The 576,716-nt window shown below is 36.3% G+C and overlaps 1 protein-coding gene across 10 annotated transcripts; it reads left to right on the top strand.

Moving 5' to 3' along the window:
* The first annotated feature begins 95,956 nt into the window (after window positions 1-95,956).
* On the top strand, window positions 95,957-553,586 carry MSR1 (macrophage scavenger receptor 1). Of its 10 annotated transcripts, none has more exons than XM_079908915.1 (20): window positions 95,957-96,041; window positions 103,033-103,258; window positions 105,264-105,363; window positions 181,551-181,710; window positions 234,780-234,894; window positions 297,925-298,035; window positions 313,988-314,087; window positions 340,978-341,095; window positions 360,565-360,734; window positions 433,150-433,245; window positions 456,322-456,428; window positions 457,898-458,011; window positions 463,849-464,261; window positions 468,561-468,747; window positions 478,075-478,155; window positions 481,154-481,243; window positions 486,609-486,662; window positions 503,680-503,868; window positions 515,252-515,335; window positions 553,544-553,586. In XM_079908915.1, the coding sequence occupies exons 11-19, from the start codon at window positions 456,326-456,328 to the stop codon at window positions 515,290-515,292; spliced, it is 1,272 nt and encodes a 423-aa protein (XP_079765041.1). In that variant the 5' UTR covers window positions 95,957-96,041; window positions 103,033-103,258; window positions 105,264-105,363; window positions 181,551-181,710; window positions 234,780-234,894; window positions 297,925-298,035; window positions 313,988-314,087; window positions 340,978-341,095; window positions 360,565-360,734; window positions 433,150-433,245; window positions 456,322-456,325; the 3' UTR covers window positions 515,293-515,335; window positions 553,544-553,586. The 10 variants fall into 10 exon arrangements, with proteins under 10 accessions (XP_079765041.1, XP_079765040.1, XP_079765038.1 ...); XM_079908914.1 differs by lacking the exon at window positions 95,957-96,041 and adding an exon at window positions 100,970-101,734; XM_079908912.1 differs by lacking the exons at window positions 95,957-96,041; window positions 103,033-103,258; window positions 105,264-105,363 and adding an exon at window positions 177,196-177,370.
* The last annotated feature ends 23,130 nt before the right edge of the window (window positions 553,587-576,716 follow it).

Raw genomic sequence — 576,716 nt, 5'->3', positions numbered from 1 at the left:
TCATAGCATTTGAAAAATGTAGCAGGATGCTAGCTCACCTTTGGGGGAATGAGTCATTTTCCCTTTTATAGTGAAGAGATAACAGTCTGTCTTCCTACATAAATTTTCATACTCATTTAACTGTTTTCTGATGTGCTTTGGGATCACTTGGATTCAGAGAATAGCATACATGAGTCAGTATTTTGCGATAATATTTTCTAATTTAGAGCTTTTGCTTTTTTGAATGTAGTTTCCAGAATTGCCTAAAAAAGAGTGGCTCAGAACCATGCTCTACAAAACTCATGTATTCAAAACAAATTTCATTCCACGCTCAACTGCATAGTAATTCCTGGAATTTTTAATGGCAGGAGTTTGTGAGCTACCAACTGAAAAATTGATCAAAGTGCTATTAGAAATCACCTTCCTTCTATTAACAGTCATCATAATGGCCCCCAGCCCTGGGTGCTTCTCTTGTTCAACTTCAGTCATCCTGAACCCATCACCAAGCTTTCCATGGATTGGCTTAGTTAAGTTTCACTGATGAATGTTTCCCCTATTTGGTGCCTGCCTTTGGAAAGATAGCTGCAAGCAAGGAATACTCAGTAACTCAGTCATACGTGGGGGAAGCGCTAAAGAAAGGCAAACTTTTCTTACTGATGTGAAGTGACTTTGGGAACTATTAAACCTCTAGAGGAGAAAATGCTTTTTCAGTGCATATTCCTGCCTTGTAAAATCTGTCACAAACACAGCCCCTGACTTTTAAAGATGCTATTTAAAAAAAACTCAGCTGGTGGGCATAATATTTAAATATTGCCCCAGTATGATGCCCAGCAGCTGTTACTGAAAAACAGGTGAAGTGCGTTATAGTCAATGTTCGAGCAGTTTCTGGGGAGGTGTTCAGAGACAGTGAACTGAGCCTTTTCTCCCTGCTGGGAAGCCACGGCAACAGGAGGGAGAGGGCAGGAAGAAATGTGAGCAGGTAGATTCTTCTGTGTAGGTGAGTGGATGAGATAATGAAGTTAGCTAATTTGGGCTCTGCTGACTTATTTATCTGTTCCTGGAACTTTTCTCTGTACAAACACAGGAAGCCACCTCCTTGGTGAGGTTTTTAATGAAACAATTTACTTGAAATAATAATAAAAAAAGAGCTTCCCATGCTGCTTGCGTTTTAGTGAGAGTACTTCCTCTACGGCTAGGTCTGTGTTATTGATTGGAAACCCCGGCATGAAAATATCCCAACTATCTCTGGGAAAGCCGGACTAATTTACGTGTGGTTTACCAAGTGATTTGGATTGTTTTACTCCTTCACTTAAAATGTGACTCTGACAGGCTTTCAGAAGGTTAATGTATGTATTATATTTACAAAAGAAAAAAGGAATTTAAAAAAACAATACAGGGAAAAATATTAGTCTTATAAAGCTGTGACCAATATTCTTCCCCAAAGGTGTTATAATTCCACTTTGAAAGTGATTTATAGGGGCTTCCCTGGTGGCGCAGTGGTTGAGAGTCCGCCTGCCGATGCAAGGGACACGGGTTCGTGACCCGGTGCGGGAAAATCCCACATGCCGCGGAGCGGCTGGGCCCGTGAGCCATGGCCGCTGAGCCTGCGCGTCCGGAGCCTGTGCTCCGCAACGGGTGAGGCCACAACAGTGAGAGGCCCGCGTACCGCAAAAAAAAAAAAAAACGGATTTGTAATTCAAACCTTAAAATGGTTATAGGTTGACTTTTTGTAATATTCAGATTGTACTGTTCTGCATAGAATGTGGACCCAGAAAGGGGAAGCACTTTATTTTGGAAACGTTTGGCTTAGGTAATTTGTGAGTACAAGTGTTAACTAATGTTGACTCCAGAGGGACTTATTTGTAGGGTTGTGTTTTTGAATACTGAGTTTATTTTAAAAACCATTTTGGAATGTTAAAATAAGCTTGATTTTAAAAAAAAAATTTGGATTGAAACATACACCTTTTTGTGTTTAAACCTCCAGAAGTATTCTTCATTTTTCAATAACTTGTACCACCCTCTGAAAATCTCCCGTGTTAGGAAACCCTTTGTTACAGTTAAATAATTATAGAATCACAGGAATCCTCTTTAAGAAGTTATTTCTTTGTGCCCAGGTAGCCCTCTGAGAGACCACTACAACATTTAAAAACCTAAAATTCTTTGGATGCAATTCTTTTGGATCCTTTAGATTACATTCCAGCGTCAAATAACTTTTACAGCTGAGAACTTTTTCCTGCCAAACCTAAACTCCTCCCCTTAAATTTTAAGCCTATATATCAAAATCCAGAAGCAGGCCCTGTCTACCCACCTTGTACAAAGCTATCATTCTCTTTTTCTCCCGGAACGATGGGATTGAAAAAAGCTGTTTGGTTTCACATAAGGGGCCAATTTTTCCCCTTGAAAAACTCATGAGATTATAGCATTTACTGACATAGTTCCATGACCAATCTTTGAGTCATCTGTTTGGAGATTTTACCACTTTTGATGTAAGGGGAAGAGAAAGTCATGTGGAGCTATTGCTCCAAGAGCATCAAATACTTCGAGAACAAAATCTGTGGGAAAATAATTTCACCCAGCAGGCTCTAGGTTACTAACAGATTTCTAGGTGATTAAAATTTGAAAGGACACAGATAGCCATTTAAATGTAATGGGATTGTAGATGAAAGTGCACAGGGTGTTTGGTTAATTCCTTAAGATCTAGTCTATACTTGTTACAGCTAATGTCCAATAATGGGACAATGCCCTTTGTTAGCCTAAAGCTTTTTCTCAGTTTCCATTTTCAATGCAAATCTAATTATCACAAACATATTAAATTATTTGGGAGGAGTAGAGCAAACAGGAGGGCATAATTGTTGCATCTTAACCCTTACTTTTGGTTATATAGACAGTGCCCTGTTGGAGATCAAAAGATATGTAAGAGGGCTTCCCTGGTGGCGCAGTGGTTGAGAGTCCGCCTGCCGATGCAGGGGACATGGGTCCGTGCCCCGGTCCGGGAAGATCGCACATGCCGCAGAGCAGCTGGGCCCGTGAGCCATGGCCGCTGAGCCTGAGCGTCCGGAGCCTGTGATCCGCAATGGGAGAGGCCACAACAGTGAGAGGCCCGTGTACTGCAAAAAAAAAAAAAAAAAAAAAAAAAGATATGTAAGAAAGTGTTCTTACCTTTAAAGAATGAATGCTCTAGAAGGGACAAAAGGAAAGTACAAAAGTATGTTTTGCACAATGTGAGAGAATAAGAAATGCAGAAATAGAAGAAAAACAGCAATTATTGGGGAAAGACTAGTAAATCCAGTCACAAATATTGAACAAAGTGTTGAGCAGTGGGGGTGGGGAGGGAGAATGTGGAATTGAAGAAGAAAAGATACTATTCATATCAGAGATTGAACATTTCACAAAGCAGCAGGAGCTGAGCAGATAACTCTTCAAGTAGTGACATGAATGAGGAGACAGAGCCAGATTTTTATAAAAAAAATATTCCAAGTCTTTCCTTGAATTTATTTGACTAGTTTTATTGCTTCAAGATTTAGGACTACTGCCATATTGAATAAAATGAGAATAAAAACTTCTCAGTATTTCCAGAAAATTGCCTGGAAGGAGAAAAAGAAGTAATAAGTGAAGATGACAAATAAATGGGTCACGGTGGTAATAGGATTTTATCCCATTATTTTAAAGTTAAGGCTGGTTTACCTCTTTTGAATTGCCTGGTTGTCTTAAGAATAAATTATTTAATTTACTCTTCAACTAAAGACGAAATGAAAATCAAAATGTATATTTTCATAGTATGTCTCTTCAAAACTTTTGATTTTCATAATCACAGTGAGATGAAAGGCAGTTAAAGTATGGACATAGGAGGGAAGAGCAGTGCCTTCTTGTTGGGAGACCTGTTTGAAGTCCTGTCTCATTAACACCCTGAGGCTGTTTCCTCATCTATAACATTTATGCTGTTAGTTTCAATAGGGGATTATATAGCACAGGGATCCTGGCTGAGGAGGAATAGGTCTGATACAAAGGACAATCTAGGCACATGTGCCTGTTATTTCTCCCTGGGGACTCTGTCATATCATATTCTGGGGGCCTCTTTAATTTCCTTACTTTCGGCTCCTGCGTTCTTACCTCTCTGATGGCAAGAGAAAAACCATAAAGATGATTGCAAGAGGGACTTCCCTTGTGTTCCAGTGGTTAAGACTCTGTGCTTCCACTGCAGGGGGCACAGGTTCGATCCCTGGTCAGGGAACTAAGATCCCACATGTGGCATTGCGTGGCCAAAATTTTTTTTAAAAAAATTAAAAAAGAATATGAGGTAAAAAGAACATTTCTCTCTTCAGCTATTAGAGAAGAGTTAGCTTAAGCCATCCAAATCACAGTTCTTTTTTTCTTGGACTCTACCATGGTCCTACTAGGTCTCCCGTGGGCTTCTAACCTCTTCAAGAAGGAGGTAGTCCAAGTTACAGGGGAAGAAAGGGAGGGAAAGAAAAGCGGCACACATACATGTACACACAAACTACAACAGATAAACAATTGTGTTGCCCAAGTAATGTGAAGTAAAGAGAGAGAATAATTGAAGAAAGATAATCCAGACAGGTCATTTCAGGTAGACGGTTGGTTGGTTGATTTGGTTGATTGATTCATGTATTCATCCAAATCTTACAGAGGTGTCTTCTGTGATTCAGACACTTCTTAGGGACCAGACAGACGAGGACTCTTCATTCTCTTACATTTTAGGGAGATGAGAGAAACAATAAACAAGTAGAAGCATAGCTGAATAACCTATTTCTCATTATGGTAAGAATTATGGAGAAAATCAAATATGGTGCTGTGATAGTAAATGGAGGGGGGCCGAGTTTAGTCAGACTGAGTCTGCAGGGAAGGCTTTACTATTCAATGAATATTGATTTGGTGTCTGTGGGGTGCTGGACATTGGCACCCATTTATCACTGCCTGTTTCACAAAAAGCCCTTCCCGGCTGACTTCCATTTCTGTGACGCTACCTGAGGGGCTGTCCTTCCTCATCCCCCACCTCCAAGCTAAAGCATGTGACTGCTGGGTCAGGTGAGATCGTACGAGATCATACACAGGAAACTCTTGTATAAACTCTATATAACAAATATTTAATGTGTGCCTTCTATATGTCAGTCATATATCAGTGAATAACACATACACACACATACACACACATGATGCACACACACGTACAGAGCCCTTGTAGAGTTTACAATCTATTTAAATATATATTCTCCTCCTCTTCGTCTTCCTCTTTCTTACCAAAAGGCAAATTTAAGGCCAGAATTATTGTAATGAAACCATTTTCCTTTGCGCTTTATTAGATTGAGATTTCAAATATCTGCAAAGCAAATGGTCATTTATTTAGAGGCATTTTCACCCAACATTCCTGTACCTTTCATATTTGCTTTATTCTTAATCAGGTTTGGTTACTAAGTGAAGTAAGGCCCCTCTTTCAACTTGATCATTCAGTGTGTTATATTTCAAGCCTTTGGGTTTATTTCAAGATTTTATTTACAAAGAATTTGTCTATTTTTGAACTTATTTATTATACTATAAGCGGGCATGAAGTTATCTCTTCCACGATGCCTTATAGTTCAATCCACTACTTCAAAACAGCAAGGTGGGACTATTTATCTTTTAAAGTATTTCAGCAGACTAAGGAATATTGGTTGAAGATGCAGAAACATACACCTTATGAGAAAATGGGTCAGCTTAACATCTTCTACTTTGAGATGGGCATGCTGCCCAAAACATTAACAGCAATAAAATTATTCCGTAACTTACAATGATTAATGAAAAAAAGGTGCCTCTTTACCTCAGCTAAATTCTTCAAATGACAGAACAAATAGAAGAGAAGAAATAAAAGTTGTTCATGTTTTTTTCATGACTCCAGTAGAGGTTAGAGTAACCAGAAACTGATGGGCCATAGAATGTCCACTTTCTATGTGAAGGTGAAAGACCTTCATGCCATTACCAGCCTGGAAACTGCCTCTGGGTATAGGAACAGCACTCAAGCTTGTCCAGGAAAATGATATCCAGGGAGGAAATGTATTCCAGTTTTTAGCATTTACCTCATGATTTTTGCGGTGGAAATGTCTTAAGGGATGTAAAATGAACACTGCACTTTAAGATTACCTTGAAGAGTGTTTTGCTCACTGAAGCATAAGAAAACATAGTGTTTCAAATTAGAAAAAGGAAACAGAATAGGAACTAAAAAATGGATGCAATAGCTAAAACCAAAAAAGAAAAATATTTTAAAAATGAGAAGAAAATCATTTTATCTTGCATTGTTTGAAATCCCCTCTATTTTTTCCAGTTAGAACAAAACTATACAATATTGTGAGTCTCCCTAATGCAATTTTTTTTCTTTTCTTTTTTTAGAATTCTTTTCCATTATAGTTTATTACAGGGTATTGAATATAGATCCCTGTGCTATACAGTAGGACCTTGTTTATTTTGTATACAGTAGCTTGCATCTGCCAATCCCAAACTGCTGATGTATTTCCTCCTCCCCCCAGTTTTCATTTTGGTAATCGTAAGTTTGTTTTCTATGTCTGTGAGTCTGTTTCTGTTTTGTAAATAAGTTCATTTGTATCAAAGTTTAGATTCCAAATATAAGTGATACCATATGGTAGCTGTCTTTCTCTGACTTCAGTTAGTATGATAATCCCTGGGTCCATTCATGTTGCTGCAGATGGCATTATTTCACTATTTTTTATGGCTGAGTTGTATTCCATTGTATATATCAATATATACCACATCTTCTTTGTCCATTCATCTGTTGATGGACATTTAGGTTGCTTCCATATCCTGGCTGTTGTAAATAGAGCTGCAGTGAACATTGTGGCACATGCATCCTTTCGAATTATGGTTTTCTGCAGATACATGCCTGGGAGTGGGATTGCTGGATCATATGGTAACTCTATTTTTAGTTTTTAAAGGACTCTCCATTCTGCTTTCCATAGTGGCTGCACCAGTTTGTATTCCCATCAACAGTATAGAAGGGTTCCCTTTTCTCCACACCCTCTCTAGCATTTATTTCTAGACTTTTTAGTGATGGCCATTCTGACTGGTGTGAGGTGATACCTAATTGTGGTTTTGCTTTGCATTTCTCTAATATTTAGCAAAGTGCAGCATCTTTTCATGTGCTTATTGGCCATCTGTATGTCTTCTTTGGAGAAATGTCTACTTGGATCTTCTGCCCGGTTTTTAATTGGGTTGTTGGGTGGTTGTTGTTGTTATTGAGTTGTATGAGCTATTTGTATCCTAAGCTGTATTTTTAAAATGGGTGACACATTCATGGTAATTTGAGATTGGGAGAGAAGATGCTTTCTGGAGGCCATGGCGATCAGGCACTTTCAGATTCTGGATGTGAAGCAGCATGGCCTATAGATTAGAGCAAATAGCTACCTGATAAAAGAGTATCAGTGGTAAGGATTGGAGTAGTAGTGACATAACATAGGAAACGGATGAACTAAAAATAGCATTCAGACAGGCATCTTTTATTTCAGACAATGGTACCTTTTTTGTAGTGTATCTTTTAGAAATTTCGTTTTCTAATCCTGTGTGTCAAGATAGGCTGCTCTGTGTTGTTTCTGCCTCCTGAGCTTATCTGGAACAATCAGGCAGGTGCATGCAAGAATTTTTTCCCTTTTTTTGCCATCTAATCTATTTTCTATTATCCACAGATTTTTTGACCAGACAATGAACCTCTGATGGGCAGATATATGATTACCAAACATTATGTTGTAGCTCCCATAACATTGGTTTCGTTGATATTTTTCCTGCTGGGATAATCACTGTATTGAAAGGGTACAGATTATGGCCAAGGACAGAGTTGTTGAATGAGTTCGAAATTAGTCAGTCCGAGGTTCTGCAAATTTTAATTCAGAAACTGCTGGCTTTAAGTTTGAATTTTGATTTTTTTTTTTCTTGCAGGGGTATTGAGTGCATTTTTCATACCCAAGGACAATAATTAGTCCTTGCCAGGCAAAGATGGAAAATTCTACTTCATTAGTAAGCCCAAGAGAGGAGGCTCTCTGAACTTACTTTAACATCCCGCTGGAGAGAGTCAGGATTCAGTAGAGAAACATCTGGGCTGCTAAGGGATTGGGGAGTACTAGGCGGGGGTTCCTCCTAAGGACTAAAATACTGCTTTGCTCTAAAGGTATCTGTTCTACCAGGGTCAAGAATAATAGAAAAATAAGGGTAAGGAGTCAATTCTGGGCAGACAGAGTCTTATTTATTCTACTGGCACATGCAGTGCTTGGGAATTACTATGTGAAGCATTACTTAATAAGTGTTTTCTCCATTGCGCCCCATTATAATTATATATGAAAGAAAGAATTGCATATTCCTTCAAGGATATTGGGTTCCAGATTAAGATGTGCCTACCATCCGACTATTCAAAAGATGCTGCTGAGCCCAAATCATTTCCATGAGGAAGTAGTAATGGATTCACACAAAGGGCCGTTTCCATCCTCTTCTCTTCCCTCCATTTTCTGGCTTGCTAGTGTAATGGGGCCAGAGCACTTTAGTCAATGCTGTCTGATAGAACTTTCTCTGATAATGGAAATGTTCCATATCTGCACTGTTCAATATGATAGCCATTCACCATATTCTGGGTGTTAGGAACTTGAAATGTGGCTAATGTTACTGGTAAATGAATTGGAAATTTTATTTAATTTTAGCTAACTTAAATTTAAATAGCTACATGTTGCTAATGGCTACCACGTTGACAGGGTGATCTAAGAAATGGAATAAAACCGTAAGTAATGCATTCATTTATCTTCACTGACCAGAATTCTTAGATGCTACAATTAGAATTATTAAAATGTCACATAGAGTTGTCACTTCACAAAAATGAATTTACTTTGCCTTTTACTTTTTAAACCAAGGGAGGAACATACATTTTTCAGACAGGGTAATCAGTTCAGTGAATATGCTTTCATAAATAATATTGCTTCTTTTATTTTGTGTAAGAAACTGATCTCCGAATCATATAAAGGGAAGTGTCTGTGCCTTGAGAAGACACATCATGACACAGTAGTGTTTGAACATGAATTGTCTGTATGCTGCAATATCTCAGCTTTGTTCAGGATTCATTTTTCTTTCTTTAACAGGCCAGGAGAACTGTCAAGGTGAAGGGTATCTGGTAGTTTCCAGGTGTGGTCAATTTCTTGCATTACAGTTGTATTTGTGTCAGAAGTCAAATAACAGACCTTTAATATTTTTTCACTGATTTTTTATTATTCCAATGGGTTCTGTTACGTGATCTTTTGTGTTCATGTGTTAACTATTGATATATTATGGCAAACCATACTAGAGCCATACAAACTAATCCCTTCAGGAGTTTATGGTGGAATTTGACAACACATAGAAACAAATATGCCACCTTTCCAATATTAAAATTTAGGTGAAGTTCATTATATCATATGTGAGGCTAAGTGCTCCTTTTTGACTATTAGGCATAATTCACTACTGCCTATAATTTTAGTCTCAATTCTGGTTCCATGTTTTTCTACCATTGCACTTTCCCTCATTTCCAGAGACTGCAATGTCTTCTTGACTCAGGAAATGAAGAGAGGGTGAAAGTGGGAAAACTGAGGGAGTCTAGAAAAGTTAATGGATAGATTGTGAATATCTATGAAATTTTCACCCTCTCTGTCCCATTGTCTTCTTGTCAATTTCCTTCTCCAAATGTTTTACTAAGGTATAAAGGCCAGTCAACTTCAATTTACAAAATATGTATGACATTGTCAGCATGAAGAATTGTCCTCTAATAACATGAATTTTAGAGATGTGTTCATAAAAGGGAAATTGTACTCAAGATGTCTAAGAGTGAATTGTTACAGCAACACATTTGACTGAAGTAACTTTTACTCAGTTTTTTCCTTCTCCTTTCCTTATTTTGAACTTTGTACCACAGTTCTCCTTCTCTTAATTAAATAAAAAAAATAAAACATATTTTCCAGGATATTTGGAAAGTATCAGATACTTACCTTACCTGAATTCCTGAATATATTTCAGAGCAATCTTTCTCCCATGCTGATCATGGAGAATCTTCCTAATACACTTCAAGACTTTCCATCATGATTTCTACAGCAGTGGACAATCATCTAGGTCAACAGGTTTTGGGGGTGAGAGTCTTCAGGGAGGTACATTGGTACATTTTGAAAGCTGATTGTTTTATTAGAGAGACTAGGAATGTTGACAGCAGTGAAACAAATTCTTTTTGGAAGCTTATTTATTTTTTGGCAACAAAAATTCTGCTTCAGGTGAAGATCAGCACATGGCAAAATAATAATCCTGTAATTCTGATTCCCTCATGTGGGTAAGCAGGGTTAGAGATAAATAAGAGTTCAACTTCCCCTTCTCAAGTAGACATTCACACATTTCATAAAGCAATCCACCTTTCAGAGAAGACGGACGGCAACAGGCAACAGAAACGAACTGTCTTACCTCAAGTAAAAGCCAAACAGTAACAAGTTACCCTGCAGTGCTGTTTCAGAGCCCGTCTTAAGAGACGAAAGGAAGGGCAGAGAGAGAGAGAGAGAGATGAAAGAAAGAAAGAAAGAAAGGAGAGAAAGAGAAAGAAAGGGAAAAATATTTTAACTCTGACAACTTACAAGATTTAAAACAAAACTGGAGATGCTCCTAGAGGAAAAACCCAACAGATGCATACTTACAGAACACTTTATTGTGTTCAGTTTGATTCTAGACAGGCTGACTTAGGAAGGGTTAAAGTGAATGCTAATTTTTCACACAACCACACTTCTAACCCTAACATCTAAATGGCAGAGTCAAAATTGCTGTGCTTGAAACCTAGCTCCTCTTGGGCTAAGTTTTTAAATTCTATAGGCCTTAGTTTCTTTACCTATGTAATTAGGATAACCATCATACTTATTTTATAGGTTTATTATTATTATTAATAACTTTTGTTTTTATCTCCAAGTCATTCAACTTACTTGTCTCTGTATCTGTTGCCATTATCCTAACCCATCTGCCTGTCATCTCTCGCTTGGAACACTGCCTTAATTGCCTATTGCTCTTCTTTTCCCTTCTTGATTTTTTCCATTTCCTGTCTTATCACATAGAAACCCAAGTGATTAACAACAAAAACAGAACCAAAGAACAACTGGATCAGATTGTGTTACCCTCTCTCAACATCCTTCAACATTTTCCTTTTGCTCTTAGAATAAAATCTCAACTCCTTTCCATGACCAGCAAGGATTTAACAGATCTGGTTCCTCTTCTGCTTCATCTTCTCTGGGCTTTTACACTTACCGTCCCTTCTGCCCGAATCGTTTTGCCCAGTTGATGGTAGAGGTGGCTCATAGTCATTCTTTCGCTCCATCTTAAATGATCCCTCTACTTATAGCCCTTCCTTCCCTCCTTCATCTCAGTTGTCCTTCCCTAGCTATTGTCAATACAATCATCATGTTTATTTTCTTAATCACAATATAAAGGTATCTTGTTCACCATCATATCGCCAGGGCCCAGTGATCATGTGACATATAGTGGTCACGCACAGTAACAGGTACTTATTAAAAAAAAAATTTTATTGAAGTATAGTTGATTTACACTGTTGTGTTAATGTCTGCTGTACAGCAAAGTGACTCAGTTATACATATATATGTTCTTTTTCATATTCTTTTCCATTATGGTTTATTACAGCATATTGAATATAGTTCCCTGTGTTATACAGTAGGACCTTGTTGTTATCCATCCTATATATGAGTTTGCATCTGCTAATCCCAAACTCCCACTCCATCCCTCCCCCACCCCCTCCCCCTCCAGCTACTTTTATTGAGAGCTGTGATAGGCACTCTTTCAAGCGCTTTGCACGCACACACTTATATTCCTCACAACCTGTGAGACAGGTGTTATTTTTATCTCATTTTAGATGAGAATTTAAATATTCTGCCCAAGGTCATTTAGCTAAAAGTGGTCGACTTGAGACCACAACCAAGGAAGACTAGCTGCAGAGTCTAACTCTAATCATTTTTCAAATCCTGATGAATATTTGAATAAATGAATATGCATAGTACATGCCTAGCATCTAGCATGTGTTAAAAATAAAGCTATTAATATTCTTATTATTCACATGGGAACAATTTTATTCTCTTACTGGCTTGTTTCCTCAGAGTCGTAGTGGCCAGAGCATGGGTTAAAGCTGTTAGAAAGTTGAACGGGTAACTGACTGGTCTGTAAAACTTCTACAGAGTTAGCTGTCTGCCTATAATAGTTCCGTGACAGACATGCCTTGAGTCAAATCAGCTGATTGGCTTAAGGCTCTCTCAAACAGCCTCGTGGAATACGAATCTTCATTTTAAATTTGAAGATCTAATGCTACTCGATGTTCCACAAATCTTACTTACAATCAGTGTTACACCTCTATGGAAGCTATAAAATATATTTCAGTGACTGGAAGCCGTTCAAAAGATTACCTAGAGATTTACTACTTTTAAATTGGAAGCAGAATAAGTGCAGCGGCTAAGCAACAGAGGGGAAATCCAGGGCTGAGGCTTCATCTAATCCTCATTACTATCTTCTGTTGGTCTTTCCTCATTTCAATCAAATTTGACCTTTAATAAAAGATTTACAGTAATAAAAGGAGATGAATACTTATTTAAATTTAATGGTTGTACTGATCTGTACTAACAACACATCCCCCCCAAAGCCTAGGTATTACGCTAGGAAAATTGAAGCATATCTGGACAGAATTCTGTTCATGAAGTAGTGGGTTCCACACCTTAACCCTATGGTTAGATGGCGAGTCCCCTTGATCTTAACTCACAGGATTATGGTGAAGATTTGAAAATAATGATGCATGTAAAACACTCGTGCAGTGGCAAACACATTGCAAATACTATTATTTTTCCTAATCTAATTATTAATTTAAAATAATCTTGAGGGCTTTCGTTAATATTTTATTCGAGACTCCTGGAGGCCTGAAGGAATGTGTTAAGAATGACTGAACCTCTTTTTAAAAAGAGAACAGTGACTTCCCTGGAGGTCCAGTGGTTAACAGTCAGAGCTTCCACTTCTGGGAGCATGGGTTTGATCCCTGGTTGGGAACCTAAGATCCCGCATGCCACGTAGTGCTGCCAAATAAACAAACACGAAGAGAACAATGTACAAATTACCATATGATTACGTATATGTAGCAATATGTGAAGGCTATGTGTAGAGAGGAGGCGTTATTTTCTTGTTGCAAATCTGTAAGGAACTGGTAATGCCTTTAACCTCTGTGGACAAGGGAAGAGCCGAAAAAAACAAAACGGAGAGTGGTCTGAATTCTCTCTTTTGTTACTATGTGGTCTGGCCTTGACCAAAAGAACTGTTTATTGCATTAATTCCTTTCTTACTGAACACAGGTTGTTCTGATTCTTACTGTTTAACCTGTCAGTGATGTCTGGCTAACTTGAGTCCTTGCTATCTGCAGGTTTGCCTGATTGTTTTGTTCTGTTTTTCATGTTATGACAGTTACAACTTGGAGGCGGGTATTTTGTTGAGATAAAGCTTTCATCTCTTCTTGGAGTTTATACCCTGCTTTTTTCCGTACTGTGATGCGTCCTTTTTAAAAATATTAAGCATACTACTCATATTAGCAATAAATAGAAGTTCAGAATTCTCGGGAGGAAACATTTCGGAAATAATTACAAAATTTCTTTTTCGTCAGTATTCATTGAGGTAGTTAGTCTACTCAGTATTCAGTGCAGTAGGAAGGAAAGCCACGTAATAAGGAGTCTTTCAGGAATTAGTTTCTGAAAACTAAATCCATTAAGGAATTTAGACTGGGTGGAACTGAGGGAAACATCAAAAGTGAGGATAAATAAATTCTGGAGACCTAATGTACAACATGGTGACTACAGTTAATAATAATGTATTGTAGACTTGAAATTTGCTGAGTGTAGGTCTTAAGTGTTCTCACCACAGGCACCAAAGGATAGCTATGTGAGGTGATTGATGTGTTAATTAGCTTGATTGTGGTAATCATTTCACAATGTAAATGTATATGAAAATGTCCCATTATGTACCTTAAATAAATACAATTTTTATTTGTCAATCATACTTCAATAAAGCTGTTAAAAAATAAAATAAGAAAATACCTCTGAGAGGAAGATCAGGTGTGACAGAGTCCCCTGAGGGATGGTAATCAGGGAAGAGGGAGAGGTAGATATCCAGGGTATAAAACTATTCTCTTGGGTTGTGGGCAGGAGAGACAATAAGAGAAAAAGTTTCAGGTTCTCTAAAGAGAAAGGGACCCTGATTCTACTTTTTGGCCACTTGCTAGGGAGGCAGTGTGACCCAAGGAAAGAGCAAATACTGCTGTGCTAAAGAAATGTAAGAAAATGAGGGAAATTTCAGCCTGAGACTTCATAAGTGATGGAGAAATGGTACAAAGGAGCCCATTGTGAAGCGTCATTTGTGTCGGGGCTGCTGTCAGGCTCGGAGGCCTTCGGCATTCTGTCATACGTCATCTGAGAGGAATCAGTGCAGGGTGGCTCTTTGCTCAGCTTTGCAGTGTATTCCATAAGGATCCCTGGGTGGTCATCCCTCCAGGATCCATCAGTTTGAATTTTCTTACACTTGTACGTGCTACCAAATAAGCTTTGTTACACAACATTATCTCCTGTGCTTTGAATGACTGAATTTGAACTCTCTCAGGTTGAGGGGACTGGGTAAAAAAGTAGCCTAGTGAGAGGTGTTAGGCTCTCCTGTTGCTCTTTACATTAAGCTCTGAAGCAGGACTGGGACTTGTGCTAAGAAGCCTGTTGGAGTCCTATTAAAAGCCTCTGACAGCGGGAATATCTCAAGACTAGAGACAGGGCTCCCCTTCCATAGTGAGCTGAACAACGGACACCCAAATGTATCGTGTCCTAATCCCTGGAGCCTGTGAATAGTACCTTATCTGGACAAAGGGTCTTTGCTGCTGTGATTAAGTTAAGGATTTTTCGATGAGGTTATTCTGGCCTATCCAGGTGGGCCCTAAATGCTGTCCTTATAAGAGATGTAGAGAGAGAGAGATGAGACAAACACACAGAAAAGAAGGCGGTGTTGGGAGGCTTTGTCTTCTGAGGGAAGTCTGTTTTTCTCAAGGTGATAACTGATAATAGGACTTTCTAAACCTGGAAGCTAATGCCATGGCTCTGCTTTTAGCTTTCGGCTGTTCCTCTGGGCTGGAATAACTTCCCAACTGCAGCCAGATCTGGAAAGGTGAAAGGCGAGCTTCCATTAAATACCTCATGTTTCACGCATACACGTTTACATCGACACATATATATTTTACGTTTAGTTCTTTATACATATGTAATTATAGATGCAATTTAAATCATCCTATTTTAACTTATTATATTATCAGTATTGGTCTATTTGAAGCTACTCTTTGAAAACATTTTTTTTAATAATAATATAATAATAGTTTTTCATATAATGGTAAAAATTCAACCTATTATTGTTTGATACCATGTTGTTTCCCAAATATTTAATAATATAACCTATGCTTTGGGGAATATCCCACACACAGTTCTTTGCAAATCTACCTTAATGAATATATTCATAAAAGGGGAATTTCTGAGTAGAATTGTGTTAACTTTGGAAGTCTTTTTATACATATTATCAAAATGTTTTCCAAAAACCTTGCAATCATTTACACTCCTGCCTGCAGTGTTTGAGAGTGGCCACTGCACTGTGTGATGAGTAATCAATCACGTAATGACTACTGCCATTAAACCAACCCATCCACCAACCAACCAACAAACCCTTGCCAGGCCGAGCACTACCACACAGGGCTGATTCGTCCATGCAGATCATGTAGGTCTTACCCAACATTGCCTTAGTAATGACTCAAAGGACACAAGCACAGAGCAGGTGTAAGCTTGTCAGTGCTCTCTGGAGAGGCTCGGATCCAACAGAGGCAGCTTCTTGTCGCCCCTTTTCCCACACTGGGCTGGGTTTTGGTTTTAAAGAAGCACTAACAATGTGTGAAGAATATAATGGTTCAGAGGAAGTCACTTACATTTGGGGCTTGTGTGCGTTTTCTATTGTTGTCATAGCAAATGACCACAAATTTAATAACCTAAAACAACACCGTGTATGCTCTCATAGTTCTGTGGGTCATTAGTCCAGCTCACTCAGCTGATTTCTCTGCTCTGGGGGCCACAAGGAAGGCTCTGGGGTGGGTGGGTGGAATCTGCTTCCAGGGTCATTGAGATCGTTGACAGAACTCAGTTCCATGTGGTTGTAGGACTGAAGTGTATTTCCTTGCTGGCTGTCGGCGAAGGGTCGTTCTCAGCTTCTAAAGATCACCTGCATTCCGTGTCTTCAAAGCCAGCAACAGTGAGTCAAGTCCTTCTCAGGCCTCATTTCTCCTGCCTTCTCTTCTGCTGTCTCACCACTCCCGCCCCCCCCCTCCCCGCCCACAGCTCCCAACTCCTCTCACTCCCTGCAGCTGGCAAAGGTTCTCAGCTTTGAGTCCACGTGATTAGACAGGGTCTGCCTGGATAATCCAGGATAGCCGCCTCATCTCATCTTCAGCACGTCTGCAAAGTCCTTTTTGCCCTGTAAGGAAATATATTTACAGGTTCTAGTGTTCAGGAGGTGAACATCTGTGAGGGAACCATTATTCTGCCTATTGCAGAGCTTCTTCATTTTTGTACGTGGTTAGTTCTGTGGGGATAAAGAGATTATAGGGCTCACTTCCATTCTCCAGCCAACTGCAGTGCACACATTCTTCAGTTAGAGCCTTATCTACAATAAGCTATCTAGACCAAGGTTTCTGAACCTCAGCATTATTGACATTTTGGGCTAGATGGTTCTTTACTGTGTAGCTCTTTCCTGTGCCTTACTGGATGTTGAATAGCTTCCCTGGTCTCCACTACTAGATGCCAGTAGTACCTCTTCCAGTGTGACAACCAAAAATGGCCCCAGACACTATTACATAGCCTTTTTATCTATCTATCTATCTATCTATGTCTATTTATTTATTTATATCTCTCTGTGTTGGGTCTTCATTGCCTCGTGCAGGCTCTCTCTAGCTATGGAGAGCGGGGGCTACTCTTCGTTGTGGTGCGCAGGCTTCTCATTGTGGTGGCGTCTCATGTTGCAGAGCACGGGCTCTAGGTGTGCGGGCTTCAGTAGTGTGGCACACGGGCTCTAGAGCGCAGGCTCAGTAGTTGTGGCACACGGGCTTAGTTGCTCCGCGGCATGTGGGATCTTTCCGGACCAGGGCTTGAACCCATGTCCCCTGCAGTGGCAGGTGGACTCTCAACCACTGCGCCACCAGGGAAGCCCCCTTCCTAGTTTTATAGCCAAGAGCTTTAAGTTGTTTTCTTTGAATTTCTTTATTTGTAAGTTTATTACTGTTTTTATAAGGCAACTGGAATTCTTTCGTGTGTTATCTATTCATATCTTTTGCACATTTTCCTATTCCAATGTCTGTCTTTTGGTTATTAGTTTAATAGTTCTTTATATATTTAATATACTAACTTAGTCTGTAATACATGCTGTGAATATTTTTCCAGATACTTTTGTATTATTGATGTGTTATGATGATGAATCTGTCAGAACAGAAAATGAAGATAGAACCTATAAATTAGAGATATTTGGAATGAAGATACCAAGATAAGAAGAATATAAGCAACAATATAAGATAAAAGGAAAAACAAAAATCTAAATTAAGCAAAACTCCATTATAGTATTAAGAATTTGTTGCTTTAACAGTTACTAACTATAGAGCCTCTCTCTGTCCCAGGCACTGTTCTAGGTGCTTGGAATACAACAGTGAACCTATCAGACAATGCTTTCTGCCTCTGAGGAACTTACATACTAGTGCGTGGGGAGAGTTAATCGAGATAATGTTATGGTGAAAGGTGGAAAATACCATGGAAAAATAACAAGACAAAGTAGAGCAAGATAGGCAATCAGAAATTCTGGAGGTGGAGTGGAGGTTGCACACTGCAGTACCAAATAGCATGGTCAGGTATCATTGTGAAGATGAGATTAGACACAAGATTTGAAGGAGATGAGGGAATTAGCCACGTGGGTATCTTGGGGAAGTACATTCCAGGTAGGAGAAATACCAGTGAAACCCTCTAAGACGGGGGCATGCCTGGTTTAAGGAACAGCAGAGAGGGCAGTGTGGCTGGAGCAGAGAAAATAATGAGTAATGAACTCATCTAGTTATTATGTCTGAGGGAAATGGGAAGCCACTGCAGGGCTTTGGATAAAGGAACAGCATGACGTGATTTATTACATTTTTCTCAAATGTTTTATTTTGAAATAACTTCAGTCTTACAAAAAAGTAGTACAGAGAGTCCCTGTATATCCTTCACCCAGCTTCCCTCAATGTTAACCAATCATATAACCATGGTACAATGATTGAAACCAGGAAATTACTATTTACACAATGCTATAATCTACAGACATTATTAAAAATTTCCCGGTATTCAAACTAATGTCATTTTTCTACGTCTTTTTCTACACTTTCATATTGTACTGGCAAATTATTTTGTAGAATGGCCCTTCATTTTTGTTTCTTTGATATTTCATTAGATTGAGATTGTGCCATTTTTGGCAGGACCACCCAGGAAGCGCTGTGTCCTTTTCAGTGAGCCATGCTAGGGAGCACAGAATGCTGCTGTGTCTCACTACTGGTGATGCTAACTGTGATCACTTGATTAAGGTGGTGTCTGCCACATTTCTGCACTATAAAGTTACAATTGTCCCTTTTATTTATTTATTTTTTTAACATCATTATTGGAGTATAACTGGTTTACAATGGTGTGCTTGTTTCAGCTGTATAACAAAATGAATCAGCTATACGTATACATATATCCCCATATCCCCTCCCTCTTGCATCTCCCTCCCACCCTCCATATCCCACCCCTCTAGGTGGTCACAAAGCACCAAGCTGATCTCCCTGTGCTATGCAGCTGCTTCCCACTAGCTATCTGTTTTACATCTGGGAGTGGATATATTTCCATGCCACTCTCTCACTTTGTCACAGCTTACCCTTCCCCCTCCTCGTGTCCACAAGTCCGTTTTCTATGTCTGTGTCTTTATTCTTGCCCTGCCCCTAGGTTCTTCAGAACCATTTTTTTTTTAGATTTCATATATATGTGTTAGCATAGGGTATTTTTCTCTTTATGACTTACTTCACTCAGTATGACACACTCTAGGTCCATCCACCTCACTACAAATAACTCAATTTCATTTCTTTTTATGGCTGAGTAATATTCCATTGTATATAGGTGCCACATCTTCTTTATCCATTCATCTGTTGATGGACACTTAGGTTGCTTCCATGTCTTGGCTATGGTAAATAGAGCTGAATGAACATTGTGGTACATAACTCTTTTTGAATTACAGTTTTCTCTGGGTATAAGCCCAGTAGTGGGATTGCTGGGTCATATAGTAGTTCTATTTTTAGTTTTTTAAGGAACCTCCATACTGTTCTCCATAGTGGCTGTATCAATTTACATTCCCACTGACAGTGCAAGAGAGTTCGCTTTTCTCCACACCTCTCCAACGTTTATTGTTTGTAGACGTTTTCGTGATGGCCATTCTGACCAGTGTGAGGTGATACTTCATTGTAGGTTTGATTTGCATTTCTCTAATGATCAGTGATGTTGAACATCCTTTCATGTATTCGTTGGCAATCTGTATATCTTCTTTGAAAAAATGTCTACTTAGGTCTTCTGCTCATTTGTTGGGTGGTTTGGTTTTTTCATATTGAGCTGCATAAGCTGCTTGTATATTTTGGAGATTAATCTTTTGTCAGTTGCTTTGTTTGCAAATATTTTCTCCAGTTCTGAGGGTTGTCTTTCCGTCTTGTTTATGGTTTCCTTTGCTGTGCAAAAGCTTTTAAGTTTCATTGGGTCTCATGTGTTTATTTTTGTTTTTATTTCCATTTCTCTAGGAGGTGGGTCAAAAAGGATCTTGCTGTGATTTATGTCATAGAGTGTTCTGCCTACGTTTTCCTCTAAGAGTTTTATAAGAGTCTGGCCTTACATTTAGGTCTTTAATCCATTTTGAGTTTAATTCTGTCTGTGGTGTTAAGGTGTGTTCTAATGTCATTCTTTTACATGTAGCTGTCCAATATTCCCAGCACCACTTCTTGAAGAGGCTGTCTTTTCTCCATTGTATATTCTTGCCTCCTTTATCAAGCATAAGGTGACCATATGTGTGCGGGTTTATCTCTGGGCTTTCTGTCCTGTTCCATTGATCCATATTTCTGTTTTTGTGCCAGTACCACACTGTCTTGATTACTGTACCTTTGTGGTATAGTCTGAAGTCTGGGAGCCTGATTCCTCCAGCTCCATTTTCCTTTCTCAAGATTGCTTGGGCTATTCAGGGTCTTTTGTGTTTCCATACAAATTGTGAAATTTTTTGTTCTAGTTCTGTGAAAAATGCCATTGGTAGTTTGATAGGGATTGCATTGAATCTGTAGATTGCTTTGGACAGTAGAGTCATTTGCACAATATTGATTGTTCTAATCCAAGAACATGGTATATCTCTCCAACTGTATCATCTTTAATTTCTTTCATCAGTGTCTTATAATGTTCTGCATACAGGTCTTTTGTCTCCTTAGGTAGGTTTATTCCTAGGTATATTATTCTTTTAGTTGCAGCGGTAAATGGAAGTGTTTCCTTAATTTCCCTTTCAGATTTTTCATCATTAGTGTTTAGGAATGCAAGAGATTTCTGTGCATTAATGTTGTATCCTGCTACTTTACCAAATTCATTGATTAGCTCTAGTAGTTTTTGGTAGCTTCTTTAGGATTCTCTATGTGTAGTATCATGTCATCTGCAAACAGTGACAGTTTTACTTCTTCTTTTCCAATTTGTATTCCTTTTATTCTTTTTCTTCTCTGATTGCTGTGGCTAAAACTTCCAAAACTATGTTGAATAAGAGTGGTGAGAGTGGGCAACCTTGTCTTGTTCCTGATCTTAGTGGAAATGGTTTCAGTTTTTCACCATTGAGAATGATGTTGGCTGTGGGTTTGTCATATATAACCTTTATTATGTTGAGGTAAGTTCCCTCTATGCCCACTTTCTGGAGGATTTTATCATAAATGTGTGTTGAATTTTGTCAAAAGCTTTTTCTGCATCTATTGAGATGATCATATCGTTTTTATACTTCAGTTTGTTACTATGGTGTATCACATTGATTGATTTGCGTATATTGAAGAATCCTTGCATTCCTGGAATAAACCCCACTTGATCATGGTGTATGATCCTGTTAATGTGCTGTTGGATTCTGTTTGCTAGTATTTTGTTGAGGATTTTTGCATCATGTTCATCAGTGATATTGGCCTGTAGGTTTCTTCCTTTGTGACATCTTTGTCTGGTATTGGTATCAGTGTGATTGTGGCCTTGTAGAATGAGGTTGGGAGTGTTTCTCCCTCTGCTATATTTTGGAAGAGTTTGAGAAGGATAGGTGTTAGTTCTTCTCTAAATGTTTGATAGATTTCACCTGTGAAGCCATCTGGTCCTGGGCTTTTGTTTGTTGGAAGAGTTTTAATCACAGTTTCAATTTCAGTGCTTGTGATTTGTGATTGGTCTGTTTATATTTTCTATTTCATCCTGGTTCATTCTCAGAAGGTTGTGCATTTCTAAGAATTTGTCCATTTCTTCCAGGTTGTCCATTTTATTGGCATAGAGTTGCTTGTAGTAATCTCTCATGATATTTTGTATTTCTGCAGTGTCAGTTGTTACTTCTCCTTTTTTATTTCTAATTCTATTGATTTGCGTCTTCTCCCTTTTTTTCTTGATGAGTCTGGCTAATGGTTTATCAATTTTGTTTATCTTCTCAAAGAACCCACTTTTAGTTTTATTGATCTTTGCTATCGTTTTCTTCATTTCTTTTTCATTTATTTCTGATCTGATCTTTATGATTTCTTTCCTTCTGCTGACCTTGGTTTTTTTTTGTTCTTCTTTCTCTAATTGCTTTAGGTGAAAGGTTAGGTTGTTTATTTGAGGTGTTTCTTGTTTCTTGAGGCAGGATTGTATTGCTATAAACGTCCCTGTTAGAACTGCTTTTGCTGCATCCCATAGGGTTTGGGTCATTGTGTTTTCATTGTCATTTGTTTCTAGGTATTTTTTGATTTCCTCTTTGAATTCTTCAGTTATCTCTTGGTTATTTAGTAGTGTATTGTTTACCCTCCAAATGTTTGTATTTTTTACAGATTTTTTCCTGTAATTGATATCTAGTCTCATAGCATTGTGGTCAGAAAAGATACTTTATATGGTTTCAGTGTTCTTAAATTTACCAAGGCCTGATTTGTGACCCAAGATATGATCTATCCTGGAGAGTGTTCAGTGAGCACTTGAGGAGAAAGTGTAATCTGCTGTTTTGGGATGGAATGTCCTATAAATATCAGTTAAGTCCATTTTGTTTAATGTAACATTTAAAGTTTGTGTTTCCTTATTTGTTTTCGTTTTGTATGATCTGTCCATCGGTGAAAGTGGGGTGTTAAAGTCCCCTACTATGATTGTGTTACTGTCGATTTCCCCTTTTATGGCTGTTAGTATTTGCCTTATGTAGTGAGGTGCTCCTATGTTGGGTGCATAAATATTTACAATTGTTATATCTTCTTCTTGGATCGATTCCTTGATCATTATGTAGTGTCCTTCTTTGTCTCTTGTAATAGTCGTTGTTTTAAAGTCTATTTTGTCTGATATGCGAACTGCTACTCCAGCTTTCTTTTGATTTCCATTTGCATGGAATATGTTTTTCCATCCACTCACTTTCAGTCTGTATGTGTCCCAAGGTCTGAAGTGGGTCTCTTGTAGATAGCATATATACAGGTGTTGTTTTTGTATCCATTCAGCCAGTCTATGTCTTCTAGTTGGAGCATTTAATCCATTTACATTTAAGGTAAGTATAGATATGTATGTTCCTATTACCATTTTCTTAATTGTTTTGGGTTTGGTATTGTGGTCTTTTACTTCTCCTGTGTTCCCTGCCTAGAGTAGATCCTTTAGCGTTTGTTGTAAAGCTGGTTTGGTGATGCTGAATTCTCTTAGCTTTTGCTTGTCTGTAAAGGTTAATTTCTCCACCGATCCTGAATGAGATCCTTGCTCTGTAGAGTACTCTTGGTTGTAGGTTTTTCTGTTTCATCACTTTAAATATGTCCTGCCTGTGCCTTCTGGCTTCCAGAGTTTTGCTGAAAGATCAGCTTTTAACCTTATGGGGATTCCCTTGTATGTTATTTGGGTTTTTTTCCCTTGCTGCTTTTAATATTTTTTTCTTTGTATTTAAATTTTGATAGTTTGATTAATATGTTTCTTGGCATGTTTCTCCTTGGATTTACCCTATATGGGACTCTCTGCACTTCTTGGACTTGATCGACTATTTCCTTTCCCATATTAATGAAGTTTTTATCTATAGTCTCTTCGAATATTTTTTCAGTCCCTTTCTTTTTCTTTTCTTCTTGTTGGACCCCCATAATTCGAATGTTGGTGTGTTTGATGTTGTCCTAGACGTCTCTGAGACGGTCCTCAATTCTTTTCATTCTTTTTTCTTTATTCTGCTCTGTGGTAGTTATTTCCACTATTTTGTCCTCCAGGTCACTTATCCATTCTTCTGCCTCAGTTATTCTGCTATTGATTCCTTCTAGAGAATTTTTAATTTCATTTATGGTGTTGTTCATCATTGTTTGTTTGCTCTTTAGTTCTCCTAGGTCCTTGTTAAACATTTCTTGTATTTTCTCCATTCTATTTCTAAGATTTTGGATCATCTTTACTATCATTACTCTGAAGTCTTTCTCAGGTAGACTGCCTCTTTCCTCTTCATTTGTTTGTTTGGTGGGTGTTTACCTTGCTCCTTCATCTGTTGTGTGTTTCTCTGTCTTCTCATTTTGCTTAACTTACTATGTTTGGGGTCTCCTTTTCACAGGCTGCACGTTCGTAGTTCCCATTATTTTTGGTGTCTGCCCCCAGTGGGTAAGGTTGGTTCAGTGGGTTGTGTAGGCTTCCTGGTGGAGGGGACTGGTGCCTGTGTTCTGGTGGATGAGGCTAGATCTTGTCTTTCTGGTGGGCAGAACCACACCCAGTGTGTGTTTTGGAGTGTCTGTGACCTTATGATTTTAGGAAGCCTCTCTGCTAATGGGTGGGGATATGTTCCTGTCTTGCTAGTTGTTTGGCATAGGATGTCCAGCACTGTAGCTTGCTGGTCGTTGAGTGGAGCTGTGTGTTAAGGTTGAGATGGAAATCTCTGGGAGAGCTTTTGCTGTTTGACATTGCGTGGACCTGGGATGTCTGTGGAGGACCAGTGTCTTGAACTTGCCTGTCCTACCTCAGAGGCACAGGCCTAAAACCCGCCCGTAGCACCAGGACCCTGTCAGCCACACAGCTCAGAAGAAAAGTTAGGGAAAAAAATGAAAGAAAGAAAAGAATATTAAAATAAAATAATTGAAAAATATTATTAAAAATAAAAACATTAAAAAGTCATGAAAAATTAAAGAAAGAAACAAATAAGAGAGCAACCAAACCAATAAACAAATCCACCAATGATAACAAGTGCTAAAAAGTATACTACAAAAAAACCCAAAACACCTGACAGACAGAACCCAGGACAAATTGTAAAAGCAAAGCTATACAGACAAAATTACACAAAGAAACATACACATACACACTCACAAAAAGAGAAAAAGGAAAAATATATATATATATAAACAAAAAGCAAATCAGTAAACAAATCTACCAATGACAATAAACTCTAAATACTAAACTAAGATAAACATAAAACGAGAAACAAATTAGATGCAGAAAGCAAACCCCAAGTGTACAGTTGCTCACCAGTCCACCAACTTAATTTTGGGATGATTCATTGTCTCTTCAGGTATTCCACAGATGCAGGGTACATAAAGTTGATTTTGGGGATTTAATCCTCTGCTCCTGAGGCTGCTGGGCGAGATTTCCCTTTCTCTTCTTTGTTCGCACAGCTCCCGGGGCTCAGCTTTGGATTTGGACCCGCCTCTGCGTGTAGGTCACCTGAGGGCATCTCTTCCCCGCTCAGACAGGACGGGGTTAAAGTAGCAGCTGATTAGGGGGCTCTGGCGCACTCAGGCGGAGGGGAGAGAAGGGAACGGACGCGGGGCGAGCCTGCAGCGGCAGAGGCTGGTGTGACGTTGCACCAGCCTGAGGCGTGCCGTTTGTTCTCCCGGGGAAGTTGTCCCTGGATCACGGGACCCTGGTGGTGGCGGGCTGCACAGGCTCCCGGGAGGGGAGGTGTGGAGAGTGACCTGTGCTCGCACACAGGCTTCTTGGTTGCTGCAACAGCAGCCTTAGCGTCCCATGCCCGTCTCTGGGGTCCGCGCTGATAGCCGCGGCTCGCGCCCGTCTCTGGAGCTCCTTTAAGCAGCGCTCTGAATCCCCTCTCCTCGCACACCCTGAAACAATAGTGTCTTCCCTCTTAGGCAGGTCCAGAGTTTTTCCCGTATCCCTCCCGGCTAGCTGTGGTGCACTAGCCCGTTCAGGCTGTGCTCACGCCGCCAACCCCAGTCCTCTCCCTGGGGTCCGACCTCCGAAGCCCAAGCCTCAGCTCCCAGCCCCGCCCACCCCGGTGGGTAAGCAGACAAGCCTCTTGGGCTGGTGAGTGCCAGTCGGCACCGATCCTCTGTGCGGGAATCTCTCTGCTTTGTCCTCCGCACCCCTGTTGCTGCGCTCTCCTCTGTGGCTCCGAAGCTTCCCTCCACCCCGCCACCCGCAGTCTCCGCCCGCAAAGGGGCTTCCTAGTGTGTGGAAACCTTTCCTCCTTCACAGCTCCCTCCCAGTGTTCCAGGTCCCATCCCTATTCTTCTCTTTTTTTTCTTTTGTCCTTCCCACGTACGTGGAGATTTTCTTGCCTTTTGGGAGGTCTGAGGTCTTCTGCCAGTGTTCAGTAGGTGTTCTGTAGGAATTGTTCCACATGTAGATGTATTTCTCATGTATTTGTGGAGAGGAAGATGATCTCCACGTCTTACTCCTACGCCATCTTGAAGGTCTCTGCAAAGTATCTTAATCTTAACTAACTTTGACGTATATATATATTTTTCCCCCAAAAGTTTTGAAATATGTCATCACTGTGTAGATCCCTGTCCATTGGGAAAGTACTCAATTCACAGACATTTTCCATCTGGTTTCTAGGCGGTTTTCCTAGCAGTAACGCAGTACCTCCTTGAATACAAAATGATTTACAGATAAACTGGAAATGCAGCTCTCCTGTTATTCTACTGACCTTTGAGGGTCAGATGCAAAATCCAATATCACAGATGACAGATTTTTATAGGATCAAGACGTGACCTGGAATTACTTTCAGTGCACTTAAGTAGGTGCACTCTGATCTAGAAAATTAAAGTTTGCTCAGATCAATGGGTTTCCATTATTTCTTGCTTGATATTTCTCTTTAAGTTCTACTTTCAATGCATCTTATTTGTTAGAAAGGTGTTGATTTTCAATGTGTGTGGATGATGTTTAATATCTTTTCATGTCACTGAAATATGTTTAATTATATTATTCAAGCCAGAGAACTGTGTCTAAGATAAAATTGGATTCAGTTGTGCCCAATCTCTTGTTGACAGCATTCCATTAAAAAAATGTATGTATGTATGTGTCTATCTACTTATACTCTTCTGAATCTATAAATCCACAGAAAAACAGATCTATAAATCTATAACAGATCTATAAATCTATAGATCTATAACAGATCTATAAATCTAAAACAGATCTATAAATCTACAGAAAAACAATTGAAACAGCATATGGCAGTATACACTAAACTTGTCATGGAAACTTCTTTGCCTTCTTCTTGCCCTAAGTCCTCTAACAGTGCTTATTTACCACTTAGGTTTAGACAGCCTTCTCCATCACTTAACGGTACTTCCAAATATAATACCTTGCTTCCTGAGGCTTTCAAGAGAAGTTCTGGGCCCATGATTTTAACTCCCTGTTTGGTCCCCAGCTCCAGGGTTAGCCAGGTTAAGCTTGGCAACAGTGCTCCACAGGTATAAGTTGTATAGCATTTATGTTCAATTATGCCATCATTTGATATGTGAGGCTGAATATAAATGAGGAATGAGAAATCCAGGTAAGTCAAGTGATGCAGGAATTCAATAGAGAATTAGGATCTGGCAAGATTGTTTCTTTGCTTTCATTTGTTTTGAGAGGATATTTAATTTTCAGGGTCTTCTCAAATTCTAAGGATCAGAGGATAGAAAGTCTTTATACTTGGAAACTTTTAATGTGCTTCCTTGATCACAGTTGTCATGCCTTTGCAACTTTGGATCAAATTTCTGGTTTTGGTCTCAAAAAGTAGATGGATAGGAAAGCGCAGAATAGGTTAAAGAAAAATTTTAACATTGTTTTTTGAGAAGGATTAGTGTTAGCTGCCTACATGATGTGATTTCAGACTTGTATCTCTGAAATACTTTCTTCACTAACCCCTTGTTATCTGATATTTTCCCATTAAATTTTTTTGAAGCTTTTTAAAAAATTTTTTATTGAAGTATAGTTGACTTACAATTTTTTAATTTAATTTTTTAAATTGTAGTTCATTTACAATACTGTGCCAATCTCTGCTGTGCAGCACAGTGACTCAGTTATACACATAGAGACATTCTTTTTCTTATATTCTTTTCCTTCATTGTTTATCACAGGATATTGAATATAGTTCCCTGTACTATGTAGTAGGACCTTGTTGTTTATCCATCCTATATATAATAGTTTACATCTGCTAATCCCACACTCCCAGTCCTTCCCTACCCACCCCCCCCACAACCCTGGGCAACCACAAGTCTGTTCTCTATGTCCGTGAGTCTATTTTGTAGATGGGTTCATTTTGCCATATTTTAGATTCCACATACAAGTGATATATGGCATTTGTCATTCTCTTTCTTACTTCACTTAGTATGATAGTCTTTAGTTTCATCCATGTTGCTACAACCCATTAACTTTCTTTTTTAATGATTTAAAGCTTTATTCACAGTTAAAATACAGATGCCTATATTTCACCTAACTAAACTTGGGCAAACGTGATAAGCTTTACAACTCCCTGCCCTCAGGCCAGGTTTTGAAAGAGTGGTAGTAGAGAGGGTGACAATAGTGGAAACCACTCACTCTCATGTTCTGACAATCAAACTTTCTCCTTAGCTGCGCTAGCCGTATTCCTGCCTTGTTTACTACTCCTCCACCTCTACACACCCTGCCCCCGCCTCTTTTCATCCCTCCCATCTTCCTCTGTTCCTTTCTTTCCTCTCTCCTTCCTTCCTTTTTCCCTTTTGCTTTTCCAGAAAAATTTTCAGTGTATGTGTCTCAGTTTTGATGCTTCTGTTTAATATTTATTTTTATTTCCCAAATGCTGTAGGCTTCTTTGATCAGCAGATCCATTTTTTTTCCTTGCATCTCATGGACATTTTCTTTAATATATAAATGAACTGTTTTCCCTTCTTCCATTTATAGCATAGAATACAAGATTTCCCTAAAATGAAGAACAATTGATTTTCTTCTGCTGGATCATCATTTTCTGTCTGATATACCTTCTAACTCTCTTCTAAGAGCTTCGTAATCTCTTTGTCTTTGTTCTCTGTGCTCATTTGGCCTCTATTTCCGTATTTGGCCCCATATGTTCTGTTTATGCTGTTTCAAATTTATTTATTATTTTTGTAATAGTAATGTTTTGATCTCCAATTTGTCTTTTTCTCTTTGCAATCTCATTTTTCACTTTATTCTGTTGTCTTATCCTTTCATCTTGGGTGTCTTGTTTCATTGATTTCATGTTGTCCGTGAGTTCTTCTAAAGAACAAACGACTCACGTGGAGATTTTTTCCCCTGTTTTTTGGGTAGTGTTTAAGTCCATAATTGATTCTTCCTTTTTGTCCTTTGTCTCTTTTTTTTGCGGTACGTGGGCCTCTCACTGTTGTGGCCTCTCCCGCTGCGGAGCACAGGCTCCGGACGCGCAGGCTCAGCGGCCATAGCTCACGGGCCCAGCCGCTCCGCGGCATGTGGGATCCTCCCAGACCGGGGCATGAACCCGCGTCTCCTGCATCGGCAGGCGGATGCTCAACCACTGTGCCACCAGGGAAGCCCTTTTTTTTTTTTTTTTTTTAATTTCACTGGACTTTCCCTGATTTTGTTTGGACTTTAAATTAAGAAAAGAATTACATGTTTCTTGTAATTAGTAAACAATATGGAGGTGTATAAAGAAAATTTTTTTCTTTGCTACACTCCTCCCACCTCCCACTCCCCTGAGGCTATTATTGCTAATGGTCTTATGTGTATATGTTCATATTTTTCTTTCTGCTAATAATATTTATTAATACATATATATATGCACACACACATATGCAACATATATGGCCTTCTATTTCTTTCAAAAATAAGATGTAACTTCATATACATTTTGAAATTTGCTTTCTACAAATTTGCTTTTTTAAAATTTAATAATCTACAATAAATCTCCTTCCAAACCACTGATCTAACCATTTTTAAAAGTAGCTGCCTAATACTCTATTTTATGGGTGTGCTAAATTTTATTTAACTATGTCTCTATTCAGAATTTTTTTTGTTACTGTAAACTATACTTCAGTAGATACTAAAGTGCTATATTCTTGTATACTAATGCTTTTATACTGTTGAATTGATTTCAAAAGGGGAATTTTGAGTCAGAGGATATGTGCATTTAATTATTGATAGACACTGTTGGATTACTTTCCCAAATGCTCATAACAGTTCAGACTTGCATCAGTATTGCATGTGAGTGAATATTTACCCATTTGCTGTCCAGTTCTGGATGTAATCGAAATTTTAATTTTTGCTAATATTATGGATGAAAATGATACCTCATAGCTAGTTTGATTTGCATTTCTTGGGCTATAAATGAAAAGGAGCAACTTTTCAAGTGTTTTTTCAAGTGGCATTTGCTCTTCCATGTGTTGCCTCATAGTCTTTGCTCATTTTTTCTATTGAGTTGCTTGCATTTATATATAAAATGATTTTTGTTCTTTGTGTATAAATTCTTTGTCCTACATGTTGCACATATGTTTCTCCCAGTCTCTTGTATGTTTAGACTTTATGTAGTGCTTCACCTTAGTGAAAATTTCAAAAGCATAATAATTAGAAACTCCAGAGAAAAATTAACAAAATAAAAAACTATGTAAGAGACAACATGCATTTAAGGCACAGTATTTCATTCTGCAGAGAATAAGATCCATGAAGTTCTAATAGTGCAAACAAAAATAAAATTAAATGAACCGTTTTCCTTTCTAGAATCTCCTCTTTTTGCATTCCTCTTTGGGCTGATTTATTTCACCCTGGGAAACCTTGTTTATCTTTTTTTTTTTTTTTTTTGCTTCGCTTAGACTTCACTGTTTCTGATCCTACTGTTCCTGATGCTGTTTGCTTTACTCCTCATTTTGCAGGATGGTATCCTCAATTAAGGTGTGTGGAATGTAAAATTTAAGTGTCCTTGTATGCCTGAAAATGAAACTTTATTTTGCCTGCATAGTTAATAATTTAAGCTGGTGAGAGAATTTTAGGTTGAAAATGGTTGTTCATCTCCATTGTCTTATAACACCCAATGATGCTTATTATAAGTTTAATGCAAGTATAATTCTTGTTTCTTTGTAGGCACCTTGTTTTTTCTCTCTGCTTAATGCCTTATGGATGAGCATATTCTCTTTATCCTGTTCTTAAATTTCACTACAAGGTGTGAAACTTAAAATTAACTTCCTAGTATTCACTAAATTCTTTCAATTTTAAGATTTATGTTTTGTTTAGCTTTAGAAAAATTTCTTGTATGGATTAAAAAATTATTTACTTTCTGTTATGGACTGAATTATGTCCCCCACTTTCCCACAAATTTGTGTGTTGAAGCCCTAATCTCCAATGTGAGGATAGGGCCTTTAAAGAGATAATTAAGGTTAACTGAGGTCATGAAGGTGGGATTTTAACCTGATAAGTCTGGTGTTCTTATAAGGAGAGAAAGAGACACCAGAGATCTCTCTATTTGCCCACAGAGGAAGGTCATGTGGGAACACAACAAGAAGGCAGCCGTCTGTAAGCCAGGAAGAGGTGTCTCATGAGAAACCCACACTCCCAGTTCCTTGATCTTGGACTTTGGACCTCCAGAACAGTGAGAAAATACATTTCTGTTGTTTAAGCCACCACCCAGTCTATGATATTCTATTATGCCAGCCTGAGCTGCCTGGTAAGCTTCTCTCCTCTCCATTTTCCCTGCTTCTCTTTTTGGAATTCCCAATGGTTAGATACTATACCACCTGGAGAAATCTTCTGGGTCTTTTATATTTTCCATATCATGTTTTTTTAATACCACATTTGAGAGATTCCTTTATTTTCCAATCCTTCTACTAAACTAATATTTTAGAAATAATCTTTCTCATGTCTACCAACTCTTGTTTTCTAATTGTTCCATATCATTCCCAAATTAATCTGAGTTAATAATTAAAATACTTTATAAGTGTTTTTTTTTCTCTTTTCTGGAGTTGGTATTATTTTGGTTGATATTGGGCTTTTTCTTTCATTTCCAGACAGTTTTGATCAATTATTTAGCAAAGACTTCTGAGCACATATTGTGACTCAGGCACTGTTCTAGGCACTATGGATATGGTAGTAAATAAAACTGACCACTGTGTTCCATGGAGCTTTCATCTTAGAGTGGAAAGGATATGACTAGACAAAAATTAAATATAATAAATTGACATAGCAGTAATATGGAGAAAATTCTAACTGTGGGAACTTATCCACGTGTGAGAGAGTGACTAGGAGGTCAGAGAAGGCCTGTCTAAAGAAGCTGAGATCTGAAAGAAAAAATGCTGGCTCTCTGTGTGAAGATCCAGGGGAAGGTATGTCAGGCAGAGGGAACAGCAATTATAAATGTCCTGAGGTTGGGGCAGTCTTCAGAAATCACTAATGAATTCAAGAAAAGAGTGTTTACAGCAGAATGAGGAAAAGGGAGAGAGTATACATGAGATGAAGTGAGGGACGCTGGCAGGGCCAAGTCACCTGGGGTCCTCCAGCCTTGGTGACGGGGTTTGGATTTTATTCTGAGTGAGAAAGGAGTCCTTTGGGTGGATTCTAGCAGGGACATAACAAGTTGTGATTTACATTTTTAAGAGCTCACTCTGGCTTCTCAATGGAGAATGCATGGCAGGAAATCGGAACAAAAGCCAAGAGTGGAGGTAGGGAGATTAAAAGGCTATTGTGGGAGTATCCGGGTAGAAGATGAGATTGGCTTGGACTTTGGTGGTATCTGTGAAGCAAGTAAAAGGGGACTGACTGGTTTAGGATAACTGCTGGGGTCAAACTCGGCAGAACTTGCTTAGGGACAGAGGAAATGGGAAGTATCAGCAAAGACTCAGCTTCTGGCTTGAGCAACTGAGTGGTTGGGTGATGTTCCATTTACTAAGATGAAATAGAGCAGGAAGGAGGTTTGAGGGATGATGGAGTAAGAGTTGTTTGCTTTTCAGGAATTGAAAATATCATAAAACAGGTATTGCGATATAGATTTGAGAGATACCAGCCTATCAGTGGTACTTGAAACAATGGGATTAATTTTTGTCCTCATCAAAGGATAACTTAATAGAAAGCCTGACAGAGAGTTCTGGGTATATGGGCAGGGCTAGTAGTAGGATGTAAGGCTTTTTTTTAAGGAGGGCAGAAGGGGAGCTGGTCTTAATTCTGGATCCCAAACGCCAGAATGCAGAGGACCTTACTCTGAGCTTAACACTTTTATTAGCTGTGCTAGTTCTCTGGCAGATAACTCATTCTAGTATTATATTATTACTAGCAAAGACCTTTTATTTTGCTCTAGACTGTACATGTTTGGCTGTTGGCAACCTGTGTACAATAGATAGACGCGGGTATGGGTTGAAAATCCCATGTAGAGACCTTTAACCCATCTCCTCATGCTCAGATTCTTACTGCCATGCTCTGTCAGACCATACAGTGTGAAGATGGTTCTGAGACTCCTGATGCGCAGGCAGACACTCATCAGGAATCTCAGGACCCCTTGCTTCCTTCTTCCTCCCACATGGTATGCTTTCATTATTATGGAACGTTTTGGATAGACCCCATTCACTGCTGGTTCCCACCTTTTCTCTTTGTTGTTGATGGATTGTAACTTTGTTATGCTCTTATTGTTATTTTAACAAGTCCTCAAAAGGAAGAGAGAAACATAAATCTGCCATTCTGAAACGGAAAGTTCTAATTTTATGTAGATAAAAATGTTTGTCCTCTACAGAGTTGACCCTTCATCTTTTTTTAAAAAAGCATACTATATTTACCTTTATCTTTTGGGAGTATTTTTGCAGTTAGTTTCCATCTCATTTTATTTCATTGTATTGGCATTTAATGTGCCTGGCACCTTATAGGACTCCTATGTAATATGTTTCAATTCTGTTAGACTCTTTCCCCATCTTACCTGAGACATGTTAGTCTTACTCTCTTGAATGATGTACTTGGTTTTTGTCCCTCTTTTTTCACAAAATAAAAATTTTGTGGCCCTGCAAAGTTTTACTTCATTTAGAGGTTAGGATCACCAGGTATAAAGTTCTGAAGGTAGAGTTCATTTTTTTTTTTTTTAAGGAATCCATCTCTGCATCCCTAAAGGATCTGCCCCTGAGCTTTAAGTGTAGAGATTCAAGAAGCCTTAATGAAATGAATAGCTGAAAGGAAACGTTTCTCTCACTCACTTCTACTGACTTGTTTACTCATTCATTCCGCAAACATTTACTGAAGAACCAATTGAAGAACCATTGCTATACACAGGGGATCCAGAGCCAAACAAGGCTGCCGTGCCTTCTAGAAATTCAGAAGTGTAGCACGCATCATTTGTCTTGTTTTGTGCTCTGTTAAATTTGTGAAAGTATTTTGTCCCTGATAGAAAGGTGGTGGAGGGTGAAAGCTATTTCATATATTTCTTTGGAACTCATTCCCCTCCCACTCCAAAAAAATACCTGGGCGCCGCATTATAGGTCCACAGTCCCCTCTGGTCTGTGTTCTGCTGCCATCGAGGACCTGATGATGCTTCCTCTGAGAGGGCATATTCTTCCCATGGTGCTTTCTTAAAACCACATTATGGCTCTTATTTATATGCTTCTTCAAAGCTTTAAAAGTAGTAAGTATACAAAAATATTAACCGTTTAAATATTATGGTAGGGATGGTACCAACTGTAGTAGGTAGTGTCTGGAACAGGGTTGAAATTTGTTTTCACTTGGGCAGTGTTGAGATGGAATAAGACAAGTTCAGGGTTCAAGAAGATGATATCCAGGGATGGCAGGAATGAAGATTTGGGTTTGGGAGTGACCAGTCAGCATTTCTGAGTAGCTCTTTCCATTTTCTTAAGTCAAAGCGCAGAAGACCAAGACAAGAGAACACAGAGCGGGTGACAGAAAGTACGTAGTTTCTCTTGCCAGTTGAGTTGTCTTCTCTTTGTTGGCATTTGGCTGCATGCTAGATTTTTGTCTTTTTTCTCTAGTAGGACTCACAGAAAATGTATTTATTAGCTTGCTGGTTTTTGGTCTTTTTCTCATTGCTGAGAATTTGAGTATATCATTATGTCTTTAGTTTTTGTTTTTTTTTCAGTAGTTGTGGTTCGCAGGCCCTAGAGCGCAGGCTCAGTAGTTGTGGCGCATGGGCTCAGTAGTTGTGGCTAGCAGGCTTTAGAGCACAGGCTTAGTAGTTGTGGCATATAGGCTTAGTTGCTCCACGGTATGTGGAATCTTCCCAGACCAGGGATTGAACCCGTGTCCCCTGCATTGGCAGGCAGATTCTTAACCACTGCACCACCAGGGAAGTCCCATGTCTTTAGTTTTTATATATTTTTTTCTTAATTTAAAACATATGTAGTAGTAAGTGTGGGAGAAGGACTTGAGATAATTGCTGTATGGATTACTTCACTGTAGTGTGTATGTCAGATGTACACATATAGTATACAGTATAATACAGCATAGTATGGAATAGCACAACAACATGCACAAAATCCTTTCTGCCTAGGTGGAGCTCAGATTTAATTCTGCCACAAAGTCTTCCTTGAACAACTATCTAGAGGTCATCTCACCCACTTATCTAGAATATGTATTTAGCACTTAGCTAATATTACAAGTCAGTTTATGATATCTGTTTAAATATTAGGAGTAATGCAAATAATAAAAGGTAGCACGTATTGAGTGTTCACTATATGCTAGGCCCAGTGGTAGGCAAACTCAGATATAAACTCCCAATAAGCGAGAACAATGTGTTTGAGGTCAGGTCATTATATCTCCATTATATCATGATGTCTGCATAAAAAGAACATTGAAAAAAATAATCAAATTATTCGTTGATTTTGTACATAATTTTAAGTATCCCATCTTTAAAACAAGAATTTTAGAAATATTATTGCATCAGTAGTTCTCTGTAGAATTTGAAAATACCTGTAACATTAGATTTCATTTATTAGATATTCAGAACTTCAGTATGATTAGGATTTGTATATTTTTGTAATAGAATAATAGTAATTGATAATGTTTATTGATGACTTATTATGTGCCAGACCCTGTTGTAATCATTTTAAAGGATTAGATCTTTTAGTCTTTGTAATAACTATCCTTATTATCCCCAATTTCAGAGGAAGAAATTGAGGACCTCCCCCCAATGCTGTGCTGCCTGTCAATAAAAATACAGCATTTGGATTTTGTGTTTATGTAATTTAATTCTTTTTCAGCATACAGTATTTGCTGTCTTATTTCAATCATGTAATTTATGGAAGCCTATACTTTTATAAGAAACTAAAGGAAAAATATGTTGGAGAAGATACATTCTCCATATTATATGGCCTGTTTAAAAGGACAACCATTGATTAAAAACCTGCATCAGTATAACCACTGATGGGGTGGCTACTTCGAAAGACAAGAAGGATGCTGAGAGAAGGTTATAGAGATACATGAAGTTGATTTGCTGCCTCGTTCAAGCTTAAGTGACTACAGCCAAAAAGTTGATACCAGAAAAATCACAAAAAGTTGATACCAGAAAAATCACAAAGCATGGTAAATTTTATAAAAATAAAAGAGTTGTTAAATCTGATAAAAGAATGAAAGAAAGCTTACCCATGGATAAGATAAAATAATCTTTTTTATGTTAAGTTCCAGTAGGGATTTGTTGATCTGAAAATTAACATGTGGTTCTGCTTATTGAAAACCTTCTTCCTCAAATTATTTCCTCCTCTTATTTGCAGGGTAATTGGGCCTGAGGAAGTCATGACAGCTAGGATTTTAAGGAGTTTATTTGAATAAACTGAGAACTCTAAGCATATCTTTGTTTCTTCTTAGCTTCAAAATAATTTATCAGTTAACCATCACAGCATCCTAGAGAGTTGGGATCAAAATATTATTCTCACTTTGCAGGTGGCTTTAGGCAGAGACCAGATAAGTGCCTTATCTGAGATCACTGGTAAGCCAGGGGCAGAGCGGGAATTAGAATGTCACACTCTGGATGCTTCATCTTGGGTTTAGTTGAGAAATTCTCACCAACTTCTGTGCAGACCCCATGGCAAATGGGGAAACAAAGGTGAGGCGGAGAATCAGTGCTACCTGGGTCTGCTTGAGGCTCTCCCTGTGAATTTCTGTGTGTCTGGGGGGAGTTAAGAACCCAGGAGCCCATAAACTAACCTCCAGATAATAACATCAACAATCCGTTTTTTCAAGTTCATGTGTTTCTTTGAACTGACAGCCTCATCTCCCTAGTTTACTGCCAAAGGCTAATACTGTGCTAAGCTTTACCATGAAAATCTTTCTCACTCTAGAAAATAGCTGAAAGAAAATAAAATGACATTTTCCTCTTCAATTAAACCTATAGCTTTGTTTACTATAGAAAAGTGCAATGCTTACTAAAGATCTATGATTCTACTATATGTTCTTTAAATACCAACCTATATTAAGTATGTAAAAGTATCAATCAGCTAAGTGAAATTTAGCAAAAATGGAAAGACAGAGTGATAGGATAAATGGAAAGGCTGGAGGCAAACTTATAGTTCCAAAATATTTATGGCTTCATACTGAAAACAAAAAGTACTGCTGAATAGGTCTGCATATTGAAAACATATGCTCAGATTCTGGAGTTTCACAGTTTTTAAAGAAAGTTATTAGAACATATATTGCCCAGTATTTTCTCATCATAGGCAAAATGACAAATTTGATTTATGAATTGTCAGTTGCAATAAAACAGATCAGAACATAGTCATTTTACCTAATAAGTGATATGATGTTATTAATTCTTATCTCAACTCCAAACATTACTGAAAGTGATGGAAGCTTCCAAAGCCACAAGGAAGACACTAGAACTAAACTGGTATAAATTCACCCAAAAGCAAGAAAGGGATAGGTGATTAAAAATATGATTTGTTTTTCATTTATTAGAGAAAATACACAAAAAATTCAAGAAGAAAAATCTGCATATCTTAAACCAGAGTAAGAATTTTGTTCTACTTTTAATATTTTTCTAACCAGCTGCACATATTATTGAAACAATTATTATCATTCTGCACATACATTTCGTAATTATTGCATTTATCAATATATTGCAATGATTGCTCATATTTTTCACTATTTTTTGAGTATGTTGTTTAAAAAGGCTGCGTCTTAGTCTGTCATTTGTGGTACTATAATCCATTTAACCAATTTTCCATATCTGGTCATGCGGATGTTTCCATTTTTTACCTATTATAAATAATACTGTGATGAGCATGTATATACTGATAATTTTCTGCATATATTTGGTATTTTCTTAGGATAGGTATTTTTAGTGTCTTCATTATGGAGTCCTTCACTTTTGATTAATCCTCTGGGTGGTTAGAATTTAAAATTTAAATATTCAAAAATATAACTGACATACATTTGAATTCTTGCATATTTGATAATATATTTCTTTGATCTTCACATACAAGAAATATTTTATGTAGGGATATATTGGGTTATAATTTTTACCACCTAGAACTCTATAAGTTTTACCACCTAGGGATATATTGGGTTATAATTGTTACCACCTAGTACTCTACAGATGTTGGCTCATTGCTTCCTGCTATTTTTTGATGGGGAAGAGTCTGATTTTTTTTTTCTTCTGTAGACAACTTTTCTGCTAAGTTAAGAAATAATGTATTTTCTTTAGCCTTGAAATCATGAAGTTCAACAGTATCAACTCAGGTTTTCATTTTTATTAATATTTCTTGTTAATCACTGAGACTTTTTCATTTTTAGACTCAAGCCATTCTTTTGTATAGGAATATATTGTACTGTTATATTAAATATGTATAATTATATTATAATAGGTAGTCCTATTATAACTCAGATTTATTAAGTTTTTGTTCAAATGGCTTCTTCTTCAAGAACAAAAGTGTTGTGGCACCTAATTTTCCCATTAACTACATCTACTTTTTCTTCTCTCATGATTTTAATCTGTTAGTTTCTTATATATTGGAGACAGCTGTTCAAATTTGTTCTACACACTATTCAATTTTCACCAGTGTTGGCTTTGTTCTTCAGTGAATCTAATCTTGAGTGATTCTAATCTCATGAAGATATTACTTTTGCCATTTTACTTTTAATTTGTGTCCTTTTCATTTCAACTCATCTCCTAGCCAAATTCCTTTTTCATATCAGTACTTTGTCTTATCCTCTCATCTCTCAGCACTTATTTCAAAGGTCTATACTTTGAATTGTATTGTGAAAAGAGACAGTGTTTCTAAAATCACGTTTCCTGAAGTATCTTTTAAAGGAATCCATTCTTAAAGCTATGTTCTTTTACGTTAAAGAAAAATTTTCTGGTCCTCACACCTTCTTTGCATTTATTATTCATTCTTTAAACAGGAAGTGAATTCAGCCTACTTATTGTTTGTAAGCAGGGATGTTATGTCAGTTAGAACTGCTTTAGGATGAGGTAAGAAAACACCACAATGGCCAAACCAGATAGAGCCTTTCATTCTCATGTGACCAGAAGTCTCGAGCTAAGCAGTCCAGAGCCAACATAGCTGGTCAAGGAAGTGACTGGGGACCAAGGCTGCTTCTAGTTTCTCAACCTCCAACCCTAGGGTGACTTTTATTCTTATGGTCACAGATTGGCTGTACCAACTCTGGGCATCATTTTTCTCTCTCTCTGATGGGTATATAATATATAATGGGTATGTAATGTATATTATGTATGTAATGGGTATGTAACTTAAAGAGGGGAAGTACAAGGAGAAGAAAGTAGGTGTCCACTTTTTTTTTGATTAGAAAAATAGTCTGTTTGTGAAAGCTCCTCTCAGCACATTTCTGTTTCTGTTTCGTTGCTAAGAACTATGTCACATGGTCACCTATAGCTGCAGTGGAGTTAGGACATATGTATTTTTAGCTGGTACAGTCATTTTTTTAAAACTGTGGTTGAAGACAAAAATTACAGGTGCAAAGACCTTTAACATTTTGAATTTCTGGCAATACATGTAAAAAGAGAGCTACAAATGCAGGAATATCTCTGGCCAGCTGGGAAAGCAGCTTTCAGTGAAGAGCAGCAAACTCAGCTCCTCTTTTCTGAAATAGAGGACAAGCATTGCCTAGGACGGTGAGTCTTTCCTAAGTGCTCGGAAACATTCAAAGGTGATATCTATTGATACTGCCTTGTTTATTATCAAGTAAGGCAGGAATATAAATAATTCTAGATTATAAAATCTTTGAGGGTATTGTATATGCTCTGGTTATGTTTTTTCCAAACTTGTATATTGCCTCATTAATAGTGGTAAATAGTCAATAAAATTTTGCTAAATTAGCAATATTAAATTGAATGCTATAGATAAATTCGATTATAAAGATACATATACTGTGCTCTGGGGCACAGAGTGGAGACAGATTTCAGACCAGCCAATTTGTGGATGTGGTGGTCCTTGCGCCAGGCCTTATAAGGGAAGTAGGACTTAGGAAGGAGGAGATGCTGAATGACAGGGAAGCACCCAGGACCAGGGACTAGCATGAACAGCAAGGAGGTAGTCAATGAAGGAAGCAATGAGCGATGGAGGAGGAAGACCCGGTCAGCATTATAGGAGCTCTTGACCTGGTTGTTATTCTGTGGATGATACATGGGAAGCTTTTGAAGTTCTGAGAGAATGTATCAGAGTTATGTAGGTTGAAATGGAGAAGAAAACCCTGGGGATAGGAAGATTACTGTGGATCTTCTACCTGTTCTCCCTGACTCCAATAGTGAGGATTTAAATAGGGTGATAAGCTTACATATTATTTTAAGAAGCTTTAAGTGCTCAGAATTGGGAATATTATAACCCTTATTACATGACACTCTCTCTTCATTTTCTAGGTGTGGCTTGCTTTCACTCATTCATATATTTATTTATTTTTATGTAAAATAATGTAATAAGCACTATGAACACCAAACCCAAACTAAACAAATGGTCCCTACTTCTTTCCCATTTCTTTGGTAACTCTTTCTTTCCTTTTTATATGGTTTCATTGCATTTATATGTATCCCTTCAAAAGCATGGTTTTTTTTTTGTTGTTTCTGTTTTTCGTTTTTGTTTTTAACTTTCTAGAAAGGTATTATGCTGTATGTAATATTTTGGGACAATGTCTCTCCCTTGATATCATTTTCTAAGATATATGCTGTATTTTAAAAATGCAATTTCTTTTTGCACTTTTAATTCTTCTTCTTCTAGTTGTGATGAATTTAATTAAATCAGTTAATTTATTTGCCTAGTTTAATTTGTTGTCACTGGGACAAATTTATGAAGGGACTGGATCTAAACCTAGTTTTATTTGTCATGGCCATGAAATAGTGAAATTCAATCTTAAATTCAATTTTAAGTTAATTGAAATATCTTTGCTACCATCTATTAAATATCAGTAATAAAATATAAACATAGCCTTTTTGGCTACGCACGGTAGGACATTTCCTCAGTTGGACCATCGTGAGACAATTTTAGCCAAACATCATGAATGTCATGAATTTCTGGAACACATCCTCCAATCAGAATGTACATTAAATATGTGTTAAAGTAGTAAATATTGGATATGTCAGTTACAGCTGCATGTAAAGATAATTTTGGATGATGCTTTATCTCTCAGATCTAGCAAAGCTAAGCAGAGGAATTTTGTCATATTTGACCATTCAAACTCTTTTTTGAAGTTATTCTCCAGCTGTAGGGAAAATTTGGGCCTGATGAAGCAGAAGAAATTATAATTGCCCAATTTCACAAGAAAGTATATAATTCCATATACATTTTTCTAGCATTAAATCACATAAGGATCTTTTCTGAGATATTTGTGTCTTTCCTGGACAGTGGCTTTCTTTGGTACGTGATACTCTTTCAGAATTAGGGGGACCAACTTACCTCAGTTTCCCTGTGCCTTCCCCAGTTTTAACACTGAAGTGATGTGTCCCAATTGGGGCCATGCCTATAAATTCTTTCTTAAGCACCTAGAATTGTTTATAGTTAGGTCATGTCAAGTATCAATAATATATGCTCTTCTGGTGATGAGTATCAGATATATTAGATACTCATTTACATTTTAATGTAACATTTGTACTATTTAAAATTCATATTTTATAGTATATATGAAAAATCTAAAGTATGAATATTTAAAATCCATCTTTTTATCTAATCTGAATTATATTTATAAAGTCATTTTATTTCTTTTAAGTATACATAGTAATTTGGAGTAGAAAGACGTTCTCATAATGCTTTAATGAAGAAATAAGAATGATTTATGATGAATATTTCAGTTGTTTGTATGCCATGCATGAAAATAATTTGTTCTAGCAATACTTAGATTTAAAGAGCTTCATCTATTAATTTTAATTCTCTAGAAGGGCTTAGAAAAACTTACTCTCTTAGAGAGGGCATAGAGTTTGAAGCATGTCTTCTGGAATCAAAACTCATGGGTACAAAGCACAGCTCTTTCACATACTAACTGTGATTTTGGGCAAGCTGCTTAATCACACGAAGATACGGTTTCTTAATCTGTCAAATGGTATAATAATTAGCTCCTTCCTCATAGGTTATTATGAAGAGTCAATGAAGTAATGTAAGGTAGTCAATGTGTTATAGAGCCTGATAGTTTTCAGGTGCCTGATAGTGCCTGGAGTTTTCAATATTTGAGCTACAAGTGGCTACAAGAGAAGCCGAACCCAGACTCTTGCTGGAGTAGCATCTGCTTTATTTATTTACTTTCTGTAGTGGGAATCAAGATTTTAAATTAGCCTGTGTGTATGTGTGTGTTGGCGTTATCATTGGGGAATTCCAATGCATATTTGAGAAAGGAATTCTAACATCTCTGGCCAATTTCATTTGAGAGCTCAGGTGGAAACAGATAGCTAAACTGAGATAAATTATTTCTTCTATTAATACATTGCACTATGTCACATTTTTCTCAGGAGATGGGGCAATAAATGGACTGAATTTCCCCATGTTTGCTCTCTTATTGTAGATATGTTTTACTCAGAGTAAATGTTGAGTTTTTAATTGGCTTCAGAATGATTTAATCAGACAGTGTTTATGTTCCGGTCATAAAGAACACACTGATAGCTTGCCATCTGTTCAAGATAGAAATGAAGTCTTGAGGAAGTGGGCAGTTGACGGAAAGATGTTCATGAATGTTTAATGTTTTTCGTATCTATGTGTGGGACTTACCCTGACAGTAACATAAATGGTATACAAGACCTAAGGGCTCAATCTTAGTCTTTCAGTTTTTATTAAGTCTCTGTTGGAGAGTTATATTTTGAGTTTCTGCAGTTGTATACTGACATGACAAAGGGTGGCTTTCGTCCCACCTGGTAATGTTTGCTCCAGTTAAGTTCTGTTTGAGTCTCTGGTCACTGCTGCCTGGTTCCTGCCATCCAGCACAATGCGTCTGTTGGTTGCAAAGTGGTTTTCTCCTTCAGGAACCAATCTTCCTTTCAATATTGTTTTTAAAAATCATGCTTTGTGGATTTTAGGCAACACTTTCATCTATTTGGAATCCAAAGTGTGTTATCCCACGACTTTAATATACAGTAGTTTCCTCACTGAAATACATTCTGACAATATTTATTTCATGTTTGAATAACCTTGCTTCTCCTTCCTGATGTTTGTTTCCAAAACGTGGACCCATTATAGTATCCTGCACGTCTTCTGTGACCATTGTTGTCTCTTCAAATTGAAGTACACAGTCCTAGCAAACTCAAGAAGAGGTCCAGCTAGGGAACAATTTTCTAATTTAAGATTGTCACTGCATATCGTTTAATTTCCCCTTGGATTTCTGATTGAGGTTGTTACAAGGGTATTATAAAAGAAAAAGGAAGAGGGAAGCTTTTCTCTGAATATGATATAAACTTGACCTAATGTGAAAATTTAGTGTATTTTCTTCAATATAAAATGCTATTTGGCGCAGTATATGTTTCCCAGTGTCAAGTTGCTATAGGATAGTTGCCTATTTGTCAGAAGCTATTTGTCAGTTTCCTCAGTATCTGCAGGTGGTAAGCATGCTTCAGAATTCAGAGAAGGAAAATTGTGTGCTCACAGGGATTCATGCAAGTGCTTGACAAAAATACGACCTTTTTTCTGAATATTTGCGCAAACTGAATGTGCGTAATCAGAACATTGGCTAGATTTCTTGCTGTCAGGGACAGTTTAATCCATCTTAATCAGTGATGGCGGTCACCATTGCAATTTAGACATCAAAAATTTTCCAGACATATATTTTATCTTCTAATTATTATATTTTCATTTAAATCAATATAATTTACATATGAAAGAAACCGAAAAGAATCGGGTATCTGTGAGGAGAAATTCTGTTAATGTAAAGGTTAAGGTACAGTAGATGCGCATACTTAGGACAATGGCCTTGCAGGTTGGAAAGCAAATTGAGTAATGTCTGTAAATTAAGGTACTTTGGACTGCAAGTGATAGAAGAACGTATTAAATGCCATTTTGGTAGTAGATCCTTATAATTTCACATAAAAAGAAGTCCGGAGACAGGTACTTCCAGGGCTGATTTAATACTCAGTGGTGTCAGGGCTCTGCATCTTTCTTTTCTCCAGGGGAGACATTTTGTACCAGAAGGTCCCAACAGACTTCATCTCACGGCTCAGAAGTGGATAGCATGCCTGTGTGCAAACCACTCTCTGACAAGCATCCGGGGAGGGGAGGTAGAACCATGCAGGGCTGGGAGCAATCATGATTCATTCCCTGGAGCTGTACCCCTGCCCTGAGAATGTTGCCATCTCAACAAAATTGGAGTTGGGTTAACAAGGAAGAGTGGGATGGGATGGAGATGGTTGCTAGACATAACAGATAGTTTTGCTACATAAGCCAGTCAGGAATGTGGATGGGAACCGCAGGAGTCTCTGACCGTGAACTACATACGCTGGTCACGGAGCATGGACAGAGACAGCAAATGGCCATCTCTGAGTATTGCACATTTTCTGTGCAAATCCAAGGTCACGTTTAATTAACAAACATCATGCTCGTAAATTGGATAGAAGTGGCTTTAAATAATTATTTTTTTCTGTATTTGTCATAAAAGTATGGAACATTTCCTGGTTTGAAGCACTAACTTAAGATATCTCTATTTGGTACCATCAGGTGAAATGTGTCTTCTTGGGTACAATTGTTTTGCAGATGCCCGATATGCACACCGGTTGTGTGATATGAATACAAATAAGGCTCAGAGGACTTTTTGGTAGCACTTGCTTAATCGTGTAAGCTGAAAGTGGTTTCTCTTTGTTGCATTGTCTCATGTTGATGGGAATTAAGAGAATTCTCAAATTCTGTAACAGGGCCAGGCTGCCGAATAAGCTCTCAGAACATTTTCACTTGTAGAACACTCAATAAAATTTTCTATTTGAGTCGTAAGACTTTCGAAAACCCATGGCATGGATGGTCAGAAACATACATTACTTACATTTTGTAAAGAGGGTGTATTAAACCTTGGGTGATATTGCATATTTTATTTTAAAAATAAAATCTCAGAGTGGCAACATTGCATAGTCACTAAGAGCACAGAGTATGGAGCCAGACTGTCTGGGTTTGAATCCTAGCTCAGCCCTTAACCGATTATGAGACTTTGTTGTGCCTCTGCTTTCTCATCCATAAAATGGACATGAGGTTATTATGAGGATTACATTATCATTTTTATGTTCTTCAAATAGCATCGGGTACACAGTACCTAATATTTAAGTGTCAAAAATACAAAATAGACATTGAGTCATGGGTATATGCTTTTCTTAAATTAAATATATTTTAAATTAAATATATAAATTAAAAACATTTTTCAGTAAAAAGTCACTCATTCTCTAAATATATAGCATTCCTGTGACCTGTAACATGTTTTGTAATTTTTTCACTCATGCCTGCATACACGGAAGCAATTATTCAACAAAATTTTAACGAGCATCTATATTGTTGTATTCTTTCTAGAAGTAAGCTTATTGAGAGCAGCAATAATTTAACAGTCTGGCAGCTAATGTACCACTGTGTGATGCTGATGGTATGAAGTCATCACTAATGTTCTATTACCTGCATGGAGGACTCCATATTGGCAAATTTATTGTCAGCATCAACATGTGTAGACAAATGAAAACTGTAGTTGGCAAAATTAGTGACTAAAGGAACAAACTTTAACATGTATACATTTCTATTGGGGTATGATTTACATATGCTGCGTTGTAAGAATTAAAAATGAGGTTCTTGTGATGGTCATTCTGGTATGGACATGAAATAACACCATGGAGAGGTGGAGAGACATAGGAAAGTGAGAGAGATGTATTATACACACAGGTCCTAAATTGGGAGGCAAGACATACCACACAAAAGACCGTATGGGAGAAACTCCAAAGGGTAAACTCAACCAAGGGCAGGTGGGGAGCTGAGGGAGAGGGAGGGCCCGTGGAAGGTGCCTTCATTGGGGGTCAGGGTGCAGTATTATAGGTGCATTTGAATGTCACTAGGTCACAGTGGGGGGATGGGGAGGGAAAGAAGGGGAACTTGCGGCGGGGGGCCACACTCATCATACTGGGACACCTAGTACCCTGAGAGGGGTGCTGCACACAACTTGTCTGTGGGGATGTTGTGCTGCACACAACCTGTGGGGATGTTGAGGCATCAGGAAAAAAAAGTTTTAAGAACTTATAATACATACTCCAATACAGTCACTAACTGTCCCTTATCACTTTACCATAATAGACAAGCTTTTAAAGATTAAAGATGGTAAGCTTTGTCTTATAAGGCCATAGGTCTTCTGGCAAAAGTAAACAACAAAAATGATCATAAACTAAATAAAACTAAAGGAAATAAATTTTCCATGGAGTTGAGTCAGGTCCTGAAGGTCAAATTTGGATGAGTGGGATGCAGTGGGGGCCAGGCAAGGAGGACATTCCCTGGGAGTGAGGGGACGCTAGCCATGGTACTTGGGGGCTTGTCACTGTCCTCATGGTTGCTGACAAGGGCATTGTTACTAAAGGTACAGGACTGATTAAAGTTGGATTTTCCTGTCAATGCTAATGGGCCAGTGGGAAGTAAGTTTGAATATGTTTGTTGGGAGTAAATCCTTGGAGGCTCTGAAAGCCAGGGGGAGTGTTTTAGTAATCATAGGTGTTTCCAGATAAAAATGATGCTTGAGAATGTTGTCTGAAAAGGAATTAAAGAGGAGGAAACCCTGAAGTGTGCAAGGAGAGAGAGGAAGCTTTGTAGCAAGACTGTATGACGTGGTGGGGACTTGAACGGCAGGGAGCAGTGACAGTCAAGCAGAATGGAAAGAATAGGTATGAAACATACTGAAGGATGTGTTACGACTCATCAGTATGTGTCTGAATGGATTTATGTGCGTATATTATTCACTGTGTTCCCCTTCATTAACACAGAAAATGAAAGGCTCTTGATTTGGGTCCACGATTCGTACTTCAATCTTGAGATGTCTGACTACTTTAATCATATTTATTCATGGCTTTAAAACAGATAACTACTCAAAAATAAAACGATGGCTTCTATTTCATGCAGAAAGTGAAGTATCAGTGGATTCGAGTGAGAACATAGGGCCTCTGATTTTAGAGACTGAGCACATAGTTCAGGTTTTAATTTTTTCCCCATTATATATCATTGTACTCTAATGTAAGAGGAGTATTCAGTAAGTCCCATAAACTAACCTGTGTCCTCTTGTTCTTGTTCCTCAGAGTAGTATCCTAAAAAAAAAATACAGTAGAAGGAAATTTGCCCAGGTTGGGGTGGCCATGACGTTCTCCTCAAACTTGTGAATTGCAGTTTGTCCCAGAACATCTAATAAAGTAACAAAAGTCCTCTTGGGTTAGATTCCCCTGTGTCTGCTGCCCTTCAAGGTGAGGAAATGGTGATGGTTAAGTTTACTTACGTTGTATGTTATAATAAGTTATAATGTTAAAAAGTTGTGTATTAAAAATGTATAATAAGAATCATTAGGGAAATGCTTTAGCCTTTTTATTCTTTTATTCTGTAAAGACTCAGAACTCTTATAACTTTGAGAGGAGAGAGGCAAAATACTTTTAATAGTGAGTCATAGATTTATGTTCACAGATAAAGAGAGAGGAGTGTTTAGGTACTGAATTTATCCTGATGTTTTTGCCAGTTTTAAGGGTATTTATCAACAGCAATTAGGTTATTCTGATCAGAACTGAACTGTTAATGACCCTAACAAAGAAGGTATATAGCGAAACATTAGAAGATAATAGAATAGCCTCTCCCATTGCGGAGCACAGGCTCCGGACGCGCAGGCTCAGCGGCCATGGCTCACGGACCCAGCCGCTCCGCGGCATGTGGGATCTTCCCGGACCGGGGCACGAACCCGTGTCCCCTGCATCGGCAGGCGGACTCCCAACCACTGCGCCACCAGGGGAGCCCCCAATAGAATTTCTTGATGCATTAGATGCCAAGTGGGAGAGAAAGAGGGGAGTCAGAGATAATTCCAGGGCTTTGACCTGAACAACTGGACGGATCAAGTTGCCAACAATTGAAGTGAGGAAGGCTACAGGTGGAGCATGTTTAGGGAGGAAAATCCTGAGTTTGGTTTTAGAAATACATTTTGAACTTGATGTCCTATTAGATATCCAAGGGGAGATTTTGAGCAGTCAGTTGGATATATGTCTTGAATTTGGAAGAGTGGTCTAGGCTAGAAACACACATTTGGGACTGCCAACATATTGATGGTACTTAAAGCTATAAGACTGGATGTGAGTCCAAGAAAGGGAGAGTAGACAAAGAAGAGACCAAAGGCTAAGCATTCCAAAATTATGATCTCAGCAACGAGAGGGGAGCCTGGGAATTCACAATTAGTATGGTAGGAAGAAACTTAAGCAAGTGTGGTACTCAGAAGGCAAGGGTATATTCAACTATTGATCAAAGAGTCAAACAAGAAAGAGTTATGTAGAACCAGCCCTCACTGTCTGTGACATTGTCTTGGAAGATATTTTCTTTTCTATTGCTTAATGAACTTTGCGTATAAAACCACAAGGCAGGGCTTCCCTGGTGGTGCAGTGGTTGAGAGTCCGCCTGCCGATGCAAGGGACGCGGGTTCGTGCCCCGGTCCGGGAAGATCCCACATGCCGCGGAGCGGCTAGGCCCGTGAGCCATGGCCGCTGAGTTTGCGCGTCCGGAGCCTGTGCTCCGCAACGGGAGAAGCCACAACAATGAGAGGCCCGCGCACCGCAAAAAAAAACCCCAAAAAAACAAAACCACAAGTCATTCCGTTGAAAGTAGGAACAGGAATCTTTTAAAGAATTATAATGGTTTCCTTTAAAATATAATAAGAATCCCAATGTACTATTTATTTATGTTGCACTTTGTTCCATACAGTTTTTAAAAAGAGAGAATTTGGGTCGACTTTCAGGCAGACATGAGGTATGAGGGAAGAAGTAATAAGATAATAATGTAGAGCTAAATGAAAGATTAGGGGACAAAAGCATGACAGAAAGTCATTTTCACTTGTAAGAGGGGTTTAAAACTTTGGCTTGGACTTTCCAGTAGCTAGAACAAACAGAGAAACATAAGGGCTGAATCATTGTTCCTGTAAGATAAAAATAAGAATTTTCTCTGGTACTAAAATCATAGAGGAATTTTTCTCATGGATACTCTTAAAAGGCCTCTGTATGTTTTAATGGATGGTGTAATCAATAACGTCCTGATGATAGCCACCATATCATATTCTCATATTCATTGCCTCATTTCTCGTTATTCTCCTTTTGAGATCATAATAGCATAGAGAAATTTCTTGAAATCATTCTGCGAGGAAAAAAATCAGTCTGGATTGATCCAAGGATAACATTAAATCGCTGAATTATAGTCTCAATTTTTCCTATTTCTTCCCCTTTGATTCAATTTATATGTGTGTCTAAAACTTGGTTATGTCTAGCTGCATATTTATAGAACTTGGGGATGATGTGAATTTAATGAAGATAGCTCTTTGCAATTTTGTTTATCTTTCCTTTTGGAGGAAAAGAAAAGATGGCAATGTCAAGACAAAACATTTCTAGGAAGGGAGATGGTGGTTTCATGTACATGTAATACATTTACATCACATGCTTCCCTCTAGACTTGACAAACCTGTTATACTCCTCAAGCTAGATTTCCCCCCCAACTGCTGGACCTGATGCTGCTGGGAGTAGCAGCAATTCTTGTGCCATGCGGAAGGAAGGAGATTAAATTCTTTTAGCCACTCAGCCATTAAATTATATTCTAATGTTCAGCGATGCTTTAAAAGTGAGCCTTATTATTGTAGTATTATTGCATTTGAATTTGATATTGTACCTTGTCTCTGAACTAGTCCTACTACTAGAATAAAGTAAGAATCTGAGAAGGATTTTCTATAGCTTGCTTTTTTTTGAGGGAAACAATGTTATTGAGTGTTAAAAATCAACTTGCCAAAATACCTGCTACTTTTTTCATCTCTTCTTAATTAGGGAGTGGCTTGAGCTGAGATGACTTGGAGAATTATCAGGAATATAAGGAAAGGAATTACATTTAATTATTACAACTGTGTGAGGTTCATTGCATTTAGAGAAAACATAAAACACTCATAGGTGATCACAGGAAACTAAGTTGCCAGGTAGATTTTAGTAGAATCATGATATAATTATTGCAAAATACACATTTTAATAATAATAACAGTATTTTAAATCAGTACACAAACAGATAAAATGTAAAAAATAATGCATTTTCTCTCTTACCTCTCAAATACACACCAAACACAGAATATACCTTCAGATGTATTCTTCAGAAGGTTGGAGAATTATTTTTTTGGGAAGTGGCATATGACTCTGGAGATGGAGAAGGAGTTATATGCGATTTAAAAAATGCCATGAATAACACATGTGCTGAAATGCACATTATAGAAGTCAAACTTTCTGAAAAGAAATAAAATACATTTGATACCATTTCACCCACAATCATGATACACTGTTGAAATGTGTCATTAGGACCTACTTGTATGTTAACCACTTGACATTTCATGTTATCCTGGGCAGTTATGCAAACAATAACAATGCATATACTTGCAATGATAAATCTAATCCAGGCAGTGAGAGAGGAGATAAATGTAGATGCCCATTTAGTTATTTGTGACTTATGGATACATGTACTTAGTTCATTGATTTGATATTGGTCTTCAGTTGTAAGCATATGATGTTCCCACAGAAAATGGAGAGCATTTCATCTGTATTTGATTGAAGAGTATTTTATTGCTTTTTGTTCAGGTCTGCCTTGTCACCTCATTGACTCTACATTTTCTACTTGCCCTCTCATTCTCTCTCCTCTTTGGATATCCCTAGTGGAGCACTTTATCTCACTCTTAAGTAGCTCCAATTGTTCCAGCACATACCTCAGTGAGTCAAGTTGATCAAGCATTAACATTGTAAAACATTGCTAGTGATTTAAAAAAAAAAGTAGTATTTAGATGAGAAATATTCCTGAATAGACATTGAGAAGTATGAGATTACAGCAGAACTGTAATTTCATGTGATGTTATCAGCCCAGCTAAAACTGGATTTAATTTTTAAGTTGTCCCATCTCAATATTGATCCCACTGAGTTTGCAGTTAAATCTCCAATTTATTAGTTTTTTTCCAAGTAAATTTTGCCTATGTTTCATATCTTCCCCTTCTGTACTTGTGCAATGAATTTTTTGAATATAAATACAAGGCTTTGAATTCATCTTTCGAGTTTGAGATCCAACCCCTCCTAGCGAATGATATTTAATCTAGCTTTTATTATAGTACTTTGCTTTCCAGCTCTGTGAAATCTGCATATTTGATGAGAATAAATTTTATATTTTAATTATAGCTAAAATAATTATGTTAATTGGATAAGCTTAAGTATACTGAGTATATAAAGTATTGATATATTACTTAATTTTCATAGTACCAGTAATGGGCAAAGTCAAAGCAGCTACTACAGGGAAGAAGATAACTTTGAAACGTAAACATTGGTTTATCTAAAGACAACTAAATATCTACAAAGTATAAAATGGCAGGGCAAAACAAGTTGGACTGAAAAAAAATTTGAGGAATATCTTGCAAAGGGCTCAAAAGCAAACTGTAGGTGATTCTCAAACAGTCAAGAAAGGAAGCTAGCTAGAGAATCAATGGGACTACTTGTTCAGAGTCAATTTGGGGTTCAGCAATGAAAAGGAGTAGATAAATAGATAGATTAACTGATATTTTTTTTTGTTCTATGTCTGTATTGAAAGATGTGAGGAAGGGAATATTACTTCTAAAATGTCCCTGAAATGTTTATATTAGAAACTGTCCATTACGTTTTAGACATTAGCTACTTCACACAATAGTACTTATTTTTACAGCTACGATGAGTATGACCTATTAATCTGAAACATCACCCAATAATCATTAATGTATATAGTAAAGTCACAAAGTGATTTCTGAAATGCCTTCTGGCTTAAAGTCATTTTCTTTATCTCTGAGGAAATTATTGTCTAAGATTACATGACGTATTTCCTCAGAGCCAGTAAGGAGCAAGAAGAAACGTAAAATGCTAATTTTCACTATATGGATCTATGTATTTATTTATTTATTCTTTCATTCCACAAACGTTTACTTAGTATCTTCTCTGTTGGGGACGCATGGTACCATCCTCAAGCATCTCAGCATCTGGTAGCGTTCAAATCTCTTCTGCAGCTAGAGCTGTATGTGATTCCTTGTTTTGACCTGGCCTCATCTCCCCAGTGAATGTGTCTATTACTCCAGTGGTCTAATTGGAAACACAATCTTGATGTATATTGTGAAAAAAGGCTGCACTGGATGCTGTGATATTCCCAAAGCCCCATCAATATGCAAATAATTGGGCAATGAAATTATTGGGTAAACCTAGTATCAACTTTCAAACGATAGTTTCTTCAACTTACCACCACTGAGGAATTACGTCATGGGAATTATACCATTTTGGTCAATCTATATTTCATTAAAACATTTCAATGACTATTAAGCTTCTTGGACTAGAGTGCAATGTATGGAGGGAAAGATTGTTTAAAATTGAGAGACAAAGTTGAATATATTATTTTGGGAAATTGCTTCTTTACTAGAAAGTATGCTTTTTATTTATTTTCTTTTTTTAAGTTTTGGCGTTCCACAATTAGAATTTAAGCATCATAAAAATAAGGATTTTGTTTGCTGTGTTCATTGCTCTATCCCCAGGACCTGCTCAAAAATTTTTTTTCCCAAGTGATTGGAATGTAAATTAAAATTCTCTTTAGCAGGAATTAAAGCAAATCAAAACAACTTCTCACACATATGTAAAATGATTGATTTAGAAGTCACATAAAGATGAGGAAGGGGAAGGTACTGCAGCGAACCCTGGGGCATCAAAAGGCATTCTGTATTTCAATTTTGTGAAGGATAGAGACCTTTGGAGGGCAGACAGGGTATCCTGTCTTCCTCTGCTAATTTCGGAGTTGTTGGATGCAAAAATGAGGTCCAAGTGTAGGAGTCGAATCTTGTTGTCATAACATTATCCCCAAAATTAAGGTCATGCTTTCAAAAAACTTAAGCATTGTCACGTATGCCTGAGAAGCCAACATTTGTTTGTTGAACTTACACTGTCTCTTAAAGGCGAGCCTAAAACAGGAATTTGGATGACTGTAATTTATGGAGGAAATGCATTTTGGGGAGAGCCTTTAAGGAAGGATGTGAAGCAGGAAAAGGGGAAGAGGCAGGAAGGGAGGGAGAAAGAACCCAGTAGCATAAACTCTGGCCTTGGGCTAATATTGGGTTGGCCCAAAAGTTCGTTCGGGTTTTAAGAGCGTCCGGAAAACCCGAACGAACTTTTTGGCCAACCAAGACACGGGGGCAGGGTGTGTGGGTCGGGGCTCGGGGAGTGGGGCTCTGGAGTATCAACTGCGCAAAAGGTGAGGTGCTTGTCCTTCTGAACCCCAGAATCATTCCGTCAGTAACTGGGGGCTGTGGCTGAGGAGAAGGGGGAGGATAAGGCAGTTCCTCCCAGTTGAGGGCAATTTCTGGAAAAGGGGGCGACAGTGAGCTCTTAACACAGTGGGATTCTACCCTCAGGCCCAGGGTAGGGTCAAGACAAGGTACTCTGAATGAGTAACGACGCTCTTTTCAAATCTCAGGACCGAAAGTTTGCTAAAGCACTGTTGAGAAAATAGACATTATAGGAATTCTAGCAGCAGATTCTGACTTCGCCTTTCTTTTGACACAGGCTGTATTTCCTGTAAGACTATAAAGTTATAAGTGATTTAACTGGATAGAGAAGGGATTTCTCTATTGATTTATATCAAAACTCAAGGCACTTCATACTTTATCACCAGTTGCTTTACCTCTGATTATAGCTCCTGTCAGGCCACAGCTCATCATGTGCCTGAGGTTGGAATGCTGGGAAGTGACAGTTCTGTGATAAGAAATTACTCCAAATCAAAAGCAGGGTCAAGTTCAATTTCTCTGACAATGAGCTCTTGAAATACTCTGAAGAATAATAGTTGCAGGAGATAAGGTTCTTTGGCCTTGTGGATTTTCCTCCCGGGAAGGAACACCAAATTTTCATAAAAGTCTCTGTGTGGGTTTTTACCACATCTGAAAGAAATTTTTCCTTGATTGTTTTAGTGGGAATATAACTAGTCTCTGCGTGACTCTGCCATTCTTGATTAGACGTAAAATTTGGTTCAGTTGCATGAATATTTGTCACATGTAAAATGCTGATAATGCCAACGGTCAATCAGTCAATGGTTACTACTCCGCTTTCTTAAACGGTGAGACCAGAAAGAATGTTCACTTGGAAATTACCTCCATTTTAAGTCTCCAGTTTTCAAAATTATTTTTCAATGCACTAAATTTTTAAAAATAATTGTAATATGCATTTAATAAGATTCATTGGTCATCCTATAATCTGTTTAAAGGCTGGAAAGTGTGACGATATTTGACACATAAATCACAAAGGTCATTTGTCTATATTTTTTGCACAATGATTGTTTAAAATACTTTAAAATGATTTTAAAATAGAACTATATTATAGATGGTTTAAACATTAGGAAAAAACCAGTCATTTATAATCTTACTGTCCATATCATTTTGTTGCTTTTTTTCCTTCCAGACTCATTTGTTCCTCATAGTTGTAAGTAGAATTTATACCACTTTATAACCTGCTTCAGCACTTAGATCATGAATGTGGCCCATGTTATATATAATCTACAACAACCGTTTTTGAAAACTATTACTTTTTTTCTGAATAGAAGCGTCACATGTGCTCATTGCTGAAAATGAGACAGAATAAGAAGTTAATTCTAGTCCCATTGGTCATCCGTTCCCCCAGTCTCCCTCCCCTAACCCCCCAGTTCACAGTCTGGCACTTCTCCTTGAGTGGGGCTGGCAAACGTTGTTGTCCTGTTGACGTGTCTTGGGCCCTGGTTAAGCTGGAGTCAAGTCTTAGGTACTTCTTATGGGGAAATCACTGGGTTCACTTTCCTAACAGTGTCTGAAGACATATACCTCCAGCCTCCTTATGTTGGGGACTTTACCTTGGCTCTTGTCAGAGCAGGTTAATTTTTTTTTAACTGGTCTATTTCTACCATGTCTGTGATATCAGACACTGGGTTTTCGGATTATTTCCTTAGAATTACCAGGTGAAGAAGTGGATGGTCTAATTGGCTCAACTGTTTTTACCAAGTGAAATATTCTTCTGTCCCAGTCTTCTTGATAAGTACACGTTCACTAATTCATGATATATTTGAAAATAAGATACCCTCAGTATGTAAACTAAGCATAATCATTTGGACTCTTACCTCTCTTTCTATAAAAGGAGAAAAAAAATTACAAATGTTCTGTTGAAAATTCCCGATATACAGGTGATATTTTGTTCTTTTCTTATACTCCAAGTTGAGATGATAATATCAGAATTTTAGAAATCTCTTAAACAAATGGTCATGTGGCTTTTTTCTTTGGAGATTTGCTTTTTAATGTGGGTTTTTTTTTTCATTTTTAACTGTAGTGTTTATTATTGAGGTACAATTGACATATGACCTTGTGTACATTTATGGTATACAACAGGATATAGCATGATGCTTTGATACATGTACATATCGTGAAATGGTTGCCACATAAGGTTAGTTAATACCTCCATCACCTCACATCATTAGTATCTCTGTGTGTGTGTGTGGTAAGAATATTTAAGATGTACTCTCTTAACAACTTTCAATTATATAGTACAGTGTTGTTAACTCTAGTCACCATTGCATAGATCTGCTGTAATTAGATCCCCAGAACTTACTCATCTTATAAATGGAAGTTTGTGTCCCTTGACCAACCCCATTTCCCTCACCTGCTAGCCCCCTGGCAACCATCATTTTACTCTCTATTTCTATGAGTTTAGCTTTTTTAGTTTCCATATATAAGTGGTATCATAGAGTACTTGTCTTTCTCTGTCTTACTTCACTTAGCGTAATGCCCTCAAAGTTAATCCATGTTGTCACAAATGCCAGGATTGCCTTCTTTCTATGGCTGAATAATATTCCATTGTGTGTGTGTGTGTGTGTATGTGTGTGTGTGTGTGTGTATCTATATATGTATATATATCTCACATTTTAAAAATTCATTAATTCATTGATGGACACTTAGTTTGTTTCCCTGTCTTGCCTATTGTGAACAATGCTGTGATATCTCTTTGACTTCATTTCCTTTGTGTTTTTTAAAACTTTATTTTATTTTATTTATTTATTTTATTTATTTTTTGGCTGCATTGGGTCTTTGTTGCTGTGCGTGGGCTTTTCTCTAGTGGCAGCGAGGGGGTGCTACTCTTTGTTGCAGTGCATGAGCTTCTCATTGCAGTGGATTCTCTTGCTGCAGAGCACGGGCTCTAGGCACGTGGGCTTCAGTAGTTGTGGCACACAGACTCAGTAGTTGTGGCTCACAGGCCGTAGAACACAGGCTCAGTAGTTGTGGTGCATGGACTTAGTTGCTCCGCGGCATCTGGGATCTTCCCAGACCAGGGCTCAAACCCATGTCCCCTACATTAGCAGGTGGAATCTTAACCACTGCACCACCAGGGAAGCCCCTAATTTCCTTTGGATATAGACCCAGAAGTGGGATTGGCAGATCATATGGTCGTTCTATTTTTAATTTTTTTGAAGAACTTCTATACTGTTTTCCATATTGGCTGTACCAATTTACATTCCCACCAAGGGTGCACAAGGGCTCCCTTCTCTCCACATGCTTACCGACTCTTGTTATAATAGCCGTTCTAACAGGTATGAGGTGATAATTCATTGTGGTTTTGATTTGTGTTTACCCAGTGATTGGAGATGTTGGGCATCTTTTCATATACCCGTTGGCCCTAACTGTAAGGTTCACATTTAATTTATAAGAGAAATTTACAAATAAAATATCATCTTCATCATGCACATTGTGAAATAGTCCCAGATTATTAAATAATATTTTTACAGAAGTATTTTACCTTTCCATAACTATTTATAAAACTTGCATTCTTTTCTTTTCCTTTTTTGTAATGACATTTATGACAACAGTCGAGGCTTAGTTGTATATTGAAATGGTTTCACTAGCATGCCACTTTCCTCCACTTCAGTTTCTCTTTCTGAGTTCTTTATTCCAATACCTCTAATGACTACCTAGAATACGTCTCTAAGTACTTTTATTTAAAAATATATGTTTACTTCATGAGAGTGTCTGAGATTGTCCCCTTCCCTTCATATGTGAAACATTCACTTTTGTTGTGTTGTTTAATAGCTAGCTTATAACATTTTCAGTCCTCAATAAGGTATAGACTTCATTCACAGTGTTTTTTTCACATAATAAGGCAGAGCAGTCTGAGGCTGTTTGAATGCATTTTTCTTTTGTTTTTCTACGTGAATGCTTGCATGATTCTTTTTTCAGATTTAATGCTCAATTTTTTATTTTTTCATGAGAGTACATTAGGTTTTTATCTATATTCATTAATTTTGTTTTGTTTGTGGAAAGTTGTAAGTCTGTTTAGATGTGAATATTATAGCCTTCATCTAAGGAATATCTATATATCTATATATAGATATTTAACATCTATTTGTTGCTTCTATTCCATTTGTATGGTCTCTTTTTCAGTGATGTCAAATAACCATTTTTGTCCTCTACACTTTTCATATTTTCTCTTATAGTTTTCATCTTTCTCCTATTTCAGTGCATTCTGATAGTTCTAGTAAATTGATTGATTTCATATTTTAGATTAAATGTTCTGATGTGTTTCTGCTTCTATAATGATGTTCTTGTCTATGGCATTTCAGTTTTTTTACTTTTATTCTTTGCTTTATTCAGCTCCATTTTACTCATCTGTTTTGCAATTTAATCTTTTTGTCTCTTATTTTGGATATTTGTTTCATAAAATTTTATTGAGAAAATAATATCATTTACTTCAATTTTTCTTTTACATCTTTATTGGAGTATAATTGCTTTACAATGGTGTGTTAGTTTTTGCTTTATAACAAAGTGAATCAGCTATACATATACATATCCCCATATCTCCTCCCTCTTGCGTTTCCCTCTGACCCTCCCTTCCCCACCCCTCTAGGTGGACACAAAGCACCAAGCTGATCTCCCTGTGCTATGTGGCTGCTTCCCACTAGCTATCTATTTTACATTTTTTAGGGTATATACGTACATGCCACTCTCTCACTTCATCCCAGCTTACCCTTCCCCCTCCCCATGACCTCAAGTCCATTCTATACATCTGTGTCTTTATTCCTGTCCTGCCCCTAGGTTATTCAGAACTTTTTTTTTTTTTTAGATTCCATATATATGTGTTGGCATACAATATTTGTTTTTCTCTTTCTGACTTACTTCGCTCTCTGTGACAGTCTCTAGGTCCATCCACCTCACTACAAATAAATCAATTTCATTTCTTTTTATGACTAAGTAATAGTCCATTGTGTATATGTGCCACATCTTCTTTATCCAGTCATCTGTTGTTGGACACTTAGGTTGCTTCCATTTGCTGGCTATTGTAAATAGAGCTGCAATGAATATTGTGGTACATGACTCTCACTGAATTATGGTTTCCTCAGGGTATATGCCCAGTAGTGGGATTGCTGGGTTGTATGGTAGTTCTAATTTTAGTTTTTTAAGGAACCTCCGTACTGTTCTCCATAGTGGCTGTACCAATTTACATTCCCACCAGCAGTGCAAGAGGGTTCCCTTTTCTCCACACCCTCTCCAGCATTTATTCTTTGTAGACATTTTGATGATGGCCATTCTGACCAGTGTGAGGTGATACCTCATTGTAGTTTTGATTTGCATTTCTCTAATGATTAGTGATGTTGAGCATCCTTTCATGTGTTTGTTGGCATATCTTCTTTGGAGAAATGTCTGTTTAGGTCTTCTGCCCATTGTTGGATTGGGTGGTTTGTTTTTTTGATATTGATCTGCATGAGCTGCTTGTATATTTTGGAGATTAATCCTTTGTCAGTTGCTTCGTTTGCAAATATTTTCTCCAATTCTGAGGGTTGTCTTTTTGTCTTGTCTATGGTTTCTTCTCCTGTGCAAAAGCTTTTAAGTTTCATTAGGTCCCATTTGTTTATTTTTATTTTCATTTCTCTAGGAGGTGGGTCAAAAGAATCTTGCTGTGATTTCTGTTAGAGAGTGTTCTGCCTACGTTTTCCTCTAAGAGTCTTATAGTGTCTGGCCTTACATTTAGGTCTTTAATCAATTTTGAGTATATTTTTGTGTACGGTGTTAGGGAGTGTTCTAATTTCATTATTTTATATGTAGCTGTCCAGTTTTCCCAGCACCACTTATTGAAGAGGCTGTCTTTTCTCCATTGTATGTTCTTGCCTCCTTTATCAAAGATAAGGTGACCATATATGTGTGGGTTTATCTCTGGGTTTTCTATCCTGTTCCATTGATCTATATTTCTGTTTTTGTGCCAGTACCTTAATGTCTTCATTACTGTAGCTTTGTAGTATAGTCTTAAGTCAGGGAGCCTGAATCCTCCAGCTCCGTTTTTCTTTCTCAAGGTTGTTTTGGCTATTTGGGGTCTTTTGTGTTTCCATACAAATTGAAATTTTTTGTTCTAGTTCTGTGAAAAATGCCATTGGTAGTTTGATAGGGATTGCATTGAATCTGTAGATTGCTTTGGGTGGTATAGTCATTTGTAAAATGTTGATTCTTCCAATCCGAGAACATGGTATATCTCTCCATCTGTTTGTATCATCTTTAATTTCTTTCATCAGAGTCTTATAATTTTGTGCATACAGGTCTTTTGTCTCCTTAGGTAGGTTTATTCCTAGAATATTTTATTCTTTTAGTTGCAATGGTAAATGGGAGTGTTTCCTTAATTTCTCTTTCAGATTTTTCATCATTAGTGTATAGGAATGTAAGAGATTTCTGTGCATTAACTTTGTATCCAGCTACTTTACCAAATTCATTGATTAGCTCTAGTAGTTTTCTGGTAGCATCTTTAGGATTTTCTATGTATAGTATCATGTCATGTACAAACAGTGACAGTTTTATTTCCTCTTTTCTGATTTGGATTCCTTTTATTTCTTTTTCTTCTCTGATTGCTGTGGCTAAAACTTCCAAAACTATGTTGAATAAGAGTGGTGAGAGTGGGCAACCTTGTCGTGTTCCTGATCTTAGAGGAAATGCTTTCAGTTTTTCACCATTGAGGATGATGTTGGCTGTGGGTTTGTCATATATGGCCTTTATTATGTTGAGGAAAGTTCCTTCTGTGCCTACTATCAGCAGGGTTTTAATCATAAATGGGTGTTGAATTTTGTTGAAAGCTTTCTCTGCATCGATTGAGATGATCATATGGTTTTTCTCCTTCAGTTTGTTAATATGGTTTATCACATTGATTGATTTGCATATATTGAAGAATCCTTGCATTCCTGGAATAAACCCCACTTGATCATGGTGTATGATCCTTTTAATGTGCTGTTGGATTCTGTTTGCTAGTATTTTGTTGAGGATTTTTGCATCTATATTCATCAGTGATATTGGCCTTTAGTTTTCTTTCTGTGTGATATCCTTGTCTGGTTTTGGTATCAGGGTGATGGTGGCCTCGTAGAAGGAATTTAGGAGTGTTCCTCCCTCTGCTATATTTTGGAAGAGTTTGAGAAGGATAGGTGTTAGCTCTTCTCTAAATGTTTGATAGAATTCACCTGTGAAGCCATCTGGTCCTGGGCTTTTGTTTGTTGGAAGAGTTTTAATCACAGTTTCAATTTCAGTGCTTGTGATTGGTCTGTTCATATTTTCTGTTTCTTCCTGATTCAGTCTTGGCAGGTTGTAGATTTCTAAGAATGTGTCCATTTCTTCCAGGTTGTCCATTTTATTGGCATAGAGTTGCTTGTAGTAATCTCTCATGATCTATTGTATTTCTGCAGTGTCAGTTGTTACTTCTCCTTTTTCGTTTCTAATTCTATTGATTTGAGTCTTCTTCCTTTTTTTCTTGATGAGTCTGGCTAATGGTTTATCAATTTTGTTTATCTTCTCAAAGAACCAGCTTTTAGTTATATTCGTCTTTGCTGTCGTTTCCTTCATTTCTTTTTCATTTATTTCTGATCTGATTTTTATGATTTCTTTCCTTCTGCTAACTTTGGAGTTTTTTTGTTCTTCTTTCTCTAATTGCTTTAGGTGCAAGGTTAGGTTGTTTATTTGAGATGTTTCCTGTTACTTAAGGTAGGATTGTATTGCTATAAACTTCCCCCTTAGAACTGCTTTTGCTGCATCCCATAGGTTTTGGGTCATCCTGTCTCCATTGTCATTTGTTTCTCGGTATTTTTTGATTTCCTCTTTGATTTCTTCAGTGATTACTTCGTTATTAAGTAGTGTATTGTTTAGCCTCCGTGTGTTTGTATTTTTTACAGATCTTTTCCTATTATTGATATCTAGTCTCGTAGCATTGTGGTCAGAAAAGATACCTGATACAATTTCAGTTTTCTTAAATTTACCAAGGCTTGATTTGTGACCCAAGATATGATCTATCCTGGAGAGTGTTCAGTGAGCACTTGAGAAAAATGTGTATTCTGTTGTTTTTGCATGGAATGTCCTATAAGTATCAATTAAGTCCATCTTGTTTAATGTATCTTTTAAAGCTTGTGTTTCCTTATTTATTTTCATTTTGGATGATCTGTCCATTGGTGAAAGTGGGGTGTTAAAGTCCCCTACTATGAATGTGTTACTTCTGATTTCCCCTTTTATGGCTGTTAGTATTTGCCTTATGTATTGAGGTGCTCTTATGTTGGGTGCATAAATATTTACAATTGTTATATCTTCTTCTTGGATTGATCCCTTGATCATTATGTAGTGTCCTTCTTTGTCTCTTCTAATAGTCTTTATTTTGAAGTCTATTTTGTGTGATATGAGAATTGCTACTCCAGCTTTCTTTTGGTTTCCATTTGCATGGAATATCTTTTTCCATCCCCTTACTTTCAGTCTGTATGTGTCTCTAGGTCTGAAGTGGGTCTCTTGTAGACAGCATATATATGGGTCTTGTTTTTGTATCCATTCAGCCAATCTGTGTCTTTTGGTGGGAACATTTAGTGCATTTATATTTAAGGTAATTATTGATATGTATGTTCCTTTTCCCATTTTCTTAATTGTTTTTGGTTCATTATTGTAGGTCTTTTCCTTCTCTTGTGTTTCTTGTCTAGAGAAGTTCCTTTAGCATTTGTTGTAAAGCTGGTTTGGTGGTGCTGAACTCTCTCAGCTTATGCTTGTCTGTAAAGGTTTTAATTTCTCCATCAAATCTGAATGAGATCTTTGCTGGGTAGAGTAATCTTGGTTGCAGGTTTTTCTCCTCCATCACTTTAAATATGTCCTGGCAGTCCCTTCTGACTTGCAGAGTTTCTGCTGAAAGATCAGCTGTTAACCTTATGGGGATTCCCTTGTGTGTTATTTGTTGTTTTTCCCTTGCTGCTTTTAATATGTTTTCTTTGTATTTAATTTTTGACAGTTTGATTAATATGTGTCTTGGTGTATTTCTCCTTGGATTTATTCTGTATGGGACTCTCTGTGCTTCCTGGACTTGATTAACTATTTCCTTTCCCATATTAGGGAAGTTTTCAACTATAATCTCTTAAAATATTTTCTCAGTCCCTGTCTTATTCTCTTCTTCTTCTGGAACCCCTATAATTTGAATGTTGGTGCGTTTAATGTTGTCCCAGAGGTCTCTGAGACTGTCCTCAGTTCTTTTCATTCTTTTTTCTTTATTCTGCTCTGCAGTAGTTATTTCCACTATTTTATCTTCCAGGTCACTTATCCATTTTTCTGCCTCAGTTATTCTGCTATTGATCCCATCTAGAGTATTTTTAATTTCGTTCATTGTGTTGTTCATTGTTGCTTGTTTCATCTTTAGTTCTTCTAGGTCCTTGTTAAATGTTTCTTGCATTTTCTCTATTCTATTTCCAAGATTTTGGATCATCTTTACTTTCATTATTCTGAATTCTTTTTCAGGTAGAGTGCCTATTTCCTCTTCATTTGTTAGGTCTGGTGGGTTTTTATCTTGCTCCTTCATCTGCTGTGTGTTTTTCTGTCTTCTCATTTTGCTTATCTTGCTGTGTTTGGGCTCTCCTTTTTGCAGGCTGCAGGTTTGTAGTTCCTGTTTTGGTGTCTGTCCCCAGTGGCTAAAGTTGGTTCAGTGGGTTGTGTAGGCTTCCTGGTGGAGCGGACTAGTGCCTGTGTTCTGGTGGATGAGGCTGGATCGTGTCTTTCTGGTGGGAAGGTCCACGTCTGGTGGTGTGTTTTGGGGTATCTGTTGACTTATGATTTTAGGCAGCCTCTCTGCTACTGGGTGAGGTTGTGTTCCTGTCTTGCTAGTTGTTTGGCATAGGGTGTCCAGCACTGTAGCTTGCTGGTCGTTGAGTGAAGCTGGGTGCTGGTGTTGAGGTGGGGATCTTTGGGAGATTTTCCCCATTTGATATTATGTGGAGCTGAGAGGTCTCTTGTGGACCAGTGTCCTGAAGTTGGCTCTCCCACCTCAGAGGCACAGGACTGACTCCTGGCTGCAGCACCAAGAGCCTTTCATCCACATGGCTCAAAATAACAGGGAGAAAAAGTGGAAGGAAAGAAAGATAGAAAGATAGAAAGAAAGAAAGGAAGGAAGGAAGAAAGGAAGGAAGGAAGAAAGGAGGGAGGGAGGAAGGAAGGAAGGAAGGAACGAAGGAAAGACCGAAAGGAAGAAGATAAAATAAAATAAGATAAAATAAAATAGTTATTAAAATAAAAAATAATTATTAAGAAAAAACTTTTTTTAAAAGAAAAAAAACAAAAACAAAACAAAACAAAACAAAAAAACGGGCAGATAGAACCCTAGGACAAATGGTGGAAGCAAAGCTATACAGACAAAATCTCAAACAGAAGCATACACATACACGCTCACAAAAAGAGGAAAAGGGGAAAAAATAATAAATCTTGTTCTCAACGTCCACCTCCTCAATTTGGGGTGATTTGTTGTCTCTTCATGTATTCCACAGATGCAGGGTACATCAAGTTGGTTGTGGAGATTTAATCCGCTGCTCCTAAGGCTTCTGGGAGAGATTTCCCTTTCTCTTCTTTGTTCGCACAGCTCCTGGGGCTCAGCTTTGGATTTGGCCCCGCCTCTGCATGTAGGTTGCCTGAGGGCGACTGTTCTTCACTCAGACAGGACGGGTTAAATGAGCAGCTGATTCGGGGGCTCTCACTCACTCAGGCCGCGGGGACGGAGGTGTGCGGAGTGCGGGGCGAGCCTGCAGCAGCAGAGGCCGGCGTGAGGTTGCACCAGCCTGAGGCGCGCCATGCGTTTTCCCGGGGAAGTTGTCCCTGGATCCCGGGACCCTGGCAGTGGCGGGCTGCACAGGCTCCCCAGAAGGGAGGTGTGGATAGTGACCTGTGCTCGCACACATGCTTCTTAGTGGTGACAGCAGCAGCCTTAGCATCTCATGCCCGTCTCTGGGGTCCGCGCTTTTAGCCGCGGCTCGCGCCCATCTCTGGAGCTCCTTTAAGCAGCGCTCTTAATCCCATCTCCTCGCACACCAGGAAACAAAGAGGGAAGAGAAAGTCTCTTGCCTCTTCGGCATTTCCAGACTTTTCCCCAGACTCCCTCCCCGCTAGACATGGTGCACTAACCGTCTGCAGGCAGTGTTCACGCCGCCAGTCCTCTCCCTGCGCTCCGCTCCGAATGAAGCCGGAGCCTCAGCTCGCAGCCCCGCCCGCCCTGGCGGGTGAGCAGACAAGCCTCTCGGGCTGGTGTGTGCCGGTCGGCCCTGATCCTCTGTGCGGGAATCTCTCCACTTTGCCCCCCGCACCCCTGTTGCTGTGCTCTCCTGTGCGGCTCCAAAGGTTTCCTCCTCCGCCACCCCCGTCTCCGCCTGCGAAGGGGCTCCTAGTGTGTGGAAACCTTTCCTTCTTCACAGCTCCCTCCCACTGGTGCAGGTTCCGTCCCTATTCTTTTGTCTCTGTTTATTCTTTTTTCTTTTACCCTACCCAGGTACGTGGGGAGTTTCTTGCCTTTTGGGAGGTCTGAGGTCTTCTGCCAGCGTTCAGTAGGTGTTCTTTAGGAGTTGTTCCACGTGTAGATGTATTTCTGGTGGGGAGGAAGGTGATCTTTGCATCTGACTCTTCCGCCATCTTCCCCTCTCCTACATTTTTTAATTTATTAATTCATCAAACAAATGTTTTTGAGTATCTATATGTGCTATGTATGTACTGCTAAGTGCTGGCAGTACTTTAATGTGCAAAAGAGATGGAGTTTTTCTGCCATCCTGGAGGTTATATTCTAGTGGGAGAGACAATAACAGATAAACATGCTGGATGTCTATCCTTTAAATTTTAATCTGAGGTTTTCTTTAATCATTGCTACTATAAATCATTTCTCTACATCTGTCTTCTGGTTCATTAAGTTATATGTGATTTATAATTTTTATATTATCTATGTTTTAAATATTAAATTTCAAGTCTTCTTTATAAAAATTCAGTTATTCTTTCCCCAATTTAGTTGTTTTCTATAGGCTCCTGTTCTATTTTCATTCCTTTCCTTATGCATGCAGTATAGTCTGGTAATTATGATATTTACATTTTTTAATATATATTGTGTCATGTATATATTTTTCTCATTCTTACTTTGATGCATCGTTTCTTTTTTGATTTTGACCATAAACTGCTCATTTCCCCTGGAACTTTATATAATAGGAAATTTTTGATTCCTGGGCTGATGTTACACTTCTCTTGATGATTATATTTTCTTCTGTCAGTCCTCAGGGAGCACTACAAACATAAGCATACTTTAAATTAAATTGTCTACTTGATGTTTTACTTGTGAACACACGAGTAGCATAAATTCAAGCAAAAATCCATGTGATATCCAGTTTATGATTAAAAATTCTAATAGAATTCTTTTTCTTTCTAGTTCCAAGTTTAAAATGGATATGTATTTTTACTGTCTCTTCTGCATAAAGGGTTTATCTTTCATTCATGTTTCTAAAACTAAAAGCACAGCCCTTTTCTCCACATCCTCTTCAGCATTTATTATTTGTAGACTTTTTGATGATGGTCATTCTGACTGGTGTGAGGTGATACTTCACTGTAGTTTTGATGTGCATTTCTCTGAATGTCAGCAGTGTTGAGCATCTCTTCATGTGCCTGTTGACCATCTGTATCTCTTCTTTGGAGAAATGTCTATTTAGGTCTTCTGCTCATTTTCTGATTGGGTTGTTTGTTTTTTTATATTGAGCTGTATGTGCTATTTGTATATTTTGGAAATTAATCCCTTGTAGGTTACATCATTTGCAACTATTTTCTCCCAGTCTATAGGTTGTCTGTCATTTTGTTTATGGTTTCCTTTGCTATAAGTTTGGTTAGGTCCCATTTGTTTATTTTTGCTTTTGTTTCTTTTGCCTTGGGAAACTGATCTAAGAAAGAATTGCTATGATTTATGTTAGAATGTTTTGCCTATGTTCTCTTCTAGGAGTTTTATGGTGTCATGTCTTCTGTTTAAGTCTTTAAGCCATTTTGACCTTATTTTTGTGTATGGTGTGAGGGAGTGTTCTAACTTCATTGATTTACATGCAGGTGTCCAACTTTCCCCACACTACTTGCTGAAGAACCCTTCTACACAGTTGGTGGGAATGTAAATTGGTGTAGCCACAATGTAGCCACAACAGTATGAGGTTCCTTAAAAAACTAAAAATAGAGTTATCATAATGATCCAGCAATCCCATTCCTGGGCATATATCCGGAAAAGATGAAAACTCTAATTTGAAAAGATACATGAACCCCAGTGTTCATAGCAGTACTATTTACAATAGCCAAGACATGGAAGCAACCTAAGTATCCATCAACAGATGAATGGATAAAGAAGATGTGAGATACACACACACACACACACACACACACACACACACATACACACATATATACACACACACACACACATATATATATATATAAAATAAAATATTACTCAGCCATAAATAAATGAAATACTGCCATTTGCAGCAACATGCATGGACCTAGAGATTATCCTATTAAGTGAAGTAAGTCAGAAATAGAAAGACAAATACCATATGATGTCACTTACATGGGGAGCCTAAAAAAATGATACAAATAAACCTATTTACAAAATAGAAACAGAATCACAGAGAAACTTATGGTTACCAAACTTATAATTATGAAAGGGAAAAGGGTAGGGGAGGGATAAATTAGGAGTTTGGGATTAACAGATACACACTAATAAATATAAAATAGATAAACAAAAAGGACCTACGGTATAGCACAGGGAGCTATATTCAGAATCTGTAAAAGAATATATATATACATATATGTACATATATATATATATATATAAAATCAGAATCACTTTGCTGTATACCTGAAGCTAACACAACATTGTAAAATAAATTATACTTCAATAAAAAAGAATAAATTTTCTTGAAAGAAAATTTAAAAAGTATATGACTTTGGGGTTCTAAATTCACCAGGCATGTCATATTAGACTCTCATGACACATTAGAATCTTTTGTTTTTTTCTAACCCATGCAGTCCAAAGGGAAGGAGAAACTCCAAAGTCTCTCAAAATTTGGCAGAAGTCTTCAGAATGAAAGCTGGATTTGATACAATCACTTTGCTTCCTAGTTCCTATTTTCATTTTATTTTAGTCCTCTGCAGTTTCCTCACGATCTCTCTAGCTTACAGAGGCATTTAAGTATATTAACTTTTTCCAGCATATATATATATATATATATATATATATATAATATATATATATAAATATATATATATATATTTCTCATCAAGTGGGGTTATTCTACAAGAGTTATTTTGTCCTTTGTTTTCACTGACAAAATTTGTATTAGATATTTATTTTTCCTACTTATCTTTAGTTACCGATGATTAAATTACACTTGAATTTCATTCCGTTAAATCCATGCATTCAATCATGTAAATCAGTATAAGGACTGAATAAAATTGTTCTGCAAGTAAATTTAATTAAGGATTTAATTCATCACCCATTAATCGACTTCATTACATTGATTATGACCTACTTATTCTATAAATGTGTTTTAATCAAAATATTTATATCCATGTTAGAACAGAATTATATTGTTCCTTTAAAAGCATCTTTCCTGAGAACAGCTGTAGATTTTCACGATAGCAAGATGGTTTTATTCTCATAGAAGAAACTTTTGCTGTAAGTGCCTATCAGGATTCTTCAAAGTCATTTTTATACATTGCTATAAAAATGCCATCTAATGTGCTGTGTTGTTATGATGTTTATTTGGTTTGCCCTGTTATTCTCGTCTTTCCCACCACTAAACAGTGTTTATTGCTAGAGTTATTTCTTTATGGTAAATTATGGTGCACTTCACAGTGTTTTGTTCTGTCAGGACACAGGAATGCAATTCAGTAAGTAATATAACTACGAGTACTCTCAAGTCCTCATCAAAGCAATGCTATACCTGAAGGGATCTGATTTATAACCAGAGGCAGCCAGGCAGAATTATGCTGGATGAAAAATTCAAAAGTCTAAATAATATATAAAAAGAAAAATAAAATAGAATATATCTCATTGCATCCAATTATTAGTTGGGAATTTTTTTTTTTTTGAGTTAAATCTGTAAGAGGAAGGATACTTGAATTCTTTAGAGAAAAGGCACTAAATAAATCTAAGTGGTTCTGAAAACATTGAAAGATACAATATTTTCTCAAAAAATGGAATAAATGTACTTAGAAAGATGTATAAAACATAATATTTCATAGGAATTTGAAGTAGGTATTTGGAGAAATATCTTTAAGCTCCCTTATTTTAATAGTGCTTTCCCCCACTAAATACATATTTAAATTGGAAACAATAGTGCAATTAAGGAATGATCTTAAAGAAAATAATCTTTAGGCTTTCTATTGATATGAAAGAAACTTTAAAATGCTCTCATGTCTATGGAAGATGAGTTCCCTGTATCTTTGTTTAGTCTATATTGTAGAAAATTAACTTTCTACTAGCACTTTAAAAGGGCATTTCCTTTTAACATGGCAGCAATAATTCTCAAAAATATCACACCATTCTGGATTATGCTGCATATTTTGTTTAAAAATAAATGTGTCTTTAGTTATCAAACTTCTGTTAAAATTAGAAAAACAAATTAAAAAATTAGAATCAAAGCAATATTTTACATGTGTAGCCTGGGTTGGTTATTGTTCTGTGGACAATAAGAATTTTATACAATGATAATCTTAGCATAGTTGGAATGGATATATTTTTGTCATTAAAATCAGTTTGTCAGATTTTGATTAATGGCATGATGATGGGTTAGTATGTGCTAATATCTCCCCTCCCTGAAGCCAACCTTGTATGTGTCCCAAAGTGAGAGAGTGGAGGGTAACTAGCTTTCTTAAACTAACTTTAAAATAAAATACAACACAACACACACACAAATCTAGATCTAGAAAGAGTATAAGAGTCATTGTTTTGGGGAAGAAATAGCAGTCCAGAGAGGAAGGGTGCTAAGAGGTAGAGTGGAGAGAGTTAAAAAAAAACTCTCATTGCTCATTGCTACTCTGTGGTCACTATAAGGTAGGAGAAAAAAAAACAAAACTGAGGTCCCGAATCCTAGTTAAGGAAGGAGCTGCTCACAGAGAGAGAACCCCAGATCCACTTCAGATATTCACCTGAATAATATCAGTGCCTGCATGAGAGAAAAGATCAAACTGGGCAAAAGAACTATCTGAAATAATTAGAAGGATCTATCCCTATACTCACATAGAGCTGGGAATAGCACTTGTTCATACCAGTTAGACTGGCAAGCTCATCGCGTGGATAGAGTACTCAGGAAGGTCTTGTCTCAGTAGTGAGGAATAAATAACCCTAGACTGAGCACAGTTCCAGACCCACTAATAAATCATAAAAGGAGCACCCAAGAGAATCTCATGGTTCTACACAACATAAGCTGCATTGTATAAACTAGCTTAAGACTATTTATAAGAAAAAAAATATCCAGCAACCAAGATAAATTTCATAATGTCTGGTATCCCTTCAAAGATTGCCTGACATAAAGACAAACAAGCAAACAAGCAAAACAAAACAAAACAGCAGAAAAACAAAACTCATATGAGATGATCATTTAAGTCAGAATTAATAGATTTGCTAGAATTAGTAAACAAATACATGAAACCAGTTATTATAAGGGTAGCTCATAGGTTCTAAAGTTACATTGAAACAATGTGATACTACTTCACACTGTCTAGAATACCTAAAATTAAAAAGACTGATAATGTCAAATGTTGCCAATAATAAAGAGTAAGGGTAATTTTTATATTTTCCTGTTGGGCATGTAAAATATCATAATACCCTAATATTTTGTTGATTTTTTATAACATTAAATATATACCTTCCCTATAACCCAGCAACTCCACTTGTAAATACTTATGCAAAAGATGTGAAATTACATTGTCATAAAAAGATTTATATAAAAATTTTCATAAGAGCTTTACTTATAATATCCAAAACCTGGAAAGAGCCCTGGTATCAGCAAGAAAAGGAATAAACAAATTGGATTGAATGAAAATGGTGATACAGTGAAATGTGATCTTATAGTAGAATATAACTCATAAATAGAAAGGAGGAAGTGCTGCATGTGATGGAGTGACACGAGCAAGAGAGTGGAGTAGGAAGCCCTGGACCTTCCTTCCCCCCACAAACAGTAACTCATGGACAAATTCCTGTGGTGAGAAGTACAGGAAGTAAATGAAAGGCTCTTGCATTCCAGACTAATGCAAAATCAGACTTCCTGAGGCCAGTAGGGAGATTCAGGACAACCTCTTGCTTGAGTCCCTGCCCCTAGAAAAGCACCATAGGATCAGGAAGAGGTCCTTTAGCTCCCAGGTTCTCCCAGGTGAGGGAAGGTGTTTGTTCATGTGTTGAAAACTTCAACTTTTCTCAGGGAGCTTCCCAGAGGACTGGCTTTTGTCTTGCCAGTTTTGACATTTTGATAAATCCAGCATAATCTACCCCCCTAGGGGAGGACAGAGACAGCAGTTTGGACTGTTAGACACCATGGATCCTCTGCCTCTTCTCAGTGTAGAATGAGAGAATAAAAAATTCCAACTCTTGGGCTTCCCTGGTGGCACAGTGGTTGGGAGTCCACCTGGCGATGCAGGGGACACGGGTTCGTGCCCTGGTCTGGGAAGATCCCACATGCCGCGGAGCGGCTGGGCCCATGGGCCATGACCTCTGAGCCTGTGCGTCCGGAGCCTGTGCTCCGCAACGGGAGAGGCCACAGCAGTGAGAGGCCCGCGTACTGCAAAAAAAAAAAAAAAAAAAAAAAAAAATCCCAACTCTTAGCTTCCCCCTGGGGAGGGAAAGAGTTGATCTGTGCATCCAATGCTGCAACTTCTTTGGAGCTGCCCAAAGAAATGGTGTCTGTCTTGTCAGTCTTGTCTTGGAGCTCTGATGGGTCCAGTGTAGTCTAGCTGCCTGTGGGAGAATAGAGATGGTGACTGGGCTGGCTGATGCCAAAGCTCCCTACATGGTTACACACAGAGTCAGCAGACAAAAACCACAGCTTTGTGCTTCTCCCTGGGATGGGAAAGAGTTGATAGAGGTTCCCAGAATCTTTGGGCTGGGCTAATTGGTGGGAGTCATCTCCTGTATGAGACCAGTTTGTGAAGTCTAGGAGAGGTGCCTACTTTGTCTAATGCATAGACACCTACACAGAAATTCAAGCAAAATAAAGAATCAGGCAAAGATGTTCTAAACAAAGGAACAGAATAAATCTCCAGAGACTGACCCTGATGAAATGGAGCTATGTGATTCACTGGCTAGAGAATTCAAGATAGCTGTCGTAAAGGTGCTTACCGAGGCAAGAGAACAATGCATTATCAAAATGAGAATTTCAACAAAGATAAAAAATATAAAAAAGTAACAAAAAAAAGTCACAGAGCTGGAGAGTACAATAAATGAACTGAAAATTTTACTAGAGGAGTTCTACAGTAACTATTTTAAGTAAAAGAAAAATCAGAGTACTTGAAGACAGTTCATTGGAAATTAGTCAGAGGAGCATAAAGAAAAAAGAATGAAAAAGTGAAGAAAGCTTAAGGTGCTATGGAATACTATCAAGTGGACAAATTAATGTTATGAAAATCTAAGGAGGAAAAGAAAGAGAGAAAAGACCTAGAAGCTTATTCAAGGACATAATGGTCAAAAACTCCCCAAATCTGAGGGAAAATGGACATCCAGATTAAAGAAACCCAAAGAACACTAGAGAAGAGGAGCCCAAAGAAATCCACACTGAGACACACTATAATTAAATTGTCAAAAGTCAAAAACTAAGAATTTTGAAAGTAGCAAAAGAAAAGCATCTTACCACATACAAGGGAACTCCCATAAAACTGTGAGTAGACTTTTCAGCAAAACCTTTTAGGCCAAAGGAGAGTGAGTAATATATTCGAAGCGCTGAAGGAAAAAAACCCCTGCCAACCACAAATACTGTATCTGGAACAACTGTCCAATAAAAAGATGAAAAAAACTTTCCCAGATGAACAAAAGCTGAGTGAGTTAGTTACCACTAGATTTGCCTTACAAGAAATGTTCTACAAAATTGTAATTAAAGGACACTAAACAGCAGCACAATAACATAAAAAACATATGAAGCTCATTGCTAAAGCTAAGTATGTAGACAAATACAGAGTACTATATTACTGTACTGGTGATGGATAAATCAATTTTAATTCTAGTATAAAAGTTAAAAGACAAAAGTATTAAAAATAACTATAACCAAAAATTTGTTAAAAATACACAATGTGAATAGATTAAATTGTCATAACAATAACAAAAAGTGTGGCGGGGGAGAGATTAAAGTGTAGAGTTATTGTATGTGATTGAACTTAAGTTGTTATCAGTCTAAAATAGACTGTTATAACTATGTGATATTTTATGTAAGCCCCAAGGTAACCACAAAAATAATACCCAAAGAAGATATACAAAGAAAAATACAAAGGAATCAAAGCATATAAGTACAAAAAATTAAGCAAAACACAAAAGAAGACTGCACAAGAGGAAAACACAGACTAAAGAATGCAAAAGTAACAGAAAATAATTAACAAAATGACAAAAGTAAATATTTTCCTATCAATAATTACTTTAAAGGTAAATGTATTAAACTTGCCATTCGAAAAAGTATAGAGTAATTGAATGGATAATTGTCTCCAAGAAACTCACTTTAGATTTAAGGAAACCCATAGGCTGAAAGTGAAGGAATGGAAAAAGATATTCTATGCAAATGGCAACCAAAAGGGAGGAGGTAGATATACTTATGTTAGACAAAGGAGACTTTAAGTCCAAAGCTGTCACATGAGACAAAGAAGGACATTATATTATGGTAAAAGGGTCAATTCTCCAGAAAGTTTTAAAAATTATAAATATATATGCACCCACCACCAGAGCACCTAAATATATAAAGCAAGCATTGTGACAGAAATGATGGGAAAATAGCAATACAATAATAGTAAGTGACTTCAATTTCTCACTTTCAATAATGGATATAACATCTTAACAGAAGATTAATAAGGAAACAGAACTTGAACAACACTATTGATCAGCTGTTCATTTGATCAAGTCAAATGAACCTAGAAGACATATAGAACACTGTAACCATAGCTGCAGAGTACACATTCTCAAGTGCACACAGACCTTTCTCCAGGGTAGATCACATGTCAGGTCACACAGATTTAAGAAGATAAAATCATACCAAGTATTTTTTATGACCACCTTGGAATGAAGCTAGAAATCAATAACAAAGTAAAACTCAAAAATTCACAGATATTTGGAAATTAAACAACCCACTCTTGAACAACCACTGGGTTAAAGAATTTAAAAAAATGAAACTAGAAGTACATTGAAACAAACAAAAACACAACATACCAAAACTTGTGGGATGCAAAAAAAGCAGTCCTAAGTGGGAAGTTCATACTAACAAATGCCTACTTTATAAAAATAACAAAGATCTCAAATAAACACTCAAACTTTACACTCTAAGGAGCTAGAAAAAGATGAAAAAACTAAGCTTAAAATCAGCAGAAGGGGGCTTCCCTGGTGGCGCAGCGATTGAGAGTCCGCCTGCCGATTCAGGGAACACGGGTTCGTGCCCCGGTCCGGGAGGATACCACATGCCGCGGAGCGGCTGTGCCCGTGAGCCATGGCCGCTGAGCCTGCGCGTCCGGAGCCTGTGCTTCGCAACGGGAGAGGCCACAACAGTGAGAGGCTCGCATATCGAAAAAAAAAAAAATCAGCAGAAGGAAGGATTTAGCAGATTAGAGCAGAAATTAACATAATAGAAAGTAGAAAAATTAGAAAGAAATCAATGAAACTAAGAGCAGCCTTTAAAAAGTGATATTCTGTAATATGTGACAACATGGATGAGCCTGGAGGACATTGTGCTTAGTGAAATAAGCCAGTCACAGAAAGCCAAATACTGCATGATTCCACTTACATGCGGTATCTAAAATTGTTAAATTTATAGAATCGAAGAGTGGAATGGTGGTTGCCACAAGGTGGGGAAAATAGGGGATTACTAATCAACTGGCATAAAGGTTTAGTTAAGAACGATGAATTAGCTCTGGATAGATAGGTACAACACTGTACCTATAGTCAACAATAGTGTATTGGACAGTACGCTTAAAAATTTAAGGTAGATCTCATGGTAAGTGTTTTTACCACAATGGAAATTTAAAAGGAAGAAGTACTGATACACTCACAACACAGATGAATTCCTCAGGGATTATATGGACTGACGGAAACCAGAAGCAAAAAAGTTTATAATGCATGATCCCATTTATACAAAGTTCTAAAACAGGTGAATGATGGAGATAAGAACGGTAGTTGATTTGGGAGTGTGGTGTGGTATTGACTTCAAATGGGCATGATTTAACTTTCTAGCATGATAGAAATGTATCTTGATAGGGGTATGGGTTACACGTTCACAAAACAACCATACATATTTTGGGAGAACATAAATTTAAAAAAAACATTCGTTGAGTACTTTACAATGGATATTATATGAGGATAGGATTGGAGTATGGGAATAAATGGTAATAAATAATTATGTAAAGTAAGATGGTGGCCTTGCTCAGATCAAGGACCATAATGTGACTTGATGACTCTGAGCAATTTAACTCTATGTAAATCAATAAAGAAAAAAAAGTAGTTTGGAGTTAAAAGGCATTATAATTTCTCCAAAGAACTTTGCTTTCATGCTGCATAAATTACCACAAGTTGATTAGATACCTGAATAGGGTGGCATATGAATAATGTCTGCCTTACTTCAGGCAGGCAGGACACTCCCAATTTGTTTATACACACACAAACACAGTTTTTTGGTTCATATTATCACATGATAAATTAATGAATAATGTTTTATTTAATGTAGTGAATTGCTTCGATTTTTTTTAAATGGTGGCAATAATTTTTTTTAAAGACAAGTTTTTAAGGCAGTTTTGGGTTTACAACAAAATTAAGAGGAAAGCACAGAGATTTCCCATCTATTCCCTGCCCCTACATGTGCGTAGCCTCTCCTGTTACCGACATCCCGCACCAGAGTATACATATGTTACAGTTGATGAACTTCCATTGACACGTCGTAATCACCCAGACCCCGCGGTTTACCTTAGGGCTCACTCTTGGTATTGTGCATTCTATGGGTTTGAAAAAAGCATATATATATAATGACATGTATCCATCATAACAGAACAATGCAGAGTGTTTTCACAACTCTACAAATCCTCACTTCTCCACATACTCATTCCTACTCCCTCCCCTAAAGCACTGGCAACAACTGATCTTTTTACTCTATCTGTAGTTTTACCTTTTCTAGAATGTATGTAGTTGGAGTCATACATTATGTAGTCTTTTCAGATTGGTTTCTTTCACTTAACATTTAAGTTTCCTCCATGTCTTTTTATGGCTTGATAGTTTATTTCTTTTTAGTGCTGAATAATATTCCATTCTTTGGATGTAACACCATTTTCCATTCACCTGCTAAAGAACATCTTGGGTGCTTTCACGTTTTGTCAGTTATGCATAAAGCTGCTGTAAACATCTATGTGCATAGATGGACAAAAGTTTTCATGGACAGGAGTTTTCAATTCTTTTTTGGTAAATACCAAGGGGCATAATTGTTGGATTGTATGGTTACCATATGTTTAGTTTTGTAAAATATTCAAACCATCTTTCAAAGTGGCTGTACCATTTTGCACTTCCATCAGCGATGAACGAGATGAACGAGAGTCACTATTGCTCCATATCTTTGCCAGCATTTGCTGTTTTAGTGCTTTAGATTTTGGACACTCTAATAGTTGTATAATGGTATCCCGTCATTTTGCAATACATATAAAATATTTCTTATATAATCTCAATAGTCTGCAGTGTTTTGTAGACCTTTACATTCTGTATTTTATATTTCTAAAATAGTAGTTCAAACTACATTTATAAGGCCCTCATTCCCACCACCTTCTCCAAAGATCCTCTTATCCTTTTCCCAGGTGTATGTCTGCCTTCCCTCTAGCCCACATTAATAGAAACAAGCGTTGAGAAAAACTGTAAAAAGAAATAAGAATTCTATAGTTCAGTTAGATATTCTATCACTAGCATAACTATTCAGATTTTCTCAATACTGGCTTCTTGTCTTTGACAACCTATTGGCTTTTCCCTGGCACTTCTCATAGGGTTTTTTTCTGTCTACTAGCCTATTCTCAGACACTTGCTCTGAGCACTAATTACATAGCTCTTAATTGATCTTTGCTTAAACCATTAATCTTACTGATAGGATTTCTAAGCCTCTACTTACTTTCATTTCTCTCCTAATTGTATCAAGTAGATCTGAATTATCTTTTAAAAGGGATAAATGTAATATCATTGCATTTCCTAATAGTTATTCCTATTGCACTCATTCTGTATCACTGCTTCCGGATGAATGACCTCTATTTTAACACATGAATTTTTAAGGGGCCAATTTCTTTTTCTTTTGCAGGGAACCAAGTAGCAAGATATAGAGCAACAAAGTTAAAGATGTAATAAAATAATGAAGCAATTCTTTATCTTTCTTTTTCAAAGTCCCTGCATTAGGCAACAAATGTATGTTGCAATGTTGAGGACCCAGCTCTTGCTGCTTCAGTTTTTTTCCTGTGATAGTTTCTCTAAGCCAACTTGATAGTGATTGAAAGATTCAAAAGAATCTCCAAACTATTAAAATTATTAAGTGATTTTAGAAAGGTTGCTAAGTACAAGTTCGCTGAAAGAAATATATAATATATTTTATATAATATCAGTAAGCAAATAGAAAATGAATCTCTCAAATACTGTTATTAGAAAATCATCAGAGATATCAAATATCCAGAAGCAGAATAAAAATGTTTGAGAGACCACTACTGAAAACTACAAATCACTGCTGAAGATTGAAGATTAGGTTAAATTAAGCGATATACAATGTTCATGTGGGAAAAGCCTCAGTATTATAAAGTTGTCAGTTCACTCCATAGTGATCTGTACACTCAGAGCAATTGTGGTAAAGACACTATCAGTAATATCATGTGGAAATTGACAAGTAGATTTTTAAACTTGCATTAAAATGCAAAGGGTTAAAAGTATTTGAGGCAGTTTTGAGCTAGAAGACACAATATCAGACATGAAGACCTAGTAAAAGCTATAGTTACTAAGATGCATACTATTGGCAAAAAGATAGAAATAAACAAACAATAAAGAGGCCAGAAGGCAATACAAATACAATCACCTGTTTTATGGCAAAGTGCAATGATAAATGAAGTTGAATCAATTGTATATCTATGGAGGCAAAAAATAAACTTGCCCTGTATTTTTTATAAAAATCAGCTCCAGGGGTATTTCAGATCTAAATGTAAAAGTTTAAACAATAAAACTTTTAAAATTAAACATAAGTAAATACTTCTGACTTTGAATTATGCAACTATTTCTTAAATCGGACACATAATATATTACCCATAAAGAAAAAATGATTTATCATGTTTAAGTTATGTTTATCAAAGATATTATTAGGAAAGGGAAAGATAAACCAAAAGATTGGAGGATGTATATGCAATACATATCTTAGAAAGAACTTACAAACAGTATATAAAAAGAATTTCTACAAATCAGTAAGAAAACTACAGTACACCTAGAAAAGAAAATGGTAACATTTTGAACAGGTATTTTACCAAAATGAGATTCTACTAGGCAATAAATATATGACAAGGCATTTACCATTATTAGTCATCATGGAAATACAAATTAAAATCAATATGAGATACCACTACATAATCACAAGAATGACTAAAATGAAATACACAGGCAAGCCCAAATATTATCAAAATGTAGAGCAGGGCTTCCCTGGTGGCGCAGTGGTTGAGAGTCCACCTGCCGATGCAGGGGACACAGGTTCGGGCCTGGTCCGGGAAGATCCCACATGCTGCAGAGCGGCTGCGCCCCTGAGCCATGGCCGCCGAGCCTGCGCGTCCAGAGCCTGTGCTCTGCAACGGGAGAGGCCACAACAGTGAGTGGCCCGCGTACCGCAAAAAAACCAAATCAAAACAAAACAAAACAAAAAAGAATGTAGAGCAAATGGAACTTTCATACCCTGCTGATGGGACACATAGTCACAGAAGAGAAAAATTGCTGAAATCTCAAGTTAAACTCCTGAAAGGAATGGTTGGGGGGGGGGGAAGGAAATAGTTACAACACAAACAGAGAAACAAAGATTAGAATTACAACAGTCTACTTGTTAGAAGACAATGAAATCATGAAAGAAAGAAAGGAAGGTAAGGAAGGAAGGAAAGAAGGAAAGAAAGAAGGAAGGAAAGAAGGAAGGAACAATCTGTCAACCCAGCATTCTATGTCCAGCAAAAGAATCTTTTAAAAATGAAGGTAAAATAATGACTTTTCCAGGCAAATAAAAAAACTGAGGTAACTTATCAAAAGCTATGTATCATCTCCTAAATTTAGTGAAACGGAAGATTTTTGGTCATCATGATATAATTCAAGCACTGTTATAATTCAAGTGATTTGGGTAATAACATCTCCAAATATATGGAACTGTACAGAGATAAAGAACATGACTAATATTTTGAGCAAATTTGCATTGACACAGCTGGATTTCTGAGTATACTCATCCCCAAAATGGTGGACATTGACTATGCTCTACAAAATATCATGAATCTAGATCCATTGTAGACAATAAAAGAGGAGTATGGTCTAATTGACACAGAATACTGCACACACATGCCTGGTTGTTCAGAAATTCCTCGTGTTTTATCACGTTTCATCTGAGCGGAAGCCAACAAGATACTCCTGCCTAAGACTTGGGATATATTATCATGTTCTGGTAATCTTTGAGGAAATACATATTTTTACAGTAATATTAAAAATAATAGTTTGAATATGCGTTGCAGTAAAGTAAAATATTGCATAAGTAGTGGCTTTAAAATAAAGTATTAAGAAGTATCTCCAAAATGCAATATATTTAAAACATACTATGTATCTAGAAATAGGATAAAAGAAGAAATCTCAGAGACAGGAAAGAGATAATTTGTTGCAGATCTAGTTCAAGGTATGGTGATGCCAAAAAGAGACCAAAGGGAAGATTGTAGAACTGTAGAGGCAAAAATATTATAAAATCGTAAGCCTACATTTTCTTAATGCAGAAAGTGTAATCTTTACACAAACACACACATACACATGCACACTTCTTTTCCAATGATGGTTAATAAAATCTGGCCTAGACCCAGAGTATGTAGGATTTTAATTAGCAGATCTAGCAAGAAAGATTTCCAAGATAATTTGTTAATCAGGTATTGTGAAAAGTAGGATTCTAAGTCATATTGTAATTTGAGAACTTCTATGATATAACTAGAGGCTGCAAATGTTTTTAAAGTCTTTGAATGAAGGAACAAAGAACATAAATCCTGATCCATGTTGAAAATAAAAATTCAGTTGTCAGATTTATATCTGCCATAAGTTTTGAAGGGTTATTTGTAGATAAAAATTACTTGTAGATGTCCAGACTTCGTAAGTTGTATGTTATTGCCTGTGAAATGCAACCATCAATCACCTTACTAATAAATAGTCAGCAAGAAACAGTATCCAGCCTAAGATTTGTAGGTGCCAGCTTGAAACAATTTCAATCTAAAATAGACCCAGAGGATATAAAATGGAGAATCTCACATATGTGCCCTCAGGAAGACAAAACTTAAGGACTATGAGCCTGATTTCTTGTAAAGGCCCAATTTACAGAAAATTGATGGTGTCGCAGTGTTCGCGGATGATGGGAGGTTGATCAGAGGTTTTCTCATATCAACCTTGGGAAGTTTTGCCAGGGGCGTGAACAGAAGATGACCCAGGTCAGGTTGTTTTACAAAGTGGGCTGAATTGAACTTTGTGTGACTGGGCTAATTTTGTCTGCTTGGGAAGTGTTCAAGGCTGTTCTCCTATTGTTTTTGATTTTATTGACTGTAACTGAAACTTCCCCTCTTTACATTCCCTGTGCATAAATACAGCCTGCCCCAAACTCCTAGTGGACTTGCCTGTAGCATACTACTGTTTGCTTGTCCCAAATTGCAATACCTCTGCTATTCCTGAATTAACTCATTTTTTAAAAAACCTTGCCTCAGTTTACCTCTTAATTTCAGTCAACACCAGCTAGATGAGTTTCTGAGTTTTATTGCTTAGGAGGTAGAGTTTCAACTCAATGCCTTTACTTCCTCTCCTTTAGCTTCTGGATAATTAATATACAGATTTAAGCAAATTCTTTGTCTTTTCAAATGCAGAAGAGATGCATTATTTTCCTAATATGCAAAATAAAATCATAAATTTAAAATGGAAATATGAAAATAAAAAGAACACCAAATTAAAAAAAGCAGAATGCCACCCGAATTATAGGCTAAAATTAATAAGCTAGATCAAAAAGAATTATTCATGATAATAAAAAGTGAGGTTTTTAACTAAAATATCAGTCATGAATCTTAGTAAGCAAAGGAAATCAGAATATTGAAGGATAAAATAAGGAGAAAGAAATAAGAATAAAATTAAACTATAATGCAATATTTTTTTATTTTTGTAGGATCAAGGAGAGTAGTAGTTTGAGAAATGTGATATTAAACTATGTATTTGACCTTTTTTTTAAGGTTTTATTTATTTATTTATTTTTGACTCTGTTGGGTCTTTGTTGCTGCATGTGGGCTTTCTCTAGTTGCAGCGAGCAGGGGCTTCTCTTCATTGCGGTGCGCAGGCTTCGTATTGAGGTGGCTTCTCTTGCTGTGGAGCACGGGCTCTAGGTGCATGGGCTTCAGTAGATGCAGCACATGAGCTCAAAATAGTTGTGGCTTGCAAGCTCTAGAGCGCAGGCTCAGTAGTTGTGGCATCCAGGCTTAGTTGCTCTGCAGCATGTGGGATCTTCCCAGACCAGGGATCAAACTTGTGTCCTCTGCATTGGCAGGTAGATTCTTAACCACTGTGCCACCAGGGAATTCCGTGTATTTGACTTTAAAGTATATTCCAAACTCAGTTCTTTGCAAGAATTAGCCTCTTTTAAATTGCCCATAAAATGCTTTTAAAAAGTGATTACATATCATATTCAAAAAGTCAATAAATTTAAAGAGGTAAACTTTTTATATGATAACTATGTGGTATGATCTATCTATCTATCTATCTAGATATATACTCTGATACGATACAATAAAACTAGAAATTAGCAATAGACAAAAAATTACTCCTCGGGCTTCCCCTGGTGGCACAGTGGTTGAGAGTCCGCCTGCCGATGCAGGGGACACGGGTTCGTGCCCCGGTCCGGGAAGATCCTACATGCCATGGAGCAGCTGGGGCCGTGAGCCATGGCCGCTGAGCCTGCGTGTCCGGAACCCGTGCTCCGCAACGGGAGAGGCCACAACAGTGAGAGGCCCACGTACCACAAAAAAAAAAAAAAAAAAAATCCATATAAACTGTAACAAACCAACGACCAGAGGCAAATTTTAGGTCATTGAATGATTTCCATTATTAAACAGAATTAAACAAAAATGAATGAAAATATATGAGCTAATATGTTTCATTCCGGAAATTAGAATAAGAACAGCAAATGCCTTGAAACTTTGAAACAAAAAGTTAATGGGATAAGGAAATAGCCATTTCATAAAGATTCAAGAAGAAATTAAGGCATTATAAAAGGAAGTTAAGGATTAGTAAATGTTATTTTTCTTTCTTTTTCACACACCATTTGCGTTTAAGATTTATCCAATTTGGGGATTTACATTTTACCATTCCGTCTAGCTTTTGTATAGTGCTTCAGACTAAATAACCACCACATCTTCTTAGTAATCCTCTTAGTGATAGACATCTATAAACTGTCTTCTTCACAAACAAGACTTTTATAAACATCTTTGCACATACCTTATTCTGATCCTGTTGAAATTTTCTCTGGCATATATATGGGACCTTGATTTCTACTTTATTCTTTTTTTTTTTTTTTTTTTTGGCGATACGTGGGCCTTGCATTGTTGTGGCCTCTCCCGTTGCGGAGCACAGGCTCCGGACGCGCAGGCTCAGCGGCCATGGCTCACGGGCCCAGCCGCTCCGCGGCATGTGGGATCTTCCTGGACCGGGGCACGAACCCGTGTCCCCTGCATCGGCAGGCAGACTCTCAACCGCTGTGCCACCAGGGAAGCCCTCTACTTTATTTTTTTTTTTTTTTTTTTTTAACATCTTTATTGGGGTATAATTGCTTTACAATGGTGTGTTAGTCTCTGCTTTATAACAAAGTGAATCAGTCATACATAAACATATGTTCCCATATGTCTTCCCTGTTGCGTCTCCCTCCCTCCCACCCTCCCCATCCCACCCCTCCAGGCTGTCACAAAGCGCCGAGCCAATATCCCTGTGCCATGCGGCTGCTTCCCACTAGCTATCTACCTTACTGCGTTTGTTACTGTGTATATGCCCATGACTCTCTCTCGCCCTGTCACAGGTCACCCTTCCCCCTCCCCATAACCTCAAGTCCGTTCTCTAAGAGGTCTGCGTCTTTATTCCTGCTTTACCCCTAGGTTCTTCATGACATTTTTTTCTTAAATTCCATATATATGTGTTAGCATACGGTATTTGTCTTTTTCTTTCTGACTTACTTCACTCTGTATGACAGACTCTAGGTCTATCCACCTCATTACAAATAGCTCAATTTCGTTTCTTTTTATGGCTGAGTAATATTCCATTGTATATATGTGCCACATCTTCTTTATCCATTCATCCGATGACGGGCACTTAGGTTGTTTCCATCTCCGGGCTATTGTAAATAGAGCTGCAATGAACATTTTGGTACATGACTCTTTTTGAATTTTGGTTTTCTCAGGGTATATGCCCAGTAGTGGGATTGCTGGGTCATATGGTAGTTCTATTTGTAGTTTTTTAAGGAACCTCCATACTGTTCTCCATAGTGGCTGAACCAATTCACATTCCCACCAGCAGTGCAAGAGTGTTCCCTTTTCTCCACACCCTCTCCAGCATTTATTGTTTCTAGATTTTTTGATGATGGCCATTCTGACTGGTGTGAGATGATATCTCATTGTAGTTTTGAATTGCATTTCTCTAATGATTAATGATGTTGAGCATTCTTTCATGTGTTTGTTGGCAGTCTGTATATCTTCTTTGGAGAAATGTCTATTTAGGTCTTCTGCCCATTTTTGGATTGGGTTGTTTGTTTTCTTGTTATTGAGCTGCATGAGCTGCTTGTAAATTTTGGAGATTAATCCTTTGTCGGTTGCTTCATTTGCAAATATTTTCTCCCATTCTGAGGGTTGTCTTTTGGTCTTGTTTATGGTTTCCTTTGCTGTGCAAAAGCTTTGAAGTTTCATTAGGTCCCATTTGTTTATTTTTGTTTTTATTTCCATTACTCTAGGAGGTGGGTCAGAAAGGATCTTGCTTTGATTTATGTTATAGAGTGTTCTGCCTATGTTTTCCTCTAAGAGTTTGATAGTTTCTGGCCTTACATTTAGGTCTTTAATCCATTTTGAGCTTATTTTTGTGTATGGTGTTAGGGAGTGATCTAAACTCATACTTTTACATGTACCTGTCCAGTTTTCCCAGCACCACTTATTGAAGAGGCTGTCCTTTCTCCATTGTACATTACTGCCACCTTTATCAAAGATAAGGTGTCCATATGTGCATGGGTTTATCTCTGGGCTTTCTATCCTGTTCCATTGATCTATCTTTCTGTTTTTGTGCCAGTACCATACCGTCTTGATGACTGTAGCTTTGTAGTATAGTCTGAAGTCAGGGAGCCTGATTCCTCCAGTTCCTTCTTTCGTTCTCAAGATTGCTTTGGCTATTCGGGGTCTTTTGTGTTTCCATACAAATTGTGAAATTTTTTGTTCTAGTTCTGTGAAAAATGCCAGTGGTAGTTTGATAGGGATTGCATTGAATCTATAGATTGCTTTGGGTAGTAGAGTCATTTTCACAATGTTGATTCTTCCAATACAAGAACATGGTATATCTCTCCATCTATTTATATCATCTTTAATTTCTTTCATCAGTGTCTTATAATTTTCTGCATACAGGTCTTTTGTCTCCTTAGGTAGGTTTATTCCTAGATATTTTATTCTTTTTGTTGCAATGGTAAATGGGAGTGTTTTCTTGATTTCACTTTCAGATTTTTCATCATTAGTATATAGGAATGCCAGAGATTTCTGTGCATTAATTTTGTATCCTGCCACTTTACCAAATTCATTGATTAGCTCTAGTAGTTTTCTGGTAGCATCTTTAGGGTTCTCTATGTATAGGATCATGTCATCTGCAAACAGTGACAGCTTTACTTCTTCTTTTCCAATTTGGATTCCTTTTATTTCCTTTTCTTCTCTGATTGCTGTGGCTAAAACTTCCAAAACAATGTTGAATAATAGTGGTGAGAGTGGGCAACCTTGTCTTGTTCCTGATCTTAGAGGAAATGCTTTCAGTTTTTCACCATTGAGGATGATGTTTGCTGTGGGCTTGTCATATATGGCCTTTATTATGTTGAGGAAAGTTCCCTCTATGCCTACTTTCTGCAGGGTTTTTATCATAAATGGGTGTTGAATTTTGTCAAAAGCTTTCTCTGCATCTATTGAGATGATCATATGGTTTTTCTCCTTCAATTTGTTAATATGGTTTATCACATTGATAGATTTGCGTATATTGAAGAATCCTTGCATTCCTGGAATAAACCCCACTTGATCATGGTGTATGATCCTTTTAATGTGCTGTTGGATTCTGTTTGCTAGTATTTTGTTGAGGATTTTTGCATCTATGTTCATCAGTGATATTGGCCTGTAGTTTTCTTTCTTTGTGACATCCTTGTCTGGTTTTGGTATCAAGGTGATGGTGGCCTCGTAGAAGGAGTTAGGGAGTGTTTCTCCCTCTGCTATATTTTGGAAGAGTTTGAGAAGGATAGGTGTTAGCTCTTCTCTAAATGTTTGATAGAATTCGCCTGTGAAGCCATCTGGTCCTGGGCTTTTCTTTGTTGGAAGATTTTTAATCACAGTTTCAATTTCAGTGCTTGTGATTGGTCTGTTCATATTTTCTATTTCTTCCTGATTCAGTCTTGGCAGGTTGTGCATTTCTAAGAATTTGTCCATTTCTTCCAGATTGTCCATTTTATTGGCATAGAGTTGCTTGTAGTAATCTCTCATGATCTCTTTTATCTCTGCAGTGTCAGTTGTTACCTCTCCTTTTTCATTTCTAATTCTATTGATTTGAGTCTTCTCCCTTTTTTTCTTGATGAGTCTGGCTAGTGGTTTATCTATTTTGTTTATCTTCTCAAAGAACCAGCTTTTAGTTTTATTGATCTTTGCTATTGTTTCCTTCATTTCTTTTTCATTTATTTCTGATCTGATTTTTATGATTTCTTTCCTTCTGCTAGCTTTGGGGTTTTTTTGTTCTTCTTTCTCTAATTGCTTGAGGTGCAAGGTTAGGTTGTTTATTCGAGATGTTTCCTGCTTCTTAAGGTGGGCTTGTATTGCTATAAACGTCCCCCTTAGAACTGCTTTTGCTGCATCCCACAGGTTTTGGGTCGTTGTGTCTCCATTGTCATTTGTTTCTAGGTATTTTTTGATTTCCTCTTTGATTTCTTCAGTGATCTCTTCATTATTAAGTAGTGTATTGTTTAGCCTCCATGTGTTTGTATTTTTTACAGATCTTTTCCTGTAATTGATATCTAGTCTCATGGCGTTGTGGTCAGAAAAGATACTTGATACAATTTCAATTTTCTTAAATTTACCAAGGCTTGATTTGTGACCTAAGATATGATCTATCCTGGAGAATGTTCCATGAGCACTTGAGAAAAATGTGTATTCTGTTGTTTTTGGATGGAGTGTCCTATAAATATCAATTAAGTCCATCTTGTTTAATGTATCATTTAAAGCTTGTGTTTCCTTATTTATTTTCATTTTGGATGATCTGTCCATGGGTGAAAGTGGGGTGTTTAAGTCCCCTACTATGAATGTGTTACTGTCGATTTCCCCTTTTATGGCTGTTAGTATTTGCCTTATGTATTGAGGTGCTCCTATGTTGGGTGCATAAATATTTACAATTGTTATATCTTCTTCTTGGATCGATCCCTTGATCATTATGTAGTGTCCTTCTTTGTCTCTTTTAATAGTCCTTATTTTAAAGTCTATTTTGTCTGATATGAGAATTGCTACTCCAGCTTTCTTTTGGCTTCCATTTGCATGGAATATCTTTTTCCATCCCCTTACTTTCAGTCTGTATGTGTCTCTAGGTCTGAAGTGGGTCTCTTGTAGACAGCATATATAAGGGTCTTGTTTTTGTATCCATTCAGCTAATCTGTGTCTTTTGGTGGGAGCATTTAGTCCATTTACATTTAAGGTAATTATCGATATGTATGTTCCTATTCCCATTTTCTAAATTGTTTTGGGTTCGTTATTATAGGTCTTTTCCTTCTCTTGTGTTTCTTGCCTAGAGAAGATCCTTTAGCATTTGTTGTAAAGCTGGTTTGGTGGTGCTGAACTCTCTCAGCTTTTGCTTGTCTGTAAAGGTTTTAATTTCTCCATCAAATCTGAATGAGATCCTTGCTGGGTAGAGTAGTCTTGGCTGCATGTTTTTCTCCTTCATCACTTTCAGTATGTCCTGCCACTCCCTTCTGGCTTGTAGGGTTTCTGCTGAGAGATCAGCTGTTAACCTTATGGGGATTCCCTTATGTGTTATTTGTTGTTTTTCCCTTGCTGCTTTTAATATGCTTTCTTTGTATTTAATTTTTGACAGTTTGATTAATATGTGTTTGGCGTATTTCTCCTTGTATTTATCTTGTATGGGACTCTCTGTGCTTCCTGGACTTGATTAACTATTTCCTTTCCCATATTAGGGAAGTTTTCAACTATAATCTCTTCAAATATTTTCTCAGTCCCTTTCTTTTTCTCTTCTTCTTCTGGAACCCCTATAATTCGAATGTTGGTGCATTTAATGTTGTCCCAGAGGTCTCTGAGACTGTCCTCAGTTCTTTTCATTCTTTTTTCTTTATTCTGCTCTGCAGTAGTTATTTCCACTATTTTATCTTCCAGGTCACTTATCCGTTCTTCTACCTCAGTTATTCTGCTATTGATCCCATCTAGAGTACTTTTAATTTCATTTATTGTGTTGTTCATCGTTGCTTGTTTCATCTTTAGTTCTTCTAGGTCCTTGTTAACTGATTCTTGCATTTTGTCCAATCTATTGTCCATTCTATCTCCAAGATTTCGAATCAACCTTACTATCATTATTCTGAATTCTCTTTCAGGTAGACTGCCTATTTCCTCTTCATTTGTTAGGTCTGGTGCATTTTTATCTTGCTCCTTTATCTGCTGTGTGTTTTTCTGTCTTCTCATTTTGCTTATCTTACTGTGTTTGGGGTCTCCTTTTTGCAGGCTGCAGGTTTGTAGTTCCTCCTGTTTTTGATGTCTGTCTCCAGTGGCTACGGTTGGTTCAGTGGGTTGTGTAGGCTTCCTGGTGGAGGGGGCTAGTGCCTGTGTTGTGGTGGATGAGGCTGGATCTTGTCTCTCTAGTGGGCAGGTTCACGTCTGGTGGTGTGTTTGGGGGTGTCTGTGGCCTTATTATGATTTTAGGCAGCCTCTCTGCTAATGGGTGGGGTTGTGTTCCTGTTTTGCTAGTTGTTTGGCATAGGTTTTCCAGCACTGTGGCTTGCTGGTCGTTGAGTGAAGCTGGGTGCTGGTGTTAAGATGGAGGTCTCTAGGAGATTTTCGCCGTTTGATATTATGTGGAGCTGGGAGGTCTCTTGTTGATCAGTGTCCTGAAGTTGGCTGTCCTACCTCAGAGGCAGAGCCCTGCCTCCTGGCTGGAGCACCAAAAGCTTTTCATCCACAGGCTCAGGATAAAAGGGAGAAAAAGTAGAGGGAATTAGTAGAAGTATGAGGAAAGAAAGAAGGAAAGGAGGGTAGGAAGGAAGGAAGAAAGAAAGAAAGAAGCAAAGAAGGAAAGAAGGCAAGAAGGAAAGAAAGGAGGGAGGGAGGGAGGGAGGAAGGAAGGAAGGAGGGAAAGAAGGAAAAAAGAAAGAAAGAAGATACAGTAAAAATAAAATAAAGTATAATAAAGTTATTGAATTAAAAACTTCTTATTTAGAAAAAAAAAAAAAAGGGACGGAAAGAACCTTAGGACAAATGTTGGAAGCAAAGCTATACAGACAAAATCTTACACAGAAGCATACACATACACCCTCACTAAAAGAGGTAAATGGGGAAAAATCCTAAATCTTGCTGTCAGAGACCACCTCCTCAATTTGGGATGATTCGTTGTCTAAAGGAGGGAAGGAAGGACGGAAAGAAAGAAAGAAAGAACGAAGGTAAAGTATAATAAGGTTATTAAAATTAATTATTAAGAAAAAAAATTAAAAAAAAAAACATGGACGGATAGAACCCTAGGACAAATGGTGGAAGCAAGACTATACAGACAAGATCTCACACAGAAGCATACACATACACATTCACAAAAAGAGGAAAGGGGAAAATATCATAGATCTTGCTCCTAAAGTCCACTTCCTTAATTTGGGATGATTGGTTGTCTATTCAGGTATTCCACAGATGCAGCGTACATCAAGTTGATTGTGGAGCTTTAATCCGCTGCTTCTGAGGCTGCTGGGAGAGATTTCCCTTTCTCTTCTTTGTTCTCACAGCTCCCAGGGCTAAGCTTTGGATTTGGCCCTGCCACTGCGTGTAGATCGCTGGAGGGCGTCTGTTTTTTGCTCAGACAGGATGGGGTTAAAAGAGCCGCTGATTGGGGGCTCTGGCGCACTCAGGCCGGCGGGGACGGAGGGGCACAGAGTGCGGGGCGGGCCTGCGGTGGCAAAGGCTGGCGTGACTTTGCACCAGCCTGAGGCGCGCTGTGCGCCCTCCCGGGGAAGTTGTCCCTGGATCCCGGGAACCCGGCAGTGGCGGGCTGCACAGGCTCCGCGGAGGAGGGGTGTGGAGAGTGACCTGTGCTCGCACACAGGCCCCTCGGTGGCGGCAGCAGCAGTCTTAACGTCTCCCGCCCGCCTCTGGGGTCCGCGCTTTTAGCCGCGGCTTGCGCCCGTCTCTGGATTCCGCGCTTTCAGCCGCGGCTCGCGCCCGTCTCTGGGGTTCGCGCTTTTAGCCGCGGCTCGCGCCCGTCTCTGGAGTTCCTTTAAGCAGCGTTCTTAAACCCCTCTCCTCACGCCCCAGGAAACAAAGAGGGAAGGAAAAATCTCCTGCCTCTTCTGCAGGTGCAGGCTTTTCCCCGGACTCCCTCCCGGCTAGCTGTGGTGCACTAACCCCTTCAGGCTATGTTCAAGCCGCCAACCCCAGTCCTCTCCCTGCGCTCCGGCCTCAGCTCGCAGCCCCGCCCGCCCCGGCGGGTGAGCAGACAAGCCTCTCGGGCTGGTGAGTGCCGGTCGGCACCGATCCTCTGTGCGGGAATCTCCCCGCTTTGCCCTCCGCACCCGTTGCTGTGCACTCCTCCGCAGCTTCGAAGCTCCCCCCTCCGCCTCCCGCAGTCTCCGCCCGCGAAGGGGCTTCCTAGAGTGTGGAAACTTTTCCTCCTTCACAGCTCCCTCCCACTGGTGCAGGTGCCGTCCCTATTCTTTTGTCTCTGTTTTTTCTTTTGCCCTACCCAGGTACTGGGGAGTTTCTTGCCTTTTGGGAGGTCTGAGGTCTTCTGCCAGCCTTCAGTAGGTGTTCTGTAGGAGTTGTTCCACGTGTAGATGTATTTCTGGTGTATCTGTGGGGAGGAAGGTGATTTCCGCGTCTTACTCTTCCGCCATCTTCCGCCTTCTCCTACTTTATTCTTTATACAGTTGGGGAAGAAGAAATTTTTTTCTGCACTTCGAGGTTCTCCTCAAAGAGTTAAAATTGGTATAAGAGTTAAAGTTGATATGAGCCAGATTAATAGGAGAAAATCAAACAAAAGTTTAATGACATGTATACATAGTAGGGACCTAGAAAAACTAAGTAACCTGCCAAAATGGCTGAAAACCTCCCTTTAAATACCATCTTGAGCCAAAGACAAAAGACAATGTTGGGAGTAGTAGTTTGGAACTTCTAAAGGGAGGAAGGCAATTCACATGGAGATGGAAAAGCAAATGTTTCGTAAACAAATGTTTGCTGGGCCAGGCAGAGACAGTGGGCCCCAGAGTGGACCGTGATCTCTAGGTCTTTTTAAGGTTCCCTGATCACACCTAGCCCATGTTCTTTGACGATATCTCTGATGATAGTGTAACCACAGAACCAGCCCCCAAACTGGCCCTATACTGTTTCTAACAAGATACTGAGTTGTTTTTCAGAGATAACAGAACAAAACCTCAAGTCATACAGTTGAAGCATGCGCAGAGGAGAAAATTTTGACTTCAAACAACATCTGGAACCAAAGTTTCTCCCCCCACCATAGAACCAAAGGACCAGGACATGAGCAGGAACCTGAATGCTGGAATGCTGAAGAAATGAAGGGTCTAGAGCCCAGGAAGATCCGGTGCTGGAGCCCCTTTACCATGCTTCATCATAAATGGTCAAGCTCCAAAGCCCTCCCGTCGAAACCTGCCCCCGTCCCCCGCCAGCACTTCCGCATACAACCTTCCTCCCCTAACTCATAAAAGTTTGACCAGACTGGGGAGACAGGGTTGAGTTTATCTTCCTGTCTCCTTGTTGACCTCTCAGTAGAGCTTCTTTTCTCTTCTTGAAAGCCAGTTCCATAGGATTGGCTTCTGTGTTTGTCAGGGAGCAAGCCCTTTGCTCAGTAACAATAGCTCTATTCCTGGAACAGACCCTCTATCTAAATTATTTTAGGTAGTTAGGGGGAGGGTCAGAGTTTCTCCCTGAATCTTTTGGACGTTGTTTTCATCTTGAAATAATCTGCATGCCAAAGAGATATTTGGGGATGGCAAGTTTTGCTCCCCTACAATGCTGTCAAATAAAAAATTATTCTGACACTTGTTCAGGACAGCAAGGTAGACTTTATTCAGGGGTCTACTACAATGGGGTTTTGCAGTAGGGGAGGGAGATTCAGCTTGTCAAGCTTAAAAGCAAAAGAGCCAGTTATTTTGTAAGCAAAATGAGTTTATTCGGGTATAGCAGAAAAATTGCAGCTCTGGACATGCACAGTATGGTGAACCGTAGATCAAGACGATAAAGGGAAGGTCAGCTTTCATTAGGGTTTTAGGAGGAAATTGGGGAAGACTCTGGTGGTTCTTCATTGGCTGCAGGAGGTGGGCAGCTTGTTGTTGATGGGTCACAAGGAAATCTTTCTTCCGGATGGAGCCTTGGAATTGCAGTGGGTGATACTGATTCTTATGTGGGAGCAACGTCATTTTCGATGAGGTTTCCTTTATTTTCACAGGCTCAACTCTGAATACAAAGAAAAGTGGGAGTTTATGACAAGAAAAATATTGGGGGTTTGGTGGATGGAAAATTACTTAAAGGGTAGAGTTATTCTTTGTTAAACAGACCTAACAGAATTCTTACTGAAGGCAGTCAGGGGGATGAGATATAACCTGAGGGGCATGATGGAGAATGAGGAATTTGATCAGACATCAAGGGTGGGAGATTCTGCCTAAACTGACTTAACTGGATTCTTGCTAAAACTGGAGTCTATAAGGACAGAGACTGAAGCCCAAGGTTGGAACTTGGGGAGCAGAGGGTCAAAGGAGCCTGAGGAAAGTTTGGTCACGGGGAAAATCTTTGTTAATACTATAAGCACTGCCAGCTGAGCTCCACTCCCAGCAGTAGGGCATGAAGGCTTCTCTCTCACACGTCTCTACCCATATTTGTTATTACTAAATTTTATGATGTTTGCCAATCTTATGGGTATAAGGTGCTATCATTCTTTAGGTGAGGAGAAACTTTTTTCTTTGTCTTCTGAAATTTAGGAGCTGAGGCCTGTGGAGTGAAACTGACAAGACAGATTAACTGAAGAACAAGATTATTCATATGCACAGGGAAGCCAACAGAAGACGTAGCTGGCCCTTTAAGTGGTTAAAGTTAAAGGCTTATAAACCTAATTTAGTGAGGGAGAAATAACTTTTATAGGTTGAACAAATTGCTTTCTTTAGGAAAGACAATGGATTTTTAGGAGAACTAGTGTCAGATAAGAACGTTTGTGATAATGTTTGTCTATACAGGTGTGTATGGTCTTTCCATCTGCTTCAGGGTCGTAAAAACCCTCTGGAGAAGGGATTTATGGTAAGTGTACTCTTGGCCTCTCTCCTGGAGTAGAAGCTGCCCCAAGAGGGAATCTATGGCCGCCCTCATTTCTCAGAAAGTTCTGCTTTTAGTCAGATAAGGGAAGCTCCAAGAACGTTTCTTTTTCCATTTGTTGAATCTCAAACATCTTCATCTTAAAATAATCTTTAGACCAACTCTGGGTCTCTCCGTAGGACCCCACAATATGGTTTATTTCAAGTTGCAGTGTTCCAATTTCCAGTGAGGTTGAGCATGACAGATTTTTGGGTTTCTTAAATGATCTGTTCATACCCCCTTGCAGGGGCTTGCCTGTCTGGAATTCAAGTTACTTGATTACCCTGAGACCTCTGGTCCCTAATGTGTTCAAGAAAACTATGGTTTGTAGTTTGCCCACCAGAAGACAGGTTAGTTTTATAAGGGGGGAGGGTGATATATGAGAGATAAATGTTCGGAAAATGAAATAAATGAAAGCCAGAAGGCAAGGAGACTATTATAATTCTGGAGATGAAATGGCTGTAGTTCAAAGGATAGAACAGAAGCCACAGTTAAAATACATACACCCATTTTTTTGTTCTTTCCCTTAGTAATAGACCTCCCCAATCTGTTCCAAGCTCGCACTGCTGGCTGCATTACAGGCCATCAAATCGAGAGACAAATTGTTGGGGCAAGGATTAGCGACTTTATTGGGAAAGCCAGCAGACTGAGAAGAAAGGTGGACTAGAGTCCCAAAAAACCATCTTGCCCAGGTTTGGATGTTAGTTTCTTTTATAAAGCAAAGAGGGGGAGGTGAGGAGGTAAAGTAAAAAAGGTCATAAGTTGTTGCAAATATTTCCTGGTTCCAGCCAGACTCCAGAGGGAATGTGTTACTTTCTTCTTTCCTGCAGTCGTTCACAGGTGGGTGTGATCAGGATGCTTCCTGTGAGTTTAAACAAAGGTACTTTAGCCTAACACTCAGTCACACGAGGCAGTGTTCCTGGAGATGAGTCATTATGTATACTGTAAGCTATAGGCAGCATCCCTTTAGTGATTAACTTGCAGCAAAAGCAGTAGAATACAAAGGTTAAAGTAAAAGGAACAGATCCAATGTGGAGTTGGATTTGTTCTTCCCTATTACAAATCTATAGGCTGTAGCATCTAAGTGGTTAAGAACCTGGATTTGAAACCTGGCAGACTGGTTTTGAATCATGACTCTCCTTCCTACCAGTTATGGCCTCTTGGGTAGGTTTCTTCTCTATGCACAGTTTCTCATCTTAAAATGGGGAAGTTAATACTACCTACCTCACAAGATTGAAATTAAATGAGTTCACCAATAAGATATGTCACTACGTTTAAAGAATTTAAATAAATTAAAGTTCTCTGCCACTCATTTTATCTTGATAATCACTTAATCATATGTATATTTAAAAAAAAATCTAATGTAGAAACTTAGATAAGTGGGACTTCCCCAGGGTAACCCAACATTAAATGATGGAAACTGGACTGGAAACTCAGTACTCTTAATCTCCAGAAAAGATTCCTGGTTCCTCTCTATGCAATTTTTCTCTGGTCATTTTTTTGGTCCTTTTCCATATCTTTAAGGAATTAGTTAATTACAATCTATAGTCACTTCTAGCGACAAAATTATGTGCTGTAAAAACAACATGAATTTACAAAATGCATAGGCTCATGTTAGATTAAATTTTCTGTCGTAATTCACATTTATATTTCATAGGCCTAACCATATGTTTATATGAAGTAAATACTTTGCTTTGGCTCAAAATCAGAGGAAATATAAGTAGTTTAATGCTCTAATCATGACCCAAAGAGCTCCTATTTGAACCTACAATCATCTTTTTTATACTTTGCTCGAATCCTACCTTCCCTAAGAGAAAATTCAGTTAATGTAACCTGTCACATGAAGAAAATAAACTCTGTGGATCTTCACCAGCATCCAACAGCTAATATCCTAAAAAAAATAAATTAAAAGCATGTAAGCCTTTTCTTCATGTTTATGCTTACGGCAGCTTTATTGGTTGTTTTTCTGTAAGGCAATATTTTCTTTTACTCTATACTGAAAAGTTTTAAAATAATAGCCTACTTGTAAAATTAGCTGTCAATAGACATAGTTTATATTCTTCATCATACAACCATAAAACAGGTATATTTTGATTAAAGAAAAAAGATTAAAACTCAGCATAAAGCTAGGCTAATTACTACCATGGCAGTGAATATACATGATTTATAATAGATATTCAAATGAAGAGTTTTAAAATGGATTGGAATTCGAAGTTTTCATTCCATCTGTATAACATTTAGCTCTAGAACTCTCTATGACAGTACAATAGAGCCTGAGGGAATAAATCTTGAGGTAAGAAGTCAACAGTAGTCATGTAAATACTGTGTCATTAACAATCATTAAATCCCTTCTTGATATAAGGACTTCAATTACTCCTCTCTTTAAGTACAAATTTAGCATTTGACCTTTTACACCTATAGGCTGAAAACCTACAGTTAAATAATTAAATGTAGTAAAATGAGTTCAACACCATTTAATCAATTTGAAAAGAGAAGCAATAAGTGCAAGCCTGATTAGAGCTGTTAGCCCACTTGGGTGCTATTATTTGAATAGTTGTTCACCAAAGAAAGAAAAAGAAATACTAAAAAACATGAATCAAAACACAGAAACAGTTTTCTAGGGTAGTATTTTAAACTTTACCACATAGTTTATACTTTTTTTTTTTTTTTTTTGCAATAAATGTTCAGACGAATTAGTTAAGGTCCAGGCTGATGCTAAGAGCATTTATTATGATGGGTTATTAAGAGATGAAGCTCATCTAGTAAGGGATAGTAGAAAATGCCATCCCAAAATATGCCCCTCTGGCGTACGATTATTTTGAGCTGAAGGCAATTGAGAAGAAGCAAATATAAAAAAAAAAAACCTCTGTCCTCCCCTATTTGCCTAAAAGCAGGATACAAATTTGTAAAGGTATCCCTTTCCCCTTTTTATCAGGTGTCCCGCTCCCTCCCTCTACTGGAGAAAATTCCAAACCATCATTAGCCTTGAGATAGCATCAGAAGACTCTATGTAACAAACCTTGCTAAACTAGCCTGTAACTACCATTACTTTCCACATATATTTTCTTTCCTGCAGTTTGCTTCCCCTAGTAGATCAAAGTCCTTTTCCTTTGTCTTGCTACTTGTCTGAAATTTTATTGTTCTTTTGTTAAGATGCTTAAATAAGCCCAAGTTCTTACCACCTGTTGGAGTTACTCATTATGGAGTGGTCCCATGGGTGTGTGTGCACATGTTAATAAACTTGTTTGTTTTTCTCTTTTTAATCTTTCTCTTGTCAGTCTAACACACAGGACTAAGAAAAGAGAATCTATGATAATAGAAAAAGATATTTTTCCTTCCTCTATAATAGATGGCAATGAAAACAAAAGGCTTGGAATAGTAAGTCATTGTGTTTAACTTAGATTTGTGTGGAAGGAGGGAGAAATAGAACCCTCTCCCTACCAAACAGGCAGAGATGAAAAATCAATCATTAGGGAAGAACAATTTTAAAAAGTGAGTAAAAAATCCTAAATGCTGGTTCCTTGAAAGATGCATAAAATGGACACACTTACCGGTTGACTAGTTAAGGAAAGTAAGAGAAAATATGCAAATAAACAAATTGGAGGATTCACTTTTTCATTTATTTATTCAAACAATTAGTTACCGAGCCTTTACACTGTGCCAGGCACTCTTCTATGTAGTAGGTACGTAGCAGTAGAAAAAAAACAACAGGCCAAACTCCATACCTTTACAGAACTTCAACTAGAGTGGGCAGAAACAAAGTTCAAAGTAAAAAAAACTCTGCAGTATATTAGAGGATGATGAGTGCAGGGAAGGGGAGCGAGTGCCAGCTGACAGTTGCAGTTCTAAATAGATGGTCTAGGAAGGCCACGATGAGGGAGTACATTTGAGTAAACACTTGACTGAAGTGAGGAAGTGAGTCAAGTGGACATCTGAGGGAAGTGTGTTTCAGGAAGAGGACAGAGCAATGCAGAATTAGGGGAAATTACCAGAGATAGAAATAGAGATAAAAGTAGTAAAATTTTGCTATGAACAAATAGATAACCAGTGAAATTCTTGTGTGATAGATGTATTTCTAGAAACTGTTGAAACTCCAGTCGAAATAAGTGGATTTTTAGGCAAATATATAATACCCCCAATTTTCTACCAAATATTTAGGGAATACCTCTATTAGTCTGCTCAGGCTGCCATAAAAAATTTCACAGACTGGGTGGCTTAATCAACCAAAATTTATTTCTCACAATTCTGAAGGCCAGAAGTGCAAGATGGAGGTATTAACAGGTTTGTTTTCCCCCTCAGGCTTCTCTCCTTGGCTTGCAGGTGGACAGTCTTCTCTTTGTGTCCTCCCATGGCCTTTTCTGTGTGCACACACATGCACACACACACACTCACACACGGGGTCTCTCCTATAGGGACACTAGTTCTCTCATGTTAGTGCCTCACTCAATCTTAATTACCTCTTTGAAGATTCCATCTCCAAATAAAGTCATATTAGAGATTAGGGCTTTGCTATATGAATTTTGGGGGAACACAATTAGCTCATAACAATATATATTTTCTATATTTTAAGGGTTATTCCATTAAATTGCAAAAGAGAGAAAACTGCCCAACTCGTTTTATAAATTTACATTGGATTCCAAAACTGGATAATAAAAAGACTATCAAATTATTTGCCTGTGTCACCTACAACAGCCATGAAATAGTCCTAAATAAGATATTTACTACAAATCAGTCTATAAATATCAACATTATTCACTGCAGTAACCAACCACAAAATATATTACATAGTAGGGTGTCATTCACAGTATCAACAAAACCTATATAAGTAGCTAAGAAATAACAAATATTACATATACTTCTATAGAGAAAATTTTGGAGCCCTCTTAATGGATCTATATAGAGAGAATTTTCTCCAAATTAATCTTATCAATTAAAAGCCACTTAATAAAAATCCCAGCTGGATACTTTTTGTGGAAACTATAAACTTCTAAACTTTATCAGGAAGAGTGAAATTCTATGTGTAATTAAGGCAACTATGAAAGAAGTTCAAAAGGAGTAACTTGGCCTAAAGTTGTTAAAATATAAAGTCATACGAATAGGGAGAAAAGTAGAATTTAGTATAAGAACAAGAAAAAATAGATCAATGAAAGGAAGTGGAGAGCTCAGAGGTAGGCCTTTTTATATTGAAACCTTATTCAGTAAAGTTATTATCACAAACATTGTGGAAAGAACAAATTGTTGAGAATATGATGCCCAGAATTAGACTTGAAGAAATAAATGGTGGCGTATGTGATATGGAGTATGTGACAGACAGAATAATGACCCTCAAAGATGTCCACGTCCTAATCCCTGGAATCTGTAAATACAATACCGTGCACAGCAAGAGAGACTTTAACATGTGATTAAGTTAAGGATCTTGAGATGGAGATATCATCCTGGATTACCTAGGTGGCCCTGATGTAATCACAAGGGTCCATAAAAGATGAAAGAGGGTCAGAGTCAGAGATATTTGAAGCTGCCATGATGCTGACTTTGAGTATGGAGGAAAAGGCCAAGAGAAAAGGCATGTAGGAGGCTTCTAGAAGCTGGAAAATGCAAGGGAACAGTTTCACTTTCTTCTAGAAAGGATGTAGCCCTGTTGACACCTTGACTTTAGCCCAGTGAAACCCATTCCAGAACTATAAGAAGCTCGTATTGTTTTAAGCCACTGTTTATGATTATTTTGACACAGCAGCAATAGGAAACTGATACAGACTGCTACCTCTTAAGATGAGGAAAACTGCGTAAGTGAGGAGAATCAAGATTGTTATGTTTACTAAATATTCAAATACAGATATAAAATAGTTTGATATATGTGTCTATGTCTCAAAGGAGAGCCAAGTTTAGAAATACACAAATATAAGTGTCATCATAAATATAAATTGTACTGAAAGCCGTGGAACTGGTGTGATCACTTAGGTGTCAATACAGGTAGTGTAGAGAAGGAAAAACTAGTTTTCCTTTACCCTCCTAAGATCTGCCACTGGGCCTTGGAGACTAAGCTGAAAAAAGATTAATAAGAGAAAAATATGCAAATTTTATATAATTTGCAAATATAATTTTTCGCTTAACATTATTCATGAGCATTATGTTCTTAAAACTACTTTTAAGAACATAATTTTTAATTATTGCAACATTTTTACTTTGGAAATAGCAATTTAGTCTGTTCATCTTACTTTTAATTATTAAAGTTAGCAAATAATGTTTTATAAGCAACCATAATATTAAAATCTTTGCTTAAATCAGTTTTTCTTGGGAAGAATGTCTGGGTATTGATAGGTTTCTTAAAGAATAGTGTTATGATTGATGATCTCACTCCAATAAAGAGAGAAATTAGCAAAATGGAAAAGTGTTAAATATTTAGATATGTATCACTTATTTGAGACATGGTATTCATTAATCCTTATAAAATTCATTAAATGCTTTTTGTCCTTTTGTTTTTGAGTTTCTAACCTTTACTAGTAAAAACAAAGGAATTCAATACCAAAAAAAAAAAAATTGTTAAACTTAGGAGTAAAAGAATCAAAGCCAGTTAGGCTGTTTCTGGTGTGATCTTGAGAGAACTGGACCAGTGAGAAGCAGGCTCCTATTTCTAGGGGCTGAAGAACAAAGCAGTTTTAAGGAATAGAAATGCAGTTGGGGAGATCAGTGGACTGAGCCAGAAACGTGTTTCCTGGCTGCAACTGCTATGGGGCTCGTCTGGTTAGTTCAGATGGTACTCTGGAGTAAGATACCCCCTAAAAATCGGTTGGTAAAGTTTAAGTGCCAGCAAATAACTTACTTTACAGAAGGAATTACTAGCATCATAATACCTGTTACCAGCCACCAACCATCTTGATTCAGACTATGAAATATTTGTGGCACACTGAATTGGAATTAAGGGCTTAGGGTTTGTGGCATTCTTTTTTTTTTTTTTTTTTTTTGGCCACTCTGACACCAATAGTTAGGTCTATACTTCCAGAGTTTTGAGGGTTGAAATTATGTAATTCATTCTGTCTGTATAGGAAGAATAGATGTATTGTTTCTCACAATAGATTTCTAGATGCCCATAATGGGCTGGAATTAGAACATCAAGGTACGAACATATTAAACGTATTTGGCTTCATAGTATTTACAAAGGGCTATTTTGATTCCAATATTTAAATAGATATTGTTGGTTAAATGCAGAAATACAAAAAGTGAAAAGATTCCTGATGATCCTACCTTTTCAAAATATCGGACATAGTTACTGCCAACATTTTGATGTACTTTTTTCTAGTCTTTTAAGTATACATTTGATTATTCATCTAAGGCTTAGTTATGCTGCAGTACCTGCAAACTGGAAATAGGTCAACAGAGTTTTCTGGCTCATAGTAAATGTCTATTAAAGATCTGCCGGCACTGAATATCTTCAATATCTTGAGTCCAGAATCCAGGCTGATGTGCAGCTTCTTATGGGTTGGTGCTGCTCTTATGGCAGAGGGACCAGAGAGGGAGAAAAAACATGAGTAGCCTCTTCCACATTCTGCGTGGAAGTGACTCGTGCCACCTCTACTGTCGTTCATTGGCTAAGTCAAGTCACCTGGTAAAGAGGCAACCTAGAAGGTGGTCAAGCGATAGTATAGACATAATGATTCATAATTAATGGCTATTCAGTGGTTGTGGAGCGGCTCTATTGTGATTGATTGTTCAAGGCCAGTAGCCCCAGAGATGTTCCTGTTTAATAACGGATCACCAAAGCCAGACGGTCCTTTATAGGATTTCTTTATGTTTACATTCACATTGAACCTTTACATTCTCTGCAAGTAGCACAATAATAGAATATTAGGGTCAACTAGAATAAATACAGCCAATTTGAATGTATAATATATTAATTTCTAGAAATAATTTTATCACATAAAGTAATGCCAATTTTAAAAATTTCTTTTCATTACTGCATTTTTAGTCAACACCTAAATTTTACAGGCTAAGCGGTATAGGAAATAGCACATGGCTTGAATTTAGCAAAGAAACTTGTAGCCAATTCAAGAACGTGAACTACTGTAACACAGCAATTTAACCTAATCTATTCCCAGCAGTTCTTCTTGTCAAATGTTATTCCATTCACTTCATGATAAATTACACCTCTCTGAAAAAAGATGTTTAAACAGAAATAATTTCAGCAATTTTCTGATGTAACTCTCTGTTTTTTCTTCTGTAATTTGCATTATTTTATCGTGATGCATACCACTATGGATTCAAGCCCTTTCACCTAATCAGGTCACTAAAGATTTAGAGTTTCATATTATGCTGCCATCGTCATTCCCTTGGATATTATATCTTTAAGACAGTTTCTATTTGGCTAATGGCATTCTTTATCTCTTCCACTTTAGGCTTACTCTGAGTGAACAGATACTGAATGTATTATCCTATTTTCATAATTTCTAATAAACACATACACTCAATCATAAATACATTAGGCTCCTTTACAAGTGCTAATACAAATATAGATGAAGAAATAGAATAGGAAGAGAAAAACTACTTGAAAAACAACTAAGGGATTTTTTGTATTATTTACGAGAGCCAGCAACTGATTCATAATTATTTTGACTCTCATAAAGGAATTTGAATCAAAGGATCCAAAGAAACATTCTAAAAAATAAAAAGAGGAGATGATTGAAACAATGTCTTTATCACTTTTGAAATTTGTAATGTTATTAACATTTCCTGTATAGTTTCATTTCCTGATATTACTGCCATTACTTGTGTTTTACAGAAGAGTCTGTTAAGAATGATCCAGTCTGGGGCTTCCCTGTGGCGCAGTGGTTAAGAATCTGCCTGCCAATGCAGGGGTCACGGGTTCGAGCCCTGGTCCAGGCAGATCCCACATGCCATGGAGCAACGAAGCCCGCACGTCACAACTACTGAGCCTGTGCTCTGAAGCCCGTGCTCTGCAACAAGAGGAGCCACCACAATGAGAAGCCCGCGGGCACCACAATGAAGAGTAGCCCCTGCTTGCCACAACTAGAGAAAGCCTGCGCACAGCAGCGAAGACCCAATGCAGCTAAAAATAAGTAAAGTTTTATATATATATATATATATATATATATATATATATATATATATAAATGACCCAGTCTGGATGTTAAATATGCACAGTTATGCCACTGGCTCTGTGCCTTAAATATTTGGGAATTTAGGGTAGGAGTAAAATGGTTATCATTGGGAATAGAGGGCCTTACTTGGGAATTCCTATGACCTTTCTGACTCAGGCAACTCAATATTGTAAAATTATTAAAATAGGTATAACTTCAAAATCTGCTGTAGGTATAGTATGACTTGAGAGAGGGAAAACTATTTCCCATCTATGAATACATGACAGCATTTCCTCCATCACCTCACTATTAACTTTCTCTTCTGAGAAATTTCCAGGGAGGTATAAGTGACTAGCTGGGAAAGTCAGATATTTTGTTGGCATAGTGGATTCAGGCAACTATAACACAAATTTTCAATATATATGAACCCAGCTCAAAATAGGAATTCAGTTATCTTTCTTAGAACATTGCAGTCTATATCTAGTTTTAAGTTTACTTGTATTTAAATAAAAATTTTTCATTAATTATTAGAATTTATCATTTTAAGTCAAGTATTAAATCAAATTTTAAATTAATTTAAACTACAAAACTTTCAATTTTTTCAACACTTTAAACTAGCTAGACTATTCACTTGAGAGCATATTGTTAAATGAAATAACAGCTTAAATGTATTCCATCAGGGCAGTCAATGTAGAATTAGAAGATGCTTGAGATTCCTTCCAGAATCCTGATCTTATACATCTCAGAAGACTATTCTGTACTCTGCTTTGAATCTGTTACAGTGATGTCTTCTGTTTCCTGTTCATTAACCCGCTTGTAGGAGAAAGTTTCCAATTTATGCCAAGACTGAAAATTAGCACAAATGGCTACCTCTCTCCCGCAGATCAACTCTAGGGAAACTATAGAGGGAAATGCAATATGGATTCATAAAAGTGTGAGAAATACCTAGAAAAAAAAGATGGCTACTTAGAATTGGAGTGTGGCAAGGCAGGTAGATGACTGTAGACTGCAGCAAAGGGCTTTTGGCTTAGCTGCTAAGGCATAAATCAGGAAAGGGCAGTTTAAATAGTGTCCTTGTGGCCCTCCCCACCTTGCCTTCCTTCTTGTTGCAGAATTAGACAATGGTCATCCAAACCTCTGAAAGCCATGACGTCGATCGGCCCACACCCCCCCCCGGAAGTGTTCTCAGGGATAAAATCAAGGCAGAGCAAAACCTGATAGGGTGAAGAGTTGGGAAACCTATGAGAACTGACCAGCTTTGAATTTATCTCTTTCAGCCATTTCTCTCCAAACTTCCAGAGCTGATGAATGACAATCTAGGGAGACTACCTTTTCTTTGGTGTTTGAAAGTAGAGCATGGACCTGAAGAGCTGCTTGGTGTGGTGAAACCAAATGAGAGTGATTAATTCTGGCTTATGGTAATGACTCACCTCTTCATCTACAGTAGACCTCAGAGCACTGATCAAGGCTCTTTCTGCTGCCCTTCCTCAATCATATTAACAGGTAACCTTCAGGGATAAGCCAAATTTAATAATAATAATAATAAAAGCCAGAATAATGATATACTTTCTTTAAAAAAAACTCTAGGAATATAATGTTTTAAAATTAAAAACTATAAATTGGTCAACATATTAGCAAAAGTATTAAAATTAATGAGTCAGAATTTGAAATAAACATAATAAATGTGCAAACAGGAACAGGGGAAGATATTTCAGTATGGAACAAGAACAAGATGTGATGAAAAAATAATCAAGTAGAAATACTAGGTATGAAAAAGTTAATAGTTGAAATAAGAATAATACATGGATTGAATAAGAAATGGATATAGCTGAAGAGTGAATTCAATTGTAAGATAGTATAGAAGTACTTATTTTTCTAGAAAGAAACAAATGTGATAGAACAGCTGAGAAATATGGAAAATAGAATAAGTCCAAATATATAGATAATAAGAGTTTTTGAGAGAGAGAGAAAAAAAAAAGGTAAATTTCTAAGAATTAAAAGAAAAAAGGTTCTTAAAACTGAAACATCCCAAGCCGTGTCACATAAAGAGTCTTAGGCATTTTGCAGTGGTTTGGATGAAGTGGCCTAGTGGTGATGCACAAACTTCTTAGGGTCACTAGATATGGGAGATAACTATCTAGGAATCCCTATGGCGGGGAGAGAGATAAGCCTCCAAAAGGCATAAGAAATAAGGTTAGGGGTAAAATTTCAGCTGGAAAATGTGGCTGAAGACCTCTTTGGTGGTATAGAGTAAATACAGAATCCCATGAAGGCAACAAGAGATTGTTGTTCTGATTAAGGAAATGGTCAAAATGGGAGTTTTGAGCCCCCTTAACCCCCTTTAAAAAAGTCTTGTCTGGCCAGTGCATAAAACAAATGGTTCCTGGAGTACCAAGGATTAAGTGAGGTTGTGTTTTTGATCGCTTCAGTTGTAACTGATATTGTAAAGACTATAAAGGAAGTGCAGATCAAGGGTGATGGTACGCCATTATGGCCATTCCAATTTGGGAATCTAGCCAGTCACAATATATACTCTCGTGGAATGTCAGTCAGTATTCATCCATTGCACTGAGACAAGAATTCTTAAATTTGCTAGCATATTTCCATATTCTTGTGAGGGGCTTGGAGTTAAAAATCAGTCTGTGCGATGATCTCATAATAATCACCTATCTACAGAAAGAAGATCGGAATGAATTAAAGATCAGAGTCACCCAGATGAAAAACAGGGGTTGGCTGATAAACCAGCTAAGACTTAAGGTCCAGCCCAACCTATGAAATTCCTAAGAATTACATGACCTGGAGCAACCAGAGGTAGTCCTACTACTGTGAGAAATAAATTATTAGCATTCCCATTCACAGACAACAGATGAGAAGCTTAGGAACTAGCCGGACTATTTGGGTTTTAGTGGAGTCATATTTATACATCAATCCTATTGGCCCAATCTATAAATTCACCAGGAAGAAATCTGAATTTGAGTGCGGCTTTAGCAGAAACAAGTGCTACAGATATATCGAGGGTGGTGGAACAGACATTTTTACTAGGTACTTATGATCTGTCTTCTCAGATAATATTTGAAGTGTCTATAACTAGTGCATATGCAGATTGAAGGGATTTTCAGAAACTGAATAATGCTATTCAGTGAACTTCTCTTATGGTATGGCTCAAAAACTGAGTTTACGTTATATACCATTTAAGAGAGGAGAGTGAGATTGCTACTGAGTACTGGCTGAAATCATTCCTACCCCTGAGGATCGTCAGAAAAGTTTGAGAATACAAATACAGATAATGCCTTGAGCAATATCAAAGAGACATTCAAATAGGGAGAGTACAGCACAGCAAAGCTCGCGCACAAAGTGGAAATGGTATACATTAGAAGAATGCTAAGGGGGGCTGGGGCTCAGAAAGACTAGAAAGCTTATGTTAGCAGTTGCTTCACTGAATGTAGAACCAAAAATAAAGCCCTACAAGCACACTATGTGGTCTGAATCTTATGATTCTCTCTTCTAGCTGGGGAAAAGTTGTTTTCCTGGTCCATTGAAAGGAGTTTCTAGACTGAGGATTCAGACTGAAGGGCACATTGCTGTTTTGTAAAACATTGATGAGTGAGGTAAGTGCAAATTTGCACAAGGGTAGCGGTGCATCTATTTAGCAATGGAGGGTTAGGCTCAAGGGAGTGTTGGGATATTCATAGACTGTTGTGCTTTGATCAAAGGCTCCGCCGTATGGTCAGGCATGGGCCCTAAATGACTGAATAGTAAAGAACACACCTGTATAGTTTCTTGTATGGACATATCAGGAAACTTAGACGTAGATTTAAAGAGGATGATGCACCCTAAAAAAATTCCAGGGCATTGAATTCTCCTAAGATGTAAAAATTTTAAAAGAGTACACCTGTAGCCTATGGCAAGAAAAAGCCATATGAGTCTAAAAAATCATAACTTTTCTCTGACCCAATAGAGGACTGATGTTGCAGGAAAACCAAGTAGCTTGGAATCTGAGGAAAGTCAGGTGCCCCTGAGGAGAGGTGGGAAATGAGCATGCATTCACCTGTGTGAGAGCACGGGCAGAAGACAGGACTACCATCCAAGTGGGAAAGAAGAATTCAGCTATGATTTTTTAATGAATTTCCAAAGGATGAGTAGTAGGAGTCGAGGCCCTGGAAGCCACAGACACTCCCTTGTTGGCTTTTCTCCACAGACCTTCTCACTGTGTACCGATAAAAAAACCATTGCTGGCAGGGAAGGTAGTAGATAGTTTAGTCATTGGTAAGTCAGAGCCCTGGAGAAGAGGTGCAGCCACCACTGTGGGAAAGGCATAAAGCCTCTCCTGGTCTCCTCTCACCTAAGAAAAAGTGTCATAAGATACTAGGGGTAATAGCAGTTGCCCCAGTACAAGGAGATGTCTCCATGGCAGGTGGGAGAAGGGTAGAATTAAAAACAAACAAAAAACCTTTATCTATAGGGTAGGCGCAGAAAACTGTTCTCAGAAGAGCCTAGCCCATTAGTTTTCCTGTCACTGAGTTCGGGGCAAGGTCACTGAGAAAACATAAACTTTAAGACTCAGGACACAAGGGCCGCTTAAACTGATGCTGAATCAGGACAATAGAGAACCCCATCCCCAGCTCACAACCACAATACCTCAAGCTCCAAGAAACAGAACCAGCAGACTGTTCCTGGGGGAGAAGTGTCGAGATATCCTCTTTAAGATGCAGGTGCACAGGAAAGCCCTAAAACTTAAAGTGGAGCAGAAACATTGAGGAAAACCCACCAGCAAGCCACTCCCAACCTAAGAACAAACAGAACTTTAAAGAGAGTAGTGAACCATTGCAATAACAAAATCCAAACTGAGCTCAATTCCTGAGTAGGTTTACTCAACCTCCCACAATAATGGTCTAACAGAAGAAAATATGTGCTCATCCCCAGGCATAAATACTGCTTACACCCATCTCCACCATTCTGCACACTGTATCTGGAAATCAATAAAAAAGTAGAACACACACACACACACACACACACACACACACACAAAATCGAGGGGAAAAAACCGTCACTGTCAAGAGACAAAGTTAATTCTAGGAAGACTCAGAGATACCCCGGATGTTGGAATTATTGGACAGGGAATTGAAAATAACTGGTTAATATGTTAAAGGTTCTAATGAAAAGACATATAGGATATTTTAGCAGATAAATACAAACAATAAGGAAGAGACACATGAAAATGCTAGAAATGAAGCTTTGATAACAGATATGAAAACTGCCCCTGACGGGCTCACCAGTAGACTTGACACAGCTCAGGAAAAAGCCAGTGAAATTAAAGATAAGTCAACAGAAATGCATTCTTTGCCTATGAATATATGTTCATATTTTCGAGGTAACCATGCCTTGTAAATCCATGGATTCTATGTTCATAAGCAATTTTAAATAGGAACTTCTCACTCAAAGCATTCCTGAGATAAGGATTCTCCTCCTAATAATAACTATTAGCTTGTTTAACAGAAGTCTCTTATTTACATGTCTACAATGCAATTGGACCAGATCACCTGCCTCCTTTCACTCTCAAGAGTGTCCTCCAGACATGATAATGAGATAGTTTGCAGACTAGCTGCTTACCCTCTTTCTTTCGAATTGCTTGAAAAGTTTGTTGAAATATATCTTGAACTATTGTTTCAAAAGGACTTCATGGGAGGTAAACTTTAAATTCTTTTTTGTCTGTAAATTTCTTTATTGTGCCCCATCATTGATTTATAATGTGTCTGGGTATATAGAATTTGGAACTCAAAGTCAAGTTTTTGCTTGGTTCTTTATTTTCCCTCAGTTGTTTTAAATTCATTGTTGCTTTGTAGTCTGAGAGCAAGTGTTACAGCAGAGAAGTATGATAGTGGTCTTATTTTCATTCCATTGTAGTTAATCTGATTTCTCTTTTTGGTAGCTTTAGGTACTTTTGTGTAGTGTTGGCACTCTGAAAATTAAAAAACAAAACAAAAAACAGATAAGGATATGAACCCATTTTTATTAATCACTTTTATTAAAGTGTTGGACCCTTTTTGTCTGATGACCAGTGTCTTTTTGTCTACTCTGGTATATTTTATGCTTTGCTTCCTTTTATTCATTCATTCCCTTTTACTTTATCTAACTCCCATTAGATAAATGCTGAAAATACTGACTACATCCTTCATGAGTCTTGTTTCTCTCATATATTTTATATTTTTATCTTTTCTCTGTATATTCTAGATATCCTCAGATTTATCTTGTCTCCCTGTACTGTTCAATACAGTAGCTGCTAGTCACATGTGGCTAATGAAATTTAAATTAATTAAAATACCTTTCCACATTTGAAGTGTTCTAGCCACATTTCTGACTTCTACCGCTATAGACCAGTTTCATCTCTTCTTGAACTTTGTATAAATGGAATCATAAGTTACATGACTTTTTGTAACTGGCTCCTTTTAATCAACACAATGCCTGTAAGACTCACCTGTGCTGTTGTATATATCAATAGTTTTCATTTTTACTTCTGTGTAGTATTCCATTGTATGAATATACCACTGTTTTTATTTAAAGTGAAAATTGAGAAGGACAGGAGCTCATATTTGCCCAGTCTGGTATCTTGCATCAAAAGTTTATGTGGCTCTTATAATATAGTACGTCAAATCTGTCTTATGTTGTATGTGGCTATATAGTCACCCTCAAAAGATTGTGAGTTACTTGAGAAGGGGAATATTTTTATATTGTCACATTTTCTGTCATTTAAAAGTATCTGACATAGTACATACTGTGTAGCTGGAATTCAATTAATATATGTCTGAAAGCAGAAACTTTAATTTCTGCAGCAAGAAAATGGATGAATTAAAAATAATAGCAAGTTTTTTTCCTCAAAGGCTAAATTTGATTTCTCTAATATTAAATGGCATAGCAAATTAAATATGTTATTTGTGTGTGCTGATTTATATTGGTGCCCAAATAATACCCCATTTTGGTAATTCACTTAAAGTCTAGCTGCAATGAAAAGAAAACCTGAAATTTTACACTTTTTAAACCTGTATTATAGGAACTTTCAGAGAATGTATAATTTATATACATTGATGTAGTGAGTTGATTGGGTAGACAAAAAGTCTTAACATCATTTCCAGGAAGAGTTATTATTACTGACCATTCATAATTATTGTTACTGAAATTTTAGATTATGAGATGATTTAAAGTAACTTTTCCCTGAGTGATCCATTTTTACAAATGGATTGTAACATTTATCTTACAGCATTTGGATAAAGCATTAGCTGGTAAAGATAAATTCAGAAATATTATATTTCATTTGTATGCACGCTGTATGATGGTAGAATTTGATCTGCAGAGGCAAACGAAGATGAAAAAAAATACATGCTCAGAAATATCCATTAGATGTGATTTCCCGTAAAGGAGCAATAGCCTTCTGCTTTTGCAGATTGTGCTGTGATTGTGTCTTGTTTATTATTTTGGTTTTTTTCTCCTTATATATAAACATATCAATAGCTAGTATTTTTGTGGTAGATTTTTTTTAGATACAAGAGGAGATTTTAGTTAAGACAGCATATGCTTGTTTCTAGTGCATTAAATTCAGACACGTTAAAAATCTGGAGATGTGCTGAGAAAAACAAAATGCTATTAAAGTTTCTGTGTCTTTGTGATATCCCCAGGGAGATTTCTCTCAGTTGAAAAGTTAGCTTTCACAAATCTACTTCCAAAGCCATTCAGCAGTTTGCCTCCTGTTAATGGAACTTTAGTGGAAATGGAACCCAGCGCATAAAGCAAACAAACACAAAATTTCTGTTCAAGATTTCCAAAGATTTTTTGACATAAATTAAATGTCAAAAAGAATGTGAAGAATGTGTAACATTTATTAATAATTGAAAATTTACATGATGTTTGAGGGAGGATTTGACACAACTCCCTTCAGTTGTGAGCTATGCTGTCATTCCTATAGCCATTAAAGGAGATAATTTCATGTCTCCACGTGACCACAGTACTCTTCAGCAGCAAACAGTGGGATGTGGGTTGGAAGAATTCTTCATGTGAATAATCAATTATTCAGAGAGAAGCTATAAGATTATTTCAGAATATTATAGCAGTTAATTGTAAGTAAAATCTCATCCCCTTCCTGAAAAGGGGGATAAAATTCTTAACAAAAGATTAAATTAATTAGGAATAAAACAACATACGATTTCTGTGATCAAATGCATCCTTTGTTTCCCAGAGACCTATACAATATTTGAGATTCATTCAAATATTCTGTCTGACAGAAATAAAGCTAAACAGGAACAAATCTAGACATTCTGAGTCAAACTACATTGTTTTCATTTAGTTCTGCTTTCTGCAAATCTTTGTTCCGTTTTGAAATACATACTTTTTATTCACAAGCAGACATTGAATGAATGCTCGTTTCTTAACTCTACTTTGATAAAAATGCAAATCATTTTCTGAAACAATAAACAATGTGAGATTAAACACAAATTCTTCAGGAAGCTGTCTTTAGATAAGAACAGTTGGGCTTGTTTTCAAAAGTGGCTTTGCCTGGAAAACACTAGATGGTATTCTTGGATCCATCTTTCTGGGGATGATTATTCCATGATAAACGTCAGCAATTTTTCATATCCAAACAATTTCCATCTAAGAGAATCTCCATCTAACTTATCTACTTTTCTACAAATGGGGAATTTGTTGGGATTTCTCAATAATCACAGTCTCAAATTAAAAAAGAAAATAATGAAATACCCCCTCTCCCCCCAACACCCCCCCCCCAAAAAAGCTGAGCATATCCTTGTGGGTCTGAGAGTGATTTGGATGGAAAATACCTTTAACAATATACTCACTGAAACTTTTGTCTACTGAAAAATGGATTCTAAATCGCAAGAAGTTTGGTCATCAATTATTCATTCAATAATTTATTTTGCTAAAAAGCAAGTAAAAATTCTTAGAAAAGTCAGAAAACAATATTTCTCATACTAAAAACAATGAGTGATCATCTCTACCTTGTTTAGCTTGAATTCAGTAAGAGTGGAAATTAGTGTTACAACCATGAACCTTCCCTCCACTTAGGAAAACATAGAATAGTTTGATTTTAAAGAATATTTAATTTGTAAATATATTCTTCTGTTCTATAACAGAACAGAAGAATACATTTTCTTGAGACTGTGACTTATAGGTCAAAAGCATGTAAAAATTATTAATAGAAAGGTAAGATTATAATTCAACTTTGAAATAATACTTTGAGGAAATTAAGTAAACCCAATTTATAATAATAAGAGGAATTCTCACCTGCCAAATTCCAGAAATTCAATAATATTTACATTTTACTTGAATCATAAAACATGGTGGGTATATATTGATCCTTAGACCTGGGATATAAACCTGCTTTGATACAAATTTTCCCATTTACTAGCTGTGTATTCTTTGGCAAATTATTTATCTTCTGTGTTGCTTTGATTCCTTAACTGTGAAATGAGGATAATAGTAATACGTACCTTGTAGTACTATTGTGAAGATTACATACATAAATAAGTGAAAGTAAGTAGAGCAATGTTTGGCATTTAGTAAACACTGAACAAAACTGAGAGAGTATTAGTACTTCCTTAATTTTATGGAGTTTCAGTTCTAATCTAACTCTAAAGGGGGTTTTAATTTTGCTTTGGACGTTTTAGTTTCTTAGAAATCCAAAATCTTCTATATTTTCTACTGGGATCGTTGGATTAGTCCCTGAGGAGGAAGGAATGGAAAAGGGTGGCTCTTAAAGAAAGGAAAAGAGCAGTTCCTCAGAAAGTTAAACACGGAATTCCCATGTGACCCAACAATTCCACTCCTAAGTATGTACCCAAAAGAACTGAAAAATGGACACAGGCAGATTCTTGGACACGAGCCTTCATAGCAGCACTATTCGCAGTAGCCAAATTGGGAACCATATCCAAGTGCTCTGGTGTTAGGTGTTTGGCTTCTGGAGCCAGAATCTCTGGGTTTGAATCCTAGTTCTGTGAACTCACTTTTGTATAGTCTTGGACAAGTTACCTAAATCGTCTGTTCTTCACTTTCTACATCTGCAAAACTAGGAGGAGTAGTATCTATTTCATGCAGCTGTTGAGAGAATTGAGTTCATAAATCACTATAAAAGTACCTTATGCCTAGAATGTAAGTTTAACTGCTATTTGTACCCGTTTTAATAGATGTTTTATTCCTATACATGTTTTTCTGCTCCTGTCTCATGGACAACATGTCTTTTGTATCTTATTGAAGGAGAGAAAGCTAACATTTCTTTAAATTTCTTATTTTATGTGAAGACATTTTCATAAATCTGCTCTATGCCTCCTTTTTATAGTTTATTTTGAATATAAATACTTAAATTCCTTTGAGAGGGGAAAGATTTTTAACTGGCTCAAAGTTTTCTGTTGAGGTATCAAGAAAAATTTGTAGATTACACTCGACCTGTTTGCTCTGCTCCTGAGTTGGTGGAATCCTCTTTTAGATTTACGGCTTAAGGGAGTTTTGGTGTTTGTGCTTCTTAACCCAGCAAACATACTACAGCATTGCAAGGTTTTAACAGAACCTCTCTTAGCTCTAATGATTACCTCTTTGAATTGTGGAGGAGCTGAAAAATGCTGATGCTTCAAGTGAGATATTGTCAGTTCTTCCTTGTAGTTATTAGTAAACATCTTCTTGTTTTCCATGAGTTTTTATCTGTTACCCTAAAATAGGAACTTCTGTTTGTAGGCTTTAGGAAGTAGGGTCCATACTTCACTGAACAATTTGAAATTAGGAAAAGGGTTTGGTCTGCACATACATGGCATAGACTCTTCTTTTTTCACTTTGGAGCAGCCTGTCTACAGTATCCAATATTCTTTACTACTTCCTACCATAAGCTTGTTGAGGCAGCTCTTTTTCTTAAAGGAGACAGCATGCCGTTGCCCATGTACTCTGTGGGGACAAATTATTTAGAAGCTTGCTTTTGACCACAGGTCAAGCTATGTTCTACAATCTAGTTTTGTCAGTGATAAAGTTAATATTTTTAATAATATGACTTCTGTGCTCTTTCTTTTTTTTCTTTTCCTCCCTCCCTCCCTTCCTTCCCTCTTCCTTTCTTTTTTCTCCTCCTCCTTCTTCTCTTCCTTTTCTTTTCTAAATGTTCCATGTACACTTAAGTTTGTTTAAAAGAATGTTGGGTGTAGTGTTCTAAACACGTATTAGATGGGGTTGGTAAATAATGTTTAAATTCATTATAATCTTATTGATTTTTATTTGATTGTTCTATTACTTACTGACAGAGGTGTGTTGAAACCTCCAACTCTGATTAAGAATTTGTCAGTTTCTCCTCTTGGGTCCCTCAGCTTTTGATACCGAGTATTTTGAAGCCATGTTATTAGGTACTTACAAATTCAGGATTGTTATTTCTTCCTGTTGAGTTGACGCTTTAACCATTATGAAATTTCACTTTCTTTAATACTTTTTGTCTTAAAATCTATTTTGTTTGAAATTATTATAGCCACGTCAGTGTTTGGTTAATGTTTTCATGGTACTTCCTTTTCCATACTTTTTTTTGAAGCTATCTGTGTCCTTACATTTATGGTGTATTTCTTGTAAACAGCTCAGATTGGGTCTTATTAAGAGCCATTCTGAAAATCTTTGTCTTTTAATAGGGGTGTGCAGTGTAGGAGAGGAAAGACTTTCCCTTTCCCTTCCTAGGTTTGATAGCTGTGTCTATGAAATAAATTGACAACAGGCAGATTAACAAAGAAAAGATATTAAAATTTATTACTTTGCAATATTATATAAGGAGAGGCACAGGAAAAATATGAATACCCAAATAAATAAAATTTGAGAGCTTATATACCATCTTAATAGGGCAGATGAGGAGGGTTGTAGGCAACTTAAGAGAGAGTAAATGATTTTTTTTTTTTTTTTTTTTTTTTGCTGGTCGCGCTTTTTTTTTTTAGATGTTGGGGGTAGGAGTTTTAGTAATTTATTTATTTATTTTTGCTGTGTTGGGTCTTCGTTTCAGTGCAAGGGCTTTCTCTAGTTGTGGCAAGCAGGGGCCACTCTTCATCGCAGTGCGCGGGCCTCTCACTATCGTGACCTCTCTTGTTGCGGAGCACAAGCTCCAGACGCGCAGGCTCAGTAGTTGTGGCTCACGGGCCTAGTTGCTCCGCAGCATGTGGGATCTTCCCAGACCAGAGCTCGAACCCGTGTCCCCTGCATTAGCAGGCAGATTCTCAACCACTGCGCCACCAGGGAAGCCCGAGAGTAAATGATTTTTAGGAAAGATGAAAGGGCCCTTAGAAGAATAGATGGGAGGTATGATAGTTTGTGACAAATTTGTCTGGATGTGGTATCAACTTTTAGCCTCCTAGTTTGCGATGAATCAAACTTCCCTGGTTGGTGAAACTCCTGGGAAGGGATTTATGACGTTTGAGTTCCTTTTGGAGGATCCATCTTTAGGCAGATAAGGGGAGTTCTTGCATGCAGAAATTATTCTGTGATTTTCTAATGGTGGGTTTTCTATTTCCTGCATACCTTCTGTACTTATTAATTGGAATTTTCCATAAGAGTTGTCTCTTTTCATTTATTTAGTTATTCATTTACTCTTTTATCTTATTATTAGAGGCTCATAAGTTCTTATTCTTTGTGTTATAATCTGATATTATTGTTATTTCTTTCAGTGCTCAAATTGTTCCAGGTTTAGCCATTGGGAGATTGGCAACTGTGTCACTTTGACATGCCTCATCCTTCTTTTATCTTATTAATTAATTAAGTAAGTAAGTATTCCTTTCTTTTTGGTATCACAAGGCAGTCCATGCTCATCTTGTATTTTGGTATATTCTCTGTTCTAGTCTCCAAATCAGCCATTTATCCAAGGAGCTCTCTTTTTTTTCAGTAGGGAGTTGGATTTAGAAAATAATTTATTAGTGTCTGGAAGTAAGTAGCTCATCAAGCCTGAATCTCATATATAGGTTTGCTGTATTTGTACTCTGCCCATGTTCCGGCTTTTTGTTTAACAGCCAACCACTCATGTAGAATTTTTCAGCATATAACATAGTGCTTCCAATCACTGCTACTTTAGAATACATACTGTTCCCCAAAATACTTTTTAGTTGGATAATGATCTAGATGACATGCAATAGGCTAATGATTTAGTTGAACTGGATTGGTCTTCAAAGTGTTAAAAAAAAAAAAGAGCAGATACACTGTCATGGAGTTAGTTTATTTGACATCTGGCCACATGACTGACAAAGGGATGAGTTAGTGAACCAAGAGGATGTTTCTATGCTTAAAGTCATATAAAATAACAATTACATATTAATGAATGAGTCCTGGATATTGTTTTGACATGGATTGATATTTAAGTTAGCAAGAATAAGAGGAAAGGAATTGATTTGTGGTCAAGCTCAGATACAGTTTCATTCAGGTACTGTTTCTGGTGAGACAGGAATTCCTAAGCAGTACACAACATGAAGGACTGACAAGTACACTCAAGCATGACCAAGAGAGGGAAGAAGACATTTCAGAGGAAAACATAACTAGCTAACTTTAGAGACTATAGAAGGAATAGAAATAATAATTGTTCAAACATAGGTTTCTAACAAAAACAGATGTATAGAAGAAATTGAAAAGAATTTGAAAGAACAGACATATAGGGTCTCAAGAACAGTTTAACTGTTTACCAACATGTGACTTCAATCAAAAGAAATTGGTCGTTTAGAATATTTAAATTCAACAATCATTTTTTGAGCACTAGCTATATGTCAAGTGATGAGCCAGGCATGGAGATGCAGTGAGCATTAGTGGAAATGTCTACCATTACACCCTCCTTCCAGTCTCAGCCATTGATGAGAATGTGGTCTCTACTGAATCAGCCAGACTTCCCCTGGGAATATGAATGCTGAACAGAGGTAAAGAAGGAGATAAATCTGTTAGTGCGAAACGATTTTGACAACAGAGTTCATGAGTTCTACTAGTTAGAGAACAGCTCCTGGATTCCAGTGGAGAACAGCGTCTCTCTGAGGCTGGATACCTCACAGGCACTGCCTTGGCGTAGTGCTCTAGACTCAGATACAGAGATTGAAAGCCCTCCCTTTTCCCTATTTGGCAGAAACTTGCATCTCTGCTGTAAAGACACTCGCTCTGCCCCCTACCGCCCCAGGTCTCCTATCATATTCTCTTTATTTTTCTTAGGCCTTTATGGAAGACAGGTTTCTTTGAGCTGTTCTTGCATTTATAGCTGCCAAAATCTTTGACTAAAGAAATTAAAGTCCGGCTACAAAACTGAAATGAAAGAGTCTGCAAGTATGAGGGGACTTTAGAAAGCAAAACAAAATTTACTATATCAAAAAAAAGCAATGTATTAGAAATTAAGTACTAGATAGAACTTCAATGCAAGAATTTGAAGGTGTATTTTGTAGTCACTCAGTAAAGGTGGTTAAAAGTTAAAAGATGAGGGTGCTCATTAATATTCTGTCTGCTGACATCCATATTCCTCTAAATTCCCAAGAGGGAAGAGATATGGGAACATATGTATATGTATATGTATAACTAATTCACTTTGTTATAAAGCAGAAACTAACACACCATTGTAAAGCAATTATACTCCAATAACGATGTAAAAAAAAAAACTCTAAATAAAATAGAGGCTAAACCTTCAGTCTGGGATGATCTTGATCCCAGATTAATTACTCTTTGAAGATCTTGGAATCAGGATTGTGCTGGAGCCCTTCTCGTTCTGGTCTCAGTTCCCAGTCTCCACTTTGGTTACCCAGTTCCCTGTGCTTAGTGAAACCCCTCATCCATGTTGATAATAACCTGCCTTTCTGAAGTTCTGCAACCACCAGTTGTCAGCACCCTTCTGCTTGATAGCTGGGTAGTTTTTAATTCCCTGATCAGCTCTTTGGAGTCATGTTCACAGAATCCATCCTTAGATTAGCATCACCTTATCCATATCCCTACAAGATCCTTCATCATTTGAGATATTTGGACTGGACTTAGAGGACCATTTCAGTCAATTCTGCTTGCGTTGAGTCCTGAAAATGGCAGAATGGTAACCTAAACATAATTAATAGAAGTTCCTTATCGACTGGCATTTAAACAACGCTTCTTGGATGTCCTCGCTTCTGCCCGTATTCTGGATATTTAGGTAAGGTATTAATCAAAATAAGAAAAAGAATCTTGAAGGGGACAAAAGATTCCTTTCTCCCCGGGAATTTACCAATTTCAACAACACTGCTGTTAAATGAAACTGATTTGTGTTTTACCATTGTGAGCTGGTTGTAGTGCTTAGTTTCTTTATTAGAAGATGATTTCAAAGGGGCAGCACAACGTTGTCTTGTAATAAGATAAACAGACTTAAGGTCAAGAAGCCACTGCCAAAGAGACTGTTTGCTGAGAACTGAAGACAGGCTTCCTGTTTCAAATGGTATCTAGGGAAATTTCCATTAACCCCAATGCCAGTAGAATGAAAGTGAAATTGGTAGGTCCGCAATGCTACACCAACATCAAGTAGGTAGAAATTTACTTTGTCTCTCTATTTCTGCCTGCAGTTTATCCAAAAATTCAAAGTCTATAGCAAATGAAAAAGCAGAGTAGCCATTTTTCTCCCACAAAAACATATTACTACCTGGTCTCCAAATCCCACATATCACATTCTAGATTCATTAGGTGGGTACAGCTCTCAAAAAATGATGGGTATGGAAGTGACAAATTATAACCATGCAGGCACGCTTTATCCATATATTTAATCCCATAAAACTTACAGGATACAGGAAGAATCCTGGTTTAATAAATACTAGGAAATTTGTTGCCAGTAGACCTGTCTTGCACTTAATATTAAAAGTTCTTCAGAGAGAGGAAAATAATATGGATCAGAAACTCAGATCTACATAAAGAAAGAAAGATCACTGAAGATTTAAGCAAAAATAAACACTTTTGTTTTTCTATTTTAAGTTGTTCTAATAGCTAAATACTAATAGCAACAGTGTTTCAATTATGCATGCTTATATATACAGGGAAGGAGGGAAAAATTAGGATCTTTTAAAATTATAAGATACAACCTGTAAAGTGGTATAGTGTTATTGATAAGCTGTAAATGTATATGATAAACTCTAGGGCAACCATTTAAAAAACTAACAAAAGAAGTAAACTGTAAACTAAAAAATTATAGGAAACTGTAATAAAAAAATGTTCGACTAAACCGTAAAAGGCAGGAAAAGAATGGAAGACAAAAACAGGAACACACAACAAGGTCAATTCATAGAAAACAGTAATAGGTATGGTAGATATTAATTCAAATCTTTTGAACATTTTGAACATTGGTCTAAATGCACCAATTAAAAGACAGAGATTGTCGTAGTGGATCAAAAAGCAAAATCCAACAGTATGTTGTCTATAGGAAACCCATTTTAAATATAAAGACATACATAGATTTAAAAAGTTAATGGATGGATGGAAAAAATATACCATGCTAATGCTAACCAAAAGAAAGCAGGAGTAACTATATTAATATCAGACAGGACAGATTTCAAAGTAAGGAAAGTTATCAGGGACAAAGAAGGTCATTACATAAGGATGGAGGGGTTAATTCTCTAAGAAGACATAATGACCCTTAATGTGTATATACTTAACAACAGAGCATCAAACTATGTGAGGCAAAAGTTGATAGAACTGCAAGAGAAATAATAGATGAATCCACTATTATAGTTGGATGCCAACACCCCTTTATCGGAAAGGGACAGATTCAGCAAGCAGAAAATCAGTAAAGACATAGTTGAACTCAACAACACCATAACTCACTGGACATAGTTTATAGATTATTTCGTGCAACATCAGAAGAATACATATTCTTCTCAAGCTCACGTGAAACACTCACTGAGATAGACCACATTGTGGGTCATAAAACATAACTAGACAAATTTAAAAAAATAGAAATCTTAACAATGTCTGCTCTTAGACCACAATGGAATTAAACTAGAAGTCAATAATAAAATGTTAACTGGAAAAGCTCAAAATAGTTGGAGGTGAAAAAACACACTTCTAAATAATACATGGGTCAAAGAAGAAATCTCAGGAGAAATAAAACATTTTGAACTAAATGAAAATGAAATGACAGCATCAAAATTTGTGGGACACAGAAAAAATAGTGTTTATGGGAAATTTATAGCATTCAATGTGTATATTAGAAAAGAAGAGAGGAGTTTGGTTCAAGATGGCGGAGTAGAAGGACGTGCTCTCCCTCTTGTGAGAACACTGGAACCACAACTAATTGCTGAACAATCATCGAAAGGAAGACACTGGAACTCACCAAAAAATATACCCCACATCCAAAGACAAAGGAGAAGCCATAATGAGACAGTAGGAGGGGTGCAATCACAATAAAATCAAATTGCATAACTGCTGAGTGGGTAACTCATGAACTGAAGAACACATATACCACAGAAGTCCACCCACTGGAGTGAAGGTTCTGAGCCCTACGTCAGGCTTCCAAACGTGGGGGTCCAGCAGCAGGAGGAGGAATTCCTAGAGAATCAGACTTTGAAGGCTAGTGGGATTTGATTGCAGGACTTCGACAGGACTGGGGAAAACAGAGACTCCACTCTTGGAGGGCACAAAGTAATGTGTTCATCGGGAACCAGGGGAAGGAGCAGTGACCCCACAGGAGACTGAACGAGACCTACCTGCTAGTGTTGGAGGGTCTCCCGCAGAGGCGGTGGGTGGCTGTGTCTCAATGTGAGGACAAGGACACTGGCAGCAGAAGTTCTGGGAAATACTCCTTGGCGTGAGCCCTCCAAGAGTCTGCCATTGGCCCCAACAAACAGCCCGGGTAGGCTCCAGTGTTGGGTTGCCTCAGGCCAAACAGTCAACAGGGAGGGAACCCAGCCCCACCCATCAAGATATAAGCAGATTAAAGTTTTACTGAGCTCTGACCCCCAGAGGAACAGCCAGCTCTACCCACTACCAGTCGCTCCCATCAGGAAACTTCCACAAACTTCTCAGAGAGCTTCATCTACCAGAGGGCAGACAGCAGAAGCAAGAACTATAATCCTGTAGCCTGTGGAACAAAAACCTCATTCACAGAAAGATAAACAAGATGAAAAGACAGAGGGCTATGTACCAGATGAAGGAACAAGATCAAACCCCAGAAAAACAACTAAATGAAGTGGAGATAGGCAAACTTCCAGAAAAAGAATTCAGAATAATGAGAGTGAAGATGATCCATGGCCTCAGAAAAACAATGGAGGCAAAGATTGAGAAGATGCAAGAAATGTTTAACAAAGACCTAGAAGAATTAAAGAACAAACAGAGAGAGATGAACAATACAATAACTGAAATGAAAACTACATTAGAAGGAATCAATAGCAGAATTACTGAGGCAGAAGTACGGATAAGTGACCTGGAAGACAGAATGGTGGAATTCACTGCTGCAGAACAGAGTAAAGAAAAAAGAATGAAAAGAAATGAGGACAGTCTAAGAGACCTCTGGGACAGCATTAAATGCAACAACATTCGCATTATAGAGGTCCCAGAAGGAGAAGAGAGAGAGAAAGAACCTGAAAAAATATTTGAAGAGATTATAGTCGAAAACTTCCCTAACATGGGAAAGTAAATAGCCACCCAAGTCCAGGAAGCACAGAGAGCCCCATACAGGATAAATCCAAGGAGAAACACGCTGAGACACATCAAATAATTGGCAATTAATTGGCAAAAGTAATCAAATTGGCAAAAATTAAAGACAAAAAATATTATTGAAAGCAGCAAGAGAAAAATGACAAATAACATACAAGGGAACTCCCATAAGGTTAACAGCTCATTTCTCAGCAGAAACTCTACAAGCCAGAAGGAAGTGGCATGATATACTTAAAGTGATGAAAGGGAAGAACCTACAACCAAGAGTACTTACCCGGCAAGGATCTGATTCAGATTCGATGGAGAAATCAAAAGCTTTACAGACAAAAGATAAGAGAATTCAGCACCACCAAACCAGCTCTACAATAAATGCTAAAGGAACTTCTGTAAGTGGGAAACACAAGAGAAGAAAAGGAACTACAAAAACAAACCCAAAACAATTAAGAAGCTGGTCACAGGAACATACATATCGATAATTACCTTAAACGTGAATGGATTAAATGCAACAACCAAAAGTGAAAGGCTTGCTGAATGGATACAAAAACAAGACCCATATATATGCTGCCTACAAGAGACCCACTTCAGACATAGGGACACATACAGACTGAAAGTGAGGGGATGGAAAAAGATACTCCATGCAAACGGAAGTCAAAAGAAAGCTGGAGTAGCAATACTCATATCAGATAAAATAGACTTTAAAATAAAGAATGTTACAAGAGACATGGAAGGACAATGATCAAGGGATCAATATAAGAAGAAGATTTAACAATTATAAATATATATGCACCTAACATAGGAGCAGCTCAGTTCATAAGGCAACTGCTAACAGCTATAAAAGAGGAAATCGACAGTAACACAATAATAATGCGGGACTTCAACACCTCACTGACACCTATGGAAAGATCATCCAAACAGGAAATAAATAAGGAAACAGAAGTTTTAAATGACACAATAAACCAGATAGGTTTAATTGATAATTATATAATATTCCTTCCCAAAACAGCAGATTACACTTTCTTCTCAAGTGCAAACAAAACATTCTCCAGGATAGATCACATCTTGTGTCATAAATCAAGCCTCGGTAAATTTAAGAAAACTGGAATCATATCAAGTATCTTTATTGACCTCAATGCTATGAGATAAGAAATCAATTACAGGGAAAAAACGTAAAAAACACAAATACATGGAGGCTAAACAATACGTTACTATATAACCAAGACATCACTGAAGAAATCAAAGAGGAAATAAAAAAATGCCTAGAGACAAATGACAATGAAAACACAATGATCCAAAACCTATGGGATGCAGCAAAAGCAGTTCTAAGAGGCAAGTTTATAGCTATACAAGCCTACCTTAAGAAACAAGAAAAATCTCAAATAATCTAACGTTACACCTAAAGGAACTAGAGAAAGAAGAACAAACAAAACCCAAAGTTAGCAGAAAGAAAGAAATCATCAAGATCAGAGCAGAAATAAATGAAATAGAAACAAAGAAAACAATAGCAAAGACTAATAAAACTAAAAGCTGGTTTTTTGAGAAGATAAACAAAATTGATTAACAATTAGCCAGGTTCATCAAGAAAAAGAGGGAGAGAACTCAAATCAATTAAATTAGAAATGAAAGAAGGGAAGTTACAATAGACACCACAGAAATACAAAGCATCCTAAGAGACTACTATAAGCAACTCTCTGCCAATAAACTGGAAAACCTGTAAGAAATGGACAAATTCTGAGAAAGGTATAACCTTCTAAGACTGAACCAGCTAGAAATAGAAAATATGAACAGACCAATCACAAGTAATGAAATTGAAACAGTGATTTAAAATCTTCCAACAAACAAAAGTCCAGGACCAGATGGCTTCAAGGTGAAGTCTATCAAACATTTAGAGAAGAGCTAACACCCATCCTTCTCAAACTCTTCCAAAACTTTGCAGAGGAAGGAACACTCCCAAACTCATTCTATGAGGCCACCATCACCCTGATACCAAAACCAGACAAAGATACTACAAAAAAAAGAAAATTACAGACCAATATCACTGATGACTATAGATGCAAAAATCCTCAACAAAATACTAGCAAACAGAATCCAACAACACTTTAAAAGGATCATACACCACGATCAACTGGGATTTATCCCAGTGATGCAAGGATTCTTCAAAATACACAAATCAATGAATGGGATACACCATATTAACAAATTGAAGAAAAACCATATGATCATCTCAACAGATGCAGAAAAAGCTTTTGACAAAATTCAACACCTATTTATGACAAAAACTCCCCAGAAAGTGGGCATAGAGGGAACCTACCTCAACATAATAAAGGGCATGTATGACAAACCCCAGCAAACATAATTCTCAATGGTGAAAAACTGAGAGCATTTCCTCTAAGATCAGGAACAAGACAAGGATGGCCACTCTCACCACTGTTATTCAACATAGTTTTGGAAGTCCTAGCCATGGCAATCAGAGAAGAAAAAGAAATAAAAGGAATACAGATTGCAGAAGAAGAAGTAAAACTGTCACTGTTTGCAGATGACATGATACTATACATAGACAATCCTAAAAATGCCACCAGAAAACTACTAGAGCTAGTCAATGAACTTGTAAAGTTGCAGGATACAAAATTAATACACAGAAATCTCTTGCATTCCTATACACTAATGATGAAAAATCTGAAAGAGAAATTAAGGAAACACTCCGATTTACCATTGCAACAAAAAGAATAAAATACCTAGGAATAAACCTGTCTTGGGAGACAAAAGACCTGTATGCAGAAAACTATAAGACAATAATGAAAGAAATTAAATATACCAACAGTTGGAGAGATATACCATATTCTTGGATTGGAAGAATCAATATTGTGAAAATGACTATACTACCCAAAGCAATCTACAGATTCAATGCAATCCCTATCATATTACCAATGGCATTTTTTACAGAACTAGAACAAAAAATCTTAAAATTTGTATGGAGACACAAAAGACCCCAAATAGCCAAAGCAGTCCTGAGGGAAGAAAACAGAGCCGGAGGAATCAGACTCCCTGACTTCAGACTATACTACAAAGCTACAGTAATCAAGACAGTATGGTACTGGCACAAAAACAGAAATATAAATCAATGGAACAAGATAGAATGCCCAGAGATAAACCCACACACCTATGGTCATCTAATCTTTGATAAAGGAGGCAAGGATATACAATGGAGAAAAGACAGTCTCTTAAATAAGTTTGCTGGAAAACTGGACAGCTACATGTAAAAGAATGAAATTAGAACACTCCCTAACACTATACACGAAAATAAACTCAAAATGAATTAGAGACCTAAATGTAAGACCGGGCACTATAAGATTCTTAGAGGAAAACATAGGAAGAACACTCTCTGACATAAATCACAGCAAGATCTTTTTTGATCCACCTCCTAGAGTAATGGAAATAAAACCAAAAGTAAACAAATGGGACCTAATGAAACTTAAATGCTTTTGCACAGCAAAGGAAACCATAAACAAGACACATGCACCCTTATGCTCATTGCAGCACTATTTAGAATAGCTATGTCATGGAACCAACCTAAATGCCCATTAACAGACCACTGGATAAAGAAGATGTGGTACATATATACAATGGAATATTACTCAGCCATAAAAAGGAATGAAATTGGGTCATTTGTAGAGACGTGGATGGATCTAGAGACTGTCATACAGAGTGAGGAAGTCAGAAAGAGAAAAACAAATATCGTATATTAACACATATATGTAGAATCTAGAAAAATGGTACCGATGACCTGGTTTGCAGGGCAGAAGTTGAGACACAGATGTAGAGAACAAACGTATGGACACGGTGGGGGTGGGGTAGTGGTGGTGGCATGATTGGGATTGACATGTATACACTGATGTATATAAAGTAGATGACTATTAAGAACCTGCTGTATAAAAAAATAAATTCAAAAAAAGGAAAACAAAAGAAAGATCTAAAATCAATAATCTTGGCTCGCACCATAGAAAGTGAGGACATCTCTATAGATCCCATGGACACTGAAAGCATCATAAAGGAATCCTATGAACAATTCTGTGCTCACAAATTTGAGCAAATGGATCAGCTCCTGGAAAGGCACTATCTGTCAACACTCACACAAAAAGAAATAGACCATCTAAATAAATTGAATCAATAATTAATAACCTTCCACAACAGAAAGCACCAGGTGCAGATGGGTTTCCTGGTGAATTCTACAAATATTTAAGGAAGAAATTATACCAGTTCTCTACAATATCTTTCAGAGAATAGAAGCAGAGAAAATACTTCCTAACTCATTATATGAGGCCAGCATTATTGTAATACCAAATCTAGACCAGACAGTGCAAGAATAAAAACTACAGGCCAATATCTCTCATAAACATAGATGTAAAAATGATTAATACAATATTAGCAAATTAAACCCAATAGTGTATAAAAAGAATTATATACCATGACCAAGTGGAATTTATCCAGGTATGCAAAGCTGGATTGACATTTAAATATCAATTAATGTCATCAGTCTCATCAACAAACTAAACAAAAATCCCATGATCATATCATTCGATGCAGGAAAAGCATTTCGCAAAATCCAACACCTATTTATGATAAAAAACTGACAGTAAACTAGGAATAGAGGGGAACCTCCTCAACTTAATAAAGAATATCTACAAGAAACATCATATTTAATAGTGAGAAACTTGAAACTTTCACACCAAATCAGAAACAAGACAAGGATGTATCCTCTCACCAATGCTTTCAACACTGTACTTGAAAGTCTTTGCTAATGCAGTTAGAGTAGAAAAGGAAATAAAATGATGCAGATTGGGTAGAAAGAAATAAAACAGTCTCTTTGTAGATGATGTGTTTGTTTGCCTAGAAAATCTGAAAGAACCAATAAGGCAAGGTAAAGGTAAACTATGGACTTTGGTTGATTATGATGTATCAGTGTAAATTCATCACTTGGAACACATGTACCACTGTGGTGGGGCAAACTGATAGTTGGGGGAGGGTTATACATGAGTGGGTCAGTGGTTATATGGGAAATCTGTGTAAATTACTCTCAATTCTTTTGTGAAACTAAAACTACTCTGAAAGTTAAAAAAATCTTTTTGCACAGCAAAGGAAACTACCAACAAAATGAAAAGGCAACTGACAGAATAGGAGAAATAATTGTAAATCACATATCTGATAAGGGGTTAATATCCAAAATACCTAAAGAACGCATACAACTCAAAGTTAAAAAAAAACAAACAATCCTACAATTAAAATAATTTTTTGGTAATCTTGTATGATGATGGTTGTTAACTAGACTTATTTTGGTGATCATTTTGCAACATATACAAATACTGAATCATCATGTTGTACATCTGAAACTAACATAATGTTATGTCAATTATACCGCCATAAAAATAAATTGTAAAAATTCTATTAAAAAATGGACAGAGTAACTGAGCAGACATTTTTCCAAAGAAGACCTACAGATGGCCAACAGGCACATGAAAGGACAATACCACTAATCAACAGGGAAATGCAAATTAAGACCAAAATGACATATCACCTCATGCCTATTAGAATGACCATCCTCAAAAAGACAAGAGATAACAAATGCTGGCATGGATGTGGAGAAAAGGGAACCTTTGTGTACTCTTGGTAGAAATAAAAATTGGTGCAGTCACTATGGAAAGCAGTTTGAAGGTTCCTCAGAAAATTATAATAGAACTACCATATAATTCAGCAATTCCACTCCTGGGTATATACCCAAAGAAAACAAAAACACCAAGAGGAAATGATACATACTCCCCAATGTTCATAACAGCATTAGTTACAATAGCCAAGACATGGAAACAAAGTGTCCATCAATGGATGAATGGATGAAAAAAAAAGTGGTATATATGTGCAATGAAATATTATTCAGCCATTAAAAAGACAGAAATCCTGCCATTTGAGACAGCATGGATGGACCTTGAGGCACTAATGCTAAGTGAAATAAGTCAATCAGAGAAAGACAGAATTGTATGATCTCACTTATATATGGCATCTGAAAAAACCAAACTCATAGAAACAGAGAACAGATTGGTAGTTGCCAGAGACAGTGGGTAAAAGATATGGAAAATGGGTGAAGGTAGTCAAAGTAGAAACTTCCAGTCACAAAATAAATAAATTCTGAGGATCTAATGTATAGCATGGTGACTACAGTTAACCATACTGTATTTTATATTTGAAAGTTGCTAAGAGAGTGGAATTTAAATGTTCTCATCACAAGGAAAACAATCTGTAATTATGTGAGGTTATAGATATTAACTAAACTTACTGCGGCAATCACTTCACAATATATACACATGTCAAATCATTATGTCATATACCTTAAACTAACACAATGCCATATGTCAATTATATCTCAATAAAACTGGAAAAAATTTTTAAAATTCAGTAAGATGACTGGGTGCATAATATATGAAAATTAAGATATGCAAATATATACATTTAATATTTTGGAACAAAAGAATTCATGGAAGTATGAAGACATACTTCATTAACATATTTAAAAAATGACCTGTGTAAAACAATATTCCTTGAAGCATTATTATAATAGGCAAACAGTTGGAAACAACCTCAAAAGATTATCTGTATCAAATAATTAAATAAACTGAAGATAAATAACTTTTTTCTTCTAGTTTTATTGAGATATAATTGACATACAGCACTGTATAAGTTTAAGGGGTGCAGTATAATGATTTGATTTACATACGTCATAAAATGATTACCACAATAAGCTTAGTGAACATCCATGATCACATATAGATTAAAAATTAAAAAAAAAATTTTTTTTTCCTTGTGATGAGAACTCTTAGGATTTACTAACTTAACTTTCACATATAACACACAACAGTGTTAATTACCTAATCATGTTGTACATTACATCCCTAGTACTTACTTATCTAACTGGAAGTTTGTATATTTTGACCATAACGATGAGGATTCTTTTTTTCTTGTCCCACATTCACATGTAAATACTTCCAGATTTCAGAATTAAGTATCCTGCTGGTTTTTGCTCTAGATCTAAATTCAGTTTATAAATAAGAAAGTAGAGAAATCGCTTTTGCTTCAAACCCAAGTCTATGAATATAAATTTTAAATACACTCATACACAGGTGTGATGCTGATGTCATATAGCTATAGAAGAATTATATTCAGGGTAAAGTTATCAAGGTTTACTCAGGGTAAATGTAAATTAGATTTCAGAGAAAAGGGGACACTTAAATTTACAAATCTGATTTGTGGATTTTACCATCAGTAATGATTAATTTAAAAAATAAAAAATGTTAAAATAATTATATTTTTAAATTCAAAAGCATGATTGAAATGGGTATTTACTATAATAAGCAGAATTAATACTTCTTTTTCTTTTATCTTTTTTTAAATTCTATTTTATTTATTTTTTATACAGCAGGTCTTATTAGTCATCCATTTTATACACATCAGTGTATACATGGCAATCCCAATCGCCCAATTCATCACACTACCACCCCCAACCCCTCACAGCTTTCCCCACTTGGTGTCCATACATTTGTTCTCTACATCTGAGTCTCAGTTTCCACCCTGCAAACCAGTTCATCTGTACCATTTTTCTAGGTTCCACACATATGTGTTAATATACAATATTTGTTTTTCTTTTTTCTGACTTACTTCACTCTGTATGACAGTCTCTGGATCCATCCACATCTCTACAAATGACCCAATTTCGTTCCTTTTTATGGCTGAGTAATATTCCATTGTATATATGTACCACAACTTCTTTATCCAGTGGTCTGTTAATGGGCATTTAGGTTGGTTCCATGACATAGCTATTCTAAATAGTGCTGCAATGAGCATAAGGGTGCATGTGTCTTGTTTATGGTTTCCTTTGCTGTGCAAAAGCATTTAAGTTTCATTAGGTCCCATTTGTTTATTTTTGGTTTTATTTCCATTACTCTAGGAGGTGGATCAAAAAAGATCTTGCTGTGATTTATGTCAGAGAGTGTTCTTCCTATGTTTTCCTCTAAGAGTTTTATAGTGCCTGGTCTTACATTTAGGTCTCTAATTCATTTTCAGTTTATTTTCATGTATAGTGTTAGGGAGTGTTCTAATTTCATTCTTTTACATGTAGCTGTCCAGTTTTCCCAGCACCATTTATTGAAAAGACTGTCTTTTCTCCATTGTATATCCTTGCCTCCTTTGTCATAGATTAGTTGACCATAGGTGTGTGGGTTTATTTCTGGGCTTTCTATCTTGTTCCATTGACCTATGTTTCTGTTTTTGTGCCAGTACCATACTGTCTTGATTACTGTAGCTTTGTAGTATAGTAGTATAGTCTGAAGTCAGGGAGTCTGATTCCTCCAGCTCCATATTTTTCCCTCAAGACTGCTTTGGCTATTTGGGGTCTTTTGTGTCTCCATACAAATTTTAAGATTTTTTGTTCTAGTTCTGTAAAAAATGCCATTGGTAATATGATAGGGATTGCATTGAATCTGTAGATTGCTTTGGGTAGTATAGTCATTTTCACAATATTGATTCTTCCAATCCAAGAACATGGTATATCTCTCCATCTGTTGGTATCATCTTTAATTTCTTTCATTATTGTCTTATAGTTTTCTGCATACAGGTCTTTTGTCTCCCAAGACAGGTCTATTCCTAGGTATTTTATTCTTTTTGTTGCAGTAGTAAATCGGAGTGTTTCCTTAATTTGTCTTTCAGATTTTTCATCATTAGTGTACAGGAATGCAAGAGATTTCTGTGCATTAATTTTGTATCCTGCAACTTTACCAAATTCATTGATTAGCTCTAGTAGTTTCCTGGTGGCATTTTAAGCTTCTCTATGTATAGTATCATGTCATCTGCAAACAGTGACAATTTTATGTTTTTTTGTTATTGTTGTTTTTTGCGGTACGCGGGCCTCTCACTGCCATCGCCTCTCCCATTGCGCAGCATAGGCTCCAGATGCACAGGCCCAGCGGCCATGGCTCACAGACCCAGCCGCTCCGCGGCACGTGGGATCCTACCGGACCAGGGCACAAACTTGCATCCCCTGCATCGGCAGGCCGACTCTCAACCACTGTGCCACCAGGGAAGCCCCTTATTTTCCAATTTGTGTTCCTCTTATTTCTTTTTCTTCTCTGATTGCCATGGCTCGGACTTCCAAAACTATGTTGAATAACAGTGGTGAGCATGGACATCCTTGTCTTGTTCCTGATCTTAGAGGAAATGCTTTCAGTTTTTCACCATTGAGAATGATGTTTGCTGTGGATTTGTCATATATGGCCTTTATTATGTTGAGGTAGGTTCCCTCTATGCCCACTTTCTGGGGAGTTTTTATCATAAATAGGTGTTGAATTTTGTCAAAAGCTTTTTCTGCATCTGTTGAGATGATCATATGGTTTTTCTTCTTCAATTTGTTAATATGGTATATCCCATTCATTGAGTTGCATATTTTGAAGAATCCTTGCATCACTGGGATAAATCCCAGTTGATCATGGTGTATGATCCTTTTAAAGTGTTGTTGGATTCTGTTTGCTAGTATTTTGTTGAGAATTTTTGCATCTGTAGTCATCAGTGATATTGGTCTGTAATTTTCTTTTTTTGTAGTATCTTTGTCTGGTTTTGGTATCAGGGTGATGGTGGCCTCATAGAATGAGTTTGGGAGTGTTCCTTCCTCTGCAAAGTTTTGGAAGAGTTTGAGAAGGATGGGTGTTAGCTCTTCTCTAAATGTTTGATAGACTTCACCTGTGAAGCCATCTGGTCCTGGACTTTTGTTTGTTGGAAGATTTTAAATCACTGTTTCAATTTCATTACTTGTGATTGGTCTGTTCATATTTTCTATTTCTAGCTGGTTCAGTCTTAGAAGGTTATACCTTTCTCAGAATTTGTCCATTTCTTACAGGCTTTCCATTTTATCGGCAGGCTTTCCATTTTACCTGGACTTTTGTTTGTTGGAAGATTTTAAATCACTGTTTCAATTTCATTACTTGTGATTGGTCTGTTCATATTTTCTATTTCTAGCTGGTTCAGTCTTAGAAGGTTATACCTTTCTCAGAATTTGTCCATTTCTTACAGGCTTTCCATTTTATCGGCAGAGTTGCTTATAGTAGTCTCTTAGGATGCTTTGTATTTCTGTGGTGTCTGTTGTAACTTCTCCTCTTTCATTTCTAATTTAATTGATTTGAGACCTCTCTCCTTTTTCCTTGTTGAGTCTGGCTAATTGTTAATCAATTTTGTCTATCTTCTCAAAGAACCAGCTTTTAGTTTTATTGACCTTTGCTATTGTTTTCTTTGTTTCTATTTCATTTATTTCTGCTCTGATCTTGATGATTTCTTTCTTTCTGCTAACTTTGGGCTTTGTTTGTTCTTCTTTCTCTAGTTCCTTTAGGTGTAACGTTAGATTGTTTATTTGAGATTTTTCTTGTTTGTTAAGGTAGGCTTGTATAGCTATAAACTTCCCTCTTAGAACTGCTTTTGCTCTATTCCATAGGTTTTGGACCACCGTGTTTTCATTGTTATTTCTGTCTAGGTATTTTTTGATTTCCTCTTTGATTTCTTCAGTTATATCTTAGTTATTTAGTAACGTATAGTTTAGCCTCCATGTATTTGTGTTTTTTATGTTTTTTCCCTGTAATTGATTTCTAATCTCATAGCTTTGTGGTCAGAAAAGATGCTTGATATGATTTCAGTTTTCTTATATTTACCGAGGCTTGATTTGTGACTAAGATGTGATCTATCCTGGAGAATGTTCCATGCACACTTGAGAAGAAAGTGTAATCTGCTGTTTTTGGATAGAATGTCCTATAAATATCAATTAAATCTATCTGGTCTGTTGTATCATTTAAAGCTTCTGATTCCTTATTTATTTTCATTTTAGATGATCTGTCCATTGGTGTAAGTGAGGTGTTAAAGTCCCCCATTCTTATTGTGTTACTGTCGACTTCTTCTTTTATAGCTGTTAGCAGTTGCCTTATGTATTGAGGTGCTTCTGTGTTGGGTGCATATATGTTTGTAATTTTTATATGTTTTTCTTGGATTGATCCCTTGATCATTATGTAGTGTCCTTCCTTGTCTCTTGTAACATTCTTTATTTTAAAGTTTATCTGATATGAGTATTGCTACTCCAGCTTTCTTTTGATTTCAATTTACATGGAATATCGTTTTCCATCCCCTCACTTTCAGTCTGTTTGTGTCCCTAGGTCTGAAGTGGGTCTCTTGTAGACAGCATATATATGGGTATTGTTTCTGTATCCATTCAGCAAGCCTTTGTCTTTTGGTTGGAGCATTTAATCCATTCGTGATTAAGGTAATTTTCGATATGTATATTCCTATGACCAGTTTCTTAATTGTTTTGGGCTTGTTTTTGTAGGTCCTTTTCTTCTCTTGTGTTTCCCACTTACAGAAGTTCCTTTAGCATTTGTTGTAGAGCTGGTTTGGTGGTGCTGAATTTTCTTAGCTTTTGCTTGTCTGTAATGCTTTTGATTTCTCCATTGAGTCTGAATGCGATCCTTGCCGGGTAGAGGATTGTTGGTTGTAGGTTCTTCCCTTTCATCACTTTAAGTATATCATGCCACTCCCTTCTGGCTTGTAGAGTTTCTGCTGAGAAATGAGCTGTTAACCTTATGGGAGTTCCCTTGTATGTTATTTGTCATTTTTCCCTTGCTGCTTTCAATAATTTTTCTTTGTCTTTAATTTTTGCCAATTTGATTACTGTGTGTCTCCGTATGTTTCTCCTTGTGTTTATCCTGTATGGGACTCTCTGTGCTTCCTGGACTTGGGTTGCTATTTCCTTTCCCCTGGTAGGGAAATTTTCGACTATAATCTCTTCAAATATTTTCTCAGCTCCTTTCTCTCTTTCTTCTCCTTATGGAACCTCTATAAAGCGAATGTTGTTGTGTTTAATGCTGTCCCAGAGGTCTCTTAGGCTGTCTTCATTCCTTTTCATTCTTTTTTCTTTATTCTGCTCCACAGCAGTGAATTCCATCATTCTGTCTTCCAGTTCACTTATCCGTTCTTCCGCCTCAGTTATTCTGCTATTGATGCCTTGTAGTGTATTCTTCATTTCAGTTATTGTATTGTTCATCTTTGTTTTTTTGTCTTTAATTCTTCTAGGTCTTTGTTAAACATTTCTTGCATCTTCTCCATCTTTGCCTCCATTGTTTTTCTGAGGTCCTGGATCATCTTCACTATCATTATTCTGAATTCTTTTTCTGGAATGTTGCTTTTCTCCGCTTCATTTAGTTGTTTTTCTTGGGTTTTATCTTGTTCCTTCATCTGGTACATAGTCCTCTGCCTTTTCATCTTGTCTATCTTTCTGTGAATGTGGTTTTAGTTCCAGAGGCTGCAGGATTGTAGTTCTTCTTGCTTCTGCTGTCTGCCCTCTGGTGTAGGAGGCTATCTCATTAATACTTATTATAATCAATACAGAGATATAAATGACAAATATGCGGAGCTTTTCAAGAAGTCAGAGAAAAATCATAACAGTGTTGAAATAGTAAAAGCGGTCAAAACGTAGAACTAACAAAACAGTGATATTTCTAAAGCAGGTTCAGAAGTATGAACACAAGAAATTATCCAATATTAAATAGAACATTTTGTTTTTTCTTATTTGAAGCAAAGCTTGCATATACAAAGTGATACATTTATAATGCTTTAGGCAAAATAAATTAATAACCCACATATACACATTTGTCCTTGATTTAAAAAATTCTAAATTAATTCAGTCATATAAGAACTTTACATATGAAGGATGTATGAATTAGATTTCTTTGGATTACCTATGAAGAGTTCCAACTAAGCTGATTTACAAAGCTAAATCAGTTACTTCTATATTTCTGAGAAAAGCAAATTATTGCCGTCATTTTTTTCACCCCAGCTTTGTGTGCTAGGCAATGTAAAAACATACTGAAATAGCTAATGCTATTGTTACTATCCCACTGCAGATGGTATATGATGGTAATTATAAAAAGGAAATTTAAAAAATCATAATCGTCATGTTACTTGATTATTTAGCATCACAATGTAGGTACTTGAAGTGAGCACCATCATTTTTGCCTCTAGCCAGATACAGCTGGGCAGAGTCAGGAGCTTTGTATTACATTTAATATACATGGCATGTCTTCTTTACCATCTCCCATAGGCACTGTGTCTAGTTTTTACCCACTCTGCAGTGCCTATACCCAGAAGCAACAGTAAGTCATGATGTATGATGCTCTGTTCTGTACAGAGATAAAAAACCAATTTGATGTAAAATTTAACATGATTAATATCAGCTAGTAATAATATCTGTATCTATCTACCCATGTATGCTGTTATTCATGCTTAAATTCCTTTTATGTTGCCCTAAAGACTTATATGATTGATTAATATTAAATTGAAAGTAAAGTAAGAAAATATAGATCTATGGGTATTGAAAAGGCACTTTAAAGTAAAAATGAATAAGAAGAACTAAAGTTTTAGAAACAGATCCTTGTATTTAATAATTTTGATTTTAAAATTTATTAGAGAACATTTTTTTTTGAAGAAGGCCTCCTCCCCATTGGAACTATCTTACTACCTTTTATCTGAATTGATTGTATGTGTGCTCCTTCATAGGGGCACATCATATGCTATGGGTTCCACATAAATGAACTGCACTTTGCTACATCTATGATGATGGTTCGAGGATGTTTTTGATACCATTTTCATTCTAGAGAGCAGTGTGCACCCAGATACTCTTTAGGCTGTTCTCTTCTTCCCCATGAGCTCCATCAGCTACACTCCTCAATTGTTTGATATAAAACTAATAGTTTTTTAGTCTTATGTAAGGACTTTGGAGACGTAGATTCAAGAAAAGTCACCACACTCTGCCCAACACACCAACCAGTCACTGCAAACCTTTGTTATTTATTTATTCTAAAGCTGTTTCTGTCTACAGAAAATGACTGTCTTAGGTTATTTTAAGAAAGGTGTACATAATTTGTCCTTCAGAAATGCTTTGCAATAAGACAATTGCTGTATTCAAATAGAGACCAGTGTCCTTTCAGATTTTAATAGGGTATTTTTTCTTTCTTGGTAGTACCAAAGGAGTTGTGGTCATATCTGAAAATAGTGGCTGTTTAATAAATATATTTTTGCTAGAGTACAGGTTTAGTGGTTGCAATCAATGGAGTAATGGCTTCTAAATCTTGGCATGAGTTATCCCTAGAATTTAATGAAATGGACAAGATCATTCTTTTGTTCTGATTTCTACAAGAAAATATGTGGCTGGGAGATTTCTCATCTCTTTTTGTAAATTTTCTTTTTCTTTCTGAGAGAATTGATAGTTCAGTCCTTTCAGATTTTTTTTTTTAGTCCTTTCAGATTTTTATCAGAAAATATAGTCAGTGGAGTGTGAAGTGGACAGAAGGAAAGACGATAGAAAAAATGGTCCCAAGAGAGAGGTGAGTAATCAGTACAGTTTACAAGAGCTAAAGTTGCCATAGGAGTACAAAGAAGTAAGTTCACTGATAGAATTAAATAGGATATTGAGAACCAATACAGTAAACACACACACACACACACACACACACACACACACACACACGACTGTTAGCTCTCAAAAGACAAAGGCAATTTTTCTTTTCTGTTTTTGTAACTGCTGTATCTCCAGTGCCTACAATTCCAATGTCAGATCAAGTCACTTTTTGGGCTTCTGTGTCTGCATTTGTAAAGTCATTTTCTGCTTATGTGGATTTTGAAAATAGAAATTCTAGGATTGAGACTGGGACTTCCCTTTGTTTCACGAGGCAAAAGCGAAGGCCAGTAAATAAAATAAAGAATGCCACATTTTAATTTTTGAAGATATACATTTTTTTTCATATTTAACATCTTTGAAATCAGGATGTATCCTGGAATCAAAGATATGTCATATATGAGTTGCCAGTTTTAAAAAATTGTTAGTGAAATATCAACAATAAAGTATCCTAAAATTGACAAGGTCTTAGAAGTGATGAAATATGGTTATTTGGTAGTGCGTAATTTTTCTTTGGTTTGCAATTTATTAATATTTTACTTCTTTTCTATGGCTGCAGAGGTAGTTGCCTGGTAATTTACTTCAGATTGAGTTTTCTGAGTTTGAAGGTGAACTCATTAGCCAAGTAAGTGCGTATCCATCTCACTCAGTGTGTGGTACTCAGAGCATCTGATGACTAAAGCCTCTCTCCAGGCTATCCAACAGATTTGAACTAGTTATTTTCTGGAAAATTATGTTCAAGATGTTTAGATTGTGTTGCCAGATTTAAAAATCTTCAACTACTTCATCTACTTCAGTGTGGCAGGATTAAGTTTATTTAAAGATCACCTTTATATCTTTGTGTGTCCTTTACTTATTATTCTCTTATTTTAAGCTTATTGAGATTCCAAATATGTCTTGATTAGAATCAAGGGTAAAGGAAAGGTAAGAAAGGTAACAGGTTAAAGGGCAACAAGGAAGGATGACTGATTTGAAGGATTAGATGAGAAGGAGGCACTAAACATCTGAAAGCCAAAGAAAGGGTTTAGGATGGTGTTAATCATGTAGACATGTTAGGAAGTTGTGCATTTGATGAAAATTTTCTGAGAGATGACATTATTTCAGACATAGTTTTTAATATTTCCTCCTTTGGGTATAAATACATTCACATTTTATAGAAAATTTATACATTTATAATACAAGTTAATTAAATAACATACAATTTGCAGTCAGCCAATTGTCTCCATTGTTCTGTTTTTAGTAGAGTTGCCCTTTCTGTTAGTTTGGAAATCACATTTTATTTTTCTCTAAGGTGATAGAAAATTATCAGAACTTGCAGGGCAATTTGATTTTTTCTAAAGCAGTTACAATTCACTTAAACATTCAGTTTGAGTCTTAACTGTATACAATTTGCATCCTATGCTTAGTTTTTCCTCTTTTGTTAAAATACATCATACTTTTTCCATGATAGATGCCCCCAAAGTTTTTTTCTTGGCTTGAACTTGAATTCTTTCTCTGTATTATTGCAGCCACTGCTTCTTTGTTGGAAAATAGCTTATATTTTATTATTTACTCTTATTTAATGATATGGCCCTCTATCATGATAAATCATGTGTATTTCCATTATTATCATGTTTTCCTTGGCCTGATTTTCCACCTGTAATCTAAAAGAATTGGTCATGGGTAGGAAGCCTATGAATAGTTTGAGCCAGAGAAGAGAGTGTTTGGCTCTCCAAGTAATTTAAAAGATGAGAAAAAACCCATTTATTTCTATTTTTCTTCTGGCTTTTGTCCAAAGTAAAGGGTGGAATAATATGTGAAAAGAAATGGAGAGAAGAGACATTATGGAGTGTTTGTGCAGTCAGAGGTACTTCAGACATAAGAGAACTCCTCATATCTACTGAATTCTTGCAACATGATACTAAGTGCTATGTATCTCATTAATATTCTCTATACTAAATACTTTATTTCTTACTTAATCTTCAAAACAACTTTATATGCTCAGTGTTAATATCATGCTAACTTTTAGAGTTTAGACAAATGGAGATGAGAACTTAACTTTCCCAAGTTTATATAACTATTGTTAGAGCAAGGATTTGAAATGAGGTTTATTTTACTTCCATGTTCATCCTTTGTATTATTTCTATATAATGTTATCTATCAAAACTGAAGTTACTCAGAATTTAAACATGGAAGTGGCATTATTGGATTTTCAGTATCACCCTGGTAGCAGTATAGAGACAGATTTGATGCAAGGCAATAACAAAGGAAAAAAATCTTGAAAGCCAGTAAGAAAGTTAAAAGGCATGTATTAGAGTAGTAGTAATAATAATATTAATAATACTTGTAAGTACTAAAAAATGTTACAGACACTACTTTAGGTAATAGTATTTGTAATAACAAAAGCCTTGATAATTTAGACAATCCTCTGCTGAGGATAACTGAAAGTTGGATTAAACAAACAAGCAAATTCTACTTAAAAAGGCATCAGAGAACTAATGAAGAAATACCAGCTCAGAATTCAAGGAGAAGAGAAAAGGAAACCAATACTGGCAAATCCTGGCATTTGGGATCACATCCCTTTGAGGTGTTGATAATTTTGTGGTAGTAGATGAAAAGCTGAGTTTTGCTTTTGAGAGTCTCACAGAGCTGGTGTAATAGGGTTTGGAACCCAAGTCTACCAAAATCAGTGGCCTTGTGAATACCCATTACTTTTAGTTGGGACCTGAAAAACTATACCTTTGAAGAAAAGGTGAACCAGAAGTAGATAGACCTTTGCAGGAACTGCAGCTCAACTTGGAATCATTTTAATGTTTGGAATTGAATTGAGGTGAACTCAGATTGCCAGTCTGTCCAAGTACCTAACAAAAACAGCATAATTCCTCTCTGAAGAAAGGTGAGATTCTAGGCCTTGAGTAATTTCTACAACAGTTTTACAAATATAATGTCTGACATAAAAAAGGAAGCAGGCACAAGACATCATCAATGACACAGCAAAAAGCAGACAATAGAAACAGATTTACAAAGTACCCTAGATCATAAAGGTGCAGACTTTAAAATAACTCAGCTTTCTTTCAAGGGTAGAAAAGAAATGATTGAAAATTTCGGAGAGAATTGTAAACTACTTTTAAAATTGAAAACTTTACAATTGAAAACTACAGTATCATTAATTAATATATTAAAGGATGGTTTCTAAGAGGAGATGCAATGCAAATGAAGAAGGAATTCAGAAATGGGAATATAAATCAGAAGAAAAAAAGTATAAAAGAGATCACATATAATGACGTAGTGAGAAAAACGTAAACTTTGCTGGTGGAATTGCAGAAAGGAGAGAAAAATCAGACACGTGCACTATTTGAAGAAATCATTGCTGATATGTGTCAAAATTTTTAGAAGACATCATGCAGTAGATCTAAGAAGTCTCATAAACTCCAAGTAAATTAATCGAGACAAACCAAATTAATGGTATATATTTTTCAGCAGTGCATTTTGATGTGTATTTTAGGAATAGCTTAGAGGGAACATCAGAAAGTAATATTTTTCCAAGGTCATATTCTGTAGTTGCCTTACTGACATTTCACTGTGGCAGTGGTGGGTGTTTAGCGCATATGCATCTCATGGTTTAAACCTGTAGTCACTTTAGCCAAGCTAAGCAGAAGAAACTTGGGGATATTGAATGTTCATTCATTTGTATCTTATAGCAGACCTGAGATTGTATTCTGAGAAGAAGCCCATTACTGTCAGCATATATTCCCTTGGTTTGACTCAAAATGGCTTTTTATGAAGGATTGTGGCTAGTTCGTAATCTTACTCTCTTAGAGATTCACAATGTTTCTTTTGACTTTTTTTTTTTCTTGATGGGGAGGAGGATTTGGCAGAATTTTCTGAGTTGATTAGAGTGTTGGAGAAAGAGACAAAAAGCGCTGTTTGAGACCTGATGAGCCAATAACCAAATGAAGATACACTCAAAGTTACTGTGGGCTTCCTCAAGGAAAGAGCTTGCTCTAGTAACTGACATACAAACAAACAAAAAATTTCAAAGAATTATGGCCTAAGATGTGAAGAGACCTTCCACCCAGTAGGAGATGTTTGAGGTAAAGGTGTGAATGACATATCAAGCAATGAAGCCTTATACTGTCATCAGTCAAGATTCTATAATACGTTGATGAGGCTTGCAATACAGGGAAACTTGGAAGTGATTCATGTGAGTTATACAAATAGAAATCTTTTAATATTTTTCTTTATTTTCTTAAGTATAAAAAAATCAACCCATGCACACATCTTGTATTTCCTAAAAATATTTGATTTCTCCTTCTCACATTTACTGTGGTTGGGAGAACAGCATTTTTCAAAAATGAAAAGTTCAAGAGGCATATTTAATGAAGGGAACTATAGTTCAATTAAGTGCAACACAGAGAAAAGACTGCTTAATATAAATAAATGAAGCAGGATTCCATTTGCACTTCAGACATTGGTAGGAAGCATTATTTTCTGAATTGATTTTATTGAAAACTGCCAGGAGCAATTTTTCAGTGAAGTATTTTATTCTGATGCCATTTACTCCTTGCTGTACTTTCCCCAAACCTTAATAGTATCAGACATATATCCCCTGACCTAAGATTATTTTTCTTAGGTATTTGAATATTAATATCTCTTTAACTGTATTTAACAATATGTAGTTACCTGAAAGTAAAATGAGGTAGATGTATACTTAAACTTTGTAAACAATCTATAGTAGCTTTATTAGGAGAAAATAAACTATTGCTTGCATCAGTTTTGAAAAATTGCATGAAATTGCAAGAGCCAATAAACAATGTACTCTGTCTTATTCTTGAAAACAAATTATTTGAGTATTCTGTGAATAGGTAAAAGGCCCTTTTCAAAAGTAATCTTCCAAAATAACACCTGCTTTTTCTTCTATTACTTAAGATGAGTTACTTTAGAATTTTTCCAGGTAGACATATTCCCTGTGGTCTGCACGAAAGACACCGGAACATCTTGGGGAATAAAGTAAAAAGCACGATTAAGTTGTGAGACAAAGGCTCATTAAAGAACTCATTTGAAGAAATGGCATCTCTACTCTATTATACTCAAATTGCTTCTAGGCACTAAATAAGCTCCCTCTGTAATCAGTCATGTTGATTTTGTGAACATTTATCTTTAGTTCTTTAGTGCAATTAGAGAAAGTAGGAAGGCTCCCCTAGTAAGATGAAAACATGAAAAATCTCCACTCTTTTCCCTTTTCATAAATTAGAATGTATTTAAGTGAAAAAGGACAAAGAGGATTTCTTACCACGTTCAATATTAATTATCTTCAGCTTTGCTTCTCAAAGGAAAAGTCTGAGTGATATAAAATTTTGATGCCACATGCGAATTCTGAGAATGTTAGACCTGTCAGTCTTTATGTCAGTATCACCTTAAAAATTGTCATCTTTACGATCTTGTCTATTTATCAAATTAATTCTACCTTAGAGATATGAAAAAAGGTTAAAAAACATGTAGGGCCTTCATAAAAATAAGGAAAATATTTATTGAGCAATTTACTTACTCTGAAGGGCTGGGCATGTAAACAGAAGAACGTTTATATTGGCAAGTGACTGGGTTTTCTTTGGTGGTGCTTAATTATGGAGTGAAGTATTTAAAGATGAATTTTTAACAACAATTATACTCCTTTTGAATGGGAAATAAAGGAATGTAGTCATTGTTCTGTGACAAGATGACAAAACAAATTATAAATTCAGTAATATTAACATCATTTTGCCAAAAAAAAAAACCAACCCATTGTACTTTATTTTAGCTTACAAAGATAAGTTCACTTCAAATGGAAAACTATTTGTCCCGCTTATGAAACTTGATATTTGGCTTCAAGGAGAAACATAACAAGCAATTAATATTGTGAAAGCACATGGAAATGTATAATGATATAGTCAGGGTATTTAGTTTCTGCCAGGTCGAATTATGTCACCACATAACAATACAGTAGAATCCACCTTACAGGTGGTAATAAGAAATATTCAAGTTCTGTTATTTTATGTTTTTTTCCTATACAAATTATTTTAAATTATGAGTGGATTATTTCCCTTGAAATTTCCCCTTTTGTGCGAAGCATTTGAGGAGCTTGGGACTAGCAAATGCAAACTATTATATATAGACTAAACAACAAAGTCCTATTGTATAGCATAGGGAACTATGTTCAATATCTTGTAATAAACCATAATGGAAAAGGAAAAAAAAAGAAACAAAGTCCCAAATTCATCCCTAATTCAGTTATAATATTTTGGATAACTCTCCTAAAACATAGTATAGGGTCTTTGCACTTGGAATCAACTATAAATTCATGGATCTCTTCCAATTCTCAGATTATGATATTGTGAGTTGGCAATTCAGGGAATACACTTGGAATGCTCTTGAATTTAAATCTTTATAAGTATGATTTGGAGTTCTAGTAGACAATTGACCTTTAAATAACTTACTGCAATTTTTTTCAATAAATATGTACTACCGTACTACATGATCCTTGGTTGAATCTGCAGATGCAGAACCGTGGATATGGAGAACCAACTATAAACTTGTACTCAGATTTTCAGCTGTGAGTGGGTGGAGGGGGCTGGTGTTTCTAACCCCAGCATTGTCCAAGGGTCAACTGTATATAAAAATACAATTGATTTCTGTATACTGATCTTATATATTAACATCTTACTGAAGTAGTGTATGACCTCTAAGGGTTTTTGGTTTTTGTTCTCTAGGATTTTCTATATACAACATCATCTTATCTGTGGGTAGAGATAGTTTTACTTCTTTCCTTCCAATAGAATGTCTTTTTTTCATTTTCTTGGCTAATTGGCTTGGCTAGAACCTCCAGTGCAAGGTTGAATAGAGATGGCAGGAGGAGGATCCTTGTCTTTCTCCTGATATTTTTTATCATGAAAGGGTGTGTTGACTTTTTCAAATGCTTTTTCTGCATGTATTGAAATGGTCATGTGATCTTGTCTTTTATTCTATTAATATTATATATGACATTGAGTTATTTCCATATATTCAAGCAGTCATTCATTCCCAGAATAACTCCCACTTGGTCATGTTGTATAATTCTTTTTTACATGGTGCTGGACATGGTCTTCTAGTATCTATTGAGAATTTTGCTTTCATATTAATAAGGTATATTGTTCTTTAGTTTTTTTTTTCTTACAGATTTGTGTCTGGTTTTGGAATCAGAGTAATGTATTTCTGATAGGATGAGTGGGGAAGTATTTCCTCCTTTTCTATATTTTGGAAGACTTAGTGAAGTATTGGCATTAATTAGTTTTTAAACTTTTGGTAGTATGCACCGTTGAAGCCATTTGTTCCATTTGGATGTCCTTTGTGGAAAGTTTTTTTTAGTAACTCAGTCTCTTTACTTGTTACAGGTCTATTCAGATCTTCTATTTTTTCTTGAGTCATTTTTAGTAGTTTCCATGTTTTAGGAATTTATCCACTTCATCTAGGTTTTCTAATTTGTTGGCACACCATTGTTCATGGTGTTTCCTTATTATCCTTTATATTTCTGTAAGATTAGAATTAATACTCCCTCTTTCATTCCTGGTTTCAGTGTTTTGAATCTTCTCTCCTTTTCCTCTTAGGTCTAACTAAACTTGTTGATCTTTTCAGAGAACCTACTTTTAGTTTTGTTGATTTTGTCTATTCTTCTATATTCTTTTTCATTTGCCTCCAGTCTAATCTTTATTGTTCTGCTCACTTTGGCTTTAATTTACTCTTCATGTTTCTGGTTTATTAAGGTAGAAGTTTAGGTTATTAATTTGATATCTTTCTTATCTTTAATTCAGCTGTTTACATCTATAAGTTTTTCTCTATGTACTGCCTAACTTGCATTCCATAAATTTGGTATCTTTGTGTTCATTTTTATTCATCTCAAAGTAGTATTTTCTCATTTCCCTTGTGATTTATTCTTTGACCTATGGATTATTTGGGATCATGTTGCTTAATATTCACATATGTGTGAATGTCCCAGAATTCAATCTTCACTGATTTCCAGTTTAATTTCATTATGATCAGAAGCTGTACTGTGTATATTTTAGTGCTTTTAAATTTATTGAGATTTGTTTTATGGCCTAACATATGGTCTATTCTGTTCCATGTTCACTTGCAAAGAATGTGTATTTGGCTGTTGCTTGAAATAGCATATGGATGTCTATTAAGGCTAGTTGGTCTAATTATAATGTTGCTCAAGCCTTCTATTTCCTTCTTGATCTTCTCTCTTGTTGTTATATGCATTATTGAAAGTAGGGTATTGAAGTCTCCAACTATTATTGTGGTCATCTATTTATTCCTTCAGTTTTGTCAGTTTCTGCTTCAAGTATTTTGGAGCTCTGTTTTAAGGTGCACATATATGTTTATAATTGTATATCTTCTTGAGGGATTGACCTTTCTATCAATATATAATATCATTTGTCTTTATAACACCTTTGACTTAAAGTGTCCTATTTATGATATTAGTATATCAAATCTAGCTGCTTTTGTTTACTGTTTGCAGAGTATATCTTTTTTCCATTCTTTTACTTTCAGGATATTTGTGTCTTTGATTAAAGTGTGTCTCTGTAGACAGCATAGAGTATCATGATGCTTATTCTATCCATTTTTCCAATCTCAGTGTTTTGATTAGAATTTTTTACCCTTTAATGTAATTATTGATAGGTAGGATTTACATTGACCACTTTGCTATTTGTTTTCTATATCTTTTATGTCTTTTTTGTCATTCTATTCTCCCACTAATTCCTTCTTTTGTGTTAAATACATATTTTAGTTTACCATATTAATTCCCTTATACTTTTTTAGTTATTTCTGAGATATACATTTTAAAGTAATAACTAGAATTAAGACTTATAACATTATACGAGAACATATAAGATTTTTAGAAATTTCATATAATGTCTGAAACATTTATATTAACATATTTCCATACAAATAACCCAATGAAAGTTTAGTCTTAGTTGTTTTCTTTGTTTGTTTTTTTATACTTCAGGTTCTTATTAGTCATCAATTTTACACACATCAGTGTACACATGTCAATCCCAATCGCCCAATTCAGCACACCACCATCCCCACCCCACCACAGTTTTCCCCCCTTGGTGTCCATATGTCTGTTCTCTATGTCAGTGTCTCAACTTCTGCCCTGCAAACTGGCTCATCTGTACCATTTTTCTAGGTTCCACATACATGTGTTAATATATGATATTTGTTTTTCTCTTTCTGACTTGCTTCACTCTGTATGACAGTCTCTAGATCCATCCACGTCTCAACAAATGAGTCAATTTCATTCCTTTTTATGGCTGAGTAATAGTCCATTGTAGATATATACCAGAACTTCTTTATCCATTCATCTGTCGATGGGCATTTAGGTTGCTTCCATGACCTGGCTATTGTAAATAGTGCTGCAAGGAACATTGGGGTGCATGTGTCTTTTTGAATTATGGTTTTCTCAGGGTATATGCCCTGTAGTGGGATTGCTGGATCATATGGTAAATCTATTTTTAGTTTATTAAGGAACCTCCATACTGTTCTCCATAGTGGCTTTATCAATTTCCATTCCCACCAACAGTGCAAGAGACTTCCCTTTTCTCCGCACCCTCTTCAGCATTTGTTGTTTGTAGATTTTCTGATGATGCCCATTCTAACTGGTGTGAGGTGATATCTCATTGTAGTTTTGATTTGCATTTCTAATAATAATTAGTGATGTTGAGCAGCTTTTCATGTGCTTCTTGGCCATCTGTATGTCTTCTTTGGAGAAATGTCTATTTAGGTCTTCTGCCCATTTTTGGATTGGGTTGTTTGTTTTCTTAATATTGAGCTGCATGAGCTTTATATATATTTTGGAGATTAATCCTTTGTCCATTGATTCATTTGCAAATATTTTCTCCCATTATGAGGGTTCTCTTTTTGTCTTGTTTATGGTTTCCTTTGCTCTGCAAAAGCTTTGAAGTTTCATTAGGTCCCATTTGTTTATTTTTGGTTTTATTTCCGTTACTGTAGGAGGTGGATCAAAAAAGATCTTGCTTTGATTTATGTCAAAGAGTGTTCTTCCTATGTTTTCCTCTAAGAGCTTTATAGTGTCTGGTCTTACATTTAGGTCTCTAATCCATTTTGAGTTTATTTTTGTGTATAGTGTTAGGGAGTGTTCTAATTTCATTCTTTTACATGTACCTGTCCAGTTTTCCCAGCACCACTTACTGAAGAGACTGTCTCTTCTCCATTGTATATCTTTGCCTCCTTTGTCATAGATTAGTTGACCATAGGCGTGTGGGTTTATCTCTGGGCTTTCTATCTTGTTCCATTGACCTATGTTTCTGTTTTTGTGTCAGTACCATACTGTCTTGATTACTGTAGCTTAGTAGTATAGTCTGAAGTCAGGGAGTCTGATTCCTCCAGCTCTGTTTTTTTCCCTCAAGACTGCTTTGGCTATTTGGGGTCTTTTGTGTTTCCATACAAATTTTAAGATTTTTTGTTCTAGTTCCATAAAAAATGCCATTGGTAATATGATAGGGATTGCATTGAATCTGTAGATTGCTTTGGGTAGTATAGTCATTTTCACAATATTGATTCTTCCAATCCAAGAACATGGTATATCTCTCCATCTGTTGGTATCATCTTTAATTTCTTTCATCAGTGTCTTATAGTTTTCTGCATACAGGTCTTTTGTCTCCCAAGACAGGTTTATTCCTAGGTATTTTATTCTTTTTGTTGCAATGGTAAATGGCAGTGTTTCCTTAATTTCTCTTTCATATTTTTCATCATTAGTGTATAGGAATGCAAGAGATTTCTGTGTATAATTTTGTATCCTGCAACTTTACGAAATTCATTGATTAGCTCTAGTAGTTTTCTGGTGGCATTTTTAGGATTCTCTATGTATAGTATCATGTCATCTGCAAACAGTGACAGTTTTACTTCGTCTTCTCCAATTTGTATTCCTTTTATTTCTTTTTCTTCTCTGATTGCCATGGCTAGGACTTCCAAAACTTTGTTGAATAATAGTGGTGAGAGTGGACATCCTGTCTTGTTCCTGATCTTAGAAGAAATGCTCTCAGGTTTTCACCATTGAGAATGATGTTTGCTGTGGGTTTGTCATATATGGCCTTTATTATGTTGAGGTAGGTTCCCTCTATGCCCACTTTCTGGAGAGTTTTTATCATAAATGGGTGTTGAATTTTGTCAGAAGCTTTTTCTGCATCTGTTGAGATGATCATATGGTTTTTCTTCTTCAATTTCTTAATATGGTGTATCACATTCATTGATTTGCATATTTTGAAGAATCCTTGCATCCCTGGGATAAATCCCAGTTGATCATGGTGCATGATCCTTTTAATGTGTTGTTGGATGCTGTTTGCTAACATTTTGTTGAGGATTTTCTATATTCATCAATGATATTGGTCTGTAATTTTCTTTTTTTTGTAGTATCTTTGTCTGGTTTTGGTATCAGGGTGATGGTGGCCTCATAGAATGAGTTTGGGAGTGTTCCTTCCTCTGAAATTTTTTGGAAGAGTTTGAGAAGGATGGGTGTTAGTGCTTCTCTAAATGTTTGATAGAATTGAACTGTGAAGCCATCTGGTCCTGGACTTTTGTTTGTTGGAAGATTTTAAATCAGAGTTTCAATTTCATTACTTGTGATTGGTCTGTTCATATTTTCTGTTTCTTCCTGCTTCAGTCTTGGAACGTTATTCCTTTCTAAGAATTTGTCCATTTCTTCCAGGTTGTCCATTTTATTGGCATAGAGTTGCTTGTGGTAGTCTCTTAGGATGCTTTGTATTTCTGTGGTGTCTGTTGTAACTTCCCCTTTTTCATTTCTAATCTTATTGATTTGAGTCCGCTCTTTTTCCTTTTTTTTTTTTTTTTCCAGTACATGGGCCTCTCACTGTTGTGGCCTCTCCCGTTGTGGAGTACAGGCTCTGGACGCACAGGCTCCCGATGCGCAGGCTCAGTGGCCATGGCTCACGGGCCCAGCCTCTCCGCGGCATGTGGGTTCTTCCTGGACTGGGGCACGAACCCATGTCCCCTGCATTGCCAGGCGGACTCTCAACCACTGCGCCACCAGGGGAGCCCTCTCTCTCTTTTTCTTGATGAGTCTGGCTAATGGTTTATTAATTTTGTTTATCTTCTCAAAGAACCAGCCTTTAGTTTTATTGATCTTTGCTATTGTTTTGTTTGTTTGTATTTCATTTATTTCTGTTCTGATCTTTATGATTTCTTTCCTTCTGCTAACTTTTGGCTTTGTGTGTTCTTCTTTCTCTAGTTCCTTTAGGTGTAAGGTTAGATTGTTTACTTGAGATTTTTGTTTCTTGAGGTAGGCTTGTATAGCTATAATCTTCTTTCTTAGAACTGCTTTTGCTGCATCCCATAGGTTTTGGATCGTCGTGTTTTCATTGTCATTTGTGTCTAGGAATTTTTTGATTTCCTCTTTGATTCTTTCAGTGACCTCTTGGTTATTTAGTAACGTATTGTTTAGCCTCCATGTGTTTGTGTTTTTTACGTTTTTTTCCCCTGTCATTCATTTCTAATCTCTTAGCGTTGTGGTCCAAAAAGATGCTTGATATGATTTCAATTTTCTTAAATTTTCTGAGGCTTGGTTTGTGACCCAAAATGTGATATATACTGGAGATTGTTCCGTGTGCACTTGAGAAGAGACTGTAACCTGCTGTTTTAGGATAGAATGTCCTATAAATATCAGTTAAACCTATCTGGTCTATTCTGTCATTTAAAGCTTCTGTTTCTTTATTTATTTTTGTTTTGGATGATCTGTCCATTGGTGTAAGTGAGGTGTTAAAGTCCCCCACTATTACTGTGTTACTGTCAATTTCCTCTTTTATAGCTGTTAGCAGTTGCCTTATGTATTGAGGTGCTCCTACGTTGGGTGCATATGTATTTATAATTTTTATATTTTCTTCTTGGATTGATCCCTTGATCATTATGTAGTGTCCTTCCTTGTCTCTTGTATATTCTTTATTTTAAACTCTATTTTTTGTGATATGAGTATAGCTACTCCAGCTTTCTTTTGATTTCCATTTGCATGGAATATCTTTTTCCATTACCCTCACTTTCAGTCTGTATGTGTCCCTAGGTGTGAAGTGGGTCTCTTGTAGACAGCATATATATGGGTATTGTTTTTGTATCCATTCGGCAAGCCTGTGTCTTTTGGTTGGAGCATTTAATCCATTCATGTTTAAGGTAATTATCGATATGTATGTTCCTATGATTATTTTCTTAATTGTTTTGGGTTTGTTTTTGTAGGTCCTTTTCTTCTCTTGTGTTTCCCAGTTAGAGAAGTTCCTTTAGCGTTTGTTGTAGAGCTGGTTTGGTGGTGCTGAATTCTCTTAGCTTTTGCTTATCTGTAAAACTTTTGATTTCTCCATCAAATCTGAATGAGATCCTTGCTGCGTAGAGTAATCTTGGTTGTAGGTTCTTCCCTTTCATTACTTTCAGTATATCATGCCACTCATTTCTGGCTTGTAGAGTTTCTGCTGAGAAATCAGCTGTTAACCTTATGGGAGTTCCCTTGTATGTTATTTGTCGTTTTTCCCTTGCTGCTTTCAATAATTTTTCTTTGTCTTTAATTTTTGCAAATTTGATTACTATTTGCTTTCCCATGTTAGGGAAGTTTTCGACTATAATCTTTTCAAATATTTTCTCTGGTCCTTTCTCTCTCTCTTCTCCTTCTGGGACCCTTGTAATGCGAATGTTGTTGCGTTTAATGTTGTCCCAGAGGTGTCTTAGGCTGTCTTCATTTCTTTTCATTCTTTTTTCTTTATTCTGTTCCGCAGCAGTGAATTCCACCATTCTGTCTTCCAGGTCACTTATCCGTTCTTCTGCCTCAGTTATTCTGCTATTGATTTCCTTCTAGTGTAGTTTTCATTTCAGTTAGTGTATTATTCTTCTCTGTTTGTTTATTCTTTAATTCTTCTAGGTCTTTGTTAAACATTTCTTGCATGTTCTCCATCTTTGCCTCCGTTGTTTTTCCGAGGCCCTGGATCTTCTTCACTATCATTATTCTGAATTCTTTTTCTGGAAGGTGCCTATCTCCACTTCATTTAGTTGTTTTTCTGGGGTTTTATCTTGTTCCTTCATCTGGTACACAGCCCTCTGCCTTTTCATCTTGTCTGTCTTTCTGTGAATGTGGTTTTAGTTCCAGACGCTGCAGGACTGTAGTTCTTCTTGCTTCTACCATGTGCCCTCTGGTGGATGAGGGTATCTCCCTTATCATATTTTTACTATATTTTTTGGGTTATTTTCCTACTGGTTGCCATGCGGATTACAGTAATATCTTAATTTAAAACAATCTTTAATTTGGATTAATAACAACTTAAATTCATAATATACAAAAACTTTGCTACTGTGTAGCCTGTATTCCCTCCTCTTTCTTTGTGCTGCATTGTTATACAAATTACATCTTTATACACCACATTACAGTCAATATAGATTTATAATTATTCCTTTATGCAGTTGTCTTTTAAATCAGATTAGAGGAAAAAAGTGTAACAAAGAAAATATATATTTATGTTGTTTTTTATATATGCCTATGTTTTTTATATATGCCTACTCTATTTCTTTATGTAGATTTTAGTTATTATATAATATTCTTTCATTACAGTTTAAAGGACTCCCTTTGGTATTTCTTGTAGGACAGTCTGCTAGTCACAAATTTTCTTAGCTTTTTATTATCTAGCATTACCTTAATTTCTCTTTTATTTTCATAAAACAGTTTTGTTGGTTATAAAATTTTTGGTTGGACTTCCCTGGTGGCACAATGGTTAAGAATCCACCTGCCAATGCAGGGGACGTGGGTTTGAGCCCTGGTCTGGGATGCTCCCACATGCCATGGAGGAACTAAGCCTGTGCTCCACCACTACTGAGCCTGTGCTCTAGAGCCTGTGAGCCACAACTACTGAAGCCCGCGTGCCTAGAGCCTGTGCTGTGCAACAAGAGAAGCCACCACAATGAGAAAATGTTCCCATGCACTGCAATGAAGAGTAGCTTCCATTTGCTGCAATGAGAGAAAGCCTGCGTGCTGCAGTGAAGATCCAACACAGCCAAAAATTTTTTAAAATTAATTAATTAATTAAAAAAATTTTTCTTGGTTGATATCCCTTTCCTTTCAGTGCCTTGAATATTTTATACCACTTTCTTTTATCTTGATGATTTATGATAAGAAATCAGCTGTTAATCTTACTGAGGATGCTTTGTATGTGATGAGTCACTTCTCTTTTGTTTCTTTCAAGAATCTCTCTTTGTCTTTGTCTTTCAACAGTTTGATTATGATTATGATGTGTGTTAGTGTAGATATCCTTGAGTTTTTCCCACTTTGAGGGTATTTTTTTTGAAGCTTTGTGGATGTGTATTAACATTTTTCATAAATTTGGACAGTTTTCTTCTATTATTTCTTCAAATATTCTTTCTGTCCCTTTCTATCCCTCTTCTCTCCTTATTGGATTCCCATTATGCATAGGCAGTATCCTTGATTGTCTTACAGGTCTCTAAGGCCTTGTTTACTTTTCTTCATTTTTTCTCTCCTTAGACTGGATAATCTCATTTTACCTATTTTCAAGTTTACTTATTTTTTTTTCTGCCCATTAAAATCTGATGTTTCTGCTGTTGAGTCCATCCAGTCACATTTTCTCTTTAGTTATTGTACTTTTTAACTGCAAAATTTCTATTAGTTTCTTTTTAGTAATTTCTCTTTATTGATGTTCTCTATTCGATGAGACATGATTCTCATACTTTCCTTTAATGTTTTATACTGAGTTTAGTTCTTTGAACACATTTAAAATTGTTGATTTTAAGAATTTGTTTAGTATGTTTAATGTCTGGGCTTCCTCAGAGACAGTTTCTATTGACTTTTTTTCTTTGTCTTGTAATTTATTTTTTGAAAACTATTTATTTTATATAAAATGGCAACTCAGAAAATCAAATTCTTATTCCTCCCCAGCGTTTGTTGTCTTAGTGCTTGTTTTTATTGTTGCTTTTTAAAATTTTGTTTAGCAACCTTATTGAACTAATTCTGTGGTGTCTAGGGTCCTTCTCATGAGTGGCCAGTGAGGTCACTGCTTAACTAGCTTAGTGGTCAGCAAATGACCAGGCATTTATTTCTTTAAATTCCTGGAAATGATCCATCTCCCAATCTTGTTGAAGTGCTCTCTGTATCAACATTCAAAGAAGCAGTTTACAATTCTGCCTTAGCCTTCACTTTGTTGTGAAGAACCTCTTGGCTAGCCAGAAATGATAGGTTTGGGCCTTCTCAGGTTTTTTCTGTTTTTTTTAATTTTTATTTTATTCACAGCCCTGTACATGTGTGTGGTCTTCTACATTCTCAGGAATGTACCTGAAATTTCCAAAGCCTCTTATGGTTGTTTTATTTTCCAGATTTTTCTTTCATGTTTTTTTGTTAGTTTGTTGTTATCACTGTACAAGGCAACTACAATGTAAAATAATTGCCACTGATTATTTTCAACAAATGTTCCCAGGGAAAAGACTCTTTGCAATGGGTGAGTTCTCTGTGAGGTTACATAAAGACAAGGCTTATAAATAGGTTTTTCTAGGGACTTGCTAGTCAGGAAATATAATAAAAATTGCTTAAAAATGGGGATTTAAAAGTGCTCCAACCATGGTCTGACCCCTCGTATTTATTAGGCTGCTGGTTTTCACCATAAGTGGTGGCTGTGAATTTTAGAGGCTATAATAGATTGGGAAGAAGGGGATGGGATTAGGATAATTTAAAATGTCACAAAAATCTCTCTCCTTACTGAATCATACATTTTTGTGTAGAAATGCTCTGTTGATTGGTGCAAGCTTTTGTTAATTTCTAGAGTTTTAAAAAAGTCATTTCTGACCATTTTTGCCAGTTTCTCTTTGCTTTTATAGAGGAGAGGATTTTTGAAGATTCTTACTCTGTCATTTCTGATCTGAGTAAGTTTATTTTAAGTAAACTTGTCTTCTAGCTCTAATATGCCATCATTATTTTATACTGCCATGGTTTTATGGTTTTTATTGGTTATTCATCCTTGAAAGAGGGCAATTTTATTTTTCCTTACTAAAATATAGTATAGGAATATTAAATAGTAGGTTCCATTACTTTCTCTTCTTGGTTCCATTAGCAATATAATGTAAGACCTTAAGCAGGCTGACTGTATATATTAGTTTTAAATTATTATTTCTGTCATTTTCCTGACTCATTGATTGTGAGACTGGGTGGTTTTGAGCAACAGATATGAAGTGGAGTATTTTACAGCCACAGGAAGGAGTGCTTTTTTTTTTTTTTTGCCTATATTTACAAAAATAACTTTATTTCTAGACAAAGAAATAGTGAGAAGAGTTGCACTGTTTTACAAGTGTGAAAATCTCTTTAATGTGTAGATTAATAAAAGTTAGCTGAATTCTATCTGCTTCTGTATTAAATCTAGTAAAATATGTTGTTTTTGGCTAAAATATATGAAGAAAATCTGCCTTCATGGAGTTATGTAAGTAAAAGAAGGAATGTTTTAGTAGACTTTTAAATTCATTTTGTATATTCTCATTTGAGACTACACCAAAACTACCCATGTGGTAGCTCCTTAAAGCCTAGTTATAATGTGAAATAGGAATACGTATCAATGATCGTTTTGTATTCTGTTACATTAAAGGCTACTGTGTTATCTTGCACTGTGAATGGCAATTTTTAACCAAGTATGATTTGTAACATCATGCACTGGACATTTAGAAAGTATTGGTTTACTGAGTTATGTATCTTCTAAATATTGACACATTTCATTACATAAAATTTTTAAAAAATACTAAAAAAATCACTACCCATCCATCAGAAGAGTCTTTAAATATTGGGAAGGTGACTTCAAAGTGACTGACACAAATGACAGGTTTGCTTTGTTTTCAAGAAAATGTCTGCCAAATGTACAATTTGAATAACCACAGTATTTTATCAGTGTTTTTCCCACTGTTTTTTCTGTGAAAAAATTGGCTGCTTCAGCCTGAAACTTAAGTATCACCTAAGTGCTTTCCCTGGAGACAGTCATCCTACAAGCATTGTAGCATAAGTGCTTTACACACACTTCCATTTTATCACACAGAATATTAAAATATATGTGTTAAAATTTAACAAAGGTATTAATATTTCACTGATAAATATCACCACAAATATACTTAAGTGAAATTGGCATTTTGCCCTATGTTATTTTATATTTTTGTGAGTGTGTGGAGGTGAAGAAAACAACTATTATGAGAGTTTGTTGCCACAACCCTGATTTATGATATGGCTTCAGTAGTTTTACCCACTGTTCCTTTGCATCATCAGTGCACAAACACACTGGAAAAGGCAAATAATTTTTTGATGTTATTACAAAAACAATTTTGAGATCATAGATCCCCTGAAAGTGTCTCAGGTTGCTTTTTCATCTCATTGATTGCTTCCTTTGCTGTGTAGAAGATTTTCAGTTTGTTGTAGTCCCACTCATCTACTTTTGCTTCTGTCCCCTGTGCTTCTGGTGTTACATCTAAGACATCATTGCCCAGACCAATGTCAAGAAGATTTTCCCCTATGTTTTTTAAAAAATTTATTTATTTAATTTATTTATTTTTGGCTGCGTTGGGTCTTTGCTGCTGCACGTGGGCTTTCTCTCATCACGGCCAGTGGGGGCTACTCTTCATTGCAGTGCACCTGCTTCTCATTGTGATGGCTTCTCTTGTTGCAGAACATGGGCTCTAGGTGCACAGGCTTCAGTAGTTGTGACATGCAGGCTAAGTAGTTGTGGCATGTGGGTTCTAGAGTGCAGGCTCAGTAGTTGTGGTGCATGGGCTTAGTTGCTCCATGGCATGTGGGATCTTCCTGGACCAGGGATCCAACCCGTGTCCCCTGCATTGGCAGGTGGAGTCTTAACCACTGCACCATGAGGGAAGTCCCTCCCCTATGCTTTCTTCTAGGAGTTTTATAGTTTCAGATCTTGCATTGAAGTCTTTAATCCATTTTTTGTTGATTTTTGTGTATAATATAACTGTCCAGCTGAGCAAAGAACTGAACAGATATTTCTCCTAAGAAGGCATACAAATAGCCAATAGGTATGTGAAAAGGTGATCAATGTTACTAATCATTAGGGAAATGCAAATCAAAGCCACAAAGAAATATCACCTTACACTTGTAAGGATGGCTATTATTAAAACAAAACAAAACAAAAAAACCCAAAGATAAGTGTTGACAAAGATGTGGAGAAAAGGGAATTCTCACTGTTGGTGGCAATGTAAATTGGTGTAGTCACAATGAAAAATAGTGTGGAGGATCCTCAAAAATTAAAAATAAAACTGTATGATCCAGTAACCCCACTTTTGGATATATATCCAAAGGAATTGAAATCAGAATCTCAAAGAGATATCTTCACTCCCATATTCACTGCAGCATTATTCACAATAACCAAAATATGGAAGCAATCTAAATGTCCATCAACAGATGGATGGATGGATGAAAAAAATGTGGTATATACATAGAATGGAATATTATTCAGTCTTCAAAAGGGATGAAACCCTGCCATTTGCCACAACATGGATAAACCTGGAGGATGTCATGCTAACTGAAATGAGCTAGTCACAGAAGGACAAATACTGCATGATACCACTTGTATGAGAAATCTAAAATAGTCAAAATCAAAGAATCAGAGAGTAGAATGATGGTTGGCAGGGCTAAGAGGAGAAGGAAATGGGGACATTTTAAAGGGTACCAAGTTTCAGTTATACAAGAATAAGTCCCAGAGATCTACTGTACAGCACAGTGCTTCCAGTTAACAATACTGTACTGTGTACTTAAAAATTTCACTAAAACGGTGGAACTTCAGTTGAATTCTTACCACAAAAAGTAATAATAATAATATAGAAAGGGAGCAGGAGGAAACTTTTAGAGGTGAGGGATATGTTTATGGTATCAAGTTGTATACATAGCTTTTTGAATGCCAGCCATACCTCAATAAAGTGGTTTAAAAACATATGTCTCAGGGAATGAAAGAGGGTTAAGAATTACCTAAGTGAGAGAAGAGAACAGTAGAAGAATTCACTTTCTCTAGCATTTTGGATAGAGAACATCTGGATGTAAGACTATGTCCAGATTGTACACTTAGTCATATTTGGTTTGACTCATTTTATCCCAACTTTTATCATTACAATGCAATCAAATTAAACAAATGTGATTGAAAGACAGACTATAAAATAAAAAAAAATTCTGTTAGGAGAAAGCCAAATAAATCCATCCAAACAAACATTAATAAGAGACTATCATCTGACTGTTCTAATAGAAAGACTCAAAAATAAAAACCTTTTCTAGCTACAGGTATTAATTTTGCCATGTGTTTGTATATTGAAAGAAATTCATTTTAGGCAAGAAGCTATAGAAAGAACAATCTAATTTTTCAGTACTTTAGTTGTTCTTAAAAAGAAAAAATAATAAAAGAAAATCAGCAGAGGAATCTGCTCTAAGTCCATGCCAATTTGGGGACATCCAAAAGTAGAAAATTAATTTTAAAAATCTCCACTGTTTAGTCATTGTCCTATTGATAAGCCAAGTGTAAAATTTAGCAGAAAATTAAGCCAGCGACTATAGAAAAAGAAGGCTGATTATCTAGACTGCTAGTCAGTTTTTTTTTTAATAATTAAAAAGCTGTCAGGTAATAAAAAGATTTTTCCGGCATTTTCCTCTTTTACTCAAGAAATTTCCCTAGTGCCTTAAGTATAAGTTGCTGCTTTGAAAAGAGTTTCTTCTTCATAATGTTCTGTTAAGACTCCAATGTCCACAGCTTGGAAACTGAATAGAATACAAATGAGTTAACAAAGTGTTAGAAGACCTGGATTATGTACCACTTACTTCTCTAACTTTTTGTGACTTTGGACAATCGTTTCAACTCTCTGGACTTTAATATTTGTCATTTATATAATGACACGGATAAATTAGCTAAATCAGCTATAAAATTTAGTGCCTATGTTTTTAACATAACATAAACTTTATGCTTTTACAAAATTCAATTCTTTACGGTTTTACAAAAGAATAAGGTTGTTTCTGAGTATATAGAAATCTTACTGAAGAAAATGACCATAAAATCATTAAATTTTGTTTCAGAGATTTTATTACTTTATCAGTTTACCATTTTATTAACAGGCTAGATCCTTTTCCTCATGGCAAAGTTCAGGTCTCAGGCAAAGTTATGATTTCTGTGGGACAATTTCTGTAATTTGGGCTCATGGAGATTAAAGGTTCCAATGGACAGTTGAACAGAGGCTGCTAATAAAAAGCTCATATCTCGTCTTCAACTTCAGAGATCACTGGACAGAGAGCTAATCCAGGTTAGGCAAATAGTGTTTGTTTTTGTCCCAATGGAAGAGACTTTTCTTAAGCAGTATTCTGAGTACACACCACCTTATTTTGATGGTTATTAAATGTCAATAAAAAAGTTAGGGCTGGGAGAAATATTTTGAGCCCTGGTAGGTTGATTCAGGTAGAAATACTTGACTTTACAGAGATAGACTGTAGAGCCCATGCCCTATATTCTCTTCCCTAAGAGCATTTTTTGAAATGGAAAACCTGAAAGCCTACATATCAAAGAGCTATGGAAGATGAAGGAAGAATATTTGAAACTCACCCTATCTATATATTAATGCCCTAGTACCTCAGAGACAAATATCTGTGGAAATGAAAGATGGGACTACAGTTTCTAATACATGATTTTGGCATGCATAAAACAGTGTGTTTTCCTGAGGAAGTATTCACTTAGGAGGGTGAGCCTAGTGTAGCTCAATATAAGAGTTGAATAGGGGGCTTCCCTGGTGGCGCAGTGGTTGAGAATCTGCCTGCCAATGCAGGGGACACGGGTTTGAGCCCTGGTCTGGGAAGATCCCACATGCCGCGGAGGAACTAGGCTCGCGAGCCACAACTACTGAGCCTGCACATCTGGAGCCTGTGCTCCACAACAAGAGAGGCCGTGATAGTAAGAGGCCTGCGCAACGCAATGAAGAGTGGCCCCCGCTTGCCGCAACTAGAGAAAGTCCTCGCACAGAAACGAAGACCCAACACAGCCAAAAATAAATAAATAAATATTAAAAAAAAAAAAAGAGTTGAATAGGAAATCAATACGAATACAACTTTTGGAAACTATTTTGAATCATGCCTTCCTTTCCTAAAGTATTAATTCACTGACCAATGTTTCATTATGCAAGAATTTAGTAAAAAGAGGCTAAGCTGATTTTTTTCTGAGTTATTTGAAAAATATGGGTCTATTTGGTTGTTACTGAAAGTTGTTGTTTCTTTCAGTAATTTTCCCCCACTGTAAAAAGGTTGTGCCTAACCCAGCATATTCAGATACTGGATGCTTTAACTCATTATCGTTTGTCTCATTATTTCTGTTTTTCAAATAGAAAACTTGTGTGGAGGGTTGTGTAATGAAAACTTCAATATAAAGATCCCGAGCCTTCTTTTGATGTGCACTAAATAAGAGAGCTAGTAAACTAGTGGTTGGAATGTTAATAAAATTAACATCAATAAAATTGATGTCATTTCATACTTGTATAAGGCTCACCTCTTTTTACAAATCAGAATAAGCAGTTCATTTGAACTTGTCAAGGCAACAGTATCTGTTGTAGTTCATTGATTCCTCTCATATAGTAAAACATGCTGATATTTTTCGAGGGCAGACATTTTGTATTCGGAGGTTATAGAAACACTTTCACATAAATCACATTTATTTAGTTTTGTAGAAAGAAGAAAATTTGTATTTTTAATAAGTCCGATTTTATAATAGCAATTACTTTAAAATTTCAAAATATAAATGTGAAAGCATTATTTAAAAGTTGTTTGCAAAGGTATAATTGGTTGAAAGTGTTTATCCAGCTCTTACAAACTTCTTAGAAGCCTGGAATCATCACAAAATATAATATGACTTTAGAATTTAATGATTTTCTACTGAATGTATTGCTGTGAGGGTTAGAAAATGCATTTGTTCTGAATATTATCTTGGCTGCCTCACTGAGAAGTTGCAATATTGTTTGTTTGTCAAACAGCTTGCAAAGCTTGACAGTGCTATTGGGAGCGATATGGAAATGATAGGTGGAGAGATTCTTCTTACCTGCTGCTTTGTTATTTGGTAAAGGCAGGATGGTAATCGTTTTCTTATCCTTTCATTCCTAATGAATTGCCACAATATCTGCAGACACTTTTAAAAAAATCACTGTATAATCACAGCAGTGGTAGAAAATTCATTTCAGAAACACAGCATCCAGTCATCTCTGTAGAAGACATTTGTAAAATGATTTGGGAAATGATGAACTCTGTTTATATCAGACAAATGAATTTTTTATACTCCTCATAGCACAATTCTTTTAGTGCTTCCTGCTTTCCTGTAAAAATGCAGTTTTCTCATTGGTCATTTCCTACCAAAATATATCACTTGCTGTCTGACATAGACCTCTAATTCTGAGCTGGGCCTTTGGAAGTTCTGACCAGTATGTGACGGGTTTACCCAGGGTAGTAGAAACTGAGTACTCCCGTAGTTGGACTTGAAAGTGTCCCCTGAAACATCCAGTGTTGCGGATTATGAGAGCATGCAGTCTAGCAGAATGGAAACATCCTGCCGTATTATTTCAACTGTTTACCTATCTATTCTCTGCTCAAGCAATCTTAATTTATTGTTTTAGTATTTAATTGACCCGAAGAGCAGCTAACAATTACATAGAAAGATTGGAAATTAATAATTTGTTTTTTCTAATATATGTGGGATTTTATGTAATACAGACTTTTTTATTGTTTCTAAGAATGAAAAAAAATCACATTTAATGTTAGGAGGGAAGATCTTTTCCTTTGATTGGTTTAGATTCTTCTTGGCAAGTTAGGTAACGCTAACCCTGATTGTCTAGAAACAGCAGTCTCTTTATAATACACCCTCAGGTAGTTGGGATGCTCAGGGAATAGAAGTTTTCTTGTTAGCCAGAAAACCCCCTTTTTTCCTATGTCAGTACTGGTTGAAAACTATTATAAAATATAATACACTTTCTTTTCTTAACACAGTATACTACATGTAATTACTACATGTACTTTAACTGTTCTTTCTTGATTTGGGATCATTCAGTGCTTTGGGATCATGATTTCTAGACATCAGGGATCACAGGATTGCAGACACTGATGATATGGGCACATGGGCTGGAAGTAGCTCCCAAGGTGAAGCACAGGGCACATTCCCTGGAAGTTTTCTTTTAAAGTAAATCTCTCTCTCAAAAAAAATGCAGTTTTCTATAAGTAATTTTGATGTCCTGCTCAATCGAATCCTCTATTTCTGACTATTTCTACTCCTTTGTACTTTTTGGCATTTTCTCACATAAGATAAAAATATTAAGATTGGAATTTTAGTGGTTTCATAGAACAATTAAGAGAGTAACCTCCTAGTTACTTGGTTTATGGCTTAATAGGGCAAATGTGTAAAATCTCATGCATGTGATTAGGAGGTAACTCTGCTTTACTTTTCAATTATTCATCACATTGTCTCATAACTGCACTTTTTATCCAATAAAAAAGTTCAGGGTTGGACTTGGAATTCAGAACAGAAATAGATAGGACGTCTTTTGGTTGAGTTCAAGGAGAGGGAGGTAGAAAGTAAATGTAACTTTTTATTTTCAGTATTACTGTTCTGTTGTATTGGATGAATTCCGCTGTACCATAGGTGAGAGGTTTGGGATGTAAAAACGTAAATGCAGGATGTAGAAATAAAATTGGACGAAATGTCATCCAGAACCGTAAGAGTTGATATGAGGCTCAGTAATGCAAGACCAAGAGAATTTGGAGACATTAGTTTGTTATGTTAATTTTAAATTTGCTATGTTACATTAATATTTCTCTAGGTCTTTCCACAGTGAAATCATCCCCAAATGATGCCAGCATAATTAATAGCTTCTGCAGCCCTGGTTGACAATCCCAGTCTTGCACCAAAGGCAGAAGTGGGGAAGGGACTGGAGTATGAAAACACCTTCCCTAACTCTACACATCACCGCCTGGCACTTTTATATTCCAAAGGGGAAAAACTAGTAAGTCTTAGTAACAGAAAAGAACATGAAACATGAGAGTATATAAAAACACATTAACATATAAGTGAAATTCGAGCGACATTTCATTTTGTTTGATGACAGTGTGAATAATGGACTTTCTCCCCCTAATGACAGAATTTGTTTTCCAGAACCTTAGAGGATACTATAATACTTTATTATTCATCTCTTGGCAAGAGCTACTTGTATTACTTCAGATTCTATCTCTCCAAGCACAGCCTTCTTTTAGTGACTCTGGGTGTGTTTGTAGGAGGGGGAGAAGGGACATTTGGAATTGAAAATTGACATCCAGGTTACTCTGAGAGTGACATTCTGAGTAACACCTCTGCAAGTCACCCCCAAAGGGCAAGCATATCCTCCTCTCAGTTTCGAAACAGAAAGCCTGTTTCACTTTCAATTATCTCCGTCAACTTTGTCCAGTTAATGTATGGTACATAGAATAGTTCTACTGAACCATATCCTAAGGCAATGAGGCCTGCATGATGCGTCCAGAGAATATTTCTGGACCAGGGTGAACATTGAACCTATAGGCCATCACCCAAAGTGAAAGTCAGCATCAGGGAGCCCGCTCCATCTCTCCAACTTTTTTTCTGCAGGAGGAAGAATAGATTTTTGACTCAGGAAGTACGTGGCTCCTCTCTTTTTCTCTTTTCCTCAAGGATTGACTATACTCAGTTGGGCTAAGCTCACCTTTCAGTTCATGTTCCCATGAGTAAGCAAATCAGGTCCCCATTTCTTTGTTCTCTCTGCTGTAGCTTCTCTGCCTCTCACAGCGTATGATAATTCAGAGTTCCATAATCCCCATAGCTCAGGTTTGGTGCAGGAAGGAATAGGATCTTCCGATTGTTATTAGGGTCCACTTTGGGTTGTGAATCCGCTTTACCATGGGCCCCATGATGATGGGACATGTTGATCTGCAGTTCTCTCTGTCCTTTGTTTTACTACTCCATTGCACAGAGTCAGGGTACACCCTGAAAATAATCCTAACTACAGTTAGGATTCAGTCCTTCACCTGAATAATAATTTCAATAATTTTTCTTTGTCTTTAATTTTTTCCAATTTGATTACTATGTATCTTTGTGTGTTTATCCTTGGGTTTATCCTGTATGGGACTCTCTGTGCTTCCTGGACTTGGGTGGCTATTTCCTTTCCCATGTTAGGAAAGTTTTCAACTATAATCTCTTCAAATATTTTCTCGGGTCCTTTCTCTCTCTCTTCTCCTTCTGGGACCCCCATAATGCGAATGTTGTTGTGTTTAGTATTGTCCCAGAGGTCTCTTAGGCTGTCTTCATTTCTTTTCATTCTTTTTTCTTTATTCTGTTCTGCAGCAGTGAATTCCATCATTCTGTCTTCCAGGTCACTTATCTGTTCTTCTGCCTCAGTTATTCTGCTATTGATTACTTGTAGTGTAGTTTTCATTTCAGTTATTGTATTGTTCATCTCTGTTTGTTTATTCTTTAATTCTTTTAGGTCTTTGTTAAACATTTCTTGCATCTTTTCGATCTTTGCCTCCATTCTTTTACCGAGGTCCTGGGTTGAGTCGCCAGAGGCCAGTGATGACGTTTCCTTTTGGACCGAATACTCTGGCTCTCTCTGAGTAGTCAGAGGCTTGCGCGAGGAGTATCATTCACCGAGGCGTGCCTCTAAATGGTCTTAATATTGTAGATCCATACTCAAAGAGGTTAGGAATCTCAAGCTGTAAATATATCCCAATTCCACTCAATTTGTGAAAGTATATAATGGTTTTAAGAAACAGTTTGACAAATAAATTATCATTCCTAACAGTTAAATGTTCAAAATATTGACTAAATTTAGGACCAAACATTCTCTACAACATCTATTAGCATTCTAAAAAGCTTGGGCTGTTTTATAATTATTTATTTCTATTTCTAGTGGTTTTTATTTTTTCCTTCTCTAATTATCAAATACCAGTTTCACAATAAATTTATTTAGCTCAATCTGACTAAATATTAGAAATTAATCAATAGTCTCATAAAACTTTGTCTTATTTTTCTGCATTGTTTGATTTTCTGATTCTTTTAAAATTTTATAAAAACTTCGTGTTAATTTTATCAGTACTGTACTCTAAGTATACTAATCTTGTTTTCCATCCTAATTACACTGTCAGCAAAGGGAATTAGTACTAGTCGTTTTACAGCATCAGGTTAGCATTTACATATGTCAAAAACAAAAGCAAGAGATTATGGATACATGACAATGATAAAGAATGAGTGCAGATAGTTATTCAAGACAATTAAGCAGAAAGAAATAAGTGGAATTGAGAACACACCTTACCTTAGAGCTTGCTGGCATCCAGTGCCAGAAGGAACACATGATCATTTGTTGTGCTTTTGCCTGGTAATAAAATTGAACATACACATTCAACAGGTAGGAAGATGTAACTTTGATGCTGATTTCGAAAAGAGATTTATTGTACAAGATTTTAAAATTTTCTGTAAAAATGTATCCCATCTGCAACAGCTAATAGTAAAATATTAAAACATAGTAACACACATACACACACATATATGCATTTCTGAGATTAGTTAACGTAACTTGGAATTGTTCTTGATTCCTTCCTATCTTTCATATTCAGCATCACTTAATTTACCAAATACGGTTCCAAATATTTCTCAAGTCACCATTCTATAATACACTGTCATTATCTCTCAATATATCATCACCTGTATCATGTACAACAGCCTCCTAAGTATTCCCTTTCTATCTACACTTATTCCTCTCCAATTTGTTCTTCCCACTCCAACCAGTATGAATTTTCTTAGTATCCAAATCTGAAACTAACTTCCTTTATACTCACTTATTACCTATTGCTCTCAGCACAAACCTAAACTCATTAACCTAACATACAAAGTACTATCAATATTTACTCTCTAACACTGATGGCCTCACTTCTCACAGTTTTGATTACAGGATGCAATCTAATTTACTAAACTTCCTAAAGTTCTTCTCGACTACTCATATTCCTGATGTTCTCCTTGCATCTGAATCTTTGCTATTGTATCTTTTCTGCCTGTAACATCGTCAAGCCTCTGAAAATAGTCATACATCCCTCACTAAGAGTTTCCTTGCAGGGAACTACCCTTATGTTAAAAGGTTGCTTAGACGTCCCACCTATGTGTTCTTCTATTGCTATGTACTTATCTCTAAAACTACACTGTAGGCATATTTTGAAGATATTGCAGGTTCATTTCCAGACCACCACAATAAAGTAAATATTGCAATAAATTAAGTCACACAATTTTTTGGTTTCCCATTACATACAAAAGTTATGTTTACATTACACTGTAGTCTATTAAGTATGAATAGCATTATGTCTAAAAATACCAATGTACATACTTTAATTAAAAAATAATGCTGTTGGAAAAATGGTGCTGATAGAGTCGCTTGACGCAAGATTGGTACAAACCTTCAATTTGTAAAACAAACACAGTCACTGTGAAATGAAGCACAATAAAATGAGGAATACCTGGGATTGTGTTTAATTGCAACTGCCACATTCATGCCTATCCCCTCTTCAACACTACAAGCTCCAGGTGAAACACTGAATATTTTCACTGATGTTTAGTAGATCTGGGAAGGTCTTAGACCCAGAGTCAGATTGTGTAAGTTCATAGCGTGGCTCTAACTCTTGAAAGTTTTTTAAGTGTTGCATGATCTTGAGCAAGTTACTTACTCTCCTTATGACTTAATATTATAATCATCTGTTGAATAGAAATAATAATAGTGTTTACTTCTTAATGGTCTTGGAAAGTTTAAATAAATTAACACAGATTGCTTATAACAGTGCTTGTAGCATGTAGTAAGTTCAAGTGCTTATGAATACTACATGTTTTATTATATTCCCAGTGCCTAGAATAGATTATATGTAATAAATGACATTGGAATGAGCAATTATTCTCATCATGAAGTATTTTGATTTGGTATATTTTTTAAGTCCTGGAGAGGATAAATAGATGAATTAATACGCCCTTATACCATCCCTTTGGAATAGTGTCATTCCACTTTTTTTAAAGGGCTGTAGAGCAGAAAATTAAAAATTTGTATAAATGCTAAAAACTAAGTTATAAGAAGTCTATTTAATATACACTTTTCAACAAAATCACAAATATATACATTAAAATACTTATGGTATATTTTCCCCAATAAACTGATAATTACAGAGTAAGATACAGTAGGTTTGATTTAGTAATACAACATATGTCCTTTTTGTCCATTGCACTAAGAAGGGTGAACAGGCATACTAAACTTTGTTCTAGAAGATTTTAGAAATTCAGTAGAGCAAATATTTATGCAGTTAGCACTTAAAAATACTGTTTTAACGTAAAGGGCTTTTCATAAAATTTGGGGACTTTTCAGCCATTATTCTTGCAAATATTGTTTTCTGCCCCCTTCTCTTTTCCCTTTTCTTCTGGGACTCTCATTATGCATATTTTAGTATGCTTGGTGCTGTTTCACACATTTGTAAGGTTCTCTTCATTTTTTAAAAATTTATTTATTTAATTATTTTTTTAGTTTGGCTGCGTTGGGTCTCCATCGCTGCATGATGGCTCCCTCTAGCTGTGGCGAGCGGGGGCCCCTCTTCGCTGTGGTGCGCAAGCCTCCCATTGCGGTAGCTTCTCCCGTTGCAGAGCATGGGCTCCAGACGCGCAGGCCTCAGTAGCTGTCGCCTGCAGGCTCAGTAGTTTTGGCTCGCGGGCTCTAGAGCGCAGGCTCAGTAGCTGTGGCACGCGTACTTAGTTGCTCCACGGCATGTGGGATCCTCCTGGACCAGGAATCGAACCTGGTCCCCTGCATCGGCAGGTGGATTCCTAACCACTGCACCACCAGGGAAGTCCTCTCTTCATTTTTAATCATTCTTTTTTATATCTGTATTTCAGACAAGGTGTACTCAACTGACTTCAAGTTCACAAGTTTTTTCTTCTGCCTACTGAAATTTGCTGTTGAGTCTTTCTAGTAAATTTTAAATTTCAGTTATTTTACTTCTTGACTTCAGAATTTCTATTTACTTCTTTTATAATTTCTTTTTATTGATATTTTCTATTTAGTGAGCCATTACCCTCGGACTTTAATTCTTTAGACACAGGTTTTTTTTTTTTTAATTCTTTCAACATATTTACAAGAGCTGATTTAAAGTCTAACATCTGAGCTTCCTCAGGGAGTATCTGTTGACCGCATTATTTCCTGTGTATGAGTCATACTTCCCTATTTCTTTGTATGTCTTATAATATTTAGTTGAAAACTGGACATTTTATAATATGACAATTGTGGAAACCAAATTCCCCACCTTCTCCAGGGATGTTGTTCCTGCTATTTATTGTTGTTTTCTGTTCGTTTAGTAACTGTCTTGTAATAATTCTGCAAAGTTTATATTCTCTGCCATGTGCAGTCACTGAAGTCATGGCTTGTTTAGCCTACTGGTTAGAAAATGGTTGACTTTTCTTAAACCATTATATCCTAGAAGTAATAATACTCCCACTCATTTCAATGGGGGCTCTGTGTGTGTGTTGAAGCATGCCTTCAACATGCAAGCACTTCAAAATTGTACCTTAGCTTTCACTTCCTGCTTGCTCAGGGCTTCAATTTCAGCCACAGGTGAGAGATTAGAGCCTTCCTAGGTCTTCTTGGGAATGCACAAAACCCTGTACATGCCTGAGGCTTTCTGGAGTCCCAATAATACACTGGAGTTTTTCAACGCCAATTATGAAATCTTATTCTCCAGATCTTCCTTTTTTAAGCTAGCCTCTTTTTTGCCCCAGCTGTTACCACTGACTCAGGCAGTGGAGATGTTAAGCAATTGTTTTCAATAAATGTGCTAGAGTTAAGGCTTATCCCACTGAATACACTCTGACTCAGGTCAAATAGTGAGAAGCCCTGCTGATGGAGCTTTTGCAGGAATCTACCGAACATCAAACATGTGAGAATGGGCTTTCTAAGGCGTTTCAAACTCAGTTTATCACCTCTAGGCAGCTTGTTTTCACTGTTACCATGGCTGCAAGGCTGCTGGTTTTCAAGGTTATTGTGGAGCTGGGCAGAGAGGGATGGGGATAATGCAAGTCCCAAGACATAAGGCTTTTACTGTTTACTGAGATTTAGCTAGTTTTCTTGAATAAATACTCCTTGAATTGTTGGAAGTCTTTGGTTAAGTTTTGGAGTTTTGAAAAAGTTAATTTTGACAATTTTTATCAGTGTTCTTATTGCTTCTATGGAAGAGCAGATTTTGGAGGTTCGTACTCTGCCATACTGAAAATCGTCTTCCTCTAATAGTGGAAGTCTTAATAATAATAATGTTTTTTAATAACTTTTAAAAAACTTTTCCACTGGGACATGGCATAGGTGTTGAACCTATGAACTCTTGGAAGCAAGTATTTGCTCACTTACTGAAGGCTATCTTCTCTTCTACTCCTTGATAATCCTTTTGAACTCTGTCCTTAAAGAGCTCAACTACTATCTGAAGTGCTTAGGGCCTGTGTAGATATTTTAACTTTTGAGTTTTTTCTTTTTTTTCTTTTCACCTAAGATGCCGGAATAAAGCCCTGGGATCATATTTGCTCTTGGGTAGCCTTGTTTAACTTCATCTGGAGTCATATAGTAGTGCTGGTATAGTAGAGCTTTCGAAAATCTGGGTCAATCTCTTTGTGCTCTTCTAACAAAATCATTTTTTTCTAAATTCTTTTATGGTTACAAGGATTTAAAAGATATTATGTATTGCATAGCAATAAACCCATTCTTGGTGTAAGTCTGTTAAATACATTTAGGAAGGCTGATGGGTTCCCCTGGATTTCCTTTCTACTGTTTTCTATTGAAATCTCACAATTGTGAGCTCCAGTAACTACAGTGTTATCACCATAGCTATATGATGAACGTGCAGCAGATCTTTTCAGTAGAACCGACTCCTTCAGAGCAATAATTATCATTGGGATGCATCCATATGACAGTAATTTGTATTTAAAAATGGAAAAGTATAATTGAGTAGTACAGTGATTGTTTAAAGCAGAGTAAATATCACAATGAAACAGATGAATAATACCAAGTGAATAAAGCATCAACTCTTAGTTGACTTCATAATCCAATTTGGCTTATCTTTTCTTGTAGAGTGAACTCCTGGGGAGAAATACACATTTGTTTTAGTATGCCATCTTTTTGCATGTTCAATTAAAATGCAGAAAGAAGCTGGATCAACTCATATGTTTGTGGGCAGTCCTCAGAGTTTCCATAACTGATTGAAACTCTTCTGATAAAAGTTTCTGCATCAAGGCTGAGTCACTCACTCAACTCTATTTCTCAGTTACTTTCTTGGCAAGACAAATATGTTTTTGCATGCAAAAACTAGTGTTGTATTTAATTATCTCTGAAGACACAATACATCAATACAATTTAAAGAAGTTCTTCATGTATCTGAGAAGTAATCTGTTCAGATGACTTTTGGAACTTTTAGGTAATGAAGACAACTACAGGCAATGTTTTAATGTTTTTTTTCCCCTTCTTTATTTTTTTCTATTTAGTGAAACAGAACACAATATTCTTTTGATGATGCACATTGATTCTATTTAGCTATGAAAAAATATATACATATATAAAATATACATATAAATCATATATCTCTACATGTCCATAACAGTGCTGTCCATATGTAAGAACTCCTCTTTTGTTTTCCAAATAAAACAATAAATTCCAATTAAAAAAATTCAATATTAGATTTATTACAGTTCACCTACATTCTATATTACTCTTTTGCTGTAATGTGTGTGCAAATCTATGAGTATTTTAGGCTTTATTTGGAATTGTGGAACATGGTAATATTGACTGGAGAATAACTCAGAATCATGATTTTGTCATTTTAGGATATTATAAGAAACTGAGCTAACTCTTGACGTATTCATAACATCAAGAGAAATAATATGTCCGAATACTTCAGTAACTATTAAACACAATTCAACTGTAAGGTAAAATGACTAACTTTAATACTAAAGTCAGTATGCTTACTGGAACCTGTAGGTTTAATGCAAAAACTGGTATAATCTTGAGCAGGTAGCTGTAATAAGAAGAGGTAAGAGGTTTTAGAAGATAAAATGAGATCTAAGCTTTAAATTTATTTCTAAGATAAACTGAAAGAGGATAAGTTACTTCATTGTGCTAAGAATAGGTTAAGTTCTCAGTATATCACTTCTTAAAAAAATGAATTGCTCAATACCATCATTAAAGTAATGAGATTTTCATTAAAAAGTACATTTGTCAATATCTTTGTTAAAATACATATTAATTGCATATATTTTTGGCTGTTCATTTTCAAAGAGAATTATTGCTAATATCACAGCTTTTAGGGAGAAAATGAGAATCTGTTTTGGTCCTTTAAAATACCATAGAAAAAAATAAAAGCTTTTATAAGTATCAGTAAAGCATGAAAGTTAAACCAATGTCAAATAAATGATCACTTCAGTAATAAATGAAGTGAAAATTTAAGCTCATTTATTTCACAAGACGATCAATATCTTTCTTATAAGCTACCACATCTTTACTGCTAATGATATATCATTTTTAGGAGGTCTCAGCTAAACACATATTTCTGTTTTTTTCTTAGATTTTGTTTGTTTTCCAAAAAGCTGCAACTGACCTAATCTTTTTTGCCTATTCTGATCTCACCTTTTGAAATACAAATGAAAACTACTTATATCATTCCCCATCAAAAAAAGCTCCTGCTTTCACTTCCCATAAAATATAGAGAATTTGGAAACTGTTACTTGGAAGAATGGATTAGAAAACTTAAGTATATGCTGTCTGATTGCTACTTCCTTCTTGATCTTCTGGTGTGATTTTAATTACATTTTCCAAACATGCTTGGAAGGTGAGAAAGAACAGAAAGCAAATGGTTGTCCTATGTGCCAGAATTCTATATTCTGGTCCTAGCCTGGTTCACTAAACCCAAACCAACTATGTCACCAACACAGCTTTGCCTTGGCTGGGTACCAAGGATGCCCACAGCCTCTACTATAGTGTGAGTATAGGTATTTGTATGGGGGTTGGGGTGGGGATGGGGATTGGAATAGGAAGCAAACTTTGTCTTAACTGAATTTAATATCTTAGTTTTGGAGAAAGTACAAACACATATTACCATGTAAAAACATTGCTAGGACCACTACAAGACTTAAAAAGGCCTGTCCAAGTGAAACCTAAGGTAACTTCATGGTAAATCTTCCTTTGTAAACTACAGAATTAAAAACTGTGAGTTGGGGCTTCCCTGGTGGCGCAGTGGCTGAGAGTCCGCCTGCCGATGCAGGGGACACGGGTTCGTGCCCCGGTCCGGGAAGATCCCACATGCCGCGGAGCGGCTGGGCCCGTGAGCCATGGCTGCTGAGCCTGCGTGTCTGGAGCCTGTGCTCCGCAACGAGAGAGGCCACAACAGTGAGAGGCCCGCGTACCGCAAAAAAAAAACCAAACAAACAACAAAACAAAAAAAACCCTGTGAGTTGCTTCCTGTTGAAGTCCCCAGTGCCAGCCTGGTAACAGTCATAATTTCTCTTACTACCCCTGTAGCTAGAGTCCAAGATCATTCAAGAATTTGTTTGTAATGATTTCAAACTACTTGTTATTAATATTAGTGTACGAATACTAATAAGATTAGTGCTGTTAATATTATCAGTATAATAAGTATACTAAAATAATATATTAGCAGTAATAATGTTGGATTATTAGTGTTACTCTCACTTAAGCATTCCTTGTTAAGGGATAGTTCTGGAGTAAACCGATGCTTGCTTTATGCAAGCGTTTTCACCTGTGAAACAGGATTCATAGGCATTTTACAAGTCTTAAATATCCTGGGTGTAGGAATTCAGAGAGTTGTTTTTTAAGTCTTCATTCTCAATACCATACAAGCCACAATTTCAGATCTAAAAAGTCATGTGACGATGTGTTTAGATGGGTAAGTTCATATGTACTGCAGACTGAATTTCCTTATAGTAAGTAAAAGTGAAATGGTTGTATGGAAACCATTATAGCATACTAGAAAAATTACAGGCTTTGGGGCCAGGGAAACATCAATTCAAATTCTGCTTTGAATTTGAAATTTTCCATATACTAGCTACTTAGCCTTGTCACCTTTGGCAAATGAAGAAAATAATGCCAACTTATAGCTTTATTGAGAGGGGTAAAAAAGTAATTCGTGTGAAGCACCTAGATCAATGCCACAGAATAGATGGAAAATAAATATTATATAACTTCCCTTTGCTTTCTTCACATTAGCAGATAAACTATTAAACATTCTTTTCTTAATCCAGAAATAATTTAAATGTATAGTGCATGAAGATTTTAATACAGTCAGCCTTTAATGACTTCTTATTCTTTCATTAAATTGAAAATAGCAATCATATAAAACACTATGCTATGCTATTTTATTTTTATTTATTTATTTTTTTGCTTGGCCTCTCACTGCTGTGGCCTCTCCCATAGCGGAGCACAGGCTCTGGACACACAGGCTCAGTGGCCATGGCTCACGGGCCTAGCCGCAACGCGGCATGTGGGATCTTCCCGGACCGGGGTACGAACCCGTGTCCCCTGCATCGGCAGGCGGACTCTCAACCACTGTGCCACCAGGGAAGCCCACACTATGCTATTTTAAAGTAAAGCAAACAAAATTGCAGATATAAAAAAAGAAACATTCTTCTGATGTACTGTGAATTAAGTTTTACGCAGGCAGCATTGAGTTTGGAGTCAGAAAACAACATTTTTGAAAAACTCAAAGCTCATCGATTGGGAAAAAAAAATTAATGATAAGTTGTAGACATAGCTACTTCAGTTATCATTCATATTAGATAGGAAATCATGTGGAAGAAGTGGGGGTAAACACTACTTCAGTAACTCAGATCTTAGAATCAAAACGTGGTGATGGAAATGGCACCTATGAGAGTTAATGAAACACTAGGACACCTTTATTGTGCAGACACTCTATAAAAGAAATGGAATTGACTATCACACTTGTGCCATCAGAATGTAATTCTCAAGGTAGTCAGCAAATCATATACCTGAATTTTGGTCTCAAATTTGGGGCATGAGAGCACGAATCAGAACATATGATTCTCAGAAACAATTTCACACAGTCTTGATGAGCATATAGACTACTGTCCTGAAAATAAGAGGTCCTGCTGAATAATCTCAGTTGAATATATAGGCACATTCTTTAATCTCAACAACTAATACTGGCATAATAGGGTTGATACAGTTGATTTAAGACATATCCGCAAGACACCATGTATAAGTGACACTGCAGAAATACAAAGGATCATGAGAGATTACTACAAGCAACTCTATGCCAGTAAAATGGACAATCTGGAAGAAATGAACAAATTCTTAGAAAAGCACAATCGTCCCAGATTGAACCAGGAAGAAATAGGAAATATAAGCAGACCAACCACAAGCACTGAAATTGAAACTGTGATTAAAAATCTTCCAACAGACAAAAGCTCAGGACCTGATGGCTTCACAGGTGAATTCTATCAAACATATAGAGAAGAGCTAACACCTATCCTTCCTTCTCAAACTCTTCTAAAATATAGCCGAGGGAGGAACACTCCCAAACTCATTCTACGAGGCCACTATCACCCTGATACCAAAACCAGACAAACATGTCACAATAAAGAAAACTACAGACCAATATCAGTGATGAACATAGATGCAAAAATCCTCAACAAAATACTAGCAAACAGAATCCAACAGCACATTAAAAGGATCATACAACATGATCAAGTGGGGTCTACCCAAGGCATGCAAGGATTCTTCAATATACGCAAATCAATCAATGTGATACACCATGTTAACAAACTGAAGAATAAAAACCATATGATAATCTCTATAGATGCAGAAAAAGCTCTGACAAAATTCAACACCCGTTTATGACAAAAACCCTCCAGAAAGCAGGCATAGAGGGAACTTACCTCAACATAATAAAGGTCATATATGACAAACCGACAGACAACATTGTTCTCAACGGTGAAAAACTGAAACCATTTCCACTAAGATCAGGAACAAGACAAGGTTGCCCACTCTCACCAGTATTATTCAACATAGTTTTGGAAGTTTTAGTGACAGCAATCAGAGAAGAAAGAGAAATGAAAGGAATCCAAATCAGAAAAGAAGAAGAAAAACTGTCACTGTTTGCAGATGACATGACACTATACATAGAGAATCCTAAAGATGCCACCAGAAAACTACTAGAGCTAATCAATGAATTTGGTGAAGTAGCAGGATACAAAATTAATGCACAGAAATCTCTGGCATTCCTATACACTAATGATGAAAAATTGGAGAGAGAAATTGAGGAAACACTACCATTTACCACTGAAACAAAGAGAATAAAATACCTAGGAATAAACCTACTTAAGGAGACAAAAGGCCTGTATGCAGACAACTGTAGGACACAGATGAAAGAAATAAAAGATGATACAAACAGATGGAGAGATAGACCATGTTCTTGGATCGGAGGAATCAACATTGTGAAAATGACTGTACTACCCAAAGCAATCTACAGATTCAATGCAATCCCTATCAAACTACCACTGGCATTTTTCACAGAACTAGAACAAAAAATTTCACAATTTGTATGGAAACACAAAAGACCCCAAATAGCCAAAGCAATCTTGAGAAAGAAAAACGGAGCTGGAGGAATCAGGCTCCCTGACTTCAGACTATACTACAAAGCTACAGTAATCAAGACATTATGGTACTGGCACAAAAACAGAAATATAGATCAATGGAACAGGATAGAAAGCCCAGAGATAAACCCACGCACATATGGTCACCTTATCTTTGATAAAGGAGGCAAGAACATACATTGGAGAAAAGACAGCCTCTTCAATAAGTGGTGCTGGGAAAACTGGACAACTACATGTAAAAGAATGAAGTTAGAACACTCCCTAACACCATACACAAAAATAAACTCAAAATGGATTAGAGACCTAAATGTCAGACCGGACACTATAAAACTCTTAGTGGAAAACATAGGCAGAACACTCTCTGACATCAATCACAGCAAGATCCTTTTTGACCCACCTCCTAGAGAAATGGAAATAAAAACAAAAATAAACAAATGGGACCTAATGAAACTTCAAAGCTTTTGCACAGCAAAGGAAACCATAAACAAGGTGAAAAGACAACCCTCAGAATGATAGAAAATATTTGCAAATGAAGAAACTGACAATGGCTTCATCTCCAAAATATACAAGCAGCTCATGCAGCTCAATATCAAAACAACAAACAACCCAATCCCAAAATGGGCAGAAGACCTAAATAGACATTTCTCCAAAGAAGATATACAGATTGCCAACAAACACATGAAAGGATGCTCAACATCACTAATCATTAGAGAAATGCAAATCAAAACTACAATGAGCTATCACCTCCCATGGGTCAGAATGGCCATCATCAAAAAGTCTACAAAAAAAAAAAAATGCTGGAGAGGGTGTGGAGAAAAGGGAACCCTCTTGCACTGTTGGTGGGAATGTAAATTGATACAGCTTCTATAGAGAACAGTACGGCAGTTCCTTAAAAAACTAAAAATAGAACTACCATATGACCCAGAAATCCCACTACTGGTCATATACCCTGAGAAAACCATAATTCAAAAAGAGTCATGTACCACAATGTTTATTGCAGCACTATTTACTATAGCCAGGACATGGAAGCAACCTAAGTGTCCATCAGCAGATGAATGGATAAAGAAAATGTGGTACATATATACAGTGGAATATTACTCAGCCATAAAAAGAAACGAAATTGAGTTATTGGTAGTGAGGTGGATGGACCTAGAGTCAGTCATACAGAGTGAAGTAAGTCAGGAAGAGAAAAACAAATACCGTATGCTAACACATATATATGGAATCTACAAAAAAAAAAAAAGAAAATAATGTTTTGAAGAACCTAGGGGCAGGACAGGAATAAAGACGCAGACATAGAGAATGGACTTGAGGACACGGGGAGGGGAAAGGGTAAGCTGGGAAGAAGTGAGAGAGTGGCATGGACATATATACACTACCAGATGTAAAATAGATAGCTAGTGGGAAGCAGCCACATAGCACAGCGAGATCAGCTCGGTGGTTTGTGACCACCTAGAGGGGTGAGATAGAGAGGGTGGGAGGGGGATGCAAGAGGGAGGTAATTTGGGGATATATGTATACATATAGTTGATTCACTTTGTTATACAGCAGAAACTAACACAATATTGTAAAGCAAATATACTCCAATAAAGATGTTAAAAAAAAAAAAGATACCACGTATAACATAGTTCTTACCAAAAAGTATTGACACAAGCGTTTGATATTTCACAAAATTTCTGATTTGTCTCTGTACAGATCAGAAAGAATGACAAGTCCATTTAGGATATTAACTGGAGCCACTGCAGAATTTAAAATTTCATTGTTTTATTTTAACCAAAAAAATGTTTTCTGCCTAAAGATTATCACTTTCTTAGATGCCTTAACTTTTCCCTTGTTTCAGTCATCAACAGTGGGAGCTGACTTCTTTTTTAAAAAATTAACATTTTTTCACAAATGTTAAAGCATATGGAACAAAGAGTAAATGCATAGTCAAACTGCGATGCAAATAGTAGGTGATTTGGGGGTTAACTTTGTAGCCAAGGGCTGATATACTGCATGAGATTTAAATATGAACTTTTTCCCAGTTCTCAAGGAGGTAGAATCATAAATGATACACTTAGATTTGCTTTTGGTTTAATGACAATGCATTAATTAAATTCAATGAAATAATCATCAGCACATTTGCAAATTTAGAATTGAAGCATTTTTATCTGTGCTTGTCTAAATTCCCTAAGATACCAGTAAACCGTAAGCAGTTATTACACTTTGTTTTTCATATATATATTTTTATTTTGTAATTATTGTTTTCTCAAATTGTTTATGTCATGCCCAGTTTTAAATAGATAGCTCTACAGAATATAGGGAGATAGGATTTAACCCACGATATCCCACTGTGTTAGTTCCTCTACTTCAAACATGATTCTGAGCCGGTCATGCCCTTTAAAGGGTAAGCCTTTCTGCCAAGGCACTGTTGCCTCATTTCAGCGTCGTCTTGATTACTGGATGTATTGGGTATGTTCCTGCTGTATCACTACTTGTCTCAATTTTATCCATTGCTCTAGTTAAACTGATTTCAACATACCTTGCTCCTAATAACTGGTTTATTTTTGTCTTAGAGTTGATTTTTTTTTCTTTAACATTTGTATGTTTATTTCTCTTCCATTACCCTCTATCCATCCTCACTAGTATTTCCCGGGGTTTCCTGGGTCTTCGTCTCATTGTTTTGAATGATAATGAATTACAAAATTGTTTACAATTGACTAGAAAGTAATTTCTCCATTTCGTTTATACTCTTGATGACAGTATGATGCCAGTTAAAACAATCGGGATATAATTTGCAGTTGGCCTTGTTGCCAGAATATTAAAATTATAAAATACTGATAATTCAATATATAGCTGTGAAGATTTCTATAGCTGTCTATATGGCATAATTTCTTTTTATAGATTATAAAAATTATAGGGTATCTCTAGGGGGTACAATTAATTTCTTTCCATCTCTTCTTTACCACGGCAACATGCTCCCTTTTCTAAGTTGAAATGTATCAAAGGCCACCACAGAATTTTCATATTCTCTGCCAGCTGGCACAACGGGAACATAGATTCATATTTACACAGGGGAATTGGGGGCGAGGGGTGACAGGTGTTGTTTTCACCAGAGAAGTATGCTGCTTCTACTGCTCATGATTGTTAAAATTACTCCAACTGTGTAGAGTTTGACAATTCAGAATCTTCTAATACATGCATAATTTGAATTGCATCAGGATTTACCAGTCAGTGAGTATAAATGATATACTATTAACAATTACATTCTCAATTTTACTGACTTACACCTATAATAAGTGAAAATTTGACCATTCAACCTGTAGTCTTCAAATGATTCTGAGCGTCTCCAAGGTGTACCCCAGTGACGTGTGTGACCCAATTGAAGAACTCTTGGAAAATATATGAGAATACAGTGTTAAAATATAGGTTAATACAAAGTATTTCTAAAAAGACCTATATTAATTTTAATAGGAAAATAGAATGTTTTAAATTAAAATAATTTGTAGATTTAAATTTTTAAAGTGCCTAGAAATTAGGAAAAATAAAAATGGTGCAATATACCTAATATCTTGGAGGAATACTACTAAAATACTCAAAAGTATTTTCTTTGGAATCAGATATTCTCCTTAGTCACTGATTGAATGAACTCAAGATTTCTTATAGCATTTCTTGTGGGATGAGGTTACTCACTTTCCTTATATTTGCTTTTGTTTTCTTATTTGCTGATTAATGTGTGTGTGTGTGTGTGTGTGTGTGTGTATGTGTGTGTGGGGGGGGAGGGAGAATGTTTTGTTTCAAAGTTTCAAATTCAAGGGACTTTTTTTTCTGTTTTCATTTAATTGGCTCTCCTGATGCTGGTAACTCTTTGGTGCTTAAAAAAAATGGACTCACCTTTCTGCGCTACCCAGAGAGAGGTCTCTACAGGCAGTGTCTTGGTTTCCTGTGATAACTTAAAGGGAAACTTTCATAATATCTGCAGCCCGTGATGTTCTGCAAATGAAGGAGGAGAATGTCCTTAAATTCCTTGCAGTGGGGATTTACTTAGGTGGCACCAACCGTGACTTCCAAATGAAACAGTACATCTACAAAGGGAAACGTGATGGCATTTACATAATAAATCTGAGGAGAACCTGGAGAAACTTCTGCCAGCTCGTGCCCTGGTTGCCACTGAAGACCCAGCTTACGTCACGGCCATGTCTTTCAGGAACACTGGTCAGTGAGCTGGGCTGAAGTTTGCTGCTGCCACGGGATCTGCTCCCATTCCCGGCCGCTACTCTCCCGGAACCTTCAGTAACCAGATCCAGGCAGCTTTCCGAGAACCGAGACTTCTGGTGGTTACTGATCCCGGAGCTGACAACCAGCCGCTCACAGAAGCGTCTTGTCACCATTCTGTGTAATACTCTCCTCTGTGCTCTGTGGTCACTGCCACCAGTGCAACAGAAAAGGAGCCCACCCAGTTGGTCCCACGTTGCGATGCCGGCCTCGGAGTTTCCACGCATGCGCCGGGGCACCGTCTCACGTGACCTCCCTCAGGCGGTCAGCCTAATCTCTGCTTCCGCAGAAAAACCGGAAGAACTTGAAAAGGAAGAGTAGGCCGCTGCTAAACGGCTGCGCCCAAGGAGGAATTTCAGGCTGGACGGACTGCTGCAGCTTTCAAGTTTACTGCTCTCCAGCCCGAGGTTGTAGACGGGCCTGAAGGCCTGCTGGTCCCCTCTGTGCCTGTGCAGCAATTTCCTACTGAAGCCTGGTCTGCAGCTCTGACGGGTAGGAACTTCCACTGAGGAGTCTTAAGCTGTTCTTCTGTAGACTTTTTTAACAGAAAATGAAAATAAGGATTGATGGAAAATAAACAGTTTATTACAAAAAAAACCCCATACAGCCCCTCTAGCAATTATTGGTAGTCTAAATGATTTGCTACAGAAATCATTCTTCCCAAAACTCCCTGTTTATTGGGCCACTTACTAGTGATTGCTTTTTTTTTTTTTTTTGCGGTACGCGGGCCTCTCACCGCCGCGGCCCCTCCCGCCGCGGAGCAGAGGCTCCGGACGCGCAGGCCCAGCGGCCATGGCTCACGGGCCCAGCCGCGCGGCATGCGGGATCTTCCAGGACCGAGACACGAACCCGTATCCCCCGCATCGGCAGGCGGACTCCGAACCACTGTGCTACCAGGGAAGCCCAGTGATTGCTTTTTAGTTGTTAAGTCATCCAGATTAGAAAGAAATCTGACTCAACTTTTGAGTTTAGAATTTTAGAGCGTTTATGAATACTTGGATTAATCGTGTGTATTTCGTTTGCTTTGCTTGGTAGTTAGGTTTTGGCTCACCTGTCTCCCTTTCTAGAATGAAAACTGCTTTCAGTCTTTGCCTTATTCTTGACCCTAGAAGAACACCAAGTACAAAGTGCCTGGTTCAATAAGTAGGTTTTGGCTGACTGAGTTACTATTTTGATACTAGAAAATTGCTTTTGAAAATATACCTTGTTTTGAAACAAAGCTATGAGTTTATTATCTGGGCTTCAGAGTATAGAAAAGTAATAACTACTGCGAGAAAAAAGATTCATCAAGGAATATAGATTAAGGCAGTGCTTTCTACTTATATGTGGCAGCACAGAAAATGTTTTCAGGATTTCAGAGACTATTTGACAAACTCTGTGAATAGTCTTAATTAAGCAAACCTAGGAACTCCTGTAGCCTTGTTTGCGCATCTATAAAATTAAGGGATTGAATTAGATGATTTCCTGCTCTAAAATTCTATGCTTATAGGACCAACTGCTCAATAATCTAAGCCTGGAATCATGTATCTTTGTCATAGTACAATTTTTTTTTTTTTTTTTTTTTTTTTTTTTGCGGTACGCGGGCCTCTCACTGTTGTGGCCTCTCCCGTTGCGGAGCACAGGCTCCGGACGCGCAGGCTCAGCGGCCATGGCTCACGGGCCCAGCTGCTCCGCGGCATGTGGGATCTTCCCGGACCGGGGCACGAACCCTTGTCCCCTGCATTGGCAAGCAGACTCTCAACCACTGCACCACCAGGGAAGCCCCATAGTTCAAATTTTTAATATAGGTCCATGACTTAAGGCCCACTTTACATTTTGGGTCTTTAATTCCCTCATGAAAAGGTCAGAGGGCTTAAATAGATTATTTATTTCACCTATCTATGAAATTCTCTAACATTTATACTACTTGAATTATAGTAATATTTATAGCTATGGGATTGTATTAGTTGCACTGTCTTGTGGGGTTTCAGTTCTTGTGTGAAAAAGTTAGGGAGTTAAAGAAACATTTCTGCAATGCACAGGGTTCTAATCCAATAGATACTGCAGTTTATGAGAGGGTGGTGTGAGATCAATTATAATTCAGAAGGCCTAAGATGTTGGAAACCAAAGATCAGTACCCTTGAACCTGGTATTCCTGTGTCTCCTGTTCCAGATATTCTGGTTTTCTCATTTTGAGACCATTAACAAGAGCACTTGTATTGATTTTTGTTATATAAATTGCAGGGGTTAATACTTGAGAATTTTTGCTCTGAAAGCCAGGAATTTAATCCAGTGTAAAACCTAATTGATGAACTATTTAGAAAAGAAGGTTGTAGACGCTGGGTCTGATTTATTATAAACCATAGATCATTTATTTAATCTTGATTAAGTTATAGTAGAAGCCAGACTCACAAATTTTTATTAGAGAACTTTTGGGATTATGAGAAGCTGAGTCACAAATACTTTTGAAAATGCAAAGGTCTAGGTTATCATTGTTTAGACACACAAAAAAGGTTAGCAGGTATTTACTTCCCAGTTACAGAAAATTCTTTCCCCTTAGTACTTAAAAAAATTTATACTTAAATCGTATTCTGAAATTGAGTTTCTGGTTAAGTCTGTTCACCAGAATGTACAATGGGCCTTTGTTTAATATTCTAAGGTTTGTTTAGTAATGACTGTGGAATTATAAACTGGAGGATGTAAAAGTTCATCATTAGAGACAACATTTTTTGGAATGATTCTTATAGAAAATTGTTTACATACATTTTAATACCTGCCATTAAAGTTGTTTAATCACAAAAATTTGTGATAACTCACTAATTATCATTTTGCTATCCTAGCTCTAATAGTCTAGCATGGGTCTGTGCAGAGTCCTTAAAATAAGAAACATGAAGGCTTTCTGTTTAAAAAAAAAAAAGTAGCTCTAGATTAAATTTAAAATACAAGGCAGAATTCTGATTATCTGTAGCACTCAATTTTAAGAAACAGATTTTTACATCAAAACAGAAAGTACAATGAATATAGAAACAAAAATTTGAAAGAAAAAGTTGAAAATTAAAAAAAAAATTTTATTCTAAATACAGGGTTAAGACATTTTTGTATTGGTTACAGTCTACATAGTATTTTTGTCAGAGTTGGAATCATAGTATTTACTTGTGTTTCTTTAGAAATATTTCAAAATTTATTGGAATTAAACATTCATATTGTTACAACTCATTTTACCAGTGTGAAACAATATTTTCATACCTTGCAACATTATAAGTAATTGCTTATTTTTTTTTAATTAAAAAAAATATTTTTATTTTTGGCTGCATTGGATCTTCATTGTTGTGCATGGGCTTTCTCCAGGTGCGGAGAGAGGGCTTCTCATTGCTGTGGCTTCTCTTGTTGCGGAGCACAGGCTGTAGGCGCAGGCTTCCATAGTTGTAGCACATGGGCTCAGTAGTTGTGGCACGTAGGCTCTAGGGAGCATGGGCTTCAGTAGTTGTGGTGCGCAGGCTCAGTAGTTGTGGCGCACGGGCTTAGTTGCTCCATGGCATATGGGATCTTCCCGGACCAGAGATCGAACCCGTGTCTTAACCACTGCACCACCAGGGAATTCCACTTATTTTTTAATGGATGTCTGTCTATAGCATAATGCCAGAATACTAGGAAAATCAATACATTGATCAAAATACTGAAATCCACATTTATGAGGTTTATGTAGGTCATTATTAATTGTTTAACTGATCTATCACTTAAGTTTACAAGTAGCATATTTGTAATGCTTTCCTCAGGTCAACATGTCCTTAGGATCCCCAAAAATCTTCTGTGATACCTGTAAGGAGTAGAGGCGCTTTATGAAAAAATGTAAAAATGGAAAATCACAGCTGTGGCTTTTTCTCTTGCCCTTACTGGCTACAGCTGGCTCCCTTTCCTCAGAGGATTCCTCCAGGCTTACCTCTCACCTTCAAATTTACACTCTCTTTTTCTTTCCTTGCTCCTCCTCTTAAATCTTTTTGTCTCACTTGTGTTCTTATCTGTTTAACTCCTTTAGATTGCCTTTGGGTATTAGATTCTCTGCCTGGCTTTGATTTCTTCGTAGGATGCTGCTTCTAAGATGAATCCTTTGGTATCTGCACAAATGCTCTATGGCTATCAGGTGACAGCTAAATTGGCCCAGGTTCCCTGGATACTTCACCCCTGTTGGTGGCATCCACTTTTTTCTGGGAGGAAGAACCTAGCATTACTAAGAATTATGCTTCCTGCCAATGATAAATTTGACCTGAGTAAAGTTCAGTAGAAAGACAGCATATAGACATTAAGCATAAGTTATAAATAAATGGTGAATTTTGTGTATTTTTTGTCCTTAAATAGATGTAGTAGGAAAAAAAGACAAAGTTGGTATTTTTCATTAATAGTGATATATTAAGCCATTCTTGATATAATTTGTATTATTATCTCCATTTCATAATCAGCTGAAACAATCAAGTTTAACTCAAGCAGAACCATACAAGTGATATAATATATACAATAAGAGATTTATTTTAAGAATTTGACCTTATGCACTTGTGGGAACTGGTTAAACAGTCTTTATAAAGCTCTTGTTTTGTGTCTGGTATCAGAGTCTAAAGCCAGCAGGGCAGGCAGTCAGGAAGGGAAGGTGATGTTAAGTAGAGCAGAGGATGAACTGAAACCTCCTCTTTATCTCCAGGACCTCACCTTTCGTGATGAGAATATCTTCCAGGAGAACATGGTGTCCTTCGGCACAGGGCTAACCAAGCACTTGGCCCAGTAAGGATCCTGCAAGAGCCACAGGAGCCATAGAAACTGCAGGCCAGCTGGTGTCCCACACCTCCCTGGTGAGCCAGCAGGTAAGGGAGCATGACAGTATGTGTAAACTGTATTGGTGGTAGGTATTCTGAATTGATCTTTCAAACATAAAAAGATTGTAGCTGCTGCTTTTCATCTGCCTACCAGCTCTTGCACAAATGATCCTTTTGGCTGCGTTAACTCACGACTATACAAGGAGGTGCTGGGAAACATAACTCCAGGGTAGCTAAGTTGACAGTACAGATCCACCCAACTGCATACACAGTTGCTGTGTACATCTACATGGCCACCAACTGTGTATGAAAGTTTTCATTGTGCTCCCTATTCCCACCAATATTTGATATTATCCAACTTTGATATTTACATTTTTGCTATTCTGTTCAGTGTAAAATTATATCTCATTTTGGTTTTAACTTGCATTTCTCTAATTAGTGATAGGTTGAACATATCTGTATATGCTTACTGACAATTTGTATTTCCTTTTTTGTGAAAATTCTTATTCATGTCTCTTGCCCTGTCTTTCTATTGGGTGGTCTTCTGTTTATTGATTTGATGGGGAACTTCATATTTTCTTACTATTAATTATTTGTTGATATTTAATTTGCAAGTATCTTTCCCCGATTTGTGATTTTTGTTTTCACTTTTAAAAGGTGTACTTTAATGAACAAATTTCTTTTTTAAATTTCACGGTGAATTTTTAAGTATTGTTAATATAATTATTTTTATATGTTTATGAAATCCTTCCCTATGCCAAGCCCATGAAAACATTCCAAAAATTTCACACATTTGTTGTATACTTTTCCATTCTACTGTGTGCTGTGAGATAGGGTTCAATTACCATCATCATTGTCCCATGTAGATAGCCAGCTGTCTCAGCATTAATTATTGAAACCTTCTTCCTTTCTCTGTTATCTGCAACATGTTATATATCAAGTTTCCATATAAGTTCAGGGGTTCTATACAATTACTATAGCTATGTAGTAAACCTTCATAACAATTCTTAATGGAGTATGTTGGTAATTATTGACCATGGGGTCTCCCAAATAAATTTTCAAATCATAATTTCAAATAACTAAAGAATTGTATTGGAATTTTTATTGGAATTGCATTAAAAGTGTAAGTCAATTTGGGTTGAACTAACATATTTATTACAGTTTCTTCACACAGACTACCTCTTCAGTTATTATAATGTGTTTTAGTATATTATGCAAAATTTCATCATTTTTAGGCAGGAAGTTCTTGTCCAACTTTCTTAGGATTGTTTCTAGGTAGCAAAGAGACTATTTTTTGTTAAAGAAGACTGCATCTAATAATGAAAAATCTTTAATATCTAATAATGAAAAATCTAATCTTTATTTTCAATTATTCTATATTTCTTTTTCTGGCCTTTTACTGTCTATGGTCTTTGGTAAAACCTTACAAATTTTTTATTTTATTGTGGTAAAAACACATAACAAAATTACCATTTTAGCCATATTAAGTGAACAGTAGTGTTAACTGATATATGTACATTGTTGTGCAACAGATTTCTATAAATTTTTCATCTTGAAAAACTGAAACTTTTTATCTTTTGAACAGCGACTTTTCTTTTCTCCCTTCCCCCATAGCTCCTGGCAAATACCATTCTACTATCCATTTCTAAGAGTTTGACCATTTCACATTCCTCAGTATAAATGGAATCATGCAGTATTTGTTTTATTGTGGTTAGCTTATTTAACTTAGCATAATGTCCTCAAGTTTCATCCATGTTATAGTATATGAGAGATCTCCTTCTCCTTTAAGGATGAATAATACTTTATTGTACACATATACCACATTTTATTTATCCATTCATCTGTCGGCAGACCCTTGGGTTGCTTCCACCTTTTGGCTATTGTGAATAAGGCTGCAGTGAACACATATATGCAAATATCTCTTTGAGATCCTGTTTTCAATTCTTTTAGATATATACCCAAAAAAGGAATTGCTGAATCGTGTAGTAATTCTATCTTTAATTTTTTGAGGAAACTCCATACTGTTTTCCATAGCAGTTGCATTGTTTTATATACTCCCAACAGTGGTTCCAAATTCTCCACTGCATTGCCAATGCTTGTTATTTTCTGTTTTTTTGACAGTGACCATCCTAAAGGGTGTGAGGTGATATCTGTTTGTGGTTTTGACTTGCATTTCTCTGGAAATTAGTGATATTGAGCATTTTTTCATGTGCTTGATGGCCATTTATATATCTTCTTTGGAGTAATGTGTGTTCAAGTTCTTTACCTAATTTTTACTTGGGTTATTTGAGTTTCTTGGTTGTTGTTGTTCAGTTATAGGAGTTCTTTATATATTCTAGATATAAAACCCCTTACCAGATATGTGGTTTGCAAATATTTTCTCCCATTCCATAGGTTGCTTTTTTTACTCTGTTGTTTCCTTTGCTGTGTACAGTTTTTAAGTTTGATGTAGTTCTATTTACCTATTTTGTGTTTGTTGCCTGTGCTTTTGGTTTTATACAAGAAATTATTGCCAAATCCAGTGTCACACAGATTTTCCTCTATATTTTCTTCTAGGAGTTTGATAGTTTCAGGTCTCATGTTTAGGTCTTTGATTCGTTTTGAGTTAATTTTTGTATATGGTATAAGGTAAGAGTTCAAAATCATTCCTTTGCAAGTGTATATACAGTTTTCTCAGCAACATTTGTTGAAAAGACTATCCATTTTCTATATGTAGACTAGACACCCTTGGCAAAGATGATTTGACCATATATGTGCAGGTTTCTTTCTAGGATCTCTTTTCTATTGCATTCATGTGTATGTCTGTTTTTATGCCAGTGCCATACTGTTTTGATTACTTTAGGTGTACAGTGTTTTCAAATCAGGAAGTGTGACACAACCACTTTGTTATTCTTTCTGAAGATTGTTTTGGCTACTTGGGGTTCTTTTTGATTCCAGATGAATTTTAGATTTTATTTTTTCTATTTCTGCAAAAAATGTCATTGGGTTTTGATAGGTATTGCATTGAATCTGTAGATTATTTTGGATAGTATGGGTATTTTAACAGTATTAATTCTTCCAGTCCATGAACACAAAATATCTTTCCATTTATTTGTGTCAGTGTTTCAGCATTGTTATGTAGTTTTCAGTGTATAAGTCTTTCATTTCCTTGGTTAAGTTTATTCCTAAGTATTTTATTATTTTTGGTGCTATTGTAAAAGAAATTATTTTCTTAATATCCTTATTAAATTGCTCATTGTTAGTTTGTGGAAATGCAACTGCTTTTTGTTCATTGAGTTTTATCAATTTTATTGCTCTTCTCATAGAATCAACTCTGACTTCAGATATTTTGCCTAATTTGGTGTTTTTCCCCTCATAATTTCTGCTCTTTTCTTTATCATTTTTTTCTTCTTTCATTTAAAAGTTTTTGTTCTTAACTTTTTGTGATTTATTTTCAAATAATCAATGTTAGCTATATTACACTGGTTTTGATATGTCATATTGTCGTTACTCAGTACAAAATACTTTCTATTCTTTGAAATTCTTTTTTCGTGACCCATGGATTATTTACACATACGTCATTTATTTTCCAAGTATTTGAGTGTATTCTAGGTATCTTTTTGTTATGATTTCCAGCTTATTCCTTTGTTGTCATAGAACATACTCTATGTAAATTCAACCTGTTGAAATTTTTTTGAGACATGCTTTATGACTCAGACTATAAGGCTGATTCCCAATGCACTTATACAAGTTTCTATTTGTGTGTAATATCTATGCACACTATTTAAAATTAAAGTGTTTTTTTGGCTCCTTTTGTGTCTTTTTCAACTTAATTTATCACCATTTGAAAGCCTTGATAAATTCTTTCATCACAGGAAGTCTCAATTTTCTGTTTATACATTAGTATTTCATAAAATATTCTTCATTTTTTTAAAAGATCTATTAAGAAAACAAATATACAGTAACCCATATCTCTTTATTTCCTCATGATAGTGATACAAATTAAAATCCCTATTACAATTCATATTCAGTGCTACAATTAGAGAAAATATATAGCATATTAATTAAAATTCTGTTTTACAATGGAAACTAGATGTATTGAAGGGCCTTGATTGCAGCATTTTAATTTATTTAGCTATTAAAAATCTATTGCATTTCACAATCTTGTTAACAGTTTCTGCCAAGAAGATAATTAAATGGACATGGTGTAAAAAAAGTTTTGTATGATTTCACTGAGTGATTCACCAAAATAACCCGCAAGAAAAGAATGAGGTATTGTTATTTCAAATTCCTCAAGATAAAAATATAAAACAAGATTACTCCTTTAAAATTTAAGACATGCAGTCATATAAAAAAAAGTCAATGAGTTACAAAAGTGTACAATATGGTTGAACTCAATTTGTTTCATCATATATTCAGATGAAGTTTTAGGATTACTATGTTAAGTAGGTAAATGTTAATATAACTAACCTGCAGTTCATATAATGTTATATTAACATTTACCTACTTAATAGTGTAATCCTAAAAATTAGATAATGCTGTCTTCATTTTGACAGTGGGAGAAATAATAAAATGTTTAAGTAGTTTTCCCAAGGTTATATACTATGAAGTTAGAGGTAAGAAGAATAAGTATTGAAGTTAATGGAAAAATCCCCATTTTATTTGGAGTCTGTGCTCTGCCTGAAGGGGAAGGATCTCTAATATCACATGAGTGAGTTTCTGCTAACCAGTCAGGACTTGACCTTCTATTGGTGTAGACAGAGTATTGGAATTAATTTAACAAATAATTTTGAAGTTCTAGCTTCTCTGTAACAGTGTGCTGTGTGTTGGAAATACTCAGTAGCTGAGAGGGACAAAAGCCTGCCTGATACTCAGAGATCTGGAGCAATCAGCACCCAATTTTGGTGTTGCCAAGAATTAGTTTTATAATGAGAAAGAAAATAACACATCTTCACATCACATTTCCTTTTCAAGAACATCTTGGTAATTTTTTGGTCATTATAAAGATTGTAATATTCTATAATTTATTTTGATTATAAAAACAAGAGAACATGAAGATGTGCAGGCCAAAGGAAAGGAATATGAACAAATAATTCATCTAATCTTAATATTTCTAGGCTCACATTTTGTCCTCCAAATTACCATAGTACTGAGTATGTGTTTTGCTGTCTGTTTTTTCTATTTTCCATTATATTTTGAATATATATAAAATTATTAAATGCTTCTTGTGGAAACATTTAAAATATCCACAAGTATAAAGAAGAAAAGAACCATTAATTACAGTGTTACCACCCCGAGTTTAGCACTTTTAACATTTGATGTATTTTTTCAGTAAAATACATTTATAATTATAGTATTTGAAATTTGTTGAATATAAAAATCTTTTTTTTAATTGGAACTTACATCATAATCATTTGGTCACTCGTTTCCTTAACTGAGGTTGGTAAAATTTACAAAGTTCAAAGCTATTTGTCTATATATCTTGATCCATAGTTCTGATTTCTTAAATGATAGATTTGTTGAACTGGAATATGTTCAGGTGAATGAATCTAAGAGTTTTCAGTGGGTAGAGTACGCACTGTCGTATGGCTTTTCAGAATATTCTTAGATTCCCAAAATCAGGGTCTTGAGAGATTTGTAGCCCTGTATTCTGCTAATATTGGGTCGTAAAATTTTTTACAAATATCAAAATATTTTAGGCAAAATGATATCTTATACTAAGTTTCATTTATCTGTTTGTAGTCTAAGTCTTTTCCCATATCTTAAGTAACTATTAAAATTCTTTGCTAGGATGATCGTTTAACTGTCATTTTCAGGTCAAGGGCTTTAAAGGAAGATTCTTATTTATTTATGTAGGTTGTGTTGGATCTTCGTTGCTGTGCGTGGGCTTTCTCTAATTACTCCGAGTGGGGGCTACTTCGTTGTCGTGTGCCAGTTTCTCATTATAGTGGCTTCTCTTGTTGCGTAGCACGGGCTCTAGGATACATGGGCTTCAGTAGTTCTGGCTCATGGGCTGTAGAGTGCAGGCCCAGTAGTTGTGGCGCATGGGCTTAGTTACTCCATGGCACATGGGATCTTCCTGGACCAGGACTTGAACCCATGTCCCCTGCATTGGCAGGTGGATTCTTAACCACTGCGCCACCAGGGAAGTCCTAAAGGAAGATTCTTACACAATGTAAATGTCTGGCTATGGGGCTGGCCAGTGCAAGTGAAAGGAATAGAGGGAACCTGATGCCCACTGGGAAGTTTTGTAGTCAGGTAGACAAGACGGTGGACAATGAACTTCACGTAGGTTCCAATTCTGGCTCTGTCTCCTACCAGATATGTGATCCTGACTCTCTGTACATCAGTTTCCTCATGGGATATTCCAGTTATGGTACCTTTTCAGCTCCAAAATTTCTATTTGATTCCTTTTTGTATTTTCTATCTCTTTATTCACATTGCCTTTGTTTTTGAGACATTGCTCTCCTGGTCCTTTAGCTCTTTGTTCATGGTATCCTCTGGCTCTTTGAGCACCCTCAAAGGTCATTAGGAGATAATTACAAGATTGTTTTGAGGGAAGAAATGAGAATACACATTAAGCACTTAGAATACTACTTGGTCTGACCATAATAAATCCTTAACAAACATCAGCTTGTTGTTATGGAAGACCAGCAATGATCCAGTCTTGGCTTTGGTAATATAAAAACTTTCACCCTAATATCTGAGGAATGTTCTTCCTAAAATTCCTGACTAACAATTCAGCCACCACTGCTATGAGTTGAGGTGACTCTTAATGGGATGCCTGGTTTTATGTTTATCCTTCACTGATCCATATATGATGAATCAACAGTAAATAAAACCTATCATAGAAATAACGAAAAACTGTTCTCATGTTGGTGAAGCAAGACTGGTCTTTTTACAATGCTGTGGTAAAGGCAGTTGCTACTGGTGAAAAATGAAAGAGGTGGATCCAAAGAAAGCCTGGAATCACTCAAAGAAAGCGTCGTAAGTCATTAGAGAAGAGCATCCTTATTCAGTAAATTCTCTAGGATACCTGTTAACCAAGTGACAAAAAAACTGCTGAGAGCAATTTAAATTCTCACCTTGACATTATAAACTTATTTAAATTTTATAAAGGTCAAAGGATTATATTTTTAAGTCTTTGCAAAAATTAAGAAGATTAAAGCAAATTTTTATTAAAACTTTCAAGTGGGGAATATTTTCTACCATCTGAAGTTATTATAAAAAATTAAATATCTGTCTTTCAAGCAGTCTACATTCAGAAACATAAAAAGTTTAACACTGAAAGACAATTGTCAAAGATGTAACATGTAATTAGTGTCATTATTAGATGTAACATCTCAGAAATAAATAAAACATTTCTTTATGATCAGTCAATTCTCAAAGAGAGCACACTCTAAAAGGAGAAACAAAAAGAAAAGGAGATGGATCAGCTTCTTGATATAGGGGTCTGTACATAGTCTGAGTTAAGCTTCATAAAGACCATCTGAACTAGGAATACATGTCCATCTAATTGGTAAAGAGACGGAAACTAAGGGAGATTCAGTAACTTGCCCAAATCTACAGTTTGGTAACAATAGTGAAGACATAGCCCTCCCCTGTTGACATTTGTCAAATTCAGTCTCACTTAGAATCTTATTACACAAAATAAAATAGTAGTGTGATTCTTTTTGTTTAGTAAAGAGTGAAAATTTGAAAATACCAAGTCTTGTATAGGCATTATCATAATATCACTTATAAACTGAAAACAGGAAGATGAAAAAATGAAAAATTCTTTGATATAAGTATTAAGTTAAAAATAAGATATAAAATAGAATTCATCCTGTAATGTCTTCTAGCTTTAGAAAGAATAATAAATGAAAAAGATTATAAAATACATAATGTGCAGGTGGTGGTTTTTGGTTCTTCTCTATTTTACCATTTTTTTCTATTATGCATTTGATTTTTCTATAGAGAAACTATAAGAATCAATTTAAAAAGGAAAATAAAAGCATGGTGTGAATATGCTAGTTAAAAAAATCTGTATTAATTTCTTTCCATCTCTTCTTTACCACGGCAACATGCTCTCTTTTCTAACTTGAAATGTATCAAAGGCCACCCGGGTTATTTTCATATTCTCTGCCAGCTGGCACAACGGGAACATAGATTTGTATTTACACAGGGGAATTGGGGGCGAGGGGTGACAGGCATTGCTTTTCACCAGAGACAGGTTGCTGCTGCAACTGCTCATGATTGTTAAAATTACTTCAACTGTGTAAAGTTTGACAATTCAGAGTCTTATGATACATGCATGATTTGAATTTCATCCAGATTTACCAGCCAGTGAGTATAAATGATATAATATTAGCAATAATATTCTCAATATTACTGACTTACACCTATACTAAGTGAAAACTTGACCATTCAACCTGTAGTCTTCAAAGGATTCTGAGCATCTCCAAGATGTGCCCCAGTGACATGTGTGTGGCCCAATTGAAGAACTCTTGGAAAATATATGAGAATACAATGTTAACCTATATATTAATACAAAATATTAATGGGTTACCCTTTATTGTGTCATAAATATGATTGCCTCTTTTCCATCCCTCACTAGTTAGATCAGCTAGCAAGAATGGAAAATAGAATTATGAATTCTTCCTAGACAATTCTATAATTCATAATTATCCTTTTTTTTTTTTTTTTTTTTTTTTTGTGGTACGCAGGCCTCTCACTGTTGGGGCCTCTCCCGTTGCGGAGCACAGGCTCTGGACGCGCAGGCTCAGCGGCCATGGCTCACGGGCCCAGCCACTCAGCGGCATGTGGGATCTTCCCGGACTGGGGCACGAACCCGTGTCCCCTGCATTGGCAGGCGGCCTCTCAACCACTGTGCCACCAGGGAAGCCCTATCCTTTCTATTTTTGATAGCTAATTTTTCTAGGAGGAATTTGTCAGTTTTAAAGGGTGTTTTCATCTGTGATGTTATGTTGTCATATTACCAGTTGTCATCTTTTATGAATGTTGTTTGGTGACAATAATATATTTGTTTTCAACAATAAATAAGTTTTTCTAAATTCATACTTGATCACTGAAATTTGATTATCTAAGTTTAGAACAAAAAAATGAAATTTGCAGCTAAAAGAAGTCCAAAGGTTGAAATAAATAAAATATTGAAATAGCTTATTGCAAGAAATAACTAGATTATAATCGATACTACCTATTGAATATGTGAAATAAGTAACAATTCAAAAAAAGTACTATTAGTTTAAAGAAAAGACAAAAATATGCCTTAATACTTTTTAAAATGTTGACATAAAAATTATAATTTATCCACCAAAAATGTGACTACTTATAGGTAGTTCTTGATACTACTATCATTTTTCTTGAAGTAGAAATATTCGATCACACAAGAATAGGAACCATTTTAGCATCTGTTCACCAGGGTTTTTAATATGAGAGACTATCCTAGGGACAATAAGCAATGTATTTATGCAATAGTAAAAGAGAAAAAGTAATCATCTGTTTTTTCACTGTTTCTTGGGTACCAGCTAATTTTTTAATGGGAAATATGGGCATTTTGATCAATGATAATAATAGTAATAGCTATGTTGAAGATATATCATATGATAGGCTTTTTTAAAAAGATATAGTACTTCTAATTTTCCCATAAATACTATGAATAAGAAACCTGAAGCTTAGGCAGGACAAAATCAAATTTTTGACTAAGGTAAAAAAGCAAATACTGTGTTTCATCCAATCTAAGGTGCATTAATTGGAAGATGTACCATTATCTTACCCACTACTGAAAATGATGCTGTTAATTTTGCTGTGACACGATACTTTCTTGGAATTGTACACTTACTGAAGGATCTCTTTTAGGCTTAATTTGACATATAAATGTTCATATATTTATGTTTTACATATATGAAAGTAAAATAGTAAGTCTGACTCCTGAATTAATTTTTTTAATGCAGAATAAACTGTGTCCATGGTTATGCACACATTATGCTCTTCTGTAGCTCTATAATACTTTGTTACACCAGAAAGTTAAACAGCATTTAAGGAATCCGTAAAGGAAATCAAAGCTTTTTGTACTGTACTCTAAAGCTGGCTTTGCAAGAACTGTTCTTCTCTATGACGGTTACTAAACGTATCAAGTCATCACTGATCCTACCTCTTCCTCACAATCATTTCTCCTAGAGTTAAAATGTATTCTACTATTTTATCCACGTTTGCCTTGCAAGCCACAAGTTCTACCACTTTTGACTCTGAAACTTTTGATGCTTGCTCATATGCAAGCAGTGACAACTACATTAAGACTGATAGACAGCAACTGTTGATTGTTTTCTGTAAAATGTGAAAAAAATGTGCGTTGTATAATATATGAAGAACAGTAAGGGTTAGACCCACAATTTAAACTCAGATCCATATAATTCTGAAGCCTATTATCTTTTTCCTCCAACATATTGACTCTTTAAAAATGGCCGTCTACATAATTAAAGGTTGCTAGATTTTAATGTAGGGCTCTTTTAGATATTTAGCTATTTTTCCCCCTGTGACAGTAAACTACTAAAAATTTGGTTTTCTCATATCTTGAAAAGAGTCTAAAGAACATGTTCTTTCTCAAGACAAATTTTAGGTTATTTTTGTAGCTTATGTTTAGGAGACTATAAAGGTGCTCTGAACTCAGTACTATATTATCTCCAAAAGTAGCTTTGAATGCAGATTTCTGGCAAGATATAGGATTTAATAAAAATAAACAAACAAATACAAAACTCTTTGTAAGAAAATCAGTTCAGAATATTAAAGCTATTTGTCTTTAGGACCTTTTCTAAAATTTAGTTTCAAATTAAAAATGTTTCACTCTTGTTACTTTATATTTTATCCATAATTTTAATAGATTGCTCTTATAAAAAAGTTCTAGACTTAAAATAATAAAATTATTGATATATTGCAATAAATTAATCCTTATAGTAATTAATATGTATATGGTTGTCTTCTGTAAAAAATAGGCTGAAGTACCTGTGTTATCTTAGAATACAGTTCAGATAATAGAAGAAAAATGTGGATTTTTTAAAGTGAAATATTTCATTTAAACAGGCAAAAGTATGAGTGATTAAAATTCTTAAAAAGAATCATGGTGGGAGAAATACCAATGTAACTATACCAATAATTCAGGTCTCAAAGGCTTTTTGATTAAATAAATAAGTAGATCCATCCTCCATTTTTTATGAATGTTCTAGAGTGAAATTCAAGGACATTGGAAAGGAGTACATATATTCCATATGATTAATACATTAAAAATATGTAAAAGGACTTATACCTGTTACTGAATTAGGTCTATAGTTCTATTTTTTAAAGAATAAAAATGTGACAGTTTTTATTAGTTAAGGATTTTTGGTTGTAGCAACTGAAATCCACTCTGGTTAACTTAAGTGGAAATATATTCCATATGCAATAGTGGGGAAAAGAAAGGCAAAGGGAAATTTGAAGTATGTACATAAATAAGAGGGAGAAAGGATGGTCAGGAATAAACTCATACCATAAGTTTTTAAAAAATCTTCTGTTGTAGGCTCTCACTTCTGATTAGCAGAACTATTAGATAAATTCAAACCAGATTAAGTTTAGTCTGAACCTGCAGTAAAAGGAGTTTCTTAAGATTATTTTTAGTCTTCCATTGAGATAAAAAGGCTCAGTGGCTCAAATCTCTCTGCTTCCCCTGCTTCTCTCCTGATATTCCAGTGTGTGAGGAAAGAAGGGGTATGGATGCTTCCGGCTTGGGAACGAGGCAAGGGGCAGCACTCCTGGACTCCTGCTGGCAGGGAACGCACAAGGTGGTTTCCGTGACTGTAGTGAAGTTTCGTTTTCTGGATATTCCTGGTCCTAAAGCTTGTAACTAGTGATCATGCTTCTTTTGGTCCATTACTAGCCTTACTGTAAAACTACTGTGGCTTCATCTTGACTCCAACTGACTGCGGACACTGGGGTCCGCGTATCTTCTATTCTATCCTCACCTGGTAGCCCAGCTCCAGCATCTGCTAAGGAGCTACCTCACGTTGTTCTGACAGAGCCCATGGCTGGCCCACTGGCTCGTTAAACAGCTTGCTGCCTTCTCACAGGGCACTGAACACAGCCCAGGGAAGCTAACTCCAGTGGCTGACTTACTGCCCATGACCATGCTGGCTTACCTAATTTATTTGATGTAGGCGTGCTCCTTGTTTGAAACACAGTAAGGTTTGTCCTTGCTGCTCTCGTCGGTTTATCCAATGTACTCCGCTGCTGTGTGAGCCCAGTCCCAAAGAAGAGAAATAGGGAGATAAGTGTATAGACAGCCCTTTGATTTGATATCATGTCACTGTAATCACCTTTGTCTGAAAAGAGCAGGTTTTCTCTACCTCATGTTAACATCTTTCCACTCCCAATAGCTGTCTAAGCCTTAATGGAAAATAGAGATACTATAGTTAAGCAATGGGAGAACCAATGAGCTGTATCTCCAAACTCTATTATGATAGAATTTGGAAGTATTTTTTCATAGCTTATAGAGCTATGTAATCCTATTTTTTGTGAATGACTGAATCAGAATTTGCAGTTTTCTTTATCTTGGCATACCAAATTCCGTTTTCTTGTGCCTGTGGTTACCTAGGATTATGTAACCAAATCACTGGTTACAAAGAAACCACATTACAAAAATTTAACTCTCCTTGAATGGATGATTAAATGTTACTCTCTTTACATTACCCATTTACTCCGGCAGAGCATTGAGCTGAATATAGTTCTTTTCCCTATGAAATGTTCTGAACTTTAGATAGACCTGCCTTTAGAGAGTTGCAAAAGTAGTTATAAACCTCCGCTCTGGGCATGGTGGGACAAGCAGGTAACATCTAGAGTCTCTCAGTATACTTCTTAGACCTAGTGTTAGAGCAGTAATCCTATTTTCCCTGTAAGTATGAATAAATCACTTCTAACACCAAAAGATCTTTTCCTGAATATTTACCTCGTTGCAATCTCAGTTTCCAGTCTAGTGGAAGCATCATTGTGTCCCTTGCTGAAAATTGTCCTGTTGAATACCAAAATATCTAAGCAATATGATCCAGGGTCATGGGGACTGGAACACATATAGGATGCTTATACCACAACCAGGACCTGCTATTGCTTTATTTTTTTAGATCACACTACAACTCTTTTCTGGCCGTCTTGGCATCTGGGCGGAAGCAGCAGACCCAAATTGGTATTAAGTTGCTTTTAAACTTTAAAGAATTTACTAAATATGTTACTTCTCCCTTAGAGTACAAGGTGGGAAAAAGTTTTCCTCACTTTGAGGTAAATATCCTGAGGATATTGATTCTCAGTTGTAACTTGATTGATTAGGCAGATTCTTCTATTTTCAGAGAATGTATTTCCTACCCTTGGCATGCATATGTCTTATCAAGGCCTTTAGGGTGATTTCTACTTCCTTTTCTCCAGATTCTATAAGGAAGTTGCTATCAATAGAGTGCATCAACAGCATGCCTTGTGGGATGATGATAATTAAAGTCCCTGCAGATTATAACACAGAACCTAAGTGCTGATGACCCCCTGCTGTCAGATGTTAATGGTGTATAGTTGTTTCTACCAATTAAAGTCAACTGCTTCTCATGGTCTCTGTTTATTGAAAAGGACAAAAATGCATGTGCCAAATTCACAGCTTCATCTATCAGTTGCAAGGGCTGTGTTAATATCTTGCAAGAAACATAAAACTTCTAAAACATTTGCACTTAAAGTTCACCTGACTCAAATTATAATAATTTACTGCTAATTTCCTAAACCCATGGACTCCTTAGCATGGGCTAAACTGTTGGAATTAAATGGAGATGTACTGGAATGATAGCCATGGAATATTTCAAGACTTTAATGTGGCTCTTATCTGTGTATTTTCTCTAGAAATGCTGGTTAGCTTTTTGCATTTACTCCTTCTTTCCATGTTTTATGTTTTTGATGTCATATTTGACATCTTTTTATTTTGTGTATCGCTTAACTAATTATTGCAGTTATAGTTAATTTTACTGCTTCTGTTTTAACTTTACTACTGGCTTTATAAGTGATAATCCACTACCTTACTACATATTTGCCTTTTCCAGTAAGATTTTTACTTTCTTATGTTTTCTTGTTACTAATTAATGCCCTTTCTTTTTAGCTTAAAGACAACCCTTTAACATTTCTTGTAAAATCAGTTTACTGGTGCTTCCTTGTCTGGAAAAATCTTCATCTCTTCTTCAGTTTTGAATGACAATCCTAGTGGGTAGAAATATTCTGGGTTGGAAGTGTTTTCTTCTCAGCACTTTGAATATATCATGCCTTTCCCTTCTGGACTGCAAAGTTTCTTCTTAAAAATCAGCTGTTAGTCTTATAGGGGTTCCCTTGTTCATCAAAAGTTGTTTTTCTCTTGCTGCTTTTAAGATTCTCTTTTTATCTTTAAATTTTGACATTTTAATTAAAATGTGTCGTTATGGATCTCTTTGGGTTCATCTTTTTTGGGATTCTCTGTGCTCCCTGGACCTCAATATCTGCTTCCTTCTCTGGGTTAGGGAAATTTTTAGCCATTATTTTTTTTCAAATAAGATTTGCACCCCCTTTCTGTCTCTCTTCTCCTCTGTGACCCCTATAATGGGAATGTTATCCTTCTTGGTGTTGTCCTGAAGTTCCCTCAGGGTATCTTCTCTTTTTAAAATTCTTTCTTGGTTTTGCTGTTCTTTTTGGGTGAGTTCCACTGCCCTGTCTTCCAGGTCACTAATCCACTCTGCTGCGTCATCTTGTCTGCTGTTGAGCTCCTCTAGTGTATTTTTTAGTTCAGTTATTGTATTCTTCAGATCTGTGACTTCTGTTTGGTACTTTCTTATATTTTCTATCTCTTTGTTGAAGATCTCACTGTGGTTATCCATTCTTTTGAGTTTAATGAGCATCTTATGACCATTACTTTGAATTCTTTATCAGTTAAATTTCTTATCTTCATTTTATTAAGGTTTTCTGTTTTTGTTGTTGCTGTTGTTCTTTTATTTGGAACACATTTCTCTGTTTTCTCATTTTGCTTGTGTTTGTTTTTCTGTATTAGGTGAAATACCTCCTCTCCTAGTCTTGAAGTTGTGGCCTTGTGTAGGCAATGAAGCTTATTGTTTAACCTTGCCCTAGCTCTTGGTTGTCTCTCAAACCTTTGTGATTGTCTAAGCAGTCTGATCGATTGTTGGTAGGTCCCCAAATGAGATTGTGTCAGGTGATGTTCCAAACAGAGGGATCTCAGTCAGCACCTAGCTTCAGGCTGATTGGAAACCAGACCCTCAGCCAGGAGCTTTTAAAATGTAAAAATATATACAGTTCTTTGGGATCACCATCATCACCCCTGCTTGCTTCCAGACCAGGCAATTTGCAGGTGTCCCCTTGATGATAGCTGTAAAAGTCAGAACTCTTGATGGGTATGCCATTTCCTTTCTAGGAAGTACAGTGAGGTCAAGGCAGAATGCATAAATGGTGCCCACCCACCAATGTTCTTTTTTTTTTTTTTTGCAGTACGTGGGCCTCTCACTGTTGTGGCCTCTCCCGTTGCGGAGCACAGGCTCCGGAGGCGCAGGCTCAGTGGCCATGGCTCACGGGCCCAGCCGCTCTGTGGCACGTGGGATCTTCCCGGACCGGGGCATGAACCCTTGTCCCCTGCATCGGCAGCTGGACTCTCAACCACTGCTCCACCAGGGAAGCCCCACCAATGTTCTTTGAGGGTTACTCTGTAACCTCTAGATGTGTGGTGAACCTGAAGCCTGCCCCCCAGGCTGACGCTGCAGGAGGGGTTCATGTCTTGTATCAGGCACCCCAACCCTTGGGACCTGTGCTGGAGAGATAAGCCCCCACATGTCTGGCTTTGAAAACCAATGGGGCTTATATTCAGGAGATCCAAGAGCCTGTGGGGAACGAAAATATTATTCCTGGATTTTCCAGCCAAATGACAAACTAGAGATTCTAATCATTGTGACAACCAAAAGTTGTCTCACATATTTCTAAACTCACTTTGAAGAAAGTATTATCTCTGTTGATGACCACTAGATTATGCTCAAGGAAAGCTAAGTGGGTGCCCAGGGAAGTCATCAAAGTTTAAGGCAGCCATGTAGGGGCTCCTAACATATGGCATCCTTCATTACTATTTGATTACACTCATCACCTTTTTTTTTATTATTATCATTTAAATCTGTCTCCACACTTGACTCTAAGCTTCATGAGTTGACTTAGTTTGCTGTTGTGGCTGGTACAAAGTAACAGTCATAAATATTTGCAGGTTGAGAGAATTTCTGAATGCTTCATGCTTTAATTCATCAGAACCCTGGCATAGCTGAAAAAGAGAGAGATGAACATTAGGGTGCCTGATGGAATAAGAGGAGGTTAAAACTTTTGCTATCAGGCAGGTATATATAGGTTTACCAGGAAAGAGAAGCAAGCCTCAAGTAATAGAATTTGAGTTCAAAGGCCTTAAGTAACCAAAATGTTCTGTTTTTAATAGAATGGTCTGCCTTGAATGGAAAGGTCTCTGTTTGGCTTTGCTTAAAGCCAACCTTGTGACACTGTTACCAAGATTAATGTGTTTTCAAAAAGAGTTCATACTGATTTCCACATTACCTATTTTGAACAACAACAACAACAACAAAAAAAACAAGAAGTAATCTTATGGAGCCTGATATGCTAAGCTTTATAATTCCCATTTTATAGGTGAGAAAAATCACTTCTTTAGCTAGCATGTTTTCCCAGATATAGATGCATGTTCTGAAACTTTGTACTTTTAAAAAAAAGAATGTCACCCACTCAGCCATATGACAACTTAATTGACACTATATCCCCATAAATTTATGTTTTATTGTTCCCCTTTTACCTGTGAATTAACCAGTTACGACAGAGCCCTACATCATTTTCACTAAATTATTTGACCTTTACTCTGGTGGTGAAGAAAATAGCAGTATATCTACTACTGCTGCCAAAGGCATCTTGGTACATGTCAGTGTTTTGTGATAGCAATTTTGGAAAAATAAAATGCCAACTCATTTGGAGATAACCATATGCTAAAACACAGCAGTCTTAATTCATTACTGTAGAGGCAGCCAAAGATTTTGATTTTACTAAGTTTCTTTTGATCCCTTATGCTGCTCTTCCTTCCTAAATAAAGAAATCTATACCATAGATTAAGACTTAGAACTTCCAACTTTAGTTAATTTTGATATCTGTGAATAGTGTTAATCTCCTTTGTTATACTTACTGGGCCTTTTGCGTATTTTATTTTTGAATTTCTGAATTTTATTTATTTTTTTATACAGCAGGTTCTTCTTGGTTATCCATTTTATACATATTAGTGTATATATGTCAATCTCAAGCTCCCAATTCATCACACCACCCCTTTTGCCTATTTTATATGTGGCATATTTTAGTTGTGGTTAGCATTCCAAATTTACTTTCCTTTTTCTTTTAAACATTTCTAATGTTAATAGCTAAATGCCCATAGGAGACATGTATTTTTTGAGATTTACATTTCATTGTTATCTTGGGATACTACTTGAGAGATTGGGTTTAATTATTTTACTGCAAGAGGTCAGATTATGGTTGGAGATCATTATATTTGAAACACAATTATGGAATAAAGAGATGATCATACAAAGCCTTGGTCACATACCATATGTTTTATATTAAAAGCCAGAAACTTTGTATCTACCCAAACAGGAAAAATCAAATTTAGGATCTTATTGGTAGGGAATATGGTACACTTGTTTTCCATCCATCATATGCTAGCTGTGGGATTTGGCTACATTACAAATAGTTTTGAAACCAGGAAAAAAAAAAAAAAGTCCTGGCACTGTAACATGTGAAGTCCTAAGAATGCCAGGAAATCACCATGTTGTTCCTATGTCACCTTTTAAAGTGAATCTTAGATTCCCAAATTGTTAAGTCTAGAGATAAGGCTCTGTGGAGGTAGGCTTTCACAGATGCTTAGGCTCCTCTGGAAATTTATTTAATGAACTGTGTAAATATTTTACATAATTGTGTTATAAACATTTGAACAGTCAAGAAAAAGTCAGTAACTATTATAGTGACTCATTGGCTTTCAATTTTAAATTTATTTATTTATTTATTTTTAGCTGTATTGGGTCTTTGTTGCTGCATGTGGGCTTTCTCTAGTTGCAGCGAGCCGGGGCTACTCTTCATTGTGGTGCGTGGGCTTCTCATTGAGATGGCTTCTCTTGATGCGGAACATGGGCTCTAGGCATGCGGGCTTCAGTAGTTGTGGCACACAGGCTTAGTTGCTCCACGCATGTGGGATCTTCCCGAACAAGGGCTCTAACCCGTGTCCCCTGTTTTGGCAGGTGGATTCTTAACCACTACACCATCAGGGAAGTCCAACTTTCAATTTTATATTACAAACCTTTTAAATGCGTATAAGTATTACATAGTTTTAATCATAGCATGGATGGAGTTCAGTATGCTGGCCTTTTCAATTAACATGTAATTAGCATCAGAATACTGTTTTTGTTTTAAAATGAACTTTGTAATGATATTGTCAACTCTATCTCCTCTCTGTTTCACTCAAGATAAACGGTATATAAACTTCTCAAGTAGCGGCTTTGTTTTACTTTTCTTCTGTATAACTCAAAGTCATTTGCACAATTTATATTGTCCTCATCAATGTGAATGGAAGAAGAAAGATAGCAATAAGAATCCAGCAGGTCTTCATTGTATAAATTATGTGTAACAGTGTGATACATGTGAGAGAACAGAGAAAAGAGTTGGCCCTAACATTTTGGAATTTGCAGTCTAGTGGTAAAGAGAAACATAAAACCGTATTACAAAGAAGAAAGCAACATGCTAAGTAGAAGTCTAATTAAATGGTATATGCATGCAGAGGAAGGAACCACTAAAATCAGGGGAAATGGAGGAAGAACTAGAGAAGGCTTCAGGAAAGAGGTGCTATGTGAGCTGAATCTTGAAAGAAAAAAAAGATTTCCAAATGGGGCTATGAATAAATGGCGCTATGCAGGGCTATCCAGGTTGGGAGAAGAAAACCTTAATTTTCACTTTCTTAGATTACTTTTATTATTATTTCTGAAACAAAATCAAAAGATTCTTTGGGTTTATGGCATTGTCTTAGGTAACAGTCATATCTCTGAGTTGAAGTATATTTAAATTTCTAAGCAAAAAAGAAATTTGGATTTTGAAGTACACTATGCACAAAAAACATGAAAGTACATTATTATTCTGTAATTAATACTATTTATTTCCCATAATTTAAAATCATCTAATAAATTAGAATGCCATAAAAGTAATTAATTATGAAAAATTTGCCTTTTACTGACACAGTACAACCTAAATGGAAATATTTTCTTAATATTCTATCTAGCAATAGTTTTTATTTCTTTCAAAATATATTAAATATACATTTAATCTGCATTTTACTTTGTCCTTTCGAGAGTTTCATAAGTTTTGTTTTCCTTCTAATGTGATTTCCATGTTTATTGTTTAGAAATAAGTGCATAATGCATATTTCTGTTGTGTGTGTGTATATATGTATAGTTAGACTCATATATGCAAAATTAAAAGTTTCATGTTTGCTTTATGACATTAAAATGAAACTCATTAATAACTACTCTAGGAACAAATTATTGTTAGAAGAAATTATGTCTTGAGCAAAGAAATATAGTACGAAAAGAAGGAGAATGTACTATTTGTTCACACTAGTAAGGAATTTCGATAATGTAAGGAAATAACAAATTATAAAAGTTTATCTTTGAATAATTCATACACAATGTATCTTAAACACTGAAAAAAAATGACTCAGTTGAAAATTCCTAACTAATTTGCAACACTGTTTCTGAAACTTTAAAAATATTTATATATACCTATAAATTTAAGACTGCTGGTACCTATAACATCTTTCTTTGTTTATCTTTTTTTTTGGCTTGAAAACAATCCTCTTCAAATTGATCAGATTTATATTATCTTTAATAGATGATTTGTGAAGCTTTCTAGTTCTACATTTTGTCAGTGATTTGATGGCATGGAATGTGCTGTCATTTGCAATTAAGCAAATGTGCAAAAAATTTATTATCACTCTCATATTTATAAGATCTCAAAATGAAAATGTTTAATAACTATATAATTTGTCTCCTCCAATTATATATATTTACATTGATCATATTATATCTAAACTATCACCTATTTAAAAACTTTTTGAAAATAAATACCACCAAATATATGAATATTATCAGTTGCACAAACATTAATATGTGTAAAGTGTATAAATGTATACATAAATATCTATACAGGTGTTTTTGCCTATATTCTATAGCCATTTATTTACGCATTTATTTAACAGAAATGTAGGGTCCCTACTCTAGGTATGGAAGAGATTTTGTGTCAGGAATAGAAAAATAAGTGAGATGTAGTCCATGCCTGAGAGTTTGCAGTCTCTCACCTGAGACAGACATATACACAGAAAATTACAATAATGTGGTAAGTGTTACTGTAGAGGTGTGACTAAAGTACTCAACATACAGAGAAGAAGGAATATTCAAAATGTGCACTATTAAAACGATACTATTGCAAGAATGGTTTGTGGGGTGAAACATACGTTACTGCTCTCAAGTGGCATCAATAGTCCAAATGTTGAAGGAATCTGAAGGTTTCTTTGAATCCAGTGAAGGGCAAGAAATGGCTTGTTTTCACTATTGCTTGGCCATTGCCAGAGAGTGTTGTAGAGTGTTAATGTTGAGAATCCCCAGGCCAGTCCTACCTCTCACACAGACACTAAGCCCATTTTATCCTAGAAACATGATGGACTCCAAGCTCCCAAACAAAGCCAGTTGAGCCTGCATTTGACTCAGGAAGCCAAGAATTTCCTTTGGAGATGGTTATCTGAGCAGAGAGTGACCTTTCTCTCACCACACTCCATTTGTTGTTCATCCTCATGCTGTACATGTCAGCTTTCCCTGCCCTCGAAGGTTGAACATGGTATTTGGAGGGGTTTCACCTCCAGGATGTTGTTCAAGAACAAATCTCAAGAGTTCACTAGGCACATTTTCTTTACTTTAGATTTATGAAACTTAACACATTCACTTTCTAACCACTTTGGAGAACAGGGACAGATGTGCATCTTTCTCTATCCATTTTCTCTCTCTAGCCGCACACATATACATATATATATTTATACGTGTGTGTATGATTCCATTGTCTTTTTTCTCAGTTAACTTATCCTAGAATGTAAGATCCCTGACTTCATACATCTTTGTAAATTATGTTTCAGTTAACATTAGGGGAGTATATCATGCAAGGTGCTTGTTAATAAACTGTTCACTGTGCTGCCGCATGTACTCTTTCCTATTTGTCTTAATGTCAGCTTTCATATTCCCTATTGAGGATGAAATTGATGTAAAACATAAGGTTCAGAATTTAATTTTTATAACCTAATTGCTGAATTAGAAAGCACTTGGCATTTATAATTTGCCAATTTTGAAAATAACTAGAACATGTTTTTGTGTCACATCAATTATTCTTTATAAAAAATTATATACAACAGTACTTAACCCTTTGTGCATGACATATTGCTGCTCTGAAAGATAACCCAGGAAAAGTGGAAGGAGGCACGTACTGTTGGGCAAGGTAATTTTGGGAAAATGTGCAGGTTCAGTGCCTGTGGGAAGCCAGGAACCACAATCACTACAAAGCAAGGACAGTCAGCTGGTAGTGGGGAGTTGCTAAGCAGACAAAGGCAATATTTCTCAGCATAGCCTTGGGCCAGTAGTCACAGAATTGGGCACAGTAATTAGGCAATTTATGCAGCTGATAGGAAAAGATACAGAATTATCTGTGGTTAATATATAGGCCCAGGCATAGGACACTGAAGGATCATGGATGGCACAGAACATGTGTATGAAATGGTGTCCAATTATGTGCACTGAAAGTACAATCTCTTGCTAAAAGAAGGCTATATTGAGAGGGTAAGTGTTCCTACAAAGAATCACAAAGTTGTTTAAAAAGAAAAAACCCACAGGAATGAAAAGAAAGGTAGAAGGAAATACAGTGATTGATTTTTTTTTAAGATTTTATTTATTTATTTTTAATATGTGGTCTTAATTAATTATTTATTTATTTTTGGCTGTGTTGGGTCTTCGTTTCTGTGCGAGGGCGTTCTCTAGTTGTGGCAAGTGGGGGTCACTCTTCATCGCGGTGTGCGGGCGCCTCACAGTCGCGGTCTCTCTTGTTGCGGAGCACAGGCTCCAGACGCGCAGGCTCAGTAGTTGTGGCTCACGGGCCTAGTTGCTCCGCGGCATGTGGGATCTTCCCAGACCAGGGCTCGAACCCGTGTCCCCTGCATTGGCAGGCAGACCCTCAACCACTGCGCCACCAGGGAAGCCCAGTGATTGATTATTATTATTAATATGATTAAAGGGAGAAATATAATTGAAAAGAGAGATCACAGGGAACTCTATCACTGGCCTTTGCACATTAAAATGTTTACAAGCTACAAGTAACTCAAGAGTTTACAAGTTAAAGAATGATACACATGCACACACACACATACATACACAGATACAGAAGTATCTTAGTAAGTTTGGGCTGTTATAACAAAAATACCATTGACTGGGTGGCTTAAACAACAGACATTTACACACAGAGAAAGATAAATATCATATATCACTTACATGTGGTCTAAAAAAATGATACAAATGAACTTATTTATGAAACAGAAACAGACTCACAGACATAGAAAATAAATTTATGGTTACCAAAGGTGGGGGAGGGATAAATTAGAAATTTGGGATTAACAGATACATGCTACTATATATAAAATAGATAAACAAAAAGGACCTACTCTGTATAGCACAGGGAACTATACTCAATATCTTGTAATACCTATAATGGAAAAGAATCTGAAAAAGAATATATATGTATATATATGTAATACATATAGGTATATATATATTTATATATATATATATGCATAACTTAATCACTTTGCTGTACACCTGAAGCTAACACAACATTGTAAATCAACTATACTTCAATTAAAAAAAAAAAGGCATTTATTTCTCACAGTTCTGGAGGCTGGGAAGTCCAAGATCAGGGTGCTGGCAGATTTGGTGTCTGATGGTGGCTTGTTTCCTGGTTGCAGACAGCTGTCTTCTCATTGTATCCTCACATAGTGGAGAGAGAGAAGAGGGAGAAGCAAGATCTCTCATGTCCCTTTGTATAAGAGATTATGGTTTTACCATGTGAATTTTGGGAGCAAAAAACTTTCAGTTCATAGCAGTATCTCCGAAACAAGAAAAATGTTATAACTGCTACAGTAAAGTTTAGAAACATGTCTGGGTACTGAGAAATAAGTGATTCTTTTTGTGTGTAATTGGAGATAAAGTTATATAAAGCATGTCACATTTGCGCTACATTTTACAAATTGAGGAGGGTTTGGAAAGACAGAATGTAGGCACAGAATAAGAAATGATGAGTTAGAAACTGGTTGCAAGAGCTGATGAGAGGGGACAAGATATGAGAATGACTCAAAGTAGAAACTGAAGACAATGAACAGGATTTTAAAAACCGGCTTTCCTAAGGTCAGGTCCAATGCTACATCGAGTCTCAAGTGGAATTAAGTGTGCATGTTTGTCTTCTAAAGCCTAACTGCTAAAAATAATACAGGTGTGGTGGTAAGAGGCTGGCAGGGCATTGCAACTTTGGCGATTCACAAAGTAACACTCTTGACAACAAGTACACTCAGGGGAGCAGAGAATACCTTTGAAAGGGTCTAAGCTCCCAGTGTACTTGTGTTATTTGTCTGAATCATTCTTTATAGACTAGAATATCCAGTCACCCAATATGGGAATGAGTATTTGCTTTTCTTTTTCTGTTTTCTCCCTGACACATCATCAGTTTTGATCAAGTGATTAGGAAAATAAAGTTAGAAGACAGAATTTCCTAACTTATCTTCCAGGTGTCTATTTAATTTATCCAGTTATGAGAAACCACACTAATCCTCAAAAATATTTAGCGCCTCTCTGCACATTTACAAGAAATTAACCAAGACATTATTGACAGAATATGAAAACAATTAAGATTGCTGTAAAACTGTTGACATTAGCTAAACTCTCAGTTAAAGCAAATGAGCTAAGACTTACCAAAAAAAAAAGTAGTTGGCTTTAAATACGATGTTCTCCAAAACAAGTGGCTGAAACTGCTGAAGCTTTAGTCTTTTTAGTACTGAAATAGTTTGGTATAGGATATAGGTATAGGATACCATCACTCAGGAACTATGCATCTGGTGGGAGTCATTTGTCTTCTTATGAGAACCAAGATATGTTAGTAACCTATTGCTGTGTAACAAATTACCCCCAAACTTCACAACTTAAAAAAATAAACATTTGTTATTTCATAATCTGTGGGTCAGGAATCTGCAGATGGCTTAGTTGTGTGCCTCTGGCTCAGGGTCTGTTACAAGGCTGAAATCAAGTTGGTGGCCTGGGCTATAGTCATTTCAAGACCCAACTGGTGGAGGATTACTTTCAAGATGATTCATCTGTTTCCTGGCGGATCTCAGAGGATCTGTTTCCAAGTTCACTCACATGGCTGCCGGTAGATGTTAGATCTTTGCCGGCTATTAGCTGAAGGCCTTCCTCAGTTCATTTCTTGCCATGAGGGTCTCTGCATAAGACAGGTGAAAATATGGTAACTGGCTTCTTTCTGAGTGAGCAGTAAAGAGAGCAAGAAGACATCACCTAATACCAGTAAAAGCCTAATCTAAGAAATGAAGTCCCATCATTTTTGCTGTTTTCTGTTCATTAGATGTGAGTCACAAGGGTCAGCCCACATTCAAGGGGAAAATGTTACCCAAGGGAGAGGAATACTAGGAAGTGGGGATCAAAAGGGTGCATTTTAGAGGCTGCCTATCACAGTCTAGCTTTGCTTTTTAATTTCTTGAAAAACGATCACTTACATACTCTAAGATCCCAGCAAATGGTCATGTGGCTCATAGAATAATCCTCTGCTTTATTTGCCCTCAAGTTTTTAATTTTCTGCATTTATCATGATGGGCATGTAGTATTTCTTGTTTATAAAAATAAGGACACAAGCACAAAGGTATTACAGAATATGGGGGGCCTATGCTTATCAAATGCATGAAAGATAACACAAAATCTCTTCAAAATCCCTTTTTCCTTATGGATTTGTAACAGTAGAGAAAAATAATGCTATACTTAAAAGTCCATATGTAACAGCAGAGAGGTCCAAGCAGTTCTCATCGGTTCTTTAGAGGGTATCTTCCCAGGAATTTTGGGAAATTGGGATTTTATATTAAATACAGTTGAATTGTTCATCGTTTATCCTGTTTGAATGACCTTAGCAATATTTTTATATTATGAATGCTATATTGTATAAGAAACACAGTTCATTCTGTTGTCATCAACCTTTGAAGAGTAAAAGAGTAAATGGCTACAGCTGCTGTCCTTCTGGTACCATACTGACATTTGCAGCTGAGGCATTGCTTCCCACAGGCTGTGCCCAGCAGTGATGGAGCATGGCAATGGTGCTAACACGGGCCCATTCCTGTAAGATGGGGGGCTCCTTAATGGGTTGCTTTGCTTTGAAGACTCCCCATGGCCTCCCTTAAGCCTTTTTAAAAGTGTGATGCAGCTGAGACTCCTCCTACCCAATTAATTCTCCTTCCTTCCTCTTTCCTTCACAAGTGTCAGACGAGCAGAGTGGTCTCCAGGTCTCCCTCCCTTTTGCGGCTCTCCTTTATCTTTCACAAGTGTGTTTCTGTAATATACCTCTTGGGCATCTAATCCCATCTTGGTATCTGCTCCTCAGAGGAGGCAAGTTTAACACGTAATCCAGTGTAAAATGAGCAACCATTTAGACTTTGGATGGGACTTATGACAAAGGAGGATACACAAATGGCAAAAGCACATGGAAAAGAATGCTACATTAGTAGTTATCAGGGAAACATAAATTAAGTTATAACTGTATATTCTCTTAAACCACTAGAACTAAAATTAGAAATATTGACAACATTAAATGTTGCTGAAGATATGTTGTGAAGATATGTTGCTGGTGATTGAATAAAAGGGTACTGCCACTTGGGAAAGAGTTTGACATATTTTTACACAGTTAATCATATACCTACCATATACCTGTGCTTTGAAGCAGTGATTTCACTTATAGGTATTTACTGAACAAAAATGAAAGTTCATGTCCACAGAAAAACTTCTGCAAGATTATCCATGGTGTCTTTATTGGTAATAGCAAAAATTTGGTAGTAAGTCAATGTCTATCAACAGAAGAATGGGTAAATTTTTTTTTGTAGATTCATAACAATGGGATATTTTTGATAAAATGTAAAATAAAATATTGAATCACAAAACAGTCCATCTCAAAATAATTAAACCAGACATAAAGAATACTTACTATGTAATTTCCTTTATACACAATTCTAAAATATGCAAATTAATTGGTAGTGAAAGAAAGCTGCTAAGTGATTGTAGCAGCACAGACGAAAGCTGCTAAGTGATTGTAGCAGCACAGACGGACTGTAAGGAGGAAGGAAAACCTTTGGGATCTGAAGAAAATATTCTGTAACTTGACTGAGGCATTGATTTCATGGGTGGACCAGTCGTTAAAATTCATTGAACTGTCAGTTAAAAGAATTCATTTATTGTATAGAAATTATACCTCAATAAAATCGATGAAAATATGTTAGCATAAGTGAACTCATTAAATGCACTGAAAACAAATTAAATGTTCCAATTTGATGGCAAGCAAATCCCATTGTTTTGATGCTATGTATCAACAAAGAAAAATAATCTTGGAGATAAAGGGATCACAAAAATTTTAAGTATCAAAAACTATACAATACAGGAAAAAAATTCCCACTATGTCTACTATTATCTCCTATACCATAAGACTATGATCTGTGTTTTAAAATTGTAGTGATTTTGTGATGTACTAGGTTAGACTTGCAATTTCAAACATTTGTCACATTCCTAATTTTCTTCTATCATGCGATTTCATATAAATGCATTTTCTTGCATATGTACTTGAATTTATTATGAGTAAACAAACTTGAAAAATTACATCACTAATGAATTATTGAAAGTCTGAGAACAAAGTTATTCTGTATTCAGTAAATTTTTTAAAAAGCATCGTTACAACTTATCTAAAAGACATTCCTGGAGATAATTCTGATTATTATGCTCATAAGTAATGATTCCATCATTTAAAATGAAATACTGTTAAAGTTTTAAATGATATATTAAAGCAGTATGTCTTTTACTATGTTTCTATAATTCTTAATAAATGCTGCAATATTAAAATGCAGTTATATTTAGTGTATATCTAGAACAGCATTATATCTAATATTTCAATACAATGTTTGCTTTATAATATTATAGTTGTATGAGTAGTTTATCTACAATGCTTTCTGTAATAAGAATATAGTTAATAATAGCATTTTTCTGTTTTATTAATATGACAGATTTTTATAGTATGGTATTATTATTTTAAGTATTTTTCTTAAATGGGAGTGAGCAGGTGGTAGACATGATATTCAGGGATTGGGGATCCAGGGTACTATCTTTTTTCCTACAAAATCAGTTTCTCTTTCTATCTTTTCTTTAATTACATATATATATGTATATTTCTGTATTTGTGAAGGGTGATGGTTTGTATAATATTAAGGGATATTATTCATAAATAGAAGAGAGATTGGGGTGAAAATCCTGAAAACTCTTCATATAGATTCGTTCTGCATTTCATAATTGAAGATGTGAAAAATAATGTAATAATATTCCATCATCCAGTGTGTGTACTCATGCCAAGATTTTAGTGCTTGGGTCCATACTCCTATTGTGCTTGGAATCTTTCACCTCTTACTTATTTGACTTCCAGAAATGAGTGGCATGAGTTAGGTATAAGGATTCAGGTAAGTGTGAGTTTGATGAGGCAGTGGAGTGGAAAAAACTATGTGTTTAATTTTTAATGATGGACAAATAGGTGTGAAGGGTAATGAGAAGTAGCCACTAAAGACAAATAGATGGCTGATAGAGGGCAAGAAGGAATTCTCCATAGTGAGTGATTTCTCTGAGAAGTCAGGGGCAGATGGGACCCAGAGGACAATAGGACAGAGGATGTGTGGAATGCAGGTAGATTAGTGGGAGGTTAAGAAAACTACCATCTGGTGAAAGTTCTCATTTTAATATAAGGTAAAAATGAAGTCATCAACTGAGTTAGGAGTATTGGAGTTTCGAAAAGACCTTTCATCTCTCAGAGAGTAGGAGAGTGAGTTTATCAAAAACATTTAAAAGAGGTGCCTGATGAACTCAGAGGTGTTCCATAAGGCTTCAGTGAGACCATGGTTGATGTATTCCTTGGTAAACTAAAACATATGAAATGGTACTTCATCTACCATGTTCCTATAATTCTTAAAATAGATGAAAATAAATGATTCAGTGTTGAAATGCAGTTGTAAACTGATACGCAATCTTTTATCAAGTTTTCCGTGAATTGAAGTTCCATGTTTAACAAGTAGATTTGGTCAGTTAGTGAAACATTAATCATTAGAGGAAGCTAGACTTAAAAAAAATTTAATTTGTATATGTATAAAAGGAGTTCAGCAAAGATTCTTGTTCAGATTCTTAGCTGGCACACAGTAAAAATGGAACTCAGAAATTTTTATTTTCCAGCCCACTGATTCAGTCACACTGATGAGGCAAAAACAATTCAATCTGGTAAAACTACTTTAAACATGGCAATAAATCAATCCTAAAGCAACTTATAGATTCTTTTGTTTCTTTTTCTGACAGGTTCAGCTATTGGCATTATAACATTTCTGAATAACAAGAAACTATTTTGTAGGTATCATTTCAGTCTTGCTCACAAATTTTAAATGGTCCCAAAGTTCAAATTTTTGTTCAAAGTTCAAATTTTTGAGTAAGAAAGGAGAACATACTGACTTGTGCTAGATCACTCAAAGTGATTTTGTTTCAGTTTACCATTTCAGTTTTTTTTCCTTTTACCATACGTCACAAATACAACTCACTTCTCCCCAAATTCCACCTGTAGTCATTTAACAGATCCATTCCGTGACTTAGCAAACATAAATCCTTTACCTGGATTTTTTTCCAAAAATCTTGCCTCTATGAAACTTTTAACCACTCTGGATCCAACTGAACTACTGCCTCTGCCTAGAAACTTTTTCTAATCATTTCTACAAACCATTCTTTTTATGATGGCTGTACGTGTGTGTGTGTGTGTGTTTGTGTGTGTGTGTGTGTGTGTGTGTGTGTGTGTGTAAAATCAGCATCCTATCCACTTCTGAAAAATCCACCTCCTACCTGCTTCAGTGACTTAAATGTGATTTTCTTTATTTTATAAACCTTTGTCAATGGTGATTACAAGTTGGCATCTTATGGAAATCAAGCCAATTACAGTACCCTCTACCTTGCACTATAATTGACAGGTTTGGGTGTTAGCATCTAACTGAAAATAGACCAATCATTACCTTTCCCTGTAATTACTACGTGAAGCTGGAAAGGTCTGTGCCTTTCAGGTGGTGAAACTGAGCTGAAAAATGTGATCACGCTGACAACGTAGGTCGTAGCATTTCAGGTGATAATTATTGTCTCTTTCAAGTTTATCTGTAATTGCCTTATTTTTTTTAATGATGACAAATATTACTTTAAAAACAAGAGTGGGGCTGGGGATGGGGGAACTAGTTAAATTTTGAAAACAAATGATACAGTTTCCCTGACTCTGCACTTACCTTCAGTAAGTTGCCTAACCTCTCTGAACCCCTATGTATTCATCTGTAAAATGGGGATTATAATAGTATCTTGTAATACTAATAGTATTTCACAGGTTTGCTTTGAGGATTAAAAGGTAACATATATAAGGAGCTCAGTGCAAGGACAACAAGACCTTAGCAGAGGTTCGCTGTTACTTCTACAGGACGAGATCTTTTTTTTTTTTTTTTTTTTGCGCGGTACGCGGGCCTGTCACTGTTGTGGCCTCTCCCGTTGCGGAGGACAAGCTCCGGACGCGCAGGCTCAGCGGCCATGGCTCACGGGCCCAGCCGTTCCACGGCATGTGGGATCTTCCCGGACCGGGGCATGAACCCCTGTTCCCTGAATCGGCAGGCGGACTCTCAACCACTGCGCCACCAGGGAAGCTCTAGGACGAGATCGTTTACCCGACCTTTCCATACTAACTCACTGTGAATGTGCTTTATTTTCTCTGTGAAACATGCTGACTTTTGTCTAGTTCATTCTAAAAACTAAAGGTTAGTTGATTCCTCTTTGTTACGCCTATATGCTTCTGCTTTCACAAAATGAGTATTTTCTTCCCAAGAACTAGTTTTGTTTGTTCTCAATCGTGTTCCTTCTAAGGGTACTTTTAAGTATAATTTTGCAACTTAATAAGATGTTATGGAAAGCCATTGAAATATGACTGTGAAAAGAAATGCTAATCGCTGAAAAAATATTTCAAAATTGGATTTATGCAAAATAACTGTAAAATTTTGGAGGACATATAAAAATCTAGAAGATTTTACACTGAAAGTAGCTCTGTAAAAGTCTTTCTTCTGAACCAACACTGAAGACTGTAGATTATGATTTCCATGGTGTATTTAAAAAAAAAAACAACATAGAACTCAAAAGGGAAGAACTTGCCACTTTATGCAAAATGTCATATAAGGTCAAATTGACATTCTTATGGTTAAAGTAAAATATTTAGAGTGTGTATGCTTATGTATGTACACATATATATGTAAAACATTATATATACATATGTAGTATATATATAATAGTATATATAGTGTATATATATATATATTATATAAAAAACTTTTAATGACTTCACATTTAATAAAATTTTCCCTTTAACCTGTCAGTTACACATCTTGATGGCACCAGATAAATAAGCTTCTACTAGATTTGCTTCCAGTTGGAATCATATTCATTTAGAGTGGTTGCACTTATTCTCTGTCGATCTCCCCAGATTGACCAACCTGGCATAATATCTGATTAATATTCCGAGTAGAAAAAATAGGATACTTAATAACTTTATTCAATTAGTAGAGCAGTCAAGCACAGCTGAAACTACTTTTGAGGAATTAAAAATCAGGATCCTTGAGGGAAAAAACGTAGAAATCATTATTTTATCTGCAGATTCTACTTAGAGATTTTGTAGATACTCTAGAGTCAGATATTTTATCATTCCTTTCACTGTGTCGTCTCAATTCTTTCTCAGTTCCGAATTAAAATACAGTTGTCCTAACGCAGCAATCAGGCCTCATTCTTATGAGATGTTCTTACCTCCCGTAACTCCTTCAGGATTTACTAATTTTCTCTCCAAGCTCCATACCACTGGTTCCTATACTGTAGAGAGCCTCAAAATATCTTGAGCAGCTTGTTAAAAATAAAGATTCACCACTACTTACCCCCAAATTGCCTGTATCAGAACCTCCAGTTTGTTTGATTCAGATACCAAATTTTTAGCAGGATTGTTCTACTTTATTTAATAATAATTCTAAATATTGTAACACTATATCAGTATAAACAAAAAATCTTCTCTTATTTTCTGTATTTTTCTCCTTAGCTTGGTAAGAGCCATTTTCTTTTTGTTGTTGAAGTATAGTTGATTTACAGTGTTGTGTTAGTTCCAGGTATACAGCAAGGTGAATCAGTTATACACATACACATGTGTGTGTATATATATATATTTTTTCTTTTTCAGATTCTGTTCTGTTATAGGTTATTACAATATATTGAATATAGTTCCCTGTGCTATTCAGTAGGTCCTTGTTGTTTATCTATTTTATATATAATAATGTGTACATATTAATCCCAAGCTCCTAATTAGCAGTCATTGGGAGAAAAGTTGCAGAAAAGGAAGCAATGTATAAATCCATACCTGAAGTCTCTGCGGTCTCTATCTTGGTCTTTTAAACCTTATTTGAAACAAGTGATTACAGGAGACATTTCTGAGACTAGCAGGTCACAGAGGGTCTTGAAGAGTTGAAAGCTTGATTTCGCATAGATTGTTTCATCGAGATTAAAGAACTGGTCCAGAAGGTCATAGTGGTTAAAGGATTAGGATTCATTCAAATAAATGGTCAAGAATAAATAGACTACATTTAACTAGGAGGAGGGAGAAAGCCTAGACGAGATAGTCTGGGGAAGAGCCTGGGCAGATCTAGTGCCTGGTCCATCATTAGATTTAGCATGTGGCATGAGGACAAGAAATAGAGTGGGTCAGGGATTACTGAAAAAGAGAGGTAAAATAGATGTAAAATTCGTTTAATTTACTTTTTAAACTTTGAAAACTCTTCTTGTATTTATATACAGACATTTAGAGGCAACTCCCACCCTTTTTATGGTCTGTTAACAGTGTTGTACATGAATCCTTATTCACACTTTTGATAATTTTCTTAGGATACATAATATTTTAAAAGGTTTTGGCATTCTGTGACTAACTAGAAACATTATATCAAGTTACCCTGGTTTGCAACATTTTTGTTTTAATTTTACTATTAAAATGATTGTTCCATCAATTGTTACACTGGTAACATATTTTTAATTATTAGAACACTATGACATTTTTTGATTTGTAAAGCATGCTTCCAGTTTTTAAAATTTATTTAAAATTTTTATTGAAGTATAGTTGATTTACAATATTATATTTAATTATATATAATATTATATATGTACAACATAGTGATTCAATATTTTATAGATTATGCACATTTACAGTTATGATAAAATATTAGTATATTCCCTGTGCTGTACAATATATACTTCTGGCTTATTTTATGTATAGTAGTTTGTACCTCTCAATCTGTGACTCCTATCATGCACCTTCCCCTCCTCTCTTCCAGTTGGTAAACACTAATTTGTTCTCTATATCTGTGAATCTGTTTCTCTTTTGTTATATTCATTCATTTGTTTTAGTTTTAAGATTCCACATATAAGTGATAATATACAGTATTTGTCTTTCTCTATCTGCCTATTTCACTAAGCACAATACCCTTCAGATCCATCCATGTTGTTGCAAATAGCAAAATTTCATCCTTTTTTTATGGCTAATATTCCATTATGTATATTCCATTATGTATATACCACATCTTCTTTATCCATTCATCTGTTGATAGACATTTAGGTTGCTTCCCATGTCTTAGCTATGGTAAAGAATTCTGCTATGAATATTGGGGTACATGTATCTTTTCAAATTAGTGTTTTTGTTTTTTTCCAGATATATACCAAGGAGTGGAATTGCTGGATCATATCATAGTTCTATATTTAGTTTTTTGAGGAACTTCCATACTGTTTTCCAAAATGGCTGCGCCGATTTACATTCCCACCAACAGCATACTAGGGTACCCTTTTTTTCCATATCCATACCAACATTTATTTGTGATCTTTTTGATGATGGCCATTCTTAAAGCTGTGAGGTGGTAATTCGTTATGGTTTCGATTTGCATTTCTCTGCTGATTTAGTGATGTTGAGCATTGTTCATGTCCCTGACGGCCAGCTGTATGTCTTTTGTGGAAAAACTGTCTATTCAGGTCTTCTGCCCATTTTTAAAAAGTCTGTTTGTTTGCTTTTTTTGGTGGGGGGATATTGAGTTGTATGAGCTATTTATTAAGGTTGGATATTAACCCCTTATCAGTCATATAACTTGTAAATATTTTCTTCCATTCAGTAGGTTGTCTTTTTGTTTAGTTGATGGTTCTCTTTGTTGTGCAAAAGATTTTAAGTTTAATTAGGTCCCATTTGTTTATTTTTGCTTTTGTTTCCTTGACTTTAGGAGATTGAAAAAATATTGCTATGATTCATGTCAGTGAATGATCTGCCTATATTTTCTTCTAGAATTTTTATGGTTTCTGGTGTCACATTTAGATCTTTAATCCATTTTGAGTTTAGTTTTGTATATAGTGTGAGAAAATGTTCTAATTTCATTCTTTTACATGTAGCTGTGCAGTTTTCCCAGCACCATTTATCGAAGAGACTGTCTTTTCTACATTGTATATACTGTCCTCCTTTGCAATAGATTAATTAATAGATTAATTCTAACTCTATTTTCTTAGAGGTTCACAGATTTGTTCTCCTTTCCTGCAAAATATGTGTTGTCCACTAATATTATTTCCATTTTCCACAATATGAGAAATATCTTCTAGATACTGGCCAAAGGAATGTTAGGAAAGCTAATAATCTTTATTTCTGAAGTATTTTGTGATGTGTGTGATTGTTTATATGTTTAAGTTGTCATGAACATAAGACTATATACGTTTTTGTGGGAATTTAGGAAAGTCTAAATTAAGTGGACTCCACTTGAAACACAAGGAGAGGCTCAAGGTTCTGAAAAACTCTTTGTGAATAATGGGACAAAGAGTCAGCTGTGTAAAATAGATTGCTGAGATGGGAAATGATACACCTGTAAGTAGTACAGGTGTATCTACCTATGATTTTGAGGCCACCAGACTTGATCGATACTGCTCAGTATTCTTCTTCTGAATAGCTATTTGACAGAACAACAGATGTCTCATTTCTCTCATTGTGCTGGACCTTACTTGAAGAAAAAGTTCTGTAGAGCCCTGTGTAATCAATTGTCCCAGTTTTCATTTTTGCTACTGACCTTTGGTTGTTGAAAAATTAAGTTGGCTACAGAAAGAAAGTAAATTTCAAAGAAAAGAAAGTGGTTTATAGATGAGATAAAACTTCTGTCTGCATTCCCATTCAAAAATATATTGTTTTGCATATCATAGCCCTATAATTAATCCTGAAGATTATACAGATTTTAATATGATGTAAAAACATCATATCTTTCCTTGGGAATCTTTCCTTGACTGCTACCACTACAAGTATGAGTTTGCTATGAGAGTAGAATGCCATTCATACTCAGTAGAGGATTATGTCTTGTTTTGCCCCCAAACCAGACAGGACACATTCATCTATAGGATGAACAATGTAAATATGTATTCTATTTCAAAATCTTCAGACTCTTCATTCTTACGTATTATCTAATATAAATACCAGGATGTTTTAAAAGTTTGATCTGAATTAAAATACTAAGTAAGATTCAGACAATGAATTTTAGAAACTGTATACAATGTCTGCATCATCAAAAATCATATGCCTTATACATTTCTAAAAGAACCCTTAACTATAAGTGATTTAACTGAGATGTAGATGAATCCTAAGAAACAGGAAGAAAATCCAGAATGTTAAAAAAGGAGCAAGAACACACAGGCATCTCTAGGTAGAAAAAATATTTTTTTAGCAACAGTTTTTTCATATTGATATAAGAATGCTCTTCCTGAAGCAGGACTCAGTGCCTGAGTCTAGAAAGTTAGTCCTGATGTTGTAAGTTGTTACAGCTCAGAGTTGTAAGAGTTATAGATAGTTGAATTCTGTAAACTAAAGTTATCTCCAAGTGTGTGGGATTTCTAGTCGCATCTTTACTACACTTACTCAAGTTGCTGCCATACATAAAGCAGTGCATGAATCCATAAAACTTACTTCCCCTGATCTTGAAAGTGAATAGAACACTTCAGTAGCACAAGCAAATTGGTTTTGAGAGCAAAACAAAGAAAGAAGTATCTCTGGGCCCTAATTTCATCATCTCTTACAGAAGGATACTTTATTTTTCCAATGTATTAAGTGACAGATTATTGCTTTTAATGTATATTTCTACATCCTTTTTCCAAATAATATTTGTTTTTTGGTCTAGGTTTGCCTATCATTATTCCCATTACACAATTATTGGCAATCAGTTAAAGTCAGTAGATATTAGGACATTTTAGCAGGAACATTTTGTTAATACATGCAAACTTAAAATGACTTAAAATAATTACATTTCTCTCTCCGTGACCTAGAATTTTAGGCAGTCAAAAACTTAAAGGGGCTGATAATCACAATGTTTTAATAATATATACATATATAAAGGCAATTTTTCTCTGTAAATTTTGTATATCTTCCAAACAAATATATTTTAAACCATGTGGACATTTATTATTCTCTGTATTTCTGTGTAATGACTCTTCTATCATTTTCATTGATCTATCTCTTTCCTTGATCCTGTGTCTTTGTAGCCACAACCCCTGAAAAGTTACCAAAAATAGGAAACAGGATCAGTTCCTTGAAAGACACAATTTGCCAAAACTCACATAAGAAGAAATGTACAATCTGATTATGCCTATATGTATTAAGGAAATGAATCAGTATTTAATAACTTTCCAAATCAGAAAGCACAAGGCCCAGATGGGTACCCTGAGGAATTCTCTCAAACATTTAAGGAAGAAATTATACCAATTCTCTGTGATCTCCTACAGAAGATAGAAGCAGAGGGAATACTTTCTAACTTCCTAATGATGATGCCAATACTACCCTTTTAACAAAGCCAGGCAAAGACATTGCAGGAAAAGAAAAATAAAGACCAATATCTTTCATGAACATAGATGCAAAAATCCTCAACAAAATATTAGTAAACCAAATCCAACAGTGTATAAAAAGAATTATGTATCATGACCAAGTAGGATTTATCCAGATATATAAGGCTGGTTCAACCTTGAAAAATCAATTAATGTAATCCACCTCATCACCAGTCTAAGAAAGAAAAATCACATTATTTCAATATATATAGATAAATTATTTGGCAAAATCAAACACCCATTTATGACAAAAATTCTTAGTAAACTAGAAACAGAGGGGAGCTTTCTCAGCTTGATCAAGAATATGTATAAAAAACTATAACTAACATCATACTTAATGGTGAGAAACTTTGAGCTTTCCCATTAAGATCAGCAACAAAGCAAAGATGCTTCCTTTTTAGCTTTGTACTGGAGATACTAGCAAATATAAAAGGACAAGAAAAGGATATAAAAGGCATATAGATAGGGAAGATAGAACACTTTGTTCACAGATGACATGATCACCCATGTAGAAAACATGAAAGAATTAATTTTAAAAAAACCCTCCTGAAATGAATAAGAAATTATAGCAAGTTTTCAAGACACAAGTGTTAATATTACAAAAGTCAAGGACTTTCCTATATACCAGGAATGAACAAATAGGATTTGAAATAAAAAATACAATACCATTCCAATAGATGCATGGAAAGATGCTCAACATCACTAGTCATCAGGGAAATGCAAATCAAAACCACCATGAGATAGCACCTCGCATCTGTTAGAATGGATATCATCAAAAAGACAAGAAATAACAAATGCTGGTAAGGATGTGGAGAAAGGGGAACACTTGTGCACTGTTTGTAGGAATGTAAATTAGTGTAACCACTATGAAAAACAGTATGAAGATTCCTCAAAAAATTAAAAATAGCACTACTATATGATCCAGCAGTCCTACTTCTGGGAATATATCTGATGGAACTGAGAACATGATATCAGAGAGATATCTGCACTCCCCTGTTAAATGAAACATTATTTACAATAGCCAAAGTATGGAAACAACCTAAGTATCCATCAGCAGATAAATGGATAAAGAAGTTGTGATAGATAGATAGATAGATATACACATATACACAATGGTATATTATTCAACTACTGGACAGAAGGAAACCCTGCCACTTGCAGCAACACAGATGGACCTTGAGGGCATTATGCTAAGTGAAATAAGTCAGACTGGGAAAAACAAATGCCATGTGGTGTTATTTATAAGTGGAACCCGAAAAAGGTAAAGTCATAGAAACAGAGAATAGAGTGGTGAATACCAGGGGCTGGGGGCAGGGGGAAAGGGAGATGTTGGTCAAGTGTACAAAAATCCAGTTAGAAGATGAATAAGTTCTGGAGTTCTCCTGCACAGCATTGTGATTATAGTTAATACTGCTGTATTATATACTTGAATGTTGCTAAGAAAGTAGATCTTAAATGTTGTCATCACAAAATAGAAATGGTAGTTTTGTGATGTGAAGGAAGTGTTAGCTAATGCTATGGTGGTAATCATTTTGCAATATATAAATGTGTCAAATCAACACACTGTGTACCCTAAACATACACAATACTGTATGTCAAGTATATCTCAATAAGCTGGAAAAAACCCACAATATCTTTTACATTAGCACCTCCCAAAATAAAACATTTAAATATGAATCAAACAAAATATGTACAAGATCTATATGTGGAAAACAACAAAATTCAGATGTATGAAATAAAAGAACTACTAACAAAAAGGAAATGTATTCCGTGTTCATGGATAGGAGGACTCAATATTGTCAAGATGCTAGTTCTTCCCATCTTGATCTATAGATTCAGTCCCAATCAAAATCCCAACAAGTTATTTTATGGATATTGACAAACCGATTTTAAAGTTCATATGGAGAGGCAAAAGACCCAAAGTAGCCCACACAGTATTGAGAAGAAGGAACAAAGTTGGATGAATGAAAATACCTAACTTCAAGACTTAACATAAAGTTACAGTAATAAAGATAATGTGGTATTAGTGAAAGAATAAGCAGATAGGTCAATGGAATAGAACATTGAGCCCAGAAACAGACCCACATAAGTATAATCAACTAATCTTTGACAGAGGAGCAAAGGCAAGGCAATGGAACAAAGATAGTCTTTTTATGAAATAGTGCTGGAACATCTGAGTGTTGTTCCTAATGGAAAAAAACAACAGTGTAGACACAGACTTTACACCTCTCACAAAAATTAACTCAAAATAGATCATAGACCTAAATGTAACATGAAAAACTATACAACTCCTGGAAGATAATTTAGCAGAAAATCTAGATGACCTTGGGTATGGCAATGACATTTTTATATACAACACCAAAGTCACAATCCATGAAAGAAATAATGAATAAACTGGACTTCATTAAAATTAAAAACTTGTTCTGTGAAGTACAGTGCCAAGGGAATGAGAAGATAAGCCACAGACTGGGAGAAAATATTTCCAAAAGACACATCTAACAAGGCCTCTTATCCAAAATATGCAAAGAACTCTTAAAATTCAACAATAAGAAAATAAAGTTGATTTAAAAATAGGACAAAGAGCTTAACAAACACCTCACCAAAGAAGATATATAGATGGCAAATAAGCATGTGAAAAGATGTTCCACATTATATGTCATCAGGGACATGCAAATTCAAATAACTAGACACCACTATACATCTACTAGCATGGCCCAGATCTGGAATAGTGACAACACCAAATGCTGGGAAGAATGGGGAGCAATAGGAACTCTCATTCATAGCTGGGGGAATTAAAAATGGTATAGCTGCTTTGGAAGACAGTTTCTTACAAAACCAAACATAGTCTTAGAATATGATCCAGCACTCACACTCCTTGTTATTCACCCAAAGGAGTTGAAAATTATTGTCCATACAGAAACCTGCACTCAGATGTTTATAAAAGCTTTATTTATAATTGCCAAAACTTGGAAGCAACCAAGATGTCCTTCAGTAGATGAATGGATTAATAAACTGTGATACATCCAGGCAATGGAATATTATTCAGTGCTAAAGGGAAGTGAGCTATCAAGCCATGAAAAGACATGGAGGAACTTTAAATGCATATTATGAAATGAAAGATGCCAATCTGAAAGGCTATGTAGTGTACGGTTACAAGCATATGACCTTCTGGAAAAGGCAAAACTATGGAAAACAGTGAAAAGATCAGCTATTGCCAGGGATTGGTGGAGAAGGGAGGAATAAATAGGTAGAGCATAATGGATTTTTAGGGCAGTGAAAACACTCTGTATGACACTATAATGGTGGATACATTTGTCCAAATCCATAGAATACACAACACCAAGAGTGAACCCTAATGTAAACTATGGACTTTGAGTAATAATGATGTGGCACTATAGGTTGATCAACGGTGACATTGATTGTTAAACTCCCTATGATGACTTTGCTATTATGTGGATTAGAAAACAAAACAGAAAGCATTTAGTCAATGGTTTGCAAAATGGTTATTAACATCCAAAGCCCAGCTTCTGAGCTATCTCATGGGTCAGACAGATAAACTATTAAATGGAAAGTGGCCTCTGCTAACTGATATTGACAAATTATCATCACAAGTATATTTAGAAAACCACTGTAAATGAATTGGTTATGTTATATAGTTAGGATTCTATTTGAGAACTAATTAAAATGATGTACAAAATTAGAGCAAATGTTATTTTAAAATTTTGGTCATTTACTTTCTAACTCTTTGACTTATGGGAAATAAAAATTTCAATTTGCTTTAACATATTTTTCCCTAGTTTTGTTCATTTCTATATGAGACATTATTTGTATGAGACAAATGTTACTGAAAGGTTACAGATGTTATTATGAACAGAAATGACCATAATAATCAGCATGAGTTCTGAATGCTGTAATTATTCACCTTCAGCATTAAGGATGGACTAAACTGAATTATAGTGGAAATATTAATTGTTGTGAGTGTATTTTATGCTCTTGATAGTTCAATATATCATGACACTCTACAAGGAAGAATTCGAGAAGAGGCCTAACCTGCTTCAAATCTCTCTTTTTAATTTACTTTAGTGACTTATTTTGAGACTCAAAGTCACAGAAGTCAGAGTGCATCTTATGTCATTCTTATTCTGATAAAGCAGTATTTGACATTTTGAAAAATAACCTGCATGTAATCACAATCAGAGTATATAAGGATTTTTAAATGGAAAAAAGTGCCTTTTTATTCAATCTGTTTTTTTTTTCTCTAAGTCATTAAATGAACATCAAATTTCAGGAGATAAAGTTTAACTCAGTTTGCTTAGTGCATTTGTCTTCAGATTACTTGGAATAGCATGAACAGGGCAATCAGCCACTCAAAGATACGGCCTACTATCTAGCATAATGTGAATAAAATAGATATTATACATATGAAAAATGATTTCAAAGGTAAATTCAATTTTATTTTTCTTAGAAGCTAGTGCTTTAAAGAAGTATAATATAGGAGACTGAACACACTATTGTAATACAAACTGAGGTATGAAAAGTGATCAAAAGCAAAGAAAAAAAAGTCTAGGCAAGAAGGAAGATGGATGGTTAGAGTGAAAAGGTAGTAAAGAAGACATCTGTATATGGCCTTTCCTCTGCAGCATATTTAGTCACTACTTAACAAGATTAATCATTTATTTATGTATAAGTTTATGTTTATCACTTATTGGTAATTAGAAATGAATGTTTTGTTGTTATTTATCAGTTAAAATTAAGATGAAAATGTTTCACCATGTAATCCGTTATAAGCATTGGGTTTACTGCTTAGCAATGTTTCACAAGTACATATCAACAGTAACTAAATGCCTTGGTTTTTAATAATACTATCCAGGTTCATAGGTGACTTAGAGGCCAGTTTTTGCTTCAGAATGTTGTCTGATATTACAGGTGACAAGGATCAAGTGAATTGGGAGTGGGAAAGGGATGACTCAGCTGTAAGATTATTTATTTGAGGTTAGAAGTAGTTATTATTCAATAACTAGGCTAGTTAATAGAAAAGGAAGGCCATTTAACAGCACAGAATAAAGCAATGGAGAAAATCTAAATTCAATATAATTAATTATGTGTATGTATATACATATGCATATATATGTATACATGCATAAATATACAAAATTCATTGAATGAATACATAATTTATATACATGTATGCCCATATATATAAAACTTATGTACTGATTCAAGCTTTTTCTAGTAGCTCTCATATTCCAGGCATTCTTTTAGGAGCTGGGGATAAAACAATGAACAAAAAAGGCCAAATACCTGTTCATACTGCCCTCGTGGAACTTGCATTCCACTGAGGACACAGCAATAACAGGATAAGTGAGCAAAATCCAATGTATATTAGCAAGTAGTTAATGCTATGGAGAAGATAAAAAGGAGGAAATGGTTAAGGAATGTTGGGAACGGGGTTGAACTTTTACAAAGGTGTATTAGTTTTCTCTTGCTGATATAACAAATTGCCACAAGTTTAGTAGCTTTGTAGCTGCCAGCAGAAGGAGACCAGGCAGCAGGTTACTGCAAGAACTTCTATAGAAGGTAATGGTGGCCTGGTACAGAGCAGTAGTAGAGTGAGAAGGGAGACATAGTTGGATTCTGGCTATACGTCAAAAGCAGAGCCAGCAGGATTTGCTGGAGGTTTGCAGTAGCGTGTAAGTAAAAGTAGTTAAAGAAGTCTCCAAGGTACTTTTGGCTTTAATACTTGGAGAAACTCTGTTGCCCTTTATTGAGATGACTGACATTATGAGAACATTTGTGCTTTTGTTGTTGGTGGGAAGTAATATTCAGAGTTAGTTTGCTATATGTAGAGCTTAAGATGGTTGTTGGATATTCAAATTAAGGATGACTAAGGGTCGAATATATGAGTCTAGGGTTCAGGGAGGACATATATATTAATAAATGACAGATTATTATGATTTTCAAAGCCATGAAATTGATTGAGGTGTTCAGTCATGAGTTTAGGTAAAAAATAGAAAAGATTCAAGAATTAAACACTGGGATACTCCCAATAGAGATCAGGGGAAGGAAGAAGAACCATCAGAAAACACTGGGGCACAAAAGAGAAGAACCAGGTTAGTGTAAAGTCCTGGTAACCTGGAGCAGAAAGTTCTGAGAGAGAGAAGTGCTGTGTGATGCTGCTGTATGTCAAGAGAGGAGAAGGCTGAGAAAGATCATGGGACTTAGTGATGCCAGAGACGTTGTTGATAAAAACAGTTACAGTGGGAGGTAGAAAATAGAGGGATTAAAATCAGGCATGACACAAAAAATGGATTATTTGTACACATTTTATTCTAAAAGAAAAATTGAACAGTAGCTAGAGGAGGAATGAGACGCAATGCAGTATTTCTAAGATAAGAGAAATAATTTAATATTTTGGGGGGACTAATCACTATGAAAAACTATGGTAGGAAAAAAGGAAGAATTTCTAGAAGAACATCCCTAAGTATATATGGGAAGAGGTTGGGATCTAATACTCAAGTAGACAGCTTAGCCTTAGGTAGTAGAACATGCAGTATATCCATAGTTAGAAGAAAAAAAGCAAAATATATGTGTATAGATGCTGAAACTGTAAGTGGTGGTGATATCTTGTAGAGGTTTTCTTCTGATGGCTCAGTGTTCTCAGCGAAATAAGAAATAACACCATCTCATAGAGAGAATGGGTTTTGGTGTTGTACATTTGAAAAGAAAAGGAAGTGGAGGGATAGATGGATTTCAGAAATATAGAATGACTTTGTGTCACCATTATGGACCTCTCCGAAGTTAGTGTTGGGGTTTATAGAGACTAGTTTTCATGGCTTTGTGCTTTTTTCCAGCCACGTTCAGCTACGAGAGAGCAGACAGACAGTATGTGGGGAACCAAATTTAACTAGAGTTATGGTTTAACCAAAGGGCTATGTCAAAGTGATAGAGGCAAGGGGGTTTTGTTAACATCCAATGGATTCTCTATCATATTTAACCACATGTAAGGAGAGTAATTAGGGCATTATGGGAATGAGGGAACCACAAAATAATGCTGTAGTATCAATGGAGTAAAAGTCTTGGTAGTCTTGGATTCATGAACACCATGTGTTACTATTTCTGCCCCCCTCCTCTGACTTTCCCTTTTAAGTCACATGGCTTGCACTATCGCTTTCTTTAGGACGCTGCTTAAATGTTTTATTAATGAGATCTTCCTTACCAGCCTTATAGAAAAGAGTTCCAACTACATGGCCCTCTTTATTTCCCATATTTTCTTTGTTTTTCTTTCTAGCACTTATCAATCTATGGTCTATTCATATACTTGCTTGTATATAAGTGTAGCTCTCCCCACTAGAATATAATCTTCACAAGTGTGGGAACTTTATATTTTTGTTCACTTTGTTCCTCCATCTTCTATAACAGTACCTGGCACCAAGTTGGCACTCAATAAACAGTTTTAGGAATGGATGATGCAAGCCTTTTGAAATCCTCAAGGATGATGTAGGTAAATCAAGACAGGAAACAAAGTTGGTAGACCACATCAGCTACAAGGTAAGGCCATGCTTTGAGGCTGGCCATTTTAACAGCGAAATTAAATTCCCTCATCCAATTGATTTGTAGTGAGATTTCATCCAAGAGGCCTGCAAGTATGGACAGGCCTGGAATTTTGAAGGGGATGTGGGTGCAGAAGCTGACAAAATTTTCCAGTTGAAGAATTTTTCTCCTACCATATCCTCCTGAAGATCATTTGTGAGGAGAGGTGGTTGAGTTATTCAGAATTGCACTTTTTTTGTACTGCTTCATTATATATTTGATGGCACTAAATACACCTGATTGTTTCTCTCAGATTGAGGAGATGTTATAAAACATTGTGAGTGGGACATCAAGTTTACTTGATAAACAGTAGAATTCCTGAAAATCTTGGGTGTACATTTGAAGTTTTTAATTATTAATTCAGAGTTAAAAAAACTAAGACTGATTGGGTGATTTCTCTCCAGTATAATTCAGGGGTGCAGGCATGTAGGAGGGAGGTGCTTAGGTTTATCTAGGGTGGCGTTTTACCAGGCAATACCATGGACCGATGCAAGGGTTTAGGAAGTTGAGGTTCTTTGCAGGCAAGTTGTTATATGCCATGGACCATGGAATCGGAGATGAAAAAGGAGGAAAATAAAAATGAGAAAGCAATATGTAGTGAGGACATGAACTTGAATCTGCCTCTAAGACTATGCTTTTTTGACCATAAACCATGATCTAAAAGAAAATATCTACTGGCAACTATTGTATTTTAACCCCTCACAAAACAAATATGAATTAATATGAATACTTATAAATATCAAAAATTATTTAAAACATCACTAATTAAGTTTCTCACATATCTTATATTTGTTTCTAAGCTCTGGATATGCAAGTTAGGTAAGGTATGTTCTCAGTCACAAAAGAACTCATAGTCTAATGGGAAACCTAGATGTGTAAAGGCTGAGCCCCTTGGAAGCAGAAATCATCTTTCAAGTATTTGTTTGTTGCTCGTTTCTCCACCACATTCCAAAAGTTTTCAACATAACTGCACCATGAATTGTACTTATTTTAATCTCTGGAAATACCTCACATAATATCTTACACATATTTGATGATCAATAAACACTTGCTAATTAATTTACTTCAAAAAAAAAAAAGAAAAAACAAAAAAACCCCAACAAACATTTATTTCTCGCAGTTCTGAAGGCTGGGAAGTCTGAGATCAGGGTGCCAGCATGGTTGGATTCTGGTGAGAGCCCTCTTCCTGACTTAAAGATCATCGTCTTCTTGCTGTATCTTCAAGTGGCAGAGAGAGGTAGTTCTGGTGTTTCTTCCTCTTCTTATAAGGGCACAAATCCCATCATAGATGCCCCACTTTCATGACCTCATCTGAACCTAATCACCTCCCACAGTCCCCATCTCGTACTACCATCACATTGGAGTTAGGGCTTCAATATATGAACTTTGAGGGGACACAGACATTCAGTCCATAACAGAAGTTAAAGATACATTGAACTTGAAATGTCATTGGGACATATAAGTAGAAATAGCTATAGGCACATCTTTAATCAAACTACAGATGATTATCTACAGCCTTCTGATCTTCCATTGCTTCCTATCTGAGCAAAGGACCCCACTATCTACTTAGCTACTCATCCTGGAAACTATAGGTGATCATTTGCTCCTCAATCTCTGTTTTCCAACACAGGATCTTAGCAAATCAATCATAAAGTCATCTACCCCCCAAATATTTAGAATTCATCTACTTCTTTCTCTGCTCACTATGACCATCTTGATCCAATTCACACTGGCTCTTCCCTCTGTAATCGATCTCAGAATTACCACTCTCAAAAATGTTGGATGCTTCAAGAGATTATGGGCAGTATGTCTCCTGTATTTGCCTAATTTCCAACATTTTAGGGGTAAACCTTATTATCTCTTCCCTATTACTATATTCCAATCGATTCTGTACAAGAGAGGAGAAAAGTGCTAGAATAAACACTTTCATTCATGTTCAATTCCTAACCTACTCCGCTGGATAATTCATTCCTAATGTATTTAGATTTAGAATCTGACCACTGTGGGGTCTCATTATTAGTTGATCATGTGCTATGATTTAAGGTGAGCAAAAGGCTTCATTCATTTTTTCTTGGCCTCCTGACTCATAGATTGGTAGGATGGCCAAGGCTGTCTTTTACTTTCCATCTCTAAGCCCTTTACTGACCTGGAGAGAACTGTGGCTCAGAAGAAGTTAGAGGCTCAGTCATGCAGGCTCCCAGAGGCCTGGTCTCTTGGCATTGAAGTTGGGTGCATAAGGTTGGCCTCTTCTGCAGTGCATTCTGCTCATGGTTTCATCTCCAGGTGTGGCTGCCACAGGGCTGTTGCTGTCACAACCCATGAAGTTCACATCCTATGACTCAGCGTCTTTCTCCTCACTTAGGTGGTAAAACACATACTATGATCTCACTTCAAATAATGTTAAAACAGCGAATGGCCTTAGTGTTGGGGCCATTTGGTCTTATTCTTAAAATATATAAAACCCTGTATTGGAGAGTCTGTTCCTTGTACTATTGCATAGTGCCTCATGCTCTTCAAATACCTTTTCAGATTGTATGGAGGCCATGAAATCTTGACCTTCCTTGCTTTTCCTCTCAGAAAGTGGGCATATTTGGACATATGTTCTAGAGTCATGATCTATAGATGACATAAACTTTTATGAAAAAAATCGCAGCTAGAGAAAGGCAAAGCCAATTTATATTGCAGTCAGAATAACACCAGCACAGCCCCATTAAGGATTAGTTGGAAGAATATATAGATATTTACTATGCACTCAGTAAGTCAGTAGCCCAGTGAGAATTGAAACTTTTAAGAAAACATCAGTAGAAATGTGGGAACATTGCTTATTGGAGAAATGTGTCAGCAACCTTGATCATTGTTTAGATTTAAATTTGATTTTTAGTCTTTGGGATTTAAATCTTTATTGCATCTTCAAAGTATCAATAGCTTGCTTCTGCTGAATCAAGTTCTCTGAATCTTGGGGCTTCAGTATGTTCCACCTGGTAGATATATTGATATGTATATATGTATGTATGTGTATACACACACACACACTTATTTCAGTGTTAATATTATCAGTCTTTGTTCAAATAATTGTTCCAAGGTTTCAGGAATATCAGAAATCTAAGGAGTAATTTTACATGTTCTTATATAATAATAATAACAACAACAGCCGGAGCAAGTCTAGAATATGCCAGAAATTTTACATGGATCATTTCTAAATCTTACTACAGTCCTGCAGACTTGGTGTGTGGGTCATGTGATATTTTGAGGTATTATGTTTTTCCCCTCTGTTTTCTTCTGAACACTCCCACCTCAACCCATTCTATATAAGCACATGGTTAGACTTATGTTTGTTGTTTTGAGTGAGTTTTGGGACAAGAGAGAATACAGAAGACTCCTGTGAATCTTCCTAAATTCCAGAGATGGGAAAAGATTGGGACCTAGAAAGTTTTTCCAGCCTAGTGTGAAGGGAGATGGTGAAAATGGAGTGGTTTTGGGGGTCTCAGCACACAGGGGACATGCCCTGGTTTCCAGCAGAGAAGGCAGAGGGCCAGCAATATTTCTGGAGAAAAAATGCCTACAAAAGCCATATAGGCAAGTGGGACCACTGGCAACCTCAGAGGAAGAGCTCAGAGCCCCAGGCAGAGCTTGGACTCATCCAGAGTGTCTAGGTCCTCAAAGTCATGCTGATGGGGGGAGGAAGGACAGTACTTGTCAGGATAGATGACTCTTGGACCATATGGCACCTGGCTTGGAACTGCATAGGGTTTTAAGATAGAGGCACAGATTCTGAGTAAGGGATAGAAATACTTCCTAAAACACTCTGAATAAAATAGAATTTAGCCAATCCAGTATGATAGCTCTTTCTTGACTTTCTGGTTTTTTTGCAATAACTAAGGAAAATTACTGAAAATACCAGAGGTGTTTAGAGAATATATTAAATTGAATTGAATTAAACAATGGGAGTAATTTAGTGATCTAATCACTTTATTCTCATAGAACAATACCCTCTGTCTTGCATGTATCTGTTTTTCAGGTGTTATATATTTTTTGAATCCTCATCTGAATCAAACTCTTATTTAATTGAAAGCATATTGGACTTAGACATTGTAAAGAAGTGTAATTTTTCATGATTCCTTTCTGTCATGAATTTAGTGAGTGAAGTTTGTTCTGCATTTTAAGGAATGCAATTGCAGCAGCTGGCAGTCATTACAATGCCTATAAATTTCTACCCTAATGTATTTCTATTGTTATATTTTTGCTTACAAAGATTTTCGTGTCACTTTATTTAATTGAAATCAAATGATGTTATTTACTTTGTAGTGATGCAAAAAAAATTGCATTTGTAAGCGACTGTTATTCAAATTGAATTTTCTTATAGAATGCTGGAAGTCTTTAGTGCAGAACATTTTACATATAAATTTAAAACAAGTGCTAAACTGTGACATATACTCAGCCAGACCAATAATGAAGATGATATGGTAGCTGAGATTGCAATTGATTATGTGCAAGGAATTGTTGAGTCATCAGATGACACAAGATTGAAAAAATTACCCTAAAAGTGAAAAGAGCAGTATCTGGTATCTACAGACATTATCACTTTGTATAATATATTTAGTAAAATAACTGAGTGAATACTAAGACAGTAATATCCCACAATGGTCTTTATCTTTAGCAGCATTGTATGATTACTTTTGGATTTTTAAAAATATTAAAATGTATATTCTGGAAAAAATTCAGAAAAGCGCCTATAAATTGACCCCCTTCCTAGAGGAGGTGCTTGTTCATGGTTGACCCTATGAGTTATTTGTGTTATGAGTTAAAACAGATTTGGAATTATTTCTGATCTAATGCTAATGTCTGAAGCCATTCTCCAACTGTGGAGTATCTGGGGACTTTGGTAAACATTTCTGTAAATTCTCTGCCTTCTTAGCTGGATGATCATGTTTTTCTTTTGTCTTTATGTTCAAGTGGTGACACTGGTTCTGATGTTAGAAGGTTCTTGCAATACCTAAGGAAACTGAGGAAATAAATGGAATATGTGTTCTTTATGTTCTCTATTTCTCAATCCTCTAGTTGGAAAAATAGCTTAAATCCAAGTAAATTTTGCTTTTGGTTCTAGAATGTTTTGTTAGATTCTAAAATGACCACAGATCTCTCCCATCCCTGCATGTACATCTTTTTGCAATGTGAATTTGCTACTCATCCCATTTGAATCTATAATTCTGGACAAGTGACTTGCTTTGGCCAATGGGACATTAGCAACTGCAATGCAAGCTGAGACCTTTTGTCACTAACCCTTCCTTGCTGCCAGGAACCCATTTCCCACCGTGTGATCAGGGAGAATGAGAGATCATGTGAAGAGAGACCCTAGCTGTCCCAGCAATGACTGAGGCCATCCTTGTCCTTTAAGCCCCAGTCAGCCAGCTGAGACCATAAGAATCTCCAGATGAACTCACAGAATGTGAGGAGTAACGCATGTGTGCTGTTTGAAGTCCCCACATTTTGCTATGGTGTGTTACGAAGCAAAAACTGATAGGATTCTATTTTGAGAGGAAGTGGAGTACTGTAATAATGCAGTGCAAATACCGTATCACCCACTGCAAGCCCATCTGTCTGACCTTGTGCTTTGACTCCTAGTTACTTTCGATTCCTCAAACCTTAAGCTCAGATGGAAAGTTCAAAACCCTTAATTCCTTTGCTCTCATTATGCTAGTAGTTCCCAATCCTGACTTTTTAGCTTAGGTTAACATCTCACTTGCTTTTGGTAATTGCCTACACTCGGAGTTGAAAATAGTACTTTTCTTTGACATTCATTTTTAGGTAGCATCTGTGGGTGTGTTAGTTAAAAGTCCTTTTTCCGGTCATAGTGGCATGACCCTCCACGTCGTAAGTCCTTTATATGTCTACTGGGCTCCCGAACTTGAATCCACAGAGGTATTTCTTAGACTTTTTCTGGTCTGCTTCAATTTGACCCTCTGCCCTTCTCTCTTGGTGCCTTAAACACTACCTTGTATACTTTGGCTCAGGCATTTGGCTTATGAAGTAATTTGAGGAAACACATCTTTGAAGGAAGCGTTATTGTTACTTGGACCTACATGAAACCAGGCTAAACAATGGCCTTGTGTTATGATTTCAAGTATGTTCAGTTATTCCTTTCTAAATAAATTGTCATTGTGTCTAATTTTTTTATCATTAAACTCACTGCTTGGAACAACATTTCCTTGGTTTCCAGCATTCACTAATTCCATATTAGAAAGAGCCACTCATTAATTTCCTAGCAATGGAAAGCATAAGAAAATGTAACTCAGAAGGAATGCTTTGAAAAGGAGAGGGATAGGAGTGGAGATATGCATTTCATGGAGTATTCTTTAATAAAATCAATATGGTAGAAATATTGGCGTTACAGAGACCAGCGTTCAAATATGAACTTCACTATTACTAATTATTTTTATGACCGTGGGCAGTTAAAATACTTTAAGCTTCATTTAAAAAAATTGTATATTGAAGCTGATACATAGTTCAAAATGTTGTTGTGAGGTTCACTTGAGATGTGTGTAAAGCACTTAGAATAGCTCTTAGGAGCTAGAAGGACCTCAAAGCACTGAGATTGATGCCTGTGCCTCTCATTAGTTGGGTGGGGCTGTGAGGAAAAGGCTTGTGGGGGGGGGTCTCTTGGATTTGAAGGAAAAAGAATGAATCAAATATGAGGAGGAACATGATAAAGACAAAATATGCTTCCTTTGTGGTTTTATCTGTATCTAACCCATGTCTTAATGTATAAAAGACCTATGTATGGGGGAAATAAGTAAGAGGACAATACCTGAATTGAAGAGTGCAAATTTTTACCTGTAATAAGAAAAAACAAGTCTTAATCATAGAAGAATTCAGTATTGGAATGATTTACTGAAGGAAGTTGTACAGTATGTATGCATGTACGTATGCATATATGTACACATGTATTTTATATGTATGTGTACCTATCAGCCTTTAAGAAACAAATTCAGCCATGGATCTGTTTTGAAACAAGTTGAAATTCCAGGTTAACACTTGGCATCTTTCTGGTTTATAAAAATATATGGATTCAGGTAGAATAAGGGAAGTCATTATCTGCCATGAAGTATTGCCTACGAAAGATCTGCTTCCCTCTCCCACCCCCTCACAGTAGAGCAGAAGGCTAATTGAACAGATTCAGACATGCATTAAAGACATACCATAGTACAGAAAGTACTATCCAGATAGACTTAAATATTGCTTTTCCCATTCCAAAAGTTTATCTTTACATGTGTGATAGCTGCAGGTTTGCACCTGTTGATATTGTTTTTCTTTTTTTCGCGGTACGCGGGCCTCTCACTGCTGTGGCCTCTCCCGTTGCGGAGCACAGGCTCCAGACGTGTAGGCTCAGCGGCCATGGCTCACGGGCCCAGCTGCTCCGCGGCATGTGGGATCTTCCCGGACCGGGGCACGAACCCATGTGCCCTGCATTGGCAGGCAGACTCTCAAACACTGCGCCACCAGGGAAGCCCTGCACCTGTTGATTTTAATGCCTCGATTTTTATTCAATAATTTTGACTGCATCATTTTCTTTGTCTTTTGGAATATTGAAATGGAGATGTTTCTATTAAAATACTTATAGAATTATTTTCAGTCAAAGCCTTGAATATCAAATAACAACTGGAGGTTTTAGTTTGCTTCTTAATTTTTTTTGTATTTTGCCAAATAAGTATTTATTGCTTTAATAAATAGGAAAATTAAATATGACATTTTAGAAGTTTAAAAAGCAAGGTTATAAATGACTTAATCTAAAATCATATAGTAAATCAAAGTGAGAACTTTGCAAACTTTAAACTTTAGAAATGTGTGCTTATTTTAAAACTAGAGTTCTTAACATTCTTGTGAAAAAAGTTCTTGATTTAAACATCTTACATATAATCATACAGTAAAAAAAGTAGTGTTTTACTTTTTTGTGCTAAGACTACAGGTGATACTGCTCTTCATTCATTATAATTTTCTGATATAATTATGTTTAAAATTTATTAAAAATATGTATGCCAGAAGATTATAAATTAATAAACTTTAAACGGTTTACAAGACACTACCTTGCATCACGTTACTATTTAAAGAGACAGCATTTGGGGCTTCCCTGGTGGCACAGTGGTTGAGAGTCCACCTGGCGATGCAGGGAACATGGGTTCGTGCTCCGGTCCGGGAGGATCCCACATGCCACGGAGCTGCTGGGCCCGTGAGCCGTGGCTGCTGAGCCTGCGTGTCTGGAGCCTGTGCTCCGCAACGGGAGAGGCCACAACAGTGAGAGGCCCGCGTACCGCAAAAAAAAAAAAAAAAAAGAGATAGCATTTGAACTTCTAAGTCTTACAGACTCAAACTTTTAAAAGCCTTACTGTATTTTGTGAGGAACAGGCAGTGATGATTGACAAAAATGTAGAAGTGTTACATATATGAGAAATGAAAGAATTCTATTCATAGTTTATTACTATTGACTATTTTCTTAATTGCTTAATTCTTAATTACTTTGAAAATATTTAAAATAAGACCACTTTTCATTTGCCAATTAGGCTAAGTGTTATGGTATAATTTATATATATATATTTATATCATGATATAAAGTATTATTTGTTGCAGGAAGGTAAAAATATGAAACTTTCAGTTGATTTACTGACTATATATGCTAAATATATTTTTTTATGATTATAAAATGTTTGCGAATCCGCTGTCCTCATGACTATGGGACACAAGTTTCAACAAAGTAAAATGTATAAGAAAATAGAGTTCTACATGAAGAACTAAAACACAGCTGATTCACTTTATTACCAATGAGGATAGAGTGCGTGTTAGTCAGTGTCTTTTGAAAGCGTAATATCTGAAGTTGAAGGGAATAATGAGTAGTGTTTTCATTACTCTTTGTTCGTATTTCTATGCAAAGGTTAATTTCTTTAATAAGGCCTTCTGCTTTAATAGATAGTAATTTCAATACAAATCACTTTGATTCATTTGTTCTCTCAACTATAAACATTATAATTATGAGCACTGGAAATATAATTTAAAGCATTATGGTCTGATACAACAAAGCCTGTAGTATTAACTGGTAATGGTCTTTGGCAGTGGGACTTTGACAGAAGAACTGCTGCTTCCCCTCCAGAGCCCTCCAAACCCCATCTGTCTCAAGGGAATTTACTCCTCACATCTTCAGGAAGAGTCAACCTCTCTGCAGTTAATGGTGAGTGGAATTGAAATGAAAATCAAAATTCCTTTGAGGTTCTGGAATTAGATACCTCATTTCTTTTTCTTTACCGATGTCTATATTTACTGCTTTCCCTAGAACCCTATTCACTGAGATTCTGAGAGCATGCTGATCAGAATGTTTTGGTACTATGTTTCATTTTACTTCAGTACATGCTAATATATCTTCCATAATTCCATTGCCAGAAACAATCTTCCCAAGCACAGAAAAATTATGACATTCCTGTGCTATCTATATTAACTAATCAGTGATATAAATTTGGTTCAGTCTGGATTTCCTTTAATTAAATACATTAAACACAGAGAAAACACTTTTACTTTATAACACAAGCATATTCAAGACATCTCCTGGATGTGTAGTTTCAGTTATAGAAGACAGTATATTCAACCACTTATTGTTCATTTGATAAGACTCACTCATGACCTATTATGGGTAAATGATCCTGGCAGACATTGAGAATGCAAAGTACAGCTCAGCATGTAGTTAGAGAAGCAGGCAGGCCAACCACTAGTTACAAAGCATCATGACAAATATTCACAGATTTATACAGCAAGTGATGTGGAAGCACAAAAAAGGAGTAATTAACTATGGGAAATCAGAAAGAAATTCTGATTTTGTGTGGGGGGGGTGGGGGGTGGGTAGGTGTGGTGTGGGGTGGTGGGAGTGACGTTTGAACTTGGTCTGGGTATGTGATATTGTATTCTCCAAGTGAGCAAATGAAATTGGGTTGGTGAAGGAGAAATGTAATTTATAGCAATAGTATGTAGTGGTTAAGAACTTGTAGTTAGGAGTTGGCAAATTTAATTTGCATCCCTGTTTTATCACTTAATACACGTGTGACCTTGACAAGTTAATCTCTCTGAAGATAAATATAAATAAAAACAATACTTATTTCATAAGCTTCTTATGCAGATCAAGAGACTTACTTATAAAATACTTAGCAGCATGGCTGGCTTGTGATAAACAATCAACCCATGATACCTAATTTATATAGGGTCGAGAGTCAAGAAGTATTATTTAAATATTCACGCAAATAATTAGAGAAATAGAGGGCCAAATGTGTTGATTTATATTGAATATAACTTCTAGAATAATTAAAAATAGAATGAAATGTCTGTATGCCTTCAAAAAAACCAAAAAAAAAAATTCATATAGCAAAAGTAACCAGTTTAACTAAAGATGAACTTCTTATAACGTTATATAAGAGGACGAAGCTCAAACATATTCATCATGACAGTCAAAGTAAATTAATGCTTCCTATTAAAGATGGAGATATTCAGATGGTGTCAAAAATTAATATCCAATTCATGCTTTATAAAAGAGATTCATGTAAAAAAATAAACTTGCTAGATTTCTAATGATAAAACATGTATCATTTAAGCAGAAATAAAGAGTAGAAATAATATTAGATGCAATAAAATTCAAGGCCAAAAGCATTAAGGTAGAAGATTTTTGTCTTGTGTATGTAAATTTAACCAGTGACTGTTGGCCAGAGCACCTATGAGTGGCCTTTCTCTGTGGGCTGGGCTTCCTCAGGAAGTCCAAGGGCAAGCATCCAGAGAGAAAGAGCCAGATAAAAACCAAGCCACCTTTGATGACCCAGCCTTGGAAGTTAGGGTAACTTATCTGGTATTGCATTTGAGAAGGTTGTCACAGTCTCCCTCCCCCATGCGGGATCAGGGGAGATTGCCTTCACCTCTTGATGAAGGAGTGGCAAAGTCCTGAAGAGCATGTGTAACCAGAAGTAATGCTCTGACCATTTTGGGAAACCACAGGCTATCACAGCCTCACCATCTGGCAACAAAAATTCTCATCCTTCAGGCAAGCAAAATCCACTCATCCTTTCCCCCGAGAACTCCCTAACATCTCATTCCATCATGGCATCAGGCTGTATTGGAATTGAATGTTACCAAATAATTGATGTTTAAGAATAGTTGAAGGTTATAGATTCAAAGCCTGCATACTTAGGAGCCATGAAAATCAATTTAGAAATTACTTGAAGCAATAAGAAAGTACAGTAAAATAGCAAGTTAATATATGCAAAAAATCAATAACATTCTTATTTACAAGCAATAGCAAGTTTAATGATAGGATAAGCAAATCTTCTTTATAATAGCATTTAAAAGCACGGTTAAAGAAATGTTAATATTACCTAGAGTAAATTGTATTGTTAACAATATTAATGAGCCCTGGATAACTATTTGCAAATTATAATGAGAGGGAAAAGTTTAATATCTTTAATATATGATAAGCTTCTAAAAAGAAATAAGATAAACATACCAAAAGGAAAAAGCAAAGGACATGACTGGGCACTGAGGAAAAAAAAGAAAAAAATAACAATGTTGGACCTACACTGCTTATTAGTCTCCTCTGTTCAATTCTGCTGACTGCCCTTCCTTTCACAGGTATTGATTCCTAATAAATATCTTGCACCCCAAGCTCAATTTTAGCATCTACTCCCAGAGAACCCAAATTGTGACAATGATGCAAATTGAATATCATTTCTGGAGAGAGTTTTACATTCTTATGCATCCTCTTTATCCAGACAGTTTTACAACTGGTAATTTTTTCTAAAGAAATAATATAAAATATACTTATGAATTAAGTTACATATGCAAGAATGTTCTTAGTTTGTATGAAAAGTGAAAAATGATATTTGTTTAAATGATTTACAATTTGGGATTAATTAATTTAAATTAATGCTGTTAGGAAAAAATGTTTTAGCTATGAATATTTATTTATTTAAATAAGAGCTTACCATATTGCTTTGCCAGTCATGAACTGTATGGTGTATATATATATATAAAATGAATGTCTAGGGGTCAGTCCAAGATGGCATCATAGGAAGATCCTGAACTCACCTCTTCCCATGGACACACCAAATCTATAGCTACATATCAAACAATTCCCTCTGAAAAAGATCTGAAAACTAGCTGAACAGCTCTTTCACAACAAACAACAAAAGGACCACAGTGTGACAGGTAGAAGAGGCAGAGAGGCAGTCTTGCCAAAATCCCCATTTTGGGCGCAGTGACCCACAATCGGGAAGGATCTCACAAATCTGGAGCTTGCCTCTGAGGAGAGAGGAGTCTGTGAGGCACCCTTGAGACCTGCAATAGGGAGAGAAGCCCCCCAAATATCTGGCTTTAAAAACCAGTGGGGCTGGGGGCTTCCCTGGTGGCGCAGTGGTTGAGAGTCCGCCTGCCGATGCAGGGGACACGGGTTCGTGCTCCGGTCCGGGAAGATCCCACATGCCGCGGAGCGGCTGGGCCCGTGAGTCATGGCCGCTGAGCCTGCGCGTCCGGAGCCTGTGCTCCGCAACAGGAGAGGCCACAACAGTGAGAGGCCCGTGTACCGCAAAAAAAAAAAAAAAACACCAATGGGGCTTATATTTTGGAGACCCAAAGGGCTGTAAGGAACTGAGATACTGCTCTTAAGGGGCTCACATGCAGACTCACTCACCCCCAGGGTCCAGCACACAAATAGCAGTTTGAAAAGTGCCTAGACTAAATGGGAAGGAGATTCATTATCTAACTGTAAAGTGTCTGCCAGAGGGGCAGGGGCCATTTGGGAGGAGGGAACTCTTTCAAACTTCTTTTATGAGGCCAGCTTTACCCTGATACCAAAACCAGACAAGGATACCACAAAAAAAGAAAGTTGCAGACCAATATCTCTGATGGCATAGATGCAAAAATCCTCAACAAAATATTAGCAGACTGAATTTAAGAATACATTAAAACAATCATACAACATGATGAAGTGGGATTTATTCCAGAGATGCAAGATGGAACAACACCCACAAATCAATCAATGTGATGTACCACATTAACAAAATGCAGGATGAAAAATCATAGGATCATCTCAATAATGCAGAAAAAGCAGTTGACAAAATTTAGCAATGATTTATGATTAAAACTCTCAACAAGGTAGGTATAGAGGGAACTTACCTCAACATAGTAAAGGCTATATATGACGGTCCCACAAGTAACATCATACTCAACAATGAAAAGCTGAAAATTTTCCCTCTCAGATCAGGTAAAAACAGGATGCCTATTCTCCCCACTTTCATTCAACATAGTTTTGGAAGTCCTAGCCAAAGCAATTAAGCAAAAAAAAAAAAAGAAATAAAATACATCCAGATTGGAAGGGAAGAAGTAAAACTGTCACTATTTGCAGATAACATGATTTTATATATAAAAACCCTACAAACTTCACCAAAAACTGTTAGAACTAATAAATGAATTCAGTAAAGTTTCAGGGTAAAAATTCATAAAAATGTCTCAAGTGTCTCTATACACTAACAATGGACTATCAGAAAGAGAAAACTTAAAAAAAAATCCCATTTACAATTGCATCCAAAATAATAAAATACCTAGGAATAAATTTAATCAAGTAGGTGAAAGACCTGAGGTGTACACTAAAAACTGTAAAGTATTGATGAAAGAAATTGAAGACAACACAAATAAATAGAAAGATATACCATGCTCATGGATTGGAAGAATTAATATTGTTTAAATGATCATACTACCCAAAGCAATCTACAAATTCAGTGCAATCCCTATCAAAATTCCAATGGCATTTTTCAAAAAAACAGAACAAACAATCCTAAAATATGTATGGAACTACAAAATACCCCATATAGCCAAAGCAATCTTGAGAAAGAAGAACAAAAGTGGAGACATCACACTTCCTGATTTCAAACTATATTCAAAATAGTATGGTATTGACATAGAAACAGACACATAGATCAATAGAGAGCCCAGAAATAAACCTGTAAATATATGGTCAGTTAATTTGCAGCAAAGGAGACAAGAATATATAATGGGGAAAGAACAGTCTCTTTAGTAAATGGTGATGGAAAAACTGAACAGCCCCATGTAAAAGAGTGAAACTAAGCTACTATCTTACACCAGCCACAAATATTAACTCAAGATGGATTAAAGACTTAAACAAAAGACCTGAAATCATAAAACTCTTAGAAGAAAACATAGGCAGTAAGCTCCTTGATATCAGTCTTGATTATGATTCTTTTGGATCTGACTCCAAAAGCAAATGCAGTAAAACAAAAATAATTATGTGGGACTACATCAAACTAAACAGCTTCTGCCCAGCAAAGGAAACCATGAACAAAATGAAAAGGCACACTACTGAATGGGAGAAAATATTTGCTAACCATATAACTGATGAGGTTAATACCCCACATATATAAAGAACTCATATAACTCAGTACTAAAAAACCAAACAATCTGATTTAAAAGTGAGCAGATGATCTGAATTGACATTTTTCCAAAGAAGCAACACAGATGGCCAAGAGGCACATGAAAAGATACTAAAAATCACTAATCATTAGGGAAGTGCAAATCAGAACCCCGATGAGATACCACCTCACACCTGTCAGAGTGACTGTTATCAAAAAGAGAAAAAATAAGTGTTGGCAAAGATGTGGAGAAAAGGGAACCCTCATGCACTGTTGATGGAAATGTAAATTGGTGCAGCCACTATGGAAAACAGTATGGAGGTTCCTCAAAAAATAAAAAATAGAAATACCACATGATTTAGCTATTCTACTTCTGGGTGTTTCTCTGAAGAAAATGAAAACATTAATTCAAAAAGGTATATGCACCCCAAATTCATCACAGCATTTACAATAGCCAATACATGGAAACAACCTAAGTGTACATTGATGGATGAATGGATAAAGAAGATGTGGTGTGTGCATGCATGCACGCGCATGCGCACACACATACACACTGGAATACTACTCAGCCATAGAAAGAATGAAATCTTGCCATTTGCGACAACATGGATGAACCTGGAGGGTATTATGAACCTGGAGGGAAATATGTCAGACAGAGAAAAACATATACTATATAATTTTACTTATATGTGGAATCAAACAAACAAGACAAAACAAAACTCATTAATACAGAGAACAGAATTGTGGTTGCTAGAAGGGAGGAGGGTTGAGGGGTGGATGAAAGGGGTGAAGGGAGACAAGAGGTACAAACTTGCAGTTATAAAATAAATAAGTTGTGGTGGTGTAATGTACAGCATGATGACTATAGTCAATACTAATGTAGTGCATATTTGGAAGTTGCCAAGAGAATAACTCTTAAAATTTCTTACATAAAAACAATTGTACCTTTGTATGGTAACGGATGATAATGAGATTTATTGCTGTGATCATTTCACAGACTATACAAATATTGAATCATGTTCAATATGAACTGAAACTAATATGTTAAATGTCAATTTTACCTCAATTTTAAAAGGAGAAAATAGTTACAATTCAGGCATAAAGAAGAAAAGAATATATAATTATACAATGAAATCTTGTCTAATAAAATCCTTGTTAGAAAAACAATGAATCTGTAGTGTTAAAGAGAACTAATTTAACCACAAAAGAGTTTCTGGTAGGAGTTATTTTACATAGCTATCAAAAGGATGAGAATTTTGGTGAGGTATTTAATATTTGGCATAATCAAAGTGCTGTCTTTTTGATGAGTTATTGCTATGGCGTATCATCAGAGTCCCGTCACTTTGATAGAGTATGCTAATGATATCTGTTTTGAACAACAGAAGTGTGAGTATGCATTAAAGTAATGCTATTCTATACTTAAGAACCACTCAAAAAGGTAAACAAACTACTCTTAAAGACTACCTAATTTTTACTTGGAAAACTCATTAAAATATAAAAATGGTAATTTGTTTTTTATTGTTAAGCATTGCCAAAGTCAGGTTCCTGAAATCTTCAAGAAATCAGGATAACCACTTATCTTCTTGTAAGTCTTTGTGTTTCATTCTGTTTTTCTTAATTAAAAAACAGAAAAGCACATTGAAAGCCTATATTTGAAAGTTTTAAAAATGTGTGTTCTGTTTTTACCTTCGTTCAGAAATTTAGACTTTTTTTCTCCTAAAAACATATGAGAATTTTGCATAGTAATCTTTGTCAGGTAACGATAGAAAGCAATGTAATCATGTCATATTCAATGAATGATTTTTGTGACTATGTTTCATTTATCATCTTCACTGAAGCGTTATATAAATATGCATAATCTTTCTTTCTTTACTGAGCTTTTACAGTATAATTTCACAAGTAGATGAAAAATGCTGTATTTAGATTGTTGGCTGAATTCCCAGTTTTGTTTTGTTTTCTGAAATTCAAGAGCATTATAGATTGATTCTTTGTTTTTTTTATTTTTGCATATGCTCTGCCTTCTATATTTAATTTTGAATGTGTCATTTCTAATGTTTTAGTTACTAATAGAATCATGGAGTAATCTCAACTTGAGTTCACTATAATCCTATACAGCAATGTTTCTTTTTTCCTGTTTGAACATCAGCAAACTGAAGGCCACACAGGATCCAAATCCTGGGTCAGGCAGTATGACTGCAGAGCCCTCAGGATCTTAACCCCTGGTGTTTACCAAAGAATGCAGTGATAATAAACATATATTGACTTTATCCATAACTGCCTCAATTCATCCAATGACATTTTAAAATATTGACTGAGCGTATACTATTTTTCAAGCATTGCTCCTAGGGATCCAGGTGCTAAGTAAACATGACAAACAAGGTTACTGCACTTCATCCACTGTTGTAGTTGGAAGAGACAGATAAACAACAGGTAGCCAAATAAATGACATAGTTTAAGAAAGCGCTAAGTGCATTGAAGGACATAAAGTTCTGAGATAGAGGCTGACTGTTGGGTATTCTGTTTGACAGGATAATCAGAGAAGATTTCTCAGGAAATGTATTCATAGATCTGAAGGTTGAGAAGGTTGAGAAGACTGAAGGTTGAGAAGAAGCCAGCCGTATAAAGATACAGGGAATGAGCATTACAGGCAGGGTGGACAATTAAGTTTAAAGGCCTGCATGTGGAAGCAAGATTGGTGTTTTAGAGGAGTTCTAAAAATTTATGGTATTATTATTATTGGCCTACTACTGCTTCAGCTAAGAGAGTTAGTGAGCACTGCTAGAAGAGTTTAAACATCCATTGATACTATAATACTATAAAATCATAAAAACAAACTTAATATACAATAAATACCAAAACAAGATAACTATATCTCAAATACTGAAAGTGATTTAGATTAGAAAATCTTTTCAGTGGAGACAGAAAGAGAACCTCTATTGAGAATTCATCTAAAATCCTAAGTAATTTATAGAGTGGATCCTGAGAAGCCCCAAGACTTAAAAGTTAAAGGAGCAGAGGGGCAGGGGTGGTGGAGGGTGAGGGAGTGGGAGAGATTTGATGGGTTTTATGAGTACCCCTTGGGTTAACATTCATTTTCCATTGTGCTTGAGAGATGAGGAGAAATTTAAATACTTTAAACAGGAAAACACTTAAGGAAGCTTTATAAGCACTTACTTTAGCTAAGGTAATGTGCATGTGCTGCTTGTGTTGGGGTGGTTCCTGTGCATTGAAGATAGACCTCAATGCACAGGATGATGTAACTTGAGCCCCATTAAAGAAACCACACACCTGAGCACACAAATGCAGTACACTCAGATCTGATTACATCAACTCAGATGGAATCAGGGCACTCAGATCTGATTCCATCAACCCATTTGCCTTTGTCCTAACTCTGTCAGAAAGTAATGTACCTTTGTTTTATCCATTCCCTCATCTTTATCCATTCCCTCATCTTTTCCAAAACTCCCCCTTCCCTCATTCTTGATTTCCCTCTTTTCTATTAAAAATAGGAAATTAAGGGCTATTTTATTTGTATCTTCATTTCTTACCATTGCTAATTTTAAAAACTGCAAAAATAATCCAATAAAAACACAATAGTAAGAATTATAGGCACTACATAACATTTTTGAAAGTAATTTAGAAAATCTTTGCTCTATAATTTTATATATGTATTTTGTATTAACCATTTTTTATTGAAACATAGTTAATTTACAGCATTGTGTATCAGGTATACAGCAAAGTGATTCATTTATCTATCTATCATCTATCTACCTATCTATATGCTTTTTCAGACTCTTTTCCATTATAGGTTGTTACAAGACATTGACTCTAGTTCCCTGTGCTATACAGCAGGTTCTTGTTGTTTATCTATTTTATTTATAGTAGTGTTTATATGTTAATCCCAAACTCCTAATTTATCCCTCCCCCTAACCCCAATCATCCCCTTTGGTAACCATAGATTTGTTTTCTATGTCTGTGAGTCTTTTTCTGTTTTGTAAATAAGTTCATTTGTATCATTTTTTAAGATTTCACATATAAGTGGTTTCATACCACATTTGTCTTTCTCTATTTGACTTCACTTAATATGATAATCTCTAGGTCCATTCCTGTTGCTGCAAATGGCATTATTTCATTCTTTTTATGGCTGAGTAATATTCCATTGTATATATGTACCACATCTTCTTTATCCATTCATCTGTCTATGGACATTTAGGTTGCTTCCATGTCTTGGCTGTTGTAAATAGTGCTACTATGAACATTGGGGTGTGTGTATCTTTTCAAATTAGAGCTTTCATCTTTTCTGGATATATGCCCAGGAGTGGGATTGCAGGATCATATGGTAACTCTATTTTTAGTTTTTTAAGGAACCTCCGTCCTCTTTTCCATAGTGGCTGCACCAATTTACATTCCCACCAACAGTGTAGGAGGGTTCCTTTTTCTCCACCCCCTCTCCAGCATTTATTATTTGTAGACTTTTTGATAATGGCCACTTTGACCAGTGTGAAGTGATCCCTCATTGTAGTTTTGATTTGCATTTCTCTAATAATTAGCAGTGTTGAGCATATAAAAATTTTAAATTACCAAGAATAATTTAAAACTGTCTGTACCTAAAAACATAGCCTAGAATTATATAAAATGAAAATTTTCATAACCCCCAAGGAAAGAGAGAAATCTGAAAAAACATAGCACAGAATCTTTACTGTACCTCATTCAGTATTTGACAGAAATATAAGACTAGAAAACAAGCAAGAACATCCTTATGAAATGATCTTATCACTTTCTATTAAAGTTTTTTTACCTTAAAGTCTATTTTCTCCAATAATAATATAGCTACATCAGCTTTCTTTTGTTTAATATCTACATGCTCTTTATTCATATGTTTACTTTCAGTTGTTCTGTATTCTCATATTTTATGTTTGTGCTTTGTAAACAACTTATAGTTGGACTTCTAAATCCAGTCTTACAATATTTTTGTTCTAATTAATGTATTTATTCCATATATTTAATATCACTAGTCATATTGATTGTATGTTCCCCAATTTAATTTTTGCTATTTGTCCCATCTATTCTATTTCAATTTTTTCCCTTTTATGTTGTCTTTGAGATTGCTTAATTTTTTGCTTGTTTATTTTTTAAAAATCTCTAGCATACTCTTTCAATTCATTTAGTTGTTGTCACAGTGTGATATTGTAATATATTAAGAAATGTATATTTGGTCTTTAGTCTTTGGCCACTGGTTCCTGACACAGGAGTTCCTAAAACCCTTGGAATTTTCTGAGTGATAGGAGTGTCTTTTGTTCTTTATAGTAAGTGCCTTTCAACCATATCTGAGTTTTTGCTAATAGGATGACTCTCAGTGAGTCCCTATAGAGCTTCAGGAGGGCAACTGGTTGTCAGAGGGACCAACCAGGCCTGATCTCTAAGTAGGGGGAGAGGGGCTGGAGATTTAGTTAATCACCAACAGCCAATAATTTAATCAATCATGCCTACATAATGAAATCTCCATAAAAACCCTAAACAATGGGATTTGAAGAGCTTCTAGGTTGGTGAACTCATTGAGGGGCACACCTGGAGGTTGCAAGGAAATTCCATGCCCATACTTTGCGTTATGCATCTCTCTTCCATTTGGCTGTTCCTGAGTTGAAGCCTTTATAATAAAGCAGTGATAGTGAGTAAAGAGACGTTCTGAGTTCTGTGATCTGTTATAGCAGATTATTGAACCTGAGGAGGGTACTGTGGGAACCCCTGATTTGTAGCTAATCAATCAGAAGTACCAGAGGCCCAGGACTTGCAATTGGTATCTGAAGTAAGGCATAGTTTTGTGGGTCTGAGCCCCTAAGCTGTGTGGTCTGCCTTAACTCCAATAGTTAGTGTCAGAATTGGATTGAATTGTAGGACACCCACTTTGGTGTTCAGAGAGTTGGAGAATTGGTTGTTGGTGTGTAAAAAACCCCCACACATTTGTTGACAGAATTATTGTGAGTAAAAACAGTTCACACATAGAAATGAAAACATCTGTGCAAAACTAATCAAAGTCTAAGGTTAACCAAACTCTAACACTTTCCCCCACCAACCATAAGGATTCTAAAACATTTCATCGTTATTGGCTTCCTCTTGTTTACTGTTATTTTTGTCATGTATCCTAATACCTTCTTAATAAACCCTGGGGATGCAAAGTTATAGCTATGACACTTTCAGGGTATGTTGAGTTGCTGGTTTCCTTCCCTTTCAGCCTGGCACTATGGGTATCTCAACCTAATTTGGGAAGTCACTTCTTAGGCTGCATGACTTGATCAGGTCTTGGCCTCAGACATCTGTTTCCTTCTATAAGACTCCAAAACTGAAGCCAGCTTCCCCAGAGTGGGTAAATCTTCTTGCCCTAAATCAACTTCAGTGCTACTGTGCCCTACTGGCTTCTATGGGAACTCCTTTCCTTTTTGTTTTGACATGTCTTTACTATCTTTGCACATTTTTGATGTTCCTAAAAAGTATACATTTAAGGGCTTCCCTGATGGCGCAGTGGAAGTCCACCTGCCGATGCAGGGTACACAGGTTCATGCCCCGGTCCGGGAAGATCCCACATGCCGCGGAGCGGCTGGGCCCGTGAGCCATGGCCGCTGAGCCTGCGCGTCCGGAGCCCGTGCTCCGCAACGGGAGAGGCCACAACAGTGAGAGGCCCGTGTACCGCAAAAAAAAAAAAAAAAATTAAAAAAAAAAAAAGTATACATTTATAATTCAGCAGTGTTATTTGTTTTCAGCAAGTAGGGGAGGGGCTTAATTTATGAATACTGTCTCCTTCACTGGAATTCAGCTACAAGGAGGAAAGTTCAAAATATTTTCTAGGAAGGCCCCAGTTAATCTCTTAAAATAATAATTTAATTATTATTTACTTCATACCTTTAATCCATAACTTTCTCACGTATGCCTGTCTGTTCCTATCACGTGGGGAAGCCCGGTCAGGCCTGTGCTTGGAGGTCTTCCTCAGCCATGCATGTCCACAGCAATCCTCGCAGCCCCTCTCACCCCTGTGGGTGCTGCTACAGTAGCTCCACAGTGAGGTTAGTAGCATAAGAACAGGGTTCTTTCACACTTCATTGTACACCTATAGCAACTAGAAAAGTGCACAGAATAAAAACATCTAATATTCCTCTACAGTAACAGTTTTTTGTACTGTACTGTGGTTATGATGAAAATAAAATAATCTTTTTGTTTACTATTTACTTCATGTTATAATTTATAGTAATCTTTACTAAACATGAGAATGTTTTACTTTTGTGGGAAAAGTGAAAAGAATGAACAATTGAAAGTCAGCAAAAAAGCACATTATTATGGATACAACTCCAGTGTTCATTAGGTTATTTAAGTAGGAAGACTCTTGTTAGTTTTGCTATGAATGTACATGATACTCAAGTATATTGCATTTAAAAGGCTTCACAGTTTGGACATGAAACTGTCAAGTTCGAGTTTGTTCACATCATTTCTGAAGAAGAAAGAACACTTTTAATCCTATTGTTCTGGCATTTCCTCTTGTCATGATAATTTCATGGAGTCCCTTTATACCCTGTGTGTGATTTCTTGCTAACTGAAATAATAGATTATAGTTTGACAAAAGAACAATTTTTTAAAAAATCAGGTTTCAATTCATTTTAAAAGAAAATTGCTTTTACTCCCTCCTTACAAAGGATCTTATGATGTTTGAGGTTAAACAAAATGGCCTAATAGAAAATATATCAAAAGCACAAGATTTGTAATTGAAGATGTCATACTGAATTTTCAGAATATGACATAAACATTGATTCAAATATCCTCCAAAAATATCTTTTCATATTCACAAAGAAGCAATAGTGGATTTTTTTATTGGTAAGAAAATTTACAAAAGGAATTTATATACCTGGCTAAATTACTTAGTAAAATGTAATGTTAATATAATTCAAGATCCTTTTACTTAAGAAATGAACCCTCTATTTGTATAGCCAAAGTAAAGTCGTAAGTTTTGAATTGCAAATTGTAAAGCTGTATAAGGTTTCATTTAAATGGAATATAAGAGATCAACTAGTCAAAACTCTTGAATTTAAATAAGAGCAAATTGCCCCTGACCATTGATAAGCAGAATAATAAAATTAATGGTTTAAATAAAACTTTTAAAAATTAACCATCATTCTTTTATTTGCTTTATTAATGGAAGTATTGCAATGTTATTTACACTTTAAAAAGTTATTGATTTAGAGTGTCTCACCTTTTAGAAATGAAAAGGCATGTATCCAACTTTGGTAGCAGATACTTCCTTCTGTCACAGAAACGATGCATTGTGTTGTTCCTTTATATTTAGCATTTTGTATATCAAGCATTTGGAAGAGAATAAACAATTTTAAGATGAACATTTGTGTGTTCAAGTTAAAATGTCTCCCCATTTATTTCACTGTATAAATATATTTGGAAGAAAACATCACATTGCTGCTCCCCAGGGCCTCTGTGTATGATTTTTTCAGTTTGTGGACTATACAACCCTAGCAAGCAGTATTCACACTGAAGGCTGGGTGAAATGGTGGCCCCTGGATCATGCAGAGCACAACCCTTACTCCCTCTTCCCAGAATTATTTTCTGAACATATCTGGATGTATAGTTTCTAGTCATGCTTGGTACATGTGTACCCAATTTATTGAACAGGAATTCATTAGGGGTCTAAAGCAGAATTGCCTTATTTTTCTCCAAGTATAGGCTTCAGCCATGCTGCAATAAAGTTCTTCTCTCCTACTCTTAATGCCCCCAAAATTTAATTTATTTAATATTTATGGATTTATTCATATTTTTCATTTCTTTCTTAAGACAGTTTTTTAAAACTATCTTTCTAGAAAAAAAGTAGATTTAAACCTTTTTCTAATTTAATGGTTTAACATAAATCATATTTAATAATGGTTTTATATAATTCACATCTTCAATTATTCCCTATTAAGTAAGGCAGTATATGTGCAGCGCTTGGAAAATGTGCTGGGCATGTAGTAAGGGCCATATAAGTCTTAGTTATTTGTATTACTATGTAACTTAAAAAATCTATCTAAGGCATCAACAATTGATAATTGGTCCATTTTATTCCAAATATTTAAATGGTGTTTTCTCTATTGTATTGAATAATATTTTAAAGTGTTTCTCTGTTTTATCTTATTTTCTTTTATTCCTTGAATTCTTAAGACTATAATATCCACACCTGAAAAAACTCTCTGAAACTATTAAGTAACTCTAACCCACTTCCCAAGACCTTAGGGGGCTTAAAATCTATTCACTTTTCCTTCATTCTTACTATTTTTTTTGTCCATTATATATAGCTCTAACTTCTTTTAACAACTCTATAGTCAATATTTTTTTTACATTGTTTTTATAAAATCAGGGCTTGTTTGTATATAACCATAGTTTACAACATATTTGTTCATCTTTCTTTCCTGTTTCATCTCAATCATTCCTTTAGGTTTCACTTACCTTATTTCTGAAGAAAGTCCTTTCATGGAAAAATTATTAGTGGTATTATCTTTCAGAATTTTTATCAAAACATCTATGTATTTTCTCACTCTTAAATACTTCCTTAGCTGGCTCTAGACTCTCAAATGATGAGTTGTTTCCTCTCAATGTCTAAAGACATTTTTCTAATGCCTTTTGGTTTTTCTTTTTGCTGCAGAGACATTTACTGTCCACATCAGTTTCTATATTGGTAATGTTTTTCTTTCTGTTTGTTGGGAATAGATCCTCTTGATTTTGAAGTTCTGCTATTTTACTACAGTGCATTAAGATGAAGTTTATTTCTAATTATCATGTTCAGGAGATATTGTGCTTTTTGAATATGAAGATTCATGTCTTTTATCAAATCTGGAAAATTCTTTGTCATTAACTCTTCAAACATTGCCTCTCTGCTATTTTCTTTTTTTCCTTTTGGAACTCCAAGTAGGTAGAGTTAGAGGTTTTCATGCTTTCTCTCCCACCCTTCTAACTGACTTTGACACATTTCTTATTTCTTCATCTCTCTTTGCCTCCTTTGTAATGTCCTCAGGTTGACATTTAAATACATAAATTCCTTCTTTACCTGTCTATAATACACTTTTATGATAATTTATTGGCTATCTTATTTTAAAAATTGCATGTTTCTTTCAAAAGTTACCTGGTTTTCTAATGTGATTTCTCTTTCTTTTTACGTCTTTACTTATTTTACCTTTTCATATTAAAATGCCTATTAGAATTCCATTAACTGAAGTTTTCAGATGTTCAATCTTGTTTTTCTTCTACAGATTACCTTACTTGGTGCATTTCCTGTGTATATATTATTTTGGAGTTTTAGTTCTTTTTCCAGAGCCTTGTAAATAGGAGTGTGTAATAGAAATGCAGGAGGATCTGTTTGAGAATATTTCCCACTGAAGCAGACAATCTTTTACTTCTGTTGAAAGGAACCAGTTTTTGTGTTAATTTCTCACTCGGAGTTCTCAGAAAGTGCAAGTAGTATTTTCAGGGGATTCATTTTTTTCTACTCAGGATCCTTGTCAAGGTAAACAAATTTCCTTCTACTCACCCTGGAGTGGTGGAATTTTTTTCTGAGACCGTCCTCTGAATGGTGAGGTAGCCTTTCCAAGGGTCCTGGCTTTAAACCATAATCTTAGTTATGACTCTAAATTCCCAGGGACCCCAGCCTATGCACTTCTCTCTCTGTTTTTCAACTTACTCTTGATTTGGGGGCCTAGATGGGCTCCTTTATTTTCTAGAGAATTCAGTTGTGCATTTAAGAGTGCCTTATATATAATATATATCATATGATATACATCTATATATCTATATATTGATATATAGATATATCTTAATAATAAAGTATGAAGGTAAATCTGTTTTCTTGAGGGAATGCTCATGATGAAATGTTAAGTGCAGAAACAAGTTCTAAATATGTATGGTCTCTATTTTGTAATGTTTTGTTTCACTGAACCGAAAAGTGCATGTCCATGGGTCAGGGGATTTGAATGTTTAATAACATTATTTTGATAATTTGCTCCATTTTCTAGAATTCTTAAAATGAGCATGATTATTTTAAATAATAATGAAAACCATTAACTATTGCAAAAATTGTCTCTATTTGAGTGTTTTTCAAGTTTTTGACAATTCAGAAAACATCTTTTAGTTTCTTTATTTTCTAGAAATAATTTTATAGCTGTCATAGACTTGTTTATCAACTGTCCTAGGTATAATGATATGGTAAGTTGATATTCTCACTGGAAGTCATTTATATTTAATTTACAGTAACTTTGGATTTATGTGCTACATCTCAGGAAGGAATTGAAAAGTACATGAAACAGAAATTCATTATTTTCTTTGAGTTCTCTATTTTAGCTTTCTATCTTTTATTCCATGACTTTATTTTCCCCTTTGAATTTTGCATATAATGTGAATGTCATAGAAATATTTCAGCATTTAACTGATATATTCATATCAAAATGCATCTTATTTAATTGAAGAAAATTATAAACAACTGTAGAGGACAATAATTATTTTATTTTAAACCAGCTGATGAGATGCAGGATAATAATAATGTAATAATTTTAGGTTTTTAGATATTAAAATTTTAAATATATGAAAAATTAACTTATAACATATATTATATTAGTTTGAATTTTATAATTTAACATGAAATTTCATACTCTTTAAACCACACAATATCCAAATAATTTTCACATAATCATTGTGTCTATAAGATTACTCTTTTGATAATTATACTACTTTGATTACAAAAGGAACTAATGAGGATTTTATAATGAGAAAATAAAGTGATCTATCTCTGTCCCCTTTCCTAAATTCCCAGTTCTCAAAAAAAACCCACTTGAGTTTCAATCCTCTTGTGAATCTAAACCTAAACATAATAACCCTCATCCTCAAAACTGAATTTAAATGAAAATTAACTCAAGAAACAAATTACGAATCTTCTTTCCTAGACTGCAAATGTGAAACTTCCTGGGGATGCAATTGCTAGCTAAAATAAATACAGTAAGTCCCCTACATATGAACCTTCAAGTTGCAAACTTTAAAGATGAGAATGTGCGTTTGCATGTCCAATCACATAAGTTAGTTCATGTGTCTGGCATACATTGTCACGTGCGTGCATCCTCTACAAGTGGTTGTGCTTTTGTGTACTGTACAGTACTGAATAGAGTACAGTAGTACAGTATTTTAATTTCAAGCCCAGGATGTCCAGAAGCAAGCGTAAACGCAGCCGTGATGTAGCTGGCACTGCTAAGAAGTGCCAGCTATTGTACTGTACTACTCTACTTTTCACAGTACTGTAAGATTAAAAATGTTTTCTTTGTTTTTTATATATTATTTGTGTTCGAAGTATTATAAACCTATTACAGTACAGTACTATATAGCCGATTGTGTTAGTTGGGTACATAGGCTAACTTCGTTGGACTTACGAACAAATTGGACTTAATGAACGCACTCTCAGAATGGAACTCATTCGTATGTAGGGGACTTACTGTATTTTACTGTTAGAAAAAATTCTCAGGTTTGCCACTTCTTAGTTCTGAGAAAAATAATAGAACCTTCTTCTTAAAGTTATTGTGAAGATTACATGACTTCACTTTATGTACATCTTTTATCACTAAGCCAGGCACATAGTAATGTATCAGTTAGTATTATTGATGCTGTTATTGTTTATTCTGTCACTTTTGTTGTTTATAGAGTGATATAGAGGAACTTTAAAGCAAGTATTGTTGGGTCATCATTTCTTTTTCTTGAAAAAATGCTGTACACTTTGGAAGAGTATGTGACATAACTTTCACTCTATTCATTCAAGTATTTAAGGGATTCCAAGAGTATCTCTACACAAGTACCTTTATCTTTGTCTCACTGTAAATGGCAGTGCAGGCTGTACTAAGCAGGCACTTGGGGAAAAGGGAAATAGTTACTGTATGCTGCACTTTTCCATCTCATAGGGCGCAGAGAACTCAGAGTAAATCTGGCAGGTCAAAACAGCAGATAATCAAATCTGTTAACAGTCAGGGAAACATATGTTATGTAGTAATTTTACTAACTATAATTTTAGCCAAAGGATGACCTCAGGACGATTAAGCTCTAAGACTTTTTTCAGAAGCATAGACATTCTTTAATTTATCAAGTTGCGAATAAATTTACTTCCTGTTATTTAAAAAGAACATTTAACTGGTCTTGAGTACATAACAGTTACTTTCTAAGATGAAATAAAGTCTGTCATATCCAGGGATAAATCAAATTATGTGTAATTGATATAACACTGCCTAAATGTATTCCCACTGGGAAATACTTCTCACTGTGTATTTGAGATTGAAAATACGTAGCACATGGCAAATGTGGTAGTGTGAAGGTAGTATTTTTGAAATAATAAATATAAAATAGCATTATATAATGTGACACATGGGTTTTTCTATTTTTTAAAGTAAATCTCAAAAACTATGCATTTAACATAGTTTCTATGTTTGGAAATGTTTATATTGAAGGAATTAAGTAACAGGTATACATTTTTAGGAGATATGGCTGCGGTCTGTTAAGATTATTTGTGGACCAAGATGCCAGATGCCATCAATAATTCATATATATATATATATATATATATACACACACATATACATATATGTTGTTTCTCAGCATGGTAGGAATTTTAAAAGCTTCCAAAAATGTGGAAAATGAAAAACATATATCATTATAGCTAAAGTGAATACAAGCTTGGAATTTATTTGTTCTGCTTGTTAAGAGCCTGAGCTTAGAGGAAATTTCTGGCCGTGAAAAGAGTTCATTTAGAGATTAGGGAGAGTGCAGTGGTGGCCTGGTTTTCCAGGAGTCGGCTCGAGGGTCATGGGTATGAATGTCCTTAACTTGTACTGTGGAGGTAGAGAAATCCAGTCTCCTCCTCCTTCCATTCGGTACCTATATCATGAGACTATAAAAATTTGCTTTTTACAAGATAAGAAATAGGAAAGTATATTTGCCTCTACCACCTCTTCCTGGCTGTAAAAATAATGATGTTTTTGAGGACCAACTACTTTGCTAGCATTTTTCCTATCTTATGTTCAACACTCATAGCTTTTCCCAGGAGAAAAATTTCAACTTTTCCCAGGAAAAAAAAATTCTATTCGTCAATTTTATAAATTAGGAAACTGAAACACCCAGAGGGTAAGTAAGTGATGCAGGATATGAGAGCCAGGATTTGCACCTAGTCCAGGATGGCTTCTCCAGAACCAACAAATGCACTCAGACCCTTTCAGCAAAGATGAAAGGGACACAGAAGTTATGTCCACGCTATTTAAAAACCCATCCCAGAAGCTGCAGGGCTCACTTTAGATTCTATCCCACAAGCCAGAGGTTGGTGACGTGGTCACACTGAATCATAATGGAGACTGGAAAATACAGTCTTTATTCAGGAAGGCTGTGTTCACCTAAATGTTTTATCTGTAAGGAGGGAAAGCAGATTTTGGTGGACAACTCTATAACAAATGATGTTTCCATCAAATTGTTCCATTTGAAAATTATTCTTTTGTAACTTCATCAGTGGAATCTGTCACTGAGAAAACTTTCAAATTGAAGACTCAATAGGTTACATTTCCAATTGCTAGGTTTTCCTTAAAATTTAACTCCAGGAATGATCTTCTGATTTGGATTAGTGAGGAGTCACGCAAACATAAGAAGAAGAAGCGTATAATATTCACCCATTGAATTATTGCAAAATGAACCTTATATTAACAAGCAAACAAAACATTGAATTCATTTTGTATCTTGTACTGGGAAATTGAAAATTTTCATGACCAATTTAAAATTTCAGCATTTGAGGCAGTAGTGTTCAGGGGGTTTTTGAAAGGTAAAAATAGGATTTTAATTCTCACTTTTCCACAACTTAGGACTTAGATTTCTTATTTGTAAAATATACCTAATAATAAATGCTTCATAGAGTGTTAAACTCAGTAAAGGGTATGTACTCGTGTGTGTACATCTACATGCATATGATTTCCTTTTTACAAAAATCATTTAGTAGTCATAGTTTGTATACGACTTAGGAACTTGATATTTTTTACTAAATTATGTATTGTGAGCACTTTTTCATATATAAAAACACGCATCTACACTTGTACTCTTAATTGATTTGTGGTGTCACATTCTGTTGATCTCTTAGTACAAAATTGATAAAGTACATAGGGATTAGAAACGGAGAAAACATTTTGCATTATTCACAGGTGACACACCTTTTACATTAAATTGATGAACATCTGAAATAAACTATTTGAATTAATAAGAAACTTTGGTAGGTGGCCTGGGTTTTTACATTGTTCTGGTGAACATTTAATAAACATATATGTGTGCTTGGGATACATCAGTGAGTATAATTAATATCCTTGCCCTGTTGGAGTTTACATTCCAGCAGAGAGTGTAGGCAATGAGAAATAGTAAATATAATAAATACATTACATAATGTGTTAGAAGGTGATAACTGCTATGGAAAAAAATAAGGCAAAGTGAGAAGATTTAAATATGCTTGGAAAAGGTAGAGTTTTCAATTTTAAATTCAGTGTTCTAAGTAAGCATCTATGAGAAAGGGACATTTGGGCAAAGGCATGTAGAAAAGATATGAGACATAGCCAAGCAGATTTCTAGAAAAAGGGCACTGCAAGGAGAGGAAACAGTCAGTGCAAAGGTCCTGAGGTGATTGAGAGCCTATCTTAACTGAGGAGCAGCAAGGATGCCTGTGTGGCTGGAAGACATGAAAGGAGGGAGAAAGAGGCAAGACATGCTTGAAGACTAATGGGAAGCTGAGTTCTCTAAGGGGCATTGTTGGGACTTTTGGTGTTTACTATGAAAAGAATGGGGAACCACTGAGGGTTTCTGAGCAGAGGAGGGCCATGATATGATTTATGTTTCCAAAGGATGCTCTGGCTGCAGAATTGTGAGTAGACCACAGAGGGTAATCATGTATGCTGAGACCATGGCAGTAACCCAGGGGAAGTGTGATGATGGCTCTGATGACAGTGGTAATGGGAGGTAGGGAAACGTTGTCTGATAGATTTTGTGGATAGATACAGTTGGATTACCTGAAAGACGACATGGGGTATGGGAAAGAAAGAGAGGAGGTGGAGATGGGTCTATGGTTTCTGGACTAAGCAACAGGCGGAATAGAGTATCATCAACTAAAGGGAAGAGACTGTGGGAAGAGGGCCATGAGAGAAGATCAGGGTTGCATATGGACATAATAAATTAATACGTAGGACTGATTCAGTAGGGAAGGAAAAATTGTTACTATAGGTGAGTGAGTGGAGAAATTCTGGAGCATTAAGTAAGAAATAAAAATGGGATCTAGTGCCCTTTGAAGGGGCTGGCTTAGCAGAAGACAAATAGTTAATTTCTAGAAATAGGAAGGCAGAGAATATACATACAGATGCTGCTAAGTGGGCATATGTGGTGTCAGCATTCTGTGGAATTTTACTTATGGTGGTTTAACTTTTTTCCAGTGAAGCAAAAAGCAAGGCTTACAGCTTAGAAGAAAGATGGGGAAAGAGATGATCAAAGTTTGAAGAACTAATAGAAAAGTGAAACAGTCATCTAGAAGAAAGAGTGATTGGACTCTTCCCAGTATGCTTGCATCAAAGCAATCCTTGTGGGCTTAGTTGAAATTAATGGTCATAAATTCAAAGTAAAACTAGAGACATCATTTTTTTGTTTTTTTGTTTTTCCAACCACATTAGTTGAAAAGATACAAGCCCAGAGAGGCAAAGAATGATTTTACCAAGGCTATGTTTTTCTCCAAGTGAATGTGACAGCAAGAGAGAGGCAAGAGAATTGAGATCACATACAAGGGAGTGGTTAAGAGTTTGCCCCCATGGAATTTTGTACTGACCAAAGAGGACAGAGGGGCAACATCTGGGCAAAATAAAATGTCAAGATGGGAGGATGCATGGGTGGGTAATCCTAGTGAAGAATTAGAGGATGTAAGAGTTGCATATGGGAGAAAGAAAACTGAAAAGGTATGAGGCAGAGAGGTGCCTTCAATGAACAGAGAAGTCACAGATATTGGTAATAACTAGATCTAGAGTTAAGATTATGGAGATAAGTTGTTGGGTTAAGACAAAGACAAAAATCTTTGGGATAGAGAAGTTCAAAGAACTAAGCACACAAGTTTATTGAAGGATTGTTTGGATGTGTGTTAAAATAATAGAGTTCAGACGGAAATCAAGGAGTTAGGAGCCAAGCCATAGAAAAATGAATGACTGACCCAAGAATGGGTGGATAACACCAAAAAATGGAAGTAGGGAGTAACAGAGTCTACTGACATTAGAGTTCTAATGGAGGTTTCATGTAGGCAGGAGGGAGAATGATCTGGGACTGGTAAAGAGGAGTGTCAGGGGGCCACTCATCTATGCATCTCTGAGTGCGAGGGGCAGGGGTACCACTCACCTAAACACTCACTGGTACAGGGAACTTCCCTGGTGGTCCAGTGGTTAAGGCGAAGTCTAAGATCCCACATGCCTCGAGGCCAAAAAAAAAAAAAAGAACATAAAACAGAAGCAATATTGTAACAAATTCAATAAAGACTTTAAAAATGGTCCACATCAAAAAAAAAAATAGGAAAGAAACTTTGGAAAAAACCAAACACTCAGTGGTACGTACAAGGGCTGTGGGAGAGGAACTTCATGGGCTGCAGGGGAAGCAGTGTCCTTCAAGGAGCCAGATTTCTGTTAGATCAAGAAATTCAACACATGTTTGGGGAAGAGATTCAAGGTATAGGAGATTTTGCTGATAATGGACCATTAATACCAGAGTACACAGTGGAAGATTCCAGCATTTAGAGGGGAACTGTTAATGGACCATTAATACCAGAGTACACAGTGGAAGATTCCAGCATTTAGAGGGGAGTTGATAATGGAACAGAATAATGGATTTGGGGAGTCTTATGAGGTTTAGAGGTTGTTAGATTAGGTGAGATTTGGAAGTCTGGGGCTCCTCATGATTATTGCTGTATTAGTTCCCCAGGGCTGCCTTAAAGCACCAAAAATTGGTGGCTTGAAACAACAGAAATTCATTGACTAGACAGTTCTGGAGGCTAGAAATCTGGAATCAGAGTGTCATCAAGGCCAGGCTCGCTCTTATGGCCCTGGGGCAGAATCCTTCCTCACCTCTTCTAGCTTTTGGTGTATGCTGGTAATCCTTAGCATTCCTTTGCTTCTAGATACATCATTCAGATCCCATGGTCATCTTCTCCCAGTGTCTTTACATTATCTTTCCTCTGTGTGTCTCTCTGTCCCAATTTCCCCTCTTCATAAGGACAACCATCCTGTTGGATTAGGGCCTACCCTAATGACCTCATTTTAAATTGAATACAATGTAGAGACGCTATTGCCAAGTGAAGTCACATTCTGAGGCATTGGGGGTTTTCAACATATCGTTTTGGGAGGACACATATCAATACATACAATGACATAAAGAGGAAGGAAGAGCATAAAATTAGTTGTGGTGGACTTAAAGTAAATAGAACTGGCCAGGCTGGGAGATAAGAGACAGGGAGGACAGGGTGGGGTGGGTGACTAGAGCTCTTTTTTCACCCATTTGATAGAACAAAAGAGATTTCGAAAGACAAGTACTTATTCCTGTAGCCTGTAGGAGTCCCCTTTGCCTATAACTGGAAAAGTCCTGAGTTACTCCTAGCAGACTATTTCTTGGCAATTTCCAACAAATTTTAAGAAATGTTCTTAAATAGAACATTCTCCTTTGAGTTATTTATGTGCTAAACAGTCACAGATTGACTTTGATCAGCTCTTCAAATTCACTTTCATTAAACTCTAAAATTGAGTGTGGCATATCAAATGCCAGCAGATTAAAAAGAATCCTTTTTCATTAGTTTAATTAGTTCCTCTATTTATCTAACCTGAAGTAATGACTTCTTTAATTTCATGTGCATTGCTGTTGCTCATTGGAGCAGTGAATTTCTGCAACAGGGAAAGTGAAGGATTCTAGGCAGATACAACTGATTGAACTGAAATCCAGGTAAGCCTGATAGATTTCAGAAATGGAAAAGCCACCCACCGGTTCTCTGGGATGCAAAATGCTGTGATAAAGGTACATCCTAAATCAGTCATTTCTAATGCCTTTCATGTAGGAGTTATTTTTTATTACTTTATACATGTACTTATGCATGTTCAGGGCTGAGGGTTGGCATTAAATAAAGAAGTGGATTGAAGGTTCTCAAACTCAGTCTTGTGCACATTTATGGAGGGAATAATTTTCGTTGTCAAGAATGAGAGAGGTTCACATGCTGATAAGGCAATTTCTTCTTAATAATTTTTATATTAATTCTTATTTCAAAATAAATATCTTTAAACTGATAAAGAGGTTAAGTACATGAATTAACGTATTAAGTAAACATCATGTTAGACATATAACTTTAAAACACTTGTCCATGTTACCACTTTCTTTTACAGTTATACTGTAATTAAAAAAACAACAACAACAAAAAAACCGAATTCAGGGTCAAAGGTGGAAATTCCTTTTAAACTCTTTCCCCTCTGGTCACATTTACTCGCTAAAACAAAGAGAGCTTTTGCAAGTAATTTGGCATTTATCCCCACAAATCCTTTATTAGTGAACTTAGATATAAAATGTGTATACCGCAAAACATCCTCACATAAAATGAAATTCAAATTCAAATAAAATCTGTTTTTTATTGTGCTCATAGCTTTCTTCTCTTGACAATGTCTTGGAGAACTTGTCAGTACGTACAGTTCTACCTTATTTTTTAAAAATTGTTTAAGAGCATTTGTTTCTGTGGAGGTTTATTTAACCAGATCCTAATGATAGGTTTTTCACTAGTTTTCATTAGGGCATGTAATATTATAATGACCTACCTAGTACATTCCTCTTTTAAGTTTACATTTGTTTCCCAAAGTCTGAGTAAGAAAAATGAATTGTTGGCTCCTGTGAAATAAATATTTACATTGTAATGGATATTGTCAAATTCTCTTCCTGAAGACTTTGTAAATTTAGATCCTCACCAACAGCAAATAAGTGTAGCAATTTTCCATATGTTTGAGAATTTCATTTCATGAAAAATTATTTTACCAAAGACATGAAATAAAATTTGTGGTTTTCTTTTATGATTTAATTTATTTTGATTTAAGAATTTTTTATTTTATGTTGGAGTATAGTTGATTAACAATGTTGTGTAGTTTCAGGTGTACAGCAAAGTGATTATTCAGTTATACATATACAGGTATCTATGCTTTTGCAAATTCTTTTCCCATTTAGGTTATTACAGAATACTGAGCAGAGTTCCCTGTGCTGTACAGTAGGTCCTTGTTGGTTATCTATTTTAAATTTCCTTGATAATTAGTGAAGTTGCATAGCTTTTAATATATGTATTAATAGCTTTTAATTATTTTTCTTGAATCATCTATTCATATTCTTTGACCATTTTTCATAGGGTATGTTTTTTCCTTATAAATATGCAGTATATCTTTGTAGATTCTAGAGACTTATTTTTTTCTATATATATTAAAATTACATTTTCCTAGTCATAGATTAGTCTTTTAAATTTGCTTAAACCCCCTTTTGACATAGAAAAAATTTGTATTTGTACATGTTTAAACATATAAAACTTTACCTTTATAAGTTTTTCTTTTTTTGTGTGTGTTGTTTATGGAAGTCTTCCTTGATGTAATAATACAATGAACACATTTTTATTTTTTCCCTTATTTATATCTTTGATCTGTCAGGAATTTATTTTTAGTTTCAGTATGGGATATTTTTCTAATAGATACATAATTACATTAGATATTCAATTGCCCCATCAGAGTTTATTGAATACTCCATATTTTCACCAACAACTTGAAGTACTTTGTGATAATCATTGATACATATTTACATTTACAGTGTTTCTGAGCATTCAGTTCTATAGTTCTATTTTCTTTTATTCTTCACTAAAACATTTTTAGTGACTCTAGTTTTATATTCTGCTTTGTCACCTGTTAGACAATTTCCCCTTACCTCTTCTTTCTTTCTCTTTCCAATAACATAAAATCAGTTGGCAAATTCCATAAAAATATTTGTTCAGATTGTGCAAAACTTATATATTTATGAAGGGAAAAATACTATCTTTTAAAATAACATCTCTTCATCATCTTGATAGGTATCTACATTAATTGTGGTTAAATATTGTATTTTTCATTTATATGTTTAATAGATTAGTAGCCACAAAATATCTCATATAAGTATTTGATTAATTTGTATTTTGTAAACAATGCGTTGCTCTGTGAATGGGATATTTTCTGTTTCATTATATTTTTAATTGGTTATGAATAGTTTCTAGCAATGCATTAATTCTGTTGGTAGTGATGTATTGAGTAATCTTGCTGAACTCTACTTAGTGCTATTTAGTTTGCAGTTATTTGTCTTGATTTTTAAGTAGAATATCATAATCTCTGCAAATAAAAACAGCTGTGTCTTTTCCTTAAAATATTTGTTCCTCATTTCTTTTGTATCAGCTGAATTGCTGACTTGAGGAAAACACTTCTAACTGTTCAACGTGAAGTAAAAATTTTTGTGTGTTTCTCATAGGTACCCTATATCAAGTTTTGGAAACCCAACAAAATGAAATTTAAAAAATCTGGAATGGACATTAAATGTTACATCTAGACCTTCTGATTTTATTAATTTTCAAGCTATACATAGTATTTCTTTATACTGTCTAGCTGTCAAAAAGCCATCTAAGTTTTGGCATTTTTAAAATTAATTATGATCTTTGTTTATTTGCATTTATATTTATTTTAAAGTTAATTACCTGCAATTTTTCCTTATTATTTATTTCTACTTTCTTTAGATTTTAAAAAATTTCTCTAGTTGAAACAGAAGTGTATTGATTTCCTAGGACTGCCATAACAAAATACAACAAACTGAGTGGCTTAAAAAACAGAAATTTATTGTCACAAAGTTCTAAAGACTAGGATGTCTGAATTCAAGTTGTTAGCAGAGTCACGCTCCCCCTAAAACATATAGGGGAATCCTTCCTTGTGTCTTCCCAACTTCTCGTGGTTTACTGGTAATCTTTGACATTCATTGGTTTGGAAGCACATAACTCCAATCTTTGCTTTTGTTATCACATGGTGTTCTCCATGTATGTCAGTGTTTCTTCACATGGTCATCTTCTTATAAGACACCAGTCATATTGGATTAAAGGCTTATACTCTAGTATGACCTCATCTTAACTAATTACAGTTGCAATGGCTCTGTTTCCAAGTAAGGTCACATTCTTATGTGCTGGGGATCAGGACTTCCTCACGTCTTTTTGCAGGGATTCAACCTTTAATTAACGAGGGCTTAGGTTCTTTATTACTAATCTCTTTGTTTCTATTAATCAATTCTGTAAATTCTTATCTCAGTATTGTTATGATCACATATCATTAGATTTTATACATATCTCAGGGAAAATTATACACAGAGAATAAGCTCTATTATTAACTAGGATTTAAAGGATAAACATTTCTCTTTAGAACTGAGGGAACAGTTTTTCTCGATAAAGATGATCAGAGAAAGAATAGAGAGATAAAAATATCACCTGCAGAGAATATTGCTGAAAGGTAGAATGAGCGATAGTACATGAAGCCTAATATAAATAAAAATGAGGCCCTTTGATACTGAAGTGCCATAATGAAGATGAAACATGAGGCAATTAAAAGTTTTAAGAGGTCAGCGGAATATTGCAATGGGGGAGGAACAGAGGCAATGTCGTAGAGCCGATCAAAATGGTACTGGCAGGAGGAAAATAGAATTTAGTCTTATAGAAAATTGAATTGTAGGAAAGTTTTGAAAGTGAATTCTCAGGGAAAACTAAATTATGTATTTATTAAAACTGTGCAGAAGGTATAGACTGGATCTCAGAATTAAGTTTTAATTTCAGAAGTAGAATTGGAGCACACTGAGATCACAGATGAATTCTCTCATAAAGCTTCTGGTCTGGTGCTTAGCTGCACTGTCTTGGGCAAGAACACCTCATAACCTTATTGCTGTGTTTGAAAATTTGCCTAGAAAGAGGTCTAGGCTGAGTCTGAAGTTGCAGTCAAGAGGTTCAGTAGCCAGCACTGTGTCTGCTGTACATGAAAGGCACTTATATTTCTTAAAAGAAAAAAATCAATCAATGCTTTCAGTTTATAAAGAGCGGACTGCAGGGGTTGTTAGGAGGTAGTGATAAATTTCTGACACAGCAATATGCCCTAATGGTCTATTTGCATATCAAATATTGAAAGGAGCAAAAGCTGTTTAAAGTAGAGCAGGGACTTTTGAAAACCTTGAACAACACTTTACTCACCTCACTTATGATTTTTAGTGGCTATTTTATGGTAACCAAACATAGCTCTAAAAATGATAATTTAGACGGGATCATCATGAATAAATTCCACAGCTTTATGTGTTATTATCCTACATCTGGTTATGCAGATGACTTTTAAATCTCAATAAATTAGGTGGTTACATAATATCAGGGAAATTAAAGCAAGTGGAACATCAAATGTGAAATGACACTGGTATTTATCACATCAAATTTAAACAAGTCATTGTGGTATTTAAACTTCAAATTTATATGTATAATTCAGTCCAAACTGCAGGGAAACCCAAGAAAACATTTATGATAATACATTGTGTACTTCAAAATTAATAGCTTGAGACTTCTCACTAAACTTCTTATATATTTTGGAGAAAAATATATAATAGAGAAAAGAATATTTGAACCCTATTTACATGGAGTATAGATTACTTGATCAAGACTTTGCTTTTAGATTTGATATCCATGAAGTAGAAAACTAGCATTAACATACTCCTTTTGTAGCTTACTCTGAATCTTTTAAGGATTTCTGTTTATAAAATTGTTGAAAGAACCAGAGCTATTGCTATGGTTTCATTTTTGCAAGGTGCACTATGACAAACTACAAAAATCTGAGCCCTTAGGAAATAGCCAATGGATGACAGGTGAGAAGTGGGTTCATCACCTTTGTTTATAATGCAATGTACTGAGTGAACACTAACTAATGTAGAAATGATTATGCTACTGAGATCTGAACAAAAATGCACTCTTTTTTTGGTCTGATTTGTGCACTATTTTTCTGCAGTCTGTGTTATGTTGTCTATTCGAGATTATTCTAACTTTCCGTAGCACACACACAGTTTTCAAATAAACAGTTGTTTTGAGAGTGATGTTTCCATTATCATGGTCACTGCAACAATACCTCACATCTCATCTCTTTTCACTACTTTTAACAAACTAACACCATTTTTGTTTACTCTTTTTTCTCACTTCATGCAGTAAACCTCTAATTTGATGTCAACATATACATATGCAGCACGGGCAGTTATATTTAGAATTGAACACCCTCCCCACTATTAACTCTTGGCCTGGAGAAACCTTATTTATCCTGTTTTCTGGTTCTCAAATTAAATGGCATTTCCTCAAAGAAAGCGTTCCTGATTAGTTCCTTATCTAAATTAGGCTTCCTTCTGTTGGTCTCCTTCTGTTGGTTTTTTAGGAAAAACTAAATCAGTTTTTCCTTCCAGTGTTTGTAATTTTATGTACTTTGTATATTGACTGTTTGATTGAATGTGTCTTCAAGGGCTGTAGATCACCGTGAGTTACCGTACTGCTTGGTGCGTGGTTGGCTTGCAGTAAGTATTTATGAAAGGAGTAAATGATTGGGCTTTTTATGTCCTCAGTAAAGAAATAAAGGTTAAATAAGTTATTTATAAAGCATGTAAAATGGTGACCAGCGCTTGATAAGTGCTCTATAATTTTTTGGATTGAGATTTGTTATACAGGATGAATTCCCAAAAGTGGAATTGCTAGAGCATAGGGTTTATACAATTTTTTTTTAGTAATTGCAACTAATTAACTTTCTTGAGGTATGATTTATATACCATAATTTCCCCTGTTAAGTTTATAATTTTCTACATAAATATTTTTTTTGCGGTACGCGGGCCTCTCACTGTTGCGGCTTCTCCCGTTGCGGAGCACAGGCTCCAGACGCGCAGGCTCAGCAGCCATGGCTCACGGGCCCAGCCCCTCGGCATGTGGGATCTTCCCGGACCGGGGCATGAACCCGTGTCCCCTGCATCGGCAGGCGGACTCTCAACCACTGCGCCCCCAGGGAAGCCCCATAAATATTTTTAATAAATAAAAACATTCTGAAATTGTCAGACTTACTGCTGTATGCTAACAGAAACATACAGATCTTTTACTTGAGCCATTTTAGTTATTGTTATGGTTATTTTTTCCTCCAGATTCTCATTGCAAAGGCAGAATTTGGAAATGCTAGGAAAAATAAACAAAGACAACCTCTATCAGTTTTTCTTCATGCCTCTAACCACATTTCTTAGGGTGAGAGATATTTTTGTTATTGTTTGTGTTAAGGGACACAATTGGCTGTCCAAACCCTGGATGTGAGCCAAGCTATATTGAATTACTTAACTAATGTTTTGAAACAATGAGGGGATAAATTGCTACCCACTTTAGGGTAGTTGTCCTGGCCGCAGTGTGGCACCCTGACTGCTCCTTCATGAGATTCTAGATTCCATAGGATTGAAATTGCTAGCTTAAGAAGGTAGAAGACACTGCAGACGGTTTATTTAGTTGGCTAACTAAAGCTTGGCTTTAGTGTTATAATGTGAGGAATGATTTTGAGGAGCTGGAAGTTCCTTGGTATTGTAAAAGAAGAAACCTAAAGGTTTAGGGTGATTGGAATATTGAAGTGAATTTATTGTGCGTGACTTAGTCATTTATCATCGTACCTGCTGTCAAACTCATTCCTAGAGGTTGTGGCCTTCCACAAGGTGCTGAGAAATCTGTTGGTATCAGGAGCGTCAGCATCCTTAAGTGCCCTTCAGTGGTTGTCCTTTGTCAGCCAGTGATGTAAGGAGGAAGTGATCCCCTGGAATAAGCGCCCTGATTTCAGTGAGGAAGCAGCAGCGCACGGCCAAGATGGGAGTGGTTATAACAGGGCACAAGGCAGCAGTGATTTAAGAAATGGTTAGATTTTATGAATCTTTGGTTGAGGCTGATTGATCATAGTTTCTCTAGAACCCAAAATAAGGAAAGCTCACTGAGACCCTTTTTATTCTTTTTAAGTGAATAAACTCTATATATGATGAAAAACAGTGACTGAGGTATTACCCTGGGGAATAATAAACTCTCTCACTCAGTTCCCACATCTGAATCACTTCATAGTCCCCAACCCCTAGGAGTGTGTGGGAATATGGCTACCTTTGGGAAAAAGGTTCCTGTGATACTATCATTAGCACATTGTAGATTTTCCTCCTGTCTTTCCCTAAAGACACCAGTCACCTTTTATCAGAATCAGTGTGCTCACCTTGGAGGGCTACTGACCACTGGCTCTGAGTTGATGCCTGTCCCCAGGGCACACAATGCCTTTCTTGTCTGCTTGGTGGAGTTGTGACTTGTGGGTATCAGTTGATAACTGGAGTTTTGTCTTACCTCTGTCTCGTAGTTAGCCTAGGAGCTCATAAATTAATTCTGGGTTAATATCCTAAGTGCTTCAGAGTATAATTGGCATCATTGCAAATGGTAGGATGTGGGCAGGGGTGCTTGATTCTGATGATCAAGTTGAAATATAGTGCCTTCTACACAACGCGGACATGAAATCAGATCTTCAATCCAGGGCATCGTCTGTTGAGGAATAGAAGTTAAGAGAAAATAAAGAAATCTTGGTAGGCATATTCTCTAAGAGATCAAACACCAGAAATGTAGATTTGGATACCTCATCGGGTAAGAATCTGGACCCACTAAGGTGCAGGCTGAGGGAAAAGGGAACATTGATAGGATCAGGGAGAGTAACATAAACACTGATGAAACCTTCATGAACGTTGCAGAAATGATAACAATAATAGCTGCACATACCCTTCTTGCTCTGTCATGTACATTTTTAGATTATATATCTTTTTAATCATGTCCTTTTTTTCATTTCTCTACTGTTTTTTATTGCATTTTTGGTGGTGGTCACCGTTAATAACTTCCCCCCCCCACAATTTATAAGACATGAAGGCAGCATTGTGAATGTAAGAGAGAATTAACACTATCCAGAATAGATGTAGTAATTAAAGAGACTTTGGGTTTTCCCTTTCATGGAGATTATGAGTATGCTTTCATTTGAGGACACATTGTGTTACATGGGAGCACGTTGCTCTTGCTGTTACTCAGGAGTTTAAATGTGAGGAGAAACGTGTGCATATGTGTGGAGTAGGCAAAGGGCCAGTATTGTAGATTGTTTCAGTCAGTATTAATTCCAAGACCCCCAGCTAGATTCCAGATGTGACTTAGGTTCCACTTGATCAAAACTTTAATTCAAAACTGCATTATATGGAGAGAGAGGCCAGTTACAGGTGCCCATGTGACTGGCCTTGCCCTGAGAGGAGGGGGTGGCTCTGGCCCCAGCAGCTATGGTGGCAGCTTCTGGATTCTGCTGCTTCTTAACTCTGATGGAATCAGCACTGCAGTTCCTTTGGTGCTCCAGTTTTGCCTAGAGTCTGTTTCTGCACTTTTCAAACAATTCATTGACTAATCTGCATTCCCTATTGCTTAAGTTGAAACGATTTCTCTTGTCTAAAACTAAGAACCCTGGTTCATATAGGAAATACTGTTAAAGCCTTGTATCATTTAGGCATTCAAATAAAAAGACACCAATTGGCAAGAATCCTCTAACATCCCTAAATCTTTTTACAACTGTTTTTTGAGGATAAGAACCTATTTATTTATTTATAAATTTATTTATTAAAAAATTGTATATATTTAAAGTGTACAGTGTGATATTTTGATGTGCATGTACATTGTGAAATGATTGCCATGGTCAAGCAAATCAACATATCCTTCACCTCATCTAGTTGCAGGTGTGTGTGTGTGTGTGTGTGTGTGTGTGTGTGTAGTGAGAACATTGGACTGGATTTGATTAAATTTTACTCTGAGCATGCATCGTGTTTTTGATGAAGATATAAAAATGTTAATTATTATAATACTTAAAGACTGCCAGGAGCCTTTGAAACTGGGCCTAAGGTGGGGTTGAAAACAGGAAGCTGGGTTGAGAATCTATTTAATATACAGTAGGTTCCTGTGTTCGATCTCCCACCATGCACAACTGGTTGATTGACCTCCCGTTCCAAGGACGAAGGGTGAAGGCTTACTTTCTGATGAGGGTATTTCAGAGGGACCCTGATTAAGGGAAATCTAGCAGAGCAGAGGGGGAGTACCATACTAAAATCTGGCGATTATGTAAATCTAGGTACTGAGTGTTAACAACCTCTTCCCACCCCCGGGCTCACTCTTATTATTCAGCACCAGTGGGCATAAATGTTCTTGAATGACTCTGAGTAACCTAAGAATATAAAATACTTATGACCCAAATAACTGATATGAGGAGTCATTTAATAAACCACCCAATCAGAAATAAGCAGCATTGGAAGGAAAATAAATTTTAAATAATACTTGCAAATCTAAAAGTTGTAAATGCTTTAACATTTAAAAATAATACCTGCAAAAAGACGAGGAAATATTATATCCCTTAAAAACAAAAGGACACTATTAACAGAGAAATTCAGAGATCCAAAAAAGAGTTGCCAGAAATTGAAGAGCTTAATAGATGGTATATTAATTAGTCTGCTAGGGCTGCCATAACAAAGTCCCACACATTGGGTGGCTTAAACAATAGAATTAATTTTCTCGTAGTTCTAGAGGCTGGAAGTCCAAGATTAAGGTGGGCACAAAGTTAGTGTCTTCTGAGGCCTCTCTCCTTGGCTTGGAGATGACCACCTTCTCCCTGAGTCTTCACATGGCCTTCTCTCAGTACATCTTTACCTGTCTGTGTTCAAATTTCTTCTTCTGATAAGGGTCCACTCTAATATTCTCATTTCAACTTAAAGGAGAATTCTTTAAATTCCACATTTCCAAATATAATCACATTCTGAGGTACTGGGGTTAGAAATTTGTGGGAATGGGGGCACAAAATTCAGTACATAACAGATGGCTTGCAAGTTAAAGTTATAGAAATGACCTATTAAGTAAATTATAAGTTTAAAATACGATACATAGAAAAGTTTAAAAGTATGACAGGATTAGTTCTTCAGGTTGAATGTAATGAGTTCCAAATGGTACAGAGCCTCACCCCCACCAAAAAGTTAAATTAAGACATTTTTACAATCTGGCATGTTTTGAGTTTTTTGATTGAAAAGATCTACCAAATGCCTATCACAATTAATTAAATGAATACCTACCGTAAGACACATCATCATGAAATGTTGGAACACTGGGGACAAAGATAAGAACGTTTCACCTGGATATAACTAGATATTAGTTCATTTTATTTATACTTTTAAAGTTATTAATAATTAACGAGTAGGCTTATGGATTTGTTCAGCTCAGAAGAGATCACTTCTTTGGGACATTCGCCTATTTTCTTTAGTTGTCTTACTTTTCCAGTTGTCACAGTTTGGATCTCCAGCCTCCATCCTATTCATGTTCTCACTCTTTTTTTTTTTTTACTCTGACTTTGGGAATGGCCTCCAATGTCGCTGATTTGATTTCTCCAATAGTAGCCCTAATATTCACTTTAAAAATTTTAATAATAACAAACTCCATTACTGCATTTCATCTTTCTTTATTCAATCTAACTCTCTTGCCATATCTACTTTCTTCCCGGCCAATGTTTTTTCTAGGGTCTATTGCCCAAACATCTCATCTTTCACACCAGAAACATCCTTTTTTCGTGAAATGCATTGAGAAAATAGAACAGATTACCTATAAATTAGTGTTTGCTCCTTTTGTAGAGCCTTCTCTCTAAGCTTTGAATACAAGGTTTCTTTTTTTTTATGTTGCTCAGTCTTTTTATAGGCTTGCCATTTAAAAAGAATATTTTATTTATTTATTTACATTTTATTTTTGGCTGCGTCGGGTCTTAGTTGCGGCATGCGGGATCTTTCGCTGCGGCACGCGGGCTTCTCTCTATTTCTTCTCTCCAGTTGTGGCACGTGGGCCTAGTTGCCCCATGGCATGTGGGATCTTAGTTCCCCGACCAGGGATCGAACCCCAGTCCCCTACATTAGAACGCAGATTCTTTACCACTGAACCACCAGGGAAGTCCAGCTGTTTTTAAAATTTGTGTGTTTATTGGAATGTTCTCTTGTGCTTCATTTGGAAACTGGTTTGGACCTCACATTTGTCTTTCAAGAGATTGGGCAAGCTCTCCACATTTTTCCTTGTTCTCCTCTTGGTTTCTATTGGAACCCTTCTTTCTATTAACTGGAGATTTGGTTGTCATGTTCAACCCCTAGACAGAGTTTGAGGGTCTGTCAGATGTTTTTGTCTGTGTACTGACCTGAGGAGGTGTCTCCAGCTCTTACTGCCAGATTGCTAATGCCTAAGCAGTAGTCTGTCCTTGTTACTTTTAGCAATTTGTTCTTCTCTTATCAGAAACAGTTCACTATGAAGGCTGTGGAATGTCAGCATCCCCAGGGTTTTTGGATGAAAGAGATGGCCATGGGTCCACTGTGGTCAGCACAGGACCTGGCTCTGAAGGAAGGAAGGGGTGAAAAGGTCACCCCTTCCTAATCCTTCACCTTCCTAATATTCTGTGTCAGGATTCTTACCACAACCAAAGACACAGCTTTTCATGTTTTCTGTATTCTCATGAGAATTTCATCAAGAAGTTAGCTGGCACTATCTAACCTCTATGTTTTGATGTCCCTCACAAGATGTGGGGGCTCCATCCACTCTGGTTCTGAGTTGACTCTTTCATCTCCAGGGATAATAAAAAAGGCTCCTGGGAACTTTCTCCTGATTACTTTAATATATCCTCTTCAGGGTCTTAGTCTTCATCATTTCCTTTGTTTTGCCTGAAAGACTTCTGCAGAATTGAGCCAGCCATCACGTATCATTTTTCTATAATATAAATGACTTTAAACTCACTAGGGATCCTTTTCAAAATTCGAACAAATTCACTGTGTAGTTTTAGAATACACATATAATTTTACCAAAAGAAATTTTCTATTTTAGACTCTCATGGGCTAGATTTCCTTTCCTTTGTATAATCCTTTAAGTTTTCTATTATTTTACTTATCTTACTGGTATAATCTTAGGTCAGATTTATAAAGCATTCAACAAGAGGTTACTGTAGAAATTGAATCAATAAATAACTGGGTATTCAGCAACATTTTTCTCTCACGCTTTATATGCATTTATTATTATTCATAATTTAACATTTATTGAGCACTAAGAATCATATTCTGTTTGGAACAGAAAAGTAGCTGCTATCTCTGCCCAACAGACTTATATTCTCATAGAGAATTCAATTTGTACAAGGTTTCAAAAGTTAACCCTCGCTGTTAGATAAATCAAGGGAGAAAATAGACTGTAAAGTTTGAACAAAAGTTGATTAAAATTAATTTTTGCCCATGAAACCCTAATGTCTGTGTGGAGATTAAAATCTTGCTAAAAGCATGATTGACATTCAAGAGTATTAACTGAAAGGTGTGACCTTGATATCTGCTGTATAATTACAGGCTTGAATACTAAATGAATCCAGTTAAAACTGGATTGAACAAAACAACTATCTGCCCCAGAAACAAAGTCACTTGTGTTTCAAAGAATTCCAGGAACTCTTGGTCTGCTTCATTGTTGCTGCTAACATTCAGATTTAGTCTCAATGGGCTTTGGTATCCATTTTAGTTGAGAAATTTAGTAGCTTCTCTAGTTTATTCAGAGAAGGTTCACAGGCAATTCCACAATCTATGTGTCTCCCCTTGGTCTCCCCTTTAGTTTTTATGATTTAAGTATAACTTAAACAAAGATGAGGACTGTTCAAAACTGCAATGCTTAATGTCTAAAAGCAAGATCTAACTCTCTGTGCCCCATTTTTACCTAGTCCAGCCTGGAACTGTGCTCTTGATTCTGACCAAATAAGACAATCGAATTGTGAGGACAAAGCAGACAGCTATCATTGGCTTACCATTTTCTTCTGATAGTCCATCTTCTACAGAAACTGATGAGCTAATCTTCTGTTTGCAACATTGGAAGCAGAAAACATTTTAAAACAAACAAAACAATCCCAGGGACCCTAGAGCTTCAAACACACTGTAATGGACCCCATTCGTTTAATTGATCTTTTTTCAGTCACATACCTATTGACAGACAAGGATTAGTACCTATAAATAGCAGTACTTCATGTGATGAGTGGTACATAAATTTGAATGGTGAATGGCACCTCATCAGCAGAAGCAAAGGTATAAAGTTGGATGCTTTGAGCTTCAAGCAATAGGAATGCTTGATTCCAGTAGGCATTTGAATTATCTCCTTCTACAATAAATCTACAGATAAGGTTCATATGTCAAGACTGGCTCTCTTGGTTGTTACGATTCTCTTAGTTTCGCCCACTTCCATTGCTTAGCTTCAAGGCCAGGTTGGTGGAAATTAATTCAGCTTTAGCAGTTTCAAACATGGTTTGTCCTGAAAACAATAGAAATCAACTATCTTTGTGTCTCTTCTATAGAGGCAAGAAATGTTTCTGAAGAGCTCTTTTGTAGCAAAATTTTCTCACTTCCTGCTATCTAGGTCTGAGTTATTTGACCTTCCCTAAACCATTCACAGTAAAGGGAAATGAGATTTCATTTGGTGTAGATGGATGTTGAAAATGGAAGCATTGTGACCATTACAGAATGTCATTTGTGTAGGGCAACAGCACATTTTTTTTTTAAGTATCTTAAATTGAACTTTATAGAAGGGATATGCTAATAAAAGCTTGGCCTTTTGAAAAATAACATGTTATAATTCCTAATGGTTGTCTTTTACTTTCCTATTTTGTGCCTTAAAAATAAATTTCTTCCAGGTATAATCGCCTTCCATTTTTGTCTGATAAAGTTCCTATGGATCTCATACCCCTCTGCTTTATATTTTTACTTACAATTGCTTCTATAAACATACATGTTGATAATTTCTTTATATTTTCCTTTTACCTGGAAAAGTAAAAGCTGCTTTTTAAAAATTGCTTCTTTCAGTATTTGAGGAATAAAACTTGACCCGTTTTATCAAATTTCTTGGATTATTTTACACATTGTTTATTATTTAGAATGAGTTATTGCTATGGTTTAACATATATAGTCTTTTATGATATAATTCTGAAATTCCACATAATTCAGTGACAAATCTCTCCTCTATTTCTTAAGTACTCTTTCTTTGGGGGAGAGATTATTGGCACTTTAGAGTTAAATTTGTCCTGTTTAATAACTCTAAAATTTGAAGCAGACTGAGGTCCTGATTCCTTTCTTATACTTAGCAAATGAAGGCAAGGCTATAAGATTTGGTCTTACCTAAATTTACTGAAGAGAAGGGAGAGGAGCTTTCATTAGTGTTGTACAAACTGTGTGCTATGGATTGAATGTTTGTATCCCTCCGGATTACATCCTGAAGCCCTAATTCCCAATGTGATGGGATTTGGAGGTCGCGTCTTTGTAGGTAATTAGGATTAAAGGACGTTAGGAATAAATATTTGTCGTGTAAACCACGCAGTCTGTGGTGTTTTGTCATAGCAGCCCAGACTAAGACACTGGCCTACAGACAATGCTGTACTATGTAAAGTTTGTTACTGTCACGTGATAAGTGCAGGCACTGAGAATAAGTATTTGGTTTACTCCATTTGTTGCATAGGGTATAGGGCAGCTTGTATGTTGCAGACCTCACAAAGCCAATTGACAATGGAGAGAGCTGCATGCTGTGTGTCGTGGGATGTAGTGTTTTAAGGTGAGTTTGTCAACTGTAACCTGTAATGTTACTGAACTTAGATCTGGCTGCTTGCTGCTCAAAAGCCAATACTTGAGAGGCAAGAGTTGGTAGAAAGAAAAGTTTGCTTTATTCAGGAGACTGACAACCTGGAGAGAAGGCAGACTCATGTCCAAAGGCCAACTCCCCACTGCCAGTCAGTGGGCCAGAGTTTTTAAAAGGGGTGTTTCAATGGTGTATAGGTGGCAGGAGGGGGCTGCCTTCAGAAACAGCACAGTCGGCTCTGACAGTCTTCTTGAAATTGGTGATGCAGTGCTCTGGTCAGCATCATCTTGATTATTTTAAGTACAGTTAATCTTCAGTTCCAGGGTTGGTTTGTTCCCATTTTCTTGAGGCCAGTTCTTGGAATTGTGGCAGCTTATATCATGGCTAAGGTCTGGTCATCATGTAGTTAACTTCTTCCACCTGGTGAGGGTTTCAGCATCTATAAAACAGCTCAAAGGATACGGCTCAGAATATTATCTGTAGCCCTTGAGGAGGGACTAAAGGTCCTTGGCTTTAACCAAAGTATTATTATTTTGTCCTGTTTGACTGCCTTCCTTTGTTTCTATATTTTTTTCACTTCTCGGATTAAACTTATTCTGTGGCTAAAGTTTTTCTAGAGACAAAAGGCAGGCAGAGGATATGGGAGGATGGTGTCTGTCCTGGGAAGGCCCCAAGGGTCCTGCTCCATTTCAATAAGTATATAAAATCCAGAACCCATTTGTTTCAAGAAAAGATAATTGAAATTTAACTATAACTTTATAAGATACAACTAGCTACTGATGAAGAATTGAAAATGAATTTTGTAGTATAGCATCAATCCTTTCATTTTGGGTAAACATTAAGGATGAATATGCTGAGCTTGCCCAAACTGCTCTAAAATCACTTCTTCTATACCTGTCTACTCTCCCAGCAAGACTGCTTTTTATTTTATGACCACTATTAAAATAGCTTAGATGTACATTGTATCCTACCCTATAAGTAGCATGTCTATATAACCAAATTCATAAGCTAACAAGAAAGAGACAAACTCATTTGCCACAGTTGCAACTTTATTGATTGATACACTGTTCATTCAGAGTGCCAGGTGTGCTTATAGTTGTTTAATATGGAAAATCACTATTTCAAGCACAACCTTTTGTATAAGTAAAATTGTGAAAACAGAAAGAGTTACAACATGTATAGATTTTGGAATTCTTTTATTTTTCCTATGTTATACTTTTAAAAATTGGTGGCTTTTACTTGATGTGTCTGCTTTTATGTCATTGTTCTAGTTATTCATTTTTTAAATTTTAACAAAATACTGGTATAAAATAGATTAGGAGGAAAGGGCTTGATCCTTTATCACAAATATTTTGAGAAGCACATCCCTAAGGTCTAAATCTATTCTAAACTTATATGGGATTACTGAGTAGTGAAAGTAAAGATACTTATTAAACAAAATTCAGCTTTAAAATGAAAAGAAACAAAAATAATTGTGTAGGTTATATCTACAAAGATCTCCAGAAAAATTACTCCTCCCCTTTCACAAGGTACTAATCATGAGCCCCAGTATCCCCAAATTTTATTCATAAATCTCGTGGGTACGGGGATGGAGGGAAGAAGCAAATAAGCACATTATAACAGAGTTGTAATTGAATCTTGGATGAATCTAGGGATGTGGCTATAGAGAAGATGCATATGAGGAGGAGAAACAAGCCTGTAGCCAAGGAAGAGAGAAAAGAATACAGGGAAAAGAGAGACAAACATAGTGAGAGCCAGCAAAAATAATTAACATTCCCTCCACCGTATTGAGAAGGTCTTCACATCCTGTGTGTCTAGGGTAGAAAGTAGACTAAAGAAGTTGTAACTAATTCTTAGAAAGTGATTTCCCCAAGCCAGGCAAATTTTTAAAAACACATTGAATTAGCTAGGAAGATGGTACCAGAAAGAGCAAGAAGAGTGAAGAGAAGCCAAGTGGCCGGAGAGTGCTGGCAGCTTTAACGGGTCAGGGGTATGTGATGAGTCCCGAGGAAGGCCGATTCTACAATGGTAGCAAATCTAGTCAACTCATCTATTATTCAATAAAGATAATGCATAACATTTAAGGAGAATTCCCTTTGTACCAGATACGTGCAAATTGCTTTATAAAGATTATTTTACTGAATCCACATACCAATCCTATGAGGTGTCATTATATTATCTCCATTTCACTGATGAAGAAACTGAATCTTGAAAGTTTGGGGCCATTAGATGCTCTTGTTAATGACTATACTCTCCTGTTTCAACAATTATATTTCCTTTCATATGACTTTTGGTTAAGAGATCTTGTTCCGCATTTCAGATACCACCATAAGTTTGGCAACTAGGGAAGGGGTTTTGTGTTCTGACCACATTCTGAAAGTAATTTCCCTGAGATATTACATGAACTTGAACAAATACAAGTTCTACACATTTTGAGGGCAAATAAAAGGGTAAAAGTAGGGGAAGAAGGTAGACCTTCAAAAAATATTAGACATATTAGAATAACTCTTTTGACTCAATGATTTGAATATGTTGTTATCTAACTTTCATCTACCCAATAAGGTGTCTTTGAAATTAATTCATTCCGCAGTAGAAGAAATTGGAAGACATGGAAACACAAATTTTCTTGAGCTGTGACCCTTTACACAGGGGACAGTATACATAAGTATAATGATGAGCTTTGTTGGAATTTCAGTATTAGAACAGGAAGGCTACTCCTATCTTCTGTTCTTGGCAGACATGACCAGTGGTTCAAGAACCTCATTCTTCCTGAGTTCAGATTGGACTTGAAAGTCTCAGGAATTAGTACACCAAAATGCCATTATCTACCAATGGATTATAGCTGATACCAGAGATGATCCCTATTTGCCATCCATGGTTAGGGGAATCCCACAGCAGTCTTTATTCTCAGTTGTATATTTTAAGCTTTACTATAAAGTTGACAAAATATTATATAAATTTTGAGCAGAATATTGCTGTAATAACTACAATGTCAGTTGCCTTAAACATTTGTCAAACCTGCTCCAGCCACAGGAATTCTACAGCCAAAACAATTTTTTTAATAATTTCCTCAGTCTTTGAGCACATGTGGCAGTCAACTTTGTTTAGCTTTTGAACTCTGACAAAAATAAAACCTCAGGTGGAGGAAGGAGGAGAAGAAAGCTTCTGTTAAATAAAATATTGACAAAAAGTGCCGACCCTGAAGAAAGAAGAAAAGACAGACTGAAAAATAGATTTTTTTACAGTTTTGCTTCATGTGCAAATTGGAAGTTGCTCAAACAATTGGTATAGAAAGATCTCCATTTTTATTATGTCTTGCTGCCTTTTCTGCTTCAGCCCCTTAGCTGCAAGTAAATGTTTATGTCTTCTGGAAAATACAGAATAATGATTATGTAACAGAGTGTCAAATCCTCATAGGGAACACACTGCACTGCCAGTTTTATAAGGCACTACTAAATTGCTAAGAAAAGAAAATTACATTTGGATGAGTGTAAATGAATGTTGAATGAATAATTATATCTACAGCTTTTAATATATTGACCAAAGAATATGTGCAATGCATTTCTTAAGGTTTGTAGCTATGGTTTCATTGGAAAACAATCTATTGTACTTGTCATGCTGCTCTGAAGGCTAATAACTAGTTTTATTGGGAACACCGTGGCACATTTATATCCCCGCTGCTGAAGTGTGGTCGCTGAAATGTGGTGAGAGAATCAAGAACAAGCACCCTCAGACAGAGCACACCACCAGCCTGGACTCTCAATTACTCAGTTCGTAGATAGTCTGGGCTCACTGTTTCTCCCTCCTTCAGCTTTTATATGAGCGCTGTACCCCCAGAGGGAAGGCAGTATATCAGATGTTTTATACTGGCTAGTCTAAAAGAGGGTTTCATGAAATAGTAATTTACAAATATGGTACAAATGAGATTTCTGATTATTTGTGCATTTCAGTCAGTCTCCCTGTCCCAAAATCATATGAGATGACTGTGCACTGTTTATGGTATTTCACGGTAGTTGTTTGCACATTTTAAATAAAATTTACAGCAAACAAAGACACAACCATCTGTCATGCTCATGTAATTTGGATTTCCATGACCAGTCCTTTATAAAATGCGGGCCATAATTTAAAAAGCTGAAAATCTAGGATAGAACGAGATTAAAAACCCTTTCTTCCAATTCAAAAGGTCCAGAACACATGCTGTTTACCTTTGGGCCAATTATACTCTTAATTAAAATTAATATTCCTATATAAATCACCATAGTCTATAGTAGAGTTGTATTAAATTAATCCTTAATTTAAAGAAACCTTTGCAGCAGTGGATTTTTTGATCTAATGCTAATCTTATTGCACAAACTTTGAGTCTATACAGTTTATGTTCAATCATTAAGTAAAAAATAGGAACTGAACACCCACCATGTGTTAGGCAATGTTTACATTAGAGATCAACACAGATAAAAATCTGTGCTTTTGATGGAGTTTTATTATGAGGGAGGGAGGACACTCAGTTGGCTACATGTGTGAACATTTACAGCACAAGGGTAAATGCTAGGAGTTGTAATAAAGTGGGGAAGTGATGGTGATGGTAGGCGGCAATGAGTTGCAGTTGTTCACAGGGCAGCCAGGAAAGATCTTGCTGAAAAGTTCCTTCTGAAGGAAGCTCTGGAAGGAGCAATGAATGTATCTGAGGGGAAAGCATTCCAGGCAGAGGAAATAGCAAGTGCAAAGGACCTGAGATGGTTGTTTCTCTCACATTTCAAGGAGCAGAAAGGTGGTCAACTCTTCTGGCTGGAAGAGGAAATATCAGAGGTCAGGGTGAAGGTCAAGAAGTGAGAGCAGTGAAGCAACAGAAGTTCTGATCGTACAGGGTCTTGACAGTCACATGAAAAGTCTGAGTTTTATTCTGAAAGATATGGAAGGGTTTGAACTCAAGAGTGAAATAATGATCCTATATTTTTACAGTATCTTTCATACTGAGAAATCAGTTAGAAAGTTATTGCAGTCATTTTAGAGGAGAGAAGATAGTATTTTGGACCAGAGTGGTAGGTTGGAGGTAATGAGAAGTGGTCTGACTCTGGATATACATTTTCTGTATTTTTTGTTTTGTTTTTGTCTTTTATTGACGTATAGTTGATTTGCAGTGTTGTGTTATTGTGGAAGATAAATTATACATTTAAATTGAATTTAAATAAAATAATTTGATAAGGAACGTAAAATATTTTTTCACCACATCTCATCCAAGTAAGAGATACAACTCATTATTCTGAAATATCAAATTATAGAATACAACCCATATTTTGAGAAGGAATTATGTTTGAGACTTACTCTTTTCAGAAGTTCCCACATAATTCAAACTTCTTTTTCCATGCGAGATTACGTATCACCAAACCATGACATATTAGGTTGCATTATGAGTTTGTTAATATTCAGTCATTCTTAACCTTCAAATTAGGAATTCCATGTAGTCCAAACTAATACATTAAACATATTTACCTCTTAATAACTTATTAGTATATCTTAAATATCTCTTGATAAATGTAAGATCAAGTACCTTCCTCCAGAAGAGATCTAATCTCCTTTTTACAGATGGGAGTGATTTTGCTTGAGATGGTATATATTCCTAAATTGTAGTCTAATATATAGGAAGATATACTTTCTTTAATTGAGTATGCATCAATCATAAGCAAGGAATCGAAGCAAAGCAGTAAAAGGCAGAAATGCTACTGAATGTCACCGTCATGGTAATTTTTAAACTCTAGTACAATATTTATAACATTTTTAATCAGCTGGGAATGACCAAAGAATATTTCATTGCTTTTCCCCTGTAAAGTACTTATACAGATTTTATTGCTGCTGAATAAAATGAAATTTATTTTTGTATACTGATTTTGTATCCAGAAACCTGATATTGTAAATACATATTGGGAGATTTTATTTTGTATTTTTGCTGTAAATAATCATCATATGAAAATAATGAGAACCATATTCCTTCCTTCCCAGTTGTTGCAAACCCATTCTTGTTTTTCTTGACTTTGCTGAGCTGGCTAGAACATTTAGTACAATGTCAAAAAAATTTGGTTATAGCAGGCACTCTTGTCCCTAATATTAGAGTGAATGTTAACTTCTTTTCTCTACTAAGAATTCTGTTTGCTACAGGTTTATAAATTTATGGAAGTTTAGTTCAGTTCATAGTTTAAGTTTTGTTTTTTGGGGTTTTTTTTTTCCCACAAATGAGTGCTTTTCTTCATCTTTGAGGTGATTAAGCATCTTTAATATTTTTGTATTGGTGAACTTCATTCTTTCTAATGTTAAAATCAACCTCTCGGGCTTCCCTGGTGGCGCAGTGGTTGAGAACCTGCCTGCCAATGCAGGGGACACGGGTTCGAGCCCTGATCTGGGAAGATCCCACATGCTGCGGAGCAACTGGGCCCGTGAGCCACAACTACTGAGCCTACGTGCATGGAGCCTGTGCTCCCAACAAGAGAGGCCACGACAGTGAGAGGCCCACGCACCGCGATGAAGAGTGGCCCCTGCTTGCCACAACTAGAGAAAGCCCTCGCACAGAAACGAAGACCCAACACAGCCAAAAATAAATAAATAAATTTATAAAAAAAAAAAAAAATCAACTTCTCACTTCTGGGATAAATTTATTAATGTTTTATGAATAACTGAGTCTATTTGCTAGTATTTGGTTTAGTATGTTCACATTTCTGTTTATGAGTGAGATTGACATGCCATTTTCCATTTTTTGTACTATCTTTGTTAGATGTGGATAGCAAATCAAATTTACTAGTCCTGTAAAATGACACGGGGAATGTTTCTCTATTTGTATACTCAGAAGTATTTATTTTATTTTATTTTTTAAATTATTTTTATTTTTATTTATTTTTGGCTGTGTCGGGTCTTTGTTGCTGCACGTGGGCTTTCTCTAGTTATGGCGAGCAGGAACTTTCTCAAGTTCCCACCTTTACAGAGTTTTATTTTAAATTCTCTTTTTCTATATTTTACATGTCATTTTTAGATTATTTTAAATGGGGGCGTCTGTGAGAGTGTTTAGTCTATATACTTCCAGAAATGGAAGTTCTCTCTCATCCATGTTAATATTTATTCTTATGCTTATTTTATATGGAGATCTCTGCTTTGGAGGGTAAAGAAACTCTCATATGGGGAAACACTTTTCTTCTATTTGGTCTTCTTTTGACTGAAGAAGGAAAAGAATATATTCAGGGTGAAATAATAGCATATTCAAAAGTCCAGAAGTAAGAGAACACTTGTCTTATTAGGAGAACTGAAAGTAACTCACCATGATTGGGCTTAGGGAGTATGTTATCTGACTCCTACTGGAGATGTGGACATGCATAAAATCTTGGAAGGCATTCACAGAAAACTGAAAATTTTGAATTTTATCCTGAGAATAATGGAGAGAATTTGGTGATGATGATAATGATGGTTGTATAAATATATACTATTTATTGAATTATTACCATTTATTTTGCCCTGTGCTGTAAGCTATATAGATTGTTTTTAATCTTCAAAATAAACCCGTGAAGTAAGTTTTGGGGATTTTAAGAAATAAATACAGATACATTAATCCACTATGTAGAGGGTGTTCTGGGAACTTGTGGTATGAGCAGATTTCAGTAAGAATGAGTAATTAGAGATGGCTAGAGTCTATGAATGGATAATATTAATAATAATAGTAAAGTAATAATATTATGAAGCAAAAGAAGTATATTTTCTTTTATATATATATATTTATTTATTTATGTATTTGGCTGCAGTGTGTCTTAGTTGCAGCATGCGGGATCTAGTTCCCTGACCAGGGATCTAACCCAGGCCCCCTGCATTGGGAGCACGGAGTCTTAGCCACTGGACCACCAGGGAAGTCCTAAGAAGTATCTTTTTTATTGAAGTATGGTTGATTTACAGTGTTGTGTTAGTTTCAGGTATACAGCAAAGTGAATCAGTTATACGTATACATATATGCACTTTTTTAGATTCTTTTCCCATATAGGCCATTACAGAGTATTGAGTAGAGTTCCCTGTACTATACAGTAGGTCCTTATTAGTTACCAGTTTTATATATAGTAGTGGTATATGTCAGTCCCAATCTCCCAGTTTATCCCTCCCCCTGCTTTCCCCCCACCCCAGTAACCATAAGTTTGTTTTCTACATCTGTGACTCTGTTTCTGTTTTGTAAATAAGTTCATTTGTATCCTTAGATTCCACATATAAACGATATCATATGATATTAGTCTTTCTCTGTCTGACTTAATTCACTCAGTATGACAATCTCTAGGTCCATCCATGTTGCTGCAAATGGCATTATTTTCTTTTTTATGGCTGAGTAATATTCCATTACATATATATATATATACACACACACCACATCTTCTTCATCCATTCCTCTGTTGATGGACACTTAGCTTACTTCCATGTCTTGGCTATTGTAAATGGTGCTGCTATGAGCATTGGGGTGCATGTACTTTTCGAATTAGTTTTTTTCCAGATATATGCCCAAGAGTGTGATTGCTGGATCACATGGTAACTCTAGTTTCTTAAGGAACCTCCATACTATTTTCCATAGTGGCTGTACCAATTTACATTCTTACCAACAGTGTAGGAGGGTTACCTTTTCTCCACACCCTCTCCAGCATTTGTTATTTGTAGACTTTTTTTTTTTTTTTTTTTGCTGTATGCGGGCCTCTCACTGCTGCAGCCTCTCCCATTGCGGAGCACAGGCTCCGGACGCCCAGGCTCAGCGGCCATGGCTCACGGGCCCAGCCGCTCCGCGGCATGTGGGATCCTCCCAGACCGGGGCACGAACCCGTGTCCCCTGCATCGGCAGGCGGACTCTCAACCACTGCACCACCAGGGAAGCCCTATTTGTAGACTTTTTGATGATGGCCAAGAAGTACATTTTTATACTGTAATCTTTTCCATTGTATAGTAGCAATATTTTTCCCATATCACATATTTATTTGCTCAGGTATTATCTTTCTTTTATCGTCAAAGCTGAACCTTAGAAAATGATGTTATTATCTCACTGAAAATTAAGCTAAATTTTTATTTCTCCTAAGGAATTAACCTTTTATTTTCGAGGAGGAAATCTTATTTAATTGTTCCATTGTAACCATCATAAAATCAGTAAAAAAGGAAAAATGTAAAAGATGTACAAAACTTCTTACCACTCTGTCAAAGAACAAGGGGTACTCATTTCATCCAACTACATGAAAAGACATTTCAGGTTTCAGACTGATTTCTTGTGTCATTCATGTGTAAGGATTGTTTGGTTGAACTGAAAACTTTCTAATTTTCTAGCGGCTATATATTATATTTATGTATTCATTCATGCATTAATCTTTGTGCATCAAGCATGTATTGATAATCTATTATATGCCAGGGGTTAGGGACCTATAGTGCTGAATTATAAATAGTTCAAGACTTGCTAAACTTGTAGTAAAATGGAAAAATATGCACATTAAAAGTATGCAAGTGAGAATTCCAGGTTGAGATAGTCGTGTAAAGCTGCCCACAGCATTTCCCATTCCAGTATCTAACCAAGCATTCCTTTATGTACAGAAGTGACAGGCAGGCCTTCTCAAATATGAAAGAAGTTGTGCAGTACATCACCTGTATATTGTATTGTAATTGTAAACTGTATACTGCAATAGAACTGAAAAAATAATTGAACAAATTATGTACTGCATCCTTGTAGAGAATTCAGGAATGACAGGAAATTTGATCCAGTAGTGATTATCAGAATTTCTATAAGAAAATGTGTGAAACTGGTTGCAGAAGAGATAGAAATATTATACATTTTGTTTACAAAAATAAGGAAGTGATCAGAGTGGAAGTGAGAAGTATCAGAGTTTCAAGTTTTAATCTCTGAATCTGGTAATACCTAAAATTAAAACACATAGTTAAATAATACCAACTGAAGCCCTTTGCTTTAATTACTATTTATTCCTAACCTCTGAGGGATCTTTTAAGAGAACAATCTCTCTTATGATAAAGAAATTTATATTTAATTTTTCAACAGGGTTTTACTGAGGTTTTCGTTTTACTTGAGATGTTCTTTTACTAAATTTAAATAAATCCAATTAAATATTGTTACTAAAATAGCATAAACTGTATGAACACATTTTAAAAATTGCCTTATCTCCTGACTGATCAGTCCTTCTACTTGAGTATGTCGTATGAGTCAGGATCTGGTCCAAGAAACCGAGCTCATGCGCCAGGTAGTCCAATGGAAGGACTTGACTACTGGAGACTAATTGCAAAGATGTTTAAAGAGCTGAAAGGCAAGTAGGGGCCATTTAGAGAATCTATAGATTAGCAACACCAAGAAGTCCGTATCACCCTACAGCTGGAGACGATAGATGTGATGGTACCTCAGTCCCAAAGCTAGGGTTACCAGATTGGAATGGGTTGACTGAATGTATGTGAAAGCTGCATGGTAGCAGCCAGAACCACAGCTTCAGGGACTGTCCAAAGTGAGCTGGGGCTATGGAGAGAAATACCTATTGACAGAGAAGCATCTCAAAGCAGAAACAAAAGAGAACTAACTCTTCCCCAGTCTTTGTGATCCTGTCAATTCCTCATAATAGCAAAACCTATCGAGAACCCAGTGACCAAGGATGGCAGAATATGCAGAGAAAAGGCAGAATAAATGTGCAAGTGGCTGGTACATCTGTCTAAAGAGATGTTTGAGTTGATGGTTATCTCTTGCTTAAAAATGGTTATTTCTAAATGTTGGACTTTTGGATGATTTAAGTTTTCTTATTTTTAGTGTAGGTAAGCTAGAAGAAACTTCCAAATGCTAATTGTTGAACTTAGTATTTGAACTTAGACTGGTAAATGAGGGGGGAAGAATTATTTAAAGTGGAGTTCACCACAGTGGAAAAATTAGAGTATTTGGAGAAGAATAGTACCTTGGCTGTTGCTACCATAGGTTACACAGAATAACGATTGGGAGAGCAAGATGAGAAGACAGCAAGGCAGGGATGGAAAAGGACCTTCCTACTTAGAAGTTTGAGTTTTTCAGTTTGCATTGGACCATTCTGAAAAGTTTTTAAGTTACAAAGGGACACAATCACAGATGTGGTTTTTTTTGGTCTTTATTGTAGTATAATTGCTTTACAATGTTGTGTTAGTTTCTGCTGTACAACCAAGTGAATCAGCTATATGTATACATATATATCCCCATATCCATCCCTCCCACCCTCCCTATCCCACCCCTCTAGGTGATCACAGAGCACCGACCTGATCTCCCTGTGCTATGCAGCTGCTTCCCACTAGCTATCTGTTTTACATTTGGTAGTGTATATATGTCCATGCCACTCTCTCACTTCATCCCAGCTTACCCTTCCCCCCTCTGTGTCCTCAAGTCCATTCTCTACATGTGCATCTTTATTCCTGCCCTGCCACTGGGTTCATCAGTACCATTTTTTTAGATTCCATATATATGCATTAGCATACGGTATTTGTTTTTCTCTTTCTGACTTACTTCACCCTGTATGACAGACTTTAGGTCCATCCACCTCATTACAAAGAACTCAATTTCGTTCCTTTTTATGGCTGAGTGATATTCCATTGTATATATATGCTACATCTTTTTTATCCATTCAACAGATGTATTTTACATCAACTACCCTGATAGCATTAAGGAGTATAGTGGTGGAAAAAATAATTCAGAAAATATTTCCTGGGTCTGCATTAAAGGTAAAAAATAGAATATTACAACAGTGTATTTACATCACATGCATGAGTTAGTAATTATGCTTTAAACTTGCAATAATGTGTGAGAGGTAATCAACTTAGTCCTGGAAAAGACATTTGTGTTGTCTTTAGGTGAGTACTTTCCTTCCTTGATCTAATAGGGATGTCATTGGAATATAGACTAATGAAGAATTTAGGAAATTTGGTAGCTCATTATAGTTGGCAAAAATCTCATATATAAATTGTTGAATAAATTAACCCTGGGTCTAAAACTAATTATCCAAGAATTCCCCATTAACCCTTAAAAAAGTAACAAATCAGTTTTCAAGTATTGTTTAATGCCTAGTGTATACATATAATAATAGGTACTGAAGAGAAAATGTAAATGAAGTGTAATATGTTTACCTTAAAAAGCTCACAAGTTAATGGAAGCTATAATTTGCATTCAGTATTAGATTCAGTGATAATGTCAGATTGTATATAATAAAGGGCAAATTGAATGGTTGGCAGCAGATGTCATAAAAGCTCAAATACTTGGGAGACCAATATGGAATGATTTGGATGAAGAAAACTCGATAAAGTGTAGACATCTTAGGATCTTCCTAGAGTTTTATGTCATTTTATATTTTTCATGATTATCACCATTTCATTATTCCTAAATGACTGTTTTAAATATTTTTCCAGCCTGTTGATACAGAATTATTTATTAACAAATGAAATGCTTGCATTAGATTTTCCTTTATTTCACAAAGAGCAGAAATAATTATGATCAAAATGTAGTCCAGGGGCCTACATTTGTTTTTTGGATTTCTTCCTTTCATTCTTCTTTCAATGAAAATATATTCATCACCACATTGGAGCACTAATGTCCAAATTTAGTTTTATTAAACCCATTGGGTATGTATATCCTTGAATTATTTCAAAGCCACTGAAAATATTAATTGATGAAATACCATACTGGTGACATGGCAGATAATGATTTGTTTTTCAAAGAAACCCTTTGGCATAGTAGATGATATACTTGTTCATTTATCAGTATATGTGGAGAAAGATCACAAGAATATAAAGTAAAGCATGAGTCTATTATACCATAAAAATTTTTTTGAAGTATTAAAAATAAAAAATAGGATTCAGTAGGTTGATTTTGCCTAAAATGTATGACACGTTACCTTTAGTTTTAGTTTAGGAATCTTAAATTCGAAATGTGAGCTGAAATAGTTCTCTCTGTTCCCTAGTTTTGCCAGAGTGATGAATACTAGGTATGATTTTCTTTTTGCTGGTTAGTCATCTTATGGGAGACAGCTTTTTTACCTACTAGTTTAAAACCAACCTTCTTTGAGGTTCTGTTTTCCTCCAGTCCAACCATGAGGTCATCATGTTGGAGCTATCAATTGACAGACCCTGTTACACTGCCCACAGTCGGGCCCATGAAAAAGGCCTGCTCCCTGTTCCATGACCAGGAAGAGTGGCCTAAGAGTTAACATGTGAACCCAGCAAAGTAATTGAATATTTTATCCAATGTATTTCTATATGGAGTTGGCATAGAAAAGCCTCTTTCTTGTATGATGTAAGTATCAGAGCTCTGAGCCCCTGAAGACCTTGTCTTCCTTCATGCAGAGAACTGAGAGAGACAGTAGCCAACAATTTGCTTCGACTGCCTGAATTCCCCGATTGAAATCATGTTAAACTGAAGCTACTATGATTTTGCATCTCTCTCTTCATTTCTGTGTGCAATTGAAGTATCCTTCTGTAAATCTCCTTTTTATTTTAAATTCTTTTCTTAAATTTCTTGAAACCTAAGAATATCACTTGTTATATACCTTCCTCATGGCAGTATCTGAAAAATAATTGCAGGTCCACAGTATTTTATTCTAAATCCTTGGTGCCAGATACAGTTCAGAATTTAGATGTCACGTAGAATTCCAGGGTTTGCAGGGCAGCACTCTGGAGACAAACTCATTAAGATTTCTATAGTGATATAAATGAACACTCACACCAAATCTAAATGGGATTAGAAAGCGTTAGGAATGTTCTGCTGTCAGTTCAGATTAGTTTTGTTTCCAAATGAGTTTTAACACCAAACCCAGGAAAAAAACTTGTTTTCAGGGATCTCTGGATTTTGGAATTGCAGAAAAGGATTGGGAACTGTGCTCTAGTTTATGTTAACTATTAAAGAATATATCTCCTAATCTTAAAGATAGAATTTATAGATCCATGCCTGATGAAAACTTGTAATAACTGTCTCATACATTGCCCCCAGCCATTCCTGTCCCCCACCTACAAGCCATTCCCAGTGAGACAGTATTGTATGTGGGGATGAAATGCATAGGATGAATGTGGGCATTTGGGGTTGAAATGTAAGCAACAAGACTTCTATATCTATCCATCAATCCATCCATCCATCCAAGGACAGAGAGGGACAGAGAGAGAGAGAGAGAGAGAGAGAGATTTATTTTAAGAAACTGGCTCAAGCAATTTTGGAGGCTGGCCATCCAAAACAGGCAGAGCCAGTGTCCCTGTTCAAGTCCAAAGGCTGAAAGCTGCTATGGAACCAGCAAGAGAAAATATTCCAGTTCAAAGGCCACCTGTCAGGCAGGAGAATTCTCTCTCACTGGGGGGAAGGTCAGCCTTTTGTTCTATCCAGGCCTTCAACTGATAAAATGAGGCCCACCCACATGATGGAGGGCAGTCTGCTTTGCTCAGTCTACTGATTTAAATGTTAATCCCAGTCAAAAAACTCTCACAGAAATACCCAAATAATGTTTAACAAATGTCTGGGCACCCCAGGGCCCAGTCAAGTTGACATGTAAAATTAACCATCACAAGATAAGTGTAAATATTTCCTGTCTGGGACTGCTTTGTAATGTGATATTTAAATATCATATATTAGAATAGTCATAATTTTTCTTCCCATTATTTTTTTCACTTATTGCTGTTCTACTAAAGTGAAAATAGATTCACTCAATCATAGGGTATTTAATTCATTTGTAAATCATGCTCTTTTCCACTTAAAATAATTCAGAAATTTAGTATAGTGTCTTGTCCTTTCATCACCATTGACACTCTCCCCTGGTTCCTCTTTGAGTTCTCAGTATTCCTATTACAAAGGGAAGCTGAAGGAAATATTGCCTGAGTTTCCATTTGTTAATTTATTTCTGTGAAAACCAGAAGCTGACAGATCGTCATATAATACCTATATATACCATCATATAATTGCCTATATTTTGATGATTAAGTTAGTCTTCTGGAAAAAAATCACTATTTGAGATTTTTGTCTTTCATCTTACAAATGTGAAATAAAGATTAGTTTAATTTTGTAATTAATTTCTGTTATCCAGCATTGATTTGATTATATTTCTGTCATGTTACATATTACTCATATGAGGATACCTACTTCACTGCCCTATGTAGTTGAATATAAATTTGACCTTAAAATATTTTTTTTAGGAAATGAATATATTGCATGAGAAATTTTCCTGTGTCACACAAGTCCAGTTATTTGGCTTTATAATTTTATACCAAGTCATAAAGAAACATTGTTTCCCCCCCCAAAAAAACAATGGAAGGCATGAAAATATCCTGTGTCTGACAAACGGTCTTTCTTCAAGACAATAAACTTATAACCTGCAACAGAAAATTGCTAGTTCTAGAAAAAGATATACTGCTAATTATATATAGTTTTTTTTACCAACCAGTCATACAGAACTATTATCAAATAATATTTCACCAACATCCTCACAAATACCAATGAAATCCCAGGGATTACCAATGATATCATTTCTTCTAAATAAAGATCATAAATGTACAATTTAAGTAAATTAAAAATCACTGTAAAGTTGCCTACCAGTTAATTCAACATAAATGAAAGCTTCAAAGATAAATATAAAATTGTACTGTGTGTCAGGCATTCAGGATACACAGGTGAACATGCCTAATATACTCTCTGCCCACACATAGAATATAAATTGCAGGACAAGTTGTGGATCATTGCAGAGAGCCCTCAGTTTGGCTTTCCAGCATTGTTCAGGCCCTGGTGCTTCCTTTGGTTAATGTTGTTTCTGGTCATGTTGCTGTTTCCTCATCAGTTCTAAGGGAAATGATTCTTGAGAGCTATTTTCAAATATTAAAAATTTAGTGTTTTTTAAAGAATTTTAACAGGAACATTAGCTTACATTTATTTAAATGGATACATGTTACCATATACAAAGATATACATAGCATACACACAAAATTTCAGAACAGCATTTGATTGTTTCTTAACAGTACGTTTTTGACCTTCACACGTATAGACAGTTTTATGTTTACAATCACTGTTGCTGTATGTTGGCATGCCTTTGAGGTTAAGGAATAGAAAAAGTATAAGAAACTTAAAGGCAAAAACAATTTAAGTTGCAAAACAGCAAGACAGCAACAGAAATAAATCCTCCCCTGCTGGGAAGTAAGCTGATTAAAGATGATAACCAGATGCAAACAGGAAGCACAAATGGATAAATTATATAAGGTCATAGCAGGAAGTGAAAGTCAGTACTTTTCACAGTGAGACAGCAGTCCAGCCAGTACTTACTTCATGGAAGTGTAGATCAGAGTTTAAAGATCCAGATTGGAATTCTTGAGTCCACTTTTCTAGTTCTTTACTTTATAATACACTCGTGTCACCCACACATATTTTGGTCAAACATAAACAGTCAAACATACACTGGGTGGACATTGTTGAAGACTGTTAGTGGTTTGAACACTGGAAGATGATTTAGGTTTTTACATTTGGCAATACAGTCACTTCTTGAACCATCCCATAAAGTCCAAAATACCTATACTTAAGTAAATAAAATCACTTAAAAGTTAGGCAGGTTTTCGAGTTCCACGATGAAGCTGAGAGCAAAGGACTCCAATGTCCCAGGAAATGGCAAAATCACAAGAGAGAAAGAAGCTGGCTTTCTGAATTACTAGGTGGAAGGCAGACCTTACACATCTCTGAGGACTGTCACAATATATGCAGTTTCAACCTTAGTGACTTCAAGACAATAATAGCTTTATAATCGTTAGGATTTTCTAGTAAACCAAGAAAGGATCAGATGAAATTTCAAAAATATGCATAAACCATTCCCTATAACAATACTTTAATAATTGAGATAGGAGACCTTCAAGATGGTGGAAGAGTAAGACGTGGAGCTCACCTTTGTCCCCACAAATACATCAGAAATACATCTACATGTGGAACAACTCCTACAGAACACCTACTGAATGCTGGCAGACCACAAATTTCCCAAAAGGCAAGAAACTCCCCACATGCCTAGGGCAAAAGATAAAAGAAAACACAGAGACAAAAGAATAGGGATGGGACCTGCACCTCTCGGAAGGAGCTGTGAAGAAGGAAAGATTTCCACACTCTAGGAAACCCCTTCGCGGGCGGAGACTGCGGGTGGCGGAGGGGGGAAGCTTCAGAGCCGCGGAGGAGAGTGCAGCCACAGGGGTGCGGAGGGCAAAGCGGAGAGATTCCCGCACAGAGGATCGGTGCCGACCGGCACTCACCAGCCCGAGAGGCTTGTCTGCTCACCCGCCGGGGCGGGCGGGGCTGGGAGCTGAGGCTTGGGCTTCGGTGGGATCGCGGGGAGAGGACCGGGGTTGGCTGCGTGAACACAGCCTGAAGGGGCTAGTGTGCCACAGCTAGCCGGGAGGGAGTCCAGGAAAAGTCTGGAGCTGCCTAAGAGGCAAGAGACCATTGTTTCAGGATGTGCGAGGAGAGGGGATTAAGAGCGCCGCCTAAATGAGCTCCAGAGATGGGCGCGAACCGCAGCTATCAGCGCGGACCCCAGAGATGGGCATGAGATGCTAAGGCTGCTTCTGCCGCCACCAAGAAGCCTGTGTGCGAACACAGGTCACTCTCCACACCCCCGTTCCGGGGAGCCTGTGCAGCCCGCCACTGCCAGGGTCCTGCGATCCAGGGACAACTTCCCCGGGAGAACGCACGGCGTGCCTCAGGTTGGTGCAACCTCACGCCAGCCTCTGCTGCCGCAGGCTCGCCAGCATCCGTACCCCTTCCTCCCCCCGGCCTGAGTGAGCCAAAGCCCCTGAATCAGCTGCTCCTTTAAACCGTCCTATCTGAGCGAAGAACAGACGCCCTCAGGCGACCTACATGCAGAGGCAGGTCCAAATCCAAAACTGAATCCCAGGAGCTGTGCGAACAAAGAAGAGAAAGGGAAATTTCTCCCAGCAGCCTCAGGAGCAGTGGATTAAATCTCCACAATAAACTTGATGTACCCTGCATCTGTGGAATACCTGAATAGATGAAGAATCATTACAAAATTGAGGCGGTAGACTTTGGGAGCAATGATATACATATATTTAACCTTTTTCTCTTTTTGTGAGTGTGTATATGTATGCTGCTTTGTGTGATTTTGTCTCTAAAGCTTTGCTTTTATGATTTGTCCCAGAGTTCTGCCTGTCCTTTGTTTTGTTTGTTTGTTTTCAGTATAGTTTTTAGCACTTGTTATCATTAGTGCATTTGTTTTTGGTTTGGTTGCTCTCTTCTTTCTTTTTTTAAGTTACTTTTTAATTCTTTTTCTGTTTAATAATTCTTTTTTATTTTAATAACTTTATTTTATATTATTTTTCTTTCATTCATTCTTTCTTTTTTTCTCCCTTTTCTTCTGAGCTGTGTAGCTCACAGGGTCTTGGTGCTCAGGCCGGTGTCAGGCCTGTGCCTCTGAGGTGGGAAAATGAGTTCAGGATATTGGTCCACTAGAGACCTTCCGGCTACACATAGTATCAAACGGCGAAAGCTCTCCCAGAGATCTCCATCTCAACACTAAGACCCAACTCCACTCAATGACCAGCAAGCTCCAGTGCTGGGCACCTTATGCCAAACAACTAGCAAGACAGGAACACAACCCCACCCATTAGCAGAGAGGCTGCCTAAAATCATAATAAGGCCACAGACACCCCAAAACACACCACCGGATATGGACCTGCCTACCGGAAAGAAAAGATCTAGCCTCATTCACCAGAACACAGGCACTAGTCCCCTCCACCAGGAAGCCTAAACAACACACTGAACCAACCTTAGCCACTGGGGGCAGACAGCAAAAGCAACAGGAATTATGAACCAGCAGCTTGCGAAAAGGAGACCCCAAACACAGTAAGGTCAGCAAAATGAGAAGACAGAGAAACACACAACAGATGAAGGAGCAAGGTAAAAATGCACCAGACCAAACAAATGAAGAGGAAATAGGCAGTCTAACTGAAAAAGTATTCAGAGTAATGACAGAAGAGGTGATCCAAAATCTTGGAAATAGAATGGAGAAAATGCAAGTAACGTTTAACAAGGAACTAGAAGAACTAAAGAGCAAACAATGATGAAGAACACAATAAATGAAACTAACAATTCTCTAGAAGGAATCAATAGCAGAATAACTGAGACAGAAGAACAGATAAATGACCTGTAAGATAAAAAGGTGGAAATAACTACTGAAGAGCAGAATAAAGAAAAAAGAATGAAAAGAATTGAGGACAGTCTCAGAGACCTCTGGGACAACAGTAAACACACCAACATTCGAATTATAGGGGTCCCAGAAGAGGAAAAATAAAAGAAAGGGACAGGGAAAATATTTGAAGAGATTATAGTTGAGTTGAAAACTTTGCTAATACAGGAAAGGAAATAGTTAATCAAGTCCAGGAAGCACAGAGAGTCCCATAAAGGATAATCCAAAGAGAAACACACCAAGACACATACTAATCAAACTATCAAAAATTAAATACAAAGAAAAAAATATTAAAAGCAGCAAGGGAAAAACAACAAATAACATACAAGGGAATCCCCATAAGGTTAACAGCTGATCTTTCAGCAGAAACTGCAAGCCAGAAGGGAGTGGCAGGACATATTTAAAGTGATGAAAGGGAAAATCCTACAACCAAGATTCTTCTACCCAGAAGGGACCTCATTCAGATTCAATGGAGAAATTAAAACCTTTAAAGACAAGCAAAAGCTAAGAGAATTCAGCACCACCAAACCAGCTTTACAACAAATGCTAAAGGAACTTCTCTAGGCAGGAAACACAAGAGAAGAAAAAGACCTACAATAACAAACCCAAAACAGTTAAGAAAATGGTGATAGGAACATACATATCGATAATTACCTTAAGTGTAAATGGATTAAATGCTCCAACCAAAAGACATAGACTGGCTGAAAGGATACAAAAACACGACCCGTATATATGCTGTCTACAAGAGACCCACTTCACACCTAGGGGCACATACAGACTGAAAATGAGGGGATGGAAAAAGATATTCCATGCAAATGGAAATCAAAAGAAAGTTGGAGTAGCAATTCTCATATCAGACAAAATAGACTTTAAAATAAAGACTATTGCAAGCGACAAAGGACACTACATAATGATCAAGGGATCAATCCAAGAAGGTATAACAATTGTAAATATTTATGCACCCAACATAGGAGCACCTCAGTACATAAGGCAAGTGCTAACAGCCATAAAAGGGGAAGTTGACAATAACACAATCATAGTAGGGGACTTTAATACCCCACTTTCACCAATGGACAGATATCCAAAATGAAAATAAATAAGGAAACACAAACTTTAAATGATATATTAAACAAGATGGACTTAATTGATATTTATAGTACATTCCATCCAAAAACAACAGAATACACTTTCTTCTCAAGTGCTCATGGGACATTTTCCAGGATAGATCATATCTTGGGTCACAAATCAAGCCTTGGTTAATTTAAGAAAATTGAAATTATATCAAGTATCTTTTCCGACCACAACACTATGATACTAGAAATCAATTACTGGAAAAAAATCTGTAAAAAATACAAACGCATGGAGGTTAAACAATACACTACTAAATAACCAAGAGATCACTAAAGAAATCAAAGAGAAAATCAAAAAATACCTAGAAACAAATGATAGTGAAACCACGATGACCCAAAACCTATGGGATGCAGCAAAAACAGTTCTAAGAGGGAAGTTCATAGCAATACAATCCTACCTCAAGAAACAAGGAACACCTCAAATAAACAACCTAAACTTACACCTAAAGCAGTTAGAGAAAGAAGAACAAAAAACCCCCAAAGTTAGCAGAAGAAAAGAGATCATAAAGATCAGATCAGAAATAAATGAAAAAGAAATGAAGGAAACAATAGCAAAGATCTATAAAACTAAAAGCTCGTTCCTTGAGAAGATAAGCAAAATTGATAAACTATTAGCCATACTCATCAAGAAATAAAGAAGACTGAATAGAATTAGAAATGAAAAAGGAGAAGTAACAACTGACACTTCAGAGATACAAAGGACCATGAGAAATTACTACAAGCAACTATGTGCCAATAAAATGGACAGCCTGGAAGAAATGGACAAATTCTTAGAAAATCACAATCTTCTGAGACTGAACCAGGAAGAAATAGAAAATATAAACAGAGAATCAAAAGCAGTGAAATTGAGACTGATTAACATCTTCCAACAAATAAGAGCCCAGGAACAGACGGCTTCACAGGTGAATTCTATCAAACATTTAGAGAAGAGCTAACACCTATCCTCCTCAAACTCTTCCAAAATATAGCAGAGGGAGGAACACTCCCCAACTCATTCTATGAGGCCACCATCGCCCTGCTACCAAAACCAGACAAAGATGTCACAAAAAAGAAAACTACAGTCCACTATCACTGATGAACATAGATGCAAAAATCCTCAACAAAATACTAGCAAACATAATCCAACAGCACATTAAAAGGATCATACACCATGATCAAGTGGAGTTTATCCCAGGAATTCAAGGATTCTTCAATATATGCAAATCAATCAATGTGATACACCATATTAACAAATCGAAGGAAAAAAACCATATGATCATCTCAAAAGATGCAGAAAAAGCTTTGGCAAAATTCAACACCCATTTATGATAAAAACCCTCCAGAAAGTAGGCGCAGAGGGAAACTACCTCGACATAATAAAGGCCATATATGACAAAAGGACAGCCAACATCATTCTCAGTTGTGAAAAACAGAAACCATTTCCACTAAGATCAGGAACAATATAAGGTTGCCCACTCTCACCACTATTATTCAACATAGTTTTGGAAGTTTTAGCGACAGCAATCAGAGGAGAAAAAGAAAGAAAAGGAATCCAAATGAGAAAAGAAGAAGTAAAACTGTCACTGTTTGCAGATGACATGACACTATACATAGAGCATCCTAAAGATGCTACCAGAAAACTACTAGAGCTAATCAATGAATTTGGTAAAGTAGTAGGGTACAAAATTAATGCACAGAAATCTCTTGCATTCCTATACACTAATGATGAAAAATCTGAAAGAGGAATTAAGGAAACACTCCCATTTACCATTGCAAGAAAATGAATAAAATACCTAGGAATAAACCTACTTACGGAGACAAAAGACCTTTATGCAGACAAGTATAAGACACTGATGAAAGAAATTAAAGATGATATAAACAGAGGGAGAGATATACCATGTTCTTGGATTGGAAGAATCAACATTTTGAAAACGACTGTACTACACAAAACAATCTACAGATTCAATGCAATCCCTATCAAACTACCAAGGCATTTCTACAGAACTGGAACAAAAAATTTCACAATCTGTATGGAAACACAGAAGACTGTGAATAGCCAAAGCAATCTTGAGAAAGATAAACAGAGCTGGAGGAATCTGGCTCCTGGACTTCAGACTATACTAGAAATCTACAGTAATTAAGACTGTGTGGTACTGGCACAAAAATGGAAATACAGATCAATGGAACAGGATAGAAAGCCCAGAGATAAACCCACGCACATATGGTCACCTTATTTTTGATAAAGGAGGCAAGAATATACCATGGAGAAAATACAACCTCTTCAATAAGTGGTGCTGGGAAAACTGGACAGCTACATGTAAAAGAATGAAATTAGAACACTCCCTAGCACCATACACAAAGATAAACTCAAAATGGATTAAAGACTTAAATGTAAAGCCAGACAGTATAAAACTCTTAGAGAAAAACATAGGGAGAGCACCCTGTGACAAATACTGTATGCCAACACATATATGTGGAATCTAAAGAAAAAAAAAGTTTCTGAGTAACGTAGGGGCAGGACAGGAATAAAGATGCAGATGTAGAGAATGGGCTTGAGGACATGGGGAGGGGGAAGGGTAAGCTGGAATGAAGTGAGAGAGTGGCATGGACATATATACCCTGCAAAATGTAAAATAGCTAGCTAGTGGGAAGCAGCCGCATAGCATAGGGAGATAAGGTCAGTGCTTTGTGACCACCTAGAGGGATGGTATAGGGAGGGTGGGAGGGAGACTCGAGGGACGAGTTATTGTTATATGTCTATATATAGCTGATTCACTTTGTTATAAGGCAGAAGCTAACACACCATTGTAAAGCAATTATACTCCAATAAAAATGTTAAAAAATAAAAGGCAGGTTCTCAGTTTTAAAAACAATCTAAGCATAAATTTGTCATACTGAATAGAGCAAACGCTACAGGGAAGAAGATAAAGGGAATTGATATGAAACTAAATCTGAATTGAAGGTCTCCTTGCTGATTTAAAAATAGGCACTTCCCTGCCAATTAAATAGAACATGTGAATATTCATTTGTTACCGTGAAATTTAGTTTGCTTCCTTAAGAAAGTGCCGCTAACAGCTGTAATTGACACCATTACCAGCTTCAAGTTTTCTCTTTGGTCTTCCATTTGAAAATTTAAAGAAGTTTGATTATCTGTACTCATCAGTCTGACAAATAATATGTACAAAATATCTAGTTAGTCTGAAAAAGAAGTTTCAAGCCATATATATATTTGGTTTCAATGACCTGAAGTATCTATCTCAAGAAAGTTTACTTCTATCTGCCAGTTAATAATTCTTCTGGAGTATTTTTGATGAACTCAGAACCAGCCTCAGCTCTGTCAGATAAATGTTTACATCATGCTTCTCCTTTACACGTGCTTACAATCTGGTGGGAGAAATGATTTGCACAAATTTGTCACAAGCAGTACAAGGAAGCCTTTAACGGCTCAAGTGTATGACATCAGCTATTCAATTTGTGCTAGTTAGACAGCTTGTTTCCAACTAATTGGGAGGAAACAAACCATGGCTCTCCTACCTTCTCATGCCCCAGGTCTTTTTACATCTGAGCCTGCGGAGGCCCTGCTCTGGAAAGCTCAGCCAGATTCTAGAATCTGACTTTGCTGCACATGTTTGGTTTTTTCTGATGGCCTTTTCTTTCCACTTTTCTCCCGTCAAGTTCCTGCTGATCACCCTGCACATTCCAAGAGGGGGCCAGCTTCTCCAGTAAGCCCTACTGGACCTTCCAGATGAGTCAGCATCCCCTCCATGTGCTTCTGCAGCGCCCTGGGTGAGCCCCTCCCGTTCCCACCCCACTGTACTATAAGCACAGGCCCATTTACCGCCCTCCTTCCTGATTGGACACAGAGCTATGTCCAAGCACTTAGCACAATGCGTGTTTCATGAAAGTAAGGGGGTTGGATGAATTCAGTAAAAAGAATGAAGTAGAGAGTACATCTGTTCTCTTCCAACCCCTAACAGAGAAGTAAGACTTACAGTGCTATCTCTGGAGCTGAGATCTGGTGGTCATACATGGACTGCCGGGCAGCCACGCTGTGGTTTTGTCATTAGCAATCACACCTGGGATGGTGCTTCTAGCCCCCTGTCACCATGGCCATTTCATGACCTCCTCTCTCACTCCCTCATATACCATCCATTCCTGAGTACAAGACAGTTTACTCTAAATCTCTCTTATCACTTATAAAACATTCTAGTCCAAACTACTATCATCTCTCACTTGGACAAAAGAAGTTTCACCCAAAATAATTCCCTCAACTCTGCTTTTACTTTCTTTTAGGCTTTTCTCTTCACTGAAGCCAAAGTGATAATCTGAAGACACAGATAAGGTCAGAGTAGTTTCCCTTCAGTGCCTTCCCACTGCTCTGAGAAGAAAGACCATGATCTTTAAGATCACTTACACCACGATGCTGAATCTGCCCTCCCCAGCCGCAGGTCCCACCAATTTCCGCTTTGTGCCATGCACTGAGCCACAACTGTATTCACTCAGTTCCTTCAGGATGCTAAGCTCTTTTCTAACTCAGAGGCTTTCTATCTGCATTTTTCTCTTCCATTAATCCTGTTTTTCTGTCCCACCTAGCTCACTCCATTCATTCCTCAGAGAACAGCTCAAATAATCTTCCTGGAGAGCTTTCTCTGTCCTCCTGAATAAGTCTGGTCTCTCTACTCTTCCAACACCTGAACTTTTCCTTCAGTATTACTCACTATGACTTGTAATCATATATTCACGGATGTGATATCTAATTAATCTCTGTTTACCCTACCAGGTTAAAAGCACCCTAGAGATGAGGACCGTTTTGCTAAATGTATCCCTAATGACCATTGTAGGGCACAATGACATTGTAGGGCCTACTCCAAAAAAATTTGTTGAACAAATTAATGAATTAAAACTGCAACAAAAAACAAATTGAAGAATCATGAGTATAACAAACAGTAAGATTATGAGCTTTTAGTAATAACAAGGACAAGGGAGAAACAAGTTACTAGATCATCATGCTGAAGGTAAAACTAAAACATGCCCTCATGTGATTTCCTTTTCCCCAAATATGATTGGAATGGTGAATAATAACTGTTTTAAAAGAAACTGGCAAATGAACAGCAGACATAGCAGGTATATCAACATAAGAATTGATTGGGCACACATAGGGCTCAGTCTTCTGCTATACATTTTGCATTGAGAGCAAAGAGGGCAGAAGGTGAGCAAGACCTATTGGGCTAACATCGTGTGAATATGTGAAAGGAGGTATCACAATGGAATAGCCCAGTAGGAAAATCAGACTCTTCCCCCTTTGTTAATAGATATTAATGTGAATGAGTTAATTTGCATTTTTTTCAAATTACACATATAAGCAATATCATGTGAAAAAAGATACAAATGAACTTATTTGCAAAACAGAAATAGACTCACAGACATAGAAAACAAATTTATGGTTACCAAAGGGGAAGGAGGGGGAGGGATAACTTAGGAAGATGGGATTAACATATACACACCACTATATATAAAATAGATAACCAACAAGGACCTACTGTATAACACAGGGAACTGTATTCAATATCTTGTAATAACCTATAAAGGAAAAGAATCTGAAAAAGAGTGTATGTGTGTATGTATATATATGTAACTGAATCACTGTGCTGCGCACCTGAATCTAACACGTCATTGTAAATCCACTATACTTCATTAAAAAAGGAAAAACTAAAAATTATAAAAAGGAAATTAATATGAATAAGATGAAAGATAATGATTGTAAATTTATTAAATCATCTAAAAACTGTATTTGGGTATGAGGAAGTTTATGAAAAGGAGGAAAAGCTGAGTAAATTAGGGAAACATTCATGACAGACGTTGGCCTTGATTATGGAGTGTGAGGTTCTTCCATGTGTGAGAAATAACTTGTACAAAGACTTTGATGAGAATGTTTTCCTATTCTTATAATCTTAGAGAATTGGAAGATTAAAAGTATCTCTCTTCAATTATCAGCTGCCACAAAGGCCTAGCCAGATACAGGTGACCAGGGCTAAGTTAACTGGCTATTCCCAAGAAAATTAGGCATTTTTAAACTTAATAATTTCCCTAAAATATAAAAGGAAAGAATGCTTGGAGTGGACCAGTGAATAAAGGAGAAGGGGGCCATTTTGGAAGATTGAGTGTCTTACGTGCAGCTTTTGAAATTTCTTGCCTGGAGTGTATCCAGTATTTGAGGGCTTAAATATTACCTTCCCTATCTTTGGATTTTTTTTATATGAATGATAAATTATAATGTTGGTTGGTTTACATTTTTTATTTCTCTGCTTGCAGTCAATATTTGTTTAAATCTTTGTTTTCTTTGTAATTGCTTCCTTCTCACCATTTATAGCACCAAAACAAAGAGGTTGGTAACTTGGGGCCAAATTCTCCTAATTCTGATCCAGATTTGCAAAAATGAAGCAAAGGCAACATTTGTCAGTTTTCTGGCAGAGATGCTTATGTTGGGCAATCATTTGTGTTGTTTTTAGAAAAGGAAGGCTAAAAATCTTATTTTCTCATTCCTACATAAAATAAATTCTGGACTGTATGACACCTTTCACTGCCAGCTCCAATGTGTAGAATTCCAGCAGTTGGATTTTTTTTCTGAAATGACTTCAAAATTCTGTGCTTCTGTTTGTTGCTTTATAAAAAAGCACCCATCTTCTTATTCAAAATTGCAAGTATTCTCCAGGTTATCTGCTCCCTCCTTAAGCCAAATACATTGGTTCTGAAAGTCAGTTAGGATCAATGTGTCTTAAAAAGACAGATCATGGGCCTTGTAGCTCTCTGCTGAATAAATCTGTTTCTTTTTTCCTCTTCTTCGACTCACTCCTCCATCAAAGTGTCCTCTGTTGCATTTTTTCCCACCCAACAGTGATCCCCTGTGGTTATTGATTAGAATTTGGAAAACAAGAGCTGAACATTTACTTTGGATACAGTACTGCAAGTTTGAAAAGTGATTTGGCATGTTGGGCTGGTATCTCAACTTCCTTTGAAACTTGACCTTTGAAGTGAAGAAGTTAGGATACCTGTTGGGTTATTCCTTCTGCAGTATCATGACTCTCAAGGAACATTAAATTGTGACACTTTATAACAGTAAGCTTCTCCATGCTCTATATAATTTACTTAGCTCCTTTGGTGCTAATAGGATCTAACCCCAATATGGTGCACAGCATGGCTTCCTAGACAAACTCAGGTCCAAGGCAAGGACATAGAATCTATGTTTTCTGCTATGCTCCCTTGACAAAGCTGCTTTCTCCAGTGGTTTTTTCCTACTCTACTCTCTACTTGCTTATTTCTAGCATTCCAAATGGTGAAGTGATGGTGTTGCATTGCACTATTTGTATGGAAGAAATTCAAGAATGCACTCAGGAGGTACAAGTGTGAATTCATGTTAGGTCTAGAGACTAGCCAAATTTTAAAACTAGTTTTAGTTACAGAGACGTTGTTTTATATTATATTACTTGAAAGTGCTTTTTCTGTCTTCTAACTGAATACTCGTTGTAGAACTTCAGCTTTTCTTCAGTTAGACGGGAAAGATTCATTGGTTCTTGGGAGCCATCCTTTGCCAGGCATAGTGCTAATTTAGGTGTGGCAGTACCACAAGTGTGTTCTGTGACACGAAGATACACTGAGAGCTTTCCAAACATGAAAATGTGTTATTTTTATTTACTTTGGATAAGATAGATTATACTTTTCCAAGTGGGTGTGTATATCAGACATCACAATAAATAGATTTCCAACATAACAACAAACATGTTATTAAATAATGTAATAATGTATGCAAAATTCCCACTACCTAGTAGAAGCCTAAAATGGAAAGTCAGTCAACCATCTTTGTTTTCTAGGCTAGCTAGGAATTACAGAATAAAATGTGGGGAGGAAATTGTGAAGATACCTTTTCCTCCTTATAAAGATTCAAAAAGGAAAGCATTTTCAACTGCCTGCTATGAGATTTTGAGATTTTATAAGTATTCCCTGTAGACTTTAGGGGTTGTTTTCTTATTTCCTGTTTAAATATTAGTTACAGAATACTAATTATACAATACCTGTAGTTATATTTCACAAATAATGTAATTATAAATGTTGATAAATTGATTACCACTAATTATAATATTCTGATAGAAAACTAATTGTAAAACTGACTCTGTACTCTGAGAAAATGTAGATGGTAGTAGTTGCTACAGTCTATTTTTCTGCTCAAATAGCTGTACTTTTAATAATTTTATTCCAGAGTTTAAAGAAGCAGACTGTATGTGTCATTTCTTTGCTTGTTTCATTTCTGTTAAGTTAATATTTTTGTGGTTAAATGTACTTCAAGCACTTTTTTCAGATTCATACAATTTGCTTTCGGGTTGAAGCAATTTTACAACCCAGATAAGTGGCTGAAGCAGAAAGTTTTATCTTTGTTAGCAATAAATCAACAAATCCAATTAGGAAAATGTGTATCCACAAAAATTTGACAAGACGATATAGTCAGCTTTCAGTTTTATAGGATCAGCAACTTAAGGCAGGTACACATAAAACAAGCTCAAATACATTATTCAAGAAATGGGCCATAAAATTCCATTGTTTAATCAGCAGAAAAGATTTGTCAAGGGGATAAATTGTTCTGTGGACCCTGCAGGTTTAATCTAAACCTGAATCTTGGTTTGTAGTGCACATGACAGCTTACCTTGAGGCCTGAAAGGATGAGGTCTCCTAGGACCACAGGTGAAGAAAATCTCTCATACAAGGTTGACTGCACCCACCACTACCTTCTCCCTTAGAATAATACATAATTAGCTAATGACTTCTTCAAAGTAAAGATTGGTTTTACTGATAGAATATTTTTCTCTGAATTCTCTTGAAGTAATATATAATTTTATAAATCATAGTGACATAATTCAACTATTGGAAAATGTCTTTCAAAAATTTTGTAATTGTATTTTTATAGTATTTACTTCAGAACAGATATAATTTCAGTCCTGGGGAATGTTGAGTTACAGTCCATGTTAAAAAAAAAAAGTAAATTACAAGGTCTAGAAAAAACGAGTTGATTGATTTTAAGTTTTAACAAAGTTTTATTAAATAATAGGTTGGCATGCTAAGAGGGACTATGTAAAGGACATTAAAAATATTTGACCCTGTCAAGCCATTATGCTAAATTAATACATATTATAATTTTTAATGTGTGGTTACTCTGCAGTGCTTAACCTCTGTGAATATTGATCGTTTCATAGCAGAAGTTTTTAATCTTTATAGCTTAAAAGTTGCTGAACATGAATTAAGAGGAGGTGGCAGGTGGTGAGACTGAGGTGGGCTGATAACATATCCTTCTCCCATTCTTCTGGAATCATCTCCATTCAGTTTACTAGTCCAGATAAGGGAGATCCTTTTGAGAATTGACTCTAAAGAAATAATTTGATGGTGATGGGTTCAGTTTCATACACAAGCATATTACTTAAGCAGATGACTAATGGGTGGTAGAAGGTCCCTCTGTTCAATTATATCTGCCCCGTTGGCCAGTTGAGAGTTCCCCAGTGTGCACTTCTTTGGAGATGAAAGTGCAAATGTTACCTGAATGTATGAGAATGATATTGGCAAATGGAAACAGATGCAAAGAGAAGTAATCAACTTCATGAGGGTCTAGGAAATGTATGAGGGATAATGAAAGGAACTGTGATATTAACAGTTGTGCAAAACAGAAGAATTTTGGGGGAGGAAGCTAGGATTTTTCTCCTAATCTAGGAAAGGCTACCATATGCAAGAGAGAATGAAGCACACTAATTCTATGTAGCTTCAAGGGCAGAAATAGGAACAATGGCTAAAAATCACAGGGTATCTAACGTGAATAAATATATTTAAAAATTGTACAATTTCAGTGGTCCAAAATGAAATGACCTGCCATAGGAGATAATGATACATCTGTCAAAATGGAGTACTATGCATTGGTTAGAAGCCATATGCCAGGGATAATGGAGAAAATAGAATTAACATATAAATTGTTGCATATGCTGGGCCCTGTTTTCAGTGCTTAAAATATTATCAATGCATTTAATCCTGACAACAGTCTAGAAAGATAAATTCTACATCATTCCATTTTACAGATGAAACAAAGAGAAGTTTAAATAACGTATCCAATGTTCCACACATAGTTAGTGTGGAGGGGTGATTTGAATTTATGCAATTTGGCTTCTGTATCTATTCCGCTAACCCCTGTACTGTATTGACTCTAAGAGTGGTCTATGCTACTATTGTTGATATTAATAGTGTACAAGTATTTATCAGTTACCTAGTGTGATGGAGTTAGGAACAGTACCATATGAATGGAAGGGAAAAGGAAGTCAGGAAAAGTCAAGGATGTTGAATGTTGCTACAAGTACCACCCAGAATGACACCTCAAGCAGGATTTAGAAGAATTCCCAAAGCAAACTTCTCAGTGTATCTCACTCTGATCATTGCTTCTAGATTAGAGTGGAGAATGAAATTTCAGTTTTTCTCAGTTGGCAGACTGTGGAGTAAAATCTCTCTAACAAAGGAAGCTTCAAAATTACCTGTTTTTATCATATTTCCTCACTGCTATGTAATTTTCCACAACCTTGACAATAATTTTAGGTTCCCCCACATTCTGGCCCTACTCTAAGTTTCAAACACTTTGGTGAGTTAATTTTTCTCACTTTACTTCTTCTTCTGTATTTCCCGTCTATGTGTTATCTCAGTTTAGCCTCTCTTCTTTTGCTTATATTATCTTTTATTAACCTAAAATAACCAAACCCTAACTCACTAAAAGTACATGTTAAGTATGATCTCCTCTTGAAAACTTTCCAGAGTTGCCCACACTAATCTTTCTTTATTCTAAATTATGGTATAAATGTAGTTGGTAGGTTTAGCATTGCTAATTCTCTAGTTAGTTCTCTCCATGTAGAATGTAAACCATTGATTATGTATACTTTAACAGCTATAGTTCAATATTTGTATTTTTGATATTTTGGATAATTGTTAAGGATTTACTTCTTTTAACTTTCTTCAGTTGCCTGATACAGTCATTTCTAGAGAGGTTAATAGCAGTTTTTATCATGTAACAAATTTCTGTTAGATCTCTAAAAATGTTATTAAAAATACATTCTCTGATGTTCCAGTTACTTGTCTGCTGGCTCTCAGCTACATTCCAACCTTTCTTTGTTCTCCTTTGTGTGGCAGCTGGAAGTAGGCAAAGTCATCTTCTCATGCTCCCTTGCTGGCAGGTTCCAGAAAGATTTGACCAATGGAAAGCACTAGCAGGAGATGGCAAGAGGGAGGAAGAGAGAAGCATTCTTTAATTTCCATTTCTGTCGTGTCTCTGGTGGCAGTGGCAGGATCAGAAGGTGACTGTGGGTTCCAGGAGCAACTTCATGTGACAGGGTCATAAGCATATCCATGAGGGTTTCAGCACCATCAGTAGAATCCATGTTCCTGGGTTCCTTTGCTATAGTCAGAGCAGCTGCAGCATTGATGGCTCTGCATCAGCTGAAGGGCTGGCTCTTGAGTTCAGCCCAGGGTTAGAAAGAGAGCTCTGACTTCCAAGTAACATTCCCTTCTGGTCGTACTCCTCCAGTGTTTTCCCCTTCTTGATTTTGCTTCTTTTACCTTTCCAACAATTTTGTTAGTAATTCCCTGCATTAAACCTCTCTCTGCTTGAAATATCTGGAATGGTTCCTGCTTTTGTGACTAGACACTGAATGAAACATCTAGACCCATTCTACATCTGGTGCTGGGATCATCCCTACAGTATTCTCTCAAGAATCTATTCTCTGCTAAAATTCTCTCATTGAGGTTGGATACACTCAAGACAATACATGCCATCTCTGGATTGCCTTCATTAAAAAACAAACAAAAAAAGTTCTCTAGTATGTTGACCTAAACTCTGTCTCATTGTAGTTTCTTCTCAGTTCTATTTTATGGGTTTCAGGACACGCAGCAAATAATAGTCATTATTCCTGTCTGAATCCTATGCCTGCTAGAGTTAGATCAAAGATACAGAGAGATGGGCATACACGTAAGTACTTGAATAATGACAAACTCTGTATAGATGTGGGTTTAGATCTTTGACCATAGAGGCATGCTAATATTTGACCCATAATGTGAAGTGTACACAGCTTTTGTTGTTGTTGCTCATGTAACAGATCTTACGAGCCCACCCTATAAACCAGGCAACTTTCTGAGTATGGGGGCTGAGACCAGTGAACCAAACAGACTAGTTCCATAAAATGGAGAAGAGGAAAGGCTGAGATGAGCACATGTGACTCCCTGTCCTAAACCCACCAATTAGAGGAGTCAGTCCTCTTTCTTCAGGGTGGAGTGAACAGGGATCATGGAAAGAACTAAGAGTCAGCCAAAGTCAAGTGGGAGTCTCTTTTTGGAAACATGGAGTAGAGATTGAGGCTCCCTCTGGCTTAAACTAGGCACCGTCAATATTAAAATGGGAACATTGTAAGAGAGATAACAGATTAACCTTATCTTTCATTAGATTTCAGGGTGATATTTTCTGTGAAGATCTTTTGTAAATGGGCATCAGGGAAGGCTCTAGGAACACTAGAAGTAGTGATAGTCAAAATACTTAACACGTAGTTTGTCATGGATACTGACTGGTCTGAGTGGACACTGGCTATAAACTACCCTATGGCCACATCAAGGTATACTGGTGAATCTTGTCACTGGGCACTGAGGAACCGAGGAAAGATCAAGGTAGAGAGTACAAGGAATCTGGAGTAACTAAGTATAAAGTCATTCACTTTTGCTTTCTGACACCTGGCCTCAACATAATTCTGATTCTAATTTTAGTAAATTACATAATCAAGAATTACTTTTACTCTGAAATTAAAAAGATTGCATTCAACTTTTAAATTATTTGGAAACATAGTCACTTTCCCATACATTCTAGATATAACTTTTTATTTGATAATGTATTAAATGTTTATTTAGTTCTTTAACTGACTGGAGTTTTGAGCTGGTGTCTAGCTGTGCAAGTAATCTTAAGTGTATATGCTTATTCTTACTTTCAGTAATTTTTAATTTTTAAAGTAGTTCATTGTGTGATTTTATTATTTTTAATTTTTTATTATTTATGAAATGTTATAGAAGTTCTTGATACATTTTCAGTAATCTCACTTGATTTGTCATTATCATCAATGCTGGGTACTTTTAAGGCATTTTTAACTGAGAGCCAAGCCATTAAAATAAATGTATACAGTCAACTTTTAATTGTATAGTTAAAATATTGTGGCTATATATATTAAAATCTTTTTTCTAAAATGATTTTTATAATCTTATTTATAATTTTAATGTTTTCAAGAACTGTCAAAAACATTCGCTTTCATAATCAAAAAATCTTGCATCAATTAAGGCTTTTGTACACATAAGCTTGATACATTGGATTACCTTTTGTTTTAGGTATGGCATAATTTCATTAAAATAAAATTGGAGAATTTTATAGTAAGCATACTTTTATTCAGTTGCATTGTTTTGAAGAATAGCACAACTGTGTTCCCAGCTATTGTTAAAATATATGTGTGCTTTAACTAAAAACTTATATTATAAGTCAATAGCAAAAACACAATTTCCTCTAAGCCTGTTGCTAACTAGATCTTGTTAAGGTGTACTGATCTAATTTAGTAGTATTGTACTTTCCTGCCCAGGAATCTCAATGAAGATAGATAAAAAGGCAACTACTAGATTTTTAATTAGAAAAATATGTAATAATGACATTATTTTCTTGGTATATACATACACATACATATACATATTTCAATTTTATAACTAAAGACACACAGCTTTGGATTTCTCAGCTCATTTAATATTTATTAATTCAAATTTCAGTATGTAATGATTTATTCATTTAAAGTTTTATACCATGATAATATATTATAGATTAATTTTGGCAACCTATATTTTTAAATACTAGAAATTGTGATCTTTTATTTTAAAATATCTAACTTGCTAAATTATAAGAACTGGATATGTGTAATACAACATGGTACAAACCTCATTTTTCAGAAATATTCACAAAATACCCAAATTTTTACCTGCAATTTAACTGACAATTTAGAAGGGTGAAGCGTTAATTCTGCTCTACTCAGCACACTCATACTTCCAAGAAGACAGAATTTACAAGGATAACACTGGCGCAGAACCCACCCATAGCTTAATTCTCCACTGTGACTTGAGTGGATAAGTTTAAGCTACACATCAGCGTCATAAGATTAAAAGGATTGGTTCATGTGTAGTGTAAATTAAGTTTTCAACCTTTACCACTGGAAAAGGTGGTTTACATTTTGGGTTTTTCTTAATTTTGGATCTCTCCAATCCTACCAGTATGTACTATCATCATGTTCCATTTTTCTTTCATTAAGTGAGTAAAAAGAAGGGGATGGGTCAGAATGGCTTTGGAGACTCCTGGCACTTATGTGAGTATGTCTCCAAAGCATGTAACTCAGATTCTCTCCAGAGTTCACAGAACCCCTATAGAAGATAGTTATACAGTATTTCTGTCCCTAGCTACAGGAGCCAATGTGGTTAGGAATATAGGCTTTGGCATCACATATGGATTCAATGCCTCCTTTTAGCACTTGCAATCTGTGTGAATTTAGGTAGGTTAATTAATGTTCCTCTGCTTCAGTTTCCTTAGTATAAAAAAGAAATTCTAATGGTCTTTAAGATATAGGCAGTAATACCTATAAAACCCTGCCACAATAGTTATTATCTCTCAAATGTTGGATAACAAAATGTGGACATTCAGAAATGGTCTTCGTTAAGAGTTTGTTCGTTATTGTAAACAAGTTCAGCTTCTTTCTGATCACTTGATTTTTTACCAAAGCAAATTAACTATAACCACCTTTGTGATAGTTGCTTACTCATTATTTCTGAAAGTATGACTTGAGTCTATGTCCTGGAATAGAATGAGAGTTAGAAATAATGTGCCTTTATGGTGATTAGTACACATTAAACACTCCTTTATTTAGATGCCAAGTAGTACTGACATGTCACAACTCTTTGAAAATGAGTAAGTTGGATTTTCATATGCTACTGAGATTATAACATCCTTGGATATTACTTTTTCTGAATCCAAATTGCAACATGTTTGGGGTTAAATTATGCCCCCCCACCCCCGCAAAGATATGTTGGAGTCCTAACCTTCAAAGTCCTTTTTGCCAGTAAAATAACATATTCACAGACTCCGGGGATTAGGATGTTGACATCTTTGGAGGGCCATTATTCAGTCTACATACCAATAATAGTATATTTGTAAAGTATGTTGCTCGAACTATCAAATCTTAAACTTTTAAAAGCTGATTTTTTGAAATTGTTCCTACAGAAAGAGCTGGGGAAAAAGTCCTACAGATTTGATAGAACTGCTACATCTTTTCTATGATAATCCATTCATTTATTCAGAAAATATTTATTAAACACCTACCAGAAAATATTTATTAAACACCAAGCACTATTTAGGTTTCTCCTTCATGGAGTTTACATATTAGTTGAGGAGGGAGGCTATAGTAAGTAAACAAATAAATAAATGCTATAGTTTCAGGTCCTGAGAAGTGGTATAATAGAAGAAATAAAGATGAGTGAACTGATACTGATGGATTGCTCTTTTGGATGGGACATTTCTCTGCAGGGAAGAAGCAAAGTGAATACTTGGGTGTAGATTTTTCTGGGGAGGAAAATTTCTAGTAGGTGGTGTTTGCATCAAAGACATACTGTTCTTAAGGGAATAATAATACATTAACTCTTAATTTAAAAAAAGAAATTTCTCTTAATCAGTTATCATGCCAAATATAACCTAAGGGATCCCGGATCCTGACACAAAATAGCAAATGATGATGCTCTCTCACATGTGCTATGTGGCAACAGACTTACTTGAGGCATATGAGCTTGGATAGAATCAGCTCCATAATCTTCAAAAAGGGTAGCGCTCAAGGTCATTAAATTCTTTACTCACTGAGATGGAGATCAGATGCATGTGGCCAAAATTAAAAATATTCTACCCCCCCATCTCTCTCTTTATATATGTAATTCTTTCCATATAACTATATATATAATTTCTATATCTAGAAGAATAGATGGTTGACTTATTCTTGTATGTGAAAAGGGAAAATTAATTACATATGAAACTTTATACTTTTATTATTCAACTATTGGTTGATGTACAGCTGTAATATATTAGATATTACAAAAGTTAATGTATATCTGGTTTGATACGGGGCACTCAAACCAAGACTTTAAATTACATGGTATATCATTTTGGAAAGTAAGGATTAGCAAAAGGCCTGCAATCCATTCTCTCCCTTTACCAGATTATCCAAGGAAAGAAAAAGGCAGCCTGTCAAATCACCTGGCAACACACTAATGGTCTTTGCTGATGGAAGAGTTGCTAACTTTGAAGTGATTTTAGCAGAATGCCTCTGGTCTTTCTAGATTTACTGATGATAAACAAATCTGAAATCTGTGGATTGGTTGAATGTATCATCTGTTATGTCAGTATCAGAGCATAAAATGGAGATGCTTGACATAGGCAGAATAAAGCCCCGCCAATGACGTCTACGTGCTAATTCATGGAAACCTTGAATATGTCCCTTACATGGCAGTGAGGAATTAAGGTTCCAGATGGCATTCAAGTTTCTAGTCAGCTGACCTTAAAATAGGGAGATTATCCTGGATTATCTGCATATACCCAGTGTAATCACAAGGATCCTTAAAAGTGGAAAAGGGATGCAGAAAAGGTGAGAGTAATGCAGTGTGAGAAGGACTCCACCCACGGTTTCTGGTTTTGAAGACGTAGGAAGGAGGTCACAAGCCAAGGCATACTGTCGACTTCTAGCACCTGGAAAAAGCAAGGAAATTGGTTTTTCCTTAGAGCCCCCAGAAGGGAATGCAGCCCTGTCAAACCTTGATTTTATCTCAGTGAGACCCACCTTGGATTTCTAATCTACAGAGCTGTAAGATAATACATTTCTGCTATTTTAAGGCCTTAGGTTTGTGGTGATGCATCCACAGAGATGAATATAATATTTCATGATCAAGATGACTTATTTTGTGTAAGTGATGGTACATACAGCCCTTAGAGAACTCATTTGCTAAATCAGATTTAGCCAGGCTATGTCCTGATGCAGCAAAAAGCACCTTATGAGCTATAATGGTGATCCATTATTTTTTGCTTCATTTCTGCCTCATGGATACTTGTATCCTTGACATCTATAGTAAAGTATGATAATGTCTAAAATCTCTTATTCCTGTGAGTCTGACTTAGCAAACCATTTCTTTGAATATTCTTATTGCCTGTTTTTTCTAAATGAAACCATCAATGATATATTATTTTTCAATTCAATAAATGTTTAAGAAGATACCATATCTCAGTACAGATTAGATGGTATATAAATGCATAATAACTGAATGAAATAATTATTATATCAAAGAGCTTACAATCTACTTGAATCATCTCAGTTACATCTGAATAGATATCAGAACACCATTTGAAGGCTTATTTTCCCTCCACACAAGATGAGAGTCAAAAGTATCTGTGTTGGGACTTCCCTGGTGGCGCAGTGGTTAAGAATCCGCCTGCCAATGCAGGCGACACGGGTTTGCTCCCTGGTTAGTGACGATCCCACATGCCAAGGGGCAACTAAGCCTGTGTGCCACAACTACTGAAGCCCGAGCGCTAGAACCTGTGCTGCACAACAAGAGAAGCCACTGCAATGAGAAGCCCACACACCTCTACAAAGAGTAGCCCCCGCTTGCCGCAACTAGAGAAAGCCAGAAAGCCTGCATGCAGCTACGAAGACCCCATGCAGCCAAAAAAAAAAAAAAGAAAAGTATCCGTGTTGATCTCAAGAAAATCCAACAAAAATTTTCATATTTCTACAGTACTGTGGAGAGACCTTGAGTCCTATTACTGAAAAAAAGAAAATCAGTCAGTTCTGGAGAGTGGTTTGAACAGAAAAGAAGATGCTAAGATAAGTTGCTTTGTTCTCTGTGAACCTAAGGGAATTCTACACATGGTATACACAGTCTTCAAGAGCTGTTTGTTGAGAGTAATTGAGTCATCATCAGAGAAGCCAGATAGGGAAAAGAATTAAGTCTGACCCATCATGCTCTGCTTCTATCCCCTCTATTGATGTAGCAGCAATAACGCCAACTCAATAAGGTGAAATGTCCAAACCTGGCAAGTCAAGAATAAACAAACACATGATCTAGGTCTTACTATAACAGGAAAAAATTGGAAAAGCTGGTTTAGACATTGCTGTTATACTTTAGTATGTAACTGTAACTTCAATTTTGAGAAGATTTTATCTTGTGATGCTTCAAACACAATCAGTACAAAAGTCTAGGTTGAAATAGCAAGGAGGACCAAAATAAAAATAAGAAAATCTCTGGATTGAGGAAATTAAACTTGTCTAAGAGTCCTGACAATTATCAGGGATTAATATCTGATTAACTTTCTGTAAACTAGAACTGAAAACAACTTAAATAATTAACTGAGATTATCGACTGATGTTATACAAGATTACTTAATGTATGTAATGATTACCTAAAAACAAAAGTAATAATTTCAGAAATGTGCCAAATTTTATTATATCAACTCAGAGCTTCATTATTTTATGGTCTATTATTGTTCCTGTTTCACTTGGAAAATAAAGGAAATCCACAGTGAATTGAATACACACTTCAAAAGGCACTTTGATGTGAGGAGGATGATAATAAAAATAATGATGACCAACACTTATTGAGCACTTACTATATGTCAGACACTGCATGCTCTATGACTACCTGCATTATCTCACTTACCTCTTCCAACAATCTAATGAGATTGGTCTTTTATAGCCCTTATTTATATGAGGAAATTAAAGTCAAGAAAGATTAGGTTACCTGGCTTGATAATACATGCAGTACATAGAAAACCTCAAATTGGAATCCATGCCTATGACATAGTACATGCATTTAACAGCAATCTAGGTCACTTCTCACTGTTACTTCCTCCTTTATTTACCTGTTCTGTCCCTCTGGAAAATGTCAGTTCATTTAATACTCAGATCAAAGTCATTACCCATTAGAATATTTCTCTGACTATTCTAGGCATAGTCTAATGCATCATCCTTTTGCTAATCTATAGAAAGCGTTAAAAAGTTGTTTAAGCTTTTCTGTAACTGAGAGCATTATTTGATAGAAGTTCTCTCATGAACTGATAAGTACAGGATTACTGATAATATGCAATTTACAATCAGAATGGGAATAGCCAAACATTACTTAACAAAAGAACATTGAAAACACTTAATAATTTCAAGGGATTTGCAGGCATCAAAATGGATGTAGGAACACAGTGCATGTCCAGACAGTTAGATTTGACTACTGAACTTGCTCATTGTCTTGACTCCATTGAGAATTTCCCAATTTAAGCATCACCTCACTTTTTCTTCTTCACTTTCAATGTGTTAATTCTAATAGCTGCCTCTCCCCACCACCATCCTTTCTCTCTCCCCCTCCCTCCCCTTCTCTCTTTCTTCATAACTCTCCCTTCTCAGAGGTCACTAACAGTTTGTTTTCTTAAGAAAATTGTTAAAAGATTAAATTTGTCTTCAGCATATTCTTCTCCCATAACCCACACTAAATAACACACTAATATTGACCTTGCATTTCACTCTAACTACCAGTAAAATGTCAAGGTTGAAAGTATAAACTAATTAATATAATTAACTTACAGGTACTAAGAGTACAGGAAAATCACTTTCATCACAGTTGTAATGGAGCCATTGGGATGACTTCCGGCAATGGCCAGCAGTGAGCACCCCTGGCAAGCTTTGGTGAGTATGCCTGGCTCTAAGATCAATCTCACACTGGAAATTTTAAATACTTTAAGTTATTTCAATACATAAAATAATACAATGCTAATTAAAGTAAAATGAAAATATATTGTATGTGCTGGCATGACATATTTGTGAGTGAGTAGGAAGATACCCATCATCCTTGAAGGACTGTATTTTCCTGACGCATGGTTACTTGGGTATATGCCCTGAGATGTTTAGAACATCAGTTATGTCTGGATGCTACTGTTGCATGCAAATGGTAAATGATTAGACAGAGCAATCTACAAAAGTCAAAATCCAATGAACTAGGTCTGTTTCCTATTCTGGGACCATTTTCTGTGCAGGACAGTGTTTTGGTTGTTTATAATGATTGTGTTTACTCTTACTGACAAGTGATAGCCTTTTGTGTTGAGGTATAACCAGTCCCTAAGGTACTTTCGGCATTTCCAGCCGGAAACGTTTATTATTGGAGATATGCTCACACACAGCTCAGTATCTCTTTGCTGATAACTTCTTCTATGCCTCCTATTTCCTAGCATGAAATTACAACCTTTGGGAGTCCTCATGTTCCTTTATATTATGAGGTGATGGCAAAGACAAAATGGGATAGCCTCAGGAGGATATCTCTGAGAAAGTTGAAATAGCTGACACTATGTGACATCCCGATACATTACTGAGGATCTAAACAAAACCTGTGAAGTGTCCTTAATCACTTATTCATTATTATTAAAAATTGTGGGACTTCCCTGGTGGTGCAGTGGTTAAGAATCCGCCTGCCAATGCAGGGCACACGGGTTCGAGCCCTGGTCCAGCAAGATCCCACATGCCGCAGAGAAACTAAGCCTGCGGACCACAACTACTGAGTCTGTGCTCTAGAGCTCAGTAGCCACAACTGTTGAGCCCGTGTACCACAGGTACTCAAGCCCACATGCCTAGAGCCTGTGCTCTGCAACAAGAGAAGCCACTGCAATGAGAAATCCTCGCACCACAACGAAGAGTAGCCCCCGCTCGCTGCAAATGGAGAAAGTCTGCGCACAGCAATGAAGATCCAATGCAGCCAAACATAAATAAATAAATATTTTTTAAAACTATTTAAATTTTTTATTAAAAAAAAGTTATGAACAACTTTCCTGAACTTGATTCTTTAAAATTAAATCATTCTAATTTCTTACCTCAAAATCTTTTAACCTAATCATCAGGGCTATTAGCATGCCCAGTTAGGCAGTTATGACATTAATATAACTAAAAATAAGAGCAGAGTTTGAGTGAAGGAATTGCATTTTATTAACATTATGCTATGACTTCATCACCCAGTTGTAGTAATAGCAAGGAAGTTGTTGTTCAGAACTGGCACAAATACTCAGTTGCCCTGTTGGTGTTCAGCTCCTTAAACCCAGGCTGACATTTGCAGTTGCTTAAAATGATTTTAGACCAAACTTCCTTCAAGGGCATATTTTTCTGTAAAGTTGGATATTTCAGCTTAGCATAATGCTTTTTGTAAGACTTTTTGTAATGTTATATTATAAAATAGTGATAACATGGCAACTATGGCTTTTGAAACCAGTTCCATATAAATATACAAAATAGATTCTCGTGTGTTTGTGTGTATGTATGTATAATATATCTGTTCTATATATAATATACAATACATATTATATCAAATCATATAACTGATCACAAGTTTCAGTTCTACGTATAGTATATATAATATCTGTTCTATATATAACATATATATAATATATACAATATGTGTGGAATTTCTTTTATATATAATATATAAATATAATGAATCAAATCATATAACTGAACACAATGTAAAGAAAACACTAGAAAATGAGAAAATATCGAAATCAATTTTTTAAATGTTAGGCTATGTTTTTCTCTCCTAGAGCTGCCATAACAAGGAAGCACAGAGTGGCTTAGAAATCAGAAATCTGTCTCACGCTTCTGGAGGCTAGATGTGTGCAGTCTAGGTATCAGCAGGGCTGTGCTCCCTCTGAAACCAGTGGAAGGTGGCTCCTCCCTTGTGTTTTCCCTGGCTGCATCAGTGTGTTCCTGGGCTTGAGGCAGCTTAGCTCCAGTCTTCACAGGGCATCTCCTTGCATCTTTCCACAGTGTTTCCTCTGTGCATATCAGTCTCTGTATCCAAATTGCCTTTTATAAAGGACATCAGTCATATTGGATTAGAATCCACTCTTAACGACCTTTTTTTAACTTCATTATCTCTGTAAAGATCTCACTTCCAAATAACGCCACATTTTGAGGAATTGGGAGTTAGGGCTTCAGCCTACATTTTTTAGGAAGAATACAGTTCAACCCATAGCAGGTTACAAGTATTTTTATTTTAATTTGTAAATTTTCCAAGATTTCTCCTTAAAAGCCTATCCATTTTACCTTTTTGTGACACAACGCTTTATCAGGTTCCATTGATATAACATTTCTGCTTTTTGTGAAATATTGGAATTCCCTCTGTTCATAGCTAAAAGATTTATTGTACCTAGCTTTGTTCCACAGATAAGGTTTGAGGCAAAATTGAATCATATGATACTGATTTATTTGAATTCAATTATGATAGTTGTTTTATTTAAGGCTCTGTCTAAAGGAAGGCAAATAAATTACTTTTGCCTAAGAATTTTGCTCAACATAGATAGTTGTTTTCCACATTATATTGTTTTTCAAATGTTTTCACAAACAGTGTTTTCCTTTCACATCAGGTGTCTACTGTTTTATTCCAGTTCTATTTCTGGATGATGGTGGAGGTTTGAGGGCATGAGAATAGCTTGTTTGACTTATCAAATTTTTAGTTGCTATGGAAAATTATCTTTGTCCTTTCTTTGCCAGTGAAGCATAGCACTGAATGTGGGGAATGAACACACAGGTGTTCAGGGGTCATTGCCTAAGAACTGGTGCAGGATCACTAAGTAGGGCATTTCCATATTGGGAATTTCAAAATAGTAGCTTGAACTTTATATTTCAGTGAACTTAGCACACAACTTTTATTGAGAAATAAATGAGTTTTTTTTTTTAAATAAATGTCTTCCTAGTTTTCTAGTAAAAGATGTGTCACGATTTAGGTCGCTGATGCTGTGATGGCTCTTACCATGCAGGACCTTTAATAAGGCATCCCCTTGGGATTAGTACTTGAAAAAGATGGTAGAGAATTCAGGATTTGGCAGAGGAAGCAGTTGAACTGTGATGCAGACCCAAGACAGTCTTGGTTAACTCCATGGAAAGTTCTGGAGGTAGAATGGCCCCTCAGAGTTGTCCCTAGTTGTGCTGAGCTGGCCAGGCCAAAGTCATCTTTCAGAGATCAGTCATTAGATGTGAGCCATGGGGTGAAAGGCTACCATCTTGGGGAGACAGCCTTCTCCAGCTGAGGCAATCCCTGAAGGAGGTGATAGCTGACCGATACCTGTGCATAGCCCACCCAACAACTGGGCACCTGGGCAGCACATCACGGTGTGCACCACAGGGAAAAGAATCATATACTAATTTTGAGATGGGCTTTCAACCCTACGCTGCTGGCTACGTACCAGTAATGTGGATCTACACAAGCTATAAAAAAAATTTTTTTTAAGTTTTATTCATTGCATAACAATTTAAAAAACCCTAAGCTTATTTTTTTTTTGGTTTTCATTTTCCTTATTAATCTTACTGAGACATCACATAACTGAACATTGCTTCACCTTCATTGTAACTTGAATTAGAGAATATTAACATGGGGATATTTCTACCCAAAATTGCTAATCCTGTAAATCATCATCCTGATCTGATGTACATCATCTTGACCTAATGTTTTTTAATATGAAGAAGTGTGCATGCATGTGTGTGTGTGTGTGCGTGTGTGCACATGCATGTGGGGACATGCATGTAGTCCTATTTCCATGAAGACATGCATGTAGTGCTGAGAGTAACATCATTATGTTACCAAGTACTTTACATTGGTCTTTGCTATAGCCGGAGAAAATATGATGGAAAAATCTAGGTGCTATTCCCATATTCCCAGCGTTGTCTTCGAATTCTGCCATAAACCAAACAATATCTTGGGCTCAGAAAGTACAAATCTATCTCATTTGTTGAGATTTCCACCTTGATTGTGGATAATGCCTTTCTAAAAATTGAATGGAGAAATAGTAAACTTTCAGTTTTGTCAGCAGAATCTTCCTGAATTGTGCTAAAATAGGAAACTGGAAGAACACAACTTGTTTTCCAGTGACAAGGGGAATGATTTTTAGGGAAAATAGATATATTTTAACTGAGAAATCAGCAGTCTTGATGGGGGAGCATTCCAGAGAGTGCAGGAATGTGACACTATTGCCAGCTGTCATTTTCCTGTCATATTTGTCTCTAAACACATAGGAATAAATCTGGTCAGTTGTAAGTACACACTGCTAATATATAATGTCTGCTTAGTATTGATCCTTCTCTATTCTGAGGTTCAGTTATATTGGCTTTATAACAGCTCCTGGACTATAACAAAATTTTCCATTCTAATCAAGTGAGTTAACATGCCTGTTTGGTTATTGAAACAGATTTCTATCTAGTTTCCATATGTCTCCTACTCAATATCAAAACAGTCAGTTTAAATTTCCAAATATGCACCTGTGTTTGAATCACATCTCTGCTCAAAAAGCTCTATGTTGTCTAGGAAAACATAGGCAGAACACTCTATGAGATAAATCACAGCAAGATCCTTTTTGACCCACCTCCTAGAGAAATGGAAAGAAAAACAAAAATAAACAAATGGGACCCAATGAAACTTAAAAGCTTTTGCACAGCAAAGGAAACAATAAACAAGACAAAAAGACAACCCTCAGAATGGGAGAAAATATTTGCAAATGAAGCAACAGACAAAGGATTCATCTCCAAAATTTACAAGCAGCTCATGCAGCTCAATACCAAAAAAACAAACAACCCAATCCAAAAATGGGCAGAAGACCTAAACAGACATTTCTCCAAAGAAGATATACAGATTGCCAACAAACACACGAAAGAATACTCAACATCATTAATCATTAGAGAAATGCAAATCAAAACTACAATGAAGGGCTTCCCTGGTGGCACAGTGGTTGGGAGTCTGCCTGCTGATGAAGGGGACATGGGTTCATGCCCTGGTCCGGGAGGATCCCACATGCTGCGGTGTGGCTGGGCCCGTGAGCCATGGCCACTGAGCCTGTGCATCCGGAGCCTGTGCTCCATAGTGGGAGAGGCCACAACAGTGAGAGGCCTGCGTACTGCAAAAAAAAACCAAAAAACAGAAACAACGACTACAATGAGATGATATCTCACACTGGTCAGAATGGCCCTCATCAAAAAATCTACAAACAATAAATGCTGGAGAGGGTGTAGAGAAAAGGGAACCCTCTTGCACTGTTGGTGGGAATGTAAATTGATATGGCCACTATGGAGAACAGTATGGAGGTTCCTTAAAAAACTACAAATAGAACTACCATATGACCCGGCAATCCCACCACTGGGCATGTACCCAGAGAAAACCATAATTCAAAGAGTAATATACCACAATGTTCATTGCAGCAGTATTTACAATAGCCAGGACATGGAAGCAACCTAAGTGTCCATCAACAGATGAATGGATAAAGATGTGGCACATATATACAATGGAATATTACTCAGCCATAAAAAGGAACGAAACTGAGTTATTTGTAGTGAGGTGGATGGACCTAGAGTCTGTCATACAGAGTGAAGTAAGTCAGAAAGAGAAAAACAAATACCGTATGCTAACACATATATATCGAATCTAAAAAAAAAAAAAGGTCATGAAGAACCTAGGGGCAGGACGGGAATAAAGATGCAGACCTACTAGAGAATGGACTTGAGGACACAGGGAGGGGGAAGGGTAAGCTGGGATGAAGTTAGAGAGTGGCATGGACATATATACACTACCAGATATAAAACCAGTAGCTAGTGGGAAGCAGTCTCATAGCACAGGGAGATCAGCTCGGTGCTTTGTGACCACCTAGAGGGGTGGGATAGGGAGGGTGGGAGGGAGGGAGACGCAAGAGGGAAAAGATATGGGGATATATGTATATGTACAGCTGATTCACTTTGTTATAAAGCAGAAACTAACACAACATTGTAAAGCAATTATACTCCAATAAAGATGTTAAAAAAAAAAAGCTCTATGTACCTTAGTACTTATAAAATTAAGTGAAACTTCATCTTGGCTGCAAGGTCATTTTTAAGATTGTTTCAGTCCATATGTAAGCTCTGCATTTACACTACTCTTACTGATGGCTCATATTAACTTCCAACCTGCATGAGCCAAATCAGATGAAGCATAATTGAACTCCAGAATCTTAAATTAGAGGTTCATATGACAATATATACCTCCTCCCCTCTCCCATGTTGACAGTTAGCTTACCTGACTAAATTTTTAGTATTTCACTTAACTCCAGTGTTCTAAAAGTTTTACGAAAATAATTACTTTTATTGTATTGAGTCTTCCTGATTCTAAATTTCCTTCTTTCCTCTCTTCCTTTCTTTCCTTTTCTTTTTGTTAAACAACCCATTCTTCTTCATCCCTGGAATGTGGAGAACAATATTAAACAGTATATTCCAAGATGGATTTGACTTATAAATACCACAGTTGTAAGATGACTCCATGCATTCAGCATGCTCTTCATTCTTCTTTAAATTACTTTATTTTTCTTACTTTTAAAAATGATACAATAACTTTCTGAATTGATATTCAAATAAACACACATGTATTTATTCCACAATTTAAATTTTAGGTTTTTTCAAAAAAATCTTATTTAGTATGCCAGTCTGGCAATAATCACTTTACTTCACCATTCTTTCATCTGATCAGACCATTTGAACTTTGTGCATAAATATAATCTTCCAATCTATTTGTGTTTGGAAATTCTAATTATATTCTTTAATCTTTGTGTCTAAAAAGAACTTAATTAGTGTTTTAGACAACTGAGTTAATAATAAGGGAAATGTTTTTTGATAAATTTTCCAATGATGCAGCATAAAAAAAATAGATGAGAACAATTAAGAAATCAATTTTAAATAATTATGACAGAAATTGAGATTCAGTATAATTTTGAAGAAGAATACAGAGCAATTGTAACAGAAACCATAGTCAAACATTAAAAATTAAATACAGTTTTCCTTAGGCCATAAAAAAGATGAGGAAGAAAGATAAGGAAAAAACCCAGGTGTAACCTAGGTAGAGGAGAAAAAAGAACTTATCTACAAAAGAGGCAAAGTTAAGCTGACACTTCTCAGCAACTCTAAATGTTAGAAGACAGTGGAGAAATATATGCAAAATTTTGAAAGGAAAAGTGTTGTAAAGAATTTTTTTCTCATCCAAACCTGTATTTCTTGGGTAAAGACAATAGTAAGACATCTTCAGTTATTCAGGGACTTAAAATATGCATTATTTTTATTTTAAAAGTACTTGTTTGTTGACCAGCAAACCAAAAAATTGGATGAATTTAAGAACCAATTAATACAAAAATTATTCATACAATATCTGACTATAAAATGCAAACCAAATAAGCATAATATAGGTATCTGTGCTATTATTAACCTCATTACAAAAGTTGAATGCAAATGTTAAAAAATGATGTTTAAACAGAAAAATCTAATTCTAAATGTAGCCCTCCAATTCCTAGATCCTATTAACACCTATTGGGAAGTAGTTAGGCAAGAGAAATGAGTAAATAAATAAATAAATATTCTTCCTCCTTTTGTGTATATATGTTTGTGTGTGCTGTTATTAAAATGTAATTACCAATTACATTTTAAATGTATCTTTTCATATCAAGATACATACCAAATTCACATGACACAATTTAGGCATCTCTATTTGCAAATCCCTGAGCCTGACATATATTCCCTTCCCAGTGCGTATCATGTGTTCTATTTCTGGAATGCTTTAGAATCAACCTGTACTTCCTGAATGTCAGGATACTTATTCACCAAATAGATAATTATTTATTCTTCAGTGCTCACCTCTGGGATGTATCTGACCTCCTCCATCAAGGAAGAGTTAAGTTATGTCCCTCTCTATTTCTCTCTCTCTCTCTGCTCCTAGCATTCTGTGCATACTCTTCTTCTGTTAAAACTCAAATGATATATTCTTTCCACTACATTTTTAAGCACCAAAGAGCAACAGATATGTTGGATGAATCTCAGAAATACCAGTAGGTAGCACAGTGCCCTGGAGTGAGTTAGCACTTGATAGATAATTTCTGTAATTCAATAAAAAATTTTGATACAGAAGTAGGAAGCAACTGAGAGGTATTAGTTAACATTGCGGACTCTGAGATAAGAATGAGTGGACTCAGAAACATCTTCAACACAGTAAAGACCAAATATGGAAAATCCACAGCTAACACTATGCCCAACAGTGAAAGACTAAAAGTTTTTACTCTAAGGTCAGGACCAAGACAAGGATGTCCACTTCACTACTTCTATTCAACATAGTATTGGAAGTTCTAGCCAGAGCAATTAGGCCAGACAAAGAAATAAAAGGAATCTAAATTGTAAAAGAAGTAAAATTATTTCTGTTCACAGATGACATTATCTTATATACAACATCCTCTAAATATTTTATTTAAAAATACTAGAATTAATTAGAATCAATAAATGAATTCAGCAAAATTACGAGATACAAAATCAACATGTAAAAATTCATTGTGTTTCTCTACAATAACAATGAACAATATAAAAAGAAAATTAAACAAAAAACAGCCTCAAACGGAATAAAATGCTTAGGAATAAACTTAACAGAGGAGGCAACAGACTTATACCTTGACAACTACAAAACATTGCTTAAAGAAATTAAGAAAGATGCCAATAAAGGGAAAGCCGTCCCATGCTCATGAATCGGAAGACAATATTGTTAAGATGTCAATACTATGCAAAGCAATGTACAGATTCAGTGCAATCCCTATCAAAATCCCATTGATGTTTCTTTGCAGAAATAGAAGAAAACTCTCCAAAACTTCATATGCAATCTCAAGGGATCCTGAGTAGTCAAAACACTCTTGAAAAGGAAAAAGTGGAAGAACTTGCACTTCCTGATTTCAAAATTTATTATAGTAATCAAATCAGTGTGATACTGGCATGAAGACAGATCTATAGACCAAAGCCCAGATATAAATTCTCACATATATTGTCAAATGATTTTTAACAATGATGTCAGTGGGAAATGATAGTCTTTTTAAAAAATTGTGCTGGGAAACATGGATATCCACACGCAAAAGAATGAAATTGAACCCATAGCTAAAACCATATAAAAATTAACTCAAAATGGATCAAAGTCCTAAATGTAAAGCTAAAACTATAAAACTCTTTGAAGAAACAAAGAGGAAATATTCACAGCAATGGATTTGACAATGACTTCTTGGGTATGACACCAAAAACATAGGCAACAAAAGAGAAAATAGATAAATTGAACTTCTTCAAAACAAATAACTTTTGTGCATCAAAGAACACTAATGAAAAAGTTAGAAGACAATCCACAGAATAGGAGAAAATATTTGAAAATCATATATCTGATAAGGAATTGATATCTAGAATATACAAAAAAATCTCCTACAATTCCACAATAAGGAACTCAACTAAAAAATAGAAAAGAACTTGATATACATTTCTCCAAAGAATGTGCACATATGACTATAAGTGCATGAAAAGAAAAAAGCAAATCAAAACTACAGTGAAATACTATTAATGTGGAAAAAAAAAAGAAATAAGTGTTAGCAAGGTTATGGAGAAATTAGAACTCTAGTGGGCTGCTGGTGGTAATGTAAAATGGCGTATGGTTGCTCTGGAAAATAGTAATTGTGAGGCCTCGAAACTTAAACATACGATTACCATGTGAGTCAGCAATTCCACTTGTAAGTATATATCCAAAAGAAATGAAAGCAGAGCTTCAAACAGTATTTGTATACCAATGTTCATAACAACATTTTCCACAATAGCCAAAAGGGAGAAATAACCCAAATGTCCATCAACAAATGAATGGATAAACAAAATATGATATATATATGCATACAATAGATTATTATTCAGCCTTAAAAGGAAGGAAATTCTAATATATGTTACAGCATGGATGAAACTTGAGGATATTATACTAAGTGAAATATGCTAGACACAAAAAGACAAATATTGTATTATTCCCACTTATATGAGGTACCTAGAACAGTCAAATTCTTAGAGTCAGAAAGTAGAATAGTGGTTGAGGGAAGAAGAAAATGAGGAGTTATTGTTTAAGGGATACAGAGATTCAGTTTGAGATGATGAAAAGTTCTGGAGATGGATAGTTGTGATGGTTACACACCAATATAAATGTGCTTAATGTCACTAAATCATAAACTTCAAAGTGGTTCAAATGGTAAATGTCATTTTATGTATATTTTACCACAATTATATAAAAAAGAATTAATTAACTCAAATCTAAGCCCATAGAATTCTAGAAGTGTCAACTCCACATCTGTAAAAGAGAGATACTATGCTTATTTCATACAATTGCTATGAGAATTAATTGAAGTAACATATATAAAAATGTAGCACAATGTCTGGCATGTTAAGCCATAAAAACTATTAAATATTAAATTTATTGCTATGTGGCAATTAAGTCATATATGTCATTTTATCTTTTGCCTTAAAGTAGATTTCTGAAATGCATTGTCATTTTTATACAACATAGAAAATTCCCCATTTTTATCATGTGTTCCCGTTTTAAATGTTTGCCTTTGTTCTGTAATTTCCAAATGAAAGGGAAAATCCTTCTTAGGTTTGGAAATTATCAGCAATTTTAGTGCTCATGAAAAATATTTGAATTCATTTATTTCTTCACAACTAATATGCTTTTATTACATTGGGTAAAATGAATTATAAATGATTTTTAATAAGCAACTTTAAATGCCAAAGCTAAATATGTAGATATGCATTCTCTAATCTACTTTTAATGATTTTAAAATGAATTATCTAATTTTTATTTTATAGTACCTGTCTGAGAAAGAGACAAAGCCTAGAATTAAGCTAAAATGTAGAGACAATGAGGCTATGTTGTAATTATGTTTAAACATCTAGAGCAGTAACTAACATATATTAGTTTAATGAAGAAAGCAATTATATTAACAAAAATTCAATTCCTTGATACTATACATTAATATTCCATTGACGATCTGCAATTATGGATCAGTTAGAGTTTTTAGTAACACACTTTTAGTTCAGGATCCTCATCCAAAATATCAGGCCACTGGGAGTTAACCAATGAAAGATCTACTAAACTCTGCTCTTCCATTCCTCCTATGTTCCAGGCGTTATAGTAAGTCTTTTGCATATAGTGCCGCTAATCTTGAATTAATTCTAAGGGCCAGATAGAAGAGATGAAGCTCAGCTTTTGAATTATGCCTGAATCACACAAGTAATAAGGGCATATACAGATTTAAATGCAGGAGTATTTCCTTTTTTATACCCATAGGAATTTGCAATGATGTTCTTCTCTATTCTCTGATGTATATTTATACTTATTTAATCTCATTTTGACCCAGAAACTAGGCAGAGCAAGCAAAGCTATCTAAATCTCTAGCCCTGACTTATTATACAAAATAAAATTACAGATCACTCCGTAATAGAATTCAGAGTGAATTTGATGAGTTTCAGAGGAAATCTTCATCAGAATATTCTGTATTGAAAATTCTTTATACCTTTGCTAAGACATTAACTATCCAATTTCAGACTAAGCCTAAAAATTTTAAATGACTTAATTTCATCATGACTCTCACCAGAAACACCAGACCTATACTCCTAAGAGTGTTTCATAGCACCAAGTACAAGATCCTTTAGAAGTTCCCACCTTGCCTCCCCAACTCCCATTCCTTCCGCCTCAGTCTTTTTGCCTATCATTAGCTTGCTCTTATAGGTAGCAGACCTTTCATGAATATCTCACCAATTGTTATTCAGTGACATGCTATTGTTCTGTTAACGCAAAGTTGTGTGGTCAAGAAGTCCCTAAAAATTTTATCAGATATTTAAATGAGATGTGCATAACTCAATATAAAATACAGTTTCATTACCTACAGAGTAGTTGGGGTTTAGTCACGTGCAGGATATTTTTAAAGAAGCATTGTGTTCCCCTTCTTTATTCTCTGAGTTGCAAACTGAAAAAAAAAAGAATTCTAATAAACTAAAAATTACCTATAAAATTAAACAGACTGAATTAAGCATATTACATGTTTCTTATCTTGTATGGTAATCAGGTTTGTTTTCTGATTGGTGGGGAGACTTACAAACTATTTTGCAGACTTTGCAACACTAAAAAGGACAATTGCAGTAAAATTCTTCCAATTAAATAAGATTCTTGGGAATGCAAATATGCTGAGTCAGAAGACTGCTTTCCTCAGCTCTGCTCATTCTTTAGAAACTACACATTTAATGCATAAAACAACACATAACAGCACTATTTTACTGTGAAAGAGAAAATTTTTGATAAAAATATACAATGGTACGTATATAGATAAAAATGTGCTTTATGTGAAATACATATCTCTTATTAGACCAAATTCAAGTATGGCTGAAAAATGTCATTTTTTCACATTGTCAGACTGCGGTATTTTTGCACGTTGCCAAATTGCAGCAATACAGTTCTGTACATGTATTTGCTTTTGTTGTCTTTTTCTTACTATTTTGTCAGTGGTAAAATAAGCAACAAAACTTATCCATGTAAGTAACTTCAGCAGGCAATGACTTGATATTCAGTGATCTCATGGGCAGAATTCTAACAAGCAGTCTCATGAAATCAGAGATGCTACACACCTTTAGATAACATTATTCTACCATGAGATGGCATCTAGTAAGCTATTTCCTGAATTTCAATTCTTTGTTGCTAGATTGGGTAAAATAATTTAAAATATTGCGTTCTTTGTGTAAACATGTTCACAATATTTTGTGTAAGAATGTGTTTTCTTAAGATTATCAGAAAGAAAGATGGAGTACAGGAAAATTGTATGTCTCAGAATTTTTTTATTAAGTGGAGAATATTTAGGTTGTCAGCACATAGAATACAGATATAAATATCACATATGATTGTTTATCCCTAATGACTTCCAAGTCCATCATATTAAAAATTTCTTTCTTTTTAATTTTAGAAATGTGACAATATCTAATTGCCTATTTTGCTTCTAGTAATGATGTAAAAGTCACAAAAGGACATCACCCATAGCCTAACATGAAAAACAAGCCAAATAATCTACAAAATCATTGTTTTTGTTTGTTTTACCAGCAAGACCTGAAGACTCGATGAAAGTTAATCAACTAAATTCTAGATAGTGACATCACTTTCTAGGCGATAAGAGAACTATGGTGGTGGAGCTTATCACCTCATCTCTGGTGGAGTAGTGGTACGATGAGAAATTTACCATAGAAGGGGTAAAGGAACTGATAAATTATCATGAGCTTTTTATGGCTGTATATGGACTCTTATAACAGATTAGGATGCTGATGAGCCATAGGCATCATGTGAGTCTGAACCTTGCTACCAATTTTTTCTCACAGATTTTCACTTGGTGCCTGGGAGTTCTTCACAAAAGACTGGGGTCAGAACATGATAAATACACTAAAGGCACTTCAGACTTTCAGCAACTGAAGGCTGGGATTGGCACAGGAAAACTGAGAAATTTTCCAAGACATGCTTGGCTTTCAACTCTGGAAAGCTAAAGGTGGGAAACCTGAGAGAAAATGCTCATAATTATCCTTAGTTGTCACAAAGTGTAAAGCATCTGTACTCCAAAGATGAGGCAGGGCAGAAGGCAAGAGTCAAGAGTAGGCCAAGGAAGACTGGAAGACAAAGAGCAGGACTCCAAAGAGCAGTATTCAAAAATTGAAAGCCTCTCTAAGAAGAGAAGTTACCTTACAATTTCTAAAGCTGGGTCTTGGCTGTAAAGAGCAAATGGCTTATCAGAATAACACCAGTCCTTAGATACCAAACCCTACTGAAAAAAAATTTCTGATCTTACACTGAAAGCCAATGGGAAATTGTAACAAATAAAAATCATAACAAATAAAATTTCACTATAGACCTTACTGACTTAACTTATTGACTCTAGCAGCTTATCAGTATAAGGAAGTATATCCTGCAGGTTTTGCTTTTGACATCACAACGTAAGTTTCTATTTTGTACAAAATAACTAATGCCCCCCCCAAATACAATAAGAAAGAGCATTTAACCCAAAATCAGCAAGATAAATAGTCCATATAGGTAAATACAGAGATGACTGTAAAATTAGAAATGTCAGAAAAGGTATTTAAAGTAACTATGATGAAATTTAAAATGTCAGAACGGGTCTTTAAAATAATTGATAAAAATACTAAAGTATTTGGTGGGAAAGGTGACCAACGTGTGTGAACCGATGGAAAATTTCAAGAAAAAGAAATAAACTACAAAAAGGAGAACCAAATGGATATATTAAATAAAATATAAGACAGAAAACAGAATTCATTAGATAGATTTTACATCAGAATAGAGGCAACAAAGGTAAAAATCAGTGAACATGACAACAGATAAAGTATCCTGTCGGGACCCAGCTCTGAATGTACCAAGAGGTCTGTGCAAAGCCAAGGCTGACGGTACTGAGCAAAGCTAGTACTGGAAGGTACAAAATGGGAAAGCAAAGCTTCCCAGGAGGTGATTCCCCTCAAGACTCCCCCAAGCAATTCCCTGGTTGTAAAATAATGCTCTTTGTGGTGTTTTTGCTGTGCAATAAATTATATTGTGGGGAATTACTGATGGGTAAGGAAACATTTGGTTTTGGTGTGGGGAAGATTTTTAGTAGATTGGGTATATAAGAAACTATATTGGGTTATGTGGGAAATAGCTAGAATTAAAATGATCATGGGATATGTAAATTTTAAAGATACAGATAAAGCTATGCAAAGAAATAGATATAAAGCTTAATTGATTTATTATGGATATTTTAAGAATAAGTTAGGCAGTACAGTGTCCTCCGAGATGGCCAACAACAGGAAGAGATACGATCTGGAAGTGGAACGGCAGGCCTGTGAAAGCAGAACATGGAGCACCTGGTGGGACTTGGACCGCTTGGTACTGACCTATGAAGAAAACAGCTTACGTGAGTCACAAAATTACCGAGATGTGAAAAACCAAAGGGATTGTGCCTAATTTTATCGAAGCACAAAGAGACCATCGAAACTGTGACCAGGATATGCTCAACCACAGGAGACTGTGTGGGGAAAACATTAATGAAACCATTGTGTGAGCCGCTTATGTCAGCGGGTATTTTTGTTAAGGTGGTTAATGTGTTATTGCCTGTGCAAGATTTTTGACTCAAGAACAAAAGGTTGTGAAAGGTTAAATGATGTTATGAAAAATAAGAATAAGGAACTGTAGAATTATAAATACTGCAGTTTTTTGCTAATAAAATGTCAGATCCTTGCATCCAAGAAGAGGTGTCTTGAGTTCTGTCCTCGCCGACGCCGTCCTCCCCTCAGGCAATCCTGTACCGCTGGGGCTGGTCCTCGGCAGTATCCAAAGTGAAACAAAAACAGAAACAAGAGAGGGAAAAAGAAACAAAAGAAAAACAGAACAGCCAGTGTCTGTGGCAAAATATCAAATGGTAAAACACGTGTAACTGGGCATGAAGAAGGAAAATGAGAATGGGACAGGTAAAATATTTATAAAGATAATGTCTGAGAGCTTTCCAAAATTATTGAATACTGTCTAATCACACATCTAAGAAACTGAGCAAATTCTAAAGGAGAATAAGTAAAAAGAAAACTACAGCAAGACACATCATAGTCAAACTGCTGAAAAATCAAATAGTAATAAATCTTTAAGCAGCCAGAGGAAGATGTAACATACAGAAGAACAAAATTCAATACTGAATGGAGGAAAATGACAATTTCAGATGGACTAAAGCTGAAATAATTTATCTGTAACTGAAACACATAGCAACAAATTCTAAAAGAAGTACTTTAAAATGAAGGAGAATAATACCAGACAGAACCTTAGATCTACTGGAAGAAATGAAGCGCTTTCTTTTAGAATGTGTATGTGTGTATACACACACACACATACACACACACACACACACACATATATGTATATACATGCAAACGTTTAGAACAGTAACAATAACAATGTATTTTGGAATTTTGGGCAAAAGTGCAGGTAAAATTATAGTAGAAGAGCACAGAGGATGAGAGACGGATGGAAGAAATAATAAAGTTGTCAGCTTCTTACATTATGAGATAGTGAAATATTGTTTAAAGGTAAACTATAATAACAAAATGGCTAAGATAATCTCTAGAACAATCTGTAAAAAATTAACACAAAGAGGTGGAGCTAGAAAGCAAAAGAAGAAAAATTGGAATTTCGAATATATTCAGTTCACTGAAAAGAAGACAAAAAATAGGAGCAATGAAACAGAGGTAAAGTAGGATAAATAGAAAATAAGTAACAAATTTTAGACTTAAGCCTAATCTTATCAGTAGTTATGTTACATGGAAATGGACTAATGCCCACCCCCATTAAAAGCCCAAGATTATCAGAGTGGGTGAAAAGTAAGAGCCAACTATGTTTGGAATAAAAATAATTATATTTAAATATAGAGAAAGAACTATTTTAAAAGTAAAGCTGTGTGAAAATGTACGATGCAAGCACTAAGCAATGGCTGTATCAGACAAAGTAGACTTCAAGGGGAAGAGTATTACTAGAGATTGAGAGAGATAATTTGTAATAATAGAAGAATCAATACTTCAAGGAAGCATAGAAGTTTGAAATATGCATGCACTTAACAGAATTTCAAAGTATGTGATGAAAAATTTTACATCATGGAAAAGATGTAGACAGATCCGCAACAGGGGCAGATTTCAGTAATTGGTAAAACAGACCAAAAAACAAAAAAGTTTATTAAATACACAGAAGATTTTAACAATACTATAAAGCAACCTGAACTAATTGATATTTATAGAAATATGATATCCAACTACTTAAGGGTATACATTATTTTAAAAGACACAAGACATTTAGTAATTCTCAGTACATGTAAATGTACATCATAAAAATATTATTCTGATAACAATGGAAATATATTCAAAATCAATTAGGAAATGATATGTTGGAAACCCAAATATTTGGAAATTAAGTCAAAGAAGGAATTACACAAAAAATTTAAAAAACAAGATTTTGAATGACAGTAGAAATTTGTTGCGTGTGTCTAAACTAGACTTAAAAAAAAAATGTCTAGTGTCATGTGCTTTTATTAGGAAAGAAGAAAGTAAAATTAATGGTCTAAGCACCCAACTTAAAAATATAAAAAAGAGAAATTAAACCAGAACAAAAGAAAAAACAAAATTGTATAAATAACTGAAATAGTAATAGACAAAGAATAGCTTGAGGAAATAACTCAAAAATTATATTAAATACAAGAAAAAATTACTTTTGAATGAAAATGAAATGTGTAGGACAATACTAACTAGGACTTAGAAAATTATAGCTCTGCTTATATTTGAGAAGAAAATAGTAAAACTAGTCATCTAAACCTTAAAGCATAAGAAAATAGAAAAAGAAACAGAAACTTAAACTAAACTAAAAATAATTGAAATAGAAATGGGTAATAGCCTATGGTAGGTGTGTATTGACTGGAAAGGGTAATGAAGAATCTTCCTAGGATGATGGAATTACTCTATGTTTTCTTTTGTGTGGTAGTCCCTGAGCATATGTAATTGATGAAAATCATGGAATTAATCACTTAATATCTGTATAATTTATTATATATAAATTACATCTTAATAAAATATGAAAATCATGGAATTAATCACTTAATATCTGTATAATTTATTATATATAAATTATATCTTAATAAAATATATTCAATTGCATAAAATTTTCTAACCTTCACTTCTTAAATATAAAGAATCTCTTTAAAAATATTTGAATTATTGTCCTGACTTGGTCCCAAAGTTTTATCTAAGCAGTTTACCTATGGAGATAAATTTTACCTTACATTGTAATTGTGTTCAGTGTTTTTCAACTATTAGCTATTTCACACCTTAGCACTAAAGGTAGAGATGCTCTGGAAGCTGCTCACCTACTTGAGGTTAATAAACTCCTCCAAAATTTCAGACTTACAATTACCAAATAACAACAACAGTGACAGACTGGGAGGTGGGAAATAAAAGTAAGCCCTGAAATTGTATTCATCTTGTCTAAATAAGCAGTTCAATCAGAAGAGTTAAAATTTAGCTCATAGGTTTCATATAGTATGAATAAATGAATACTTTTCTTGTGCTCATTGTGTAAATGAGGAAATGCTGTAGAGAGTGAAGATGGCTTGTATTTTTAAAAATTGGAATAGAATAATATTCTAATTTGGGTTTTTACATGGTTCAATTTTATGTCTCTTTTTAAAGTAAGAGGAAAATAATATTATAAAATCCACATGGGAAAACAATTATACTCAGAAATTTAACACCAGCTATTTATTTGAATTTTTATTTATTTGATTATTTTAAGGCTTCTCAATAGTTTTTACACAAAATTTTATTAGAAAAATTGTTAAAATACATAAGATAGAACAAAAATGAACAGAACACTAAAAATGAACAGAATATCTCTGATCTGTGGAATAATTTTAAGCACCTAACATATGATGTTTAATTGAAGTTCTTGAAGAGGGCAGAAAATCTTTAAAGAAACAAGGCCCCCAAATTTCCAAATTTCTGTGAAAATTATAAACCCACAGATTGAAAAAGATCAATAAAGTTCAAGCACAAAAAACAAGAAGGAAAAAGAAAACATCAAGGCACACCATAATCAAGTTGCACAAAACCATGATAAAGTAAATACCTTATAAGCAGCTGGAAGAAAAAGACACATTAAAAACTAAGGAACAATATTTAAAAAAACAGATTTTTTTTATTGGATACAATGCAAGTGAGAAAACAGTACCTTCAAAATATTGAGAGAAAAGGTCAATCCAGAATTTTATAAGCAGCAAAAATATCTTTCAAACATGAAATAATAAAAGCTTTTCCAGGTATTCATCACCAGTCGACCCCAAAAATAATCCCAGATACATAAATAAATTAAACAAAGTAATAAAAAGCATTTATAATGGCAACTACATAGATAAATACACAAGATTCTTTTCTCATTATTTAAATTCCATTATATAATAACAACAAAATACTGTGGAGTCAATTTTCTCAGTATCTACCTTAAGAATCTAGAAATAGGAGGTAAATTAAGCCCAAGCTAAGCAGAAGAAATAATAAAGATCAGAGTAGTAGAGACGAATGAAATAGCAAGCACAAACACAAAGAGAAAACCCATGAAAACAAGAGTTGACTTTGAGATAATAAAGTTGGTAAAATTCTTGCTGGGCTAATCAAAAATAAAACAGAGAAGATACAAATACCAATATCAGGAATGAGAGAGGTGACAATACTACAGATTCTATAGCTATTAAAAAGAAAATAACAAAATATATTTAATTACTCAATGACAATACTCTTTAAAGCTTAAATGACATGGACAAAGTACTTTAAAGGCACAAACTAACCAAACACAAGCAAGAAGAAATAAAGAAATTTGTAGCCAAACATTTTCCATGGGAAAAAAAAATTCCATGGGCTAACAACTTCATTGGTGAATCCTATCAAATTTTTAAGGAGGGAATGATACCAAGTCTACACAAATCCTTGTGGAAAATTTAAAAGGAAGAAATATGTTCCAACTCACTCTATGAAGCCAGCAAACTCTTATACCAAACCCAAAGACATTAATAGAAAACAATACTCCAGAATAATATTCCTCAAAATCCAATAATATGTAAAAAAGGTTAATACATCATTATAAATGGAGTTTATCTCAGGAATCCAAGTTTGATTTAATACTTACAAACCCATAGACATGTAATTTAGAGTATTAAGAATATGAAGTGCTTACGGATGAAACTGAGCAAAGTTAGGAACTACCTGTACACTGAAAACTCCGAAGCATTGCTGAGAGAAACTAAAGAACGTTTGAATAAATGAAAATATATTCCATGGATAGGAAGATTCAAGTCATTAAGATGTAAGCTCTCCTCAAAAGCATGATCCATACAAAAAAAAAAAATAAATTAGAACTCCCCAAGATAAAAAAAATTCTGGTCTCCAAAGTACATTGTTAAAGGAATGAATAAAAAAGGATAAGTAATAGACTAGGAGAAAATAGTTGCAATTCATCTGTCTAACAAAGGACTTATATCAAGAATATGTAAATCTCAAAACTCAAAAATATGGAAACAAGCAATCCAATTTAAATGGTCAAAATATGTAAACAAGCACTTCACCAGGTAAGATACACAAATGGCAAATAAGCACATGAAAAGATGCACAACATCCCTAGTTAATGAAATGCATATTAAAACCACAATGAGATGCCCCTGAAGCTCTATTAGCATACCTACAATTAAACTGACTGACCATTCCAAGTGTTGGTGAACAAATAGAGTAACTGGAAATCTCATCCACTGCTGGTAGAAATGTAAAATTGTACAACTACTTTGGAAAACTGTTTGGTAGTTTTACAAAAAGTAAAACATACACTTACCATATGACCAAGCCATTCCACACCTAGGTATTTTACTAAGAGAAATGAAAGCATATGTTTCTACAAAGATATGGACATGGACATTCATGGCAGCTTCATTGTATAAAGTAAAACATGGAAGCAATGCAAGGAGTCATCATGAGAAGAATGGATAATTATATTGTATTCACATAATGAAATACTCATAGCAATAAAAAGTAATGAGGTATTTATACATGAAACTTTGAAGATTTTCAAAATAATTATCCTAAGTGAAAGAAGTCATATAATAAAGAATATATATTATATGGTTGCATTCATGTAAAATTCTAGAAAATTCAAACTTATGCATATGATAGGATGCATATCAGTGATTGCCTGGAGATCAGGCTAAGATGGGATGTGAGGCAGATATAAAATGGGTACAAGGAGACAAGAGGATGATATATGTGTTATCTTGATTGTGGCAATTGTTTCATCAGTGTATACATTTTCCAAAACATCAAATTGTACACTTCAGATGTACAGGTTATTTTATGAAATTATAGCTCTATAAGGCTGTTAAAAATGGAAATCTATATTTTGCTGGCGAAATAGGATATATTGTTAAATAAAATAAAAATAGGCACAGAAGAATGTATACAGTATGGTATATTTTAATGTAAGTAAGAGAGAGTAGGACTATATTAACATATGCTTATATCTGATTTCAAAAACACTATAAAGATTAAAAATAATAAAAGTGGTTTGCCATGAGAAGTGGGCAAAGAGGAAGGTGATATAGAAACAGGAACAGGAGTATAATTTATCCGGATCTATGTCTACTAGGGTTTTGATTTTTGCAGGATGAAAATATATCATCTATTTCAAGGAAAAAATAACTACAAATATATACCCAATTGAAATTATAATTTTTGTAATTATATTGTAATATAATCATAATAAAACTATATCTGCCAGGTAAAAGAAATCATAAGAATGACCGATCTACTCATGAATCAAAATAAGCAGAGGTAGAAAAGGTTGTGGTGTGGAAATAAAGATACAACAGATGAGAATAAGCAAAGTCCACTTATTGAGACCTTGCCGTAACAAGGGAGCCAGCCACCATCATTTGCATTTTGGCAGAGACCCAAATGCCGGCGGGGGAGTGGGAAATTTTTATGGTGGAGAAAAAGGGAGGCTTCAGATATGCCCTGATTGGAGGCTGTTGGCCTGAGGAAGCTGTAGGAAGACTAATGAGGAGTGGGTGTCCTATGTGATTGGTTAAGTGTGTGTATTTGGCTTTCTCGCTTGGTCCTAAATTGGAAGTAGGGACAACAAGCAGGAAAGCTGTCGTTATTAATCATGTCCTGGCTGTTTGGGACTGCTTGTTACAGAGTCTGTTGTTTGGCTTCCTGGAGCAATGCTGTTAACTAGAGAGAGCAGTCTCGCGTCCTCCAAGTCTGACTTACAGTGGACTGACTTCCTGGGCTAGTTATTGTAGATAAGGGATTGATTTGCTGGGAAAGTTGCTGCAGGCTGTGGGTCAGAGTTCTGTTTTTATATTTGGTCAGGTCATTGTCCATTTGTATATTTAGTCTCTCAGTGATAAAAACATTCATGATGAATATTGAATACATTTAAATGTTGGCATTTGAGTAAACCTCTGTGGGCATTGTGGTGTTAGAATGAACATATATATCATAAAAACCAGTAGATGGGGATTTATGATTAGGGAGGAGATCTTATGATTTATGATTAGGGAGGAGCTCTTATGATACTAAGGATAATGATACCTTATCCTTCTTTGTAGGAATGTAATCAATATCCTATAAAGCAGAAAACATTCGGTATAAAAATATATTGATTCTTGCATCTTAATGCTTTTTTGTAATCTATTTTTATAACCTTAGAGATATTGTGGTAAAAAAAAAAATTTAACTGGAATCCTAAAATTCCTTCACTTCGGCCCAGTTTCTTTGTCTCCTGTCAATTTCAAGTAAACAAATGTAAAGCTTTTATTAATCTGGCATAGGATGATTCCATTTTTATAAATCATTTCTATATATTTAGCTACCTAGTGGTCCTTTCCTTTCTGTATGTTGGGGAGTTTGAGAAATGTTCTTGAATGCCAGAGCTTTATCTCCTGCCGTTCATGCATCCCAACCACCATAGGAGCATGCCTAGACTAACCTGCTGCAAGGATTCATGAGAAGCACGTAGAGAAGAATGGCTTTTTCCTATTCACTCCAGCTGAACTAGCTTGTCCAACTTGAGGTTTTCCTAGATAAGCACGTTTGAATCCCAGACATAGATGGGAGCCTAGCAGGGATCTGAAAAACTGCCCAGTCAAACCCAGGTTAAATCACCAACCCACAATGAGTTAAATAAACAGTTGTTGAAACCATGAATTTACTAGGTAGTGTGTTATACAACCACAGAAGCATATACCAGAGGGAGGAATTGCCATAACAACAACAGTAAAATTAGTTAAAATTTGAATCTGTGACTGGATAACAGGAAGAGTCTGGAATTAGGTGATGGAATTGTTAAAAGAGATTGAAAAGAATGATTCAATGCAATGGTAAAATAATTGGTATAATTGTTGCCTGCAGTAACGTGGGTGACAAAGTACCAAAGCTACACTGTCTAAAACAATAGCCACTAGCTGCAAGTGGCTAATTTAATTTAAATTAACTAAAGTTAATTTGAATTAGAAATTTATTTGCTCAGTCACATACCCACCCTTCAGTTGTTTAATTGATACATGTAGAAAGTAGGAACCATTTTAGACATCACAGATATAGAGCATCCCCATCATCTGTTTGATATTGCTAAGGGAATTTTGAATTTCAACCACATGATTGTTGAAATTGGCAGACTTTCAGAAAGGCAGAATGCAATTATGCAGAATGTTGAAAGTGTCAGCAACTATATGGTTATGTATAGCAATGAACTATAAGAAAAAAGATAAGCTAAAGAAAGAACTAGCATATTTACAAGCAGAATTTTGAGAAAATATAGAGAAATGAGGATTAGTTGAGTTGGAAAATAAAACTATTTCCCACCTCCAGACTTTCTATCAAAGTAGAATACAACTGGAGGCAAAAATCAAACCAAGGTCTGATAAGACTCTTGGATGCCTCTTGAAGTTATAAAGTAAACTACCTTAAGGACATTGTCATACAACAACTAAAATTAGCAGTTCTTAAGTCTGGAGAGACAAAGGAATGTCTAAAAAAAAAAAATGGGTGCTTGGCTTTTGGTGCAGGGAATGTAATATAATTGTATCATGGGAAACCCACACAATTTTTGAGAGTGCTTATATTAGAAAAAGTACTGTGATCTTAGTTTAAAATGGTGTGATATTATCCAAAATGCAAAAAGGCATCTAGGGCCCCAACTTTCTACAAGAAGGACCAGTCTGAGAATGTTGCTCAATGGATATAATTTTTAATGAAGTCTCAGAAGTGGCAGAGCCAAGATTCAAAGAGAATATTGTACTGGAAAGGCATCTCCAAGGACCATAACTAAGTCTTGATCTGAAAACATTCCCTATGTACAGATCAGAAGTATCTTACAACATTTGTTCAGCAGGATTTCAGAATTGTTATGGACCAGTGACTATTATGCTCCTTCCTCTATTCCCCTTTTTGAATAATAATGTTTACTGCAGTTTTCTTGTTCCTATCTCATGGTTTGGTATATGGAAATGGATAAATTATTTTAGTTAATTGGTCTCCTTATCAACAGAGACCACATCAGAATAGATAAGTCTGGCTGCAAATCATGATATCCTGGGCTCCAAGCTTAATGCAAGATTGGATGAGGTTTTAGAGATCCTGGATGAAGTGAAGCATATTTTACACATGACAAGGTGTAGCCAGAGAGTGAACTGTGATTTAGTAATTATACTGATTGCCCAATATTAGTTTCTGTCATTGCAGGTGGATAGTCTGAAGCACCTTTGATTCTGGGCTCAGTCATATGAGTTTGGCTAACTGAGGTCAGCAAATGTGATGCTTATGGGCTTGCAAACTGTGGTTTGCTTTGCACCCAGACTTTCACTACAGAAAAATTCGCAGTGTAGTCTATTGGAGGAATGTGAGAACCATGTTAAAAAGAGTTATGACATCCTCTTTATGTCCATTTATGCCAGTTGGCCCAGTTGTTCCTGCTGACACCATCCTAGAACAGCTGGTATCTAGCTGACTCTTGGACACACATGGGAGTTCTGCGGAGCCCAGTTGAGCCACCTAGCTAAGCTCAGCCTAAGTTTTTGATCCAAAGTGAGCTAAACATATGATTCTTTCTTAAAGTAATGATATATTTGATGGATTGTTATACAAAATTAGCTGATTTATTCAAAACTTTATAGTATTTATCTGATTTTCCAGTTGTGTTGCATTCAGAAACAGAAAATAAGGAAGTGCTGGCAGACTCCTAGTACTCATAATTTCTCTTTCCAAGTATTCACTACCCATTCTTTTTTAGGTTTTTAGGCCCCAGTGTCTTGTAGTTATAAAATCCACTGTATTCCCTTCCTGTGAGAAGAACTGCATTTTCCAATTTCCAGGGATCACACTGATCTCTCCAACTGGAATTAATTTGTAGTGATTTCAGATAGGAAAGTAAAGTCTCACAGTTTCTCTGAATTTTTATCTCCTCTTGTAACTCCAACTTTCTTAGAACAAATTCTTTGTAGAATTTTGAGAAGTTTCCCACTGAGTCATGTACATAGTATGAAATACAAGTTATTAAAAAGTTTCAATGCTTCTGAGGACTTCAAGTTGCTATACATAATTTCCATTAGCAAAAAGAGAGATAAAATAAGTATCATGCTTTGTCTATTCATTTCATTGGTTCGTAATAACATTTCCTTTTAGTGTTTTGTAGCAGTAGCTTTTATAACGGTCTGAAATTTAATCTTAAAATCCTGATGATTAAAAATTCTCGAATTTAATTAATACTGTGACATATTTTCCTTAAAAGTTTTCTGTAAGTTTCCTTCTGTAACGGACATTTTATTTGTTGTATTTCAACCAGAAGTTTATAATTTGTGAGTTTGTTTCTTACATAAAGCTTTGACTCTTTGTATATTTTCTTAAAAGTTTTATTTGTTTTAGATTTTTAAGGGTTAATATCCTAAATCTTAGCATATAAAATTCTGCTGTTTAGTTAAATTAACATGCAATGATTTCAACTAATCATATAACTTTCCAAGAAGGTTTATTTAATCTTTAAGTAAGCATTAATTTATTTGGGAGTGGGGCAAGTTGAGAATATAAAGGCATCAAATGCAGGCTATTGCTTGCTTATATATAGAAATTATTTCCATGTAACAAGTACTCTCTGAAAAGATACATAGTTTCATAATATTTACTCTAAATACTTACAGAATATGTCCTCTTTCCTGAAGATTGAAATTTCCTCTTGGACATAAAATCTGAAGAAATCAATATGCTCAATCACTATCATTTAATGATTAAATTTGCAGAAACGTGCATCTTCCTTTTTCTCCATTTCAACCTTCAGGGTTCACTCTTCCGTTAAAGGGAGAAGTTTCCTATGTTCTCTCTTGAATAGTCAAGGGACTTTTCCTAATGTTTAGGAAGTATACTGATGATTGATCATTTAACTTCAAGTAGCAAGAATGAAAATACGTCATGTTTCTTCTCATATTGAATTCAATTTTTAAAAAATAAGGAGGATTTTTTTTCCCCCGCAGAATGGATGATGACACACAAAGTTTGGAAAATCACCCAGTACTACCGAACTGAAAGATAATCAAAGAAATTTTGAATCAAACTTACCTTCAACTCTGAATTGCTGGAAATTGGTTGAGAATATAAAATGTTCAGATAATTTCTAAGGGCAGAGTAAAGGCGATTGCCCTCCGTTAGATTGTGATGACAATGAGTAAACAAAGATTAGCTATAAAATTGAATGAATTATTTAAGACCCAGATAAAATGTAATCTCCCTTAGAGATTAATCAATTTCTAAACTTTGGGCAAGATAAAGTAACACAGAATAGCTGGAGCAAAAAAGAACCTTGACTGCCTTAGAGAGCATTAGAGAGAATAAGAAATATTTTAGACTGAGGTAAGCTAACTGAGGAATATGGGACCACAGCTGGGAACTTATCAACTCGGTTTATAATTAACATTAACTAACTATAAAACTAGTTTCTCCTTAAAATAACCCTTTTTCCATTGTACTATAAGATATCAACCCTTATGGTCCATACCCATGCATGTTCTTCCAGCCCCCGTTGTCTGTATTAACTAAGACTTGCAGATCTTTCAGTGAATGATCTCTTTCCTTCTAGAGCGGGAGAGGCACTTCCCAGTCAGGCCATGTCAAGTCTTGGTCTTACTGCTCAGTTAGAAGCAATGAGGGGAAGTATGAGCAGATCCAGAGGAAGACAGCACAACCATCTGGTGAAGGTGAGGCATTTTCATGGTCTCTAGGAAGACCCTTTCTCTAGGAAGGGTGGGGTGGGGCCATTTCTGCTGGCTCAAAGGATTTAGGGCAACTTGGTACCCTGGCTTTATTACAGGAGTCAACAGTGAGAGGCCCGCGCACCGCAAAAAAAAAAAAAAAAAAAAAAGTTATTTGGAATAGATACCATGCTGTGTTGATAATTTCCTTTTGTCTCTAACAGTAAAGATCTCCCTAAGAGGTCAAACTTGTAACTTGGTCTCTTTTCCCTTGGAACACATTTTCCAAATGCCATTAGGCTCTAGAAGTTTTTGTATTTATTTTCAAGAAATGCTTAGAAATATCACAGTCTAACTTAGAATTAACCTAAAACACTTGGCCATATTATATTAGAATAATTTTTTCTGACACACAGAAATTCAAAAAACATTCAACTGAGCACATATTTTTGAAAAAATAATTAGAAAATATACTCCAACAGATTACATATTTTTATACCCATGTTCATACCTCATATAAACAAAAGAAAATGAGATTGCCATCAGAGTTTTAGACACTCATATTCAATTTTAATAAGAGTTGAACCATACTTAATGATACTCAAGGGAAAAAACTGTGAGCCAAGGATTTTATAATTAACTACCCTTTCTTTCAAATCAAAAGCCTACAGAGAAACCATTTTGAACACAAAATATCTCAGAAAATATGGGCTTCCTGATGATTCTACTCCTGCAGGATGTGTTTCATTTAAACAAAAGGTGACTGGGAAAACCATAACAGACAGAGGCAGATTGATGGCCAGTACAAAGCTACAGATGGTCTGAGAAGTAGTTTATATAATATGAAGTATCAGTGTAGTTTTGTTATTTAAGATTTATTTCAAATTCTCCGGTAGCATGTTAGAATGGCAAATATCTTTTCTGGGAAACTATACAGATTTACATGGATTTTATTTCTTTGAACCATAATTTAATCCTTTTATGAGGCAAAGCCCAAATACTTTTTTGGTGATTTCTTTAGAAATTTACATGCAGTTTAGTTTTTGAAAATTTATAACATTCTCTTACTAACTCTCTCTCCTCAAAGGAAGACATTAGATACAAACTTGTTACTTTATCTTCAAAACTTCATAATATTAATTTGAGGCTTTAGGGTGTGTTACAACACCTAACATTGAATTCATCCTCTTGGTCTTAACCATTAGTAACAATTGTGTTTTCTGGTGCCTTTTTTTTTTTTTGTTATGACAGCATGCATTTCCAAGTGCGTGGAATTCAAAACTGTTGAACTTCCTTTTATTTCATAGGTTTCTTACCACTCCTCCTCCTCCAACAATAATTGGTTGCATGTCTTAGTCATTATTTCACAACGCCTTGGTTATTTTCACAGTGCCTCCTCACACTTCTTACACTGCCTTTCCATTCTGGGTCACTGCTGGCTCATGTTCATAATAGCAGGAGCCTTCTGGCTAGCAAGGTCTCTCTAGTGCACTATGTGCACTGCAGCCAGAAATGTTTGAAACTCTGCTCTTTTTTTTAATACATTGATTGCTTGATTGGCTGCATTGGATCTTCGCTGATGCGGCTTTCTCTACTTGTGGCCAGCAGGGATTACTCTTCATTGCGGTGTGTGGGCTTCTCATTGCGGTGACTTTTCTTTGTTGCAGAGCATGGGCTGTAGGCCCATGGGCTTCAGTAGTTGTGGCTCATGGGTTCTAGAGCGCAGGCTCAGTAGTTGTGGCGGATGGGCTTAGTTGCTCTGCAGCATGTGGGATCTTCCCAGACCAGGGATTGAACCCGTGTCCCCCGCACTGGCAGGCGGATTCCCAATCACTGCACCACCAGGGAAGCCCCTGCTCTTTTCATATCACATCTCTGCTTGGAAAATTTTAGTCATTTCTGTTAAATCCAGACTCCTACTACAAACGCTCTTCTGATTGTCATCTCACATTTTCTGGTGATTCATTCACACTGATCTACCCATGGTTTCCCAAACTGCATGACATATGTTGAGAGGGTCTAGAGTGGTAAAAAAGCATAGACTCTGGACCTAGAATTCCTGGCTTCCAGTCCTGGCTCAGCCACTTGGGAGTTAGAAGAGCTTTGAGCCTTTCTGAACTTCTCTGTGCCTCGTGTTGTCATCTGTGTAAATGACACAACAGTAACACCTCTTTGAGTTGTGAGTATTTAAGGAACCAGCAAATGGGAAGCACTTAAGATGGCGTCTGACACAGAGTAGGTGCTCATCAAATGTTAGCTGATGCAAAACATTTCTGGATGGTCTTGATTTTTGTTTTCATTTGCAATTCATTTTGTTAATTTTGCTTTACAGAGTCACCTTCTGAATAAACAAAGTTTAATTGATTAATTTTGATTTGGTGTAAAAGATGACAGAAAGCTGATATTGCAGATTTAAACATGCTGATAGGCATTCTTAATAGATCTTTTTAATGTAAGCCAAATGTCTTAAAAGGCGGGAGAGTATCTTAGCTTGGTTGTCAGGTTTAAGAATTTAAAAGGGCATTACTCCTTTGCTCTTTTTATGAGTTTATGATTACCAGTATTTATTTAGATAATTATGTATGTTTTTGTGAAAACTGACTAGCATTCTGCTAGTTTGTAATTGAATAATTTGAACATTTGAAACTTTTTCAAACAATAGGAATATGTGATATCAGTTTTTACAACCTATTTAATACATCAAGTAAACAATCCATCAAGTAAACACTGTGTTAACTTGTGACTTAAGGAAAAATGGAGTTCATACGGGTTTCAGAGATCTCAGTTTAGAGGGAATTGAAAGATAATTTTGTCTAGTTTTGTTATTTCTCAAGTGAGAAAGCTTGACTTGCCCAGGACCACAGAGTTCATGTATCAAATCCAAGATGAAAACCTGGGTTTGCTAAATCCATGTCTTTTGTTGATCCACATATGCATAAATGTTTGTAGACTTCTGTAACACAAATCCAAAGATTCAGGATTTTCATGTATTATTCAGTCTTTTAAATATTGTTTTTGTATATTTTGAATATTATAATCAATACATTTTGTATTATTTTTAAGCATTAATAGAGTAATATATTATAAAATTTTAGTCTTCTTCTATGTTAAACTTCCTCTTATTTTAAGAATTTGAGTCAAAAATTTGGGGGTGATTCAGTACATTCCAAACAGTTACCAATGGCACCTGCCTTATAGAATTATCTGGATATATGTCCAGACTTATTCATAAAGTGAGATTTTTTTTGTGATTTACTTTGTATTCAGGCCTTCCTACTACAATCAACTTGCTTATACTAGTGTAAGTTTTCATTACATTATGTTATTTTTAAAAAAACTTTAAAAATTATAATAATGGCATTTACATTGCACAAAAATTATAATTCTAATCTAATGTTTTTACTGTGTTTTCAAAAAGCATGCATCCCTAATGTGTCATGTTTAATCAGTGAATTTCAACATAAAGTTTTATTCCATGTAATATGCTATCACGTTTTACACCATCTGTATTAGGACTTCCAGCAAAGCAAGGTGTTGTTATTTTATCCCTGAAGAACAATTATCATGTACTCATTTGCTTGGTTAATACGGATATCTTCATTTCAGTGTGCAAGAGCAGATGATTACCTTTCATTCTGTGTCACTGTAGGAGAAGTAAGCTGATGAGTAGTATGTGCATAGAAACATATTAGTATGTAATGCTGTAGCTGCATGGTCATTCTTTGATTCAAAGTGGAGAGCAGATGAATTTTTGTTGCTTTTGGAATGGTTTTGGAAACCATTAAATCAAAAGCATCATATCTGAAGAGACTTAGAAAGCATTTTAACTATTAAGTAACTTTGTTTTATTTATTTTTAAATATATTTCTTAGAAATATATTTCTCAGGTTAAAGACTCCCCCCGCCCCCCGCCAATTAATTCTCATATCATCCCTGTTAGGTAGACCTCAGTGTTGTAACAGAAGAACTCATTATACACATGAGCAACTTGAGGCAGTGGGAAGTTTGATGTTAATGCCAAACAGCATGTAAGCAATGAGGCCAGGAGCATAAGCAAAGCTTCCTAATTCTCAGCAGTGCTCTTGTCACTAAAACACATGGTTTCGTCTATAAGAATTACAGGGGAGGACCTTCAAGATGGCAGAGGAGTAAGATGTGGAAATAAACTTCCTCCCCACAGATACATCAAAAATACATCTAGAGGGCTTCCCTGGTGGGGCAGTGGTTGAGAGTCTGCCTGCCGATGCAGGGGACATGGGTTCGTGCCCCGGTCCAGGAAGATCCCACATGCCGCAGAGCAGCTGGGCCCATGAGCTATGGCCGCTGAACCTGCGCGTTCGGAGCCTGTGCTCCGCAACGGGAGCAGCCACAACAGTGAGAGGCCCGCGTACTGAAAAAAAAAAAAAAAAAAAAAAAAAAAAAATATATATATATATATATATATATATATATATATATATATATAAAATGCTAGCAGGTAGCTGAAAATATGACTAAACAGAGGAAATATGTCAGTATCAGAAATATACACTGGGAGCTCTTCCTTAATGGATGAGAGTTAAAATAGTAAGGAAAAAATTGTCCCCATAAGAGAAATTATAGGACAGACTAGCAGACTACAGATGATTTTAGGAATGCATTTATTTTGTGGCCAGAACAATAAAGAACATCAGTTAATTATACTTAGTGAAATTGGAACAAGAGAAAGAGAGAAAAAAAGATTGAGTACAAGGAGGTAAATGGAATGAAGACTTCTAAGAAAGAGAACATCGTATGAAATGTTGAAAAAATCCTGAGGCAAAAGATCTAAGAACAACAAAGAGCAGTGAAATGCCAAATCATGAAGTTATTACAGAAATTGTTATTCCATACACTTAATTAATCAGAGACATTATTTTCTTATAAAAATGAGAATAATGAATTCTTCCAGAAGAAACTAACAAGAGCGTCTAATGCCTGGTGAGTTTACTAGATTCTAGGAATAATTATACAAAAATTCCCTAAATTGCCAGCTTGTTGATCTAGAACTCTTGGAATAGTAAGAGGTTCTTGACTCTTTTTTTTTTTTTTTTTTTTTTTTTTTTTTTTTTTTTTTTTTTGCGATACACGGGCCTCTCACTGTTGTGGCCTCTCCTGTTGCGGAGCACAGGCTCCGGACGCACAGGATCAGTGGCCATGGCTCACGGGCCCAGCCGCTCCGCGGCATGTGGGATCTTCCCGGACCAGGGCACGAACCCGTGTCCCCTGCATCGGCAGGCGGACTCTCAACCACTGCGCCACCAGGGAAGCCCGGTTCTTGACTCTTAAATGTAGTAATCTGTTTTAGTCTAAATAATATTACATAGAAATATTTTTTTTTTATTTCTATAGATAAAATAGAATTCATTTTTAAAATGTGTGAGATTATACTATTTTTCTGATTTATTCAACACCACCCTCTTTCTGTAAGATTTTGTACCTGTAGAACTGCCATGTGTTTCAGTTATCTGTTGCCATGATAATGCCACAATAATGAACAAAATGATTAAAAACATAACATCATAAGGCAGCAGCCTTCTTTATTACTTGTGAGGTTGTTAGTCTTCCAGAGTCATCTTCTGGTCAGGGCCAGACTTGGCTGATCTTGGCTAGGTTCATTTTAATGCATTTGTAGCAAACTGAGGAGTTGTCTGTGGCTGTCTTGTCTAGGGTTGCCTCAGTTGGGTGAATTATCTCTTCTCAGGATGTGACAGGGGTCCAGGAGAAAGAGTAAAAATGTGAAAGGTCCTGAAGGTTTATGTTCAAAAATAGAGAACCACCACTTATATCACTATCTTTTATCCGAAGTCCATCACAAGACCAGCCCTTATTTAAAGGTGGTGAAATACTCTCCACGTCTAAGATGGGAGAATCTAGGAAGTCACTTTCCAAGCAATGTGGATACAAGGATAAGAAGTTGTGAATATTTATATAAGCAATCAACAAGTCCAAGTGATTTGGCCTGCCTTGTTGTTAGAGGAGAATATTTTCTTGCCCTATTGTCTGATTTGGCCGTATGATGTGCTTCGGCCAAAGTACTGTGAATAGAAATGTTGAAAGTCTCTACCTCTTTATGAGCCATTGCATGCTTTATCCACTCCCTTGATCTTTTCTCTCTACCACAAAAACAGCTTGTCGCTGGTGGGGTCTGCTTAGTAGCTGAAATGCTGCTATTAAAAGACACATGGAGTAGTCCTACAACTAAATCATAGCCAGCAATCTTCAAGTTGAGTTAGAAATAAACCTTTCTTATTATAAGTCACTTAGATTTTTTTATCATAATACAACCCACCATGAACTATTATAAAAGTGTTATTAGGCTTTACATTTCTAAGCACGTTCTCAACCAACAGATATCAAACATACACCTATTTTCAAGTGTCTGTCAATACACCCTTTTTTGTATTGTAAGATATCCTCATACAGTAAATATTAGAATCTATGTCCCAAGGTAGTTGTTTCCATGAGTTGCCAAAAAAAAAAAAAAAAAGAATGATGTGAATCATCTACATGGCTGTTTTCCCTGACATAGAAATGATGTGTCTGTGAGTTTTTTGTTTCTTTCTAATTGTACATTTAGGACTTTTGAAGCCTATTGAACAAGTAGCCTATTGACCTGAGAATCAGAGTGATAAATTCTACCTTCAAGAATAATAGATGAAAGTGAGAGGAGGGCATATGAAACCAAGAAATATTTATAACAGAGAGTTGAGAATGTAGAATTAAACCACTATGTAAACAATGACAAATGTCTTAAAAACTTAAACTCTAAAAATTCTACTTATTTGTTTTGCTATATCATATAAATTAAGTCCTTTGTTTTCCACACAAGAAAATAGTTGAGAGTTGATGTACAAAAACTCATCCTGTGCTCTCTTGGATTCACAGAGAGTATACCCTCAAGAAATGGTTATTAATGATAGCTTTTAGAAATTAAAAAAGAAAGACAATTGCTGGAGCAGTTTGAAAAATAGTAAGTGGTTCTTTGGAATCCAGCCCAGTTTGAATATTGAATCTGGAGGCTTACATATCAGGAAAACATTTTTTCTTATGTTTCTACCCTTTTTATTCATTTTTTTCTCAAATGTTTTAAGATACAGCTTTATGAGGTTAGAAAGGAATAAGATAGAGACAGAAATGTTATAACAAATGTAGTGAACACATGGCAAGGTGATAATGACACGAACACATAGGCAGGACTCTCCTTTTCTACCACTCATTCCCTGGTATTTCATCCTGATTTGAAGTAGAGAAATACCTGTAGTACAAACTAGCCAGAAATCCATTACAGTTTCAATTTAAAGTGAAATGAGAAGCTGAATGGGAGCATGTTGAGATATGTTTATTTTATGGTCCTTAGAAAGATTGATTTCGAAATCTCTAGCAGAATCTTGAGGGTTCTAATTCTGGAGAAAAATAGTTGAGGCAACACATCTCTGGTTCAGGATTGCCACAAATTCATGTATTTATGGGCTTCAGGTCATTTGCAAAACCCCAGTCATATGAAGTTCTTATTAATCAAGAAGAATTTCCTGGGTATCTGTTATGTAGGAACACTTTCCCCTCAAGTTTTTTTTTTTCCTCCTGTATCTACTATAGTCAAATCGTTTCTTAGTGTCCATTCTACACAGAGTAACATATACTTTGAAAAGCCAATGGATGGTTATTTACTTATGACTGATTCAGACTCTTCACTTTCTTCTGCTTGATCAACTTCCCAGTAAGAAAAAGCAATGAAGAGATAACACTAAGTTTTGTACAAATGCTAGTATTTTACCTCCTACTAAGAAAAGGAATAAATTTGTAATGATAGACTCAGCTTTGTTGCAGTGACACACATCCTCAAAATTCTCTGTGACTTAAGACATTAAAAAAAAAAAAAAGTTCCATGAAGGTTTGTACAGGGCTCTGCTCCACACAGAACTTTAGGGACTCAGGCCAATAGAAGCTGTGTCATCTTTTAACTCCGCCATCAGGATATGTCATTTTTGTTGCTCTGGCATGAAATGACACAATAGAGAGATATGCTCTGGAATTAAATTCTTAGTCTGAGAAGTGACATGTGTCACAAATGTTTGCTTCCTGTTGGGCAGAACCAGTCATGTGGTCCCAGCTAAGTGAAAGCTCAGAAGTAGAGTTGTCTGCCCACCTAGAAGACAAAACGAAACTTAAAAATCAATATTGGTGAGAAATAGCAATATCTCAGATTTTAGTTCATTTAAATTAAAAAAATTGTTGAAGGTCTTTGAGAATAACATTGTGTCAAATATGGTGATGTATGCATAAATGAGCAAAATGCAGTCACTTTGCCATAGTTCAGAAGGAGTCATACTGAATCTGCAACAAATCATATCTCTGCCAACAATATTAGTAATAATAGGTAACATTTACACTTTTTACATGATAACTAAATGAATACACTCAAAAACTAGAGAAGTCATTTCTATTGCTATTTTCCCATTTTACAAATAGAAAAGTGACACAAAGTTGAAGGAACTGGCAAAATTTGATTATAAACTACCTTGAGACCAAAGATGTGATGATAGGAAAATAATAGAACACTTCTATTTTGTTCAAAGCACTCAAATTAATAAATCTCTTTCTATTATTTAATTGTCTATATCCAGACTACTCAATTAAGATAAAACAGGTGGGTGAGCCATAGTTAATTATAACCCACGGCCCTTAATTTATTCAAGTTACTCTGGGAGGCATTCTAAAACAGAATGAACTCTGGATATGATCATTAATCCTTTTTGTCTTATCTTTAATAATATATTTCACTTAAAAAGTTTCTTTTATTTTGGAAGCATTCTTACTCTCTTGGGAATACTCCACGTGATAAAATTTATTATATGCTGGATGATCTATAAAAGTTTATTATTTAATAATTTTGAATCAAATTTTAAAATTAAAATTGTTTAGTGTAAGGATTTATTAATTAATGAACATAGACTTATTTGATATTGGCCCTGTTCAATTCAATGGAGATACATTATAAATAAAATTGACTCTCATGAAAGATTATCAAGAAAATAGAAGAAACAAATAAAAATATTAATAACAATAATAAAGAAAAAATTACAGAGGAGAGGCTATGAAGAAAATAGGAGAAAACTTTGAACACTATTTTGTCAAAATGTTTTACTTAGAAAAATGACCAAGCCCAAGGAAAACATAGCTTTCAAAACTAACTCATAAGAAGCTTCAAAAAATTTATAACAAATTAAAGAACTTGAATACATTTAAAAATATACAACAAATAGTTTTTAGATGATTTCAAAGTTTACTTCACCAAACTATCAGATAGATAATCCCGATAATCATATAATTTCTATTATTTACAAACTTTGCCAGAGAAAATAAAAAAAGAACACCATCATTTTGTTTTATAAGATATATAACTTTGTTATCAAAATCAGATAAGGATGAGATATTCTCACTCATTAATATTGATGCAAAAATTACCCATTTGAGTTTATTCAAGAAGAGAATACTGCTTCAATTTTGGGGAAATTTTGTTTGCCTAATTCCCGTGCTAATAAAATGAAGGAACACCACAATATCATCTCAATAGATGCATTAGAAACATTTCAAAAACTTCAATACCACTTTATTTTTAAAATACTTTCCAACTAGAAACAGACTGGATCCTTACCACACTGAATGATATCTACTACTAATATAAAATTTATGTTAAACATTAGAAGCATTTTTTAAAATAATAAAAAAAGGCCATTGTCATGGATTTTATTCAATATTTTATTTCTTGAATAAAAAAAGAATTTCAGGGACTTCCCTGGTGGTGCAGTGGCTAAAAATCCACCTGCCAATGCAGGGGACACAGGTTCGATCCCTGATCTGGGAAGATCCCACATGCCACGGAGCAACTACGCCCATGCGCCACAACTACTGAGCCTGCGCTTTAGAGCCCACAAGCCACAACTACTGAAGCCCACGTGCCACAACTACTGAAGCCCACACGCCTAGAGCCCGTGCTCCGCAACATGAGAAGCCACCACAATGAGAAGCCCGCACACTGCACTGGTAGCCCCCACTTGCCGCAAATAGAGAAAGCCCATGGGAACCAATTAAGACACAATGCAGTCAAAAAAAAATTTTTTTAATATAAGAGAATATTTAAACATTTGAAAAGAAACCAAATAAATATTAGTCACAAATGAAATAATTGCCTACATAGGATACCACAAGAATTTAGCAAAAAATTATTGTAATTCATCAGACAGTTCACTAAGTGGCTCAATTCAAAATCAGTATACAAAAACCAATTGCATTTCTCTGTGCCAACAACCTAAAAATCTTTTTTTTTTGTTAAGATCTTTATTGGAGTATAATTGCTTTACAATCATGTGTTAGTTTCTGCTTTATAACAAAGTGAATCAGTTATACATATACATATGTCCCCATATCTCTTCCCTCTTGCATCTCCCTCCCTCCCACACTGCCTATCCCACCACGCTAGGTGGTCACAAAGCACCAAGCTGATCTCCCTGTGCTATGTGGCTGCTTAACACTAGCTATCTTTTTTATGTTTGGTAGTGTATATATGTCCATGCCACTCTCTCACTTTGTCCCAGCTTACCCTTCCCCCTCTCCGTATCCTCAAATCCATTCTCTAGTAGGTCTGCATCTTTATTCCCATCTTGCCCCTAGGTTCTTCTGATCATTTTTTTTCTTTTTCTTTTTTTAGATTCCATATATATGTGCTACCATACGGTATTTGCTTTTCTCTTTCTGACTTACTCTGTAAGACAGTCTCTAGGTCCATCCACCTCACTACAAATAACTCAGTTTCGTTCCTTTTTATAGCTGAGTAATATTCCACTGTATATATGTGCCACATCTTCTTTATCCATTCATCTATTGATGGACACTTAGGTTGCTTCCATGTCCTGGCTATTGTAAATAGAGCTGCAGTGAACATTTTGGTACATGACTCTTTTTGAATTATGGTTTTCTCTGGGTATATGCCCATTAGTGGGATTGCTGGGTCATATGGGAATTCTAGTTTTAGTTTTTTAAGGAACCTCCATACTGTTCTCCATAGTGGCTGTATCAATTTATATTCCCATCAACAGTTCAAGAGGGTTCGCTTTTCTCCACACCCTCCCCAGCATTTATTGTTTGTAGATTTTTGGATGATGGCCATTCTGACTGGTGTGAGATGATATCTCATTGTAGTTTTGATTTCCGTTTCTCTAATGATTAATGATGTCGAACATTCTTTCATGTGTTTGTTAGAAATCTGTATATCTTCTTTGGAGAAATGTCTGTTTAGGTCTTCTGCCCGTTTTTGCATTGGGTTGTTTATTTTTTTGATATTGAGCTGCATGAGTTGCTTGTATGTTTTGGAGATTAATTCTTTGTCAGTCACTTCATTAGCAAATATTTTCTCCCATTCTGAGGGTGGTATTTTTGTCTTGCTTATGGTTTCCTTTGCTGTGCAAATGCTTTTAAGTTTCATTGGGTCCCATTTGTTTATTTTTGTTTTTCTTTCCATTTCTCTAGGATGTGGGTCAAAAAGGATCTTGCTGTGATTTATGTCATAGAGTGATCTGCCTATGTTTTCCTCTAAGAGTTTGATGGTGTCTGGCCTTACATTTAGGTCTGTAATCCATTTTGAGTTTATTTCTGTGTATGGTGTTAGGAAGTGTTCTAATTTCATTCTTTTAATGTAGCTGTCCAGTTTTCCCAGCACCACTTATTGAAGAGGCTGTCTTTTCTCCAGTATATTCCTGCCTCCTTTATCAAAGATAAGGTGACCATATTAGCGTGGGTTTTTCGCTGGGCTTTATATCCTGTTCCATTGATCTATATTTCTGTTTTTGTGCCAGTACCATACTGTCTTGATTACTGTAGCTTTGTAGTATAGCCTGAAGTCAGGGAGCCTGTTTCCTCCAGCTCCATTTTTCTTTCTCAAGATTGCTTTGGCTATTCGGGGTCTTTTGTGTTTCCATACAAATTGTGAAATTTTTGGTTCTAGTTCTGTGAAAAATGCCATTGGTCGTTTGATAGGGATTGCATTGAATCTGTAGATTGCTTTGGGTAGTAGAGTCATTTTAACAATGTTGGTTCTCCCAATACAAGAATATGGTATCTCTCTCCATCTATTTGTATCATCTTTAATTTCTTTCATCAGTGTCTTATAATTTTCTGCATACAGGTCTTTTGTCTCATTAGGTCGGTTTATTCCTAGATATTTTATTCTTTATGTTGCAGTGGTAAATGGGAGTGTTTTCTTAATTTCTCTTTCAGATTTTTCATCATTGGTATATAGGAATGCAAAAGATTTCTGTGCATTAATTTTGTATCCTGCTACTTCACCAAATTCATTGATTAGCTCTAATAGTTTTCTGGTAGCATCTTTAGGATTCTCTATGTATAGTATCATGTCATCTGCAAACAGTGACAGTTTTACTTCTTTTCCAATTTGCATTCCTTTATTTCTTTTTCTTCTCTGATTGCTGTGGCTAAAACTTCCAAAACTATGTTGAATAATAGTGGTGAGAGTGGGCAACCTTGTGTTGTTCCTGATCTTAATGGAAATGGTTTCAGTTTTTCACCATTGAGGACGATGTTGGCTGTGGGTTTGTCATATATGGCCTTTATTACATTGAGGCAAGTTCCCTCTGTGCCTACTTTCTGCAGGGTTTTTATCATAAATGGGTGTTGAATTTTCTCAAAAGCTTTCTCTGCATCTATTGAGATGATCATATGGTTTTTTTCCTTCAATTTGTTAATATGGTGTATCACGTTGATTGATTTGCATATATTGAAAAGTCGTTGCATTCCTTGGATAAACCCCACTTGATCATAGTGTATGGTCCTTTTAATGTGCTGTTGGATTCTGTTTGCTAGTATTTTGTTGAGGATTTTTGCATCTATGTTCATCAGTGATATTGGCCTGTAGTTTTCTTTCTTTGTGACATCTTTGTCTGGTTTTGGTATCAGAGTGATGGTGGCCTCATAGAATGAATTTGGGAGTGTTCCTCCCTCTGCTATATTTTGGAAGGGTTTGAGAAGGATAGGTGTTAGCTCTTCTCTAAATGTTTGATAGATTTTGCCTGTGAAGCCATCTGGTCCTGGAATTTTGTTTTTTGGAAGACTTTTAATCACAGTTTCAATTTCAGTGCTTGTGATTGGTCTGTTTATATTTTCTATTTCTTCCTGGTTCAGTCTCGGAAGGTTGTGCATTTCTAAGAATTTGTCCATTACTTCCAGGTTGTCCATTTTATTGGCATATAGCTGCTTGTACTAATCTCTCGTGATCCTTTGTATTTCTGCAGTGTCAGTTGTTACTTCTCCTTTTTCATTTCTAATTCTATTGATTTGAGTTTTCTCCCCTTTTTTCTTGATAAGTCTGGCTAATGGTTTATCAATTTTGTTTATCTTCTCAAAACCAGCTTTTAGTTTTATTGATCTTTGCTATCATTTCCTACATTTCTTTTTCATTTATTTCTGATCTGATCTTTATAATTTCTTTCCTTCTGCTTACTGTGTGGTTTTTTTGTTCTTCTTTCTCTAATTTCTTTAGGTGTAAGGTTAGGTGTTTTATTTGCGATGTTTCTTGTTTCTTAAGGTAGGATTGTATTGCTATAAAGTTCCCTCTTATAACTGCTTTTGCTGCATCCCATAGGTTTTGGGTCGTTGTGTTTTCATTGTCATTTGTTTCTAGGTATTTTTTGAATTCCTCTTTGATTTCTTCAGTGATCTCTTGGTTATTAAGTAGTGTGTTGTTTAGTCTCCATGTGTTTGTATTTTTCACATATTTTTTCCTGTAATTGATATCTAGCCTTATAGCATTGTGGTCGGAAAAGATACTTGATAGGATTTCAGTTTTCTTACATTTAACAAGGCTTGATTTGTGACCCAAGATATGATCTATCCTGGAGAATGTTCCATGAGCACTTAAGAAGAATGTGTATTCTGTTGTTTTTGGATGGAATGTCCTATAAATATTAATTAAGTCCATCTTGTTTAATGTATAATTTGAAGCTTGTGTTTCCATATATATTTTCATTTTGGATGATCTGTCCATTGGTGAAAGTGGGGTGTTAGAAGTCCCCTACTATGATTGTGTTACTGTCGATTTCCCCTTTTATGGCTGTTAGTATTTGCCTTATGTATTGAGGTGCTCCTGTGTTGGGTGCATAAATATTTACAATTGTTATATCTTCTTCTTGGATTTATCCCTTGATCATTATGTAGTGTCTATCTTTGTCTCTTGTAATGGTCTTTGTTTTAAAGTCTATTTTGTCTGATGTGAGAATTGCTACTCCAGCTTTCTTTTGATTTCCATTTGTATGGAATGTGTTTTTCCATCCCCTCACTTTCAGTCTGTATGTGTCCCTAGGTCTGAAATGGGTCTCTTGTAGACAGCATATATATGGGTCTTGTTTTTGTATCCATTCAGCCAGTCTATGTATTTTGGTTGGAGCATTTGATTCATTTACACTTAAGGTAATTATCGATATGTGTGTTCCTATTTTCTTAATTGTTTTGTGTAGGTCTTTTCCTTCTCTTGTGTTTCCTGCCTAGAGAATTTCCTTTAGCATTTCTTGTAAAGCTGGATTGGTTGTGCTGAATTCTCTTAGCTTTTGCTTGTCTGTAAAGCTTTTAATTTCTCTGTCAAATCTGAATGAGATCCTTGCTGGGTAGAGTAATCTTGGTTGCAGGTTTTTCTCCTTCATCACTTTAAATATGTCCTGCCACTCCCTTCTGGCTTGCAGAGTTTCTGCTGAAAGATCAGCTGTTAACCTTATGGGGATTCCCTTATGTGTTATTTGTTGTTTTTCTCTTGCTGCTTTTAATATGTTTTCTTTGTATTTAATTTTTGATAGTTAGATTAATATGTGTCTTGGAGTGTTTCACCTTGGATTTGTCCTTTTTGGGACTCTCTGTGCTTTCTGGACTTGATTAACTATTTCCTTTCCCGTTTTAGGGAGTTTTCAACTATAATCTCTTCAAATATTTTCTCAGTCCCTTTCTTTTTCTCTTCCCCTTCCAGGACCCCTATAATTCAAATGTTGGTGCGTTTAGTGTTGTCCCAGCCGTCTCTGAGACTGTCCTCAGTTCTCTTCATTCTTTTTTCTTTATTCTGCTCTGCAGTAAGTTATTTCCACTATTTTATCTTCCAGGTCAGTTATCCGTTCTTCTGCCTCAGTTATTCTGCCACTGATCCCTTCTAGAGAATCTTTAATTTCATTTATTGTGTTGTTCATCACTGTTTGTTTGCTCTTTAGTTCTTCTAGGTCCTTGTTAAACGTTTCTTGTATTTTCTCTATTCCATTTCCACGATTTTGGATCATCTTTACTCTCATTATTCTGAATTCTTTTTCAGGTAGACTCCCTATTTCCTCTTCATTTGTTAGGTCTGGTGGGTTTTTATCTTGCTCCTTCATCTGCTGTGTGTTTTTCTGTCTTCTCATTTTGCTTATCTTACTGTGTTTGGGGTCTCCTTTTCGCAGGCTGTAGGTTTGTATTTTCCGTTGTTTTTGGTGTCTCTCCCCAGTGGCTAAGGTTGGTTCAGTGCGCTGTGTAGGCTTCCTGGTGGAGGGGACTAGTGCCTGTGTTCTGGTGGATGAGGCTGGATCTTGTCTTTCTGATGGGCAGGTCCACATCTGGTGATGTGTTTTGGGGAGTCTTTGGCCTTATGATTTTAGGCAGCCTCTGTGCTAATGGATGGGGTTGTGTTCCTGTGTTGTTAGTTGTTTGGCATAGGGTGTCTAGCACTGTAGCTTGCTGGTCTTTGAGTGGAACTGTGTTTTGGCGTTCAGATAGAGATCTCTGGGAGATTTTTGTCGTTTGATATTACGTTGAGCTGGGAGGTCTCTTGTGGACCAGTGTCCTGAACTTGGCTCTCCCACCTCAGTGGTACAGCCCTGAAGCCTGGCTGGAGCACCAAGAACCTGTCCTTCACATGGCTCAGAATAAAACGGAGGAAAAAAAGAAAAGAAAGAAGATAAACTAAAATAAAATAAAGTAAAATAAAATAAAGTTATTAAAATTTAAAAAAAATTATTAAGAAAAATAATTTTTAAGCAAAAAAAAAAAGAAAAAACGGACAGTACACAAAGACAAATGGTAAAAGCAAATCTATACAGACAACTCACACACAGAAGCGTACACATGCACAGTCACAAAAAGAAAAAAAGGGGAAATATACATATATCGTTGCTCCCAAAGTCCACCTCCTCAATTTGGGATGATTCGTTGTCTATTCAGGTATTCCACAGATGCAGGGTACATCAAGTCGATTGTGGAGCTTTAATCCACTGCTCCTGACGCTGCTGGGAGAAATTTCCCTTTCTCTTGTTTGTTCACACAGCTCCTGGGGTTCAGCTTTGGATTTGGCCCCGCTTCTGCATGTACGTCGCCTGAGGGCGTCTGTTCTTCGCTCAGACAGGACGGGGTTAAAGGAGCAGCTGATTCGAGGACTCTGGCTCACTCAAGCCTGCGGGGGGGAGGGGCATGGAGTGCGGGGTGAACCTGCAGCGGCAGAGGCTGGCGTGACGTTGCACCAGCCCGAAGCGCACCCTTTGTTCTCCCGGGGAAGTTGTCCCTGGATCACTGGACCCTGGCAGTGGTGGGCTGCACAGGCTCCCGGGAGGGGAGGTGTGGATAGTGACCTGTGCTTGCACGCAGGCTTCTTGGTGGCGGCAGTAGCAGCCTTAGCATCTCATGCCCGTCTCTGGGGTCCGCGCTGATCGCTGTGGCTCGCACCGTTCTCTGGAGCTCCTTTAAGCGGCGCTCTGAATCCCCTCTCCTCATGCACCAGGAAACAAAGAGGCAAAAAGAGTCTCTTGTCTCTTCGGCAGGTCCAGACCTTTTCCCGGACTCCCTCCCGGCTGGCTGTGGCGCACTAGCCCCTTCAGGCTGTGTTCACGCCGCCAACCTCAGTCCTCTCCCTGCGCTCCGACCGAAGCCCAAGCCTCAGCTCCCAGCCCCGCCCACCCCGGCGGGTGAGCAGAGAAACCTCTCGGTTTGGTGAGTGCCGGTCGGCACTGGTCCTCTTTGCGGGAATCTCTCCACTTTGCCCACCACACCCCTGTGGCTGCGCTCTCTTCTGCGGCTCCATAGCTTCCCCCCTCCGCCCGCCGCAGTCTCCACCCGCGAAGAGGCTTCCTAGTGTGTGGAAACTTTTCCTCTTTGCAGCTGCCTCCCACTGGTGCGGACCCGGGCCTATTCTTTTGTCTCTGTTTTTTCTTTTTCCTTTTGCCCTACCCAGGTACGGGGGGAGTTTCTTGCCTTTGGGGAGGTCTGAGGTCTTCTTGCCTTTGGGGCAAGTTTCTTGCCTTTGGGGAGGTCTGCCAGCGTTCAGTAGGTGTTCTGTAGGAGTTGTTCCACGTGTAGATGCATTTCTGGTGTATCTGTGGGGAGGAAGGTGATGTCTGCATCTGACTCTTCTGCCATCTTCTTGAAGCTCCTCCTCCCTAAAAATCTTGATAAAATGTTTACCACCAAACTATGTTTATAGAAATTAGACCAAAATAAATAGAGACAAATCATATTATCTAGGCAGAAAGACCCACTGTCATAAATTTATCTCTTCTGAAATTGATTCAAATATTTGATGATCTTTACTTAAAATTCCAACAGGGACCTTTGTGGAGCTTGCCAAGTTAATCATGGGTGAATGTGTAGACTAAGAGAATGCTTATATACTGCAAGTGGCTATGGACTTCGTGCATGTACTTTAAAAATTTAGTGTGGCATTCTTTGGTGGAGTTAAAATACATGTATACTTTGCATCTACAAAATCCTAGAGAAACTGTTGCCGTGTATACCAAGTGACATCATCAAGAGTGTTCCTTGCTACTTTGTATTTAATAGCAAAAAAAGAAAAACCTTAGAAATAATCCTAATGACTATCACAAGAAAAATAAGTAAATACCCTGTCTTATAATTATCTAAAACAATAACATACAACGATGAAAATTAAGGTATCAGCCCTTCACTAGTCAGCATGGCTAAATCACAAAAACACAACATGATAGAATACATACAGTATGGTATCATTTATATAAACTCTATAAACTTACGAAACCTAACTCTATATCTTCAACGGACATATATGTGTAGTCAAACTATAGTGAAAAACATGAGAATGAGTAACACTAAATTTTAATGATATTAACACTTTTATGAGAGAAAAAATTTTTGAAGGAGGGGCAGAAAGAGGCTTCCAGGTCTTTTTAAGTACTCAGTTGCTTAATCTGGGAAGTAGTTCCATAGGTTTTTACTTTATTATTCTTTATACTTTAAGTATACATTACATTATTTTTCATGTTTGAAATGTCAAATACCAAAAAAAGTTTCAAAAAAAAGAAAGAAAGAGAGTAGTTATCTTAGCATTCTTGTTGGTGTGGGAGTAAGATGAAAGGAGTAACACATTTTAATCAGAAGAACCAGGCTAGTTCAGGAAATAGAGGTAGCACAAAACAAGAACTGGGGGGCAAAACTATGCACCTTATTTTAAGGCATTCCCTCCCTATTAGCAGAATTATCCCTCACAAAATGAGTACCTTACATTTGAGTCTTTACAAAGTCTCTCACAGAGTAGAGCACTCTTAATTCTTTATTTTCAACAACAACAACAACAAAAAAAACCTTTTGGAGGAAAGATATAATAGCTTAAAATTACCTCAGTCTGTGATACTTCTAAATAGTTATAAAGTTCACCAGAGGAAAGCAGCAAGACAAGGATTGAGGGATAATCACAACCCTACTGGGAGCATCTTACTGGCAACAGCCCTTCTGGACGTTATCGGAATGGGTCCTAAGAGAATATTAAAATTCCAAGAGTCATGGACTCTTATTTACAAGATGAAGGATTTTGAAACTAATTAAAATTTAGACTCAATTTTGATGAAAGAATGTAAAAATGCAAATTTCAGTAACCATTTAAAATTGTTGTTTTATGTATTGCTAAACAAAGGCTCGGAGATTTAAGTGGCATGGTAAATTTAAATTCACTGATGATTCCTTGTTGATCATCTTTGCTGCCTGTAGCTTTATTTCTTTTTTCAACAAAGAATGAAGAGAAATATCCCAGCCTTTGGTAAAGCTATTTGGGTTTTATGCTTGCAATGTTTTGAAAGAGTAAAACATTGCCTAAAAGAAATTTTTCTTCACTACAACTGTATGGCAGTACATGATGCTTATAAGTAGGCTATAAAAGCTTTGAAATATACATCTTTTAAAAAAATATAAAAACTTTAACTTATGTCTGATAACTTTCTCCCAGATTATAGCCTTGTATATGTGTTGGGTGACATATGACTTCATTATTGCCATATAGCTCTGGTTCAGGCCAGCCCTCACGAATTCCAAAGAATAAGTATTTCTCATTCCAAACCCTCAACTGGTACAAAGATTTCTGAATCGTTAGGAAAGGTTGGTTTTGCATCTTCTTATACCTGAATGTTTCTTTTTAGCTTTCCCCAGATATTCGTGCTTGCCAAGCCTGTTCAGAAAAGTACTTAAGTATTCCTGGACTCTTGGTTGAACAAGGCGAGCCTCATTCCCTGTAATCGTATAAAAAAGACGCTTTCATTTGTTGAACAGCATGATGTAGGATTGTATCAACCATGCTTCTCGGAGAAAGGTGAGTGTGATTGCTACTAAATTAAGCTTTCCTTAAAACAAAACTAAATTGTGTTTTCTGGTGGCTAATCATAAAACAGGTAAATTCTACAGTTCAATATAAATACCACCTGCTGATAATAGTTATTTCCTTATTCTCAGTTTTTTAATGAATTATATAGTAAAGTGGTTTTAGCAAACTCTTGAAAACTATACCACAAATATTACTTGTAAATTAAATAAATAAGTTTACATTTCAACATTAAAATCCAAAGTTATAAGCACACCACTCGATGTATTGTCTGATAAAATGTGTGTTAGCCATAAATAGGTAGAATTTGCCAAGGTATACATTTACATTGAAATATGGTTTCCCTAGATATTAAATTGTAAATGTGATTAAAAACTGGCAAAAACAAAAAATTTCAATCAAATTTTATAATATACAGTTTTTATATGAAAAAAGAAGTATTGAATATCTAGCTAGAAACAATAGTATTCTGCTTAATAGTCTACTGCTTACGCATGCAAAATAAATTGCTTAAATTATAGACATTCATATAGAAATAATCATGTTTGGCAAAAGTCCATCACCGTTTTCTTGAGGTTTACAGAGGAAAAGATGTATGTTTCATGATATAGAAGTATATTGTTAAGATAATATTTACTTTATTTCACTTCTTCAAGCGTCTCATAAAATACTAGTAATTAATTTTGGAGGTTAAATATTAATATTTATAAGACATTTGTCTTTGTTATTATGATGTACCCTTGCTAAAATTGTTAACATATATTTGGCCAACACAATAACTCTATACAGAATTTTTTCAGAAAGGGGAAAAATTAAAATGGTTCTCAAGACTTGATTATTTAAAAGTGCTTGTGTTATACACTTCAAAATATTTAAGGGAAATAAAAACTTTGAGAAACCTATTTTGAAAGCTAGTATAAACTAGCTTTCAAACTTTGTAACAGTATAAACTATAAAATAGAACCTGGAAAATCCAGTGCTTTAAGAAAACAGAGATAAACCCAGAGGGATGCCCTTTCATGCCAAGAGGTAAGATTTTCTCCAACTCTGGGCTCTGTGATCCCCTACTGTACATTGTTTGAGTTCCACATGTGCCATATTCTCATCTTTCTACAGAGGAAGAATTATGTTACATTTTCTGTAACTATGATGAAAGATTCCACAAAATAGAGTATGATAAGTATAGTTCTTCTGTCTTTCATTTTTAATTAAACTAGTTCTTGTACTTCATCTTTTTCACTGTTACCAAGCAATGGAGTCCCCATCAACCCAGATCCTCTTCCACTAACAACTGTTAGGGCAGGATAAGAAAATTAACTGTTATATATTAAGTAGGCACTTGATAAATGTGCATTGAATTAAATAAGAACTTTATTGTCAGTGTCCGCGTATCGAAATTGTCTATTTTGTGCACACTGAGTTTCAATGAATTTTTTTTTAATTTCCTTTTCTTGTGAGTTTTTGGAGATCCCTTCCATAAAGGTGTTTTTCCTGACTATCTGTTCTACCTGTGAATTGCCAGAAACACAGTCAATTTGAATAATATAGAACATAGGAGCATAAAAACAACAAAAGCAAAGAAAAAGAGGATGAAAGAGATTTTTAGTACTTTTATTGCTGGATTATTTTCCCAGAACTTTTTAGATATTTCTCTTTACCTCAGAGTTACTAGAGCATGGCAGGAAGTCTTTTGTTATTATTATTTTCATATGAATCTGCAGGTGCCTTGATCTTGGAGTTTCTAGCCTCCAGAACTGTGAGAAAAATTTTGTGTTGTTCAATAGCTGCTCAATTTATGGTATCTTGTTAAGTCAGCCTGGAAAGGCTAAGACAGGAGCTTTCGAAAACAAGGGACAAACCACTCCAAGGATCTAGTTTGATGAGAACGTGAAAACTTTTGTTCTCACCACTGAACTCTAAACCTTAGCACATCCTTAGAGGTGTGTGCACCTCTGGCACACACACGTATGTGTTTGTATGTATGTGGTGTGCACATATGCACGTGTTTTTATGAGTATGCCTCACTGCATCTGCTATCCACGTCCCTGATGCTGCAGCTCAGCTCAGGTGCCCAGAGCCCCTTTGTGCAACTATCACTATTATTACTGCCGCCAGCATATTTGCTCCTTATTCCATCTATCTTGTGTCAAATACCCAATGAGTTAAGTCTGGCACTAGTGTATCTGATTAGCAAAGTTGGGATTACATACCTTTGTCCTAGAGAGGCTGGAATTAAGTACCAAGAGCTCAGGTTTCCTCCCAACTAAGATTCATAAAGTGGGAATTCCGCAGAGAGGACTGCTGCTTCTCTGCAGTGGATACTGCTTGCTGTCCATAAAACCTGTTTTCTCCTTTTCTTGTACTTGTGACCGAACTACACTTCTTTATTATTTTTCTTTTATATTTCACTGTAGCATGTGTCTGAGGTCTTTATAGTGGCACACGACCAGAAGTAACACGTGCATCTTGCAAGCGCAGGCTAAAGATGATGGGCAGGGCTTTTCTGACCTATCTTTCCCCTTACAGTCAACCAGAAACCAGAGCAACTCAAATTTGACCATATAATGACAGTTTCCTAGGGGACTGCAAAGCAATAAGACAAAAAAGACTTCGTCCTTGAGTTACTGTGTAGAGAACAGCCCTCTGGCAATTGGAACTCCATTTCAGTCTATTACATGGGAGGAAGGTAAACTTCCACCCTCTTTAATCCTCTTCTCTATTACAGTGTCCTGTCCTTACCTTGACAGCCTCCGAAACCAAACACTGATAGCTAGTAGAGTGTTCTGTGTTTAGCTATATTTATTTCACCTACTGTAAGCCTATGTTATTGGTCAAAAGAAACCGGTGAACTGTAGTACGAACTTTAGTTACTATTTGTATTTTGTTTGTTCTTTGGAGATTATTCGATTTTAATTTACATTTCAGTGTAACCTGTTTCTTGAAAACCTGTTTCTGAAATGCCAAATGTATTTTCAGTTGTACACATTGTGACCTTTCCTTGTAATACACTCATGATTCTTTAAATTATAAAATATTTCTAGCCTGTATTAGTGTTTTGGAAGATATGGCTTTAGATTCCAAACCATTTGATCACCCTACACTCTTGCATGTAGTATTTTTTCAGGCCCAAATATCTTTTCATCGTCCTTGTCTTATTAGCAAATTCTTATTTATCATTGAAAGCCCAGGTCAGATGCAATCTCCCATAAGTTCCCCTATAAGCAGTCTTCTGTACTGTCTCTGTCCTAGCTCTGTATTTGCACATTATTCTATTTTCACAAGCCCTGGATATTTTTAATCGTTTCTTTACATCTCTGCCTCCCATATTGAATTGTGAGTGCTGGTGAATAAGCTCCATTATGCCTTTATTTTCTGATATCCTCACATTACAAATATTTTCCAGTTGAACTTCATTGCATTATAGTGAAGCCATTAGTACACTCCTATAACATAGCAGTAAGCACAGTTTTCACTTGAGTATTTGACATGAAATAACATGTGTATTAATATTTCTCACAATTCTAGCTGTTACTTAAATTGTGTGTGATTCCATTCTACTTCCCTTCCAAAACACAACATAAAACAAAAGAAGATAGCAAAGATTTTTATGTAAAACTACTTGATATCTGGAAAATAAAATTTCAATATTTGACCATCTCATTACAAGCTTCAATCCTTCCAATCTTCCCAATATCTCTTTACCACCTGCACTTTGCTTTATCAGTTCTCTCAATTTTAGTATTTATTCTCCCAGTTTATCAATTTCCTCTTACCCTTAGTAACTTGCCTTCTAGTCAAATGAGCTATTCTTTAACCAGCCTATTCCATATTTGTATTCTTCTCCTATACAAATCCAAAAAATTCCTACACAGGGATACATTCTAAAATCTGCATTTTTCATACTTAAAATGGAACAGTTGAGTTCTAATGGGAAAGGGGCATTTCTTAAATGACTTTTCCACCTCAGATTAATAATTTTTATTCTCTACTATCTCATGAAAATTCTTATTAACATTTAATTATATTTTATTATTTTTTCATTTTATCATACAGTGTAGTTGCCACCATCCCCCAAATTTCCTTTATTTTCTCTGAATAAACAACATCCTTTTATAATTCATCAGGAAGAAACCTCATTATTCATAATCTCTTAAATTTTTAAGACTTGCCACCTAACCTGATTTTAATACTTTATTTAGATGTAATTGACATATAATAAGCTGGACATAAACTTTACACTTTGATATGTTTTGAAATATGTATAAACCAATGAAACCATATCTACACTAAAGGAAATGAACATATCTGTCACCCTAAATTTTCTGTTTGCCAGTTTGTAATCTCTCCCTCTCACCTCTCCTGCCCCCTCTCCCTCTTCCCAGACAAACACTGATCTTCTTTCTCTCACTCTAGGTTAATTTATTTTCTGAAATTTTGTTTAAGTGGAATCTTTCATTACACAATCTTTTTTTCTGTAGAAGGCTTCCTGCACTCAGCATAATTATTTTGAGATTCACAAGGACTACATGTCTCAATAGTTCATCTCTTTTTATTGCTGAGATGTATTTAATCATATTGATATACCACAAGAGTTTTATTTATTCAACTGTTGATGGCCATTTGGGTTGTTTTCAGTTGGGGGCTATTAGAAATGAAGCTGCAATGAACATCTGTGTGTCTGTGTAGACCTATGCTTTCATTTATCTTTAGTAGGAGAAATACGGTAGGTATATGTTTAACTTTTTAAGAAACTGCCAAATTGTCTTCCAAGTGCTTGGCATTGTTTCCAACATACAATACAGTCAGTCTTTAATTTTATTTGTTCTACTAGGTGTGATGTGGTCTCTCATTGGGTTTTAACTGCATTGCCATGATCATTAATAATATTGAGTGTCTTTCACCTGGAGCCCTTTTATTTACAATGCATAAATCTGCTGTGGTAAAGTGTTCAAATTTTTTAACACATTTCATTAGGTTTTTAATTTTCTTATTGAATTTAAAGACTTATTTATGTATTCTGGCAGTGATAATAACCCAATTTTATTCTTCTTTTTAAAGTTATTTTGGCTACTCTAGATCCTTTGTATTCCTATATAAATTTCAGAAACATCTTGTTAATTTTGTTCAAAGAAACCTGCTCTGAATGTGATTGGATTGGATTGAATCTATAGATCAATTTGGGGAGAACTAATGCCTTAAAATACTGAATGTTTAAATCCATTAACATGGCGTTTGTGATGTATTATTTTGCTAGGTTTGCTGAAACAAAGTGCCACAGACTGGGTAGCTTAAACAACAGAAATGTACTGTCCCCCGGTTCTGGCAGCTAGAAGTCCCGAAGTGTTAGCAGGCTTGATTTCTTTTGTGTGTAAGGGAAGGATCTGTCCCAGGCTTCTGTCCTTGGCTCATCGATGGTCATGTTCTCCCTTTGTATCTTCACATCACTTCACTTCCTGTCTCTGTGCCCACGTTTCCCCTTTTTATATGGACATCAGTCATATTGGATTAGCGCCCACCCTAATGACTTGACTTTAGCTTGATTATTCTGCAAGGACCCTATCTCCAAATAAGGTCACATTCTGACATGTGAATTTGGGGGGACACAGTTCAACCCATAACATGTAGTTAGTGGCTAACATAGTGCATGGTATAGCTAGAATATCTTACCAGCATATTAAATATTTGGCTCTCAAAGCATTGGTCACAACTTGTCACATGATCCTGACTCCAATGAGTATGGGAAAGTGCAGTCTTACCCTGTGTCAGGAAGGCAGGGAAACAAAGCTATCTGGTGAATAGCACTGATGATCACTTGCTCTATGATTTGATTTTAATATTTTTATAGTAAACAAAGAAGGAATTAACGATCAAGGCAAGATACTGGCAATCATATTTTTCTTCTACACAGTAGTCATTTTTCATATACATTAAAATGTTCTATTCTTTTTAGTTCCCTGTGGTTGTAGAAAAATGTAAGGCTGTGATAGCAATAATATTTTGATTATTCTATTCATGGAATTTATATTGTTGGAAAACTGTAAAAATTTCTATATGTAATCAGATATCTTATTGAAATGTTATGCCACATGAATTCCCATTGATAAAAAGGGAGGAAATCATGGCAAAACTAAATCTTACTAAAGTTTAGAAGGATATTAAGAAAAAGGATGCCTTCTTGAAGAATAGGATGTTCTACATTTATAATTTGCTATTTAATTTCTAATTAAAATAAAGAACTGAATTCTCCATGGCATGACACATTATGTAATACACATGCTAGAAAACACCTTATAAAACCTAACACATGCTGTATGGTAAATGCTCTGTGGAAACTTATGTCTCTTAATAATATTTAGTTTTATTATCTTGTGTATTTAATATCAGATTTCAGGACAGAAATTTATTATTTATTTGGCTTTTCTTGTTTTGGCCACTACCATTATATCAGCACATAATTGAGGGACCCAAAGCAATCCTCCTTTACTTTCCTTTCGTTTAATATTGTAAAGCCTCAAATACGTCCCTGTTTATGTATTGATATCATCTATCACAAAGTTATTTTCTGCAGGTGCACGTGTTCCTTTGTTTGACGATCTTAGCTTATTATTACAAAATAAAATTAATAAATGTGATTTCTTGTCTACATAAACAACCTTCACTTTCTCCATTTTTAAAAGTGAGAATCACAATGCTAGGACACTGTCATATATTATGGTACTTCCCGGAGGATATCTGTAAGCCAATATAAAGGAATGCTCTGGGAAATGAATAAATATTAGAAATGGAGTAAAGGAAATAGGAAATAATTCTCAAAGTGTAAAACACTTAAAAGAAATTTAAAGACACTCTAAACTTGCTCCTTACTTCAGGCTTAGATTTATAGAAAATTGATTATTGAAAGCCCATTTAATTTTGTAAAATATGTATCTCACATTACATTAATGGAAACCGTTCAGTGCTCATTAGAGTAGGTGGGGAGGGCAATATTTAGTACAAAATTTAGGAAGAGGAGATAATTGTCTTGTTTCCTAACAAATCCCAAAACATAAAAATATATGTAGAAATATATATCCCCAAAATATAGAAATATTTTAAATATACAGAAATACATAGATGATATTGCTTTAATCTGAGACATATTTAAATTTATACTGAGATATTTCTGAGACATGTTTAAGTTATGCTCAATAATTATTATACGTGAAAATGATAAAACTGTAAAGAGAATGATCTTGTTCAGCTCATATGCTTGTGCATTTCAGAGTTGGTGGTGTCATGTGGTTAGCTCTCTGGTTCATTTTATTCTTAACTCACCTACTAAACAACACTCACTATGTTGTTTATTCAACTCTAACTTTAGTTATCCATAGAGACACACCCTTGAGAAGTGGAGGAGGGGGAGCAGGGCCAGTGCGACCCTGCAGTTACTGTTGTCTCCGTGCCCTCACTGCCATTGCTGCCAAACCACGTGAAGTTCAATGACAGCTGTGGGGGACTTGGAAATTGCTAGGGAAGTGCAAAGAAATAACGATGCGAGCCTTCAGCGCAAATGGATAGGAGAAAGTTGCATTTTGTGTTTCCTTCTATCAAAGTAATTCTGCTATAGATCTACATTCCATGGGATAAATAGCTTTCTTCCTCCAGTATGGTTGTTTTCCACTTCCTGCCTCTTGCTAGACCACAGTAGAGTTTCAAAAACTGCGTGTAGATGAATGTAGATGGGTGAAAAGTAAAGGAGGTGTTTACATTTATTTGTGAGCCCCTTTCTAAAGTTACTTTTTAAATATTTAATTTATTTATTTTCTTTATTTTTTTGGCTACGTTGCGTCTTAGTTGAGACATGTGGGATCTTTCGCTGTGGCGCTCCGGGTTCTCTCTAGTTGTGATGTGCGGGTTTTCTCTCTCTAGTTGTGGCACAAGGGCTCCGTGGCGCGGGGGCTCCAGGGCGCGTGGGCTCTGTAGTTGCAGCATGTGGGCTCTCTAGTTGAGGTGCGCCAGCTCAGTAGTTGTGGCACACGGGCTTAGTTGCCCTGTGGCATGTGGGACCTTAGTTCCCAACCAGGGATTGAACCCACGTCCCCTGCATTGGAATGTGGATTCTTTACCACTGGACCACCAGAGAAGTCCCTAAAAGTTACTTTAAGTGGTGCTTGGAAGAGGTTTTCCTTTGGTTTATACTTTGGTTTATTTAGCTTCCTGAATTTTGATTGCTTTATCTATCTATTTATCTTTTTTTAGTAACTAGGACTAAATGAAAAAAGAGCAAATTAAAACAAAAATAATATATACAATCAGTGATATTTGAAGACACTTAGAAAGTGTCTGAAGTAATAATTAGGATAATAAGGAGAAATCATTTTGTAGATTTGCAACATATTTTATTGGTAAGTAATTGTCATAATATTGACATAAATCATCTTGATAAATATGGAACTTTAGAAATTTTTTAAAAAGACAAAAGACAGAACCACAACAACAAACAAAACCACCATGATCAGAAAACTACCTGAGAAAAATTCTAAGCAAAATCTGGTGTATGAAGTTGCAGAGACCAAAGGGTTATATTTGTAGCAGAGTTGGACACTGTAACCAAAACTTGTTTGTACTTCCTTATCAGACTATTTAAAAGTAACTTAAGTCATAAACCCTGCTGAAAATGCACAGTGAGCTTTAATCTGTTATTCAAATTTGACTGGCAAAGTATGTATGTATTAGCATGGTTAATGAACCATAAGACATATTATTCATTGTTTTATTCAAAGATGCCCCTGCTAAAAATCTTATTATCTGTACCTGCAGCTATAACTAAAGGGATGAATGTAAAACTGATGTTTCTTCCTAAATCATGTGAACTAAAAATAGCAATTTAAAAAAACTAAACCTGTTTGCTACTGCCCTTTTGTTTTGTACAAGAATCACATCATCTCAAATGTTCCATAAGAGTTTGGTTGTGATTTTCTTAAATTCACCAGTTATTCAGAACTTGTTGATGTGCTTCAGTGGAATTTTGTAGAATACTGCTGTCCCTCAATATTTCATCATACAGTGAACAGCTAATTTATAGCTTCATTTACTCCTAAATTTCACTCTTCATCAGGATTTCTGGGGTCTGCTTTTATTAGTATTCCCTGACCTACCATTCCTACATATTCACCACTTTCCAATTCATTTCCTCTGCTACAAATTGATTTACATTCCCCATGAAGCAAATTTGCCTCTGGGTCTTTGTTCATATTTTATTAACAGATACCACTCTGAGATAACTATGTATGGGCCTAGCATAGTGACCAGCACACATGGGGTGTACAGTGGTCCTTGTTTGCCTGAGATGGAACCGTTTCCTAGGACATAAGACTTTCAGAAACAAACAAAAAAAACGACAAAAAATAAAAAACAAACAAAAAACAAACAGTAAAACCAGGCAAATTTAGAAGATTTAGGTTACTCCAAGTATAAGATTTTTTTTTCAATAAAGGTAAAATCCTTTTACCCACATTGTTTTAAATATTTCTTAGTTTAGATGAACAAAAGATACTACTCCTCCCATTCCAGAATTATATGAAAGATTTTTGTTCATGAAATCCTGTAAAGAGGACCCTGATTGCCAATGTCACCTCATGTAACTCACCACGTTGGCCCTGAGCTTTTGTACATAGCGATAAGAGGATATCCTGAGTAATGTTGCATAATGGATTTGCCAACCCAGCTAGGGTACGGATACAAAAACAGCTCCATTTTATATTCAAACATTTTAACATGTAAGTATCTATAAAATGACATCTATTCCATGACTTAGCTGTGAGGATCAAATGAGGTAAAATGCCTAATAAAGTCAAAAAGCTTACTAGCTTTGTAAACTCGGTCAAGTTAACTTTATGCTTCATGGTCCTCATCTGTAAACTGGGGGGAAACAATTACCATTTCAGAGATTGGAGTAAGGATACTAATGAGAGAATATAGGTTATATGCCTGATCTAATGCCTGACACATGGTAGAAGCTCAATGAATATTAACTACTATATTGGTTATTTACTGCTGCCCAGTGAACTGCTCTAGAACTTTTGGCTTAAAACAATCAACATTTATTTAGCTCTGAACTCCATGAGTTGACATTTGGGGCTGGGTCACATGGATGGTTTGTCTGCTTTTCAGCTGGGCTCATGAATGTGTCTACAGGTTACTTTGAAGCTTGGCTGGTGGTCTCTTAAAATCGATGAAACTAACTTTGGTCTGTTGACAGCTGACTTGGCTTATTAACTTTGGCTTGGCAGTTCAGGATTCCAAGAGGACAGGAGTAAAAGCTGTAAGGCAACTGGAGGCCTAGTCTGAGGACTGGCATGTTGTCACCGGTGCAATAATAGGTCAAAGTATGTCATAAATCCAGCCCAGATTCAAGCAGTGGAGAAAGTGACTCTATCAACTGATGTAGACTTTCCAAGTCTTGTGGCCATTTTTGCAACTTTTTCACATCTAGGATTATTATTTCTCTGTCATGGACACAGTTCTTTTCATTTAACAGGTACTCAGTATATGAACATTGGTACATATATTCTGAATTTACATATGCTTATGCATAAAGTTTAGATATGAAAGAAGCTAGTTTTGTCCACTAAATGTAATGAACTTGTAGTATCATGGAACCTTGAATTAGAACTGACTTTTGAAATGGATACTTTAAGTACATTTTTTTGATAAACCAATAGAGGTCTGTTGAAACGGAGTCTCTTATTCAGTGACTTTTAGATGACCCAGGACTAGAACATGAGGTCTCTTGATTCTTGTGTGGTGTTCTTCACACTCTAATGAGGTCATTATGAACTTGGATGTTTAGCAACTTCACATTCTGTAAAACAACACATTAATGGAATGACTTAGCCATACGTTAATAATAGTTTTTTTCCCTATATTATGTAAAAACATATTAAGTATAATATTTATTCTCTCCATTTTACCCATCCCTCTGTCACCTAATTTACACAGAGACTAAACAAGCATTGTTAATTTTCAAAGAGATATGATAGATCTTTTGATGAATTTGTAATAAAAATGTAGAGTGTGATTTAATAGGGAAATAACTGTCTCTTTATAAAAACCGAAAATAAAATCAAAATTGCTATACAAGCAACATCAAAATGCCTCAAGATGATGGATAAAGATGACATTTACAAGGTTTGGTACTACCAAATAGTAAAGTTTACAGGAAATTAATCTAATACTGGAGACATATCATTTTCACAGGAGCAGAATCATAATTTAGCTGTCTCTCCCTGAATTTTGACAAGTTCAAAATTAACCACTACGCAACACAAATGCTGTAGCTGGAGCAGTTTCATCACATGCTAAATCAGTTTCTGTATAATTCCACATATAAAATCAAATTCTGTGGAAAGTATCTGCCCTTAATATATTAAAAAATAAAACAAAAACCTTGGAAACTTTATGTTCTACTATTACAGAAAAAATAAAACTGTAGTTTGGTACATAATTAATCAGAATTATCAGTGACTGAGTTTCATCCATATTGCTGGGAATTATAACACAAAACAAAGCCAGCTGTTTCTTTTAGCATATCAACTCCGTTACTGTCTCAAGAGCTATTCTGATTAAGCCTAACATGATGTGATCACTTTCATCACTTTGCAGCTGTTTAGATTTCAAAATCAGCATATGCTGTATATTCCTAAACCTAAGTAAACTAGATTCACGTCTGTGTTATTTAAATGGTTGCAGAATTAATTGGCATGCTTTTACCAAGATGGTGGGTGTTTTTCTTTTGCTTCCAGGTAATACATGCTCTTTAGTGAGGCAGATTTTTTTTTTTTTTTTTACCTAGGTAAATGGTTATGCACTGAGATCCAGGAGTTCTACTTCTCAGACTTTACCCTAAGGAAAGGATGGAACCTTTTTTTTTTTTTTTGGAATTTTATTCTATTTCATTTTTATACAGCAGGTTCTTATTAGTCATCCATTTTATACATATTAGTATATATATATCAATCCCAATCTCCCAATTCATCCCACCACCATCTGCCACTTTCCCCCCTTGGTGTCCATACATTTGTTCTCTACTGTGTCTCTATTTCTGCCTTGCAAATTGGTTCATCTGTACGATTTTTCTAGATTCCACATATATGCATTAATATACAGTATTCGTTTTTCTCCTTCTGACTTAGTTCACTCTGTATGACAGTCTCTATGTCCATCCACATCTCTACAAATGACCCAGTTTTGTTCCTTTTTATGGCTAATATTCCATTGTATATATGTACCATATCTTCTTTATCCATTCGTCTGTCAGTGGGCATTTAGGTTGCTTCCATGACCTGGCACTTGTAAATAGTGCTGCAATGAATATTGGGGTGCATGTGTCTTTTTGAATTATGATCTTCTCAGGGTATATGCCCAGTAGTGGGATTGCTGGGTCATATGGTAATTCTATTTTTAGTTTCTTAGGGAACCTCCATACTGTTCACCATAGTGGCTATATCAATTTATATTCCCACCAACAGTGCAAGAGGGTTCCCTTTTCTCCACACCCTCTCCAGCATTTATTGTTCGTAGATTTTCTGATGATGTCCATTCTAACTGGTGTGAGGTGATACCTCATTGTAGTTTTGATTTGCATTTCTCTAATGATTAATGATGTTGAACATTCTTTCATGTGTTGGCAATCTGTATATCTTCTTTGGAGAAATGTCTGCTTAGGTCTTCTGCCCATTTTTGGATTGGGTTGTTTGTTTTTTTAATATTGCGCTGCATAAGCTGTTTATATATTTTGGAGATTAATCCTCTGTCTGCTGATTGATTTGTAAATATTTTCTTCCATTCTGAGCGTTGTTTTTTCATCTTGTTTGTAGTTTCCTTTGCTTTGCAAAAGCTTTTAAGTTTCATTAGGTCCCATTTGTTTATTTTTATTTCCATTACTCTAGGAGGTGGATCAAAAAAGATCTTGCTGTGATTTCTGTCAGAGTGTTCTTCCTATGTTTTCCCCTAAAAGTTTTATAATGTCTGGTCTTCCATGTAGGTCTTTGATCCATTTTGAGTTTATTTTTGTGTATGGTGTTAGGGAGTGTTTTAATTTCATTATTTTCCATGTAGTTGTCGTTTCCCCAGTGGCACTTATTGAAGAGACTGTCTTTCTCCATTGTATATCCTTGCCTTCTTTGTCATAGATTAGTTGACCATAGGTGCGTGGGTTTATCACTGGGCCTTCTATCCTGTTCCATTGATCTATATTTCTGTTTTTGTGCCAGTACCATATTGTCTTGATTACTGTAGCTTTGTAGTATAGTCTAAAGTCAAGGACTCTGATTCCTCCAGCTCTGTTTTTTTCCCTCAATATTGCTTTGGCTATTTGGGGTCTTTTGTGTCCCTCTACAAATTTTAAGATTTTTTTTGTTCTAGCTGTAAAAAATGCCATTGGTAATTTGATAGGGATTGCATTGAATCTGTAGATTGCTTTGGGTAGTATAGTCATTTTCACAATATTGATTCTTCCAGTCCAAGCACATGGTATATCTCTCCATCTGTTTGTGTCATCTTTGATTTCTTTCATCAGTGTCTTATGGTTTTCTGAGTACAGGTCTTTGACCTCCTTAAGTTGGTTTATTACTAAATATTTTATTCTTTTTGTTGTGGTGGTAAATGGGATTGTTTCCTTAATTTCTCTTTCTGATCTTTTGTTGTTAGTGTATAGGAATGCAAGAGATTTCTGTACATTAATTTTGTATCCTGCAACTTTACCAAAGTCATTGATTAGCTCTAGTAGTTTTCTGGTGACATCTTTAGGATTCTCTATGTGTAGGATCATGTCATCTGCACATAGTGACAGTTTTACTTCTTCTTTTCCAGTTTGGATTCATTTTATTCCTTTTTCTTCTCTGATTGCCCTGACTATGAAAACTATGTTGAATAAGAGTGGTGAGAATGGACATCCTTGTCTTGTTCCTGATCCTAATGGAAATCCTTCCAGTTTTTCACCATTGAGAATGATGTTTACTGTGGGTTTGTTGTATATGGCCTTTATTATGTTGACATAGGTTCCCTCTATGCCCACTTTCTGGAGAGTTTTTATCATAAATGGGTGTTGAATTTTGTCAAAAGCTTTTTCTGCCTCTATTGAGATGATCATATGGTTTTTATTCTTCAGTTTTTTAGTGTGGTGTATCACATTGATTTGCATATATTGAAGAATCCTTGCATCCCTGGGATAAATCCCACTTGATCGTGCTGTATGATCCTTTTAAAGTGTTGTTGGATTCTGTTTGCTAGTATTCTGTTGAGGATTTTTGCATCTATATTCATCAGTGATATTGGTCTGTAATTTTCTTTTTTTGTAGTATCTTTGTCTGGTTTCGGTATCAGGGTGATCGTGGCCTTGTAGAATGAGTTTGGGAGTGTTCTTTCCTCTGCAATTTTTTGGAAGAGTTTGAGAAGGATGGGTGTTAGGTCTTCTCTAAATGTTTGATAGAATTCACCTGTGAAGCCACCTGGTCCTGGACTTTTGTTTGTTGGAAGATTTTAAATCACAATTTCAATTTCATTACTTGTGATTGGTCTGTTCATATTTTCTGTTTCTTCCTGGTTCAGTCTTGGAAGGTTATACCTTTGTAAGAATTTCTCCATTTCTTCCAGGTTGTCCATTTTATTGGCGTAGAGTTACTTATAGCAGTCTCTTATGATGCTTTGTATTTCTGCGGTCTCCATTGTAACTTTTCTCTTTTCATTTATAGTTTCATTGATTTGAGTCCTCTCCCTCTTTTTCTTGATGAGTCTGGCTAAAGGTTTATAAATTTTATCTTCTCAGAGAATCAGCTTTTAACTTTAATGATCTTTGCTGTTTTTTTCTTTGCTTCTATTTCATTTAATTCGCTCTGATCTGTATGATTTCTTTCCTTCTACTAACTTTGGCTTTTGTTTGTTCTTTCTCTAGTTCCTTTAGGTGTAAGGTTAGATTGTTTATTTGAGATTTTTCTTGTTTCTTGAGGTAGGATTGTATTGCTCTAAACTTCCCTCTTATAACGGCTTTTGCTGCATCCCATAGGTTTTGGATCATCGTGTTTTCGTTGTCATGTCTCTAGGTATTTTTTGATTTCCTCTTAGATTTCTTCAGTGATCTCTTGGTTATTTAGTAACATATTGTTTAGCCTCCATGTTTGTGTTTTTTACGTTTTTTTCCCCCTGTACTTTATTTCTAATCTCGTAGCGTCGTGGTCAGAGTAGATGCTTGATATGATTCCAGCCTTCCTCAATTTACTGAGGCTTGATTTGTGAACCAAGATGTATTCTATACTGGAGAATATTCCATGTGCACTTGAGAAGAACGTGTAATGAGCTGTTTTGGATGGAATATCCTATAAATATCATTTAAATCTATCTGGTCTATTGTGTCATTTAAAGCTTGTGTTTCCTTATTTATTTTCATTTTGGACAATCTGTCCATTGGCGAATGTGGGGTTTTAAAGTCCCTTCCTAAGATTGTGTTACTGTCAATTTCCCCTTGTATGGCTGTTAGCATTTGCCTTATGTATTGAGGTGTTCCTATGTTGGCTTCATATATATTTACAATTGTTATATATTCTTCTTGGATTGATCCCTTGATCATTATGTAGTGTCATTCTTTGTCTTTATTTTAAAGCCTATTTTGTCTCTTGTCTTTATTTTAAAGTCTATTTTGTGTGATATGAGAATTGCTACTCCAGCTTTCTTTTGATTTCCATTTGCACGGAATATCTGTTTTCCATCCCCTCACTTTCAGTCTGTATGTGTCCCTAGGTCTGAAGTGGGTCTCTTGTAGACAGCATATATATGGGTCTTGTTTTTGTATCCATTCAGCGAGCCTGTGTCTTTTGGCTGGAGCATTTAATCCATTCACATTTAAGGTAATTATCAATATGTATGTTCCTATTACTATTTTCTTAATTGTTTTGGGTTTGTTTCTGTAGGTCCTTGTCTTCTCTGGCATTTCCCACTTAGAGAAGTTCCTTTAGCATTTGTTGTAGAACTGGTTTGGTGGTGCTGAATTCTCTTAGCTTTTGCTTGTCTGTAAAGCATTTGATTTCTCCATCGAATCTGAGTGAGATCCTTGCCGGGTCGAGTAATGTTGGTTGTAGGTTCTTCCCTTTCATCACTTTAAATATATCATGCCACTCCCTTCCGGCTTGTAGAGTTTCTGCTGAGAAATCAGCTGCTAAACTTATGGGAGTTTCCTTGTATGTTATTTGTCATTTTTCCCTTGTTGCTTTTAATAATTTTTCTTTGTCTTTAATTTTTGTCAGTTTGATTACTGTATGTCATGTCATGTTTCTCCTTGGGTTTATCCTACCTGGGACTGTCTGGGCCTCCTGGACTTGGGTGGCTATTTCCTTTCCCATGTTAGGGAAGTTTTTGACTATAATCTCTTCAAATATTTTCTCAGGTCCTTTATCTCTCTCTTCTCCTCTGGGACTCCAATAATGCGAATGTTGGTGCATTTAATGTTGTCCCAGAAGTCTCTTATACTGTCTTCATTTATTTTCATTATTTTTTCTTTATTCTGTTCCATGTCAGTGAATTCCACCATTCTGTCTTTCAGGTCACTTATCCATTCTTCTTCCTTAGTTATTCTGCTATTGATTCCTTCTTGTGTATCTTTCATTTCAGTTATTGTATTGTTCATCTCTGGTTGTTTGTTCTCTAATTCTTCTAGGTGTTTGTTCTTTAATTCTTTGAGCTCTTTGTTAAACTTTTCTTGCGTCTTCTCAATTTTTGCCTCCATTCTTTTTCCGAGGTCCTGGATCATCTTCACTATCATTATTCTGAATTCTTTTTCTGGAAGGTTGCCTATCTCCTTCATTTAGTTTTTTTTCTGGGATTTTATCTTGTTCCTTCATCTAGTACATAGCCCTCTGCCTTTTCATTTTGTCTGTCTTTCTGTGAATGTGGTTTTCGTTACGCAGGCTGCAGGATTGTAGTTCTTCTTGCTTCTGCTGTCTGCCCTCTGGTGGATTAGGCTTGTGCAAGCTTCCTGATGGGAGGGACTGGTGGTGGGTAGACCTGAGTGTTGCTCTGGTAGGCAGAGCTCAGTGAAACTTTAATCTGCTTGTTTACTGATGGGTGGGGCTGAGTTCCCTCCCTGTTGGTTGTTTGGCCTGAGGAAACCCAGCACTGGAATCTACAGGGTCTTTGGTGGGGCTAATGGTGGACTCTGGGAGGGCTCATGCCAAGGAGTGCTTCCCAGAGCTTCTGTTGCCAGTGTCCTTGTCCCTGTGGTGAGCCACAGCCACCCCCCGCCTCTGCAGGAGACCCTGTAACAGTAGCAGGTAGGTCTGGTTCAGTCTTCTATGGGGTCACTGCTCCTTCCCCCTGGGTCCTGATGCACCCACTACTTTGTGTGTGCCCTCCAAGCATGGAGTCTCTGTTACCCCCAGTCCTGTCAAAGTCTTGTACTCAAATCCTGCTAGGCTTCAAAGTCTGATTATCTGAGAATTCCTCCTCCCATTGCCAGACCCCCAAGTTAGGAAGACTAACATGGGACTCAGAACCTTCACTCCAGTGGGTGGACTTCTGTGGTATAATTGTTCACCAGTTTGTGAGTCACCCACCCAGCAGTTATGGGATTTGATTTTATTGTGATTTCACCCCTCCTACCATCTCATTGTGGCTTCCCTTTTGTCTTTGGATGTGGGGTATCTTTTTTGGTGAGTTCCAGTGTCTTCCTGTTGATGATTGTTCAGCAGTTAGTTGTGATTCCGGTGCTCTTGCAAGAGGGAGTGAGCACATGTCCTTCTACTCCACCATCTTGAACTGATGTAGATGTATTTTGAATAGGACTTAGGTTCACTCTTTAGAGGTTTGTAAAATAATGTAGAACAACTTATAAAGTTCATGGCATGTGGAAAATATAAATATGTATCTAAGGCCTGTTTTGAGAAGGTAATAAATGTAATAAAAACACAATACTAGGGTTCACATTCTTTATTTGGAAATGGCATTAAATGATGGTGACAAATACAGAATGTGTTCACCATGTTTCATACAACTTCCTTTTTCTTAAAGCAATCTTATGATTAATTAATTCATTAATTCAAATGAGTTACCACTGTGCCATTTACTTCAGATATTTTTTTTTGTTACAGTCAAGAAAACTTGTTGTTGTTGTCAGTAACCAGCATGTACAGCATTCTTCCCACCATCATTCCAGATTTACTTTAAGCAGCTAACCATTCAACAAACTACTCTTGCTTCTTTTAATAACCCATTGCAATCATATCTTTTCCCTAAGAATTTTATTACACTGAGTTAAAGGAAAGACAACCTAAGCAGGCATCTTGCACTTTAAGAATAACTCTGAACCTGTACTTAAGCCAACTTCCATTTCTTCCTGTCTGAGAAACTCTTTCTAATATTCAGTTGCTCTCTCTCCACTGGCTACTCAGTCTGTGAACAAGCTGAATTCTGTAAAACCTGCTTTTAAATACAAGATTGAAAATAACATCTCCTTCCTTTAACAAGTGGTTCTCAAATGTAGGCAAACGTAAAATACCCTTTACCAGATCCTATCTCAGAAATTAATTTTCTCTCTGAAGTATGGAAGCAAAATGCGTTTAAACAAGGACTCCAGATGACAGAATATCCACACTTGGAAAACTTTGTTGTATATTCCCTATATTTTGTTTGTACTTCTTTTGAAATATCTATCATATTCTACTCTGCTGCTCATTCATACACATATTTTTTCTGGAAAATTGCTGATGGGAATGTAAAATGGTATAGCCACTATGGAAACAGTACAGTTTATGTACTGAGGAACAGTTATGTACTGAGGAACAGTTGTTCCTCATAAAGTTAAAAATAGAAGTTCTGTATGGTCCAGAAATTCCAATTCTGGGTATATGTCCAAAAGTATTGAAAAGCAGAGACTTGAACAGATGCTTGTACACCAGTGTTCATAATAGCATTATTCACAAAATCAAAATATAGAAGCAACCCAAGTATCCATCCACAGGTGAATGGATCAACAAAATATGGTATAAACATACAATGGAATATTAGTCAACATTAAAAAGAATGGAGATTGTGACATTTTAAAGCAGGGATGAACCTTGTAGACATTATGCTAAGCAATATAAGCTAATCACAAGAGGACAAATACTGGGTAATTCCACTTACATGAGGCCTGAAGTAATCAAATCAGAGACAAAGTAGGTAGAATGGCAGTTTTCAAGTGCTGCTGGGAGAGAGGAAAAGGGAGTAACTGTCTAAGGGATACAGAGTTTCAGTTTGGGAAGAAGAAAAGAGTTCTGTGGATGGATGGTGGTGATGGTTGTGCAACAGTATGAATGTACACTTAAAAATGGTTAAAGCAGTATATTCTATGTTTCATATATATACATATATATATGTTTCACACACACACACACACACACACACATATATATATATATATATATATATATCTCTCCACAGAAAAACTTACAGAAATAAAATATGTTGGGTAAATTTGCTTGTGTATCAAAAAGGTATAATTAGGGTTAAAGTAAGGTTTGGCAAGATACTCATGGTAAAATTGGTTAAATATGCATGGTAATATTTCAAGGGAAGTGATTAAAGAACAGATATAAAGTTTTCAACTTCCAAACCAGTACAAAAAATAAAATAAGGGAAAAAAGCCTAAATTGCTCCAGGAAAAGGAACAAAGGAAGTAAAACAAGTATAGAAAATGCAAGCCAGAGGAAATACTAAAAGTAAGATAGTAAAGGAAGTCCAAATGTATCAATAGTTACATAAATGTGAATTGTTTAAACTTGGTAGTTAACAAAATAGAGACTATCACATTGGAGTAAAAAAAAAAACGAAAAACGAAATTGGTTACATGTGTTTTAAAGACATGTTTAAAGCGTAAATATGTGAAAATTTTAAAATAGAAAAAGACATGCCAGGAAAATACCAACCTAAAGGAACCTGGGGAAGGTAATTTAATATCAGACAAAACAGACTTAAGGAAAAAAATTATTGTGTGTATAAAGAGGTTACTATATTATGACAAAAGTTTTAATTCTCCTGGAAAATAAGATTTTAAATGTGCATAGATGTTATACTATAGCCTCACTCTATATAGTGCAAACCTGAAAGAATTTACTAGCCTATTATTAAATTTTTAAGACAGATCAAAGGCCAAGAGAAGCCAAGATGCTCCTGAAACATGATAAAATAGAGGGACTTTCCCTTTGAAATATCAGTATTTAGTATACATATTTTAATTAAAATATTATGGTAGTGGGCAGGGATAGTGTATGAGAAGGCTCACTTACAAGCAAGCTGAAGATATGCAAAATGATCTTCATAGTCAATAAAAAAAAGTTTGTTCCATGAATTTAAGTTTTTTTCCAAAACATTAAAACTCTTTTACTGTTCCTTATAAATGTATAGAGAAAGAAAAACAATAAAACTAGAATTTATTTAGTACAATGTTAATGGAAAACATTACAAACATTGAGAATAACAGTATTTTGTTACTTTGTAAAAAAAATATCAATAGTGGCTTGAACAATGTTTGCCTTCTTCTCACTGAACATATCCGATGATATGGAGCATGCATTTTTCCTGTGACTTGGCCAAGTGTTTGGTTGAGCTTCCAACAATTTATCCTTCGTGCTTTGAAGGTTGTACAATATCTCCAAGGGGTCCTTTGATGTGAGTCTTTTGTTAGTGTCATTTCCTCTGGGACATTATCTTTGTCATCCCTGTCACATTCCTCATTTATGTTGATAAGTTCAGTGTCACTAAGTTCCCCTGGCTGCATTATCTAGTCTCTCGAATGGCAGCGCATCAGCATTCCCATGTCAACTATATCATCTATAACTCCATTTCTGTTCAGTTTGAATTTCACTTCTGTTGTCAGCACTTTTCTTTCCTTTGTTGCATCCTCATCATTTTTGGTCAATTTCCTCTTTTGATTATCCATTCTTTTTAAATGCCATGTGGGTTTATCACTGGGAGGCAGTGCAGGACACCTGCATGCTTTGATGTCTATGCCTGAACTGAATAAGAGACACAGAGTGACCAATAATCAACAGGCTCTGAAAAAAAGTGACATGATTTGTCACTGACCATGGTAGCCATCTCTTATTTATATAGCAATTTGTGGACTGTAGAACCACAATGAAATTTGTACTTTATGCAATTATTCATGGTTAATACACCATGGTAACTAATATTTGAACCATGCTGTTGGGGGACCAGTGTTACTTAATTGAACCATGGTAACTGAAATATTCTGTATCAGAACCATGCAAATCAAGGGATGTCTGTACTTTAAAATGTTTAGAAAGAAATGATAGAGGATATTTTTATCCTCTTGTGGTAGAAAATTATTTTATAGGTGAGACTCCAACATACCATAAAAGAAGATATCAGCAAATTTTTCTCCATTAAAATCAAAAGCTATTGTTACTCAATAGACATCATCAAATGGAGAGATAATAATAGCCACTTATATAACAGGGAAAAAAAGCTAGTTTTATAAAATATAAATCATTAAGCAAAAAATCAAACCAATAAAAAATGTAAAACAATTTGAATGGGCAATAGGTGAGTAAATACCTACAGTCAATAAACAAACAAAAATATGTTTGTACAGAGTTAAATGTATATTGAGATCATAATTAGACCTACTAAAATGCTAAAAATTGAAAAGCCTAATAATAGCAAGTTTTTGAAAGAATATTTCTGTTAAACTCCTGGACATTATCTCATAAAAGTAGAATTTATGCATACCTAATTTGTGTCTGAAATGTCTTTATTTCATTGTCCTTTTTTTTTGTTTGAAGACCTGTGTGTTACAGATCCCAGACTCTCTCTTTTTTATTTTTTTAATACATTTATTTATTTATTTAATTTTGGCTGCGTTGGGTCTTCGTTGCTGCACGTGGCTTTCTCTAGTTGCAGTGAGCAGGGGCTACTCTTTGTTGCAGTGTGCGGGCTTCTCATTGTAGTGGCCTCTCTTGTTGCGGAGCACAGGCTCTAGGTGCACGGACTTCAGTAGTTGCTGCACGTGGGCTCAGCAGTTGTGGCATGAGGGCTCTAGAGCTCAGGCTCAGTAGTTGTTGTGCACAGGCTTGGTTGCTCTGTGACATGTGGGATCTTCCCAGACCAGGGATTGAACCTGTGTCCCCTGCATTGTCAGGCAGATTCTTAACCACTGAGCCACCAGGGAAGTCCTTCATTGTCCTTTTGAAAGATTTTTTTTGCAAGATAAAAAATTCTAGATTGACAGTTTTTATTTTTCAGCACTGTCCTCTAAAGATATTGTTCCATTGTCTTCTAGCATTCATTGTTTCTGAAGAGAAATGGCAAACACATTTACACCTTTTTCCCCTGTATAAAACTTGACATTTGTTTTTTCGCATTGCTTCTAAGATTTTCTCTTTACCGCTGACTTTAAGCATTTGATTATGCTGTGCTTTAGTATAGTTTCCTTCATGTTTCTTTTGTTTGGATTCATTGAACCTCTTGGAACTGTGGATTTATACTTTTCAGTAAATTTGGAAAATTTTAGCCATCATTCTTCAAATATTTTTTCCATTCCTCCATCTTTTCTCTCCTTTGGGGATTCCAATTGCACATATAATTAACCACTTTAAATTGTTCGCAGCTCATAATGGTCTGTTTATAATCTGTTTGTTTGTTTTGATACTTTCCCCACTGTTTCCTTCTGGGTAATATTTCAATTCACTTATCTTTTCTTTTGCACTGTCCAATCTGTTATTAAACACATCCAGTGTCTTTTTAAAGAATCCCATGCATTGTAGTTTTCACCTCTAGAATTATATTTGGCTATTTTTATCTTTCACGTCTGCATATGACATAAGATGCTTAATGTTTCATCTACCTTCTTGAACTGATAGGTTGCACAAATGATAACTGTTTTGATGTTATTAACTATTAATTCTATCATGTGTCATTTCTGAGTCAGTTTCTAATTATTTTTCTCCTCGTTATGGGTTATATTTTTCTGCTTCTCTTCATACCTGATAATTTTTTTTATTAGATACCAGATGGTGCTGGATATTTTTGCTTGCCTAAAAATATTTTGGAACTTTGCTGTGGGATGCAGTTGGGTTACTTGAATTCAATTTGATTCCTTCAAGTCCTACTTTTAAGCTTGGTTAGGTTGTACCAGAACAGTATTTATTCTAGGGCTAAATTTTACCCCCTGTTGAGGCAAGATCTTTCTTAATAAGCTGGTTTTAGTATTAAACACTATTACAGGGTTGGTACTGATGACCCCTGAGTTATAAAGTTTTCCACTCTGCCTTGGGAATGGGTGTTATCCCTAACCCACTGTGATCTATAAGCACTGTTCCGTTCCCTGTATTCTTTTGGGTAGTTTTCCCCCCAGCCTCAAATAGCTTCCTCATGTATGTATTGATCCATCAGGACTCAGTTGAATATTTGAGAGGGACTGTGCACATCTCAGGGGTTGTCTTACTGTGTACCTCTCTCCTCTCCAATATTCCATCCTGGGAACAACAGAGGCTTGGCTTCTCCGGATTCCTGGCTCTACTCCTCCCAGTGCTACAATATGTACACTTTCTCCAGCAAGTAGGACTGGCATTCATAGGTGTCTCCTCATTTGATTTTTGTCCACCATGAATCCCTGTGGGGTTTTTCTTTTGTTTGTTTGTTTGTTTGTTGCCCAGTGGCCAATGTTTTCTGTGCCAATGTTTCATATATTTTGTCTTTTATTACTTATTTCACATGAGATTGTAAATCCACTTCTTGTTATTCCAACTTGAATCAATGTGTAGATTATTATAGAAGTTTACTCTGTTTTAACTACTGTAAAAAATTGTTATAAAAACCAGTGAGCTGTATAACTCAAAATATGCTGCAATGTCTTAGCAGTCAGGCAGCTTGTAGCAAGTACACAGATACTGCAGGTTGGATAGCTGTATACCTCTCTTGTGTCAGAGAGAATGTTTTCTAAAACTGTCACCTTTGATAACTTGGAAAGCAGACTATATGCCTACTAAGTTTGCTGTTCTAGAGGAAGCATTTGTATAGAGCCAGAATGTCAGTGTGTATCAGTGGTTCCTTGAGAATTATAGCAGGGTACTGTAAAAATAAACATGGGCTTAGGCAAAAATTGGATGCCCTACAAGCGAGCCATGGAAATAGTTCATAAATTCAAGCCTTTTAGGGTTGGAAAGCGAACTGCAATTTCATTTCCTCTGAAGACTTGTGTTTCAGATAGCCTCAAGATATATACCACTGTGTGTGTGTGTGTGTGTGTGTGTGTGTGTGTGTATGTGTGTGGTAAAGCATAAAAGTAAATAAATGCAGCGGGAATAGGTACCATGTCCAGAAAAGATTTTGATGTGATTACTAGCACATAGATCTCACTCTAATCACATTTTTCCAAAAATCTTTTATATTTTCTGGAGAATTTTATTACTGATGAAATCTAAAGCTTGGCCTGAAAAGTATGTCTAATTGACACTTAATATAACTCTTTGGATCCCAGACTTACACCATTTGAAAGTAGACTACCGAAAGTAGACTACTGAAGAGTCTCATTGCCCAAGAAGGACATACTCTCCTATGTGCACTAAACTCTGGTATTAGAGGATTATGGCCAAGTAAAGAATATCTAAGAAGGTGAATTCAGAGCCAAGAAGAGCAATGGATGATGTATTTCCATTGTTCAAGGTGTTTTCTCCATTGATAGTAAAGACTGCCATGGTTAAAACTAAGCTATGTGTAACTTTTGAACCAACACTTTGACTCAAAGAGGTTATCTGAGAAAATTCTTTCATGTGTGTACAAAAAGTATGTACAAAGGAAGCTCATTTTAGCATTATTTATTAAAGAATCACACAACACAGCCCTAAGAACCATTTTATAGATATATCAGTTCAGATGTGGGAAGAGATCTAAAACTTAAGATTTTTTTAAGAAATGCTATATAAGAGTATGCATGGTATGCTCTCATTTCTGCAAAGAAAAAAGAAAGGAGTGCACTGTGTATGTAAAAGTACAAATATGTATGGAACTGTGCAAAGAAAGCCAACACATGCCCTCTAATTGCTTATGAGAGTCGAGTTCCCTCTTGAGATGGAATGGGTTGCTGAAGTATATCCCTAGCTTATTGGATTTGAGGTTTGTCAAAATGAGCACTCTGACACATAAATCCTATACAAGTAACATTGTATTGCAATAAACAATGAAGAAACGTATTGGGACACTTCAGTCGAAGGCAAGTTAAAAGAACTAATTACTCAGTTTTCTCAAGTTGCTCAAGGAAGCTACCCTCGGCTTGGTGGTGATGGTATATTATAGCTGTCCTCTCTAAGATAATTATAAATTGAATGAACTTCCAAGTGAATACATCAAAACTCTTTTTATACCCCCAACCACATTACTTTGAATTTCTATATAGCCATTTTAAATTATTGTTGACGCTACACTATGCAAGTTGCCATCTGATTATAAGCTGTGTTATGGGTAAATTTTTTTGCTAAGCTACAAATCTCATTTTATTTTATGGTCCACAAGTGCAGTTTTCATTCATTTGGAAAAATGACCAGACTGTTAGCTTGTACAATCAGTTATCTGTGATATCAGGAAAGGACTTTGCATGGCAGGACTAGGCCAGACTTACTACAAAATTGTATGAAGGGGAGTTATTCTAAATTTGCATATTCATATTTTACTCATACAAGCTTAAAAGAATTCTCACAGAGCCATCAACCACTAGATGTGTTGAAGAAGCTGATCTATGATTCCAACATTTTCCTCATCTAATGGAAATGAAGCTCCCCTTCTTCAACTCTTTGCATTTCCCAAAATAAGTTTGAAGATGCTTTCTACTATAGGACCTCTCTTGAAATTTTATTTGGAATATTAGCATATTAAAGTGTATGTAAACAGAATAAGACAATGATTTTATCTAATCCTACATTTCTTTAACAGAGGAGGCATATATTATTTCCTAAAATGCAGCTACTAACATCTCTCAGAAGAATGTTTTCTGGGAAATACCATACTGGGTTTATCTTATTGAGTTTTAATAGTTTTCCTTCAGACAGGACACAATTCATACCATTACAGATCTCCAATATTATTAGCCTCCTTCCTTGAGGTTACATAAAGTTTGGTTATTTCCAAATCTCCTTAGTTCCTGCCATTAGCTACTCTCAGAGCTTGCTACTACAGATAGATAATTCCATTCCTTATGTGTAGAGGTAACTAGTTAAAGACCAGGAAGTAATCTGGTTTCAAAGATCTTGATGCTACAGTATTTGTATTGCGGAGGTGGGGGGGATTGGAGTAGAAAACCATGAAGTAGCAGGTGTCTCTCAGTGTCATTCTCATGAAGGGAAACTAATCTTGTGCTTTTCCACACAAATGCATGGATTTGAGGAGGGAACAAGGCAAAGGCTGAACAGATGCCCATCCAACCCTGTCCGTCCCAAGCCATCTTCCTTCTAAGCACTTTCCCTGTTATGTTTTATATACTAGGTTTCCACATATGATTTTCCTGTGGGAAAAAAGGATATGCTATTCCATATACTATAGCTGAAAATGTTTGGAAATCACCGTTCTAGGTCTATTCCTTTATTTCACAGAGAAGCCGTCAGAGGACACAGAGAACTTACATGACTCACCACAGGTTCCAGAGCTCGTGACAGTAGGGTCAGCTCTACTTCTACTAAACTGTTGCTCATCCTACTTTCACTTTTCCTGTCGCTCCCCTTATACACAGTGAGGTTGTTTGATGACTCTCTTGTTAGAAGTGCAGAAGGTGTTCCTTAGAGATGTCTCTCTAACCTCGTCAGTTTAAAGAGGAGACAAAATGGGTATTTAGAGAGGTTGTGTGACTGGCAGAGGGGGCAGAGGGCCAGGTCATCTGATTCCCATCAAGTTGTCTGCAATGCTATCACATGCTCTGTTTATTGCATAGAGAGTGTCCTTGAAAAATCCTGTACCCCAACTATTCCAAGAAGTTTGCTTGTATTAGGGCTGCAATCCAAATGCAGTCTACACGAAGTCAGGAAGAGAGGCTTCTGATTTTTCTGAACTCATTCCAGAAACAATCAATCTCAACTTGGAAAAACATCCTGATTTAGGCAGCCCCTTCTTGCGGGGTACAGGAAATGATGATATAAGGGGTATCTCTTCTTTTCACATAGATCACAGCATGTTCCATGTGGTGATTCCATATACTATAGCTTCCCAGTCAACAAAGCAAGGAGAGGACCTCTACCTCATACATGAAATAAGATACAAAAAGGATTTCAGAAATAAGTGTACTTATACTATGCACAGTCACTGCCGTTTCATGTGAGTATCAGTGCGTTTTAAATCCTCTAGAGGGCTGAGTGAATACAATAGTTTCAATTGATTATACTCAGAATTGTCCCAAGAGGTTTCTTAATTTTGTTGCAAAATGTCATGATGCAAGTCTAATCCATCTGTAATGGCTACCGTTGGGATAATGCCCCTTCTTCAGTAGTTAATCATGCAGTAGTCCAAGGTGAAGGACCAGCAGGACAGCTATGAAATCACACTGGTACACTCAAATATGTTAAATATTCAAAACTGTACACAGCAATAAAGAATAAGCATTTAGTTATAATAAGGCAATAAATAGCTATTATAACATTTACCTTATTATTATAATTATTTTTGGCTGTGTTGGGTCTTCATTGCTCTGCGCAGGCTTTCTCCAGTTGCGGTGAGTGGGGTCTACTCTTCGTTGTGGTGTGTGGGCTTCTCATTGTGGTGGCTTCTGTTGTTGTGCAGCACGGGATCTAGGCATGCAGGCTTCAGTAGTTGCAGCACGTGGGCTCAGTACCTGCAGCACGCGGGCTCTAGAGCACAGGTTCAGTAGTTGTGGCACATGGGCTTAGTTGCTCCATGGTATGTGGGATCTTCCTGGACCAGTGATCAAACCTCTGTCCCCTGCATTGGCAAGCAGATTCTTAACCACTGCTCCACGAGGGAAGTCCCTACCTTATGTTTTAAAAATGTGTTATATGAAGTAGCAAAGAGGAAATCCTTTCCATCTTTTTTTGTTATATTTAGTCCTGTAAAAATCTATATTAACTGTGTTTTTGAAATAATTTTTTTTAAAAATCAATGCAAAAATCCTTTTGGTGAGTTGTGTTTTGATAACCTCTCTACAGAAGCTATTCTGGGCATCCTTCACCACTTGCCTGTGTGCATTATCTGTAATTGTCTTTTAACAGACTGAGACTAAATTATAAGAAAAAAATTGCATTGCCAGGGAGTAAGGGTTGTCAGATACTACTGAGACGTAATACATCAGATGTTCAGGTGTTCAGCTTTATCTCATAGGCTGTTTATTTTCAGGACACAGGTTTAAAAAAAAAGTTTTAACCTTTCTAACCTGTTCTGATTTCAAATGAGCAAAGTAATGAGCACTAACAACAAGGGAAACAATAGAATTAATGAGTCCTGGACAACAGCAACATATTAGATAAAGCATTTGTGACTAAAAGCAAGATAATAATGTAAGCTTTTTTAAAACCAATGAGCAAACATTTTCTCTCAAAACTAATTAAAAGTTCTTAAGGAAAGAGTTTTCTTCAATGGCTTCATGTTAAAACTTCAATGGGACTTACAGTGGCTTCACATTTTTCAAGAAAAATGTATTTTGTAAATGGAAGATTTTGTGATTATCAAAGATCTGTTTTTTGTCTTAACACTCTCATGAATGCAGTATAATTGTGGATATGTAATCCATTTCTAAACCAGTTCTGCATGGTGAAAAAGTTAATAATAATTAAAGATTTGATATCATAACAAATAGAGATCAGAAAATTTTTAACTATTTTATTTTCAATTATATTTTTCCTTCAGTTGACCTCCATTCACCTTGGTCATGGTTAAACCCTCTGGATATTTCTACCATTCATGTCAGGAACAAGTGACTGACAACTATTTCCTCCTCGTCCATCATATATTGGAGTCCCTTCCATATTTTTCTATTAAGATTTTTCTTTTTTAATCTAGCTCTATTATTTATTTCCATAACCACAGTTGATTCTTTGTATTCAACAAATGACAGCCTTCTTGTCCTTTAAAACACAGATCATTATTTGGCCCCTCAATCTTGTAATTTTCTGAGTACAAACAAGGTTACACGATCTTGTTTCTGATCTAAATGTAAGTAGTCTATTCCAATCCACACTCTCTAACCTCAGCTTTAAAAAATGCTAATATGAAAAGCCTCAATATTTATGTTTTCCTTGTGCCATAATTCCATTTTTTGGAGTTATCTCTATGAAAATGTGTGCAGAAATTTTATTAAATGAGGTTCATAACATGGTGTTATTAAATAGAAATCATCAGGAACCAAATATGCAACAAATAGGAATGGGCTAAATAAATTATGATGGGCTGATTTTTTATTTATAAAATAAAGTAATGAAAATAATTTTTAAATATTTATTGAGTTGAAAATATATTTAAAATGAATAAAACTAAATGAAAATCTATTCAGTATTATGCTGTTTTTTTAAACATAGGTTTTTAAATATTCATAGAGCAGAACTGCAAAATATTTCATCATATTTTGCATATTACCTTTGTTTAGTGGGATGAAATGATAATTTTTTCTTTTGGTTTACTAAAATTTCTAAATTATTAACAATAAATATATTTATATGAAAAGGAAAATTTTATTTAAAAATACATGTATTCTAGGCTTCCCTGGTGGCGCAGTGGTTGAGAGTCCGCCTGCCGATGCAGGGGACACGGGTTCGTGCCTCAGTCCGGGAAGATCCCACATGCCGCGGAGCGGCTGGGCCCGTGAGCCATGGCCGCTGAGCCTGCGCGTCTGGAGCCTGTGCTCCGCAATGGGAGAGTCCACAACAGTGAGAGGCCCGTGGACCGCAAAAAAAAAAAAAAAAAAGAAAAAAAAATACATGTATTCTAGGTTGGTTTCTTTTTTCTTCTTACGACAAGAGTTTTCTTTTTAACCGAAGCTTACTGTTACATAAAGAACTTTTGATGACTCGCATATTTTTTTGCAAAAGACATAAGCAATGACATGGATGAATATTTCTGTGCATATTTATAATCTTAAGGCTGCATTTGGACTCAAAACCTGAAATAGAGAAACTGCAATGCTCTTAATTCTTATTTTACTCATGTTTTCATCATTATAAATAAAACTTTATCCAAAGGGATTTTCAGATTGTTTTCTAGACCTCCCCACTTAGGAAAATGGACAAAGATCAATGCTTTTCCTTCCTTTGCCCATAAAATTCTTAAAGGCAAGGACTGTATAACACGTTGCTTTTATGTTCACTCTTTTATGCAGGCTTAATGGGTACTAAAATATGTTTAATTAAATATATTAAAATATGATTATATTTATCTCAATGTACTTTCATTGCAGAATTATTAGAGAAATAGAAATAATTATGTCCCCACCCTGAGTAATTTTCATTCATAAATGTTCAGATACTTTTCTGTATTCACTTGTAGAATTCTGTGCACAATATATTAAGCGCTTATATAGTGCTTAAAATTTCTTAAACAATATGCTGTTTTTACTTTTTGTGTGGTGATATCCATTTTTCCATCATTTTTTCTGTGAGGTGGGGTGAGGGATCATGCTTAGAAAGAAATATATATATATGTATATATCCCCATATAGTTTATTCATTTGCATGATTTTTCTTCTCATAATAGAATAGTGAAAGTTTATGAATATTTTAATACATAAGTAAATACAACAGTTTACTATATTTTTATTTTAAATGAATTTTTTTATTAATATTCATTAAAATATCAATCTGTTATGCAGTCTCCTCAAGCTCCACAATCACCTTCTACATTCTCAAAAAATGTGCTCATTTACTCCTTCTTCCAAAGCAGTAACATTATCAAATAACATCTTTCTCACACTCCCTCCTAAACTCCTAAATAGATGGTCTGAGTGGACATAGGATAAATACTCATTTCCATTACTGCTTCCCTCCTTTAGTTTCAGAGGATGGGTTATTTAAACACTTGAAAGCCATTTATCTTAAATTCCCTCACAGCAGGCTTGTATTTACTTCCCCCTTTCCTCCTTATTTGCTAGTCATCTTTTTAACTTTTATTAAAGTATGTTTCTAATTTCCTTGGTTTTGCTGAAAAGGAAGAAATTGGAGTGATAGTTTTTTTAAAAATCTATGTTTTTTTAAAAAAAAAAAAGAAAAGATTTGATAAAAGAAATTTCTTACATAAAATCACCTCCTTCTAAGAAGCATAAGAATAACATAGAGGCTGATCAAAGATATATCTGAGAAATGTGATGTCTAGTTGGTAACTCAGATGGGTCAAACACTTCATTCTATATTGACGAGAAGAAAGCTCATCAATAACTTACAGCAAAGTTCAAGCTATTTCTTCTCTGGTTCATCAAAAGAAGTTTCTCTCAGTTGAATATCATTCAGAAAACTTGCAAAGAAAATTATTTATTTTAACAGCTGTAAAAGAAATGATGCAACTTTGGTAAGCTTCTTTCATAGACTGAAGAATCTGTGTTTCCTCCTTTAACAATCCTTTTAATTTTCCCTAAACATGATAGTTCGTAAAATAAGTAGTAAGGGAGTCTTTATATCCTATAAATCTTGAGGAGATACCAAAGGCAATTTTTTATGAAGATTGTGCTTTTAATAGACTATTCAGCCAGATCAATTTGGTAGTTAAAGCACACACACAGAAAGAGGATGGTCATATTTCCCCACCAATAATGTTTTTGCTTTCAGTTTTTTAGTTTCTCTTACCCCATGCATAAGTACTTCAATTTTTCTCAGTGAATGTTTAATATAGTAACATTGATGTATTTAACAGATTCATTTTAATTTCTGTTTTTTTGTTTCTGTGCTTGTGGCCCTTTCACCAAAAGAGACCTTTATGTTGAAACATTCTGATGATGAATAATATTATTGTCTTTGAGAACCAAATAGATTTTCAAAATTCATAGCAGAGGGAATAATCTTGAAATTAGAAGATTTTAACTGTCAAGAGTATTTTAAATCACGATAGCCTAAGCGTTGAAGAAGGCAAGGAGTAACGTGTGTCCCATAATCAATAAGTTGACAAGAGGGTATAGATATGGAAAAAAACAGTAGGATTTAATTTCTAACCACCAACTGGCTGTACATTTACTTGAAAAGTGCCTCCCACCCCCATAAATAATGGTATAGCAAAAGATGTTTGAAAGCTGTGAAAGATAGAGAAAGAGAGCTGAAAGAGAAAGGGTGTATTGGGTTTCTTTTTTCCCAGATAAATCTATAACAAAAACCAATTCTTATTTCCTTTATGAAGGCCAGCTTCATCTATTTACTGTATGAATAGCAAATGGTTGCCTTTATAATATCTTATTTACATGCTATACAACTGAATTGTGTTGAAACCCAATTTGACAAATTATTGGTTTTGTTTAAACTAACCAGTACAGTCATTCTGTATAACTGGAATCTCTTTCCAAGCTCAATTGTTTGATTTAATTTTAAAAAATTTACTTGGAGCTGTTTGAAAATGAATTAATTATAAATGGCTTAAGTATATTATAAATGAGAGTTGGGAGAACAACTGGACATCTGAAATTGCACAAAATAATTTTCAATGATTTCTGCTTTGTGATTCTCTAGAAGCTAAGAATTTTAAGTGAAATTAGGATCCTCAACATAAGAGAGCACATTTCCCATCAGATTCCTTGCTTTCTGTCTGAACAGTCGTCAAGAGGAGGCAACCTACCTACTATTAACCAGTTACTTAAATTCTTTCACAGGATGTAGATCTCTGGTTCCTGTGAACTATTTGAAGTGCTCTCAATGTGATGAAATTATAAATGCCTTTCACCATTAGGTTGAACATTCAATTAATCAAGTACTGTTCTAATTTTCCTTAGAACCATTTTGCTAGAAAATATATTTAACCCTGCCAGTGGTTTCCCAAGCATATAGGAATAATCAAACATAAAGTGTACTTAAGATGTTCTAACATGTACTGTCTCAGAAAGAGCTGTATGAAAGTGAAGTGTTAGAATCCATTTTTATATTATATACAATTTCGTAATTTATTTTAGCTCTGGATAGGTTGTCATCTAACTTATAGAAAAGATATGAAATATTTGCAGGATACTTAAATATTTTTGGCTAAGTGATAGGTACATGCTTAGAAAATTAGGCTCAACTTGATTCAGATGTTTTCCAAGTTAATAATTGAGCTTGATTTTTCAAGCATGTAATTGTCACTTAATAAACTCTGCACCAATCTACTCATAGTGTTCTGGCCTTCTGAAAGACTTAAAAATGCTTCCAAAACTAATATACTCCCAAGTTATAGCTTATGCTTTGGGAAAAATTTAGATGATGATGCATCCTAGTGACTACATTTTGAATTACCAGAACCAATTATGGGTGGTTAAGTTCCCTGTCTTTCCCCCAAAAGGCTATATTAAAAGGAAACTATGAGAAAAACTATCAAAAAATCAGAAATTGCTTCTTTACAAATAAGTAAAAATGTTAATTGACCTATTTTCAATTTCCAATGAAATAAAATCAAATTTTATCATTCTTAAAACAACTTACTGATTCTTATAATTGAAGTGTATATTAATATCTGTTTTGTTGAGAATTTATATGATGCCTGTTACAAGAACAAAAACAAGGTGTAAAAGATTTCCATACTGATTGAACATTTCATTGTAGAGGGGCACCACAGTAAACTGTAGCTAAAGTTGTCATTCCAGGGATACAGTTGTCAGCTGCCATTATATTTTTTAAATTGAAATATAGTTGATTTACAATATTGTGTTAGTTTCAAGTATATAGTGAGGTGATCAGTTATACACATATATTTTTTCAGATTAATTTCCATTATAGTTTATTATAAGATAGTGAATATATTTCCCTGTGCTGTACAGTAAATCCTTATTACTTTTGTATTTTATGTATAGTAGTAGTTTGTATCTGTTAATTCTAATTTATCACTCTCTCCCCTCCTTTTACCCTTTGGTAACCAAAAGTTTGTTTTCTATGTCTGTGAATCTGTTTCTGCTTTGTATATAGATTTTTTGTATTCTTTTTTAGATTTCATATATAAGTGATATCATATAGTATTTGTCTTTCTCTTTGTCTGACTTATTTCACTAAGTGTAATATTCTCTAGGTCCATCTATGTTGCTGCAAATGGCAATATTTCATTTTTCTTATGGCTGAGTAATATTCCTTTGTATATATACCACATCTTCTAAAACCAGTCATCTGTTGATGGGCACTTGGAATGTTTAAGTGTCTTGGTTGTTATAAATAGTGCTGTTATGAACATTAGGGTGCATGTATCTTTTCAAATTAGAGTTTTCATCATTTTGGGACAGATGCCCAGGAGTAGGATTGCTAAACCATATGATGGTAGCTTTATTTTTAATTTTTCAAGGACCCTCCATACTGTTGTCCATAGTGGCTGCACCAGTTTACATTCTCACCACCAGTGTGGAGGATTCCCTTTTCCCTACACCAGCATTTTTCCCTTTAGACATTCTTTATCTCTCCTTCCATTCTAAATGATAATTTTGCTGGGTCGAGTATCCTAGGTTGCAGTTTTTTCCCTTTCAGGACTTTAAATATATCATACCACTCACTCCCTTCTGGCTTGCAAAGTTTCTGCAGAGAAATCAGCTAATAGATTTATGGGGTTTTCCTTGTAACTGACTGCTCTTCTCTTGCTATATTTAGAGTCTTCTCTTTAACGTTTGCCAGTTTATTTATGATACATCTTGATGGGGTCTATTTTGTTTTATCTTGATTGGGAACCTTTGTGCTTCCTGTACTTGGATATCTGTTTCTTTCTTTAGGTTTGGGAAGTTTTCAGCCATATTTTCTTCAGGTACATTTTTTTTTTTTTTTTTTTTTTTTTTTTTGCGCTACGCGGGCCTCTCACTGTTGTGGCCTCTCCCGTTGCGGAGCACAGGCTCCGGACGCGCAGGCTCAGCGGCCATGGCTCACGGGCCCAGCCGCTCCGCGACATGTGGGATCTTCCCAGACCGGGGCACGAACCCGTGTCCCCTGCATCGGCAGGCGGACTCTCAAACACTGCGCCACCAGGGAAGCCCTTCAGGTACATTTTTGATCACCCTTTCTCTATTTTCCTTCAGGAACCCCTATTATGTGTATTTTGGCATGCTTTATATTATCCTGTACATCTTGTATGTTGCTTTTATTTTTAAAAATTTGTCTTCTGTGTTTTATTCTGATTGGGTGATTTCCATTATTCTACCAAATCACTTATTTGTTCTGTGTTAGTCTGCTATTCATTACTTCTAGATTGTTTTTTATCTTGGCAATTGATTTGTCTAATTTTGATTGGTTCGGCTTTATAGTTCCTTGTTATAGTGATCTGCATTTCTATTGATAATCTTTCTTAATTCTTTTTTATAAATTTATTTATTTGTCTTTAGCTGAGCTGGGTCTTTGTTGCTGCGTGGGGTCTTTCTCTAGCTGTGGCAAGCAGGGGCTACTCTTTGTTGTGCTGCGTGGGCTTCTCATTGTGGTGGCTTCTCTTGTTGTGGAGCATGGGCTCTAGGCACGCGGGCTTCAGTAGTTGTGGCTCGTGGGCTTTAGAGTGCAGGCTCGGTAGTTGTGGCGCACGGGCTTAGTTGCTCCGTGGCATGTGGAATCCTCCCAGGCCAGGGCTCAGCATACTCCTCCCCAGGTGCTATCAGCCCAAGACGTGCATTTCCGTGGTGCCACCAGGTATGCATGTCCACAAAGTTCACTGCGGCTGGACCTACCCCCACTGTGTGTGTGTTGACAGTGGCCTCAGAGGCTACCCCTACCCCTGCCTTGTGCTTGTTGACAGTGGACTCCAAGGTTTGGCCTGGACCACACTCCAGGCCCTCTGGGCTGTCTCTGTACAGCTAGACCAAGCCCTCTGCCAGAGATCCAGTGCCTAGTCACTGTGAATACTAGCAGCCCCACTGGGTGCCCATTTTGAACTGGGAAGTGTGGTGAGGTGACAGCTCTCAGTGCAGGTCAGTCTCTGCCCTAACTGCTATAAGGCAGCACGTGCGCACACCTCACGAGCAGTGTCCAGACTACTTGAGCCCTTCTGTCTGTCCCTGGACCTTTCAGGAGTCAAGGGTGTTCCTCAGGACTAGGGCCTACCCATTTGGACCTTCCCTTGTTCACAGCTCCCTTCCAGGGGCACCGGTCCCATCCTGATGCCTTTGTTTCCTATCCTTCTTTGTTACGTGGAGATCTTTCTTGCAGCTTCGGTTGTATGAGATCTTCTGCCAGTTTCCAGTTAGTTTTCTGTGAGAATTGTTCCATATGTAAATGTTTTTTTTCTTTTTTTTTGAGGTGCACAGACCTCTCACTGATGTGGCCTCTCCCGCTGCAGAGCATAGGCTCTGGACACGCAGGCCCAGCAACCATGGCCTATGGGCCCAGCTGCTCCGCAGCACGTGGGATCCTCCCAGACCGGGGCATGAACCCATGTCCCCTGCATCCACAGGTGGACTCCCAACCACTGTGCCACCAGGGAAGCCCCCATATGTAAATGTATTTTTGATGTGAATGTAGGGGGGAGGTGAGCTCCAAGTCCTCCTACTCCGCCATCTTGATCCACCCCTCTGCCATTACATTTTGATGGTTGGTGGCAACGATAATGATGGAATAAACACTTTACCAAATACTGCCTTTTTGTTTTTTTGAATTTTATTTATTTATTTATTTACTTATTTATTTATGGCTGCGTTGGGTCTTCGTTGCTGCACGCAGGCTTTCCCTAGTTGCAGTGAAGGGGCTACTCTTCATTGTGGTGCACGGGCTTCTCATTACAATGGCTTCTCGTTGCAGAGCATGGGCTGTAGGTGCGCGGGCTTCAGTAGTTGTGACACACGGGCTCAGTAGTTGTGGCTCTCAGGCTCCAGAGCGCAGGCTCAGTAGTTGTGGTACACAGGCTTAGTTGTTCCATGGCATTGGGATCTTCCTGCACCAGAGCTCGAGCTTGTGTCCCCTGCATTGGCCGGCAGATTCTTAACCACTGTGCCACCAGGGAAGTCCCCAAATACTGTGTTAACTTAAAAGATTTAAGTTACATCCTCCCCTAATTTAAATATAGTATAGTAACTAGCTTATAATATGTAATAAAATATAATATTCAGAAGTAAGTAAAATCTTTACCCTTTGAGTAAACTTAGACTTTGCAACTAATTAGTAGAGTTTAAATTCAAAATATATTTCACATGGTAACTTCTCTGAAAGTGGCAAAGGGTATTAGAGACCCACATTTCTAATTTCCCATTAAACACTATGGATTGTCCAGAAACTAAGATCTAAAAATACAGATCAATGTTATAAAGAGTACCATATTCAAGGGTAATCACACACAAAAAGTTAAATACCTAGGAGTTAATTTAACCAGATATATGCAGTTATATAATAGATTTATGAAGAAAGAGAGAACTATTTCACCCATAGAATGAAATAAAGCAATTATAAATACATAAAATGTTTTATGCAGGACCTAGGGGCAACATTGTGTTTTATTCTAGGCAAAAAATGAACAATTTCCTATCCAATGACTAATGTTTCAGGCAGCGGCTTTTATGGACTTTGATGCCAGAGAGATTTGGATCACATCCAGGCTTTAGAATATGACAGTTACATGACATTGAAAAAATCACCCATCTTCTGTGAGCGTTTTGCTCCTTCTCTATAATAGAGATATCCTCTCTTCCTCTCAGGTTCCCAATAGGAAATAACTGAGCAGGCAGACACAATGTGCCTAATGCCCAACTTTGGACATGATAAGTATTGAGCTGTAATTAATGTCAGTCCTCTTCCTTTTTGCTTCATATGACTAATGTGAGTTTTCTACGTTGCTTGAGAAAATGCAGTTCTGTTAGAGAACATGGGAAAACAAACTAGGATGAATACAAAGTGTTAAACATAGTAAATAAATACTAAATAAAACTAAGTAGGTAAGTAAATAACTAGCATGTGAACATAGACAAGCGTCATGAAAGATGTTATATATAGGGAGTCATTTAGTGGCTAGTAAGATACGTTAAAGCTCAAATAAATGGAATATATCATAGAACAAGCAAAACTTTTCATTCTAGATTAAAAAGAGATAAAAAGCTAATTCACAAATACGCCATCTCTGGGTCTCTAAATTGGCCACCTATTGGCATTAAAGAGTGTGAGTTCCTTCTGGCTCCATATATGTTCTGCGCAGAAAGTGTAGATAAAATTCCTGTCTGTTCTGTTGGTCAAATAGCAGCTCCAGCTGTGTTGAAGAGGAATTACTCCTATAGCTCTCTGGTAGAGCAAGTGTATGTTGGCCACAGACACTTTCCTTCTGTTGGGGCCTCTTACTCAATTCTGGTCCCCGCAGACCATGTCCCTTGATGAGTTAGAGGTAGAGAAGTGTAAGATCTGACCATGGCTCACTTCCTGCTCCAAGCCTGGAGAGCCACAAATCAAGTCTGTCTGGGGGACATGGTTAGAGCTTTAAGTGTGATACGAGATTTCTAAAATTTAAGCTGAGAATGTTAAAATGATGGAATAATTATGGGACTGAAACCATATGCTGTTAAGAGGCCAACTTCCCAGCAGTGAAGGGAGTTTCAACATTGCACATTGAAAGCAGCAGCTGAGAAATAATCGAAACTTTTCTTCTTTATACATAAGGAGTTGAGACTCCTCTAATCACCAGTTACACAGGTAACAAAACCGTGATTAACCACAGAATTAACAATAACTACAAATGTTCTTAGAAACTTTTGAATTAAAGCAATAAAAGCTATGCACTATAACTGAATTCAGACAAAATTTTCCCATCTTTTGTTGCAGATGAAATAGCTATTTTTTTTCCTTTAATATTGCTGATTCCTGTTAGAAAAAAGAAAGAATAAAATATTATCAATTATTAGATTATTTAGTTTCTATTTCTTTTCCTGTATGTATAAACCAGTTTTTACCAACTTTTAACAAAGTCAATCTAAAATAGTATTTTTAAAAGTGGTAAGGAGTAATGGTGCTTGAAGGCAAGAGATTTTGTCTTCTTAGATGCTTCTGGAAGGCTCTTACTGACTCTCAAAGCTAATTATTTCTGGGAAACTTATCCTTTGGGCATCTCAACTGCCCTGCTGTTTGTTCTTTTCTTGCGGTATATCAATTTCATCATCTCTTTTGAAGATAAGGGCCCTTATAGGTAGGAAAGATTTTCAGAAGGTATAGTGGGCACATCTGGTTTTTATTTGCTTTGTTTTGTAAACACCAACTATCTCAACATTATATTAGAAATTCTGGGATTTAAAGAAAGTACTGATGTTTGAAGCACTGGGTGATGTCCTAATAAAAATTTTTTAAAATGTATATGCCCTGTGTTCAGTTGTTATTTGGCAAAAGTAATTTTAAAGTACCCATGATATAGATAAAGCTTTTTGACAGATTTAGAAACCTAATTCCAGGCAATGTAGAGGAAGACTATAAAATAAAATGTTCTTTACTTACTCTTAATGTATAATCTAAGTTTTCTTGGTAAAAGAGTATTTTCCTTTATCTAAATGTACATGTAATCTGTCCTGATTCTGTAAAGAACAAAAACATAGTTTGTGGTTAATTTCTCCATGTCTGTCAAAATTGACATGAATTAATCAAGGCTTTAGTTTGTGTCATCTTCACCTACAAGGAACAGCCTACAAGTGTGTAGGTCTGAAATAATTAAACGGTAACGCCTCCAAGTTGCTTCATCTCAGGATGAGATGCTTTTACACATGGGGAGTCTTTTTTGCAACTTCAATCTAATGCAAAATCTACTCTCCTGCCAAAGAAAAGAGAGCAATGAACTTTTATTATCACCACAAAACTAGGAAGGAGTGGAAAGGTAACAAGAAGAGAAAACTTGTGACTGATAGAATCAAAATTTCTATGCAAAGTATTAGCAAATTAAATCCAACAATATATAAAAATGGTAACATGCCAAGACCAAGTATGGTTTATCCCAGCATAACAAGGTTGGTTTAACATTTGAAAATCAGTATAATTCATATATTAAATGAGAGAAAATGTATGTGATCATCTCAAAGATGCAGAGTAAGCATTTGATAAAATTTAACATTCATTTATAAACAAAATATGAATGATCCATAGAGAATGGCTGAACCTGAGTAGAATTGTCTGTATTACCAGTTTTGGAAAAAATTGTGATACTTAGAACATGGTGCCCAAAGGCATGAGTACAGTACACATGATGGTTAATGACCAACCCATTGGAGTTGATCATAACTGATGGAATCTCTGAGAATGACTCAACTCAAAATTCTCATTTTTGGTTTTGGGTTTTTTTGACCATAGGTGCATGGGTTTATTTCAGGGCTTTCTATCCTGTTACATAGATCTATAAGTTTGTCTTTGTACCAGTACCATACTGTTTTGATTGTTGTAGCTTTATAGTATAGTCTGAAGTCAGGGAGCCTGATTCCTCTGGCTCCATTTTTCTTTCTCAAGATTGCTTTGGCTATTCAGGGTCTTTTGTGTTTCCATACAAATTTTAAGATTTTTTTTGTGCTAGATCTGCAAAAAATGCCATTGGTAATTTGATAGGGATTGTATTGAATCTGTAGATTACCTTGGGTAGTATAGTCATTTTGACAATATTGATTCTTCCAATCCAAGAACATAGTATATCTTTCCATCTGTTTTTAAACCCAAGGAAAAGTATGAGCAGCTTCAAAATGAAGAACAGGTATCCTAACAGGAATATAGTATACCATCAAGGGCTGTACGGGAATATATTTGCAGCAGGTAGTAACTCCAGAGCAAGACATTATTTTTAGCTGAGAGCAAAATTTCCACCCCTAGGCTAGGGTCAAAGGAAAGAAGTAGAGTCCATGGGATGCCAAATTTGCAGAATCATGCCAAAATCCCAGTAAAGTTACTTGAGGGATATTTTCCAAGAGTAAAAGAGGAAAACTTTTCAGCTTCTCGGTTGTCAAAACCAGGACTCCAAATGGAACTGGAACCGAGCAAGGTGACATGGTGATACATCCTGAAACACTTGGCTAAATTTAAATGCCAACTGAGGAGAGTTTAGTTTGCATTTTGAGATTAGACTCTATATGCTTTTTTAAAGGCTTTATAAAAATTTTGTAATACATGTACAATTGAATAGTTCATTTCCACAACAAACCACAGATATCAGCTACTTGAACCTAATTAGTAAACAGCTAAGAACTAATTCAAACCAAATATCATGTGGAGAGAATGCAAATCTAAAATACATAATCGAAAAAAACAAAATTATAATTAAAGTGTCTGGAAAACATTTACCTCACCTCACAATGAGCTGTTTTTCTGAAAATATTCAAATATTGAGGAATTAATTTAATTTTTTTGAAAACATTTTAAGTGACAATTATAGGATATTAAAATTTTGTATGAGAAAGAAAAGTATACTATTAAACAAATAAATCTATAAGATAAATTTATCTTTATAAGATAAAGAGCAGGGAGTATTTTCTTTATTTTTTGAAGAAAGTAAGATTCTGACTGAAAGTTCAAGTGACACTGTGGAAATCTGCAACAAGAGGGGATGTCATGATGGCAGCTTTTCTTTTTCTGAGGAAAAAATAGGCATGGGCTACAGGACTATTTAAAATGTCTCATTTACAATATAAGCTCAGAGGTAGATGTAATTTTTACACCTATGAGTATTTGTCCGATTTCTGTCTCTTCCTCACCATTGGGTATCTATTCTTTATATGTAAATAAGATAAGGTAATCGATAGCCTTATTCAATCTTCATCATTTTCATCATCAAAGATTGTTCCTATATAGATTATTGGACATTTATTGTAGCACTACATAACTGATTTAAAAAAATCTTTAATTAAAAAAAAAAAAAAAAACAGCACTTGAGCAGAGAATTGGCCAAACCCTCCAGTCAGAGGGAAGAGGACACCTTCTTTATCATATAAATGAAGACATTTCCCATTAAAGAAAAAAAGTCAGAAAATGAATGGGCATTATTGTCACATTACCCAGATCATTTAATTTTGTTTTCTCCTCTCTTATAAAATTTGTCACAGAACAGGTAGATGACATTGGATATCTATGCAGTACCGCTGGTACCTTAACTACCAGCCTGATTTAGGGATTCGTCTATAACAGGGTTATCTTTTCCTTTGATGCTTGGACAATTCAAGCAGATTCTACCACCTCTCCTCAGTCATAGGCATTTGCATTTTTGTCTTCTTACTTATATGGGCTTAAGTTTAGCAGGGCTGTTATTTCCAGGTTCAAGGAGAAACAGTCTCTATCAGAATGTGATCTTGCATTTGCATAGAAATAAGTTGATTCTGACAGTTGTTCACAAGCACAACAAAAACTGTGGGTAAAGTGAGATGTCATCTTAAACTCTGGGATGAAGGTAGCCACAATCTTTTTTTAATTCCTATTCTGCCTTAAACAGCTTATGTCTTGTCCGCCATTAAACTGTTCTTGTATCATCAAGAAAGAAATATCTTTCCAGTGTCACATGGGCTGGAGTAGCTTCACTTGTCTCTTGGGCACTTGAAGAATATTGTTGAATTTTAGAATTTTTTGGAAAATGTCCAAAGCAATGGGATAAAGGTAGAAGGATTAATATATATACCACTGTCCTATGCTTTCATGTTGTAAACTATAGATAACGTTGCTATCAGTATGTGCAAATCTGGTTTAAAAGGCCAGCGAAGGCTGACAGGCTTTTGTTTCTAGCTGCATACAAATGAAGACTGATTTTATTCTGTTGTCAAACTCAGCGTTTCCTTTCTTTTTCTTTCTCTCCGAGGTTTATCCACAGCGAAACGCTGAGTTATCTGATTGTTATGGGCTGTGAGGTTCTATCTGCTATGTCCTGCCCCAGCTTCTTTGCATCCATTAAAGATGGGTTCTTATGAAAGCTGACACTGTGTCTTGCCTTGTAGCCTGCTGGGGTTTCTTTCACCCACCCTGTCTAAAGCAATTTCATTTTACCTGCAGTACAGCAGCTGTTTATATGTACGTTTTTGTCATCCATCCTCCACACATTAACACAAGTTCTATATTTCAAAGGAATAAAAAAGTGACTTTACTGCTAATAAAAAGGCTGTATTCCAGGAATTCATTTTCAGACAGTCTAGCTGAAATTTAAAAATTGTTAGAACCTTGCTTAGAGCTTACAAAACACTCCATGTTATCCTAATTTTTGCCATCATCATCCACATCATAAATATTTAATGGAGATAACAGGAATACTGCCATACTTACATTGATGCATAATCTTTCAAATTTCCTTTTTTGTGTGTGTTTTACTCAGTAGATTTAGGTTTCAGATTTTGAAATGAAATTAGTTCAAACAAAATGATTAAGAGAAATTTCAGTGGTTTTGGAAAAATTCTAAAAAATTTTCTCTTCAATATTTCCTCTTTTGTCTGAAACACAAATAAAGTGGATACTAGACATTTAATTCCCAATGTCTATTGACATAGTCTCCTTTCCCCGTACCCTGTAGTGAATTTTGCTTCCTTTCTTCAGATGAATCTTTCTGTTCAATAATTCCCTGTTCAGCCATGTCTTATCTTCTGTTTAATCCATCTATTAAGGCTTCATTTTATTTATTTATTTATTTTTTTGCGATACGCAGGCCTCTCACTGCTGTGGCCTCTCCCATTGCGGAGCACAGGCTCCGGACGCGCAGGCTCAGCGGCCATGGCTCACGGGCCCAGCCATTCCGCGGCATGTGGGATCTTCCCGGACCGGGGCACGAACCCGTGTCCCCTGCATCGGCAGGCGGACTCTCAACCACTGCACCACCAGGGAAGCCCTAAGGCTTCATTTTTAATCTCAGAAGTTATAGTTTTCATTTCTGGAAGTTCTATTTGATTCTCTTCCTTTATTCCTGTTCTTTCTTGGTAATCTCTAATTGCTACCTCACATTTCTTTAGTCATGTTATACGTAGTTATTCTACATAGCAATTGTGTATTCTCTGACACTTTCATCCTCACAATTCCTTTGTGGGCCTAATCGGTTGTTTACTGTTTGTTCTGGTGCTCCCTCTTGGTGCCCTGCCTCCCTGTGTTCTTGGTGATACCTATGTGAACTCATATCTGTTTGTTGTCCAGCTGTGTGACTGATGAGTAGTTATATTGGAAATGTTCAGGGAAGTTTTACAACAGCTTTTGCTAGAAGTTGGCATACTTCAAATTGGAATCTTTGAAGGAGGAAAATAGCAGCACTTTATCCTTCTTCAAGTGCCTCAGCACATTGTGGGCTGCCAGGTTTAGTCCACAGGTCTGGCTGCTGGCCCAGGGCTCAGTGTTTGGGTTGGAGCATCGTCAGCCACATTTGCTATCAGGCAAGCTTGGTTCTCTAGCTTCCTTGCTGCTGACCACCACCAAATCCAGTTCGGGCTCATAGTTTGTTTTTCTATTTTATTTATCTTTGGAGAAGGTTCATGGAAAAGGTTTACTACTAATTATCTGTTTCTAAGAATGAGGGCCAATGAAGGATTTTCTGGTCTCCATTTGTTAGACCACAGAATCCTTCCATAATACACATTCATTGGTTTAGATCTGTAAGTCCCTGTGAACCAATGGACACTGCACCCTCAATGAATGACTGCACTGTAAAGGCACGTCCTTCTGCAGGACCAATTTCTTCATGCCTTTCTTGCCTGGTTCTCCCTTTCTCTTTGTCCCCTCCATCCATGTTTCTTGTGACTGGGACTGTGTAAGGCATGACAATAAACTGTGGACTAGTAGAAACCAGCTCTTATAATAGTCACGATAAAGGAATATTTCTATTTGGCCCCATTCCACTGGCCCACCTTTCCTTGGAATTAACTTTTCAAAAGGACTATGGTATAAGTTAGATGTGCTGACATGGGCATAATATTACAATATCACCTTATATTTCACACAAACTAAGTTACCTACCCTAGAAACCATAGGCTATCTATTTATGTTTGGAGTAGAGAAATACCTGAACTTTTCTTTGGATTATGCGCTACTTCAGTCAGGATAGAAGGAACAGCATACATAAGGCAAAGATGAAGGAATGTTTCTAGATTTCTCATGTACCTATTTGGGAAATTGAACTTAAATTTAATAAGAATGTCATAGTAATTTTATGTTCAATCATATACATACTGATTTTTTTTTCTATTTTTTCATTTATTTGTGACCTCGTGACAGTATAAACCGCCAATAAAATGAAAAAGCAGCCTCACTGAAGATTGCCTAAGAGAAAAGCAATTTTTTATAAGCCTCTGTAGAGATTTTCAGAATCCTCCTTCCTCTTTTTAATTTTTCAAAGTTATTATATATATTTTTTACCTTTTGAATTAACTTTGTATTTTAGAATTATTTTAAATTTACAGAAAAGTTACAAAGATAGTACAGAGAGCTCCCGTACACCCTTCACCCAGTTTCTTCTGTTGTTAATATCTTACCATAATACATTTGTCAAAACTGAGAAACCAACATCAGTACATCACTGTTAACTAAACTGCAGGATTTGTTTGGATTTCACCAGTTCTTCCCAAGTTCTAAAGATGTTCATTTTGCAATATGCATCGCATCTTGGTAAAATAAACAGTTTAATAAAAAGATACATAATATATTTCTCTGAGGAATGGTAACAAATGGGATATAAGTTCTACCTAAGGATAAAATAAATAATGAAATGCCTCTCAGAACATGAAGGAAATAAAAAAGAATATGCATTTTTATAGTGATTCATAACATAGTGTTGAGTGGGTGAAAAAGTAGAGAACCAGCTTTGAATAAATGTGTGCTCTTTCAAAATAACATCCATGATACAGAAAGAACACATCCTACTTCTTGTCTCAAATTTCATAACTAATAACACATGATTTCATATTATTCTCTATAGACTGAAAGGTACAACTGGGCAAATAATATAGCTTAATTTCTTTCCCTGTAATATTTGGTACTTCCCACCAAGTTTGAGTTCCTTCTAGTCACTTGTGACACTGCGGAAGAATGGTAAGTACTCTCAGGCGACTGAAACAAATATGGCGCTGTTGAAACCAGGAGTTCCACAGTCCATTTTATCCTTCTATCTTTGAGGAGTTTATAGCCTGCAGATGTAAATGTACATTTTATCCTATGGATGGAATTTAGTGCTATATAGAAATGGATGATAAATCACATACATAGGGAATATAAAGAGAGAAAATCATGAAAAACAGGCGCTTGAGAAACTTGAAATTGAGACATCAGATAAAGGATAAACTGGCAAAGGAGACCAGTAAAAGGGGCCAAGACTGTTGATGAAACCATGGAGAATACAGTGTCACAAAATTCAGTGACAGTGTTAAACTGTGTGAAATATTCTAAACTTACAAATCCAGTAATGGTTGGAATGTTTGAATAGGGATTGGCAGTAGGTAGGCCATTGGTGACATTGACAAGAAGCATTTGGGTGAATGGTGAGGATGAAAGCCAGACAGGAGTGGGCTTCAGAGTGACGTGTAGGTGGGAAAGTAGAAAGTTTGCCTGTGTCTTCAAACTTTGAGTAATTGGAGTCTCAATTGAAGCACAAACCAGGAGCATGACAACAAAGAATGCGGAGTTAAGAAGAGCTTCTAATTTCATGAAAACAGTCAACAAACATAGGTTAAATGACTACTATAGTCCAGGCCCTCTTCCAGGTAATGGGACTATGACACTGACCAAGACTGAGAAAACCTGTCTTCTCATGGAGCTTACATTCCTGTTATGGGAGACAGAAAATATACTCGATAATTAAGTAAAATGTATATGTTCCTTGGTGATAAATACTAGTGAGAAAGATAAAGCAGAGAATCAGAGAAGGGCTATATAAAATGACAGGTGAGATTGGAGACATGTCTCACCGAGAAGGTGGCTTTTCAGTAAAAACCTGAAGGAAGTGAGAGAGCTATCTGTGGCTATTGGAGAAGAGCATCCCAGTCGGAAGGAAATTCAAGTGCAAAGGCTCAGGAGAGGGAATGTGTCTGATAAGGTCCACCAACAGAAAATAAAAAACAATGAAAAAAACTACTGTAGCCAAACAAGGAAGAATAAAACAAGAGAAGATCAGACAGATACTGAGGCACACAACATGCACATTCTAGCATTCTGGGGAGTCACTGTGGAAATTCTGTCTTTACTCTGAGACAGGCAGACACTGGGGGAGTGACAGGCCAAGACTTACATTTTAACAGGATTACTGTGACTGTGGTGCTGTGAATGCTCTCCAGAGGCCAGGGCAGAAGTCAGAAGATCAGTTGGGAGCCTATTTCAATAACTAAGGAAAGAACGTGGTGCCGAGGTCAGCACAGGGCCTGCTGGGTTCGTGACATATTATAGAATTCTGTGTTTCTTTTTAAGGAAGAGCAGATAGGATTTGTTGATGGAACAGATGAGGCTTTTGTGGGGAAAGGAGGAGTCAAAGGTGGACACAAGGTTTTTAGCATCAGAAAGGGAAAGGATTGAGTCACCATTAAATGAGATGTGGATGGCTGAAAGGGGAAGATGGTCTGGAAGAGAACAGGAAATATCAGGGGCTCAGATTTTGTTAAATTAAGGATGCCACTTAGATGTCCACATGGAGACATCAGTTAGACTATCATTGGACATGCAGACCTGAAGTTCAGGGGAGACATATGAGCTGCAGGTATCAATGTGGGAGTTATCAGGTTGTACGTGATACTGGAAGCAATGAGACTGGATGAAATCGCTTAGGGCATCAGCATAGGTAGTAAGGAAAAGATGTTGGTAACTGAGACTAGGGTTACAGAATTTACAGGTTAATACATGAGAAGGAAGTAGCAAAGGATCTGAATAGGAACCACCAAAAATGGTGAGAGGAAACCCAGGTGATAGGCTATCCTGTGAAGGAAGTGTGTCCAAAGGGCAAGAAGATCAATTTTACCAAATGCTGCTGCATTAAACAAGATGAAGACTGAAAAGTTCAGTGTCAAGCGCGGTGGAAAAAAGTCAACATGGAAAGGAGATGAAGAGAGCCTGAGAAGTCAGGGCTGGGAAGGCCTCTTCCAGTGGGGTTGTCAGAGAGCTCTCACATTTGGGGTGAAACCTGAATGAGGAAAAGGAACCAGCCATGCAAAGATGCAGGAGAAACGCAACTCAGACAGAGGAATGTAAAGAAATGTGGCCAGAATTAGCTTGGCAAACTCAAGGAATGGTAAAAAGCCGAATGGTTAGAGCAGTCTTAGCGACAACAGTCAGCACAAGGGAGGCACCAGCAGAATGGATTGTGTAGGTGTTATAAACCTGGTTTATAATTAGGAACATGTCTCAACTACAGTGAGATGCCACTGAAGAATTTTAAGTAGAGAAATAATATGTGCAGCAGGAACTCTGAGGCAAAAAAACAGGAAAAGAGTACTAAAGTCACAGTTTTGGAAAAGAGTATTGGTTAGTGACAATAAATTCTGGTTTGTTAGGGATTGTCCTGGGTTCTCCATGATGTCCCAGAAAAATTGTTAATATTTCCCATGTTGGCTAGTAAATGTTCTGGTCTTTCTGCTATCAGTTCACGTATTGGCAACATTTTCTAAAAAATTTGTTATAACATTGCAACACAGAATATTTTGCTTTCATTCTATTTTGCAAATGATAGAGAGTGATTCTGGTGAGAATGATTGAGGCATCCCTCCACCCAGATGCACATCATGCTTCATACTAGACCTCTTTGTCGTTTCCACTCCAGTGCCAGGATTTTATGACTTATATTATTTCACATTAGGCTGAGAATTATGAGATAGTTCTAAGCCTGCTTCAAGAAATTATCCAAATGGATTGTAAAGCATCTTTTTATTATCCCCACAGTTGCTGCTGAATTGTTTAGGTAGGAAGGAGGTATCAGCTTCTTTTATTAACTTGGACAAAAGTGGAAAAGCAATAAAATGACCAGAAGTGCCACACAGGCGCAACGAATTCATTATAAAAGTGACTAGGATTTTGTTATTCATATTTGCTGTTTGGTATCCAGTGCTTAGAAATAGACAAGGGAGCCTTATTTTATGGACAATAAATTATTCAAAACCTTTGAGTTGTGAAGTTAAAGCACTGAAATACCAAATATTCTTTCTGGCCTCTTCTTTTCCACTTTCCTTCATTACCATGTAGCTAGGCTTTAACTATTTAAAATGGAATCTGAGAAGGAAAAGCAAGTAAAGCATGAAGCAGCTTACTTCCACCAGAGCAATGAAAGGCAACGAAACTGTAGCATTAAAACCTGAAGTATTTAAAAATCTCAGAAATCCAATCCAATTGAAGTTTTCTAGGAACCAAGCCACACCCTTGCTCTGGGCAATTTTAGATGTTTTGCTATTTCCATATCCGCTGCAGTCAAATGTGATACAACTTTTCTTCTGAGTTTTTAATAGTTTACTTTTACTATTGTAAAGAATCTAAAGTATCAAACTTAATGATGTAGGGTCTAAAACACAAATTATGTGGAAATAAACTGTGAACATAATTATAAACAAAAGGGAAAAGTGTAAATATCACAGCTTGCATGTTCAACAAATAACCCTTGGATTTTTTCAGAAATAATTGTTTTATTCCTACTTTTGATCTGTGGGCACCACCATTTGGGACTTTCCTATAGGTTCTGTGATAATTTCAGCATTAGGAGAATGACTGACGGTCAACAAGTCCTTCTTGGAGACATCAACCTGAAGTGGGAATTATCTTTCTAAAACATTTATTTCCAGTCAGCATTTGGAGTGACCAATGAGGTCATTGCTCTCATTAAAACAAAACAAAGCAAACAAGCAAACAAACAAAAACTTACTAATATCCAGTTATCCACAAGGTAAAACCTCTCGATAAGTTGTATATTGTGAAAACGTCATTTCACAGACCAATCATTCTGTCTTTAACTTCTACCACTCCCCCCACAATTAAATTTCAATTCATGGGGCTTCCCTGGTGGCGCAGTGGCAGAGAGTCTGCCTGCCGATGCAGGGGATACGGGTTCGTGCCCCGGTCCGGGAAGATGCCACATGCCACAGAGCGGCTGGGCCCGTGAGCCATGGCCGCTGAGCCTGTGCGTCCGGAGCCTGTGCTCCGCAACGGGAGAGGCCACAACAGTGAGAGGCCCGCATACCGAAAAAAAATTTCAATTCAGTCATGCATTTTGCATACTTCATACTTTTGCTCATTTTATTTCTCTTCTGATGCTTTATTTTTAAGACCATATTAAATGCCTTCCTTTCTTTGAAGCCTTCCATGACTGTGAGCCCCTGGGAAGAATGAATCTCTCTCCCCACCATTTTCCATAGCACCCTGTTTCATGGAGGTGGCACTAAACTGTCTTGGGCACTATGCCGGGGTGGGTGGCTTCAGCTTTGTGACAGTATTAATCCTTAAGACTATACTGTGTGGAGTAGAAATTGCTTCTGCCACCCTATAGTTAAAGCCACTGAGAGATGGTCAGTGGCCATTCAAAAGGGAAACAGAGCCATTAGGAGGGGGAGCCATGATTCACTGCCAGTTTTGACTGGTTCCACACCCTGTGCAATTTCCATCATGTAGTTCGACCCTATCATATTTTATTATGGTTATTTTTCCAGTCACCTCGATAGGCTCATTTAATATTTGTGAGTGCAAAGAAAGAGGCTCGTGTATTCATGTCTGAATATTTAAAGTTCTAAATTACCTCCAATGTCCAGCTTAGGTTACCCCATGGCCCAGCAGGCACCGCAGCCAGCCCAGCCAGCGTGGCCCTTGTAACCCACAGCTTAAAGTTGAAGGGGCCGAGTTCCACCATCCCTCACCCCGCTCCAGCCCTGCTGCCTCTGAGCCTTGGTTTTACCTGTTATCTGCTGGAGCAGCGCTGGCCAAAGGCATGCCTGGCCCACTACCAGATCTGCCTGAACCAAAATGGAGGTCTGGAGAATGGGTAGTTTTCTCTTCCTAAAACTTCCCTTTTCCAACAAGCTTTCTAGGCAATTCTAAATGCCTCCACCTGGGCAGAGGAGAAGGTGGGAGCATGGAAATCTGCAGAACTGGTCCGCTTAGATGCTGTGTTGGGTGATTTGGAGAGGCCAGCCGTAAAAAGCACAGTCACGCTTTCTCTGGACCATGCTCTATACACACTGGGGTGTATTCTCCTTTCCGGGTACTCAGGGATGCATCCTCTTGCTTGGGGGGCACACTTCTGCCTCTGCATTTTCTCTTGGTTCATTAGGTTGCTAAACTTTCAAATAACTTTCTCATAAGACCAAATCAGGGGAAAAAAAAGAAAAAAAGGTCCTTGTGTTTTAATGTTTGTAGATGTGACCGGGCCTGAGGGTGGCACTGTCCTCAGCTAGACACTGATTGCAAGCGCTGGGCTTTATTCGTCTTTGTACAGTCCTTGGAAAAAATTAAGGGCTGCATGATTGTTTGCTAAATGAATTTTAATGAGGTAAAATATGATTTCTATTTGAATCATCATTAATGAAGAAGTTATATTATCCTCAGGGACACATAGCATAGCAGATGTGTAATTTCAGAGAGTGTAATAGTCAATTAAAACTTCACATGCTGCTGTTTCTGATTCATAGGCTCTGTAAATTAACGGTGTATTTGGGTCATTTTCCACCTCTTTTTTCTATTTCTTTTCTTTTTTTTTTTTTTAATTTCTTTTCTTTTGTATATTTTACCAGTGAGTGTTCACCAACATTGCTCAAATCACGATTCCATATCTTCAGAGATGTTTAGTCCTCATGCAACCCAGAGAGATATATAGGACGGCTGTGCCTTTACACACTATTTGTTTTTAGACATACAATTCCATGGACTCCTCACACCTTTCCCTTGTAACCTGGAAATTCATTCATTTCTTCTGAGCACCTATTGTGTGCTAACCAGTGAGGGCACAGTAGTGAATAGGTTTTTAAGCTGATCTCCATCATTACATTTTTTCCCCTTACAATCCATTCTTCTCAGAGCAGCCAAGGTGGGATTTTAAAAACAGAAATCAGAAAATGCCATTTCTATAGTTAAACCCTCCAGTGGCTTCTGAATGCAGTAGTCTAGGCTCTTGGCCAACATTTGCCAGGTCCTTCCAGATCTCCGGTCCTTTTAAGGCTTTGCTACGTGGGTTACCATTTGTTCACTACTCTCCAGACACCCAGGGCTTTCAACTCTAATACACCACACCTGTCCCTACTGCAGGGCCTTTGCATGTGAGGTTCCTCATCTCAGCCATAAAGTCATCTCCTCAGAGAACTAATACCAAATCCGTTTTTCAAAAGTTACTCTCTGCCTCTACCTTGGTACCCTTAGTTACTTGGTGGCATGTCCTATGTTCTGCACAGCAATTATACATGAGTGACAGTATCTTACTTATTTACGAATAATTTTATGTGAATGCCTTGTAGTTTCTTCTACACCTACCTTATTTCTAATTTCAGACAAGGGACTCTGTGGCCATGGAGCTATGGAATCTGCCATTGCACTTGCTTAATAAATACCTGGTGGGTTACAGTCTTCACATGGAGATGAGGTTAAGGATATCGTCTACAAAACTGTGCTAGGACTCCACTGCCATCATTTCAGGAAATGACAGTTTATATGCTTAAATGATCTCAGCTCTGCTTTTCTCATCTAAGTTACTCTGAATATGGGGCTCTTTTTTTGTCCTTGTAGTTTCTTTTGTTTTGCTGTCTTTGTCTTGAGATGTTAAATGCTTGTTTAGTTATTACTTGAGGATCTATCTGTATATATATATGTGTGTGTGTGTGCTTTAAAAATTATTTTAGGTACAAGTCAATGTATGTTTGAAATAGCATTACTTTTCAAAATGCAAAGCAGCCTGCTGGAGATCTTTAACATACATTTAGTGTTTAGCATACATCTGTTATGGTTTATTAAAGATATGTATCCTGAGGGAAGGTGGCAGAAATACTCAAAGGCACATTACATGCTAAGATTGTAAAAGCAAAAATAGTTTTACTGGTTTTCTTCAGAGAATGTTACATTTTGAATTGAGTTGCCCTTGGTTATGTACTTTTTTTCCTTTATATTTATAATCTTTAACTTATAGAATACTGTGTTTTTTTCTTAAAATGATTTGCTTAAGTATTTATAAAGAATTACTCATAGATGATCCATATCCTCCTATCTAATCATGTTTCTGAATTTCTTTTTGAATACTGCCTTCATATATTAGAGAAATACACCAAAAGTAAAATAATACAATTCAAAAACACTGAAATATTTGGTAGCTTTATTTTTAAAAACTGTGTGAGAACTGATGAAAAATATTTCTAAAAACAAGTAATGTATCATTTAAAACCTCCAGGTAAATTTTTATATGTGAAAACAGAAGCAAAATTCCTGCTAACACACTGGCTTTCTCTATTCGTTCTACGGAAAGAACCTTTGTCGAAATAAGAAACAATCTGACATGAAGGGTTCAGTCAGTGAGAAGCTGTTCTCTTCCTTCCCCAGGTTGTCTCACTCCATTGCCCTCTGTCTGTTCCTGTGTTATCTTGTCTGTTTTAATATAGTGTCTTTCTTATCTACATGAATTATGAAAATTCATTTGCTAACTAAATCTTGTAAAATTCTGTTATCAGTGACATAGTACATGTATGAAGATTTGGCATCAAACTCCTTTAAAAATCAATTCATAGGATTTTGCTTTTTAATCACAAATCAAAAAAGTTCAATTTATTAGAAGGTAGAGCCAACAGACGTAGACTTGGCAATTAGGATTCACTTAAAGTCACTTTACATCTCTTTTCAGGTTTTAACTCTTTCACAGAAGGACTTAAAAATTTTTAATTTAATATTAGTATTGTATTATTTTATATATTATATATTACATGTTATTTTTTTCTGGAAGTTTCATCCTCCTTCAACATTTTACAATCAATTTATAGGGGTTTTTAATTTAAAATTTTTTTTTAAATTGAAGTATGGTTGGTGTACAATATTTTATGGGTTATAGGTGTACAATATAGTGATTCACAACTTTTAAAGGTTATTCTCCATTTATAGTTACTGTAAAATATTGGCTGTATTCCCTGTGTTGTACAATATATCCTTGTAGCTTATTTTATACTTAATAGCTTGTACCTCTTAATCCTCTACCCCTATCTTTGCCCTCCCACCTTTCCACTCCCCGCTGGTAACCACTAGTATGTTTCTATATCTGTGAATCTGTTTCTTTTTTGTTATATTCACTAGTTTGTTTTATTTTTTAGATTCCACATATAAGTGATATCATACGGTATTTGCCTTTCTCTGTCTGATTTATTTCACTTCGCATAATACCCTCCAAGTTCGTCCATGTTGTTGTAAATGGCAAAATTTTATTCTTTTTTTGGTCTCTATTGTCTGTCCATTTAAGAAGCTTCCCTGCATTCTTTTCTGAATTTAAGTTTTATGCTTCCATATGTTTAATACAAATGACTTAAATTTTATTTTTGTAAATTTTTACAAATTTACAGGATAATATTAAGGATATTAATATCCTTAATGTAAGGATAGGATAAATTATATAAAGGATAATATTAATGATAAAAGTTCACCGTATAATAAAAGGAGATAGTTAAAAGCATTCTAAATCTACCACCCAGAGGCAAATACTATAAACATTTGGATGAACATAATTTCAGATATTATCTACTTATTTATCTATCCTCTCTCTCTAGCTATAAATCTATAAAATCAGAATCACTAAGAATATTCTTTTATAACTAGGCTTTATTCCCCTAACAGTGAGCCATGAAAAGTTTGCATGTCAATAAATATACAGAAACATACATATAGATACATATATAGAGAGATATGTATTTTTATTTTAATAATTACTAGATATATAGAGAGGTACATATATGCAGGCATATGTATGTATTCAGAGGCGTATATCATAATATTAACAACTGGATAATTTATTATATCAGCCATGAAATATCTAATAAATATGTAATATTGTGTATAATATGTAGAGTGTAAGTAATAATAATAAAGTATTTCTCTGCCCCCCACACACACACTTAAACAATAGATTATTTATAATTGCCAAAACTTGGAAACAACCAAAATGTCCTTCAGTACATGGATGGACAAACAACTATGGTACGTTAATGCAATGGAATATTATTTGATGATAAAAATAAATGAGCTACTAGGTCACAAAAAAATGTGGAAGAACTATAAAGGCATATTGCTAAGTGAAAGAAGCCAATCTGAAAAGGCTACATACTGTATGATTCTAACTACATGACATTCTGGAAAAAGCAAAACTATGGAGACAGTAAAGAGATCAGTGGTTGCCAGGGGTTATGGGGAAGGAGGAGGGATGAATAGGTGGAGCAGAGGGGATTTGTAGGGTAGCGAAACTATTCTGTTCATACAGTGTATGACACTGTAATGATGGATACATGACTTTTTACGCTGTCAAAACTTATAGAATGTGAAACACAAAGAGTGAACTCTAATGTAAACTATGAATTTTAGCTAATAATAATGTATCAGTGTTGGCTAATCAATTCTAACAAATATCTCACAGTAATGTAAGATATTAATAATAGGAAAAAACTGGGGGAGGGGTGAAGGGAAGGGGTTTATGGGAAATCTCTGTACTTTCTGCTTAACACTTTATGAACCTAGAAGCTGTTCTAAATAATAAATCTATGAATGAAAAAAATAAAGCGTATCACCAGTATTTTTGAAATTCTCTGATGTTCACCCAGATTGCAGGCTGAAATTTATCCATTCATGAGCCTGAATCTTGAGTTAATAATTCATCCATTTTCCTTCATGGTTTTGCCAGTATTCTCCAGAATAAAATATTTTTTTCCAGTTTTAAAATTTTCATAAATGTAATCTAATTATATGTATCCATCTAGAATTAGCATTTTTTCTCCACATGTTCCTGAAATCCATTTATGGTGATTAGCTCTTGCTTGTTCATTTTCTCTTCTTAGAGTAAGCCATTAAATCAACAGACCCAATTTAGTTATTCATCCTACTGGATATTTGGATCTTTTTGTGAATTTTTTGTTTGTTGTTTTCTGCTATAATGAAGAATGTTCCTATTAATACTCTTAGGAAAGCTTCTTCCTAGTCTGTAAGTTGTCTTTATATTTTCCTAACAGTGTCTTTCAAAGAGCAGACATTTCTAATTTTGGTAAAGTCAGTTTAACAATTTGTTATTTTATGAATCATGCTTTCGTTGTCACATCTAAGAAACCTTTATCCGCCCCAAAATGTTAGCAAACTAATTCAGCAACCCAATGACAAATAAAATAAATTGTTAGGAAAAAAATTTGGTTTCCTCTAGGATTGCAAGGTGTTTTTCATGAGAAAATGTATTAAAATAAATTAATCAAATTAAAAATTAAAGTGAAAAATCATATTATTATATCAATAGACCCAGTATAACAGCATTTAATACAATTCAATGCAATTATGATAAAGACTGTCAGTAAACTAGATGCAGAGTTGAATCTCCTTAATCATCAAAGATATCTACCAAGATGCAGAGAAAATGTAATTCAGAAATGTTAGAAGCATTCTCTTTAATATCAGAAACAAGTAAGGATGCCCCCTATGAATACTTATATTCAACCTTGCACTTGTAGACATTGGCAGCCTCCAAAACAGGATAAATGTCTATATTCTAAAATATTTTAAAAAGTAACAAAATTGTCATTATTCACAGCTAATAAGCTTTTATATAGAAAACCGAGAGAATCAGCAAGAGAATTTAGTAAATCATTGGTTACAAATCCAATATATAAAAACTAAATTCATTTCTACACACAGGAAACAATTATAAATGCTATACTAAAGGTTGTATTTGCAGTAACAAAAACTCCAGTATGTTACCTATGAATAAATCTAATGAGAGTATGCATCATCTATGGAGAAAATGAAAACTTGACTTAAGAACATTGTCCTAAGTAAATAAATGGCAAAACATACGATAGTTATTGATAGGAAGGCATAGAATTTTCAAGGTGTCAGTTGTGCACAACTGGATCTATAGATTTAATGATATTCTAGTTAAAGTGCTAATAGATGTTTTTGGTAGAATTTATCTCTAAAATTTATATCAGTGAGTAAAGAGCCAAGCAGAGCTATAATATTCCTAAACATGGATGAAACTCAAAATAATTATTCTGAGTAAAAGAAGCCTTAAAAAAAAAAAAAGAAAGTACTATATGATTCCATTTATATAAAATTCTAGAAAATGTAGCCAAATTTATTGACAGAAAGCAGATCTCTATTGCCTGGTTAACAAGAAAAATGTGGAATGGCAGGAGGGAAGAATTACAAAGTGGCATGAGGACATTCTAAAGGATAATAGATAATAGATAGGTTTTTTATCCTAATTGTGGTGATGTTTTCAAGGCTGGATGCAGGTCAAACATATCACATTTTATACTTTATATATTGATAGTTTATTGTATGTAAATTATACCTCATTAACATTTTAAAAATAAGTAATCACAAATTTTTTTAAAAGTAGATGCCCTTGTTTGTTTGATCTTTTTCTATACAAGATAAACGGCCATGGAAGTATGCAAGCAATGCAAAATTTTAGAAAGGCACAGTAAAGCTGCATCCCGCTATCATCCTCAGAAGTGCAAAATGATGACTAACAGCGCTTTTGTTTGTCAACAAGACCATGAGAAACTAAAAGCAGCTACAGATGCTCAGTGGAGCCAGTCTGGACCATAGCTAGCAGGTGGAATGCACTGACCTGTTGCCTGCAGCTGTGTGAATATTTATGGGTCTTGACTGGAATCCATTCTCATTCTTATTTTAGATTTGCATGCCTAGTAACTGAAGGAAAGTTCTAACTTTCTGAGAGACATATCACAGAAACTGTTATCCACTTTGAATCCTCTGCTTATATATTATCCGATCACAGAAACAGTTTTACTGTAGGTGCAATATTACAGTGGTCTAAGAAGCATCATATACATGGGCTTATCATATACCTATATATGTGAAAAGAAGAGGATTGATTAAAAATCAGAATAGTTGTTGAAATACCTACTTACTAAACCATCAGGATAAGAAAAGACTGAAGGGATGGCTTGCACAATTAAATGAAAGTGTGTTAAAATTTAATATGCATGGAAATAAGGAGGGATCATCATTGGTTAGATTGTTGAAATATCGTGGGAAGATAGGGAAGAAGCGATAAGAGATGACACAAGAACTTACCAACACATAAATTTCTTGCCGCCTCCTATTTTTCTTCTCTTCCTAATCCTGTAGCACCAGGATCTGGATTGTATTTATAAGCTCCGGATGAAGGATTGGTTTCTAAATATTACCCATGGCACTTCCTCAAAATTTTACTATCCCAGTTCTTAAGCATGTGATGGCATGGGTTGTTTCCCTCACCTGCCTAAGCTGAGATCAGTGATTTCTGCCTCTCTCCCATGTAGGAGATGAGCTAGTCCTACAAATTTGTACTTAATCCAGATTAACCAGATTTATATTGCTGCCAACTCTGTGCATCAGTCCTTTGATGGAACCTGATGGTCCTCCCCACAGGCTCTGGTGAAAATTAATGCTAAATGGCAGGAAGCGGCAGTGACTGCTCTGAGAAAGGAAACCCATAAGTAACCATTCAAAAAAGTAATGCCTATATTCACTTGGTGCCTTTTGAGAGGCTGAAAACAAGATTATTATCTCTTAGCTATATTTGTTAATGCCCGAAAGACTTGGGCTATTTGCTTACAGAAACCGCCTCATTTGTTTTGAGCCAAAAGTCTAGTGTGGAGATTGAAGCTGATTTAAGTCGCATGCAACCTGGAGTCGCCCATATGCTCTGTGTCAATGACACTAACAACACCTTGTGAAGAAACACTGGGAGTAATTCTAATGCTACTTCATCTGTTCAAGGGTAATGGCCTGGGATCATGACAGTAGAAGCACAGGGAATGATTTTATAAGAGATTTATTGTCCCTCTAGCCTATGAGAATTCATAATTGGACAGTGTAATTTTCATAGGTGCTTTCTAACTGCCAAGGCCCACTTATAAACAAAAACCATATGCACTCAGCAGTGCGATCAAGTTATTAAACTTGACTAGGATTTTTACCAGTGAGGAGAAATGGGCATTAATTAAAGATTAGACCCAGTGGGAAACCATATTAGTACAACTTTATGGCATGAAACAAGGCATATGTCTACACCCATAAGCGATCTGGGATCCAGAATTAGCTGAAATTTACTTTTGATTTAGACCCTAATTCCTGACAACATTTCTTATATGGATAAGGGCTCCTTTGAAAAGGCTGGGATAATGCTATTATATTTAAAACTGACTAATGTTGTAAATGATCTTTTTCTAACTCATAATGGGACTGCTTTTAATCCTAATATTGGTGTAGTTGGTGCAATTAAATTGGATTGATAATACTGATATTGATATCAAATGGAATGGGAGATTGAATTAAAACCTTCACAAAATATTCTTCTGTTGGAAGCTGATTGGAGAGAGTAACTAGCTTTAGTTAATAATTGAATAATTATTAATTAGTTGATCTATTGATAGCATTCCCAAAGTTCAAATTTTGGTAGTGAAAGGAAGTAAAAGAGTTGTCAAGTTTTGCATGATTACAAACAAGTAGGGCTGGAATATTTGGAAATGGACATGTTTCTCTGAAGCAGTATACATTTCATTGAATGATACAAGTAATTATCATTTTTGTTATTGTTCTTTGCTTTTACTGTTTTGTAAGTGGTGCAAAAGTTACAGAAATGTGATGATGAACAGTTTATAATTTTAAAAATGTGAACATGAGTCAGAAGTGGGGAATGTATAAGGTAAAGGAATCCTGCAGCTGGATTGGGGCGGCTCTATGCTCATGTTTGGAGATGCCTGGAATTCTGGTACTGTCCCTAGGCCAAAATTAGGATGAGATGTGCGAACTAGTGATTGATGATGTGCTGTTTAAAGTTCAAAACTGTCCTTCAGACACCAGGGGCTAGCCTTTTTGTCTTATTTTAAGGTATATGGAATGATGACTTAGACCTGGTCATACAAGTTTTACAGCCTGGCTTGGCTATGTGACCAGTTGGGCATGAAAGATCCCACTGGAAACTTTTGCTGAGGCTCCCCTGGAGCTAAGATTTCCGAGGCATATCTTGGTGTTTTGCAACCTGAAGATGAAACACCTCCTGTGCTCCCAAGAAAGGCCCCTGTGGGGCTGAGCCTGAAAATCTCTCTAATTCCGGTGCTGCCTGCGCTCACTTTCTCCTCTTCTCCTCTATCCTTTTGTCTTTATTAAGAGCCTGATGTGACTCAGTGGGCACTAAGAAGTCTGTGATTATCCCCAACCGGTGTAAGTGACACATTTCAGTACAATTTTATCTCTATGAAATTTGTTTTTGTGCTACATACAGTTTACATCTATCAACAGTTTTATGGTTTCAGATTTTGCTAATATTAGTAATAGCTAATATTTAGTTGAATGCTTATTATGTGTCAGACACTGTTCTAGATACTTTTTAAAATATTAATTCATTGCTCCTCAAAACAACATTGCATGCAGGTTAAAAAAAAAAAAAGAGGAAACCGAAGGGCTGAAATCCTAGGAGTAGATTCTTCCAGGTCTCTCTTATTAAGATACCAACCAAAGCAGCTGGGTCTGCGTAATTCCCTTCCATTCTTTGCTGCCTAATATGGTATCATGGTATCAGGTTTAGAAAGCTTTTTCTCAACCCCAAATTATAAAAATATTTGCATATATTTTTTCTCCTGTCCTCATTTCTTTCATACTCAATTATTTGCAGTTTCTTAAACATTTAATAGTTTCTTATTTTGTTCGTTTTTCTCTTTACACAGAAGACCTTTTTCTGTGCCAAAGCCCCCTTTTATTTAATTCTGCTTGTTAGTTATGACTCCCCACCACAGCAGTCCAAGCTCAGTGCCCCTATGAAATGTCCCTGTGACAAACTCTGAACTCAGGTGCTATAAGGACTCTTAATGCTAGATTTTAACCTTTTTTTCCTGATATGCATATATTTTCCTAATGTGTATTTTAACCTCAAAATGGAAGCTTCTGAGATCAGAATTATGCCTTAATTTTTGCATCTGCAGGGCTCAACACAATTTCTGAGACATAGTAGTTGTTAACGACATACGTGTTAGCTAAGTGTGCCAAGGTTTATATTTTTGTTTAAAACAATTCTGTCCGTTTGACAAGTTTTTACCATTTACCTTTATTATTTGGTCATTTACTTTCCCCTGCTTTCTATTCAATCAAATACCACTGGTTTACTTAGGTTTTTCTTTATGGGGATTGCAACCACTGAACCATCAACATTCACTTTACTTTTTTTGGTTGAAACAAATAGAGTGTGCAATAATATATAAAAATGATTATCTTAAGACACTAAGCAAAATATAGCAAAACATAAATTGATATTTGTAGCAGAATATAAATTGATATTTATATATGTTAAAGTTATAATTTTCTAAGAGGAAAAAAACAGACACTACAGGTCCTACTTTGGGGGAAATGCTGAGTTTCCTGTTCTGTTCTAAACTCTAAAATCTCTTTCAGCTCATTCCAAGAATATGTACCATGAATTTCCTAAAGAATATTGTCAATTATTTCTTCTTTAAGAAAGGTGAAATGAGAATCTCAGTGAATATAATTAGGTTCATTTATTAGGTATGCTTGAGTTAGAATGCTAGGTCTTGAACTAATGAGTTGGAGACAACTTTGGACTGGTTTTAATCAATCAGGAAACTAAAGCAATTCTGACCTTGTTTAAGAGTCAATAAATCAGTGAGATTTCAGACCTGCATCTTATGTAACATCCTTTCAGTAGATTGCAGTTCTTAGCTTACAACATTCATTCTGTTTGGATACGACCCAATCCTACCCACTTGTAATGGAAGCCACAGATTGGCCAAGAGAGCACAGCCAAGTCATATCCAAGGTGAGCCATTAGCATCACACTTGTCACCATTCTCATTTGGGTCAATATGAATAAGTACTTCAGTTAGAAGAGTTTCCTGCCCTACTTCAGGTGAGAGAATAATGCCATCTCTTATTCTTTGTATTCATAGGAGACCCCTTTGCTTTTTATTTCTACTTATTTATTTTTTAATCTTGATTTTTTTTCTTAATAAGTATTTAACTATTGTAGGGACCATCCTTAGCAATTGGTAACTTCATTTTAAAAATATTTCTCACTTTTTATAATCTCTTTCACTCTCCTTTCCTAAGACTCAGTGTCTATCCTGAAATCAATGAGACTTCTCTGGACATACACATGGGGATTTCTGTGTCAGGATGCCTGCTGTCTCTTATGGGAGGGAGACAGACACATCTTTAAATATCCCTGTTCATGGGATCTAGCAGTATTGGAGCTACTTTCCTCAGTAAATACAGGATCCCATGACACAGCTTAACTATCACCTGCAAAACTTCCATTTTAAAGTTGGGCTTCTTTTCTCCTATGATCCAAGTGCTTTTGTCCTTAAATCCCTTCTCCTGAAATATTTGTAAAGTGTGGAACTTTGCTGGTTTCACCTTTACTCTCACTTCCACCCATCTGTCAGTGAACCACTCTCTCAAGAGCAGTTCCTCTCTCTGCCAGAGGTCTGGGTCTTTGACTCTTGGTCTCTCTCTGCAACTCATCCAGCCTGGCTGTCCCCTGGTACCATTATCAAAACAATGTGGTCATGCTCATATCAAGATCCTCAGGGGCAACAAACAAAATCTGCCCTGTAAGCCAGTTCGCGTTATTATTCCCCTTTCTGTGCTCCTCTGGCCTCACACGGCAGGAACATATTTTCCTGGAGTGGCTTGAGATGCTCCTTGGACTCATTCATTTCTAGATGGAGGAATTGTAAGAAGGTCTAGTGGCCTTTTTTCTCTGGTCTGGTTATCACTCTTAAGTGCCCTCACAGGATATCTAAAAGTGTGAGTCTAGGGAAAATGCCATTACCTAGGAAAGAGCACAGCTTCAGACCAGCTGAGAATTGAATTTAATTGTTCAAATATATTTCTCTGTGACTTAACCAGCCTTTGGCCTCATACACAGGAGGGGAGCCTTAATCTTTCATTGCATTTCGAATGCAAGATGTGAACACAAAGGAAGCGTCACTAAAATTCCCACAGCAATTCCGAAGTTAATGACTTGTAATAAGGTCTGGAGCCACCAATCCCCTGTTCCACAAGCCAGGCTGTGATCTATGGGGTCCTTTATAAAGTACATCTAGGATGTCAGGGGATCACAGTAGGAGCAAGGAAGATTCACCCTGATGAAATCTCATTCCCTGAAGTCTTTGTCACAATTCCAAAAAGAGAGTCCTGGAAAACTTGCTCTCCAATCTAGAGATTGGAATGAAATAAACTCAGTTCCCCTGTGATAGGAATGCATGTAAGTTTATTCATGCTTGCTTTGTCTTTTCTTTCCCACAACAGCAGGCTTTTGTAAAGATTTTCTGCATCCAGGAACTGTGCTAAGCCCTCTACAGGCAAGGTTCTAAAGGACTCCGCCAATACCCTATGGACTGACATTGTTAACACTTCTGTTTTAAAGATGAGGAAAATGATGCTTATAGAGATAGTGTCTCCATTTTTTCAAATTCTTATTTAGAGTTCAAAATGATCATCATCAAGAAGTTAGAAGTAGACTTTACAATAAAATTTTTTTCCCATTAGGGCACTTCAAAGTGCTACATTAGATGAGAAAAATAATATATGTGCTTGTGTACGTATGTATATATGTGTGTGTGTGTGTATATATATATATGTCGTTATAATAGCATTCAGAATCATAAAGTAAGTTTCAGTTTGTGCTTACCCTTTTTTAGCTCCTGTCCTAGCAAATATAACTGGCTTCCTTAAAAAGGATTTTGTAGGGGCTTCCCTGGTGGTGCAGTGGTTGAGAGTCCGCCTGCCGATGCAGGGGACACGGGTTCGTGCCCCGGTCCGGGAGGATCCCACATGCCGCAGAGCGGCTGGGCCCGTGAGCCATGGCCGCTGGGCCTGTGCGTCCGGGGCCTGTGCTCCGCAACAGGAGAGGCCACAACAGTGAGAGGCCCGCGTACCGCAAAAAAAAAAAAAAAAAAGGATTTTGTAAAATTTTACTTGATTAGTAAACTTGCCTAGGAAGGTATGGGAACAATTCTTTGCTTCAGTAATGATAAAAATTTAGGCAAAGAGGAAGGCAGGAGGCCCAGATTTATTGCCTACTCATAACTCTGGAATTTAATCACTGTTAATCCTGAAAGCTACCATATTTCCTGCTCCCTGTCCATGCCCGTCAGCTAGGAGAACCATTTGCCAAATCTTAGGGAGATTCAGCCCATGAGTGTCATCACCTCTGTTAGATGTGGCTGCATGGACCCAGCAGAAAATGCCATTGAGTGAAGTAAAAAGATTATGATTCTATTCTACTTACTGAAGTGTTCCACAGTGAGAAGTCCAGTGACTTGGAAACCCAGCCATCTCCTTGTTCCTTTGTTCAATTTTGTTTGTCTGTTTCATAGGCTGGCTTACATCACAACATGGACTCCCATACACTGGGAAAGACCTGGGCTTTCCTCCTACCCTGAAGTGCCACTGAGGCCAAAATTTCCAGGCTAACTTACTAAGATAACTAGTTAGGTTTTTATTACCCTTGAAAAGTAGTCCTTATTTCAAATGCTGCCGTATCTTCTCTTAAATTTAGTGAGATTTATTTTCCTATTTCTTCTTCATTCACACAACCTAAAATATTTCCTCATCTTGATTTAATTCAGTTGAAATTCAGAATTCTATAGACAGAAAATGTGGACCAACTATCTGGCATCATTTAATGTGAGAAATGTATCCATTTGCTTAGATTTATTCTTAACATAAACTGTATTTTCTTAAAGCTAAAAATTTGGATAAATACCCAATTTTGAATCAGTTGATGAAATAATAGAAAGTAAAATTATGCTGCAAATTTTCACTTTAATAAAAGTATGAAGGAGCAAATCCAGATTTCTTTACTTCCTGGGATCAGTTCATTTTTCCAAATCAGTCCTCTTAATCACCAATTGCTTATTCTTGATGATAATGGGAAGGGAACATATAAAGCACATAACCCCATAAAAGATTGTCATTCTCTATGAACATGAAATAAAATTACATTATGATTCACTTTTATCTGATTCTTTATATTTAGACCATCCCACTAATGGTTTTCACACAGAATCAATCAAAGAGCTAACAGGCATCCTAGCAACTATGTGAAGACATACTTTGGTCTAAATAACAGATTTTTATAAAAGTTTTGAAAGTTGCTCCTAGATTGTTCTTTACAGAAACTTACACAAATATGTTAAAAGCAGACACCCAAAAAAGGGAAGACTGCCATTCAGCAAAAGTTGGAGGCAGGTTTGTGCGATTCTAGGCCGAAGAAAATTTTAAGAGGGAATGATTAACGGGTCAAGGATGTGGCATTAAAGAGCAGGTCTCAACTATATTTAAATACAGAGTGAAGAATAAGCAACAGTAACAACTGCCTGGTCTCCTCACCCCACCGCCATTCCCTCCATCATCTGCTGAGTCCTTTACAGGTTCCACAATTTACAGGTTCTTCTGCTTTGGGTTAAATCATTCGTGCTCCTCCCTGCACTTCTGCCAGACAATAGGCCAGGGCAACCGGGCAACCAGGCAACCAGATTCCCCTCTCTCAGGGATCATTGTCTTGTGCTGCCTTGTGTCTATTATCTGAAAACTGTTTTCATGTATTTTATCTAGTTTTACAATTGTTTCAGGCAGGAGGAGAAATCTAGTCTCTATTACTCCATCATGACTGAAAGCAGAAGTTCTGTTTATTTTCCATCTTAGGAAAAAAAGAAGCAAGAGAAAATTAAAATTTACATCTGTGTTTTATATTCATATTGAAAGTGGCAGTTTCATTTAGTCCTTCTGTCACATGCTGTATCAGGGGTTATCTTGAGATAAAAATGTTTCTTAATGCAGGGGGTTGGTAGTGGCCTTATTTCCTTTTCAGAGTATTGAAATTAATATAACATTTCTGATTAAGAATATCAGGAGTTTCTGTTTTCTAGTTTTAACTACCATGAATGGCCTAGTATTTGAAAATATTCACCAAAACAAACCATATATTGAAGATCATTAAGGACAAGGGAATAATAAAAAAAAGTCTTTTGTTGTCATGTCTACTCTAAGTATGAACTCTTCATCAGCCTCATTATGAGGCAAAAACCTTGATGACCTAATAGAATATGAGAAGTTACAAAAAAAATAAATTATTGAGTGTTCTGAAATACAAAATTGCACATATTATTGTGAAAAATAAATTGGATTGTGAATGGATTCTGTGTTTGAGATATTTGCTAATAATACAATGAAAACTTCATGATTAGCAAGATATTTAAAGAGTACAACAAAAAGACCAATAAAACAGAACAAGAGCCCAGAAGCAAACCCATACACAGAGGGTCATTTGATCTGTGACACAGGTTACAATGCGGTGCTGTTGGGTAAAGAATATCTTTTAAATAAGTGGTACTAGGTTAATTAGATTTCTACATGGAAAAGACCAAATCAAATCTCTATTACACAAAATACAACAATCAGTTCCAGCTGTATTATACAGTTAATATTGAAATAAAATAATAAAGCTTTTAGGATAAAGCATAAGAGAATACCCTCAAGACCTTGATGCAGGCAAAGATTTCTTCCAAAAGCTACAAAGTTAAAGAAGAGTTAAAAGAAGAGTCAACTACTCTCCTGAAAGATTATTTTCTATATATGTTTGACAAAGAACTTACATAAAACATAGAAAATCTCCTATAAATCTAAAAGGCAAAGTATCAACCCAGTAGAAAAACAGACTAAAAACTCAAATAGCATTTCACAGATGAGGATATCCGAAAGCCAATAAACATATAAAATGGTGCTCAAATTGATTAGTCATCAGAGAAAGGCAAATTAAAGTCACACATATAACAGAGTGTCTAAAATGAAAAAGGCAGAAAATACCAAATTAATAAGAATGAAAAGCATCTGAAAACTAATTTCCTGATAGCATGGGTGCAAATTGGTACTAATAGTTTGGAAAATTGCTCATCATTACCTACTAAATCTGAATATTTGCATACTCTGTTATCTATAAATTTCACTCTTTCGTATTCACACACACACAAAATTTTAGTGTTTATAGATACTTTTTATCTCGAGATAACCCCTGATATAGCATGTGATAGAAAGACCAAATGATACTGCCAATTTCAATACGAATATAGATGTAAATTTTAATTTTCTCTTGTTTCTCTTTTTCCTAAGATGGAAAATAAATCGAACCTCTGCTTCCAGTCATGATGGTGGAACATACCAAACACATATACAATAATCTTTATAGCAACATTATTTATATTAACCCCAAATGAAAAAACAAAGTAAAAGTCAATTTAAAGAAAATTGTACAACAATTCAAATGATTTCATTCATTTAAAATTTGGTGTTCAAAATAGCAGAGGGAATCTTTCCATAGGCGAAGCGTTAGAGATCCTTCATGGGTACAACCAAGAAAAATAACTATCAAGCAGGGGCATCTGAGCTGAAGTTGAAAAATGTTATATGACAACGTGTGCTTGAAACAAAATGTTTTAAGAGAAACATATAATATTTTTAAATATTATAAATGTATTAGAATAGAAATGTGTAAGAAATAAAACTTTGTTTTTAACTTATATTGTGGTTAGTTAGAAATAGTTGTTTGCATGAAGAGATGAGAAAATGAAAAGGCAAAATTAATGGTACATTTTCTCTGACATGGATTTCAAAACTAAAACTCTGACCCCCAACACCTATGGATTATATCCTACATTGAGTCTGATCATATGTAAACATGGAGTGAATAGAAAAGGAACCAGGCAACAGCAATATGTCCAAATTTCTAGAGAAGAGCTAGATGGAAATGAGAAGTTTGGTACTTCAAGTGTTCTGGTTTCTTGAGCAAACTGCCTGCTGTTAGTTCTGTTTTGAGTCAGAAAATAAAACAGCCTGGAGATGGGACAATTTACATGGAACCGTGGAACAAACTAAATTATTAGACTCCAGTGCTAATCTTTCCATCTAATATATTTGCTGTGATTCTTGCTAATAGAGAAATGGTCTGAGACCAGGGTCCCCCTCAACCTTGCCTCTTTTTTTCCATCTTCTGTACATGGGATGAGGAAGATTTGAGTGGAGAAGTTGTATAAAAATGAGAATCAGGAGTTACAAATCAGTAGTGAAGCTAAAAGGAGGAGTTCTAAAGATTAATTTGGAGAAAAATGACCCAGAGGCATTTGATCCACTTAAAATGCATCTATTTGTACGTGTATAAAAGTACCTGAAATACAGGCAAAGTTCATTGCAATAGTATATTCTTAGTAGTTTTGTGGATAATTTAAATTCACTTGTTTATAACTTCTCTATTTTCCAAATTTTCATAAATGAAGAAAACAAGAAAATTTACAAATGTTATTTTCTTTTCTCATCCATTCATTGTATATGAAACCATAAAGACTTGGAGTGAGTATTAATATATACTTTCTTCACAGTAAGGCGAGTCAAGACAATTGTCTTGGGAATAAAATCTTGGTGTAGATATAGATATCTTACACATTTTGTATGATTTAGCATAAAATTTTTATTTATTTTTTCATATTCTTTTCCATTATGGTTTATTACAGAATACTGAATATGGTTCCCTGTGCTATATAGTAGGACCTTGTTGTTTATCCATTCTATATGTAATAATTTGCATCTACTAACCCCAAACTCCCAATCCAACCCCCCCTCGCTCCCACCTTGGCAACCACAAGTCTGTTCTCTATGTCTGTGAGTATTTCATAGATAAGTTTGTGTCATTTCACATATAAGTGATATCACGTGGTATTTGTCTTTCTGACTTACTTCACTTAGTATGATAATCTCTGGGTGCAAAATAAATTTTTTATTGATTTTAATTTTTAAATTGTCACATTAAAGTACAGTTATGGTGTTTTAGGAATAATGAACCATAATAAGCTACAAATAAGCCAAAAGGTCAAGTATTTTACTTCCATCCTAAATTTTTATGTAGACTTGGCCTCACTGTTCAAGTTATTGTTTTTAATATTTATTATTTTATTTATTTATTTATTCATTTTGGTTATGCTGGGTCTTAGTTGTGGCTCTCATGCTCCTTAGTTGCAGCTCATGGGCTCCTTAGTTGTGGCCAGTCGGCTTCTTTAGTTGCAGCACATGTACTCCTTAGTTGCAGCATGTGTACTCCTTAGTTGCAGCTTGTGGGATCCTTAGTTGCAGCGCCGGCTCCTGTAGTTGTGGCACATGAGCTCCTTAGTTGTGGCAGGTGGGCTCCTTCGTTGCGGCTTGCAGGCTACTTAGTTGTGTTTCACAAGCTCCTTAGTTGTGGCACGTGAACTCTTGGTTGTGGCGTGCACGTGGGATCTAGTTCCCTGACCAGGGATCAAACCCAGGCCCCCTGCATTGGGAGCACGAGTCTTAACCACTGCACAACAGGAAAGTCCCTGGTTACGTTATTTTGAGATTAAAGATCCATCCCACTACATATACATATATATTTGCATAAAGCTGTATGTTAATATGCATAAACACTCTAATATGGTGACTAATTCTGCATAAAGTTAAAAACTTTAAAAATTTTCATTTAGTGATTCTTATTCATGATGTGGTAATGCTCATTCTTCATCAAGGTGGAAACTTTCTTATTTATACCTTGCAGTTGCCATATAAGAGTTCATAAATTTAATATGACAATTTTGTCTGTACTAACATTTTAAGATACAGTTTCCTAATTGGTTACAATGTATTGCTGTCATGTTTCTAGAGTGACAGTTAACCCCAAACAGTTATAGCCAATTACAGTAAAACCTATTGAAGCACATCTTGCAATCTTCAATAAAGAAGGGGGATAATGAGGGAAGAAGACACTCCGTGTTCTTCTCAGAAATTTTCCTTCCACCTGGACTATCATTCAGTGGAGGAAGAAAAATTAATTTAGCTCCTTGCTGCCTGAGTGACTACCTAAGATTGAGTACAATTATTTTTTGATCCATTCATTCAAACATTTGTCATTAACATTTACTCTGGATTGTTCATAAAGAAAGGTGAAAGATTAAAAAGATATGGGCAGTATAGCTGATAGTCTACTGTTCACCTTGAGACAAAGGACTTCCCTAGCTCAGCAAGTGAAGAGCCAGTTGACACAGGCCAGATAAAAGTGCACGGAGGATTTGAAACAGTGGGAGAGGAGGGTACAGCAGGAGTTGTCTGGTGAGGAAAGATTTCAACTTGATAAATAGCTTGTGATCATTCTCATTCATTCTTTAGTTTCAGCTTCACCTCAGGCAGAGGAATAAAATGTGCACATACAGGGAGCAACTTAATGCCATTTACTTTATTTTAGCTGCCCTCCCCCACTCCCCATGCCCAAGGTAAACGTGATGCGAACACTCATGTGCAAGCAGTTTTTTGTTTGTGTTTGTTTTAGTTTTAGGTTTTGGCTGATCCTAGGAAGAGACCTGGAAAGAGAAAAAAGGAAGGAGTTAAAAGAGTACAAGCATATTTTATCAGGTTGGCCAGTATTATAGCTATGTCTATGAGACTCAAGCCCAGGCCTGAAGAGACTTAAATGATGTGTCTCAGAGTAATCTACCTGAAGAAAGGGAGAAGACCATTTAACCGCCAGTTTCTGTCCCTGTTGGTCAAGGCTAACCTTACTTCCTTAAAGAACCCTCCAAGGTTCCAGCTAATCCTTGTATCAGAGTGACATCATCAGCAAAACTCTGGGATACAAAGCAAGAGGTACCTGGTAAGGGCTTTCGGCAAATCTGGAGGGGTCTCCAGTTTGTGGGTAAAGCCCACTGTGAGCTGGATGCTTCAGTAGCAGCCAGAGCAAAAATTGTGGCCCAGACTGTGCACTGGTGCAGAGGTATCTAATGAAAATTTCAAATATTGTACAATAAAGCATTACTTTTAAGAGCATACCTCTCTAGTAAAGGGAAGCCTAATAGAATATTATTTGAACTTAATATGAACTTAGTATGATTTTGTCAATGTGCACATTAGGGTGGAGGAAGAAAGGGAACAAGCCCTACTTCCACCTCATAGTTTTCCAAAAATGTGCCTTATTATTTTCCAGCATGATTTCTAGACTAATTTAAATGTCCAAACTGGGGTTTAGAATGTTGAGTAAATCAGATGGTGCCACATGTCTTTGTTTCTCTTTAAATTTAGACAACATAATGTGCCATACACATTTAGAAACTGTAATAAATTTCAACACAGAAATGCTAAACCAGTTATAATAAAGAAGCCTCAGATCTAGTCTACTCAAATTGATTTTCAAATTTTCATAGGAGTATAAGGAATGTGCAGTGAACCAGAGACTCAGATCACAGAAATGCTAAAAAGAGCTTTACAATTCTATGACATAAAAGCAGGCTGGGGACAAAGCAGTCTCATAAGCTAGGGAATTAAAACTCACTTGTCTTTTAACCTGTGTGCACACATCTGCAAAATGCAGAGCAAATGCTATAGTGGCACCATGGGAAATTGTCAATATTGATATTGCTTATAGATAAAGGGAACTCACAATGTGAAAACAGCCTCAGCAAATCAACTTAACTATGTCACAGAATTCCAATTAAATCATTTTTGAGAACTGCTCCATTTGAATATTTACCATGCCTTTGATTAAATGTGTCATTAAATCTATATCAGTTTAATTTAATTATAAATTGTTTGATTTTAAAAATGGTAAGTTTGTATTTAGCTTCTTGATCACACTGTTTCAGATCACAACTCATAAAATGGTACCATCTTGCTGGCAGTGTTCAGCGAATCAGAGCAATGTGTTTAGATTGTTTTTTTCTGTCATTATGTCTGATATTTTAGAAGGAAATTGTCTACAAATAACATTTTTCTTCATGTAGACTATCATTATCGTATCTTAATTCTGTTATGTTTTCACAATATGTACAAACTGTCAATTGGATAAAACACCATTTCACCATCTTATAAAAACACCCACTTAGGAATATAGACAGTGCTCACTTTGAATGGTAGTGTGGGACAGGGAAAGGACTGTGCCAGTTGAAAATGTCAGCAAATTTAGTTAATGAGAAAAGACACAAGAGTTCCATTAACTTCATGCTTTATTTATTTTTTTAAAATTCTGAATGTCAGCTACAATACTTGTTAACATTTTTGGAACTATTTCTTTATGAATTTTTTTTATTATTTTTACCCTCCCCTTCACCCATTTCTACCACCACCCACCACCCACCTCTGGCAACCACCAATCTGTTTGATGTATCTACATGCTTGTTTCTTTTGTTTTTTGTTTTTAATAGATTCCGTATGTAAGAGACCACAGTATTTTTCTTTCTTTGTCTGACTTACTTCACTCAGCATAATGACTTCGAAGTCCAGCCATGTTGTCATAAATGGTAAGATTTCATTCTTTTTATGGCTATATAATATTATATTCTCTATATATACCACATATTCTTTATCTATTCATACGTTAATGGACACTTAAGTTGCTTCCATGTCTTGAAAATTGTAAATAATGCTGCAGTTAAAGCGGAGGTGCATATATCTTTTAAACTTAGTATTTTTGTTTTCTTTGGATAAAAACCCAGAAGTGGAATCCTGGATGCTATGGAAGTTCTCTTTTTATTTTTTTTAAGAACTTCCATTTTGTTTTCCGTAGTGGCTCCACCAATTTACATTCCCGCTAACAGTGCACAAGGGTTCCCTTTTCTCCATATCCTCACCAACACTTGTTATTTCTTGTCTTTTTGATAATAGCCATTCTAACAAGTGTGAGGTGATATCATACTGTGGTTTTGTTTTGCATTTCCCTGGTTATAAACAATTAGCATGTTTTCATGTACCTGTTGGCCATCTGTACATCTTCTTTGGAAAAATGTCTATCCAAATCACCTGCCCATTTTTTCATCGGATTGTTTTTTGCTGTTGAGTTGTATGAGTTCTTCATATATTTTTGGTTATTAGCCCCTTATCAGATTTATGATTTGAAAATATTTTCACCATTCGGTAGGTTGCCTTTTAATTTTGCTGATGGTTTCCTTTGCTGTGCAGAAGCTTTTTTACTTTGTTGTAATCCCAACTCATTTATTTTTGCTCTTATTACTTTTGCTTTTGGGGTTAGATTTAAAAAATCATCTCAAAGACCTATGTCTAGGAGATTACTGCCTATGTTTTCTTCTAGAAGTTTTATGGTTTCAGGCCTCATGTTTAAATTTTTAATCCATTTTGAGTTAATTTTTATGTATGTTTTAAGAGAGTAGTCCAGTTTCATTCTTTTGTATGTAGCTGTAACTGTAGTACAGTTTTTCCAACACCATTTATTAAAAAGACTGTCCTTTCCCCATTGTATATTCTTAGCTCCTTTGTGGTAAATTAATTGACCATATATGTGTGAGTTTATTTCTGGGCTCTCTATTCTGTGGCATTGATCTGTCTGTCTTTTTATTGCCAATACCATACTGTTTTGATTACTATAATTTTGAAGTATAGTTTGAAATCAGGGTGCATGTTGACTCCAGCTTTGTTCTCCTTTCTCAAGACTGCTTTGGCTGTGTGGGCCCTTTTGTGGTTCCACACAAACTTTAGTATTATTGTTCTATTTCTGTGAAAAATGTCATTGTAATTTTTATAAGGATTGGATTGAATCTGTAGATTGCTTTGGGTAGTATGGACATTTTAACAATATTGATTATTCCAATCCATGAGCATACAATATCTTTCCATTTATTTATTTCATCTTTAATTTTTTTCATTACCATCTTATAGTTTTCAATGTATAGGTCTTTTACCTCCCTGATTAAATTTATCCCAAGGTATTTTATTCTTTTTGATGCAATTGAAATGGGATTGTTTTCTTAACTTCCTTTTCTAATAGTTTGCTATTAGTGTATAGAAATACAACAGTGTTTTGTGTATTGATTCTGTATCCTGTAATTTTACTGAATTTGTTTATTATTTCTAATCATTTTTGATGGAGTCTTTATAATATCATGTCATCTGCAAACAGTAGTAGTTTTTTTTTTTAACTCTTTATTTTATATTGGAGTATAGCCGATTAACAATGTTGTGATGGTTTCAGGTGCACAGCAGAGAAACTCAGGCATACATATACATGTATCCATTCTCCCCAGAACAGTAGTAGTTTTACTTCTTCCTTTTCAATTCGGATGCCTTTTTATTTTCTTGCCTAATTGCTCTAGCTAGGACTTCTAATAATATGTTAAACAAAATTGTTGGGCTTCACTGGTGGCACAGTGGTTGAGAATCCACCTGCCAATGCAGGGGACACGGGTTGGAGCCCTGGTCTGGGAAGATCCCACATGCCGCAGGGCAACTAAGCCTGTGTACCACAACTACTGAGCCTGCACCCTAGAGCCCGCGTGCCACAACTACTGAAGCCCATGAGCCTAGAGCCTGTGCTCTGCAACAAGAGAAGCCACCACAATGAGAAGCCTGTGCACTGCAATGAAGAGTAGTCCCTGATCACCGCAACTAGAGAAAAGCCCGCACGCAGCAATGAAGACCCAACGCAGCCAAAAATAAATAAATAAATAAATAAATACATTTAAAAAAACAAAAAAACCCCAAAAGTGGTGAGAGTGGGCATCTTTGCCTTGTTTACTGGACATTTACCAATTGGTTAAAGCTGGATAACTTTCCTTACATGGAGCAAAGAGAAGTCTTGGAGCTAGGTTAGGTAACTTGTGCTGAGCAGGCAATTGCTGATTGGATGGCATAGGACCTCCTTTTCTGTGACAGCTGAGCATAGAAAGTTAGTTAAAGTTTGGTTTGCTAATGTGGGTCTTAGCATGAGTGACTTCATCTTGTCCCAATCTGGTTACTTTAACAATGATAACTAGGAATCATATCAGAATCATTCAAAGTGAAGATGACCCATTCAAAGACACTAGTAGGTTAAAAGTTAAAGGATAGACAACAATATTCCATGTCAATACACACAGACACACACACATGCACACATGGACACTGGATATAATAATATCAAAAAAGTAAATTTTAAGAAATAGTAACAGGCTTAAGAGAAATTGTTCATAATAATATGGTCAATTCAGGACATAAAAAACATAAATATGTAAAATCTAAAAAAAGATACAAAATACATGAAGCAAAATCTCTTATATCTGGAAGAAGAAATAGATAAATCTATAAGCATAGAGATTTGAACATCACTTTCTCAATAATTCAAAAAAAATTGGTAGGAACATTTGAACAACAGACCTAGTTGACATTTATAGAATAATTCACCAAACAACAGGAGAATACATATTCTTTTAAAATGCACACAGATTATATACCCAGATAGATGATACTTGAGACCATAAAACAAGTCTCAATAAATTTATAAGTATTGAAACCATAAAAATATGTTCTCTGAGAGCAAGAGAATAAAAAAACAAACAAAAAAGAATGTCACTAATATTCCCAACACTTGGAAATTAAACAGCATGCTGTTGCATAACTCATGGGTCAAAGAGAATATTAATGGAAAATTAGGAAATATTTGGAACTGGATAAAAATGGAAATACTACCATCAACAATTTGTAGAATGCAGCTAGACCACATCATTAGAAATAAATTTGTAGCAGTCAACATTGTATTAAAAAAGAAGGGCAAACTTAACCTAAAAAACAGGAAAGAAAAGACTAGAAATTAGTGAAATTGAAAACAGAAAAACAGTAGAGAAAAATCAGTCAAACTGAAAGTTTTTTCTTTGAGACGGTGAATAAAAGAATAATCCTCTCACCAAACTAATCAGTATAAAAATGGAAAACACATTAAAAAGTTGGGTGAAGAGGGTTAAAGATACAAACTTCCACTTATAAAATAAATGTCATGGGGATGTAATGTACAGTATGATTAACAACACTGTATTGCATATTTGAAAGTTGCTAAGAAAGTAGATCTCAAAAGTACTCATTACAAAAAAAAAGTGTAACTGTATGGGGATGCATGTTAATTAGACTTATGTGATGATAATTTTGAAATATATAGAAGTACTGAATCACTATGTTGTATACCTGAAACTAATATACTGTTACATGTCAATTATACCTCAATTTTTTTTAAAAAGTCACTGGATACCTAAAGAAAAGTACTTAATCCTAGTAACTTCATCAATCTTCCTTACCAAAAAAAAACCAAAAAGGGAAAACACAGATTATCAATATCTATCATGATATCTAGCAGTCAAGGTCTAAAGACTTTAAAAAATAAGTGTGAAATAATATGAATATCTTTAAGACAATATATTTGAAAACTTAGAAAGAATAAATAAATATCATAAATGACACAAACTAACAAGCTTCACAGTGGAGAAAATAGATAACCTGAAAAGCCCTATAACTTTTTTTAAAAAAACTGAATATAGTTGATGTACAATATTATATGTTACAGGTAAACAATATAGTGATTCACAATTTTAAAGGTTATACCCCATTTATAGTTATTATAAAATATTGGCTATATTCTCTATGTTGTACAATATACCCTTATAGCTTATTTTATATCTAATAGTTTGTACCTCTTAATACCCTACCCCTACATTGCCCCTCCCCACTTTCCTCTCGCCACTGGTAACCACTAGTTTGTTCTCTCTATCTGTGAGTCTGCTTCTTTTTTGTTATCTTCACTTGTTTGCTGTATTTCATAGATTCCACATATGTGATAACAAACAGTATTTGTCTCTCTCTGACTTATTTCACTTAGCCTGTAATATTTATCCTCTAATCAAATAATTTTAATAAGCATAATTGTTGCTTTTATTACATGATCAGGTGGATTCTCAATATTGGCTCACTGAAAGTCTGTCCATTCTACCCTTCTTCTAGATGAAGATATTGAAAGTAAAAAAAAAAAAAACAAAAACTACATTTCACATTTTCCACATTCCCTTGTAGATCGAGCCTGAGTAAAAATTATCCAGTAAGAATAACTCCTTTGCAAATTAGAAAGTACAATAGGTAGAGCCCATCTTCCTGGAGTCCTTGCCTTTTGCTTCTGAGAAGCAAATACATGCGTCTGTACAACTTTCCTGCAGCAAAGTTCTGGAGAATGGTATTCATTATTCAGCTCTTTGGATGAGAAGCAGTTGAAGAGGCAGAGTCCTGGGTCCTCGTCTTTGGGCCCAGATCCCTCCTTTGGATACCTCAGAGGTAGTAGGTACCCTGAAAGTTCACTCCTAAATTGTCTGGGAGACATTCCAAGAGCCCCAGCCTAGATTTGGCCCCTTCAAACCTTTCAACAATTTTGTAGATATCTTATTCCCTGAATTAAATACCTTTCTGCTTAAAACTCCTAAGTACTTTAAAGATCATTAGGTCTCTCTTTTGGTGCACTGAACTCCTGAGTGAAATTCAAAATATTTAAAAATGAATAAATTAATAGAAATTCTTTATAAGCAGGGGTTAGCAAACTTTCTCATATAGGGTCAAATAGTAAATAATTTAGGCTTTGTGGGATATGCACTCGCTGTCACAAATGCCTAATTCTGAAGTTGTAGCAAAAGCAGCCATAGACAATATGTAAACAAATGGACATGACTGCATTCCAATAAAACTTTATTTATAAAAACAGACCATAGTTTACTATAAGGATAACTCAGGTTTTAATAAATATTTGATTCAAATGTCTTGAAAAACAAGTCTATTTTTTAAATGACATTATTTTATTAAATTCCATGACTCAAAATAGATGCACATACATTTCAACACTTTTCCTTTTGTTTTAGTAAATAACAGAAAATATGATTTGAGTTCTTGTGATTCATGAATAAAATGTCATTCTTTTTTGCAGAATCTGTGAATATCATGAAACTGATTCCATTCTAAAGATGTCAAAACATTTCTGAGAGTTCTGTTAAATTCATTTTGTTTGGAATTTTATAAACTATTCTTACATTTTGTGAAATTCTCTAAAATTAAGGTGTTTTATTTTCTTTGAAAAGAGACAAAGTTATTAATCTAACGAACAAATTATCATACTAAGAAATAGTATTTTCAATACTAATTCAAGTATGTTATGTTTTGTGCATGTTATGGCATGTTATTTTTGGTGTCGTGTCATTTTCTTTATAATGTGTAATTTGATATTGAATAATCTTTACGATCTTAAGATTCCATTATGCCTTTCTGCTTGAACTTGCACTTTTCATTGCCTTAGCCCCAAAGTGACTCATATTACTCTGTTCGTATTTTTTCAGCCATAGCAGTCACATGACCCCACAAGTGGGCTGGAAAGTTTGATCTCCCAAACACCCAGGAAGGAAAGGAGAACTCACTGTTGATGAGTCCTAGCGTGCCTTCCACATGCCCCTTCTAGATTCTAAACCCAAGCATAATGAGTGTTTTATTATATTTATTCCACCTACATGTCTGTCAAAGCAGCTAACTCATAACAGATCCTCAATAAACATTTTTTTGAAATATTGACAATGTCAAAGAAATTGACATCCACAAAAAATTACAGAAAGTATATATTTCACGGGTCCAAAAATGGACACAAAAATTAAAATATAACGATGTCACAAGAACTATTATAACAATACCGATTATAACTGGTATTAGAATAATACCAATGAATACTTATGATTATCTGCTCTGTGAAAGCACAGCTATATAAACTTATTCAGTTTTCACCATAAAATATGAGATAACGTTCTCCTTCATCCTGTTTTAGAGATGAGGAAGACTGGCACAGTGAGGTTAAATAACTTGCCCCAAATCACGTAGCTAAATAGAGTAGATCTGGAATTTGAAGCCAGGTAGTTTGGCTCTAGAATGTGTGACTTTTTTCCCATGTTGTCAAAATGCTAGAATTCATGAGCAAATCAACCATGATGGTATACATAACAAGAATCTTTCCAACCATTTTAAAGTTTAAATGGTTCATTTAAATTGCTGAATTTTCAAGGACAAGAATAATTCAGGAGAGAAATAAATAAGAATATAGAAAATATAACAATCCATCTTGCTGACATCGAAGTGTACTCAGGTGAATGTACTGGGTAAAATAGCATGCCAATATTACACATGAGTTATCAGAGATGAAAGAAATTTGCTAGTCAGTTTGTCTTTCCTAAGAGATTGCTGTTTTAAGAAAAAGTATTGTAATATTAATGAAGAAGATTCAATGTTGGTTTTACATTTTCCAATTCTAACCTTTTAATTTACCGTATACAATGTAACAATGTACTCACGGAGGACATACCAGATGCCAAGCACTGTTAAACGTGCTTTACAACTATGAACTTATTCAATTCTAATAGATCTTTTTGAAAATCAGCTTACAGATGAAAAACTGAGATAAAATAACATGCCTGATGGCACAGTCAGCAAGTACCAGAGGCAGGATTCAAAATCTTGGCAGCCATTCTTTATTTATTTATTTATGGTACGCGGGCCTCTCACTGTTGTGGTCTCTCCCGTTGCGGAGCACAGGCTCCGGACGCGCAGGCTCAGCGGCCATGGCTCACGGGCCCAGCCGCTCCGCGGCATGTGGGATCTTCCCACACCGGGGCACGAACCCGTGTCCCCTGTCTCGGCAGGCGAACTCTCAACCACTGTGCCACCAAGGAAGCCCTTGAATAGCTTTTTACTAGCTGATTTATACTCTATCTTTGAAGACCTCATCTTGCTTGTTTTTTCCTATGTTGTATGAATATAGCAAGTGATTTGGATGCAAAGAGTTTATTTTGAGACATAATAATCTCAGTAACCAATTTTCTAACAATTCTCCTTAATCTGTCTCAGCTAAGTAGGTATTTTGAAATGTAAGAAATACAGTGTTTGGGGTATAGGTTTTGGAGACGGGCTGGAATATTTGATATGCCACTGTCTCCCACAGTAAAAACAAAATGAAATGAACAAATAAACAAAATCTCTTCCATCTGATGTAAAAGCAACCAGGGAAGACTATTCCCTTTGGTTAAATCAGTGCAATGTGAAGTCTGTGTAAACTTGTTGTAAGCATTATGACAGATGGGAAAGAACTCATTTAAATTTAAAAAACCTTTTGCCTTGCAAAGGAATTTTCTTAAGATAATTTGTATTCACATCTAAATAGTAGGAGCCTGAAGATTAAGCATTGCAATTGCCATTTATATTACAGAGAAAAATGCAATCTTGAGCAGGTTATATGAATTCCATTTCTTCATTTTTCTGAATCATCCTCTTCTTTGAACTATTATTTGGAAGATGGTGTTGCTTTTTGTCTTTTATGGGGTTTCTTCACTTTGGTTGATGATAAAAAGTTGCCATTTCCTTTCATCCTCATCATGTTCATTGTTCTCCTTAGTTGGGTGCTTTTTGGATGTTCTTGTCCTGCAGAGAGCTGCAGGACTCCCTCAGATCTGTTCAGGCATCAGAGCCCAATTAACAACGTTCTAACTATTCTTTTCATCTTAGATATGGGTAAATTAAGGTGTTTACCTCTAAGTAGCTAAGGATTGAGTGCATATTTTTAAGTGGGTCTTTACTAAAGATCACAAAGCCTATCTCCATATTACATATCTAATGAAGAGAAATAGAATATGACCAATTTTTATGTAAGAATTCATTTATTCATACTGCCCATGATTCAGTAGAGACAGCATTCCATTTATAAAGTTACCATTGAAATCATGTAAACTATTAAACTTTGAACTCTTAACAACTGAACTGGGGAAAAGAAAAAAGTCCTAGACAATGGTGATTAGCCAGAGAAGAATATGTATTCTTGAGACCATCTGGTTTCTCTACATCGGCTTCTATTTGGTTATCATCATCACTGTAGTAGTAAGAACTCTGGCTAATGTAAGCAGCAAAAAAAAGGACTTAAAGACTCTCTGGTCCCTCTGGTCCAATTAGTGGGAAGATTGGAGAGCCCAGCTTGAGAAGTAAAGTGGGCTAAGCACGCAGGCCCAAAGCCACCTTCAGTTAAGGATGTTACTCATAGCATCACCCACACGGGATCCTTGATAAGAAACTTTTCTCTGGACTCTCATTCCCACCATTGCTATGAATTGTTTCCTACCTATCCTAAAGTCTTTGTCTTATTTTCTCAACACTCAGAATTCAGGCAGGATTGAGTCACTGGCCTGGCCTCCAGTTTTCAAGGAGCAGGAAGAGAAACCTTCTTGAACTTGCAGCCTTGTGGACCCTGGCTCCCCAGAAGATATATACTCACAGTGGGGGATTTACTAGCAACCAAAAGTGTTTCTAATGCTCTTTAGCCAACCTCTTTGGACCCATTTCAGTCATCATTATCATATTCACAGGTAGTATAGTATTGCAAAGAATGATCAGTTAACAAACAATTTGGGTTCTAATTCAGTCATTTACCATCCTGATAGGTTTGGCTAAGGAAGTTATCTTCTCTGAGCCTTTGTTTTCTCAGTTTTAAACTGGGATAATACTATTCCGTCTAGAATGTAAGGTCATTGTAAGGAATGATATGAGATAACCTGTGTAATATTTCTTTCGATTTTTGTCCATTCAAAAAAAGTATTAAGGGCCTACTAGGTGTGAGACTGAAAAAAAAAAAGTAACAATATGTGTCCTAAAGAATATATTATTGTGGGAGTTCCCTGGGAGGCCAGAGCTTAGGACTCCACACTTCCACTGCAGGGGCATGGGTTCAATCCCTGGTCAGGAAACTAAGATCCCACATATCGTGCAGCACAGCCAAAACATAATAATAATAATAAAATAAAACAAAATAAAAAGTTAATCAACATTAGAAAAAAGAAAGTATTATTGTAAGGTATTTTAATTAACATTTTAATTAAAAATATATTGAGAATATGCATGTTCTCATTCTGTTTGAAAAATGGGACAAATAGGTGAAAAGTCAAACAACACTATGATAAATAAGAAATTTAAGAGAACAGAAAATTATTGCTAGGATATTCCTGTACCACCAATGTCTCTTCTGAGACATATTTCTTATCCTAATCCAACCACTTTATTTGTGAGAGAGCTGGCATTCTTATAAAACCCCACCTCTAGGGGAAAATGAATGGTCAAATGTAACCAATCAGAACCCATTCCTGAAGCCTTTGAAGTTGGAACCATTTATAAAATATGTGCCTTGGTCAGAAAAAATCTTGTGTAGAATACATCAGTGTTGAATAAGGGATTCCGTGTATCTGTTAACTGGTGCTGGGGAAAGCACTGAAAGCAGGAAAGGCAAATCCACATCCTAAGCAAGTGTTTATTCCAGTGAGGATTAAACATTCTTCCCTGGAAGAAACCAGATTAGGTTTTAGCATTAGCCTCTGCTGTTGAAATATTGGAAACTCATTTGCAATATGCAGATCATCCTTCTTGAGAGGAAGCCCATGTTGTTCAGCTCAGGAGCCACTTTCATCTCTTTTGCAATATGACTTATACGTGTACTAACTGCGGGGAAAAAACTGGCTGGCTTTCACCAGAGAAAGTCATTTTGTCAGTCAGATTATTCGGTCCCCCAGTGGGTGCCCTCTAGTGGACATTTACACCGGAAATGAGTGTTTTCACGTTTCATTCATATATCATTTCCCCAGAATCACAGCTTTGCGACATTAATATTTGATTGTGCCCTGATCTCAAGAGTTTTCCTAGTGATGCAGGAAAGCTTTTGGATGACTATCCTGATAGGGAGGGGAAGTTTCATTAGCTGCTATTTGACCCTTTCCACCATAAGAGGTTTTGCCCAATAGATCAAGGAACCAATGTGCATTCGTCCAATTGTTAAATATATCTATTCTCAATACATATTTATGACTGGAGAAATAACCATAGGATGGGTCTGTAGTCCCTTAGGATCCACTGTGAAATGGACTTGGGCCAAGAACGGCATGAGCTCTGAGTCTCTATTTAACAGACACCAGTAAATCACCTTGGTTTATTGCCTTAGGAACCTCTGGAGAGGGCGTCAAGGGAGGTTTATGATATAGTTTTTGTTAATAAACGGAATCGTGTTCTCCCCAAATTCATATACTGAAGTCCTAACCCCTAGTACCTGAGAATGTGGCTGTATTTGGAAATAGGGCCTTGAAAATGGTGATTAAGGTAAAATGAGGCCTTAATCCAATATGACTAGTGTCCTTATAAGAAGAAGAAACTTGAATGATAGACACCAGGGGAATGTGAGCATCAAGGGACAACCATGTGAAGGAGAAGCAAAAGGGCAGCCATGTGTAAGCCAAGGAGAGAGGCCTCAGGGGAAGCCAAACCTGCTGACACCCTGATCTTGGACCTCAGCCTCCAGAGCTGTGAAAAATAAATTTCTATTGTTTGAGCCACCCTGTCTATCTAACGCGGTGTTTTATTATGGCAGCTCAAACAAACAAAGAGTCCTGGGTTAGTTTTCTACTGCTTCAATAACATATTAACAAATTTAGTGGCTAAAAAGAATACAAGTTTATTTTCTCACAGTCCTCTAGGTTCGATGTCCAAAATGAATCTCACTGGGCTAAAATTAAGTTGTCATCAGGGCTGCATTACTTTCTCAACACTGAAGGGAACATCTATGTTCTTGCCTTTTACAGCCTCTAGAGGGCACTCACAGGCTTTAGCCTGTGGCCTTTTTCCTCCGTCATCAAAACTGGAAACTTCCTCTGACCCTCTTCTTCTGCCTCTCTCTCCTACTTTTATGGATCCTGGTTATTACCTTGGACCCACTCAGATAATTCCAGAATAATTTTCCTAAGTCAGCTGATTAGGAACCTTAAATCCATGTACAAACTTAATTCCCCTTTGCCTTGTAACATAACATTCTTCTGGGAATTAGGATGTGGATAGCTTTCTGGGGGAGGACATTATTCTGCCAACCCTAAGTCCTATCACCAGCCATTGGTTATTCTTAAAAGGTAGTGGATATTTTAGCTATCACAGTTCTGGAAATGGGTATGATACTGAAATCTCCACAGTAACAAGAGGTTTCTGCCTAACAGAAATTTTCTGCTTATATAGGTCAAGTAGCCCTTAAGAGGCCACCAACATTCCCAGGTAATAAGTATTTATTTCATTTCTAGACAATTAACATGAAGAACCAACTCTCCTTCCTTTCACAAATCTCCTGCTGGGCTGCCATTTGCCAGACCTCATCGGAAGCCAGAGATCAAGAGAGCTGTGTGTTTCAGCCCAGAAAGTCAAGCTCCTGGGGAAAATAGAAGGATAGAGAAAGGTGGAGAGTGGGTCTGGAGTAGTAAATGAGAAAAATTTAAGCCCACCATCTCTCACCATCAAATCCATTATCAAGTCCCATTAAATTCGCCTTTTAATATCTTTCTCCACTTCTCCCCTTTACCACTGACACCACCCAAGTCCAAGCTGCCATCAACTTTCCCAGACACCATTGCAGTAATTTCCTAACTAGTTGACTTGTGCTCAACCACACTGCCCACATCCAATTTGTTCTCCATGTTGCATTCAGTCAACTTTTAAAACCCAGATATGGCTCATTCATCCCACTTCAAAATCATTAATGCCTTTCCACTGCTTTTTTGTTTTTTTTTTAATTTATTTTTTTTGGCTGCGTTGGGTCTTCGTTGCTGCGTGCGGGCTTTCTCTAGTTGCGGCGAGCAGGGTCTACTCCTCGTTGTGGTGCGTGGGCTTCTTATTGCGCTGGCTTCTCTTGTTGCAGAGCATGGGCTCTAGGGCATACGGGCTTCAGTAGTTGTGGCATGTGGGCTCAGTAGTTGTGGCTCACGGACACTAGAGTGCAGGCTCAGTAGTTGTGGGACATGGACTCAGTAGTTGTGGCTTGTGGGCTCTAGAGTGCAGGCTCAGTAGTTGTGGTACACGGGCTTAGTTGCTCTGCGGCATGTGGGATCTTCCCGGACCAGGGCTCGAACCCGTGTCCCCTGCGTTGGCAGGCAGATTCTTAGCCACTACACCACCAGGGAAGTCCCTCCACTGCTCTTAAGATAAAGAAAAACTCCTCAGTTCATGGCCACCTACCCAACGCTCAGCCTTAGGTGGAACCTTGCTTGCCACTTTTTCCATTTTTACCCCGGCCACGTTGGCCTTGCTCTGGTCTTTGACACTCTTCATGTTCCTGTCTTTTTCAGGCATTTGGATGACTGTCTTTTGCACCCAAGGCAGTCTTTCCCCCTTTTCAGCAATTCAGTATCCACTCCCTCTTTGGATGGTAAGTGTCCTTTTCTGAGTTGTCAGACTACATAGACATCCACTATTGCTTTTTGCCTCACTACACTTTTTCTGTCTTTCCTGTGCCCCACGGGAGATGCCAGGAACTACATTGCTCAGAATCACCTTCCCCATACGATTCCTGGTTAGAGTCAGCTAAGGAGTAGTGTTTTCAAGAGATCTGGAAGTCAAAGAGAGAGCCCTTTATTCTCTGAAAGCTAATGGAGGCAGATCAAACAGGAAAAGACAGATCTGAGCTTTGGAAGCACTCCTGGAAATCATCAGCCATAGCTTCTGAAGATATGGGAGAAAATGGAGATGTAGAGATGAGTAATTATGTGTGTTCATGAAAACTAAGGATCCAAGTGGCATAGTGGAAAGAACATCATAGAATATAGATTCTAGTTCATGCTCTGTCACTGGCCAGGTGTCCCTAGATAAATTTTTTGAAGAGTCTTTAAGTTCTCTCATTTTAAAATGAAGAATTTTTTTGCTGTGAGTAGGAAAGAATATGGCACATGTAAAGTTGCTATAAAATGAGTGATACTCAGTTTGCTGCCATTCTCTTAGCTGTGGTAGAAAGTTCTGTTCTCTTTTGAGCCCCTAGCCTGACATCTCATAATGATTCCAGGAGACTTCTGGATAAGAATTTGCTTAAGGAGGGAATTCCCTGGTGGTCCAGTGGTTAGGACTCCAGGCTCTCACTGCTGAGGGTCCAGGTTTCATCCCTGGTAACTAAAATTCCACCAGTCGTGTGGTGTGGCAAAAAAAAAAAAAAAAGAAAAAGAGGAAGAATTTGCTTAATGAATTTTGCTCAAGCTTAAATTGACACTTTTACCACATTTAAGCTTATTTAAACTACATGCGTCTGTCCCTCTGAAGCCAGACTTCCCTAAATTCAGGGCATTCATGTTTTAAAAGTATCACTTAAAAATATCACAATCACTTTTTTCTTAACTGGCATTTTTGTGTCTCACGAGGAAGGGGTGATTTGTTAATGTTGCTTGAGGGAAATTAGTCACTAGTATTTTGTACATACTCTACCCACCCTTACCCCTCACCACTTCCCTAACTATCCAAGGAACCTGTGACTTTTAGGGCCGTCACACACTTTCTTGACTTGCAGCATGTCTTTTGTTGAAAACTGGAGTTGATACGTCAGGTCAGGTATAGGAACTGAGGTGAACAGTATGTTAGTGTGAAGTTTTATGGGAACCTCACTAGGAGTTGGGCTGTGTTTAATATTTGCTGGAGCTGGAGCTGTCGGAGGCTAAAATTTCCTCCAGTGTCTGTTTCTGTCTCCTCTGTAGTTTGGGGGTTTCCCTACAAACTTCCCTTAAAAAAGAACTTTTTGCAGGTCTTTCCGCTCTAATCCACTCTTATCCTACTGGAGCCCAAGAGGCGGTAAGGTATGGGGGAGGGGAAGTGTTCTATAACTGATTAAATCCCAGTCTTTCACCGGACATTTAAAAATGCTTACTTTCCCCTCCCTCTTCCAGAGGCGCCAATTGAGTTTTTGAGTTTTCTTGGCTCTTCGCTGTAAGAACCTGGTGGGGTTCCTGTTTGGAGCACCAAGAAGTATCCATGGAATATAAATTAAACACCTTCCCCCAAAAGAATCGATCTAAAAATTAGCTCATTCGTGTAATGTTGTGTGTTTTTTATTATACGTGTCCTACTGGAACTTGAAGTGATTAAATAAATGAGATTAAAAGTGTAAAACTCTGACAGGGGTAGAAGATGAAGGTCATTCCTTTGCTCTGATTCTATGCCTGAGACCCCTTTCCTCTATTATACTCTTGGGGAAATAAGTAACTTTTTAGGTGCTCGAAAGAGATCGATAGATAATGCTAACATCACTATAGACAGAGCTGAAGTGAGTAGTATGGGATTACTACTTTTACTTAGTAGGAATCCTTTCCTCCTGTGTTTTGTGTTTGAAGCTAGAGATAAGGGATATAGGGAAAAGGATTAAGAAAAACAAATCACTTAAACATGGAGTCTTCCCTCAAGGTTATATAGTACGAAAGAGATCATGAGAATTAGTGGAAGATAATGAGATTAATAGAAGATAAATAATAATGAGAATGTTATAGAAGGCAGACATATCTTATTAAAAGGAAAAGATCAGTCTGCCATACATTATGTACCCTGTTACATTAACTCCATTTCTTTTTCATTTTACTTCTCTTTTTCTTTTGTGAAGTCCTAGATGGGAAGAGGAATGAGTTATCTGACAAATTTAGATTTTGCAAACTTGTGCACTGAGGGGAGTACTATTGAAATACATTGTTAAGAAAGATTTCCAACATACAAATGTGTCATTTCCTTTTTCATGTGCCCTGCTGAAATATTATGTGATAAAGGCTTTAGGTTTCAATTGTTAAGAGAGGGAAGTGGATAAATCAGTGCTGCCGTCTTTAGGACACGGTAAAAGAAGTTTACTTATGCTTTTCCCAAATTGCTTCTATTGAGTGTATGTGTCTACTCTGTGTTTGTGTGTGTCTAAGCGTATGCATGTATGTGATATGTGAGAGATATATACATATGGGATCAATAATTTGTGGTAGAATTTTTTTATCATATCCCTAATTATTTGATTTGATTGTTTCAGTGATAGATATTTCTGCTAGATTTTCTGTGGGTGAAAAATGTATATGTGTGCTGAACTAGCAAGAGATTTTTGGCATATAATTTTGCATATTTTATTACAAATTATTGACTTTATTCAAAATATGACTAAATATATTTTAATTAGTCTCATCTGCTTAGTTTTTACATGATACTTTTGACTTTGTACTTCATATTGTCTTTACTGCTCATATAGCAGATCTTGGTTGGGCATCTATTATGTGCACTTCCCTGAACTAGATATAGGGAAAGGACACGAAAAATAAAATATAGTCTCTGTCTTCAAGAAGATCATGACCTAAGGCAAATTGGCATAATATAATTTGAGCACTGTAAGTGGTGTGAAAGTGCTCTATATAACTACTGTGGGGGTACAGGAGGGCCAAACCTACTTCAAGAGGAGAAAGAAAAACCTTCATGGAGGTGTTAGAATTTAAGTTCACCTTGAAGAATGATTAAGATTTACACGACATAAAAAACGGGGGTTAGGCGTCTCATTGGCAATGTGAGAATAGTGATAGAAAAGTCATAAAAGTGAGATTATAAATGTTTTACACAGGGTTTAGGAGCCGTTGTTCTGGTAGTACACTGCCGACCTTCAGGCCCTAGCTCCCCCTCTCCCTAGCTGTGTTACGTTAACTAGGTACTTCAATGTTTTAGCTCTTGGTTTCCCAACCTGTAAAATAGAGAAAATACCTCATGGTGCTGCTGTGAGGATAAAAGAAGAAAAGTTCATGTTAAAAAAAAATTGGTGTTTTAAAATATTGGTGATTCATTTATTGGTTGTTCTCTGTGTACTAGACAATTTACAAAAGTTATTTTTAATTCTCATAATCTTTAAATTGATATTATAACCATATAAATGGTTATATATAGTCATGTGTGTATATATATTATATATAAAGAATCTGCAATCAAATAAATTAAAATATTTGCCAAAGATCACATGGCAAGGAAAGGACACAGCCAGCATTCACATCTAGATCTCACATTAAAGAATTGATGCTCTTTCTCCTTCACTGCAGAGGATGAATATGGGTAGCATCAGGGGCAACATGGATGTTTCCAGGCCTTACCTTAATCCCTCTTACGGATGTGTTCTGTAAGTGTAGAGCTACTGATTTCACAAGCATGTTAATTTTATGTTCACTTCATGTGGGTTTTTAACTGTTCATAAAATCAGAGTTTTTGTTTTTAAATAATAAGATTACAAAGTTATTATTTACCCCAAATCTTAACAGTGAAATTAACATTGAGAGTTTGAAGATAAATTCAAATAAGACATAGTCTTAGAAAAAAAGAATGTGCATTAAATTATATTACGTAAAGAAAGTTTTTTTTCATATCTATGTAAAGAAAGATACCCTGGGGAATGTATGAGCCATTGATATGAATAAGCAAAAACTCAAGAAGAAAAATAAATAGTAAAAAATTACATGGAAATAGCCTTTCTACACTAAAAGTAAAAAAAATGCAAATGAAAGCCACCTTAAGGTATCATTTAACTCTTACTAAAATCTAAATAATTCTAAAATAAACATTGTTACTGAATAGTGGTGAATTTGGTTTAAAACATAAGTGACTGGAATCTTTGTAAATGTGTGCGATCTTTTTAAAGAGCAGTAAGACAGTAGATACTAAGAAGTTTGAGGTAGTCTTCCTGTCACCTGATAGTTCAACATATCGTGAATTATCCTAAGAAACATTTCAAAAGAAGAAAGCTAAGTTATAAAAATATTTACAGCATCATCATCTATATTAGTTAAACATTGCCCTCCAAAGAACAGGGAACATTTTTCTAAAAAGAATTGTAGGAAAATGACTGCATAAATAAGATACATTTATTAGATGAATTATTATATAGCCCATCATTTTAAATTTGAAAAAATAGTTCAAAGTATAAAGTTATTGATATGATTTTAAGGGAAATGCATAAGACCAAATGATAATGTACACTATGGTATCAATTTATAACAGGTATACACTCAATGTTTTTCTTCTGTTAGGGTGATGGGATGATAGAAGTTTTGTCCCAACTTATCTTTAATAGTGTTATAATGTTTTTGTAATAAAAACAGGAAAAAAGAAGAGTGTGTTTTCAAACAGAAAAACACTGAAATTCTTTCATTGTTTTTCCTGTTGTAGCTTCTCTAAACTTTTCACCCATTTCATGAAAAGCTGATATTGCAGAGATGTGTTTCACTTCTCATGAGAACATGATTTCAGTAGATTATACAAACTCAAACGATTTCATAATTCTTTATCAGTGCATTGACAGTTGTTAGGAATAAATTTATGAGAAGTTAGTTTTCTTCTTAACTTTGGAAAAGGCATTTAAAGGCACACTTAGATTATGTGAATTGTTCACTGGCTGATAAAGCCTCACATGTGTATATTCTCTAACACTACTAAAACATGTATACTATGGAGTAAGGAACTGGAGGAATCTGGTAAGTCTCACGAATGTCTTTGAGGCAAAAGTGGGAACCTTGGGGGTGAGATTTTTTGTTTCAGTTTCCTATTTACACACAATTCAGAGAAAAACCTTTTATTTCCCAAAGTGTAGCAGAAGAATTTTTTATATTTCTGCATTAGTGAAATGCAGACTTTTCTTGAGGCATAACCCCGGGTCTAAAATCCAGTCATCTTGCAAAATATTTTGTCTTTCATTTATTTATGGAATTTCTCCTAGTGATGAACACATGCTAAGTGGCAGGAACTCTCTAGTCATTGAACCAAAGAGATAAAAACTCCTGAGTCATGGATCTAACTTGTGCAAAAAGAGACAGACAATAGACACGATAAACAAGGGAAATGTATTTCATGTTAGACGGTGGTAAGTTTGGGGCTGGGAATCAAGGCAGGAAGGAGAAGAGGAAGTGAAAGAGGTAGGCTGCCATTTTAAATCTGATGCTGGAGAATGGTCTGTCTGAGCTAGTGAGCTTTTAGTCAGGACCCACGCGAGATCGGAGAGTGTTCACATGTTTTGAGCAGAGGAGTGATATGATCTGACTTACTTTTTTCAGAGGAACATTCTAGAGGCTGTGTGGAAAGTAAAGTGGAGGGAACTGAATGAAGCTGAGAGACCACATAGGGAGCTATTAAAATCGTCCAGGTGAGAAAGATGATGGGGCTTAAGCCAGGATGGCAGGAGGGGAGGTGACGAGAAGCAGTCAGTTTCTGCTTAGGGTTTGAAATCAGACCAGCAAGATCTGATGGTAGATTGGATGTGGAGGATGACAGAAAGTGGGTGACAAGGAGACCCCTAGGTTTCAGCCATATTAGAAATCCAGATGGTGGTGTTGTTAGGGAGATGCATATCCAGGTCTGCAGTTAAAAGGAGTGGCCTGGGTGGGAGATGAAGATGGAGAGTCATCAGCCGTATAGATTGTATCTAAAGCAATGAGACTAGTGAGCTCACCGAGGGAGTGAATAAAGATAAAAAGAGGACAAGAACTGAGACCAGGCACACTCCAGTGTCAGTAGTTTGGGAGATGAGAAGAACAAGCAGGAAAAAATAACGCTGTCCTCAATGTACTGCCTCAGTACTATCTTCAGCATCTCTTCTCAACGGAAAAGCAAGAACATGACTAGATTTCCAGTGTACACTCAAGGCATTTCATTTTTATACATTTACTGCTTCTTGATTTCTCAGCATCTGCTTCTGCCTCTACCATATGAGGAATACAGCTCAAATTCCGTGTGGCAGGTTATGGGTGACCTGCATGTCTTGACATTCTTTTCTTTTTTCCCTGACCCTGACTTCCTGTTCTACCGTAGTGTCAGAGTTTCTTCCTTATTTTTAGTACTGCCATTCTTTCTTTACTAGCCTACTAAATATGTTTGTTTGTATCTGCCATATTTTTTCCCTGAAAAATAATTTCTACTCTTTGATTTTTTTCTCCTAGTCTTTGTTAAAGTGCTACATTTTGATGCTTGTTCATCAATTCTTTTGAATTTCCTCCTCCTTCTTAATGCCTCTTGGATTCGCCCCTCAATTGCCTACCCCACTGCTACTATCTAAGATGCCTGGCTGGGTAGATAAAAATGAACTGAAATCTGAAAATTGGGATCGAGTGGAAGGAATGGCTTTGAGGAAGTGAGGGGTTGCTATGCCACCAGATACGGGTCTTTGGGTGAGAGTGATCTAGAATGAAGTCCTGGCCTCTGCTTTGAATGCCCATGCTTTTCTAGCACTGCCATATTAATTCTGTATTGCCACACACCTGATTATGTCATGTATGCCTTGCTACACAAAAAATAGTAAAAAGTAGTAAAAAAAAAAAAAAAGAATGATTATAATAATAAACAGATGATATAAATGGGTGGCATGCCAACATTAAAAATCCTGGAAAAAGAAAAGTTAGGTTGATGTGGAAAGTACACCATTGTAGCTAGCTGTATTATTAAAAAAAAAAAATCTGATTCTGAGACATGAGATCTGAGCTGGATGTATTGGCCTGGTCAGGACGCAGGTAGTGGTTCTGCCATGTAACTAGATGAGAGTCTCAGCGAGTACGGATACTAAGAATAAAAGAAAGAAAGAACAGAAAATGCCAGCAATCTTACGACAACGTCATCTATGATTAACTTAATCTATTTTTTAATAGAAAAACGTATACTGATATTTCATACAGATCATGATTAACCCTTGTTATACACTGCTCCAGAAAACAGACAGAACTCATGGTGCACCCAGAGTAGCCAGAGGGAAGTATTTTTCATTCATCATGCCACTCAACAGATTTTAGTGTTCATCTCCCTTTCACCCTCTATACCTCTATAGCCCAGATATTTATTTATTTATTTGTTGGCTGCATCACCCAGCATGTGGGATCTTAGTTCCCCGACCAGGGATCGAACCCATGCCCTCTGGAGTGGAAGTGTGGAGTCCTAACCACTGGACAGCCAGGGAATTCCCAGATATGGTCATTTAGTCTAATCCACTTGTAGGCATTTATTAGAGGGTTTTCTTTTTCAGTTTTAATAAATCTACCCAAAGAAATCACAGTTTGAAATACAGTAATGTAAAAGATGTATATTATCCTCTAAAGCCCATAAAAGATAGATCAAAGTGTAGAGGGCTAAAGAAAAACAAAATTGAGAACGTCCCTGGTGGTGCAGTGGTTAAGAATCCTCCTGCCAATGCAGGGGACATGGGTTCAATCCCTGGTCCAGGAAGATCCCACATGCCGCAGAGCAACTAAGCCCATGCACCACAACTACTGAGCCTGCGCTCGAGAGCCCGCAAGCCACAACTACTGAGGCCCACGCAAGCTAGAGCCCGCCCGCCGCAACTACTGAGCCCACGTGCTGCAACTACTGGAGCCTGCGCTCCACAATAAGAGAAGCCACTGCAATGAGAAGCCTGCTTAGTTGCCCTGTGGCATGTGGGATCTTAGTTCCCCGACCAGGGATCGAACCCACGTCCCCTGCATTGGAAGGCAGATTCTTAACCACTGGACCGCCAGGGAAGTCCCAAGGATGTTTCCTTTGTATATAGGTGAAAATGGAGTCATAATATCTCAACTATTAGAGCCAAAACCATAGTCAAACACGTAGAGAAGGGGCTGGTAGACAGACTGACAGGAAAAGATTTCTAGGTACATAGCAGGGGTGTCTAAATGTATATACTTTGTGAGCCCATCCTTTATAAACTGAGCTCAAAGTTTAAAAGCTTTGCCACAGTCCTAACTGCTTTTTTTTTTTTTGGCTGCGTTGGGTCTTCACTGCTGCACTCGGGCTTTCTCTAGTTGCGGCGAGCGGGGGCTACTCTTTGTTGTGGTGCGTGGGCTTTGCACTGCGGTGGCTTCTCTTGTTGCGCAGTGCGGGCTCTAGGCGCGCGGGCTCTAGAGCGCCAGCTCAGTAGTTGTGGCTTGCGGGCTCTAGAGCGCAGACTCAGTAGTTGTGGCGCACGGGCTTAGCTGCTCCACGGCATGTGGGATCTTCCTGGACCAGGGCTCGAACCTGTGCCCCTGCATTGGCAGGTGGATTCTTAACCACTGCACCACCAGGCAGGTCCCCCAATTGCTTTGAATTGTAGTTTTAAAATGCATTTAGCTAAGTTTTATTGTCGTCTCATTTTAAAAACTTATTTGTTTGTTCATTTGTTTTCCATGGCAAGTAAAAAACTGTCATCCAAATCAAATAATAGAGTGAATTAAAAGGGGGGAAATGGCAGGAGAGTCTGGACCTGAATTAATCAATTTGGTTTCCTATAATAGTGAATGTTCCCAGATAATCGTTTATTTAGCTTCACCTCTGCCTTAGAAAAGAGAATGTAGGTTCTATAAATTCCCCCTCTGCCTGCTTCCTCCAGAGTGGCTGAAGCATTTAAAGAACACACTCCTTGGTCAGATCAATAGGATTTACAAAAAACTAAGATCAGGTTACGGAATGATACAGGTACAAACTGCAAAATAAAGAATCTCCTTGGTAATATTTTTAAAAATACATTGACAGGAGTTGAGTCACATCCTTACTTGTCAAAACCTCTTCCCAAAGTAGGATGAACGTTTGCATATGAATGGTTGTCCTTCAGTTTCTGGAGGAGACATGAGTTTGATGTCCTGGAGCTGCCAGTGCACTCAGTTACAACTTCAGCTCTGCTAAATCCATAACTCATCATTAGAGAAAAGAAATAATAATCAGAAGATGTTGGCTTTAGGCTAAATTTATCAATCAAATGAACTGAACTGTTTCCAAGAAAAAGTCATACAATTTCTCTTCATGGCAAATGTTCTTAAAATGCAGTCCTCAGATGGGCAGCAACAGCATCACTAGAAAACGTGTTGGGATTGCAAATTCTTTACCCCTACCCTAAATATCAGAAACCCTGGGGGTGGGGCCCCTCAATGTGTTTTAAAGGAAGCCCTTCAAATGATTCTGATGCACCTTAAAGAGACATAGACATAGACTGGGTCATAAAATATAATAGATTGTGCTTAAAAAGATACAAGCACATATTTGAGATGCTGCCAATGTATATAGTGAAGGAACCCTGAAAGAAAAATATGTGAGAAAGAAAAGAAAAAAAGGAAGCAAAGAGAAGAGAAAGGAAAGGGAAGGGAAGCGAAGGGAAGCGAAGGGAAGGAAAGGAAGACAAAGGAAAAGAAAAAAGCTGGCTCCTAATCTGTGACTAGACTTTGTTAAATCTTTCTAAAGGAATAAAGCTGATGCCTTGGCAAAAGAAAACTTGGCTCATGAAGCTCTGATAAAAGATCACAGGAAACATTTTTTCCAAATTTTGCATAACTGTTTGCTCTATCTGGAACCTCTGATAAAAGATCACAGGAAATATTTCCTTCAACTTTTCAGCTACTCTTTGTTTTAAGGGAAATTCTTTTTTTTCTTTTCGGCTGAATGGTGGTTTTCTGCCAGTTGGATTTTTTTTGGTTTTTTTTTTGGCTAAGAGAGCAAAGTTACCTCTCACTCTAAAAAAACACACATCTACAATCACAGGTACACATTTGTACATAGAAAGATACATGAGTGGATTCATGTAAATCTGTCCTTTAATGTTAAAATTAAAACTTATGGGTAAGTATAATATGTTGCTATATAGGGCAGATATGTAAATTTAACTAACTAATTATACTTGTTCCCTTGCTAAAATTGGATTTTAATTATAAATGTCAATTTGAAACTTTTTGCCAAAGGGCCCTAGCAATTCCATGTGTAATTATCATATTTCTCCACGTGTTTGATAGAAGTATGGAACCGTGGGAGAGCTTTCCCAATCAACAGGAGGACACTAATAGCTGTACAGAATCTGTGAAGTTTGATGCTCACTCAATGACCGCTTTGCTTCCTCCGAGTAAGTAGAATGAGAATGGGGTGCTCGTGGAGATTGTCCTTAGAGTTAGTGACACTATGTAAAATTATGGTCTTGAGACTTACCCTAAATGTGTACATTCCATCTGCCAGGTTGGATTTCAAATTTAGTCACCTGACAGATGGAACATCCCATCTTGCTTACAGTGTGGCTGCTTCTTCTCTTTTTAAAAAATGTATTTATTCATCTATTTATTTATTCATCCATTTTTGGCTGTGTTGGGTCTTCCTTGTTGCGCATGGGCTTTCTCCAGTTGCGGCGAGCAGGGGCCACTCTTTGATGTGGTGCGCAGGCTTCTCATTGTGGTGGCTTCTCTTGTTGTGGAGCATGGGCTCTAGGCATGCAGGCTTTAGTAGTTGTGGCTCGCAGGCTCAGTAGTTGTGGCCCACAGGCTTAGTTGCTCTGCGGCATGTGGGATCCTCCTGGACCAGGGCTTGAACCCATGTCCCCTGCATTGGCAGGCGGACACTCAACCACTGCGCCACCAGGGAAGCCCCGCTCCTTCTCTTTTTTCCTTCAATTTTCCCCCTTTTCTTTATTGTTTTCTTCTCTTTACTTAATTCTTTTCTCCTTTTTTGTTCAATCCCTCATAGAACGTTATTGAACAATGTCTAAACTTTTGTTTTAATTTAGGAGTTTACAACCTGAAAACAAAATTTCCTTCTTTTTGATTAAACAATAAAAACAATGGCCATAGGAAAGAAATTTGTATTCACTTAATCAGAGAAATGTCTTCCTTTGCTAGTTAGTTTCCCCTCTACATTGAGTTATCTTTTCTACAATTAGCATCCCATTATGTGAATTGGTGTTCCATATAAACAAATAATACTAAAATATTACTATGTTCTGAAATATCCAGAGAATGGGCTTCATTGATCCATTCCAAAGTTTAATCAAAATGTGAGTCATTTTATTTCATTTTTTTCACATTATATTCAAATCATAAGAAGCATCCAAATACAAAACTATTGAGATGGAATTAGGAGAGACAGTTTGCATAATTATCATTGACAATAATGTTTCTCTTATCTCACTTAAAATCTGAAAAAATGGTATAATTACATAGTTGCATGAAGAATTTTATTTTCACCCAGAATATATTCCCATGTGAAATAGAAGAATGAAATTTAGGTTTGCATGTATGTTGGTATGGTATCAGTACTAAAGTTTTCCAGCTAGTGCCCCCAAATGAGACAAGTACAACTTGCAGAGAATAGTAACTTTGTCCTGGATGTTTAATTAATGGATAAGACAATCAAATGTCCATACTGATACCTGTATTGGCTTCTTCTGTGACTGTCCCTTTTGCTTTGTACTGAATAAATAAGAACCTATTTTTTGTTCCCTTTTTATTCCAATAGGTTTGATACTAGCAATGTAATTGGAGATTTCAAAAATTTTAAGTAAGAAGAGTAAGTTTTCTAACAGTAGGTTGGGCTTTTGTTTTTCAGATCCTAAAAATGGCCCAACTCTTCAAGAGAAAATGAAGTCTTTCAAAGCTGCACTGATTGCCCTTTATCTCCTTGTGTTTGTCGTTCTTGTACCTATCATCGGAATAGTGGCAGGTACAGTATTCTAGAGTTCTGAAACTCAGCAACTCATCCTGTGAATTAATTATTGCAGGAGCAAAAAGAAGCATTCAGTGTTTTGTATATGGGAGATTCATAAGGGTGACTTCACATCACAAAGTGTTCCTCAGAGTTATTTCATGAAAAAATAGATTCTGCAAAGTTATTAAGTAAAAAAAAAAGATTTTTAAATAGCATAGAAAATGGAAGTTTGAGATAAAAATATAGATATGGAAAGGTAAGATGGAAAGAATTAGACCATTTCAAAAATATTACCCCCTGAAGTCCTATATATTTCTAATGATGCATCATAAATTTCATGGTAAGTATTCTAGTTGCCAATGTGAGGATATAAACATGATCATTTACATTAATGATGCCTAAAATATAAAAATAAGCCAGTTGTTCAAGAAATACACTTCTACTCCTAGTATTGAGAGCAGAAAGTATTCCTGTGAGTCTTCAAACAGAGGAAACCTCGTAAAATAATGGCCTATCCCTCAGTAATATTTGTACAGTTTATATGGCCACATATTTCATAAGGGTATTATTTAAAACATCTCTAAAAATAACCTGCTAGCATCCTTTCAAAGAAAAATAAAAATAGAACACTTTGCTTGGGTTCTACATGATGTTTTTCAGGTACATTTTTTTTTTTTTTGGAGAGTTTGGCTTGAATTGGGGATAAATTTGAGGATTTCTACAGAGGTGGATGGCTTGCATATAACTCAAGCAAATCTGTAAATATTGTTTTCCTCAGGAGCATTTTTGAGGGATTTGATTGGCATTTGAATTTATATACCTTGTAGCTCTCCTCTTTGTGAGTGGCAAAATGGACATATGCTCGAGCAAGAGATAGGCTGGGAGGAAGATATATTTTTATGTGCATACTAATCAGATTAATAAGAAAATTCTCCTAATAAAGGCCAAACCTCCTCCACCAAGAGACAACCTAAAGAATATTCCAAGAGAAAGCCAAAAATTCTACTAAGAAAGAAATGATAATGAAAACAACAATAACTGTAACATTTTTGTAATGCTTCTGAGCATGTACTATGTTCAGGCACTAGGCTATACATTTTCCACAGATTATCTCAATACACCTTACAGTTACCCTTGAGCAGATGTATGCTTACCCTCATCATCCACAAAAGGAAACTGTTCAGCAATGGAGTTGGAGTTCCCACCCATGGCTCCTGACTCCTAACTTCTGTGGTCTATTATCTCCCAGTGCCATCGGGGTTTTAGAACAAAATATGGTTGGCCAATAAAAAAACAAAACAAAACAGAGTTGTCATAATTTTAGGCAGGAAAATACTTTCCATATGTAAAAATCAACTCCTATTTTGAAACAAAAACATTAGCCAACCACAACAAACGGATCCAATCAGCCTGTCAAACCAACCACAGCCATCTAAGTAAAAGAACCTGATATGTTTGTCATTAAACAACTAACTTCCTGATGAACTGAGATTATCTGTGTGCTGTTCATGTATATGCTTATCTGTAGTTTGAAATGCATAACTGAAAGATGTGTCATTGTTAGGGATCATTAGCTAATAGCCAGTTAGAATTTGGTACATTTCATCACTTTTATACAAACTGTGGCCTACAGAGCCAACCTCAGGGAGTGCAACTTCTTTCTACTAGGCCCAGGCAGAATACGAACTGAAGTCTGGAAAGACTTCACGGTTCTAACCAAGTTCAAAAATCTCTGGGCTATTAGAAAATACTACCAAGTCAACACATTTTGTCTAGGGTTGACAATGATTGATTTGAAGTAGCTTTGTTTCCTAAAGCTGTAGCATGTACCTATTACGACTGACAAAAAGCTAAAAATGTTCAAATCTTATAAGTTCACGTTAGCACCCAAATTCACCAGAATTTGAAACAGATCTCCCTGTGTCTATCATACTTAAATAATAAACACTGACAATCCATTTACAGCTGTAAGTTGTAGGTCAGAATATTTTCCAAAAGAAAACTAAAATGCAATACATATCTCTACTTGATATCCAAAACTTTCAAATATAGACAAAATGTATCCCTGAAATGATAGAAATTACTCTGTTTTGGCAAATATAAATCAGTAGATAAAATAAAGTGTTATACATGAAAACTCTATTTAAAGTGTCTTATACATTGAAAGATATTTCTTAATTATAAAATCTTCTCCATGCGCTACCTTTTCTTCAAGAAGCTACTAGATCACTATCACAGTACAGTGACATAGAATAATGTCTCTGAAGAATAAGATATAATCTAAGATTAATGTATATAAATTGTTACTGATACACTGAAGATCCTTTAGCTCAAAATAATATAAATTTTGGGTAGAAGAAGGTTTTGCCAACATGAAAGAGCAAATGTGATCTGTAAAATCAAATATAACTCTCTCCCTAGGTCTTTGCACAAGCCATAAAATTTGTCTCCTTTCAAATGTAAAATAGAAAAGTCACAAAATGGCATCTCTCTGATGATAATGAAAGAAATGAACATTTGAAAATATGAACTCTGTCATTCTTTACCTAGATTTCTGATACAGTATTAAATTTTTTAAAGAAAGTAAGGATTAAATTAGTTTTCATTCAAGATTTGGGAAAATAAGCAATATTGTGTTTTTAAGTCTATAAGCAAAAAATAGCCTTTATTGTCAGTTCATGTTGAACTTGGTATTAAAGAAAAATCCTTGGTTACATGCCATTTTGTTAAATCAAGTCTTCCCTTTCTATACTGTGAAGAAGTTTTGCTTTACCCATATGAAATAAGAAGTATTTCCAGTGAAAGTAAAAATTATATGGTTGAGTAATTAGATCAATATGTCTGTTAAAGCACATATGTGCATTAATATATGATATTTGTTTTTCTCTTTTGGGATTGACATATATGTACTACTATGTATAAAATAGATAACTAATGAGAACCTACAGTATAGCATAGGGAACTCTACCCAGTGCTCTATGGTGACCTAAATGGGAAGGAAATCCAAAAAAGAGGAGATATATGTATACGTATGGCTGATTCACTTTGCTGTACAGCAGAAACTGACACAGCAGTCTAAAGCAACTATACTCCAATAAAAAATAAATAAAGCACAGATACTACCTTTCTCATAGAATACTCAACGTCCTCCCAATTTTTTTATATTACACAACATTAATTCCCCTTGTTATCAGTATTGGCCATACAGATATTGAATCTGAAATATTAATAATAATTAAAATATTGAAAAGTATCAAATGTGTATTATGTGCCAGGAAAAGATCTAAGCACTTTGCATATATCAGCTCATTTAATTATTTAAACACTGAGTAGTAGTATCCTATTTATACAGATAGTGAAATGGAAGCATGGACCAATTAATTTGCTCAAACGCACAGCTTATAAAGGAAAAAGCAAGAATCACTAATCCAGGCAGCTCTCCTCCAGAACTTAGATTATTAACTGTTACCTAAAAAGGCAGTAATTATCACAAAAGAAAAATTTTTAAGGGACAAGTTTGAGATAATTTTGCAAATATTGTTAGTTTAGATTTCTTATTGTTAAAGTCAAAGTCCATTCCCAGTCATTTTCTATTCCCAGAGTCGCTCAAGCGGTGCTTTATATATAGTAGGTGCTTAATAAATAAATCATAGAATTGATGACTCCATGAATGAGGCTGTCAATCCAAAACTTGCTCCCTACACTTAATTTAATAAATGTGATGAGATCCAAGTAAGAAGTATACTATTTTGTATAATTTATTGATATATTTAGAAATGTAAAATAATGTACATGCAATATGGTCTCGGTTGTGGATTATATCAAAATGTAGTTACATATTTTATTAATTCAAATAAACTAATTTTAAAGAGAATGTAACTAGGAAAATATGATATAATGTGTTTTATTTTTAATTGGGATTTAATTGCATATGTAGTTTAATACTTAATATAATCATAGCTACAATGACAACCATCATCAAACAGCTTCTTTAAGTAAAGGTGGTGAAGACTCTGTAACTAAGATAATATCTTTCAAGGATAAGGCACCTTAATTTGTGTAGAGTTTTCACACGTGCCATCTGTGTGCTACTTGATTTACATGCCCTATCGCATTCATCCTCAGCACCACTGTAAGATAGTTATTACTTTTAGATCACTGGGGAAACCTAATCAAGGAAAAGATAAATAATTTTCTCAGAGTAATCCAGCTAGTAATGGAGGAATGGAACTAGATTCCAGAACCAGGCAGCTTGTTCCTGTGCAAATATCAAGCTCTCATTTGTGTAACAGGTACCCTGAGCTCAGGGTGGAATATAATATTTTTCATGTGTAATCTCATTTAAGTCTCAAAAACCTATGAAGCTGATACTATTGCCATATCATTTTATTAAGAAAACTGACAGATCAGATATCACTGTTTATGTAGATATACTTTTAAGCAATATTAAGTTACTCTTTATTACTCAGTAATGGTCAAATATGGAAAATCTTATGCACTCAAATTAATATGGATCAGACTGATATATACATAGCTAAAAGGTATAAACAATATAGATATATAAAGAGAGATGAAAAAAACAATAAAATCTTAACCGCCACTGATTATATAAAATGGTGTTTAACATTTTCTTCATTGTGTATAATTGTATATTATTTTTATCTGCAAAAGTAATGTTTATGCCTTTCAGTTTTTGAAACTATAAACGTATTTCTCTAGACCCTTTCAGAAGGATAATTAGCTTGTTTAAAGAACATATGCCCATTTGGAAATATATATCAGCACTTCCGTATGCCTCCAAATACCATTTAGTAGAATTTTTTAATTCAGGAAGTAATTACTTATAAGATTGTTCATCAAAGTGTTCAGTATATTAGTAGAAACAGAGGCAAAGTAAATGTTGGAGTTTTGTTAAATAAATCTGGTAGAATCACACATAGAATACAATGTAGTTATTCTAATTATTTTTGTAAAACAATATTAAATAATATGCAAAAGTCTATGATAGAGTACTAATTAAAAGCTAGTTTCCAGATTGTATATAAAATCTTGCTTTTGTGATGATAATATGATAGTGGGAACAGAAATTTGATAGGCATATACCAAAATGTTAGCACTTAATTCAGGACGGTGAGACTAATGGTAAATTATTTTTCCTTATTCCTTGTCTTTTCTAAATTTTCTGCTATAAATATATGCTTTATAATAAGTAAAGAGGAGTCTTATAAAAACAATATTTTTTAAAGTTAAAAAAACTTCTTTTATCCAGTTTCCTGCTCTACCAACAGTAAATTAGTTCTGTGGAAACTGAAAATGATAACTCTCTGCTAGCTTAGTGACAGGATAAGGAAGATGAGCCAACACTTTGTTCGTACAGTGGATAACACTAATATTTCTACCTTTATTGATACTACGTATTGTTTCTGTCACATTATCATTTGTCTTCATAAAAACTAACCTACTCAACATGTTTACTTCAGACACTGTGTTAAGCATTATCTCGTTTTACTCTTAACAGCACACCTGAGGACCAGCATACAGTGTACTTCATGATCTCTAGAATTTACTCTTACTCTCAGGGCTGTGTGCCATGACCCAGAAGATTCATCTAAGCAGCAGTTCAGAAAGAGTGACTTAACTGTGGGATAAACTCTAATGTAAAGTGGGAAAAGGAGACAGTTTCCCTCTCAGCAGTATGCCTACCTTGGTTCATACTTTGTATATTTAAAATACATACCTGATTTAGGATAGTGTTCAGAACGTTAGAATGGGATGAAGTGTTATGGAATGGAATGGTGGATGCATTGAAGGTTACGGGGCATGACTCTTTTTTTTTTTACTTAAATACGCAGCTCAACTCCTGAAATGGGAAATGAAGAATTGCACAGCTGGTTCAGTTAATGCAAATGATATATCTCCAAGTCTCGCAGGAAAAGGAAATGACAGTGAAGATGCAATGAGATTTCGAGAAGTCGTTATGGAACACATGAGCAACGTGGAGAAGAGAATCCAATATCTTTCAGATAATGAAGCCAATCTCATAGATGCCAAGAATTTCCAAAATTTCAGTGTAACAACCGATCAAAGGTTTAATGACGTTCTTTTCCAGCTAAGTTCCTTACTTTCCTTCATCCAGGGACATGGAAATGTAATAGGTGAAGTCTCCAAGTCATTAATAAGTCTGAACACCACACTGCTTGATTTGCAGCTCAGTATTGCAACACTGAATGCCAAAGTCCAAGAGAATGCATTTAAACAACAAGAGGTAAGAGGTTTGTATTGGAAGGTCATACCTGGGATTGAATCCATCTAGATCCTATCTCCTCAGGTAGTCCAGGGAAGAGAAAAAGTTGCAAACCCTGTTTCAACATCATTCTACTTAACCCTGATTCCTCTTGCAATCTTACCAGAAAGTTTCAAATGGATTTACCCACTGCCTTTTCCAGATTCCCAGCAAAAGGGGAAATTTGTTTGTTTGTTTTTCATTGAATATAGACCCTCTTAGTGTATTTTAATTTTATAAATACTGTTAGAATGCCTCTTGAGACTCTTGAAACCAATTACAGTTGTTAGATTATCTTAGCCGATTTGGAAAGATAGATACTCTGCATTTGCAAATTTTATACGAAACCCAAACTTCCTTCATCATCAAAGGAATGAAAACCTTATTTACATGGGCGAAATACAAAATCTAAATTTTAAAATAGTTTGTCACTCCCAAGAAGCATCCATAAGTTTTTATGTGTAAAGGTAACTATAAGTAAAGAATTAAAGTTTGAATAATGTATACAACATCTTATTACCATCACAGGATCAAATACACAAGACAAGAGAGCAAAGCATCTTCCAGACCAGTTGCTAGCAAAAGTTTCTTTTCAAAGGCCCAAGTACAACCCTTAGGCTTTGAGGACCACATGGTCTCTTTTGCAACTTCTTAACTCTGCCACTGTAGCACAAAAGCAGTCGTAGACAACACATGGACAGATGAGTGAAAATGTGATCCAATAAATCTTTCTTTTCAGAAAAAGACTTTGACCCATGAATCATAATTTTCTTACCTTTGCTCTAAACTATTCTGTGGCCAACTCTCTGGGTCACTTAGTTTTGATGAGAAAGAAATTAAGAAGCAAGTTGTTTAGTTCAATATTGAATTATTTTTTGTTGTTGGGTAATTATAATTGTTCCATTCCAGGAAAAAATAAGCATATGAATAAAACTTCATTACTCATGTAAAAAAATATCTTCATACTACTACAATCTTCAGTACTAAAATCTATAAATTTTCCACCATTAGCTCAGCAAGGCTGGCGTCTTTGTAGTAGATTTTACTTGAATAGACCACTTCTTAATTAATGCGGTTGTTTTCTGTATAGAGGCAGTGTTATGCCACAGTGATTGTTAAAAATGGATGTCCCTTATAGAGAGCAAGGGGAAGCCTCTGAAGTTGTAACAGCAGGTGGCAACCAACTAAATTATTGACTAGAGAATAGACTAAACAGGTTAAGAAAGAACACCCTACATGTTTAGTTTTTGTAAAATGCAGTCACTGAGAAGACAGTGACATTGCTATTTAAATATGGAGACTGTTGGTGAACCTCATCCTAACACCAACCTTAATATTCTCTCTCTGATCCTTGTCACATCTTCCAAAATCTGACTGTTAGTGTTTCCCACACGGTTAATAAGTACCCAAGCATATCAGATGCTATTGGAATATCAAGGACTCAAGCTATGGAGGAGTTAGAGAAAATTCTCAAAGAAGCAACTGTCTCCAGGGCTGAGGAACAGAGGAAAGTAAAATGTCAGCTATGGGAGTAGAAACTGATTAAATTGGAAGGAAAGAGGAAGGGAGAAGAAATATTACTTTGTGTGGAAACAGGATCAGAGGAACAGTGAGACAGGGTGTGGAGAAAACGAAGATGGACACGATGAAAAAATAATATATTTGATATTAGTAATATCCCCAACTCATTAGAGATTATAGAATATCTGTGAACCCATGTAAATGAGGAATTGAAACCAAAGTGGAAACCATTTGGAAGGCAGTAGAAGTCCTGAACCTGTTTGAAGTGATACTTAATAGAAATAACCAAACTCTGGTGATCAGTGAGCTATTCGGACAGATTGCACTTAAATTTTGGAAGGGGTCACAGTATTAGATGTGGAGGTACAAGGGAAAGGAGGAACTTCCAAAGTTAATTATTTTTTCAAAGCTTTCTTTTTTTTGAGACAGTAGTCATCTGTGGAGATTTGGAATCTAGGTCAGTGCTAGTGTGTGTGCGCGTGTGCTTACTCACTGAAAACAATATTTGGAATCTCATTCTCATTGCTTAAAACAACTGTATTCATCTTAGAATCTTTAGCCCAATGCAGGAATAAGTAAATTAAATGAGTGCCTCAATCAGTAAATGCTGTTTGAGGAAAAGGCTTATAAGTAATAGCAGCATAATGTTTAGCAAGGACAGACCAAGCATTAATTTGAAAGAAAAGAGAACACTGACACAAAATCAAAGAGAGACGTGAGATTTATCCTCTCCATTGTACGTACAAAGGACTGTAAGAATGCAAAAATAAATGCCTGTTTCTAGCAGTGCCACTGGTGACAGACTGTGGACGGTGTGTGTAGGTGCTGTATAGCACTTTAAAAAATATATCAAATGCATTTTCTCTCTTCCTAATAAAACTTATTTCAAGTGAAATATGGTTAATGTGAGCACCACATGCAGTTTTCAAAGAAGGAAAAAAAAGGCAGCCGCAGCTTTAGGTATGAAAAACATGGGCGGCTCCCAGGGCTTAGGTAGCAAAATCACCAGCTAGTCCCCTGCCTTTTGCTCTGTGGATATCAGGAACTACCTGACAGCTGGAGCAATTTGCAGCCACCTAAATGACATCGAGCATATTTACCATGTTGCTGCACTCTGCAAACATCCATGTTCACTATCCCACCTTTATATCATAGTGTACAGAAAATGCCAAATAGGGAGGGAGGCGGTAGAGGGTAGAGAAATTCTAATCTAGAACAAGGTTTTGGATGGGGAAAGCCGTTGGAGCAGTAAAAATGGATGTCTCTCTGCTTGAGTACACTGCTGTTGTAGAGGCAGATCTGGTACATGTTCACTTCTTTCCAAAGGTTTTACTTGACTCTCTTGATCCTCTCACTTCAACTTGTCCAGTCCAGTGAAGGGAGGTGAAATTTTCTCTTCATACCTGGATTAATTAACAATAAACCACTGGTTTATTTCTTTGTGCAAATGGGAGATGAGAATCTATCAACAGTTAAACCTAGAAGTCCTTAGAAAAGTATAGAGCATACCATGGAAACAGAGGATGCAATAAAAGAACAGAGAGACAGAAAACATTACCAGGCTAGATGAGAAGGTTAGGTACTTTGGAAAGAGAAAGCCCAGCGCCCAAAGGAAAACCAAGCAAAAGACTTGAAAGGAAAAGCAATAAAGGAAAACATTGTCAAAAACTTTATGACTAGATACTTAATTTGAAAAACAAATTAAACAAGGTTTTATTATGTTTACTCTTACTCTACAAAGTTAAATATATTGATGAATACCTAGGATTTGAGTGCAAAAGTAAGCATTCATGTACACTGAGAAAGGTTTAAAAAATGGTCCCATATATTTGGAGGGTGGTGTGGCAGTAGTGAACAAAATTTTAATATTTAGTCCCTTTGATCAGATCCACTTCCAGGAAGCTGTCCTATAGAAGTGCTTGTATAAATATGTAGATATATATAAAATGGTGTTCATTTCAGCATTATTTATGTGCAGCTCAAAACTCTATCAATAGATATCAAATAAATTATGAAAAATACATGCAATACAATTCCACTAAATTGTAGAAAATAAGGCAGTCTCTAAGTATTTTAATAGGTAAATATTCTTATATTATTGAGTGAAAAATAAAAGCATAATCCAGAATGTAGTACAGTCTGTCTTGCTCAGTCTCCAGATATGCACGCATGTATGTAAATACGCACAAAATATATATGCATTTGAAACCGTAAAATAATAATGAAATCTCAATGCAGAGGCAATAAAAAAGCTGAACATAAGGTATTGTTAATGCTAGTTGAGATTTTATTGAATCTGAAAAGCTATCCTTAATGTTCATTACCACTGAGAATTATGACATTAAACTTCGTTATTGCTATAAAACAGTTTAATATACAAATCTATTTAAGGAACTGTAATTAAGTACAGTGTAAAGAATTTCACTTCAGATAAATTAAAAAACATGACAAGTTTTTAATTTTATTTTTAGCATTTTGACATGTATATATTTGGGAATAGAAGCATACCTTAGATATATATTTAACCAATTTTTTTCTGGCAGAGGGTGTGAAAATTCAGCCATTCAATTAAAAGAGGAATGCTTCAAAACCAAAGAATTACTATTTTAAAATTGTTCTCTAATTTCTATATTCTTATTCCATAATATTACTGTAATAGTGTACATTTTTTAAAAACCTGACTTGTAGAGCTTCTTAAACTTATATATTTGATAATTATGTGTGTAACAAAAATTGTGGACGTTTGCTTATGTTTCACAGGAGATAAGTAAATTAGAGGAGCATGTGTACAATACATCAGCAGAAATTAAGTCTCTGGAAGAAAAACAAGTGCATTTGGAACAGGAAATAAAAGGAGAAGTGAAACTGTTGAATAACATCACTAATGATCTCAGGCTGAAGGATTGGGAACATTCTCAGACACTGAAAAATATCACTTTAATTCAAGGTAAAATATCCTCTCATTCTCCAGATGATGATGTACTAAAATGCACTGATATATGCAGAAATTTGATATGGGAAACTCTCTGGTTTTAAAATAGTTTACTACAAATTTTACCACAAAGATCCAGAGGAAGGAGCCTTGAGATCATATCAAGACATGTTAAGATGACAGTATCTTGGTATCCTTAAATGGTGATTTTAAAAAAAGCAAAAAACAAATGAAATTGCTCTTACGGTTTAATGAATTATTGTTCAGAATTTCTCATATGTACAAATACAAGTTTTCTGTGAGGCACAAAGTTCTCTACCTGTCTGTAAATCAAGCTTGTTAATTCTATTTTTCTAAACTTACAGATTTTTTCTTCTTACCTGATCAATTGTATTATTAATTAGAAGGGTCTTTTGAATTCTCCAAAAAAACAATGAGTTTGTCAATTTCTTCTTTAGCTCCTGTGAGTAAAACAAGGTGAATTGAATCTTACTGACTTCTAAATTAGTATATATATCATATATATTTCTATACTAGGTTTTAGTCATTATTTACATTTTAACTTTTTTTTTCATATTTTACTTTCAACCTTTGTTATCCTTTGTATTAGGCTTGTCTCTTGTAAAGAATAGTTCTTAAAATTTACTATGCAATCTGGCCATCTCTTTTCACCATATTTATTTCTACTGTCATTTTATGCTCCATTTCTGTCCAGTCCCATGTTCCTTTTGCTTTCCTTCCATGTCAACTTTAGTATTATTTGAAATTTTTCTAAACTTTTCTCTCTATCAAGGGCACCAAAAAGATTTTGGAAACCTTATATTTATTTTTATTTTGCTGATAGTCATCCTTAAAATTTATCTTAAAGTCACAAGTTGATCAGTATCTTCACCTTCATCCTCAAATATACAAGGAAATTAAAACGCTCTGATGACCCTCTTCCCTGGTTTCCTGCTGTCTTTGAGTATAGCTCATTTCTATTTTATGTATTTTTTAAGCCAAGAATTAAGTCAAGATTGTTTTTCTTACATGATACAGACAATATTTATATAGATTAGCCCATGAGTTTGCCAGTTTTTCCTCCTCCTAAATGTATCTGTGACATCTCTTCTGGGATCATTTTTTTCTTCCTGAAGTATTATTTGGAGATTTGTTTAGTGAAAGTCCATTGGTGGTGAGATGTTTTGATTTCATTTTTTCTATTTTGTCCTTGATCTTTAAAATTGTTTTACCACATACATATTTCTTAGGGTAACAGTTATTATTTTTATTCGTATTTTCTTCTGGTTTATGGCCTTTCTTATTGCTTTTAAAATGATTATGACCACATTGCTTGCCATTATCTTTGTCTTTAATACCTACAATTTCATTAGTCTATGTTTTTTATGTCGACAGTTTTTCCATGTGGCATTTGTTTTACTTCATTTTCTTCCTAAATCCACTTATATTTGTGGATTAAGTCTATCATAAATTTAGGAACATTATCAGCTTCAGTCTCTGAATATTGCCTCTTCACAATTCTCTCTGTCCTTTCCTCTGTAACACTAGTTAAATTCATGTTGGATCTTATTCTAGCTACCATGTCTGTTAAGCTCTACTTTACACTTTCAATTGTTAATTCTTACTAGAATAAGAGAAACAGAAACCCATGTGATTTCATCTTACATAACACTAGTTTAGGATAATTAAGAACTCTTAATATCCAAATTTTTACAAGAAAAGAAAAATTAAAAAAATAAGTCCCAGAGACTATTTACAGTACGATTTTTTTTCTAATGCTCATGATTTAGTAAAAGTAAATAATGTATATTTACACATACACATTTAATGAGAATGGTTGTTTTTAAAATGTAAGAAAATGAGAAACACAAAATTCAGGTTAATGATCGTTTTTGAAAAGGAAGAAGATGAGCGAGATGGGAAAGTGGCTAAATAGATAGCTGTTTGTTGGGTTGTAGTGTTGCAGGTATATTTATTATTATGTTTGTAGCTAACTGGTATAGAATATATTGCATGTATTCTTTTTTTTATAAATTTCTTTCTTTCTCTCTTTCTTTCTTTCCTTCTTTCTCTTTTTTCTCTTTCTGTCTTTCCTTCTTTCTTTCTTTCTCTCTCTCGCTCTTTCTTTCTTTCTTTCTTTCTTTCAGTTGGGTCTTTGTTGCTGCGTGCAGGCTTTCTCTAGTTGCGGCTAGTGGGGCTACTCTTCTTTGCGGTGCACGGCCTTCTCATTGCGGTGGCTTCTCTTGTTGTGGAGCACAGGCTCTAGGCGTGCGGGCTTCAGTAGTTGTGGCACACAGGCTCAGTAGTTGTGGCTCGCAGGCTCTAGAGGGCAGGCTCAGTAGTTGTGGCGCATGGGCTTAGTTGCTGTGTGGCATGTGGGATCTTCCCGGACCAGGGCTTGAACCCTTGTCCCCTGCGTTGGCAGTCGGATTCTTAACCACTGCACCACCAGGGAAGCCTCTACTGCATGTTTTCTTTAAGTATTACATTGAAACCAATGATAAAGAAAAATTGAATTAATCAGCTTTCACTCTAACAATTAGACATTCCACTTGGGATTTCGAATTCCACTTGGGATTTCAATTAAATATCCCCAACTTTACAAATCCACACCCAAACCCTTAGTTCTGTTTCTCCCTCTCCCTCTCCCTCTCCCTCTCCCTCTCCCTCTCCCTCTCCCTCTCCCTCTCCCTCTCCCTCTCCCTCTCCCTCTCCCCCTCCCCCTCCCCCTCCCTCTCCCTCTCTCTTTTTTTTGGCCATGCCACACGGCATGTGGGATCTTAGTTCCCTGAACAGGGATCGAACCTGTGCCAAGCCCTTAGTTCTTGAGAGCACCTACCCTCATCCACCCCTCAAATCTGTTGGTTCTCTAGTCTTATCTGTCAATTGAGTCATTGTCCAACTAGTAACTCACTCCAAGGTCTTGGAAGCAAGCTTTGATTTCTCTCTTTCTCTCACTCCCTGTATCCAATCCATATATGAGTCCTGTTAACTCTTCTTCCATATGATAAAACTCCTTCTCACTGTCTCCTCTGCTATGACTCTAATTCAAGCAACTGTATTACAGCCTGGTGTACTACATCAGCTTCCCAATTGTTCTCCCTGATTCTACTCTTAATCCATTCTACAGAGAGCAAAAGAGTGTTATTGAAATGATAATATTAATAACATATGATTAGATCTTTTATCTCTTAAAACCCTCCAATATCTTCCCATTGAACTTGGAATAAAATCTGAACTCCTACTTGATCTGGCACCCATCTACTTATCTGCCCTCTTTTCTAATTTTCCCTCTGTCTAGCTTAGAAGAGCTGGAAGAATGAAAGTGCCATTGAACAGTATAAGTTAACAAGCAGGAAGTGCTGGTTTCACTTCTTGCTGTCATAATGTGCACTAGACAGCTCTCTTTCCCTTTAAATGTTCTCTTAGCTTTCTGTTCTCCTTAGATCCACTCAAAGTTACCTTTCTAGTGATAATTTCTCCCTCCTCATTCTTATTATCTCTCTATATCATGGTGTGCTTTAACTTCCTCATAGTATTTAAAACTACATGATACTGTTTCATGTATACATTTGCTTATTTGTTTATCAGAGATCTTCTCGAATAAAATGCGAATTCCATGAGGTTGGGTCTTGTCTCTCTTGTCTGTCTCTCCATACACAGCACCTGTTAGAGTGCCTGGTATATGGTGGGTGAGCAAATGTATATGCCTTAAAGGAATAAGTGAAAGTAACACTTCCCTTTTATGAAGTTACACTTTGTAATGGCAATGTCATTCTTCCAGATTTCCAAGGTAGAAATTTTAATTGTTGTTGTTATTTTCTCCCAGAATACCATTACTTCTTATGTTCCACATTCTCTAACCCCTTGTCACTCCTTTATATTCTGTGTAAACTATTCTTATCATTACTCTGCCAGACTATTGAAATAGTCTTGCAATCATTTCCTGCCTCAGTCTTTCAGACTACAATCCTTTCTACACTCTTGTTAGAATGCAGCCTTCCTAGAGGGACACCCTAGATTGCAAAGAGACTCTCTATCACCTCCTTATTACACATACACTTTTCTCTGCAGCGCTCAAGTTCTTCTATAGTGCTTCTCTTAACTACTTTTGAATGCCTCATTCCCTGTCTTTTCCCTTTTTGACACCAAATATTTCGATTGATTTTACTGTGATTCTGACATGCCCAATACTTTTTACATCCTGCCTCATGGCTTTTCCTTCACTTGAAAGAATATCTTTCCTCTTCTATTTGTATCTGAAAATATCTTATCTATCATTAATGTCCATAGATGACATACATGCAACCTCTTCCATGAAGCTTTTCTGGTCCCACTGTAGTAATACTCTTGCTGACATTTATATCTTGCTTACTTTTGAACATTAAGTATTCTTTCACAAGAGAATTCCTAATATGATTGTCATATCTAAAAATATCTCATACTGTCTTCTATCGAAATGTTGTCTCTTACTGGAAACAGTAAGTTCATTAAAATTACGGGCTAGTTTTTATATCCTCTACAGCATCTAGTCATAATTTTTAATAAATATTTATTAAACTATAACCCAAGAGAGACATTGTATTAATTAATGAGTGCTTTATCTAATGTCGGTTGTAGGATCAGTGTCATTACTTGGTGTCCCTCCTCTTTTATGTTAGCAATTACTAAATATTTATGAAGATTAAAGAGGTAGAGATATTTTAATATATTTCTCAAGTAATTATAGCAATTAAAGTCTAAAGGACTAAATGAAATTTCATTGTTGAAATGAAATGGTGAAGCAGAATTTGGTGGGGAGTGGGGGATAACATGACTTTAAAAGACAAAGTTGTTAAACATTTGAGGAAGGAACTTAAGAGAAATTAAGAGAAATAAAATATGACTCATTGCTGAAAGCAGTGGTTATGTGGAAAAATTTTAAGCATATTTTTTTTCCAGAAACTAAAAGCACCAAAAAGAGAAAAAAATGTATCAATTGATCAATTGTCATGATAAAGAAGAAGAAGTGATTGATAGAATTTGAATTTGGAGATTTGTGCAATTAATTATTGGGATTTAAGAAATGAATTGTGTCTTTAACCACTATGTAAAAGAAAAATTCATCTCAGGAATAATGAAAGAACAGATGCCCAAAATTAAATCAATTAATTTTGGAAAAGTATAGCCTAGAACATCAGGAAAGAAGTATTCTAGTTCTGATTTTACCCAACTGGCTTTAAGACCTTGGGAATTCACTCTCTCAGACCTCTATAATTATGTTTGACTAAGCAAGCTTTAAGGCTTCGTCCAGGTTAAACACCTCTAAGTCAGTGAGCATGAAAACTGGAAGAAAAAAGAAAAAAAATAAAGAGGTTTAAATAGCAGCAACCTAGAAGACTTGGCAGATTTTTATGGTGATCTACATGTGAGGCAAGATTGAGAACAAAGTAGGAAATTTATGATCGTAATGAACACGACATGGAGAAGCATAGCTCTGGAAATTTTGGCAGATATTATTAGTGCTATGTTATCATCTGAGGATTTTAAATGATGTGATGTTCCTGGGTTTTCTTTCCCAGTAAATTGGGTAATTTTGATCTATGATATTTTTAAATTACTGAGTATTTTAAATCAGTACATCTCTGTGGCTAAGTAGATATCTTAGTTTTCCTTAAAAACAAAAAATCATAGGGAGACAGCTAATAGCGGATTTGGTGGTGTGTTTTATAGAGGGAATTGTTCATGGCAAATTACTGCTATAGCATTTATGAATTATCCCTCTAACTTTGCAGTTAGATGGTACTAAAGATGATGAAAAATAGTGGAATTCTTATGGGTTCTTGATCTAGGGCAGATCAGATGTTTCGGACAATATTAATCTAGTGTCCTTTGACATATGTTAGCAAGAGAGCTACCAGGAAGCATTGTGTCCATTATTGATGCACAGAGGTGGTTGTTGATGTGATTATGGGACAGAATTTTGAAAGGTTAAATAGTAACTCAGAACCAAGAAGGCGACTACAATAGACTTGAAGTCTCAGACTTAAAGTTCTTCATTCTTTTTTTCCATAACGTGGCAGAATAAATGGCTACATTTCTTTATGTAGAATGATACATAAAAACAAATGTCTGTTGATGCACATTTGTTTTTAAACTGAAATAAATGAATGAATGAGGGTGGAATAGACAAAATATATTCACACCATATTTTAATTAAAAACCCTCTAGATTAGTCCAACTGCAGTATGATAAGGATGTGAGCAACAGCAGGATTGGAGAGACCAGTTTTGGAAGGTAGATGAGAGCATTACGTTGATAATGTTCTCAAAAGTTCTACATAAGAAGCTAAGAGAAAGTAGTATATGATCTGTGTACTTCTATCCCTCCAAACTATCAAAAAGACACTTAAACCATTGAGATACTTTCCACATTTTGCTCTAGGCAGTCGAAGACACATAACAAATTACAGAATTTAAACAGAATGTAATGGGTGAGATTAATGTTACATGAAGACTAAGATAACAGTAAAAATGTAACATCCAAACACACTCAGAACTCTTGAAGGAAAGACTTTACCTCGTTTTCTTACTCTGGGATTCAAGTACCTGGTATCAGCATTTTTATATAGAAGTAGACAAAGAGGGATCTTTAACCCTGAATTTTATAAAATAGCATAGATGTATTTGTTATGATTGAGTTAATGCTCCAACATTTGAGCTGTGTACAGTTACTATACATAGTTACATGCAAAATAATTGAAAAGATAGTGAGTTCCATTTCTTACTTATTAAAGAAATGGTGAAAACTCTTGATCTCAGAGGCTAAGAGCCCAGAGCTAATCTGTGTCCCTTGTTTCTTGTCTCACACCTTCTAGCTTTTCCTGGAATGTCTGTCTTGCTTTTTTAGAGCCCTAATCACTGAATCACAGTCTTTTCATGTGCTTTTTTTTTTCAAAATGCCATCCTGGAGTACTGTGGATTTGCTTCCCTTTAATTTGCTCAGCAAAATTCAAGCTGCAAATTGAGTCTTTCTGTCCTGCTTGCCCCCTCCATTGTCACTGTGCAGAGATGAATGAACCGCAGCTGTGTTCACGGTTGTGGGAATTAAAACCCCTTTGTTGGGAGAAACTACATTCTGCAGGAATAGAAGATGCGTAGATTCCCATTGATGTAGAACCATGACATCTCTTGTGGACACCTTAATATATGTTTCCAACATTAAGCTATAGCTTAGGAGAATTTGCTAGTTGTTACTACAACTACTTAATGCCCAGTAGTATGCAGTTTGCATGATGATTATGTAAAACACAAAAAATATACAACAAAAACAGAAAATAAATGTTAGTGATTATTCTCTTAAGATGATAGAATTATGTATTATATTTTCCTCATTTTTTCTAGGCTTTTATGTTTCCTATAATATGTAGTTACTATTGTAATGAAAATGCAATAAAACCTTACAGCCCAATGGTGTGTATGAAGGGAAATGAATGATGTGCCATTGAGAAGAGCAACGATATCTGGAAAATTAAGTCACCAGGGAAGGGAGGTGCTAAAACCCAAGTTGGACCTTGAAAAATCAGAAACAGATCAGAACAATGGAGAGAGGCAAGGGACAGGATTTCAAAAGAAGCAAAGAAAATGGACAGAATATATTTACTCATAAGATTATCATTATTTATGGAGCCCCTTCTTAGAATCTTTCAAGTATCATATCTCCCCACCCGATTAAAATTTGTAAACAAGTGCTCTCTAACCAGTGATGCTAAACATAGTTGTGTGTTATCCTTGCTGTCCTTGAACCACGGAAATTGAAAATGACTCTTTTAAAACATCACTATTTGATTATTCTATGGTATGTCCAGGTTCATTTCTTCCTTTTGGAATTGAAAAGAAATTGCTAAGTGTTCTGCTTTAAAGGAAAGGAATAACACTTGTCCTGTGGCACTCCATGTAGAAGAGGGACATACTCAGTGCCATCATTCTAAAGAGGTGATCACTAGATATCTGTTTTGCTGGGCACAGAAAATTCAAATGACTAAATCAGTGTTGATCAAACTCAGTACTAGGGGGACACCTTGGTAATTGTCATGCCAGGTAGTCAAAATTTTCCCTGCAACCTCTCCGACTTATTTTATAATGTCTATATCTATCTAGGGATTCTACCTAATATTTTACTTGAAAAGTTATTCCTTTACTCATTTTCACTTTCCTGCCCTTCCCCGCATCTTTCCTACTTACCCAGCATTCTCTTTCTTCTCATTCTCCCCATTCTTCAAAATCCCCTTCGCATCCTACCTCCTCAATTAAGTCTTTTCAACCACTGCTCCTCTTGCTGATCTGCATTTTTCTAATATCCGAGGGTATCATTTTCAATGATAGGGTTTTTGGTTGTCTACTTTGTGTGGATTTTTGTTTCCCTTGAGGGTATCACACATGACTTGACTTATACATTTTCCACAGAGCATCTAAATTAATATAGTGAAATCTGCCTGGTGGTGAGGTAACAGGGTGATGCTCCCAGAAGCTTAATCATCAACCTTCTGGTTCCAACCAGTGTGGGGTCTACATACTAGTGGTCAGCGTGTAGTCACCATCCTCCACATGGGTGAAGGGCTTAGTTTCTACAGATCGACTCAAAGATATGTGTCAGATTGTCATGTATACCCATTGAGGAGGAACTAGGACTCCGAACTATCATTCTAGCTACCTTGCTTGACTGCTTCTCCTTTGTTTCTGCATCCCCTCACTCCTCTCATTGTTAACTCCTTGTGCCTGCTCTTTGGGGCTCAGGGAAGGCCTAGGAAACTAAAGCCTTTTTTCTGCAAACAAGAAACAGGGCACCTGGAGGGTGCTTTTGTACCCAGGAAGGCCCTGCAGGGTCCTGCTTGGTTTCAATCCCCCTTTTCTTTGATATTCCTCAGTCCTGAGGGGAACAGGGGTAGGTCAAGAAGGGGAATAAAATTTTGGATAGAGAGGTTAATCATAAACTTGGCAAGGGAGCTCAGTTTTAGGGGCACTGGGTTTCATACCCAGTAGCTACACAATACTAATGTGGATTTGTGCCATCATTGATTGACTCACTGTCTTTCTCTGCCTGCAGCATCTAAGAACCTAGTACACTGCTTGGCACACAGAAGTATTTAGTCCATAATCAGGTTGTCTAATTTAGAGCTATCTCATTGCACTACTCAGTAGCAGGGTATGCGTCCATTCAGGAAGGTGAGTCTCATTCATTCTGTGTAATTGTGCAACAAATAAAAGGCTTTGGATTTACCTACGTAACTGTCTTGACAAATGACAAATCTATTTTACCTATGCTTTAAGCCTATGATCAGTAATTGTCATTTATTTTTTAAAGGTCCTCCTGGACCTCCAGGTGAAAAAGGAGATAGAGGTCCCACTGGAGAAGTTGGTCCACAAGGCATTCCAGGTCCAGTAGGTACGGTAACTACTCCATCATATACTGCAGGGCTAGGTAATGTACATCTGTGAATGTGTGTAGGGGGAATCAGTTATTTGACTGGTTCCCTGTGTGGCGTGTGTGTGTGTGTGTGTGTGTGTGTGTGTGTGTCCGTGTCCGCATGTGTATGTTTGTGTGTGTTGAGGGGATATCAAATGATATCAAATGTTGAGGGGATATCAAATGATAATCACTATCATGTTCTGAATGGTAAGCAGTGACTCTTGATTTTTAAAGAAAGTTAAGTGCTTTAACAACATGGGGTTGTTCATAAGTCTAGAGAGTGCTCTCCATATCACTGAGTGCAAACAGTATTTGGCCGACCTAGTTTTAGGTCACATGTGAAGGAAAATATGAAAACCATCTTCACATTGAATATATTTGGAGGTTACCTGGTTTTTAAGATACAAAAAAAAAAAACAACTAATGTAAATCAAAGGCAAATTGGATTATACTCCTTATATGGTCCTTAACTGGAATTTATCTGCTTAAACCTATGCAATCTCAATGTAAATATTGACTAGAATACAGATGACTTTTCCCTTTGCTGTCAGCCACTCTCTGTATCTTACTTAGAGCAAAATTGTTTCAAATTATTTTCTTCTATAATCTTGAAAGCAATATTTTGAAAGACAATAATAGAAGACAGAAAAAGAGAAAGAGCATGAACTTTCTTTGCTTTCAAAAAAATAAAGATAATAACAGTAACATGATCATCATGTTATTCATGGCTAGAAATCAAATACCTGCATGCTTTTTGAAGGTGGGGAGTATACTGCTCCGTCTAATGATAACTAGAATAGTTTGTGCTGCTAAAGAAGTGTCTAAATACCAGGGACTTGATCTTAATTTTCTGTGTTTTGATTATATAGACTGTTCTTCTTTCTGATCAATGTATCAACCAGCCCAGGTTACATCAGAAAAACAATTTTTAAAAATGAAAAGCATGAATTTGACACATGCCAGCCCTTTACATCATAGTGCTTAAAAAGCCAATATATAAAGTTTACCTTAAAAAAAAAAAGCTTTTAGAATTCTATCTATCTATCTATATATATATATATATATATATATCAATTGTTGGTTTGCCTTTGAAAGTAATACCAGGTAAGATTCTTTGTTCAGAAAAGTCTTTCTACTTGACTGGCACCCAGCAGATCTTAGCAATGGTGCATTAATGTCATAAGCAGGGGAAGTAACCAGTGTTATATTATCTGCCAGAGCAGCTATTGTCAAAGGTCTGTCAACTCCTCCATTACAAATTGCAATTATCAAAGCTTTATAACTCAACCAGAAAAGTTCAGTCTGGGCTACAACTTGCCTTCCAAAGCTTCATCTTGGGAACATCTTTTGTAGCTGTTTCGGAATCAAATAGAAAGAGGGATTTAAAAGTTTCAGCTTTTGTTATCACCCTAGACAGATACCGTTGCAAAGCTGCTTTGATTCTTTAAGTGAGGGTTTAGTCTGCTGCTGTTGGTATTGCTCATATACACAAATAGGCATTATCTGGCCCCTCAAAAAAGAGAGATAGATTTCATTGTTGGAGTGATAAATTGACTCTTTTAGATTTTTAGGTTGCCATTTGAGTTGGTGCACTGCAGCAAAAATATTCAAGTTACTAGGCATCTTTCCTACCTGATTGCTTCAATCTGTTTTTTTCTTTGCCAGATAGCCTATTTGCCCCATGTCTGGTAGGAAATCAGGAAGTTAAAAGTATATGATGGACTGTCTTGATAATTCTACTTCCTGATTTAAGCAGGCTTACTAAAATCCCACCTATAGGGACTTCCCTGGTGGTCCAGTGGCTAAGACTCCGTGCTCCCAATGCAGGGGGCCCAGGTTTGATCACTGGTCACGGAACTAGATCCCACATGCTGCAACTAAGAGTTCACGTGCCTCAACTAAAGATCCCACATGCCACAACTAAAAGATCCCATGTGCCGCAACTAAGACCTGGTGCAGCCAAACAAATAAATAAATAAATATTACAATGGGAGTGTTTAAAGAAAAGACAAAAGAAACCCTGTACCAACAAAACAAAACAAAAACAAACAAACAAAAAATACCTATACATGCAAATGAGCCCACTAAACTCAGCTTGACTCGAAACCATGATATGAAAATCTGAGAAGATATACGTGCTTAGTAGTATTAAATAATCAGTACATTAAATATATTACAATTGTTACTCATGTACTGGGGTGGATATTATGTTACACTGGCTTTATCTCAAAATAATATAATAGAAATTCATTTCAGCATGCCATTTCCTTGGAAGCATGCCAAGTAGAATTACCTATAACCTTTTACTTTAAAAAAATGTTTACTGAATACTTTCCCTGTGCCTGGGACACACACACACACACACACACACACACACACACACACACACACACACACACACACACACACACACACACACACACACGGCTACATTATTGTTTGGGATTACAATGGAGTATGTAAAAACAAGAGCATGAGAGATAGAGTAATATATTCCTGCACTAGGGCCTCAGTATTTTTTTAATAAATATTCTTTGATACTTCTCATTGCTTGACTTGTGATTTTTCTGGGACAAATCTTAAAAGTCCAATTTTTAGCTTACATTTCAAAGTTATCATTTCAGCTATAGCAAAATTCTGCCATTTGAAGATTCCTGATTAGACTATATAAGGCTTCCAGTTAAAACTCTAAGATTTTTTTTTCTTGTGTGTTCTTATTTTTAGTGACAATCTGTCACATATTGAATATCTACAGTGTACTAAATGCACTATGTTTCTACTTACTGTTACTGTTATCTATCAATTTTTACACATGAAAGTTTAGGAAAGACATTGTTCCTCCTTTTGGAGATTCACCTCCTTCATATCCATTAGTGAAATTAGATTGTTTCATTATTCTCTCAAATCTTCATGCAAAATGAATTATTACCACTGTTTTGGGTTTTTTTTTTTTTCTTCTTCATTTACCATATAGGTCCTCCAGGTCTTAAAGGTGATCGAGGATCCATTGGTTTTCCTGGAAGTCGAGGATTCCCAGGATCAGCGGGGAAGACCGGGAGGCCAGGTATTATGATAATGCATATTTTCTTCACAGAATATGTAAAATAAACACCAGATCATAGATATTCCTTTCAACTTCTTAGATAACAGAAACAATGGTCATCATAGTATGAAAAGCAGCATTCACATGCAGTTTATTTTCTGATCTGAAACATTTTGAAACTGATTTCTGTCCACCTGAGGAAAGTTTCTATGTCCAAAAGGAAAACAGTTCCATATAAAATCACAACAGAGGATCTGTCAACTCCACACCACTATAAATCACCATGAAGAATGGTATCTATCTTAGAATAAAGAGAGTGGAAAGACTGATAGAGAAAAACAAACAAGCCAAGTATTAACACCCCTTTAACCAAAACCGCCAAACCCTGTTAAGTTACAGTTAGCAAAATACAGGCAGACCTGAAATCCTGTCCTTTACAAGATAACCTGCCTGCTACTGTATATTAGTACTTAATAATCACCATGTTCGGGCCCTTTACAATTTACATACATGATGATATTATTTCTACTCCTTATGCCGCTAGCCTAAGCTTGAATTGTGAACTGTACACAGAAATTTTAGAAGAGAGCAGGGGACAGAAAAATGCAGAACCAGTTAGCTGTATTACCAAGTGGTAAGTAATAAAACATTTGTAAAGTGGGACAAAACTAATGGAAGCTGGAAGCTGTGGAAGTAGAAAGTAGAGTGATTAACTCTGTACAGCAAGACAAGATGTTACAAAGAAAGTCGTGTTAGAGCTGGCCTAAAGATGCGCAGAATTCCTTTACATCTGTGGTTCTCAAGCTTGAGCAGACATTAGAATTACCTACAGGGCCTGTTAAAACAGCTGACTGGGCTCCACCTCCGGAGGACTTTCTGATACAATAGGTTAGGGATTGGGCTCCCTGGGGAATGTTTGCTCCTCACAAGTTTCCAGGTGACAGTGATGATGCTGATCAGGGACCACACTTTGAGAACCACATCTTCAGGTGAAGAAAACTGGAGAAAGAGAGACTGTAAAAATGAAAGCAGGGGTAGAGGTAATAAATCCCTTGACAAAAGATATTCTCCGGATATTACTTCCTTATTAAAAGACTCAAATTTGGTAGAAATATGAGCAGCAGTGCCTGGTACTAGTTTAGTTACACTGCAGATTAAAGCAGTGAATGCATTCTTCCTCTACAAGAGTCCAAAGAGGGTAACAAAATTAGAAATAAAATCTACTAATTGTCATTTTCTAATTAATGACACAGCCTGGACTATCCGAGTAATATCAAAGCAAAGTGATTTCAAAGCAAAAAGATTAAGAAAGAGCAGCCCTATTTATTTTCTATTTTCTCTCCTGCTCTCCTTTTCTTCCCCACCCTGCCCTCTTCCTTCCACATGTATTAAGTACTCAATATATATATACAAGGGACAATGCTTGGTACAGGGAAATGAGAAGTAAATAAGACACAGTCCTTAACTGATAAAGTATACAAATATAAGAAGAGAAAGGGAAGACTTTCTTCTTGATCCATGGCAGATCTATAGAGCATTTACCATCTGACAGATTTACTGCAGAGAGCTCGGAGGATTTAATTGAAGTGTTACCTTACATATCTTCAAAATCCCTAGAGTACTCTGAACAGAACCTCATTAAATGAACTAGGTTTTCCAGCAATGTAAATAATGTGCTTCTCTCCAGTTAGACTCCTGGAGTCCATTCAAAGTCTGATTCTAAGGGTGAGTTATGGTCTTTCTTAGGAATGTCTAAAATTATAGACCACAATGAATTCCTTTATTTATTTGACAAACAGCTATTGAACACTCTGTGCCATTCATGGAGATATTTATAGTCGAATATATGGGTTTGGAACTCAGAGGGGAAGCCAGAAGTAGAAAGACAAAGTTGTAGCTATGCTCATATAAATGTTTACTGAAGTCAATGAATTTTAATAATCATTGATTTTAGTAATATTTTATGGGTAGGCAACAGTGAGAAGAGAAAGGGCCTAGGATAAAGCCTTGAGTGGTTCCAGACGTACAGACTGAGCAGAAAGAGCAAAGCAGCCGGAGTGAGGAAGAAAACCCAGAGAAGGTGGTGTGGAAAAAAACCAAAGGAGTTCCAAAAGTTGGTCAAGTGAGATGCAGTCAACAGAAAGCTTCTTCCATTTGTTGCTGTGAGGATGTTGCCTTTACTGAGAGCAGCTTTGGTGGGGCTGGGTGGAGTGGGGTGGAAGCCAGATTGGGGAATGCCCAGGGGTGCCAGGTGATGAGGCTGGTAGACAGCGGGGTAGAGCAGTCTGGCTCTTCAGAGGGGGAGGAAGAGATCGGTTTTTTCATTTGATTTTGTTTTTTCTTTGAAAGTGAATTTGAATACTATTTAAATGCTGACAGCAAGGTAAAATAGAGAAGTTGTTGAAGATACAGAGGAAAGAAGGGTTAAAAAGATTGTGGAAGGTTAAGAAGAAGGTTGAAGGTGAAGAATTCAGGAAATAGAAAGAAGCATTAGGCAGAGGAGGGAAGATGTCACATCTGAATTGAAGTAGGTGAAAAGAGCTGGGCTGGACTAAGTGTGCCTGTGTGTGAAGATGAGGAACCCAGTGCCTAGCTCATGGCAGGGGCTCTGAAAATGCTTGAAGTCACAATGATGCTGTTGAAAATACCTCCTCTTATATTGATATTTAAAGTTAGAGTGGCGGTATATTACATACCATCTACTTCTTACTTTTCAGTGGCTTTCAGAAATATTAGTTCTTTATTTTTGACAGAAGAGTGACATATCTGACAGGAGGTGGTTAACTCCAGGTTTTGACAAAGCCCTTGGGCTCGTTTTTAGCCTAAGATGTCATTATAAAGGAGGGAGGAATCCCTGTTCTCTAGAAAGGATGTTTTTAATGTGTTCAAGTGTGAGAAAAGATTTCCAAGTGTCGTCTGTGAGGAAATCAAGGAATCATGCTAAAATGACATAAAACATTTTTTTTTTTATTTATAAGAAGAAAAGTGGGTCATTTGTTCAGCTCTCTGGCTTGAACAGAGATCAAGGTATCGTTAACATACCTAAGACAGGGACTTCCCTGGTGGCGCAGTGGTTAAGAATCTGCCTGCCAATGCAGGGGACGTGGGTTCGAGCCCTGGTCCGGGAAGATCCCACATGCTGTGGAGCAACTAAGCCCGTGCACCACAACTACTGAGCCTGTGCTCTAGAGCCCGAGAGCCACAACTACCGAGCCCACGTGCCACAACTACTGAAGCCCACATGCCTAGAGCCCATGCACCGCAACAAGAGAAGCCACCACAATGAGAAGCCCACGCACCGCAACGAAGAGTAGACCCCACTCGCCGCAACTAGAGGAAGCCTGCACGCAGCAACAAAGACCCAATTCAGCCAAAAAATAAATAAATAAATTTATTTAAAAAATAAAATACCCAAGACAAACTACAACATGAAAAGACTTCCCAGAGTAATTTTACAATTATTTTCTAATTCTGAAAATAACGCTAGAATGATAAAATTAAGCTTGTTTATTATATTATCTTCTCTGAAAAGAATTAGAACTGATCAGTTACACCATTTTAACCCCCCTCCCCCAATTTTTGTTTAATATCTTAGATTTTTCCTCTTGAGGAAATCTAAAACTTTGGTATTATATCTTATAAAAGCCTACCATCCAAAAAAAAAAAATAGAAAAGGTTTTAGGTACTTTGTGCTAAATTAATGATTCTTGTCAATTTAATATTACCTGAAATGACTGAATCACAATTGAAAAATGAATTTAATGATGTACAGTGTAATCATATATGCAAAGCAATTAGAGACTATTATAGCATGATAAGGAATGGTTGGCATTTCAAAATAAAATTTTAATTGGAAATAGCTTCAGTTTTTAAGTGCTAAATCTCAATTTTCATGTTACTCATCACACGTTATTTTGTATTTTTTTTAATCTGGTAAATTGGAGATCAAAAAAGTCTTCTCTAAGAGGTGAATAAGGACAAATGTTCGAAAACAAAGCATGGATAAGGCAAAGTAAGCTAGAGAAACAGACCAAAAAAAACAACAAAATAATGATTAAAACTGCAAAATAAAATGTAAAATAATTTTGCCATAAAAAAGTGAAATGAAAAACTCCTCTCATTCACTGAAAATAAAATTAGCTAAGTTATGTTGTAAAACAAATAAGAGCTACCATCTCTTACATGCATCTCTTAAGAGCAAGGCCCTTTATAAACATTGCTGCTAATTTTCAAGGCAGGTTTGCAATGGAGGGTACTATTTTTTCATTTGAAAGAAGAATAAACTTCAGCTCAGAAAGGTTTAAAGACTTGTTCTGAGCCACATACCTAATAAGTGGCAGAGCAAAATAATTCAACACAAGAGAATCTAAAATTATTGTTATTATTCCAAAGCTCATGATCTTTGAACTATGCCCTTTGAGCTCTTGGATGAAAAGAGAACAGTCCTTGATTTTGCTGGAGGAAATCAAGAACATTAATGAAGATTTTGACTTAGAGATAGATGGCTCTATGGTCAGTCCTGCATTTATGCCAGGAAGGTGATTACTTACAATACATATCTGACGACTCTTGGAAGAAGAATTGATATGTGAGAACAGTACCCCTCTAGTGAGATGCAATTGTCATCGTTGAATTTTCTTGTTGGTACTAAGGGCTTAACCTCTGGATATGGCTTTGGGAACCTTAGGTGAAATAGCAACCCATTAGCAAAGAGCAGGGTCTTAACAATGTTTCCATATAAGGTCCTGACCCTTATTAGCACAGGGTCTGTAGCACACCTCTAAAGTATGTGAATGAGGTTTCTCGAAGCCAAAAGTAACTATCTAGAGGTTTAGACACCCCTCAGACCTTCCCAGCTTCCCCCAAGACTGAGATAATTGGGATCTCACCACTCCCAGAAATTCATTCACAGCTCCATCTTTGCTAGGCTTCACATAAAAGAAATAGAAAACAAGACAGACAGATTGTAATGGGAACAGAAAAACAAGGTTTGGGATGAGATGGAGGATACCAGGCTTTCTGGGAGAGGGAGGAAGACACAAAGAAGGAGGAGGAAAAGGAGTGTGAATAATCCCAAACAAACTGCTTACACCTCAGTTTTGCCTACTTTAGGAAAATGGAACATTTAGTGTCCTGGTAAGTAATCTGAGATAATGTATGTAAAGGACCTACCCATAAAATGCTAAGTTCATAAGAGGGTTTCTAAAATGATAGCTATTAGTATTATCATCATCATCGTCATCAACATTATTATGTCTGAAAATCTGTAGGTTGTTATACGTTGTTATTCTAGATGACCTTGTGTTGCTGTCTCCATTTCAAGCGCTGTGAATTGCCTAAATTTAAAAAAGTTTTTTCTTTTTATTTATTTTTATTTTTTTTAAAGGAAATTCTGGACAAAAAGGCCAGAAGGGGGAAAAAGGGAGTGGAAGCGTGCTAAGTAAGTTTATGGTTTCTTGGTTTTTTTGTGTGTGCCTTTGTAATAAACAAGCTTGTGATAGTGGTGGTCTGGGCTTGAGGCAAAGGTTGAGAACTTCAGTGTTGATCCATGGGGATTCTCTGGAAGTCAGCCACAGCTTTCTACAAATAAACTGTGCTAACTGGTGTAAAACAAATAGATTAAATTATACTACTCTAAATCTCATTACCCATTTGTATTTAGTTTTTGTGATGAGTGTAATTTTCTAAAAATTTCACATAGAAAATTGTTCAATTTTCAAGCCAATTTCAATCTGCTGAAAGAGAATCAAGCTTATGAATAGAAACAATACAGCCTCCCTACCTACTAACTGAAATAACTGAAATGTTACATATAGGAATTTGAACAATCTAAGAACAGGCTAATTCTCTGACAGCTGGGGTATTTTTGTGTGTTTTGTTTTGTTTTGATAAAAACTTGAGAAGTGGTATTCGATATCCCAGACCTTCAAAACTGCAACAGAATAGATTTCACAACAGGGATCTCTGTGGGTGGAATGCTGACCTCATGTTCCAATGTAGAGAATCTGTACATTGGATCTTGAAAACTAGATATTAGATAAGATATCTTCAGTAGTCACAGTGCCATAAGTCATTGGTTGTGTGTCTAGGCCAAATCTACCAGATATAATGAAAGGATTTTGAAAGGGAATGAGGAATCCACACTTGATTTCTCAGAAACCAAGCGTTCCTCCTCTGTGTTCCTAGTTGGAGCTGCATGTAGTGTGTGTGTGTGTGTGTGTGTGTGAGAGAGAGAGAGAGAGAGAGAGAGAGAGAGAGAGAATAAGTGATACACACACAGCTATCATAATCTTTACCCATCAAGGGTCTGTTTTAGGCAGATTTTCACAAATCCTTTAATGGATCCCCAAATCTAGCAGTTTTCAGTTGTAATTATTGTTTAAAAAATGCAGTCCCAGTTTCTCTGTCTTAGTAAAAATAATTATTTTTACCTCATACACTGTGTTGATGCCACATTTAGGCAGCTTAGGGTCACCATTGTGAATGCCAGCCATTTAAGTGTGGTGTAACCACATGATGCTTTCTACAGTTGTTTTCATAAGTGTTTGCATTGTTGAAGTGTGTTTGCCCCTAAATTGAACAACACTGAGTATTGTGTGTCTCCTCAAAGTGCTTTAGTGTTAGTCAATGATTATTATTGTTGTTATTATTATATTAAGATAATAGAAACAATAGGAAAAATTCTCCTTTGTGTCCATTTATTCTTTGATGTGATCACTTTGATCTGTTGTTTTACTTTTTATTCCATTTCTTCTCCTTTCTCCTTGTCACTCCATTTATTTTCACTGAACTCCTGTGTAACTCTTCCCTATCTGCATGTTTATTTCTATCTTTATCTCTACCTTTATCTTTGATTCTTCTTTATCTCCTTTTCTCCTTTTCCTGAGACTTTCTCTGAGCTTCTTAACCTTGACTCTGGTTAAGCTTGGCAAATAAGGGACACCTTTATTTTGTAGCCTGTTAATCTAACACCCACACTGTCTTTTGTTACCTGAGGTAATCAAATGCTTTGAATTTTTTTTTTTCAGATACGTTCAGATATGTTTTCAGTTACAGATATTTTCATGGCTGTTTTGAAGTTTACGTGCTTGCTTTCTTTGAGGAAGTATTAAGAGAGATTTCTGTGTATAAATGTGTGTGTGTGTACATAGCCTCCAGATTCCTCTCCACGTACCCAGCCCCTCATGGAGAGTATATAATTCCTTAATGTTTCAAAAAGACAGAAAGAATCAAATACAGAAACATCTATACAGTGTGTTCTGTTTTCTCCTTATTTAAGTTAATATGCCAGTCATCTGCTATGGCAGTGTGTGTGGCTCTTTTCTCTCAGTGGCTACACACTCTTCCATTATATAGCTTTACCATAATTAGCATAATGTATCATTCAGTTCCCTAGTCATGAACACTTGATGATTTTTCTTTGCTTTAGCTTGGCTTTAAGAAACAGTGCTACATTCAGCACTCTTTTACATGATCTTGTGAGAATATTTTTTAATAGAGAATTTGCTAGCAGTAGAATCAATAGTTCAAAGGTGACATGCATTTTACAATTTGATGAATTCTTACAAATGGCTTCCAAAAGGTTGTGCCAATTTGTTCCCTGTGAAAGTGCGTGATTCCCCACATATTCAATTAATTCTGGTATATGAAAATTTATATTGAATTATTTTGCTGTACTTTTAGAAAATATTTTTCAAGCATGATTTAAATATAACAAAAGTAATCATTGATTTCCTCTTTTATTTGTTTTTTGGTTCAGCTTTTTAGAATTAATTTTTATTAGAGTGTAGTTGATTTACAATATTGTATTGGTTTCTGCTGTATAGCAAAGTGAACTAGTTATACATATAGATATATCCACTCTTTTTTAGATTCTATTCCCATATAGGTCATTACAGAGTACTGAGTAGAGTTCCCTGTGCTATACAGTAAGTTATTATTAGTTATCTATTTTATATATAATAGTGTGTATATGTCAATCCCAATCTTGAAATTTATACCCCCCCTTCCCCATTGGTAACCACAACTTTGTTTTCTACATCTCTGACTCTATTTCTGTTTTGTAAATAGGTTCATTTGTACCATTTTTTAAGATTCCACATATAAGCAATATCATATGGTCTTTGTCTTTCTCTGTCTGACTTACTTCACTCAGTATGACAATCTCTAGGTCAGTCCATGTCACTGCAAATGGCATTATTTCATTCTTTTTTATGGCTGACTAATATTTTATTGTATATATATACCACACCTTCTTTATCCATTCCTTTGTTGGTGGACCTTTAGGTTGTTTCTATGTCCTGGCTATTGTAAATAGTGCTGCAATGAACATCGGGGTACATGTATCTTTTTGAATTATGGTTTTCTCTGGATATATGCCCAGGAGTGGGATTGCTGGATCATATGGTAGTTCTAGTTTTAGTTTTTAAAGGAACCTCCATACTGTTCTCCATAGTGGCTGTACAAATTTACATTCCTACCAACAGTATAGGAGGGTTCCCTTTTCTCCACACCCTCTCCAGCATTTGTTGTTTGTAGATTTTCTGATGATGCCCATTCTGACTGGTGTGAGGTGATACCTCATTATAGTTTTGATTTGCATTTCTCTAATAATTAGCGATGTTGAGCATCTTTCATGTGCCTCTTGGCCATCTGTATGTCCTCTTTGGAGAAATGTTTATTTAGATCTTCCACCCATTTTTTGATTGGGTTGTTTGTTTTTTTGATATTGAGCTGCGTGAGCTGTTTGTATATTTTGGAGATTAATCCCTTGTTGGTCACTTCGTTTGCAAATATTTTCTCCCATTCTGTGGGTTTTCTTTTCATTTTGTTATGGGTGCCTTTGCTGTGCAAAACCTTTTAAGTTTAATTAGGTCCCATTTGTTTATTTTTGTTTTTATTTTCATTACTCTGGGAGGTGGATCAGAAAAGACCTATCACATCTGGCTGTGATTTATGTCAGAGAGTGTTCTCCCTGTGATTTCCTCTAAGAGTTTTATAGGATCTAGTCTTACATTTAGGTCTTTAATCCATTTTGAGTTTATTTTTGTGTATGGTGTTAGAGAATGTTCTAATTTCATTCTTATTTCCTCTTTTACATATGTGTCAGGACCAGCATAACTCCCTGATCATATTAGGGCAGGCCCCTTTGAAGATCAGGTGGGTTGGGCGGGACACCCTGTGCCACCATCTCACTAAAAGGACCTTCACCTCTGGACAAGTCACAGCACAACTGATTCCAAGATCCCTTTGTGGCTCCTCCAGACAACCTTGGTTCCCGAATGGTGCCTGGCTTCCGCATGCCTTCCTCTCCTGGTCCTTGGTACTGTTTGGCTCTCTGCTCCCTTGCTCATACCTCTACCCACTCTAGCACCCCACCATCACCACCGTCCTGAGCTGGGACGCCTCCCAGGTACTGACTGGCGGGCTGTTCCTACCTTCCTCAGAGCTAGGCCAGGAGCCCTCTGCCACCCGCTCATCCAGTGTCTTCTGAACCCATCGGATTCCAGGAGAAATCTCATGGATACCGATTATATGTGCATTCTCTACCCTCAAAAGTACCAGTCTCAACCAGAGATAGGGATGCCCTAAAAGAATCCGTTTGTTCATTCAGCATATGTTTATTGTGTACCTCCTGGAGCTGGACTAAACTGCTCATAAGATAGCCATTGTCCCTGGACTTCCTGAACTAATTGTCCCAGGAACACATAGACGTGGAAACAGGCAGTTATAGAATAGAGCAGAGGTATATGGTGGGAAGGAACAGGGCTCCATAGGTGTTCAGAGCAGGTCAAGACTTTTTAATTCCTTAGAATTTTAAAAAGGTAAATTGACTTTGATTTGCTTAGTTTGCATTTATGTCTTCTTATTCTCCAATTTATGGCATATTTGTTTTCAAGTTTTATAGTGAGGGCTAGTGGAGCTGGGGCAGTTCATTCAACATTTTTGAACCAAAAAACAAAACTTGTTTCCTTAAAATACCGAGCTGTTTCAAGCAACAATATTTTGATCATAAAAAAAATTGCTGAAAAAAAAAGATGAAATTGTTTTAGTCTAAAAAGGTCTTTTCACCAGCCTGCTGCATTTAGTATCCTTGGTAAAAGCACATGTAAAAAACAAAGTTCCTAAGTGTGCTAGTTACGTTATTGAATAAAAACTGTAAAAAAAAAATTTTTTTTTAAACACAACTCATTGTACTTCATGCTTCAAATATCCAGTATAGATCCTGGAGAAAAATAAATATTTCAGTAGAACTGGAGATATTTTGTGTAGGTGAAGAAAGGGCTGACAGTGAGAAAGGAGAAAATGTAAGAAAAGGCAAACTAAAAAAAGGAAAAATGTGGGATTCCATGTTAGTTTTGAATGTCTCTCTATTCATCAACAGATTGAATTTTGTCAACTCTCCTTTCCTTCAAGGTTTAACACATAGTCCCAGGATTCACAACATTAATGTTCTAGTAGAATTCTCAGTAGCGTCCCTATGTGTGTCTCCCCACTTCCATTCCTTCCCCAGTGAAATGGGCATCGTATTGCCTACCTCACTGGATTGTTGTGAGGGTCACGTAAGATATTGTGTGTATGCAGATGCTCTGTAATACTATAAAGTGCTTTACACTCATAAGGCATAGTTCTCAGTGGTCATGGTCTCTCTGAACTGGAGCTGCTCTTCCTCGCTGGTATAATGCAGACATTTCAAATCTGTAAGCAGGACAGGAGTGAGAGCCAAATGAAAATGCAAGAAGCTAAATAAATGCCATGGACAAAAAGAGGTGCTGGAGAGTCGGATGAGATTTTACATTAGGTAGAGCAACGCAAGTATGACCAGATCACAAATCAATGAGTTTGAGCCGAGCAAAAGAGCATAAGTTATAAATAAAAGGAGTGACTAAACAGAGTGCACGCCAGAGGCCAGAAGCTGTCAACAGAGGTCAGAACAAAATGTCAGGCTAATAAAACGGGAGTTCCAGGCTCTGAGGAGCAAAGCGTGAGCCCAAGACGCTGCTGATGAAAAAGCTCCGAGAAGTGTTGAAACAGATTAGAGTTGTCAGTGGTACTCTGGGTCTGTGCTGGCTTGACACCAAAGTCTCCAGGAAAAAAAGGGGCAGAGAGGAATCAGATCATCCTCAGTAGTAGCAAACTGGCAACGATGACGAGCCAGTTAAAGCAAACATCTGAAGATGAGTTGTATCTCTTTGCCTGTGGTTTAATTGGGTAGGACTTCCTACCCCATTCTGTACCGGGGAACAGGCAGCACCTGGGAGCCCTCTTCTTCTGCAGCAGTACTTGGTCCACACTTGCCACTGACGGCCCTGATCCCAGGGACCCTGGGGGACAATGCCAGGGGGTTCGGTTCACCAGTTATCTGACACCCCAGACTGCAGAGGGATTCTTAAGTGTGTCAAATACGAACCTGAACTTTCCAAATTAGGGGAGAAAGGCTTTTTTCTTTAGACAGAAGTAGAAGCTGAAATGCCCAGTTCAAATGCACAAATTACACCAAATTTAATAACATATAATAAAAAGAAAACAAGTCTGCACCAAGTTCTAAAGCTTGTCCTAATAGTTTGCTGTGTTCTCACCCTAACTTGAAAGCGTATGTGTTTCAAGCAAACAGAATTCCAGCCATACAATGAAACACTTTGTGTGAGGTTCTGTCCTCAATATACCAATTACTAATGTGTCATTTCTTAGTGTTTTCTACTGTGCTTTTTACCCAATAAGACTGTAATTAGGATGTGAATTTAGAGTAAATGTCTTATTTTGAAACTCATACAATGATACGAAGTATCTGTGTGTCTTTCATTTAATTTCTGCTGAGGGCTCAGCACAACCTTAAATGAATTCTGGTCTTTCTCTAAGCATTCAGTTGACCAAAGTAAAGGCATCTCTTCCAAACATGAAATAAGTATAATAATGAGCTTTTAGAAAATATTTACTCTCTAATGCAGGGACTTTAATGCGTTATCTCATCTGATCTTCAGAAGAGCCTTTGAGGTAAGTCCTATCATCATTTCCATTTTATAGATTAGAAACTGAAGCTCACCACTAAGTGGTAGAACAGAATCACAAAGCCTGGTGTATTGATCTCCAAAGTCCCTATTTGTAACTGTGGCTCCATTCAACACTCCCACAACTAGCTTTATATATTTTTTATATATAAATACCACAAATATGTCATACGGAAGGTGTGGAGAGAGAAAGAAGGAAGGGAGAGAAAGAGATTTGTAAAGAGCAATTTGGTTTTCTAGAATGAGCCTAATCATTGAAAGACCTTAACATAAGAGTTCTTACAATATGAACTCCATTAGGTCAAATTCCCCAAAAATATTCTCAATTAATCTCTGTTAGTTTATGTTTCTTCCTTCATATCCCATTCCAGCCATTGCCTCCAGTCTCTTCCCCCAAGTATATTAACTCAGAAACATAGTCTTTCTAGAATGCTTACCTAGCCTCCATTATTGTATTGAGAATTACTCATATGCACAAGGGGAAGAAGCTACCTGCTAATATTCTATCTTTATTTCAGTAACTGGCTCAATTTGAACATTTTTTTTTTCAATATAATGTGATTGCTTTGATGTCCTCTTCTTTTATTGTGTCTCTTGTTTAACTGCACTGTCCTTTTCTCAGTAGCCCAGCTAGGCTTCAGCAGAGCAGAGTGTGCCTGAGCAGTGTTGTCTCCAGCTAACTTAGACAAATGCTGCTCATTCTTGACAGTTGTGTGGTGTTTCAAGCTTTATATGATTCCATAAATGGGCACTAAAAACATATAGTATTCCATTAACACAGTACATGTGTTCCTTTGTAGTACGTATAACTAATATGTCTTGTAAATTGAAATAGAGATTTAAATCAGCAGTGAATCCAGTGATTAGCACTGGTCCTGTTTAGGAGTTATCTCAGCTGACTTACAGCCTGATTCTCACAAGAGCTAATGAGACGGAAGAAAAAAACAACAACATCAATACGATTCCAGCCAGGTCTTTTGCATTAGCAAAATTTGAAATTCCTTCAGTTATGTGCCGGAATTCAGATAGAGTAGAGAGACCCAACACGCCACTCCCCATGCCTCCACAACCTCGGAGGACCAAATGGCTTTTTTCAGAGAACCAGGTCCTGGCTTCCTGTTCTGCAGTACATGTAGTCTTACACTAATACAAGATTGTTTCTTTTGTTCCAATTCAAGCACTTTCCGAACATAGGTTATAGGTTCCAGCCTTTTTTTTGGCCGCACCAGGTGACTTGTGGGACCTTAGTCCCCTGACCAGGGATTGAACCCGGGCCCTCGGCAGTGAGTGCATGGAGTCCTAACCACTGGACCACCGAAGTATTCCCGGTTCACAACCTATCATTTGCTCCCTTAACCTGGCTTCTCTGGCCATGCATTGCCCTACAATGTGAGTCTCAAGACGAGATTCCCTAGAACAGCAGTTACTTGCTTGCACATGAAGTGTCCCAGAAATATCTCCCACTGTGGCTTAACCTACAGGTCCTGACCCTTTCCTGGGGTACTACAGTTATTTTCATCCCCTGCCTCACCTGAATTGTCACTCATATCCTGCTTAACCCACTGCGAAGTAAGAACTTTCAAGTTATAATAGATTTACTCAATATCATCTGAGGTTTAGTACAGTTTATTTTGACGCAACACATTCTCAGTCTTTTAATTATTCAGTCGCTGAACTATGGGTGTTCAGTGTCATCATGGTTAACTTTGCTAAGTCGCTAATTTCCAGTGTAACCAAATGTCTACTAGCCAGCTATTCTGCAGTCCTCAAATCTTGGGGGTCAGTTCTTTAATATTGAAATAAAATTGTTTGAGCACCAACCTCACATTCTAAGGCAATTCCAGTGCCTCCTGTCTGAAGTAGATTGACGAAAATATGGAAAAATTGTATTCCCCATGTCTCCTCATTCAAATCCCTGCCACGGCTGTGATAGTGGGTTTAGTAGGGTTTCTAGAAATTCAAGTGTTCCTGAAACCTCAGGATGTGACCTTATTTGGAAGTAGGGTCTTTGCAGGTGTAGTTAGGCTAAGATGAGGTCATTTTGGATTCAGGTGGGCCCTAAAGCTAACAACTGGCGTTTTTATAAGAGGAGGCCACAGAGACATGGTGAAAAGCTGGAGACAGAGGCAGGGATTAGAGTGATTCGGTTACAAGCCAAAGAACACTGAGACTGGCCGGAGTCATGAGAACCTAAGACAAGGCAAGGAAGGATTTCTCCCCAGAGCCTTCAAAGAGAAAACAGCCCTGCGGACATCTGGATTTCAGACTTCTGATCTCCAGAACTGTGAGAATAAATTTCTGTTGTTTTAATTTGCTGCACAAATTGTGACCATTTAATATCGTAGCCCTAGGAAACTCACATGCCTATGCATCTGTGATCGCTCCTTTCCCCCCACGTCACTCATTCCAACACAGCACCACACCTCTCCTTTCATTTGAGGATGTTCCCTAGCTCCACCTGGGGATCTAAGAGAATTTTACTGAAGGCTTATTCATAACAGGAAAATGTGAGCAGAAGAGTCTACAACTTTCAAGTTGAACGTTAGACTTTACTGTGTCGAAATTCCTGGCTAGATTAGACTCCATATTTTCCTCACTGGCCACTCTCCTCGGTCTCTCCCCTGCCATCAAAATACTTTGCATACTCGTGCTCCACTGAAATCTTCTCCCTCTGGTTTCTCCTCTTTACCCTGTTTGGGGGCTTCCAGAATACGTGTTTTCTTTGACTGCTGGAGTAAGATTCAAAATCTGTTAAATTATTTTTCCAAGAAATTCAGCCTATTTCTCCAAACATCTGATATCCAGTGTAAAAAAATAATAATCAGTCAATCTAAGAAAGAAATGGAAACTTTTATTCGGGCCAAATTTGAGGATTATAACTCAGCAAGAGCATCTCAGGTCTGAGAACTGTTCCGCCCATTAGAAGTCAAGGCACAGTTATATAAGTTTTTTGAGGCAGAGGGCTGTACATCAAATGATGTATTATTGACAGTTTACATAATCCAGATCTAAGGGTCATCGTGGAAAGTCATGTGATCCCGTACATGATCAAGAAGGAATGTTATCTTTGAAGGAGTTGTCTTGCTAATGCTAGGAGAATGTTGTTCTTTATGGTTGAGCAGGTATTTCTGCTGATGGGGGAGGTCTGGTCGATGCATAAGTCAGACACACAATGCACAGTAGAAGAGAGAGTGGAATCCAAAGGGCAGAGAAATTTTTTTATGTTTAAATTTTTCTTGTCTTGCCATAAAATGAGTTTTATTTCACACCAGGGTGTGCCTTTCATAGTTAAATACCTCATTAAGCTAATTATCTTAAATTAAAAATCAGTTCCCTTTCTAGAGGAATTTTGCCATATTGCAAGGACTTCTGGGTCAACTTGCAACCAGACTTTTTAAAAAAATGTTCGTTACATTTGAAACTCAAATATAATAATTACTATTGAGTAATAAATTTAACCCTAAATCCTAATTCCAATAAATGATACAAAAAAAAGAAAGCATGACCATGAGGTAAACAATATGATAATAATTGAAATGAAATGGCTACACTCCTCAAAAGTCATTTTACATTTTAACCTCAGTTCTTTACTTCCACTCAAGTAGCAGTGATGGACACAATGCAAAGACACCCCATAGTCCACATTCTTCCTGACTTCGCTTTTCAAATTAAAATTTTGTCTACTAGAGCTTGTTGCAAGAAAGAAAGTGGGGCACGAGAGGATGGTCACGTCCCAGGTCTCGCGTGAGTCCGTGGGACTACCACCAAGTGTGGGTTCTTGGCTTTGCGAAGGAAAGAATGCAAGAGCGAGCCATAGTAAAGTAAAAGGAGTTTTATTCAGGGAGATACACACTTCATAGACAGGGTATGGGGCATCTCAGAAGGCAAGAGCCCCCAAAATATGGGTGGTTAGTTTTTATAGGGCAATTTCATAAGCAAATGAGTGGGAGGATTATTCCAACTGTTTTGGGGACGGAGCGGAGATTTCCAGGAATTGGGTCATCGCCTACTTTTTGGCCTTTTATGGTTGGCCCCAGAACCATCATGGTGCCTGTGGGTATGTCAGTTAGTATGCTGATGGATTACAATGAGTGTATAATGAGGCTCAAGGTCTAGTAGAAGTCAACTTGTCCGCCATCTTGGACCTAGTTGTTCTAACCAGTTTGTTGTGTCTTCAATGGCTATGTCATTCTTTTAAGGGTTGTGCCCTGACCCCTTCCTGTCTCAAACATAGTAGATTCATAATAGTTTTTCCTAACTTTCAAGAAAAGACTCGTATATGAAGCATTTTTATAATTTATTTTGGGCTCATAGATGGCTCCATCAGTGTCCCCATGAACATGGGACTTTAAATAAAATAGATTTCTTCTTTAAATAAAATAGATTTCAAATATAAAGAAAAGAAGGAAGAACATTTACAACAAATAGCTAATACATAGTCATGTACACACCACCCGCATTTTAGAGGTGTTGTCCTTTTACCATACGAACTACACATATTTCTCTTTTAAGAAATATCATGTTAACTAGCACAGATGAAGCCCCATTTATACCTGCCTCCCTTGCTTTTCCAGGTTAAACTTCTGTCATGGAGTTTACATGTGTCTTTCTATTTGTGTTTTTATATATTTACTACATATGTATGTTTGCATAAATGATAGATGGTATTATTTTCTGTGTTTTAGATAAAGGACATTATACTATATCTCTCATTCTGAGCTTGTTCTTTCCCTCAGTTTTATGAATTTCAGCTTAACTTGAATCATAGACCCTTTAAAACAGTAAGGACATCAGTGACTATCTGGCCACCACTTATTTTAATTAAATTAATCTTAGTTTTAAAAATAATATAATTTCAGAAAATAAGAAAAAGATTTTATATTCAATTTCTGTCCCCTCTACAAAATTACTGTCAATATGCTTGGATACTTCCTTCTAATCTTTTTATATATCAATTTTTTTGGCATATTAAAATGAAACATTAATGTTAATATAGTCACTTAAATTTTATATTATCATTTTTCTCTATTTTCTGTATGATTCTTTTGACAGGAATGTTTAATGAGTCTAAAACTATCCATCTAATGTATACTATAATTAATTTAGCTATTCCTCTATTCCGAGATATTTAATATATGTTTTATATTTTATATAAAATATATATTTATATTTATATATCATATATTTAATATATGTTTTACTTCCTCCTTTAAAAATAAGCCTTCAATAAACAAAACAATAATAACTAGTGAACTTGTTAACTTTCACTATATTTGAAGTTATTTTCTCAGATTAGATTAGAAAACCTTTGTAAATTATCTACTCTATTTATTTTTTGTCTGGTATCTTATAAAAATATGAATGAGCTATTTGTGTAATAAATATTTTATATATTTTAATATTACACACAGGCTTTTAAAAATATATAGAAATTATCAGTACTCTACACTTTCCTCCAAATCTAGGGAATAAGAGTAAGATTTCCTTTAGAAAGTTAAACTGCAGTGAATCAGAGCAGAGATATGTCAAACCACCTAACTTGATGGAATATATTAACATATATAAAGAAAAATGTGTTAAGCAAAGAGCACTGGCCAAACCCAGAGGCAAAATCTCATAGCTATGTCTCATTGTAAATTAATAAATTAATTAAACGAACAATTCACTGATTGTGATTTGACTTCTTGTGCAGATTGCCCACAGAGAGAAAATGGCCTTGTCAAGTAGTTAAAAATATTCCCGTTTTTGAGGCAACTACCTTTCTGGTTGTAAATTGAATTGACATTTAGTCCTGAGAGTCTGTTTAACGTTAGTCTGCCACTAAGAGATAAATCCTCTAAACCTACAAACAATCAGGTTTTGGAATATGTGAGGTTTCTGATCAGACCCTGCCACCAGACCGGTCCACCTTGGAGGGCTCTTCGTGGACAGCCACATAGTTTTTTCCTATAATAGACTCACGTTTAAATCAACCTCTCCTTCGCAATTTCCTTTACTGCTTCTACACATAGAAACTATATTCTCTCTAGAGACTGGTGACATACTAAATTCTACTTCTTTCAGTGTTTGATATTTGAAGCATTTGCCAATTTAATCCACTCAGGTAATAGAGATGGCGTATCAAGAAGAGGTCAAAATTCATTCATTCACACCATAAACCCTTCATCAAGTGACTTCATCAAGTGATATTTGGTCAGGTATTGAAAAGATAACGGGAAGGACCTCAGTCTGAGAGAGAAAATTACCTAGTTCACGGTGCCTTGCAGGGCAGTAGTGCTATGCGAGCCTGAGAAGGGATACCAGTCCAAACTGGGGGCTGAGGGTGAAGAAATGGGAGGTGCCAGTGGTGGGGAGGGGAGGAAAAGGTGGGGGGGATTGAGGAACGAAAGCCCCAGAAATAAAGGAGAGCAAGGCTTATTTGGGAATGTGAGTAATTATACAATTGAACTAAAGGGAGCAAGGAGAGGGGGTGGAGAGGTTTTCAAAGGGTTAAACTGGAGAAGTAAGTAGAGATTAATCATGACCTTATTTGTTCCAGGGGTCACACGGCAGGATTTTCCCTACTGAAATCCTCTATCATACTAGTCTTATGTTTTCAATTATATCAGGGGTTGGCAAGCTTTTTCAGAAAAGGACCAGCTAGTAAATATTTTTGGTTTGCATGCCAGAAGGTCTCTGTCACACTATTCAACTCTTCTGTGTAGCCTGAAAGCAGCCCTACTCAGTATGTAAACTAATGGGCATGGCTGCATTCCACCAAAACTTTATTTACAAAATAGACAGCAAGCTGAGATTGGCTTAAGGCCATAGTTTACTCATTACTGGTCTCCAAGAGTCTCTTCAAGGTTTATCATGTTTGGAAATAACAAAGGTCAAATACACTCACATCTGAAACCATAGGGTAGGTTTTGTCTATCTGTAAAATGTCATCCTACTCGGTTAAGATCTCCTCTTTGAGAAGGATAAGTATTAAATAGGAAAGTAGTTAAAAAATTAATAAGGTGATTAATATCAAGATAATATATTCATTCTAATGCTTTCTCCACAAAATGTAAACCTCAAAATTTTCAAAACTTGTAAAAGTAAAACCTTTACATTTGTACTTCATTTTAAAGAATGAACTATTTAACCTTCAAAATAACCTCAGAAATACTTGAATCTTGAGGGCAGGATACATGCTTTATTCAAATAATTTCTGAAACCAAGGAAAATGCCTGCCACAGAGAAGTTGTGTTTAGATGCTTTAACTAAGAGCAAATATCATTTTCTCTTTTTAACAGTTGGAAAATTTGGTCCTAGAGAGATTGAATAGTTTAATAAGCTCACATAAACAGTGTCAGAGGAATAAGTAAAATCCAGATTATCTAACTCGTGGATTTTTAATTTCAGTTATACTCTACAGTCAGGGATATTAAAAGAACACCAGGCTAAACATATAGCATAATGAATATTCATAAATACACGAAGATTATTAAAATGTCTGATGAACCGGGCTTACTGTCTTTGCTCAAAACTCACCTTCAACAGGGAAATGCCTCTCCCCTCCCCCCATTCCAGGAATGGCATGTGAATGTAACTGACCCTGTCTTTGGCCCAAGCTGTTTAGTCCATAGATGGGCATCTCGCCCAAACTAGGTCATAGGAGGACTTCCTTGGATATTTTAGAACTGTCTCCGAGAAAGAGACTGTAAAATATAAATGTAGGACTTGTTAATAGACGTGTTCACTGGGGAAAAAAGATGGCCAGCTTGCAATCAAAGGAAAGAATGAAGCAGCTTAACAGAGAGGCTCTTGGATAAAATTTGGAGAGAGAATCCTGAGCAGATTCAAGTGATGATTCAGCTGTTCCAGGTGACTAACTTAAACCGTGTATCTCAGATTGGGACTTGAACCCACAGTCTTTTAACTGATACCACACACCTGGTCTCAGAACTTAATGAAGCTCAGGTTCTTGATGTCTCATCACAGAAAGAATTCACTGAGAGACCAAGTGATAGGTAAGAAGTGGATTTATTTAGAGAGAAATGCACTCCACAGACAGAGTGTGGGCCATCTCAGAAGGTGAGAAAGGCACCAGGGTACAGGGTCAGTTTTTATTGGGGGGGGGGTGTAATTTCTTAGGCTAATGAGTGGGAGGAGTATTCCAGCTATTTTGGGGAAGGGGTGGGGATTTCCAGGAACTGGGCCCCACCCACTTGTTGACCTTTTATGGTCAGCCTTCGAACTGCCATGGAGCCTGTGGGTGTGTCATTTAGCATGCTGATGTGTTACAGTGAGCATATACAGAACCTCAAGGTCCAGTGGAAGTCTCGTCCCCATCTCAGACCTAGTTGGTTCTAACCAGTTTATGTCATGTCCTATGGCTATGTCATTCTTTTAAAGGTTGTGTCCTCTATTTACAATAGCCAGGACATGGAACCAACCTAAATGTCCATCAACAGATGAATGCATAAAGAAGATGTGGCACATATATACAAGGGAATATTACTCAGCCATAAAAAGAAACGAAATTGAGTTATTTGTAGTGAGGTAGATGGACCTACAGTCTGTCATACAGAGTAAAGTAAGTCAGAAAGAGAAAAATACTGTATGCTAACGCATATATATGGAATCTAAAAAAAAAAAAATGGTTCTGAAGAACCTAGGGGCAGGACAGGAATAAAGAGGTAGGCATAGAAAATGGACTTGAGGATAGGGGGTGGGAGGGTGAAGCTGGGGCAAAGTGAGAGTAGCATCCACATATATACACTACCGAATGTCAAATAGTTGGCTGATGGGAAGTGGCAGCATAGCACAGGGAGATTTATTTTTGACTTATGTAAAATAATTGGGAGTGGCACTAGTTACTATTACATGACTGTAATGTTTTAAAACTACACAATCTATTCCTGGATTATTATTTCTTATTTTCTTAGGCATTTACAGTGAATGATTGGGTCACCCAGGTATTTTACTTAGTAATTGGAAGTTTGAATACTGCAATAGCAAATTATTTTCCTTTCTAAAAATGTTTTTAATGTTTGTAACTCATGTTTATTAAGTGAGGAAGGGCTTATGCACCTGGACATTATTACATTAATTCAGTATTTAGCACTGAATTATATTTTGGATGAATCAAGAAAGTAATTATAATTGTAATACTACATGTTAATGTTTGCTTTTCATGTTTCTGAGTGGCTCAGTCAGGCTTGTAGGAAATTGTTTATTTTGTTTACATATTGTTGGATTACTGTTCCAACAAAATTTGCTCAAATTAGAAAACAAAAGTTACTATTTCTTTAGTTAACTGAGTTCTGAAAACCCGTACACTAAAACTCCATTTTCACATTACAGAGATACTTCTGTTGTAAGAATTGCATCTTGCTTTTTTATATTATGGTGTTCTTCAAACTCATATTTGAAAAGATATATTTAAATAGAACTGTATTTATTCATTGGCTTTTCTAATTATTAGAGAATATTTTATTTAGCACTAAGTAAATTTTAAAAATTATTTTCTGTCTTTGCCTTTTTCTGTTCTTCAGCCAAATGATTTTTTAACAAATACTTACTAGAATAGTTCAGGCTGTTTAAAGAAATTTTCTAACTCTAAGTGAAATTTTTTGTGATACTATTTACACACTTTATCTGTTCTTAGGTTCAAAATGTGTATGTTGGTTTTAAAAATGAGAAAGAGACATTTCATATTTATGTAAATCACTGCACATGATCAAAGTTTTATAAAAGTTTACTGTATATATGGCAATTTTGATTACGTAGGCATTGCAGAACAAAGTTACTTTGTTGTAAACATGGTATATTTCTTCCCAAAGTTTACTGATTTAGCGATTTCTCAAAATAAACGAAACTTGTCTGATTTCTATCTCATTAATCCTTTTTCAAAACAAGAAAAACACTTTGGGACAAAATCCAGGGGGCTTATATCAAGGAATATCTTTGCTATTTCTGAATTGATTTTGTCATTATAGTTACCTTGTTTTTCTTGGTAAATAACAGGACGTTTGGTCTATTTTTATGTTTATGATATTATAAAATATCTTCTCCTCAACCTCCTGTATCACGGAAAGTCACTGGATATATGTTCCAGTTTGTGTGTTAGTGCGTCAAGAAAGCAATCACTTTGTTAAAATTTTTAAAAATAGTATGAAAAATCTCTATAACATTCACAGACTTGTAGCTGTAAAATTTTAAAGTCACTGGAACAAAATCATTGCAGTGTTTTCATAGATGTAACTTATAAAAAAGCAAGAGTAGATTTACTCTTCAGATCTGACCAATATGTACAATGTTTGCAATTAAACTCTTTACCAATAGGTGGTGCTAGAAAGTTTAATATTTATTCCAATAATTGAACTTGCTGGAAAAATGTGCTCAAATGCCTTTTTTTTTTAAAGCATAAAGCAATATGTACATATATGTAAAATTAAGCCCTGCTTGTTTCTGTGACAGCACCGTCTAAGACAGTTCGACTGGTTGGTGGTAGCGGCCCTCACGAAGGCAGAGTGGAAATTTTCCATGATGGCCAGTGGGGTACAGTTTGTGACGACCGCTGGGAATTGCGTGGAGGACAGGTCATCTGTAGGAGTTTGGGATACCAAGGTGCTCGAAATGTGCATAAGGGAGCTTATTTTGGACAAGGTAATTTTTTTTTTTTTTAATGAAATGTAGGCATTCTCCAGTACATACAATCAAGTAGAGACAGGAACATGTAGAATAGGAAGCAGGATTCTTTTTTTAAGGCCTTTCCTAGAAAGTAGAAATGAAAAGATAGAGATTAAAAAAAAAGATGCTCTCAGACAACATTTAATGTCTAAATTTCGTTTAGACTCAATCAGTTAGTTGGACAATAGAGGAAAATATGGAAAATTCCTGGTAAAGCAGATGAACAGGAACCAGTGAATTATATAGACAAGGCATGACTTCCTGGGAAACTCATTTACATATCTGGGTCTTGCGGGCAGCTGGGCAAGTCCACGTGCTCCCCCATTCTCTCTTCTGTGGAACTGGAGGGTGGGTGGTGGGTACCAGCTTCTGCATTTACTTCCCAAAGCTTAGTCCATGATGGAGCACCTCTATTCTGAAAGGACGGTGAAAAACCCTGAAAGAGAAAGAGGCGATTTTACGGGTTCTCTATGCCTGCTAATTGTGACTTCTCCTTTAAGGAACTTGATGAGAAATAAGGGAAGAGAAAGGTTACTTTCCCCTCTATTTGAGGTCGAATTGAATAATGTTTTTGCTGCATGTATATCTGCATATTTTCATCTGGATGACTCAGTAACTTGTTCTGTGAATGTATTGAAAGAGCTAGGAAGAAAATTTGCTGGGGACAAAATGTTTGAATGTTTACCCATGATATTTTTATTACCTCATTTTTTTTTCTAAATTGGCACCTAATAATAGGTTTTATGTATAATTAAACATATATAAGTGCTTCAATTCTGAAGGACAGATTAGAAAAAAATAGCCATATGTAGGTAAACTAGAATTTTATAGTCAATATTTCCTCTTTATTTATTCTACTGTCCATATGTGATAGATAATTGGTATCTCTGAAGTTCATGTTGACCAAGGAAAAAAAAAAAAAGATTTGACCATCTTGATTTTGTGTTATTCTCCTAGATAGATATGGGCAATAGGAAATTGTATGCAAAATAATAGAGATAAAACAGCAGTATTACCAGATAATCTTGTGTATGATGATAACATAGTGGAGTATGTCAAATTATCAGGTCAAAAGACTAAACAAGATAAGATAGACTTCTTAAATTCATAAAATAGATTGTTAAGTACTATTATGCTACAGTTTATTGAGTAATAACTATGTGTCAGGCATTGTGCTAAACACGTAAATAGTATTAATAATAAGATAAGATAATAATAAGATCACAATTATATCCTTTATTCCTTTACGAAAAGAATTCATTTTATCAAATTTAAGAGGTGAATTTTAGCAGGGATCCAGGTTCTAAAGTCTTTAGAGACCAGAAACTTGATTTAATTTCATAAAGAGGCTAAGCACAAGACGGAAGAGAGATGTTGAAAGTTTCTGCACCAGGTTCAAGCCTCCGGCTGTGCTGTCAGTTTTTACTTTGTGCCTTAGAGTTTTGAATAGAAGAAACAAAGGAAATAGAAAATATCCATAATTTGCCATCATCCAATAGATCTTTGGAATTTCCAAATTTTCCATTTCTACTACACTTTCAGAACTTCTTCCCCATCTTGAAAAGTGTCAGACCAAAATCATCTTTGCACCTGTAAAATTTACCTCCTAAATGAATTGTTTTAAACAGCAATAAGCTGGATTTTTTTTTTCCCCACAGAAGGGGAAAAGAAAAAAATCCCTAACTCTTAGTCACTAGAAAATCAAATGAATCAGTGAATTGTTTAGGAAGACTAAACTGCCAATCTGGATTTCTACAATGTTCTGTGAGGAAAAAATCCATTTCTATGGTAACTAAGATCCATAGCATGAAAGGCCATTTATTTAAAATACATAATTGTATGAAACATTTCAAATACAATCTGTGGTGGGAAAGTGAATAAGACGTTATACGCCAGCTCTGTTCTTTTTCGAATATGAAGCCTTGCCATAGATTTCAAAGCTGTTCTTCAATTGAGGTTCTAAACCTAGATGGTAAACACACAATTGGAGACTATTATCTTAAGATTCCATTAACTTGCAGGCCTAGTCTCACAAGTAAAATATTCTTTTCCCCACAGCTTTTATTCATTCTTGCTTATACCTCTAGGGATTTCTAGTCTAAAGCACTGGTAAGAAAGGAATAAAATACATATTCTGAAGTACTGGCCAAAAAGAAGAAAGTTCATTATTTATATAAGAAACAATAGAGTTTAGTCTCCTGTGAAATGAGTCATTTGGCTATATGGAGACGATTCTCTCCAGTTTTCTTCAGGTAACCGACTATTTCTCTAAGCTGAGCATCCATTTTCAGTGAGGCTTTGTATTCATGGTGACCCTATACATTAAACTAGAGTTTTATTATAATAAAACAATGAGATATATCAGAATTTTGTTGTTCCTCTCACATTCTCAAATACCTACCAAACTGAACTGGAAAGACTAAAAGTTTTATAATATAAACTAAGGAGATAGGAGTTGAAACCTTAGCTCTGATACATCTCAGACTTTCAGTTTCCTTTCCAATAAAATGAGAATAATAATAACAACCCAGCAGATTTATTTTAATCTGAAATGAGCTGCGTATAGAAAGTGCCCATTACGAAGCCGGACTCATAGCATTGCTCAAGAGTGACAGAGATCACTGGTAGCAGCACTGCCAACTGTATAATTACAAGTTTATTTGCAATCCTTGTTGAATGGTAGAAAAGTCAGATCCATGTTATACTGTAGAGCGATACTCACGATGTTCCAAGGGTGGTAAAGTTGAATGTGGTTTTTCCCACAGTACAGAGGTGTGATTTAAGAAGCATTCTGTGTAACCTTCTCTTCTAATCTTCCCACTCTGCTCCACACACATCCAGCTCTGTTTCAGCTCTCTGCATATTCAGTCCCCCACAATTGAAGAATGATGATGAGAATTTTAAAATAATAAAGCAAGATGAGCTGGGAGAAAGAATAGAACTGAGGTGATTTGTTCTGGAGAAAAAGAATCTAAAAAATAAATTTCATGATCTGCTTCATTGTACATTGTATTTTAAGAAACAGGCTTGCATCGTAAACTGATGTTGGATTAGTCATGGTAAACCACCTTTTCATGTAAAGCTGTTTCAACGCCTCCTTTTTCCACTCCTCCACCTTAAATTTGCAGTTTTACTCAGGAGGAAAAGAAAAAGTAATTTTGAATGCAGAACAGAGACTGGAAAGGAAACTTAGAAATATGAGTGAAGGGGTAGAGAGAGGAGGAGGAATGCACTAGAGTTTTAATTATGTGTCATTCTTATAGGAAAGTAAGAAGAATCAGATTAATACTGTATTTTGCATTATTATCAAAATTGAAACAAGAAGATAAAAGTTTAAATTTATCTCCTTTGTATCTCTCCTCCCATTAAGGAAAGAATACAATTTTCTGGACACAGTTTCCCCCTCTCCTTTTTTTTTCTTTCTTCTTTCTTCTCATTTTAAAATAGCAAACCTGGCTTACCAGAGATAATCCTTATTAGCTTTAAGAACAATGAGTTTTGCAGTTACAAAGAAAATGATTTATAGGAACAAAGCTTAAAGCACACTCCTTTAAATGGGTTCTTTCATCTGGTTGCACCATTTGCATAAAGTGGAATGTTCTTTCTTTTTCCTGTGTAGACAAAAAGGTTAAATTAAGGAAGCACTGAGAAGCTTCTGGTGCTTGCCATTGCACGGGGCAGGGAAGGGGGAGGGAGGCTCTTCTCTCCCTATGCAAGCTTTCCAATCTCTCATCCTGGTGGTCTCCCTGTAGCAAACTTGTATGAGCTTTGTCAGAGGACAGTGGTAGTCCGGGAGTTTGTTCCAGGCATATCTGAGCCTGTCAGCTGATGCAGGAAGTAAGAGCTCGATCTGGAGCAGCTATCTCATCTTCTCCTAAATTTAAAGGAGTTGGTGCTGAAGCTCTGAACTTAAAAGCAGAAACAAAAGAAAATTCTAAACATAAATGCTATCTTTTATTCATTACCCCCTTCACATTCCATAATCAATTTTCTGAGTGGAATTTTTAAAAAATTACAAGAATAAACTGAAGGAGATCAAGAATATAACTCTGCATCTCTGAACTATCCATTAGTGATTGGAAGTAAAAGCAGTCTCAAAGATGAATAAAATATATCAATAGGTCAGAACTCTAATTCTTATGTACTGCTCCCTGCGCACTGAAAGTTTTGAAACGTAAATGTTTAGTTGTTGGGTATTATGGAACCTGATATAGAGCCATTATAATAGGGTTCTTAACATGTCTGTTCTGTTACTTACAGTAACAAAGGCAATAAATACTAAGTATGGAATAATACTGTTTATCAGGTGTTTACTACATGATCTCATTCAGTGCTTACGGTGCCTGTGAGAAATAGATATTACAGCCCCACTTTTCATGTAAAATTAAGTAAAGCTGACAGGACTGTCACAAAACATGCCCCGTTCACATAGCTATTGTGGCAGTCATGGGGAGAGCACTCAACATCCAACCCTCACCCTGTCTCTTCACTAGGCAGACTGTCCTAAGTTCTTTAACCTTAAAAACTTCATTTCTAAAGAGTTTGCTTCTTCAGAATCTTAGGATCACAGAATTTTAAAGGGAAATGAAATCTTAGAGCTCTTTCGACCCCCCACCTCTCTATTCTGCATATATAATAAAACAGGGGAAATGAGTGGCTTCTCCAGAACCACAAAACTAGAATCCAGAACTATAGTGTAAGTTTACCCATTCTCTATTCTGATTCCCATTTCATTTTTTTTTTCTTTTTTCTTTTTTTTGCGGTACGTGGGCCTCTCACTGTTGTGGCCTCTCCTGTTGCGGAGCACAGGCTCCGGATGCGCAGGCTCAGCGGCCATGGCTCACGGGCCCAGCCGCTCCGCGGCATGTGGGATCTTCCCGGACCAGGGCACGAACCCGTGTCCCCTGCATCGGCAGGCGGACTCTCACCCACTGCGCCACCAGGGAAGCCCCCCCATTTCATTTTTAACATTGATCCAAAAACAAAAGCCCAGAATGCTTTTCTCAAAGAAGAAACTGTTGACAAAGCACTTCCCAACTAGAAGTCTTAAAGTGATATAAATGCATGTCACCCAGGCTTGACTGGATGTAATTAAAATTCATTCAGAGACTTTAACCATTAGTGATTTTTGCTTCCCGACTTATCCATTCAGGAGCTAATCTCAAATCTCATCGTGTCACTGTATATCTGGCTGATGTTTGAAATATGATTACTTTTTTAAATAAAAGCAGTGTTACCGAAGATTAAGGAAACTCAAATCCCTCAAAGAAATATCAATATTTGTATTTTTAAAAGAGAGATTAAGAGGAAATGGTATCAGCTGTCAAGCATACTCTTAAGCATCACAAACCAAGCTCATAAAATTCCAGAAGCCATGGACAACACGGTTATTGTTGTCTGCTTTTGGAAACACAAAATTGGTCAATCTGTCTTCCTTATGCAGCCTTCAAATTGTAAAGGGAATTGTAGATATGTAGATGGTTAGGTAGATAGATAAATAGATGATAAACAGGACTAGAGAATAAAAACATTTCTAAAATATATACATCGATTTTGCATAGGTTTCCACTAGTAGAAACGATAACTCAGAGGCAAAAAATAACAATGACAGCAGCAAGAAAAAATATCCTTGAGTAACAGTTATTACCTAAAGAAATAAAAACAGATCTCCTTTTTAATCTTTGAGGTGCACATGAAGATTAAATTTTAGGCATTTTATGCTACCTTGGCATTAATTTTTAATGCAGAAAACAATTTGGAAGGAGATGGGACATGAGTATTAAATAATTTTTTTCCTTAGGCTTGATAGTCCCAAATATACTAATATAAAAATAAAACAGCGAATCCTTGAAAATTATTTTTATAACTATCTGGGCTTCTTTGTAGTCAATGAATAGCTCTAAGTTTTAAATATCATCATGTTCTGTTGCTTGGCTCTATTCTCTCTGTTGTTTTGAGAAAGTCATGCATCCTTTCTGAGTCTCAGTTTATTTACCTGTGAAATGGAAATAATTGCCAATATTTTACAAAGTTATTAGAAGTAAATTTTTAAAATTATATGTGAAAAGACCTAGCATGTTCACTGTGTCTGAATCTTTTACACATAGCATAAGACCAGAGTTACTGAATAATACAATATGTTTATCACATCCATATGTTCTTAGTGAGAAAAGCACTGAAATATGAGTTAGGGGTTCTAAATACAAGAATCAGCTTTGCCACTAATTACACATGTGACCTCAGTTGCTGCATTTACCTAAAACAGAAGCCTTCACTAGAAGGTCAGTCCAAGAGAGAATGGATTCTGATTTTTGTTCACTCACATAGGCACTCAAAAGAGATTTGTTAAATGACCAAATCTAATAACGCAGGGGATTGCAGTAAATCTTTGATTAAAGGCACTGACATTAGGCAGACCCAGGGTGGGAATACTAGCTCCATTAGGCATTAGCTATGTGACCTTGTGTGGAGTTACTTTTTCTCTCTGATTTTCACTTTCCTCAACAGTAAAACGACATTATAATAGCATTTATTAACTTTTTAAGGTTGTTTGAGAAGTCAGTGAGATAACAACTCAAAAGTACTTTCAATATTTTCTGCCCAGTAAATTCTTAAAAAAGTGGGCTTAAATGTTCATTGTTGTTACTACAGGTTTGGTATTCTAATATTCATGGTTTCCTCTACTATGGTTTCTAAAAACTTGTGCTCACATGTCAGCACATTGACTGAATAATATCTATCTTGTGCTTCCCCTATGGGGATGCCCTCTGGATACTTCAGACATTGAGAGGATTGTCACCATTAATTCTCTTTTCCTGGATTGTAAAAATTCTGCACTGCTGAGACATAAATCTGGTGACTAGATCTACAAAATGTAGAGTGAAAGCATCACTGTCCCCTGGGTACAGAAACCATGGAACCATACTGTTCTCATGCTCCCAAACACAACAGAACCATGGCTTTCACCAAAAGTTTTATTTATGTTTATTTATACAATTTATAAATGTTCATAAATGCAATAAATATAATACATAAATGTCCCACTGTTTTGGTTCCTTTACATGTTAAAATGGAAGTAGTTTTATTATTTGTGCAATTGTTATTGTTTGCCTATGTTTTTTTATGAAGGTTTTACTTACTTATTTATTTATTTAGCTGTGTTGGGTCTTCATTGCTGTGCGCAGGCTTTCTCTAGTTGTGGTGAGTGGGGACTGCTCTTCATTGTGGTACACAGGCTTGTTGTGGAGCACAGGCTCTAGGCATGCAGGCTAAAGTAGTTGTGGCACATGGGCTCAGTAGTTGTGATTCATGGGCTGTAGAGTGCAGAGTCCGTAGGTGTGGCACACAGGCTTAGTTGCTCCGCAGCATGTGGGATTTTCCCGGACCAGGGCTCAAACCCATGTCTCCTGCATTGGCAGGTGGATTCTTAACCATGGAGCCACCAGGGAAGTCCTTGCCTATGTTTTTTGAATAGCCCTTTGGAGCAACTTCCAAAAAGTTCAGATAGACTTTATATATTTAAAATAAACACACATTCACAAACATGCTCATACATACAAACACAAACAGAAAAGGGACCATGATATGCCTAGTAAGAGCAATTTGGAAACCAGAAAGTATTCCTGGCAAGGTTTCTGACTTTGAGATCATATTCTCCTAATCTTTTCCTTTTTATCTGCCTTAAAATTTCAAGTTGAAAAGTCTTAATACTCTTATAAACATTTCAGAAAACACTTGAGCTGTCCAAGTTACTACTCTTATAATTGGTCAGCCCAGGAAAACCTTTGCTTGTCTAATAGAAACATTGTTTGGATTCTATTGATTTAATTACTATTATATGAAATGAAAACTACAATATTTCCAGTTACCTTGATAATGTAAACCTAAATATAACTTGTCTTGTATTTGGATATTTCTGGTGAAGGTACAAATTATTCAAAAACTAAGTGAATGAACCTATTTATTTTCTATGTGGAAATCAAAATTTCCTAGTTCTAAGGGTAAATAAAAACATGTCTTCACAGAAAATATCTATATAAACATCCTATTAACTGTTCTTTTAGATTATAGATTTTTTCTTCTTCAATCCAGCTTCCACATTTCTGCCAAACATACAATTCTAAAATATAGTTTGATGATATTTCTTTTGGTGACTCACAACATAAAATTCAAAAATGTTTATAGCATGGTCCCAGCTCTCTATCCAACCTTCCCAAAGAGTCCTCCTCCCCTCATTAATATACTTTGTGTTTTAGATGCCAGGAGACCATTAACTGTTCTAATACATCAAGCATTTTCATGCTGCCCCCACTATATGGAATGACTTCTTTTCCATACGCAGAAAACCTCCATTTTTTAGGGTTCAGTCAAATGTTATCCACATTGTGATTACAAAATTTCCAATATCTTGGAAATTTATTCATATATTATAGGCACATACTGCTATACAATTATGCACATTATTAACCATGCACATGTTGTTAATTTTTATTTCTTGAACTGACATAATATTTGAAAAATCAGTTAAGAGTAATGTAATTATATGTGCCATTATTTATGCCTCTGTGAAAAACAAGTGTTCATTTAACTTTTAGAACTACACAAAGGTATGTTTCTAAGTCTTGAAGACATTTCCAAATATGCTTTATATAGCTCTTGTGACTGAAAGAGAACCTTTTAACATATTGATTCAAATGGAAAAAATGCATTGTTGATTATGCTTACAGTATTAAGATATTTACTTACCATCCACCAGTTTTGCAAAGTTGTTTATTGAAATTTTGCTGCTAAATCATCAGTTTCTTGACAACATGAAATGTTCTTGAAAATTCATTAGGAGGTTTGCAATATTATATGTTTAACAAAACCCAATGAAATCATTCATTTAGAAGTTTTTCAAAGGTTCTGCTCCCAAATGTCTTAAGTATAAAAGAACAAACTTTTATAGTGATACACTTAAAAAATCTTTAGAGAATATCAGAAAAACATTTCCAAACATTCATTTTAAAGTTATCTTTTCCTGCCATGAATTCTTTTCAGAAAAACAGTTGTTTTCTTATTCATTGATAAAATAATGTCCTTATCTTGAAAGTGGTGGTTACGTTCATTTAGTTAATTGTCTTCTAGGTAGCCTATGCTGACAGGCCATTTTTCCTTCTAATGTGCCTGAGGAAGAATTCGGACAAAAAGAATAAGTGTTAGCTGTGCCATTTTCTTGTTGTTTGCTTGTGTTTGCACTTAATAATCTATGGTGTTCTTGCAGGATATTTTATAAGCCCTTTGCTGATCATATTACTCTTGGTTTAATTAAAAATAGATAACATGTCTGGTAAACCAGACACATGCAAACTGAAATACACTGGAACCTAAGAAAAGAACTCCAGGATTGCTTATGTTCTAGATATGCCTTGTACAGATACATATAGATCATTAAATCATTGTATGTATCCATTATTATTAAAGTTTATTTCCTTCCTTATTTTTAAAAATAAAACTATTAAATCATTAGAGGAAACCAATAGTTCTTCAATCTACGATTTCATAGAACTCTGTATGCACCTTTGTTACACCTCTTATTACTTAGTATTTTAGTTGGTTACACAGTGACAGAAACTAAAATTTTCTGGGGCAGGGGGTTAATTTTTGAATCTTAATACAGAGCACAGAACTTGTATATGGATAATGATCAACACATTTTTTTTTGTTAAATTGGTGAATAAATTAATGGCTCTTTCCCACTCAAACATAACCACTAAACTATACTTATTAATACAGTTGTATCTGATTTTTGCAGGTACTGGTCCAATATGGCTGAATGAAGTATTTTGTTTTGGGAGAGAATCGTCTATTGAAGAGTGTAAAATTAGACAATGGGGTGTGAGAGTCTGTTCACATGCTGAAGATGCCGGGGTCACTTGCAATACATAATGCACCATATTTTCATTCACATTTATGAAATTGCTGCAAAATGATTTTTATTACTTTGCTTCATTAAAATCAGCTTAATGAATATTTAAGAGATTAAGAATTTTGTCCACGGAAAAGGAATATTTAAAAATCAGTGGATAAACATATAAAATACCTTCATAATTACTATATGTCTATATCTGAACCATTCTAACTTCTCTAAGTTTTCAAATGGAATTTTCTAATATAATGACTTATGTATTGAATATATTGAAGTTTAAAACTTCTAGATTACAAATGCCAGTGATAATGGAAACACATCCCCATCACTGGCTACAATTTATATCTTCACAAGATTACAATTTTAGTCTCCTTTGTAATCTATTTAGTTCATTTTAATGTAATTACTTTCTGAATAATGAGAGGGTTGGAAAGTTTTCTTTTGTGCCAAGGTGGCAAAATCTCCAATCCACACACATTTCTAAAGGAAGAATCTTATCCAGCTCTCAAGATCTCTGTGCAGTAACTTAGCTGTTAGATAGCAATGTTCATGATATGTTTTGGCCATGATGAAAAACTCATCATGTTTTACATGCTCATATATTGAGATGGTCATTAATAACGTGGGTAATAGCATGGCCATTAACAATAACATGTTTATTTGACATGGTCATGTATTGACAGGTTTTTTTTTTTTTAACTGCACTATAAAGTTAGTTGAAAGCAGGACATATGAGAAAAGGCACAGGCCCACCATTGCTATATGTGTCCAGCTAATTAGTGGATCAAAAATGTCATTTTCAGCATGGAGCTCAGTTTGCTATGCATTTTAAATTAATATGAGTAATTATTTGTTACAACTTAGGACACTGTGTTTAAACAGTAAATATATTTACTTATTCCATTTTAACTAACAGCATGCAATGCCTTGAGTGCAGAAGGAGGTTTCAACAACCCTTCTCTCTAGTCTTTCATGAAGTGAGTCAATATTTACAACCAGAGAGAGAGAGGCATCTTTAACCCTAAAGGGTTGATGACCCTGAGCATGCCAAAATAGTGCCAAGTTCACCCTGGAACCCGGTGATTGTGCCCTGCTGTCTAGGTTTACAGGCAGAAAGACCAGTGATTGCTATTGAAATTCAACTAAATCTAATCTCAGCCCTGAAAAACATAATTTTCAAGTTTCCTAAGCCCAACTCAGAGAAACTCGTGATTAGAAAATAGTACTAGTACAGAATGGCTCTACTGTTCTTTCTTTAATGGTGATAAGCAAAAGCATGGGCTTAAGCATTTTTTCATACCCTGAAGTCTCAGCTCAAGATAGTAACCAGATTATAGACTCCCTGCCCTCTCACTTGCAAAGGCAAAATTGTTACCTTGGAATTGGGACTATTGGAAATGGTCTGCTGAAAATGCATTTATTGTGGTACATTCTTCTACTTGTTGAATGTAGGTGATTTTCTCCAGTGGTGTATTTTTGTGATTAAGTGTTGAAGGAGTGCCTCAGCATAGAGCCAATCTGCAAATGCTGGGAGAGGTGGGTTTTGTTGTTATTGTTGTTGTTTTTTTTTTTTTGGTATGTTTGGTTTTTTTGTAGGGTTCTGTTTGTTTGTTGTTTTAGCTCCTAACATTCAAAAACACTAGCTGAACACAAGCTAAAGAACAGAGTCTTCAGTGACTACCCACAACAAGGAACATAGTCTTTGCAAAATTGTTCAGGGAAGTAACTTTACAAATAGACTCTACAGCCTTCAGCAAACAAATAAACAAACAGAAAAATCCCCAGCAAATCTTTGGGAAGGGGGAGAATCTGCTTTTCACAATTACTGCATTATAATATTCTTATGTCCAGTGTCCAACAACAGCAGTTAAAGAAAAAAATCACAAGGCATATAAAGAAACAGGGAAGTATGACCCATTGAAAGGAACAATATAACTTGACAGAAAAAGTCACTGAGGAAGTTTAGGTGTTGGGCTTACTTGACAAAGTCTTTAAAACAACTACTAAAGTATGCTAAAAAAAAAAAAAAAGACAAACAATTAAAGGAAACTGAAAACAGTGTACTAACAAAATCAGAATATCAGTAAAGAGAAATTGTTTTACAGAGCCAAAGTGAAATTCTGGATCTGAAAATTACAATTACAAAAATGAAAACTTCACGTGAGGGATTTAACAGTACATTTAAAAAAAAAGAAGAAGGATTAACTAACTTGAAGATTGGACAATTGAAGTTATTGAGTCTGAGGATGAAGAAAACATGAAGAAAAGTAAAGTAAGGTACCTGTAGGTTGCCCAAATATGCATTATAGGAGTCCCAGAAATAGCAGAGAATGAGAGAGAGAGAAAGGAGAAGAAGGAGAAGGAGGAGAAAAGGAAGGGAGGGAAGGAGGGAGGAAGGAAGGAAGGAAAGAAAGGTGGGAGGGAGGGAGGAAGGAGAATATCTGAAGAAATAACGTGCAAAACTTCTCAAATTTGACAGAAGATCCAAATATACATATCCAAGAAATTCAACAATATCCAAGTAGGATAGATTCAAAGTACCCACAGCAAGATATATCATAATAGACTGTTGAAAGATAAAGAGAGAATCCTGAAAGCAGCAAGAGAGTAGCAACTTGTCACGTACAAGGGATCCTCAATAAGATTAACAGCCAATTTCTCATTAGAAACCATGAGGCCAGAAGACAAGTTTTAAAGTGCTGAAAGGAAAAACCCATTAACCAAGAATTCTATATCTGGCAAAACTGTCTTCAGAAATGAAGGCGAAAGTAAGACATTCCCACATAAACAAAAACTAAGGTAGTTTCTTACTACTGGACCTGCCCTATAAGAAAAACTAAAGAGGTGTCCTTCAGGTTGAAATGAAAGAACACTAGAAATTAACTCGAAGTCATAAGAAATAAAGCAGCAGGAGTAGGAAAGTAGCTCTTTTTTTTTTTTTTCCTAACCAGGAGATGCTCTACTAATCACTGATAATTGTGCTAGGAACTTTGAATTTCTTATACTAAACAAGTATTAGTTATATAACCAGACTTTTTAAAATTGAAAACTAATAATTTTAGAAATTATCTTATTTATCTTATTATTTTCCCTTTTTTCAGATAGAACAATTGCAGCACAGTAAGACAGATTAATTGCCAGAGATTACCCAGTTTTTACAGAGAAGTCATGCCAGGTTTCCCTATTCTCAAGTCATTGTTTTTTCAACTAAGCAGGAATGCTCTGACTCTCCCATAGACTTGTAGGGGAGATACTGGGCAAATCACCTTCTACATAGATTTTGTTTCTTAAGTGCAATTCCACAGATCAGAAATTACAACAGTTGTATAAAAGGGGAAGAAAAATAAATAATCTCTATCTCTTTCACAAGAATACTATAGTAAAAAAAAAAGACTTTAAGACAAAATAAAAAACAGTGTCAAATCAGTGATATATGACAAGAATAATTGGTGTGGTAGTATTACCCAACTTTCTCCTCCTCCAATTTACTAAAACACAAACACAAAACAAAAACAAACAGACAAAAACCCCTATACTAACTAGGCCAAATCCTTCCTGCTGCTGGATTTATATTGCATCGATGTAGCTATGGAAGAACTGCACTTTCCAGGTTTCTTTCTCTCCTATGTTGTTCTGGTTTATCATGGCCCACCAAAGACATTTTTGCATGGGATTGGGAAACTGAGAGTTTAGCAGCAGCCATGGTCCTTTTTATGCTCAGAAAGTCACTGAGGGGCAGCAAGGCATGGACACAGCATACACAGATGGTGCTGTGCTGATGGCTGACTGGGTTTGCAGGACAGCAGAGCCTGTAGCTCCCGAACTTCCCCGTGGAGCCTCCTGCAGTTTCCCACCTGAGCCAGGTGCACATTGAGCTCTGTGATGAATTTACTACCTTCTCCTGCATGCCACCTGGGTCATCAAAGTTGGAGGTTCCAGCTCATCTATAGGGGTTCCATTTTGTCCTCACTCTCTTTCCCAGTTCACACCCATCCTCCCTCCTAAACAGCCACCACCTGGCTTCAGACCCAGGCCCAGGCACAAACACAACACACTTGCCTTGAAAGCTCAATCATCAGCCACAATCCACAACTGCATAAGATTGAGTCTCTTGAAGGGAACAAAGGAACAGTTGCTTTGGATTTTGAGACTGGTCTTAGGCAGAAAAGGGGACCGGAGAATAGAGGACATTTAATCATTGCAATGGGACTTCACCAGCAGTCCAGTGGTTAAGACTTCACCTTCCAATGCATGGGGTGTGCGTTCGATCCCTGGTCAGGGAGCTAAGACCCCACATGCCTCATGGCCAAAACACCAAAACATAAAACAGAAACAATATTGTAACAAATTCAATATAGACTTTTAAAAAATGGTCACATCAGAAAAGAAATTTAGATTCTCTTCCGGTTTATAAAGCATACAAGTAAAACATGGAATTATTTTGAACTACTTTGGCTGTTGAACAAGCTTTCTGAAAGCAACACTACGTTGAAACTGAAACACCTGGGCCCAGGTTTTAAAAGTGTTAAATAACGTTTGAAACTGTTGTGCTGTAGGTTTTTCTACAAAAATGTCAAGCACCCAAAGAATTTTTAAAAGGGAAATTACTGTATTATTTTTAATAACTCTAGAATTGACTGTAACCCTAAAGCTCTTTGGAGTTCCCTGAATGAAAAACTTTAGAATTACATGCCTAGAGTAATTTTAGGTTAGGACGAAAAGAAAAAACAAAGACTGAAATACATTTGTTAATCATCCATTAAGAACCTCCCTAGGGCCAAGTCAGTTCAAGCAAACCTACTGGAAGACATTTGAATCGTTTCAGAAAATGTCTTTGATGTTTCATGCTTACCTCATTTCCCTAAAAAGACTGATAAAGTTAATGACATAAATTGCTCATTTATTTTCTTTTATTAAATGGCATAACATTGTCCTACTATAAAGATTCAATGGCAGAATAAAGTGAAAACACAGCTGTTATTCTGAATAAGGGCCTATTCAAGAAGGCAACGCTTGCTGACTTAGAGAACTATTATCTCATATTCAAGTCAGCTGCCAGAGTGATTATGGGGTAAAAGGGATAACCTGAGAGTTCAGTATAAAAGGAAGGAAGGACGGGAGGAGGGGCAGTAGGCGTGTAGGGCGGTAGGAGTGAAGGGAGGTAGGAGCGAAGGGAGGGAAGGAAAAAGGAAGGAAGAAAAAGAAGGGAGGAAAGAAGAAAAGAGATCCAAGGAATAGCAAGTCATACTAATCACCACTTCATTATACACCAAAACTTCTGAATTAGAAGGTAAGTCATTTTGTGATATTTTTAAACTTCTTATGCTGAAGAAATGAGGTAACAATTTAATTGGAGAAAAAAGGCTCTTGGGACTATGGTAATATTAGACAATTATTTTTATCTTAATATTCAGATTCTAAAGTTGACTTCCTACCTAAAGACAGAGCTTCACTCCACATTGCAGGTAGTAAGGGAACCAAGAAATACAGGGGAGCAAATTTAGCATATAAAAACTTCCCACCAGTGGCCGTGGGCTCCAATTACAATTGGAAGAAATCTCCACCCATAAACTTAGGTTCACAGTGTGACAACAGAACAAACATTTCCTACGCTAGAACGCCATTTGTTGTATGTTTCATTTTTAAATAGAATTACCGTATATTGTCTTTTAATCCTTAACACTGAGAAAACATATGACATTAAGATGAAGCACAAATGCATAACGTTCTCTGTGGATTATGCGTTTCTCATAGGGGTGAAAAACTTAAGCAGTTCGTTGTAATTTACTAAGTGTTTTCTCCACCAACAAGGCATTTCATTTTCGTCGTTTCATGAAAAGGCTACTGTTTATTAGGAAGCCCTGTGATACGGTCAGTGTACTGGGCTAGAAGGGAAAACCAGTCTTTCTCTCCTGGCTCTGCTTCCTGCTGGCTGTACGTTCTTTAGGGAAGTCATTTAACCTCTAAATTCTCAAACTTTAGTACATAAATGGGAGTAATTGTATGCGATTTACCTAAAACTCAGGACGTGCTTGTGAGGAGTAGATGTGAACATGAATTACTGACAGAAGTGATTCAAGTACCCGTAATAATTACTAGCCCTCGCGCGTTTCATGGTGTGAATACTAGTAAAGAAATGGAATGATTTTGAAGTTTCTTTTGCTTTCTAGACTGTGCCCTTTTCATTGGAACATGACCCTGAGACCCACACACACATAGTATCACTGGGGTTCAAAATGTGACAGTGTTCTGTAAATTCGAATAGAAAGTTTACTGTGTATCTAGAACTTTGAATTGACTCAGATCTTTTGGGAGGAGAAATGTTGTGGGAATAAGTTTAGTTTAACCTGGTAAAGGAATTACCTGGTAAACTGAAAAACATAATAAGGGGGACATTTCCAAGGCTGCCTAGGGGTACGCACCTTGTCCCCTACAGAAGCAGCTTCAGGCCTGCACAGGAGTCCAGAGAAAGAAGACAGGAGAGAGACAAAGAAATTTGCAGACTGATTCTGAGCCACAGCAGAAATCTCAGATGAAGAAGCCGAAACACTCCCCAGGTGAATCTCCTTCCCTCTGCCTTCCAAAATGTCAGTCCCTTTACTGAGTAGTTTTCTCTCCATATCATTTCTCTCTTATCTCTGCTGTTCCTTTCCTTTCCTCTCTCACCCTTGAAAAGGCCTGGGGTTTTATTGAAAAGCCACTAGACAAACACTGGCCTGTCCTAGAGAAGGCCTGCCAAGGTCTCCATCCAAACCACTTACTAAATTGAGTCAGCCAGCATCTGATACAGCACACAACCATCCGAGTCAGGCTGGGGAAAGTTACAGAGACTTAGGAAAACAAGAAAGAAAGAAGGAAGAAACTTGGGCCCTTCTTGGGAAGTGGTTATGGTCTAAAGAAGAAAAATGTGGTTTGTTACGGAAGAGGTTCTTACAAGCAGGGCCACGAAGGGGTAAAACTTTTAACAACCTGAGAAGAACGCTAAGAGCTGAAGGAAATTCCTAGAAGGAAAAGAACTCCGGCTCAGGAGTTTTTAATTGGATTTAAGAAGCATCTGGGACCCATTGTAAAGCTGTGGAAAGGAAAGTCGTATCTAATGATTGTAGCTAGAGAGAAGCTGGTTATCTGCAGGCTTGATGGGCTGGTGATGTAAAATACCAAACACCTGTTTAACTCAATAATGGGCTCGTTCAAACTCAAAGTGATTGTGCTCTCTGCTACTCCACAGTCCCTGAGAGCAGCTCCCCAAACTGGATTGAGCTACACAAACCCCCTAACGAGTATTGTGAAATTAAACAGGGTGATGACACTTGTTAGGCTTCACATTTATTCATCTTTAAAATAAGATATGTACACCTGCAACTCCTACTTTACAGTGCCACTGTCGCAATAATATTAGACTCATACGAAAGTATGGGTATGCTGTGTAAATGTTTTAATAACATTTAAGTTAGCTTTATTATTATTGCTGTCTAGGAGGAGGAGGTGAGAGAGAGGCAGAGAAAATGTGCTTCTTTTTCACTCCCAAGGAGTGAGTCTGGCTTGGGATAATTCCAAGTATAGAATTATACGTGTGTAGGATGAATTTTTAATATATGATAATATAAGTTTCTTGGTAGTTCTCATTAATCATTTTGGCATAATTGCCCTGCTTTATTGTATAATTCATGTTATGACATTGCCAGGTGCCAGCATCGTTAGTAATAGCGATTCTGCTTTCGTTTCCATATTTTTCTTAAATGGTTTAAGCAAGGCCCACCTTTGGCCTATATAAGGCACAGTGCTATGTGGAAAGTTTTGGGGACAGATCATGGTGGCTGGGCTCCTACCTCACTTACCGGTTCCTCCTGTTCTCTGATGGTCAGATGTGAGTTTGGTGCTGGTTCCCATATACAAGTTTAAACTACACAAACGTCAATCCATGACTGTCAGTTTTCTCATATGTGTATATGGTGAAAATAAAAGTACTTACAGACTTGTTAAAATCAATAAAATAATGTGAGGAACAACTGAGGGTAATTTTTAAAGATTAGTATTATTTAAGAAGTCGTTTAGAAAGAAGGATTTCTCAATGTCAAAAGACAGTGCTGAAGAGGACTTTATTAAAAGTAATGAGGACAAGGGACAGGGTTCTACAGATCCACTGTAATTCCTGGGTGTTGCAGTTCTAGCTCCGCACACCTAGAGTCTCAGATAGACTTTTAGGGTGTGAAAGTACACAGGAGGATGCTAATTTTAGGAATGCATTACCTTGAAGGATTGTAAACGTGTTTTTATAGTGATCAGAAGTTCTTTTAGATCTGAATATATGTACTTTTTTGGAATATGTGTCTTTTTAAATGCCAAATGCATACTGAATTACAAACTGGAAAGATGAGTAGAGAATTTCTTTTTGCTTTTGTTGTCTGGAACTGAAAACTCCTGTAAAGTTAAATCCAAACATTAAACAAATTGATTTCCCTCCCAACCAGCAAAGGGAGACTTAGATCCCTCTCAGATTTACTGGAGGGAACCGATTAGAACTGATGCTTCACCTGGTCAACCTGGGATTCCCATGCCTGCTTCTTCTAAGTTAAATTTAGGGTTCAGCTTAGTGTTTCAAGAGTACATTTCTTTTTCTGCGTTGCCTCATTATGGACACCATTCGAATTCCTCTGTGTCCAAAATAAAACATACAAAAAGCCTGAGGATTCAAAGAATCAGATAAAATTCCCAATAATGTTAACAATACAGGACCAAATATTAAGCATCCCTGTTGTTGAAGCCCCTACCATCGGGAATGTCTCATCGAACAATCTTACTTCCCCTTTGCTTCTCAGATACCTACCTGCTTCCTCAATTCTTTCCCATTCTTCTTAGGCTCTAACCCAGCATCCAATGCCTATTAATTGCTTGTGCATCACAGATCTTCATCTTACTTTTTCTCATTATATATGTCCTTGACTAAGGAGGCTTACTTTCCTCCCCTAAATCTACCGACAAACATTGACCTAATAGTTTTCCTTCTCTCTAAGAGGACCTGTTACAAGCTACTGAAACAATTTTCTTCCTTACCTTATAGGTTAGTTTCAAATAGAAAACACAACCATGCATTTTCTAAGAACTCAAACTAGGCAAGCATTTATCTAGCTACTATGGGGCCAAAAAATGAATAAAATATAATTGGTAAATAAGAAGTGGACAGGAAGAATTACCACATAGATGTACTGAGTTTATTATTCATAATCTGTAGAAGGCTGTAGCAAATTAACAGGCTCTGTTATTCAATACTTAATGACTCAGTCTGGCCGCTTCTTGCAATAAGACTGAACACATTGGAAACCCAGTTCCCACCAGCAGGTGTGATCTCCGATGACAAGCATAGTCATAATCCTGGTATCCATCCTGTTCCCTGAGAATGCTGAGTGTCCTTGTACCTCCAACAAGAGGCTTTCTTATTACTTCTACTGCATAAGCTGGCCAAATGACTGCATGTCTTTCTCAGTGCCTGATGATCACAGGGGTCCCCCACTGGCCTGGAGGACTACAGGGTCTCTGCTCTGCTTGCTGGGGTCTTATGGTCCCATTTAGTCCATGTCAGCACACTCTCCCTTTCAGTCAGCTGGGGTTTCTTGTCCTGTAAACCCTAATGTACCCCTGTGTATGTTAAGAGAGTCCATGAAAATCACAACCCCATCCATCCTGATTTCTTGTTCTGTGACTTACTATTTGGACCCAACTAAAATATCAACCCTCTACATACCCTAGTCAGCATTGGAAAGGGGCGGAGCTCCGCACCCAGCTCCCTGTGTTTCCTGTACACCAAACTCATTGATCCCGTAGTACCTCTCCAGCTATCATTTGAAAATAGTTCAACTCTTCAATCACTTTATTCTACTGACGACATCATTCCTAATATCACAGTCCGGTGCTTCTCAACAGTGCTCCATTTAGAAGCTAATGGGTGTAACTACTAGTTCAAGCACAGAACTGTTAATAGACCATAAAAAGGTATTTGTTCATGTAAAGTGTCACTCATTGCTTTCCCATCATATCCTTTATCTAAGCACTGTGTTGATGGCTCTGCAGTAATAATTTTATTTTTGAACTTTGAAATAAGCCTTCAAATGACTTAAGCATCTCCTTAGCTGAGGCATAACCTTCCCTGAGTGTTGGTGTCAGTGCATATTCAACATCTTCTGACTTCTCATGGCATATTTTCATAAATTAAAGCTAATGGAAAGCAATTTGCAACTTAGAAAATATAGTAAATTAGTTTAAAATGTTTTCTTTAGCTGAGTACTCTCTCAGATAATAAATCTGGGATCTGAGAATCAGTAGCTTTTATCAATGGAAATAGATAGAAGGGATTAGAAATAAAAAAATTTTGTAATAGAAAAAATGATTTCTCAACATTTATAATTTCTGAGGATTTATCAATAAAGTAGAGTAGTAGGAGATGGTGAGGGGTAACACCCCCGTTTTCCCTGGACACAGTGAGACCCAGGGGGAACCCGACTGAGAGAGTTGTCAAGGCTTAATTACACACTTTGCACTGAGGCATCTAAAGAGATGCAATAAGATGACCCAGCCTGGAGATTGAACACAGAGATGGGGAACTGAAGTGCATAGCACGGTAGGTGAAAATGCACCGTGGAAAGGGCACAGAGTCCAAAGTCCAAGAATCTTGGGTTCAAATCCTAACTCTGCATTTTACAAGTTTACGTGTAACCTTAGGCAAAGTACTCAACCTTCCTTAGACTCACTGTCTTATCTCTCATAGTCATGTAATAAGAATTATCATAAAGAACCATGGTCATCTTCTAGCTCACTGGAAGCCTCACTTAATGTTATCACTAGTCTGGCTCAGTCCTTGGGAAAGCAGACCAGTGATCACCGTATTTGCTGGTAAATAATAGGGTTGAGGCTTCCGGACCAAAAGGGAAACAAAAGGATAGGGTCTATTGAAACTCAAACTGATGTTAACAATGGAATGAAAACAGATGACTCTCCACCTAGGAGCCTGCCAAGTTGAGGCAGCATCCAAGTGGGATGGGTTTAATCACCCCAAGGAGGGCGCACAATTTGGGGTCCTAGCATTCAGCCTTGGGACATGATGAACTGCTGAACTCTGCAGCAAGAAGCACTGTAGGCAAAGTGCCCAAGGCAGCCAAGGATGTGGCCGTGTCCCAGCCTCACCTAACAAGAGGAGCAGCTGAATTCTAAGAGAATTTTCTATTCTTCTGCCTGTAGGTTGTTTCAGAACATCCTGCCTCAAGGTTAGATTGGTTTTCAACTAAAGGCTGTTTTGTCAGAAGAGGAGATGACTCATTCTTGACTTCTCTCCTGGATTTATGGATAAACTCATCCACTATTTATCAAGTCCTCAGCAAGTGGTCTTCATTACTTAGGGGTCCATTGATAGGAGGTGCCTCCTGGGCTGTGTTACCCAGCAATGGTTTCTTGTCTAGGAAGCTGGGTATTGTTGAAGTACCACCTCCCAAATCTCAGAGATGGAAGCCATAGGACCTGTCTCACTATAACAACATCCCCAAACAGAGGTTGAGAAGCCAAGACTGGGTCTAGAACTCTGTTTTTCAGTTTCAGGTTTACAGAACCGGGTTCATGTGCCGTCCCTGAGCTCCGCTGCTCTGCGATTCCTTGTTCCTTAGTCTCTTTTTGCAGGCAGGGGTCAAGAATTCTGCTCTTTTCCCTTTATTATGCCTGCAACCTCAGTCTTAGCTATGAGGTAGAAGATGGCCAGTGTGGTTCCACAGATCTACAAGTTGCTGAACATGGTGTACTCTTTCTGCTGCTTTTCTAAATCTTTTAGGTAGGGAATAGCATGTATTAGGCAAGTCCTCAAAGATATATGCTAGTCCCTATATTCAATCTCTCTACCACCAATAGCAATCAAGAAGTATGATTTTTAAATCTTAAATGTTTATTAAAAAATCTCATAAAAGTCTGGAAATAACTTTGAAAATCACTGTGTTTGGGTGATTTGCAAGAGGCTGGCACCTAGATGTAATTAGCAATGAAGTAGATTGATTAGAGGGAACATCTGGAGGATAAAGGGGAAAGAGAGTAAACCTTAGACTGTGATGTAGGTTTGATACTTGGGGAAGAAATGAGGGAAGGAAGGAGGCTTGGGTAGGAGAAGACCACAAAGCAGTTATAAGAAAGTTTCTGCCAAGCCAATGGGGAGTCCCTGAGTCAAAGTTACCTGTCAGAGGAGACTTGAATTAAGCAGGACTGGGCCTGAATTTAGTACCCTGTGTGCTCCATCACTGGCTGGGAGCAACCTTGAACAAGTGCAAAGTCACCTGCATGAACTTGATGATAGATCCAGAGAGATGTCAACCAGGGCCTTCATCCATCCACTACGCTTTCTACACTAAGAGACCAGAGAAGTACATTTCCATAGTCACTACAATATTAAGAAAGCTACAAACAAGGAGCAAGGGATTCTATCTTCATGAATAGAAAGTTTGGCTATCATTTTAAAAATCCCCATTCTTCCCCAAATGACCTAGAGTCAACACAGTTCCAATTAAAATGGCAATGGGATTTTAAAATTTATTTCTTGTTTTTGTTGGTTTTTTCAGTAGAGCTTGACAGGTGACTCCACAATTCTGTGGAAGAGGAAAAGTGGGGGGAAAGACACCCTTGAAGAAAAAAGAACTGGATAGGAAAATTTGCTTCTCCAAGTCTCAAATATCATCACACTACACTAAGAAAGGGTGGTATTGGTTCTGGAATAGACAAATAGCACAGTGGAATAGAATTTAGAGCCTGGAGTAGACCAACCCATATTTGGAAGTTTGATATGTGATAGAAAGTTGAAAAAGATGTTCTCTATATGCTGTGAAAACGAGTCATCCATGTATAGTAAAAAATGAAATTCGTTTCTGACTAACACCAAGTACAAAAATTAATTCCTGGTTAATTAAAGATCTAAATGTTTAAAGCCAGCCTGTAAAACGATGAGAAAAAAACACAGGAAGACATCTTGATGACTTCCTAGCAGGGAAATATATCTTGAATGGGACAAAAATTATAAGCTATAATGAAAAGATTGATGAATCTTACTACATTAAAAAAAAACTTTATAGGAAACTAAATATATAAAATGGAGAAAGAAAAGACAAGCCAAAAACTGAGATAAAATATTTGCAATGCATATAATCATTTTAAAAAAATGGTTTACATGAAACTCCAGAGCATCTAAAGTCAATATAGAAAAATACAGACTCAGTAGAAAAGTGGATAAAAGATAGGAACAGCAGCTGACAGAAAGCAAACCCAAGTAGTGACTACAAAAAGCAAACTGAACCATGGTATCATTTAAATTTGGGGAAAACTTTAAAAATCTAACAGTTGTAAGTACTGGCAAGAGTGTGGACAAAGAATTCTCATAAGGTTCTGGTGGGAATTTAACTTACAACAGTGTATTTGTAGAGCAAAGTTTCATTGTCTAGTAAATTCTAAAATGCACATTCCTTATAACCATCTATTACACTTTAGGTTTTTTAATATTAAAAAGGAGTATTATAGCATCGTTCATAGTAGCATTGAAAACAGTTGATAGAGAAAATGGATTTTTAAAAATTGTGGGGAGAATTTAAACACAATTCCATCATGTTGTGTTAAACAATCCTTTTCTGCCCCATAGTTAAATAAAACTGAGCCATGTTAACAGTGGTCCTATGTTAAGCAGTATTGAGAAAAAGCGAAATAAATTAGCTTGTTCCAAGAAATACTTGCTCCTGGAAATAAGCCTATGCACCATCTAAAATAACCTACTTTACAAACTAATAATTCTCCTATCATCTCAAGATTATCAGACTGAGCAAGATGCTCTTCAAAACCCTTGTTCCAAAGACATAATGCCATAAATCCTGTTCAATCTCAAACTGTTTCCTTCCTCGTAAGGCCCACCTTAAAATCACCTAGCCCAGTACTTCAAAATGCATAAGTATTCGCCCTGGTTTGTCCCTTCTGAAATACTTTAAAAATTGTCAGTGTTGTTTCTGCTTTACTACAGTAAGTCTAATAAACTTTACTTGATTAGCAAGTTTTTCTGGTGGTCTTTTGGGCAGTCAGCAGTAGTAGATTTAAACAATGAATGTACTATAAAAAGAAGTGGTCTATAGCTATACAAAGCAATATGAATAAATCTGACAAACAACATTTAACTTAAAAAAACAGTAACAATAAAACAAGAACTGCTATAGATATAGTTTAGCTCCATTTATATAAAATTTAAATAAATGCAAATCAACAGTCTAAATTATTTAAGGATATATACAAATGTGATCCAAGTTGAGAAAATGAAGATAGATGATACTGACCATATTGAGTGTTTGGGGAATGGAGAGAGAGAGAGAGAGAGAGAGAGAGAGGCTTGCAGTCAGGAAACATGTGGGAAGTTTGAACTGTTATATTGTTATATTTTAATTTTCTTGAGTTAAGGTGGTGACCTCAGAGGTGTTCATCATAGTGTCATTTAAACTTTTTTTGCAATTTTCATTATTCCACAATTATAAAGGAAAAAGTATTGTAAGGCACAATATTTGATGGTGATTGTTTTCAGAAAGAGGAGATGATAGTATCATGCTGCAGAGCATTTTAAAATGAAAAGCAGAAAGTGTCTTTAGGAGTTAAGAATCTAGCAACTTCTTGTTGACTTGGGGATAGGGGAGAGGGGTGGTAGCAATGGAGATTGAGAAGAGGTTGGAATTTATGGAAGTGGAGACAGGGAGTATGGACAACTTTTATGAAAGAGATGTTTACTCCAGTTGAACTGTTGTAAGATGGTCTGGGCACAGTTCAAAAGCAAACCTACCATGAAGAGATTTACCATGCATGCTTTTCTCTGCATATACCCTTGTCACACTTTAAACTAACAGACATTGTCATTAGTTCCTCTACTGAGAAGCATCAAAAGCACAGCAAGTGTTTATAGTCTTGCATTTTTCGAGAACTTAATTGCTTTGAGTGTAGGCCACTTTTGAAATGAGAAAGAGCCAGAAAAGGTCAACAGGATGGGGGCACTGGAGTAAAGTTACCTGAGTTTCCAGTTGTTGGCACAGCTGTCAGGAGAGCTGGAGACAGATCCACAAATCAGGAAGAGACAAGAGAAAAACAGGAGAAATAAAATAGCATGAGAAGAGAGGATTAGGGAAAGCCTTCCTCAATTTGCAGTTACTGACCCATGAGAACACAGTTAATACTTCCTTTGCCTCCAATAAGTATATTCACAATTAAAAATGCATTATCTGTGCCTAACACATTGTAAAACTATGTGCTCACTTCTTGAAGCAGCCAAGCTCAAGTATGTAATGAAATGCTTACAAAGATGTTAATCCTGTGGCAATAATGTCCAGAAAAATTGTAAACCAAGTGAAGTCAGAAACAAATGATCACAAATGAAGGTTAGACCAGAACATCATACTCAAATGTGAAGAATACTCAGTGATGTGTAACTCAAAGGAGTGGTCAGAATCTGGACTCATAGCACCTAATGAAAGAGCAATAAATTTGTAAAGTGACAAGGCAAAGGCAAAGGACTTCAAGTTTCTAAGGGTAGAACGTATTTTAATACATTGGATTTTTCTAAAACTTTCCTTGTTTTATTATTGTACTTGAATATTTCTATTTCCTCAGATTTCCTCAAAATAAACTATACTTGTAATCAGTACTTTGATTTTTACTGAATACAACCTATTAACATTTTTAACATTTCTTAAGGCAAATAGCTTTCTTCTGATAAATAACAGTCTATTCTTTTCCCAGTGAGGTGTATATCATATTATTGATTATATTAAAGTACAATAGCTTCAGTCTTCCCAATATCACCAGAAGAAGTACAAGGTTTTGCAGTAAAACTGACATGGAACTTAGTCCTAGCTTCAGTACTTTCTGCTGTGTGATGTTATACAAGCCACTTTAGTTCTGAATTTCAATTTTAATTTTGGTAGAAGTGACCTAAATAGAACTCAGTACTTCATAAGTTTGTTGTGAAAGTTAAAAAACACTAATACAAGCAAAGCACTTAACAGTGTCTGGCTCATTCTAAGTGCTTCTGGTAGCTCTTGTCAGTGGCGAGTCTTAAATCTGATCCTTTTTCTCAATTTTAGGAAGCACTGACTTTGATCACACAGGCGTTCACCATCATTTGGGATTCTTACACCTTCTCTGTAGAAGGGAGAGCACAGAGCACGTAGCAAAGTGGAAACAGTTGTCCTCAGGAAGATTTCCTGTGCCTGTCTCCATTCTTCCTCTTTGATTTTGCCGTCTTCTTCGTCTGTCTTAGCTGTTCGTTATCTTTATGTTGTTCCCCATTAGATGTGTCATAGGAGGATGGGGAAATTTTTTTCTTGGTAGAAGATCACTTTCCCAACTAGCCTACAAAACTTCTATCTTCAGACCTACTTTCTTGCAAACCCTACCTCTGGTAGCATTTGTATGAACGAATCTCTCTTACCTTGTCCATTGTGGCAGAGAAAAATAACATGTATCAAACCTATTTGCCTTCCTCCTGGGAATGCAGTTGCGGAAGTTACGGCCATGCTACTGAGTTCTGACTAAAGGAATATAGGAAGAAACTATATCTACCACTCACAGGCCTTGCCCGTAATATCTCCTCCTCTCTTCTGTCCCTTCTCTCTCCCTCCCTCCCTCCATTTTCAGTCTGGAATACACCCCCAAGATAACCTTCAAAACCATATTAAAAAGATAAGAACATCTGCCAACCTGGGTCTTACTCGATTGTGGGAAACTTACCAACCAGTAACATATCAGGGACTCTTATACAAGTGAGGAATGACCAGTTATCATTTATAAGTTGTTAGTGTTGAGCCACTAATATTTGGGGGTTTATCTGTTAGAGTACTTAGTGAGCATTTCCTTAACTAATACACCCATACAACACATGATTTAACATGAGCTTTAAATTAACCACCCAGAAAAGACACCAATAAAATTTGGGACAAAACGATGGGATTTTGAGGTAAAGGATACTTTTAGATGACCTCCTTTGGTCATATCATCTAGTTAGATCTTTAATTCCATATTAGGCATATCTAGCCTGGGGGGGGGGGAATTACACTCTTTCCTCCATGCCACAATCTAGCTGATACACTCATTGACATTTACACTATGCCCATGAACAGATACGTATCATCTCAGGAGGAGGTAAGGTCCAGGATGTTGTTGGTGGATCAGGAATGAAAGATGATAAATTACTGTACCCTATAGCATCTCTCCCCCTGACCCATTAGATTTAGGATGGGAGCCTAAAACTGAGAGGAACGGTTTATTAAAATCCTTATAAGCATCAAAATTTGTATGAATAAAATAAAATGAAGACTTGTATGAATCAAGTAATATGATTGTAGATCATATGAAGCAAGAGGACAGTTGACCTAATTAGTCAGGGACATCTCTGGGGTGTTTCTCTGGGATCTGTGTCTATAGAAACAATCTGATTAAAAATGCATTAAAAATAACTGTGAGGTATAGTCTTTTATTGATAAGATTGAGAATAATATGTAGAAAAGAGGGACCCATTTACTTACTGTCCAATCTGTACATGTGACAACTCTTTCTAGATGTCCCCGATCCCATCCCATCTTCCTCTCTGAGCAGAATCCCAGTCCTTCCCTGTCGTCATTAGTGGGCTTGAGTGCATTCTGTTCTTTCCATCTGTCCCCTTCCAAGGACTTCTTTTCTATTCCATGTGTCCAAAGTAGAAAATAACCTGATGCTCTTTAGAAGTTCTGTTAAACTTTTAAGTATATATCTCTGCAAATGGAAATTATAAAGTAAAAAGTCAAACACATATACATGTATATAGCCATAAGTTCATCTCTGTAAGAAGTCTAAGTTGATAGTAAAGAAAGGAATGAGTTTAAATAGTTACAGATAGGGTAAGGGCTGAAATAGTGATGAGAAAAAAATTATATTTAATATTATGGTAGAGCCATTTGTCACAGCATAGGGCTTGGAATCCTGAGAAGATGGGTAGGAATAGTCTTCCAAGAGATTTGGAAGCGAGGATGATCTGGTAGCTGGGACTGATAGGCCAGGCTTCTAGCATTCATTTCTTTTGTCACAGCTGCCTTCAAATGGATGGGGAGAACTTTAATCAGGCCACTCAGGATAAATCAGTCTCTCAGACCACTACCACCTCAGTATTTCCTGAGGAGACCTCATACTATCTTTCATCTGCCTACAAGTCAGAAAAGTGCTTGGACCCAACTGTAATCCCTACAGGGGCACACCTTTTGTCACCCAAGAGCAATCAGAAAGCCCTTTTGGCCCTCTTTTCCTTCCAGTACCTTCTTGTTCTCCAGGTAAAATTTGGTGAGAAGATGGGGGAAAGAATATCTTTTGTAGAAGTCCTCTGCCTTGGGTTTAGGATCATTCTTAGGAATATGTCAGGACAAAATTATCTTTTGTTGACAATTTAATAGAAGATGAAAAAACTAAGGATAAATGTCACTCAAAAAGGGACATTTTTTTTTAGTTTCAGAATTAGATTTTAAAAAATAGGTCAAAGCCTAGGCTACATGCTATCAAAAATGTGGAGGTGCGAAGCATGGTCAAAAAGCGCCCTTCTCTGCAGACTCCTTATGTGTGGTGCTCCCTTAAACTGCCTGCAAGGAGCATACAGACCTCAGGGAGGAAAAAAAAAAGCTATATTGAGTGGCTGCTGCAGGAGTGATTATGTGTGGACTGTAAACTCTGCTGACTCTGCTTGGTAGAATGGAAGTGAGAATACTAGTCAAATGGCTACAACATCTCTGTTCCAGGGGGCAAAGCAGGACCCATAGGGAAAGAAAAAACCATTCCTCTTTAGCTGAAAGTACAAAAGAACAGGAGAGGAGCCAAACATGGCAACTTCCTAGGGCTGCCACGTATCAAGTGCTTTCTCGGGAGAACATCATCCTCAGTAGATGGGAATAATGTTTTTTTCTAACGTCAGCTATTTTCTTCCAGGAGGCAATTTATGGTTAAAAACTTTGAAATGGTTGATACTTTATTTAATTACAAAGTTTTATTGAGATCTAATGAACCTATAACATTATATCGATTTCATATATACAACAAAATGATTTGACATTTGCCTGTGTATCTAAATCATCACCACAAGTCATTTACCTCCATCACCACACATAGTGAAAAATTGTTTCTTTTGTTGGGAACTTTTAAGATCTATTGTCTTAGCAACTTTCAAATATACACTAGAGTATTATTAACTAGAATAGAATCGCCATGCTATACATTACATTCCTATGACTTACTTATTCTATAACTGACAGTTTGTACCTTTTGACTCCCTTCACCCATTTTGCCCACCCACACCCCACACCCCTGGCAACCACCAATCCATTCTCTGATTCTGTGAATTGCTTTTTGTTTTTTTCTTTAGATTCCACATGAGTGAGATCATATAGTATTTATCTTTCTCTGTCTGACATAGTTTACTTAGCATAATACCCTAAATGTCCAACTATGTTGTCATAACTGGCAAGAGTTCCTTCTTTTTTACGACTGAATAATATTCCATTGTATATATTTATACCACATCTCCTTTATTCATCCATTGATGGACATATAGGTTGCTTACATGTCTTGGCTATTGTAAATAATGCTGCAGTGGACATTGGGCTGCAGATAGCTGTCTTTTCAACTTGGTGTTTTTGTTTTCTGTGAATATGTACCCAGAAGTGGAATTTCTGGATTGTATGGTAGTATTTTTAATTTTTTTGGAACTTCCATACTGTTTTCCATAGTGGCTGTACCAATTTACTTTCCGACCAGCAGTGCACGACAGTTCCCTTTTCTCCAACACTTAAGTCTTGTCTTTTTGATAATAACTATTCTGACAGGCGTGAGGTGATATCTCATTGTGGTTTTGATTTGCATTTCCTTGATGATTAGTGATGTTGAGCATCTTTTTATGTGTCCGTTGGCCATCTGAATGTCTCTTCGGAAAAATGGCCATTCAGAGCCTCTGCCCATTTTTTATTTATTTATTTTTTTTGTGGTACGCAGGCCTCTCACTGTTGTGGCCTCTCCTGTTGTGGAGCACAGGCTCCAGACGCGCAGGCTCAGCAGCGGTGGCTCACGGGCCCAGCCGCTCTGCGGCATGTGGAATCTTCCCGGACCAGGGCATGAACCTGTGTCCCCTGCCCATTTTTAATTGAAATTTTTTTTGCTCTTGAGTTTCATGAGTTTGCTATATATTTTAGATATTAATCCCTCATCAGATACATGATTTGCAAATATTTTCTCCCATTCAGTAGGTTGCCTTTTCATTTTGTTGATGGTTTCCTTTGGTGTGCAGAAACTTTTTAGTTTGTTGTATTTCCACTTGCATACTTTGCTGTTGATAGATTTAATTGACTCTTCTCTACATATCGTATTTTTAATTGAGAAATTATCTCTCTATAGGGGCAAATTCTGCTGGACAGAAAGTATATTCAATTCTATTTTTTGCATTAAAATATATAAATATTTTAGCTAAAATATTTTCATAGGTACTTTTTTTTGCTTCTTTCGGAGGACCTTTCTACTATAAACATTTTTGTAAGATAAAAATAGTTTCTATTTGATACTTTTGAATGTTTTGTGAACTTTAGGTACTGTACAATCATAGTGCTTCTTATTTCATACTAGTACAGAACTAAATATAAATATATCCAATTATTTAAAAAAAGCACCTTCAAAATACTCTTTCCACATGTTAAGATATCCCTAAGCATACATATAATTTGAAAATTATATCTTTTGCACTAAGCTTACATCAATTAATTTGTTCATTTCCACCCTTGCTCTTGTTGGGATAACATTCAACATATTATTTGCAACCATTGTCTTCAAGACATTTTGGCATTTGTTGATATCTTTAGCCAATTGTTACAACAGCCTTCACAAAATCAGGTATTTCACCTTTGACAAGGAAAATCCTGAGTTATTGACATAAATGGTTATGGGAAGTACATCTTGAGAATACAGAATCATTCAAAATTATGAGGAAACAGCTGAAAAGAATAGCTATAAAACCTTCCCAGAGATCAGAAAAGGATACATAATTTCCTATCCACCTATTTTCCATATACATTTAATATAGGTGCAGAAAAGAATTACTGACTTATTCATTCAAACTCAAATCATCTTCTCATTGCAGGCTTCTCATTGTGGTGGCTTCTCTTGTTGTGGAGCACATGCTCTATGTGTGTGGGTCTTCAGTAGTTGTGGCACACAGGCTCAGTAGTTGTGGCTCGTGAGCTCTAGAGCGCAGGCTCAGTAGTTGTGGCGCATGGGCTTAGTTGCTTCCCGGCATGTGGGATCTTCCTGTACCAGGGCTCGAACCCGTGCCGCCTGCGCTGTCTGGCGGATTCTTAACCACCACACCACCAGTGAAGTCCTTGTTTTTTGTTGTTGTTTTGACTTTTCTCTCAGGAGTAACATCAGCTCCTTTTCAATATATATTTTGTTTCACCTGTATAGTTCTCTTAATTCTCTAATATCCCTGACTGATTTATAAGACATTATTCATAATTTATAAGTTCTAGTTTTTTAGCTCTAGGGTTAAGGTGGTGATTTTTTCCTTACTATGACTACTTCCTTTAGAAGGAACATTTTGTTGGCATCTACTCTCTAAATGATCAAAGATCACTTTCAGTTTCCTGCAGTTTGTTTCTAAACTTCTTTCCTATAAAAGTCAGCCTTGAAGTCATTTCTTGCCAGAATGAATTATTTTCCTTTCTCTCTTTTCTTCTCTTTCTAGGCTCTTCTGCTCCATTTTTAATAATAACCTTCACATCATCTCTCACTTACCTATGTTTCTGCCTATTTTTTTAATGTTTTATTTATTTTTAATTTATTAAAAAAATTTTATTGACATATAGCTAATTTACAATGTTATGTTAGTTTCAGGTGCACAGCAAAGTGACTCAGTCATACGTATACATGTATCCACTGTTTTTTAGATTCTTTTCCCATATAGGTCATTACAGAGTATTGAGTAGAGTTCCCTGTGCTAGACAGCAGGTTCTTATGAGTTATCTATTTTATGTATAGTAGTGTGTTTGTGTCAATCCTAATCTCCCAATTTATTCCTCCCCCCCTTACCCCTGGTAACCATGTTTGTTTTCTACATCTGTGACTCTCTTTCTGTTTTGTAAATAAGTTCATTTGTACCCTTTTTTATAGGTTCCACATATAAGCGATAATATATGATATTTGTCTTTCTCTGACTTACTTCACTCAGTGTGACCATCTCTAGGTCCATCCATGTTGCTGCAAATTCTGTCTATTTTTCTACACTGCATTACATCAGTTATTTAAAATTCGTTATAGGTAACTCTTTAAGGCAGGTGACCCCCGTTTATGTATTGGAAAATATAATTTTTCCCTCAATCTACTTTCCCATTATTTGTGGGAGTAATTGTGCTCCTCTCTCACACAAAGTTGAAAAGTCTCAAAGCAAATGAGACTATGAACTATAAGAGAAAGGAAGGTAATAAGCAAATCTACTTTCTTGAGTTGTGTATTAAATGTACTAAAAGAGTAGAGGCAAATTTCTCCTCAAAATATTTAATCCTGATGGAACATTTTTAACGTAGAATATGCCAAGTAACATATGAGGTTTTCTGGGGGTTTGGGGAGCTAGAAAAAAATGGTGTACATTTCATACTTTCTGGGAGCTTACAGTTTACTTGAGGTAAGAATACTTATGACACAATAATTGGACAAGTAGACAAGAAAATAAGAGGTGATGCAAGGTCATATTTGATTGAGGCAAATAAGTAGACAAAACCATTACAATTCTAAGTCCAGAGAGGAGAAAGGAGTTTTATTACAAAAATCAGAGGCTTGATTCTATTGCATTATTAATTTTAAAAACTCTCAAATAATAGTTCAAACATTCCTATACATTAAAAAGGTTTTTTCTGTATACAAATATTGAAGCTAATAGTTCTTATTGATTAGTATAAACCAAACCTCTGTAGTTAATTTAAAAAGGAGGTCAGATTGTCAGCAATAAAAAGGGAAACCATAAACAAGACCAAAAGACAGAATGGGAAGAAATATTTGCAAACGAAGCAACTGACAAAGGATTAATCTCCAAAATTTATAAGCAGCTCATGCAGCTCAATAACAAAAAAACAAACAACCCAATACAAAAATGGGCAGAAGACCTAAATAGACACTTCTCCAGAGAAGATATACAGACTGCCAACAAACACATGAAAGAATGCTCAACATCATTAATCATTAGAGAAATGCAAATCAAAACTACAATGAGATATCATCTCACACCAGTCAGAATGGCCATCATCAAAAAATCTAAGAACAGTAAATGCTGGAGAGGGTGAGAAGAAAAGGGAACACTCCTGCACTGCTGGTGGGAATGTGAATTGGTACAGCCACTATGGAGAACAGTATGGAGGTTCCTTAAAAAACTACAAATAGAACTACCATATGACCCAGCAATCCCACTACTGGGCATATGCACTGAGAAAACCATAATTCAAAAAGAGTCATGTACCAAAATGTTCATTGCAGCTCTATTTACAATAGCCCGGAGATGGAAACAACCTAAGTGTCCATCATCGGATGAATGGATAAAGAAGATGTGGCACATATATACAATGGAATATTACTCAGCCATAAAAAGAAACGAAATTGAGCTATTTGTAATGAGGTGGATGGACCTAGAGTCTGTCATACAGAGTGAAGTAAGTCAGAAAGAGAAAGACAAATACCATATGCTAACACATATTATGGAATTTAAGGGAAAAAAATGTCATGAAGAACCTAGGGGTAAGACAGGAATAAAGACACAGACCTACTAGAGAATGGACTTGAGGATATGGGGAGGGGGAAGGGTAAGCTGTGACAAAGCGAGAGAGGCATGGACATATATACACTACCAAACGTAAGGTAGATAACTAGTGGGAAGCAGCCGCATGGCACAGGGAGATCAGCTCGGTGCTTTGTGACCGCCTGGAGGGGTGGGATAGGGAGGGTGGGAGGGAGGGAGACGCAAGAGGGAAGACAGATGGGAACATATGTATATGTATAACTGATTCGCTTTGTTATAAAGCAGAAACTAACACACCATTGTAATGCAATTATACTCTAATAAAGATGTAAAAAAGAAAAGTTTGGAATGTTTGCAGTTTAAACAAAGGAGAATAATCACAAAATACGTGCATAAAACGGCAGTCTTTAATAAGCACTCATCCCCATTTAGAGCTGGAGACCTGAACATGTAACTGCCCAGGTGCCTGGTAATCAGGAATGAATATATGCTCACTGCTGGGATGCCAGATGCAGGAGGCAAGGGAGTCCTAACACAAGGGAGAAAATCGAAAGTGAAATTTAAACTAGTAGCTAAAACCATAGATTAAGTTAAATAAATGATAAATAGCAGGGTTTGAGATAGAGGTTGTCAGTAAGTGTGAACCATTTTAACTGCTTTTTTTTTTTAACAATTTTCTGCAATTTCCCACTCTTTCTGCTAAAGCTGTCAAAGAAGATGACCGCAATTTTGTAAGAGATGTTCCACAATTTTCTTACGGCATTGATCAGCACTCAATAGCAAATATTTCGAGCTGCCCCCGTGTGCACTTGAAAGTGGATCACAATCACAACAAAATAACCAAAATCTTTCTCAAGAAGCAGCGGCATTTTGGGTGAATGGAAGAATGCATTGAATGAATACCTTTATTCTGATACTATGGTGGATCCCGTCTCCTCCTGCCATTTTAGATTTTGATAAATAGGATGCTCTCAAATTATATGCTGAAGGGAGTGGACTTGAGCTTTGAGAAACTCCTAGCTAGAGGTTCCAGAACAGCTGTGAGTGAATCTCACAGACCGTGCCTCTCCTCCTTGAGCAGCGCTGGGTACCGCAGCCTGACTTGGGAGGGTCCAGTGAAACCATCGGCACTCCCCCGGCAGGAGGTGCTCCTGGGTTCACAGTGCCAGGCTATTTGCTTATAAAATTACTTGGGAAGGGATCACAGATAAGAGACTTTTTGTTTATAAATTTCTTTGAAGAGTTTGTAATCCACTATTTGAAAAAATGATTTTTTAAAGTAGAATAAGTCACTCTATTTACTATCTTGAAAACCCTTAAAGGAGTGAATTGCCTACAAGATCAAATTCACAGTGCCTACCACAAATTTAAACAAGATGTGGTATATATACACAATGGAATTTAAAAAAGAATGAAATAATGCCATTTTCAGTAACGTGGATGGACCAGAGATTATCAAACTAAGTGAAGCAAGTCAGACAAAGACAAATATCATATGATATTGACTATAGGTGGAGTCTAAAAAAATGATACAAATGAACTTATTTACAAACATAAATAGACTCAAAGACATAGAAAAGAAACATGATTACCAAAGGGGAAGGGGAGGAGGGATAAATTAGGAGTTTGGGATTAAAATATTCACACTACTATATATAAAATAAACAACAAGGATTTACTTATACCACAGGGAACTATACTCAGTATCTTATAATAACCTATAGCAGAAAAGAATCTGAAAAAATATATATATAGCTGAATCACTTTGCTGTACACCTGAAACTAACACATTATAAATTAACTGTATTTCAATAAAAAATTTTAAAAAACAAAATAAATCTTGCTTTTCAACTAATGCTCCCCCTACTGCAAACACTACCACTTCCTCTCTGGCATGAGCTTGCCACGGCTACTCACAACTCCATAAACATCCTGTGTATTTTTATATCTTTGTACACTTGTTTATTTTTCCTTCTGCTTAAAATGTCCTCATTTCTTTGATAGACTCTTAAAAATTAGAAATTGAAAACATCTTCAATCATTCCACTCTATCCTTTGCCCCTTCAAGGAACTGCTCCTTCCTTTCTCTTGGTTTTCCCACAGTACCTGGGACATAGTCCCTTCCATAATCCCCTGTTGTAACACTGTTTTAGTTTGAGCTCCTCAAGGATGGAACTGTGCTTGAATCAAGCATAGTGATGGGCACATAGTAGAAAGTCATCACATAATTATAGAAAGAAAAAATCAAAAAAAAAAAAAAAAGGATAATGGAAGGATGGGAAAGAGAGAAAGAAGAGGTAGAGAACTGAGGAAAGGAGGGAAGAAAGAAGAGGGAATCGGGGCGGGGGCAGAGAGGTGAAGAAAAAGAATAAAAAGTAGAGGATGGAGGCATTAAATAATTAGAAAATAAGTCTCCAACCAGCTGAGTAAAATAAACATGTCCCTACTCATCAAAAATGAAAAATCAAAATTGTTAACTTATGATATACAGAACTAAGAAAGTAGTTAGCAAATCCCCATAAGAAATATGAGGGTAGGTGACACCTAGCCAATAGATATAAGATTGATTTTATAAAATTTTATTCCAAATTGTCCTGTACTTGAAGAGACTAATTAAGCTTTTGTCAACGTTGGTCTACTTTTATTAGAATAAAGAAGAAAATCAGTCAGCTGTCATGTAGAGGTAAAGAGAAAAGGTCAATTTATCTGACCCTGAAATAAACGCTTTTTGAGAAACATCCTAACAACTTGTATCTCTGACCATCATATAAGGACTAATGACGTTTATTCTAAGCTAGCTACTTTTTAGAACTGGCAAGAGTAGAGTGATGATGATGGAAATAATAGGGTATGGAAAAGAGAGGGAGAAGAGAAAAAAAGATACTTTACCCTAATAGATCCACTTCTATACCTTAAGTCTATTTAAAATACTTCATATAACAAACATGTATTGGCCCATCAGGAATGAAAAATATGTTAAGTGGAACACCGATTTGAAGAGATGCAAACAATTCGGTGTGGTGTGGTAGATCCCAAAGTTCTCTTGTATTTCAGTAGCTTTTATTTTAATTGTCTTGGTGAGGAGTTTTATTTTAATTGTCTTGGTGAGGTGTCATTAACGGAGGAAATCTATTTCCCTCTCTCAATACAGATGGGTACTTATAGATTAATTTTGTTAAATTGGCTGTACTTTTTCTCTCTTTCTAACCTGCAGCCCCCTTCTCAGTATTTGCCTAATATATCAAGAAGACACTCTGCATAATCTTGATTTTTCCAGACTGTGCACTTCTTTATTTAACTTTCTGTCTGTGATGAATAACGTATCTTAGTTCACACCCCTGTACTGGGTCTAGTCGTGTTTGCCCACTACACCGAAGTGTAGTGACGTTTTGCTCAACTGAGATCGGACTTAAGAGGGGAAAAAAGTGAAAGAGGAGTGATGTGCCTTTTTTCTTTCCATTGTTCATCTCTTTATTCAGTCTTTCAGTAGATTGGGTTGAGAACAGGAAAGACAGAGCCATCTGGATAAAAGATAGAAGAGAAGATTGACAGGCAGTCTGAATTACACGAGGGGAGGGAATTACCTCGAAAACACCTTGCTGCAATTTTCTGCCTGGCAAACATGAACTTCTGTTTAGAAGCACAGTTAGGGAACCACAGTTTCTTCCCAACATTTTCAAACAGTTGCTTTCTTCTTTCAAGACACCAGTAGTTAACGACTGGTTCTGGAAACTGTAATCACTTATGGCTGTCATTGGAATCACTGTTAGTGGAGCACCGGTGGAAGGTTCCAGACAGTTTCCAGAGACCAAACAAAGCATTAGCTTCAGTATTTTTTATAAAGCTCTTGTGGATGTCTCTAAATTCAATTGTGTATTATTTGTGACACAGGTTCCAAACATTTCTATCAAATTATACTGTGAAAAAAACTTGTTCAACACTGGCAAGGTCTCCTTGGGAATTCATTATTTTAACAACAAACTCATTTTGAAAGTTATGATCTGAAGTGAACTTGCAGAGTCTTCCATTAGGATCCAGTTACAAGCAGTGTGTACTTGACATTGTTTTAATTTCATTCCTTCCTGCATTTACAGTTTTAAAAAATCTACTCATTCAATCCCGATGATAGTTTCTCTGTCCTTTTCCATCTTAAACAAAAATATGGCTTAGTAAACCTTAGCCCTCCGATTGGCTGCATTTCCAGAATTTCTGATTTGCCTGAACACACTCACTGTCCCATCAACTTAAAGCAAACAAATAATGATTTTAACATGAAAACAGTTCTGTATATTGGAGAAGCCTTTTGCAATCTTTAATATAAAAGAATAGAAAAACATAGGATCCAAGGCCAATCAGCACGTGGCTGAGAGAAAGCTCCAACTTTATTATTCATGGCAGTGAGGGGAGAGGGGAAGTTAGGCTGAATAGTTTATATCACCAAATAATCCAAGCTTCTCATTTTGTCATTACTCCCGACTGCCTCCTCACCATTCTTATTTATGGGCAACTAACAAATAGAAAAACTGATGGATTTGAATTCCATCTTTTTCATTTCCATATGCTCTCCTTCACGATACTAATATCCAGGGAAATGGTCCTCAGAGCACAGAGGTAGTGTAGGTGAGGGAGTGTTATTAAACCACAAGACTAGATAATTAGATCCTGAATAAATGGGCTTTCTGGAGATCTTGAAACCCCCTGGAGTTGAATTTAATGGGTTGATTGCACATTTCTTCTTGCCAGTAGTACAGTTAAAGACACGAAGAAGAAAATTCCTGTTGGATACAGCCTTAGCAGAAAGAGGACCTCACGGTATGGTGGGCTGCTCAGGGGGAAACGTTGCTTCTTGTTAAGAAGTGCCTGACTTATTAGGGACTCGAAATGAGTGATGAATAAATTAATGACAGAGGCAACGAGCAGGAATAAGAATTGTGTTCGTTCTTTGCACAGCCTCTTACTAGCTATGAACATGAGCACGCCATTTCACTTTTTCGAAAATCAGTTTTCTCATCTAAGAAGTGGTAACAGAAACAGGAGTTCTGGCTGTTTGAGTTCTTCTGAGCTTCACATGACAGAATGAATGCGAAAGCACTTTTTAACTTAACCTGTTACTATTGGAACTTGAAAAATGATGTACCATTTTCCTCAAGACCTGCTTACATGATTTATACGTACAGTCCTCCCTTCATAATCCTTTCATTTATCTTGAGCCCAGCAGCCAGGCTGGATTGGTTTGGTCCTTAATGGACCCATATTAAAGCTCTAGTAAAGCCAGATTGGGAACGTCCTCACCTGGTCCTGCTTTGCGTGTAGGTCTGTTAGACTTTGCCTGATGCACCGGTTTCTCAGAGTGTTGATGCCCCTGTCTCATCTCCCTCTGCTCTGTTCTTTAAAGCCCCCACATTAAATGGGCTCTAAACTTTTGGCAAATCTTTGACAAATAGCTTTTGGGTCCTGCCCTGGAGCTGGTCTATCTGTGGATCTTCCCTCAATCCTTGCCCTCAACTCTGATTCAAGTGTCAGACTTCTTTTCATCATATAACCTTGGACCAGCCCCTACATACTGCATTAGTGCCCACAGATAGGCACCCCTGACCCTGGGTCTGAGCGTCTGCTAATCCTATTACAGTAGAGAATACCAAATCACAGAATCCATTCCCCCTTGGATTTGAGGTGGCTGACTTGGAAAGCCCTGGACTTCTGTTTCTTTTTTAAAATACATATCTACAAAATCAAAACCTTAGAATATATAATTAGATTTTTTTGTGTATTTTTTGTGTATACTTTACTTCCCCGTCCTCTAATATTTTTATTTGTGTCTTTACCTGTCTAGTGTTTCTCTTCAAATAGAAGCAAATAAAAAGCTACACACGCATATTATTTCTCCCACATTCTTACATGAAAGTGACATACTGCACACTTGTCTTCCCCAAGAGTTTTTACTCAGTAATACATACCCATTAGTGTATAACAGTATATAGATAGCCTGTCTTCCCCAAGAGTTTTTCTCAACAATACATACCCATTAGTGTATAAGAGTATATAGATAGCCTCCAAAATAATTTTCAACTGCTTGATCTGCAGTTTCTGGAAAGCATAAGTTAAATTCTCAGAATACCTTTTGATCCATTTATTTTCCCCTGGGATTCTGTCAGGTGTTACCTTTTATATCATGACTGCATTTTCCTGGCCCAAATGTTTCTGATCAATTGTTTTTTTGACGGAGTATCACCTTTATCTGTATATAACTTCCTCTTCATTCCTTATGAGTTTTTCCCCCTTAATTCTATTTGATTGGCTGTTGAATTACCTACCATAGCTGCTGCTTGTTTCTATGTTTGCCTTTCATAAAAATGTCCACTTACATTTATATGAACCCCAAGGAATCAGGATAGACATCAGCCCTGGTGCTAGAACAGGGTCCTGAGTATCATCTCTGTGTCAGGAATTTGAGGAGCTCCCCAACGAGAGAACAGGGTGGCCAGAGTAGTGGCCAGTTATGTTATTTTCCTTTTTCACATCTGCTTTTAAATTATGTATCGTTTGGTTGGAAGTCTTTCTCTTATGGTATTATGCTTCTCAGATATTTAGATATTTAGTCCCTTAAACTCACATTCCCTTGGAAGAATTGGCTAATGCGTTGTTGGGGGAAGGGTAACTGAGGCGAGGTGAAAATCCGGGTCCTAGCGTTTGCCCTTTCTGTCTACGTGGAGATTGCAGTGGAATTTGCTTTAGGGTAGAGTTTATGACATTCGATATAGTTCTAACACTTCCCCATCACACTTTCCCTCCTACCAATCACTCTTACCTTTCGGGGAACCTCTTAATATCTCAACTGTAGGTCCTGCTCTTTTCGAAAACCGACCCTGGGTGGATTCACCCACATGCGATAGATAAGGAAGAATCCATCGTAGCCACCCTATTCACACAATGTAGAATTTTATAGTCCCCTCATTACCCAGTATGTCCTTCATGCTATTCTGGTAACTCCAGTCAGCACTGAACTGCTCCTGATGCTTTCCTGCCACCACATAGAGCTGGAACAAGAAATGATCCAACCAGGGCATAATCAGAAGAGCTGCCGAGGGGATCTATCCATTCCTTTCTACCCAGACTATTATTTTCTGAACTTATATTAGGACCCAATCACCACCTAACTGGTCAGAATATTTAAATATTAGGTTCTGATAATAAACCAAATGTTCTCTTCTGTGACATCTACAGGGTGGTTTTGAGGGGTGGGAATCAGTAGTTATTAGTTCACTATCTTATCATGAATTAGACCTTTCATCACCCCCAGCCCCCAGTAAATGCATACTGCACAATTTACAACTAATTTCAGAGTATCTATCCTGGGATCATTGTAGAACATAAATGTTTTTTTTTTTTTTTTAATTCTCTAAGCCTTTATTGCATCTCTATTTTATAAAGAATGCAAACACATAGGCTTCTTGAAAATTGAGATATATGATTGATTATTGTATTTTTCCAAATACCTGCCAAAGTTCTTTGAGCATAATAAGTACACCATAAAAGTTATCTGATTTAAGGGACATCTTCAACATAACTGAAATTCAGAAAGATAGCTTTCACACAAGGACAAAATGTATGGAAATTCATGCCATCTCAGATATGCCACCTAGGTTTTTTTGCCTATGAGAAAGATATTCTCTATCATGCGGTTTCTGAAGGAAATGTTTCCATGGCTATTATAGCTTGAATTATCTCCATTTTATTAGTTTTAAAAGCCCAGGGCTTCCCTGGTGGCGCAGTGGTTGAGAGTCCACCTGCCGATGCAGGGGACACGGGCTCGTGCCCCGGTCCGGGAAGATCCCACGTGCCGCGCAGCGGCTGGGCCCGTGAGCCATGGCCGCTGAGCCTGCGCGTCCGGAGCCTGTGCTCCGCAACGGGAGAGGCCACAACAGTGAGAGGCCCGCGTACCGCAAAAAAAAAAAAAAAAAAAAAAAAAAAAAAAAAAAGCCCAGTGTGGAAATCTAGTGTAAACTTCCTTCACTGCAATGTTGGAGAGCTATACTCTCCGATTCCTTTACGATCTAAAACAACCTCACCACATACTGAGCCCAGAAAATGCAGTCATAAACTCAGTTTTTGGAGAAGACGTAATACTACCTAGGGTTTCGGGTTTTAAGACACGGTTTTTCTGTAATCACATTTTTGCTTTAAGAAAAACCAGTAGGGGAATTTCAAGATGTCAACCCAAGATAATGGACTAAAAACGGGATGTGAGAGAAAAAGTAGAGTCTAGGATAATTCAAAGATTTGGGCCATTTGTAAAATTAAATTAAAATTAATGATCACCCACATGCCTGGTGGAAAACTTCCAGATTTTGTACTATACTGTATCAAATCAAACGTATGTATTTTTGTTGCTAGGATCTAGGTAGCTAAATACAACTAGAGACAATTATACGAGATAAATGGCTCCCATCATGAATGCACAATTATTGACTCTGAAAACTGCTTATTATATTTCTTTAGTTAAATCAGTTTTATGCTTCCTGCTATGACAATTAGGGCTAAGCATAGTGGGGTATCTAGCCCCAGTTTGGGTCTTAGTTGTCGTGTAATCAGGATATGCTAAAATCACTTTCGTAGTCTATTTTTACTTTGATTATGGCTTTTTACAGCTTAATTAAGATTTAACTTTATTTTTTATTACTCTTTAACACGCTTTTCGCCGTATGACCGCGGTGGCTGGCACGAAATTTACCAACCCTAATTAATACGGCTTAGTCGAGCTTTCGTTTATGGTTTAATTTTAACCACTGCCGTCTCCCATGGGGGTGTGGTTGATCAAGATGTTCTGAGCTACTGGCATAGTGGCTCGATACCTGCTGCTTTTAATCTTAGTGATTTTGAGGGCATTCTCAGCAGAGTGCGGAAACTTGCACGTGTAATTCTATTAAAAATTAATAGAAAGGCTGGGACCAAACCTGTGTGTTTATGGGGCTAGTAAGCCCATCTAGGCATTTTCAGTGCCTTGCTTTAGAGGTTGTTTACGCTACATCAACTTGCTGTGTACCGGTGGTATTTATATGGCTGTATTGTGCAGTTTGTGTCGGATTTAGTATTAAATTTTTGATAAAATGGCTAATGGATCTAGGGGAGATGTCAGTCTATATGGGTGGTGAATATCTAAGTAGTTTATTGGTATGATGGGGGTGTTTTTGAGGTTAATCTGTTTTGTGTTTTGTTTTGTTTTGTTTTGCGGTACGCGGGCCTCTCACTGTTGTAGCCTCTCCCGTTGCGGAGCACAGGCTCCGGACGCACAGGCTCAGTGGCCATGGCCCACGGGCCCAGCCGCCCCGTGGCATGCGGAATCCTCCCCGACCGGGGCACGAACCCGCGTCCCCTGCATCGGCAGGCGGACTCTCAACCACTGCGCCACCGGGGAAGCCCGAGGTTAATCTGTTTTGATGGGTGTTTGTTTTAGATGGGAGAGGGGATACTGGAATGCTATGTCTATTTTACGTGTATACATGTATAATATTGTTATATCCTGTAACCACTGACTGAATTACACACCATGAATTGTTGATGCTGGTAAATAATTTTCAATTGAAGTCCAGCTACAATTTGCTTGACTGTGTTAAGACCTTTTAAGGTCATAGCTGTGTCCAAGTATCCCCCCTAAAAATTAAAAAAATGCATGAAATCACAGTTATTTGTGAGCCTGGGCGGATTAATCATTAGTCCATCGAGATGTCTTATTTAAGGGGAAAGAGCGGGCAATTTTAGGTGAGATGGCCCTGAAGTAAGAACTAAGTGTCTGATGAAGTTCATCTATAGAAGCTCCCACAGGTTATTGGCCCGGAGCGAGACGAGGGGTACCTGCCAAGCAGGTTGATGGTTTTACGTGACCTGGTGATTAAGCTCGTGGTCTAATGGACAGGATATGCACGTTGACTAGAATTGATTTGACTTAATGTACCATGTACGATTGATAATCTATATGTACTATGTAATACTAATAATATGTACATACTTATGAGCATGGGGTAGATAGTGTAATGTACAATTATACATATAATGTAATATGTACATATAAGATGTATGTACTTATTAATGTGGTAATAGAAGTATGCGTGATGTACATAGTAGTTTGTGATAAAATGGGCTGTTTTGGTACTGATATAGTACTTAACAATTCTGTAAATGTCTTATAATTTCAGGGAAAAGTTTAAGTAGAATTTCAGCTTTGGGTGCTGGCAGTGAAGCTCAGGGCTTCTTCCTTGAGTCTTAGGGAGATGTGTTGTTCTCCTCTTCCAGTTTACAAGACCAGGGTCATATGATATACTACAAAGACTCTTCATTTCAGGAGATTGTTTTCAATGATGCTAGTTACTGGTATTAGTACTAGAATTAAAAGAAAGTATAAAATAGATGTGAGTTGGCTGACAGTGATGAAGGAGTGTTCTACAGGTTGTCCTCCAATCCATGTTAGTGTTAGTAGGTCTGCCCCTAGCACTCAAAATACGAATTGGCTAAGGGGTTGGAATGCTATGCTTCATTGTATGGATGTGTGGAGTATTGGGATAAATGCTAGAATTAGGATTGAGAGTAATAGGGCTAAGACTCCTCCTAGTTTGTTGGGGATTGATCGTAGAATTGCATATGCAAATAGAAAATATCACTCTGGTTTAATATGCAGTGGTGTGTTGAGTGGCTTTGCTGAGGTGTAGTTGTCAGGGTCTCCTAGCACGTCGGGTAAAAATAGGACTAGTATTAGGCTAGGATTAGTAGTAGAGTGCCTAGGATGTCTGATTGTGTGATAGGGGTGGAATGGAATTTTGTCTGTGTCAGATGGGATTCCTCTGGGGTTGTTGGATCCTGTTTCATGGAGAAATAGTAGGTGGACAGCTGCTAGCACTGTGATGATAAAGGGGAGGATAAAATGAAAAGCAAAGAATGGCATGAGTGTTGCTTTGTCTACAGAAAAGCCACCGCAGATCCATTCAACAAGAGTGGTGCCAATATATGGGATTGCTGAGAGCAGGTTTGTAATGACTGTTGCCCCTCCGAATGACATTTGTCCTCATGGTAGTACATAGCCTATAAATGTAGTAGCTATAACTGAAAGTAGTAGAATAATTCCGATGTTTCATGTTTCTAGAAAGGCACAGGACTCATAATAAAGGCCACGTCCTACGTGAATGTAAAGGCAGATAAAGAATACAGAAGCTCCGTTTGCGTGTATATGTCGAATGATTCACCCGTAGTTAACATCTCGATAGATGTGTGCTACTGATAAGAAGGCAGTTGCTGTGTCTGGTGTGTAATGTATTGCTAGGAATAAGCCTGTTAGCATTTGCAGGATCAGGCAAATTCCTAGTAAGAGCAAAAATTTCATCATGATGAATTTTTTAAATTTTATTTATTTATTTATTTATTTTTGACTGTGCTGGGTCTTCGTTGCTGCGCGCGGGCTTTCTCTAGTTGTGGCGAGTGGGGCTACTCTTCATTGCGGTGCACGGGCTTCTCATTGCGGTGGCTTCTCTTGTTGCGGAGCACAGGCTCTAGGTGCACGGGCTTCAGTAGTTTTGGCACACAGGCTCAGTAGTTGTGACCCACGGGCTCTAGAGCACAGGCTCAGTAGTTGTGGCACACAGGCTTAGTTGCTCCGTGGCATGTGGAATCTTCCCGGACCAGGGATCGAACCCGTGTCGCCTGCATTGGCAGGCGGATTCTTAACCACTTGCACCACCAGGGAAGGCCCATGATGAAATGTTTGATGGGGTTGGGAGGTCAATAAATGCATTGTTATTAGTGGGTGTGTTTTGGGGATGCTGGTCATTGGTATTCTTATAGCTGAATGAGAATGATGATTTCTCATGGAAATCATCCTGAGATCCATGTGAGAATGATGATGACATATTTTGTATTTATTTTAAGTGTTATTTTTGTGATCAGTTTTGCAGGGGTTTCTTCAAAACCTTCACCTGTTTATGGGGGCTCTGGGTTGATTGTGAGTGGTGGTGTTGGGTGTGGGATCGTGTTGAACTTTGGTGGTTCATTTTTAGGTCTGATAGTGTTTTTGATTCATTTGTGTGTGGGGGGGGTGGATATTAGTTGTATTTGGCTATATGATGGCTACAGCCACTGAGCAGTATCCTGAGGTTTGGGTTTCTAATAAGACTGTCTTGGGGGCGTTTCTTTCAGGGTTGACAATAGAGTTTTTGATGGTATTATATATTTTAAAGCGTGAGGAGGTGGAAGTTGTGTTTAAGTTCAGTGGGTTGGGGGACTGAGTCCTTTATGATGCTGCTGACTAGCCTTTTTAGTGAGGAGGCTATGGCCTTTGTATAGTTACAAAGGCATTGTATAGTTATGGTACCTGGTTGGTGATTGTTACCGGCTGGTCGCTGCTTATTGGTGTCGTGGTTATTACGGAGATTACTCATGATAATGAAACAGAAGCACGCTAAGGGTGAGAGTGATGAGGAATGATAGGAAGTATAGTTTGATAAGGCCTGTTGGGCTTGAGATTGGTATGGAGAACTTTAGTTGAATAAGGGATATGGTTTCTGGTAAAACGTTTTCTAGTCAGATTAAACCCAAAAGAGAGGATGCTGGTTTTTGGCTTATTGATAGGTTTAGGTAAGGAGGTAGATGATGCATGATGGTGGGGAAATAGCCTAAGAGACTAGAGAATTTAAGGGTATTTGAGGGGTGGATAAGTTTTACGTTTTACGTTTTGTGTGTTAAGGTTAATTTTGAGTGCCAGTGCGAAGCCTCGGATGGTTACTGCAAGGGCAGTTAGCAGTTAGTTCTAGATGTAAGGGTATGGTTATTAGGGGGACTGGCTGGGGGGATGTTGTTGGAGATAATGAATCCAGCAGACACTTCCAATTAGTAGGCGTTTGATGGAGTTAATTGAGAGGGGGTTGTTTTCACTGATAGAGGTTAGCGGGGGAGAAGCCAGGTTGTCCTAATAGAGGGAAGATAATGTGGGTACTATAGGCAGCTGTGAGGGAGACCGCAATTAGACTCATTAACAGGGCTCAAGCGTTGGTATAAGACGTGTTAGCAGCTCCAATGATCAAGTCTTTAGAAGCCGGTGAGGAAAGGCATTCCTGTCAACGCCAAACACCCGATACTAAGGGCTGTTGTGGTGAAGGGTAAAGCCTTGAAAAGGCCTCCTGTGTTTCGAATATCTGGTTCGTCGTTCAGGCTGTGACTAATGGATCCAGAGCCTAAGAATAGCATGGCCTTAAAAAAAAAAACATGTGTGCAGATGTGTAAGAATGCTACATAGGGTTGGTTGATTCCAATTGTTACCATTATTCAGCCTAATTGGCTTGAAGTGGAGAAAGCGATAATTTTTTTAATGTCATTTTGGGTGAGAGTGCATATGGGTGAGAGTGCATATAGCTGTGAATAGGGTGGTGAGGGCTCCTAAGCACAGCGCTATTGCTGGAATAAGTTTGTTGTTTTCTCTTAACGGGTAAAATCGAATAAGTAGGAAGACTCCTGTCACAACTATTTTGCTTGAGTGGAGCAGGGCTGATACAGGGTTGAGGCCCTCTGTTGCTGAGGGGAGTCAAGAGTGGAGTCCAAATTGAGCTGATTTTCTGGCTGCAGCTAGTACAAGTCCTATAAGGGGGAGGTTTGAGGGATTTAGGTCGAGTATAAAATTTGTTGCAGGTCTCCTGTGTTTGAGTTAAACAGGAATCATGCTATTGCTATAATGAACCCGATATCCCCAATGAGGTTATATAGGATTGCTTGGAGGGCAGCTGTGTTTGCGTCTGCTCGCCCAATCACCACCCAATAAGCAGGAAGGATATAATTCCAACCCCCTCCCATCCAATAAATAGTTGGAAGAGGTTATTGACAGTAACAAGGATTAGCATGGTAATGAGGAAGTAGAGTAGGTGCTTGAAGAACCGGTTAATGTAAGGGTCTAAGTGTAGGTACCATATTGAGAACTCCATAATGGACCACGTAATGGATAATGCTACTGGTGTGAATATTATGGAGAAGTTATCTATTTTGAAGTTAAGTGTTAATTTAAGGGTTTGGACAGTGATTCAATATCAGTTTGAAATAACTATTTCTTGGCCTGTGTGGAGGAATATTATTGTTGGAACTAGGCTGGTAATAAAAGCATATGAGACGGTATTTTTTTTTTTTTTTAACAAATGATGGATATTTCTCACTTTTGTAGAAATCTGTGTCAGTTATTATAATTGGGATGATTAGTATAAGTAGTGTGACCACAGCAAAAAAGGAAAATAGGTTTATTACTTTTACTTGGAGTTGCACCAATTTTATGGCTCCTAAGACCAATGGATAGCTACTATCCTTTAAAAGCCTGAAAAAGCCGTACTGTTAGGCATGAGGACATGAATTAGCAGTTCTTGCAATACTTTCTCAGTAAATAAGAAGTCTCAGTCTTCTGTTACTAGATTCACAATCTATTGTGTTTTTTAAACTGTATTTACAAAACAGGGGGCCTAGGATGATTTTGGGATTTAGTGACAAGAGTAGGAAGGGTAGAATGGGGAGGGCTCTAAGGGTGTTTTCTCATGTAAAAAAGGGTGTAATGTTATTACTATGGGGTGTGTATTTACCATGTTGTGTCATAATTAGTATACATATAGAATATAGGGCTGTAATTACAATGTCAGTTCCTATTAAGATAATGGTAAAATTTGATCATGAGAAGGTTGATATAACTGCGAACAGTTCTCCGATTAGATTAATAGCTGGGGGTGGGGCTAAGTTTGCCAGGCGTGCCAGTAGCCCTCGAGTGGCTGTTAGTGGGAGGAGGGTTTGTAGGCCTCGGGCTAAGACTATAGTTGGGCTGTGGACTCGCTCACAGTTTGAGTTTGCTAGGCAAACTCAAATAATATAGATTTATATAGAATAACATAGATGATGTGAGGCCGTGGGCGATTATTAAAGCGGTGGCTCCTATGTAACTTCAAGGAGTCTGGATAAGAATAGCTGCAGTAACAAGTGCTATGTGGCTGACGGAAGAATATGCGATAAGTGATTTTAGGGCTGTTAGGCGCAGAGAGATTGAACTGGTTATGCTTATCCCTCATAAAGAGAGCATAAGAAAAGAGTATGCTATGAATTCTGTCAGGGGGTTGAGTATTGCTGTAATTTGTAGCACGCCGTAGCCCCTGAGTTTTAGTCATACGGCTGCAGGGACTATAGAGCCTGCGATGGGGGCTTCTACGTGTGCTTTGGGTAGTCAAAGGTGGAGGCCATAAAGGGGTATTTTTACCATAAAGGCCATTATGCAGGCTAGTCACATAAAGACATTGGATCAGGAGTTGGGTAATGCTTGGATTCAATATTGGACTACTAGGAAATTCAGAGAACCTGTGGTGTTTTGCATATATGCTAATGCCACTAACAGCAGAAGTGATCCATTTAGTGTATAGAACAGAAAATAGAGCCCTGCACTGAGGCTTTCTGTTTGGTTACCTCATCGAGTAATGATGATGCGTGTAGGAACTAGTGTGTCCTCGAATATAATGTAAAATAGAATTAGTTCTGTGGTGGTAAATGTTATGATTAAAAATATTTGAAATATGATTAGTATAGTGATGTATAGTTTTTTTTCAGGTCAGCGATTCTTTGAGCAGGTGAGATTGACTGACTATTAATATCAGAGGTAGGAGTCATATTATCAAGATCAGTAGTGGTGCAGATTAGGGAGTCGGAAAAGAATATTAATGAGAAATTAAGGCTATTATCATTAAACTGGTTAAGAAGAAGGCTTGTGAGGCTAATTAGCAGGCTATGGGTTGTAACGTTAATTCAAATTATATTATTTTTTGATAATCAAGTCAGGGGTATTAGTATAATCGTAGGGATAATACATTTTAGCATTGGAGTAAGTTAAGGTTTTGTACGTAGTCGGTGCTTATAATTTCTCCTTCCAACAGGACTACCATCACCTCTTGCCAGGACTACGGCCTCCTAACTGGTCTTCCCGATTCTACTCTTGCTTCTCTCAAGTGAACTCTTCGTGTACAGCTACGGTGAGCTTTATTTTTCTAACTTTTTATTAAAGTATACCATACATGCACAAAAGTTCACATATTATGTGTGCCGTTTCATAAATTTTCATAAACCAAAAACACCCACATAGTCATTACCAAGTCAAGAAAGAGAACATTCTGGCCCACGGGAGCTTGCCCTGTTCTCTCTTCCAGTCACCAGCCAGCCGCCGCCAAGAGCAAATACTTCTGTGACATCCACCAGCATATATAGTTTTGTCTGTTTGTGCTTTATACAAATGGATTCTTGGAGAAGCATTCTTTGTTCACTGGGAATTTTTCCTTTTTCCACTGAGAATTATGATTGTAAAATTAATCCATGTTGTGTGTAGTTGTTGTATAGTCTATTATTGTGTGAATATACTAATATACACATATCAACCTATAAATACCCATTTATGTGGTGGGCATTTGGTTAGTTTCCAATTTAGGTCTATCACACAGTTGTGCTGCCATCAACGTTTCTGTTGATAACTTTTCATGAACATGTGTATGCCTTGCTATTGCATAAGTACCTAAAAGTGAACTAGATAATGCATTTGTTCAGTTTTACTATATACTTCCAAATAACTTACCAAACTTTTGTACCAATGTACACTAACAAACAGTATATAAATGAGAGCTACAGTTGCTTCAAGTGTTTGTCAGCACTGTATATGGTCAGTCTTTTTTTTAAACCTTTTTCAAAATTCTTGTGGATGCGGAGTTGAATCTCATTGTGATTTAAATTTGCATTTCCCTGAAAACTAATGAAGTTGAGCACATTTTCATATGGTTATTGGATGCCTGAATATCTTATTTTGTGAACTTCTCATTTTTCTATTGGGTTGACTGACTTTCCTTATTGATTTGGAGGAGTTCTTTATGAGTATATGCATTCTTTGTCAGACATATGTATTGCAAATATCTGCTCCCACTCTGTGCCTTTTCAATCTCTTAATGGTGACTTTCTAGAAACAAAATTTCTAAATTTTAATATAGTCCAATGTACCATTTTTTAAAATTTATGGTAAATATTTTCTGTTTTTTAAAAGAAATATTGGGCCTACTCCAAAGTCACATTTTTCTTTTTCCTCTAAATGCTTTGTTGTTTTACCTATTACACTTAGATCTATCTAAGAATTGATTTTTATGTTTGGTGTGAGGAAGGGATCAAGATAAATTTGTTTTACATATGGATATCAAATTATTCAACACCATTTGTTGAAAAGACAGACTTTATGCCACTGCATTGAAATGTTACCTTTTTCGTGAATCAGATCAGCCTATATGTGGGGGGTCATTTCTATAGTCAGCTTGTCTGTCTTGGATCCAATACTACATTGTCTTAATCACCATGCTTTATAATAAATCTGATTCTTGATATTTGGTGCTATTCATATTCCATCTGTTAATCCTTCTTCAGTATTGCAGGACTATTTTTGTACCTTTGCATTCTATTTAAATTTTAGAATCAGTCAATCAATTTCTTTAGGAAAAACACTGGAATTTTTATGGGGATTGCACCAAATGTATTAAGTAGTTTTTGGAAAAGTAGTATTGAATCTTTCACTACAAGAATATGGTATAATCTTTCATGTATTTACTTATACTTTAATTTTTCTCAGCAATGTTTTGCCATGTTAACTAAAGATGTCTTGCACATCCTTTGCTGAATTTATTCCTAAATATTTGATTTTGTAAACTGAAGTATAGTTGACTTACAATATTATATTAGTTTCAGGTAAACAACATAGTAATTTGGTATTTTTATAGATTATACTTTATAGAAAGCTATTTTAAAATATTGACTATATTTCCTACACTGTACATTACATCCTTGTAACTTATTTATTTTATTACCTAGTAGTTTGTATCTCCTAATCCCCTTCACCTATTTTGCCCCTCTCCCCTCTGGTAAGCACAAGTAACCATAAGTTTTTTCTCTGTATCTGTGAGTCTGTTTCTGTTTTGTTACATTTGTTCCTTTGTTTTACTTTTTAGATTCCACATATAAGTGAAAACATACAGTATTTGTCTTTCTCTGCCTGAATTATTTCACTAAGCATAATACCCTCCAGGCCCATCCATGTTGTTGCATATGGCAAAATTTTATTCTTTTTTTATGGGAGATTAATGTTCCACTACATTTATATATGCCACATCTTTTTTATCCATTCATCTGTTGATGGACAGTTAGGTTGCTTCCATATCTTGGCTATTATAAATATTGCTGCTGTGAATATTGGGATGCATATATCTTTTCAAATTAGTGTTTTCATTTTCTTCAGATAAATACCCAGGAGTGGAATTTAAATCATATAGTAGTTCTATTTTTAATTTTTTGAGAAACCCCCATAGTGTTTTCCATAGTGGCTGCACCAATTTACATTTCCACCAACAGTTCATGAGGGTTCCCTTTTCTCCACAACTGTTGTTATTTCTTGGTTTTTCTGATGATTTCTGACAGGTGTGAGATGATATCTCATTGTGGTCCTGACTTGCATTTCCCTGGTGATCAGTGATGATGAGTTTCTTTTCCTGTGCCTGTTGGCCATCCACGTCTTCTTTGGAAAAATGCCTATTCAGTTCTTCTGCCCATTTTTAAATCAGTATTTTTAGAGTTGTATGAGTTCTTTATATATTTTGGATATTAACCCCTTACCAGACATATCATTTGCAAATAACTTCTCCCAATCAGTAGGTTGCCTTTTCATTTTGTTGATAGTTTCCTTTGCTGTACAAAAGGTGTTAAGTTTGATTAGGTCTCATTTGTTTATTATTGCTTTTGTTTCCCTTGCCTGAAGAGACAGATCCAAAAAAAATGTTGCTAAGACCATCATCAAAGAGCATACTGACTAAGTTTTCTTCTAGGAGTTTTATGGTTTTATGGTTTCAGTTCTTTCATTTATGTCTTTAATCCATTTTTAGTTTATTTTTGTATCTAGTGAGAGAATATTTTCTAGTTTCAGTCTTTTACATGCAGCTGTCCAGTTTTCCCAACACTGCTTATTGAAGAGACTGTCCTTTCCCCATTATATATTCTTGCCTCTTTTGCCATAGATTAATTGACCGTATATGCATGGGTTTATTTCTGGGCTTTCCATTCTGTTTCATTGATCCGTGTGTCTGTTTTTGTGCCAGTACCATACTGTAGCATTGTAGTATAGTTTGAAATCAGGGAGCGTGATAGCTCTGGCTTTGTTCTTCTTTCTCAAGAAGATGTTTTGGCTGTTTGGGGTCATTTGTGGTTCCACATGTAGTATAGGATTATTTATTCTAGTTCTGTGAAAAATGTCATGGGTATTTTGATAAGGATTGCATTAAATCTATTGATTGCTTTGGGTTGTATGGACATTTTAACAACATTAATTCCTCCAATCCATAAACACAGATATCTTTTCATTTAATGGTATCAGCTTCAGTTTTCTTCATCAGTGTCTTATAGTTTTCAGAATACAGGTTTCCACCTCCTTGGTTAAATTTGTTCCCAGGTATTTTATTTTATATTTTTGGATTTGATTATAAATGAGATTGTTTAACTAGTATTGGAAGTCCTAGGCTATTAGAACTAATACATAAATTCAATAAATTTGCAGGGTACAATATTAATATACAGAAATTTGTTGTACTTCTGTACACTAATAGTTAACTCAGAGAAATCAAGAAATATTTGATTTTTTAGTGTTGTCATTCCTGGTTTCTTTTTATAGTTTCCTTTTCTTTGTGGCTGGCATATAGAAATACAATTGAGTTTTTATATTGACTTATATCCTGTAACCTTGATAAATTCATTTGTTCTAATATTGTGTCTGTATATTCTTTTGAATTTCTCAAGTACTCTGTCATCTGTGAACAGTTACATATGCATTTCTTGCTTTCCAAAATAATACCTGTTGTTTTATTTTTTTGCCTTATTGCACTATGATCTTCAGTATAATGTTAAGTAGAAGTGGTGGTAGTGGGTATTCTTGTCTCATTCCTGACCTCAGGAAAAAATTTTTTATGTTCACCACTGATTATGTTGCTGAAGATTTTTATGGATAGTTTTAGTAAATTAAGGATATTTTTCTATTGCAAGTTTATTAAAAGTTTTATCATGAATGGGTGGTAGATTGTCAAATGTGTTTTCTGAATCAATCAAGATATTCAGTTTTTTTCCTTATTGTGTACATTTGATTAACATACATTGCTTGGTTTTTATAATCTTTAGTGACCTTTATATACTTTAAGTAAACCCCACTTGGTCATGATATCTTATCCTTTTAATACTGCTAGGACTTCCCTGGTGGTCCAGTGGTTAAGACTGTGCTTCCACTGAAGGGGGCACGGGTTTGATCCCTGGTTGGGGAAGTTTTGCATGCTGTGCAGTGTGGCCAAAAAAAAAAAATATATATATATACTGCTAGATTCTGTTGGTAATAATTAAAGGCTTTTATGAGATAGAGTGGTCAGTAATTTGCCTTTATTGAGATACCTTTTCTAAATTCTTGAATTACAGTTATGCTGGTCTCATAAGATAGTTAAAAATTGTTCATTTTTTTTCTGTTCAATGGAAGAGTTTGTGACATTGTTATTGTGTGATATTCTGTGATATTACTTTCTAATATATGTGGAAGAATTCATCAGGAAAGCCACTTGGGCCTAGAGTTTTCTTTACGGGAAGTATTTTTAAACAATATATTCAAGTCTTTAATAGAACCATTCAGATTTCCTACTTCTTTTTGTCACCTACAGTAACTTGAAATTTAACAATTTTGTTTAAACTATTAAATAATCAACGTGAAGTATTTGTAATACTTATAATTGTGGGATATAGATGAGGGAGTTTTTAAAAATAAAACTATGATTATGTTATTTCTCTGCTTAAATATTTCAGTGATATTTCTGGCTCTTAGTTAAAGATCACACTGTTATCTTGTCCGAAAGGCTATGCTTAATACCGCCCTAATTCCTTTGTTGGTCTTTTCTGGTGCTACTCTCTTGCCTCTACTCATGGATTTCTAGTCAAAATGAGCATTTGTCAGTTTTTTAAACATTACATTCTTCATCTTTTCATGTTGTCCTGGAACATGCTTTTTTTCCTGCCAGCATGTTTTTTCTTATGCCACTCCCTTTATGTAGTCAACACTCATAGTTATCTTTCAGGGTTCATCTCAAGCATCACTTTCTCAAATATATATTCTTAACACTCATGTAGTTCCCTCTCCCAGTGAATCAGAAAATCTGGTGATGGTTCCTAGAATTTGCACTTTTAAGAGTTCCTCAGGTACTTCTTCTGTATTCTGAAGTTTGAGGGTCTCTGGTTTAGTACTTGGATCGGGAAAAGCATATCCACATAAAAGTGTCTGGTTACTAATATTGGACGTGGAGCAAAATAAGGTACTGTTTGGAGGGTAAAGAAACATCTCGTACATGCTTTCTGGGCTTTCTGTTCATCCTTTGAGTGATTCCTTTTATCTTTTGCTAATGAACACTGGGTCATAAGGAGCCTAGTATGAGGGACAGCAACTTGTACAACCCGTGTAGGGTCTCTGAGAGGTATATATTGTGCCAGAAAGAGCACGACCTTTAGATTAACGAGAAAAACTCAGCACTAGTAAGCCCTACTCTGCCAGTCTTACAGGGTCATTGTTAGAATCAAATGAAAGAAAATATGAACAAGCTTTGTAAACTACAAATGGGAAGGTCAACCACAGATGAATAAACAATAAAAATCTAACTTCTCTTGAAGCCATTAGAGAGCTGAGATTGCAGAACAGTCAAATTGCCTGTAATCTAAGGAAAGACAGACACCTTCAAGAAGACCAAGTGAGGACCAGCCTCAGAAACAGAGAAATCAGCTGAATTTATAGGCTCTTCTCCATGGTCCCAATAAGATACTAATAACAAAGATTGGGGGCAGAGTGAGAGTCAAGGGGTCTCCCTTCGGGTGTGCGTCTAGAGAGGTGAAGCAACCTCTGTAGGAAAGGCTTGAAGGCCTCACTGGGTCCTTCTTACCTACCTGCCTCCCCAGGGGCAAAGTTGCCAATGGGCTCAGTTTAGATCAGCTCACCTCCTGCTGGCTGGGCTCTGTGGCCAGGGGGTGATTAACTTTAACATTGTATCTGTGATATAATAAAGTATATTTGACCTTTGTCCCTGGTTTCTGGCACAGAGCTACAAAAATCATTGCAATCTCCTGTGTGCTCTTTCTTTGTTTTTCTCTCTCCCCCTATCATGTGTACACATAGTGAGAAGGTGGCCAGAAAGAGAGCTCTTAATAGTAACCAAATCAGCTGGCACATTTATCTCTGACTTTCCAGCCTCTAGAACTGTGAGAAGATATTTTTTTTTCTTTCAGCCATTCAGTCTATGGTTTTTGTTAGAGCAGCCCTAGGAGACTAGGAGACCTGGGGACCGCACTTGCATCTGGTGTCTGAAGTAGGAACAGTCTTGTGAAGGACTATGCCCTCAATTTGTGGAGGTCTGCCTTTATAACTTTTAAACTGCTTTCAGTTCCATTGTCTGCATCCTCAGCTATATCCCTAGCACCTAGAACAAAACTGACACATCATAGATGCTCGATAAATACTCGTGGACTCAATGAATGAATGAACCAATAGCCTTCTTTTCAGAAAACTGATGTGTAAGTGCCATCAGAGTTTAAAAAAATATTTTTCCTAGAAATTTTTCTAGTATTACATACTTGCTAGTTAGACTTAATCCCGATATAATACGGGGTCTTCTCAGTTCATTAAATGTCAGTAGGACTGCCTCAAATCCCCCAATTTCACAGTTTGGCAAAGCTCTAAAATCTTCTTCCTTCTAAAAAGTTGTGCTAATTTATATTAACTATATTTATATAGTTTATATAAGGTTCCCCTCAATTTCCATCCCTTTCAATATGCATGCTTTCTGCTGTATCTCATCCTGCCCCTTATGTAACACTTATTCCCATTTATCAGTACACTGCCCCCCCCATACCAAGCATTTTGTAAACTTAATAACTTTACCATAGATTTGGGGGTAGAGGTCAGAGAGCGTCACAAGACACAGCAGGTCATCCTTTTCCCTGTTCCTCTCCATCCTCCCGCCTCTGACTTTCTGCTACCAGGTCGGGCCCATACCCCAGAGACTCGTTTACCCAAGTGGCCTAATCAAGGCATTTTCCAAACAAAGGCAGCTTGATCCCTAAGTCTCCTTTTCCTACCAGCTTTGAGAACTCAGTTTTCTCCCTCATTACATTCTCCGGTGAGCAGCACAGTTAGAGCTCCTTGTGAATTTATTTCCTAAATTCTCTCCTTGAACCTTAGGTGGGGAAAAGAAAAGGAGCACAGTGACAGACAGGTCCACTCCCTTGGCCCAGCCTCTCTCCTTTCTTTCTAATCTAGAGCTCTTCTTTGAGGCCGCAGAAGGGTATTGCTTGCAGAATTTTCCCTGGTGTTGACTAACTTCCTTTTGGGGGCGTTAATTACCCCAGGCGGCTCCTCTGCGTTCAAGCCCGGCAGCAACTCCCCTCACTGCAACAGCGAAGTGCCGGGTCGGCCACGAGGGCGGCCGGTAATTGTACAGGTGTATTTGATTCGAACAAGAGAGGCTTGAGATTGTTCAGGGTCCCTTTTAGGTTTAAGCAGAAATTTCAGTGCACTATAAGAAAGAACACAGTTAAAAAGTAGGAAAAATATTTACAAATTGAGTATCTTCGGTATGGACGGGAGGGAACGCCTATGTATTTTTAAGAAACGTTTTCTCTGAAAAAAATTGTCCCAAACCTTTTTTCTTTTTAAGTAGAATGGACAAAGAATCAGAAATCATGACATGATTCTCTGACAGATTTCATCTGAAGCATGGCAACTAATCCCTCTACAGATACTCACTGCAAACCAGTGGCAGAATTTCGTGATACTTGTTTTAATGAAAAAGGAAATCAGATTGCCGGAAGCAATTCTTCTCTGGACTAAAAAAAAATATTCAAGGGAAAGTGATCTTTCCAAAGCTATAGTCACCAGGGAATTCCCCTTTTTACAGACTCTAAGCATTGAAATCTTGGAGAATCTAAACACTGAGAGAATAGGCTGCCCATGATCTGAGTTTTGGGTCCACAAAAATGTTAAAATAGTAAACATTTGCACAAAGACACTGAAGAATAGTTTACCAGTTACTTCAGAGATCTTCCTGTACCTCGCTGTTATTGACAAATATAAGAACTGCTTTCTTCAGTGTGGACAATGTAAGGTGTGTGTGTGTATGTGTGCGTACTGGTCTCATTAGACTAGAGGCAGATAGTAAACAAATAATCACAGGAACAGGTATGCTTGAAATAAGAGCTATGTAGCAAACTTCAAGTATAAATTCTTATTTACATAGGTTTTCAGACTATAAATTTTTGGACAAATGAGAAGTCTATTATAATATGAAATATGTAGAAGAATATTTTTGTAAACATGCACACAAATATGCCCCCCAAATATTCTGTTTTTCTATATTGAAGAAAGATAATGAAGATCAATTATATATTAAAGTTTTAGACTATTTAATTTTCACCAGGGAGGAAATAATGTTTAAAAATGCTTTTACGTTAGGGAAGTTTTATATTTCCCTAAGGTTTGATTTGCTTTTTCTCTTCCAAATTGAGAACTCTATAAAAAGTTAGGTTTCCCTTTTTGTAATAATTTTGAAGAAACTCAGAGTCAAATTTAAAATTATGTCAAATACCATGGCTGGCATTTGTATGCTCATTTTCCTTTGTTCTGGTGTTCTATTTCTATTGCATTATTACTTGTGTTTATCTTTTATTATAAGCCATTTAAGAAAACTTTATAGGAAAATAATTGAGATACATAAATAACTTTGAATAACTGGGAAAAAATCTGTAATTATGTGAATATATATCTATATAGATGTTAAAAAATGAAATTTCAATAATCCATAGATTCCTTAAGCACCTATTTTGGAAATTACCCTTTGAATACAAAAATTATTAATAAAAGAAAACCTATGATAGCCATCCATTCTTCTGTTTATCATATACTCCAGGATATAAGCATTTAAACTAGCAAAATGTATTATTTTTTTCTGCAATATATTAATGTTTCTGAAAATCGTACATGATTTTTACAAAACACTTTTTCATATATTGTACCTTGTGAATATACTTCTCACTTGTCCATAAATTTATCATCTGAGAAGCTACATAAACTAGAATATATACTTGAGGTTTCCTACATAGCTCTTACTGTAGTCATACTTATCCTGTGGTTATTTGTTTAATATCTGCTTCTATTCTAATGAGGGCAGGAACTGTATTTATCTTTTCATCAGTTTCCACATTCCTCTAGAGCAGTGGCCAGTAGACATTTTTTTTTGTACAGGGCCAGATAATAAATATTTTAGCTTTGCTGACCATAAGACCTCTTACAACAAGTCAGTTCTGATGTCCTAGTGTGAAAATAGCCATAGACAGTAAGTAAATGAATGGTTGTGACTGATCTCCAATAAAATTTGATGTACAAACACTAGTGGCAGGCCATAGTTACCCTGCTTACCCCTGCTGTAGAGTTAATAGACAAGCAATATTTTTGCAGCTGAATGAATGGGAATCTTAAATTCAACGTAAGATCTGGAGAAAGGACAGATTCCATATTTAACAGCATTAATGGTGGAACAGTTGTTTGTTCCTTTTTTTTAAAATCATGTATTACTCCTGAGTTGAAAATGATATTAAATATTCTAAAAGAAATCAGGACCAAAGTTAACACGCTCACTGTTGGTCAACTCTGAATGGTAACATAGTCTAAAGAAATATTATTTTGGTTGTTTGCAGTATAATTTCAGTGGTTTGTCATTATGTTTTTCCCTAAAAAGAGATAATTAGAATAACAGCCCACTAACAAATATAAGGTATATGCATATTGATGTATGTGACAACTATCATCACATCAAGAAATAACTATAGTTGAATGAGTTTAAACAGTGAGAGCTTCTTGAACTACTTGTCTATTGAGCTGTGTTTTTCAAGGGAAAAAAATGGATTAGCCTGGAAACAAAGGAGAGGACGTCTCAGACAAAGCTTAGTGGATAATGGACACATGGTAGGGCAAGCCTTAATTCCCCACTCAACTTTGCTAACTTAGGCCTCCCCTAAATAAAGAAATATTAGATGAATGCCTCCAAGTCATTTAGCTCTGAAAAGTAAGGCTAATTTTTCCTCAGACACAGCTTTCCAGTATTTTGCCTAAAAGTAGTTTCTACTGCTTCTCCTGCAGACTATAACATGCTATTGATTTTTGTAAGCTTTGTAATTTTTATTTTTTCTGTCTACCATCTCTTTCATGCTCTGCTTTAGAACTTACCTCACTGGCTGGGCATACTGCTGGTGGACATTTAATCTGAACTTTAGCCATTTTCCATCTGGGTCTTGAAGAGAAGAATTTTTTATTTCTGTTCATTTATTTACTGGAAAAAAATGAGACACATTGCAGAAAGAATTAACCCAAATTATGTGGAGATAGCAAAAGAGATCTTAATAGGTACCTACCATGTTGCTGGTTTAATATGCTTTATGGTCTGTGTGCTCAGATTGGTTTCTTTGCAAATTAGCTTGTAGAACTTACAAAGTAAAGAAAAATAAGATTTTTGAGACTAAAACAACAATTTAAGTGAAATTTTATAGAATTAGGAGATAATTGTACCAAGCTGTCAGAAGAAAATCAGAAAATGAACTTCAGTGTTGAGGTGGGAAGCATCACTGAAAAGAATCACCTAAAACTTTTACATATAAAAGAAAACAGATTGGGAAATACCTTTGCAGATAATACAAGAGTGAATGCATGTATCATATTCTATGAAGGGCCCTCTATAAAGAGAACGTAGTAAGCAACCAATATGTAAATGAAGAAAAGAAATAAATGAACAGAAAATGTACAAAAGACAAGTAGAACTTGGTAGCAAATATAAGGACACATTTCAACACTTGCAAACAAAGACTGCCATGTAGCAACATTTTGGTCAAATTCATTAATCCGTTTTAGGAGTACTCCCCAATGTTGGTAAAGATGCAATGAAGCTGGTTGGGACTAAACATGGGTGGCATGAAACCTTTTTAAGAAGCAATAAGATAGTTGGTCATATTTGCCAAGAGGAGAAAAAAATGTTAACACTTGGGATAAGTCATCCCTCTTCAGGGCAATCATGCTGGAGAAATAATCTAAATGGAGAAAGGTACCTATCTAAAAATTTTCATAGCATTTTAAAAATAATAAAACTATAAAAACCTAACTACTAGTAAGGATGGCACATGCAGACAATTAAAATAGCAATTGTGAACACCATATACTGCAAGAAAAATGCTTCTATAGTATTAAATAAAAATCTGAATACAAAATCATATGTACATAATTACACACACATATATGTGTAATTATGTACATAAACAGTGTATATATATATATATATATATATAGAACAAAGATATGTAGTAGAAGTGGGAATATGGCTGTTTTAAAAATTTTTAATTCTGTTTAATGATAGAAAATGCAATTAAACATTTGAACTTAATACTACAAATGTAGTAATCTTCAATATAATAGAATCATTTAATTAAAATATTAAAATTATCAAATAACTTTTTAAAAAACTCACCTTGTTTATAGTTAGAGAAAGAAAAATTTGTTTTTCTTAGTGGCATAATTGCTTTTACTTCTCAAGGATTTCTTTGAAATTGGCTCATCTGCCAAACTTCACACAAGCCCAGTTTCTGCTATGAGGTGATGTAAACAACCTGAGAAAACTATTTTGGTGAAATTAAGATTCCATAGATTTCTATCCCCAAAGTGACATCTATTCCTTTCTAGAAAGGGCTAGATTGTACGAATATGGAGTGTCTGAAAACATTTCATAAATATGTGACTTTGGCCTCTTCATTTAATCTGGAGACTTAGATTCCTAATTCATAATATGGTAATAATACTTTCTCTTTTTCAAGAGTATTATAAGAAATAAATGAGATAGACCTAGCTTCATTAACACGAATTTATTTCATTTCCTATTTTGAGTAATAAAGTGGAAATCAGAAAAGTATATAAGAAAATTCCCTGCCCTGAGAAGCAAGAGACCTGGTTCTAAATGTGTGCTGCCTGGGTAATCACCCTGTTTCAGACTCATTTGTCTGATCTATGAAATGGAGCTGATCTGGATGACTTATTGAGGTTCTGTCTCACTTTATTCCCCCCAAAAGTGAGAGTTCTGCAACCACATGCATAATGATAATATTTTTCACATTTCATCTTAATAAAATTTTACGTTTAGTTGCTAGGAATGTTTGTCTCTAATTAGGAATATTCTCAAACCTCAGATTTATATCTGGAGTGGAACGCTTAAAGCAACAGATAGCTAGGTAAAAATTGAAAACAGCACTGCCTATAGTTCAACTTTTGTTTGATTATTGGACATGAGTCACAGGCTATGCTAAATCAGGTTGGATTATAATAAATCACCTCAGACTATGCTAAATTTGTTCAGGCTATGATGAGTCTGCACAGAGAGTGTTGAGTCAGCTTGGGTCATGCTGAGTTAGCTCAGGTTATGCTCAGTCACCATCAACGTAATGGTCGAATCCATGTGAGGGATCCCTGGTCCCTCCTCCAAATCTCCTAACTCCATTGTCTTCTTTATTTAAAGCTATTAATGTACCATATGTTACAAACAGTAAGTTCACATAATGATTCCAATAATATTAGAAAATTCTTCTCCATGATCATGTCAGTGCCTTGGAAATCTCAACCACCTTAACCATTCTGCCCTGGAATTTGATGACGGACTGTTTTATCTGGTTGTAAACACAGGATTGCCTTGAAACTAAAAGCAGAAGCCTGAAAGGAAGGCAAAACCCATTTTCACAAGAGATTCATCAACCTGAGTGGTAAACACTCCAGCTCCACTTGAAGTCAGGCTTTCTCTACTAGTGGGAAAAACAAAGATGTGAAGAGGGAATAAAATGTAAAGAGGATACAGAAAGGAGAGTGAGGACTCAATCAGATGCCAACATCACAGAGAGAGAGAAGGGCAGTGTGCACCGTCCAAGCTGACCTGGTCACTGTGTGACTGCACCTGTTAGCCAGAGCCTCACACAGAAAGCTGTGTATTATAAAGCCTGACCTAGATTAGAAATTCACAGGAGTTTTAAGAGCACTCTCCATGTTAGTGAGAATGTGATTAAAAAATAGGACTGCAGAGAATGTGTCTGCTGGAATAGGTAAAGGGAAGATTTCATGCATTTATTTGACACTTACAAGACTCTTTTAGGGGACATATCCCTGGATCAGCAGTTGTTGTAGCAGTAGACTTATCAGTGGCAAGGTCTTCCAGAGTGCACAATATTATGTTTTTATGGTTTCCTTTTTTATAGAAGATATCACCTAATTAGGAAAAGAGATTTTATTGCAGATTTTATTTTACTGTAAAAGTCAAAGCACTTTCCGGAGATGAATGTAGCGTTTTCCCAACGTGCTTAGCTAAATGAGAATTTCAAAAAGCGGCAACTGGCAAAATCTTCTCCTTTTCTGTGAATGATTGGTGAAAAGAGAAATAATGGAATAGTCTTCTGCCTGAAAAACATAAATACCTGTTAATGTAGATTAAACCTCTAGTATTGGAAGTAAAACTGTTCAATGAATTTTATACAAATATCAAGCTTCAAGGGAATGGCAGATTTGAACTTATATATTGACTCAATTTTGATTGTTTACTATGCACAGCATTGCACTGGATGTTACAGATTTAAGGTGGCTGCACTAATACTATCCTTCTGCATTCAGTTCTGAACCCATTAAGAAATATGACAAAAAAGAGACCTATCCCTGGATATTCATCCCTTTAGAAATGCCCGTGGAGACTATCAGTAGTTCAGCTAGTACACACCAAGTATGGACCATGAGTTTTTCACAAAGATACTGTTAAAGTACAATTAATACAATAGGAAGGGTTATAAAGAAGGGGAAGGAAGAAGGATTTGGTAGCAAGAGTTTCAAACTGCTGTGCAGCTCTAAGAAACTTCCGCAAGGCTGATCCAGAGGGCTTCCTGCACAGGACAAGGCAAAGGAATGGACTGTAGTGATACACCCGCTGGTTTCAGTCATTTGCTGGGATCAACCTGGCATAGCAAAGCCTCAAGACATAGTGTCATCCCGAGGGCAGCCCTGCATGCTGACTGTCTATGACCCCAGCTGCCGGAGACCAGGATGTTGTAATTCCAGCTGCCATAACTGGTATGGTAATAATGATGCTTTTCCTTTCTGACTAAAGTCCAGTAAGTATAGTTATATATTGGTAAAAAATTGTTTTTTTCATCTGCCAACATCTTTGTTCCACCTTCATGCTTTAAGTATGTTCACTGTGTCACAATACTGTATTGACAGATACTACTTCAGCCCTTGGAAAATAGTGCTGCGGGGTTTTCTATCTTTCATTTTGTATCAGTAAATCAGCTTTCAGTCTAATTCTCTATTTTAAAGTAAATTATTTTCTTTCTGGTTACTTTAAGATCCTTGTCTTTGATGTTCTTGTAATTTCACGACAGTGCGCCTAGGTATAATTTTGATTTACTTATGCTAACAGATTTGCTTGCATTCCTGAATCTGGGTATTCACTTCTATTACCAGTTCTGGAGGTTTTAAATTTTTTTCTTCCACCTCTATTATCTCTTTCTGCAACTCAAATTAGACTTATATTCAACCTTCTCCCTCCAATTGCTGAAAGGTACCTGGGGATAGATTTTGCTAAATCAAAGGAAGAACTGATTAAAATTTAGATATTTCTAGAGATATCCTACGAAGCTTAAGGATGTAGTGATAGTGTTGTTCTTGGTGCTAGAAATATCTGAGCAGAGTCTGGGCATGCTTAAAGAATATCTTCTTGCCGATATCTCAACATGATAAGGGTGAATTTATAAGATGATTTTTAAGTTCCTTCAAATCTTAAAATTCTATTATCGGTTTAATAATGTTCAAATAATTTTATTTCTAAAGCCTCAAGGGTTGTTAAATATAGTACTTTAACCTACATCCCATGATAATATGTGCAAAAAAGGCCTACCTTGCCACTCTTCCAAGGATGCTGAAATTAATTTAAAATGTTCTACATAGTTGACCTTGACGTTCATTCAGCATGGATTAATGTTGACATGAATAGTACAGTTACCTGCCAAAATTATTCTAGATTGCCTCAGTGTTCTTTTTTTTTTAACATCTTTATTGGAGAATAATTGCTTTACAAGGGTGTGTTCATTTCTGCTTTATAACAAAGTGAATCAGTTATACATATACATATGTTCCCATATCTCCTCCCTATTGCATCTCCCTCCCTCCCACCCTCCCTATCCCACCCCTCTAGGTGGTCAAAAAGCACCGAGCTGATCTCCCTGTGCTATGCGCTGCTTCCCACTAGCTATTTTACATTTGGTAGTGTATATATGTCCACACCACTCTCTCACTTTGTCCCAGTTTACCCTTCCCTCTCCCCGTGTCCTCAAGTCCATTCTCTAGTAGGTCTGTGTCTTTATTCCCGTCCTGCCCCTAGGTTCTTCATGACCTTTTTTATTTATTTATTTTTGTATTCCATGTATATGTGTTAGCATACGGTATTTGTTTCTCTCTTTCTGACTTACTTCACTCTGTATGACAGACTCTAGGTCCATCCACCTCACTACAAATAACTCAATTTCGTTTCTTTTTATGGCGGAGTAATATTCCATTGTATATATAGGCCACATCTTCTTTATCCATTCATCTGTTGATGGACACTTAGGTTGCTTCCATGTCCTGGCTATTGTAAATAGAGCTGCAATGAACATTGTGGTACATGACACTTTTTGAATTATGGTTTTCTCAGGGTATATGCCCAGTAGTGGGATTGCTGGGTCGTATGCTAGTTCTATTTTTAGTTTTTAAAGGAACCTCCATACTGTTCTCCATAGTGGTTGTATCAATTTACATTCCCATCAACAGTGCAAGAGGGTTCCCTTTTCTCCACACCCTCTCTAGCATTTATTATTTGTAGATTTTTTGATGATGGCCATTCTGACTGGTGTGAGGTGATACCTCATTGTAGTTTTGATTTGCATTTCTCTAATGATTAGTGATGTTGAGCATCCTTTCATGTGTTTGTTGGCAATCTGTATATATTCTTTGGAGAAATGTCTATTTAGGTCTTCTGCCCATTTTTGGACTGGGTTGTTTGTTTTTTTGATATTGAGCTGCATGAGCTGCTTGTAAATTTTGGAGATTAATCCTTTGTCAGTTGCTTCATTTGCAGATATTTTCTCCCATTCTGTGCCTCAGTGTTCTTGTGAAGCTTTAATCAAGTTTAAAACGTGTTAAAGAAGCAAATCTTCCTTCTTTGGCTACAGTTCCCATTCATTGTTCTGTAATTCTTTTAAAAAAAATTCTTGCCTATAGGGTCTTTGAAAGCAAGACCAATACTTGTATTTGTCCAAACGCTTGTCTTCAGAAAGCACGTCCACCACCACTCCAGAGTTCTTGTACTCTTTAGGCTCATCATGTAATTCATATCAGCCTACTTTCCCCCCTTACTTCTAAGCTGTCTTTATCATTGCTTTCTCCTAAATCAAACAAAAATTAAATGAATTAATAAATGTAGAGCATTTAAAACAATGCCTGTAGATAAAAGAGAGAGTGGCATGTGAAAGCTCCCAAAGGAATTGTTTATGGCATCTCTTGCCCCCTTCATGGTCATTTGGGTCATCTTTTGCACTGCCATCCACTATAACTGAGGTACAGCCCTCACCTGCTCCCTGTCCGGTCCGAAGGACCATCTTAGTTATTGCACAGAAACATGATAGTAGGACTTCCTACCCACATGGCGACTGGAAGTCCTGTGTTTCCTGGACTGAGAATCAGTGTGTTGGGAGTCGGTGTTTTCTGCAAGAGTTGTGACCTGAAACTTTTTAAAGAACCATCCACCATCTGGGGCAGCATTTCTGAATTACCCGTCACCAACTGTTTCTTCCTGGATACCCCCAGGAAACAACAGTTTGCCAGTTAGAGCTGTTATTTAATTTGATGCACCTCTGGGTGTGGATGAAACATTAAATTGTCTTCCCTCCCCCCCATTAGGTATATAGTTTTTAAACTATTAATGGAACGTCAAGTCTTCAGTAAACAGTGGGGCTGTATGTGCACGGTCCATATCATGGTACAAACAGCATCTAGTAACGGTTTCCATTGTAGAATGTTTTCAGTTACTAGAATAAATCAAATCTTTAATTGAAAAAAAGTTGTATTTAATAACATTGTTTTCTACTTTACCAGAATTTCCATATTATACAGCTTCTGAGGGTGTCCATGTAAAGAGCAAGCCCTTGGTTTTATGTAGTACACAGCCTGCATGGCTGTAGAAAGTGGTCTTGCATGCTAATGTAGCTGGCAAAAAGTTATCACATTTTTTTGTAGAGATGAGAAAAATGTTCTCATTGAATTGGTCATAAGGAAACTCAATAACTATTATGACTACTCTGAACAACTTCCCAGTAACACTAATTATTAATATGCATCCATTCAAATCAACATATTTATTGGTATATGTACGTATGGTAATTTATAATTTTCAAAAAGTTAAAACAATGAATCTCATGTAAATGCAAAATAAACATAAGCCAGCAATTTTTTATGTCTGTAATTTTATTCAACTCATGAATTAATGAGCAAACTAGTAAGCTGTAGACTGACTTAAATAGAATTTGAGGAACATACACATGTGTGTGCACATGTGTGTGCATGAAACAAATATATAATACTAAACTGACTAGTATTTCTTAGGGCAGTAAAATGAGATGTTTGTGGTTATCCTGACTGCATAGCAGAAATTACTTGTATCTCCACTGCACAAAATTTACTGTATTACTATGGACAAATACCTTTTACAATACTAATAGTTCTGTACAAGTTAATTTCTAGCCCACTAATTATAAACCAGCCTACAATTAGAAAATCAATTAAATATACACCCTCATATAAGATGAGACAATCTCTGGGGGGTTTCATAGACAATGCCCACCAAAATCCCTTGCTCATTTCTAAGTCTCAACTCAGAGAACTACCAAGTAAATTAGGGATGTGAAAAATGTCAGTATGGTTGAAGATACATGAATTGTATTGTCCTGGGGCTGTTTCTCTGAACCTACTAATGAAGACTGAGTCTTTTGAGTTACTTACTTTTACATTTATATTGGAGCTAAGTATAGTATTTATTCTTGAGAAACAATTTTTTTTCTTATGTAGTCTTTCTGGGTTAATCCTTCGTGTGTGTGTATACGTGAACACTTACATCTTTAATATATTGCGGTAAAAATTTTAAGGTATATAAGATCAACGGATACAAATAAAAAGTCTTTATCATCAAGCCCAATGTTATCTTTACTTTTTAAGCAATTCAAAATAAGTTCATCCATTAATACCATCTGCTGTGATGGTTTATATAATGATTTATATAATGAATATTGTCTCATAATTGGGAAATTTTTCTTTCAGATACCTAAATAGTTAATTTATTTGCAAATTCTTCCCATAGAGTTAAAACATGATCCATGCTAGTATATTTCCTTCCTGCCAATTGAGCTTTAATTTTTTTAAGTGGTCTTAAGATGTTAGTCTTTTAGTAGGGTGAGATGCTCTCTGTTCCTTTTATCACTTTTTCCACTCCTTGATCATATACTAAGGCATTGATTAGTCTGTATTATCTGTATTAATGGGTAGAATCACTGCAGCCTGAAATGCACACTTGTGTGTGTACCTCTCACTCTAGCTTCCTGTCACCTCCAGGTGAAATCAGAAAGCCAACTAATTCTCCCTTCCTGCCCTCTTTTCCTTGTACCCACAGCTAACGCAGACTGCTTATCCCTTTGGATTGCGCAGCCAGGTAGAAGGAAGTAGGCTTATGGAAGGATATTCTGTTCTCTTCCAGTAAATTGCATGTTCCAAGTGTTTTACCAAGACTCTGCTTCACTAGCCCAGCTAGTCACATGGGGGCTGCTTTTTGCCCCAGCGGTGTTGCTGTCCTTTGTGTTCTTAGTACCCTTGGGAAGCCTGAGTAGAAAAGGAATCATTGGTTAACTTCACTTGTACACCTAATAGTTGTCACTATTGATTCTTTATGTAAAATGCATATATTGGTTAGTGTTGGGTATAGATGGTTGTACTTTTATATTAAAGTTCTTTACGAGACATAAAAAGAGGACAAAATTTTTCATTAAAAAGAAGAAAAATGGAAAAGAGGTTTTTTCCAGTACATTTTAAAGTTTATTTTTCTCTACTCCTCCACACTATGCCAAAATGACATTAAAATTAATACTTAAAATAGGGGAAAGAAAGAAAGCAAAGCAAAAAAATAAAAAAATAGAGAGGGAAATTAAAGAAAAGGAAATTGGGAGTCTTCAGTGAATTTCTATTATGTATCAGGGGCTCTGGTGTTCCTTAAGCAGCAGCATTCTGTCATGATGAACAGACTGGGCTCTGAAATCATATTTCCTGGACTCATAACCTTCCACCATCTACTGGCTAAGTAACCTTGGGCATATTATATAATCCTGTTGCTCCTCAGTTTTCCTATCTGAATAATGGAAATAATAATGGTTGCTGACAGGATTAGGTAACTTACTCTCTGTAAAACACATGCTAAGAGATGTGATTTTGTATCTTTGCCTTCAGTTTTTGCAGTCACCCTGTAAGGAGCACTTAACATTTCAATGAGAAAAAGTAATCAACATGAAAGATCACATCTAAATTCTTAACACTTTGCTTCTTACTGAAATGCAAGGTATAAGTATGTGTCTGTATTTTAGAGTTTACTACAAACAAAATAAAAGGTTTGGCCCAGTTTGGAAGTCATCAAGAGTTAGCAAACTTTAGTCTCTAAACATTTAGTTTATCTGTTTTTCTCATCAACACAGCACTAAAAGTATAGCAAAGAGTAACACTGAAGTGACTTTCTTTGTTTTTAAGGAAGACTGACAAGATGAGACATTTCCTTTGGAGAAAAGTTAAGTCCCTTATACTAAATTTCCTTTGTATTGTGGCCACTACTTACCTTTTCCAAATTACTATCATTGTTTCTGACATATCTCAATTCTCCAGGCAAATAGCATTAATTGCTTTTTCCCATACATGAGCCGTTATTTCTTGTCTCTGTGATAGATACCACAGTATTTGAGTTGACTCTAAAAAGCATTTATTCTGTCCCTGAATTATCCTAATCATACCTCTAGGTTAGCCAAAATGCAAACATTTCCAGGACGTCTTGACTGAGTCCCCCAAATAAATGTAACCTCTCCCTCCTCTAAACAAACTTGAGACTTGATCTGCCTGCGTCTTCTGATACTGTTCATATTATTATTATTTTTGTGTGATGAGAAGGAATTGCCGGTTGCAGGCTAAGTTCTTTCTCAGTGTGCCATTGACTACGTGTGATATGTCTGGGGAATTGCTGAGTCCATTCAGCCCAACAGTTCCTTAAATCTCAGAGTATGTAACTTGCAAGGAGAACATCTCTCCAAAGAGGAAAGAGCATTAGACATAATGAAGCGTTATTTTTCAGGGAAGTGGTGAGAATTGCTTGATGTCTTTCACTTGAATTTGTTGTTGGATATGTCCGTGTCTTGCATGTTCAAGAAAAAGGGGCAGCGAGGAGGTTGTAAGTTAAAACAGGAAGATGTTTTACTAAAACTCTATGGGAGGTTGGAAAATAAACAATACAATTTGCTATCCTAATTACAGTGCATTAAAATGCAAAGAGGAAAGGGGCCTTTTCCGCTTCATGCTTTAGAACTTTGATATCTTGAGAGCCGCAGTGCATCCGTGGTATCACCTGGCAGAAATCTAGGAATCAGCATGGATGGTGGTACATGGGGGGCACGGATACCCCGTGGAAGAAGCTAAGGAGCTTTGTAACAAATGTGTACCAAGAGAGTGCCACAGAGTCCCGTGAAAAGGCAGGGATGCCCCAAAGAACCACATGACCTGCAGGGGGCACCAGTGGCCAGCATCTATTGGATAAGGGACAAATCCTGTTGAAGCCGAAAAATATTTGGTTGTGAATGACTCCACAGTCGGCTGAGGTACTAAACCTGGAAACTGAAGGAAAATGGCAGCCAAACATGACGTGTTCCACCCAGTGTTAGTATGTTCTATTCAACTCTGCTCTCTCCTACTAGGATTGTAAAGAGGAGAGTACACATAGAATGAATCCCCACAACGTTAGCCTAGTATCCTGTTTGAAATAATGTGAACAAAAATTCGAGAAATGAACAGATGAAGATGGAGTAGTAGTGTAATCCCATTAGTTAATGGGATGAGTAATTTTTAGATCCCTACTATGTGTCCGGCAAAAAAAAAAAGATGCATTATATATTTATTGTGTACAAATCACACATGAGGAACTGTATTAGGTGCTGTGAAAGACACAATAAATAATTACAGCTGAACATGTGAAAACAATACAGTTTACTTAACAAGGTGACAGACCTAAAAGGAAGTCAGAAATCCAGCAAATTAGATGTCTAACACTATTCTTATATAAACAGCTTTGAAGTTGGCCCTAAATTTCTTTCAGTTTTTCAGTATATGGTATATGTAGGAAATATGTGCTTCATATTATACGAAATAAAATACAAGTAATTTGAAAACTGTTTAACCTTTATCACTGATCGAAAGAATAATGACTGTTATATAGCATTATTCACAGAGTGATTCATTCATGAACAAGGCTACTTTTGAGAAAGGATTCCATAGCCAAGTTCAGAAAATACCACCTCATATTTCATTTTCTTAAAGATTCACAGAATATGAGCATATTAAAGACCCTGATAGCAGTTACAGTTAAATAATCCTGATGAACTAAATCAACAATTTCAAAGTTACTTGAGTAAAAACGTCAGTTTTTTCATAGTACACTGTTCTGCCGAAATGAATTTGAAAAGTGCTTACTTTTCAAAATAATTAGAATAAGTTAAAATAACATTAAAATATGGGAACTAATCTTATTCTTTCCTGTTTCTTTTTGACTATTAAACAAAATTGAAAATATGTGATAAATTTCTACTTTCTTAAAACATCTGTTTATAATCAATTTTCCCAAGTAACTACAAACTTCATGACTACAAAAGATTACTTAGTGTTTATACCTTGCCATATAGGTGATAAGTCAAGACTTACAAATTACTGTGGGTGGGCTGAATTGTTCAATAAAGAAATCAAGAAAATAAATTGAAAAAGATTATTTAAATAATTGCAATTATAAATACACATGTACAAAAATGTGTATTTTAGTTAAAACTAAAAAAAGCCATAAAAATTTGAAAAAAATAGTGGAAAATATTTAGCTAGCACATAATTATAAACGAATTTGTAGACATATGAACAATGAATACATTTTTAAGGTCAGTATATGTGACTAGGCAGATATAAAAATATCTGTGCCTTGAAAACATCATAAATAGATTGAAAAGCAAACAGCAAGTTGAGAAATACAACCACGTGGAAAGCACTCAGCCTATTGTTGCTGACTTTGAAGGTACAGGAAGGGAGTGTTAGCCAAGGAATGCAGGGGGTCCCTGGAAGCTGGAAAGGAGAAGGAAAAAGATTCTCTCCTAGAAATTCTAGGAGGAATGCAGCCCTGTCAACCCTTGGACTTTAACCCAGTAAGATCCATTTCAAACGTCTAATGTAAAGAACTATAACATAATGTGTGTCGTTTTCAGTCACTAAACTGTGGTCATTTGTTAGAGCAGAAACAGAGAACTAATAGACCAAGAATAACTAAGTATATTTTACTATTATGATCTCATCCTTATACTTCTGAAGGTAGAGAACATATATTCAAAAGAAAAAAGAGTAAAGAAAAGTAAGAGTCCTCTTATATTTCTGACATAAAGTTTGATGTTCTCTAAATCCTGGGCTCTGTCAGGGGCTCTGTCAGAAACTCTGTAATTCCATCTGAAGGGCATCTCTCATTAATGCTAATTTAGTTCAAAGAAGACTTTATCCACTGGGCAGATGGCTGTGAGGGAGAACGGAGAAACAAATCCACGTTC

Source organism: Stenella coeruleoalba (assembly GCF_951394435.1).
Source record: "Stenella coeruleoalba genome assembly, chromosome: 21".
NCBI classification, from domain to species: domain Eukaryota; kingdom Metazoa; phylum Chordata; class Mammalia; order Artiodactyla; family Delphinidae; genus Stenella; species Stenella coeruleoalba.
This window is presented reverse-complemented; position numbering and strand designations above follow the sequence as displayed.

Coding starts and splice junctions, on each gene's coding strand:
- MSR1 (XM_079908915.1), top strand. CDS start 456,326: ATGGAACCGTGGGAGAGCTTTCCCAATCAACAGGAGGACACTAATAGC. Junction 458,012..463,848: donor TATCATCGGAATAGTGGCAG/GTACAGTATTCT, acceptor TTAAATACGCAG/CTCAACTCCTGAAATGGGAA. Junction 481,244..486,608: donor GGGGAAGACCGGGAGGCCAG/GTATTATGATAA, acceptor TTTTTTTTAAAG/GAAATTCTGGACAAAAAGGC.